This window comes from Lagopus muta, chromosome 2, assembly GCF_023343835.1.
Source record: "Lagopus muta isolate bLagMut1 chromosome 2, bLagMut1 primary, whole genome shotgun sequence".
NCBI lineage: Eukaryota > Metazoa > Chordata > Aves > Galliformes > Phasianidae > Lagopus > Lagopus muta.
In genome coordinates, this window is record NC_064434.1 from 83,664,939 (window position 1) to 84,159,760 (window position 494,822).

The 494,822-nt window shown below is 38.5% G+C and overlaps 3 protein-coding genes and 1 long non-coding RNA gene across 11 annotated transcripts; 2 read left to right on the forward strand and 2 right to left on the reverse strand.

The window, feature by feature from the left end:
• The first annotated feature begins 2,193 nt into the window (after positions 1-2,193).
• Positions 2,194-38,622, forward strand: TMEM247 (transmembrane protein 247). 4 transcript variants are annotated; one of them, XM_048935858.1, is made up of 6 exons: positions 2,194-2,436; positions 25,165-25,306; positions 33,656-33,777; positions 35,573-35,806; positions 36,344-36,643; positions 37,980-38,622. In XM_048935858.1, the coding sequence occupies exons 4-6, from the start codon at positions 35,714-35,716 to the stop codon at positions 38,166-38,168; spliced, it is 582 nt and encodes a 193-aa protein (XP_048791815.1). In that variant the 5' UTR covers positions 2,194-2,436; positions 25,165-25,306; positions 33,656-33,777; positions 35,573-35,713; the 3' UTR covers positions 38,169-38,622. The 4 variants fall into 4 exon arrangements, with proteins under 4 accessions (XP_048791815.1, XP_048791819.1, XP_048791816.1 ...); XM_048935862.1 differs by having other exon boundaries at positions 36,347-36,643; XM_048935859.1 differs by lacking the exon at positions 33,656-33,777.
• Positions 38,623-40,340: 1,718 nt separating this feature from the next.
• Positions 40,341-75,367, forward strand: LOC125689064 (uncharacterized). Its single transcript, XR_007375006.1, has 2 exons — positions 40,341-41,521; positions 73,375-75,367. It is a non-coding gene; the product is annotated as an uncharacterized LOC125689064 (long non-coding RNA).
• EPAS1 (endothelial PAS domain protein 1) lies at positions 73,952-180,720 on the reverse strand. Of its 3 annotated transcripts, none has more exons than XM_048935848.1 (16): positions 180,630-180,720; positions 108,480-108,670; positions 98,193-98,344; positions 97,652-97,736; positions 97,043-97,161; positions 96,709-96,911; positions 88,076-88,182; positions 82,579-82,726; positions 81,624-81,832; positions 81,111-81,310; positions 80,024-80,155; positions 78,387-78,871; positions 77,876-77,999; positions 77,668-77,785; positions 76,980-77,159; positions 73,952-76,279 (listed from the first exon to the last, which is right to left on the reverse strand). In XM_048935848.1, exons 1-16 carry the CDS (start codon positions 180,659-180,661, stop codon positions 76,128-76,130), a joined length of 2,637 nt encoding a protein of 878 aa, XP_048791805.1. In that variant the 5' UTR covers positions 180,662-180,720; the 3' UTR covers positions 73,952-76,127. The 3 variants fall into 3 exon arrangements, with proteins under 3 accessions (XP_048791805.1, XP_048791807.1, XP_048791806.1); XM_048935850.1 differs by having other exon boundaries at positions 80,024-80,134; positions 180,630-180,676; XM_048935849.1 differs by lacking the exon at positions 180,630-180,720 and adding an exon at positions 151,736-152,015.
• Positions 180,721-203,014: 22,294 nt separating this feature from the next.
• On the reverse strand, positions 203,015-475,154 carry PRKCE (protein kinase C epsilon). 3 transcript variants are annotated; one of them, XM_048935852.1, is made up of 15 exons: positions 474,185-475,151; positions 378,966-379,029; positions 305,318-305,477; positions 304,387-304,421; positions 302,904-302,989; positions 300,988-301,120; positions 298,026-298,168; positions 296,784-296,880; positions 294,995-295,209; positions 292,812-292,985; positions 255,077-255,231; positions 230,557-230,695; positions 228,029-228,217; positions 223,941-224,087; positions 203,015-206,278 (listed from the first exon to the last, which is right to left on the reverse strand). In XM_048935852.1, the coding sequence occupies exons 1-15, from the start codon at positions 474,530-474,532 to the stop codon at positions 206,132-206,134; spliced, it is 2,232 nt and encodes a 743-aa protein (XP_048791809.1). In that variant the 5' UTR covers positions 474,533-475,151; the 3' UTR covers positions 203,015-206,131. The 3 variants fall into 3 exon arrangements, with proteins under 3 accessions (XP_048791809.1, XP_048791811.1, XP_048791810.1); XM_048935854.1 differs by lacking the exon at positions 474,185-475,151 and adding an exon at positions 439,551-439,568; XM_048935853.1 differs by lacking the exon at positions 203,015-206,278 and adding an exon at positions 216,473-216,502 and having other exon boundaries at positions 474,185-475,154.
• Between the last annotated feature and the right edge of the window lie 19,668 nt (positions 475,155-494,822).

Here is a 494,822-nt window from a genome sequence, read left to right on the forward strand (position 1 = left end):
GGACTAAGAGTCTCAGATTACAGTGTTCAGTCCTGCTCAGATCAGCAAGCTCTCCAGAAGCAGTGTGGTTAAATCCACCACTCCTAGCATTTCTACCAGAGAGGCTGCTCTGAAGCTTTCTACAGAGAAAGGATTTAATTAACCAAAATCTCCAAATGTGATTTTCAATATAATAAACTGCCAGAATGTATGTTTTGTGATTCATGATGCTCGTTTGTGTAGACAGCTTTCAAGACAATCTCTAAGTACCAAAAAAGCTCAGGCACTAGAGGAGGAGATGCTATACTGAGCAGGTTTGAATGTCATAAATATACTGTTGTGGGTTAGTAATTGTATCACAGTTGACAGATGCTGCAGCAATCATGTGACTAGAACATGACCTCATATTTCTGCTTTCTCTTCTCCTCCCCCAGTAGTGAGGGCAGTGCTATCAGCCCTTAAATAAGCAAAAAGCCTGCATGGAAAGCTAGTCAGTGAGTTACTTAAAGGAGAAACCTGAATTTGGACACACAGATATACTTTGTATGAACTATTAAGTAACTTCTCAACAGTGGCAGTTATGCAAAACTTTTTTTTTTTTTCTCTTTTTTCTTTTTCCACTTGGGAAGTGCACTACATTTGCTATTAGGGTAAAAATATTGAATCACAAATCACATGGGCTTAGATCATCCCTTCCCAATGAAAAAGCTGCAGGAGGGGCCTTAGAGGGAAGAAAATGCCTGAATGATCTGTTCACAGGATTACTATGCAGACAATCGGGCTGCTGCAAGCTCTGATGTCCTCCAGGGATACGTGGGAGGATACTGCAGCACGGAGGGGGCTGTCTCTGCCATGCCTCTTCCCCAGCAGCCACTCTGGATGCTCTGTCAGGGTGATTTTGCAGGAGGCATGGCAGAGCTGCTTCTTTCACCAGAGTCCCAGGAACTGGGGATTCCCAAGAAGGATGGAACAGCTTCGAATGGCACCTCATTTTCTGGGGATTTTACAGGGGTACTGAGTATCCGCATAAGCCTGCTTGCTCTCTCCTCTCCCTCTCTTTCTTTTCTTTTTTCTTTTCTTTTTTTTCTTTTTTTTTCTTTTTTCTCTTTTCTTTTCTTTTCTTTTCTTTTCTTTTCTTTTCTTTTCTTTTCTTTTCTTTTCTTTTCTTTTCTTTTCTTTTCTTTTCTTTTCTTTTCTTTTCTTTTCTTTTCTTTTTTTCTTTTCTTTTCTTCCTAGATTTTGGATCATACAAATCCCTAAAGGGTTCTGTGAGAAGAAACAAGATGATGCTTTCTTGAGAGATGAACACCACCTCAGCATGACGGGGATCCCACCTTGGAAATTTCCAAAGATGCAATCTGCCCTGTGGGGACGATTTTCTGTCAAACTGTTACACAGGGATCAAAGCTGAGGCTAGGTGAGGGTTAGAGGTTCTGAATTAAAATCCCAGCTTTGCACTGACCTCCTGGCCTCTTATGCCATGCATGAAATGACAGTAGCAATTACTTGCTCAGTGATCCTAACAGAAAGCGTTCTAAAAGTGCCAAGATTTTTGTATTTTTTTGAGTTTTCTCACTAATATACCTTCAATTTACAACCATTCCTAGAACACAGACCAGAAATTTTTCATAACAGCCTCAGTGCTATTAAATAGATGAAAAAAAAATTTATTTCATACAGTTACTCTTATCTAATCCATCTCTCCTTTTCACTCTACTGCTTATTTCCTCTTGGGATCCAAACATGTCACAGGTATTCTAATGTAACAATTGCTGTGGTGATGCTTTGGATCAGAAGGATCCTAGTTAGTCTTCTTTATGTTGATAACACATTGGAAAGGGATGGGATTTATCTCTTTAGATAAGCAGGGTTTCAGTCATGTTTTGGTTTCAGATCCAGGATAGCTTTTCCTGGGGAACCTGCACTCCATGGCCATGGCGCTGCCTCCTCGCCCAAGCTTTCATGAGGTGCTTTCAGCCAGCATTTTCCCTCAGAAAGCCTTTCCATGGCAGAGAGAAACTCTACCGGTGTTAAAAACGAGCACACTCATCAATGCCGTAGGAAGGGAGCATCCCCGGCTTCTTTGCCCGCGATCCCCCCTGGCGCAGCCGCCATCTCGGGTGCCGCGTCCCGGGCACGGCGCCATCTTGTGGTGCCTGCGGGCTGGCGCAGGCAGGCTGGCCGTTGCGCCGGGCAGTGCGGGGGGGGGCCGGTTGTTGGGGACATTGCTCTTGCTGCTATGGAGAGAAGAGAAAGCACTGTGAAGGAACAACCGCTTCAGAACCCCGTGAAGCCTCTCTGGGATGTGCCTGTGTGAGAGCTGCAGCTGTAGGGACGGTTACCACCTCTATATTGGCATCACCCCAAGCCCCAGCTCCTCCTCAGCACGTTGTGAAGTGCTTTCCCAGCGCAAACCACCCAGCAACACAGGACTGCCTTACACTCGTTGCTGAACAGGTAAAATAGTGTGGTGTTGAATAAGTATTTGCCCTGTTTAGGATGAGCCTACATCTAACTCCATCTACGTGTAGACGACTGATAATATATTTTCCACATTTCACCAAGAATTAAAATCCTCGGTCACCTCTTTTCACTTGTAGCCTGGCTTGTGATAATGTGTTTTCTTGTGAACACCAAGCTGCAAGTGAGTAACTGTGAAAAGAATCTGTTGACCCTCTCCATTGTTCCTAAAATGATGGTGATGGTGGTGTGAGTCTGAGGGCGGTGGGGAAAACTGACTCACCCCTAGTTCTGAACTGGCCTCCCCTGCTGCAGGGCAGCATCAGCAGGAACCAGGCACAGAGCAGCTCAGGTAAGCACTGCGAGGAAAGCTTCTGAAAGCTTACATACCTCCCAAGGCTGGAACCCAATGACATTTATAACAATGTGGCAAGAGTCAGTTTCAGCTTTGTCATGCATCTTCCATTAGGGAGTCTCTCTTCAGGTGTCTTCTCACCAAAGCCTTATAAAAAGTGTTATTTAGGCCTCAAGTATCTCATATGATTGGATGAAACATTTTCGGAGGTGCACTCTGTATTCACAGTGTTATGAATATGGATCAAAATATCTACACTTCAGCAGATATATAATGTATATTTTGATGCCTATAATCATCTGAAAATCTACTTCTTGGTGTTTGGCTTGCTTTTTCTTACTTCTATTAGTGCTGGCAAATGAAGTGGTTATCAAATAATTACTGTTATTTATTAGAAAGTGCTAGGGTGAAAGCATCAAACAGTCTAATGCATATTCTGCTGTGTTCACTTATTTGATGAGACAAAGAAGTACAAGACCTCTATGTGAGCCCCACTTAAGCCGTGGACCTTCAGGAGTGACAAAAGCGCACTTTCGTAAGTTTCCACTAAAGCCACATGCCTTGAGTATATAGGCCAATCATATTTTTACGCCTTACACACTAGACCCTCCCTGGCCAGAGTAGGAAGGGAAACTTATTACAGAAGGGCCTCAGGATATGCCCCCTTGTATGTGGTAAGCATTGCTGTAAATGAAGTTTTATTTGTGGTGTAGGTTAGATGACAGTACCCCTGGCAATTTGTCTAGGGCTTTAAAATTTTCTCTTTTGACTTGCACTGGGAATTAAATTAAGCAGCTGAACTTTGCTTTTCTACTCACAATCTGTCTAATCAAAGCAGGAGATCCTCCTGAATACCTAAATGACCAACTTGCTGGAAGGAGTCCCTGATAGATTTCTCTTTTAAATTTAGCACAGCCCAGAATAGTAACTCTTACATAATATATACACAGCAAATATGGGAGTTGCTATAATTTCAGTGATAGACTGCAGATTTTCTGCCTTGCAGAGTAACCAAAGCAGACAATGTTGCAGTCATTCCTCATTTAAAAATCTTGAGCAAATAAGATTGTTCTTATGAAGCAAAGGATAGTGTTTCCTTTAGGTATCAGAATATTGACAACCAAGTGGACAGTAACACATCCCTTGTTGTGTGTCCATGAGTGTTACTGTGGCCTCTGTTTACTTCAAAACCTACAGGTTCACTGGTCCACCAGTTTCTGAGGAAAAAGGGCAGGAAGCAGGAATTTGCACTCTGTTGGTGACAGTACTAAAGGAAGTGTAGTGCTTAGATAAATATGATCCCTGCTTATTCACAGCTAATTATGTCTGGAGTATATACTCTTCCATGCAGTCTGTGCCTCAGGTAGGAGATCCTAAACAAGAAAAGAACAGGAATTGGACCTTTCTGGCATAGCGTGTTTGACAGATATCTGGCAAGAAGGAATGAAATAGACATTCAACCTATTTTCACCCTCTCCTGCTTTCTACTTTCCACAGCTTGATACTTCTCATAACAGTGAACCCCAGAGCAACTGCAGAGTCTGTACTTCATATGGATTCATTTCAGTCTGATACCTGTTGTGTTTCAAGGAGTGAATCCATGAAATACTGCATTCTCTGAGTGATCTGTCTCTGTTAAGCTGACAACTCTTGGGGACCATAGCTTACCAAGCTGGGTAGGATTTACGTGCTTCAGTAGGCAGGACACCAGGGTACACTGGCCTCCCAGAGTTGCTCAAGTGAGGAAGCAGCAACGACCTTCACGGTGCTTAGTCAGATGGTAGTCGTCATGAAGATTCTTGGACATAATTTGTATTTCACTGGAACCCACAGACAAAATGTCCTAGAACTGCTGGCACCTTGCATATAGAGTGCAGGCTGGATGAATATTTGGCCCCATGTCACATGATGAGATTAATTTACACAGTGGAATTTGCTTATCTAGGAAACCTGGATAGAAACAGGAACATGTCAACTAAGCAGTTACCTCCATACTCAGAAGCTGAGATGAATCATACTGACCTATGGTCCTTGCCATTTCCCAAATCCTTAAAAAAAGAATAAATCTACCAGAGAAAGCACTAAGGAGTTAGGCATGTCAACCTCAATTTTGCAGAGTCATCTTTGTAATTTTTGATCTGATAAGAAGTATCCCTTCTGCTGATTTGATAGGGTGCCCTTTCTTAGATAGGTGTAAATGAGGATACAGACAAAGCAACGTAACCAAAAGCAGCTCATTATATAGAAGAAATGTGTCAGTTTCATTAGAATGTTGTTGATGCACTTACTCAACTTCATGTTCGCTTAAACTTTGCTTATGCTTGTGGTCCCCTCCAGAAACACAGAGTATGCACATATATGTATATCTGCACTGGTTGATATAATTGATGTGATGCTGTATTTTTAGCTAAATCATTTAACTCTTTAATGAATATTTCGGTGTGGCATTTTACTATCCCTCAGACCTGCAGCAGTGCTCTGATCCTGCTATCTTGCCTCTGTTAGTCCATGACTGTTTTCTCTGATACAAAAAGTTGGGGACTGAACATGTGCAGAGCCTTCTTTCCTATCTGGTTTCCTACAGACTCTGGGTGTTCTTGATCCAGAGGGCAGTGCTAAGTGAAAAGGTGGCTTGAATGCCAGGCATTGCTATTCATAGCCACGAGTGCACTCTTTCTGCTCCTACAGTACGAGGAGTCATAGACCATCTAGGTCTATCAGATTCTGTGTCTGTATTCAGTCTCATGATAGCTGGTCAGAATAAAATTTGCCAAAGGGGTATAAATAAATAAAATAAATAGAGGAACCTGCCATTGTGTTGTCAATAGACTGGCAGTAAACTTCATGGTGAGGTGGGGAAGAAGACTTCAAAAAATTGAACTTGAAGGCTGCAGCCTTTCTTGGGGGTCTGAAAGTCTTGTTAGATTTCAGGCTATAGCTGCATGGTTTTGACAGTGAAGGGCAGCAAGCTACTGGGTGTACTGGATTCTCTGTTGTTTGTACCCTATGTCAAGAGCAGATGCCTTCCTTGAAGTTGAACTACATTTCAAAGGAGAACTCTGGGCTTTAAATAGGAATTCCTTTGTTGTTTTATTTGGTCAGTCCCATGGAGTTAGTTGTACTAGAGTATCATAATTAATACAGTTGAAACTAAACAGTTTGAGGCAATTTGCTAATAAAAATGAACAATTTTGACCTTAGTGGGGTTTAGTCTGCATTGTAGGCGTAAGCAGCCACTGTGAAGCAGTGGGTGTGCAGTAGTTTGCTGTACATCTGATGGTGTGCAGGCTTCAGCAACAATTCCAGCCTTCCTGCAGTCTGGGTCGTATTTGGGAAGACTGTGGAAAGACAGTGATTTTGAATATAAAATCAGCATTGAAGTATATAATCCTAATGGAAAGGTTTAAAAATCCCAAAACTTGATTAAAAAATTAAAATTAAGTTTATATAGTGAATATAAAACAGTGAAATCAAGCATTAAGTATTTATCTGATCCAGTTGCCTAGAAAAAAAGAAATCAACATCCAATATTCCACATGTAAACAATCTTTGTGTTATAGTATTTTTAAGTGGCCACAGAAAATTCTGAAAGCAGATGGTGCACTGATTCTTCCAGGCTTTATTCTCTTTTCACTGCCGTATTTGACCATCTGTCTCCTTAGCATCTGCTGAAGTTCTCCCAAACTAACGAATTCTCTAATCCAGCACTGTCACTGTTTAAGTCCTTCTGATCGGTTATTACTAAGAAAAGACTTTCTCCAGTTTCATCTTTGTTTAAAAAGACAGCCCGCTGAGCACTCCTGTGAGAGTCAGGAGGTGTGCCTGAAGTTTGAAGCAAGTTGAGGTAAAGAACAGAAATTTTGGAAGTTATGCTCTCAGAATACAGTTTGTGAGTGTACCTACAAAAAGGAAATGGGATATTTTTGGTCAGCTATGACTCAAGACTCACTGAACCATCTTATTTCATATGGAAGTGATCTCCTCTCTGATGTCCTGAGGCTGTGCAGTACTTCAGAGGTAGTAGGACAGAAGAAGGGAGCAAAGCAAAAATTGAATTGTAAAGAATATACATTAAAATGAAAGAAAAGAATAGACACATACAAAGATGGTGCTTGAGAGTTAATGTCTCGCTGAGACTGTCACAACTTCTGCAGTGAGAACTGCTTTTGTTATAACATGTATCACAAAATACAGTTTAGTAAAAGGGCAGCTGCCATTGGACTGTTTGCTTCTTTTTCCTCTCCCTTATGCAGGATACTTCCCAAAGAACAGCGTGTGCACTAAAATTATTCTACAAAAACAATAGTTTCCCTTGCTAAATTCAAATATTCAAAAACCACAACTTTTTCAAAATTTCAAAATGATGGTTGGCTGAAAACTCATAATGATTTTCTTTTTATGCAACTACAGGCCCTAAAGGTCTTCAAATCGCCATCTCGTTTCTGGGCTTTAAATCTTATTCTGGGGTTTTCATAATTATGAGAGCTCAAAGCTTGAAAAGAATGCGTTACTATGTAATTGTGTAATCATGACTAGCAGCTGTCATATGCAACAGGATACCAAATAACACGGTGAAAATAAAGAAATAAATGGGACATTCATAGCCTAGTGTTGAAGAAGGATATAATGGATATGATGCCCAATTACTCAGTTCCCACTCCTTCAGGCAGCGAGGAAATGACTGCATTCCTGGAAACAAAAATACCTGAAGTTACCTTTGGGTGCACACTCTGGGGCCGCAATAACTCTTTACTGTGAGCCTGAGCATCCCCAGGGCTAATGTAGTTTGTGTTCTGCTTCTCAAGATCCTGTGAATCACAGATTATACAGGGCTTAGTGTATACCAGCTGTGTTCCTGATCTTCCCTGTGTGCTGGAGCAGAAAGAAAGGCCAATGTGGATTTACTACACCAGTTCTTCATCGCCAGAAGGGGCTCTTGGTACAGGTGGTACTCTCAGCAGATTACTCCTCTGTTGTGTAAAGCTGCTTCATGTTGCCAGAATAGATTTCAAGACAGGAATTGCCCAAGTGAGATCGACAATGCTACTAAATGAGCTGGTTTATATATCTATATCTATCTATATTCTAATGCAAGTTTCTTTTTGAAATGGGGGTAGAGAACAAGTCTCCTGAAACACAGAAAGTCATGCTAAAAAGTGAGGGGAAAAGTGCTTGAAAGAACATATCATTTTAAATCTTGCATACAACAGCTCAAATGTTTTGGGACACATAGACATCTCACAAACATGTGAATAATATTTAGTTTAAAGTGACATTATCTTTTATTTATACTTGTTTAGTGAATCCAAAACATACGGATATTTTACTGTTCTAAAGATAAACGAGCTTTGAATCCAAATATGTTATAAATTAATTAACATATTTGGACACAATTTAAATTATTTGATGAAGGTTTGTAGAAGAAGCCTGTGGCATTTCAAGAGGTGGAACTTCAGAGCCCTTTCTGCTAGTTTTCTTATGCTGTAACATCTTCACCATTGTTTGCTGCTTTAGTGCAACTGCTACCTGCTCACCTCTGGACTCCACACAGTGAGTTTGCGGTTCATAAGCAAATGGAGGTGCACGTCCAAGCAGCCTACTGAGCAGTCAGGCACTGCCCCATGTGTGCAAGCACTGTAGGAGTCTGTCCAGTACGTGGACATTCCTTGAAATGTCACAGAGAACATCAGCTGCTGAGTCCTCCTCTCATCTGAGCTCTTTACACAGCGGTAATCATGAGCTGGGTTTTCTCTCTTTGTACTCACTTGATGCTGATGCTGACCAATCTCTTCACTCTGTCCACCTCAGTATAAGCAGGATTTGCTGCCCTTTGTTCTCTCAACATGGTTGTCCTGAGAAATTGCACATACATGTGCAACTTGCTGATCTAAATACCAACAACACTTATTGTTCCTATAGTTCTATCCTACCTTGTGCCCCTTCTGGTAGTTCCACAGCCAGACAATTCCTATTCATACCACTCTTAGCATTTCTATTACAGCTCTCCACAGCAGCAAAAAACTTCTCTCAGTCAAAGTATGCTTCTTTGAATCTCCTGAACACTTATCCGTGTTTTCAAAAGCCACTTCCTGCTCTTTGTTCCTTCTCTTTTACTGTGCTTTTTCCACCACTCACCCCCAGCTCTTACAGACCACTGGGTGCAGCCATACATATCTTTTATGCCAGACCTATTTAAAAGGAAGACTGTTAATGTCTATGACTCATTTAGATTTTTTTTTTTCCCATTCTCAGGAAGTTATGTGACCAGCTGTGGTAGCAAATTGCAGATTCTCTGTATCCTGAACATTTCCATGATGCAGCCATTTTATAACCTCATCCAGCATTCATAAATTCCAAATAAAGAGATTTTTGCATCTGTCATTTTTAGGTAATTAAGACAAGCTTTGACCCCACATGAGCTTACTGAATTATTTGATACAGACCTAAATGACTACTGCCTAAAAACATGGGGAAATTCTGTTCCAAAATGCCTAAATGGGCCTAATATATGTGCTTATCATAGAATCATAGAATATTCTGAGTTGAAAGGGACTGACAAGTATCATCAAGTCTTAACTGCCAATGTGCCTAAAATATGTGAAGAAGTACAAAGTGTATGATGCTCCATTGCTGTGCATTTGACATCATTTACAAGGGTTCCAGGTAGAGGTTTATGCAACCATCTCACTTGGTGGTTGTTGGCAGTAGTGTAAGTGATTAAGCATCAACAGTACGGAGTCTGCCCAGTTTTTTTTTTCTGTCACATATCCTTTGTTAACATGAAGAATGCCTTATAGAAAGGAAAAATGATAGCAAAGAAAAAACATGTCAGTATTTGCAGTGGGAACAACTTCACATTCATTACTCAGGGGGAGGACTGAACTGTGGAGATTTGTTCATAGAAACATACATAAATAACACCAAAAATTATGAGGTGAAACTCACCTGTAGGAAAACTGCAGGTAAACAGGTGCCACTCTGCGGGAGTTCTTTCCTCTCCCATATAGTGATGGCCTCCTGTGACTCGAGGCATTAATACACCATGAGCCAAAGCTATTTCTGTAGTGGGGAAAACTGACACAGGGGTACTTACTTGTACAAACCCTATTCAATTCAGTGAAAGAACTGGAGCAAAGCCCCAGAGATTACTCAGCATCATGGAAAAGGTTATGGTTCAGCTCACCACTAAGCAGAGCGCTTAGTGCCATTTTTGGAAGTACAAGGAAGTTAAGGTGTTGGAGCTCTGATTTTCTCTTCTAATACTTAAAGAAAGAAGCTGTCTATGTAAGGAATGGAAAAAAGTCTGCATAGGAAAAGTGAAGACAACAGGGAATATATTATGGGAGATGCATTATTTACTGTATGCTCAGATATTTACTCCCATTTATAATGGGAGAGTGATGGTTTCCAGGTAAGAAAGTTCATGTATGTCTTAGCTTTGCTTGAGGCTATAGTGTTGGGATATGGAACATAAAGGAAGGTCTGAGAACAGAAGCAGATGTCATCTTTTTCCATACTGCAGATGAGCAATGTGTCAAGAAACATTTGCATATATTAAGGGACATGGTTTAGTGGGAAAATACCCACCAAAGTAGGTAGGTAGATGGGTGGACTGGATCATCTTGGAGGTCTGCTCCAACCTTGGTGATTCTATGGTTCCATGATTCTGTTGTTTGTTAGATTAATACTTTATTCCTGATACATTTCTTAAATCTGCCACAGAGTTTTGTCAGCCATTTTTTTTCTTTCCCCTGGGAAAAGTTTAGCAAGGAGAAGCATCTGCTTTGTCTTTAGACCGCCTCTGTTTACAGGCTTGCACTGAGGGCATGGACAAATAGATAGGCCACTATGTGAGGGCTGATACAAAGCAGCATTTTTCATTCTTTTTGCTGGTGGCTGAATGTAAATGAAAACTTGCATTCACTGTGGTTTGAAGAGAATTTAGGGTTACTATGGTTTCTTTCTGTTCTGCCACTTATTCATATGGCCTGTTTTTCAGTCACACTATTCTTTCAGTCTTCCACTGCTCTGATGTCCTTGGGTGAAATACAGAGCTGTTTCAAAGCTGTTCTAATTGGTATAGCTACTTCTGATCATCTTTTATCTGCAGGGTATATAGAAAACCTGTATTACAGTGCCACATAGAACACTCCCCAAAACCTCCATCTGGGTCCTCTAGTCTTAAGAAATGGAGTAAGAAGCAGGTACCAGAGCTCTTGCTTGCTGCTCTAGGAAAGATGTCACATGGTCATCTGCACTCCAGAGCTTCAGTTTGCCACTAGTTCACCCCAATGGAGCTTGGAGCTTTGCCATCACTGAAAATAAAACCCTTGGCATGAAGCTATGACAGACGCACTGCTTCTCCACACTTCAGTGTCCCCAACTCTACATGAAGCTAATAGTGCTTGCCCATATTTTTGCCTGAGTGATAGATGTGCACCTGGCATTAACATTTGTATAGCCATTGGAGATCCCTGGATAAGCACATTAGAAACGTTACTATTTATGTACTTATTCACTTGCTTGCTTTATCAGCACGTTATCTAGATGCTGCCGGCCCACATAAGAAAGCAGGATTGGAAGGACATCCTGCTTCAGTTCAGTTCCACTGCCACTGCACATATACATATAATTTCTGTCACAAAATGACAAACCCGTAGCTAGGTAGGTAATCAGGATCGTTTCTCCTCCTAGTTCCACAAAAAGGCTATTAGAGGCTCTCACTCTCTAAGGGAAAGAAAAAAAAAACCTCAAAAATTTCAGCCCAAATATATTGGTGACCTATTTACACCTTCATTGTTTTTGTTGTGCAAACACATCGCCTTTAGTTTGCATAGCTCTTGTTCTTTCCCAAACTAAATCCACCCGAGGTGTTTCTGCAAAGCGATCCCATCTGCTCCCAGCCTTTTTTTTCTCTGTTCTTTCTCATTACAGGTAGCCCATTCTCCTTATTTCCCTTTAAGCTTTCTCCACAGTTGTGCAATTCGCAGTTCACCTGCATGCGAGGGACCAGAAATCGCAGGGTTAAAGTAGAACCTCAGCTGCGGTCTCACGGATGGGATACTGCCGTGGCTGCCGTAGCTTGGATCCGTCTTTCTCAGCCTCTTCCAGACTGACGACGCCCCAGCTGAGAGCGCAAATCGCGCTTACTCATCCCTAGGCGAGCGGTTTCGGACCCAACCCGCTGCCATTATCACCCTCAGCAGGCTTCCCTTTCCTCCTGCGCGACGCCCGGCTCCTCACGGATGCCGGCGGTACATCATACGCGTTCTCCACCGCCCCCTCCCGCCCCCAGACCCCTCCGATGGAGAGCGACCGAAACCGGGCGGCTGCCGGCGCTCACGTAGGCAGGGGGGCGGGGCGGCGGCCCCAGGAAGCGGCGGTCAGGGCCGCACGTAGCGGGGCTCCCCGCGGCGCCGCGCCGCCCCGCCGGTCACGTCGGCAGAGCCGCCTCAGGGCGTCCGGCTGCGCCTCCGGCACCCCCGGCTGCGTGACTGAGTCGGGACGCGGGGCCCGCCGGCTGCCCCGCCTCCTCCTGCCTGCCTGCAGCCCTCCCCTCCGCTTTCAGGGCACGTGCGGCATGCCCCGGCTTTGCCCTCGGCTCTCCCTGCGCTCGGCTCTTTCTTTCCTGTCCTCATGGCGCTGCTGCTTCTTCTAGTTCCTTCTCTCCTTTATCCCCCTTCATGCACTCCTCCTCTTACTACTCATACTTCCACTGTACGTGCCAGCAGCTGCCGTCTATTTCATGTCAGTGTCCAGGAAAGTAAAACCGAAGAAGCAGCAAGCTGGTTTCCTGTCCTGAAAGGAATCCTTACTGCAAAGTGTAGAGCCTGACATTCGGGTCTGCTTCTGCTACCATCGCTCTGCAGCTACAACAAATGTGATCTCAGAGTCAGGGAGCAGGACAGGAGACAGTTTCACAAAAGCTACTGACTCAGTGAAGCGGACTCTAATATTGAGCAACTGGAAGAGTGCTCTGAGTCATGCCAGAGACCAGACAGAATCCTTCCTGCTCTCAAGATTTGAATATAAGAAAGTGCAGAATGACCTGTGTCTAACCCTCATCCTGCTTCTGCTCTTTATTGCAGCATCTAAGATTGGCCTTGAATGAATGGATATTGGCAGCAAGCTGTCTCTGAGCTCTAAACCTCTGTACAGTGATTGTGTTTGGGAGAGAATCCTGTAACTGGCACAGTTCAGCAGAACTTCCAGACTGTGACTGTGAAGGGTCTCTGAGAAGACCTGTTTGGAGGGACTAAATCGATTTGTTCCGGTGTTGTTTTTTTTTTCCCCCCCACAGTAGTAGTAGTATCAACGCGTTCTGAGTTTCACTTTCAATCAATTAGTATCTCTCAGTTTTCAGGGTGGTTATAAAAATCTATGTGAGTCTGGTTGGATCCCCTCAATCATGTAGCCTCAAAGAGAAGTGTATCAGACTGTACCACTCTGTATGGTTCCTCACCATATAGAAGATAAGGCATTTGTTAACAGGCAGATCTTAAAAGAAACCCATCTTTCTATTATGGCAAAATTTATGGACTTTTTTCAATGTCTTTACTGTGTCTTCAAATGTTTGCAGTCTTAAAAGAAAGAATCTTTGCTCCTACATGCTACCCAATGCAATCTATCTGTCCTTTATCCCAGCATAGGTGGTATAATCAGCTGCAATTTACAGAGAAGTCACAGGATTGGAGTGAAAAAATTGATGTTGGTGTCTATAATTGTAGCCAATAATGCAATTGTCATCTACAGTGAAAAACATATGCTTCTATGAAACTTTTCATGAAGTAACACTAATCACTGTTTCTGTCTTACAGTATTTATTTTTTTCCAATGTGACGACAAGAGAAAAACCCTCATGTTCCATGAGTAGGATGGGACACCTCCCTACAAGGACAGGCTGAGAGATCTGGAGCTGTTCAGCCTGGAGACAAGTAGACTCCAGGGAGACCTGAGAGTGGCCTTTTAGTATCTAAAATGGGGCCGCAAAAAAGAAGGGGACAGATTCTTTGGCAGGATCTTTTGTAATAGGACACAGGGAAATGGTTTCAAACCAAAAGACGAGTGATTAAGATTCAGTATAAGGAAGACGTTTTTTAATGTAAGGGTGGTGAGGCACTGACACAGGCTGCCCAGAGGGGTGATGGATGACCCATACCTGGAGATGTTCAAGGTCAGGCTGGACAGGGCTCTGAGCAACGTGATCCAGCTGTGGGGTCCCTGTTCAGTGCAAAAGAGTTGGACTAGATAACCTTTAAGGGTCCCTTCCAACTCAAATGATTCTACGATTTATGAAAAAGGATTAAGATGGAGCTAAGGCTTTAGCCCATACCAGCAGCTGGCAGTGCTTTTCTGCCATGCATGGTCTTCTCAATCATCTAGAGTTTCTTCTCATGCCTAGGAAAAAAAAAATCCCTTCAGGAACCAGATCTCCAGAATAATTGGGAATCTACTATCTGGTCATCTGTTGAAATCATTGTTTTTCTCTCCATACAGCAAACAGTCATGTTGTAGGTTTATGTTTTTCCTGACAAAAAAAAAAAAAAGCCCTAATTAAACTGTGTAGGGAGACCAGGGGTTGTCAAGAAAACCATGCCTAACATTCTTCTTTCCTCTAGGATTTTAAGAGATCCATGGGTTGTAATATATTCATCTTTATCCTCACTTATCTATCCCCAGGAGAGACACTTCAGTAAACAACAACTGAATGAACCACGAGGTCAAAGGGAAGCTGCAAACAGAGATTGTAGAGATGTTAGAAGGCACAAAAAACTCCCAGAAGGGGAGTGACAGAGGCAGCTGAAGGTGCAAAGGGATGATAAGCTTCAGGAGTGGTTGTCTTGCTTTTGCTTTGCAGTAGCAAATTAGTTGACAGGAACTGCAGCATGGCAGAAACTTTCTTACTTCTTTCTGAAGTGAAGAACGCCAACTTAGCCGCAAAGCAAAAGTACCCAGCCAGTAACACAGATGTAAAATCCATTTTGTCTGCATCAAACTCTAAATCAAGCATAACACTCCTAATTCACGGTCTAACTGCTGATAACCCAGACTTGCACATGCAATAAAGTATAATAAAAAAACAAGCTTGGAGAAGAGAAGGATGCAGGGTGACCTCATTGCAGCCTTTCAGTACCTAAAGGTAGCCTACAAACAGGAGGGGAGTCAAGTCTTTGAAAGGGTAGATAACTACAGGACAAGGGGAAATGGTTTTAAGTTGAGGGAGGGAAGATTTAGGTTGGATACCGGGGGAAATTCTTTACAGAGAGAGTGGTGAGGTGCTGGAACAGGCTGCCCAGAGAGATGGATGCCCCATCCCTGGAGCTGTGCAAGGCCAGGTTGGATGGGGCCCTGGGAAGCCTGGTCTAGTATTGAATGTGGAGGTTGGTGGCCCTGCCTGTGGCAGGGGGGTTGGAGATTCATGATCCTTGAGGTCCCTTCCAACCCTGGCCATTCTGTGATTCTGTGACCTCCTATCTGAATTGCAGCCATGAATGTTATAAGGACAAGCATTTCACACCAATGGTTGCTATGGTATACTGAGAACCAATAGAAGAGTGTGGGAGAGTGCCAATGAATTACCAACTAATGGTACTGCTCTGTTAGGAAACCATTCAGCTAGAGTTTGATGGTATACACTACAGTTTCTCTAAATATCTGAATATTCTAACACCACATTCTATCTTTCTTGTACTTAAAGCTATTTGTCTCTTCTAGCATGGATGGGAATAGCAATATTCTAGGCATTTCTAAATCAGCTGCAGAATATTTCTTTACATTCAAGATGATAAGTAAGATACAATTTCCAACAATTTATAAGTAAAATCTCTTGAGATCATTGCTGCTACTTTTTTTTATGTCTTCGGAAACTAGTTCTTAGTTCATAGTTCAGCCACCCAGAAGAGACTTCACAGAATCACAGAATTGTAGGGATTGGAAGGGACCTCGAGAGATCATGGAGTCCAACCACCCTGCTAAAGTAGGTAACCTACAACAGGTCACACAGGCAGGCATCCAGACAGGTCTTGAAAATTTTCATGGAGGGAAACTCCACAGCCTCTCTGGGCAACCTGTTTCAGTGCTCCATCACCCTGACTGTAAATATGTTCTTCCAAGTGTTTGTATGGAACTTCCTATGTTCAAGTTTTAGGCGATTGCTTCTTGTCCTGTCACTACGCACCACTAAGAAGAACCTTGCCTCCCATCTCCCTTTGGATATTTATAAACCTTAATCAGTTCCCCCTTCAGACTTCTTTCCCCAGGCTGAACAGACTCAGGTTACTCAGACTTTCTTCAAACTGGAGCTGTTCCAGGCCCTTTATCATCTTTGTGGCCCTCTCTGCTGCACTCCTTCCAGGAGACCCTTGTCTTTTTTGAAGTGGGGAGCCCAGACCTGGATGCAGTATCCTAAATGTCAGTATCCTAAATGTGGTCTCATCAGGGCAGAGTGGAGAGGGAGGATCACCTCCCTTGACCTGCTGTCCATGCTCTTTATAATGCACCTTCTATTCAGCACGCTGCTCCAAAACTGAAATGCTGCTCTAACTATTCCAGGAACACTATCATGTTGTATATTTGGCAGCTGATAGCTGTTTTAAAATCTGACATGTCAGCTGGTATCCCTGAAGAGGTATTCTGTATCAAATGAGAGCTGAATTAAGCTAGGATTGGGTTTTTCCTTGTGACCTTTGCCACTGGTAAATTACAAGCATTTATGAAATATGTGGTATCAGAAGAATTCTTTACTGCTACATCTTTAAACTTTTTCAGGGGAGTACTTTATAGATTAGTTTTCCTATTTTCATACTGAGTAATCCAAGAAGGTATTTCATGACTTCAAAAGAATTCCTGGAACAGATCTCAAGTGGAGAACCCTGTACAGAATAAAGCTGTTGTTACCTAATGCTTAAGTTACAACTCTACTTTCTAAAGTATCTGCTAAGTCTGTGCTACTGAAAGAACAAGGTAACAGTGGACATTCTTGTATGACTCCTCATCAGGTGTGTCATAATCAGGCATGTCATAATAGATTTCTTAACATCACCGGCTTCGTTTTGCTTTCAATTGGATAATTGTTACAAAACTGCCACATTCCTGAGACAACTAGAGCTTATTTTTTTGGCAGCTAGGATCCACAGCCAGCAGTCTGAATAACAGAAGACTCATTTCAGAGCTAGCTGAGTTTCCCCACAGCTGTACTGCCATCTGGCCTGTTTCTTTTACATCATGCTCCATGTCTCATTATTCTTTTCCTATGAGCTGTCCTTGTGTCTATTAACCATCAGAACTGCTTGTTTTCCCTTGCACAGGATTTGGTCCTCTAATCTCTTCTTCAGTTTCTTCTAATTTGTCTGGTAACAGGGCATCTTTGATGTGCCTAAGTGGGTATTCCCTTGCCTTAGAAAAAAATAAATGTGGCCTTTGTAATAAAGATTCCACCCTTAGCTCTGCCCTGCTTATGTTGCCCCCCAGGGAAATAAATTTGGAGCTATACACTCCAGCGATGCAGTTATAAGATATAGCAAAGTATTCTGGAAAGATGACTGGCTGTGTGTAAGCAACCCAGAGAGACTGTAGGAGTAACCGAGCTGTGGGCCTCTCCTGCTCCCAGCAGAGGGTTTGGCAATGTCTTTAAAGTAGCACACAGTAAGCAGCTGGAAAGGAAAACACAGAAAAGGAAGGAAGATTTTTGCGTGGTGAGGCTGCCTGTTGGAGGACACTAATGAGCCAGAAAGTATCTGGGAAGAATTTTGGGCAAGGAAGGCAGAACTGCCTCCTTTAAGCAAATCTTGTAGCTGTAGATTGAGAGGTGGTAAAAAGAAGCTTCCTCCAGCTCTGTTGGGCTATGGAGAGAAGGATGTCCAGCTGAATACATTGAAAGAACTTTTATTGAGACAAGAAGATGCTTCAGGATTACATTTGGAACCGGTGGGTAGTGAGCACACATCTGGAACTCCCTGCCCTTCCTCACTGCTTTTCAAATAGACCTACATGTACTGGTGATGACTGCAGCCAGAGAAAACACATTTTCTGTTCATGTTGCTGTTGCCTTTGCTTCTCATCATACTGGCATTTCAACATGGTAAGCTCCATATCCAGCCTCAGCTTTTCAGACTGAGATGTTTGATTCAGCCTGAGGTTTTTCTGTTTTGCCTTTGGCTGGTTGTTTGTCTCACCCTCAGTGTTGGATAATTTGGTTCAAAGATTTTCATTTTCCCCCTTCATCAGCCTGTACATTTCATGATTTCCAGCTTCTGGTGACTGGAGACTTCTAGTGTTCAAGACATCTTGAACTTTACATCAAGACATCAAGGAGAATTTCCCACAGTTTCCCCCTAATGCATTTTGTAGGGAAAAAGAAAAACGAAACAAAACTGCTCTTATTCATTGCCTATAACCAAGAGAAACTATCATGTTTGTGTGTTTTGGTTTTTTTTCTTCCCAATCTAGTTAACTGCAGCAGATTACTCGCAATAAATCTCCATGAAAACACATGGGGCTTACAAAGACTTTCTTCTGAACTATGGAGTCAAAGGGATAAGGCCTTGTCAAGTTACCGTACCACATCCCCATGGAGAGATCAAGGCCTTTGACCCAGGTTCTTGACATCAAGATGGAAAAGACAGGAAAATTCACTGTCAGTGAAACTGAGAATGAGATTAAAGTCAGATTTGTCATTGGTACAGATCTAATGAATGATGCTATACAGTGTGCAGATTTAATCAGAGGCTGCCCATTTACTGTCCTGGTATAGCAGGAATCCATCATACAAAAGCCAGCTACACTTTCTCCTTCAGAATATACAACAGTTTTAGCTTCTTAAAACTGTAACAATTTTTTAAACTGAGATAGGCATCTATTTTGCAATTTCTTATATTGTTTTTCACATTTTTCCAAATGTTTTAGCATCTCTAGACTTCATGGAGTGGAGCCTATCAGTGTTAACCAGTTAGGCTACCTTAATGATCATAAACTTAATTATTGATTTAAGAGTCATTCTTGCCTTTTCCTTACTCCTTGATTGAAATGTTTTTCCCTGCCATCTGTGTCAAATGCTAAACCATTAATGCGATATTGAGTTCTAAATGATAGCACGGACATCTCTCTGGGTAACTGACAAGTTTACCTTATTTTTCTCAAATAGAAAGTCAATAATACTTATAAGCAGAAAAAAAAAGCTAGAGCAAGCTAGTCTGTTTTCTCTCCCACCCAGTTATTTAAAGCTGATCTCACTTTTGGGTCCCCCTGTATCCCATGGACTTTTGTCTCCCAAATTCTTCATGCCCATGACTAACCCTTTGTAGGTTTTTCTCCTTGTTTTTGGTAGAAAACAACTTTGTACTGAGATATCTAGTTATAGCTGCATTTGAAGCTTTAAAGAAAGACCTGGTAGGTACTTTCATCAGCTTGTGTGTAAACCTGCACAGTTCTGTGCTCTTTCAAAGCAATGTCAGTTGAGGTAAGTTGATGGATGTAGTCTGAAGATCTGTTTATTTAGCAAGTAACTGCAGGGAGCCCAAACAAGAGTTTTCATTAAAAGAAGAGTCAGACAGAAAAAGCAAACACCCAAGCTGTTAAATTCTGTCGTAGTTCAAAGTCTATGTTAAAACAGGAGAATAAACATGGGAAGGGACAGCATTACTCTTACCATTGAGAAGTTAGGCACAAAGAGAAACTAACTCCGGACTCATAAATAGCAGCCTCTGTTTGTCAAGCCTCTCCTTCACCCTTGTAGAAGACTCAGCAGAGCCTGCTCAGTGCAGTGCTGTGACCTGGGCCAGCAGAAGCCTGGTGGTGTTGATCTCACTGATGCCACTGTGCTGCCTCTGCCACCCACCCAGCTGCACCAGGGCTGGGTATGGCAGGCTAACAGGGCTTTTGTCAGAGAATCCCAGAATCATGGAATAACTAAGGCTGGAAAAATTTGCCTCTCCAATCTGGAAAGTTTGATGAAGAATTATCCATATCTATTATTATAATTATTATTTATAATTGTAATTATTTATAATAAATAATATATAATTATTATTATAATATTGGATATTATGTGTACTGGAGCCAGGTCAGAATGCAGTTCACCTGGGAGCTGGTTTCAAGCTGCTATCACTCAGCTGTCTTTACGATTTTCTTTCCTGCCTGCCTCCTGTTTACTGGCTTCTATAGTGGAAGAGATACAGTTTCTTCCACATCATTCTACATGCTACAAAGTAGTCTTAGTTCACCCTCCAAAATATTCATTATTACCCAGAAGGCCTAGAGAAGAAAAGACTTAAGGAATCTGAAGAATGTTCTGATGAAGTTTTCCTGGGTTTTAATAAGGATTTTCATATCATGTCACATATTGATCATAACAGATCAGGTGTTATTTGCAGGTATTTTTGTTTGCAGAATAAGTCAGGGAGTTGTTTTTTTGTTCTGAAGGAGATCTGATAATAATTATGATATTACATTTTGGCAGTCTTTAAAGCATGAAGGAATAAGCTTACATTTGAAATAGTAAGATGATGAAAGAAAGTGAGGTGGAGCTGGAGACATGAGCAAAAAGCAAAGCAGAAAATAGCAGTAATGTTTGGCATAGAAAAGGAGAGACAAAAGGGTTGGAGGTGAAAGAGCTGGAAAAGTGGAGATGACAGTAGTCAAGCAACAGGATTATGAACCCATCTGCAAATACTTTGGTAGTTTCTCAGGCAAAGCAAGTCTTTGCAAAGTTGTGGAAGAAGAAGTGATATGATTTAAACACAGCCAAGATATAAGGTAGTATAGGAGAAGAGACAAGGAAATATGGTGTACTGCTTATGCCTGGTGCTGCCATCCGTGATGAGAGGAGAAGGAGAAGGGAAAATGGGAAGAAATTTGAATGTTAGTGAGCTTGAAATAACAGATCTGCATCAAACTGAAGTGTTACAGTTAGCCATACAGCAAAAGTTTTTTAAGAAAGCCTCACAAGGTTTTCTAAGGTACTTCTTTCTTCATGCCATCTCTCTACTCCCTGTGAGCTCAACAGCTGTGTGCAAGTGTATTGAAAATATCTGATTATTTTGCCCCATCCTTAATGAGTCTTCATTTCTTAAAAGAAACTGTTCCAATCAAGGGAATATCAAAATAATGTCCCTTTAGCAGAAGATGAAGCAAATCAGACTTTGAGAACTGAACAGAGATGAAGCAATTATTAGAATTGATCTTCACAGAAACTGGGGTGGGAAAATATCTAAGGACAGGCAAGCAATTTTCTCTTGCAATATACACAGAAGCAGATAGGAGGAACTGATCAGGGTGTTTGAAGTACTTAAAGCCTATTGCTTTCCAGGGGGAAAGAAAAAGCCTATGATGTAGAAAAAGTGGACAGGTTGTTTTCGGCTACAACTTGGACAGTTGCAGTTTTTGGACAAAAAACTATTGATAGTACAGAAGAATCACCAACCTTGTGATTCCACCTGTGATTCTGTGAATCTCATCAGAGATGAAACTGTTGCCTTTCTATCCCAATCTGCAATAAGGAAAACAACAGTGACAAAACATATGGAATTCCTTTTACGATTGTGGAAGAGTTACCAAGTGAAGTAAGGTAACAAATAATCAGGCCAATCCTGAACCATGAACATTACAGGTATGAGCAAAACTGACAGGATACAGAACATACCTATTCCATACAGCTGAGATATGCAAGGATGAAAACATCAAAACTTAGTTTTCTATCTAGTGTGCCAACAAAAGGCATGCCACAGAAACGCCTCTGGTCTTTAAAGCTAACTGGTTAGAGCCTGTTTTTGGAAGACATTTTTAGAACATTTACCTGATTTTCCTTGAACTGTGTATCCTGCAAAATGGCATCACTGAAATCTCAGCAAACATAGAGCCTGCCTTGAATGCTCTGAGGCAAGAACAGTTGAACAAAAAACTTAAGCAAGTATAAACTAGAAGCTGGCATGTTTGAAAGAAAAGGTGAAGGAACCATTATAACAGTTTACAGGAGGAAAGAGGCCAACTTTTTTGTCCACAGATGGACGTTATATACCAAACATAATAGAATCAAATGAAATGAGAAGGGAGACATCATTTATGCTGTTGGTTTATAATAAGAAGCAGGTACTAAAGAAGCCTGTGCACTGTGAGGTGTCCAGAATAGCAGAAACAACCGTGTGGATTTGCTGCAACCCACTTGGTCTGTATAACATTATTTTGCACAGGTGCTGGGTGCTCAGTGTAGATGATTGCTGTCCCAAATAAAACAAAGGGGAAGTCACCTGCTCTCCTCACTTGGCAAGATAGCATATCAAGGGAATGTCCCAATGAGAGACTATCTGCATTAGAGCTATTTCTCAAGGGGTATGTGAAAGCTTATCAGAAATGATGACATCTATGCAGAAAGCAGCACTCAAACAGCAGGTGAACTAGTCAGAGCTGCAAGTAACATGGACAAAGTGAGGACAGTTACTTTAGTGTACCACCTTCATCTCTGCCATATTTCACTACATTTGATAGGAATCTTTGTTTCCTTCAATGGTCACTGGATGAGGATTTGACCTCTTGGTTTCTTCATAGTAGATGAAAAAGCACTGGTAATGCTTTTAGAATGGTCAGTAGCATCACTAGTGGATTGAATGCAGGCACATAAAGTTTTTATTGGGAAGAGGTAGCTCCCATTGTCTTTGTGTGATAAACACAAAGAAAAATAAGGGATTGCAGATATCTTCCTGTTTCGAACAATGACGCTAAGAATTGTTAGTAAGAAAGCCACCATGAAAGAAAACCTAGATAAATTTTATCAATGTATATGTATGACAGTACTGCTGTACTGTATTGTAAGAGGGAAAAAAAAAAAAAAAAAAAAAAAAAAAAAAAGCCTGATTATCTTCACTACCTTTAAAAAAAAAGGGCCATCAGAGAATCTGGTAATCTGGTAAATTTAACAAAAACATTTCAAAGCAGTTTCTATGGAATTTACTATGGAGAAAGAAGAATGTAGCTTTTTTGGGGTGAGGTGGGTGGAGAATGATCTAATGTAACTTAGTCATTCTCAAAAGATTTAAAAATAAATCTGATTTGCCTCTCCACCATTTGTTATCGTTTTTGACTGACAGTAAGTTACATAGGACTGCTAAATACAGCAGCAGTATTGTTTGGATTTTTTTTTTTATAATGATCTGAATGTCAGCTCAGTTGTGGATCTCATTTAGAAGATCATGCAGCTAAAACAACAGAATGGACTCATTCGTTTTGGATTCACTGTCCAAACCACCTGACATTTTGTTGAGTTTGGACAAGCTAAGGTGAAACCTGAAAATACACAAAAATCAAGTGATTCTGAGATTTGTGTCAAATCTCCATCTATTAAACAGTGAGTTAACTGTATTTCTTCTTAATCTTGCCTATTTGTTCTGTAAGATCTATGTTTGTATGCTCTTCGCCTGAACTGGTGCGAATACCCAATTAATCATTTTGGCACCTTTGTTTTTCATAGATAATAAGAGCCAAAATTCCAACCTAGTAAGTTGTTCCTGAAAAAAATGTATTGGACAAATCTTCACATTATCATGGAGATGTCATTAGGTGCCATGTTACATCTAGAAATCTGACCCCCTAGTTTTTGGCTCAGATATATGAAGGATAAATTCTGAGAGGGATATAGGAAGTACAGTGTTCAGTAGAATTTACAAGTTCATGGTCAGTGTTCTGGTACTTAGGAAACACCAGGGGAAAAATAGAATTTGTCTTCTTTTTCTTCAGAGGTAACTTTTCTCTGATTTCCATGATCAAGATACTAAATTTAAGCATTTGAACTGGTTCTTATATATTAAAACAACTTATACATTAAATCCAAAATTACCCCTTGCAGTGATAACACTGTTTAATCTGGGGTTTAAAATACTATTTTAATGAAAAAATTCAGTATCTTTATTAATTTTTTGCCACTGTCTGGTTCATATATTCTCTGTTTGAAACTTTGCATACAGTTATCCACACAAAATACAACACCGTAAACAGGACAGAAGAGAATTGCTCAAGAATCAGGACCAAATTTCAGATCTATGCTCTAGGCTCAGTAATAATATAGACATTGAATAGAACCAGTATTAAATAATATTACCATGGAAAAAACTTTTTTTTTTCCTAATAATTCCCTCCAAGACTTCAGCAGTGGTGGAATTCTCAGCATAAAAAATTTCAGCTCTGAAGGCTCTTATACCCACAGGGACTGCATTGGTTGATAGGGATGGCTGCAGGCATTTGGGGGCAAGCCAGAAAGTAAAACTATTTGTCAGAGTAACAGAAAACCAGGGGTGTGAAAGTAAGATGGCTCACCTGCAAATATGTCACTTAGAACTGTGAAAAGTAAAATACTGCAGTGTCACTGTGTTGACAACTGGACTACTGATATAAAGGAGACAATACTTCTATTCCAGCTGGGACCTACAGTCACATCCCAATCTGTTTTTTAAGCAAGGCCATCAGGCATAAAGTCTGTGGCTGGAGATGGTGATCACATGGGTGATCAAACTTTCTTTCAGTCATAGGTAAGCAGTGAAGTCCTCTGTCAAGTGAATTATTCTCAGCAGTCTGATTATCATCATTCAGTTTTTATATCTTTTTTCTTCTGAACTTTTAACCTTCCTTCTTCAGGGCAGAACTCATCACACTTTAATAACCTAACTCATCTACTTGAGCTGCCCAAGTGAGTGTATTTTGGCATTGTCTGTGAATATGTTTGTGCTGTTGGTACGGTGCCCAATCAAATTTCACATGGGCTGAAAGGATTTCTGAAGACTATGTCCTGGTAGAAAGAGATATTTGCAAAGTGCAGAAGCATTTAGCAATGGAGCCAGGTATGCTACTTCCTTATCCTGCTTACTTATGCATTCTGCCCAACCTTCTGTTTCCTGCTCTCACTGATTTGTGGGCTGACTATTCATGTGCCTCATAGATTTCCTCCTCCAATGCCTTTCATGTTTTGTTATCTTTTAAAATTTGTTTTTGTATCCCACCACATTCTTGCCAGCTATCTATCATCTTCTGTGATCTTCAGGAGTCAGAGTTGTTCCAGGTCACCCAGACTGTTTGGCAGAGAAAGCTCCCTAATCAGCTTTGGCAGATATACATACAGCATGTACTTTTCCACATGTTATCCTAATTGACTACACACAGGTAAATCCTATGGCCTAGTTGTACCGTGAGCTAGTCACATTGTGAGGCTTTCCCTCTTTTTGGAAAACATCAGACTACACAGATAAAAGCTGTTAGGTCTCTGGCACTGTTCATAGCAACAAGCTTATCTGAGCTAAGGGAGAATCTATCATCCATTCTTAAGAGCTGGCAAAAGTTATTTCCTCGTTGATAAGAGCTTTCTTCTGATTATGACTTCTTTTCCATTTCAGGTTCCTTCAGATACTGTGTAAAACATCTGAGGCTCTGCTACAAGATCTCTTCCTTTCAATTTTCTTTTTTAATCTCTAACTAAAAGTGCCAGCATAGAGCCTGCTGATCATATACTTACAGCTATTGAGTCTCCTTGTTCTGGTATGTATTGAAAACTCAGACTTCATCTTTACTTTCTGAAAACTTAAACGTAATGCTAAACATATTGTATGTCTATGATTTGATCTGGCATTTATCACCAAACTGGCACCAATGTCAAGGGCTGTTGTTTGTGGAAAAGATTTATTCTCATTCCTAGTTGGCTGATTTGAGGGAAATATCAGGATTTGCATAAAAAGAAGCACTATCTTAGGTGGCCGGGATACAATTGATGAAGACATTTTTTCCTGATACTTACCAAATACTCTCCAGATTCTGTGATCTTCACAGTAACATAAATATACTTTCTTCTTCCCCTTTCACCACCACAGCTGGTTGAAAAACGAGATTTTCAAATCTTATTTGTGAGACACTAAGTTGCTGGGTGTGTTTGACTCCTTCTAGGAGAAAAAAGCGCATACACACAGTAATAGACAGCCTTCTTTTATAGCCTTCTAGAGCATTTCTTCACTCTTACAGACTGGCTTCTCAGCTCTGTATGTGAACCTGCTGCACCCACAAATTTCATACCTCTCCTCTGTTCAGTCACACATCAGCAGCCCACATGCTCCCACATCCTGACCCAGAAGTGCAGCTCCCAGCAGAGTTCCTGCAGGAAGCACTGCAACAAAAGCACCCAGCCAGCATGGTGCTGCTGGCACACACAGAGCAATGAGCTTTTTTTAAACCAGTGGATTGAAGGTAACTCCCTTCATAGAGAAGTGGTGCCTGAAACTCAGCTAAGATGCTTCCCCACACAAGGAACTGAAACTGCTATTGTCACCTGCAAGTTGCTGTGAGCCTGTGTTCACAAGAGATATTGGCTTGTCTGGCACCAGCTCCAGAACCATTCTCACTAAGAAGAAGCTTTGCTAGTTTCTGACAGAATTTCCCTGGCTACAACTTGTACCCATAGCCTCTTGACCTTTTCTTACATGCCTCTCAGAAGAGGAACTGTGAAGTTCAAGCTGAGTACAGCACTCCAGACATGATCTCACAAGTGCTGAGTAGAGGTAATAAGCAATTCCTTCGACCCGCTGGAAATGCTTTTGTTAATGCAGTCAGTATGCCACTGACTCTCATCCCCATAGACACATTGCTGACTCCTGTTCATCTTGATTACAAACACCAAATATCCTGTTCACCTAGTGAGTTGGAGGCCATGTGGCCCAGTGCTGCAGCAGATGCTTTCTGCTCTCTTACCAAGACCAGTTTTTTGTGGGTTTCCATTTCCTTTTCATGCTTTAGATAAGATGATTCACCTTTAGTCTCTGTAGGAGGAGAGGGGGAGGGAACCCCACCTAATTCTCTTGTTAAATTATGTGTAGGAGAAATTTTATGAACTTTCTTCATCTAGTGAATGAAGCTATATTGCTGAATATTGAGAATATATTATCATAGAATCACAGAAACATTAAGGTTGGAAAACACCTCTAAGATCATCTAGTTCAATTGTCAGACTATCATCACAATGCCTGCTCTCCCGTCCATCACTGCCACATAAACACCTTTCTGTGGCAATGCAGACAATATAAAAATAATTTGTCATATAGTTTACACACATACAGCCCCATTACCCTTCTGAACATAGAATGCTTTTTTGCAGAGACCTCAGTAATGGAGAAAAGTCTCAATTAATTTGTTTCTGTCCCATTACACATCCTCTCCAGACTGGTATAGTTGCCATTTGATTGAAGACAAAAAAAAACAAAAAAAAACAAAAAAAAAACAACCTATGAGATAATTTAGTGTTGTCTGTGCCCCATCTCCCAGTTTTATGTATTTTTCAAACTGGATCAGTGACAGGCGCTTCCCTGGAGTTTTTTGTCTATGCAGCTCAATCTCTTCATGCTGTTACATCTCTGACTGTTCAAGCCCATTCACCATTCCCGGACTTCCTCCAGAATGGTTTGCCATGCCTTATGTCAGAGTGATACATTTTCTTTGCTGTTATTATGTTGCCTTGGTAGTTTGGGATCAAGAAAGACAACTTCAGCAAGCCACTTTGTGATGATACAGCACTCCATTTATTTATTCAGTAAATCTGCTTTTCCTCGTACAGGGAAAATTTAAAATTTCAGGGTAAAGGAAGCTTGACTGCATGTGATGATCAGCATCATTCTTGAGTTCTACTATCTGGGCTGTAATAGGACCTTTCTCTCGTCTCCTTGCCTCTACTGTATGGTGTTGCTACTTAATGAGATGGATGATTGCTTGGAGGAGCGGCAGCCAGGCTGAAGACTTTTCAGCTAGAGACCTCCCCCCAATGAAGAATAGAGGCAGCTGTTAGGTGCCTCGAAGAAGTTTTGAAGCAGAAACTCTGGAAGATGCTTCTTGAAGAAAGCATGTGCATAGGCCTTATATCTCCTTAGAGATTTTAGCTGACAGAATCTGTAGGTATTTGCCTGCAGGGAAAAAGAGGCTTATAGTCAGGATGATAATGGTAAATTGTGCTGGTGGAAAAATCTCAGCAGGCTTTACATTAAGGACTAATTATGAAGATCTTGAGCCATCTCGGAGGCTGGCTGGATGTTTCCATGTTGGTCAATGTTTCAGTAAGCATAAGTTCCCAAAACACAAATGTTCTCTAGGACGTGTCTAACTTGCTAGGAGAACGTGAAGGGAGCTGAAAGATGTGGCATTAGGATCATCATGCTTGCCAAGAGGATGCGTGCCTTGGGATAGAGCTACATTGCCTTTTCACCCATGCAGTGTGCACAAATGCAGATTGAAGACAGAGACTGCCTTTGATATCAAGAGTGTCTATATTCAGTTAATATTTCTTTACTCTTTCGCTTCTCTCTGAGTCACCTATTGTTCTTTGTTCCTCCCTCAGTCCATGAGGGAGTTCAGTCTTAGTAATACTAATCTGTTTTGTTTTTCATGAGTAATTGCTCCCTTTCTTTATTCAGTTCATGTATTTCATTTTCTTCCTCTTGTGTATCTTTGTCCTATAAGGATTTCCATGCCTTCTTTTTGCCTTGCTTTTCTAATACAAGAATCATCTCCCAGACTGCTCTTTATATGCATCCTCTAAATTATCAACTTTCACCCACCGGACTAAGAATCATTGTTCAGCTTCCAATGCTCTCACTGTAATTCTATTTCCTTTTTGAGAAAAAAAGTCATGTAATGTAAATAAATAACACGCGCTATTGACAGAAGAAGAGCTGTGCCAGGTACCATTTGGTCTTTTAACTGAATCATCTGACTTAGGCTTATATTCTAATTATGGGGGGAAGAGACTCTTCAGCATGTTTACATCAATACAGACATATCATGGGTGAACAACCTCAGTGAGATTCTTCTAAAAACAAACAAACAAACAACAAAACACTGTTCTAAAAAGTTTTTTTAAATAGTAGGTTTTTTTAAAAAACATACAAAAAACTATTGTGTTCTAGACTTGATAACTTTATCTAATCATTTACTTATTTTTCTCTTTGAAGTAATAAGTATTTTGAAGGAGGATTGCTGATAACTGAGAATCATATTTCAAATTGCTAATATCAAGAGCGTTCAGACCATATAGAATGAGATAGAGCAGACTAAGTAACTAGGCTGACATTTAGTCTGAGTGGTATTAGTGTGGAGCCACTTCTACGTACAGCTGTAACTGTGAGCCACTTCCTAGGGTAGGAGGAGAACAAGAGCAGCTAACCAAATCACGGCAAATCACACTCTATGATGGTATCTCACAGGTTTGATTGCTACCGCATGTCTGGTACCTGCCTAATTTCAAACCACTGCAGAAGGCTTCCCAAGCAACTACATTTCCATCTCTTCCCTTCCTCAGTGCATAACCCAAGTTTTCTGAGCAGAAATACTGTACACTCTAATTTTAGTGAGTGATCTTGTCTGAACATCGATATCCTGAATATTCAAAAACCTGAGATTTGCCAACTATTGAAAGTGCTTCTATCCTTGCAATCAAGGCACTAAACTAATTATAAAGATCTTGAGGGAAGTGCACAAGGAAAAGAAAATATGTTAAATCAGTCCGTGGGAAGGAAGTACCCTGATACTGATACAGAAATAAGACCTGAATTTATTAGGAAAACTATAGACAAAGAATGAGTGAGTTTGGCAGAAAAACAAGACCACTTTCTCTCAGTGCATCATATGTTCTTCTCTTTGTCACACATTATATACAGCCCATGTGTTCTGTGCTTGTCTTCAGGGAATTCAAACATACATATATTGTGCAGTCATAAAAATTTGCTAGAAAGAACAATGAAGTTAGCTAGGATAATTGAAAAAACAGTTCATTGAAATTGATAAAAAAATACATAAAGGAAGCAGTTTAACTTTTGAAGTGCTTGGGAACACCATTATCTTTTCAACAAGTGGTACATATATTTTTATTTCATTAAACACAAAGTCTTGTGTTTTATCACACCGAAAGACAAACTTGATCATTTGTCTGTAATTTCTAAATCTTTGGCCACTGATATATTTGCCAGTATACACCGATTAACTGCCTAGTGCCTGCACGAGGCATCCAGTGTGATCACAATGGGAGAATGACAGTCCTTGTGTTAACTGTTGTGTCTACTCATGGCTTTCCTATGCATTTCTGGTACAAATGCCTTTGCACATGTAGTGTTATAACTACATTTGTTCTCAAAAGACATTATATATAGGAGAATTGTTCTTGTCTGTTTTAGAGAAGTTTTGTTTTGTTTACTGCTACTCTATTCAGAAGGAGAATGTATGAGTAAAGAAGGATGGTAGAGCAGATAAGGTATAATTCCAAAAATAATTCTAAAACTCAGGCGTATGCCAGTTGCCTTAGCCAACCATTTAATTCCCCATATAACAAGAGGGGCTACTTCCCATGCTATTAATTCATAAATGAATTAATTCAACACCACATATGCCCCACAAAACAGTTACCCATTAATTTCCCAGAGTAATTAAAGAAGAATACATGACTACTTTAACACCCTGAAAGCTGCAGTCTAAAAAAAAATGTTTTGTTAGCCCTTTCTCACTTTCCCAAACAACTCATTTTTCCAACAGCAGAACTGTGAACCAATGCATTGGAACATCATCTAACCTGAGCAGAGTGAAACCTCTGGTGTGTGTTTGCATTCAGCTCCATTTAAAAAAAAAAAAACTATTATGTAGTTAATTGTAGCTAATGTAGTTAACTAGCAACGCCTGAGTACCAAAAAATAAAAACACATGAAGGGGGGAAAATTCTCTAACAATTCAGCATGACTCATATCAAAGAGATTTAGACAGAGAGCCAAGAAAAGAGACCAGATTCCTTTTGTGCTACTCTAAATGATAAAATCAGAGTCTTATAAATTTTTATTTCCCCCCCCAGTGTCTACTAACTAGGATCTTTTATGGTCCACTTGCTATTTCCATCTAACCATGCTTTTTATATTTCTTGGAACCACATAGAGCTCTGGTAATACACAGATACATTACTGTAAACACTGGCTTAGTAACAATTGAGAACTATCTTAAAACCTACTGTTTTTATTTTCCAGTTTTTGCTTCCCAGGTAACGTAGTAAACAAAAGCATTTCCCAGCTATTAGAAATTTGGATAGTATTTCTCTGTATTTACTAACTCTTACTATTTCTCTGGGACACACATTGTCAGAATGATAAAGCACGATATCTGTAAAAAGCTACAATTTCATTCACTCAATTTGAATGTTCCAAATCCATTTCCTTTACAATAAAGGTGCTTTCAGTTGTTCCCAATGAAAATTGAACAGTACTGTCATCCATTTATTTTATAAAGTCCTCCACCAGCATAGCTGTCAGCATAGCTGGGAACTGTGATCTGTCACTAGATTTACATTAATCTTCTCACTTTTTCTTTTCCTTAGGAGAAAAGTATCTTACACTACCAATGTTGCCACATCTCACTACTGATAGAGCCTGAACTCGATTGTCAGAGCTGCAAAGCCTAATGCTCTTCCTCTTGCACAGAATTTTCAGTAATGATTGTATCCAGGGAGGTCCTGTTTGCATTTACATGCTGTACTTTGTGCACTTCTTACCAAATCACAAAATATTCAGGCTATCCAGATGTTGCCTTCAGGATCTGGAATCATTTTTCTGAAAACTACTGTCCAGATAAAGATCTGTTAAGTTTCTTAGGCTTTGGGTTAAAGTTCAAGGTCAGGGATACTTTTGTACATTCCTACCTGGATTTTTCATCCTCACAGTGATATTTCACATTAGTCAGCATTCACAGGAAAGTTATCTGATTTTTCTTTCAAATGAAGTATTTAGACTTCCTTTTTCATCTCCAAGATGTGTTTCATAGGCTGTTGCAGTCAGAGCTAGATTATTACTCATAGATCTGTACTATTGCCTCTCCTATGTGTATCCACAATCTGTAGCTTCTCTGAACTCTGTTTCTTTCATGACTAGAATTACACCTGCATCGACAAAGTTTAGAAGAGACAATTATTAGAGGAAAACAAAAAATAAAAACAGAACCTCCAACAAATCCTGTTCAGGCCACTTTGGGAATTGCTAGTGTGTGGGAATTGATGTTAGTGGCTCTTCTACTTTCCCCAGCTTTCTCAAGTTCAAATCCAGAAAAATCGGTTTCATGTGATGAAAGCCTGGCTTCTGGCAATTAGAGGTCTTCCACTCCATCCCCACTTGCCAAATCCCCCCGCATCAGCTGACGTTCTTTTATATATTACAGAATCACAGAATCACAGAATTGTAGGGGTTGGAAGGGACCTCCAGACATCATCGAGTCCAACCCCCCTGCCAAAGCAGGTTCCCTACAGCAGGTCGCACAGGTAGGCATCCAGGCAGGTCTTGAACATCTCCAGAGAAGGAGACTCCACCACCTCCCTGGGAAGCCTGTTCCAGTGCTCCGTCACCCTCCGTCGTCCAAACTGCGTCTCAGGAGATGCTTCTGCTTTGCTGCTTGGCACATTTTGTGTTGTCCCTCTTAGTAATTATCATTGATCCACATCTTCCATCTTCTTTTCATGTTTTTACTGCTTATTTTGACTTCTCTGTTCTCTCTCCCACTCTCCTCCATTCGCTTCATAAATGTATTTTAGCTTAGATAAAGTCAGTGCACGACTTTTCTAGATCACTTTAAATATTGGATCTGATTTGCTGGTAGGATACTCTATATTCCTCCAATTTTTTGCTCTGGATGATACCAGATACTGCATCTCATCCATTTATCTTCATATTACCATTACCTCTCATCTTCAAATATCAGTATCTCAGAATAGTGAATTCTAAATAAGTCTCTACACTTTTTCCAGTTCATTATTACGCAATAATGACATTTATCCATTCCTGTTTTTCAGAACAGCTGTTATCCATCCAAACAGCACGATCTAAAGTGCTTTGAAGGCTGATCTTTGTAAAGTTTTTTGCTGTATTTCATAATTCGAGCAGAAATATTTTTCATTGTATCACAGCTCCAGTTAATTTCCATACCAGAATATTCAGTTACTCTCTCGGTATTTATTTAACCCAGCCTGAAGTTCATAACATGTATGTTGCTTATGCCCAGACCTTTACAATTACAGGGGAACAGTTGCTAGATGCTTTGTACCTTTAAAGATCTGGGACCCAAATAATCTTTAGTAAATTTCTTATCTAGTTTTTAACACAGCTCTGCAAATTCCTAGTGAGTAACTCTTCCCTGAAATAGATGAAAGTGACAAGTGGGAAAAAGACTCCCTTTTGTAACAACAGCACAGAAACCCAGATTACATCAGCCATAGTACCTGCTTAGCCTTGGGATGTAGAAACTTGTATTATATAAAGGGGAACTACCTCATCATTCAAGGAATTTTACATTTTCCTTAGACCCAAAAGAGAGCTGTATTTTGTTCCCAGTTTCAGCACCCTCCTCATCAGCAAGTACCAGAATTCAGTTGTTCCTCTCCATACTCACAGCTGCAGTGAGACTCCGTATCCTCATTCTGTAAGCTCATGTTCAGAGGAAACAGGTGCTGTAAGTGCATAACCTTGCAGGGTGGTGCTGATGAGCTGATTAAAATAATGTGTGCGTTCTTTGCCTAACAAAGAGACACCTGTGTTTGGTTGTATTTTTTTCCTTGCTTTATTTGTTGTTGAGTTTTAAAACAGTCTGAAGTTTAAAAAGAGTGAATAATAAAATTATTCGGCAAGCTGTACTTGTTTTTTTTTTTTTTTTTTTTTTTTTAATTTATTATTATTTTATTTCTATATATGGGTTAGTGATTTTTTGTTTCAGTTTCTACCTGTCTGCTGTGATTCAGCTTTATTGGTACTTTCCAAGGAATTTCAGCTTTAATGGTACTCTCCAAGGAATTTTTGCTGATATTTCAACAAAAATGATTTTTTTTTTCTTTTTTTCTAGCATGCTATTTGTTCCTTCCAAAGTATGTAGACAACAGCTGGTGCTACCCAGAAAAAATACTTGAAGACACCCATAAGGACAAAGGATGGCTATTCTAGAGTTGTCCCTTAATTCCTTAAAGGGTAATCCATCCTGTCTGAGTGGCCTATAGCAGACTCTTTCATTGACATCCACTTTCTTTCCTTGTTCCTTAATCCTCACCCACAGCCTCTCAACCATGTCACAGCCAGCTGCAAGCTCCACACAGCTCAGCCCCAACCTCATGCATGGCTGCTCTTGCAACCAGGTTTTGCTTCCTGCAATGATGTTGTAGTTGTGGGATTGAGACAAGGCTTTTAGTTCCTCTTGTATGTTCATCTTGCTGCATACATTGGTGGAGAAACATTTCAAATATTCCATGTTGTACCCAGCACCTCATGGAGCAGGCTGAGGATCTCACTAGCACACAGCCCCTTGAATTTTGCAGTGCCACCCAGCCTGTTCCAATAAACCTGCTTTCCAGAAGGAACTAGTCAGAACTGGCATAGAAACATTCTGGGAGTCCACAAATTCTGGCAGAAAGCTTCACTGTGACACAGAGATGTATTTATAATGAAGAAAGCACAGTGACATAGAATGGACTGTGACAAAGAAGGAGTTATGCCCAGTCCCCTTTAAGAGTCTGGATGCTGCCTTAACATTAGAACAAGGATTGTGACAGTGTATGAGCTTGCCAACAGAACCCCTGAGTTTGTTATGGCAACAGGGCTGTCATGAAGTTAGCCAAGAACAGGATCTCCTGCAATCATAGTGTCCTTTGAACTGGGACAGCTAGATTCAAGTTTTCTATACAGAAATCCTGTGAAGAGAAGGTAGTTGTCTTGTGTTAACCTGTTGCATGTCTTTGGAAATCAATTTCCCATGATACTCAGCTTATCTGCTTTCTTCCACTTTTGCTCCTCTTCCTCAAATTCAGTAACAAATTAATTGCCTTACTTGCCTTAATCTTTTATCAAATATGAAATTTATGCTTTGTATCCATTTTATAAAGTGCAGCAAATACCATGAGACTGGAAACAAGAAGCTGAATTCTTAGTTTGCATGCTGAATTGTCTGCCTAGCTCCAGTTAATTAAAAGGACAGTATTGTCTTTCAGCTAACAACTTGCTGTAACCCTACAAGTTGTGATTTTGCCTATGCAGAAAACTGTAAGAATCCCTCTAGATTAGGGTAGATTTCTCAGCCACATTTCATTTTGAAGAAAATGAATCATCTATGAAGAAAGGCTGAGTGAACTGGGTCTGTTCAGCCTTGAGAAAAGAAGACTGAGAGGGGACCTGATCCAAGTCTACAAATATCTAAGGTGTGGGGGACAGAGTGGTGAGGCCAGACTGTTTTCAGCAGTGTGTGGAGACAGGACAAGGGGAAACAGCCAGAAACTGCAGCATAGGAAGTTCTGCACAAATGTGCACAAGAACTTCTTTACAGTGAGGTGACGGAGCACTGGAACAGGCTGCCCAGGGAGGTGGTGGAGTCTCCTTCTCTGGAGATGTTCAAGACCTGCCTGGACACCTACTTGTGCGACCTGCTGTAGGGAACCTGCTTTGGCAGGGGTTTGGACTCAATGATGTCTGGAGGTCCCTTCCAACCCCTATGATTCTGTGATTCTATGATTTTCCATAAGTTGAGTAGTACTTTGAAGGGAATTACTGACAAATGTTAAAAAGACTAGTGAGATTCCCAGAAGATGTATTTGCATCACTACATACAGTGATTTTTCATGCACTTCTAGACAAAAAAAAAATCAGGTTAGGCTTCTTGACACTTTTATATATCATCCCTAAACATATGCCCTAAGTGTATGTTCCTAAATTCAACTCGGAGTCACTTTGTTAGATACATGTGATCTGCTTCATACATATTCCCATTCTGTTCCAGAACATCCCTGGAGACACTCTGATGTCAGTAGAAGTCTCTCACATTCAGAAAGGATCTCTGTTTGCTGAAGACCAGCAAATGTGAGGTGATTTGAAAGAACTCAGCGATCTAGAGGAATTGAGACATTCATTCCAAACAGCTATGGACAAACTAGTGAAAGATATTGAGCTTACATTACAGGAAACCCAGAATAATGGTAACAAGAGGCACAAGAAGCAGCAACAAGTGAACATGGTATGTGGAAAATAGAGTTCTTCCAGATGTAAAAGTACAACAAATCGTGGAGGGTGTAGATCAGCCTGCAAAGGAGTGTGTGGATCATGAGAAATTTGAGTTTCTTCTGAGAGAAAAAGAACTCCAGTAGCTCAGATTTTTTTGTGCATTATATCAAATTCACAAGATGTGAGATCTTTATACTTGGTTAAAAAGGTTGTAGTGTTTGATTTAGGCCAGAAAGACCCTAATTAAATATTTTTTGAACATTCTGTAAATGTTCAAATCAGAAAATTTTGACAGGGGGGATTTTTCATGTTTTGTCAGACAACATTTGTGAGATGTAACAGTGTAAGATTTCTTTTCAAAATCTGATGATTAAATTTAGAAATGATGGAAATTAGAGAAATGAGGGTTATTAGAGAACTAGTGAATCATTACATGAAAGTATGAATAATCGCTTGAACAAATACTCAGATAGACTTAGATGAATCTAAGATGAATCCTTTTGCATTTCTATCAGCTTGAAAATGAGTTTAACAACTCTCCAATTTCTAGCAGGGTGCCATGAGAGACATACCAACATCATATTTCATCTCAGACAATACAACTGAGAACATGGATGCTAGGAGTCATATGGCACACTTGGATGTGATGGGAAGAGCAAGTACTTTGCAGTCTGAAGTGTCCACCAGTGTGGAAGAACAGAAAGAACTTTGCTACATGCAGGTCACTGCTGCTGACATTGAACTTCAGAGGATGTGGTGCAATTTTATGCTGGCTGAACAGAAATATGAACATGAGGATAGTGACAAACAAAGGCTTCATGAAGAGAGAATGGCCCGGATTCATCAACAGGTAGAGAAAAGAGCAGTGAGTAGGAAAAGGAGAGGATTGAACCCAGTACAGATCGAAACATTCAATTCCTGTGTGAAGTACTTTGTAAAATTTTGTTCTTTTGTGTGTTGAGTAGTGCTGTGACCTCTTTTAAAGTTAGACTTCAGAAGATGATCCTTAAAGCTTGTACATGTACTAAGGAGATGGATTCTTCTCCCTAGAACATTCACTGCAATAAAATGTAAGAACTGATAACTCACAAATTAAGTTACGAGGTAAGGATCCACAAACACGTTTTTTTTTCTTACTCTTTCCCCTTGAATGACAGAGGACTTGATCTGAATGCCATACTAGTCAGTGCAGAAGTTTCCTGCCTCTACAGTAGGAGCAATTTCCTGAGTTACATTTGGCTGATTCAGATAGGAAATGCATGAGTAAATGCATGGATGAAATAATCTATCAAAACAATACAACTAATCAGTTTTGCAAGACTGCTTTTCATAGAAGTAGCTGAGGTTATCATATGTTCAATTTTTAGCGTGTTGTCAACAGCAGCCCAGTTCCAAAGAGGCCACTCGGCAGTTTAGCCAACAGGGCAACTAGAAAACCTGGTTTTTAGAACTTTCCCTAATGAGCCTCCAATTGTCATTGGATTGAGTTAGGGAATAAACAGAGCATCTGAATTTAAATCACACATATTTTAGAGATACTTGTATATTTGACTTCACTTGCATGTTCTGTGCTTTAAACCAGGACAGAATAAAAGGATGTTTTATGCAGCATTCATAGCATTGTGTTGTACATATCTCAGATCATGTGCAAGAATGGCATTCTGGTAAGCTCCATAGAATCCTTGAAGTTTTCTAGTGTCAATTAGGAGAAATACACTTGGTTAGATTACATGCATCTGACTAAACATCTCAGGTATTGGATTCTTTTTAGTAAAGGCCTGAAATTTTGCCCATGAGCCTGCGTAAATGTTTGAAAATGACCATGCAGCAAAGAAGCACTGGCTATAGTTATTCCACAAATATAGAGATGGATGCAAAAAGTCTTACCATGAGCGTGCACTTACCTCTCATGAATTACTCTATGTACTTGCACACTCTATAAGTGAGGTCACTTAACATTTATTTCAGAGAGAAAACTTAGTCTGTGTTATGGATATGGGAGGGAATGTGACTTCTGTTATTTAACAAAATAACTGATTTGGTCTCAGTTCACATGCTGCCTAACCTCACAATTATTCCTTATGAACTAAATATGCCAGTGAATCAGGTGTGCTCAGGTAAGCACGTGGATTGGGTGTGAGTGGAACACAGTCATGTAACATGATGTCTATCTTTTCTTTTCACAGTTTAAACAAGGACTCCAAGACCGGCTCCTGCCTCCAAACCAAAGTGTTTTGTTTTTCTTATACTGCTTCACCTTTATATTTATTATTTACATAGTAAAAGACCTGGTCTTTTACTTTTTCCAAAACCATCACCAGTTCTCTTTTGCTATTGTGCTCTTTCTCATTCTCAAAGGGATTTTCCAGGATTAAAAATCTAGGACAAATGTGCTCTTAAAAGAGATAGAATATTGTTCATTTTTCTGCCCCTGATCTTACTGTTTTTTTGTTATCCACACCAACAAATAGTTACACAAAACTAACTGACTTCCTGAAGAAAACTGGAAATGGATGACATGATTTGACATCACATTGTCTTTACAAATAAAATAAGAAGTCTCCTTTGAACATGTTTTATTTTTTTTCCTCTCCTCCTTGGATTAACAGAGTGGCTTGGGCTTATCCATCTACCTGTATATGTATTTTTGTGCAGAAGTTTCAGAGCTAATTCATTAGTTGTGGAAAAGTACTCAGGATAACTTAATATTGCTATAAGTTCATTGCTATCTCTGCTTCTGGGATAGACATGTTCCCCTCTGTGCCGTGGCACTCTCTATACTTACACACAGCTTCAATCAGCAATAAACCAGCAAGTACTGGCAAACGCATACCTGATTTGTAACTCAGGTGTCATGATTTCTGAAGTCTCCACAGTGATAAGAAAAGGTATCAAATATAGCCCCAATAAAAAGGCGTTCTGTCTAGTGAGATGAGACTTTTTTAGTGCTACTTTAATTGTACACTGATATTGTAAATTGATATTTCTAACAAAAAATAGTCATCTACCATATGGGTCATCTACCATCAGGTTCAAGTAACTACAGTGTCATAATCTTCCAGTGATGTTAGAACATAATTCATCCACATATCCTCATACACATGCCTGACTGTTTCATTGAAATAGCTTTTGTCTCAGTCTCCCTTCTCTTTGCACTGTGCTGTAAAAAGGACAATAACCTGAAGGGTACTTGATAATCAGGTAGGTTACAAAAAATAAACCAAACACTCAGGTCAGGGTTTAAAATGATGAAAGGGATGTAGGCTTCCTTACTCGGGTCTCTATCTGTGACGAGTTTGACATCAGTCAATGTTGTATTTCTTGGGTGTTGCTGTTGCAATGTTTTCACAAAGCCACAGCTGCATATAAGGCTGTCTGCATCAAGGCAGTAGAGAAAAGCACATTTCACATCCACATTTAGTGACTGAGTATTTTCCTGACAGTGCAGGAAAAGCGTAGAGCACAGGGTCTTGCACTTCCACAGCTTCTATATTTCTTAAGCTGTGAAGGGTTACAACGAATGTCCAATTGACATTTAGGCAAAAATCCACAGAAGTCTGCGATGAGCTATGACAAAATCTCCCTAAAAGGAAATTTGACCAAGTAAAATGAGGTTGCTTGCTATAGGTATCACCAGCATACACAGATTTAGACAACTAGAACAATCAAAAATAAATGAATGAAAGCTTTAGTAAGCTACAGTTCCTCTACTTCTAGTAGAAGTGGTCCCTTCATCTGCTTTAGGATTTCGGTGGAAGTCAGCAATTAGACTTCATATTCCAAATGACCTGGGAGTGAGAACAGTAAATAAGCTGCTTTTTCTGTATTTTTCAGTGAGGAAAATACAGATTTTCCTAAAATCTTAAGAATGTCACCCTGATGGCTGAGAGAAACCCATCCTTTGCTTACTGCTGGATCTGAAAATGCTTCCTGTAGATAATCTTTAATATAAATACGGTTTGCAATGAGACAAGTTACTTGGAATATCTCTTTTCATTGTTGGAGACTTTTGGGTTCTAACAGACAGGAGAGATGATAGCAGTCTGCATTTGGAATTAACTCAAAAGACAACCAGAAGTTGTCACAAATGCGAATCCACTGGAAGATCCAGAATATGGAGTCTGTGTAGAAGTAGTATTTTTAATACTTGCTTGATACTAGGTTTTGGAGATGCTGACTTATTTCATGGGGGGCAGAAAGAATAGCCTTTTGCATTTTATTTACTGCACATGTGAGATAATACTGAGGAGCCTTGAGAGACAGCTGCCAAACCACGTGTGTATACTCCAAACACACACATAGGCTAAGACCATAAAATTAAGGAAAAAAATAGGTAGACCTCCTTCTGATACGTCATCCTTGTGAGCACCCATTCTATACTTTTAAACATATTCCCTTAAGGATGAGAGACAGACAGAGATTGCCACTGAAAAAAAATTATATTGGCTGAGCTTCTGGGAGGTGCCTGGCTATGCCCCTGCCCATGTTTTACAACAGTAGGCACTCATCACAAAGTGTATGGTTTTATGTGAAACCACAGGAAACTTGGTGGTTTCAGCTATTTTAAGTCTACAAGTAGGCAGTATTTTACAGCTGGTGTGGTTTCAAGAACACCACAGTAGGCAAAGAAAGCTTTTTTAACCTTAAGGGTCATAGAAAAAATACTAGTCCATGGTTTCGGAGGTCCCCGTGAAGAGCTCCAAATCAATGAATAAAAGGTTAAAAATAATGGCGTGATATTATACATATTTACATGTTTGGCATCTAACAGGTGTTTTATAGATACCTGAGCTGGGTGTTGCTAACTCAACAAAACAAAACATTCGCTGATTCTCATATTAGTCAAGACTACACTTCACAGCATTTAATTTTCTTATTCTCCTCTAATGAGGGTGGCTGAATCAAATGAAAGTGCAAACCTAGAAGAGAAAGCATCACCCTGCTGGATAAGCAAATCCAATTCATATTTAGCAAACTCATTTGGGGGCTTTCTAGCCAGTTTTTTTTAAAGATCACAGCTGAGGTGTTTTAGAAGGCTGCAAGGTCAGCTGCGCTGCAAAAATTTTGCATGGTCTCTCTCAGTTAATTTGTGCTTTCAGACCTCAGATTTATGTTTTAAGCTTAAACAAAGCTCTTACATACACATAAGCTTAATAAACCTGGTTCAAACTTTTTCATTCATTGCAACAGAAAGCGAAGAAGAGAGAAAAAGGAGACTTGGAGCGCAGCAGAGAAGATCATGCCTGAAAACAATCCACTGCTTTGAATGCCAACGAGGCAAAGTTCAGCAGGTCAGATAACCCTCAGCAGAAAGAAGGGAAACACAGCGGTAAGACTACACGCTTTCATTGCCTCCGCTGAGCAAAATTAAAACCACATTACACCGAACGTTACCGGCGACACTGAGCAGAGGAACTGTGAAAGCCCTGCATTTGCTCACGTTGCCTCAGCAGGCAGGGAGGAAGGGGTTTACGGAGCAGCTCCCCAGCGGGCATTCGAACTTTGGCTGGTCTGGGACAGCCCTAGGACAGGGATGGCAACACCAGGACAGGCACGGCGCTGGGAAAGACGCCAGGAGCCTCGCCCGAGCCCGGCCTCTCCGGGGTGCGTTAAGGCTGCTCTTAGGGGCAGGATGCGAGCAATAGGAGTGCTGGGCGAGGAGGAGTTACCCGCCGTCCCCAACAACGTGGGACAAAGAAACCTTGGAGATCCTCACTAGAACATAAGGGTGAGTGGTCTGATGCTCTTTGTAACTAGGGGAGGGGTGCTGTAGGTGGTTCGGCGTGCTCTTAATTTTACTTATTTCTAGCTACGGAATTCTGGAAGATGTGTTGCTCAGGTAAGAGACCTGTAATTTTGGAAGAGCGATTTGCAAATCGGTTATGAAGGGAGTGAGACGTGACAGCAGAAAAATGAATTATTTTCAGTGAGCTGCGGTGGTGGGCGGACAGCACCTGTGTGCTCCCTGCCCAGGCACTCAGCGTCAGCAAAGTCAGGTGGATGGGCTCCTGCACACCTGATTTCAATGAGCGGGGGGATTGTCTGTGGCAGGGCTGGGTGCCTTTCTGCTGGTGGTGTCATGAGTTGCTGTTGCTCTGGACTGGGCACTACTGCTTTGAATCTTTTGAGATAAGTTTAAAGGCTACCACTACTCTTGCTAGCAGTGATGAGCAGCCTGCTTCCAGGTATGTTGCATGTGCTTCTTTTTGGTGGTATTTTTTTGTGTTGTTGTTTTCTATTGGGGGGCGGGATGGAAAGGCTTTAGGAATTCTGATGCCATTTGCAGTTAAACTTTTGTCTAGCACAGATAAAGCTTCTGCCTGTTGCCTTCAGCGTTATAAACTACTTTGTAGATTGTGTGGTGTGAGATGGGCTCCCTGTTGTGTTACAGTTATGGTAATGACTCCTATATGTACAAAATTAGAGAGTAAAAAGGAGTTGATTGAGCATGTATGTGGCTTGTTCTTACCCTTAGCAGTGGTAGGTAAGCGCTGATTGTGAGTGCTTGTAACTGAGATGTAGTTGATCACACCCAGGTGTGGGTTTGGGCTCTTTAAAGGAGCCTCATCCCTAAAATCCCAGACCAAATATCTTTATTTGTATTTTCCAGGACCTATTTGGTCTAAGTTACTGTAATGTTCTTGAATTTCCCTTTTGTCTGTGCTTTAGTTGTTCAAGGGCTCGTTTTGTTTTGTGCTGTATGTTTAAAATTTAACTTGTCTCCAGGGATGCAATGTTTGTAGAAGTGTTGCATTCTTGGCTTCTCTTTAAAAAACTAACAAAACAAACAAACAAACAAAACACCCAGTGATTGCAATACTACAGTAAGGCTAACAAGCTTCATGCTTTGTGAATTCCTTCTCATTTGGAGCTCAGAAACTTGTAGTTGCTTAGAACTTTATGGATTGCCCTCCTTTTAAACAAATTGAAATGCACAATTTGGATAGGCGTTACTGAAATGATTATTTGGTTTCTTAAAAACTGATTTATTGAGACTTGTAGCTCTTCGTTGTTGTGAAGAAAACTGAGAAACCACACTGGTGCATTCTTCCAGGGACCTGACCAGGAAGATAGACCAGGCTGTAGCAATGAGGATAACTTTCACTGAGAGTGGAGAAAACCATTTTTTAACCTCAGTGGTAGATGGGTTAGCTGTCCTGGCTTGCTTATTTGGATGTTACTACTACAGTAGCTGTTGTGATACTATGGGTGTCAAGTCTCATTACAGACACAAAAAATCTCAGATATTCACCCTGAGTAGCAACTTTAATTTGAGTGTCCCCATTTTTTTCTGTTTGCCAGCAGTAAAAGCTGGAAGGGTGGTTTTTTTTTATTTGAATGGGCTTTGCTTTCTGAGTACTTCAGCAAGTAAAATGTGAAGATAGGCCCTTGTTTGCTCTCTTTTACAGCCTTAAAATCTTAGTTAAGAATTTCTCATTCTGGCTAAGAAATCTTTACCTTTGTATTATTACTGTTGTGTTCCAAAAGCTTCAGTGCTGCTTTTATTCTCAGTCTTAAACCTAACTTCACATTGCAGAAATATCTGAAAATCCTGATGCCCATGTGGGTTAGTGTTATCTCTCCCGAGCATTCACATGAAGTTGTCTTTGATGCTGATGAGCAGAGATGAGGTGCATCTCTGAGATGCTGAGGGTCATTCTGGTTGAAGGAACAGAACTCTTTCAGTTCCAGTGGTTGGAGTAAACATGCATTCTGTCACCTGAAATGCAACAGCAGCTATGACTTGTGGGGGCAAAGTGTGGTTGTGGGCAGCTGGACAGAAAAGTGCTATCAAGACAGTTGTGTATAAATCAGGATGCTGTTAAGTGGCGTAAAGTAGATTCACACTCACAATAATTCTGTCATTCTTCATTTCTTCAGCTGTTCCTCCAGTGCTCCTAAAGGACTGACTGGGCCTCTGCCCAGATGACTGCTGTTATGTTTTACCACTGCCCTTGTTCCCCAGAGCTCTGGGTGCTATTTTGTGCACTTTTACTTAGCATTGGTCTAAGTAGAGATAAATATTTCATAGGAGTTATTTCCAACCAGATTGCCTTATGGATGCTGAGGGTAACCATATGAAATATGAGGTTTCTCCAGGACCTTGTAACTACCATCAATCAGCTGGAGCATAGGCTGCTGGTATCGCTATTGAAATGATGACTTAAAAGTATGAAGGGGCTGGAAGCATTGGGATTCAGTGCAAAGCTTTGCTTCTTTCCGGAAGCCTCTGCTCACTGGTGAGAAGGGAAGTATCAGATTGTATTTCAGGTTGGCTTTTCCAGATGGTCTTAGTAAGAGTCTGAAGAAAGGCAGTGAAGACTCTGTTCTGCTATGGTTTTGTGTCTCCCATTTATTTAAGCAGTAAAGCCTTTACTCAAAATTGAAAACAGGCAACAGGGCTTGCATAGAAAAGCTGTTTGATAGCGACTTTAAAATAATCTGGCAGGATTTTTGTCTTTACAGGGAAATGCTGTATCAATTGCATTTTTCTTCCTGCACTGGTGTTCGGTCTTGCAGAATCTGAGCAATTGCCTCTCGCACCAATCTTCCTGCTGGTGAACTCAGAAGCAAGGGGAAGTGCTGTTGACTAGAATTAATCATTTATTTAAGATAGGGTACGTGCCTAAATATACACTTTCTCTTTAACTGAGATCCTTATGCAGAATGCTGTCCCTTTCTGTAAACGAGAAAATATTTCTCTTCCCTTCCCTTTCAAGCTTGCAAGAGGCTAAGTAATAAACGTTGACCTCGACTCGGTTTTTGTTTTTTTGTTGTTTGTTTGTTGGATGAGGTTACTTAAAAGCCACCCTCCTTAGGTACATGCAGTGAGATGAGGCAGGACACAGGTGTAACAACAAATCCCTCTGTGAATCATTACCAGTCAAAGACTGCCCTCTCTTGGAGCCTACCGACTGCTGCACTGTGCTTAGATGTCTTTCTCATTCACAGTTTTCCTTTCAAACATTTGTGCTTTGTAGTGGGTCTTTGCTTGTACATCGTTTCTAAAGCAGTGGTTATCTTTTTAGAAGAAACACTAGAAAGTTTCAAAATAGTCTTAAACTTCTACTGCCATTTTCGCCCAAAGGCAGGCTTTTGTCTTCTGGGTGACATTTTATCCAAAAGAGAGAGTGGAAGAAAAGGAAAGCTGATGGAGAGTTAGAGAAGAGACAAAATCTTTCAGGAAATGTACTTTAACTTAGCAAAAGCAGTTGCAAGAAGGCAAAAGACCAGATTGGAATGATTTCTTCTCCTCTTCAGGAGTCTTAACATTCAACAACCTTAATACTGTGAGAAATCTTGCTGTTTTGGTATGTAGCATCCTATATCTCCTAACTGATCACATACAAGTAGTATCTTAATTATCTGACAGGAAGAAGAAGACATTTGGACAAAAAGTTATCTTTGGCTAAATTGATGCTCTGATGTTTGTTAAGATTTGACTGCGTTGAAGAGTTACGTTGGTAGACCTGTTATCCAGCCTAACTCTGGACAGAAAGTGTTAATTCAGCTGTCAAGGATTTTGTTTTGTGTTTTGTTACCATTGACAAAACATGAAGCCCTGGTGGTGAAAATTCAGTATGGTTGATTTACAAAACATTCTCCTATCCTGCTGTTAAGTCTGTTTTGATATATTCTGGTGATCAGCTTATTGGTTTTGTTGTTCTTTCTTCTTTTTAGGAGAAAACTCATCTGAATATTTCTGTGGGGTTAAGTGTTTCTCTGTTTTATCACCTGTTGGAATGTTCCCAGGGAGCCTTTTTTTTGTTTGTTTTTTTGTTTTCTCTCCCCTCCCCATCCTTAATTCTGTAACATATCCTGAGGTCAGAGGAGTGATTCTTGCATCTGTGTTTCTGGGCAAGCCAAAATATACCTTCGGCAGTACGAGTAAACCAATACATGGAGGATACAAAGGCAATGCAGAATAGTGTTGTAAACATCTCAATAAGATCAGAAGGACATAACTTCTATTCAGAGACATCTTCATAGAGTGAGCCTACTTACCTTCAAACTGAGAACTGTGGGGGATTAGATTACTTTTTGTCTTGTGTAGGGTCATGTTATTTGTTGCTTCTTAATGAACTATTGGAAACTAGGGATCAGCTCTGCTTGATTGTGCTTCAGTGTCTGAGATGAAGAAGAATTTTAAATCCATGCCTTTAAGTGTCACCTATTTCTGACAGTGTTCTTCAGCTTGCTTTCTGTGGTTAGTTCTGCTACAGTAATTCCAATGGACAAAATGCTGCTTCTTGCTCCCATCCAGGAGAACAAGGATACTGATTAATTCTTGTTGGCTTACCAATTCTGTGGTGCCTTTCAAAGATTCAACCAAAAAAGGGTATTCTGAACTTCTGTCTTCAACAAGACTAGCTTTGAAAGACTGAAACAAGTTATCTTGTGTTCTTCCTGTGGAGTGAACAACCCTCCCTCCCCCAAATCTCTTAATAAATACTACATATGTTTGAGGAAGTTTTCCTGTGGTGGTAGGAGCATATTACTTCAGGAACCCGTAGGGGGTAGAAAAATGATTATGGCCTCAATCCTTAATTCAGAGGTATTGAGTTTGTAGCCACTTCAATAGCAAGAAGTTTATGAGTATCCTTTACTAAGACACTTCAAGCTAACCTGAAATAAATATCTTAAGATTGGTTGTTACAATTCTGGTGCTAAAAAAGCATCAGGAGTGTTTGATAAAAGAAAGTGTATTTGCAATGAATATGACCAAACTGGCTGACTGGCTGCTACCACGATGATGTGCAACACTTTCCTCCTCTGCTCACCCCTGAGACATGGTCTTTAAGGTGGCTCATCTTCTCAGAAATAAAACTGGAATTTTATCTGAGATATTTTTCCCTTTGTCAAGTTTGGTTGAAAGTGGCTAAGAGATTAAAAACTAATTGCAACAGCAGAAGTGAATGAACTACAGTGTAAAAGTACACCTTTTTTGAGAAATATACTGTAAAACAAACTAGCAGCTTTCAGGGTCCTTCTTATAAAAGATCATTTTTCCTCTGCGGGAAGTTAGCTGAGATTGAATTCATCAGACTCTGATGTTCAGGCAAATGCAGAACAAAGACTGGAAATTTACAAGAAAGTTGAAGCACTCTTTTATGCTCAGCCTCTCACGCTGTTCCCCAAGAGGTGGCGGTATCTGCTAGCAGGAGTGTCTTGTTCTGGCAGACGGATGCTTTTCCTTAAGGTTCATTCAGTTTTGTGTTCTGTCCTGGCTGGCTGCTTTTTTCCTCCCCTCCTCCTCCATAACCTTTATCTTTCAAATGAGACCAGCAGCCTGTATATTTGACAAATATTTGTCTAGCACAGTAAATGAACACAGACTTAAAAATGACCTTTGAGTCAAACCAGAGCAGATTCCCACACAAAAAGGAATTAGTTTTAGTTACTTTTTGTCTAAGCTGTGTAAACAGAAATTATTAGAATGCATGCTATGAATGCTTTATCTCTACATCTGTGGCTGGATGTCTACAGATTTTTAAAATGTCATCACAGCTACAACTGTTCCCTAAAGACTCTGCTGAATGTTTGGACCCTCACTCTCTACTTACAAGCAAGCTTTCCAACTTTTTCAATGTTTTCTGTTGGGGTTGGATTTAAAGAACTTGAGGCTGTCCCAGTATCATAACCCTGACTCGGTGGAGCTGACACTCTTTTCTTATCAGGGTTCTTCTGTTGGAGCTATATTTTATTTCACTGCCCGGACTTGACTGTTCTGTAAAGTTATTCCTAAGCTACTGCTTGGTCTGACTGCAGCTCTGAACCTGTTGATTCTCCCATAAGATTTGGCCAGTGGTCATCATGGAATGAGGGGAGTACAGTTTATACCCTGATATTTCCATCTCCCTTCCCCCATCACATCCTTACACACATGATTTCCTCATCTAGTTCTGTAGTCTTCTCCCTGGAGAGCTCACAATGAATCTAAGGAAAGGAGTGGAAAATGCCTGCAGAAGCGACTAAATCTGTCCTTCCATCTGGGGACAAGAAACCCAAGTTTATCTCTTGGGACACGCTCAAAGACATACTGGCTGTTACTTAAAAACAAATGAAAAACAAGCTTCCCAGAGTGGATTTTTGCATTTAGGAACCTGTCAACTATGTGAGACCGTTTGTGAGGGAGGGGTAAATTAATATGGATACTCTAGAAATAAATTCACTGTGCCTGAACTGTTTCGACAGTCCAAGAACTCTAAACTAGCTTTGTCTTTACAGCATGACAATTTCCATTTCAGTCTGGCTAGAATAAAAGGATTGTCATGTGAATAATAATTCAAAATAGCATTGTATTTAAAAAAAACTCAATAAGGCAGAAGTATTTATATCAGCGATTCTGCTTCAGGACTGTATTTTTATTTTCTTTCAAATATTCATTGGCTAACAAACCTGACTTGCCTTCAGTCAAAAAACTAGATGATTTATAGGGATAAATTTCTTAATTTCTTTTCTTTTTATTTTAAAAGAATGCTAGACCCGGCAGAACTGATGACTACAAAATCCAGTTCTCTCCTCACTACTAGTTTTCTTGAAGAGCCATTTGTTCCACTGGTACAATTGCACTGAGGCTTCAAATAATTGAAAAAATAGTCAAAAGCCAACAACAAAGGAAGCAGCTAAGAGTTGTTCTGTATCAGAGAAGGTAGAATAGAAATGGAGGAAATTAAGAGCAGAGTAGTGGTGATTCTCAAAGATGCTGAAAATCTTAAAACAGCAGATAGGCCTTGGACTTCTTTTCTTGAGAAAGATGCCACTGAAAAAGGATGGATGAAAGTATTTTAATGCCACAGGCAGGGAGAAGATGAACAGGACTTTGTTTGCTGCTGCTTATTATATGAAGTGAAGATGAAGCTAAACATTTTAGGGAATTTGAGGTTTAAGCAAGGATGGTGATTTATAACAGTATCTAGGACACTGAGACGAGCTTAGAGGTGCTGGAACTTCACAAGAGTTCAAGTCGTGAGTTTCAGGACTCTCAGAGTTGTAAATTGTGTTGTCCCTGGAAGAGTAATCTTAGGAAGGGTTGTTGTACATGCTTGTGCTAGCCTTAGCACTTGGTGTCAGAAGCAGGCTGCCTGAGCTACCAAGACTAATGAGGCAGAGAGAATCCCATTCACTGTGGATGTTGTGAATGTGTTGTGATTTTTCTTAAATGCTGAAATAACTGATCTTTTTTTTTTCACATGATAAAAACTAGTTTGAAAGTCAAACTGCTGTGTTTTTTTTCTCTTTTTAAACGTAATCATGACTTCTAAGTAACTTTCCTCTGTCTAAAACAAATATTTTAAATGAGTAATAGGAAATAAGATGATCCGAGCTATTTCACAATCGCAGTGTAGAATTTGCTTTGTTTTTTTCCTTGCCCCTTGTCTTGCCTTGGCATGGATAATTCCTCACCAGGGGCCAGGTTCTGCAAGATGAATGTCCCACAGAAATTTTCCTGGAGGCATTTGGTGTGTGAGTGGAGAAGAAAAAATTTTCTATTACAGAATGTTGCTTTTTGATTACTTGTTTATTGTTGCTCAGCTGATCACCTTCAGAAGTGTTTGTTTTGCTTATGCCTTGATTAAACCAAAAAAAGGAAATAAAGAAAGCAGATGAGTCCTGCTCCCTGCTGCCTTCACCCAACAACACAGAACAATAATAAAACCAGATCTGCTGGTTCTTCCCTTATGACAAGGAGTGCAAGATCTGTGTTGCCCATGCTGTAGAGAGCTATTTGAATGCAGACAAACTGTCACTAAAATCTGTCACAACAGTATTTCTATTATGCTTTTAAAACTTTTCCTCATAGAATTCTTTTTTGTTAGCTGGAATTTGGGACTGGGACGGAGTGAAGCATGGGAGGAGTACATTGTTTGGTGCTATCTAAGCTTTCTGGGATGGTGGTGTTGACCATAATCTTTGTCAGATTTTGGTTTGAATTATTTGACAATTTCTCTTCTTAAAACCAAGAGCAACAAAACAAACAGAACTGGCCCAACTGTAATTTGAGGCATTAATAGGGTTATGTAAGCATAACAGTTTTTTTCCCTTTCTTATATTTCTATAATCTCTTAGGGAATAAATTTCCTAATAAGATAAGGAATGAATGTTAAATGCACAATGCTTTTAAAATAGGCCTGGAGTTTTAGTTTCTTGGATCTCTGTTGGGATGTTTGGATCAAAGCTTATTTCTTTAATGACAAATAAATTACATTAAATGCAATTATATGCCTTTCATGAAGAATCAAAGACAGAGCTTGTCAGCCATGCAAATATTTTGGTACATGCATTACAGATTTCTTCTGGGCTTAGCAACTTCTAATTTAATTTAAGAAATGAGTGGGGGAGAATATTTATAATCACTATTTCAGAGGAAAAGAGTAGGAGCCTGTTTGCTGACTTCAGTGGGCTTTAGATCAGAAGCAAAATTATCGTTGTTATCTCTAATGCCCTTCAAATGATTGTGATAAACTTCCTTTTCTTCTCTTCAGTATCCACGTGCAAAATCTTGTAATCTCTGCTAATTCTGAGGCAACAGTTTCCCTGACTTTATTAGAGGCTTTCCAGAACTGTGCTAATGAAACAATGAGACATGACAGGTTGGGTGTTATGGTTTAATCATTATTTGCCTTGGAGGTTAATGGCACTTGGCTGACAGCCTTGTGCTAATAGCCAGCATGTGCAGCTAACTGCCCAGGTGTAACATCATTAATTTACTTTGGTTTTCTCCAGGCTGCATGTACATAATTGAAACATGCAGTCCTTCATTCTTCAGCCCTCGTGTAGCCTGATCTTATTTATTTATTCTTGTTGGAGGATCACAAGATATAGCCAAGTGGAAGTAGTGCATCTTAAAGTAGTGACTCACTTGATGAGTTTCTGTGTAGTGTGTGGGGAGATGCATCTTGCAGAGAGGACAGGAACAGGGATGGGGTGACGGAAGCCTTCTCCCTTTCCTGGAGACAGCCAGCCCAAGGCACTGTGAGTCCACAGATGTTATGCTTTATGTTACCTGTTGTTACTGCCAAGAGAGATAATGTGAGCACTGAATAACACACATATAATCATCTCAAACCTGGAAGAGAAACAATAATTTTGTTGAGCTTGGGTGTACTAGTTCTAGAAGAGGAAGAAACCCAGAGGCTTAAGAGCAGACTGCCTTTAGAAGTTCTTCAGGCTTTGATTCAACCCCTTCAATAAATTCTTCTGAGGTAGACATAAGAAAACTGAAACCAAGCCATCTACTTTGTATTATGTTAACACTACCAGATATGCAGTACATGTAAGAGAGCAGCAAGTACATATGCTGCTGGGTGTAATGCAGATGCTGACCTTGAATGAGACTCCATTGCCTACAGTTCTGATCTGGGAGTAACTTACCAAAACAAAATGCTGCCCTGCATCTCATAGGAAAAGAGCGCAGAAGAGCTTATTTGGATCTGGATTCTGGATTCCTGATGATTTTTACTTGTAGATAAATAGACTTTGGACCTCTTTGTTAATTTTGGAGGCTGCAAGTATAACCAGTCTAAATATGTAGAGAATGATTCCTTCTGCTTATCTAAGACACACTTCAGGATGAAGTAACTACAAGGCGATATGATAATGTCATTTGGTTTGATGTTTGTCTAATAGAGTGATTTCTTGTACTATGTTTTTTGTTGATGTTGAATGACTTCTTAGAAAAACTTTATTTTTAACTAAATTCCGTGGTGTTATTGTTCAGTGATTAAAAACAGCTACATACATGGAAGAAGAAACTATGAATTTCATGAGGAAAAGAAAATCCCTTAAATGCTATCCAGAAAAGTATAGACAACTAATTGGGAGCAAAGACTATTGAAATACAATTATTACTACGTAATACCTCTTGGCCTAACTCTTTCTGCTGGAACTGCTGTTCCTGAAAAGAGTACAGATGCAGCTCCTGTGAGCTGGCTGCTGATTTGCTCTCTGTTGATGTGTGAGGCAGTGCTGCTGTATGAGCTTGCTGTCTGTGCCCTAACCACAGGGGAGGCCAGGTGGGCCGGGATGGAGAGGGGCTCAGGAAGCCAGAGCTCTATTTCTGGCTTTGTCAAGGACCTGGAGCATGACCTAGGGAAAGGCACTCTGCCTCTCTTTGCCTGCATTTCCTTTCCTGTTTATATAGGCTGCACACTCCTCAGGCAGAGTCTTCTCTGTTTAGTGTCTAGTTCTCCTCGACTCTTAAGGGTTGTGGCTCCTGGTTCTGATGGTGAATAACTGAAGGTATAGGGAGGTTTGTCATGATTCCTGGTGAGGCAATTGCTCATGAACAGCAAATACATCTGCTCGTTCCTTTGGAAAATAGATGATTCTCTTTGTTGTGACTGTGAAGTTGCTTTGTCCCCAGTTAAATAGTCTTGATCTAAGTTTCAGAGGCTCTTTAATATAGTAGCCACTACACTTCCTTGTTTTGAAAGGTAAGAATGGACTTAAGAAGACAGGAGTGCTGAAACAGTGACTTGCATATGGAGCTTTCTTTTGGAAATATAGTATGTTATAGAACACACCTGTGGTATGGAGTAGTGCCAACAATTTCTATGCAAGTTGTAATAATTCAGAAAAATACACCTTGCTAGGGGAAAATACACTGTAATAGTTGCAATGGCCTGAGATAAGTGAAGCTACTGCATCTGCATGTGCCTGGGTCCAACCAGCAGCAGGGCATACTACATATACCTAGCAAGCACACACTTGAAGCACACGTGCATCCCACATACATGCATCACACATCGCACAGATCCCAGAGGCACACAGAGCACTCTAGAAACACAGTACCATGGGCTGCATCCTGAGGCTGCAGCCCCAATCCAACATCTGGTACTCAGTGCCTCACTGTTGCATGCGTGTACACACATACACAGAGCTGACCACAGGACTCCCTTGGTTCCTATGCTCTTGATCCTCAAGGCATCTCTGGCTCCCAGAGTAGTTAGTTACTAGTTAGTCCAGCTTGCTCTCTGCTGGACCTTGCACACCCTCTGCACACACTACAGATGTTGGCATTGTGGACATATATTCCTCCCAGCCATGATCTTATTACTGTTGCTGGCACTCAGATTCCCACGCAGGCACGTGAACCAAAAACAGAGATCCTCACCCCTGAAAAGTTATTAAATTCTTTTATAAGGTGGCACAGACAAAGCTGATCAGGTGCTGGATGTGGTCGGACAAGTGTACCAAGCAGATAACTGTTTGCATGGTATACATTTTATAGCCCTTTGCCCCTCTATTTTTGTCATATTTATTTACTTCCAAGTCACATAAATCCATCTTTTTCCACCTCTGATGCCTTCCCTCATCATCCCATAATGTCTTGTGTGATCCTGAAATGCTCTTCCCCCACTTTTCATTCTGTCCTCAACCTCTGACCAAGTAACCCTTCTCCATTCAAACGATGATGTACTGCTGGCTCATCAGACATTGTTCATGGTTTTAGCACCTGCCCATTGGATCTCAGCACTGGGAAGGTCATGGGCAGGGAGTCTTTTCTTTAGAGTCCTTGTTTTGTGTTTCTGCCTGCACTTGTGACTCTATGCTCAACCAGGCTGGCAGAGATCAGTTCTGATGTACCTGTGATGGGTCTGGGAGGAGCTAGGGCAAGGTGTCATTGGTCTCCCCTTTCCTTTATTAGTTCTGTGCTCATCTGTGCATGTGCAGACAAGCTTCTCTCACACAGCCTAACACACCTGAGGCTTTCATTTTAACTTCGTAAATCGCTAGGGAAAATGTGAGTAAGCAGGAAAACCCAAATTTGTAGCTGGTTAATCCCAGGCCACCCAATATGCGTAACATCTGAGAAATGCATGTATTGTTCTTGTCAAAATGGTGTAGTGAAACCTAAGGCAAAACAATATAGCTACCTTTCCATATTAGCAATTCAATTCTCACTCTCTCTATTTTTTTTTGTTTGTTTAAATATCATTCTTTGAACTGTAAGTACAAAACTATAATTAGTAGGCAGAGCAGATACACCAACTTCAAAAACAGAAATCAAGAAATGTTGCCCAAGGCAACACAACCACATCTTGGTTGTCACTAGTGTGTTACAGAGCCAGTAATCATATACCGAAGTGGATGACTTCATGGGAAGATGAGATAGACATTTATGAAGGTTAACACAATTTCAGCACAGAAATTGAAGAGCTTTATCTGCTGCTGATGTTGATAGCTAACTCCCAGTTTTGTTTTTGTGGTTTATCCTGCCAGTTATGTCAGACAAGGCAAACTCTAACAGATTCCTCTTCAACTCCTATATCGTCTATTTATCAAACTGTCTGCAAGCCACCAGCTTTCTTGTCAATCTGGGCAAGCATCAGCCCTGGAAACAAATGCTTTCTCCACCTTCACTGTTTGCAGAAATGGATTCTTATCCAAATAATCGAGCAAGCTGATAGAAATGCAGTTGGTGATTTTTGGTGCTGGGTGATGGTTTCGTGTTTGGTGCAGAACTTCCCTTTGAGCAGGCTGGGTGCAGGGCTGAGTCTGGCTAGAGCTCACGCGAGAGCTCTGTGGAAATACGTATGGATTAGTCTTCTGTGAACTAGAATCTGATAGTCCAATTCCATCTCAGATCTTGTCCATGCTGAACAGTTGTATTGCCCTAACTATTCCAGACACTTTTTTTTTTGTGTAACCCACTAGTACAGTTGAACTTGTACTGCCAGTGCTGTGGTATTGCATATTAGAATATCTTTGCTGTTGACTGCTGCATGTGAACCACAGACTATACTGGTACAAGGCACTTAAAGCTCCCTGTCTTGTACAAATGGCCAGAAACAAAAGAGCCTTCTCATTGTCATTCTGGCTGCCTGCAAGCTGGGAAGATGTTTCATGATCGCACTTTGCACGTATTCGTGCGTGCGTGTGAGACAGTACACACAGAGATCTACTGAAGTCAATAGACCTTTACATAACTGACAACAGAAGGAGTCTTTTAAGTGAAAACTGAGTCAGACGCAGTTGTCTCTGTGTACTGCGTTCCAGAAGTCCCAAAAGCTCTGCCTCCCTTCTTGCAGCCTCCCAGCAGCAGCTGCACTACCAGGGTGACCTGGGAAGGCAGCAGTGCTGCTTGGGACGTTCATCTTGGCCTCTTCAAGAGGCCTTTTACCATGCTGGTGCCGTGGAAAAGGAAGGACCAGAAATGAAGATCGGGTCAAGCATGTTATTTGAAGTAATGTTAAGGTCATGAAAGCTGGAATTGAAACATAATCTGGAAAAAGAAAACAACATTAATGGTAGTGCTTTATGAGGCACAAAGGAAAGGAGAAATAGGGTAAACCACTCTGTTATTGCTTAAAAAAAAAAAAAAAAATCCCTTTTATCCCACATTGAGATTATTTTCCAGCAAGAGTGCAACACAACAGTTGTAGTGCACTGACAGCTGCTCCAGCAGTGTGCTGTCCTCTCCACAGGTCAGGAATAAGGTGCATTGTTCTAAATGCTGTCAGACTAATAGTGCAGGGTTTACCTGTGGAGATATCTGTGATAGTGTTGTTGAAGAAAGAACACTTGAAAGCAAAGATAAAATGGAGATGAAGATATTTTTTTCCACAGATGACCTGATTATCTTCCTCTGTATTTACTATTCTGTATTTTGATCAGGTAGTTTCTCATTTCTTCTCCCTTCCTCTGATAAATAATTTGCAGATTCTATTGAGGTTTTCTGAACTGAAAACTGATGCCTGGCACTTTTTTTTTCTTTTTTTTTTTTCTTTTTTTTTTTTCCCATGAGAACCTCTCGCTTTGTGGTTGCTTGAGGAAGTTGACTTTAGCGATTTAAAAAGTAGTCGTGGCTTATTTAGAAAGACACTGGCCGTTAACACAAAAATACATGCCTAAATATGCTAACAGGTGCAAGAGATGTCTAATCACATGATGGCTACAGGAAGTCTATTAACCATAGTGTAGGGTTAAAGACAGGTCATTCTGATAATTACATCCAGAAAGTAAATTTTTTGCTATATTTTTTTTTTTTTTTTTTCTTTTTCTTCCTGAGTTTTTCCTCCATTTACAGCTGGAAGCTGAAATTTTCCATGTTCTAGATTCAGTATGAAAGGTTGTGACACTGACTGAAATCAGCAACAGTCATAGCTGTAGCTGAAACAGAAATAGAGGTGTGAGGTTAAGCAGATATCAGCATTCTTTGTGAACTTCTGTGCTCTTTCAGTTTTCAGGTCACAGCCTCCAACTTCTTTCTGCATGCTACCTAGTGTCTATTAAAAAAAAAAAGTGTAGAAAAGACAAGGCTACTGTCCCACTGCCTAGGTTGTCTTTACCTCTCGAGTTCTCAAGGAAAGTAATATTATTATTTTTTTAATTATTATTAAAAATAGAGAGATAAACAATGCAACAACAGCAAATGTTTGCTTTTACAGAGCAAATCTATTGGCTTTCTGTATTTCAGATTTCTGTAGGCAGTAGATGCATGGTGATTTTTTTCTTAGGTGTGATCCAATGTATTTCAAAGGTTTCAAATGCATTCAAAGGATCCAATGCATTCAAAAGGTTTCAAAGGAAATTTCAAATTTCCTTGTTATTAAGATGCTTACTGTTCAAAGATTTAGTGTGCAGAACAACATATTTATTTCTGGTTGTAACTTCTAGTTTATATAAACTATCTTACGGCTGGTGTCATGTTTCTACCGTACCTAATTTTGAATAATCAAAATATATTCATGAAGCATGTACCAATAACTGAGCACAGTACCATTTCTTTTTGAAATGTTTCCTAAGGGTCAAATCCCTTCTATGTTAGGAAGTACTGTGTACAGCAAAGCCAGTGTTTCTCAGAATTTAGATCCTCTGCATTTTTGTCTGTGTAGCAGGTCCAGTCTTTTGGTAAGAAATAAGATATATCTCTATCTCTCTTGCCATTGGAAGATGAATGATTCATCTGGTTAGAACGTTTTTGCTCATCTTTTCTTGTCCCCAGCAGGACAAGACCACGCAAAGAGCAAAATTTCTATTTTTCAAAGTGGTTTCATGCCCCTTCTTGCCCATGACTAAACTGACCTGCATCGTACCCATGGACATCAGTGTGTAAACTTCTCTCAGTGGTTCAAATGTTTGTGCTGCTAGTCAGCTTGTATCCAGTCTGTGTCTTTGAAATTGTAGTGCAGATAGAGGTTGCTATTTTTTTCTCTCTAGGGTTGCAATTCCTCTTCTCCTTTCAGTATTATGGTAGAAAGGTGTTGGTGAAGTAAAACCAGTTGGAAAATATGAATGCTAAAATTCAGTGTCAAATCCTGTAGATGATGATGCTTCTGTATGATGCTTCCATGTGATGTGTTCCACTTGCAAGATGGGAATGTCTGAACAGCAGTTTGTAGCATTCTGAAGACACTCAAAAAAGCTCTTGTCAATCTTGCATTACAATCTGTTTGTCTTGGTGTAAAAACCCCAGCACAGTAGCACTGCAGTAGATGCTTAACTTCTGCTCATACTGTTATTTATATTTTTTGCTTTAAACTGTTGTATAAGAATTTTAAGATCACAAGTGTCTAACTTTAGTGCTGGCAAAAAGTGATGATCCAGTGATGAAGTGATTGAATTCAATTTCATTCTGCAACAGAATTCTTTTTAGTCTTTGATGTTACTTGATACTTTGGATTTAGAGAACGTAGTCCTTGGCTGGCAAATTATCTTGAATGATAAAGAAACAGGCATAGTGGAGCAGTCTGTTATTCTTCCCATCTGACTTGCTGCTCACTAGCATTCCAGGAACTTACATACGTGTAGGATAACCCATTATTGCAATGCTGTCTCAACTACTAGGTTTTTTAACTATTTTTTTTTTTTAAGTTAGCAATCATTTTTACTTTTTATTCTTACTCTTTATTCTTTATTTTACTCTCATTCTCCCTCCATAATGTTGTTTGAACACTGAATTGTATAAATTTGGTCTGCCTACCCCTTATTTTTAATGTTGCAGCATGTTTAGGCACTTTTTTTAATCTGATATTTTCCACCATAGATAAATAACATAAATATGTTGAAAGAATCTTCTGAATAATCTCTGGAGGCTATAGTAACACATTTGCTTTTCTGGAGTCTCCATACCCTGTGTGCTGTTTCTGCTTAAAGTTGCTAAACCCCCATCCAGATTTTCCACTCCTGTGCAATAAAAAAATCTACATATAACCAGCAGGAGAAACCGTAGAGAAGGGGACACAGGGGTGACTTGATAATACGACTACAACTTTAGTCTCTTCTTTCATCTCTCATCACAAATCTACTACCACATTGAATTGCATAAGTATTCCGGAAGTTGTGGACTCAGAGTTTCAGTAAAGGCAAAAAGAAATATTGTTTTAAGCCAGACTTCTATCAGTGGCAGATTTTTGTAGGTAGTGATTTTTGTTACTGGAAAACCAAGGTAGAAACAGTTATCAGAATTGTCATGTCGTGAGCTGGAAATAGGGCAGATCCAGGCAAATGTGATGTGGAAAAAAGTCTGGCATTTGCATTGCAAAAGGACTTCTCTGCTGCTGAGCGCAGTATTGAAAAAAGCCACAACAGATGCAGCAACGTGAAATCTTTTCCCTAGAGAAGAGGAAGCTGCCTTCTATGGTTTGTGACAATGCTTGGAGGTTGTAAAAAAAAAATATCATTTGTCTGCAATTCAACATTATCTTTTATTTTTATGACTGTTTAAAAATGTTTTTCTTCAGGGGGGAATTCAGAGATGAGGTAGATATTGTTGCTTGCTTTGTTGTAACCTTATGCTATTCCTCATGTAAGTTAAGAAACGAACAGCCTGCTCAATAGTTGTACTGATGGCACTTTGCTACTTGAGCCCTGCACTCTGTTCTAAATGCTGTGGTTGTCTCCATTGCTTGTATTCCTGCTCAAATGTGGATTGAGTTTGGTGACTTTTATACCAGAGCAACATTAGCTTTAGAAGGGGGAAGCCAGACATGGTATTAAACTTTGCCAAAAAGAAGCATGCTGCTTTGCTACTGAAATAGGTACATAGGATGGTATTTGAATGTTGAGAACCTTTTCAGGAACAATTTTGTGAATATAGGTAGCTGGGCCCTTACATCCTCAAGATACAGAGTTCTTGTCGACATCTTGATGGAAGTTTTGAAGTTGGCCGTAACAGAAGATCTTATCTGTGGCAATTGCTCTGCAGCTATCTCAAGGCTGTTGTATCAAAAGGCCTGTTGATATAAAATAAAGAAATTGAAGAGATTGTGCTTCAGCTGCAGAGGCCTTTCATTTCTAAGTATGTGTCCATCCTCTGCGAGGAAGGATGAAGGATGTCAAGGGAAGTTTGTGCAGAGATGTTCTTGCTGAGCTACTTGATGTGCTGAATTCTCTTGGAATCACTTGTACAGCTGTTGGTGTCTTTGATCATCTCGCCCTTCATGTACCAGGTCTCTGCCAAATGCCACACTTCTGGAATTCATATGTAAGTTTCCAGTAAGCATAACAGAAATCTAGCACTTGGCTTTTATTACAGGTCTAGAGTATACCCCAGTGATATAGCAAAACCCAAGACTCCTTTTTACTTGCCGTATTCTCTTTTACACTCTCTCCTCCTGTAGTATGCCTCAGTCTGCCAATCCTGCCCTGCTCACCAGGTAACTTCTACAAAAGATAATTGGAGCACTGGGCAATGTTTTCTGATATATAACTTCTGTACCTCTGCTATTCCTCCTGGTTTACGTCGTGCCAACAGTGGGATATCTTTTCTTGAGAAAAGGCAGTCCTTGGAGGATAAAAAAGGGACAAGTGCAGCTGTGGTTCTGTCTTCTGCTTTCTAAATAAAGAGTGTTTGAAGATTTGTACACAACTCTGTCTGCAATGACTGCAGCATTCAGGAGGTAGAAAGGAAACTGAAAACCAGTACACATTTCATGCTCTTGCGTACCTGAATGCAGTGCTGGAAGCTTGACCTACCCTGAGCTTTGATCCTACCACTCTTACTAATAGAGGCATGGTACTAATGTAGAAAAGTCAATATGAACAGTGAAAGACTGCCAGTGCATTTGGCCTCCTGGAAGAGGGAAGGTATTTTGTTACAGGGTGCAGCACAATACAATTTGGTTAAGCAATGTATGTGAGATAAGAGGCTTGAGGTAGGTGACCTCAAAGGTGTGTGGGATAACTGGTAAGCCTGAATGTGGCCATCTGCATAGGAATGAGTCAAGTTCACCTGGTTCACTGAACATGAATCAGGATTGAGACATGACTACTAAAAGCAAGAGATATATCATAAGATGCCAAGGTACAAAAAATATTTGAACATTGCCACGGCGTGATTGACAAAAGAAAATATTTTGTGCTCTACTGAATCCATGCTATTCCACAATTACAGGCAGAACTGAAAACCATAGGGTTCAGAGATCATTATCTTGTGTCCTTGATCCAGTTGAGCTGCAATTTTTTGTCATTGTCTGATAAAACATTTAACTTCTGGAGACTCTTGTTTTCCAGTTTCATCTCTTGTCTAAAATACTGAGCATCCATGATACAGATTATACATTTGGAAGTAATCAGAAAAAAAACTAAATAGATAAACTGGAGGATGTCCTAAGAGGTATCTCTTGAGATACCTCTCTCTAAGATACCTCTTAGGTATAGAGGTAACATCTTAGAGATAGAGGTAACTCTGTGAAAAACTACTTGGAAAGAAGTTGCAGGAATTCTTTTTTAAGACTGGTATCTAGGTGTAATTCTCACATCTCCTTCTGTTTGTTTTTTGTGTTTGGAGTAGTTTGGGTAGTATGCTTAGTATCTATGTCCCATAGATATGGACAATAAAAATAGCTTGAAGTGTTTTTCTTATTTTGTCCTGACGGCTGTATTTAGTAGCACAGCTGGTCTTCAGATTTGTTGCTTTTAAGCTGACGGTGAATACAGAAGAATGTCTGTACACGTTATAATGAAGAATAACACATTTTAAGCTCTAAATACTCAAGCACAGTTCTCTATTGTGTATGACTGTTTTCACTGTGCTCCCAGAGGAAACAAGGCAAAAACTTGAATAATTTTTTTTTTTTTTTTCAAATCCTCCTGATCTACCTGAGAACTTCATATCAGTCTGAGGGACAAGTTTAACTTGTATTACAAGCTTAAGTCTACATCGCTATCTTTTATAATTAAACTTGGATAATTCTTTGTTCAATTTCTATTTTGTTCCCCATCATAACCCTGCTAGATGCGATTACTACCAAAGTGTACACAATGTTTTGGCACGGTTTATGCGAGTAAAAAGATACTGCATATGCAATCTTCTAGCATCAGTTAAGCTAAGGGAAAATCCCTGGACTAGTTCAAGTGGTTTATATAAGTGAAATATCTTGCAATGTGTGAGAAGCCTCAGAAGACACAGAAGCGAACAATATCACTCTTGCAGATGCTCTCCACTTATTTCTAGCAAGCCATGGTTACAATTCATGAATTCAAGCCTCGAAACCTTGAAGAGAACCAAAAAAGCTGGAAATTGAATACTTCACTCTTTCAAGAACACCAAAACAAACAAAAAATAAGATCATATTTGACAGGACAGAGTATAGTTTTAAAATTGGACCAGTAGTTCTCACCTCTGCATTAGAAATAACCTATTTTCCACAGCACACATGGAAGGGAGTTGATTGGGGGAGACTGGACCAACAGAACCTTTAAATCCTGTTGAATGCAGTAACAAGACTACATAGCCTAATGAATAAAAGCATAAATGCTTTATGGAGACAAATGGCCTGTGATTTCCATATGAAACAACTGTATGTTTGGCTGTGTTCAGTAACTGTTGGTTGAGACTGGGTTACACGATTACTTCTGACAAAGAAAAACTCAAGCTCAGGAAAGATGTGAAAATCTTGGATGGAAGCCTGCATACCGGGCAGCAAACTGTGAAAAAAGAGCTTGTTTATGTGTCAGTAAACTATATAACACAGGGTTGTTGCCCATCCTGCAGTTCCTTAGCAGTACTAGGAGTAGACTTACCCGCTTTCTTTTGAGGTTCTTTCTCTGCTATAAACTTATTTCTAGTTGTGGGGGTGATTTACACTATATCAAATATTACATAGATTCTGTTTTCAGAAGGAATACCAGCCCTAGTATGATATTGAAAAACAGGAATCAATCCTGTGTGGGACACGCAAAATTTGAGGTGTCGGGTTTGGATGTTGTCTGGCATACGAAGAATGAGAGTGTAAAATCTAAGAGACAAAATTAGCAATGCATTAGCTAGTACAATGACTTCTTTCCTCTTTCTTCATTGTGCATGTTTTTACAGGTCTTTGTATGTACCACCACAGTCACACGTAGCTCCTTCCTCTGGGCAGCTCAGCAGTGGCTCTGAGTCGCCTTCTGTAATATTCTGCTTCTCACTGCCAACAGAGTGAGCCAACAGAGAGTCTGGCTCTCAAAAACTGTGGTTCTGTCTTTGTGAGAGCTATGCCCAAAGTGCACATGAGGTCATATCTTTGGAAGACAGTTCTAACCAGCTGGCCCTAGAAGGAAGGGAATTTTCTGGTCTCTAGTTTCCCCAGGATTTGATGTCCATTGCATAGATAAAAAGAGTATACAGAACAAAAAATGACTCTTTCTAGATGCTCAGGCAGTTGGATATTAAAGTGATAATTATCCTCCTGGAAACAGGTTAAGCCAGATGTCAGGAGCAGCAGATGCTGTAGCTGTTTCATAGTATGATGGAGTGGTTTTTGGCATCCTTCTGGGGAAAAATGGCATGACAGTGGGGGAAAGTCGCATTAACTATCAGGTGCAATAATATACCGTGATAAGAGAAACATAAGTAGGTAGTGGAGAATGGGGAAATTTGAAAATGGTGGTAATTCTGCAGAGGGTAGAAAAATACTTCCTATGCATCTTTAGTCATTGATTTGTGTTTATCAAGAAGAGCCATTAGGAGTGGCAGCTGAACATATTTCAGTCTAGCTCTGGATTGTGGGAATGCGATCTAGAGGCTTTTCTTCCATCACAGGTATGAAAAAATCAAGTGTATGGATTTCTTTACAAGCAACTTTTGTGAGGAAAAGAAACAAATGTTACAGTGCAAGGTCACAGATTCCTAACCACTGGGGCAGTGGAGGGGAAATGCATGATGATCTTGGGTCTAAGATTTCTTGTGCCCTCATGTACTTGTCATTCTTCTGACTCTCCTTTGTAAGCAGCACAAAAAGCATCTCAGTAATTGTGGAAGTAGTTACGAGGAGAGCTACTCACTGTCATAGTGAAGATTCTATGAGTTTCCCATAGATGGAGAGCATCATGCAGAGAAAATTTTTGGAAAAGCTTTGATCTTGATTTCTCTCTAATGGATTCAGAAGCAAGTTTTAAACGTACCTTTATGGACAAGAAAATGTGATCAGTTCTTGGTTTATACCATGCTTGAAGATGTCCTGAACTGAATGGTTTTGCATGTGTAAGTAAGACTAGACAGACCATAATGTCTCCATTTTTTATTTGCAAAGATAATTAAGTCTCCAGACAAGAGATCATTTTGTGTCTTGTCATTCCTGAGAAGGGTAAACATTTAATTCTCTCAGTGAAATGTGTATTTTTTGCATCTATCAGGAAACTGAGCAGCATAGAGAAGAATAATGTGTATTTATGATATTTCAAATGATAAAAACTTCAATTGGATAAAGTTTGCATGAATTGTGGTGTATCTGTAACTAAACATGATATAACTCAACTTTATTTAAAATTCAGTCCTGAGATTTAGGATTCATTTACATAACTAAATAGTCAGCATGGGGATATGTAATCATGCCCAGTTTCCATGATGAGAAACTTTAAATTGCAGCACCCACCCAGAGCCTCTCATTTTTAAGATCTCACTTGCACTGAAGTATTACATTTTCACTCAAAATACCTTCAGATGAGATCTGAAGCCTCAGCTTTTGGTATCAAAGTACAAGTTTGTATATTAACTAGCATACATAATCTTCATTACTCCACTTTTCTTATGTAAATGCTTGTGGGAAAATACACACACACCCAAGAAAAGACCATTAAAAACTTAATTTTCAGTGCTAAGCTGTTTCAGAGAGATGGTAGTGTTCATTTGCACATGGTTGATTGTCTTTTAGAAGGCTAATGCTTTGGGATTGAGAACCCTTCTTCAGGTCTGAAATTCTGCCTGAAATGTAAGTGTTGGAAACAGCCTCCCACCGTTTAACTGGTTTCTGTTGAATTCAGAAGTTCTCTGTGCTGAGATTGGACTGTGCTATCTGGAGACACGAAGTGAGGAGTGAATAAGATGGGAATGGTGAAGGATGAGAATTAACAATAATGTGGCCTCTCTTACTGGTGTTCTGTGGACTATCATTTGTTCTGTAAACGGTTTTGTTTGTCCGAGCAATGAGTTTGTTAGTTTTGAAATGGAATTGAGGTACATTACTTACTTTTGTTTGTCTTTGCTCACTTGTGCAGCTGAAGTTCCTTCAGAAGGATGGTGGTTACTTGAGAATATTTAAACTACAGGGATAGCAGCTGGGCTATTTCCAGTGAATATGGTGAAGGAACATTTGCAAGAGTTCTAAATAAAATTTGCATTTTTAAATTCATAAAGGCAGCTCTGTTAATTTACTGTGAGCAGGTTCCACTAACTGCCCTGGATCTTGCTGCACCTCATTTGAGTTGTGTAAGTGTATGTATTACGTGATGCTTGTGCACTCACTCTTGCTGCTGTTTAGTATCAGAATTTGGGAGTTTAGCTATTAGTGATTGCTTAGTGACATAAATGCTGAAGACAGAGTGTGTCTCCGTCAAATAGGGCACGCTATTCTCTTGGAAACATGGGAGAAAAGAGTTGTTATGGTACCATGATACTTTTGTCTCTAGTGAGGATGTGCTCCAGCTAGCAGGCGTGTTGATTTCTTTTGTATAAAATACTGCTTTTGTTGATATGAGCAAGGCAGGATGAGCAGGAAGAGATGACCGCAAAGTAGCTAGAGGTTTCACATGAAAGCATGTTGTTAAGCCAAAAAGAAGTACACAGCAGTGGTGTTAGAGCATTACTGGTCAACAGTGAATGCCTAGAGGTAGAGGCTGATTTAAACACCTGCTCCACTTTGTCATTCTGTGTATAAAATTCCTCTAACATGCTTCGCATTGTTTATATCTGTAGAGCCACAAATGGCATCAAGATCCCTTGAAAACCAACAGAGGCAGAAAAATACTGCTCTAGAGATCTTCAAATCACCAGTGAGACCAATGGGGATAGGAGAAAGGGGTCTTGTCCCCTTTCTGTGTCAGTGGCCACTTCCACACCCATAGTTCCTGCCCGCATGGCTGTATAGCCTCCTTCCTTCATGTGTTCAGTGCTTGGGAATGTGCTGCTCACCATGCAACATACACTCTCACTTATGAATTGTAGCACCAAGACTGATGTTCAGGACCTGTCTAAGCACCCTTAGGAGGTCTGCAGATCTCTGCTCCTAAAATAAAGGAAGAGCTGCTGTTTGGGTGCTGTCTGGTGTGGTCTCCATTTCCCAGTCTTCCTGTTGAAACTGTTGTGCTGGCTCTTCCCCTGGAGCCCTTTGATGTGGAAATGGGTTGATGATATTGCACCCAGCAGACTCATGCTGCCATAGAGTGCAAAGACAAGAACCTGAGGTTTCTCGGCATGTGTGCTGTCCGAGTAGTGTGGTGTGGCAGCAGAGGGTCTGCGCTGTATTTCTCTGCTCTCTCCACGTTGTTTTTTGGCTCTCCCTGCTGTGCCAGTTTGTGCCAGTCCCCAGCACCCAGCTGGGTTGCACAGCTGGGGTGGCACGAGCAGGAGGTGAAGGCAGCCCTGTACCAGCTGTGGCCATGCTCTGCAGGGCCTCTGCACGCCACTTCCACATTTGCCAGTGAAAAGATGTATCTGTGGATTCACCAGTCATGTGTGGTTTGCTCTGATAGCTCTGTGAAAAAGCCATGGGGCTCCTGAGCCCCTCAATAGCCCCACAGAAACATGAGTGTCACGGAGTTTTTGTGAGGTGCTCATCCCTTCACCTGGTGTGGGGCTACAGAAGCAGCATAAGAGGAAGTGTTCTGTAGGTCAGGTTGCTTCTCCAGAGGGACCCAAACCAGACTACACCCAAAATAAGAGAGAAATCAGGAAGTGTAGTAAGAAGGAAAAGGCTGCACTCTCTCACCTTGAGAAACGCAGGCAGTCCTGTTCTGAGACTCCTCCCGAATCTCTGGCATCTCTAGACCATGTTTCATCTTCCACCTTTGAACTCACTTGAGTTCACCTGCTCTTCACCCATATGCTGTAGTTTATGATCTTCCTGCAGCAGTCCCTCCAGCAATCTGCCCTACCTACCTCTTGTTCGTCAGGAGATAGTTTGACTTAGGGCAGTATTTGTTAAATGAGATGCAGTCTTCAATTAACATCTTACATAAGCACTGCTCAAAGAAAATGGATCCCACCTATTGTGCAGCAGGTATAATGGAGCTTCTTACACAGCACGGCTTGGGATTAACCCAGTTCTTTAATTAACTCTCTCTTTCTATGCTAAAGCCAAGCTACTCAGGCAGTTTTATTCTTTTCCCATGTCTGGGAGGCAGTGCAGCGTTTGAAGACTTCAGGAAAGCTGCATGTTGATTTTAATGTCAGCTGTGTCTTAAAGCTGACTGTGAGGGATAGCTGTCTGTCATTAGACAGTCACCCTGCTTAAACTCACTAATCAGTTTGGTGGCTTCAGCATTTTTTGCCAAAAGTGTCTGTTTTGGAAGATGCCTTTTGCTTTATTTATCAGATTACTTGGTTTTTCTTCAGCTCTTGAGTAGAGGGAGTCTGCCATGCTGGAAAGAAGCTCCTCTTTTACAAACTAGTGTATGCCTGTTGAAATATTTATGGAAGGATCCAACTTTTTGTTTGTTCTGTATTTATTCCTAATTAAACATTAGAGGATCTCTTGAGATAGTTGAAAGCTGAAATGCTTTTTCTCTATGCAATTCTTCAGATACTCCCAGCTCCCAACAACTTGCCTTCCACGGTCCTGCTGAAGGCTGGCTCAGGTTTGTGAGGGAGAGCAAAGCAAAAAGACTTTCAAGGGTCTGTTTTCTGTGAGTGCATGTAGGCACTGGCCAAAGGCCACCTGCATATGCCACACTGATGTTTTTGAGACCAATCTTGTGACCCAGTGTGTGCTCTGGGTGAAGCTTAGCCAGGCTGATGGACTGATGTAGAGATAACGTTGGCCACAACAAACCTGTACCTCATCTCCATGAATTGATCGGGCCGAAGGTTTAGGCATGTGGTACCTCTAAAGCTCGTACAGCCTTGCCGACTCTTCTCTTAGTAACTTACAGTGATGTGTGAAGCTTCTGTTGCAGCGTAGGATGTATTAAAAGAGCATTTTTCATGTTTGACTTATGGCTTTAGGAGGAAATGTTTTACCTGGATTCTCTCTTTAGAGAAAAGTATGCTTTGAATGGGAGCCATCCTTTTCCTGGATTTCAGCCATGGCACCACTTGAGAGATGGTGCTGCGGGCTGAAAGTTAACCTCCCCTTCCCCCATCTCTGTGCCCTTGCAGGAGTGCATCTAAGCATAATTCAGCAACCCTGAACCACGTTTGAACCTCATATATGCACACCGAGCAGCTCCAGTGATACCGCAGTAATTTGGACAGTACAGATGGAGTTCTCTGTGGCCCAAAATTCTGCAGTATTCTTGTTACTCTCTCAACAGATGTTCTTAGCTGCTATTTAAGGTGTTCAGTGGACCAGAATCAAAACTTTATTTGATTGCAATATACTGCATATATTGCATGCAGTCATATACTGACTACTACTGAGCTTTCCAAAGCAAAGGTGGGGTGGAGATTTGTATGCGATACTTAAATAAATAAATAAATAAATCTCAAGAATAAACAAATTCAAGTCAAGAATATTTTGTAATTACGATTTCATGTTCAACAGAATTGCGTGGCAGTTGACAGTGCTGCCTTTTGTGGCACAGGCTCGTAATGGTTTGTATTCCTTTGTAAGTCTCTTTGTAGTCCTATCAAGTCGTGACAAAAAACCCTGAGAAGCGCTGGCATATTTGTATTACAGCTTGTGACAGCTCTGTAATGAATCCCAGAGTGGGAATTTCCATCTCTGCTTCTAACTTGTCTCCTCTAGCAGATTATCCATATACGTGTGGCTCACACTTCAGATGGGTTAATGAACCAGGAAGGCTCCAGACCGTGTTCAGGTCCTAGAAACATGGTACACGGGCACGGGAGGAATCAACTCCTTTTTGTGGGAGATGGGTCAGCATGGCAAAAACTCCCCACTGCCTGCAGACAGGCCTTTGCTCGCTGGACAAACTTATACCACTGATTTGGAACATATGGGACTTATTTGTTGCCCTATTAAAGCAGTTAGTAAGATTGTGTTCCCATTTAAACGTTTGCAGAGTGGAAGACGCTTCGACTCTTACATCTATGTGTAACCCTATCTCCTGTAAGTTGCAGGAGATGTTGTAATAGAATGGCTTTCTTCCTTTGAAGTTTAGTAGAAAAATTCAATGATGCCATTATTATTATTATTATTTTTTTGCTATTGCTTGAAAACGGGAATTCAATAAGCAGAGAAAGACCATTATAAATGTGATTTCAGAGCCTGTTCAGCTTGAAACAAAGGGATTTCCTCACATTCAACCTCATTACTCTGATTAGTGGTCTTGTAAAGTGGAGCATGAAAATGAAACATGACATAGACATGAAGTGATTGTACTAAAATCCACGCAGACTGCTTCTTGGAAATGAAAGTATGACATCCATCTTCTCTGAACTGTTTACAAAGTTAAGTTTTCTAAGTAGTTCATTTTTAAAGTCTGTAAACTAAGTTACTGGAGCTGTTAAGGGGAGACACCAAAAACAAAAAAATCCAAATAAATGAGCAGGGTGGGTTTTATTTTTTCAGTGTCATTAAAGAAAAACAAACAAAAAATAAGTAGAAGTGATAAATTTTCAGTAGAAATAATGTTGAGCAGGAACATGTTTTGACTGGGTGGAAATAGATGAAAGTCTACTTGTTTTCATGGCAAAAATGGAGAGAACAGTCTGCATTATTTAAAAAAAAGACCTTTTTATGCTGCTTACTTCTGCCTCTGAACGTACTCTGTCCTTTTGCCTTAGCTGTTACAAAGATACCTGTTTAGTTGGGTCTTCAGAGGTCATACAAGGCGATGATTTCAGTGTTACAATGCTTGTTTGGTACTATGCAGTGCAGGAGCAACACAGTCTCTCATATTTTAGCTTTAACAATAGAGCTACATCATATTGTCTTAAAGATTTGTCTTCAAATATTGAGTTTTCTTAACGGAGCTTAATCCTGCAAGACCGTACCTCTTTGATTTAGAAGCTGATTCAGTGCCACAGACATCTTATGCTGTCAAACTGCATTGTGTGCTGTGCAGAATGCAAATCTTTTTGTTCTGCAGCACACTTTTTTTAGAGGAAAAAAATAAAGAACAAAGATTTGAATGCAGGTTTTGGTGCTGCTGCACTGTTTCTAGAGATGACTCACACTGATACAATTAAGATCCCAGAACTCTGTATGCAATTGCACCATCTTCATTTCCAATAAGAGCATCTGGAAGAGGATATCTAAATGCTGTTGGATATTGTGAAAAAGCAAGCTGGTGATACTCAGGAGAATTCAGCATCCTGGTGTTTAGGAAATGAAGGGCAAGGCTGTGGGTTGCAGTAAAGCAGGTCAGTGTCTGACTGCTGTGAAATTAGCTAATGTGAGAGAGTGCTGCCTTTCCATATGAGGGCTGGCTGATGGGACTTCATAATGCTGCTGTAGGTCCTTGCAAGCTGCTGCCATTGTGGCTTGGCTCACCGGGAGAAGCAGGGTAGGATGCAGTCCAAAGCACACTGGGTGCACAGTGCAGTTTAAAAGTGAAGTTTGGTGTCTAGTGTGAAAGTGGAAAGTATGATTTTTTTTTTTTTTTTTTGAGAGAGAGCTTTTGGGGAAAGTTTCCCATTCAGCAGCTTTTGCCACACACAGTATTTCTCTGTAGTGCACATCTACTAGGTAAGCTCCATGAACCTTAGGAGGAATGCATTTCCAGGCTCATTTGTGCTCTTATTCCCACTACAAAGGGGAATCATCTATACTGAACTTGAGGAGATGGGTTTTGTACAGGTGACCTGTGCTGGGTACAGCTCATGGAAGAGCACAACCCTGGAATGATGGAGGACAGCAGGGTTCCCACCAGCCTCCGAGGCATCTGCTTTTGGGGCACCCCTCAGCCATCAGACTGTTACGTGGGCTGAGTAAGCACATGAGATTTATTTCCTCGGCATTAGTGAGGACAGAGTTTTGCCTTTAGGACTCAAACATTGAGAGATTTCCCTGGAAAGGAGACGTAATGTGGGGAGAAGGGAGGAGGAAGGTGTAGGATCACATGTTTCTCCATGTTCTTGGAAATGTCCTTGGGAATGGCTCAGCAGCAGGCAGGCAGGAGCACTTCTTGTGCTCTGAGGCGGCTCACTTGGGACCCACACAACCCATACCCACCAGGGAAAGCATTCTCCTGGCAGGTTTTGAAGAGAACCTGCTGTAAGAATGATTTGAGACACGCATTTTGGGTCAGCACAGCAGGCTGCTGCTGAACCTCTTCTGGTGCTTGAAACACTGACCATGGACACTTTTCACTCTGTTTATTATTTCCAGTATATGTTAGTGGAATTAATGCACTGAGCAGAAGAAATCCCGGATGAATAAAACTCTTTTGAGCAGCATGTGTGTTCATGTTTCTGATACAAAACCCCAGTACAAACAAACTGCTCAGTGGGGCCTACGTTCCAAAGGGAACAATAAGAGCTCTGTTGAGTCCCATCTTTCAAAGGAACTTGAGTTCCAGGTATTCATTGGTTCTTGGTTCCTCTGCTGGTTACCCAGATGAGTATTTTAGTGACTTTGTTTTTCTAAAGATGCTTTCTTCTTGGTTTTGCATGGGGGGAGGGAGAGCTTGTACGGGCTGAGGCTGGGAAAGTCACTCTAAAAATGAAAGCACAAGTGTTTGTTCAGTATATTAAGATTTAATTGATGGTTGCAGAAGCCACATTTTTGTCCGCTTTTCAAAATGTTTGGGTGGCTTTGTGCAGACTTGAGGTATGGGTCACTGTGGATGTGGGGAAAGGCAGTGTTGTGTTAGATAAGAGCAAAACAAGTGTCTAATTGTTCCAAGAGTTCAAACCATTGGCTATCATTGAACAGACTCTTTTCTGCAGAGGGGAGTTTTCGGACAGGGAGAGGGAGGCTGCCTGAAAATTAAAATATTTGGTGTTGCTGTTTCCTTCATCTTTGAGATGCCTGCAGTGATCAGACCCACCCTGAAAGTTCTGATACCAAAATATTACTGAAGTTTAAAGAAATGGAAGCTGTGAGCAGCGAGCTACGCTAAAGGTGAAAACAGGCTGATAAATACAAGCATTTATGTAGTTGAGCAAAGCACAGGAAAGCTCATCTTTATGACCCCTGTAGGGTGTCTTCCAACATAAATGATTCTATGATTAACTATGATTATTTTAATTGCAGTTGCAGTTAAAATAATGGAGAGCAACCTGTTTTTTTAGCACACCTCTGCTGTTTTGCTTTCTGTTAACTCCATGGAGTTTTGGGGATTGTAGTTAAGCTTCAGTACAGTCCATGCTTGCTAGGTGATAAGACACAATTAGTACTGTGTGCCCTGTCAGGAAGAAAGCCAGTAGCTGGCCTGTGACTTACCTAAAATGAGTGGCAGCGGCACCCATTTCATGCTTCATTTGATCCTGAGTACTAATGTGGAGCTGTTGTGTGGAGGAGGGGTGAATTAAAAAAGCATGTATTTCTATTGATCTTAAGGCTTGTTGCAGGATGCAACTTTTGTGGTTTGCCACTTAGAAGTCATGCAAATTCTGCTTCAAAATAGAGTCAGGGAACTGTGGGCTTTGGTCTGGGTTTTTGTCAGCTGTGATTGTTTAGGATTTGTGCTTTCTCCTTCCGCTTTAGATTTGGCCTCTAGGCACATCTTGGGAGAAAGAGAGCAAGGCTTTCAAGCTGATGGGTTGTTTTTTTTTTTAATAGATTTTTTAAAATTTATTTTTACTGAGACTTTAAGTGAAATTCAGTTGTATAAATATGCTCATAACTGGGAAAATGCATCCCCGTCAATGTCTTTTAGAAAGAATTATTCAGGAAAGCTACTGAATTGACATTGTGATCATTTGTTTTACTGTCACTGTCTGGCTGCTCTATGAGTCAGTTTAAGTTTAGCTGTGGGAATTTCAGCCTTCTATTTTTCTGACTTATGGGTTATACAGCACAGAGGGATCCTTGTGAGTCACCTTCCTCCAGTACAGCCTGCAGTTCTCCAACTTCTATCTGCCTGGACAAAATCAGGAAGGAGTGCGTAACGATTGCCTAGGTCTGAAAATATAAGGGGATACTTTGGGATTCAGCAATTGCACATCAAGCAAGGATGTTAGTGTCCATCAAGATTGTAATAGGCTCTCAAGGTGCTCTAGTGCATGTGTGTGTAACTCTCTGAGGCTTGATTTTTGACCTAAAACCCAAATCACGTGTTTGGGGAAACGCAAACCCAGGTTTTCTTTCTGCTGGTTGTAGCTCCATGGTGCTTAATAGAACTAAAAGAAAAAACACACCACATCTCATGGCTAAGAAATTGTCCAGGCCTCATAAACAGAGTTCAGGCACTTGGGGAAATAGCTCAATATTGCTCTCAATTTCAAAAGTTGTAGAAAAAACTGTTTGTGCTTGTGATGTTTATTGTCAGGATTTTGCTTGAAGCAAAGCATCGAGGTGAAGGTGAAAGAGGTGTGAAGGTGATGATGAAGAAGTAGGTCATGCTTCAAAACTGAGTAGCAGATGTTTTTTTTCCTCATTTTATTTATTTGAAGCCATTTTTAATGCGGATGCTCCAAAAATAGGGTACATACAAATTGCTACATCTTCCAGTGGTGCTTTTGCTGCTTCTGTTGACTAGGCAAACGGCACTGAATACAGTCTGGGAAAGGCACGGGTGATGGCGCTGGGCTAATGTGTGGCCTCAGAAGAGTGGAGCTGTGGCAGTGGCAGATGGCTTTGTCCTAACAAAACACTGTTAAGGATTTTCTTTTTCCTAGAATTTTTTTTTTTGTCTCTTGGGAAGTCTATAATGGGAGAGCTGGGGTGAGGAAGAAAACAATGCTGTTTACTTAAATGTAGGTGAAAATTTCTACTTCTCTGCAGATGGGGGGGGAAAAAAAAATCTGGCTTGTATGTGAGTAGCTTTATAAAGCTCCCTGAGGAAAAGTAATAGTCACCACCTTGAACAAGAGCTGCTGTGTGATGGGCTGAGTGCTGTCAGCCAGTGCTCTGTGCACCACTGCAAGAGAATGCAATGAACTACCTCGTGCCCAGGGATCTCAGTACTGCTTAGGGACTGGTGTCCTGACTGAAAGGGTAGTTGGAACTTGCTCTGAATCTTCTGGGCATTTTTTTCAATTCTATTAGAATCACAAGAGACACTAGGATGTTGAGGACTTGCTATAGAATTCTGTTGATACCATTTGCTTGTCTGAAAATGATGGTTTTAATGTCTGTTCTCTTACAGTGTGATTAGTGTTACTGCACTGTCAGAAATAGCAATTCCTACATGGAAAAACATGGAAGTGTTGAGCAGCAGCATTGCAAAACAGGACTAGCCGAAGCAGCAGCTTAGATCTGCTGGGGCCAGCCGTGCTCAGGGCCTCAGGACCGCCAGCACAGGATGATGCCACTGCTACAGAAACTGAAGTGGGATCCCGCAGCAATTCAGCTTCAAAAGTCACAGGCCACCTCTCTAGGCAAGTACTTGTCATTAAATTATTATCAGTATTTTGTATAGCAGCATCTGTTACGCACATTTGAAATCGAAGCAGAAGTCCATATAACAAGCAGGAAAAGTTTGAGAACACAAGTGTGGTCTGCAAGGTATTAATATCCCATATGAGGAAAGCTGGAAGGTAAACTTAAAGTAGAAGAATGAAGTTACTCATAAATGAGAGCTGGGAAGTAAGCTGACAAAGGCCTGTACTGTCCACCTTTTTTAAAGATCAATGCAAACCTTTATTTTCTATAAATAATTTAATAAATACTTTTGTTTTACAATGATACAATAAATGACAAATTCATAGCAAATGAGTCACAAAGAATTTAGAATCAGTATACTTTAATAAGGTATCAGTGTCAAAATACATTTCCTTATCAAATTAAAGTTCCCATATAGTTATAATATTGTCAATAAGAATTCAGCAATATAGATTATGAAATAATTATGATAAAAGTATGATTAATATTAAGATGGAATATTTTTCCAGAGTGTTTTAGTAAACTGTTAGGCTATATAACATTTTTAATGCTGAAAATACACAAATAAGAAACAGAAAAGAAGCAGTATTCAAGTGTCTTTAGTCTTTGATGCCTTTAAGTCCTTGCCACTGAAAAATGTCAAATCTGGCTTGCCAACTTTCATTCATTACATGTTGACTCTTACACTATCCTTTTCCCATAGGAATAAATTCACTTTATGAGTAGCTTATTTTTGGTAAAAAGAAAAGAAGAGCACAAAACAAAACAACTCTTGAAAGATCTGCCTGCAATAAGGACTATTGGAATTTTTATTTGACACTATATACCACTACTAACATAAGATCTTTCACTTCCAAAAGAGTGCACAGTATGTATGGTTAAGACTCACTTAACACAGCAATTTCTGAAGTGCTCTATGAACCCAAGGCTCCCTCTCTGCAAGTGTCAGTGCATGTAGAAAGCAAAATCATAAAACAGGCTTCAGTGGAACTGAATATCTAAAACCAATTATCTTTGTTCTCAGCTTCTGGGCCAGATTTTATACCTTCTGTACATTGCCACTGTTCCATTTTTTTCTGTGAAGCCACAACGATTTATACCAGTGGAGGAAACCAGATGAATTTCAATAAATATCTCAATATGTAGCTATTTCAAAGGCAGAACTGCCCACCTACTTCTATTAGTTTTAATATTTTTGCTGCTTAAATACACTCCAATTTTCAAACATCAACATTTGAAAGCATTCATAGCCTTATTTCTAAAGATGTGCATGACAGTACATCATAGTTGAAAAAGAGTCCTGAAAACATCTGGCTGAGTTCAGTAACATCTCAGCTCTTGATTAAAACATAAGGTAAGTTAAAATGAGAAAAACCTGTCAGTAATTCATCTCACTACACCATTCTTAATTCTTTTTGTCCACTTACAATTAAGTTAGCATAATATGCCAGAAAATACTACTTCTAGTTTCAATATTGAAATTATCTTGCTAGCCAGCCATACACCATGATAAAAGCTAGTAGTATTCAGAGGTGTTAGTTCTGGCCAATGGTCAGATTCCTGAAGTGTCAGAAACATTCCAAGAAATACTACGGGTTCTTAACTTTGTTGCATTCTAGATATAGCAAAAGTACCAAGAGCTGATTAACAACTGACCCAAAGAGAAATAATAATAATAAAAAAACCCAAAACACAAAATCTGTTTTGTGTAAAAAATGAAGGGAACGACAAAGAAAAAAAACAAAACAAAACCAAAAATACAACAAGCAAGAAACCCCAACACAAACAAAAACACAGGTCTGAATCCTCCACTGGGATAAATCTGTAGGACTCTTGTGTCTCTAGCACTAAGCCAGGTTAAGTCAGCTGAGACCGTGACTTGATTCAGAGGGAAAAAAAGCTTACAATGTGCAACCTTCACAGATACCCACAAACACTGTAGTTCACCATTCACATTTCTTTCACCAAGGTGTATAAAACTGAAGGGGAGGGGAGGAAGGCTGGGATTTCTCTTTAGTATGCTTTTCCAGAAGTTATTAAAAGTTACAAAGCAATAAATGCTGGAAAACAGAAAGACTCAAAGGATTTCAATTTGGCAAATGAACAAAAAACTGTGGTTGGAGATCAAATTTGTTTCATTTGTCTTTGGCAATAAAAATAAATCTTTGCAGTACTGCAGCCAAAGTATCACGCAACGAGGCACAGCTTTTTCCTAGCATGAAAATTGAAGGAAATTTGAAAGTATAAATTACTGGTAACAAGATAAAGGGAGGGTAATCAATCTCTCTAAACAACACTTTCATTGGAATAGAGAAAATACAGTAGATGTATTTCTTTAATGTGAATAATAAAAGTGAGTAACTTCAAAAGGCCACTATTTGGTAACATGGACAGATTCAATATCTATGTAAAATCCTGTAAAAGTGTATTGGTATTAGAAATCGCCTACTTGCAAAAATATATTTAAAAACTGAAGCTGTTTTGAACAGTATAGGCCAAGGAATACTGCAGGACTGCTCAGGTTGCCTGGTCCAGGGCTCTGAGCAGTTCACTGCCCTGCAGAAGCGTGGAACTGCCCAAAACAGGGACGTTTACCTCACAGTCATATCTTGTCAACTCAGGCAGCAAATAAGGTTCAAAGGAAGACCCCAGCAGACGACTCGTCACACCTGAAACAGTAAAAGTAAGTCAGGATGCTGAGATCAGAGGGAGAGAATGATAGTGAGAGAATGTTTCTCTCCTCTCTTCCCTCTTCTGTTTATACCAGTTACTGCTTTGTACTGTACTTATGCCAGTACACCTCAAACTACCAACAGTTCACATTTTCAGAGCAAATGCAATCATCTCTGCCTTTAGGGGTTACAAGCACAATGTTTTCCACTTCCACACTAAATTCAGATTGAGGAAAATGACACTGGTGCAAATGAAGAAAGCTATAGTAACATAGTTCATAAATTGACAGCCTTGCTGTCTCCATTTGTCTCCTTTCACTGCAGATACTAATTTTTAGAAGGCAGCCTTTGGTCTGTAACCTAGAAACCTCAGCTATCACTGCTGCACTGAAGCTGCTTAATACAGTTTAATCAATTTGATCACAAGACAAGAACGTGTAAGATGATGACTAGAGCACTAAGGTAACAAAGGTACTAGTTCATCCGAAATGAAGGGGGAAATACTGTTTTTCCTCATATATCACAAATGTAAATATTTAACAACCAAATCAATTTTTCATTGTGTGGAACACTATGCAATTGACTCTCGGTTTCACATTCTCTAACTTTTTTCTTAAAAGTTTTATTCTCATGGAATCAGTAGTGGAACTAACTGCCAACATTTTTCAGCCTCTGTATTGGACTCTGTATCTCTTACCTGACACTTTATGAGCTGACTGCACAGTATAGTCCTGATAATGGGGACTGTAAAACTGAGGGGAAAATGCTCCTGCTTTCAGATTTTCACCAGTACTGCCACAGGTGGGCTGCTGCTGCTGCTGCTGCTGCAGTTGATTCATTGGTTGGCTCAGACCTCTCGAGTTGCAGACAAACTCATCTAATGCATACAGGAGAAAACAAAAAAAAAATATTAAATCAAGCCATTGTAATTGTTATAGTAGCTAATACTAATTTGAAGCAAATTGTTCCTCAGTGTGACAGTGACACAGTGTAGGCATATCTGAAGTCTAGAAACAGTATCATCTGGAAGTAGTATTGTACTAAAGATATGTGAAGAATGAAAAACAGTGTTTTAGAGAGAAAGCATCAGTTCTAGCTCTGAAATGTCTGCACATTAGATCAGCACTAGGTAAACCTACCTCTATTAAACTGCTCCCTGTTTACCTCCCAAGTAAAGGTATGGACAATATACGAATAAACAATCTACTTGGCATCTATAAAACATACTATAAATTGTTCAACAGTAAGCTATACAACTCGATCTTGAATTTTACATTCTTTGTATTTTTTTTTTCCACAGAGCTTATTTGACATGTCCTTACAAAATAGCTTTTCTTTCTATTCAAACTAGCTTAACATTGCAAAATCAATTTCTTTTCCCCTACCTGTAAGAACACTTGTGCTGAGAGACTTCTTTTCTGTAAGCAAGGAACAGTTTTCCCCTTTGAGAAATTTCATTCTCTTCCACATCAACTGAGATGGGTTAATGACAGATAGATCTCCCTACAGTTTGGAGAAAAGCAAAATGAATGATTATGCTGGTGATCTTGGTACATGCAAAAATTTGAAGGGGATGCATTTTCTTATGATTACCCCACTCAGCTGTTGCAGTGCTTGCTCTTCATAATCCAATTGTCGCTTCAGTTTCAAACTATTAGACAAAGCAATTCTTGCTGGGTTTATATCTATGCTTCTTTGCCCCAAACCATCCAGCGCCCTGTTGAAAAAAGATTTCTGGGTGAGCAAGAAGGCAAATCTAAACTATCTTTTTCATTTATACAGATTCTTCTTTCATCTATTTCATCTATTTAAGATGCCTCTGACACATGACACTGTATGTTGAATGTCTTTGTTTCCTTTTATCAGTCATCCCACAGACTTTGGGAACTTTGGGGATCAAAGGCTAGCATGAACAGCCTCTAAAATCTCCACTCAGGCATAAAAATAATATGGAAAAGAGTCATGAGATTTTTAATCTTAGGATTTTGAAAGCTACGCCTGTCTCCTTGCTAAGCACAAACACGAGTTGTATGTATTCAAGAAATCTACCCCTTTCTGCCCAAATATTTCCTAAGTGTAATATGTGGAAAACATAAATTCTTACCTTTTTTTATATATGTGCACGTTGGGAGAATGTATTGGGGGTCCAGAGGGGGAATTTGATAGGGTTCCTGAGTATTTATCCATGAGTCTCCATTTAGCAGGAACATATTCTAACGGCGGATCAGGTGGCCACTGGGTGTTCGGTCTACCCCCCATCGAAGACAGTGGAGTGCTGGCTTGGTTGTGGTATGGTGGCAACGATGACCTACTCATATTGTTGAAGAACACAGATGATAGGGACCCAGAACCAGGGTTAATGTTTTTATTTGATAGCTGTGGGAAATATTTCTCTGGGAGGAACTGATTCTGTGAAGCAGAAGCAAGAGGTTGGAAAATGGTACTCATGCTACTTAGACTCTGCTGGGTATTTTGTGCACTGTCAGAGAGAGGATGTTCTTCTTGGCAGATAGGGCTTAGCTGGAAATCTTCTCCATCCATAGGAATGTAAGGAGCTAAGGTTTCAAGGTCCAGTTCATTGAAGTCAGTCTGCACAAAAATGAAAGAAGTTAATGAGAAACCTAGAAGTTAATAACAGTTGTGGCACTAAAATGTGAAATACCAGTTGGGAGATATGAAGTATAAAAAAAAAAACACAACAACACTGTATGACAAATTTATGTAAATGAAAGTGGCTAGCTGCTCCATATTAAAAACAAAGAAACAAACAAACAAAACATTATTACTATGAATTGCACATATGCGTACTCATTCCGGTTCAGACAGAGTTAATCTCACTCACAGTAGCTCACACAGTATTATATTTTGGACTTGTGGTCAGTGTTTTAGCTATTGCTTAGTAGTGCTTACAAAGAGTTAAGGCTTTCTCTGTTCTGCACCTTGCCCCACCAGTGGAGTAGGCTGGTGGTGGATAAGAAGCTGGGAGGGAGCACAGCTATAACAGCTGACCCCAGATGACCAAAAGGATATCCTATACCGCATGACATTATGCTAAGCAATAAGAGCTGGGAGAAAGAAGAAGAAGCTGGGAGGCATTCAGAGTTACAGTGTTTGTTTTCCCAAGAAACTGCTACATGTGATGGAGTGCTGTTTTCCTGGAAATGGCTGAACATCTGCCTGCCAATGAGCAGTAGTGAATGAATTCCTTATTTTGCTTTGCTTGCACGTGTAGCTTTTGCTTTCGCAAACTAAGCTGTCTTTATCCCAACCCAATTTCACCCTTCCAGTTGTCTTGCTCATCCTAATGGAGGGAGTGAGCAAGTGGCTGCATGGGTTTAGCTGTCTTGTGGGGTTAATTGACAACATTTTTCATTTTGAGGTTTTACAGGAGTTAATTTATTTATATTTTGTTCAAGAAATGATGTTTTGTCACTAATCATCAGGCCAGATCAAAAAAAACCAGGTGCTGCTTATATTCCTTATCCAGTCTACAGAAGCTTCCAATTTCTGAAGCTCTGCTTCTCTCTTTTCAGCACTGCCACAGTGACACCTCCAAGGTAATTGCTTCATATTGTAAGGGATAGAAGAGGATGCCTCAGCTTTTCAAAGCATATGCTTGTGTTAGTGCAGTGCATCCAAGTTTTGGTGTACGTTATGACACTGTATCTGCATGCATCTCTACTACTGTCTGCTAACAGAGGGCCAATTTTCCTGGTTTTGGGAGAGATATTAGATTCTTACCTGGGAGTTGCACCGACTTTTTGACTCTGTGTCCATGGCAAAGAGTTTTTCAATCACCTCAATCTTAAGATCTTCATCCACAGAAGTGTAGTAATCTTCTGGACTGTTTGGCTGCGCAGAAATAACAATTGGCTATAAGAAGCCAAAACAACTACAGCTTAGCATACTCAACTACATTTCTACCATATCATTTCTTCCAACATCAGATCAACGGTCACTATAAACTTAGAGAGTCACAGTGATTTAACAAAGGCACCCAATACAACAACTTAGTTGTCCTGTTAGTTTAAATGTTTGGTTTTTTTTTTTGGCACATCATACTAATAACATGAGACATGTACTATTCAATTATTTTGTCAAGAAATTATAACACTTCACAGTACCTCAATAATTTTATTGAAAGCGGACATAAAATAATTTTGAGTTAGACAGGACTGCTAAAAGCCCTGCAATGAACAGAGACATCTACAGCAAGATTGAGTTGTTTGGAGACTGGTCCAGCCTGACCTTGAAGGTCTCCAAAATCCAGTTGAGTTCTAGCCTAGTAGTCATCTAGCAAAGTTCTGATAAGAGTGGCTCTTGCTCTCGAGGGCAGTACCCTGGAAAACTCATTCATTCTTTCAGCAGTAAACTCTGTGAAGCCACTCTCAAAAGCCAGAGTTGGGTAAACTTTCTTGATAAAGACTATTGTTTCGTAAACAAACAGAAAGAGGACTGGCCTGAGGGGAATTTTGCTAATGACCAGACCACTTAACATTGGAGTTTCATTTAGGGCTAATTCCATGTAAGATGATAGCAAGTTCATCTACTAGCTGGTTTATAGACTAGTTGGTTCATAATTACTTAGTGAGACAGAGGAAAACAAAGAATGCAATATAAAGGCAAGATACAGTTTCCATCTGACATTTTTGCTATCAGTGCTTTCCTACACAAACAGCATAGGATAAAAATACACAGTACAGTAGGGATATAGATATGCCGGTCTTGTTACAAGCATTGAGACAGGACTGCTAACATGAAAATATCATCTCCTGATGGGACTTGCATAGAGAACATCACTTTTGCATTTTTTAAAAGCTTTTCTTACCGTGGAACAGCTACTGTTGCTGCTTACACTCGGAGTACTGCTGCCAGGTGCAATCTGAGGCATTGTAAAGGACGGTATTGTCAGCGTTTCACCTTGAGCAGCATGGCTTTTCACTTCTACTGGCCACGGTTTGTTTGGTGTCAAAACAGCACTGGAATAGGCAGGGGTTTCTTCAAACTTCTGTATCCCTGGATGGAGTTCTAGCAGTGTTAATAGTACAATATTAATGGATGCTTTTAGCTTGTGCCTGTTATGATATAATTACAGCTATTCACTAACAGTAAACACTAATCCTAGTTGCCATAACAGTAAGTAAGTTCACAAAGACTTTATCTTGTTCAGTCTGATTCTGCCCTCTTTCACAGAAATTTTCCACTAATGCGAGCACATGAGCTCCTATCACTGTCACTCTTGATTTATACATACAGCAGACAGACCTGGTCTATTAAGTTTCTAAACATAGGCTCATATGTGGCTCTTTGTTGTACAGAAATTATTTACACAAATACTAACCAAAATCCAGGGAAATAATGGCATCTCCAGGTGTTGGAGCCAGCTGTGCAAGTTCCTCTGGTTCTTCTTTTAGCTTAGTAAACAATAAATCACTCTTGTCCCTCCCTGAGATCCCGTTCTCAAAGGCACTGCTCATCGTCAACAGGTGAGGCTTGAAGAGTGATTCTGTTTGGTCCATAGAGAAGACAATATCATTCTTCTCAATTTCACTAGAAAGAAGAAGAAAGAGTTTAAGTACTTAGCACTCTAAAGGAAAAAGATGTGGTAAAGTCAGGTATTATAACTCTCTAAAGGTTGCTCTAAGAGTATTTTTGGTTTCTCACAGCTGAATGCCAGGCTCTTGACAGACAAGGCACAGTTCCAGTGTTGCTGAGCACCACAATCTCAGATGACGCAGAGAATGTGGTCAGGACTTCTGTGAGAATACTCAGGGCTTTGTTGCTCTGGTTTTTAAAGGGATGTACTCAGGGCTACAATGACCCAGACTATCACTCAAATAAGTATTTTATTTAGGCCCTGTCTAGGACCAAAAATACATGAGCTTTTCAAGACAGAGATTAATCTGTGCTTCTGTTTTTTGAAAAGAAAATGGCTTTTCCTAGGAACACAAGATACACTTACTACTGAGTTTTCTCTCTCTGTCACAGTACTAGAAAAATAAAATGCATTTAGTAGTTGCATTGCACAATAAAATCTTTAGTGCAGGCCTTATGTTCTGCTTCACCAGCAAAGCAGAAGAAAAAGGCTGTGGTGTAATTCAACAGCTTGTATGGGAACAGGCATGCCACATTTCTTCATCAATGTCTAACATCAGTAAACAAGATTGAACAAACATGACTAAACTGATTTCAGCATAGCAGCACTGGATAAATAGACCCTTCAAAAATATTTCTCATCCTTGCATTTTTTCCAGCACAAGGATTCAGAAATGTTTTTCCTGTTCTGCACAACTTACCTCAGCACATAGTTGACACAGATGATACACTGAGGCTGTAGGTTGCGCGTGTTGTAAATGACGGTCCCTTGAGTTTCCAGCCACACGTATCCACCATGCTTGGCAAGCATACGGTACTGGCCAGTCACCACTTGACCTTTTGTACACACTAAGAAATGGGAGCAGAGAGATAAAAATAAGGTAGCAGCACAAGTAAGAGTGCATAATACGTAACACTTGTTTAAATACAACTGCTCCCAAGTTTTCATTATGCAGAACTGCACTAAAACATTTGTAAACAGTGATCGTAGAATGGCCAGGTTGAAAGGGATCATAAAGATCATTTAGAACCAGTCCCCCCCTGTCATCAGCAGGGTGGCCAATGATGCTCAACTTCTAGAAAAAATCAGCTATTTTCAATATAAATGAGTCTGCTAAGCTGAGCTCTCCTCTCAAGACACTTGGCATTTGAGACCTTTAGATTGTCTGAGTATTTAGATCAATGCATGGTTGTTTTTTTTTGTTTTGTTTTTTAATTTATTTAATATAAGATTCTAATTGCCCTAAAAAGTAAAGTCTGCTGACTGCATATTTCTTGAAAGTTTCTGTTCCAGTAGAATTGCTCTCAATTTTGGTTCCCAAATTGATTTAGGAAATTATTCAATAGTCTCCCTAATTTAGGTGGTGGACAAAACCAAGGGTCAGACGATTTAAAAGCAATACCCACAATAAAGTAATTCTCATGGTTTAATTCCATACCTATCTCTTTTTTACGCCTAGTCAGGAGCTGAAGGCACCAACAACACAAATGAAGTGAAAGTAGCCTTAGCACAATATTGGTTTCAAGTGGTTGAAGAAGTAACATCACTTTTAAAAAGGTATCAACATTGAGAAAGAAAAAACATCTTATTTATCTAGTTTTGGTTCTCTGTAATAGCTTGGAATTAACAAAAGAGAAGGAACTGAGACTCATGTGAAAAATCAAATAACGTTAACTCCAAATGTTTTATTTGAACTGGCCTGTGTTTCTCAAGCAATATACTGACGACAGCACAATTCAGGTTTAAAGTTTCATGTAGGCATTCAAAAGGTGAAGGTTCTCAAGGTGTTTTGAAATATTAGAAAAGAATGGAATTTCAACGTGGAGCTCCGGACATCTAAAATGTAGTTTTATGATGTCTGCCTCATACACACTTTTCTTAAAAGCAAGGTATATTGTCATGCAATTTACAACTGTTCATTTGAAAAAACTAGGAACTCCTAGTGATCAATAGCAGTAGAATTAGGGCTGGAGTACACAAACAGTACAAACAAGAATGTATTTATTTGTATGCAGACATAATTACACTGAGTACCTAAATGGGAACTGGCGAACTCAACACTTTGGCAGTTTTTCCTTTTAAACAGTTTTATGTGTGAAGACAGTATGTCATCAAAGTAATGCCCTAAAAATAAAGCATTTTACTCAATAAGACTGGAACTTATTTCTGCATTCTTTGCACAGAATAATTCCTTGTGAATGTGGCCACTCAACAGTGACTATTTATTGTCACTCTCTCCTACATTGCCACAATACAAACCCACAATCCAACCCTGTGAAACACAACTGCATTGTAGATAATTGTCACTGTTTATCTTTCTATCTCTGAAGTTTGTTTGTTTGTTTTCTTCCTAGGAATATTTAATCATCCTTCATTTAATTTATTTAGACAAAGTAGAACATTACCTTTATTGATTAAATACTTCTGGCAGAACAAAATCAAAAGGCTTTCATTTCAAAGTGTTTTAGTGACTGAACTGTTCTGCTCTGCTTGTGAAACACAATTACACAGCTTCCTAATCATCAGCTCATCAATAAGAGTCATGGCGTAGGCGCCTGCTACATTACAAAGAAGCTTTTTACTGCTTTAATCTTTTTTATTATTATTATTCAAAGCATGTCATGTTCTGATATAATAAGGTACAGCAGAATCACTCCTTGGGGTAATCTCATAAATTACTAATATACTTGTAACTGCTGACTTTGTTATCAACACTGTATTCAAGGTTCCGGATTCAGAGCGAACTATATTTTTTTTCTTTTAAAATATACATTTTAAAATAGATATATACATGCATGCCTGGATTTTTACAGAATTAGTAACATGTCAACGAAATACATTCATATTCTACACCTTACTGTTGGGAATAGAAAGGTGCATTCTATTCTAGGTGTATCCTAGGTGCATTACCAAGAAACATGTCCCAGACAGTGACATTCAGTTCTCCACTGAAGTCAACAATGAAATTCTCATTGGTTTTAATGGCAACAAGACCAAAGCCTAAATGGAAGTAATTACAGACTATTAATCACTAAATTGGAAAATATAACTCTACAGTCAATCATTTGTACAGGCGTATGCAATAAAACAGATTTACATCTTGTTTGCATAATGTGTGAAAAACAAGGTATGCTAAATACTGCCACTTTCTAATCTACTGATGATGACTTAAGACTTTCATATTGTATATGCAACTATTCTTAAGAACACAAGCACTACTGTGCCTTGCTTGAACACAAGGCTGTTAATGAAGAACTTTGGCAATGAAAAAAAACAAACCTGCAGTACAGTAGAACTGCAATGAGCATGATTTACGACTAAATTTAAAGGAAGAAAAGGGAAGGAGTCCTGTTTTATTTATTAGACTCATTTGAGGTTTCTCTCTTTCTTCCTCTTTAATGGACTTGTGCAAGGCCTTTGACATGGTCCTGCATCACATCCTTACCTCAGAATTGGAGAGATAAGGATTTGAAGGCAGGACTATTTGATGGATAAAGACTTGGTTGGATGGTCATGGCCAGACAGTCGCTGTCAATATCTCTATTTCCAGGTGGAAGCTGGTCACTAGTGGTGCCCCCCAGGGGTCTGTCTTGGGAATGGTGCTTTTCAACATCTTTATCAGTGACAGACACTGGGATTGAGTGCACGCTCAGCAAGTTTGCTGATGACACCAAGGGGAGTTGTGGTTACATAACAGAAGGGAGGGACATCCAGAGGGACCTGGACAGGCTCAAAAAGTGGACACATGAGGATTTAATGAGGTTTAACTAGGCCCCTGCCCACAGCAAGGGGTCAGAACTAGATTATCTTTAAGGTCCACTCCAATCTAAGCCATTCTATGACTTAAGCTTCACTTTCCTTCTATTTTCTATACATCTCTACGATACTGACAGAATTGATCACTATACTGTTGTATATTTCTCACTTTAAAAATATTGTTTGATACATACAAGGGTGCTGATCATGAATGCTGTGTTTAGTTCTGTATTCTGATTTACAACTCTTTATACAAGCTAAGAAGTGGATATTTTCATGCATGAATGAATATGGCTAGGAAGAAGCAGTTAAGTCCTGTACAAGCTACATGCTTGCTTGGTAACCTTTTGCATTAGACAACATCTCAGTAATAATGGGATTTTCCTAAGCCTAGGGATTTTCTAATTTGTCTTTGTGGTCATCCTCTGAATTGCTAAGACGTCTGACTGACAATTCTGTTGAGGGTAACAGTATATATGGTGTTAACCATAGCATGGAGTGTTGACCAGTAGAGATGATCCACGCTGACCTTGTATAGCGCCATATGCACTAGGATGAGTCTGATTCTGAATATTTTCTATCTGTGTAATGCACTGTATTTTCAGCACTTTTGCTAGTATACCTCACCCCCTCTCTCACTTTTGACTTCATTCAGCATCTTGACCAACCCTCATGTCCAACAGCACAAGTCTGTAGAACGTGATACTTTCAGTAGACACAAAGGGCTGTCAAGCATCAACTCAAGCCCTTTGTGAGATGATTCCAATTGCTACATCGAGGAGAAGCCACCATCAATACCTGGTCAAGAGTACTAGTAAAAGCAATCTAGAAATCTTTACACAAACAGGTCTTGATTCAATGGTCCTATCTAATTAATTAGACAGGGATAAACAACATGGGCTCTTTTCAGCCACCAAAAAATTTGCCAACTCTCATTTTATTCCCTCTAGCATTCTCATTCTTAGATGAGAACTCAACAACTCAACAGATGTAACTCAACAACTCAAAACCAACTGTAAAGCATAGTCACCTATTTCCTCATAGGATTACTTCTAGCCCATCATGGGCTACCCACATCCTATCTGTAAGTATCACTCTTTCTCACTGTTAAAAGCATGAACACATTTTCAAAGAAACAATTTTAACAAATATGTTCCCAGAGAATCTGTAAGTATGGTGTGATTATTATTATTTTTTTCTTCAGCAGCTCTGGAAACCCGATGATTCACACTAACACTGTTATACAGCACCCAATTTTAATCACTGTCAAACATTCTTTCAAATAACGTTCAACTCAAAGCTGTCCTGAATCCTTGCCATTGCAGCTAACAATACACTGTATTCCCTTTTTCTCCTTAAAGTCAGACAGCTACTCTTTACTGACACTTTTCTCCAAGATGTACAGAAAATACTTTCTTCTAAGTGCATTTGCTGGGTAATTCCCTACAGACATGATGTAAATCATAGTCCTTCCTGAGCCACAGAGACATTGATCATAATAACTACAAGGCAGTTTATGTTTTTGTTTATAACTTGTGTTCTCCAGCCTAGCAGCTCTGCCTTGTTTTTATTAAAACAGCAGCAACAGAAATTTTAGTGGTTCTTTGCTGAGTACTCTCCCATGCACCACTAGTTCACTGGTTGTAAAGCCAGACGTAGGAAGCATAATTAGCATGTTAGGGCACTATGCTGTCTCCAGCCACTGTGCCACCTTTAAGGACAGAGACTGCAGGTTTGAATCAAGCAATTTTAAGATATCATAAGATATCTGCCAAATAGAAGGAACAGATCTTGGCTCTGATCTCCGTTACCAAAACGACTCAGGTATTTCACGTCAAAAACAGCTAAGGCTGGCAGTTTAGGCATAAGAGTAACAAGAAGAATGTGTTTCTGGCAGTATATATAGTCTGTATAATGAATACCCCGTTTAGAAAGTCTCTTTGCACATCTCTATTGAGTGATGAGAGAGTTTTTTTTGGTAGAAGAACATTTAGAAATATGCTGTACTAAGCTCTTCCTTCTACTCTTTACAGCCTCCCTTGTTGCTGAGCCAGACAGTAGACCAACAGTACACCAGAATGATAAACCAGTAAATGCACTTCTCACCAAGCTAATACTGTCTAACTCAGCTTTTCAATTTTTCAACTGATCTTTGTATTACTCCTGAAAGAAAGATCCTCTTTTAGCTATGATCCAAATTTAGTTTCAAGTATGGCAAAAATCAAACCATGTAGAAAGAGCAGCAGCAGTTTTCAGCAAGACAAACATGGCAACGTAAACTTTCTTACAAAGAAAGAACCTATTCTTTTTTCTAAGAATACATGCACATAAATACCCATCCTCACACACAGGGTGCACTTATATTTTCAACTACTTACTGAGGTATCTACTAGTTGTGGCTTATTATTTGCAAACTGAAGAAAACTAAGAGAGTGACTTACAGTTCTGATGACTTTTGGTCATGTTCTCTGAGTCCAAGGCATGGTAGAACTCATATGCTGAACGGCCCAGCAACTCCTCTGGGTGATATCCAATCAATTCTGTTATTCTAGGTTAAGAAAAGCCAAACATTTAAAATTCACATCACCTGACAGTGCATCACAGCACTCACTTCTAGTCCTTAAAAAAAAAAAAGGATTAAAACTACTGTGTGAGAAATCCTGAACTTCCCTACACTTTAGAAACTACAGAGGATTTCCAATCATGTTCTTAAATATTTCCATGTTAAGAATAGATTGGCTTTTAATACTACTACTCTATTCCTAGAAATATCTAGGATGGTCATCATTGCACATGTTGCAAATTTTCCCACTCATTGTACAGTATCTCCTATAGAAGCTCAGAACAAGGAAATTATTGCTCAACCTGTTCCCTACCCACAGAAACTCCCACTACCATCATTCAAAAATAAATGCACTCAAGGCAAAGGAATAGTGGCTGGCACCACCAGGTTTGAAAGTATATAAATTGTAAAAGCTTATGTATATGAAAGTGTTAATTCACTGCTTTTGGTATTACATTTAATAAAAAAGCAAGGTGAGTAATTAAGGACAGTTAAAAGAAAAAAAATCAGCTCTTTCACTTAGTGTTTCTCAATTGTATGAGAACTTCACCATGTGGATTAGGTTACTTGGGTGACTAATCCACAAGCTAAGTAGGATTTTACACAAAGAAAGCTATGATCTGAAAAAAAAAAAAAAAAATGGACTTTTTTCAGAGCTTTTCTGAGTACTCAGGCAAGGCACGGTTTGTCACCAGTTCCTGAGTAAATGAAAATAGGTCAGCACACTGTGCAGATGAATCTCTCTAATGAGGGGGTGGAGGAGAAGGGTTCTTTATTCCTAAGCTAAATTTGAATTAAAACCGTCATTCACACACATTTACAGAAAATACAGTTAGTAAAATAATAATAATTTAAAAAATCCTCTATATGCATTCACAAGTTACAGATATCACACATCTCCCGGGAAAACACGGAAGCATTACTGTTTTTCAAGTCAGCAACAATGGTCTTGGATGCCTCTTCCTAGCTTTGAAACTGCAAAAATCACCCACAGTGCTACACGGAGAAGTACCAAAACAACTGCAAATCAACTGCTTGGCTGTCATAAACCTTAAAAAGCCAGGAAGTTTGGAAAGAGGGTCACATCTTACAGCACGTACCTGCCATGAACAGCACTGCCCAAGTTTTATGCCTCATAACTAAGCTCCCCCAGAAGGATTTATCTGACACCACATTTGATTAGTAGCATTACTGCACTGCTACTTCCAAGATGCACATCTCCACTGTTATGCACTGCTTGGAAGGACAGTTGTGGCCCAGCCCTCCAGATAGAAGCATGTCTTTACAAGACAGACATGTAAATACTGTAACACAAACAGAACAAGAGCACGGCAGTCATCTAGATCCCCCTCGAGCAAGGAAGATGAATCAGATGCAGCTATTTTGTGTACAGTTTGAAAGCCAAGGTGTTGAGTCAGCTTTTCCCTCACCTCCACAGAAGCTCATACCCCCAGGACACCTTGGTTGGTCACGCTGAAAACTGCTCTCCATCCTCATCTCCATGGAATGAACCTGAGCTCGTAAAGGTTCAGCTAAGCAGACAGTTGCTGATTTTACTGCATTCCCCCAGATAACCTGGTCTTCTGTTTGTGTTTATAGCTTTGTTTATGCTTACCATTAGACCAACAAAAGGGGAATTCTTGAATCACTCTTCACTGGCAAGTTGCTGATCATTTAAATTGTGACACAGTCTACTCTTAACTTTTCTTTGAAACCACAAATGCCTTTTCATTTTAATAAAAGCAAGAGTCCTCATAATGAGTGGGTCAGAAGAGCTAAAATGGCAGGAGAACACACTGAATACAGAAGGAGCCCTAATTAAATTAAGGCTCAAAGTACATTTTTTGCTCGCAGTCGTGTGGACGTACTGGAGCAAGCAGCCAGAGGTTTTTTCCAGACCAGTGTAAATACACAGTCTTTAAAAACTGAAACTATAGCCTTTGGTTGCACAATGGCAGAGCACCATAGAGCTAGCAGGTTAGTTTGGAGCTCAGCACAAGGGGAAGGTTTCTAAAATTCAGGAAGTTCATAATTTAATCTTAATCCTCTCATTTGAAGCTCAAAAGCAAGTAGGAATTGCATGCAAAGAAGGAAAAGGAAATAAAAGTAATGAAATAAAAGCAGCAGCATGCACCCAGAAGCACCAATGCAAATCCAAAACCAGCTGTAGAGGATGTCAACAATGGGACTGAAATAGCAAGCAAAACATATGCATTACAGCAAGCTAAGGGACTCTTAACTCCTCTCATAGATGAATTGCAATCTCTATGCCAACACTGTCTACTTCAATCCTGTAATTCCCCTCTCAAGTTACTCCTTACTAACAAGCTCTTAACAATATGTGTTCCTCTCTACAAAATTACCCTTCTCCTTATTCTATGGCATAGGAAGACTTGTGGTATGATCCATCTGTGATAATGCCAAGTTTGATTAGATCAAATTTTGTCTTGGATTCAAGTTAGCAAATGGCATGTAGGTTTTTACTACAGCCAACAAAAAAGTATACAAAAAGATGCTCACAAACCCGACAGGACTGACCAAAGCCACAGCAAGCAACAGTGAAACACCAGTCATAAACAATTGTTTTTAAGAAGTTACTTTTAAGCACAAACTGTCTAACCAGCCTCACTGCCCTTGCTAACTGATCTATTATTCTGGTATTGGCTTCATTACATTTCTCTTCAAACACTCCTGGGAGTAAAATGTTTTTTTTTCTGGAACTATCTATGTCTTTCACTCAGCCCCAAACACTAAAGAGCTGGCTGGCAACGTTTCCTAGATACACTTTCAAATACCACTATTTTATAACAAGTATTTTCTGTCCAAGAATTGCTAACAGCATTGCTTTCTGGAGCGAGAGCTGACAGGTCGCATGCTCCTTTCTTCCTCCTCTGGTGCTGCTAACTCCAGTAAGCTTTGATGCTCACAGATGTTGGGGCCAACATCTTCCCCTGTGTCCATCACACGGTCCTGTGCCTACCCAAGGCGTTTGCAGAAGACTGGCAGAGCGGCACCGAAGTTGAAACACAGCAAGGGCTGTAACAGCCTCTGCACTGACACTACTAGGGCATTGCATTGAGTTTGGCCATTCTAGTGCAGCCTCCAAAATCTGCATGCTTTCCACAGCAGTCTCTCAGCAATACAGAACACCAAATGAGCATGCAGAGGAGGAAGTGCCAAGCAAAAAGCATACTACAGAGCTATGAGGAGTACCAAAGTAAAAAAAAAAGTCTCAGAAATTTATATGGATTTTTTTTTTTTCCTGTGGTACAAATGGGTCATTTACAAAACCTGAGTCCAGAGAACAAAACCTCTACTTTAACTTAGGCACTAGATGGAAAACTGCTTTTTGGACAAGTTGTGGAATGACAAAATTGGAAAACAAACTGTACGGCGATTTTGGATGGCTTTCCTACCATGTTAGGCTTTGTGTTTTCTTTGTTTCTGTAAAAGCTGAATTGGAGGCATTAGAAGAATACCAATTTTTGTTGAAGAGGACAGGTGGGCTGAAAGGCTGTTTGTGCTCCTGCTAAGCAGCCCTTTATGGAGCACAAACAGCTTTGGGGTAATCCTAATTTTGCCAAAGCAGCACTCCAGTTTTCTGAGCTAAACTTGTCCCCAAAATGCAGCAAGGTCCAAATCTCAAAGAACACGTTAAGAGATGGGCAGCAGCCCTCCAATGCGTGTCTGCCCCAACTACCACTATTTAAGTGCTCTTTTTCACTTTTTCAGTTCATACAGCCATCTCTTGAGATGAAAGTGGAGACTTCTGTGTTAAGTAAAACGATGAATTTGAATCCTGTACCTGGACAGGTACAACTTTGGCCTTCCTATTCATTTTGAGACATAGAAAAGCATAAACGAAGCTTACTGTCCACGGCCACATCTCGTAAGAGATGAGCTATTTCAGGTGTTCTACTTGTCTATTTTTTTAATTGGGTTTTGGTGTTTTTCTGTCTCTTTGCAGGAGTACAAAGCTTTTTATTGTATAACATTACTTGAGTTAAAATAGTATAGTGAGAGCTAACAGGACCAAGAAGCCAGGCTCTTTGTGCAACCTTACTGTAATGTTTACTGCTCAGAGAAAATAGCTGGGTGTGTATTCGTCAGCCCTTGTGTGGACTCTGTGTATGCGAGGGTGTGGATCCCTTAACAAAGCCTTTCTGTATTCAAACTGTTACCAAGTTATTGAAGTTAAATTGGTCTTGCTGGCAACTAACAAACAAACAAACAAAGTTATACTTAAAGTTGAATGACCTAAAGCCCAGAGAGAATGAGAATGAGCCCAAACAGTCACTGCCTCTAGGGTAAAGCTGGGCAAGCACTGTGGTGTGGCACTCCTGCTGAGCACCAGCCTTCCCTCCGGTAAGGTGGCTCCAGATGGTGCTGTCACAGAAGGCAGTGAGACACAGGGAATTTTTCATGGCATCTCCCACTCTAACCCATGCCAACCAAATGCACAAAGCTGAGATCCCCACCCACTCTCCTCAGAGGCAGAGCTGTCCTGATGGGGTGTATCTGCCCTGCTCAGGAAAAAATCAATAAGGGTACACTGAGAACGGCAAGAGTACTCTGTCGCTCCTCCACCCTTGGTCTATCTAAAACAAAGTTTATTTATTAACAAATGCTCTTATTCCTGCTCTACGCAATAATTCAGAGGAAAAAAAAAAAAAAAAAAGAGCCAGTTTTGCCAAATGCAAACCTCTGGTTTCAGCTATCACTCTGCTCCTCTCCCTGCTGCATTAACCCTGAGCAGGGATGCAGAAGGGACAGGACATCCTTTCACATGCTTATTTGCTTTCTCACACAATTTGAAAATATTCTCCAAATATAGGTCAAATGGAAAAGCAACTTAAAACCTCTTGTCAGGAGCTGTGCTTGCATATTTCAGCTTTACGCAGTCCTAACTGGAAGTACAAAACAATCCAGCGTCCTCTCAACTGCGTTATGCTCATATTAGAAGAAAACAGATTGCGACCAACACTATTGGAATTGCATCTTCCTGCACAATCATATTTAGAATCACTGCGCACTTTTGTTCTTCAATTCTTCCATTACAAAATCCCAATCAAGAAAAAGCAAAAAGAGTGTAACTAATTGGGTTTCTTGTAAGCAGGAACACACAATTCCCCAAAGCAGAAATGCCTTTATAGTAATGCACAACATATGCTTTCCAGTGTATCGGTGCCAGGGAACGGGTTTGTGACAGCCTCCAGAATGGCTAACCTGCATGCGCAGTCCTCTCTCATTGTGCAAGACAGATTTTCTCCCTTGTGCTTCTCTCACACATGCCACACACTGTCATCTGGGGCAAAGAGCACTTCCCCCTCCACTCCACAGCACCCCACAGAGGTCTTGAGGGTGAAGGTAGAAAGTCAGCATCACCTACAAGGCCACATCACCCACTGTGCTTTCAAAGCCCCGGTTCCTTCAAAGATACAGTGTATTTGTTTCCTTTGTACCTGTGGGTACCTGAAGTACTTTGGGAGTTTTCCATCAAACACAAATAGAGTTTTGGTCTTTGTTTTGTGGATTTTTCCACCGCAGAAACACGCTGCAGTTATTTCTGTCTACCCGTTGTCCCAGTGGCCCTGCACAGGAAGATATGCTGAGCATCATCACTGCCACTGAAGTAACAGAACTTCTTTCACCCAAAGACTTGCCCCTTTGAGACTAAAACACCCTCTCAGGAGATTGTCCCTGACACGAAGCCTCATGCAGCTGAACTAAGTCCTCACTTGGATTATTGAATTGTGTCACTGATCAGCATTTCCGTATTACAGCTAAAATAATCCTTCCTGAAAACCACTTAGCCAAGATAAGCGGAGCAAGGGAATGTTTTTAAATCACCCTCCAGGAACGGCTAAAGCAGGCATTTAGAAAAACAAGAATTTGAGTTGGGCAACAATGTTTAGTATTTTATGTCTCAAAATCCCTGTCTTTGTGGGTTCACCACCTTGCTAAAATTGTTTTAAGAATACAAATCCTTCCCACATAGCCACAGGCAAGTAACAGACCCACATATATACACATTTTATATTTGGAAGGCAAAACATAAAGGCTACTATCTCAGACATTTCAGATGAGGAAAGGCCAGTCTTACCCACTTCATGGCTTACCCATGTCATGTCTTCCCTGTCCCTGCACCCTCCTGAGGAAAACCCTAAATGATCAAGGGGCTTTATACTAGCCATCTAATTTTTGTTACTTACTGTTGAAAGGTAATCAGTGTATTCTTTTGTCACATAAAAAGACAACAGGCTTTCCTAAGGAGATCACTGATGCCACCTTCGTTTTCTGCAATAGACATTTCCATTGCATGTAGCCATCTTTTGTATGTATTTGAGCTTCACACTGAAAGTGGATCCTTGCATCATGAGTAAGGCCGAGCATAATGGCCATTCATTACAATATGCCCCTGAAATCTTAGAATTTTTGAACTAGATGCTTCAAAAATAAAAACACTGTGGAAGAAGTCCAGAGGGTAGACCTCTTCACACCAGATGAACTGCAAAGAGGGTCCTCAGACTGCGTGAGGAGGCACGCTGCTCCCAGGATATCGGCCCTGAGCTCAGAACACACAATGATCTCTCGTGGTGAAATGATCCATGACAGCCTTGTCACGCTGCTGCAGAAAGGCTGAGTGCACTGAGCAGGGTTTAGGCATCCGACTGCCTCATGCTGCCTTTCCTTTCTCGCTCCTCAGCCTGGATTTACATTCCTGGCATAAGCTACTCCTTTAATGCCATTCGTCTAGCAGCACCAAATTTGATAAGAACAGCTGAGTGTTTTACATTTTTATGTGTCTGCTGAGGTGTCACCCGCTGGAGAGAGACCAACATCCCTGTGGGAGGGAAGAGAGCCAGGACTGACTGGGAAGAACCTGAAACGTGTGAGAGGTTTATTTCCTTCTCTGGCCTGGCTGGCTTCTCATGGCTTATCATAATTTCAGTAAAACATGAATGAAGCCTCCCAACTAAATTATTTAGCAACAGAGATGCAGTTTGGTTGCTTTGTTTTAACGAGAAATCTCTGAAATTCCTTACAAGTTATGTAATTCAGAGGATGCTGTTGCATTTCACTGCTACATGAAAGGTTTTCCCTGTACATCATCTCCTCGTAAATCAAAGCGAGCACATAATGTTTCACTCTTTTTAAAACAATCATATATAGAATCATAGAATCACAAAGTTGGAAATGACCTATAATATCATCTAGTCCAACCATCTCCTCGTCACCATTGCCATCACAAGCACTAAACCATATCATGCAGCACGTCATCCAGATGCCTCTTGAACACTGCCAGGGACTGCGACTCCCTCACCTCCCTGGGCAGGCAATATATCTTCCATAGAAAAGTATCAGTCCTGCAAATTTGCACTTATAATTGCTCAAGCATCAATTCTGGTAGAGACATGAGAATGATGCAATATAGCAAAACCTTCTGGTAGACTCTTGAAATCAACCACGGAGTAAGATTATGGCACCAGTACATTGTTGTTTTTTTTTTTAATGATGAATCACTATTGTCTTGTTTGACTTTTCCTCCTAATAGCAAAATCCTACTGATATCTCAATACTCTCATCTTTAAAGTACTGAACAATAAAGGAATGTATTTTATTGCAGTTACACCATAGCACATTTCTAATTACAACAGACTTGCTGCTAAATTCCCAGAGAGGTCAGAATAAGGTCAGTCATGAGTTTCACACTTGTAACCTTGCTCTCATCCATAGCTGCTAAACCAGCTGTTTTATAAGGCTGATGCATCATACTATTTAAAATAATAATCTTGGTTAGAACAACTTTTAAAAAGCTTTCAAAAGATTAAGCAAATAAATAAGGACTCAATCCTGTGAGTTTTTATTAAGATTTAAGCATGTATATAAACCCACTGACAACCCTACAGAAAACAGGCAGAGAGACTATGGGGACCTCCATTCTTTCAAGAGTCTGAAGAGCGGAGGGCACTGCACCCTAGCTGTCTCTAGATCTTCTCCACCTCTAAAACGTGCACATAGACAAACAGTAAAGGATAATCGCTCTTCTTTGAGCACCAACTCCTTTCAGAGCTCTGGGTGCCTTAGCAGTTCTTAGTTAATCTAGAGCATAAACTACTTTTCCAACTAACTGATAACAGCAACTTAGGCCAAAACAACTATTAGACAGTCCTTGACTAAGGTCCATAAGGCATGTCCCTAGAGGTATTCTCTAAAAACATAACAGAAACTCTCTGTACTCTTCAATTTAAGACTCAAGAAACTAATGTTTATGGCTCTAAGTTGCCTTGTCTTCTGCCAGCAAAGTTGAATTTCTCACTTGGAAGTGGAAGAAATGCAGCAGGAGTACTGTTTTGTCTAAATTGAGATTTGAGTAACAGATTGTACTTTCTTTTAGTCCTTGCTTATCAGGTCTACACAGGAAGGCAGCTTGACTGTTAACTGACTGCTGACTGCTTGTTTTGGATAAAATTGAAATGTCCATGAAAAGGAGAAATCAGTTGAGTTTACCTGTCATCACAGTAGGTGAATTTCATGTCCATGCTATGGCGACTCATGAAGGTCTTGCTGTCCAGAGGGATATCAATATTTGAAGGATGCTGAATAGGCTCACACATTATTATAAGGCAGGTGAGAAGAGGCTCTTTATACCCACACAAAGTATGAGGAGGACAAGTGTTGTACACCTTAACTTGTCCAGTGCAGTGCAAAACCTGAAATAACAATTTGTGAATGAAAAACAGTCTCATAACATATGTTCCCTACAATCCAGAATGTCTTCTTAAAAATAAAACAAATAAACAAAAAAACCCAACAAAGTCAACACTTATGGCTAAAATGGTACCTTCCATGTGGCAGATTTGAGGTTAACTGTTCTGCCTCTGTTGGTAACAGTGCATTTCATCCTCATGAAGAAGTCACGTTCAGTTGACATCTCCTTGTTTTTCTTTCCGAAGCCTGGACCTACAAAAGGAAAGTGGCAAATGAGTTTTCTCAGTTTTGTTTCCTGATTTCTCCTGTTTATAAGCACAAAAGATGCAATAAAAATAATAGACTAATTCTCAGGTAACATAACTGCAGAGACCATCAAAGATGCATGGACCACTGAAAAGCAGTTTGTAGATCATAAACTTTAAGTGAGATTTAAATGGGACTTTTTGCATTAAAACTTATGTTTTAGCTTGCAGCACATAAATCTTCGCGAAGAGTTATAAGAGAAAACATTCCACCTGTTTTAATTTGATGAAAGGAAAACACTAAACAAACAGCTCTGAGGTCTATCAGACATAAGCAGTATTTAGCAAAACAAAACAAAACAAATCTGCAAAGAATTGAATAACAGTTGATGATTGCTCTAGGAACAAAAATTCTCTTTACTATGACTAACAGATCTCTACTATCGGCCAATTACTTCATTTGGTTATTTAAAAGCAAACTCTTTATTTCATATTACCATTTTTCAGACTCAGATTCTCTCTTATTTCTTCATGATCACATGGATGAGTGAAGTCAAAAATGCTGTGTCCAGTTAATTCCACCTATTTAGAAATAAAAATGATCCTTATTTAAATAAGAGCAACACGTACAGAAAATAATGTGAATAAATAAATAATGTGTAATCAAATGGATCAGGGACAATTTTGGGGGGGACTTGTCTTTTCTTACTGAGAATTTCAGTTGCTCATTTATATGCTTTTAAATATCATTTGTTTAGAAGAAAATGTTGCTACAATTAAATACACTAACAGCAGCTTTGGGTTCGTTTCCAGTATCCAAAGACACTATAACTTTGATAGAAATGGAGAGAGAAAACAACAACAGAAACAGTGCTGCCTGGTGTACGGGGCATCTGCCTGACACATAAGACAGTCTATTTCTATTTTATTTTTTATTTTTTTCCCAGAAATGCAGACTTGTTTTTCTGCATTTAGGCATATGCCTAGTTTCTAGGAATTGTATTACAATGACAGGAAAGTGCGAGGGAACAAAGTTACCTGGGTGAGACCCATGTATTTGTTGACATTCTCTGACAAAAAGATCATGTCTCCATCCTGTGTCACCACGGCAATAAATCCCTCCAAAGCTTTCAGGTACAAGTTGTCCATCTGCTGGTCTGCCTCTAGTTCATTCTCATTGTCGGCACATACTGAGAAAAAAAGAAAAAAAGCATCTAAAATCTTTGGCCAGCCTTTTTCAGCACAATCACATCCAATAACAAGGCAACAAAATATTTTTCTGCTCTTCGAATTTCATTTCCATAAATCCTTTCTGGAGGAGCCTATTTTTTTTTCTCCTTTTCTGAGAAGAACATGATCTCCCCATGGAAAGGCAGGAGCTTCTTTGCTAAACCTTTTGACAAACACAACAGATTCTCTATTGACCTTGTTTGCTTTTCTGCTGGACACGTTCTTATTGCATAACACTGCCAATACTCAGACACAAAGTACAGATTCTGGACATACATTCTTTTGGCCACACGTTACCTTCACATCTAATAGGTGCCAAGTGCAGGGCAGATCTTAGAGAAGGCAACTGAATGGTCTTAACAAGAAACATTTACGTAAGGTCAGGTTCTCTAAGGAGTTCAAATACTCTTCCTATGAAGCACGCCTATATACCTCTGCACTCAGAATGGAAATGTCTGTTAATACAATCTCTAGAAGAAAAAGTAGGAAAATTCCCTTGCAGTCCATTTGGGGACATCTCATCTAACAATTCCCAAAATTCCTGTAAAAAACCCAGATCCATCCCGTCAATACCTGCTTTTACACCTGCAGGAGTCAGAACTCCATTCACCTCTGAAACATGTTACCTGCCTATGTTCCCTCCTGACCAACAAAGGGAAAAGCTTCAGATCCCACACATTTGCCTATGAAGCGTTCACAAATTCAGCGCATCTTAACATTTTCGGGGAAGAGTGCTACTGCTGTGCTGAAATCTAAGGCCTTGCTGGAAAAATGAGGACATCCTTGCTTTGTTTTGTTTTATGTTTTTATTTTTGATACTCACCTTTCTGGTTTTTGGTTTTTTGTTTTTTTTTTTGACTTGGCTTCGCTTGGCTGTAGAGATGACTGATGGCACTGCTATGCCTTCAGTGTGTGTGCTCCACCTCCTGAGATGGGATACAATGGGTAGCCACGGCTGCAGGAGAAGAGGGCAGACACACTGCTCTTCCTAACGCCTCCTCTGCTTTCACAGGTTTAAGTCTGTCATCCAGCTGGCCATACAGTACTCTCACCTTCTCAACTCCCACACCAATTCAGCCTCATAAACAAGAAGCGTGCAGATGGCTTGTACATGATTGGTACAGAAGAGCTTCCCTGCAGGGAGGGCTCAGGCTGAGCCCACCAGGACTGTGCTGGCCAGAGGCTCCAATCCTACTGCATCAGCCTGCTTTGTGAGAATAGGGAGACTCAAATAAGTTGCTTAGAGTAGTTGTTTCGCTTTGTTGGTTAAATGTTCCAATTTCAGCACGGAGATTTTAATTGTTAGCACACTCGAGAAAAAAATATTTCGTTTATGTGTTTTTCTTCCTCTCCCTAAAACCATACATTCATATTCTCTTCTTGTGAAAAGGTTAGTTTAAGGAGAAGTTTATAAGCAGAACTGGGGTGTTGCTTTGCAAAGTACTTTATTGGAAAAGACTTTTTTTTGGTTGTTGATTTGTTTTTCTTCTCCAGTAGGGAAGAATCTAAGCCAAACTAACGTGGTTCTTACTATTAAGTATGACACAGCTATGATTAAAGGAGGAATCTGATCTATTCACCTCCTGCAACTGCACCTCTAATACCTAAGTCTAGACCAGAACAAGCACAGAATGATGGGCACTTGCAGCGTGCAGACTCTGGTTGGAGTAGATGAGTGATGACAAAACTGACATCAGCTTCTGCACCTCTCTGGCAGCTGCCCATCACCCATCCTGCAAAGCACTGGAAGGAGCTGGTCCAGCCCCGGAGCCATCAGGAGCACTTTGTGTCCCAAACATTGCTTCTCAGCACGGCTGTTTGGTTAGGTGGAAAGACGAGAAACCTGGGATGGGCACAGGCTGGCATTGCAGTGCTTCGTGTCCTTGCACTGTGCATTGAACTACATGCACAGGGGCCAATTCCTCCTCAGTACAAAGCAACTGGCTTCAGGAAATTACGTCAGGGCCAGCGTTTAAAATACAGAAAATACACAATAATATATTTGAATAGTATGCACTTTGACCATAATGACATTTAGGTGGGGAAAAAAAATGGTAAGTGACCATCTGCTCCCAAGCTTGTTTCTGCTGTGTAAAGAATGTCAAGGGTCTTTTTTAACTTTTCTGGATGCAAACAAATGGTTTATTCAGCAAGGATCATGGCTACAGCCCAAGACAATCAGCCAAGTGTGGGTTCGGAGAAAAAATGACTTTTCAGCTCTAACCCCAGACCCTCCTTTCCATTTTTTTTTCCAGCTCATTAAGTTTGCATTAACAAAACATCACCATTCAAAGGCAGGAAGGCTATTCAAAGCATTTGTATTCTTAAATGCCTCCAACAGTGAAAGACAAACACTTTACTTGTATTATCAGGTGATTAAGTTTGCTTTTCCATGTATATAAATTATATTACTTGTACAAACACATAAAGAGGACATCGGATCATTCACATCAGGGCTGCAGGTTCAAAACCTTAAGGTCTTAGTCCAGCAAAGCACTTAAAGACACAGACAGCCTTAAAGCTTAAAGTGGTTACAGGGATTTGTTGGATCAGAGTTTAACTGTATTATTAAAACTACCTTCGTCCAGCTGGAGGCATCTGTGATGAGGGCTAGGAGGACGGAGGGGAATGGTGTGTGCTGCTGTGCCTCCTGGTGCTTGCCAGCCCCGTGGGCATCCCTAGCCGCCTCTCCAGAGGCATGGGGAGAGGCCGCTGAGCTGGTCATGTTTTCCTCTGCTCAGGTTCCCTGTGGTGGCCCCAGTAGGCACAAACAGTGCTAAGCCCCTGAGCAGCACAAACTGAAATCGCAGGTCTGCAGCAAAGAGGGAGGCCGGCACCACTGCTGTGCCCCTGCTAGGCCCTGCACTGGGGGCTTAGCAGTATAATTACATTAATACAATTAATACATAAGAATCCCTCCTTTGGCTACACTTACAATGTTACAGCTTGTTCCCTTTCTCCTGTGAAAATCACTAGCTATTAATACACAGAGGATATACGCACATTAGGAGATGGATACACTGGGCACAATTAAGTTATTCCTACCTGCAAAAATCTGGTTTTCTTTAGAACAAATCTATTTAACAGCAGAAGAACAAATAAAGCCACAGTTGCTTCGAGCTGGTCCCAGAAACCCTAGTTATCTTTCACTTTGCTTTGAATTTTCTTCATGAGTTTATGGTAGTGCCAGGCTGGAGCGTTAGCATAAGGGATTTCAGCTCCAGATGGAAAAATGAGGCCAGATGAAAGCAGGTCGTCTGCTCAAGGAGGAAGAGGCAAACAGCCTGAAATTTCCAGTAGGTCTGAGGCCACTTATCTGGGCAGTGGCAGCCCATGCAGACTTGCTAGCCTTTTCCAACTCTTAAAGAAAGTTCTTTCTTAAAGAAAGAACTCTTAAAGAACTGTGGATCCAACTTACCCTGATTTTTAGGAAGAATTTTTACTGTCATCATTACTGTTTAAAAGAGCTGCTACATTAATTCTGCAATAAGGATGAACTTATTTTTTGCCTGCGATTATTTTTATTTCCTCGCTAATAACCAGATTATCTCAGTTCAGGTAGCAGGACAATGGGACAGTATTTTAGTCTACCTATAAATTAATTCAGCAGAATGAGGCACTGTAATATAACTGTTCATATTATAGTTCCATTTATGGACCTCAGCCAAGATTATTCTCATACACCACTAGGAAAACCTATAAGAGAGGGAGAATCCCTGTCTTACTGAAACACGTAGACCTTGAAATAAGTCAGGGAGCCACAGAGCAGTGAAGTGGCATCCCTGGGGCTTCTACATCACACACAGAAGCACAGCAATAGTGTCCTCAGACCCCATGCAATGCATTCACATTGCCTCAAGGCACTATTTCTCAGTCTGCATCAATTTTTGATATGGCATTTTTGTAGCCTATTTCTCAGTCGGTATCAAATTTTGAAAAGCATTTTTAATCAGCTCTATTTTGAAAAAAATTCGCACCAACTTTAGTAGAACGTATTCATCAACAAGAAACTTTGAACTGTAATGGCAAATGCTTATTGCAGTGTTTATGATAACCTTTAATGCTAAAAATAGCTCCTGTAAACAAGCTTTGATTAATTCCCACTGTCAGGATGTGCTCTGTTCCCAAGTTTAAGAACACTTTTTCCGTAGATGCTTGCTCATTTCCTTCAGTCCAACCTCTTGGAATGAATCTGAAGGCTCAAACTCTAGGCTCTCCTTACTGCTCAGGTACAAACAGACCCCTAGCAAACAGCCTCCGCTCTTTCAACAGCTTTGTTCTGACCAAGAGGTGCATTTTTTGGGGGCGGGTGGGGGGGGCCTTCTACAAGGGATCACATCACCAACTCCACAGACTTGTCAAGGTTTGTCTCTTATCCTGAATCCAACAAGTACCAGAAAGTTGCTCAGATGCTGTGCATAGTAGACACGAGGCTGCAAGTCCTCTAGAGGATTGTAAAAGCTGCTTGGTGCCAGTCATCAGAAGTTAGGGAATATGTAAGAGCAAATTTAACCTGCATCAGAGAGGGCAATTTTGGGACAGACCTGTCTCTTCCCAGTTTCTTTTTTTGCATTAGAGGAAAGCAACAGATTTCCCACTTCCCCCCCCTTGACAGAAGGTACATCCTGTGCAAGGGGTTATTTTCAATACAACCAATAAATGCTTTCTTTTTTCACAAAAAAGCTACTCTTAAACCTGAATCTTCCTGAAGGCTCCTATCTCTAGGAGCACAAGAAATTTTGCTAAAGAAAACACTTAATGTTAATGCTGCAATTTTACTGCAGTTTGTACCTAGCCAAATCCCTCAGATTCTACTCTGAGAAGGTGCTTTGAGTCATGCTGCAATTGATGATGAGTAGAGGAACGCAGCATCACATCAGACCAGGCTTTCTGAGCACACCTTCTCCCCAAAAGGGATGTCACTTCAGGCAGCTGAGGGTCGGTACCCACCTCCACCCACTCCTACCAGCACAGCTGGCACAGAGCTAGTTTCCAATTTAATGAAAGCAAACAAGTGGACAAGCTATTTTTAAAGCACTGTTTTATGCCACAATGGTCTGAGATTAGATGCAGCTTGTCCAGACATTCAAAAACAATGCCCACATCAGTTCTCCTCGCAGTTTGTGCTCTCCCTTAAAAGCACAGAGAAAAGCTATTTTTTCCCTTCTGCTTCCCACTGGTTTTCCTGCTCTGTTGTCTCCCTCCCTTGAAACAACTTCACACTGGCTTCCTTGTGGCCTCCCTTCTCCCAAACAACTTCCCGTCTGCTTCCCTGTTCCCTCCCCATTTCTTCTGCTGTCTGCTTGCACAGAAGCGACTCCCACCCAGCTTCCTTTGCTGGATTCTCTGCAGAAAAGACACCTGGGTGACTGTACAATTAACATGAGATTGTAGCAAGCTGATAAAGCTGTGCTTTCCTGATTAGCCTAACTAAAAAGTCAGCAGTCATGGCACATTGGTGCCAAGGTGTCCTGGTTGCAGTAACTCCTATCACATGTGCGGTCCAAATAAACACTTAAAATTATTGGCACCCCATATGGGCTTCCTAAAGTGAATTCTCTTTCTAATATTCAGACTACAACACACTGAGTAAGCCTTAGAAACTACCACAATACTAAGGGAGACAGATCTATTATTGTGTGGAAAAAGACAATTATTTTTCTTTTGCCATCCATTCATACCCGAAAAGCACAAGCTGTACTAGGGAATAGTAAGACACAAATACTGGTATTGGTCTTTCTGACCATGCTGAAAGACATAAGCTCCTAAATCCAAAAGCTCCAATATAGATGACCACCAAACAGCCAATTTTTAGCAGCAACTTTATGGGATCAAAGCCTTTACTTGAACAAAGATCTATTCTAAATTTATCCCAGTGACACTAATGCAGCGACGGCAAAATGTATTATGCCAACAGAATTAGAAGACAGCTTGAAAAATATTTAAGAGGTCATAATTAAATGATATTTCTACTAACATTCCAATTATACCGCGTACTGTTGTGTGCACAACATGGAAACAGTATTATAAAGCCATTGTTTCAGTTTGCTTCCTGTGATACTAATCTCAATCAGGCCGTCAGACTAACAGCCTGCATTTCTAAATGTTAAAGGCTTCCTCTCCAACATTCCCACACAGAATTGCCTACTGTGAAAATCAAAGGGAAACGCGTTACTAAGTAAAGAAGCAACTTTTATAAAGCAAAGCCTGGTATTTTTTACCCTTTTGAACTCTGAGATATACAACCAGCTATTTCCTATTATGATAGGATGCAAGGGCCCGGCGGAGGCCCCGCCATGGCTGCAGGAGAAGCGCGCCCACAGCCCAGACGCTGGGCCTTCCAGCAGCACGTAGCGCCGAGCTCAATGCATGCTCAGACTCCAGGCTCTGCCTTTCACCTGATGGAAGAACGTAGGCACAGATCTCCCAAGGTCTCAGCTTTCTGCCAGCTAAATAATCATTATGCAGGCACAGGTAGCCAAAAAGTCGAGTTACACAAGCGAAAAGCTCTGTTCCAAGTCAGAGAATGGTACAACAGGGCATCAAGCGTTCAGTGCCAAGGGACCGAGGCTGGCACACTGCCTGAAGCCATCCATCTGAAGCATGAGGATACCCCATCTCTGGAAGTGTCAAGGCCAGGTTGGATGGGACTCAGGGCAGCCTCAGCTGGTGGGAGGCAGCCCTGCCCATGGCAGGGGGCTGGAATCAGTTGGGTTTTAAGTCCCTTTCAACTCAAGTCATACCATGATTCTACGTGCTTGCAGAAAGATGAGGATGCAGTCCCACGAAAGCTCTCGCTTGCCCTGTTCCCAGTAAAATTGCCATTTTACTGGCAACAAACAACATTATTAAATATAATGTCTTCCACCAGGAGCTTTTGATATAATTAATAATAAATAACAAAAATACTAATCAAGTAGTATGTTTTTCTCTACTAACTTCTGAGGTATTTACCAAGCTGTATCCCAGGCTTATTTTAGCGACATTGTGTGTGCGTGTATATGTGTATACATATATATATATATATATAAAAGTACAGTAAATGTTATTTCAATGTCCTAATTAATGACAGAACGCAAACTCCCACTTAACTCCAGTTTACACTAAGAGTCTAGCCCAAATAATCAGTACTGTTCCATGAAGACAACATAAAGCAAAGAGGTCTGCAGGCTGGGGTAGGTGTTTGTCTCTCACGCATGCTCCAGTTCTCTGCCACCCCATAGAGTACCCAGTTAATCTGTCAGAGATGACAGAAGAAGAAGCTCTGTGCTACCCAGCGCTGGAGTTAGGCTCCTTAAATGCAATGCAGAGTTAATTAACTCTGAATTAACAGTCTGCTAGATGCGACTGTCAAATGGGGGCAGTTTTGGTTGGGTCTTGGAAAGAGGAAAACCAACAGGGATCTCATAAGCCACTTCCATTTCACTCCATGCTCTTGGCAAAATCTCTTCATATGGGAGTAAAAAAATAATCATTTTGAATTAAATTAGACATCCTAATAGAGAAAATGTGTGTCTTTATGAAGACTGACATTGCTCAGCTGACCACAAAGACTTTGATTCCGCTCTCACAGGAACAGGTCAGAAAAACAACACCTTTCCAACATTAGCTGCATTAAGTAAGTACTGTACAACAGGCCTGAATGGCAGAAGCTTTTCAAAAACTCTCACCTGCCAAAAGTTTGCTTAGAAATACCTATATTCAATTTTCCTGCTTTGTCTCCTGAGGGGAAGAAACAGTACTCAAACTGATATAAATTTGCTTTGGTTAGAATAGCACTCTACCTATGTGAATTTCAGGAATCTCAGCAAGTGTACACTGCACAATAATAATTAAAAAATATATATATTTCAAAATCATTATTCTGATAAAGAAAGTTCTCTCTCTGATTACCACTGAATTCCAAAGCCTGATACGTTTCTCTTTCCAATATTCGGAGCTAAACAGTTTCAGCTTTCTTGTTTAGCTTGATTTAAGCATTAGCCAAACCTGGAAGAATATAAGTAGCAGATGAGCAATAAATTACAAGTACTCAGTGGTTTTCTAGTTTGAGTTCTTTCATTTCCATGTATTCCCCACGTCAGAAAATAATATCCAACTCTGCTAAAAAAATCAGTCCCTTCAGACTAACTTAAGCTCAATCCCTCAAAAGGGAAACATTTAAAGATTTTGAAACTCTGATCCACACCTCCATGGACAAATCTGCATGAGGTGACTTAATCCAAACCAGTATTTTAACTGGGGAAGCAGATCAAACTAAAGGCTAAGAAAACAACTAACATAGAAGAGATTTGGAACATCGTTAAAACACAGTCTGCCACAACTGTAACATTTCATTTCCAGATTCCTGTCTAACTGCTTGGTCACGGTGATACCTCAAGAAAATGTATATCGACTACACAAATCACACTGGTTTTCAAGCAGTGTCACAGAAGACACACCAAAGTATGCAAATATATGAATAATATATCAATATATTGAGTCGTCATCAATATCAAATAATACAATCTTAACCCTTAACACTTAAGAAGTGCTGAACCAAATATTTTGTCTGTAGAACTTTGTTAATAAATGGAAGTGTATTTGAAAAGTTCACTTTAAATTCAATGGTTTTCAGGTCAGCAAATATTTCCTTCTCACAATGACAGCATCAAACTATTTTCTTTGAACATCCACAGACACAAGCATTATTTATATTATCTGTTACAATCCTGCAGAAATTTGCTTTTCCTATGCTGTACAGTCACTAGTTCATCTAATGTAAATATTTGTAAAGCTGAAGCTGGTTGTGGTTTTTTGTTTTGTTTTTGCTTTTTTTGTTTTGTTTTTAATGAGAAAGCCACTAAAAAATTGGCTTGCTGTATAGCATTTTAAAGAACGTTTACCTATTTAATGCACTTCAAGCATTAATTACATGGAGATATCAAGGATTATTTCCAAATGCTGTTTAGCAAATAAACTTTCCTTTTCACAGAAGTAAACACTAAAATCCAATTCTATAAGTTAAGGTAAAAAGCCCATATTTCATAAAATAGTCGTAATAGAGTCCAAAATAGCTACAAATAAATGGGGCATACAGACATAGAACTGAATCTGTTGTATCCTTCAGACTAAGAACAACAAACTAACAACATACTTTTCCAGGGGATGAGATACTTCCTAATGGCATTTATTAAAGCAGTTGTTATGGTATGACTCAATTTTTCTAAAGAGAGGGAGGGCAATTGTGACCTTATTGGGAGCTTTGCCATAAATGAAGTAGAAGACAAAATTTTGGCTTTGCTTTTCACAAATAGTTCAACATTTCTTTTAACATATTCTTGACACATAAAGTCAGTATAAAAATTTCCCCAGACACAACAGTTATTCCCACTGATTCTACATGCTATTCAAACAACAAATTTCTATCAATGTGATTATGCAAATATAGGTGCAAAATAAGAATATTGTTTGTTTTATCAGTTTTAACAGGCTAAAAATGTAATGCTAGTTTAACATTTCAGATTAGTCCAAAATAAGCAATACTGATTAAATAGAATCCATTCATATCAATGATTTAAAAGTTGTTTACTTTAGCTCTCTCACTCTGCCATATATAGACAACCTACCGTTCATTACCAGTGTGTAGAACAATCAGGCTTTTAGAACAAAGTATTGGACCTTTGGAACTTCCCAGCTGCCTTCTGAATGCAGTGGAATACACACGCTTGCCATGCTATTAGATGTGCTTGTTTCAGCATGGAAGCTTAAGGTATATGTCTGAGTTCTGATTAAATTCCTAAAAGCTCAAAACATTGTAACTAACTTTTATAGACCACATTCAATTGTTCTTAGAGTTCAGATCTTACAGATGCAAAAATGCATCAGTTGTTAGTTGGATAATGGAAACCTTATATGACTACTGTCACTCAGATTTTCTATCTCAGTTCAAATATAGACAGTACTTTTTGGGGAAACAAAGCAAAACAAAAACTGTAAATCTCACAATATTCTCACAATACAAGCAACTGTGTCCTGTTCTCCTTTTAGAACCTTGCATGGATCATGCACATTCTTACTAACTAGCATCAACAACTTCTTTTAGCCAGACATTACCTGAAGACAGAAGCTTGTGAGTGCGTAAGAAACTGATTGCCAGGCGCATTATGGATGCCTTGTCCAGGTGGGAACTGACATTGTGGGGCAGGGGCAGTTCATGAGCCAGTTCGTAGAATACTTCCGTCTCTTTGCTTCTCCTGCATCTTGCTGCATCTCTCGATTTCTCCTTTCTCCGCTCAGAACTGCTCCTACCAGGTAGAGAAGAGAAAGGAAAAAAGCATTTTTTGAAATGCAATTCACAACTTCAGCGAGGCATTTATACGAGTTAGCCTTGTCATCAATGAATCCATTCTGCCAACTGGTTCAAACTTCACTGACCGAATATTAATATTCATTTGCTCATTTAAAGTGGGAGTTAGGGGGGGACTGCTGCAACTGGAAAATCAGCCTTCAGACCCTTTGAATCCTTGCTGAATGTAACAGGTTCAAGATCTGTTTTAGCCGAGATTAAATATGAAATAGCAAACTATTATTCCTGAGATTCAGTACATGTTAAAAATTGTGTGATATCTAAATTTGTTTTGTTCAATCTACAATAGTTCACTAGCAAAACACTTCAGAATGAGTTGGCAATTCATTCTAAAGCTGGAGAAATTGCAGAGCACATGTGTTTGTGTCACAGATAAAATGAATTGCAATTGTCATTCCCTTCATTAAAATAAAGGTAATAACAGGGTATCCAACTATGTATGTACAGCTGTCTCAGTTCTTAACGCTACTCTGAAAAATCAACTTTCCTTGACCACAAAGAATATAAAATGGAAAAGAAAATACTGCTGCATGCAAGAAATTTTGCCTTAGTAAAAGCTATTTTAAGGAAAACAACATCTCTCCATTGTCCATGAGAACAGACACCTTCTTGAGTGAAACAACAAGACGAATAAAGACAACCTCCCTTAAACACCACAGAGAACAGAAGAGCAGGAAATAACAAAGGGGAAGACATTTTATGAAGCAAGTATACAAAACTAAGCCACCAAGGGACACAAAGCTAAATTTAACGTGAGAAACACAAAGGCTACATTTATTATGGATTTGGGATACAATCGTTTAAAAGAAAACTTCACTGCCTTGTGTTTCAGAAAATACAATTCTTTTATTTCAGAGCATGAAGAACCCAATGTTATTGGAAAAAAAAAAAAAGCTCAAAAACTACCAATTGTTTCAACCTAATGAAGCTCTGCTGATTTTACAAGTTTCTTCCACTTGCACGGGTTGAGGTTTCACACCGTAATTAGATATATTACACCATAATAGACATATTTTTCTGTCAGAGTTCCACAGTGGAGTATCAGTGCAAATTGCACAGCTCAGATGAGCACAAGTTGTGGAAAAGATCGACCACACCATTTGTGCTGATACACATTCAATCTCTAGAACTCGCCAGTGGTGGGTCTCTTCTTGCCAAGCCTTACAAATATTTCAACTTGCCATTTCCAATGTTAGTGTAAAGTAATGAGTCTTTAAAGCTTAAAAAACTCCCCATCAGGGCAGGACATATCACTAACTATACACTTTCACATTAAGAAGATGAGGAAACAAATGATGTGACAAATACTAACCACATTGCTTAATCCTATAAGCTGTTCAAATCATGGTTGGTATGGAATAAAACTGCACAAAATAGAGTTTTAATATACAGTAATGCATTTTAGAGAAGGTGATCATTTCTAGAAGATCCTGAGTGACTGCAAAGTTTCTAGCATGGAAACCACAGGTGGCTTAGAAAATTATAAGTAAAATAGCCAGGGTATGTATTAAGTGCTAAGAGCAAAGTTACAGTAAGGTGTGTGTTGGGGTCCACCCAAGGCTGAGTGTTCAACATCATCTTTCAAAGCAGAAAACTGCTCGAAGCACATCAGTAGCACTCCTATGGTTCAAAACACTTGAAGCTGGGCATAAGCGTGGGGATCAGATAGGTGGGATGGCAGGTGTTCATTACTGGGTGTGCTAACAGAGAACAGGGCCTCATAAATGCTTATGGTATCTTCTTAAGATCCATGTTCAGCCTTTGGCAAACCTCTTTCACAATTCTTTTGCCTGAGGTGAATATTTTCTGACATGGTATCTGTTACAGGAGATATGTACAAGATGAGACCAACACACTTTTAGTTAGGTAACAGCAGAATTCAGCTGAATAACAACTTCAGTGCATTACAGGAGCGAGCATCAACCCGTCCAAGTCTGAATCTAAAGTATCAGATATTCACAAGGTAACACTAGCTCCTTATTTTTCTCTTTGCCAAGTAAGAGTCAGATTATACACACATTAAAAAAGTCCCTTTACACACAGGTGTCCTTGAAAGTATAACAAAAAAATGCCCTATGTCACCTTGGAATGGGAAAACCAGGTGAATTACTCAATCTGATGCTTCTTTTACAGGTAACTTGCTCTCTTGAGAAAAATGCATCTGTGCAGATTCCACTCTGGGAAAAAAATTCTTCTCAGTTTCTAATTCAGCCACTGAGAAAAAAGGGTAAAACAAAGGAAAACCAATCCAAACATAAACTATGCAGCAATATTCATGAGAATTTCCAACTGCAGCTTGGAAAATCTAACTTGAACCATGAACACTTAAGCTCTGCTCTAAATCTAAACCCCGTGATTTTCATATTAGAACCAACGTGGGCAAAAGATGGCCCAATTCTGTCTCATGTAAATACCAGATTTTGAGAACTAAAGCCAAAGCCGTGTCGCAATTCATGCAGGGAAAAAAAATGGGTTGTATAAGAGAGGGTAGGGTCTTTCAGGACGCCACTCCAGCCACAAAGAAAAATATTTAGTTTTGCTAACATCTGTAAATATAATTACCAATTGTGGCTAATAAGACAAGCTTGTTTCATAATCACAGGTTACCCAAGATTTCTAACAAGTAATGCTATGAGCTGAGAATGACTTTTTTTCTGTGCTGCAAATACCTTCCCTTAGCACTGCTTCCAACAGTAAGTAGTTCCCTGCTTCTCTGCAACGAGACATAGCTCAACGCACACCACCCAGTGTCCTCTTGACTTGGAAAATGAAAGGAAGAGTTGGCCTGTTTGACTGCTTTCTAAAGAGTTCTTGCTCACACATAATCATTTTGAATAAACAAACAATTTGCTTGTTAAGCATTTCCCTGTGTGGTTTCCTGCACCTCAATTTTCCTCCTCTTCTACCCTAGCTCAGCATACCCTCAAGTTGGGTGGTTGTTGTCGTCAGGTAAGTACAATTACACGGAGGCACAAAACAACCCCTGGCCTCATGCCTCACATCATTTCCCCCAAGCAGAGTCTTTACCTGCTTAAAAGACTGCCATCTAGTACTCATTCATCTTGGTCGCACAAAAGCCTCCAGAACATTCAGCCAAGTGATACAGCTCTGCAGAATGCACTATGTTCATGGTTTTCCTTTGCAGGTAGCAGGCCATCTCACCTCCCTGCAGCTGTCCTCCATTTTATTCACTGGGAGAGCTTTTCTCTCTGAACAAGGTTTGGCTACCCGCAGCCAGAAAGTGAAAATATAACTCCTCAACAACTTTGTCTGAAGGCCAGGCAGAAAGGTTTACATGGAATCCTGCTCACACATCATTAGAGCAATAAAGGCATAGGCTGCAGCTAATTTATGAATCATTCCCTCCCAGCATATAAACCGCCCACTTATGTGGCAAAAACGAGCAAATGCGTGCGTCACTGTTCGGAGAAAGTGGAGCAAGCAAAGGCAGAAACCTTCCTCACCCAAACCCATGCCAGATTTTTAAAAATGCAGGGGGTAATGAGAGGAGAAAGCCACTTCAGATCAACCCATCCATGCACCCTTACAAGGGTGGGAGGTCCTGCAGGGAAGCTTCCATAATGCTTTGTACTTTTGGGAGTCCCAGGACCTGCCAGGACCTGGCCCTGCTCCACCAATACACACACACACTCACTCAGTAATCACTGCATGATCACAAACTGTTCCCCTCAAAAAAAACAAGAAAGGAATGGGAAAGCTCAAGTCTCCACTGGAAACAAGGTGATAGAGCTCAGGAGCAGGCCTGGGGTTTCTGGTTAGACTCAGTCCACTTGCTCCCAGCAGCTTCAGTTTGCCTTTTGAAAACAGAAGTCATGGGCTGCTGCCTGCAGCACTAGCAGTGCTTGGCAGTTTCAGGTGGAGCTCTCAGCGTGTCACAAGTTGAAGCTCTCCATGTTTTCTTCCACCAAGCCAGACAACGAACTAGCCCAAAGTCTACACTTATACTGGCTGCAAATGCTGCCTCACCAGTCAGGAAAACTCAACTGGGAGCAAGAGTGCCTGGTGCAGATGACAGAGGTCAGATTCCCATCCCCTCGCTCACCCCAGCATCCTTGCAACACAGCTGTACTGAAATCAATGGGAATGCCGGCAGATGAAGGTCTTGCTTGAGGTTCAGATCATAATCTGACTTCCAGCAGGCTCTCCGGCTGCCGTGCTGGAAACTTCAGGCTTGGAAAAAGCTGAACCCTCATATAACCGCCCCTGCCCAAACAACTTTGTAAAACTGTCACGTCATCCTGGGGACCTGTCACCCCTGGCAGCTCCAAACCTCTGCAGGTGGGAGCAATCCCAGTCCTTCAGTTACCCATGGAAGCCCTTGGAACTTACTCAGCTGACGATGGTGCCGGGTGGTCAGCCTCAGCCATGCTCCTGATGTCTAGGAGGGTGGCAACCTCCTTGCAGCTTGCGGAGTGGATTGCACTGTGTCCCAGGCTGAGATAGCAACTTCCAGCTCAGTGTTTCACTGCTCTCAAGTCCACATGGATCAATACTTTGCTCATGTAAGACTAGGCAGCACAGTAACTGCACTGTATTACCTTTCTACCTTGTAGGTGCCAGAACACAGGAGATTTTAGTGAAATCACAGCCTGCTCCTCGCATAAGAACACCTTATTTGCAGTCTGGTAGTCTTCACTCATACCTGCACACTGTGTGACACAGACATAAAACCTTTTGAAATACACAGCTCAGAATGACTTCCTTCAATTTCCTTCCCTATTTTGGTGACCCTTGGACTTTGCTTCAGACTGCCTTCCATGCAAACTAGTAAAACAGCAAACATATTACTTTATATCCACCGGCTGGTTATTAAATGTTTCTAGTTCCAGCACTTTAAAGGTCAAGAATCCAGAGTTAATTAAGCTGTCATATGAAATTTCTGAAGTAAACTCGCATTTCAAATGGCTTAGAGTTAAGCCTCAAATGCTAACTTATAGAGCAAGAAAAACACATTCTAGGGATGAAAAGATAAGAAAATATTTTACAGTACACACAAAGCAAATTAAAAAACGGGGTGGATGTTTAGCATAAAAAAAATTCCAATTTGTAAAAATATTTTAATGGGCAGTACTATCCTAGATAACAGCAAAGATTTATTTCAAACCAGCAAATCCACTTTTTGCAGCGTGTTTACATTTTGTTTTACCTTTTGCTTAGCAAATCCCTACATTATTTAAGCCACCACCATATCTAAAAAGGAGTTTTGCTCCATAGCTATCTCGGAACCATACCATCTGACAGCTCAGAGATGTGCCTGCGTGTGCACCAAGCAGCCAGCGGTCATGCTTATTTAGCCTTGAAATTCCTTTAAAAATAATTCAATCAGCTTTGTAACCATTCTATCCAACAAGCAGTTTAATCTGGATGGCACCCTGTGCTTTTTGAAAGTCCCCTCCATTAGAGTAATAAAAGTGACCATCAGTAAATAAAGATACTACAAACTCACTCACCAGGAAACCAGGCCCAAATATGCAAGCTGTCAATGAAATCCAAACACAGTGCCATACAGATCCCTCCTTATACGTGAACATGTTCCAGTGAAAATAATTGTTTCTAAAATCTGAAAAAGCACCAGATGAGCAAGTTTGGCACACCAGTGGGAAGGGGAAGAACAGAGTTATGCCTCAACTGAGGAAAAAAAATAAAAGGTTTGAAAATGTGTAGTGTTCATGGCTGTAAAGTGCTAAAGTGGCACCGTTGCACATTGGAAGATGGCACCCAGTACTCAGGCAAAATGAATATGAACTCCACCAAAACAAGGATTTGTTAATAGAGGAAATGAGAGTTCGAAGGTAACAAGAAAAGTTACTAACAGAGAAGGCTATTACAAAAATAAGGAAATGAAATACCTTCCACCCTTCCTTTAAATCTGCTTTGACTTACCACTGATTCCTTGGTTTGACTGGGGGGATTTTTCGTATTTTCTGCACATACCCACTAAACAACAAATTGCTGCTGCTGGTTTAATAAACACAGGCACCTACTGCTGTATCAACATGTGATGAGATTCTTTCCTCCAAGTTTAAAAGCTGAGTCTAGATTTTATGAGTCAGAAAATACAAAAGACTTAGATCAGAAAAAGGCTCACATTAAGAACAATGTTAGCACGATAAAAACATGTTTAGCACGATAACTGTGGGACTTGGCTAGTCTGAGTAGTGTAGCAAGAGATGAAGCTTAAGAGAACACTGGACTTCTAGTATTTTTAAGCTGAAAATACTGATGATTCACTAAGTCTACATCACTCTACTGTCGCTATGGCTTACAATAACAGATGTGAAAATGCTTTCTTGAATAGGAAATACATCAGATCTTTAGATGGGTACAAGAAAGACAGAGCCAAGCTCTTTTCAGTGATATCCAGTGACAGGACAAGAGACAATAGGCACAAACTGGAAAATGAAATTCTATCTAAACACCAGAATGGACTCCTTTACTATGTGAGTGCCAGAGCACTGGCTCAGGCTGCTCACAGGGTTTGTGGAGCCTCCATGGTAGGAGATCTCCAGAAACTGCCTGGGCAGCCTGCTCTGGAGCGTCCCACTGGGGCTGGGGTTGGACCAGATGGATCTAGAGAACCCTGCAAACGTCAACCGTGCTGTGATTCTGTGAAGTCCCATATGAACTTTAAAACTACATACAACACCAACTTCCTTAATGTCTGAAGCTCTGATGGTATCAGCAGTCCATAATCCTAAACTGTAATTACACATTTCTAGATGTGCAATTTCTTTTTTAAATGAAACTTCCTGGGATTTATTTAAAAAAAAATTACCCTAGGATAAACAGCATTACATTCATACATTTTAAAAACATTTATATCATTTACATTCAATACAGTTGTTAAGATAAACTCTTTGCACCTCTGTTTTTTAGTACCAACATGAATACGTTATCACAGCAGCTAAAGAAAAGTACTTCTGAAGTTTGATGTTGAGAACCTTACTGAGGCTGCTGGATCCTTCATATTTTTTTAAAGCTTTTAGGTTTGCAATATGTCATCAGAGTCTGATAAACGTAATCATAGTAAGCAAAACAATGTCCACAGGATTTACGTCCTACCGTTTTCTCTCATTTTATGAGTACCTTGAACTGGAGAGATAAGTATTAGGATTTCATCAACCATTAATCTGACCAGGGATTATTTTACAATGTTGAGAGCACAGCCCATTCGTCATTCACCATAACAGCATGAACCTGGCACCTCAAAGGATATGCCGAACGTGGATACTCTCAGGCTAGGATCAGCCACCGGGAACCTCATAAGGCCTATGACACGTAGAAAAGATGTCAGGCTGCTGCTTGATCAGCAGGTAGAACAGATGCAGGCATTGCCTTTTTGACTTTTCAACACATTTCTTGCATCAAGGCTAGAAGAGTGCAGTATGATGGAGAAGTAGTTCTTATAGCTCCAAGTCCCTGCACTCAGGAAGGAGTGGTGTTGGCCCCAGAAAGTGGCATGACAGCTCTGGACCATCCTGTAATGCTGCAGAGCACACTCAAGCAGATGAGAGAATCATTTCTGCAGTCTTCTCAAATACTAAGGAAATTGCAAAGGAAACAAAATTCCCAGCACATGGCCAAACTACAACCAGAGGAGCACAAAGATTTCTAAACTTAATATTCCCTCCTGAGACTGGTTTTGCATCTCTCTGCTCCGTTAAGATATGGGATCATGGATTCCTTCCCTGTGGCAAGCAACTCTTTGATACCAGCCAAGACATAGCAAGCTTCAGAGATAACTTGTAGACCAAAAGGAAAAACAGAACCACTGAACAACACAACAGAAAGGACTGTTTCTACACTGGCTGAAATTGAACATGCTTGCCAACAGCCATTTTTGTAGCGAAAAATATACAACTCTGCTTTACTTCACTGTTTCTGCTCTCACATTCAAGAGTACCTGCAGCACAGTTAGAGCTGGAACTGCAAACCCGACCATGGGGATAAGGTTATGACAATGCACAACCTGAGATTTCTATCAGTGATTTGTGTTCTGAGAGATTACAGATTCTTATCTTGGGGAATTACTTGTAGTAATCAGTCAATTTTGACAGCTAATCTAAAGGTCCATAAGTATTGTTGCTCAGAAGCTCAGCAGGTATTGCTGAGATCTGTTTTCAGATAGCCCAACTATTTACCTACTTTAAAAAAACACATACCAAAGGATGTGCTTTATCTCCTCACCAGTGGGTTAAAGCTAAAGGTGAACGAAGTGCAACTCACAGACTATAAAGTTAAATCCCAAACCAACTCCATTTTTCAGTTGGGACACTGACCGCATCCCAGTCCATACCCAACCACAATGAGAATTATTTATCAAGATGGTGCAACTGCGGTTAAACAGGGACAAATTTTCAATCAAGCTTTATTTCAAGTCTAAGGGCAACTGTTGCCATCACATGATGATAATATCACTAGCAAACATACCTACCCTGGTAGCACTTCAGCTGCAAACACCCTCAACTATAAACAGCTGAAAGAGTCACACTGAAACTTGTTGACAAACACTGAATTTTACAGTCCAGTATGTTATGAAGTGGGCAATACATGCTGAAATTTACGTAGCCTGTGGTCAAAATCTCTGGCATTTCAGCAGGCTCAGCCTTATATCCCCAGCCATTTTATCTCGTCGCACTGGCACATATGCTGACAGGTTTGCAGAAGGGGCCTTTGTGGATAGGAACAATGAGAGAGGCGCGCACAGAACAGGAAAATGGGTGGTGACCACCAAGGACTGGAAAAAAAGCTTCTTTCAAAGGAAGGTCTTTGAAAACATTCATTACACCCCACCCAGCTATTTTCACTACAATATTTCAGTACATAAAACAACACAGGGAAAATAAACAGACCACTCTTAAAAATGATGTAGGATCTCCAGTCCCTGAAAAAAGACTGCTGAGCCATAGTGCTACAGAAATCTTCACCAAGCACAGTTGTGTAAGAGGTTTGCAAGCATCTAATGTAACCTTGCTCTAGCAACAGTCTCGTGCACATCCAGTTTCTCTAAATAAGCAGAGTAAATTAGGCAATTTTGCTTTCAGAGTAAAGCCATCAACATTTCAAATGGTACGGGTTGGTAAATAAATGACAGCAAGTATTCATAGGGATCATAAAATGAATACATTGCAGCAACTTTAAAAAAGTGTTACAGAAGTGAATGGTTTTCCACAATGCATTCCAGTTGTGCTTTTTGTTTTCTTGTTTGCCAATTTCACCAATTAAAGTTAGAACTAATAAAATGTTTAGGATAGAACAGCTGTGAGACAGAAAAGGTGCAACGAAACTGATCCGTAATGAAATGGGGCTCCTAAATCAGCACATATTCAAGGATAGAGCCCAGGCTTTCACCAAGGCTTGTCGCCACCAGAGTTGGTGAGGTTACAAGTAGAGAACAGATAGAGCAAGCAAACACCCCCTCCCAGCCTTGGGAATGCAAAATGTCCCTCCTTCTTGTAAGGTTTTAGGCTGCTCTGTGTTAATGCCTTCCATAGTGATCTGAACTCTAAATTCAGGCAGCAGAGCACCTTTAAAGAAAATTCAGCCAGCCTGATGATCACATTGCTTTGCTTCAAGCATTCAGTCTTTGCACTGTACGCTCAAAAGACAATGCATAAAAGCTCAAAACAAAATGTTTTTTCTCTTTTAAAGAATGTCCAAAGAAATCATCTAAATTACTTTGCAACACTGTCTGATAAGAAGCCACGTCTTTCCAAAGTGTCAAATCCTTTAAACACTGCTGCTAATAAAGCTAAGAAAACAGCTCTTGTAATAAAATCTTTATGAAATGATGTTGACTCTTCTTTACTTTTTCAGCCTTGATCATTTTAATATGTGCTCAGTTATGATGCAATTTAATGGTCTCTCCATCTCCTGACTTGTGGTCACTTGAAGTCAGGAACAATAAGATGGATGTCCAGAGACCCAGAAGGACAGATTAAACAGCCACTTCTCTAGCAAGAAGGGAACAATAATTCTTAAGAACAACAATACAGACATTCCTTAATTTTGATTATTCCATGTCACACAATTTCCTCAACTTCCTGAAACAACTATCCAGTGTAAATCCTAAGAACCAGGCTGCATTTTTTGCACTGTGGAATGCAAGTTTTGTCTGCACACATGTCCTGGGACACAGATCATTCTCAGTTCCAGCCTTTCTTTCAGATGGCTGTTATTTTACAGAGTACCACTTCAACTGTCCATCTCCTCATAATTAAGCCATCAGGTAAACTGAGATGCAAGTGATAACTTCACATAGTGTGATTCTAATCTCTTAGTATTGAGGTCTGTTACTCATTTAAACTGATAAAATAGAAAATCAGTAGCTTGATGTACATCAGAGGAATTGGTGCCCTAACTACCCACTCTTGTACACACACCTGATTACCACCCATCAGTAACTGCCTGAGCCAGGCTCTTTCGAACAACTGTGGTGGGAAGAATAAAGAAACCATTGATCACAAAGCATCACAAGTCACTTCATCACTTATCTGTCACTTATCTGAAAACAATCCTCATGATTTCATAGTAAAGCCTTCTCCTTGACTGCCTGCGTCACTGTGATGAGTACTCTCATGGCTGACCTGCCTCTCATGATCTGGCAAAAACAAGAGAGACATTGAAACTGTGGTACTTGAGGAGGAAACAGTCGTGGCCTCTCCACACTCAACTACAGAATTTCAAGTATTCTAAAAATTAAGGCTTGGTTTGGTCAGGAAATGGCCGCCAGCACATCTGATCCATAGCCCTAAATAATTAATTGCTCACTACACAAAAACTTGCAAAGGGAACTGATAGCAATAAGGGCTGTCTGCATTTTCTATTACAAACCAAGAATAACCGGACACAATCATTCTTTTTCAGCATTCCTTGCTTTATCTGTGGTTTTTTTTTTCCTACTGCTGCCTACCGACTCTTTAAATTCCTGTGTACCTAAAGAATCAGAGAATGGCTGCTCTAGACAAGTATAGAAGGTGATGATGAATAGGAGACAGCAAAACTGGGAAGCATATAATTTCTCTCTGTTTTCTTCTTTTTACTTCAAAATTATGAAGTAACAAAATCAATATTCCCGATGGAGCTTTTATCTTTCTTGAAGATAACCAAAGAAGGCACACGTTGCATATACTGTGATTGTGATTCCCATCTCCATCACCATCCCATCTCCCCAGAAAGGCAGGAGGTGGGACTCTAAAAACAGTAAAAAGTTACAGTAATGACAATAGTATGTAGTGGAAAAATAAATAAATTAGTTAGGTGACAAACTAAGATCTTCTCTTTAACTCAGTACATTTTACTGTCATTATCTTACTATTAAAATCCCTTTTATTCCCTAGAAGACACGCTACGAACAGCCATACCTCAGACATACATCAGAATTTCACATTTCAGTTGTGCTAGCATCAGCAGAACAATAAACACAGAAAGAATAACCACCCCCCTTTCTAAGGCAAAACAGCACAAATCCATGGGCTTAGCAAATGCTCCACTTTGATCAGGGTGTGGTACCTCCATATTTCATTGTTCTCATTCTAACTGTATTGCAGACAAATTTCTCACCAGACAGTCCAAGATTCACATGCTGAAATGCGTGCAAATGTACCAGTACATGCATCAGGGGTCAAAAGCATTATATAAAACTGATGGTACTTCCTTTCCAAGATGAGGGCAAAGGTGTGCTCATCCTTTTTGAGCTGAGTCTCATCAACTCCCAGAGCAATTTTAGAAACATACCTTGTGCCTCCTTAAGAGCAGTTCTTGAAAAACACCACTTTTTTTCTTGTCCTTTTCTAAATTAAATTACTTCATCAACCTGAATGGGTGTTCCAAAATTGCCTGGTTTTTAGGAGAAGTAGATAGGAAAAAAAAAAAAAAAAAAAAAAAAGGAGGGAAAAAAAATAAACTGCACTCACTGCCCAAAATAATGATTTTGTCATTAGAAAAGACAGCTGGGATGGTATGCAGGCAAAAGATGAGTTAACAGTTGTACCACAAGCCTAGTCCAAATGCTAATACAAAAGAATGGTGAGACAGGCACAGAGCAAGCAGGATGTACCTGCATTGTTCATGCTGAATCCAAAAGGCAAAACTACTAGCATTAAATATCCTTTTGAGTTGTATTTGCACGCCAATGTGGTTAGCTACATTTGTACAAAACGCGCTGCCATGGCAAAGAGTAGTTATATAAGGATTTATATTCCTCCATAGGAAAAATAATAATAGAAAGTCCCTCCATACACAACACAGAACATGAATAAATACTTAAATCTTTTACTGGAACAGTCAGTGTGAAGTGCATTTAAGATTAAGAAAGCTTAATAATGCATGTGTATGGCAAAAACCATCAGTAATTACTTTTAAAGAGCAGGGCACAGCACAGTGTTTACCTATATTGTAGAAGCATGGTTTAAATTTGACTTAACAGTGCTTTTAGTCAATTGTGAATAGTCAATAGTGTTATTTATGAAATAAACGTCAAAAAAAATACATCTTATGTAGGTCATTTACGCCCATTTTTCTTGATCTTATTCACCATTGTACAGATCAACTACCATTTATCAACTCTTCCCTTCTATTCTTATTGTTATTTCCTCAAACATGCAATAGACTTCCACCAATTTCTGGGGATTTTCCCATTAGTCATTCAAAGAAAACTTGAAAGCATTAAAAAAAAAAAAAAAAAAAAAAAAAAAATCCAAGGACTGTTACACAATATACATGACTATATAATATAGTCATTAACACAGCAAATTTACATTGGTGAACATTTAATGGTAGAGAGATCCTCTACCTCAGAATTAAATAGGTGATCTTTATGAACGACATTATATAAAGTTTTATTATCTACCATTAAATGTTTATGACAGCTCAGAATACGCTGTTTAGCTTTCACTAAGTTGGAAAAAGCCTTTCTGAAAGCCCAGCAAGAAAACTTGCCCACAGTGTGACAAGAAACAGGAAAGCCCATTGACCTATTATATTTTCAACAAAACTTCAAATCAGAGTAGAAGTAGAATGTCAGCCTGTGCCTCTGTAGATGGAGATTTTATACATTATGATTACAGCATGTTTTATCAAAATCCTGAATGAAGACATGTTTCTCTGAAGCTCTGACTTACTAAGAGCTTGGAAGAAGGAGGAATGACAGTGTCAAACCTCATCAGTCCAGAAAGTACGAATAACAACAACCTGTCTAACCTGTAGATTAGAGGTTAAAGGATTCACTTGAATTAAAACAAATTTGAATCTGAGCATTTCTTTAAAAGAACAACCTGGACAATTTATATAACTTTCAGGGATGGAGACTCAACCCATTCTAATATTTAGCAGGTTGTTCTACTGGTCAGTCACCTTCACCGTCAAAATATTTGCACAGGTTTTATTTTTCCTCCATAAGAATTAACTTCTCGCTGTCTATTTTTATAGGTCTGAAGTTATTCTGGGCATATAGGTGTGCCAAGTGGATACCACTTGACTTTCAGCCTCTGTTTTATATTCTCAAAAAAATCTAACCAGCAGGTCTTGCGTCACCAAAATATTCTGTGCAGAAACATCATGCAAATTCAAAACAAGCATTTAAAAATCAGAAAACCTCAGGCTGAGCAGAAAAGAATGCAGAATTACAAACTGGAGTCTGGCCAGAGGGGAAAAGAAAGACAGAAATAAGCAAGATAAGCTGCAGTGTTTGGAGAGGGAAAAAAAAAAAACAACACAGTTCCCAGAAAATACAGTGTTTGCACCAACTCTCATGATTGCAATTTCTCCTTCTCCATTACAAATGGAGAAGTTACAGCAAACTGGTATTTAGGTGCTTTTGGAATTACACTATGCACCATCATACATGATGGCAGGAATATTTCTACAGAAATGTGAGTGGCAAGAGCTCCTGTAAAGCCTGCTCCATAAAGAGCTGAATTGCTGTGGAGTGTGCCCTCTGGCTTAGGGTAGACTTGGAACAATTCTGGACAGTCAATCTCCATACATGCCTTTCTCACATATTTTGGGAGCTACAGCTACTTAAATAATCACCTTGAAGTATTAAACTCCTCACTTCCTCATTTTAGCATTAAAACAAACAAACAAATAAACAAAAAAAAAAAAAAAAAAACAAAACCAGCAACTAAACTGGGAAAATCATCCTCAGCATAGGAAGGGAGCTGTCCCAAGCCTGTAAACCACTGGACTCCAGTTCAGGGTCCAATCCAATACTGACAATCATCCCACAAACAAACAGGGAACCCAAACACACCAGGGAGCAGCAAAAACAAAACAAAACAAAAAAACACACATGAAACTTGATCCAAACAATGGTCCTCGTGGTTCTGTGGAGATGAAGTCCCAACAGGGACATAGCAGAATCTTGGATGAAGGACAAACGTAATGCTACAAAATCAAAGTTTCTCCCTTATGTGATCCCCCACAGGGCGAATTGCGGCTGTCTTTGGGACTGATTCTCAACTCACTACATTAACTGAAAACAGAGTTATCCTGATGTCTCTCTGCAAAATGAGTTTTACTTTCTGTTTTCTTGTATTATGTCAGTGACAATAAACTCAAAATACTTTGCTATCAGATTTGCCTACAACATGCAACTCTTCTTGTATCAAATCTGAAGAAGACAGCTACTGTTTGGCAAGGGAAGGACTATCCAAGTTTCTGCATAAGTTCTGTTACTTGGTAGCCAAGGAGATGAAGACCAAGATTTTTTTAAATTAATTTTTTTTTTTTTTTTGTAAAGTAGGTAGAAACAACAAACTGGGGAACTTCAAACAAAACAGGGGGTTTGCATGGAAAAAGTAGCTATTTCTACAAGTCTGTTACTTAAAAACAACAATGAAAACGTCATGGAATTTCGTAGGCCAAGAAATAATGAATGTCTTGCTAGCTTATAATATAGTATTTCCACTGTCTCAAAAATATGCATAGGAAAAATGTAATAGAAATATTAAGAAGTATTAGAAACTGATAAAATTTGAAGTAAAGCAAGAAGGATCATTAACAGAGATTCATTAAATGATGTTCTCCACCACAAAGAGGTCTGAGCATGGAGAGAACTGGAAACCAGATTTTTATCAAACCATCTCTGGAGGAAGTAGATAACACAATTCAGAAAATGGGAGAAAGATTTGGGAGTGCAGTCAGCAGACTCCAGGAGAGGAAGGGGAAAGGAGACAACCCAAAAAAAATCCCATGGGCGCAGAAAGACTTCAAGAGCACGGAAAGTATTTTAAAAGTGCAGACAGAGAATTAGATAAAAGGCAAAATGGAACAACTTTTCACCCCAAGTGTCTTGCTTCACACAGGGTGAAAGGTGCAAGTGTGGCTGAAATACAGGAATATCTGGACTCTGTTAAGTCCCAGTTATGCAACCAGAGATCATCCCAATTAACTAAGCTTTGAGAACGGTCAGAAGGACAAAGATAAATTCTGTTGAACTCTATGAATAATATTTATGATGAAAAGGCTCCAGCCTGACCAGTAGCTTTGTCAGCCTTGTCTACTAAGAGCTAGACCAGAAATGACCTGAAAGATCCACTTGTCATCCCCACAAGGATATTGTAAAGAAGAAATGTTAACGCGCAAAAACTTTTAGAAAGGATAAACGTATCTCCTTTTACTTCATAGTACCTTCAAAGAAGCATACAAGACTACATCTGCGCAGATACAGCTTTACATTGAGATCTATTTTCTATCTGTGCAAGTATTTCCAGCCCTCTTAGGCTGCTGAAAGAACTCGCTCCTTCCTCACCCATGCAAACCATTCTGGATGGCTCAGTACGCCTCATGATTGCACTTGTACATCCAATATCACCCTCAGCCCTTCTCAGAAAGGTCTACACTCCCTAAGCAGGACATCTCTCCCTTCCAGCAACAATTTAATTTACTGAAAGCCTTTGGCAACGTCTTTCACACCTCCAGCCTGAGCAAACTGCTGCCAGTCCGCAAAGCTCCGGTCTCACGTGTTTTACCTCTGGTCTGACTGCTTACCTAAGCTCCCTAAAATAGCAAATTTTCAAGCATGCTTCCACTTCTGACTATTGCATAACTCAGCAGACCTGGAGGCACTGAGCACATGCAGCCTCCTCCCTGTAGACAAACTGAACGTGCAAGAGCTCCCACGTATTTTACACAGACTTTTCAGCACAGACAGTGTCTTTCTAAAGCTTTCAATGTTTAGTACTACTGTTTTCAAAGGTTTTGTGGTTTACTCCCTATTTGGATTTGCCTCCAGGCAATAGGGGATTATTTTTTTCTTCACTGAGATAGTTTTGTCCAACATCCATTCATAGCTACAATATAACAAATCCATATGTAGATAAGACAGCAAAGCTTCTCCTCTCCTATTTGTGTACTAGAGCTCACCCTCTGGCCTTTGTTTCTGCATGAGCACCAGCTTTACAATTCCATTTGTTAACCAACAGACAAACACTTGTGCCAGTGCATAAGACTGCTCTGCTACCCAGCTATGATGATACAGCTTTGATGCTAGCTCACAGTTTTACTTCACTGAAGCTGTGTTTGACTTGCCATGAAAGGAGTCAGCTTGGTGCATCACATCCCTCCTGCTTGCCTATTAATAGCCAGCTGTGAGTAACAGCAGCACTGCTGCTGGCAAGCAGACCTTTGCCATCACAGTTCCAGGTTATTTTCTTAATTTGTTTTATATCAATAAACTAAGATTTAGATTTTCTTCCATTTTGATGTTATTATTATTTTACTACATTTATACCCAACTATTATGCCACAAAAAATCTCTGAAGGCCCCTCCCTGAAAAACTTCGATGATGAACTTTTTGTTCATCTATTTGAATAGTACTGCAAAATAAGAACATAATTATCTGAATCGATATATTAACGTTTTAACTTTTTTTTTCCCTAAACAGTTGCTAAACACAGAAGGAATACACACAAAATACTGAATAATACAGAAAGAATCCTCAAAGTATTATGACATCGTAAACTTATAACGACAGTGTTGAGCTGCAATAAATAGTGAAGCACTCTAGAACAACAGGGACACATATCACTTGAAAGGTTTTGTTGGCTAAAAATACTCTTAAGAATTTCTGAAATGTGATACTTTCTCCTACGTTAATTCTTGCACAATAAAATAAAGCAGTAGCTTTGTACTTCACACAAACCTGCACCTTTCTGAGATTGTCTGACCAGGGCTGTGTGCTCCAGCTGATATTCTGCACAGACATACTGATGAATAGTTTCCTTAACACCCACAGTGCCCTAGCTTTATTTTTTGGGGCAGGGAGAGTAAGTACGTCTGCTTTCCCAGGCTGCCTGGTCCAGTGAGGCCCTGCCTTCCCCAGGATTACAGGCATAGCCATGAAACAGCAAAATAGCAACTGGTAGCAATAGCTGGAGAAAGAGCACCGGAGAAAGGGCAGTTTTTTTCTGAAGGATGGTTAGAAGCTGGCCAGTCAGGAATGTGGCAGTGTTATTGCCCTTGACATTTTCGAACTGGCAAGCAGTATACAGCAGTAGTCAGGCTGCAAACATAGAATGCTTTTAGGTACTACAGTTAGAGTTGAGCGGTTGCTCCAGTGTGGCCATTCACAACCAAACCTCTTTAAATAAATACTTTTGCAAACTATGTATGTACAGTCAGTATGTTCAGCTATAACAAGAAATCAACCCTCTTTAAAGTATTCCTTGGGTAATATCCACTTTTTACCCTGGAAACTGGCTTTCCATCTTAAAAATATTATGAATTCCAGTCATTTTTAAAAAAATGATGACTCAATTTCAATAGAGATAAAGCTAGCTTAAAAATAAATTATAAGATTTAAAAAGGTTTGTGTACATTTCTATATACAGATAATGGAACCACAACACACACACAAACACATGAGGATCATCAGACTATATATCTGCCTTCTCATTTTTGAGTCTCTGTGAGCAACTGAGGCATGGTTTCGAACTTAATTTTTATGGCTTAATGATAGAAATAGCTAAACAAAACAAATAAACAACAAAAACAGACAAAAGTCAGCTATAGGCCTCACTCACCTAAATACCCCCCCAAGAATGAATTAAGGCTTCCACAATAAACGTCACATGATTCATGGTAAGTTTACAACAGCTACCAGCACAGCAAGGAGTTAAATCATTTTCTCATTTTTCATCATTAGCATTCTTAAAGTTAGGATGGATAGAATTATACTCAAAGCATTAACTACATGGTTTGACTTAGCAATATTATATATATATATATATATATTCAAGCATGAGTGCCTTTCTGAGAGGTAACTAATATATACATATTATATTATCTGATATATAATACCATATATAATAATGTATAATAGTATATAACAATAAATAATATATAATAATAAATAATGATAATTATATATATATATAAGTTACCTCTCGGAAAGGTACGCATGTTTGGATTTAGCGTACCTGTAATTTTAATTTTAAAGGCCCTTCCCAGCATGGGGGGAAGGGGAGAAGACAACAAAAAACAGGACAGAAGTATGTTAGAAGCACTAGAAAACATTATCCATTTAAACTGCTAATGGCAAGCTCTGCTGTTATATTTTTATCATTGCTTTTCTGCAAATTACTTTTATCAGTGATAATTTAGCTTTTATTTCATTATCTAGCACAGCAGAAAAAAGGAAAACAGATTTGTTTTACAGCAGCTCCAGCACTTGCTATGTCCATTAACATTGACAGATGAAGGTACATTAAAGCTCTTAGACCACATTTTCAGCATGCATGATAATGAAACTTCTCTATCTAACCAATGTTTGTTTCTAAAGGAGTACAGAGTGTGTGCTAATGCTTTTATTTTCTCTACACAGCAAATAGAAGTTTTCATATTTTAGAGAAAATTACATAACAGAAAAATCTGAGAACATGCTATGTCCTATAGCCTCCAAAAAACATCTCAGTGCAAACAGGGAGAATCAATGTTTTAAACCAGGAAATTATTGTATTTCAGCCAGCTGAACAGTGAAATAGCACTTTCCTTCCTTTCAGTTTTCTTAAGACCACAAAACCACAGAGAAATTGTGTTTGATTAAAATATTATATATCCATAAAGAACCCTTAAAGGATATTTGTTCAAGTGTTGTTCTTCATCTTTTACTTAGGCATATTTTAAGCTATTCTACTTACTTCCATAGAGGTAAACAGAGTGCTTTACAATTTTCTTCTAAAATAATAAATTTATTTATAGAAGCTAATGTAACTACACGGCCGTTCTGGGCAAATGTTGGCCTTTCCATTTAAATGATAGTATAATGGCTTTGATTACAAACAATTTTACAGGAAAAAAAAACCCAAAATATTATTGACTAAAAATGCAACTAACAGTCATTAGTAATAGCCATTCTCTTAAGTTGTAAAGCCACGCCTGCTCTTGCACAAAACATCTTTCCACAATAAACCCAACAGAAATCCTCACTAAGCAAAACAGAATTTCACGAAGTCTGCTAACCTGCAGCCAGATGTTTAGACTTTTTCTGAAGACCACCTGGGCTAACATTACAAAAAAGAAATAATTCCTTGAATTCCTTAATTCTAGATATTTTGGATAGTTTTACCTTGTAGACCACGTGAAAAGGTTCTCAAAAGCAATAAATGGCATTAGTGTTTGCTCACTTTGAAATTGCCACCACAAACCAAACATAAACACTTATTAACATATAATGCAAAATTAAAAGCTAGTGACAAAGTATTTCAAAGAGAAGAATATTCTGTGTTGTAAAAGCAAAATGAAAGAGTTCTGCTACCATAATTTTGTTAATGATTCGTGTAACAAATTACCCGCTGTTACTTGAAATGCCATTTCATTTTCTATTAAAAGTCTTATTTTTTCTTAGGAAAAAGAAATATATATATTTAAGTCTGAGATAAATTCAGTTCAGCTCTTACGTCCCCTCAGCAATCATTACATGACCAATTACAAACAAATTTTACTGCTGGGGCAGGTCACTGATGAAAATAGATTAATATTAAAGAGCATGGAAATTTGGAAGAGCATGAAAATACTTCTTGGACTCGCACCAAGGCAATTTCAAAGCACAAACATGAATATAATTTAATCATTTCCTTACAAGTAGGCTTGGGGACAGGGCTCCCAAAGCAATGATAAAAATGAAGTCACAAAGAATATATTTTAAGAGGACCTTTACTGAGCTGGGGAAGAGGAAGAACATGTTGAATATTTTTAACCAGCTTTCCACAGATGGGTCTAAATCCAGCTCTTACGATTCTTCTCTGTCATAACCCACTACAGAGGTCAAAGGCTGAAGCTTTCCCAGAGGTTCACTGTGCATAACAAACACTAAGAGTTCCCCAAATTTGGTTTATATGTAATGGCCCAAGTGCTGTGGCCATTTACAAACCATACAGTCCAATTAGTATTGAACAGGTCATAAGCAAGGGTAGAGAAAGGCACAAAATCTTCCATATTTTCAACTGATTTTGTTTTTCATGCCTGCTTGAAAGTTGGTGCTTCTTTAAAACATGCTATGAATGGATGACAAACTCCTTTACTGCTAATACACAAGCATTTTGTCATAAGTAGCAGAGATTTTTTTTCTAAGGTATTAATACTATTAGTGATCTGTTTTCACACATTACAAATATCCTTTTTTTGTTGTTGTTTTGATTAGAGGCTCAACAAATGATTTGAGATTGTCAGCTTTCCAAGCTGGACTGGAGGAGTAAGTTCAATACCCTGTGGTTAACCTGGAGAAATCCTGGAGACATTCGGTCTGTGGGAGCTTGGCTGCTCTGCCAAAGATGAAGTCTTTGCTTCTTATGCCAGGCATCTGACCTACGTGCCATTCCAGGTCTATAATTTATCTTAAAACCAACAGCAGGGACACTATTAGGGCAGGGAGTCCTGAATGAGTGCGTTAAACTGTCTAGGAAATTGTTGTTCCAACTGCAGTGAGGACTCCTGCTTCTAAAACTACAATCGAACCATAAATTTTTCCTTGAACTCTTTGAAACACTTCAAAAAATATAGGAGCCAACACAGTGGATAATATTCCAAAAGAAGCCACCAAAACGATCAAAACTGGAAAGAGAAACTACTGAGTTTCGTAAGGCATGGTTAACATCAGCAAACTCTGTTTAAGGGGATTTTTTTCTGCTCCAAGCTGTTCCTACAGCACTAGGGAAGAACAAAAGGACCTTAATGATGCCTTTTCACAGACTGCACAACCTGATCAGCACCACCTACCCACCACCCATTAGGGCACACGGGCTCCAGGAGCAGGTGCTGCAGAAGCCATAGACAAAACACTTGAAGGTTAGTGTCTTCACAATATCATGTGAATGAGAATTTAGCTTTCATTGTTCTTGTGAATCTGGCAGGTACCTGTAAACCAATCCTCTTCACACTCACTTGATCTTTGACATTATTGTGCCCTACTAATATACAGAACTTGTTTGGCACACGATGATGTTCCAAAAACAAGAAGAGCACTGTAATTATGGTTTTGTGTTGTATGTAAGTACCGGTGACCACAAAATATATTTAAGGCTATTTGCTGTATATGCAATTCTATCCAGCATGTAAACATCTCTCTCTTAAACAAAACTCCACATTAGCTATGGTGATGCCCCACAGCACTCATCACCACGTCCTCTCCTCATCTCATCACTCCCTGCCTACAGTAACACTTTCATATCTGTGTACCATCTTACAAGTCTCCACCACAGATTTTACATTTTTCAAATTCAACAAATGCATAGAAGAGACTCAGCATAAGCATATGCTAAATGCCTTCTCTTCCTTATTAAAGTCACCCTACAGGAAGCAAATGCAAATTGCTGACTTCCATATATAAGGCATGGTCTCAAAGATCTTGTTATTAAGTCACTTATATTCAACTTTCATTCTTCCTATGTTTTCAGTACTCAAATTCTGCTTGAAATAACTACGATACTATTTCCCCATGCTGAAATTTATTGTGAAGTAATTCACTTCATTGATTTAACAGTAAAAAACAACCAAGAACCATTTTTTAAACAACAAGAAAAGGGCTTAATGATTATTGCAAAAGTTAACAAAAGGATTCCTATAATCCTTGTAAAAATCTGTTTGCTCATGACTCTTATTCAAGAGTCCTACATGCTGTTTTTTCTGTCTTCCAAGGCTATAGCTTTGCACCCTAATGATGCTCAGTTTTTATCAGGAGATTATGCCAGCCATGGCTAGTATCTTATCTAAGTAATCCCCCTGTGCTTGACCAAGGCTAAAACTGTGCTAAGGGTATGAAAAATGTGCTTTGCTGAGGAATAAAATACGTATCATTTGGAGAAAAGGGGCAGCAACTTCTAAGGAATAATTAGTAGAAAATGTTTATTTTACTGAAAAACAAAGCAAAGCAGAAACAACAAAAATATTTATTTTGTAAGAGCCCTTATTAACCATCAGACTGAAATTTGATTTATACACGTATTAACAATGATATACAATCTTGAGGATTTCTGCTCAAGAATCATGTGTGGTCAATGAAATCAGCAGGACAGATTTTTGCTGAGAATTTGGATAGAGCAAAAGTGAAGCTGATTGCCTGTTTAAGGTAATTTGTGTGCCTATTTCACCAGCTCATTTCAGTCAGTGAACTCCAACAAGGACAGATAAAACAGCGAGGGTTCCTCAAAACATTCTCCCAGCCTCCATGTATTACCCACAGCTCTTTACTGGACCACCATCCTCAAGAAGTTTGGTCCAGTGGCTACAGTTGCTTTTGATTGCCAACATGTACCTGAGACTCAGTAAAAAAAGGACACACTGTGGTAGGCCAGCACAATACTCAGAGCTTAAACTGCTCATCTCCTTTCCCCACTGCTTATGGTCTGGTCTGTCCAGTCCTGCTGTATAGCAGGCAACGTAGTGCAGCCTTATCAGGAAAACTTTATGCTGTGGAATTGGGATCTGCAGAAAGGGCAGAGCCACCTTGTCCCTTCAGGCACCATTGGGATAGCACACACTACCTCACCCCAAAAGATAGCCTCACTGAGCCTCACATCAGGAGAAGCAAAGTATACTTCTCTTCCTCCACGCAGCTCACATTGCACTGAGCCTCTCTTTGCCTTTATTTCAGCAACATTCCTCATTAAAGGAAATAGAAATTTCCTTATTAAAGAAAACAGAAATTTCCTTATTTTTGCAGTTAAGAGAAACTTAAGCGTGTAAAATTCATGGGACATCACTGTTCTTTCCAACACTTTTTTACTGACTTTTCAAAAATTGCACATTTTGTATTTGTATTTTTGTAATTTGATTCCAGATCTCCTGCAGGATACTCTAATGCTTTTAAAATGCAGAAAAGAACCAATGAAACAAGCAACAGTAATATTTGCCATTTGCTTCTGCTTGATTAGGCAGATCTGACAGCCAGAGAGCTTTTCAGATCTCTATTTTGTATAGTACAACTAAGACTAAACTTCCTCACCATAACATTCACTGGTTTTCACTGTTAATTTTACAGTTCCTTTATCTCACTTTTTCAAACCACAAGCTTTTAAAGTCTTCTTAGACACAAGTGCACTATTTCGTGCCTTTAAGATCTATCCTCCAATAAGTAGAGAGCATGACTATCTCAGACCGTAGGAGAAGATGCTCCAAAACTCTTGAGGCCTTCAATATTTAAGGAGATCAGATTTTATGGGAATACAAGGAAATTATTATTACACACCTACGTCATTACCTCATTTGCAAAGATCCCTAATGACAGCATACACTCTGTAAGACTGTATGAGACATGGCATACTTTGCACTGGCATCACAGATTTGGCTTTCTTTGGGGACAGACCACAGTCTAGAGCTAAGTTTCATAAAGAAATTTAAAATGATAATAAGAACATCTTAAATAAATACGTATATATCACTTGCTCTTTATCTACTGCAATACACATAAGGAGTATCTAAATAGTCATAAGCACTTCACATTCCTCTCTGTACAATATATACAAAGAAATTTACAGATATTTTTGTCAGCTGCAGGACACAATTCACAAAGACATGCCCCAATACTCTTTGGCAGCACAAGCATAACCCCATTTTTCTAATGCTTCCAGTTAGCCTGTATGCAGCTTCTTCCTTAGATAAGAAGGTCACTCTTGCTCCTGCAGAAGTTCAGCCTGAGGAACAGGGAGCAAAATCTTATGCGTCACAAACTGACAGGCCTTTAGGACTGAAAACATCCAGTGTTGGGCAAGCTGCTCCCCTCTAACTTTATCTGTAAGCGCAGGCATTTTGAAAGCGCCTATCTGCCCTGACATGTCCTTCAAAGGAGAGCAGTATCTTATTGCTCCAAAAGCCAATGACGGAGGCCTCTGCCTCTTCAAGATAGCTATCGTTCCCTTCCTACAGCAAAGCCATGTGGATTGGTGATCGTGGCCCTTGGAACCAGACTGCACAGCGTCCCAGATGTGGGCATGTATGCAGGCATGCAAGTGACACAGGGCGTTTGCCAGCTCTGAATGCAGATTGCTGCATACAGCTACATGCTTGTTTACTTGACTGTGATCCATATTTAGACATGCGTACAAGTGCACAACCCTAAGTGCTCATGCAAATAAAACTCCTGCTGAACGTGGTGGGCATCTGCCCCCCTAAAAGCTCCACAGCGATCACTTGCAACTATTTAAATCATCAAAGAAAAATAAAGGCAAAGAAATACAGAAAATAAGAGGGAGAGCCTCTCAGACACTCCTACTAAATTTTGACCAAAGAGCATTTATAGTGATTTTTACTGAAATCCTTTAAATTGGTTCAGATGGTTTAAACAGTAGAGACAAAACCTCTGAAGAAGAAACAGACTGCCAGGTACTAAAACTTATCCTTACCAGCTCCTCTATAGAGGGGAAATCTCTTTTTATGACTGTGGCCCGCGTTCTGCATTTGGCTAAGTTACATTCAGCCCAGCATCTTTTATAATTCTTAGGCTTCTTCCTTAATCTTAGAACCAACTCAGTATTGGTCTACTTCTACAATACAATTTCTATTTGTATGGGCAGGACCCCCAAACAGTCAGTGAGAGCCCACCTTCATAGTGGCATATAAAGAGGCTTCTTGACCATTTGCAAGAAAAATGCTCACATAAATCTGGTTTATTAGACATCCAAGTGTCAAAAATGTGGTATATTTATATAACCCTCCCAGAAATAGTCTTTCAGAAACTTATAAAATAGTCTACTGGATATACAGTAGTATTGCCATTATATTACTCTGGGAATCTTCCAACTGCCATATCAATTAGATTACAATAAAGTCACTGAAGTTCTGATGTAAAGAGTACAAAGTAATAAACCACTCATAACTAATTAGAAAATGACCTCATAACATGGGTTAACTGATAAAAGTATATTTTAAAATAAAATTAAGCAAATTAATAAACAGTGTTGCAAGAAGTCATATGCAGGCAGCACGAACTTTTCTATGTCAAACTTTTCTATGCTAAAGAGCAGGATTAACAGCTTGAAAGCTACACTTGGAAGGAGACTGCTGAAGATGTTGTGTTAGATGACCACCTTTTTGAAAATGGATTGCTGACACAGCTCATTAAAAATAAAGAGTATTACCAGTACAAATGCAGAAATACATCATACAAATTGCTTTGAAATGTATATAGGAATAATCCAGGCTGATAAGCAGTAAATATTAAAATTTGCATTACTTTATTAACAGCAGAAACAACATATGCATAAGCATTAAAAAAAAAAAAATAAAATACGGCAGAATGAGAAAAGTCCTTTCTTAAATTTTGCCATCTTTGCCTTAAAATTAACACTCAATACCCAGAGCACTGTCACAAAGCAAATGCAAGGACTCCTAACTGAGTATGGACTAACAATGATGAGAATTTCATCGTGCTCTGAGAACGTGCTCGTTCACTGATACGCTGTCATCATCTCCCCCTTCTTAATTAACACCTATATTTGCTACAAAAACCAGTCACAGCGCCGCCTATTTCAAAGGTGCGGTCAATCTGAAGTATTGCTGGTGCTTCTCTCATCCCAGGGTCGAGGCAGGAAGCTTCACTGCACCCCGACATGGCACATCACCCCACAGCCTTAGCTCCCACAGCCAGACATCTCCACCAGTGTCACAGCTCCTAAGGCACAGGCCACTCACCCGCACGTTTACAGGGCCGGCCTTTTAAAAGTCAACTGTCTGACGGGGCAGTGACCAGATCGAGTCACAGTTATACAAGAAGCAAGGAAATATTATGCAAGACCACAGGAAGTCAGAGGAGACAGTATTCTGGGCAGGCCTGGCAAGGAGTCTGTGTGAACTCCAGCTAACAAGCAGAGCTCGGTCATTGGCGCCAAATTCAGCAGAGAACATTCCCAGTCCTGCGAAGGATAACACTCCCCATGTTTTTGCCAGTGGGCTGCCGTCCAGGACGCCATGTACCTGATGAGATGCAGATAAACCCAGGTCTTATTTTTCGCCAAGTCTTCATTTATTTTTAAAATTTGGAGTGTATTTTTGTCCGACATTTGTTAGAAGTAGCAAATGGTTTGTTTTCATGGCTTTGCTAATAGACCACTTGCTCTTATGCTCCCTATAATTTCATCTACAATAAGCAACCTACAAAGAAAATGAGTGGCCAGTTTCATTTTTTCCATGCATTTTGTCTACCTCCACCTGAACACACCCTGTGAATAGGATGTGTGAGGATCCTGGATTCCTCTTCCCTTGGCATTTTGGAATGATCGCAACAAGTGGACTTGATGCAAATACAATGACACCCACCTCTTATACAATGACACTGCTTCAATCTGTTTCCATGCAGAAAACAATTGTGGTGTTTTTTCATTTGTTTCTTGTTTGTTTGTTGAAGTTTTGAGAACTACCTCATCCAGGTTTTACTTGACAAAGATGTCAATTCAAGTGCAGTGAACTTTGTCTCCAAAACGGTTGGAAAAATTAGCCTCAATCTGGCAAATACTCATCATCTAGCAATACATGAGTCTAGAGCAATTTAATGATTCATTCTCGGACCTACCTTCAAAACATCAATGGTTTGATGTGGAAATCCGTTTTGAGATTTACACGCATACTTCCAAATAAGCAGTGCAGCATGCAAAATATTACACAAAACAAAACAATTACCAATTGTGATGAGTGTAGACAAAGCATTCTCAAGAGAATCTGTTTTATGTTTGTAATCAACCTCCTAAAAAACAATAGGGCTCTCCTTCCAGCAAATACATAGTACAAACAAAACACAAACAGTACACTGCTGCCTTGATGGGGGAAAAGATTCTGAGAAGTAGAATAGATCTTCAGCAGATACGAATTGCCATCAGCAATGAACTGATTTGAAAAGTTTTCCTCATTACCATCCCTTATGGGAATGACAAACATACGTAATTCTTAACGAGAGATTCCCATCTTCCTCATGCTTCAGGCATGAAAAGGTTTCCATATCCTAGCACTTTTGCAAAAACAATTAAATGAGCAACACAGCAACACAGGAAAGTGAAAATGTTACCGGTGACAATGCTTCATTGTTACTTTAGTATAACAATGTCCAAAATTAATCATGAACCTGACAGCAAATACCAAACGCATACACAGTTGGACCTCTCCAACCAAAACAGATCTTTCTACAGCCAGACCCAAAGCTGTCACTGCTCATAAGTTTTGATTCAAACTCATACTGAAGCTTTTTATCTGGCCAAGGTAAAATATTCTCTACTCTCAAGTGTTAATACTAAACATTCTCACGTTTGTCCAAAACCAGTGAGGCTTAAGCACACTGAAATGCTCAGAAATGCTGAGGGAAAGTATCTTATAGCATCTATTTCAATAATGTATTTCATGAATTTTGAAATGCCACTGGAGTTAAATCATTCTGCAAAGGCAACAAGTTGTTCCATGAACTAAGGAGTGAGCATAATCTTGCCTCTCACAGTTCTGCAAACTCCTGAGATACGCCGGTATCTGTACCATAGTTTGCTGCAAGCAAGAAGCCGGCTGGAGTTACTGCCACTGAGAATGGAGGAGAAAGAATGACCTGGGCAATTACAGGATGGTGAACTACAGTCTCACCTCAATGCCTGGGATAACCATAGAGCAGATCCTCCTGGAAGATATGTAAAGTGAGACAAGGAGGTAATGCAAGACAGTCAGCACAGCTTCATCATGGGCAGACTGTGCCTGACCAATCTGGGGGCTTTCTATGAAGGAGTGACAGCACCGGTAGGCCAATGAAATATAACTGATGTCATCTACCTGAAATTCTGCAAAGCTTCTGACACGGTCCCACACAACATCCTCATCTCAAAATTAGAAATATATGGATTTGAAGGTTGGTCTATTCAGTCTATTTGGCACTGGAACAGGTAGCCTGGAGAAGCTAGGGATGCTAGGACAGGTTGGGCAGCCTGATGTAGCAGGTTGCAACTCTGCCCAAGGCAGAGGGTTTGTTACTGATCGTCTTTAAGGTCCATTCCAACTCAAGCCATCCTATGATTCTAATCACTATCTGATTTCTATTCCAGTTTAATTCTACATTGAAATTTCTTTTGATGACTGCATTTGTAAGTAATTTAAAGGTAACAGCACCAATACAAAAATCATACTCTGAGCTTTATGTATCCAATTCACGTTCATCAACAGCAAACCAAAATATACCTAATACTGCAAGAAACAAAGCATTTACTGCCTTTGGAGTAGAAGGGAAGATGTTTCAGCTCTCAACAGGCAGTGTAGAACCCAAGGCAATGGCATGGAACTGCGTCAGGGGAGAGTCAGTTTGGGGATTAGGAAAAAGTTCTTCATTAGAGAGTGTCCAAGCACTGGTCACAGCCCCAAGCTTCTGGAGCTTAAGAAGCATTTGGACAGTGCTCCCAGACATAGGCTTTGAATTCTGTGTGTACTGCGTAAAGCCAGGAGTTGGACTTGGTGATCTTTGTGGGTTCCTCCAAGTACAGGACATTCCAGGATATCTCTAGCTGCGTATCTCTTTATTTCCCCTGTAGCACGGTAGTCTCATATTCCAGAGATTCCCTGTAAGCCCTCTACCAATTGGTGGTATGTGAGCAAACCAAATACTTTCAACACAATGTATTAAAATAGATTTGCACATTAAATGTTTCCTTCTATAACTTTGAAAATCAGAAGCTACTTCCCACACAAATAACTACATAAGAACTGCTTGTTAGTTCATTTTTATACCTGCTTGAGTGTTTAACCACGTTATTTACTTAATCCACCACTTCACTGAGGTAAAAGCCAAGTGAAGTGATCATGAAGAGGGATAAAGGTTCACGCTTTACATAGTTTATCTTATTTTCTTCAAACATAGTTTCACAAAGTAGTATGCAGAGATTTCAGACAAGAACTGAACTCTGTTTTGCAAGAAGTCCTATGTACATAGGTTGCTCCAAAAGTAACACCTGTTTATTTCCATGGAAACTAAAACAGATACAAAGAGTACTATAATTTGATACAGCAAATTCTCAACTAAAAAACACTGTTTTTCAGCACACTCACCACCATTAGCTGTGCATTTTTGGTAGTGATGAACAAGAGACTGCATGCCATGCTGGTAAAAACCTGCACAGCCATCCAGAACATCGCTTGTCTTTCATGTTGCTGTCACCACTACACTAACCACTGCCTGACTTCCACAGTCACTGCTTGGTTTCCATAGATGTCCAGCAAGCATCAAGGAATGTCAGTGCACAGTTTTTTCCTTGCGGAGTAATTCAGTGACACACCTTTGCTTAATATGCACTCCCATGTCAAATGCCATTTTGACAGATCGCCTCTCTGCTGCCATCTGCCACACGGCAATAAAACATAATGAAATATTGGTGGGAAGGTTGAATCTCTACTGCCATACCACCAATATCCACCTCTGATGTCATGAGCCAACATTATAAAACTGAAGGCACTACTTTCAGAACAGCCCTCATAGACAATCAGACTTCCAGGAGCTGGTGTTGTTTTGGTATAAAAACACAGTACTCAATCTGCTATGTAAGGTACAGATGCAAACTAAGAAACACAAAGAAAGCAGCACACAACCCAGTACAGAAATGACTCTGCAGGTTCATTCCATGGTTCTAACTTATTCATAAAGCAAAGCAACATGAAATCATTTTATGCTTGCTCTGTATTCATTACACTGACTCCCTCCAAAGGAAAGCTTTATGATAACTTCATGTTGGCATGATTTGCTCAAAAGTTTTCAACAAGTCAGGCTCCAGGCACTCTTTATCATTCAGCTTTGTCTTTAGCTGGAGCTCTGTTCCACATCAGCCATCGTTACTCCTAAAACCTGTACTGCCAGCTGCAATGTAGACTTTGCTCCCTGCAGCATTCTGCTCATTGTATTTCCCAGATTTGAAGAGAAGCCACTACTCACACAATCAGCACCATCTGTCATCCTTAAAAAAATAAATAAATAAAGCCCAGAAAGTAAAACTACCAGTCGCTGCAGTTCATGACTTCATTTTTTAAAAGCTGGCATTGTGCTATGCTCTGTTTATGGTGTTTAGTTTTGTGGGGAGGGGGTGGAAGTTTTTCTAAGCTTTGGCAGGCAAAGAGACAGGAGTGGTGCTGCACAGATAACGCGGCTTCTTGCTTTATCTTTTTTGAGGCCTGCTTATACACTATGCACTGCTGCCAATAAAAGCCTGTACAAAATGTTATGCTTTTCTCACTCTCTTCCTCAGCCTCAAGAAAGAGCCTGCTCCCTTCTCCAGGCCTGCTTGCCATGCATAGGCAGGAGAACACTATCCTTAGTGAAGACCATGTACCCACAGAAGGTGCTTGCTTGTGCTTACCTGTCTACAAGCACTCCAGGCTGACTCTGTAATTCAGCACTACTCCATTGCAGCTCTCAGGTCAGAGAAATGGAGACCAAACAGTTGCTGTTTGAAATGCTGCCAAGCCCCCAGTCTGTGAGGAGCTCTGGTTTCTGTGAAACGATTGGATCTTTCTTTTTGTCCTTGTCATACTGTTGGGTTGCTCACCTACCCACATCGAGATGAAAGCTGAAGGAATCTAGACAGATATCACCTTCTAGACATGTTCAGGGCTGTACAACTCCATCTCCCACCAGCACCCCATCTCCTGACCTGCACTCTGATCTCATAAGACAGGAGGGCTCACATAGAAGGTGACATAAATGAGGGCTCAGGTCACACGGCAGCATGTGGGTGTGAGCTGTATATTGAGGGATAACATGTAGAGGTGCAGTAAAGAAAGCAAATTGCCAGGAGAGTGAGAGATAACCTAGCTCCTTCCATTTGACAACCTCCTGTTGGAGAGTTTTCAAATCAGGTTTATCAGACAAGCTTCTTGCTAAACACAGCTATGGTATTGCATGGGGCCTGGAAATAGAAAGCTCTCACTTCAGTAAGTTTACAGTCTAAATAAATAAGGGAGGAAGGAAGGATATAATACCACACCAGTTTTCCAGACTGGGGAACAAGAACTGATGACAGAAATCAGCCACCCTGGCTGAGTTACACTACCAATCCACTGGCCGCTCCGGTTGGGCAGCAGGGCCTTCAGAGAGCATGGTGGAGAAAGACAAGAGCAAAAGCTGCAGAGGTGACACTCACTCTCTCAGCAACCTCATGCAACAATCAGTTCTGAGTGTGGAGAAGCAGATCTAGAGATAGAAATAAAAATAAACAAAAACATTTTATTCAGCTTAGCTGTGCATTATGTTGTGCATTGGCCCAGGTTCCCCGTTCCACAGAGGCTTTGTTCAGGCCAGTTGAGTGGTTAACAAACAAAAGCAGGGTTGAGGGGGTTGTTTTTTCTTAAGAGCAAAATAATGGGCATTTCGAAACACGAGCATTAAGTTTCCCTCAAGTTACCTGCACTTGCTTCTATTCCACTTTCAGGTCAGCACATGCCTAAGTGAATAGGATAGTCCCTCTTATGAATCAGTGGGAAGGCAAACACAGCTTTGCTGTTATGTAAAAGCCAGTAGCAGTGTTAGACAATTTAAAGAAAGGATATTATCACAAAAATGTCCCTCTGATTAGTAATGGCAGTAACACATCCTTCAAATCATGTTCAGGAGGAAAAGAAAAGTAGAACTGAAGTTATTAACTGATAACCTTACACCTTCAGCACATAAACAGCCCACCCTCAGCTGGATCAAACAACCAGAACAACGTTCCATCAGTCAAACAAATGTTCCTCCAAAACATTCATGCACAAGTGCAGTAGTTAGCTGCTGAAAAGGAGGAGTCGACACATTTTCCTTAAAAACATAAGTAATGCACTTTGTTAAGACCAGACACAATCTTCTTGAACAGATAGGGTAGGAAAGCAACGGAGGAACTGGCTTCCCTCTCTGCAACTGAAATTCTCCTATCTTGCTGGCAAAAGTTGGCTAACTCCATCACACCACATTCCCCAAAGGACAAGAAAGGACAATGGCAAAACAGTAATGCCAGTCAGCATGAGGAGACAGTAGAAGTAGTAAATTCCAAACCTAGGGTCCCTTGTGAGATTTCCTTCATGACAGAGATTCTCTTTAAGAAGGGATGGGAAAAATCATGGCCAGCTAGAACCAGCAGTGCTCCCTTCTTGGATGGCTCCCAATACAGCCATTCAGTGGGAGGATTTCTTCTCCCATTTCTTCATTTGTATATATAATCGTGGTCCAAAAGCCGTTTTTAAAAAAAAAAAAAAAAAAAAATCTTCGTTCTCAGCAAAATTCATACCGGCTTCAAAGTCAATGCTCTGCGTAATTATGCAAGCCTGATAATACTTTCATTGACATCAGCCAACAAGTATCTTATTTTATCACAGAGGTGTATGAAAAACTAAGCAAGATCAACAGCGCATAGTATCAGAAGACATTCCGGTATTTGCAAGAAGTTTTAGATACAAAGTCCACAACAGTTCGGTACATTCATAGCAACATTCCACATTTAAATATGTAAAAATTCAGACAGGGTTTTTTTCCTAGTGTTTGCTAACACCACACAGACCTTTGAAGTATTGTGACAACAAGTAGCCAGTAGCACCAAGAATTTACTCACAGAGAGGGTAATACAATGGCGAATAGACAGAGCTAAAGAACCAACAACAGCTGCTACAATGTCCGAAAAACAATGGCTGAATGGGTCTGCTTTGTAGTTTATCATACAAATGCAAGTGCGAAGACAACAGCAATACCAAGAGTTTAAGTGTGGCATTAAAGACTTTAGATATGCTAATGATCGAAAAAAACTACAAGGAATGTTCTTTAAGTACATTTCCACCACCTTTAAAAAAAAGTCCTTCATAACCACGCGACTTCGTGCTCTGCTCAGCTCATTATCTAACCAGTATTTGCATCTTAAAAACGCGTTTTAAAGGAAAAACACTATGTAGTAAATTTTGAACTTTGAGATGACCTACGTCAAATATTTCAGTTCCTAATGGATTTTTTTTTCCAAGTACTAAGGTTCTGAGAAGTGAATAAGGCCTCTGGAACTACAAATTACCAACAAACTTTCCATTTGAAGAAAATAAGATTTCATGCAACAAATTTAGGTCATTGCACTGGGTTCTTAAAAGGCAGCAATTCAGCAAATCACCTTCTGTATATACGATAGTACACGTTAAGGGACTTGGAATCTGACTGCCCACATGTGCAAGAGCAGAGGTGGATGTCACCTACTAAGATCAGTGCATTTCAAGATACTATTGCATCTGTTACTGAAAGCAACAGCTTTCGTGGGAAAGACAAACATTTCTATCTCTCACCATACGTAGGCAGGTTTTCAAGAGCATGACTCTAAAACTGTCAGTCCTTTGAGAACAACTGAGTTAGAAATTCAGCAACGTGGGTTATTTTTTTTGTTTTGTTTTTGTTTTGTTTTGTTTTTCCCCATCTCTTCCATACTTTGACTTTACCATTTGTAACATCATGAACTGCTGATGTAGGCTGGAGTGTGGGGGTGCACCTTCACTGCTGTGTTTTCCATCATAGTACCGTTTCTAAAAAGCTGTTCCCATAACAAAAGCTAGAGAAGATATTTGTCATCTACAAGTCACTCTTCCTGCTTAAACCAAAGACAGCTGAATATTTTCATTGGATCCAGTAACTTGTTTGAGCAATTGCCAGTTTTGATGGACTGGGCCTGTTCTGAGTTCAAAGCACCTCAACTGACAAAGGCTCCATCAGTAGCCTAAAAGGGACAGTTTAGTATTTTGGTATAGCAGACAGGCTTAAAAAAAGTTTTCCTGAAAGGAAGACAGGAATTCAATTCAGGTCAAGCCACCAAAACAAATTAATGCATGTCTACCATGGCTTTAAGTAGAAAGACAAAAATAAATCTTAAAAACATAGAAATCAAGTCAAATACCAGAAAAACATCTTTTATTATAAAGAGGTGGAACAATACCTAAGTCTCATTCAGACTAAATTTAAATAGTCCAGTTTTAGATGACCAACATAGCACAACACAGGAATTCAGACACCTCATTAAAGTGAAGTGAAAGGTAAAATGTTTCAGCATTTCACAAATGTTTTAACAATTTCTCAATCCCATCTCTTTATTTTAGTCTAATATGAGCTCTCACTTCCTCCTTGGATAGTTAATTTCCAAGAAAATATTTTACAGCAAGCTTGAGTCTTGTATATCTACATCAAGTATATCTACAGCTTTTCTAGTTTTGAGTAACCCATTTTTAGATACTTGCATATTATATTTTTGCCTTTGTTTACCTAACTCTGACTAACACATGTTGATATACTATAATACAAGTAACAAACATTTACAGTAGATTAAGTTCATGTTTCAGCTGTTTCAAATATTTTCTAAATGATCCTGGTAATCTTATTGCACATATACCTCCAGACTGCTTGTTATCAAGTGCTGAACGTTACACCCACATGATTCATCCAACAGAGAGCTGCTCAGTTCTAAAATAGAAAAATAATAATGAAAAAAAACCCGACACACACACCTCCCCATTCTGTGACTATTTTTAGTCTCTCATTAAATAATACGATTTCCCAAAGCAAACAAATAAACAAAAGGAAAAAGAAAGAGAGAGAGGTCAGCCTGCACATACCCTAATTCTAAAATATTATAAAATTTTGTAAAAATACTTGACCACATAGATTGATTCACATCCAGATGGAAAGGGATGCTGCACTGCTTCTTGAGGTTTCTATCTTGTTGGAGCTGCAGAGAAGGGGAAGAAAGCAACGAAAGCAACAGGGAGAAAGCAATTTTTTAAAAAGAAAAAATAAAAAAAATTCTGAGGCAGACAGCAGAAGGTACTCTGGCACATAGTACTGTTGGCTTTCCTGTAGAAGAAGCAGTAGGGTAACCCACTTTAGCAGTTCAGTAGTAGACAAGATAAATGAGATACTAATGGGGTTCATCCTGCACCCCAAGATGGATGCAAAACCAAAGCTGGGTGTGTGACAGCCATGCCAGTACTGCCCCCTAAGTTCCAACCCCCCCCCAAACCAGGAGGACCCTTGCCAAGATCAAAAGACTTCGTAGATGGGTCATGGGCATGCTGAGTGGCAGGTCAAGAACATCTAACTCACAGGGGGTGATGGCCAACAGAGCAGCCTCCTTCAGCAAGGAAAAGCTAGAGTTACACTAACAAAAAAGTGCAGCAGAAATTATTCTCTGAATCCAAAGTAATTTAAGGGAGGTTTCACACCAGCCCAGACCAATAAGAAATAGCATCTTCTTCCCATCATGTATTTGAAGTTGTCCTTTATCTTGCAGATCTCAAGTGCAGAAGTCATCACGCTTAAAATTTACCTTTGTTCCACCACAACTGTAAAATAAGCACTACTTTCATAGAGAAACAGCGGGTGACCTAATCTCCATTACTGCTAGCTGCCAAAAAAAAAAAAAAAAGAAATCTGAAAGACACATTACTTGCTGTGAGTTATCGTAAGATCTTGGTGGGGCACTAACCCTTAAGCTTACTGACAATATAGTATGAAAACAAACAAACAAACAAACAAACAAACATCCCAGCTATATGCCTCATAAACCGTCACAGCTGGGTTGTGTCTACTTTGCAGCCTTTGTGTATTCTGGCCAGGTTTGAAATTTGTGTGGGTCACCGCTGAGATTGAGGGGCAAGCCTCAAGATTTACGGGGAGAGGCATGGACAAGATACATTTATAGACATGCATTTACTTTTCCTGCAGCTTGTTTGAAACACCAATAAACTGTCGGGATCATTATGAAACAGTCAGTTTGGTTCTACAGAGATATGATAACTACTTGACATTTAAAATAGATGGTAATAAATGTTTATTTGCTTGAAAGCAGATCACTACACAGCATATACACAGCAGGATGAAGAAACTAGAGGGGTACGTTTCAACATATTTGTTTTAGGAATGAAAGAGAAAAATGCTAAGGATTTCTACTATCCTGTTTTGGTCCCACTTGGAAGCAGAAACAAAATAAGAAAGTCTTTTTCCCTTCTGCACAGATGTACAGAGCTTATTCATAAAGCTGCAAAAATAAGCCGGTATTAATCGCACACCCACAGGCTAACATAAAGCATTCGTAAGTTTTCTGAATTTTTCAGACAATCTTTTTGGAGGCAACGCCCTAAACATTCTAATCAAAGAAAACTGCTGATTCCACATATTCGTGCACAGAGGAGGGGTCAAGACCAGGGCACCTCTTTGACTGAAGATCAGACATAAAAATTCAACTAAAGCAACTCTGCTTCTTGCCTGGCAAAACATTTGGTAAGTTTCTATAGAATAGAATATTGAATATTTGCTGTGTCATGTAATGCAATGGACAGAGGAGCGTAATGGATACTTTATCCTACTCAAAAGTTCTTGTAACAACAGTTAAGTAAACTAAATTATAAGTCTAACTGTTCTAAGACCTAAATGTGTGCATTTAATCAAAATATATTATGGTACTCTTAGTTTCAGCTACATTTTCTAGAGCTAAATGAAGTCACAAAGAAAAGAACCAAAATCACAATTAGATTTGAGCTCGAGAAGTAAAAAGCATAATTAAATGAGAGTTACTTTGTAACATTACTTATTTATCAGCCAATTGGTTTACTTTGCTTCATTAAACTACTTTCCAAAGGCACAATAAAACGCAGTTTCCTATTTTGCCTACTTCATAAAGAGTCCCCATGAAAAGTAGCCCTGTAAATCCAAGAAGGAAGTTATTTTCTTCTACATATGCAGTCAAGATTTAACACTGAGCAGATAACTATTATATTGCCATTCAAGCAAATGGAGCACAAGACTGACAAATGAGAATTAAAAGTACCAGCTGCACAATAACCATACTTCTGTCTAATTTAAGAGAAAGAGTCTGTCTACACCGGGGCAGGTACTACGAGTAAAATTATTTATAACTGATAAGATGTATATACATGGAACTATGCATATTGGTGTAATTGACAGAAGAGCATAACTGGATTTCACAATTAGCCTTAGAGAAATAAAACCATTCCATACATTCAAATTATTTTCAAATTCAACCTCTTCTATCACTGTTTCTTTGCCTACTTTAATGCTTTTTCCAATTGAAACTAAAGCGCACGTTTCTGTATCATTGTTCAAGTGGTGTAACAGACTTAATAAATCTCAATAGAGTTCTCTTCACCCATTAAGTTATGTTTGTACAGCACGGAAAGTTTAACTAATGCTTTTGGAAAAGGTATACTGAAATTAGACACAATGTCAGAATGTCTTTCATGTCCCTGAACCAATACATGAAGGTCAAAGGATCAAAACCCACCCCACCATAAGAGCTGAGCAAGTCAGAGACAGCTTCATGGGACTGAACGTGTTCCAGTCTGTGGGTCCAGAAGGAACTGGATGCTGTGGCTGTCAAGCCACTCTCCATCATATCTGAAAAGTCACAGCTGAGAGGCAAAATCGACAGTGACTGAAATAAGAGAGGAGGAGGTGATCTGAGGGAGCCAGCACGGCTCCACCAAGGGCAGATCATGCCTGACCAGTCTGGTGGCCTTCTATAATGGAGTAACAGCATTGGTGGACAAAGGAAGGGCAACTGATATAATCTACCTGGACTATGACATGGTCCAGCACCACATCCCCATCTCTAACTTAGAAATATATGGATTTGAAGTTAATCCACTCTATGATTCTATGTTTATTGTTTATATTAAAGCCTCTTCTTTGCAAACCAGTTTTGCTTTTTTTTCCCCCTAGATAACAAGAATTCCGTGTTCTGTTGCCAACACTGGCTGTCAAGACTCCTTTCATGATAGCGAACAGTTCTTAGAATGCAGAATCATCAACAAAAATATTCACAAAACTCTTGCAGATGTGACAGTCAACTTCAACATAACGTGATTTTACACTCGCCTGCAAGTAGATCAAGTTTTGTATAGCAGTTAAGTAATTTAAACTTTCTATCCCCACAACACCAAACAACATTATGTATAACATACCTTACATATGACCCAGAAATAAAAATACTGAAGAGTTCTATGAGTTTTACATCATTGTAAGATATTCCATAGGAAGGCAGAGAGTTCAATTTTTATTACTCTTGATGAAACTCTTAAACCAACAGGATAACCTTCAAATTTCTATTAGCAAATTACACCAATATGAAATATATTTCCCATGGTCCAAATAGGGAAAACAACCAACCACAACAGGAGGTGAAGCATAGACTGCTAACGTATTCTCAAGGTACATGGTACACACGGAAAACCATCCCAATGCATCAGTGCAAAGTACAAATCCTGAGGAGTCCAGACATCTTTGGGAGGGCTGCATATACCAGGAAGCATTCACAATGCACACCATGCTCACAGTGAATGCCATTCAGTCCTCATTAAGCTCAAACATTTCAACTCTGTGGGTGGAAGCTCCAGGAGCTGGGCAGCTGAAGCTGAGCTTTTCAAGAAGACCAGGAAGCCAAGTCAGACTTCAGCACAACCTGTTACATGCCATTGCAGACAGAAGCAGATGTACACACCTATAGCCTAGCTTTCCTCATTCAGCCCTTGGGCTGCCCTATGGTAGAAAAAACATCTGTAGAAATACCACAGAAATCAGAAGGACAAAAATCAGATGTCACACTCAAGACTTCTCAAAGCAGTGGCAATGTCATTGCCAATAAGGCTTTATTACTTTTCAATATAAATCTCTTCTCAAGAATTTATAATTGCCATAGCAAGCCTACAACAATAGCCTCCAGCTCAGGTATGTCTTTTACTCACCACTTAATCTCCTTCCAAAGGGAACTTAAAATTGATTTGTTTTGAATTCGAACAAGAAAGGGAAATTGCTGGATCCCTCCAGCTGGTAACTGGGTTATAGACAGAGAATACACCAGCTGCAAACAGTTCCAGCTTCCAAAGGTATTGCACAATGCAGAACACTATAGAACACTACAATGTACAGAAGTGATATGGAGCAGAAAGCAGAGTCTGTTGGTCCCACTGCAACACAACAGTTGTCCATAGTTGTCCATAAGTCCAGTCACTCCACAGTTGAATTGGCCACAGTCATTCAAGATGAACTGTGCAAGTTGAAGTGCCTGCCTTTTTGGTGCTGAGGCATAAATCTAGACGTCACATTGTTAACATCCAACAAACAGATTGCTCATCGGGAAGTTAGGAGATTACATCTCCTTTTGATAACTTCAGTAAGAGAGGTTGTAGGGCAGACGTTAGCACAGAAGCAATCAAGAGTAAATTAAATGCAAGGGCTGTGCATGGGCAAATGCTTAGTAATCACAAAATGTGACGTTGGGTTTCTTTCTTTATACAGTTGAGTCACCTCTGCAATAGTCTGCTAAGAAATGTGCTCAAAGCTCCATCTTGAAGTAAATACAGTGAGGTTTACAAGAATATAAGGAAGAATCCATACTGGCAAGTAAATGATCTAATCCATCGTCATCACAACATAACAGATAAACAAGATGCAATATATCTGACAATCCCGACCTACCTTAAAACTGAAAGCATACTGGGTGCTATAAAATGAGACAGTACATTTCCTGAAAGCTGCAGTTTAACACCTTGGCCCATCCAAACTTTCGCATTTCCTGGCATCCAAATTCATTCACTAAAAGCAAGCAGCTACCTGAGCTGTGGAGCACGGGGTGTCAGGACCATTTCCTCATCCTTGGGAGGAACAGCCAAGAGTGATTTCAGCTTGGAAGAATCACTCTCTTGAAGTAAATATGAGTAGAAACTGAGGCACAAGTTGTCTGTCAAAGGGCCTCAAGAGCTAATAAAGCTAAACGTGAAAGAGGAATTGAAAGCAACCACTTATTTAGCTGATGATGGGAGAATTCTCATTTGTCACTCACTAGACACGAAGAAGTTAAACAGATTTACACAATATTACATCTTTTGGGTTACAGTACAGACTCATTTTGAGCTTCAGGTCCAAAACACAAATTTATTATTATGTGAGAACCCTTGTTACAGAATCTCCATAAGATGCAAAATTGGTTTATTTCTCATACTACTAGAAAAATAGAGACAACATAGTTGCAAAGTCCAAACCAAATTATCTATTCTATTCAGTAGTACCAGATCAGTCCTGAGACTGGTCTCAAACTCTTCTCAAACATACACTACTATCTGTCCAGAACAGTCCATTTGACAAACCATCCAATCCTAACAAAATGATAATGTCCCTCAAATTAAATTTACGGGAACACATGTTGAGTGAATAATTTAAAATTATACCAAGATATTCTTAAAAACTGTCTCGATTAAATTGAGACTTATTTACTAATTGTCATTGTGCTGCAAAATAATTCATAAATACAGGATTTTTTTTTTCCCCTTTTCCCTCCCCACCTTTGATTGTTTAATCAAATTGATTCTATCTCTTCATCAATTTCCTATATTTGGTATTTAAAACAGCTTAGATAATGAATTCTTTGTGAAGTTAAAAATAATAATTGTGTTAATCTCAACTAGTTTTAAAGGTAAGCAACGACCACAGTATTGTTAAATGCACGACAGCACTCGTTCCAGGGAAAGCAACTGCTCTTTCTCATTGACAGACAAAGCTCCAAATGAGAACCTGAGGATGCTCTTCAACTTAAATGGCCCATTAAAAGAATCAAAGATTATCTTCCACAGAGCATCTGTTTAACAGTAAGAGAACTGCTCTTCTAAACATATGTGCCAGAGTTGCCTGCAAATCCGGTAAACCAGATTACCACCACCACCTTTTTTTCCCTGAAATCGATTTATAAGCGCCATTAGCCAGTCAGGTTAGAGTTCCCAGCTGTATATCTGGATAGAAATTGAGCGAAAAGCACAACAACTGTTGAACTCAAGGCAATAAATCTATTCCACCATTGCAAAAAATTAACAAAAATATGTTTCTTGCTTCAATATGCTAGAGAGTGTGGCTTTTCCTACAGGCTGAGGTATATATTTGGACCGACAGAGAGATACAGGCACGGTATCTTAAATCACTCATGTGATACGCTCACAGTTCTTTCACAAGCTCCAATTTACACAACAATCCCACGAGCCAGATAACAACAGTTAGCCTACTTCGGAGAGAGACAGAAAGCTGTCATTGGAATGTCACCATATTTACGGAAAATCGGGGACAGAGCAGAGATTAGCAATCAAACGCTCTGTTTCCAGCTCCGTGAAGTTTCTACGTTGTACCTTACGAGCATTTCAGCGTGCTGCTGCAACCTCAGGTAGCACTCACCCCCTGACTATGTTTGAATGCTAAACCCTAAAAGATTAAGAGTTCCTCATGAAAAGAGGCAATCCAATGAAGGCAGGGAGCGTGCGTAGTGAGAATACACTGCTGCTTCGTTCTTTTAACTCCTATAAACTTCTATAGCATGCTTTTTAAAAGCACACCTTACAGTACTGCAATTGTTTGCTCTCTCTGATAAGTGAGGACACACAATGCACCCACGTTTTAGGCTCTGCACAGAAGTCTGAAGCCAAGAACAAATAACAACGAAGATAATTTGCTAACTGTAAACCATTCGAGTTCGAGAAATGGAGACGGGCTGCATGGGAAACACATGGGATGTACGACGGTCGCTCCCCTATTCCACGATCACAAAGTGACTCAATAAAAAAGCAGCCTTTCTACAAACCCAAACCAGAGTTTAGTGCATCATCAGCTGGAAGGCACACATGACAAATAACGAGATAAAATTCTTACTCGGCAAATCACATCTTTTATGAACACAATCTACAGTCAGAACAGAAGCGCAACCTGAGCCAATAATAGAAGCAGCCTTGTGACTGCCTGTTGTAGAAAACAGGCTGAATAAATACCCTGTCTGAGGTTTTGTGGACCTTTATTCACTCAGTCAGTGCTCACTCTTGTAAACTGGCGATCGCGAGCGCTTTATTTTGATGTTCAGCCTCGAGAATCAGCAGGGAAAACGTTCTGAAGCGAGTACAGAAGCGTACTAAGTCGCTGTTACTTCTCCATAGAATAGTTCACTGGAGCAAAAGGGAGACGGCCGGCCTGCCCCGGCCCCCGTCCCGCACTGAGTACTGCCCGCTGGCCTCGCTGCTCGCACCGCCGACCCTCTAGAAAACGCGTGGCACACGAGGAACTCCGCGGACGCACCGGGTTCCTTCTGATTAAGCGCCCAGCACGAGGCGGCCGCGGGGTCGTGCTGAATGAAATTTATTACGCTAGTACTATTTGCATACATTCGCATGGCGTGCCAACCACCTCTAGGCAAAAAGGTACGTTTAGCTACAAAGATGCTTCGGTCCACTCGCACCTTGAGAGGCCGCAACCGACGGCAAGCCAACGCGCCTCTGCAACCGCGCTCCCAGGTGCACCTGCCCGGGAACTCCCGCAGCACGACCACGGGCACAGCGCCTTCGCTCCGGGCGGCAGCCGGGCCGGGTCCCTTCCTACTGCTCCCGTCTAGACCGCCCGCGGGTGTCCAAACACCGCCGAGCCGCGGCCCCCCCCTCCCGCCCGGTCCTCGCGGAGTTCAGCCGCGGCCCCGAGAGGGACGGAGCGGCCCGAGCACCTCGCCCGCCGCTCCTCACCTCTTCTTCTCCTTGTCAGCTGTCATCGCGGCGGCTGTCGGCTCCTGCGCCGCCTCTCGGGCCGGGACGGGCTCAGCACCTGCACGCGGGACGCGGGGCTCCGCGGGCGGCCGGCCGGGGTCGGCGTGGCCGGCTGTGCCGGGTCGCCCCCGAGGCGGGCGTACAGTCTCAGGACACTGCCGAGGATTGTACGGCCCGCCCGGGGGAGGCAGCGGCGGCGACGCGGCGGGCGGGAGCGGCTCGGCGGCAGGCTGCGCGGCTCGGCACCGCCCGCAGAAAGTTCTCACTTTAAACCTTGGGCCGCCGCCGGTCGCGGAGGCAGGGCCGGCCCCCTCCACCCCGGCCCGGCCCCGTCGTCGCCGCCGCGCCCGCCAATGGGGGCCGCCACCGCCGCGCCCGGCCTCCCCGCCCCCGGCCCCGGCACCCGCCCGACCGCGGGGCAGCCGAGCACCCGGCCCCGGAATGCCTTGCGTACCCTCCCCCCCCCCCTTTTTTTTTTTTTCTTTTTACAACTTATTTTATTTCTTTCCCATAATAAGACGGCTTTAGCCCGCTACGTCCCTGCGTGTCCCCCGGGGGGGTTGAAGTGCGGCCGCACGTGCCCCTCCTCGGCTGAGAGTGGCGGGGACGGCCCCGACCTCTGCGTGGGAAAAGCGTGCGTGTTTAGAAAGCATTAAAAATAATAATAATGGAAGAAAAGAAAACGAGCAAACAACGCGCACGGCTGGCACCTGTATGAACGGAGCTGCTGACTCGGGCAGTGCGCATTACAGCTGTCTCGGCATGCAAGAGCAGCGGCCGGGTCGGAAGGCTGCCCTGGGACCGGGCTGCCTGTCCCCGGCTTGTTTGGCACTGCTGTTTTCTACATCGCGCTGCCTTCCTGTTATTTAAGCTTTAAAACTCCGCTGCTGAGACACAACGAGCTGCAGGCTGTAGCGAGCAGTGCTACAGATCAGCTCATCACAGCACCTGCTACACCATGCTGTGGGGGTCAGTGCAAAAACCTGAAAGGGTTCACTTACTTATTTACACCAAAGCAAATAATCTTGCTGATTAAGGAGTGAAGACTTTTCTTATATTATCTTTCATCACCATACAGAGCGCAGTCTTATCCTCATGTTTTCTAATGAGTGCCTTACATTTTTCCATCTCAATCCCAAATATACACCTTTGCATGAAGCTATGCCAGGTTTCTCATACTTCTCAAAAATGGCAGACTGCAGGCAAAGTGAGCTCAACTAGATGGTCATACAAATGGGAGCAACTTCCTATGCCATATCTTAGGCTGTTTTGTTTACAATGGGTCAGAGGTTTGTTCTCTTTTTTACCATATGGATATTTAAAGAAATGTATTTGGGTTTGAATTTGCATATTCTGCTCTTGGCTCTGAATAGGGCTACACATGCTTACACAGCAACAGCCTAATTACGTGGTAACAGGTTTGGTTTTTGTTTTTGTTTTCTTGTTATACAACACAGCCTAAACAAAAGAAACCCACAAGTATTTAAAACCTAAATAAACTTAGTTAAACAGAATTTGTGTACGCAGGACTAAATGTAGCCTTCTGGGAATAAAAGAATGCAACAGGATCAAAGAGCCAGGTCACTCATTTCCTAGATTAAATAGACCTCTTGGTCCTGCATTGATCTCTGCTGATGTCAATGCTCCTCACTGCATCGTAGAGCACTTCACTTGGATAAACAACTTGCCTTCAAAAATCAGACAAGACAAGCATTTCAATTGGCTAACTCCAAACCACTCCGTAAATTTCAAGTATTTCAGGTGTATCCCATTGACCCAGCTCTTGTTGGCTCCGTCTGCGTGGATATTGCACAGCTGAGCAGCAGCCTTAGCCTCTGGCTCTCTTACTAACAAGGCCTGGAAGTTCCCCCTTGCAGCATCACATCCAAGTGGCACTCCAAATCCCAGCCTGCCCTCCTCTGTGGAGACACTAGTGGCTACAAGGCAGAGCAGAGCCCAGCACAACTAGAACCTGTCTGTTGCATTACTAAAACAAAGCAAGCAGGCCTGAGAGATTCTCACATCTCCATCACAACTTCAGTTCCTAAAAGCTGTCTATACTGTTATTTCTGGCAATCGAGCTCTCCATCTTGACCACAGGAAAAACAAATGTCCTGCCCTCTGGAGCCTGCGCTGTGAATTTCCTCCTTTTCCCATGACTACTCGGAGAGGGAGATTTTTAATAGCATTGTCACTCTTTTTAATGCATTCTGAGAAATCAGGCACCTACAGAGAGGAAGAAATCTTCCTTGCTGGAGAACAGTAGAATCATTTTGTTCTAACCGCACCTCAATACTGTTTTAATCTCCTTTACTGTCAGCCAATATTTATTAACAATGTCTTCCACCATAAGGTAGACTTTCCCTGTTCTTAGACTCTTACAAGTATCAAGAAAAGCCACACTGAATGCATTTACTCTAGAGATGGAATATGTAATCTACAGGAGATGACAACTGCCAGGAAAGCCAAGAGAAACCTCAGACAGTTCTGGTTCAAGACAGTAAACACAGCTTGCCTTCTCAATTAATGCCATCCCCTTATGGGTTCTGTTTCGTATTCCTATATTATTCCTTACATTTTATATGCTGTACTTGCCACATTTTAGAGCTAACTTACAAAAGGTAGACATCATTTGGAAGGAAGCTCGTGGAAGGAGAAAAAGTATTCAGGAAATTTCATGAGCTGAGCTTAATAGGGGTTAGCTTCTGTTCAACCCACCCCGTCAAGTTCTGCAGCAGAATCAACATAGCATCAACGTAACAGCAATTCATCTAGCTATGATTCCTCGCCCTTCACAATCAGAGAAAATATAAGTAGTTTTGTTGTCCTCTCTGTTTTGGAAATTACATGAGGTGACCCACATTGTTCCCATGTGAATGCCTTAGAGATGCTATAGGAACAGTAAGTTCTTGATTTCCTAAGAGTAATCTTTAGATGACAGGCACTGAAAACAACCTGTTATCATCTGCCAGCATAGCAGTGGTTTGTTTCCAAAGGGCTCCTCAAGTCAACAGGGAATTAGCTTATGTCAACCTCTCTTAGACTAGACTCCAGGAAGAATACTAATGGAAGCCTCACAGAAAATAAAACCATGGTCAAATTTCATGATTCACTGTTAGGTCAGACTGCATTGAGACTTTAGAAAATCTGCATACAGTAGTAAGTGGGCCACTGGAGCTCAGCTCATCCCAAGGCAGGATGCTCCGTCACTCGGACAAGAAGCAAGCAGGCTCCTGTGTATTGCCCTTCATTCTGAAACACACCACTGATTTAAGACCACTTATGCTATATCACATATTCACCGGTTTTACATACACATGCAATCAATCAGCCAAATTAGCACATGTGCTGATTTGAATGTGCATAGTCATCAGCTGTGAAGGAAGAGCTCTGTGTTGTATGTGTGCTACTGGTGCCTGTATATACTGAAAGGTTATTGGTAAAACATACAGACAAGATTGTTCAGCAGTTGATGCTCCAGGGATACATGACTACTCCATCCCTTATAAGAAGGTGTTATGATAAAAATTAAAAGCAGCTTGAGAAGAGGAAGAGTTTCAGATTCATTAATAATCCCTGGTCATTTCTTTTTTTTTCTTTTTTCTTCCCCTTGGCTCCTCAATACCACCAAAAAGCAGAATAACAAGATAATTATTTATTATCACAGGCATCATCTTTTTATGAGAAAGGGAAGGGGTGAGAATCCTGTTATTGCAACACAGCTGATCCCTTGAGGAAAAGGGATGGGATTCTTCACTTCTTCATACCAGAACAAGCTATGGCCTCAAAACCTTTGTTATGTATGTTAGCAAATGAGAGAGAGAGAAGCATCTAACTTTTGAAGAGGAAAAAGCGGTAACTGTAAACCGGATAAAAGACAAAAGTACATAAGAGAAAGTGGGGACTACTCCAATGGAGACATGATAAAAATGCCTGAAGTGCAAAAAAAAAAAAAAAAAAAAAAAACCAAAAAAAAACACAAAAAAAAAAACAACAACCAAACCCCAACAAAGAAGTGTTTCTTGTGTAACCAGTCACTTGTGCTCACTTACACTGTCCTTCATAATGAGCAGCCCACAGCTGCATTTCAGCATAACTACACTTCCCGCACAATCAGTAGCTGTGCCCTTTCTGCACTGTGGCACCAACCAGTTCTCAGGCTAGGAAATGGGAGCACAACTTGCACACGTGGAGTTTGTGGGATTTCTTTGCCTTTTTTTTTTTTTTTAATAGTTCTGTATGGAGGAAAGATAAATAAATAAAACAACCAACATCTTATAACAGCTCTCATTCCTGTTATCCTACACGGAAAACAACACATAGTCTACAGGCAGTACTGGAACAGCTGGTTTGAAGTGTTTTGAGGGAATACAGAAAGACATGTCTTAGGACTTCCAAATACTGAGTGCACACCTTTGAGCAAGGCTTGCTGATAAGCTCAGGTATTTTGAGGCACTGATTACTTACACACACATTCCAGACGTTTCAGCCATCACAATCCCATAAAAAAAAGACACAATGGCCAAAACATAGGGAATGAACCTGGAAGTTTTAAAAGGCTTAAATTAGCTCATCTTTCAGCCTTTTTCAAACTTACGTACTGAGGATGCCCGTGGCCTATTCCAATCAAAGGTCAAGAAACAAAGAAAGTGATATGTTGCAATAGGCTCAGTTGAAGAAAACTGATGATGAATAAGTGCTCAGAAATAATTCTGTCATGATACTAGGAACTACCCTTTTGAAATTTTGGGAAAGCTCAACCAAGAAACCAATCCAGCTTATTAAATGAAGGTGGCTTTTGTTTTGGGTTTTCCCCTGACATTCAATAGCTTATTACTTGAAAATGCTGTGAAAGTAGTGTGTTTCACAGTAACATTTTTCATTTGCGTTTCACAGTTACAATAAAGAGTAAAGGCTAAATACATTTGCTAAGCAGAATCCTGATTCATCAATTTGAGTGCAAACAACACCAAGAACACCAAGGCAGTCAGGACAGCCACACCAAAGTTTAAACACAGTGAGCTTGATCTAGGAGCACAGCGTGTTGCTGAATGTTTATATGCATATATATCTATCTATATAATCTGAATCTATCTATCTATATATGTGTATATATAATGCAATAGTAGTCTAACTTAATGAGAAAGAAGTACAGAAGCAGACATGGCCTTCATTTGCAGGAATTCTTTCCCAGTGTTTGTGGAAGATAGGCCCCATTTAGGTGTTGCATTTACTGAGCTCTCCACAAGTCCCCCAGTAGCTGCCAGTGCCCACACCAGGCTGCAGAGGCCCACAGCATCCTCTGCAACAGTAGCACTCCAAAGGAAGCGTGGCTGCGAGACCAGAGACTTGTCTTCTTCAAAGCCAACAAAAACAACAGCAACGTTCAGAAGGGAAGGGAAAACATTCCTCTCCCTGGATCTTAAAAGCCAAACTTTGCAGCAATGTTTTTTAATGCTCATTAGCTCCTAAGCTCATGAAACAGCTGTCTGCACACAGGAGGAGGAGCAACATAACCATGAGGCTCTCCTCCCACAGAGCACTGTGCGCTGGATGAATGTCCAGAGAGACGGGAAGCCGTGACGGAAGATTTTTGCAACACTGAAACCAATACCATTGCCTAGTAGTTAACATTCAGTCACTCAACAAACATTTATTTAGGGACGGTGCAACATGCTCACTGCAGAGCTTTGGATTTTAAAACCAGCCAGGCTACGTTTCTTTTATATATCTGTGTGTTTTATTGTAGGAACATAAATACCATTGGAAATGCTGCTCCTAAATCTTTTCATCTCTGGCAGTTACTTCTACAAGTTTGAGTACTGTTTTCATTCCTCAAAGACTCTAAATAAAGATCTCAAAAACTGTTTCTTTTGAAATAGTAATTCTTAAATTACTGACGTTCAACAAAAGCACTGAACCTGTTAACCCCGTAGATACTTGTCACCTAAAGAATTTGACAAATTACAGTAAAACTGGAAGAATAAAAAAATTCTCCAGATACTGCAATACAAAAATGGTAAATCCCTGACCAAAAAGTTCCTTTACTGGGAACTGAAAATGGTCAGAAAAAAAATATATATATAAAAGATCTGTTTATCATTGCATCATTTGAAAATATTACTAGAGATCCTAGACTTCTTGACCTTTCTCTCATTGCTCTAAAAAAGATTTTTTTTTTTTTTTTTTAAATATGTGGGGTTATTGAAATCCAAGCCTGAAGTTACTCTGGGCAATTCCCAAATGTATTCTGGATAATTTAAGTCTCAACCAATTCCAGAAAGCAAAAGATATTCACAGAGGATAACCTCAACTAAGTCTCCCTCTAGTTGTCTCCAAGTCAGTGAAGAAACATTACATCCATGAAGGAGTGCTTTAGAGCAAGAGCCTGACTGGGGTCTCACTGACACATGCAACACAGCCTGCACCTACCTCTGCAACAACCAAATTGCTCCTGAGATATCTCCTCAAACTTCCTGTGATTACTGTACCCTGATTACTTAAAGTGCTAGTAGCATTCACCTTCTTCTCCTTCACCCTTAAATCTTCTATTTTGGGGAACCACTGCAGGACCCATTTGGCATACGGGGCCTAACATCTCAAGTAAGTCTACTCCTGGAAATATGAATAGAATCACTCAGGTCGGAAAAGACCTTAAAGATCATCGAGTCCAACCACGACCTAACCATGCTACCCTAACTAACAAGCCTCCACTAAATCATGTCCCTGAGCACCACATCCAAACGGTTTTTAAACACATCCAGGGATGGTGACTCAACCGCCTCCCTGGGCAGCCCATTCAAGTGCTTAACAACCCTTTCTGTAAAGAAGCGTTTCCTGATATCCAACCTAAACTTACCCTGGAGCAACTTGATGCCATTTCCCCTCATCCTGTCACCAGTAAGAAAGAGACCAACCCCACTCTCGCTGTAAGCACCTTTCAGATGTCGGAAGAAAGCAATAAAGTCTCCCCTCAGCCTCCTTTTCCCCAGACTAAATGGCCCCAGTTCCTTCAGTCTCTCCTCCTAAGGCATATTCTCTAAGTCCTTCACCAGCCTCGTTGCCTTTCTTTGGACCTGCTCCAGCATCTCAATGTCCTTTCTGTACTGAGGTGCCCAAAACTGAACACAGCACTTGAGGTGAGGCCTCACTAACACTGAATACAACGGCAGGATGACTTCCCTAGTCCTGCTCACCACACCATTCCTGATACAAGCCAGGATGCCATTGGCCTTCTTGACCACCTGGTCACACTTCTGGCTCATATTCACCTGACTATCCACCAGTATACCAAGGATTCTTTCCATCAGGTAACTTTCCAGCCACTCGTTCCGAAGCCTGTAGGGTTGATTGGGGTTGTTGTGACCAAAATGCAGGACCCAACACTTGGCCCTGTTGAAACTCATAGTTTGCCTTGGCCTGTCAATCCAATCTATCCAGGTCCCTCTGTAGCACCCTTCTCCCCTCAGGCAGATCAGCACTCCCTCCCAACTTGGTGTCATCTGCAAACTTACTGAGGGTGCACTCAATCCCCTTATCAAGATCCTTAATAAAAATGTTAAATAAAAGTGGCCCTAGTATCAAGCCCTGGGGCACACTGATTGTGACCAGCAGCCAACTGGATTTAACTCCATTGACCACAACTCTTTGGGCCTGGCCATCCAGCCAGTGTTTCACCCAGCGGAGCATATGCCGGTCCACACCAGGGCAGCAAGCTTCTCTACAAGAATGTTGTGGGGGACAGTGTCAAAGGCCTTACTGAAGTCCAGGTAGACCTCATCGACAGCCTTACCCTCATCCACTAAGCAGGTCACCTTGCCATAGAATGAAAATAGACTCTAAGTACTGACAACATGAGATATTGTCCCCAAAGCCCACTCTGAGTTCTGTATTTTCCTTCCTTTTCCATATGCTACACTCTTTGCATGAAGCACCACTAATGACCTTGACTGCACATACTGCTCTTCATTAACGTTAGATCACAATATACAACTTATGATACAGTTTAATTTGGCAGGTATCTGAGCACCACAGTTATTTGCCCTACCTGCCATCCCACTAGGATAGGGGAGAGAGTAGAAAAAAAACTAAACTAGAACTCCTGGGATGAGATAAAACTAATATAGTGAAAAGGAAAAGTATAACAGTTATGACTACGTTATATACATTCATATACACAAGTTATGCACAAGCAGTTGTCCAGCACACCACAACCAAAGTCCAGCTAGCCCCCTCAGAGAGAGAGAGTGAGTGAGATGAAATCCCATCTCCTTCAAAACTCCTTCTGCATGATGCCATATAGTATGGAATATCCCTCAGCCAGTTTAAGTCAATTGTCCTAATTCTGTTCCCTCCTAGCAACTTGGGCCCTTCAATGAGAATGGCCTTGTCTCTCTACCACACTGCTTAGCAGCAGCTAGAAACTTCAGTGCATTATCAACAATGTTTTTCTCCTGTAACCAAAATCACATATCAGATGCTCTGAAGAAAACACTTCTATCCCAGGTTGAAAGTAAACCACCCAAACACTTAAGTCTTGAATTTCAGTTGTTGTAAGAGTGATAATTAGAAGAGTCATTCCATCTTAGTTTCATTAACAATGAACTCAAAACAATTTAATCTAACATGGTATTTGGTCTGGACACGTGCATTCAAATAAAATTAATAATTCTAACTTTGCATACACAAAATCAATATCAATACTAAGCAGCAGCACGAACAAGAAGAAACACTTATATTTCTACAAAACCAAAATTAGGGATAACACAGGCATCATTTAGGTCATCACTGATTTCAAGTCACTCTTCATTTACATTGATACAGACAACTGCAATTAGATCTCAAGCATCTGAAAACCCTCAGTAAAATAGATACCATACATGATTTTTCTTCTGTCTGCACCAGTGACAGAGGAATTGGACCAAAGACTTACATCATCCTTCAGCCACCTTCAAATTAAGTTTTAAAAAAATGCTCCAAGCTCTCCATTCTCCAACAAGTTTTTTCAGTGCTCTACATCTACCTTTGCATTTGATCAAGCCATGGAAGTTGTTGAGTTATGGATTTTATATGTCCCATTCATAACACAAGTGCAGCAGCAAAAGGAAGGAGAACTGTTTTCCAACAGGGAGACTGTGAACCCAGCTAAAACCTCCAACTACATTTTTCAAATAGCGGACAGAGCATGTTAGGCCAGTATGGCCCAAAATCTTGGCCAGCCTGACAGGCTCAACAGGTTTGCTCCCTGGATTGTGTCACCAACCTTGAGACAAGTATAGCAGAACCACAGACATGCCTTGCATCAGAAGGGAACAATAAGCAACACATAAATACTGCACTCAAGTTTTCAGAGACACACAGGTGGAAACTTTGCTTGAAGAGTCCTATAGAACATCAACACAAATTATGGCTCTGAAAACAGCCTGTCTCCTCCCCCCTCCAACATTAAAGGCATCTACCTCAGCCAGTTTAAGACATTTTCCACTGCCAGTCATTTTCATTAGGCTAAATGATTACAGCTGGATTTTCCTAAGTCACAAGCTTTCAATAAAAGCAGCAGGATTTTTAAATTATACCACCAATTGGTATCACAACAATTCAGCTCAAAACCACTTCTGATACAGAATTGTAGAATCATGTTTCCATGTGCCGATTTAGTTATCCAGGTACTTTACACTTTACTAGAAGTCCTTCAAGCTGCATCACACAGTGCACCCGAACCTTAGAAAAGCTTTTGAAAGTCTGCACAAACTGTATTGTCAAACAAACAAACAAAACCAACAACCTTTCATATTTTATAGCAGCATCCAAAGGTAAGGTAACAACAGGGAAATCAGCATCTTAAATAAGCCCTGATTTGTTCCAAGCACAGGAAAGAACTTAAAAACTTAAGTCCTTCATTGACTGGAAGCTCATATGACTTGGCTTAACACAGGGTGCTGGCATATATCCAAAGTTACAGGCAGACAAATGACTCCAGCAGTTCTCTGAGAAGCTGAATTATGCCAATGTTCACATTAGTTACAAAGCAAAAGCCATGTTAATTAGGTTTTTTAAAAATGTATTTTATTTAAACTTCATTTTGTATGTTCTGTAGCTTTGTCTCCTAAATTACTCTGAAAGAGAATTATGAAAAGCTTTTTGATGTAATCTGTAATTTTTGCACTCTGAATACATGTAACAGAGAAGTTTACATTCAACTCACTAGCTAATTCACCTAAAAGTTACTGCATATACTCTAGAAAGTGATTTTCCCCAGGAAACACCTGATATCCCTTACTGTGCAACCTAAAGCAATGAAAAACAGAAAGACAAGACTCAAATGTGTCTTCTGAAGTTAATTTTCAATTCTTTCTTAGTAAAAATTGGGATACAAAAGAGAATTAATCTCCTGAGAGATAAAAATGCAGTATAAGTCAAAACTTAAATTTCTTTAATAGATAACAAACATAGATTATGAAGGATCCTGATAAAAGAGCTGAGACCAGAAGTTGTGTAAGCATGAAATATATGATTTTATGAGCACGTATCACAACAAAACCAGGCCTATTCCTAAAATCAGAGATTAGTGCTCATATCCCCTATTTATATGGGGTAACTTTCATTTTGTAGCAAAGAGTTTTGGTCTTGAAACAGCATGGATGGTTAGTTCCTATTAGTTTCAAACTGAAAGCAGCCCATGAAATGCCATTTTAGCAACATGGAAACTTCAGCCACAAAGTAAGGGTTCAAGCAGGTAGTGGACTTAAGAATACAACAGCAAGGCGAAAAGAAACGAGGGAAAAAAAGAAAGGAGGAAAAATAATAAAAAAGAAAATGGGATCTTCAGCAGCTTAAAGTTGCACCCAAGCTGGAAGGAAGCAAAGCACTCTTTAGAGACGGCCACAGGACTATCCCTTCAGCCAGTCCCATGGCTTTGTTCGCCTGTCAGGGCTAGTTTTTATGTCTTGCAGGAGTAATGATGAGACGCCTGCTCTCTACTGCCCTTTAAATCCTCACTCCCTGTTCCCTCCTTCCCTCCCTCTTGAAAAAAATGCAAGTTCCATTCCAGACTCCTCTGTGAGTTCTCTCTGCCCCCACTGCCCTTCATGATTTTCTCAAACTGATAGTTTCCTTTCACTCAAAAAGCTCCAATTAAAAGACTCACTGAATACAGTTGTCATAAACCCATAGATATAAGCCAATAAAAAGGCATATCCAGGGAAATTTCCTAGTGTATTTTAAATTCTTAGTGAGAAAACATAGTAACTCTTGGTAACGCTTCTCATGTTTAACTTCCCAGTTACAAACCTACAGTAAGTGTGAAATGGCTTGTCTTTTACAACATCTATTGTCACGTGTTTCTAAATAAAAATAAGATTTTTTCAAATTGGTGCTCATGATCTGTTGCCTAGTCAGCTCTTGTGCTCCTGCTTGACTCTTGAGGAAATTATGTTCTTTCTTGATCCATTACAAGCACAGTTGTCTGCTCTTTTGGTTCTTTACAGATGGATCTCCTGCAATTTCTATTCCAGACTACCTGCAAAGTATTATAAAAGCATCCCCCATGTCAAATACAGAGCAAATGTACAAAATCTTGTTGATACAAACTGCAATTCTTGTGCTCAGTCCTTAAAACAATCAGAGCTGGAGTAAGTTAGACATTACGAAACCTTTCCAGAAAGAGTCCCTATGCACGGTCACATTTTGAGACCTACCAGTCAAGCAGTTTTAACCTACTCAGTGTCTGCAACTCAGTTAGATCACTCTAACTAATAACTGAAATAATGTATGACAAATCAAACGTTTTATAGGAAGAAAAAGACTTTACTACAATACTAATGCTTTTGTTAGCAAAACTTACAGGAAGATTTTGTTTATGGGGTGTACGTCACACTGCAGTACTATTGCATAGCACTAACTTCTGCTAATTCTTTATCAGTTTGCATACTGTTTATTTTCCCACAGAATACAACCATCATGTATGTTCTAAAAGTGATGCTGCAATGTTTCTGGTCAAATCTCTTCATCTTTTCCATGGTTTCAAAAAGCTATTTGAGAAAGGTGAGGGGGAAGAAATCAGCATCTCGGAGACCCATTCAGCTCTCAGAGCAAGTCGTCTGAGCCTGCTAATGTGCAGGTCAAGAAACTTCTGCTTTGTATCCTCCTTTGTTACAAGTGATACTGAAACACTTTGGATTTCTTCCTGTCATTTGTATGTCACCAGATTTGTCTTAAGCAGAGAACAAAAATATGAAAGCCCAGCCTTTTCAGTATCACTGCTTATTCTTACATTTTCTTTACATTTAAGTGAACAGTATTTATTTTTTTTTTAAGTCATGTTTTTAGATCCTCTTCCTCACTGGTGCTATCATTTTCATTTTCTCTTCTTGAAAGTACTCTGCCATCAGCTTACTGATATGCATTAGTCATTAGCTTTTTCAGCACAGGCAGCCTTCTTACTGCAGCTCAAGAAGTAGTAACTTTCTGAGCACATCGCAACACTTTGCTAGGGAAATCTCACCAGAACTATGAAAAAAATAGAGTGATGACTCCAAATGACAAATCAGCCACCTGATCTGATGCCAAGGAAGTTGAAACATTTAACAGCATCTTTGCGTCAGCCAGAAGCCAGCTTGAGTAGGTTGCTTATATAGCAAACTAGTCACAAGGATTACGTAACTAGTAGAACAGGGAAAGAATTAGTAAAGGAGTACTTAAGTTAAAAAGCTTTCACCTCGTCTTCATCATACAGTGCTTACAGTGCTTACAGATTTGGCTAATGTAAGCTTGGAATCTCCACGGATTATCTTTTGAAGCTAACGGAGTGCTTGCTGTACAAGAAAACTGGAAAAAAAAAACAACTTGGTGGCTGCTTCTAAAAAGGGAGTGTTAAAAAAAAAAAAAAAAAAAAAAAAAAAAAGGAGTGAGAAGGAAACTACATGGAGATTGCTAGGCTTCACTTAAATATTTCCAGAATATAGAAAATAATTGAACAAATCTGCTGGAGAAGGAAACAGTAACAACAGTTCTTTTGGATCCATCAGCAACAAATCTTGCTCATCCTAATGAAGAACTCAATTGCAGATAGGAAGTCATGGCCATTCTGTTTCTCAGATCTGGACAGAGCCAGAGAAAGAACAGCAGACAATAAGAATTCAATAAGATTGATCAAATGTTAGAAGTTTTTTTGTTTTTGTTTTTTTGGTTTTTTTTGTTTTTTTTTTTTTTTTTGTTTTAATTGCTAACCAATAACATGCTTCAAATGTAGAATGGCTTCTTCAAAAAAGAAAAAAGAAAAAAGATAATGTCTGCTAATCACCAGCTGTGGTGAGGACAGAACTGAGACTTAAGTTATACAAGTTCAAGTATCAGTGAAAACTAATTAATAATAGGAAGAGAAGAAATAAAATGAGCTGTGACTAGACATTGACACATTAACTTAGACAAGCACTTCTCAGAAAAGATGTGTAAGTAGCTGCTGGGAACAGAAGTACAGCTGAAAGATCATCTCTTCAGGTGCCTTTGGTCCTGCATTTCCTGTGGTTGGCATTAGAAAGCCTACATTCAGCAGTGCAAAATTGACAAAAAAAAGCATATAGGGCACTGGCTCACAAGATGGACAATTGGAAGAGAGTGAAAATGTGATCAAAGCAATCCCACCATTTCTTCTCCACTAATTTTATAAAAGAAGAGGAATTAAGATTTAATAGAAAATATATTAAAGCTACATCATGTCTTTCCTCCTCCCTGATGCTGAGTATTCATTTTCTGCATTTGAAAACCTATCGTTTAGTATTTACCCGTTGCTCAGAGCTTGCAGCATGAAACAGCCATACACCATTTTCCCATAGTAACTTGTCACTGTTTTTATTGTGCAATGCAAGCCAGGCACCAGCTTTGACAAATCCTTAAACACCAGTGATCTGTTGCACACAGCAGACAGAGTGGAACTATATCCCAATTCTTTTGAAGAAAGGAAGTAAATATATTGAAGGAAGACTTTTTCCCCTTAACATAGTACTCTAGTTAGTAATAGCGGAGAATCTCTTGAGAAGTCTATGGTATCAACAAACATCATAAAACCACGTGAATGTTATTGAGCTCATTTTTACTACATGAAATTCACAACCACGGTAAGACTTGGGAGTGGAGGTTTCTGAAGAGCTCAGTTGCTGCTGCAACAACAGAAGAGTGTGTACTTTTTCCACACATTTCTAAACAAGTTTAAAAACGTATTTAGCAACTTCTACCTCCTGTTAGGGGAGAGCTAGGTGGCAGACACAGAGGCCAACACATGGCCAGAAGTATCTGTCAGGTTTCTGTACCACATAGTGACTGTACTGAGTCATCTGCCCATGTGTATTTCAGAAGGGGCATGCACACAAGCCTCAGTAGAAGATACACATGGACCCAACTTTCCTGAAGTAATTTACTGCCTCACAAGAAGTCCAACAAAAGTATACAGGTGATAGCTTTTGATTTTTCTCAGATGGTACAGCACAGTACTTACAAAAACAAAGAGATAAGCACTTAGCATCATCACTGTGCAGAACTACCTTTGAGCAGAAGTTTGTGGCATAGAGATAAGCTATCCTATGCAGTTAAACTAAAAGTTATGACACCCAAATGTTAATTGAATTGAAATTGTCTGGCGAGTTTTGACAGAGGTGTCAGATGCCTCCTTCACTGCCTACTCTTCTTTAAGAAACAACAGTGAAAAACTGGTTTTGAAAGGAAGACGCAAGTGTCATTGAACTACCATACACCCGAGTACAAATGAAAGCACTGTAGTGACCTTCTGTCCTGGTGAGAGGATATCAGCATCTGAGACTTTGCAGCTGGTTTCAGAGTGTGTTAGCCACAAACCTCCTCATGATGAACTTCTAGCCGTGACTAATTCCATTACAAGCTGCTGCCATGGGCAGCAGCCAAGATGATACATCTCTATATTATTATGATGTGCCATCTTCTGGTTATCAGTCAGGTTTCCTATTGTTCCCTTTAAAATAAAAACAAAATATATTTATTTGAGAGTTTTATATTATTGTCTCTGCAATAAACCTCTCTATTTGCAAGCATAAATATTTGAATTCAGTGATGTGAAAAAAATCCATAAAATTTTACAGGAAGAGCAGCATTAAATCTGTGATGTAAATAGCTGTAGCCCCAGACTCCACCTGGTACTTGATGCACAACAAGCTGAGCCAGCGGAGGGAGGAAGTTGCTACAGCTGGGCTGAGAGAGTCCAAAGGAAGAAAAGATAGTAGTTGTACTCCATTTAAATGTAGACTGCTTGCCAAGTTCTCCAACTGCACTGCATGAGGAAGTATTCTTTAAATCAGTTAAAAAAAAATTATGTGTACGTGTGTGGTTGTTCGAAATAGGGCAACTCCTCTGTCAACTGTTGTTTTCCTAGAAGGATTGGTCAGCTCTTGAGATTAGTTTTCTAAATGTTCTCTCAATTGTAAGAAAAATTCTAAGAAGGAGTTTAATGGAGCTGTCTCACAGAAGGTTATCTCTTGTTTACAGTACATTTTGATAGTGCCATTTAAGGACTAAGACAGAAACAAACAGGCACCTAAATATATGTTAGTCATGGTTTGCAGAAAGTGATGAATTATTAACCATTTCCTGTTGTCTTTTACACTGTTTTTCCTTGTAATTCTTGGATAGGAGGAGAAGTGAAAGATGCAAGAAAAAAATACAAATTAACACAATGTGTTTAAATAGCAATATCCATACTTGCATATAGACACTATCTGATATTCAGAAACAACAGGGCAAATCTTCAGGGGGATTCCATTGTTACTCTGCCTGACAATATGTCCTTTAGCCCATACAACAGATTCTAAGGTTCTCAGCCTCTACAACAAGTTCTTACAATCACTATCATTCTTTTTAAAATAAATACATAAATCATTTTGAAGCTAGAAAATCAGAAGAAGTCATTGAAGCTGAATCTCTATCACAAAAGTCATTTGATATTTTCACTATATTTAGGATCATTTTCAAGTTTATTTCCTTGCACAGTCACCCAGCTAACAGGGTAATAACAAGGAATTGCAGGCTTTAACCAATTCTCAAATAAGAATGTCAGATTTTTGCTAACTGCAGTGGAAATTAAATTAAATTAAATATCACACAAATTCCAGAGGTAGGCAGCAGTTCCAGTTTGCATACTTGATCAGCAGATAAGCTTTTGTCCTGTAAATTCCTGATTTTATAATGAATACTATAAATTCAGAGACTCCTAAAAATCAATTGCTTCCCATAACAATGCAATAAACCAAACTTTTGCACACAGCATGTATTAACATGAAGGCAGAAACTGGCTTTGGTGGCCAGCAAATGTGGTTACAGCATAAGAAACAGTATTCTTAATTTATTTGCACAGGTCACATTTAGTTACTTCCTGACAGAGGAAGACAGCATACATGCTGATGCTCAGACATTGTAGATCAGATGCCTCTGATCTGCAGAGCATCATGATAAATGAACTCAGTCAATTTACACTAGCTTACAGTTTCCTGTCCTGGAAACATCATATATAAATTCTCATAGCTCAGTAAATAAGACTGCAGTGTATAAATGTATTGTCCTCTCAACCTGAAAAAAATATTATATTCTTTATCTGTTTACAGTATTGTGATATATAACCAAGAAAGCCATGGAAATCCTACAACTATGCTTCAGTCCAATCATTTTGTTGTTGTCATGTTTTACATAAGAAAAGTGCATTAAGATGTACAAGGGAAGCACAACGAATCAGTGAGTCTGTCTGCCATGGATAAACTAATGTATCTTCTTGTCACAGACGTCTTCAGCATTGTTAGTATTGAGATACACCAAGTGTAGGGATTATTTCAACCAAAACTAGTGTACAGGATATCTAGGTTGATGATTTCTCTGGACAGGGTTTTGTTTACAGGAGTCCCTCAACTGCTCACAGCATTACATTTTGTGCATGTGATCTCTGCACATAGATCTTTTTTGAGACACACAGGAGGAAGGGATACCACCCAGAGGGATCTTGACAGACTTGAGAGGTGGGCTTGTGCCAACCTCATGAAGTTCAGTAAGGCCAAGTGCAAGGTCCTGTACCCAGGTCAGGGCAGTCCCAAGCACAAATAAAGGCTGGGGCAGAAACTGGTTTGAAAGCAGCTCTGAGGGAAAGGATTTAAGGCTGTTGGTTGACAAAAAAAAAAAAAAACAAAACAAAACACAAAACTCAACATGAGCCAGAGATATGCACTTGCAGCCCAGAAAGCCAGCCATGTCCTGTGCTGCGTCAAAAGCAGTGTGACCAGCAAGTCAAAGGGAGGCGATTGTCCCCCTCCATGCTGCACTGGTGAGGCCCTATCTGGAGTACTGTATTCAGCTCTGAGGCCCCCAGCACCAGAAGGACAGGGACCTGTTGGAGCAGGTCCAGAGGAGGGCCACATGTCAAACAATCAAATACTGTACTCTTCCAAAATTTGGAAGTGGATAATGTCATCCAGCAAAACACAGTCCTACTTTTAATGTCTTTGTCCTGACTCCTTTATCCATCAACAGACTGAGGTTTTAGCCACTTTATTTTCAGATCTCAGTGCTTGCAGATTGCTGATTAGTCTTTTATCCATAATCTTTAACACAACACACTCATCAAGAGAAAAGTCATTTAGGTACTCAGAAGATCAAAACAGCTAAGAAACATGCTAAAAGAACTTGGGAAAAAAAGCATTAACTAAACCATTTATGACATTTAGTTATTTATCAACAGTTCAAGAGAGTGACTACCAGGCAACAGAACATGAATGCTCGTCCAAGACTTTCAGAAGAATAGGTTTGATAGCTCTGATGAGGAACAAGTGATACGCTTATGGCTAGATAAGAGTATATGGCTGTTAATGATTTCCTGTATGCCATCACACATAATTGTTTCTTTTATGCAAGGGTTTATCTCACTACTAAAAAAAGAATGCCTATTTCCTCCTTGCCAGTACATATCATGGTACATAGCAGAAACAAGAAAACTGGAACAAGCTAGCAAGAGAGTATTCTTTCTTAGGTGTGGTTTTAAAACAGAAGAAGTGCCATCATGCTACATGCGTTACAGCAGGCCTCACATCTTCATCCAGTGTGGTGGCTTTGCCATTGCCCCAGGGGCACACACGTTCTACCACCAGAGCCCCATTGGCACCAGTTGCTGTTGGGCCAGTCAAGGAGGAGGGCTGTCTCAGACTGAGATACCAGCAACAATTAAACCCTTTGCATTCCTGTGATACACTCCGTATTTACTTTTGGCCAGATCATTAGCCAAAGACATGAGGGGATAATACTTTCTTTATCCCTTTATGAGCAGAGCAAGCAAGGAACAATGTTAGGGGCACATAGGGTAAAGAACATTATATTTTGTGCAGACCTGTTCTTCACTGTTCATGAGGAGATTCCGGATTATCTGCAATCAGGAAGAAACGTATGTGTCTGCATCAACATTTATAACTGTGCTAGTTAACTCAGTTTTGGTGGCAACCATCCCGAAAGTTATGACAGCAACAAACCATACAGATACAACATCTTGAATTTAGATAGGCTGACCCCTTCAGCTGTTTCTAACAAAGTATGCGCCTAGTTTTCAGAGAATCTGCAACTCCATAGCAACTCGTGGCTGAACACGAATATACACTTCAGTACTTGTACTTGGCTGGAACCTTCATTTCTAAACCATTTGTGTAAACCTCCTGGACATTCCCTAAGCAAAAAGAAGTTGTAGGAAATCACCTACTTAGTCTCCTACTAACAAAAAACCCAGTCACTTGCCATTCTCTTAACCCTCCTTTTTAAAAGAAACGTCTCAAAAACAGTTATACAACATTCATAAGCTGGAACACTTTCAGTGAAAGAAAAGAGAATTTGTTTTATAGAGCAAACTAGATGAAACAGTATGTGATGCTCTGCTTCATACCTAGGCTAGAGACCTAGATTAGAGATGAGGGTGTGGTAGGCATTTGCGGTATTTTAACTATGTAAGTAACAGTACTGGGTTTTTTAGCCCCTGGATTCTTTATCTGGTAACACATGGATGTGCTATTGTGCTCTGAATGTTTCATGATAGTTTCACCTCCAACCAGAAAAAAATCAAAAATCATCCAGTATGACAGTCTCTACTCTGGACTGGCAGTCTGAATTCAAAGTTTCCCTTGCCTGGATGAGTGAGGTTTAATTGCTTGGAGGTGAAGAATAAAGATACCTACTGTTAACAAGAGCATTTCAGATTTTAGAGGGGTACATCCTGAGCACTTTGAAGATAAACATGGCAACTAATCAGTAGGATGAACCAACTAGTACATGATTATTTTCAAAGGAAACTAAAACAATAAACACTTCACTAAAAGGTAAGAAGCTAAGAGCTAAGGTTCCAACAGCAGTTAGCTGTTTCAAAAACATTTCATAAAAAGCATGTCACACAGAGCCCATCATGGAATTCCCCAAAGACTTTGAGCTTTGGATTTGGAGTAGGTGGATTAAGCATCAACCATCAAGCCATGAACATTCCCAGACTGTAATTACAGTCTTTTAACAGCAACCCTTCTTCCTCCTATCTCCCCTCCTCCCCTTCTCCTAGTTTGGCACCAGTGTCTGGCTGTAGCCACTTCAAGAATGGATCATTTCCCTCCTTCTCCCAAACCAAGACATCCAAAGCACAACCTGGTGATAGGAATACAGTTCCAAGGGAGCTTGACTAAGTGGGTTGCAGTCATGAAGCAGCAGATTCCTATATTTCATCATTTGCTAAATATGCGCCATACGAATCAAATGGAAATGCCACTGCAGCAACATTGCCTTCTAGCTGTGTATTTTTCATGGGCTGACTCCGCAGTTCCCAGATAGTCTTAGCCTTGCACCATCCTAGACTGAATTTTGCATATAATACATTTGCAATAATATTAAATGAGAGTTGCAGAGGATAGAATTAGAGTTTTTATGTACTTTAAGGCACTGCATTAAAACACATTTAACAGTAATTATTTAACAGCAATTGTTATAAAACAAAGGGTTTTTTTTTTTCCTTCTTAAAATTTATCCCCTGGTGTTAATTATATTCTTGCAATTACACCAGCAATTCTTGAGATGTTCTTGAAAAGTATCTTGATTACTGTGGGGACTTTGCTGTTTTTTTTATATACTTCAGTACTGATTCTCTCAGTTGTTGGCAGTTACTGGTAATTTTGAAAAAAGAAATTAAATGCCTAAAAATTTTGAGTTAGACAACACTGAGAACCCTTCACTCTCCTGCACCTGCACATGAGTTTTTGTAACACATTCTAGTAGTTCAGCAGAGGCCTGACCAACAGGTGGGCAGCACTTTCTATTTCAGCAGGAGAGTCACTGGGGGGCAAGGACTGCAGTTGTCATACACTAGGAGCCCATCTCTCCTGGCCCTCCATCCCATTCCCAGGAGTCATCCAAAACACCAAGGAATAGTCCTGTATCTCCATGACACCAAATGAGCCAAACTGCTCATCACGGGTGAAACCTATTCCACATTTCCCATACCCATTCCCATCTTACATTATGTCACACCTGATGCTCATTAGATTATTCTTATCTGTCACTTCAATTTATTAATCCAGGAAGTAATCAACCCACAAAAATAAGATAGATAATTCAGTCTAAATATCATCAAAAGCAGCTGTTCCCCTTTGGAGTGGCCAACTGATGTATCTGCCTTTTTCTCCTTCATGGAGTGAAAGCCTTGTCTGTCCTCTTGCATACCTGAGTAATGCTACACCATGACCCAGGGCAGAAAGTTCTGGATCAAGTCAAAACAAACAACTGGCTAGTGATTCCAGCTGTACTACAAGAGAAATGCCAACAGATCCTAATAAATGATTCCACACAACTGCATCTCCCTCCTCAACACAAAAAAAGCACACAGGCTTCACTAAAGTGCAATGCTGAAAAAAATAAAATAAAATTTTAAAAAAAAAATCACAATTTCCATTGATTTTCTTAAGATCTTGGCTTTTGGGCTCCCTGGGATACCTCAGGAAGTGTGGGTTTCCTCATCCAAACCAGCCAATCTTGTAAATTGGTACTGCAGAAACCAGCAGTGGGTGTGGTTAGCTCACAAAACCACTGGAGAAACAAACTGAGGAGGCTCTCTAGCAATGCCACCAGTCTTTGTGCACAAGAGCAGCCACAGACGCTGTACTGAATTCTTTCATCTCAGAGGGAAAAACAATACCAGTCCTGATCTCAAACTAAATTGCCTTGAATCAGCTGCACACCAGCCTTACAGCGACTGCTGCTTTTCTACCAGTCACTTGGGCATACTGGTCCATGGGGCCATAAGTTGGCACTCTGTCTGGTGCCTCTTCCAAAAGGGTCAGAGAAGCAGGGCTGAGAAGCCCTTGGCCTTGCCAGGCAGCATCTACTCGATCACGTTTAGAGTCACAGGAACAGAAAAAAGTTGTGTATGTGCAGCACTGTCCTGTCAGATGCACTGATGTAGAAAAGGTATTTTTCTTCAGACAAACCCTAGGACTGTAACCCACTTACCTCTTACTATAAACTGACAAAAAAAAAAAAAAAAAAAAAAAAAAAAATCTTAATATGGGATTTCTGCAACTTTGTGAGATACAATAAACATTTTGTGAGTTTCCAAGTGTGGCAGGTATAGATGGGCTGTTTCTAAGACTACAAAAGATTTGGGAAAGCTTGCAGCATCCTTACTGATATCACCTGACATAGTGCACTGAGATAAGCAGTAATGCAGTTCATTGTGTCTTCCACAATCATCTGCAAGTTTGTTGGCTTCTCTGATTTGCTGTGGTTATCTTTGTTGCTTAGGATTACATTCTGCCCTTGTCTTAGAGCATTTGCTGCCTTGATCAGTCTCAATTTTCACAAAAATCAAACATCTGTATGTGCTTCTACAAAGAAGAAAAGCGACTGTCTGAATGCACTGAGTATAGTAGGTACAAAACTGAGGTACTCTATCACAGCAAGTGTAAAACTTTTTTCAAACCATAATAAACATTCACTTTTAGCATCCTTGCTCACTGCCACAATCACACTTTAAAAACGGGTGCAACATAACTAGTATTAGAGAGTATTCAACTAAATTGCTGAACTGGAGATCAGAGAGCTGTTGGACAATAGCTTTGTAATTACTCCAGCACAGGAATACTAAGACTTCATGGAGTCCAATTTGAGCAGAAAGAAACAAATCAAGTATCAACTCCTATAACCTCATGTGGGATACTGCAAACATTGCTGCAGTGTAAGCTGATGAAACAAAACCTCCAATGGGCATTAAGAGTCTGCCCTTGATCAAACCATTTGTATTAGCAAAGATAAAAGTGTATGAATATATGAACAAGAAGGGATGCTTCAGGACTTCATCTGCTTCTCTAACACACACACACACACACACAATCTTTTTTGTTACTGTTACTGAATGCTCCTACTTTGGGATCAGTGGCAACCTCATGATTAGCTTCCCAAGAAAAGAATGAAATTTACAAAGACCTCATCTCATCCAGAAATTTTGAATTATACTGAAAGCAAATTTGGATAGCATCTTAGTTATAGTCTACAGATGACACAGTGAACAGAAGAGAATAGAAAACATTAGAAATAAATACAAACATAAATGGAATAAAAACAGGGAAAACAACAGACATAGACAGAATTTGAAAACAAAGTAATTTGATGGATATTAGATAAAACACAGTACATGAAGTACTCACCTGGGCCTGCTTCATCCCTTCTGCAAAGCTGAATCATTTAAACTAAATTCCAGTGTGAACCAATTCATGCAACGAGAACAGCAGCATAACATGTGGCCAACACAGCAACCAGTTACATTTTTAGAGACTTGAATCAGAAAGACCAGACAGTATTTCTTCGTAAGCCCAGAGACAACAGGATCTTCGTCTTCAGAAAGATGTAAACAATTGCAAGGAATTTTGGAGGACTTCAAAACAATTACGTGGTTGGAGGAACTGACTAAGGTTCCTTCAAAAGAGCTAAACATATCTTGTGTGGCTGAGCAGTCTCCAGCAGCAATGGGAGACAGACCTGAGAATTTTTGAAGGAGTCTTTGCCCAAAACCAAACTGAAATTAATTAATAAACAGTATTAGTTAATGAAATAATGAACGCAAAGAAAATTAGTAACATGGGTTAAAACAAAACAATAGAAAGTAAAAGCTGGTAAAGAAAAGTATTTCCAAGAGGAAATGGTTCTACAGTGAAGTAGGAAAGCAGTCACGCTAGTCTGGATTGTCAGGTACTGCCCAAATTTGAGAGTTGTTATTTTACTGAAATCATAAAAAGATCAGATTTGCAGTATATTTATTAAACAGATAACAGAAAACATGAAGAATGAAACCAGAGGTTGTGAAGACATACTTCTTGGTGTTTGCCAAATTCAAAGCCAAAACATGCCCCTCTCCATGTTCCTGAATTTAGCAGCGTTTCAATTATTTCAAACATCTAGCAGAACGCTTCACTAAAAAATGGACCACTTGACCTGTTTTACACAGAAAGCTCACCTTGAAAGGAAAGAAACAGTTACGGCCAATAAGGGAAAACCATTTTACATGCACCTGTGGGTAAGTGCGTTTCATGCAGTCTGTTTAAAGTACTGTAGAAGCCCTTGGAACACAACTACAGCCAGCACATTTCAATCGCACTGTCAGAACCTGAGGACTTCCAAGTTCACAGAAAAAGAAAAAAAAAAACCAACAAACTATCTGGGGGAAAGAGAGCATGTAATCCTGCTGTTTTTACCCCCATATCTGTAGTATTGACTGATGCATGAGTTGCAAAAGCTCGTTTTTAATTATTTTGGTATTTAATTACATCAGCTCACACAGTTACATTACCAGATTGGTGTCTCACAGGGGAGTCATCTACTGGCTGGAGCAAAAGTCTCCAGTGATCTAATAAGTGTTTTCCAACTTCTAGACCTACTATGTCTTGCTGAAAATTGGCAATGTTTCCTGCATCTCATTCCAGCTCAAAATAAGCCCTAATTGTGGTCTCGCCTAAAATTTGGCATCTGGTAGCTTTATGGCACACAGGTACACAAATACAGCACCATTTATTTTCTGTGTATTATTATCCCTCCATTTACGTTGGTGAGAACCATTTTGCATCAACTCTTCCTCCAGTTCCTTTCCCTTCCCCACAGACACTTATCTGCACATAAACTACATTTTCTTGTCTATTTTCCCTCTTAGCTCTATTTCCCTCCCCTTTGGGAACAATAACTGAGACATAGAAACTTTCCAGTTACATTTGTTTTTCCCCTCAGAAATTAAAATGATACACATTGGTAGAGGGAAAGGACAGCACAGTAGCAATTATGCTTATGTTGAGTACAACATTTAGGCTGCATGTTTTGGTTGCCTTCTGAAGATCCTTTTATTTTAGCCCCAGGCCTACTTGGCTCCAGTAGGTCACTTGTTTCCAACAGTAATAAAAATAAAAATAAAGAAACTGCCCTGAAAGGAGCACTCTGGTGTTGATTTTTTTTCCAAGGATGTTGTTTTCTAGTCTGTCTCAGTTTCCGGTTCCCATGAACCAGCATGCTGCTGTTATGTTTGGATTCACTGCGCCATAGGAAAATATTAAAATACTTGCTTTCTTTTAAAAAAAAGCAAGGCAGACTTTAATAGAAGCCACCTTGGTTTCCATGTCTTTTTCTTTTTTTTAAATCTAACTTTTCAATCTTTTTCTCTATTTTTCTCTGTATGCTTTTTTTTCTGGAGAAAAAAAAAACAAAAAAACAAACAAAAAAACACCTTTTCACCTCTACTGAAAACTTGAATGGTACCCAATGGATGGGGCTCAGCTTCTTGCATCTTCTCACTTTCTCCATGGATAGCTCTGCTCTGTTGAGAGAAGTGAGCAAAGATTTTCCCCTCCAAATCAGGAAAGAGGATTCTTTTAGCTAACCAGTGAAGCAATGTAAAGGGCTACGTCTGGGACCAGGACTAGAGCTTTGAGAACACTCAGGTCCTTACCCAACACACCTTGCTTCACTCCAGAGAGAAGCTGGGAGATAAAGCACAATGGGTAATGAAAGCCCATGGAACAGGCTTATTTCTCTGTGGTAATCATAGCTTGTATAAAACATACACATACATATATTAAAGCATGCATATTTATACATACAAGATTTGCTATACCACGATCTTCAGTAATTACTGCAGGATTTAGATTCAGTGGGTTTTTGTTTTGTTTTGGTAGCCTAGTTTCATAAACTAAGATAGCTGGTGAGGTCATCGGACTAGAAGATTAACTCAGCCCTCTTTCAATCCGAGTTGTTCTATGATCCTTAAAGACAATGCAATTCTCAGACCACTCCTCAACCTTAAATAGCTTCTGGACTTGACTGATGTCAACCCAGCTTGGCAAAGGTATCAAAAGATTGTAAAGGTTCCAGAAACTTTTGTCAGAAAAAGGCAAGAAAAATTAGAAGTTAGTTTTCCCCCATCCCTCTCTACCTTTTACTGGGAAAAAGCAGACTGATTTTTAACAGTATACAGCAACAGGCCATGTATCAAACCCTCACACCAAAGCCCCAGTTCCCCTCCTTGAGACCTTAACATTTCTGTAGTGGCACTCGCACTGATCTACCAGGCTTCTCACCTGCACACCCTCAGCTGCAGCTCCAGGCGCTGGAGTTCTTTGGCACCCAGTGAGGTGCACTGTGTTCCTAAAGAACAGCCATAACTACCCATGGAAGTGGCTTAGGCAAACCATGGAAGAGCTACCACTTGCTTTAACATCAGTCACACAGATGTATCGCTTTTTTTTTTTCTTTTTTTTTTTTCTTTCCTCTCCTTTCTCCATTACAGTTTCATTCCAGAGATGGCTATTATGTGCTCTGACAATTCTCATCTCAAAAACAGTGGTCTTGAAAACTTCAGGATGCCCCTGAAATGTTTTCAACCCTGAGGAAAGGTATGAGGCAGATGTGAAAGTGAGATTTTGGCCCCAGTAAGCAAAACACCCTTGTTTCTAGGGTCATTATCTCACTCTGGGAGTAGCATATGTTAAAGTCTGAGAAATCAGCAGGAGCTGCCCTGGAGGCGACAGGTGAGGAGCTCCAACACTGCCTGATGGCAAAGAATGTCTTACAAGTGCTGTGTTTACGGTGCCAGTGTCGGTAAAGAACACAGTGTTCCTGCAGATAAGTGGATTGGAGATAATAGGATATCTCTCCAAAAACAGATGAGCTTTTCCACACAGGAGCTCCAGGTCTCAGTTTATAGCTCTCCAGTTTTTCGCTACCCACTCCTCTCTACCTGATGTGAAATAAAAACATGCAATAGAGACTGAAAGCTTTAAGGAAATCTCTCATAGTTATTTATGCATCTGTTTAGGACACACAGTACATGGTTTTGGGTTGGGCAAGAAAAACAAGGGCAAGAGTTATTCCCCAAGTACCATTCTTCATGACAGGGCAGTATCTGCTTCCAAGAAAAATCCTATTTACACCCATGCTGGGATTCCTGCTCCTGGATTCTGCCTGTGCTCTCCCATTTTCACTTATGGTAGCGGTGCCAAGAAAATCTGAAGGGCCAAACTGACATCCCACTGTACAGTGTGGTAATGCATTGATACTGCACCTTACACAAAGGGGGACTCTTCTGTGAAACCAAGGGCAGCACAGCCGCTTGTCTCCCTCAGGCTCATGCTGCCCTTACCCCTTCAAAAGGTCTAGAGTCTCCAACTACAGCCAGCAAGCTCCTTGGGCAGCCTATATACAGTGTTTTCTCTGCACATGCAGTTATTTGTGGCACTCTACTGCTTGTTTGCAAGGAGCCCTTTATTGGGACACCATTAGAAGACATTGGAACCTGCACAGTTGCCAGGAGCTGGTGGGTTGTTTATAGTGCTTGTTGGCTACCATCTTGGAGGATCTCACTCCCAGCTATTGACTGTAGCACCCCTCCAGTTGAACTGTTTCACTTGGTACGTTGGTAGTTCCACATCTCACCCGAGGCCTCCAGCCCTGTCTCTGAGTCTCTCACAACACCCAAGGAATCCCATTTGGATCAGGGGAGAATGCACAAGTGAGCCACATCACCATGTCAATGAGTCCCAGTTTGCTGTCCAATCAGTGGGGATTACTGTTGCCTCATGTGAGCAATTGTATACAGGCAGAACAAAATGCTGCCTGTCTGAAAGAAATGAATAGAGTTTAAGTAATTGCAAAAAAATAGAATTAGATGCAATAACCTCTTACATAATTGTTAGTAAATAATAAACCTAATTTTACTCAAATCACAGCAGTGACTCTAGTAGTGACAAGAGAGGAGATAACTATGAGAACATGCTGAACTGTTTACTATGATTTGATGAGCTTATCCTTCTTGAGCTTTCTATGTTGTTACTAAGCAATCCCTTTGGGGTCTCCCCCTCCCTCACATTGTTTGGGATTGTTATGTAGGTTGTATCAAACACTCGATTTAACAGACTGATTGCAAATGTTACAGCACACATTCATGAACTATGTGTTGCTAGCTACTGTAAGATATACAGACATATCAAGAGGGATCATTAGCTATCTTTTGCCTTGTCTCTTTCTAAAACCAAAGATAAAACCCTATTTAATTAAACAATAATACTTTGGAAATTGATACCCAAGCAGTTGATCTGGGCCCTTTTAAAATCTATCTTGGCTGTCATTGTGTTTCTTGATTGAACAGGCTAGCTTTTATAAACTGTTTGCTTCTTCCAAAAACAAATTAAAAAAAAAAAACCAACACCCAAACCTCTCCTCCCCCAGCACACACCATCACCACCACAAAGAAAACACTTCAAAATTTACTTGGTCAGGAAATAAACTGAATTTGTGATAAAACAAGATTATCAATTTTAGAGCCATTTGAACTAAGAAAATGTTGTGGTTCCTCCTTCAAGAATTGTGACAAAAGTCATAAATACCACGACAGAAACTTAAGAAGGCTCCTGAGAGAAGGCTATAGACCACTCCTCGACACAACACTTTTTCTGAGGAAAGCATTAAACTGATACTGCTACCATCCATACCCATTCTTTTGTACAACTTTTCTACATGTTCTGAGGCAAGTTAGATTCAATAAGACACCCAAGTCTTCAACAGTTGAATGACTAAGAACAGACATTCCAGAGACAAAGAAAGGAAAGGAATTTAAATGCGTTGAAATGCAACAGTTTCAGCCTCAAAGATATTAACAAAGAACGTGTGCTATAAAAGAATTTGCAAGGTCACAACACAGTAAGAATATTCATATTCCTTCTAGACAGTGCCAACTGGATTTGCAAGCTTCTTTGAAACCTATTCTAAGTTACAGATTGCTTCCAGTTTTTGTCTCTCAACATACGTGCTAGTGCATTAATAGTAACTGTAACCAAGGTAAGTTCTTTGGGTATGTTTTGATTCGCTTTTAACAAACATGTTTGTTTACCAGATCATCTGTTTTTCCTCAATTTGAGAAGTCCCACCCAGATGTTAATTATAGAGAATACTTCAAAAGCACAGGCACTTCTCAGAATAATTTTGGAGGAAATGCATAGCACACTTTTCAATTACAAGCTGAATTCACTTCAGTATTTTTGATGGAGGATCTACAGCTACTTACACATTTGCTATTGTTCCGTATACTTAGTGAGGCAAGTAGTAGTTGTGGAAATATAAAAGCATAAGCACTGACATCACTCTTTCCATAGCTCATGTAAGTGCCTAACTTTTAATTAAATCTACATGATTTTTTGCTTTTCAGTGTTTGAGTTAAAAATAAAATGTTGTTAGTATACTAATGTTCCCTCACCTCCTCCCCAACAAGAATGGCATTGCAAGCTGGTCTAGTATCAGACATAGAGGCGGCAGAGGGGTAGAAACTTACTGATCCTTAAGGTCCCTTCCAACCCAAGACATTCTATGACTGCACACATGCTGTGACAACAACCACCATCTCAGTGGCCTTGTGGAGGCAGCACGTGGGTTCAGATGTGAGCAGCAGCACTGTAGCAGACATCCAGCATGCAGAGCACTGGACCAAGTATTGCTGGATCTCAGCATGACCCTGGATAAGGAATTTGACTGTTCAGCTCCAGTTCTTCAGTTTGTGAAATGGGAATATTAATGTTTAACTACCTCAACAAACCAACAAGAACACTCAAATACCAAAAAGTCCACAGTGCTTCCATGTTTGAACTACTGGTTGTGTACAAGGAAGCTCCCTCCACCAAGGACCATTCCTTCCTCACTAGCCACCTCCAAAAAGTTGTTCAGGAGAGCAGTGCAGAATTGGCACAAGGCCGCATAGTTAAGACGACTTAGGGATTTAACTTATCAAAGACAAGGTCAAAAGTTAACTTGATCACAATCTACAGGTACATATACAGAGAGAGAGTAGTTATAACTAGAGGGCTCCATCTCTTAGACAAAGGCAAAACAAGTACTAGAAATCCAAATTACCCAAGGCTGCAACAAGTGAGCCAGCAGTAACAATCTTCAGATCAAGGCTGAAGAGACATTTCTGAGAGATATGCTAGGTTCACCCATAAGTCACCAGGTTACCTGCAGGCATCACTGGCTGAGATTACACATACATTCTTTGCAAAGGTCAGGTTAGTCAACATTAATACATTCTTTCAATCTCAATCTAAAATATTATTTGTGAACAGCACAAATTGAATTAAATATCTAAGAACATTTCCTGAGTTATAATCAGCCTTGGATATGGAAAACTAATAGTAAGGCATTAATAACAGAGCACTATTAAACTTTCTGTGGTGACCACAAAAATTAACAGCTCAGCATGGTTTAAAGTATTTTTCTTGGGGGCATGTGGAGGAAACAGGAAGGCAAATATTGCAGAAAGGGTTGGTGAGGAAGGCAGATAGTGGAAGTTAGCTGTATAGCACTCTGCTGGGAATGGGTGAGAAGGGAGGGACAAGCAGAAGAAAGTGTGTCAAAGCCTCAGGAATAAGGAAAAAAAAAAAGGTTTCATGTCAGCTCCCTTATTTCTGAGGATACCGTCCTTTATTCAATTGTAATTGCCCACTTTTCTTCCTAACTTGAAATCTTTCTGTAAGAATGCACAAGAGTCTAGATGTTGTCCCCTTGCTTATTTTTGCTGAAGTAACCAGCACTTACCCAATTTGAGCAGCACAGTCTTTTGAACAATTAATCCAGCTGAAAATAGCTGATAGTGAAGGCACTTTTTGGTTGCACACTTCTTTTGAACAAAGTTTATCAAATCTAGGAAGTCAAAGCCCTCCACTTTTAACCTTCCTTATCATGATTAAGATGTCTCCAGAATCCACAGGCTCAGTAATGCATGCACCCTTTAAGGGCTAACAGAAGTTAAAAGTTCAGCTCCATGCAGGGATAAATTTGGATAGTCTTACACAGCCTGTTATTCCACCACATATCCCTAACCTGCAGCTAGGAGCTATCTTCTAGATGCATATTAATAAAGAAAAAAAAGGTAAATACCATAAGGTAGTGCCTAATTTATTGGAAACAGTCCTCTCTGGTGTTAGATGTCTAAACAGACTTCCCTTCCATGAAAAACGGAGGCAGTCATGCTCAGTGCTTTGTCTAGATATAGAGGATTTAGGTTTAACCACTCCTTATCTGCATGATTTAAGTAATGTAAGTTTAAACCTACATTTTCTATCTCTTGGAGGCCCTACAGGCTACAGCACCATGAAGGTATTCTGGAGCAAATACTGCTGAAGATTATGATGAAATGATGCACTGCCTCCAGTACTGCATTCCAAAATGATACCTTATTTACTGTAAACATTCATGAACTTTACGTACGTGTACTCTTATCTTCTGATTCAAAGGTAGTTGGCTGCATAGACCAACAGAAACTGAACCACAAACACAACATTTTGTGATTTGCTATTTACTTTCCATCGTTTACCAGCACAGATCCATACCCATCTGGAAAGGGGCAAGATACTTCTTTTTTTTTTTTTTTTTTCCTTTTTTTTTTTTTTTTTGATTACTTGTACAAAATTGCAAGTTTCTAGATCCACAAAACATTATGCTGCAAAGACAATTGAAATGAACCAGATGTCACAGTGCTTATGTGTATATATGTATATATACTCAGCTGTTCTTATTTACTATGTTCAATCTACTCTTTAGAGATAAAAATAATTCAATCTTTTGTAAGTATTGCGATTATAACACTGCTTGACCAACAGGTTGAATGGGATCCTAGTAAGAGATGTGAAGGTCTCTGCTGCACACTAAGTCCCAGATGTCACTGATGATCTCAGGTCTCTTGTTAAAAATCCACTCTCTCACTAAAGACTTCACAGAGATCATAGAGCACAGTTTCTAGGAGGCATTTAAATAAGCTTTTGGTAGAAGCTGAGCATCTACCAGTCATTTGGAAACAAATTACTCTCCACTTGCGGGTATCTCAAGTACAGGGCACTTGCATTCCTACTATCAAAGTAAAAAATCATTCCTCATTTTGGGAAACACCCATTCACAGGTACCATAAGCTTAGAGAAGTACAGACCAAATACTGCATTATTTACAAACCCCATGCAATACATCTGAGATAATCAGGGCTCTGAAGGATGAAATGTATTCCTTAAATGGGAATTACACTTCACCTGGAACACATGTTCTGGATCTCATTAACAATAATCAAGTATAGATAAATAGTGCAGATTTTTACTGTTGGTTAGGTTTTTTATGTCCCCTTATGCACCTAATTCTGCTATATCCTGTTCTGCATCAGCCTAAGATCAGAAGAGGCCAGGCAACATCTTGTTTGCCCTCTAGTTCTGCTTTTGCATCCACCCAGATACCATATCTGATCCAACTGGCTATCCACAGCTGGATTTACAGTGCGTTCCATGAACAAGTGTTACCTAGGCCTTCTATGTTCAAACAGGTAGGCTTGTCCTGAGTGCACTCAATACTCATCTACAGAATTATAAAAAGGCAGCTGCTCAATCACAGAGATGAAAATTAAGGAACTCAGTGACATTATCCATCTTCTCTGTAGTCTAGCAGGTGAACTTCTTCCCCAGAGAGCACTCCAACCCCAACGCTTAACTCTTCTGAAATTGTGGCATCTTACACAGGAATGCAAAGGTCAAAATACAGCCTGATCTATTGTGGAGGATTTCAATAAGCAGAAATCTGTCAGAAAACACCCAGGTTATCTCCTTGCTGGCAGGAGGTGCCCAATTCATGCCTGAAACATTGGAATGTGAAAAATCTAGTTCTCATCACTGCATCTGAGAGCATCCCCACCTCCAGACTGTGACAAAATTGCTCCAAGTGGCTTCCACTTCTCCCAACAGAGATCTTATCATAAAAGAGCAATCTCATCTTCTGGGTTCACAGTGGGTAACCTAATTTCTTTGCATCTCTAAATTTAGTTAACCTCTGCCTTAGCATCGGTATGATCACAGTTATACCCCAATGCACAGCATTTTTTTAGCTGTGACTCTCTAAGATCATCGTGTCTGGATAGCATTTGGTCTCTATGAGAAAACTCCCTCCACACTCAGTTTTGGTCACAGAAATAGCTGGCATTTGGTAATGGGATTGCAAGTGAGAATTAGTGGAGATAGACTTTAGGGCATGCAGTGTCATAGCATCCAAGTGTTTTTTATAGTAAGTAGTTTTCCTTGTCCTAAAACTAATAGTTATTAAAGAAGTCTCTCCCTTACCCAATAGGGCTGCATTGCAAAGAGGAAAATGACATTTTGTAGCTATAAAAAGAACTTTCACCTCCATCTAGTTAGATAAAGGTAACCCAACCCAGGTTCACCTCTGACTATACTTCCATCGCTAATGAGGCTTGACAACAGAGACCAGGTGCCTCTGCTGCCCATTTAGTTGTATTTAGATAAATCTCAAGCACAACACATACTGCTCTGCTGCAGTAATCATTCTTATGTTGTGGCTTGAAAGGCTCACCTCAGTAGGGATACCAGCTTTAGCAACCCTCTGCCCAGTTTCATTTGCTTTCTGCTGACTCTCATTCACATTAAGCTGTGCATGAGCAAATGACTCAGGTTAAAAATGGTAAAACTAAACATTTTTATTTTGGCTATGGGACTATTCATGGTTTGGTCCAACAAGCACAGCTTAGTGTATTCCAGTAAGTGTGTAGAAGAAGTAGAAAATAAAGACAAAGCGAATGCGAGGCTAAGAAAACTCACTTGGCAAGGTACACTCAGTCTCCTCCCATAGCTTGCACCTTGCCCCCCATCTATCTTGCTGCCTTAAACTGTGTTGTTGAAAGCCAAACAGGAAGACAAAAAGGATACGTAAATGGTTACTTCTGCGTTATTAAGCTGCCAGTTCTGCCAATTGTGTGCATAGAGTCTGCTTGCCACCCATACATTAGGGAGTGAAGAATGACCATGGTACAATCAACCTTTCCTCCACCCCTCAGAGCACTGCTGCTCCCCCAAGACTGTGCCCCTTTGACACCATTCCCATCCTCCTCTTCTGCAGAACCACTTAATTGGCAATACTGGCAAGTGCTATTAAGAACTCTCTACCACCAAATTTGCTCTTTACCTCTCAGTTCCGTGTTTCATTAGTCAAATAACAGACATAGGTGAAGAGGATAAAGAGGCCCCAGAACAGCAACGCATACACATCAAAACAAAGACTGCAAGTGATACTGAATGATTAAGTGAAGAATGGTCAAATATGCAAAAATACAAACCAACAAAACACACAAAAAACAAACCAAAATAAAACTCCAATTCTTATGTTCTTACAGCTCCAATTGCCAAGCACAAACTCCCTTCTTTATAGGAACGCTTCACACTACAAACAAAACCAACTCTGCTCTTAGTCACCGAGACACAACCATGACTTAAAACTAAGATTCAAATAAAGTTAAAAATTCACAACCAAATAGCATGAGACTCACTAACTGCAGTTTTAGTTTAGTTTTCATATTTTTGAAAGGAAAAAATGCAAATGAGAATCCAGGCCACCCAATGGAGAAAAAAAATGGAAAAAGAAGATAGCAGATGTTTGTGTAAAAGAAGAATCAAGGAAGTATTTCTCAGTCTGCAGTTTGAAAGACTTCAGTGATTACCCAAACAACTAAGAGAAAAAGACAACTTACAAGCATTTTTACTTTTACAAGAAATGAAGTAGAGCAAGTATAGCCAGTGTTTAAGACATAGTATAGCATCTAACTTCTATTTAGATTTAGATTTTTCTGCAGATTATTATCCCCCAGGAAATTTCAGAAGCCTCACTATAGGCAACAAGCACATATTAAATCTTTTTTCTTAATGGAGTTTGAGGGAATGATAATAAAATCCTAAAAGAAGCAATCAATTATTATTTTTTTAATGTATCTCCTCCAGAATTTCAATCTCAAAGACTGCCGCAGTTGCAAACATGTGCAACAGAGATGCTTCCTGACATTTATAAAAGCTGCTACCTGAGCATCAGTGACAGCATCCTTCCTTCAAGTTAATTCTGTTTCACAGGCAAGAAAACACATTGAGAATTGGTTGTGCTGCAATATAAAACATTGTAAGAAGATAGCTGCTTAAATGGACATTGATCAAGAAAAAAAATTTAAGCAGAGTTGCTTTAGGGTCATTATTCTTACTTTCTTGTTTCTTTTTTTTTTAAAATGCATTTAAACTCAGACAAGATGGTGCAACTCCAATATCATTTGGTCTACACAATCCCACATCTATAAGCTCTCCAAAATCAAATTTTGCAAGCATAAATGCTCTCTCACAGGCTCTAATATCACAAAAATTTTGGGACAGAATGCTAGCTGGCACCACTGCCAGTCCTGGTAGCTCATTCAAATGAAAGCAGCACCAGGCAGAGGCACTAGGAACAGGTCAGAGTCTTCTTTCCCTGCATAGTGGCAGAGCCACTGCAACCTACACCAGCTCCAAAGTGCTTGTGAGACTTTATGCTCAGCTTGCATTTACATTAGTGTTTATATTGCTTTAATGCACACTTTCCATACCAGTGCTGGTATTTCACAGCTTCCCTCACCCCACTTCCCCACCCTTCTCCTCTGCAAGAGGTAGCATTTCCTGGTTGGCTCTACTTTCTGCTAAAATTTCCTTATACGGAGGAAGAGTTGGTCACCGCCTGGCTTAAACTACCTCCAGATGGCCTCTCCATCATTGCCCAGAAAACTGGGCAAGTTCCCTGGGTCACTTTGACATGTAGTTTCCCACACAGAGACTTTCACATCATTTCAAATACCAATACAGAGAAATCACTTCTTGAAAACAACAGAGCGATGAAAAGAAAAAAAAAGAAAAAAACCAACACATGGTGAAGCAAAAGGGGTGGACTACAGAGAGCTTCCATCTGCTTTCCAGCTGACAGCAGCTCAGTACACATCACGTTAATCACAGAATCATTAGAATTGGAGAGGGCCCTTAAAGGCCACCTGATCCGTTCTCCTGCACTGAACAGGGACACCTACAGCTACATCAGGGTGCTCAGAGAACCATTCCACCTGATCTTGTGTCTCTTCAGGAATGGGCATCCACTAGCTCTTGGGGCAACCTGTTAGTAGCAAGCACTCTGACAACTAAAAACAACTCGAGAGGTTTTCTAAAAGAACCACTTCGTTTGTATGCCTATTCACTATTGGCCCTCTTAGAAACAATATGGATAATTTCTTTATCCTTTCCACAGGCTCCAGCATCAGGTATGAAGCCTCCCTTTCTCAAGTTAGTACCTCAACACAAGAGACCTTCTCTCTTGTTATCTGCAGACCAAGTGTTAGTCATCAGCCAGACTTAATTGTATTTAATCACTTCAGGTGCTTTATGGCAAATCTAGTACAGGTCCTACACCTGCTGTGAGGATAATCACACAGTTACATTAAAAACAGAAGTTTCAATCAGAAAAAGAGGAACATTCACAGTTAAACAAAGGATAAGTTGTACACAAATAAAGCTAGTCTGAACCTTCACCCATTATTTTTATTTAAATCCTTCAAAGATGCAAGCAAGTATTACTAATAGTTGGTTTTTGTACACAAGTGGAATGGGGCTGCTAACCTTCCAGCCTGCCTCTGCCACTGTGGAACTACCAAAGCACAAAGAAAGCACATGCATAACTCCTTTCTCTGGCCTTCAGCCATCTCTGAGTGAGAAAGGGGCAAAAACAGGCTACCCTTTACATCAGAGGATCTCTTCTCAAAGCTTTTGCCTCTTTACTGAAACTGTGCAAAACAGCTTGCCTACAGGGACCAGCTTCTGATCTGGAGTTCACATAGTTTTCCACAATGATATAGTAAACCCAAAGCAAAGATTAACAAGGGATTATTGAAACTTTAGTACTGAAGAACAGTTTTTGTCCTCACTAGATCCTCTATTTTTCTGAGTAAAATAATAAAAGTGACCCATTACATCAACATACAGTGAAGCGTAACAGCAGTTTCTGCTAAAACTAACAGTCTAAAGTATGTATACTCTTTACGCTTCAGAGTGTAGGAAAGACTTCACACATCGTATTTTTCAGTATTGCATAACATTCTTCCATTACACATCAACACAGTAGCATGCTTTCTTTGTACTACATTCTATCATACCAAAGAACTCACGAAATATAAAGCACTTTGTATTTAGCAATAATAAGTCACTTTTTTTTTTTTTTTTTGGTGGGGCAGACTCAAGTTCAGACATTTGAATGCAATTTAGCACAACAGAAACCTGAGTGAAAATTTCATCAACCTCTACAAGAAATAGCTCAGCCACAAATAGACCTGATCATCATCATCATCCCTTATATTAGAAAATCACTAGAAATCCTGTGTGCTTATGCAGACTATATAAACCAATGCCAGGGAAATACACACTTCACATCTCAAAAGTTTTACAAGGGAACAGTGACTCCTGACTCCTCCCAACAATCCATCATATTTCACAACAAAGAAGCAACTTGACCAGCCTCTTTACTTAGTACACACGCATGCAAATCATAGAATCACCAAGGTTAGAAAAGACCTCCAACATCATCCAGTCCAACCTTTCACCCACCATTAATATTTCCCAACTAAACTGTGTCCCTTCATACAACATCTAAACACCCTTACCTCTCAACTCCCCACCTCTTAAACTCACCCCTTACACTGCAACTGCATTAAAAAACAAACAAACAAACAACAAAAAACTGCTTGCTACAATACCTGTATTTCTCCAGTAGCAGCCCTGCAAAACAATCTCAGGAGGAGAAGAATGAACAGCAAAACCTGCTCAAATCCCGTAATGGCTGCCACAGCCCTCAGCAGTCCCAGCTGCTGCTGATGGCTTTGGCACAGCTGCTGCTCATGATGGCTCTGCTGGCTCAACACCCCAGCACTGCACCTGTGTAGAGAGTAGGGTCAGCGTGCCTCTTCAGACTTATTTGGAGACAAAACAATCTCCCAAACCCAAGTGCAGTAGGTAGTATGAAATCTTCTGATAAAACCTTTCAAATAGGAACAAGAAGTTGGAGTAGTTACTCCTTGTGTACAAAATTAAGTTCAGGAGTGGAATCCTTGTGGGTCCTTACTAATTCAGGATATTCTGTGAACTGCTATCAATAATTAAAAACATTACTGGAGTGGCAGCCATCTTTAGGTAGGGAAGAGAACTCTATGTATGTAAAGACTAAGCGGACAAGTCATTGTAAAGCAAGGAACACAATTCTTCCTTAGGGTGTGTGTGGGCTATAGATTGGATAGCACAGTGTGTCCAGGTGATACAGTAGGTAGGGTAAAAGGCTCAGCCAGGGGAAAGGAAATACAACCTCTTCTGTGTGCTTATTTGTTTGTTTTTCTCTATGAGCTCTTCACAAGACAGCTCACCTCTCCTATTGTGTTATTTATCTCATTAGAAGATCAAACCTACTCTTTGCTCTGCCAACATCTGATTCCCTTGCAATCCTTTAATTTCTTCTGAGCATCACCTTTGGTGGCCATCAGCTCCCTGTTTGAAACTACTATGTGATGTGCAATGCATATCAAGTGCAGCAGTGTTCTCACAGTTCTGACTGTAGCTACTGATTTTGAATCTACCTTTTCAGAAACACCTCCTCTATTCCTTCCTTTGCTTTTCTCATCTTCCTGTTCATTCCTCATTTTAGATTAGAAATGGGCTTTAGGGCAAGGACTGCCATGTTGAACAAAAACAAAGGTTCCTCACACAGTAGTATAATGATCTGTTTGGATATATGGCTAACAGCAGAGAAAACATTAATATTTCAAGTGGACAATATTTTTGCCCATCAGTTGCATCTGGGCTACAATGGGCTGTATGAATTAAATTCAACAGAGCTGTAAAGATTATTCTTCAAATAGAGGATAGGCATTGAGTGGTCATTATGGTAATATAGTTTTCACCAGCATGGCATTTTGTGGATGTAAAACATGCTGGAAAGTTAATACTCAAAGTACAGAGGAAGCCAAGAGAGACAAAACACTTGGCATAGGAAAACTAACCTGAGAGGTTTTGAGGTTGGATCACTGTGGGCACTGCACAGACAGACTGGAGGTGCCTGGAGCTGGCCTAAGGAAGGGCTGCTGGATTGCATTTATACAAATTGCAGTTCTGCTGCTGCTGCCTCTGCACAGCTAGTGTGCTACTTCAGGAACAGAAGTACATGCTCCAATGTCAGACGCTGGATGGCATTTACACAGATTGCTGAGTGAAACTGAATCATTGCAAAGCAGTCAAACTGATGCTCACTTTGCCACTCCTAATTATCATTGCATAACAGACAAAAGAAAGAGATGACAATACATGTTTTTGAAAACATATCACCATAGCAGATGTCAGCCCTTCTTTTCCGTTGTACTTATGGCTATTGTACACTCAACAATGAAATCATCTGTCACTTCATCTATCCTTAGGAAAGAGAATTGTATATATTCACACTGACATGTCAAGCAAGAAGTAAATTTGTTGGATATCAGCAGTATTAAAATTTACAATAAGAGGAAAAACTGTGCGCTTCTAAATGCTTGTAAAAAAAATTTCTACTTTTTACAGCTTTCTAATTCCAATTGGCCACAGGAAAGCACAGGAAAGGGGAAGAAAAAAAAGTAAGGACATGGTTGTGGAGAAGACAGATGATTAAATCCTGGCTGATGCCTCCAAAAAACACAGACCAAATAACATAATTAAAGGCCTCCCTTCTTCAGGCAACATAGCTCACAGGTCTCTAGCAAGCACATCAATGCTCTATTACCCCCAGCATGGGGATGTCAGCAGTATTCTGAATGCTGGTCCTAACTGGTGATGTGCACTTGGGAAGCCAGTGTGCACTGGTTCCCACCCTGCCCCATGCTCCCTGCACTACAGGGGGCATGGCAGTGCAGGGCAGACAACAGGATGCTCCGGCTGCAGAGGTCAGAGAGAGCAGCTGCTGGGCTCTCACTGACTGTGCAAACTGGCAGAGGGAACAGCATGCACAACCCAGCACTGTCAGAGAGAGCCATCGGTCAGCAAAATAAAAAATAGGAGACCAGTGCCAGGGGTCTTATCATCTCCTCCTGAGCCCAGACTAAGAGATTGAGCAGTCTCAAGAAGAGGAAAGGAGAGGTAGCAGAGTTCTGATCTTACTGCAGAAGTTGTGGGGAAAAGCAGATGGAAAGATCCTCTAATTAGCTCTGTTTGTTCCCTGAGTGTCCTGGAGTATTTACAGTGCATTTACTTGGACTTGGAGCAATTGTATTTGAGACTTCCAGGTCTCAAAGTCACATGTTGGAAGAATCACCTGAGTTGATTCACTCCTGTTAAACTGCTAATAGGAGTCTTAATGTGGTCCCCTCTTTATTTTAATGTGACATACAGTACTATCACAGAACAAGCTCATAATAATGTGGTTTTTCATTGTAATTGTGGAGACAATACAGATTTCTTAATTTAGGGATAAGTTTGCAAGGCCAATTCATCTGTCTTTTTACACTGTGAATCTCAAACACATTTCTCATTGCCAAAGAACTGCAGAGGACTGATCAGTAGTCACAACAGCTCCCGACAAAGCCACAAGCATTTAAGAGTAATTTTTTTTCCTCTTTACATAGATTACTTTTAAAAAGATTTCAAAGAGTCAATTAGTGTTTGGTCATTGGGCATCTGTGATAGAAGATGACTAAGTGAATCAGTAGTTCCTTTCACTTATAATCACTCATTGTGAGCACTGGATAGCAGTTGCACAAAAGTGTATGGCTACTTCTATTGAACATGAAAACTAGCTTTCAAAGCAAACTGAGGGACAAATGGGGCTGCTGAGAACACCCATTAGCTTCCTGATCAAATCTCTCTTTGATATCCAAAGAGGTACATTCCAGCAGCACATGCTATCGACTGCAATACCATGAAAACTGGCCGGCTCACATGCAGGATTGCAATTTTGGTAAATCTGTTTCCTTTAAAATACTTTTTGCAGTGAGGAGAGAAAGGGTTGCAGAGAAGAAAAGGCGAGTGAGGTAGTAAAACAAGGCAGAATGCCAACGTTTTCTTTCAATCAGTGTTTGTACCTATTAAAACATTTTGCCAAATCAAGGAGAAGAATCACTTCACTGTTTCTGGAGTCTGATGCAACCCTTTTCACTCACTCTGAGGCTGCAGTTAGCTGGTATCATTTTGCAGGCTGGGAGAGCTGTGATTTACAGTCTGGGGGATATGAATTCAGCAATTGGATCACAAGTTTTTGGAACTTTCAAAGCACAACATTGGACATTTGTTCATTCAGGATGCGTTTTGGCAGATGGTAGTAGCCAAAGAAATTCATCCAGTCTTCTACCTCTATTAACTGTTGGCTGGTGGGTAACTAGTGCTCTGTGTTTATATACAGTTGGTAGTATTATCATTGTTCTGGCTCTGGTAATGAAACGATTTCTTCGCTTCTCCTGCTGTGAATGACAGTGAATGAATTGTATTATTGTAGCCAAAGTCACAGCAGGCACTGGGTCAATGGGTAAAACTGTCCAGTGCAGGAGGGAATATCACCCAACAGCTCAATCTCCAGCTGTTGTTGTGAACTGGAGGGAAAAAAAAATAGAAAGATGGGGGAGGAGACAAAATTAGTCTGAAAGAAAAAGAAATTAATAACATCAATGGGAAAATAGCCATAAATGGACCAAACCCAAAGCAGCATATACACAAGACAGTCCGAGGGAATGCTTCTAATAGTAACTTTTGAATTTCCATGTTGAGGAGAAAGCAAATAGCTTAATAGTTTTGCAAGAATGTTTGAGGTACTAAACTTCATGCTGAGTATACGCTCCACTCCAGTGAATTTAAGAGTTCTCTTTCCTCTCAAGACCTGAAGGCATGCACCTCAAAGGCCAGTCTCTTAATTCTCTGACCTTAAAAGAATGGCTTCAACCTTCCATCATCTTACTAGCCAAGGCTGTAGCTGAGCTGTGAGCTGGTAGCTTGAAAAGGGCTGGAAAATCCCCATCCCACTCCATGGAAAGCATAGAAACAAAGACAAGTTTCAGCAAAGCAGCTGGTAGTCCAACAGGTATTTGGTAAAATACTGAGCATGCTGACTTCTTTGAAAGTTATGTGTACTAATTGGTAACCTACTGAGTCTGCCTAGAGGCTCTCAGGTCACCAAAGAATGCCTGTTTGTAAAAACCAAAACCAAACAAAAACATAATCAACATGAACATCCCCTAAAACGGCACAGTTTTGTCAGCCCTATTATTTACTACTTTCTATATACTGGTAACCATGGAAAGAATGTGTGCCTATGTTCACACAGTAGCTGCCATACTGGCTGAAGCATGAAGGCTACGTGGAGAATGGCAGTACGTCATACCCAGCTGGATGATGTTTCTGATGTCTGAGTGGGAAGAGTGGCTGCTATTCAACCCTGGAGGTGATATAAGCTTCTTGTCTAGGGACAAGATATTCTTGACTAGGATCACTGGCAACTCTTCTCTCACCTCTGCACAGTGAGCCTTGTTAACATTTGTATTTCATCTTAATTCTCTATCAAATATGTCCCCTCATAAATGTGGGCTTTCTTCTTGAGTATTCTTGTATAAAATCTACCTTTCGAGAACTTAGAATCAGTGCACTGGAATGACTACACTTGAACTATTACCATTTCAGTAACTGCATCCTTGAAATCAGAACACCAGCACAAGACCGGCAAGGGTTCCAATGCAGTGCAACACCACACTGATAGACCAGCTTAGTTTCCTGCAGCACAGGATTGCCCTTTATTTATTTCTCATCTTTGCAATCATAGAACCATAGAATCACTCAGGTTGGAAAAGACCTTAAAGATTATCAAGTCCAACCATGACCTAACCATACTACCCTAACAACCCTCTGCTAAATCATATCCCTGAGCAGTGAGCAATGACCCTCAGAAATGGTGTCCCCTCAGTCTATTTAGATAAGAAGGGGTAAGGTTACCTCCCACTGCTCCAGACTTTCCACTTTCTACCTGCCATTCCACAGCCTCACCACTTGCTTTTAGTAGTCCTGCATGCAGACAACCTTTTGAGGAATTAACTCAGCCTCCTAAAATGAAAGAAAATTGACACAGGCACGAAGTTAGCAGTTTTCTATCTGGTCTGCAAGCTGGATTGTTTCAAAAGAGGTCAGGCAATTGCCAAAGCCTGCACAAAGCAAGCAGTGCAAACAGGAAACTCTGAGAGGCAGGAAGGGAGACTGCCTTCTTCATCACTAGAGCATGCTTAATCATCTCCACATATCGTGAGAGTGGATGCTGACCTACAGCATTTTTCATAAGAGCACTTCAGGGAACAGATAAACACAGAGAAGGAATGGAGTATAGCACCTAGTAAACTTGAATCCTAGCTCGTAGTGCCTGCAAAGTTGGGATCATGTGGCTGAGAGCAGAAGATGAGCAGGATCACCCCTTTCAGCCACCATGAGCTGACAAGCTGGCTTAGCTATTTCAACATGATACATTTAAGACCTTCCAGAATCAAGGAAAAATGAAAGAAATGGTTTTGCAAAGTACTATTTTTGTCAGTTTGATCTACTGGTAACATTATGATAGCTTTCTTTTCCGAAAAATGAGCAAATATGGAGTAAAAGAATATCAATAAGTTAAAATGCCTTTTGACTACATACAATATGTGCTTTGAAATAATCTTCTAGATTGAAGTTGCATGGTTATTGAGCAGATCACATTTTTGTTATATTGAATTGTTTTGTGTGTCCATGTGGTGTAGTCTCCCAATGGCAGTGAGGTAACAGCTGTCAACTGACATTGTAATCTTCACCTTATGCTCTCCCGACCTTTTGTTAATGTTTCCATTATGACAAAACATACATATTTTCCTAGATTGTCCTAGCATGAGGACATACATAACATCAATAGTAACAGTTCCTTCTATTTCATGTTAACACAATAGTCTGCTTTTCTTTTTTTCTTTTTTTCATTTTTTTCTGGGGGAAGATCCAGCACTTTGTCTACCCCAGATTTTTAACACACAGGTAATAAAATTTGGATTTCCTGCCATGTTTCAAATACATTCTATTCTATTGCTGGATCTAAAAATTATGCCCTTCTTTTAAAGGCCTGTGAGCATTATAAAATTCAAATGCTAATCCTGATGGAACAGACCAAGGGATGTATTCTTTATGAGCATGAAAACCTTTGAGATTTCATTTAGATGCTCCTCCAGTGTAAGTCAACACTGCGATTTAAAATAGTGCACAAATGAGCTAGGTTAGCTTTAAAGCAACTAGCTCTTTACTCCTGGTGATGTAATCAGCAGCCATGTCAGTTCTCTGCTGACCTCCCTTCCCACAGGTGACAGATAAATATTTGAACAAGAGGCTGCACAGATGAGGTACTGGTATCCATGCTAGTTATTTTAAAAGCAGCTTGGGCATACCTTGGAGCAAACCTTCAAGGCATAGATATCCACTTTGCATTCCGCTTGTTCAGCTTCTATCCAAGATCCATGTTTCCTCCTCTGACCACCTTCCAGCCCTTTCCTCAGCACTCAATGAAATCCTCTCCCATTCCAAGGAGATTTTTCTTTTTGGACTGCTGCTGCATTTTCTATCTTTCCCTTTCTCACCAACTTTTTCCTCATTTCTTCTGCTGTCCTTAAAACAACCTCCCTGTCCTTCCACTTAGCACTTTGAATGCCTCCAATGACTTCCCGTTTCATGTCAGAGCAAGCTGAAATTGCGTGTCCACTTATTCCTGGCCCTGCACAGCTGCTATCTGAGAATGCCTGATAGCATGTTAACGAGGTGCTCATGCATCATGGCCATGTGTGGTTTACATATTTCCACTGGCAGCTCCGAAGGGGTGTGTGTTTTCCCAGATGTTTGGCAGGAGGTGGCCTCAGCAGTTTCCTCACGCTCAGCAGTGCATCTCAAGGTCTTGCATTCTTCCACTTCCAGATTCTTTTACCGAGGAAATCATCACTGCTAAGTATTATTTTACCTTAGTAATGTATAGTTTCCAGCAGAATTCCTGGAATCTGATGTTTAAAGGCAGGGTCAGAGGTTACGGAAATACTTTCAATTTGCATAAGAGTAATATACCAGCAGTTTTTTGCCCACGCATAATGTCTAATCTGTGTGACAACTGCTTTTTTATTGGTGTTGATAACCTCACTGGCTCTGAAATCAGCTTGTTCTGCTGTGTGGGTGGTTCAAATTATTTCTAGGCAGTTCAGTAAATGAAAATTAATACTCTCCACTCCTCTTCATACTCCAGACTCTTCTCCCAGTGTGAGCAAGAATACTAAGAAGAACAGAAACATCAGTATAGCTCTCAGATTTGAACTCTCCCAGCTGGAGATCTCTGTCAGTGTATCAACCAAATACTGGGGGTGGCAGCATTATCATCCACTGCAAAATGTTCCTGCAGCATGTTACATTTATCCCTGTGCAAGCAAATGGAAAAAAAAAAAAAAAGGATAGTGTTACTGAGATGAGCATCTTGACAGTTCACAGCTGGGTACTGGCCCTCAGAAAACTGATGGCTTCTCAGCCATTCAGCAGGACTGTATGAGGAGGGCATTGTATGCAAGCTGACTCCTCCTGTAGGCTAACACTACTACTGTACCACTTCAGCTCATCAGAATAGTAGTGTTCTGCAGTTTTCCATTTCTTCTCCCACTGAAGTTTCAGCTTCTCCCAACATGTTTCCGGCTGCTGACTGGTCATACGGGACTGGTAATGTGTAAAGGAAGGTAGGGTGATAGAGATCTCATATCTAAGTAGTGCTAGATGACTATGTAATCAGTGTGAGGGACCTGCTGAATATAGAGTTTGGATCAGAACTCTGTGGCCCATACTTGGCAAACTGACTGAAAACTAATGATTTTAATACACTCAGTGGTCAGAGATGTTTTACCTAGAGATACACATCATAAACTCTATTTCAAAGCTTTATGGTGGTAGTTGCTAAAAAAAAATTGGTCCAAAATTTGGGACTGAAAAAGTGCTGAAAAGATCTGCTCTAGGACACGTATTTTTCAGCCAGGATTTCTGCAGTCTGGGAGGACTGATCTCAGGGTTACCAAGGGACTCGGTTCAGCATCCAGCAAGGGGTGTTGGAGGGATGGCACACATTCCTGTTCTTTGGGAAAGCAGCATGGTAAATCGTAAGAAGACTTCATAACAACATAATTTGGGATCTAGGCAGTTCAGCTTTTGTCCTTCAGAGAAGAACAAGTGCAGTTGCAGTGCACTAGCATGTGAGGAGTGAGAACACCCTTTAATCAAAGAACAAATGTATCCACATTATCCCAGCAGGTAAAGTTTAAAGGTCTTTAGTTCACTTCTGAAACAGGACAGTGTTCATCCCCACCCTAACACAAACATTTACCTAAGTGACATTTGCATAATCTTTGTGGCCCTCATCTGTCCACCTTAATCAACCACACTGTTATTAGCAAAAATACAACTCAATGTGCCTGATGTCTTTACATACTTTTCCTTGCTCATTAACCAAAAATAAACACAAACTGTTCTTTTTTTGATGTATTACAGACTTTAAGTGAATAGCTTTCCTGGAACACAAAAGTTCTCAAACTCTGCCTGAGTATGACCATGCTTCAGTTACAAGCTTAGCTCATAGATGCATCTTCTCCCATTTTTACAACAAAAAAACCCACCTCTCTAAGGCTCCAAGCGCTGTACCCAATTACAAACAGCTTTTGACTGTTGTTTGGTTTGGTAACAAAAAGAGGATTTTAAGGGTCTCCAAGCAGCCACAAAACCTTTCCATGGGAGGCCATCTGTAGGTATTCTGTGAAGCACAGTCTGGAAACACTATGCTCAGAAACACCAGAACAGTAAGAGTAGGCACTGACATTAATGCTAGTACTAATGCTGACTATATTCACACAACAATAGTGAAAGCACCACTGTGGCACCTTGGCTGAGTTTGTTGATTTGCAAGATGGACATAAAATATCTTGTCCTTTGTACAAATGAAAACTTTCAATCTCTATGCCAGTCCTGTCGATGAAAACAGGAGTTTATTTAGACATACATGCTCGTCTTTTTTCTGTGTGAAAGGTCACAAGTAACAAGCACATTTCTGACATTTAGACAAGCTTCTTCATGTTGATCTGTTGATATACCAGTCTTTCTCTATAACTGTCACCATCTGATAGATATATTTGAGCAGGGATGTATTTACTGTCACTCAAGGAACATCTGCCCTGTTGCGAAAAGGTCAAGTGAACAGTTACATAAGGTGATCAAACTAACACAAACTAGTTCATGTATGCCAAAGGCAGGACTCCTGTTCCTTCCTTCCCACCCTCCACTTGCTGCACCAGGCCTCAGTGCTTGATCATAACTCCTCCCTGGTCATAGATCTGGGGCCAACAGGTGATTTGCTGAGCCAATCACATTTGCCCATCAAAATCCATTCACAGCAATGTACTTTTTGGCATTAGATTAATGAGTTGAATCAGCTCACAGAGGGGTTCAGCGAGCACCAGATCTAAGCATGGCTAGCATCAGAAATGCAGAGCTTGGTGTAGAGATGGAAGGTAGCATGTCTTTTCTCCTTTAATGACCAGTGAATTGCTAAAAAGATTGGCTCTGCCATAATGTGTAATTACACACAGTGTTGGTTTCAGGCTAAGTGTCTTTGAGACTTGATTGCTTCAGACCATGTAAAAGATGGCACATGAACCCATCTCTTCGCTTATAAGCACTTCTTATCAGGGAAGAGGAATGATTTACATGGACCTCACATCATATAGCAACTATAAATGTACAAAAAGACAGCATACAGTACATGCATGAAAATAAAATCAAAGAAAGTTGTTTTTTTTTCTTCTTAGAAAAAAGCAAGGAATGGTCTCCTGAATAGAAAATGGTGCAGTCAGATCAACTCGACAATAACTTAATTTCTACAAAGGCAACACACGACCAACATACTGTAAGTCTTACCTACTTATAGCAATGCACAAAATGGCACCATTTTGACTCGCTCAGGTAAGAGAAATGAGAATGTACTTCGGCACAGAAGAACATCAGCCTGGCACTGACTCTTGCTGTTACTAGCAGTGATAGCCATTCTGCCTCCTGTAGTACATCAGTTGCTAAACCAAACTGGTGGCATTTTGGATAGTGATGACAGTTGTATGCAGTGCTCAAATCAGTTCTCAGACCGGTGCCCAAATCAGCAATAGACTCCAGGTCACTGACTTTCTTCCTGTTTTGTTTTTTTTTTTTCCAAGGACTAAACATCCATGTACAAACCTGGAATTCTTTAATGCATTTCCAAATTCTGGAGGGAGTCTTGTGTAACAATTTCACAATATTTACAGTGGTAGCTTGTGTTCCACCTCAGGTTGCTGCTCTTATCTCTTGCTTCCACAGCAATGATGAGGTAAAGGAAAGATGGAGTGGAAATTATTTTGTTACAGATATAGACACTTCAGCAGGCTTGGGGCCATGACCCTGGGCAGCCTGTTTTGTGCCCATCACCCTCTGGTGCAGACTCTGTCCCACTGCTGCCCCTCCCCTGACACAGCTCCATGCTGTTCCCTCAGGTCCTGTTGTCACACAGAGCAGAGCTCAGCGCTGCCCCTGTGAGGAGCTGTCAGCTGCTATGAGGTCTCCCCTCAGCTCCCCTGCTAAGGGCTGAACTCAGCCTCAAACATCTTGCCCTTCACCATCTTCACTGCCCTCCTTTGGATGCTCTCTAATAGTTTTTTGTTCATACATTGTGGCACCCAAACCTGCACCACAGTTGGCTCTTTGGACAGCTAGACTCATGTGTACATTGCTGACTCATGTTCAACTTGCTGCCCACCAGAATCCTCAGATCCCTTTTCACAGGGCTGCTCTCTAGCCTCTTGTCCCCCAGTTTGTACGTAACCCAGGGTTACCCTGTCCCAAGTGCAGAATCCAGCAACTTCATGCAGTTGGTGATTGCCCAGCCTACCAATTTATAGAGTGATAAAGATCACTCTATAAGGCCTCCCTACCCTTGAAGGATTCAACAGCTCCTCCCAATTTGTCTTGTCCACAAAATTCCTTAATATACCTTCAAGACCTGTATCAAGTTACTGAAGAAAATATTAAAGGGAACTGGCCCTAAAATTGAATCCTGAGGAACCCTACCAGCTGCCAGCCTGGTGTAACTCTGTTTGTTGTAACCCTATGAGCTGTAAACATCACTGACTTGTTCACCCATCACATTATGCTTTTGTCTAGCTTTATGCCAGGTGCTTCGTCTGGACACTAAGAAAACACACTGAAAGCTTTGCTGAAATCCAGAAAGATTTTATCAGCTGGCTTCCATTGTTCAGCTTGGTGGGTAACCTTGTCATAAAAGGAAATTAAGTTCATTAAACAGGACTTTCTCCTCGTGAACCTGTGTTGGTTGTGACCAATGATTGCATTGTCTTTCAGGTGTTTTTCAGTAACTCTCAGAATAATTTTCTCCCTAATTTTGCCAGACATCCAAGAAAAACAGACAGGCCTTTAATTACCAGGCTTTTCCTTCTTGTCCTTCTTGAACACTGGGACAACATTCACTAGCTTCCAGTTGACTGAGATCTCTCCTGACTCCCAGGACTGTAGAAAAATAATTAAAAGAGGTCTCATGATGACATTTAGACAGCTTTTTGAGCACCCTTGGATGAATCCCATTAGGCCCCATACTTATATCCATCCAGCTGGAGCAGAAAGTCCCACACATTTGGGATTGGCTAGGAATTTATTGTTACTGCAGTCACGGTCCTCTGAATCAGAGCTCCAGGGTCCCTGGGCCCATAATTCTTGTTGAAGACAGAGGTGCACTTTGTGTACCTATTTATAAAGTTTGTCATTCTCATTAAGTAATGGACCAACATAATCTCTGGTCCTTCTCTTGTTTTTTTGTTCTCTCCTAGTTTACTGTACTGCTTCAATACTAACTGAGCATTGGAGGCATGAATTTTCTCCCTGCACTGGCTAACAGCTTCTCTGTAGAACACAATGTTATGTAACCTCATTCCCAGTGGCCATACAATTTCTTTTAGCACATATGTTCCAAAAAGTTCCCTGCTCAACTAAGCCAACTGTCTGTTCCACCTGCTTGAATTCCAACATTTTGGATTTGCACTTTGCACTTAAGAGGTGCACTTCAAGAGTAGCTGGAACTGTTGGACTCCAGTGCCTTCAAAAGCAGTTTCCCAAGGGACCTTGCCAACTAGTTCCCTGAGCAGCCTAAAGCCTGCTTGGTCTATATCCAGGGTTGAAGTTTTGGTGGCCACTGCTGACCTATTTCCTATCACCAAAGATTTTAATCTTGACTACTTCACAGCCACTATGGCTAATATGGCCACCAATCACCACTTCAGACAACAAATCTAGGTGGGTACCTTCCTTTTAGTACCTGCATCAAAGTACATCACCAGAGGTGTTTTAGGAATCTTCTGGACTTGTTTTAACAGTTTTATTTCCAAATCTTGCACTCGATCAGCAAGCATAAAAACTCTTACATGCATCACTTGTGTTCTGGAAACCTCTAAGACATTAGTTATGGCAGTAAGAGAAAAATCATATGGACTAATACATTTGGAGACCAATTATGCCTGTTTTTTTGCAGAGTGATTTTTAAGTCCTTTAGATGCTTTAATTTTGCTAAACATACTCTGAAGATCTTACATAGCTGTTTAACTGGCAAAATCTAGACAACAAAGCCTATGCTAATGTTGTCCATACACAGAATTCAGAATATGTGCATATATGGGAACTGCTGAATCACGGCCTGAACCTCTGATTGACCACCTGAGGCAAGCAATGATTTAGCTACAGGAGCACAGGTGAAGGCACCTGTGCTATCAGAAAGGTTGGAGCCTGGTTCCACCTCTCCTACATCCCGTTTAAGTGCTGACTGCCACTGAGGAAGGATCTCTTCCTGGAGATCACTCCTCTGGAGAATATTGCAAGCCTACACCATCAGTAAACATTTTCCATTTATTATCTTCCTGTTGTGATAATCTTACTTAATCTAAAACTCTGTACACCAATTGATTTTACACCTCTGTACACTTATTGACTGTACAGTGTATAATAACAAAAAACTCAGTGTGAAGAAAACAAGTGAAGGATTAGACAAACTGCAGTGAATAAAATAAAGCATACTTCCAACTCAGGAATATATATTTTTAAGGTTATCTGGTCTACCTTCAAGTGGTAAACGACTCATGCTGATAGCTGGTTTTCTGAAGCAAATGTTAAGAATTTTAGACCATGAAAACTGAAAGAATTTGGGGTTCAAATCAAAACACAATGAAATACTGAAGTATTTCAGATAATGTCACATTGACAGATTAAGTTATATAAACCATTTAATACAGTGTCTAATTAATTAAATCTCTAATTAAATAAATTAGACTTACACATACCATTAATCCTTCTATTCAGTGAAATGGAAGACTAAAGTAGTCTCACATGTTTGCACGCGAAGTGCCTTACTGAGTTTCAACAATACAGCTAAGCAAAATTTTGGGATTAGACTGCTAAGAACTCAGCAACCATCACTCAGCTGGTAAACACATAAAAGTCTCTAAACTCACCTGTTCAGTTTTGGGGGCAAATATTATATTGCCCAAGATAAATGGTTCATTCACTGTTACCTGCATTTCTCTTGGAGTTTTTAGTTCTTCACAGATGAATTTCTTAGCAAATCCTCCCTTTGCCAAACATCCACGCCTAAAAGACAAGCTCATGGTACTTTGTACAACACGTAACAGGAAAAATATTCATCCTTCATCTTTGTTTCTTCCTCATTAGGAAATACTCATGAAGACTTTGGGAAAAAAAATAAGATTTAACATCATTGTATTTATTAGGTTTTGAAACAATACACATTCACATCCTTTTGAATACAGTACATTTGGCACAGTAATAATGTTTACGATGAAATAACACTAATGAATGGCAAGAGATTCAAATTACATCCATAAGAAAAAAAAAAACCTGTACAAATAAATCCTCACAATAAAAAAAGCCTACCCCTCCTCCCCCCACCTTCCCCCCAAAAAACTGAATACATTTTATATTTAGCCAGAACTACTCTGCACATAATTTAAGAAGAGGTAATTTTTAATCCTTTTTTGGAGAGAATTATTTTTCACCCTATAGAGAATAACGTGTTTCTCTTTTTTTAATAAGGTTTATTTGGAGGGAAAACAAGAAACGATGGATTCTTCATAATCATTATTATTATTAAGAGTCTTTTTGGCATTTTGCACTCATTTTACAAAGAAAGAACTGGAAAGATTCTACAGAACAGGCAGAAATGTAAATGTCCATTTTTAAGATTTATCTTTAAAAAATGTTCTAGGTAACAGACAAACCTTCTGATGTAAACCCAATGCAGAGGATCTAACTAATTATATTGAAGAAATATCTGCCCATGCAAAAGTTTTTATCTCCTTGACTTTTCTCTTAGCATCCTACCAAATAATGCAGGTGTTGAGGCCTCTTGAAATACAAACATTTGCTGCTTATCTCTGTGTTAGAAATGGGAATACACCTTACTTTAAAAAAGCTTTCTGGGATGCTTTTATTCCTTCAAAATAAATGCTCATAGTTTTATGTAAAGGCCTCGTGTTGTACAAACAGTAGTGCACTATTCAATAACTTGCCTTCCTAGCCAGTCTACTCACCTATGGAAAGGAACACTTCAGCATTGTGATCAGTTCTTGCCTGGATGTCAAAAGCTAACTGTGATGAGAAATAAACAGAGCCAGTAGTGAGACATGAATTGATGGGCAGTTCTACAATATATTTCTAAAAGAGAAAGAAATTTAAACATTGAGATGATGAAATCATTAAAATGTTTCTGTGCTGGTACTCAGCTCCAGAAGCTAGTCTTTTCCCAGTACAAAAGATCACTGAAGATAAATTAAATTAAACTAAAGGCTTGATCCATTATTACACCTGTAGGCTAGACAACACATTAATTGATATATCATAATATTTAATATTTCGAAATCATCATAAGAATATATATAATAATTACACCTGAGTTTTAAAAACAAAACAAAATGGAACTGAATGTTGTCATCAGTAACAGGCTATGAGCAGCCAGACGTAAAACTGACACAAACTAACTCATCTGCTTGAGACCAAGATTATCTCTTAAAGCCAATGATTCTTACTTTGTCCACCACGATTTGTAACATTCCTTCTCTTTCCTAGCTCTATCATATCATAATAGAGTTGAAGAGAACTATACAGGAGATTTAGTATAGCTTAATATATGTCTACATCTTTTTATAACAAAAACCTCATCTCTCTGACAGTAACTTGAACCAATACACATACAAGAGTATTGCACATGGACATTATTATAATTATTCTTTCATAGACTAACATTTTAATAGTATGCCTGAACATGCAGCAGTTGATACCTCTATATTCAATGAATTCCACAGGCCTTGCAGCAAACACTATATACAAAATCTCACCTGTACAAAAGGCAAAAAAGCTTTTTAGTGCCACTTTGCCAATCACAAGTATATATATTTTTGTGCAGCTGGAAATCCATGTGCAACAATTAAAATGGATTCCAATGACCGCTCACTCAGTCCAGTAAAATATATAATAAAATGACCTCAGCGATACATGTACACAAAAAAAAAAAAAAAACAACCCAAAAAAAACCTCCCCAAAAAAACCCAAACAAAAACAAAACAAACCACAGGGTACTCCTGGAAATATAAGTACATAACACTGTTAGCGTATCTACAGGAGGTAACTTCACATTAGTAATATTGTCCACATGAGTTACCATTTCAATTAATACACAAAAAATTCAATTTACAACTTTCAATAATGTCAGTTTGTAATGTTTGATCTTCAGTTTTTCAACACAATTCCACAAAACGCATGTGTAGCCTTATTTTGTGTCTTCTAAAAGCAGTTTTCTTTTTAGATTTCAAACATAAAAAACAACAAACACAGTAGTATTATGGTTTTGTAAAAGTGTGCAAAAGTAACACACTGCTGAGAAAATAAATATAAATAAGAAATTATTTATCAACTTAGCTACAATGGAAAATGCAGATTTACAGTGTTTATAATTAACTTTTAATGTCAAATTAATTATAAACATTTGCAAGCTTGCCATCACATTAATGGTTCATTTAAATGGATATTCAATTTAATAACATGGATCCAATTGCCTAAAAACTGTAAAATGCCTATATATAGCTGTGTTAAAGCACTATAGGCTTTTCATTCTTTAGCCCTTTAATATCTACCCACATAGGATCTTTCTTTGAATAAAATTTCAGTTATCTTCATTACTCTTCTTATTCCTAAAAGTTTTCCATACATTTTATGAGGAAATTCACTGAAAGTCTGAATTGATGTACTTCTTCTTCTGGACAGCTTTATTTTATGTCTGTACCTCACCTCAATAAGACATTCATAGTTGAGGACTACACCCCAAAGAATGCAGACTTCTTCACTGACTGAAGGGTAAGTAATACGTGACTTGTTCCACATTTGAGCACAGATCTCACAGTAACCACAAGTGCAGAAGAAACAGGTCTCACCTTCTCAGCTTAAATTCATACAATTACATGACATGATCTGTTAAATCACTTTTAATAGCATGGCTCCATTTTCCATGAAAAGATGCAATTTTGTCTTGTGAGGAGATCTTTGGAATAATAGTTGCAAATATACGGCAGTGTGTTACATCTACAATTTCTGATACAAAATTGTTTTGCATTGCTTTGTGAGACAGAAATTAAGAGTGCTTTCATGTCAGAAGATTAAAGAAAAAAAAAACAATAAATATATACTTAAACTGGGGATATGGGCTCAGAGTAAGAGAAGTAGTTCTTGATCTACTGAGTCTCAGTAATCTGACGATCTCTTCAGAATCACATCTTGCAGCATGATTCATCTGTCAGCCTAACGATGTCTATGGCAATAGCTCTTCTCCAAAATAAGAGAACCCTTTAAATTCTTCTTGATTGATTTGTTTTATAATTGTCTCATCCACTAGAGTTAATACCGGCTCTTCTCGTGTAAAGTCTTGATCAAAGTTATTTACATCCCTTTTGGTTTTCTGAGAAGAAAAATACAAACAAGGTGAATGGTAGAATAGCACAGCAAAATAAAATGTCCTCTCCCTGCTTCCCCAACCCCCAAAGGCTGAATTTTATGGAATGGCTGAAATAAAAGAGGAGCTACTTCACACAAATAATAACAGACGTATGAGAGAAGCTACAATAGCAAGAACTATAAATGAATTCAGGAGAGGCCAGAGAAGCAGTACTATCAATGAGTTCCCAGAGACTCACTGGTCTCTGACAGGCGAAGGAATAGCAGTATGGTGATAAAGCAGGAAGCTGAGATTAGGACTAATTTAGAAAGGGTTTTGGCTTAGTTGGTGGCTGTTTCCTCATAGATTTGAACACAATGGTATCTCATCTGAGAGGCAGAGAGTGAATTTGATTTCCCCACAATATACCCAACTCTAATTTAACCATTTCTGTGTATCTGGATATATTTGGCTTTAAAATTAGATCACAGCAGATCTCAGCCCAAAATTTTTGAGCTCAACATTGAGAAGTCCTAATGCAGACTAATGTAATTCAGAGCAACACAGCAAAGCACAGAAGTCTAGCTACAAAGAAATCCATCTCAGAGCTCTCCCTAGTTTCAGTGGCACCAGGATTTCTCCATGGAAGACTAAAAAACCTTGGTCTTTCAGTAAATTTGGCCCAATGGATTGCAATTGGACATGCTATGAGTGGGAGAAAGTTTGTTAACTAGAGACAGAATTGAAAAGGCTGGCTCATTTTCCTTAGGGCACTCACAACAGTAACTATCTGTAACCACTTGCATGTAAAGAATATCAGGCCATGGGGGAAAATGTTCCTTAAAGTCATTGTTCTGAGACCTATACCATTCATATTTTTCATGTTAGCAGCATATTTCAAGCATGTACAGGTTCAGGGAATTGGAACAAATATTTTCCATTCCCTTTTTTGTCTATCCTTTCTCTTTATTTCATGAAATCAGACTGACACTTAATGGAGGCACAACAGCACTGTAAAAACCTACTTTGTGTCCATACTCCACGTCTAAGATGAAGATGATACCAGAAATAGAATAGCTATCTGTTGTGCAAAGTTAAATGATAAACTCATCAAGAGGTATGTCACAAAGGATGACACATGATGTATTTCAAATTGATACACTGATGAATTCCAAATGGGGTAGAGGCCTTCTTTCAATGCAGACAAATTTTCCTATAAATTAGATATATTATTGTATTTTCTTCATTAGATCTGCCTGAGGCATACTTATAGCAAGCACCACCTGTGTAGTTTGTAAGCTTATAACTATAGAAAAAAAAAGAGACTGCAAACCAAGTACTTTCTAAGTACAGACAATCAAAAATATACATTTTCTATCTTCAAAGTTCCACTAAAAGGAAAAGAATATAGACTTTAAAAACATTTATATAAACATATGGTTATCTTGTCTATATTTGTAATATTTACTTTGTACAGAAATTTGCATACAAAGTGTATGTGGCCTACTTTGAACTGCATAAAAAGTAAGGGATATAGCTTAGATTTTTTATTTTTATTTTTTTCAAATACTGCAAAACAAGAAAAAAGGAATTTTGAATTATATTACATTTTAACTATGCCTGCATTCTTCCTGTTCGTCATGTCCTACCACAATATTTTCACACACTCATACAATGAATTTGCTGCAAGTATTTTCACTAAAGCAGAAGATGGTAAGTGAATGTTTGTAAAAAGTAAAATTCAAATTCAGATCTGTAGCTTCATGCAGGAGAAACTTGCTTATACTCACACTTTAACCACTAACTATTTGGGGCAAATACGCTCTACAATGGCTGAAAACAATTTCATGATATATGAATTATATTCAGTTTTTCATACTGAACATATTTGGCAAAATTGTATTTATTCAGTTTTTCATACTGAACATATTTGGCAAAATTGTATTTTCTTTCTGAAATTAAAAGATTAAAATGAAAATTTCCCAGATTCCAACTGGGGCAATTAATTGATAATAGCTACTTTTTTTCCAGAACACCATCACTGAGATCTATTAAGATGTTAAGTGAAAATGAGTGCAGGTGAGTACTTGTAAAAATCTAAATCCTGTTGATTACAAATAATTGCACTTCCAGAAGAACTCTGAATCGCAAACACTTCTGACACAACAAATAAAGGAATTTACTTAGATTTAAAAGCCTAGCATTACTTTAAGACTGCCTTCAAGGAGATATCCAAAGAAGGAGAAAAATATTTTACTCTCTTAGGAGAAACTCCCTATCTTTTTGGCAGCACAGATACAAATCAACCAGCTTCTTAACAGAACAGGTAGGAAATGATCTGAGGTTGCAAGGATATACTAGCAAGCCTCTAACTAACCAACTGGTCTAGTGAGATTAAATAAACTACAGAGTATAAAATTGAAAGGATTAAGCCATAAGTCAAAAGGTAGAGGTCATAACAAGGCACTTTTCAAAGGAAAGACTTAATTGAGAAGTCTTCCTTAGTGACTGAGGCAGTTTCTTCTTGAGGCTATGGCTATTTTGCAAGGCTCCATCCTCTAAAATGAAACAGGTCTGGCTACATTTCTGCTAACATTGCTATCTTCTTGTACTTGCACTGTGAATACTCTACAGATCAACAGCATAGTCAAAATATAGTTATAGCATGAGGGCTCAACATGAGGGTATGAAGGGCTGTGGCTGTCTCTGAGCAGAGAAAAGAAAGATGATCTGCAAGGTAGGCAGAACACATGATAAAATAGACTATCACTATTATCCAACTTCAAATATTTAAAAAAAAAAAATCACAAAGTGCAAAAGTCTTCAGATTGGCTAACAAATGCATACTAAAAAAGCAGTAGTTACATGGCTCTCTTCTTTTAGCCAAGAGCTCCTGAGTCTTTGCGAGATATTATTTTCATGTTTTCAAATGTTTTTCCAGATAAGACTTCTTAATTTCAGATGACTGAAGAAACAATTGTTATTAGGAAACAAGAACCCTTCTAAATCACAACTGTCCCCAACACAAAAGCATAATTTGGCTTCATATTCTATTTTTAAATCTTTTTTCCTTAGCAGTGTGAACACTTCATAGGTATCCCATCAGAGCATTGACCTTGTGCATGACCAAGTTATCTTGGGAGACTTGACGAATCTACTACATCTTGCTGATACTATCTGATCAGATGAAACACTGTTACGCCACAGGAATAGATCATCATGATTTAATAAATATTAATATGATCTCATCATTAACATAATCTCATCAAGAATGACATTTTTAAGTCAAAGTCATGTTTTATTCTCTTCACAGATCACAGTTTTGTGCAAGGAAGTAGAGATATTAGAGCTTTTAGAAGACAGTCTTTGTAAAATATCATTTCATAGAATCATAGAATTGCTCAGGTTGGAAAAGATCATCAAGTCTAATCTCAACCTAACCATGCTACTCTAACAACCCTCCGCTAAATCATGTCCCTGAGCACCACATCCAAACAGTTTTTAAACACATCCAGGGATGGTGATTCTACCATCTCCCTGGAGAGCCTATTCCAGAGCTTAACAACCCTTTCTGTAAAGAAGTTTTTTCCTGATATCCAACCTAAACTTACCCTGGCACAACTTGAGGCTATTTCACCTAATCAGCTTTTTCAGTTTTCCAGTACAGATTTGGAGAAAGACTGTTATTTAATGAGTAAAAATATTTTTTACCCCTTAAATATCTTAATATAATTATGAAAAGATTAAAAGGAACGTAATGTGCTATTAATAAGCACATATTAAACAGCTTTTTATCAGACCGTGTTAATTTTCTCCATAATTTCAATGAAAAATTAATTTTCTACATTCAGTCACAAACTGAAGTTTAAAAAAAATTCAGAACATGTCTTATAAGCTCTCCAGCATCAAGGATTACCAGCCTTTTCTGTTAAAGATTACTAAGTGACACTATATGAGTTCCAACAGAGAAGAAATCTAAGTGTTTTTAGCAACAAAAATACATTAAGAAGGCTAGAACTTGCCATTCATTTCATTACTCTTCTGAAGCAAATGTGAATGACAAAGAATCACTGGAATTGAAAAGCTGCAGAAAGCCTTGCACGTGGCAGAAGGTGGTCCAAACCAGGGAACTCAGCAATGCCTGAGCACCTCCTCAGCACCTCCACAAGGCCAAGCCAAGGGGCCTGATGGACTCTGATATCTGACAAGGATTAAATTAATTCTACAACTTGGAGGCACTAGGAAGTATGTGCCTTTATTTCATTATTCTGTTTTGTTTAATTTGCAGAGAAGTACTGAAAGCCTTTCAAGTGCTTTGAATCCTCAATGCCTCCACTAAATTGGGCTGGAATTGTCCAATGAGTTCACAGGCAGAGAAGATGAAAGAAAGATTGGAAGCTAGAAAACAATACTGCCACAAAAATCTTATTTTGTAGGAAAATCAGACTAAAATACAAATTTAAATGACGAGTTAAATATAAATTTGAATTAAATATAACTACAAGAATCGTTAAGTCAATTTGCATGGTTTTTTTTTGCTCAGTTAAATAGAATAAAGAGTTAATCCAGAGCAGACAGTTACTATCAGCAGGAGAGGTAAGGAATGGTCAGTATAGCAACAAACTAATATGTTAGTAGAAAAAATTATTGTATTTTTCAGTTAAGTTTATCTTTTGACATAAAACACATACAAAGCTCATCCATGGTTTTCACAGTCTCAGATCCTGTCAACACTGTCCTTCAGATACACTGGACTTTCTGTGTCACTGTATTACATACTTTATCTTTACTGCACTGCAGTTTGCTGCCAGGGGCAGTGCTTGACTCCTCAAGCCCACAGTGAAATTCTGGACTTCGTCATTCTGGGAAACTCTTCCAGTGCAGCACATGGTGACATCAACTGTGCACCAGACATGTCACAGACACACTAAATTTGGGCAGGATGTTGCTACAACTTTTGCTGTGCAGCTCCAGGGGCACGGGACAACAGCATAGAATGAACAGGATGGGCAGCAGGAAGTGAAAGATTTACACAGTATCATTCAATTTTATCCAGAATTTTGCTTCACTGAGAAATGGTTCTAGGTTTGACAGTGTCGCCAAGAAGTCCTTCTTGCTTAGCATTTTGTTTCTACCAGCAAGATTTTCAGATTATTTTTAAAGACAAATGAAACTAAGGACATAAGACAAATCAGTTTGAAGCACAAGGTTATGTGGCTACCCTCACATCTATATCACTGTCCTCTCATTTCCCTCTCTTTATTATGAAAACAAAAACCTCAGCGAGGCAGAGATTAATGCACCAATGAGTGGATTTCTTTTCATAAAGGTGCAACAGCTTCTAGAAAGTTGAGAAAAACCATAATGAGCACTCACTTTCACATATAATTCATACTATATATAGAAATTCAGCACAAATACTGTGAAAGAAATAGACTAAGAAGCAAAATACTTCAGGTTTATCTTTCTGTTTCTCCTGTTGATACCTCTTCACAGTATTTGCATGCACAGAGAGGTCATATGAGAATTCTAAGTATTTTCTAGAATGTCTAATTTGAGAAGATAGGAAATGCAAGCTATCAGAATAATTGTAAAAACATGTATTTTTTATTTAGTATCTCCATTTCTCTATTCACATGACAAAGAGTTGCAATAGATCGGACATAAACTACAGTGCATCAGCTAAAGGTTATGATGATAAAAAAAAGGTTTTTAATCCAAGTAGTTTTCATACAAATACCAACATTAATTACTTCCAAGTAGAGGGTGAGATGTTGTGCTTCTAGATTATTTATTCTTTCATTAGATGTGAAGGACACCAAATTAAAAGAAAGAAATGGATAACAAAGATATTCAGCAAAGATTTTAACAGACAGGCAGTATTTAGAAAGTATGCCAACCTATGTAGGCTGTAATCTAGTCTGTTATGGAAGTACATAGACATTTAATAAATATCAACCTAATTCACCAAATTATGAATTTTAAGAGGAATATTTTCTGACCCAGGAAACTGAAGCTACATTTGTATCAAAACAGTATGTATTTTTCCTAAGAAAGTAAAGTGGGTCAGGAGGGAAGGAGGAATAACCTAAAGAATTAGAAGACAGAAACATTTAATGATTATATCGCCAGGATGCCAACCATAATACTTCACTTTCACACAGCCTTTTTCTTATCCCATAAGCCAAAAATAAAATAATGCAAAACAGCAAAGCAAAGAAGATCAAAGCTCTGCAAGTTCAGTGACAATCACTTTGTGCTCACAGTCTAGGCAATGAACCTCACCCATAATAAAATGTTGTAAACCATTGTACCTTATGGCTATACATGGCTATGGGTTTTTGCTCAACAGAGCACACAGCCCTAAAAGTGTACATACTAAACTTGTTTTGTTCACAGCCTGATTGCGAAAGCACAAGACTTTCCTCTGTTTAAAACATCTGAGAAGACAGAATTCACAGGAGCTGCACTGGAGGCCATTACTACAACTTCTTGCCCATGGTCATCCTTTACCAACAAGATCCACCTCATCCGTCTTATCAGAGCTTGTTTCCTTTTCAACTTAATCCTGACATAACTACAGCACAGAAGCTATGCGATGGTAGAAAGCATGCCTTTTTTAGAATGAAAAAAGTTGCAGGGAAAAATGTCAACTTTTGCATTTCTGCTTTTCAATTTTCACCCTAAAAGTAGGTTTTTGAGGATTTAGCTACATGGGAAATTATTTTATATATCTATGTGGAGTGGGGAGGGCTTAGGAGAAGAGAAAGAAATGGAGCAATTCTATTTAAATGCCCTTCATCTGCACAATACAATTACTACTGCAATTTAATGATCCTCTGCAGAGCAGGTTTTATATGGGTGCCTCTCCAGTTCACATTTTATTGGCAGGCCTCCACCGAAATCCTCAGCTGTTCTAAGGTCACTGTGTCCTGGCACACGTCCAAGGTTAGACCATTTTTGGTTGTGAGCTCCTGAAAGTGTGTTTTAACCATTGTTATTGCAGCTGTGTTATGGCAGTCAGGGCAGGTGCAGCTGCCACATGCTGAACCACCTGCTGCCAAGTCCTCATATATACCTGTAGAAACTCTTACAGATCAATAACACTTCAATGCAAAGCAATAAACTCAGAAAATGGAGCTGATTGGTTTGAAGAAAAAGGTGTTGCAGGAGGATTTGCAAGTCAAGGGCAAATCCTGGGTAAAGGGTCTTAGAATTCCCATGGTTTCCAGGAGCCATTTGATAAATCATGGAAAAAAATATAAAATGTGGGAAGTCTAGCAGGGCAGTGAAATCACAGAATAGCCTGGGTAGGAAATGACCATAATGATCATCTAGTTTCAACCCCCATGCTACATGCATGGTCACCACTCACTAGAGCAGGTTGCCCAGAGTCACCAGACCACATTTGTTCTGTAAAGGATCTATAGTGCATAGAAATATTACTTAGAGCATAGCAGTCACAATTCTGCTACAGAATCACAACAGTTTTCACAATAATCTTAACATTTTTTTTCACTTCAGGCACTTTAATAATGAACATTTTGACACTACTCTTGTAATTCTTGTAATTCTTGTGATTTACAAGAAAATTGATGAATGCGATGCCAAGTGCTGAGATGCAGCGAAAAACTGTAGTGAAAATGTAATGTGTATTAAAAAAACAATAACAAACAAACAAACAAACACCCATGACAAAAGTCAGAGAATGTTGAGTTTGGCAGGGAGGTGACCTGGTCTAATCCCTGCCACAGCCACTTGCCCAGGACCAGAACAGGCAGCTATTTAAGGTCTCCAAGAAGGGACTGTCCAACATTTCTGAGCAGCCTGTGCCAGTGCTGCCGCTAGCACATTAAAAAAAACCCAACTTATTAATTAAAAAAAATATATTTATATGTTCAGATGGAGTCTTTTCTGTTCCAGTTTGTGTCCAGTGCCTCTCGCCTTGTCACTGGCTACTTCTAAAAAGAATCTGGATCCATCTTCTGACTACAGCAGGCCTATGCTGCACAAAATGTTGGGAAGTCATCCATGTCCTTCTCCATATACTGCTCATATAGCTACTGCATACTGCATATATGTTCATGTGTAATACTAAAATTACTTTCCTAGTTTGGTAAATAGAAAATACCCTATTCACTTAGTCCTCCTCTAAATCACTGTAATTTTAAAAATTAATTTTCACAAGAATGAAAAACAAATGGCTATTAGTTTAATTGTATTGCTACAGATTGTGGGGAGAACTTACAAGCTTATTCTGCTTTCCATGGGTTAAGCAAGCACAAAAAGAAATCATGGAGATTCTAATACTATTCAATAGGTGGCTGATGTAATTAGATATTGCAGGACTCATCTCTGCCATGTATCCTGATTAAAACTGTCTGACTTTCCAGTGTTTTATTTCATCTACAGTCACCTGAACAATGTTATCACAGAAAAAAAAAAAACAACAAACAACAAGTATATTATGAGAATCTTTCTGAACATATTATGAAATTATAAATATATAGCAACATCATGTGATTCTGAGCCCCTCCTTCATAAGTAGAAGACACTAGATCCAAAGTACCACTGTTCAGCATGGAAGGTAATAGCAAGCATGTGCAGTGGGAGCCTTATCCCCACTCTCAACTACACATTAAAATGGGACAGTCTATGTCCTTTTATCCTTTTTTTTTTTTTTAAATTATCTTAAACAGAGAAGTGGTATTGCAGGTCTCACTGTATGCAAATGGAGAAAGCTAGACAAGAATGGCTGAAGACTAAGACTACTGAATAGTCTGCATGAATGTGCAGTATCTCACTGTCACTTTCTGAACATGGTTTTATTAAAAGTTCCCAGTAAGATTTAGCAGAGTTTGTAGTGGCAGGGGTTTCATTCTTGGTTCTGCTACTTATCTGTATTAAACTTCTGCAATTTTCTCCTCACTACGGATCTAATATTCTTTCTATATTTAATCACCTTTACATGAATATATGTGGTCTCTTGATTGTTTCTCATAGTGTACTTAAACAGGCTTTTGCACAGCAGGTACCTCATCTTGCAGGGAACTTGAGATGTTATTGGGGACCTGAAGGCACAAATATATTCAGTCAATTTCTCCTTCTTCCTATTCTTTTCAATGAAAACACAATCCTTCAGAAACTCATAGGCAATCAAGATCTTAAAGCTGTCTTTTCCTATACTCCATAACCCGCAAATATTACTTACACGAACACAAAAATAAAATGTTTCTGTTTAAACACTTAAGAATGTACTGTAAGTAGCTGTGATAATGCAATTTCACTTAATGGTTTAAATTGTTTTCTGAAAATAGGACTAGAGAAGAGCGTAGCCAAGAAGTGAAACAAAATCTGTCCTACTCTGAGGAAGTCTGAAAGGAAAGCAGAAACACTCTGGCTGCTTATCATTTCACTGCAATGGGCAATAATTAAAAAATATATGTCTAACAAATGGCTAAATGCCATGTGTCTGCCCTGCCCAGACACATTACTGGACCCACTGGTGCAGGATACATTGCTAGTAGTTCTGCTACTACTGCTCATGACCACCTGCTGCTAGCTGAACTGAGATGATGAACTTCATCATCCACCAGTTGCCAATGCTTCTTATTAGCAGTGAAGGGCCAACACTGGAACCAGTAGCAGGAAAGTGGCACTTTTAGGAACCAGCTCACATGAAATACTCTAATTCATGACACCTTTTGGCAGGGCTAGCACGTTGGACTTCAGCAGCTATAAAAGTTTATAATAAGAAGGCTAAGTCAACCCACAACCATTTTTCTTTAGTTTTTTTTTTTTGTTTTTTTTTTTTTGAAGGATTTATGCTAGCAGTTCTGACAAACATAAAGTCTTCCCTGTTCCCAAACGTTTTTTTTTTGTACACTAATCTTAATTAACACAGAGTCACCCTTAGAAGAAATCTCACTGTTTTCCTGTTCCTAAAATGCCTGCAGGGAAGTGGGAAATAATGTGCAATGTTTAACAATGGTATGTGAGTATCTGAGGTCTCAGGATCCCACTCTGGTGTTTTGTCTAAGCAGTAACACTTCATGCAAAAGCATGCAGGATAGCCCCTTGCGTGCCCACCTGCTAAATGCTCATTGCCATGCAGTGATGACCAAATGGAAATATATTATGGAACTGAAGGGACACCTCAAGGTTATTAGGCCTAAAAATGGACCTACCTTGATATTTTCCCCATATTGAAGGCCTTACCTTAAAGAGGGACATTCACACTGAAGCAAACTTGAAAAGAGAGAACATTTATACAAAAAGAAATTTACTTGGCCTGTAATTTCCTACGTCCTGCTTGGTGCTACTGAATGATACTGCATTTTACAGGGCTTCTCCCCCACAATGCAAAGTCATAATTCTGCATGAATGACAATACAATCCACTGTCACCAAAAACAGAGGTGTGCCAAAAAAATCCCGAAATAACAGTATAATGACTTCCCAAACAAGTGTAAAAACCCTCACTAAAAACTAAAAATATGTTTGCCTGTTAGCTGTCACGTGTGAAAACAGATCTGAAAACTTGGGAAGACTGATGAGTCAAGTATCCGGCTCATATATTTTGAAGTTTTCTCCAGAAATGTGGTCCCTCTTTAAGGATTCCAGCCATTTCTCACAGTCAGCAGATGGCTGCTGCAGCATTCTAAACACACATCTGTCTCACTGAACACTTTTTGGGAGACATTCAGTGAGACACCAACCTATGTATGAAGGTGCGGCTTCTGCCTGTTTGCCTGTGCAAGCAGACCAGCTGCACGCTCTGTATGCATTTGTATTTACTGTTTCTTAATCAGTTCTCAAACACTGTGGACATCCAGCTTGACACATGTCATAAAAGAAGTGCTTTTGAATTTTTTCCGGTTTTTCACTCATTTGGGAGAGAGGGAAAAAAAAGTTATCAGTGCTCAGAGACTCCAGTTGTAACACGATCATTGGCTAGTACTAGAATTTGGTTTTTGGGATGATTTTGTGTCAAACCTTTGCTGCAGCGCAAAATTGAAAGAGGGCAGATTGCTGGTTGCTGGCATCCTTAAGTCAAGACTTAACAAGGGAGTTTAAATTTACAAGGGAACTGCATACAGACAACGTGGCCCAGAACGTGATAACTAAGGGGGGAGGGATTTTGATAACAGTTTGTGTTTATATTAGGGTTACAGGAGATAAGATACATGTAAATTATTGTAGGAAATTTGAGACTGAAGATCAAGATGAAATCTGTTAACACTGAGGTCTGGTATAGCAGAGAACACTCTTCCAAGGGAAGTGCCATGTGTTCCACCAATTTAAAGCCTGGCTGATCACGAGCATTTGGATTTTAAATCTTCTCAGTCACATCTTTTCACTGCCACAAAACTTTGTTATGCTACTATTACCAGAGAGTGGAAACTGAGGCACAAAGGTGTTAGGTGACAAATCCTGGGCCACACCATGAGTTTCTAGAAAAGCTGTTAGCAGAACTTATCTATCCTGCACTTCTCTGATCTCTGGTTATAGTTGCCAGGCCAATCCTCTACCAATCCCCTAGTATCAGAACTGAAGAAAGAGCGTACAAACATTCAGAAAACATTCTCAGTGATATAATGGCAGGAATGGAAGAGACTGCAAAATGAAGAGAATCAAATCAGATTAACTATATGGGCCCTTTTGGCAGCAGCTGCTGCTATTCAATACTGAAAGATAAAGTCCTGCAGTAGATTATCTTGCCCATCATGTCTTTAATGCTCTTCAAGAAAGTGAGATTTAAAAATGTAAAATCAAGAAGTTATGAACACACGGAGAAAATTAAAACAATATATTGTTCTGTAAAAGCTGCATGCTCACAGTAAATCATCATAATGCAATTACTTTGTTAAATTCATCTTCATACAGCCACACTAAGATTGAATTGCCACAGGCACTGATAAAGCCATTAGAGATGAAACTTTGGCTTAATTGCTAGAAGGAAATACATATGGCAAACATCTGTTTTACCAGCATTTTTTTTGCCCTCTGACTCAGAGTTTCAGCTTTTTCATGTAGAGGATGCCTTAGTCAAAGCCTCAAATATCCCCAACTTTGATATTTACAAACAGGATACATAAAAAGGACAAGACTTCTTGTTTTTGTGTGTATAAAGGGTTGACAGAAAACTCAGCCTGGAAGAACAGGAATGGACAGCCTGGGAGGCTATCTTTGCAGCACAGTGCCTAACATCTTCCTATGTCTCACAGTTTCTCACAGCATACTGGGCTATTGTGACCAATGGCATAAGAAACATAAGAATAATTTCACTGAGCACATCTTGTTCTACCAAAATAAATAAATAAATAAATAAATAAATAACTAAAAATCCCACAAAAGAACAAAACAACACATGAAGAAATTGAGGCTTACATGATGCTATCACTTCAGCCAAATCAGTGAAATTTGGTGTAGTAGTGTTCCTGTGCCCCTGCCAAGTGGAACTGGAATATTACACATTTGTATCAGCCTGTAGGCTGCCTGTGCACATCTCTGGGTGAGCTTCCCTGTCTGATGTTAATGGCATCAGCTGGCTAGCTGTGCTCTCAGAAAAGGCAGAAACAAACAAAATTTCTTCAGGAGATCTAGAGCAATACGGAGAGAATTAAGGTAAAAGCAAAATATTCCAAAATAGACTTTTGCTTCACTTTTTCAAACATAGGCTTTTTCAATAAGTAACAACATGGGACAATATAAGTTTCATAAATACGCATTCAAGGCAAACAGTAATTTGTTTCAATCACTATTTTTAATGTATGTTTTATTATTTGTTATGGGATAGACTGAATCATTCCATCATGGCACTAAGCAAGATCTACCACAACATTAAAGACTTTAGCAAGAAATCAATAGAACGTTCCCTTGTTTTCATTATTAATATTGCAAATGTGCTTTTAAAATGAAAATAATCTAATTTAACCAAACATAACCAAGGAAACAGGAAAGACAGAGAGTAGAGAATCTCTGAATACTACCAATGCCTTTGTGGTTCTTGGGCAATAAAACCATATTGGAAATCATAGCCTGGTGTTATGGCTAGTGTTATTCTGGTGTTATGGTTAGTGATTTGGGAGATTTACTTCTCTGAATGAAAATATTTTCAGAAGAATGTATGGGCCAAAATACACAGGAATAAAGTGCCTCAGAGGGAGTTCTGTCTCATAACAAGTGCTTTGGAGAACAGATATCTGCCTGTACTAAAATGGTACTTCTTTCTTGCATATGCAATTACAAATCTGTGTCTGAATTAAGAGCAGCAGGGAAGAAAAATATTATTAAACAAATGCTAAAACAGTCTGTAAAACTGTAAGAATTATGTTTTAAGAACAGTGGAAATAATCTGTAAGAGATACTGTCAAGGTCACTGGTGCTTAAAATAATAAATATCCTCTTCATATCTCCTCAGTGTCTGCTTAATTTCTAATGTACATGTTCATAGCTATTACCTTTTCTATAGCAGCTTAACCTTTATAATAGCTCCACATGGGAGAAACCCTTAGTATAATAAACAATAATATATAGAAAAAGTAAATCGATTTTGTTCTGGATTTATGAAAGGAAGGGCTGGTACATAATATGCATCACAGTACAATGCTTTTTCCTCTCTTCATGTCATCTTTTCCAAGTCACTATGCTGGAGTAGCAGTAAAACCCTTCACAGCAGGTGTCAGGGACACCAAATCTGTTTTCATTGTCTGTACTTCCTAGCACATCGTGGCATTTCATTCCCATCACTTCTTAGAAAACTAAACTTAAGCCAATTTTATGAGTGCTCTGCTCTAGGCTCTCTTGTAAGCTTTCAGAAAATACAGTCAGATTTCCAAGGATCTTTTGGAATTCAGTAGTTTTCATTCCAAGGCTAATGACAGTTAGGAAAGAAATTTCAGCCTCCAAAGAGTCATTAGAATCACCACATCATTCCCAAAATAGGAGGACATTAATGATATATTTCTGGTATAGTGAAGAATATATTTGTATGCCTCCACAGTATGAATGAGATTTAGAAATAACTTTCAAAAGTCTGACTAATAGTCATGCTGTATTTCTTCCAAGTACACTTGAAAAATTCAAAGCTCAGGCTGGCAGAATTGAAGAGACATAACTTGAACTATGGAGAAGCATACGTGTAACAGTACCATGTGATACAGCTTTTTATACAACCTATTGTTTCAGAGCAAGGAAAAAAAGGTAAAAGAAAGGTTGTTGTGCTAACCAGGGAACCCACACATTTTTGGGATCACAAGAGTAGTGATGCAGAACTGAAGCAACAAATATTTGTTACCACCCTAGCACCTCTATGACCTCCCTTGGCAGATTATTCCATTGTTTGATGAGACCTCAGTGTTTGACCACTTTCCCTAATGACTTTAATTAATCAAGGTTTTACATTGTCCACAACTCGTCTGAATAAATCCTATGTTTTATATTTTTAAAGTGTATATGACACAGAAATTATATTTCCCCCCTTAGTCATCTTTCCTGTCGGGTCAGAAAATAGACTAATACCTGTGTAAACATACGCAGTCTTGCATGAGTAGATTTTTACAGGTGCATACAAATACCAGTTTGCATGCATGCATTACTACATATATGTATAACGTTATTTTTTCCCTGTACGTATGTGCACTCACATCTAATGTAAGAATGCCTGTTTTCTGAGTAATTTGGCCTCATTTGTAGCTGTATTCATAAACCTAGGCTTTCCTGAACATAAAATTAAATATATTTTTTGTATCCCTTTTTAATGTTAGAAGTCACTTTGAAATAATCAACAGTCCTTTATCAATACTGAAAGATGTTAAAACCCCCAAAAAAACATTCTAAACACATCATTACTTATGTTCAGTTAATCCATAGCTATAGAACTGTTGCATTCGCCTTTCCAAATCAGTGAATCTCAGGGCTACTCCCACTACTGAATTTAGAGACAAACTTTCCAAGTAGATTTTAAAGTAGAATTTAATTTATTGGCTTTAAACATCTTACCTTTATTTTTCTTTTTTATTATTTTGCAAAGCAATTTCTTCTAGCTTGCCAAGTATCCCAAATCACCTTTTCAGCACTTATAGAGAATTGTTCCCAAGAATCCTTTACAATTTCTGAGGTTGCATCATTAATAATTAGATTTGCATGATCTTTCTGTCTGGGCATGTTTCAATTTTCAACTAATAAAGCATTGAATGTTAAGAAGACAAGCAAAAATTTTGGTATAATCTTGGTCAAAGATTTCTATACAACAAAAAAATCCAAACAGTTGTAAAATTTATATAAGTGGTATAAAACAGTTGATGGATCATAACAGTGTAACTATATAAACTATACCCTTTCTAAGTACAGAACAGTTACTAGTAAAACTGATAGGATGAGGTCACCAGGGAAGTTATTATAGAGAGAAAGTAGACTACAAACATGAAGGTAATAGAGCTGCCTCTAATACAAACTACATGCTATCTAAATTTACCACCATAAAATAAGAGTTCAGAAAAAAATAAGCATACAGAACCACTAGGCAGCAGGAATCAAATTTACTAGAAAAGTTTACATATACAATTTAGACATAAATAGCATAAAAAAACAGTGCTATTGAAGCAGCCTGAAGAAAAATGAAGAAAAAGGTGTAAAGATGTATTAAACCATCCTAATAATTGTTAGAGAGCAACCAGCTGTTTCAAAATTTTACCAAGAATTATTCTGAAATAATCTGAAATCACTATTAAAATGGAAATATTCAACCAACATATCAATAAAGTAAATAGAAAAGGAGAAAAGAAACAAAACAGCAGGTATGAATAAAATAGGAATAGCTTTACAGAACAGCAGCAGTGAAATAATTACCAGAAAGAGATAGAAGTTGCACTGAGAAGGCAGAAGAATAAAAATACCTGATACACCAAATCCCTCCTGACTTTTAAGAGCTACCACCATGAGAATACTTATAAAAATAATGTGGACATTATCAGAATATCTATTGTCAGAGTGAATTTGCATCTTTGATCATCAAAGGAAAACAGCCATTAAACAGAAGAGATGCAAGGATTCTGAGACTTATTAGATGTAGGCATTAAGTGAAAACTAATCTGGAGTTGTACAGTCTGATTGATACCTGTATTACCAAAACACTGATTAATACTGAGCAAGGCAACAAAAATGATTATGAGATGAAAGGCCAAACTCTTATGAAAACAGGAAGAGCGATACTATACATATGGCTTACTGCTAAACAATGAATGAGGCTGCCTGGAGCTCTCTGAGGAACCTGCCCGGAGAGCAGTTAGAGTATTAAACAAGCTTCAAACAGATGCCAGCAGGGTTAACCCGGGGTTTACACTTCCTGTAGCAGCACAGACTTGTAAATTGGCTCAAGCACTAGATGTGATCCAGCCATCCTCCAGAGAAGGGCTGGGCAGCACGGTGAGGCAGCTAGGAGCTGGCTCTGGCAGCCCTGGACCTGTAGCATTGCAAGGCTTGTATTCTCCAAGAAATATACTAAACAAAATATTCCTATATAATAACACTATATCTTGCTCCTTGAAATTACACCTAGAAATGTATTCACTAGGGTTAACTTTCACTTTGAGTTGTCCAACCTATTGAGTTCTTCCTTCACAGCTACAGAGAGAGACACACTTCTCCAAGTGCAGGCTCAGAGGAATTACTTTAGGTTCCTGTTTTGGGTGGTCCCTGCATGGTTATCCCCACTTTTACACATGGCACTTAGGGAAGTATATCTTCCTGGACTTAAAGTAGATAGATCAAAAGCAACAGGTAGTAATTCTACAATGACAGAGAGGGCTTTTCACTCTAACATTAAGCTGGTACTCAGTGTTGAGACCAAATATTCATTATTCCTTTTTATTACTTTTTTAAACCTTCATACACTATCTAAAGAAGGAAAGAAAGCAGTATGATAACTATATTTACAGGCAAATCAAACATTATAATTAGGAATATGCAAATTAAAAAATGAAAATCAGTCTCAAAGGATTTGTCAAAAAATTATTCTCTTATATTGTTCAGGTATGAAATTTACTGCAGACATTCTCTGCTGAAAAGTTGACGTTTTATGAACTGCAAATGCAAACTACTTTTTGAGCAGTTTCATCCAGTGAAAGACAAAAATAAGTAAAGTGTTTTCGCTTGGCCTTTGTAGCATCTGCATATGGGGCCAGTAATTTCATGTTTCTGTCAGTTTAAAATACAAATACTCGATAATTAATTACCAAATGCAGATGTATCAAATTATCTAATCATGATATACATTTATTTTCCCCAGGAGGCTGTTCCTTCAGGAATCTTTCAGTCAGAAATCCTTTACTCCACATCTTCCTGTAAAATCCACTGTTCATAGCCATGCAGGACTTACACAGAAAGTTCATATCTGATTGAAATAATCATTTCTACCAAGATATCTTTATGAATATGGGAAAATAATTAAAACAGGGCATTTACATCTCTCATGGCTTATATGATTGAATATGAACACCTTCCTGCATGTTGAATCTATCCTCAGCACTTACCTTCACAGAAGAAATGGCAAGGGAATATTTTCTGCTTGTTTTTATGCTACCATTTCAACCTTCAAATGTTGCATCAAGTAATTGCATGCCTTAAAAAAGCCAGCAACTAGAATAGTCAAACCATGTATGAATCTTATGCAAGCTGCTACTTACAATCCGAGGTTTGAAGGGTGGCTTGATTTTCCTTTGTTCTAGAAGAACCCAGTCAATTTCCTTGAAAAACGGATGCTGCTTAATCGCATCTTCCCCGTTTTGTGATGCCACGCAGCCAAGTCGTTTATTTGGATTTTTTGTCATGAACTACAGGGTGGGGGAGGGAGAAGAGGAAAAAGTTAAAACATGAATGACAATGGCTGGAAACCATTTACAATTTAATTAGGAATTACTGTTGTTAAGGTTTAGTTTTTAGAGATAACCCCCTATCAGAATGTTACTTTTCCTGGAAGAGCAACAAGGACACTTCTCCAAATTTCAGAGGCTACAGTCAAACTGGAAGATTCAGAACTCTGAAAATAAAGTTTCCTGCAGGAAAATCTTTCAGTTAAATTCTGTGACCTCCTAATTCCACCTGGCTGGGAGTGCTACAGGAGAAGATTCTCTTTCTACCTTTGACCAAAAATACTAAAGAAAACAGAGAATATTAAAACCTCCAGTGACAGTTTACGAAAGATGTTTAGGATAGCTCTTATTTTATCTTGTTTGCACTGCCTTAACTACGAATTTTGGAGACAGAGGCTAAATATTATTCTTGTTTTTTATTTTCTTTGGATACATAGGCTTCATATAGATCCAATCCTTTCAAGCAAACACATGAAAGGTCCTAGTTCTCTTATGCATTTCTAGAATTTCTTTTTCATATGAATAAGAATAGCATCTGTAGCTATGAAATTTACAGTTCTGCCTGTACATTTCAAAAAATACATGGAATATATTGAGAATCACCACAGCATGCTGATTCAAATACGAACAGTTAGTCCTGTATTCAAATCTTCTGCAATTTTTTTTGCAAGTGGACAACTGCTATCTACATTACAGCCTGTATTTTCTATAGGCAGGAGAAGCAAAGGTTTTGAAAGAATTAGTGCACTTTGGTGAGGTCTCTTGGAAAACCACCAAAAGCATTCCTACATTCCTCTGCTTTATTTCACCTCCAAGAGCCTCTGGTAACAGAGAGAGCAGGCCAGGAACCATCAGCCATGCATTTTCTAGAAGCAGAACATGGAAATTACAGGGTAAGCCTTTTGTACTCTGTAATCCAAGTATCAAAGAAGTAAAATCTGATCCTACCTACTCTCTGCCATGTTCTATCTTTGTTTTAAGCTGCAGGCAGGGAAAACATCATGTCATATTTAACAAGCCCAGAACATGGAAATATTACTATGTAATACAGTTTATCACTGTACTTCACAAACTTGGAAATGAACGATGAGAGAGAAAAAAATTTAGGAGCAAATACTTAGAACAAGTGTCATGTACAAATGTGATGCAATAATCTCAGAATTCTGAAGTGGACATTTAATTCCATAAATTTCATACTCTGAAGTAAATATTGGCCTTTTTCAGCTCTTATCGCCATTTCTGAAGCACAAGCTGATGTTTACTTCCTGTTCATCAACAGCACCAACAATGATGCTACTGTCAGTGCCCTGACAGCTGCTAACTGTACTGTATTGATGAGATGGTTGCCAGTAGGGCTTATTATACTTACAATACTTACAGTCACAGCCATACGTGCTGCCTATACTATGGCAGGAACCTCTTATTTAAGTAAGAGCACTGAAGATCAGAGCTCCTACTGACTTAAATGACAATGGGAAAAAGGGTTGCTGAGATATTCATGTAACTTGGGGCCTAAATTGAGGATCAGTAGGTTCCCAGAACGTTGCTTGGAAATAAGCAGCAGTGTTTAAAAGCAGAGTTCTGCCTCTGTAGCCAGAGATCTATGTCATCTGGATACACAGAGAGCATACACTGTACACACAACCTTTCTCAATCACTTGCAAAGAAGCCCAGACCTAATTTCAATGAGGAATTGTTTTCCTTACCGGACAGGAAAGAATTTTAAATAGCAATTCCTGTCAATTCACAGAAACAGAGCTAATAAGATTCCTGGGATTTCATGGGATAAGCAACATTCTGCCTTGCAATACTGAGCTGTAAAATTATCCTTGTTTGAATTCTGTTAGAATAAATGGGAAAACTGCTTCTTCATAAAAGAGGAAAATATTGTTACTTGATGTAAGAGAACATCATTATATTAAACTCTCCTTACAGTTTGCTTGAAGGAGTGAAAAAATACATGGTTTCTAAAGAATAAAACTGTCTCAAAGCACAATGTGAGGAAATGAAGTGTTCCAAAGCTAATCCCTTGCTAGCATTCAGCAGTAAAATACATAGACGCCTCTTTCTTTCCTCTGCTTTTCCTGTTCTTCATTTAGTAGAATGTGGGCAAGGATCAGATGCAGGGCACAAATTTCAAAAGTGTTTCACACCATAGCTGCATTGGCAGTAGGTTGTTAAATGTAAGGAATGTTTTTTTACAGTGTTCCATTAAATTCTATCACTTTATGCCAGTCAAATAATCTTGCCTAATTAAGAGTAATTTTTTACTACAGTGCAGATCTATTTTATGGATGTCACTCTCTTTTTAAGGTTTAAAATGGAATTAAGGACTAACTTCAGACAAAAAGATGTAAAAAATAGACTGTAGCAAAATATAAACCACCATGCCTAATATCAACGTATAGACTTGGAAAAATAGACTCATAATAGGAAGTAAGCTTTGAAAGAAATATATAGTGTTGGGCGCCTTTACACTCATATTCACAAAATACATTGCTTACACCTACAGTCCAATTTAGTGTCTCTATTTCTGTGTGGTTAATGAATGATGTGTAAGATTAACAACTGGACATCTCACTACATGCACCACAAACAGTGAGACCTTAACTATCAAACCTGTTTTTCCCCTTCCTCTGTCAAACAAAAACCTTCTAGTTACAGTGGTTCTTGCACTACACACAAGTCAAGGGTTATCAGAAAACTTCCCCCCTCCAGTGAATATTTCCATGATTTGGAATAACAGATAGACTGGTTGCTGTTGACTCACAGAAAGTGCCTTTGGATTGGAAGACAAAGGAACAGACTTTACAGAATATGAAACCCAAATAGTACAGAAAATCTCTGAAATTCTCTGCAATAGCCTAGAATAATCCTGAGTACCAGTCTGAATTCCTGAAGTTCAATTCCATACATCCTAGTCGCTGGACTGATAATAATTGAAGGCTTTGGGAATAAAAAGAGACACATGAAAGAATCATGTCAGCTAATAAAATGTCATCAGAGAGGTGTCTGGAGGGAAAGGGAGAACACGTATGAAAGTCAGCTTTAATAAATCCTCCACGTTTTCACTACCATGAATGGAGTAAAAGAGATACTCCAGCAAATAACTCAGAGATATTAACTTGGATTTCTGGTCTGAATCATTCTCTACAGCTCCCCCTCCACCTAGCCCCCTACACTCTCTCGGGATAAGACTGAAGGTATTTTTATTAAAAGACTCCAAAGTGCTACCTGTCCTGTGGTGTAAAAATCAGATTTTTTTTCTTTTTTCTATATAATATCAAAAGATAATCCTGTATAAATGTAACTCAAAATGTAACTATTTAGGACTTTACATTAACAGCTGCTCTGTTCATTGAAAATTTCTTTTATTCCAGGCATTAACTGGGACAAAACAACTGTCCAGGAGTAAGACCACTTAATCTAAGTGTTATGTGAATTAAAAAGTAGAACATGCAGCTGTAAATAAAAAGCTTTCAACCCATCTTGATAATGTAGGAAGAAAGGCAAATTCACCACTGGGTTAAATCAAAACACCAACTCTTTTCTTTCCACAGTGCTTTCTCAGCTCTGGGGAACATGCGGCATATGAAGTGTCAAAGTGATAGTACGGTTCTAGTTGGTTGGGTTTTCCCTGAAACATGAATCTGCAGTACACAGATTTATTCAGTGTACTACTGCGTGGAATACAAACATTCTGTTCCTTTCCCACAAGCGGTGTAATTTATCCCAGGCCCCATTATCCTAACAGTGGCACTCTGAACTGTGCTTGAACTCCCAGTGGTGACTGTTCTCAACAACTTGCAGCAAATTCAATTTTAATCAAGGGTAAAAAAAAAAAAAAAAACCAACAAAAAGAAAACCATGAAGTGCAGGAAAACAAGTAATGGAAGACTCACTGCTTTTAGAATGCTGACGGCTTCTTTACTGAGCCAGACTGGATATAAGACATCATCATGAAGGATGGATTCAAAGAGATCGTCTTCATTGTCAGCTTCAAAGGGGGGTTGCCCAGCCATCATTTCATACATGAGAACACCCAGAGCCCACCAATCTACTGAAGGGCCATATTCTAATTCCTGGAGGATCTGGTACACAAAAAGAGATCAAATTGATCAGATGCAAATTTACTATTTGAACATGCTAGACTCCTTTTTTTCCTCCAGGGCGTGTGTAGGACTAAAACACACAGCGATGTTGCTGAACAGCAGGCATGGTTTCTTACCAATACAATTTGCACAAACAGCCATGTGTCAATGTGTAGTTCTCAGAAGTATTAACTGAGTTTAGTAGTCCCATGGGTAAAAGAGTATGCTTGTCAGCAAAAGAGCTGTATATCCTTCCAAATTGTTTAAAGCAGGTCAAGTTATAAGGGAAGAAAGATCACATATACAAAACAGATCGGTGGAAAATGTGAAACATTTCCTTGTCTCTGTCTTGAATAAAACAAACGTAACCAACTTGTAATGTTATGCAGAGATCATCCAAGAGATTTATTCATGTGCTTTTGGTAGGGCTGAAGGAATCTAAAAGCATTTTTGTTCAAGTTCTTTTTACAGCACTGAAATGCTGTACAGTATATGGTTCTAGGACTCACTTTGTGTTTGCTTTCAAGAAAAAAAATGGCAATAATTTTTTAGGTGGCACAAGTTCAACCTTGTAGCAAATACCTTTAGTGGGGAGTAGTTGTTTAGCATGATGGATTTTTATTGTCTTAGTGTTACAGAATTATTGTGCAAGGAACAAGTTCTTGGCTCTTCTCCACTGAAAAGAAGCTTGACGTTTGGCTGCAGTGTTTCAGCATGACAGGAGACTGGGAAAAGAAGAGTAGGTGGCTGTTTAAGGTGAAGATGACCTGCTTAAAATTGCTGGAATGGCAGCAACTCCACCATCTCTTTAAGAATATTAGTATTTCAGTCAGAAGCCTTGTGGTGAACTGCATTAGCTTAATACTGTTTGGGAAAAATGATTTTAAAATAATGTATAAAATTCAGTTTTAACCTAAAAACCGAAATCAGTTTAACATTTGGATGTATCTATCTTGCTTCTGACTGGATTTTTAGTTGATTGTATATTAAATTTTATACACATTAATTACAGAAAACAAAACTCTTCACAAGTGTACTTTCTGAGCGCTCTGAGTACTCCCTGTAAATCAGATATTGCTAAAGAACAGGGAATTGAAACATAGTAGCATGGTGCAAGAGAAATAGACTCAAGAGGTATTCTGTAATCAAGGTGACAAAATGGAAGCCTAAGCTATTGAATTATTATTGCTTTTTTTTTTTAGTAATATTTTTAAAAGGACTTGCCAAATGATGCAATTATTATACTAAATCGGAAAAGAATTCATATAAAACCAAATCCATCCCACTGGCATTTATTTTCTTTTATCTTCAGAGCTCTTTTCAAATGCCACAAAACATGTTCATAGATGTCACGATAGTTACAAGATGACTCACACCTTAGCAGTTGTGCTACCAAAGCTTGACAGCCAAGAACTCTAACGATTTCTAACTCAGTATCACCAGCATATGATAAACTAATATTTTTCCCTGCTGTAAATTTATGGTTGATGAAGGACAAGCTAATGAAGTTTTTTTTTTTTTTTTAAATGAAGTGAACTAGATAAGCACATTGAATCTTTGGCAAAAAGATGCATGGATTAGTAACTAAACTGAGCAGACAAAATCTGTCTAGCAGGGAAACTGTACAACATCAACTCATTTGAGGCACTCAAAAATACATCTCATAATATTAAAAATTAGGATATGTGAAATAAGTACAATTATCAGCAATTTCTTTTACCCAGTGAATGCCTAAAAATGAAATAGGGTGTTTCAACTGTATGCTGCACGTATATGAAAGGCTTCTACTTTTTTATGCAAGCATCTCTATTTTCTCCTCATTCATATGATATGAAGTACTGCAAAGATAGTGTTTTTCACTCATAAACACTTAAAAGAAAAATATCCATTCCCACAAAACGTTATGGAAAATGACACCAAACCTATGGTCTCTTCTGTATGAACATGCCCTTTTAATTCTCGTGAACAGTTAATATCATTTTTTTGTAACTACTAAAGACTAGTGCTGATAGTAGTTGCTTGCAGCTTCTTAAGGGCTTCTGTGAAAGCTTCTTGAAGTGTTTTCACAATGATGCTGTGAGAATGTGGAGAAAAATACTATTAAATTCAGGAATAAATAACAGAAAATCCATGCTTTGCCTCTCTATGAACATGGAATACTGTTTGTGCCTTGTAGTGGAAATAATGTGTGCAGGGTTACCCCAGAAAATCTGTGGCACAGCCTCACCTGCTTAATCTACTGCTTTTATCTACAGGTAAAAAGTGCCTAAAATTATGCATGTTATAGTCCATATGATGAATTATACTATCTGTATTCTTAGCACCATGCAAAAACATACCTCCGGAGCAATATAGTCAGGTGTGCCACAGAAGGTTGTGGTGGTCACTCCATTCAGAATCCCTTCTTTGCACATCCCAAAGTCAGCCAGTTTACAGTGGCCTTCTGCATCCAAAAGAATATTGTCCAGTTTCAAGTCCCTGAAATAAAAAGGCCAAGAATTACATCGACTTCCAAATTTTCAGCATGCACTCATGAATTTGAACAAACTATAAAACATCCAAACAGGTGGTTTCACAAGCATCACTGAATGTCTGGCCTTTGCGTATGCATGAAAAATGAGTGGCAGCACTTACTGAATAGATCTCAATAATGGCAATAAAGAAGCAGGTAATGACAAATATTTTGCAAGACCATGCCTTTACTCTCTCTTCAGCTGCATGGAAGTGCAACTGTATTAAAAACAGAATCAGAAATGTTTGGAAAAGATCTCATTCTCTTGATTGCTATGAATCTAAGACTATGTGAAACAGGTCAGTGATACCTAATAAAGCCACTCTCACTTTTTTCATCAGTACAGTGTAAGGAATAACAATTTAGCCTACTTACCAAATGGGTTGAATTAATTAACTTTACAACATGGATTACTTTGAATTGGATTCTTAATATATACCAGCAATTCAAAGTTCAGACTGCAATGAGAGAATTAGAAAAAAGTACTTAAATGTTTGGGAGAATTATTTTCTGCAGCCTGAGAACTGCTCAGAAATAATCTAATACCTGGCACTCATTGTTAAACAACATATCTTAGCAGCTGCCTGTGATCACTCTTTATACAAATGTCTTTGTGTTGAAAATACACAATTGTTTGGTTATTAAACTATGTGAGGTCAGTAACAGGTTGAGAAAGGGATATCCACCTTTCCTGTCTTGCCCCCTGCACATATTCTAAATATACCATTGACAATTATCTCATGATCCAACTCAACAAATGCTAGGTACCATTTAACTTACCTGCAACTTGTCTGAGACTAAATTACAAAAGGATATGGAAAGCCAGTGAATAAAGGAATCATCTTTTTTATGGGGAAAAAACAACAACAACAAACAACCAAGAAAACAAAACAAACAAACAAAAAACAACAAACCAGCAGAACTATTTTATCATATATTTTGTCATGATAAAACAAAAAACAAAGACAGCACAACCCACTGCTGGTCTCTTCCAACTTGGGATATTCTATGATTCACTGATAATGCACGGTCCATTATATTTTTCACTTCTGTCTCAGCTCTGAATGCCTCTATATTGTATTAAAAATTCACAGAAATATATGAAGAGATGAGAATCAAAAGCAGAACACATGTCCTTAAGTGATTGTTTGGTCAGTTCCTGATCAGAACTTTTTGCTCTAGAGGTATTAAATAAAAGGAATTGAGGAGAAATAAGTATAAGCAGACAAATTCTTAATCAGACATATGAATAAAATTGTATGCCAGCCTTTGTAAACAAATGAGAACAGAAAGGTAACTGGTGACAATCAAGACAGCTTCAGTGAGGCCAACTAGTGCCTGACAAATCTGACTTCTATAACAAGGTCACAGCGCTGATGCATTAGGGAAGAGTAACTGATACAGTATTTGACACTGTTTCACACAGTACTCTTGTCTCTAAATTAGAGAGACACAGATTTGACATATGGACCACTTGGTGCAAAAGGAATTGGTTGTATGGTCACACTCAAAGAGTTGTGGTCAATGGCTCAATGTCTAAGTGAAGATCAGTGACAAACTGTGTTCCTCCTTGTCTGTACTGGGACTGGTATTATTTAATTTCTTTGCCCATGACATGGACACAGTGGGATTGGGTCCCTGCAGAGGACACATCACTTAATGTGTAGACACATTGTTGGGAAGTTATGTCATCCAGAAGGATCTTGACAGACCTAAGAGGTGGGTCCCTGCAAACCTTATGAAGTTCAACAAGGCCAAGTGCAATGTCCTGCATCTGTGTTGGAGCAATCCAAGACAGGATAAAGAATATATTGAGAGCAACCCTGAGGAGAAGGACTTGGGATGTTGAGTGATAAAAAATTGAACATGTGCTGGCAAGGTGCACTTGCAACCCCAAAAGCTGACCATACCCTAGGCTGCATCAAAAATGATGTAACCAGCAGGTCAGTGGAAGTGATTCACTCTCTTTATTCTGCTCTTATGAGGCCCCACCTCACATTACTGTGTTCATCTCTGGGACCTCTAGCACAAGAAGGATGTGAACCAGTTCAAGTGGGTCCAGAGGCAGGCCACAAGGATGCTTAGAGAGCTGGATCACCTCTCCTGTGAAGACAGGTTGAGAGAATTGGGGTTATTTAGCCTTGGAGAAGAGAATTCTCCAGGGAGACATTATAGCGGCCTGCCAGTACCTAAATGGGGCTTACAAGAAAGCTGAGTAAGGACTTCTATTCAAGAGTATAGTGACATTCCAAGAGGTAATGGTTTTAAATTAAAAGAGGGTAGATTTGGATTAGATATGCTGAAGAAATTCTTCTCTATGAGGATGGTGAGGTACTGGGAAAAGGCTGCCCAGAGAAGTTGTAAATACCCCATCCCTGAAGGTGTTCAAGAGCCAAGATGGATGGCGCTTTAGGCAACCCATTTTAGTGGGAGGTGTCCCTGCCAATGACAGGAAGGTTGGAACTAGGTGACCTTTAAGATCCCTTCCAATGCAAACTATTCTATGTTTCTATGAAAAGATGCAGATTTTGTTTCCAAAATCCTTAATATCAACAAATTCCACCTGAGTGAGTGATTAGAAGCCTTTACTTTGCTCTGAAGTCCTTCATTCAGAGAAATGCCGCCTTTCCAGTCCCTAGACTTTAGAACCACAATCATCATAGTGCACTGGAAACAATCAGACATTAAATAATTTAATAGCCTTTCCAAGGCTGCACTATTTGAGATATATCCAAGGCTACAGTGTTCTGAAATTTCCTCAGAGGTGCTCTTTCCTCTCTATCACCCTTATTTCAGTAGGTAAAGTTATTTCTTTTTGATTGACTTTATCTTTCTTTTGATGTTTGTTCAATATTTTTGGGTATGCTGGCCCACCTGTATGTAACTTATACTATGTCACATAACAGCAAAAAAAAATGAGGTACTTCTGGTACACAATTGACTTACTACTCAAGGTCTGTGTAAAGCTCGCACATAGATACAGTGTACATCAGACACTTCTGAGAAACACTTGATGACAGTGTTGTAGAAATTAGTCGTGCTGTATACATACTACTAAGTGGTTTGTGAATTTGCAAGAAGTTTGAGGTGGCCAAAGTCAGATTTCCCTCACTAACTGCAAATCCACCGTCTCTCATGTAAACTAACCTTATCAAATATGGTTTATGAAGCTGAAGAATACCTGGGCTGTAGCAATGCTCCTTGCAATCAATATGCTTTACACCTGATTTTGCTCCAAGTCAGTTATGCTACTCTAGTGGATACTCAGCTGGTCACACCCATGAGCCCCTAGACTACATTTTATCATTTTTTAAGGTCATGCTATTTATGAGTTCCCAAACAATCCAAGATCTAACTGGTTACAACAAAATCACCTACATCTAATCATTTCACTCATCAATCACTTCTCGCTATCCCTTTATTTGCTTAAAGATTTGTGTAAGTAACAGAAACTGAAGAAAAACTTGACTGTAAAGAAAAAGAATAAACAACCTGAACAAAGAGAAAAACATAAATAACCTAAATATGAAATTCTGTTTAGCTATGAAGACCAGAAGTGAAATTTTAAGCCTACCTACAGGAGGTTAAAAGGTAAGTTGGGAGTCTGCCAAAATGCCAAATTTATTGCTAGTCTATGAGATTATCATGCACCGAAAACCATTTAAAAACAATTTTGTTAATTTGTATCTGACAGATTTTTTTAAAAAAGGTAAATTTTAAAAAAGAAAGCATAATAACTCAAGAAATGTAAGAGAGGAGCTAACATGCCACTCAATGCATCAGAGGAAAAAAAAAAAAGACTAAATCCAACACCGAGAGATGAGGAAAGAAATGAAATACTAACAGAAAAGAATTCTCAAGGAATTTTTTTTTCAGTGCTGGTGAAAAAAGTTTTAGTTTAAGACCTATATGTTTCCACAATTGAAACCCAGCTCTTCAAAATTAAGAGCTATCCATCTCCAGAATGTAAAATCATTATCTGTACAGAATAATCCATTTGGATCCATTCTGTCTTTGGTTCCTGGTGTTAGAGCCAGCTGTCTGCTTCTAAATCAGAGCTTACCAAATAATACAGTGTCAGATAGCTCCATGACAAAGATCTATTACATTCTTCTTTTTCTCATTTTGCATACTCTTTGTAGGAACTAAGAAAGTCATCTGTGTATTACAAAATGAGCTCCTATAACCTGAGTAACTACTTGTAACTGCAAACAACCTAACCAGTTAAGCTAGGAAAATGCCCAGGTTGTTTGAATATATTAATGATACATGAAGCTACTTCTCTCCTTTGTTTGTTTGCCAAGATGCTTTGTACAGTCAGTTCAGTTGACTGGAACAGTAAATTGCATAACTTAAGTATTGTTTTTTTTTAATCATTTCTTTTTCTCAGAAAATGTTAAAAGAAACTTAAGCCTTGGTTTCTATTTCTGGGCATTTGCCAGCATCACAATCACCTCAGAAGCAGGAATGATTGGCAGGATCTCAAGAGATAATCAGGATTATAACAACAAGGTTTGTACATGTCAGAACAGAAGAGCAGGCTGACAGCAGGTAACCTGCAAGAAAGCCTCCACAATGCTCATTCATTCCTCTACATGCCAGTGTCATGAGACACCGACCGTTCTCACTTCCCAGAAATGCTCCAGTGATGAGGACTTCGCAGAACTGCACTCTTCAAGTCTGACTTCAAACAGTAGCCAGTGAGATAACCACCTTGTGTGTGTGGCCATGTGTCACACATGTCATTTAGATAACAGGTAATGTTCCTGTTGAAAGTAAGGCAATTAAACAGTCAAGATAGGCTTTGACCAGAAAGTCTGCCAAACATTACTAACAGTAGCCTTTGAATCAGGTAAACATTAGTAACTAAATAAAACCATATTTGAAGAACAGGATCAAGTAGCTAAGAAACATGATCACATGTTGGTTTAAGCAATCACTTTACAATGAAACATCTCCACAGCACCTACTTCTACGCTAGTTGCTGAATAATCAACCATATACATTTCAGCATATAGGTCAGCATGAAGGTGAATAAACAGAAGTTTGGAAATAATAACTACATCAGAAACAGGATCCTATATTTCTTTATAGGATTAAAATGAAGTGAAGGACAGCACCTTACTAAACATCTATAGAACATCAAAGCAACACAAGTCAAAAGTAAGTAGCTACTGAACAACCGTCAAATCCTTCACATTTTTTATGTGTGTGTGACTTCCAGCTACAATAAATGCTTTCAGAACTGTATTTGAAATTTTTGCCACTGCCATTGTTCCCCTGCATGGGAAAATTGCATCTTTTCTGCAGGCTTTGAATAGACAGGCTATTCACAGAAGGAACCACTGAAGGTAAAAAGGAAACATCCCCATAACAACACACAGAGAGCCAACAGAATAATTTTCCACTAATATAGTTATTGAAATTCATAACTGAAGGCAACATCCTCATTAAATCAATTAAAAATTTCAATTGGTAAGATGAAATTACTTTTTCTATGTTAATTAATATAAGACTTCTACATTCCTAGAGTTCTTAACTTACTCAGCAGTATCAAATTGCATTTGAGACAAAAATACTCTCTTGCATCTAGAGATCTCTCCTGTACCCAGCAATAAATTTCTCTTTGTTGTAATTTTAGTTAATGTAGCATTTTCAACATAAATTTCAATCAAAAGCAATAAATACCATAGAACATTTGTACTATGCTATCTGAAATGGTATTTTCTGAATGACTGATAGACTCACCAAAATCTCTGTCTCAGTTCTTCAAACATATTGGTGATTCCAAAATACACAGATAACTAATGTACTAGATTCTGTTCTAACCAAGATGGAGTTATATAGAAAGCTGGTGAGAAAACCAAAATAAATTTCAATACTTGTTATGTTCTGATGTTAAATTCTTTAGCAATTAAGTCTCACAACCTAATATCAACTTTCATTTATAAGCTATGGGACAGATGTACTAGAACTAATGTATTCTTTTGTTGCATTAAGTATTTCAATCACAACACATCAGCAAGGTTTTTTTTTACTTCCTGACAAATTGAAGATGAATGGCTAAAACCCCAACCATAGCTTCTAAGAAAACACAAACAAATAACATTTTCTCCATTTCCAGACACTGTGGGGCAAGGAAGAAGCCTCTCATTTATAATGACACTAAGCAAAAAAATACAATTGTAATAGTGTCATTGGATGTCTGGTTCTACCAGGTGATGTGATCTCCCTTACTCCATGGAGTATAAAAAACAGCGTGTGCTGGACTGCTCATGTTTATGAGTGGATTCATATATTAGGGCAGATTTTGGGACGAAGTAGACAGGAAACTGAGTGAGATTAACAGTGAAGAAAAAAATGGTTCTCACACTTTTATTTTAGGACATTTCCTAAAACTTCCTAAGTTTTGGCAGTATTTATCTGCAAGTCTGGGGTTTTCTGTTTTGTTTTTATGTTGATCCATTAAGTAATTAGCAGATTTATGAAAAGCATTTTCTCAGAAGCACAGAATCATAGGGTTTGGAAGGGACTTCTGGAGATCATCTAGTCCAATCTCCTACTAAAGCGGGTTCCCTACAGTAGGTTGCACAGGAAAGCATCCAGGCGGGTTTTGAATATTTCCTAAGAAGGAGACTCTACATCTTCTATGGGCAGTCTGTTCCAGTGTTCTGTCACCCTCAAAGTAAAGGTGTTTTTCCTCATGTTCATATGCAACTTCTCATGTTCCAGTTTGTACACCTTGCCCCTTGTTCTGTCGCTGGGCACTGCTGAAAAGAGCCCAGCCCCATCCACAACACCTCCTGCCCTTTGGATATTTATAAGTATTTATAAGGCCTCTTCTCAAGCTCCTCTTCTCCAGGCTGAACAGCCCCAGGTCTTTCAGCCTTTCCTTATAAGGGAGATGCTCCAGGTCCCCCATTATTGTTGTGGCCCTCCACTGGACTCTCTAGAATTCCCTGTCTTTCTTGAACTGAGAGCCCAGAACTGGATACAGTACTCGAGATGTGGCCTCACCAGGGCAGAACAGAGGGGGATGCCTTTTTGGTCACAAGACCACACTGCTGGCTTATGGACAACTCGTCCATTGGGATAACCAGGTCCTTCTCTGCAGAGCTCCCTTCCAGAAGGCCAGTCTCTAAACTGTACTGATGACTGCAGTTATTCCTCCTCAGAAAGAAGCTGCCTGTGGCTCTGTAAACTCATCAGAAAGCAAAAATGTGGCTTGTATGATGTACAATGTTGCCTGTTCCCACAATGTACTGTGAGAGAACTTTCAGAAAAGCAAGGTCCTGGGAGGGAAGAGGGCTGTTTAGCCCTAAATGTTTACCAATGTCTTAATGATGTATCAAACAGAGGTTTAATACTCCTTTCCAGGAGGTTAAAGAAACAGTGATTTGCTGGTAGCACAAAAACAAGTTTTATAAAATAATTTCTATATATGGCTTTTTAATGTTTTTGACCATAACTTGATTACAATTGTCGGTAACAGCTTAGGACATTACAGTGCATGATCTGCTTATCTTATTATGCTGAGTTTCCTTATAATAATGTGTAGACAAACTAATATATTATACTTAACAGCTTTCCTTTGTGCTGCTTTTCCTTTCATATTATTGTCACATTTTTATTTGTGAACACAACAGAAACACCTAGAAGTTTTAACAGGCATTATGTAAAATAGTCTCAAAAATTGGCTATAGATATAAGAAAGTGATCTTTATTTCTTTTTAATGAGTGTTTCCTTCTACATTCACATCATACTGCTTTTTAAATGTCATCCTTCCATGATTCGCACCTGGAAATGCAATAATCCTTCAATGAGCCTTAGGCAGAGATGGGATATAGTGTTACAATGCTGCCTCTTGATTTAATCAACTTCCAAGTCCTCAATTTAGTCAAATTTTGTACTGGATTCCACAGGCATTCCTGCATTCCCATGGCCTGAAGGCCAGCAATTTTTTTATCAGGTAAGAAAAGTCATGAATGGAAGTGGCTTCTGCCTCAGAAACATGCAGTTGCATCATATAGAAAGCAATCTTCTCCTTTTGAAAAACTTCAGATTTTAAAAGCCATTTGTGTTGAAAACACAGACTGCTCAAAGGTTTTTATGAAAGCAGTAACGCAAACAGCCAGTGGTTCTGAGCTCATAGATGTCTTACTCCTGGAGCTGAGCAGTTTGGTCTCTCTGGGCCTCCAACTGTGCATGTAAGTACCCTGACATTAGGGTTACCTACAGTTCAATAAGGGATTTACTTCTTCACTTCATTTAAATACACCATTTCCTTTTTTTTTTTTTTTCTTTTTTCTTTTCTTTCTTCTCAAAGATTTTAGCTGAAAAAATCCTGAGAATGACAGGATGAATCTGTATTGCCACTGATAATATTTACTGTATCAGTCTCTGCTAAAAAAACCTTAAGTTGAGCCATTGTTAAATATGTAATGTGACACAACTTGTCCTCACTGACACCTCACTGATCCCACTGAGGACAATAGAGTCCTTACATTTAGCCAAGGACTGACTCAAGCTGAGGCATACTACTGTGTGAAGTACAATGCTTTGTGCTCTTATTTTCATATCTCAAATAACATAAGATTGCATACTGTAACAATAACTTAGGTGGAGCACAAACTAGCAGTGCCTATTTATGTATGTCTATAATCCTTTTAAACAAAAAAATACTAAATCATTATTTGATAAATCCACTTGATGAAAGATGGTGAAAGGCTGGCATGAAGCTAGAAAAGCTTGTCAGATCAAGTTCAGAAAAATCAATTCTGAAAAAAATGCTAGCAGAACCTTAGATAGTAAATATATCAGCAGACATACTAATTAATTTTTCATATTTGCATCAGGTAAAAGTTTGCCTTTGGAACTCAAATGCAGTGGTGACTTTCCTCAGTGGCCTTAGTAGATATGATAACAAAGTCACTATCATTTTGATGGTGGAATACAAATTATGCAAACATGAAGAAAATAAGAGAATACTTTGTTTTCAGACATGGTTTCTGTGACTACGTGAAAAGGCAGAATTTTTTTTCCTCTCTTCTCTATTTTCTTCAAATTAAGTTTTCTTAACAGAAGAGGAAAACATTCAGCCAACAAATGCATGAATATCCATGTAGCACCTTGCATTTCTGTAGTCATCTTTGTTAATTATCATCTCAGCAATACAGCCTTGCAAATCTTAATAGCACAGAAGAAAATATATTACTGCTTCACTCATGGTAGGAATGAGAGAAGATATAATGTAATCAATCACAACTCATACCATCTCTTTTAAAAATTTATCTCAATCATTTAAGTAACTAGAGCTATGAAACATTTTGCTCTATGGAAGTAGCACAACTTGCCTCAGGCTACCTTCAAGGCCATTTCCAAGGGTGTCTCCAATACAAATATATGGGCTGTGAAGCTTCCTAAAGAAACCTATTATTCTCTCTTGACTAAACACACTCCAGGACAACCAAGATTGTGTCCTGGGAGCTTCATTTGCATTCCTAAAATTAGATGAGATGAATTTGAGACTTTGAGTATATTCAAGTATGTGCTGCTTCCCAGCTCTCTGTGTTCCAGATAGAGATTTATCCTGTTTTCATTCCAGTTAGTCGTGAAACTTATTTTTGTAGGAGATAGGCAAACAAATGCAGATTAAGAAAAATAAAAGACCAGTATTCATTTGTCTGATAGAATTCTCCCTCTTTCTCTCTAACACAAACACATGCACACAGTTTGCTAGTATTTGAAGTTATACACTGTAAAACTTAGTTTTTTTCAATTATGTCATATTGCATTTTTCTGACTGCAAAACCTCCCCTCCCAACATATATCAATCAAATAGCCAGACACTTAACTGCTTCACTTGGACACACCAAATAAAAGGCTCCAAAGCATTATTCTACATTGTTTCAGGCTCACAGAAAGAGCATTTTAAAAAAACATGAAAACAACAGAGGAAAAGCTGCTACTGTAATCAGCAATGCTTGAAGGCATTTCCTGTATTTTGCTATCAAACTGGTTGTTTTTTCCATTACATGCTAAGTGAACTTTACTAAGGTCAAGACACCAAAGAAAAACAGGATCAGAATATATTTAATCAACCAGAGTTGACTACTTTAGTCTCTTTCTTTCAGATGTTTAGTCCTGGATCTCATCCCATGTCTCCAATTTTCTCCCTTAAATCACTGACGCATATATCAGGTCCTTCAAATTCCAGATTAAGATGGTTGTTTTCAATGGCATTTAACTTGTTAGGTTTACACTTACCCTAGCCTAAAGGTCAATTAGCTTCATGCTGCGTGACAACACCAATATTGTTTTAGCATGATATAACTATAACAGGGGAGACAGCTTTTCATTCAGTACTATCGCAGTACTGGGCCAAAACCTTCCTTTTTAGTTGGAAGTCCATTGTTTCTATAATGCTGCCTATTAAGATCAAGGCTAAGGTTTCAAATGACTATTAAATAAAAGTTGAAGCTACAATATATCATAGTTCGATTTGATCCAACTCTGTACATCGTTATCATGCTATCATATGTGCTCTACATACAAATGGTACAAAAGTATGTAGCATTCCTATTCTATTCTCTGACCGTATCCTTCCTCTGGAGAAAAGTTGTCCTTGTTTCTTCGAGGAATGCCAAATGACATTCTTCTATTTGTTAACACGACACAAATGTTGACACCTCCTTCAGAAATGACCAGTTCCAAATGTATTGTTGACCATGTGGAGGGAGAAGGATACCATGTTTTCCCAGCAAGTAAGGAAGCCCCATGCTCTGGTGCAGTTTTGTACAGAAAGGAGAACATTAGCCTGCCTGAGCTTTGTGATAAGACTGAAAATTGACTCATTCAGCCTTTTTAACTACCCATAGAACAAAGAACTCTTGGCCACAAAGGCCACTTGGTGCTAAAGATGGCCTCCAAAGCTCTCCTTAAGACCTGCCCTCTCCTGCAGCCCACGTTCTTTCTAGCTTTGAAGCTTCACAGTTTCTCTTTTTAATTCATCTGAAGCTGTTTATCAAAAGAAACTAATGAGATTCACATAAATCCCCATTTTTCAGCCACAGGGCCAGAACTGCAGCATACTCAAACAAGGTAAGACACAGTGAAGAGGAAGAACCCTTAAAATATTAGAATCATATGCTCATGAAGGATAGTACGGATTTTATACACCCTTGATAATACTTATTCTGTGCTCTGTCAGGATGAGATGAAATATTCAGAAAAAAAAGAAACTTCTGCAATGCTGGAATCCAACACTATAAGTTGAATTTATTAATTTTCTTTCATTTCTTTTCTGAAATATTTATCTACACCACAGACTTATAAAGAACAACATTTTCAAAGAGATTACTTTTATTTTGGCAACCATAACACTGGGCATCCAATAAAGTGGCCAAAGATAGGTGACAGGGAACAAATCCTGAGCAAGACATTAATGTGCCAGCATGAATCTACATTTCAGCTCATTTCTCTACCAGCCAAGGACCTCTGCAACTTTATAGTGCATTGAAAGTGTAAAGGAAAAGGGTTGCTGAAGGTTTTTGCATAGAGGGTTTCTTTTTATAAAAGAAACAAATGTATCAGAATTCTCTTCCTTGTGCTCCCAAGGGTGTCCCAGCAGGGAACAAACACAGCTCCTAGCAGTAAGCAGGCTTCTGTTAAAGCTCCATATCATGTTTCCATGGAGTAGAATGCTTTCTTAGCCAGAAAAAGCCCTCTTTGGTGAACTTTTGCACAGACACTGATTTTTCCAGCCTTACTTTGGCCTCAGTTCAGCCTCTTGGGTCTTTTTTGGAAAGCCTTTCCACAGGGTAGTGCTTGTAATGTTACACAGCATGGACTAAATAACTTATATAGCATAAATGAAATGATGTAACTCAGCAAGAATTTTTCTTCAAACAAAATGCTTACTTATATGGAATCACTCGAGAAAAAGATTGTAATAATTTCTGCTTCTATTCTGATTTCAGGAGCATAGTTACATGCCTGAACATCTTTTTACCCAACCACGTGATCTGAATTGGGGAATGTTATGCAGACTCTTACTTTAAAACTTTTTCTAAACCTACTGTATTTATAAGGATCAAAACAGCAGCAATCAGAAAAATTTTAATAGATCTCTGCAGAAATTCTTGTGAAATCAGCTGGTTAAATCTATTCTATTTTTAATCATTTAAAAGGATTCTTTTATGCAGATATATTTGTCTTTCAAATTCTAGATAGGTAATTTTCCATTATATTTGATAGAAAATTGCTGCCATAGAAAGATTCTGGGAAAACTAAGACAAAACTTTATTATTTGTCTGTAAAGTATGATGAAGATGCCTGGAAAAAAAATGGTTACTTTCCCTTCTATGTTAATGTATACATAAAATAAACCTCAGTACCACTTCAAGGTGGAGGTCACAGAAGCTTGTGATTTGCCCTAATGGTCCCAGCTGCAGCTCCAAACCTCGTTTTGATTCATAATTAAAAGAGGGTTACGTATCTTAATACATACGATACACTTTTCAAACTATAGTTGCGCAGTGAAAACAAATTATTCTCCCAGCACCTCTGACAGCAAGCTGTACAAAAAACCCCAGAGAATCTCTCTGGGCAGGAAGATCCAGCACCAGCGTTGTTCAAATGCAGCACAAGTAGCTCCCCCAGTGTCCTCAAGAAAACGCTTTCTCAGGAACACTACTTTGGCTGTAGTGCCAACAGTATCATATCACCACTAAAAATCTACTCATACAAAACAACTCACTATTTTTAATTAATAGAAATGCCACGGAAAGGCGAGTCAAGTGGGTTACTCCCATGCGAAACGACAGATCAAGACGTAGGAAATATACAGGTTATTCACTTTTACCAACATCAAGGTTAGCAAAGAGTGCTGTGCCAATTTGCCTTTAGTTGTAAAACAGAGAGGCTACAAAGTAAGGTTCAACAGTTTAGTCCAAGTGAAAATAAAGAGGGGTAATTCTGAAAGTAAGATTTAGAAGACTGAAATATGATTTTAATCTCTAATGTTTGACACTTACTGAGTAATCATTGCATGTAAATACTGAGTTCAGCAGGATTACAACATAAATTGTTCACCAAAGCAAGATATTTTTGGACAATTTCTTCACATTAAAAAAAAACCAAACAGCTTAATTTGAGCCTGAGAAACTACCTTCAAAACTTGTGTGCACCTATCCAATACAATAATACTTCAGAGTCTTGCTAACCAGATTCTTTGCTCTGACAGGATCAGAAATTATCATGTAAAACTCCCAGATACTTACGTGGGCCAAGACTAGAAAGAAACCTAATTATACATCTCACAGATGAACTATGTAACATAAAGTTTCATTAAATTATACAGTCCAATAAAGTCTCTTTGCATCCTTTTGACAATCTTAAACTGCACTGAGTACAATTCAGTTCCACTGTAAAATTGCTTTGCTTTTCTGGTATCAGAAGCAGCTATTAACGTGAATGAGAATCTTGTTCTTTTTTTAAGAGGTAGACTTCTACACAGCAGTAGCAGCCTCTATATGTCCATGTCAACCTACAACCAAATTTATTACAGATCTTTTGTTATGTATTATCACTTTCTGGATTCCAAATAAAAATACATGAACAAATGAATCTCAGAGAAAGATATTAATCAAAACACAGTATAAAACAAAATGGGAGGGAATGTTGTGCCCTCTCACAAAGACATGCATACAATGAATTAGACTCGACTTTGGCATGCTGTGGAGCAAATGAGGATCCTAGTTTATGGTCTCTGTGGCCAATCTGTAGCACTGTGTTAAGACTTGAACAGTAAATGAAATATCGTAGGGCACTACAATATGATTAACATTCTGTTTGGTCCATTACTATCCACCCTGCCCCAGCCAACATCCCTTCCACTTTCTTTCATAGTCCCATGTTTCTCCTGCTGTAAGAAGGTGAACATAACTGTGTATGGCTGTTTTTTAAAATGAATCCTATAAATAAGATGCGTAAAAAATAAAATACTTTTTTTCTGTGGTTCGATTTGGGGATTTTAGTCTAATTCTCTATCAGATTGGGTTTATAGAAAGTATTATCGTGTCCTAATGAGCGCCCATAGCCAAGACAGTAATTACTTACATCTGAGATTTATCGACAGATTTGTAAGTCTCACCTTAGTAATATCAGCTAATATTTTGTTGTTGTTGTTATTACACAGCGAACTTTCAGCATGCTGTTTCAAAATTTCTTCAGGCTCTTTTGCTCATGGACAGAATAACTATGCAACTCTTCTCCTCTTGTGTCATCACAGAAATACAAAGATTTTGTTCTACTGCTCATGTATCATATAATACGACCTTATGGAGGCTGTCAAAAGAAAATCTTCAGCCTTGTAGCAAGTTGGTATACTTTTGATCTGCTGTCTGCTTCCCCACTTCATAATTCAAGGATCTTTTTTATTCGATTAGTTACTCATAAATGAGATCTGGGGCCTCTTTATAATGATAACAGAGAATAATAAACTGCACAGTCCCCTTTGGATTTATTAGAAATTATTAACAAATAAAGTGGTAGACATTTGGTATGCCTTTTTTATTTCCTCAGTATACAGTACCATAAACACTTGCTGTCCACTTACTGGTGGTTAACTTTAGGTAAATATGTACTCAGGCAGTTTCTTAACTGCATATTATTTTTGTTCTACAAGTACTCCTTTAGAGCTGTTTCAGATTTATTGATGTTTGGAAGCTTTTAAATATCCATTACCCACTTCACTGACTGTAGCAATTCAATCTGACTCATTTGTGTTTGTTAGAATATATTTAGGCATTTTTTAAAATGGGTGTTAGTAGACCGTAGGATCTCCCTTGAAAACCTTATAATAAATCAACTAAATAGTTGCTGAAGTGCTATAATGTTTACTTGTTGCAACTTAATTTTATACTTAATATTTCAGGTTTTGCACACACAAAGTTCTGCTCAGGTTATTAGTCAGCTAGCTTTCTTTGTTTCTTTTTCTTAGGGCATTTCTTCTACGTTACTCAGTTTCATGCCAAAGTGCAACCATTCCACACGCTACACTGCTAAGCCCTCTCATCCTTTCCTCCCCTCTGAATGGCAATCATATGCCTAAGACTAGAATACCTCATGAAGAGTATTTTTACAGTTTTTACTGTCAAATCAACATTAAAATATACACAACTGCATGTACTATTTGCATTTGACATACATCGAAGAACTGTATTTTCTGACAGTTTCATACATCAGAAGGAATAAATTAAAGCCTGGAGGAGAAGATACACCTATGTAAGTATAGGCATTATTTCTCCCCCCTCTTTCACTGTTGTTTTACAAGACTGACTAATGGAAACAAATTCCAGAAGCAGGAGGCAAGAAGTGAACACGTATCCGGCAAGTACACTGGAAGAAGTCACACTGGAGCTTCTCCTTGTACACCGAATATTACCTTTTTTTCTCTTTTCAAAGAAAAAAATCTTTATGTTGTCAAAGTAAGCAATCTGCTTATTTTTCACTTATCAGGGTTGTGAGGCCTACCTTCCATCTTTACATTTGTTTTTCAATCTGGCCACAGTATGAGAACTGCCCTGCTTGGTTCCATCTGCCCCTGCATGTTTCAGGGTTCAAATAGCCCCAGGCCTCCTGGAGCAGTCGCAAGGAGAACAGAGGTGATCAACACGTGCAGCTCAGACAGCAACACTTAACTGAAGCTGTGACAGCAGGAAGATCCTTTTCTATCACTATATTTTTGCCCCTGGCTGCTGCTCTGGGCAGTTGCATGTTCGAAACCACTGGCAGCAAAGGACAGAACTGACATTAATTTTGCCACAGGAAAGCAAGCTGAGTGACTCTTTACACTCCGGACTTGGTACTCCTCAGCTTTCAGGTGATTTTCAGCACACTCCTGACCACCTGATCTATTCTGTTCCATTTTCTGATTCTCTGGTTACACTGCACCTACTCCGTTCAAGGTCTTTCTGATGTAATCCCCATACTGTTTATTCTAGTGGCAGCAAAGAGTTTGAAGCACTTCCCAAAAAGCTGGGTTCCTTACTGTCTGCCTTTTCTCTGGTTCAGCCTTTTGGACATTATATTTAACTATTAGAGAGCAGTATTATTTCTGTTCTCTTACATAATATTATGAAGTTGCCAGCAAAATGGATGATTTTAATATTTTCAAAAGTTTCAATGGTTACACAGCTATGTTGCCATTCAGATTAGCTAAATTCTCCTTTTCCATTGCCATTTGCAGGGATGAGCAACATATTTTTTTGTTTTTAAACAATAGTGAGGACTTCTATTTCAAAGTAAACATTTTTGTAATGATTAAAATTGAACCAAAGGGTCCTAAATCATACAGGAAACTGCACAATACCCACATATGAGTAGTCTCACAGAGTCGGAATCAGCCTATGAGTACAGTGATCTGCATGCAGAGATGTTTGCTGGAGCAGTGTCTAAGAGATAAGCTGTTTTATAAGCAGGGAGTGCAAAGTGGGGGGAAGAGGGGTTGAAGAGACTAAATGCAAACCTTGAGCCAAATATAGCGAGATTCTAATCAAAACATAGAAGCCATACGTAAATGCCCTCATCAAAATGTGTCATCCAATTTTTTTTTTTGAAAGGTGGTTTAGTATATTTAAAATTTAAAAAATGCTAAAGAGGGTCCTTGCAAATTTTCATCTAACATTTTGCTTTCCTCTCCAATTTTTCTGTTGCATCCCAAGAGCATGACAAACGCTCTATGAAATGCTTGTCACCTTAGAACCACATTTGCTGTGCCCTTTTCTGTATTACTGTGAGACTTTGGCAGAAGCAGTTAATGGCATGCAAAAAGGCAAAGCCTCACCCTTAACATGACATAGTTTCAACACCGCTGCAACTGAGTTATAGAAATATTTTCCGTTGTTTGAAGACAAACATGACTGAAGGGCACAGCAAAATTCAGTCCTATCATTTGTCGGTTTGCAGCAGAATCAAATTTAGGAAGGAACTTCAGAGTTTTAATGCAAGGAGAAACAAAAACATTCTTTTCCTTCTCTTGGAAAATTGAAGATTGTGGCTTTGTTTGGAACCAGCGTACGTGTTTCTGGAGAAACAAAGCTATGCCTCAGTGCTTTCGGGAAACTGGAGGGATTGCCTTATGTTGGTACATCTCAGTTTTACATGTGCTGTAACTCTTGTGATTTTTATTCTGTATAGGCTTCCCTCAGTTAAGATCTTCTTATCAAATGCAGAAAGATAACACATTTTTCCTGTTATAAAAACAAAAGCATAAACATCAATCATCTAAAATCACTGACATTTATCCAGAAATAAATATAAACATTCTCTATAGCATTTAGCTGCCATTATCTGCTCAAAAGTGCTGTTGGCCTTTCTACTGAGAGTACCGGAACATGGCTGCCCTCGCTGGAATGTAAACTTGGCATTAACTCTGGCAGATTCCCACTCCCCGCCCTCTCTCATTTAATATTAACCCACTCCTATACTGTTATCAGAAGGTAAAGGTCATAGCTTTATTTACAGAATACAGCACTATACAAACGGTCATTAAACAAGAAAATCTTGCATCAAATAAACATGAAGCAAAAAAACAATGCTGACCTTGCTACTGGGAACTCCCCCTGGAAGTACCTTGTCATTCCCCAGATGAGATCAATGTTGCTGCTCTGTCCTTCTAACTATTTACTGCCCAGCACTGCTCCTCTGCATACCCGACTCCTACGCAAGCGCCAACTAAGGATTTTCTTATGTTACAAAACCAGGAGAAATTTAGAAAGCATTTTACTGTTGGCAAGACTGCAGGGTTCATATCCTATTCCCACAGTCTTTACTCATTCTTCCACAGCTGGAAACCTTGTCAAAGGCTCTCCTATCCAGCAAGCATCCTTTAGCACAAAGCAGAAGCTAGGCAGATGGCAGGGTGGACACCCTGGGTCCGAATGCCAGAAGCCTGGGAACCAACCCTTCTTCCTGCTTCACATCTCCCTCGGCCCAGCTCCTCTCCACCCCAGCCCACTGCCTTTTCCTGCGGGAAGACATTCTGCTTATTTATGCATTTCATGACTGCTGGTTTGCCTAGACCCATCAAGAAAAAGTGCAAAGAGGCCACTGAATAAAATCCCATCAGAACTCCCACCTGGTTTGGGAAACTCGGACCATACAGAGCAGAGCACACATGTACCCTGGGCCACAAATCTGGCAGGAAGAGTCAGTCCGGTAATGCAGCTTTGGCAGCAATCCCTGGGTGCTCTGGGACTCAGCCATGAGTACACTGCAGTGCAACTCATGCCTTGCCTCCTGCTGTCATGGAAGGGGATGGAAATAAATTGCTTATTGCTCACTTGAGCCAAAAGTAAACTAGCTTCTCTGTAGCAGACTCTTGCAATGGGCAGTTTAGAAGGGGAAGGGACAGATTTCAGAATATTGCTGCACTTATGTCTGAGTATGCTCTATGAGGTACACGGTCTTTCTTGCCCTTGTTCATAGACCATGGCTCAAGAAGCAATTTAATTGTTTAGGCTAACAGTAAGATGATCTTTACATACTTACAAGCACGTTCAATATACTCCCTGCCTCCTAATTTGAGTTCTGTATTTTAAAGAGTCAAAAAATGGAGGGAGAGGAATTTTATTTGGTTGCTGCCATTCAGAAATAACACAGTGAGGTAACATGGGAGAATGACAGCTTTTAAGGTGTTAACCACTGACCATGCAACATTTTCATCAGTGTAAATATAACTCCTCGTTACTTTGCCAAGGTTGCACTGAATCATACGACCAATACTGAAGTCAGACTTTCTAAATATTCTTGTTTCAAGTAAAAACACACTAATGAAAGTGCTTTTACTTTTAGGTAGTTCTTCTCACTGAAACACCAATGTGTGCTGATGGATGGGAATGCTGAGAGAACTGATAGTCCAAGAAAAAATTGAGTTAGTGTTCAAGCAAGTTTTTAGAGTATTTGTGTAAAGAAAAAAAAAAAAAGCCTGGAGGGATTAAAGGATTGGCACCAGAATATTAATATTCACTTTCTCCTCAATTTGGAGTTAATATATCCTTCATTGCAACCAACACACTAATTACAGAGTTCACAGAGCCTCAGAAAGCTATAGCACGTTACAGGATGGATTGCTACTTCGTATTGTTGAGCAACATGATAACCCAAAGTTATGAATACAAACTCCTCTGTAAACAGATGCTGGGCAATCTGAAGGCAGTGTCTTCTCACAGACCTTACATTTGAAACCGAAAGAATCATAGAATCATAGAATGGTTTGAGTATGAACAAACCTTTAAGATCATGTAGTTCCAACCCCACTGCAATAGGCAGGGACACCTCCCTCTAGACCAAGTTGCTCAAAGCCCCATCCAGCTGTGCTTGAATGCTTCTGGGGGGCAGCATCCACAACCTCTTTGGCAACCTGTTCCAGTGTCTCACCACTCTCATGGTAAAGAATTTCTTCCTAGTATCTAGTCTAAATCTACCCTCTTTCAGTTTAAAACCATTTCTTCTCCTCTGTTGCTACACGCCCATAGAAGATGTCCTTCCTCAGCTTTTTTTGTAGGCCCCCTTCAGGTACTGGAAGGCCTCTGTAAGGTCCCCTTGGAACCTTCTCTTCTGCAAGCTGAAGAGCCCCAGCTCTCTCAGGTGGTCCTCTTAGGAGATCTCACAAGAGCAGAATGGAGGGTCAGAATCACCTCCCTTGACCTGCTGGTCAAGGTCTCTCCTGATGCTACCCAGGATACAGTTGGCCTTCTATGCTGCAAGAGCACATTGCCAGATCATGTTGAGTCTTTCATCAACCAACGCCCCCAAATCCTTAATGTCAGGGCTGCTCTCAAGTCATTCTCCACCCAACCTATATCTGTACTTGGGATTGCCCCAACACAGGTGTAGGACCATGCATTTGGCCCTGCTGAATTTCATGAAATTGGCATGGACCCACCTCTCAAGCCTGTTCAGATCCCTCTAGATAGCACCCATTCCCTCTGATGTGTCAGCTGCATCACTCAGATTGGTGTCACAAAGAATGAGTTAAACCAAAATAGGTGACGCTAATTTTCCAGTCAAGATATTTTTAATCCTCTCAGTTAAACTGAAATTGTTTATACTTAGTTTCCTTGTTCTGCATTTCAGAGACAGCATTCCACAGAATTATATGAATGGTCTTGCACTATGCTGGAGGTCACCATGATATGCAAATGTTGGCCACTGAAACAAGATCTGCAATACACTCAGTTATTCTGTCCATCAAATATTAACAAGGGATGCTGGTTTGTGCGTTCATGAGCTGGTGCCCCATCCTCAGACTGATGTTGTTGCCTGAGGAGGCAACAGTTCCTTGCACGTATTTCAGGCCAGAATGGGCTATTGCATCACCTCACTTGGAAATGAGAGCCAGAGTCATTCATATAAGAATTCCTGTACTCAACCCAGCACTTGCAGGTTAAGTGAGAACTGGTCTCATTTACACATCTGTGAGATGTGCACCACGATGCAGTATAGGGTCAGTATAAGGAGGAAGTAAGGAAGTGGTGGTTTCTTAATAACCATTTTGGTATACCTTGCTTGTGTGAGAAGACACATTAAGCTGATGATAACACCAGTCTCCAGAGATAAGTAACAGTGAATATAGACCACAAACTTTCTTCATTGAGTTTTAAGTCCAATTCAGCTTGTAAGCAACATGAGATTCATAGTCTTGCCCTTTATTCCTGAAGTTTGGATACATTTTTTCAGAATGGTGCAATCGCACAACACAAACAATAACAGCCAGAAACAGAGACAGAAAGTTTGGATATTCTGATTGACTCTACCTGTACTGTCAGGCCCAAACTTGACATGTGCCTGAATAGCGCAAGTCAGATAAGAGGGAAGGTGGAAGGGATAAAGTTTATCTATCACGCAGTATGAATATAGTAATAGCAGAATCTTTATTTATAAAAATTGTGAGCTTAATCTTTACTTCCAATATAAACTCCATAAACAAAAGGAAGGTGCTTAACTCCAGCCAGCACATGGATAATTGGATAAGCCTGGGAACAGCTGTGCCAGTTGCTAAGATGTGAACCTACAGAATAATTTCTATTGCCAAACAGGGAGCTGGCTTTCTCTTTGAACTTCAGGGGAAATGAGGATAAACTAGTTATTAAAAAAGATGATCATTTAGTATCATCATAGCACTTTCTAAAAATCTAGCCAACAAGCCAAAGCATGAGCTAAAGCTAGCTATTTACTTCCAAAAATATAACTATGTTTAGTTCCAAACAAATACTTCCACATACATGGCTGAAAAAAGATCAGAAGCTACAGCAGCTATTTTGAAACCTGCATTTCCATCAAACATCTTAGTTTATTTATATGTTCCCCATTTTCCTTGAAGTATTGCCCACATAAGCACCATTTCCCACTTTGGAGAATAACCATTAATTTCATACCACAATGTTTTTTCTAGAGATATAATTACACAGAAGACAAGTATTCTTTATTAAAATTTCTGAAGGCAGGTTAGGTAGTTATGACTAGTAGTTATTCAAGAGCATAGGGTTTTTTTTTTTTTTTTTCCGTTTTTTTTTTTTTTTTCTCTTCCCTTGTTTGCCAGCTAATAGAAGTTGAGGAGAATGGAAGAATGACTTGATCCCAGTGCATTTTTCATATTGTAATAAGTGAGGCAAAAAGATTCCCAATAGTCAGCCCAAAACTGATTCCCAATAATCATGTCCAGGTTTTCTAAAAGCCTGGGCCAAACCAAATACAACTACACGTATTCTTAATGTTCCTCTTATTGCTTTTTACAGTCACTACTTTCATTCTATAATACATGATATTTCTCTTCTTTTGCCTCTTCTGACATTACACCCAATATAATATGCCACATACAATTTTTTCTTTTTTTTTTTTCTTTTTTTTTTCTGTAGCGTGCCACAGACATGTCAGCATAGTTTCTGAATCAGAAGTTGAGAGAATCTTATAAAGTTTAAATCATGAAGCACTGTTTCATCATAATGATATTTTTCTGGGGATCAAAGTATTTTGAATCTAACAAAAAGTTACAGTAAGAACACATACACACCAGGTGACTCAATGCCAGAAGCCAACGCAGTAGAAGCTACACATAGGACAAGGAGAAACGGTGGGAGAAAAGAGAGTAAGAGTGAAAAGAGGATGTAGTTAAAGGATGGGAGGAGGGAAGGAATAAGAATAATAAATTCATATAAAGACGTTAGAAGGTAATTTTACCAATTTGAATTTTGTTTCTTGCTGTTTCAAAGAAATCACTGCACTGCACTGACTGCTGATTACAAAGTGTCTAAATTCCAGCTTTCGGAAAGAGAAAATAAGCTCAAGTCTCCTCATGGAAAAAAAAAAATCCTCAAAATTCTTCACTTTTTAAAGCATCCACTTGTCTGATCCCTTCTAGTGGATACTTAGAAAATTTTGAAACTTCCACATTCTATTATCTAAATGTACAAATATATGGCTTTGAAAATGAATGCAGAGAAGGAGCAAGAAATATTCTACAGGTAAGGAAGGAAAACATGTATTGGTTATTCAACACTTGAAAATAGATGTATGTCAAGCGGTAGAGAATAAACTCCAACCCATTACACAAACATCATACCAGTATTAATAAAAGATCACAGTATTACAGAACTATAGGGGATGTGAGGAACCTCTGCAGATCATCTAGTCCAACCCACTGCTAAAGCAAACCCCCTTACAGCAGGTTTCACAGGAAAGAATCCAGATGGCTTTTGAATATCTACAGTAGAGAAGATTCCACAGTCCTTCTGGGCAGCTTCTTTCAGTGCTCTGTCACTCTCCAAGTAAAGACATTTTTCATTATGTTTGCATGGAACATTGTATGCTCCTGTCTGTGTCCACTGCCTCTTGTCCTATTGCTAGGCAACACTGAAAAGAGCCCAACCTCATCGACATGACTCCTGCCCTTTTGATATTTATTATAACTGTTTGTGAGACCCCCTCTCAACTTTTTCTTCTCTAGGCTGAATAGCCCCAGAGCTCAGCATTTCCTCAGAAGGGAGATGCTCCAGGTCCCTCAACACCTTGAGTCCCTCTGCTGGGCTCTCTCTAGAAATTTTTCATCTTTCTTGAACTGAGGAGCCCAGAACCGAGGGGGAAGACGAAGAGCTAGTGTAAGTTTTCTAAAGAAGACTAAATTTTGACTGAAGGTCTCTTTTCACAGTAATTCCCATTTTCTTTACAAGATTCAATCTCCTGATGTTTTTGATGTTTCTGGAAAGGAGATTCTTTTTCTGGGAAGTTTCATCCCAGGTGGTAAGAAAGCCAATGGCTTCTTACTGAAGTTGTTGCTTAGTCCTGGTTATCAAACATTTATAATTCACTTTTAATTTCTAATACTTTTGAAAGCAGCATTAACATCCAGGGATGTGACAAATTCTACATCCACATCATGATGCTTCTGCTTAAGAAATGTCAGAACGTCTGTCCTACTTCAAATAAAAAATGATCACCTAGAAGAGGGTAAGAATATAAAAATTGTTTGAATTTATTTACTAGGTAGGTCACACTTCTGTCACAAAACCTGTAATCCACTCTGTTTGTGAAAACCTCAATTTGTCATGAGCACTGATAGTCTGCTGACAGCAAACAAAATGGAAGAAATGGATAAAATGTCAAGATAAAGGATTTATCAGGTGAATTGACAATGGGTTGAAATTTTTCAAAGTGATTCCTTATTTTTTATAGTAAAAATTCTATACCTAAATACATTCTTCATAACACAACAAAACCACACTTATTTTTGTCTACACACATGCTCAAGATTTGAGATTTGTGGGGGTGGGGGTTCAAATGGATGTGGGTTACTGGCAAGCAAATCAAAACAGTCTGCAGAGAGCCACTTCCTGCTGGTGACTAAGGCTTCACCCAAACAGTCAAGAGGAAGGGGCATACGTAAAGCATTGCAGACTACTATCCCGATTGTATCAGAGTGAAGACAACTAGGACAAACAAACTCAGGAAGTGGCAGGGAGTAAGAAAACGAGAGGAAATCTATGGCACAGAAAGGAAAGTAAAGAGATTACACTGATCTGCAGAAAGGTCACCTCTGGTTCACAACGTGCCAAGCTTTTTCAAAAAAGCTTTATTTGTACTATAATACAAAACTGGCACACACAGCTGGCGACTGCTGCAGAGGCTATTCAAATGTTAACATTCTCAATGATAAACAGCCAAAAAAGTTCTATGTAAGCAAATTGGAACAAACAACTAATCTAAATCTGGTTGCTAAGAGACAGAGGATTTTAGCCAAAACCAGCCCCGAGCCTCAAGAATACCTTATTTTTGATCAAAAAAGTACCTGTAGATGACGCCATGTTGGTGAAGAAACATGAGTGCTGATGTGACCTCTGCTGCATAAAAGCGGGATCGAGGTTCGTCAAATTTGCGTGAGCGCTGGATTTGAAACATTAGGTCTCCTCCATTTACATATTCCATGACGAAAAAGAGGCGGTCCTGAAATTAATTAAACAGTGCTATTTAGCTAATTTCTTTTAGTCACACAAAGGACTGCTCTAAGCTGCACTTGAGGCAACTGCAGCATTTGCGTCAAGAAATGAAGGAAACAAAAGCTATGATTCTGAAAAAGCTAACAACCAAAGCCTTCAAACCTAAAGAAAACGAGACAAGATCTCAAAGTGAAATGACAAAAATTGAATAGAATCAAAATGTATTAATAAGCAATATGCAGACACACACCCCTCCATGCATCAACATATAAGTAAGGAATTATAAGCAATTTCAAGTAATAACATAGACCGTTAAATGCTGCTGCTTGTTCTTTAATTTCGCCGTAACAATAAAGAGAGAAAGTCAATTTCATCAACTACTGAAGAGCTTCAGAGGAAATTTCAGGGTCCTTATTTCTTATCTCTTATCAGCTAGCTACTTTGTCTACAAAATATCTTTCTCAAGTTATGTACAAATGAAATAGAATGGTTAAGCTATACAAATCAGTGCTGCCAATCCCAAACACACTCATGTAACTTTTTGAATTGCCTCACATTCTCACAAGGCACTGAAATATAACTACACCATTAAAATATATATTGAGTTCTTTTTATTTACTTCTGATCCTTATCACTCCACAGTTGAAGGTTTCGAGTCTTACTCCATGGAGAACCAGAAATGAATTTAATTTGTGAGCAGCAGCTGAGATTTTCAGATAACCACCACATCTTGTCACGTTTTAGAAAATGAAAAAATCCAGAATTCAAGTATTCAGCAAAACAGAAGTGAGAACAGTAGTAGATTAAAAAAAAAAAAAAAAATCAATCAAACAAACAAAAAACCCAACAACCTCAACATCTTAAAACATTTAGGATGTACACTGACAATGTAGATGCAGACATAAGAAATGACACATATCCACTCAGTATAATTTAAGTCCTACATTTTAGCTGTTTCTTACTGATTTGCACAGTTTACCCTAATCTGTGCTAACAGCTTTAAATTCTCAGCTCTTTGCACATTCACCCTGGGTTTGTAAGTCTACTACCAGATTATTTATTTTTGTGTTGTTAGCTACCTACATCTGTATGTGCAAGAATTTAGAGGTGGAAGGAACTCTCATGTGACATGAGAACAGGTCCAAACATATAAAGGTCTGCATTAGCTCATGGGAAACAAACATTTTGTCCTCTGGTCACACAGAACACTGTTTTTCAAACATGGGACCAGGTAACAGAGCCCCTCTCCAACTTCCAGTTAACACTGCAGTTTAACTCTGGCTCGTGGCATCTGCTTGAAGAAGAAGAGACAGGATGCAGTATTGCTTTGGACAAACAAAACCAACAAGATGGAACTTAATTAGTTTCCTACCAGTGAATCCATTCCTGCAGACTACACAGTTAATAGATACGAGTACAGAAATTCATAAATGTTTTCTGTTTGCTTTTAATCATCCACTCTAGAGCTCAGATTCAAAGCTCAGAACTTAAAATATACCTAACCTTAAATATACACATTAATCCTGAACATTAAGTGCCTTAATACCATGTCTGTCTATCAGGGTTGTTTCCTGGAGGAGGCTAGATATATTGGGCTTACCTTTTGCCACTTACAGAAAGAGGATGCAGAAAAAATCTTGTGCCTTTCCACCCATATCTTGGAGATACAAAACTTTCAAGATCATGATGCAGATCACTTAACCTTTTCAGAGGGTTTAAAAACCACTTTTTTTGCTTTCTTTCTGAAAAAATATGGGTGCCTGTGTAGTGCCTCTGATTTCCTTCTGGAACCCATGAGAATTACAGCTTCGCTTTTAAAGGAAATCTGATAGCTCTCAGATGGCCTTATGATTTCAGAAGTTGGTGGTTAAGGATAAGACAATACGCAGTCAGCTTTGCAATAGAGAAGTAAAAACTTTGATGATACTGGTGTTGTCATGTAACAAAAGAAGATAGAACATCTCTAAGCAGAAGATACAGGTACCGTCCTTCATTAGGCTCCTCATTACCACGCTAGAGGCAGAACACCTCTGGTGAGTACTCCTGGTAGGAGGATTGCTTTGCAACATGTTGCAACACATTATATCTTACATGGAAAGATACAGTGCAGTGTTTCATGCACAGGAACTATTTGGACTGAAACATTTGGCTGAAACTTGCTGAAACTGAACCCTCATGTTGCTATTTTAAATTTTTCCAAAATAGGTTGCCAGTGATGCACAAAAGTAATGGCTGGCATAGAGAACTTTTTAGATCAGGGCCATTTCCTAACAGATCAGTATACATATTTAATCACTTTTATATTGGATGCTTCTAATTTTGAACCAAACAAAACCAATATGTTTTGTTTTTGTTTTTGTTTTTTTTTTTAATTTGTTTTTGTTTGTTTGTTTGTTTTAATATCCACTAAACATCTAACTAAATTCTAAATATCATCTGGATTGTTTAGTGCAATATCCTGCCATCAGCTGGTCTGAGCTAAATATTTAGTAGCTGCTCCATTACCAGAACTGGACTGTGCAATTCTCCTCTTCCCTATTGTAATTATGATTAATGATGTAATTATGAGTAACCGTGGCATTCTCAGCTTAGTTAATCATCTCTTCAAAAGTATACCAACTAAAACTTCAATTTATAAATGTATGATTGAAATCACTCTTCAGTTGTATTTTTCTGCTGTTCACTTCTATTTCAAATTATTTTCCTAGCTTCTCTGAGTGCACATTTCAGCTTCCTAATCAGAATTCATAGGAAATATGAGCACTTCAAAAATTCTTTTCTCTGTACTGTGTCTAGGAAAACGTTTGATTTTTAGAGAAAGGCAATACTAATTCTCAAGCACAAAAAAAGCCATACACAACTTACACGTGTACAGCAGGCTGAAGTTTTAACATTAGAAGACAGTAATTTTTGGATGAAATATAACCAGTCCCCATAAAAACTACTGTCCTAAATCTACTCTCTCTTCTGCTTCATTTTCTTTCTTTCTTTTCGTTCTTTTTCACTTTTTGTTATTCAGGACAACGATATAATCTGCTAGGACTCAAATATACATGGAAAGAGGATGCAAGAGAAGAAAACATCTTATGAACTTCAGCTGAAATTGGTAAGTCCATTTATTTTTTCCATCATTCTCTCATCAACTAAAACAGAGACACAATTTTAATTCTTGCTGGGTAAACTTTTTTCCTTATCTTTCATCAGAAGTTAATGATCAATATACAATTCCTTACCACTCTGAATGTATGCTTTCTACCAGACCCAATAAAACCATTTTGAGTTCCGTAAGGACAGGATTTCATCCTCAAATAGTAGTTTTCAAGTAACTGAATTAAGTTTCATTCTAAAGATTCTATGCATCATGCTACAAAGATCACCAGGATATAATAAAGTATTTAAGTGCGAGACGATAGAGTGAATGCCCCAAAGAATTATGCATTCTTGAAGAACAACATAGTGTTTACTTAGTTAAAAATGAGATACATGTTATGACTTTATTATTGATTCTGTTCCAAAAGAAAATTGCATTGAATTTGGACTGCATTATTTTTGGACTACTTTTTCATAGTATCTGAGAAGTATGTTTTGGTGAATAAAATAAATGTAAAGTAGTCCTGGGAAATATTTCATTACATAAACTCAAATAAAAGGAAAGATCAGAAACAAAGACGCTGCAGATTAATACTCTCTTGGCATCTATAAAGCAAAAAATGATGCAAAGTAAGTCTATAGGCTCTCTGAAGAAATTAGATTGTTTTGGAGGGTTTATTTTAGCTCTTAATCATACCTGCTTTTCATTGAGTTTTTGAAAAGGTATGGTTGAATGAGAATACTTAAAGTAATAAGTGGAAAGAAAAACAATAGAGAACATGGATAAGAGATTTTAAAAGTGGATATGAAGCAAACAGGCTAGAAATCAAGACAAAAAAAGAAGTCAACTTTACTTTGTATTTTCATAGTATCTTCTGACTCTTGTTTTAACCACTATATTTTAATGCATGACTGCCTGCCTTAACACCTCTATTATCCCATACTTTCCTCTTGACTTTCTTAATTTCAATAGTCTTCCGGATGCTTTGTGTTTTCCAAACTGGACTCCAAAAGAGACTCCTCTAGCCTTTGTCACTATCACATTCGGGTGAGAAAGCCCAGTTTTCACTTAACGCAGGAATTTGATTTCATCTTCTCTTTTTTTACTCCTGTATTTGCACCTAAATTTTGGTTCTCATCCTCTTTGTCATTCAAAGAAACCTTTCTTTTAGCTCTACAGAAAACTCTTCTAACACCTTACCCTTTATTCTGATTACTATCCATTACTTTCCCTCTTCAAAACTGCTTTCTCTAATTTTTAGTTGTATTTACAGATATTTTATTAATATCATTGCTATATTAAGTCATCCTCCCTCTGTCGACACTTTACATTTACTTGGCTTTAAGTTTTAAATGTTCCATTGGATAGAGCTTCTATATCTTGTTTATTCTGGAATAACATGTAAATTTTTAATTGGAAAAAGTGAGGCGGTTTCCAGAAACATCAACAATAATAAACTCTCAGGTCATAACAAACTCAATTCAGATCCTTTCCGTGGAGGTGTGATTAATGACTAAGGTCTTCCTACTACCAAGACCAAATAATCTTGCCAATCAGTTTTGATTTCACAGATGACACTGCACAGCGTATTATTTGTTTACCATTGTTTAGGAACTGACTTCTACGTAAACCCTCCATGAAAGTCTAGACACGGAATGACTTTGATGTAGTGTTTACATTAATTATTGTGTAGCCTTTAAAGATATTTTTCAGTTGTTATCCATTAACCTGTCTGATCTTTGTTTGTTTGCCAATTAAAATCTCCTTAACATTAGATTGGAGCTTAAAGACAATGCATGGATAGACAGAAGGCCAAATACAAATACCACTCACAATCTGAAGAATATAAACACTTCTTTTTTTTTTTTTTTCCTTTCAAACAACTCTTATCAACTGGGGGACCCAAAATGCAGTTCAGCAGAGACTCATTGAAATATCACAGAAAAAAAAATAAAAATTAAGTCTGTCTCTTAATTCCAAATAGGAAATGTATGTCCATGCTGCAAGCCTGAAAACAAATCTTTTCACTGTTTTTTGTTTTTCAGTTCATCTCTTATAACGTTTAAAACATCAAACATGCACATCTTAAGTAACATTTGCTGTTGCTAAGCCTACTTAAAATACTAGTTTTTCTATCATTTATATTTCTCATACAATTGAATGTGAATAAATTCTTCCTGATTTTCTTTAGATCCCTAAACTAAGTTCTTTGTGTGAATACACTATTTTCCACTCAGTTTCAGAAAGCTGAATTAGCTTTCTCCAGAGGCTACTGGAATTTATAATGGATAGTAATACGTATATTAAATACAGGTAAATATAAATACAAAATAGTTCATATTCTAGTAGAGTGCTGTTACATAATGGGATGTGCTCTGCCAGTAAACTTGTTACCAAAACAAAAGTCAAAGATATAACTTTCATTGCACAAGAAATCAAATAAATATGTCACAGCCTTGGAATGCATTGTCAGATGATATTTTATTCATATCATCCATGTATAGAATTCTTTTCCAACTAGTACAAAACTGCGGTTACTTAACTCTATTTAAACAGGATGCTCAGTTTGTTTAAAATTACCTAAAACTGCAGCAACTGTTCCACCCCTCAGAACTTGGATAAACACTTCCTTCTTCTGATGGAAATTACACATGCACATTGTACACAAAACTAAAAGAAAATCTTCAGACCTGAGCAGAAGAGTAACCAGAGTAGACGACTCATCTTCCACAATCAGAGCATCAGGAGGGACAAATATAAAAACAAGAAAAATTCTTTCCCTTTAATTTAGTTCCCCCTTGAAATTTAGAGTAACAATTCTCAACAAGATACTGTGATACATAATCTGCCTCTGACTTCAGTGTTTATTCTCATATAATAGCTAACTGTGATATTTATCTTGTTTTGTAGCAATGTTTTCATGGAGCTCCAAATAAGCTGGTGACAATTTCTGTGAATCCTGGATTTTGTGGAATAAATGCCTGTTCATAGGAACTGATATCTTACATTTCCCAAGAACTACAAATACATGATTGGTATTTTCCAGTTAAAGTTTTTTTATTACTTCTTTTTTCTTCTTTTTTTTTTGCCAACTAGAAACTTCAAATTTCTCTTTTCTCTTAAGTTGGTGAATACTGTTATAGCTAGGGCTTTTGCTCAGTTTCACTCAGCTTTCCTCAGCATTTAAGTGAATTTTTTTTTTGTTACTGTTCTTGAAAGATGCACTCAAAGTCAAAACGTAAACTGGAGCATCTAAGAACCGTGCAAAGAAGCCTTGCAAGGCCATCTATCTTATTCTGCAGATAACAGGCAGGCTGCATCTAGGCCAAGGGGAACTCTAACCTTCTCAGTGCTGCAAGTCTGTCTCTTGGGGGCTGTGGGCCACTGGTCTAACTGCAAAGGTGAACTGGATTTTACTTGCCCCACAAAGAGCTAAGAACAGAAACAGCAAGTCTCAGTCTGATCCGCTGGAAGGAAAGTGGTTTTGTCTGCACTGCATTGCAGTGGGGTCTCCTGCCATGCCAGAAATGTCCTGTCCCCTTCTCCCCTCCATGCTGGGAAGACATCAGCAGCAGAAGCCAGCAATGGGTGGCGTTCTTTGAACCTGTTCTGCCTCATGGGGGAGAAAAACACACACCTAGAAATTGAATCAATTCTTGACATTACTCCAACTAGCTCTTACAATCACCACTGATAACGATTCCTTGACCTCCACTGTCATTCTGTTGCTGTTCTTGAGAAAATACTGCTTCAAACTGTTTTCATTGCTGCAATTTATTTGCATTGCCTCTTGCACTTAGTCAAAATATCAGTTCCTAGCTGCACTGCAAGTAACATATTGCCTTCAGAGAAGCTGTTCAGTGCTCTCCAAATTTGTTTCTCATGTAAAGAGTTGATTATTTTTACAGATTTTACAAACTGATCACAAAACATCTCCATTTGTAGAGACCTCAGAGCCAGAGGTTCTCAAAATCTTTACACTGTATTACTACAAAAACTTGCATTGGTAGCGTTTACTGAACTATAATATGAGTCACTGGAAAAGAGTCTTTAAGCAAGTTATTTGCTTGAGATCTCTAATGGAAATAATGCAGGCCTGGTATGTTGCTCTTGTCATGGAAGATTTATGTTGCCTCCCTGTGGAATACCAATTCCTAGAAGAGAATGCAAGTTTTAGCATGTTTTTCATGCTCCTAACAAATCCCACAGCATTATTTAAAAAAGAAACTGTAGCTAACCTATACACATTAAGATAAATTGTCTGGATGAGGTGCTGAGGAACTACTATGTACTTACTGGCAGTAGGTCACAGAACTACAGGTTAGATTCAGAACAGGAAAAATTAGCTAGGACATCATGGCACCACCTAGTATCTTTAAAAAAATATCAAGGGATGATTAAGTTTTACCTGGACTGCCATTCAAGAATGAAGTATTGTTCAATGATTTTTCCACAGACAGATCAAATAATACTTTAAAATTGTCCAAAATGAAGGAAAATGTGGCTATCCAAAATATGTAAACAGAGAGAAAAGAGCACACAATTTTATAAAAGTTTAGTTGATTATTTCAATTATTCAAACAATCTAACTCCACACTACTTTGACCAGCAAGATCCACTGACTTCATTATCTCTTTTGAAATGTACAGATCCTCATCTTTAGAGATTTTCAAGTATTATAAGATATAGATAATAAGAACAACACTCTTAGAACTATCATATATAGCAGAATAATTGAGGATGATTATGTCCTCCATACATAGCATTTTCCTGTGTAAACCACAAATCCCTTATGCTTCCTACTTTTTTTCCACATAATTATTCAGATTACTATCTTGACTGAATTCACTATATATTTCATTACACAGTGTATCAGACTCATACTACAACTACTTAAAAAAAATGCAGTTCAAAATTTCATTAATATTGTTATTAAAATGATAAAGTTTAGACTATTTCAACGTAGCACTAAAACATCAGGTGGACAGTTGTTAGCCTGCTCCCCATATAACTTTCATTTTACTCCATGGGAATATGATGTAAAATTGTGGCTCAACTTGAATTTCCTAAACAGACTAAAAGATCATACTGTGATTCTTAAAAATAATCATGTGGATTTAAACATCTTCATTTTTATAGTTATTTTTCACTTCACAAAATAATTACATTTCTGCATACGTGTGTTCTGTGACACATGTAATACAATATTTAATGTTCTGACACATTTTAATGGTCAGATGGGGCTTAGATAAGGATTAAATGTGGATTTTGTTAGCCAAAGGCTTGCAATGAAGGTGCATGGGATTTTCATTTCATCAGTTCAGTCTCCTACCTTCCACCTTTAGAAATGAATTGAAACAAAAGACTTCTATCTTTGGGAAAATCTTTAACCTCAAATTATTCTGGAGAGAGATGTGTTCTTTACTCAATGGACTGTTCTGGGAATTGATGCAAATCTTTCAGTCTCTCCCCATGCTGAAGTGTTGGGAACCACGAACTCCATGGTGAGCTCAGGGAAAGGTCAACCCCTGCCTGCTCCCAATGCCTAGGCACACCCTGACATAAGAACAGGGTCCCCAGAATTGTGCCAGCTGGTGTAGGATGCTTTTTGTGCTCTTTCTCTGAAACAACTGGAGAAATACAACTGGAATCCTCAACAGAAAAGGTACGTTTTGTGGTTCTAGCCACTTCAAAAGGGGTATGAAGTAGGAAAAGCTTCTCAGGCCATTTCACTAATACCTTCATTTGACAACTGATAAGCTGTGAAAGGAGCCTTTTATGAAATTCTTTGATCTCACTGTTTTTCTGTGTTGTTTGGAAAGAAGAATAGTTCTGGTAAGATAATTTTAAAGACCTCTCAGTTATTGGCATGATGCACACTGTGGAAAATTTTATCAAGCCTGCAAAATGTCATTTTGCAGAAAATGTTACAATGTACAGACAACTACTAATATTCCCTTGTTCTAATTCTTATAGGAAAAATATAAACTCTGTCTTGCAATTAGAACTGACTGTATAGTTTTTGAAGGCACTTAAGAATTTCTAAGAACAACTTTCAACCTGCTGGTATTTTACCGGGGAGCTTACACAGAGGTGCCGCCTCAGCCCCTGGTCTGGTTCTGGTTCTGTCCTGACATTATATTTTCTCTTTTCCTATGGTACCTGGTCCTCTATTTCATGTCTTTGAGTGCATGGGGAAATTAATTCAATACCATGCAACTAAAAGAAAACTCCCTGCAGAATGTGGCCAATTGGCTTATCAGCAGTGATATCACATGGGAAAGGAACTTAGCTAAGGAAGATAATGAAAATAATGGGATAAAATACTCATCTGACAATGATTTTATGAGAAAGTATTCATTATCTCTGGAAAAAAAAAAAAAAAGAGAGACAATTAGATGAGAAGGCAAGTCTTTATATCACAGATATACTGCAGCAGTACTTTTTGTTTCTAGGGTTTAGGGCAACTAACTGAAAAGTCAGCAAATGAAGTCCTAAAACAAAGCCAAATAAGTTTCCAGTGTGTGTGAAATTGCTGAATACAAAACACTGTGCATCTGCAGGTGGGTCAGTGAGTAATGTTACATTATTTTGCTATGTATAACATGATTGTTTTGGTTATAATAATAAGAACCCGAAGAATACGCAAACAGATGCTCTTATGGGAACATTAATTATAAATGACTTACTGATGACTTCAAGTGAGATGCTAGTCAGCCAGAAACAAGCTAGTGACTCTTACAGGACATTTTGTGAGATTAAGTGATAAGAAACTGGCTCATTTGTACTTTAGAAAGTTTGCAGTGGGGGAGGAAAGGGAATCCTGTGCTCTATTCAAAAGAAGTAAATGAATGAAGTCTTTGGCTTCATAAAGATATTCACCACAAAAACAGCCCTTCTCTATGATGTGAAGCTTTTCAGTAATGTTCCCACGTACTTAAAAACAAAGGTCAGCCAGTGACAACAGTTGGTTCTAGTCCGACAACACAGCAAGAAATTTCTACTGCACTGTGATCATCCAGATGGAAAATTTATGAGTTACTGTTGTATCAGTTCACAAACTGTGCCCTGGGTGCCAGAAATAACTTATATTCTGCAGTTTACTTGAACATGATGTCCCGAATAGTAAAAAACAAAAAAAGTTGCATTTGTACTAACAAAACCTTGCTGAAGATTTCAAGTTCCTTAAAATGACACATTAACATGAGTAACTGTGTCTTTAATCACATAAAAGAAAAACTGTGTAGTATTATTTTGTAGTCTTTACAGAGGAGACTTTCATTTTGGGAACTCAGCTGATCCAGAAGCAAATAAATAGAACAGCAAAATTAGATGTGTTTTAGCTCTGAAGTAAGTTAAGAAACATTTTATTCAGTTATATCTAATTGAGCTTTTCTTTTAGGATCCTTCTTTCCTTCTTTTCATGTACCCATTAATTCATTTTACTCTGACAATGACAGGCACAATAACATTTTGGTCCTCAGTCCTTCATATTCAAGTTTATTCTTTCAGATTGTACATACACAAATAAATATGTTGAGCTCAAATACATACTATTGTTAGTTGTAAAGTACCATAACAACAACAAATGACAGGGACTCAAGTGTTTGCCAAGGGGTGGAATTAGGATGGGCAGAGAGAAACAGTGAGACAACTACTCAAAAGAATGCTTAGAAAAGTGCCTGCAGAACATCTGCTGCTCAAACTGAGTGCAGTGCAGATTTTACTGAGGGTTGGTGCATTGTTGTTGCTGGAACCTCAGGAATTGCCTCATGTTGCTGAGCTGCAAGGAGTGCTCACATCGGGCTTCAGTTTTACAGGAGCCCAACCTATCTCCCACAGGGCACGCTTCATTGAGCTGACCACAGCAAAGACCAAAGAGGCAGTCATCTACACTTTAGGAAGTATATCCTTAATTCATAGGGTCCGATACAAAATTATCTCTGAATAATTATCACTATTAAGAAAAAGGCTGAAAGACCTTTTGCTAACCTCAAGCACCGTGCAAGGCCAAACTCAAAGCTGTGTCCTCTCCTTATTTCATCTTTTATATGCCTAAACTGACCTAAGTAACAGTTAATAATAATTTAATTAGATGTTGATATCATGTAAGAATCCAGAGAATTTCTGAAGATTTTTCAGTGTTTTTTTCTGAAACACTTATGCAGAAACACAACATCTTCAAAATTCCCTTATCATCCTGAAGATAGAGGTCAGCATGAGTGGCAGCTTACAGGCAGAATGTCAACTCTGGGTAAATGTTCTTAACAAATCCCTGTGGTGCCTCTGTTGCTAAGCAGATCTGTTCTGCTATAGAGCAGCTGCCAGAGAGGGAAACTTAACCTTCACATGCTCTCTCATGTTTCTTGTGCACACCACTATTACACCTACAAACTCAATGTTTCATGCTTTGCTTTGCTCTCACGCAGTAAGAAAACTCAAAATAAAACAACAAAAAGGGAGAATGAAATTACAATAGTGTAACTAAAAAGTAAAAAAAAAAAAAGTTAACATCTTAACATAGTTAATCTAAATTCAAATAAATATGTCCATTTTGAAATATCTGATGTAAGCACACACTCTCCCACACAGCAAATGCTTAGGAGAGCAACATACAAAGCTATTGCTAAAGGGAAGTGGGGACCCTGAAGTATTGCCTCAATACAGGACTTTCTCCTGAGCTGAACGAAGTCATCACCTGCTGCACTGAATATAACATTTAATCCCTTTCACTCTAAGAACTTACTCTAAGACCCAGTAACATCCTAGTAGATTTTAAAAAAGGACCAACAATTTTTCCCTGAAATAAGGATTGGACATACACCAGGATGTACAGTTAGGACACTACCAGTAGCCACCGACCTCTGACTTGGCAAACTTTTGTGCAGTCAGACTTGCACCCACTGCCTGGAGTCACATCCGTATAAAGTATTCAACTTGTGTACAAGCACTGGGCAGACTCAGTACTTGTATCTGCAGATAGCTACACATTTTGAATATATATATATACACATACTTTATAAATGCCTAAATTGAGACAAGTTTGTCTGCTATCCACCCAACAAAATTCTATCTTTCTGAGTTGGAAAGTGTTTTGATACACAGCAAACACAGACTTCAACTTATCTGCTGTGTCTATATTCTTTTAAAATTATCTAGAAATCTGCTTCTTTGACTTGTCCTTTAACTGTTTAAAGGTTAAAATCTTTAAAGATCACTGTATTTATTACAACATCAAAGATGATTACAGAATAGCCTGGCAGTTTACTTCTCAAGAGAATGACCATAAAAAAGAAAGATGTGTGCATCAGGAATTTGCAGAATGTGTTTCACTAAAAGATAAACTGAAAAAGGAATGTATGTGCATGGATACAGTAAAGTTCCTATTTTGACAATTACTGAAAAGCTGAAGAGGCAATACTTTCTTCTACGTATAGAAGTAAGACTTTTCTGGAAAACAGTTAGATGACAGAATGAATTCTGATCAGAAAAGATTAATTTCAAGTTACCTGGAAAATATAACACAATTCAAAACACAAGAGAGAGAAAAATGCAAGGTAGAAACATTCAGTTTACATTAAAATCTTGGCATTGTTACAGTCATGAACCTTCCGATCAGGTGAGACATTACAAGCAGATACCGTAACTGAAGAAAATGAAATAACCTCAGAAGGAAAGACCTGGACATCATTTAGGACCTTTGGTAAATGTTCCCTGTTCAAAAATTTCAGTAAATCTTTGGATTAAAATCCCATTAAAACAACTTTTTATGTAGTAAAACATCAACTCAAGTTCACACCAACTCCTACTTTTAATAATAATCATGCAGGACTCCTACAGTTGGATTTCCACTGCCCAACAGCATGCAGTTTCTCTCTTACCCAGGATTAGGACAAATATTTTCTTTCTAAGGGAAAATATCTGAAACCACATCTACATGATGCTGACCTTGGAACTGAGAGTTAAAGCTTTGTAGAAGCAACTTGTGTTTTGTTTCTCTTTGACAGTTCTTCAAATCACTGTCAGCATTAAAAAAAAAATAATAAAAAAGACAACAAAATATTGAGTAGCATTTGGAAGGATAAAGACTGGGAAGAAGACTGAGCATTCTGCTGCTATGTAAAATTTCTGTGTTGTCACATCTTGAGTATTGTGTGCTCTCAAAAAAAGATGCAGTAGCAGTAAACAGAGTACAGAGAAGGGTAACTGAAATGATTACAGGGATGAAACAGCTGCCATACATTTGGTGACAAAAAATTTGTGGGCTGAGGAAGGATACAGGTAAGAATAATGTATTTGCAAAGCTGGTGGATAAACTATATCCATCTATATAGAAAATCCTTCAATACTAGAACTTAGAAACTTACTGAAAGTAGAAAAACAGGGTTAAAAAACCCGTAAGTGAAAACAACATAAAACAAACCAAACAAACTGCACACAGTCATTTACCAACTTCAGGAATTCACTGTTGAAGGTATGGAAGCAGACTGTATCAGCTACTTCAAGAGGCAGAAAAAATCATGGATCGCTCAATAAGAATGTAATAAAAAGCATAAGGTAGAGAAGCCCATTTTAAAATCCATCTACAATTTTCAATGCTGGTGTCTGTAGAAAATGGTACCTATGTGCTCTCTCTAAAGCATCTTTTATTTCATTGTGTGAGCAGCAACATAACACAGTAGATAAACCACTATCTGGCTTGGGAGGACAGATTTAATTTCACATACTACAAGAAGATCTTTCACTGTTTATATATATACAGATATATACATTCTACATAAAGACATGCACAAAATAGATTTTTAAAAATTTCTTTATCTTACAAAATACAAAGAGATTTTAAGAGCGTAGCAGAAAAAAAGATTCTCAGTCTTGAAAGTTAAAATGTGAGGCACCTTCTATAAGAAAGCTGTCATAAGAATGAGAAAGGATCCTCCACTCAGGAGGAAATCCTTCACCTGGCTATCATTTAAAGCATAATTCTCATGTATTGCCCAGCTAGCATTCTGCCACCACAAGCGACACATTTCTGTTGTGGAACCATTTCATCCATTTCCCCTTAAAGCTTCCTTTTGCTTTCAAAATCAGTGCAGCATTGGGGAGAACTTCCACTTCCGTGCAACTTGCAGGTTGTGCTCATTAAAATATAGTGATTTAGCAAGACAGTTTGGTTTAAATTATCTCTGTCCTTCATTTTTATTAAACTATCAGCCAGAGTAAGCCTGACCGCTGTTTTACTAGCTGAGGCTTAAAAGTTACCCCTTTTAGATTACTTAAACGTAGCCTTGTTTTATTGAATAAATATTTAACATTCTAGGCAGTGAATTGGTTGCTTCCAAATGTTTTTTTACACCACTATTTGCTGGACATTTGCCATAATGAGCTTGGTTTATGGAGGGAAAAGGCACTTATCATTCAGAAAGTAGCAGCCATGGAAGTGTCCTCAATTGCACCGTGCAGCTTGCATAGTGTACAGAGCTGCTTTATTTATGTCTTACCAGAGTAGAAAACATGCAAGTTTAAGTAAATTGAGGTCACAAAATGTAGTAAGGTTCTACAAATTCAACATGGTATTAAGATCTTAGCAAGCTTCCAGAAACATGACCTTATATTAAAAAAATATCCTATTTGGTGGACTAAACTCACTTAAATCAATGGACCTGTGCCTACTTAGACCAGATATAAAGGTGATGCACAAGGGCTGCTCCACACTGAATGCTTCCTATTTTATTATGTTGGACCGCAATGTCAGAGGAAGACGTTGGCGATATGGCAGTAGAAGTTAAAGCTTCCCAATGATATTCCATTACATTTTGTTACTGTGTGAAAGATGGCAGCATAGGGGCAGTCTGACTAAGTGGCATCTGAAATGGAAGTGTATATGAAGCAATAGTGTATCATTGAATTTCTCCATGAGGAAAAGATGGCACCCATTGACATTCAGTGACACTTGGTGAATGTTTATGAAGACCAAACAGGGTATGTGATCACAGTGAACTTTTGGGTGGTACATGTTTTTGTGGTAACACTGTGGTGACAGTGACAGTGGGTCACCTCCACTGGTGCAGATTTTCATGAGCATGGCATGCAGGTTCATGTTCATCTCTGGTGAAAACGCCCCGGAAATATTAGTGACCATGTTGAAAACTAGTCTTTTGTAGCTGAGAATTTGCTCTAATAGTGCTCTTGTGCTCCTTGCATCTGTTGTATTTTCCATGGTAATAAACAGGCATTGGTAATAAATAGGCATTACCTATATACTTCTACTTTTAATGTACTTTTAACTCTCTTCAACACTAACCAAGTAAATCACAGTAACACTGACAAGAAAACTTCTAGACTAAATTTCTAGACTATGCCCACTCAATCATACCTGATTTTTAACCTCTGTTAAAATTCACAAAGTTCTAAAAGACTTTCACTCTTACTAAATTCAGAAGAGGAAGAAAACCTTTGCTCCAGACACATTTCTAAAAAATCATAAAAAACTAAATTACATGAAACCTAATAAGCTCAGAAATGGTAACCAGGTAATAACCATTCTGGGGACACAGAAGTTCTTTTTGACAGAGATTCTTCTCAATAATCATGCAGTTTTGAAAACACATAATGCTTGAGATACAAAGTGAAACACTACATCAACGTTATATAAAATACCCAGGAAACCAGTCTTGGTATAGCTGGCTAACATTAAGTCAACTTTAGAAACTGTTGTATAAGTAACTTGGTAAAAGACTGTTTATGCCCTTGAAGGCACGCCTCTCAGTGTCTAGGGACATATTACATCGGGAGTGCTGATGGAGCAGGGACATTTTTAACCTTGGGAGGGGTAAGATACAGAGCTTAACAATGAGTAGTTTTCTTTTAAGCAGCAGCTGATTTCTTGAACTTCGCTTAATTGAGGAAGTAGCATCCAGCTGGGCTATTGCTCTAACAAAGGTCTTGAATAGCACAAAGAAGAGGTTGGGCAGAAAAGGCAGGAAGAAAAAATTCTGACTTCTTATATAAGATACTTTGTATTCCATCACACTTTCTCAAACCTATTCATTTCTGGAATTCTCTTCACTAAAGTTGTTGCAACAGAAAAACTTGGGCTTGAGCAATTTCAAAAATTGGGAACAAATTGTTTCTAAGAAATAAAAAAGCAACTAAAAGTCATGATGTTACTTCATAGGAGAGGAATAGTTAGCAGGAACATTATTGTGATAAGTGCCATGTAAGGAGATACACTCAGAAAAGATGCCCCCCCCCCCCCCCCCCCCCCCCCTTCTGCTCAAGGATTCTTGGATATCTCAGCAACATCTATTTTAGGCCTATCAGAAATAGGAGTAGGGGAGGAAAAAAAAGAAACCCCAAAAAAACCAAATGCTCAGCAGCTTTAAAGAGCTCAGAACTCACCCTCCCAGACCAGAGGCAGTAATTCAGATGAGAGTGTCAGCAAGAAATTAACTCTCTGAAACAGTCTTCCCAAATATTGCTGCTACATGTTATTCTGGCACATTTCAAGTAAAACCAAATTAATAACATTAAGTTAGAGGTGGTTCGGCAAGAAGAAGTCCCAGTATGAGAATGTAAAATGTATATGCATTCTAAATATAAATTAAGATGATCTTTAAACTCTGAAAGTAGCAGCCAACCTCCTGGCAGTCCTTGTCCAAGTATTGTTCAAAGTCCTTGAAAACAGATTTTAGAGGAGACTGCCAACTATACACATGGAGTTTTACTTTTTGAATGGATCTTTTTTCTAGGATGGAGAAAACCAACATAACAGGAACCACAGGTAGCAGTTAAAACCACCATCACCAATTACACATAAGTGACTTTTAAAGCTCTGACAAAGAAGAAATAAAGCAACGACTTTTCTGTGCTATTGTAATCTTCAAGCAAAAACTCCCAAGTCTCAAAACCAAAGCCAAGAAGTTGCAAGCAAGCAAGAAGTTACACAAGCAATTCCCCTTGGATCAAAATGAAGATGTGACATACCTCTCAAAATGCCCAGATTGTTCTTGACTCTTATCCAGAAACTTCAAAGACAAAACACACAAGAAGTGGAAGTCTGGATATCTACTAAGAAAAACAATATACCCGTTCTATCAGGCTGTTCCTAAACATCAACAACTTCTGTGTCCTGTAAGTTACAGCTGTGGAGTTCATATAACAGATTTTACAAGAGTTATGAGCTAACATGACACAGTAAGATAACAGAGGGGGCTTAATGACAGCTTTGGCTTTTAGATTCTTTATGTTTGGAAAATCTGTAAGGCTATAAAATAAATGTGATATTCACCAGGAATGATCATTCTAGTCCAACATATATGCCAGCGGTTCTGATAGCCTGAACACAAGTAAAAGTGTTTAAGCAGTACTTCCATTTTGCACTCTCTCGTCCTTATCCACAAAGATGTACAACCACACATTCATGAAAATATTACACAACTAATGCATTCCTGACACATGGATTTTCTTATAAAATCTTAACATAGAGAAAACTGATTATGAGACTAATCCTGCAGAAACTTTATTTATTATCACAGAATCACAGGGGTTGGACACCGCTAACTCCCTCCAATAAGTTGCACAGGAAAGTATCCAGATAAGTTTTGAATATTTCCAGAGAAGGAGACGCCACAACCTCTCTGCTCAGCCTGTTCCTTTGCACTGTCACACTCGAAATAAAGATGTTTTTTCACACGGTTATATGAAACTTCACATGTTCCAGTTTGCCCCTTGTCCTATGGTTGGGCATCACTGACAAGAGGCTGGCTTCCTCCACTTGACTCTCACCCTTTAGATATTTATAAGTGTTGACAACATTCCCTCTTTGTCTTCTCCAGGCTGAACAGCCTCAGGTCTCTCAGCCTTTGCTCATAAGGGAGATGCTCCAAGACTCTCAACACCACTGTGGCTCTCCACTGGACTCTCTAGAAGAGAGTCCTGCCTTTCCTGAATGGAGAAGCCAGAACTGGACACAGTACTTCAGATGTGGCCTCATCAGGGTAGAGCAGAGGGAAAGGATCACCTCCCTTGACCTGCTGGCCACGCTCTGTTTAATGCACCCAGGATACCATTGGCCTTCTTGAACACAAGGCACCTTGCTCGCTCATGGCCAATCTGTTGTTTACCAGAATGCCTAGGCCCTTCTCTGCAGAGCTCTTTTAAGCATGTCAACCCCTAATGTGTACTGATGCACGTGGCTATTCCTGCCCAAGTGTAGGATTCTGCGCTTGCCCTTTGTTGAACCTCACAACCACCTCACAACCCAGTCCAACCATCCACCTATCACCAGTAGTTCTCACTAAACCATATCCCTCAACACAAAATCCAAACATTCCTTGAACACCTCCAGGGTCGGTGACCCCACCACCTCCCTGGGCAGCCCATTCCAGTGCCTGACCTCTCGTTCAGAAAAGTAGTATTTCTTAACATCCAGTCTAAATGTCCCCTGGTGCAGCTTGAGGTCTTTCCCTCTAGTTCTATCACCAGTTACACAAGAGAAGAGGCTGACCCTCAGCTCACTACAGCCTCTCTTCAGGTAGTTATAGAGAGCAATAAGGTTTCCCCTGAGCCTGCTCTTCTCCAGACTGAACAATCCCAGCTCTCTCATAAGCCCTATGTTCCAGACTCCTCACCAGCTTTGTTGCCTTTCTTTGAACCCACACCAGGGCCTCAATGTCTTTCTTGCAGTGAGGGGCCCAAAACTGGACACAGTGCTTGAGGTGCAGCCTCACCATAGCTGAGTACAAGGGGACAATCACTGCCCTGTTCCTGCTGGCAACACCGTTTCTGATGCAAGCAAATGATTCTAAATAACCTCTACAGGCATTGATCTTTATGACATGTATATGCCAAATGGTTTTTATTTCTGTAAGAAAACAACATAATAGTTTTCTAAATTACCAACATAAAATGGTGCAAGTAATTTCGAGGTACACTAAGTTTCAAACTGTTAGAACCTGATTTCATAAACAAAGATAAAGCTTGCGATAGCTTTGATATCACAAACTCAAATTTACAGAATGCCAGTCCTTGGATCACAAAGTCAACACTTTTCAGACCTGTACATAGAACTGTTTTTTGAGATTTAAAGCTCAATGTTTTTAAAAAAATATATCTTGTTAATTAGATCTCTTAAGTTTCTTTTCAGAAAATTAGATCGTAACTTGTTGCATGCATGATTTTTCCCCTATGTCAGTGTTGGAGTGCATTATGTTTTTCCTTCCTCATAAGCATGTCTATAAGAAGCCCAAACAAGTTCAGAAAGAGTTATATAACATTTTTTGCATTTTTGGGGACTATAATTAAAGCGATAAGATTATGGCATAGATCCTAGAACAGATTAAGTGCAGAATTCTATGATGAATGAAAGTTTGGGTCATTAAAAGTGCAGACCTAGATTTTTTTTTTGTTGCTGTTGTTAAACCACACACATTTCAACATCCAGGACATAAAACCTTGCACTTAACAAACACCCTTACTGGAGGTCAGCAAGAGTACTAGTGCATAAGCCATAAGAAAGAGAAAACAACCAAAAAATTATTACTAGCAAGCCTGACCCAAAACTTCTATCAAGATGGAAAGTAATTAAGTATATAGGTGTAAGAAAAGATTGCACTAATTCTTGGGGAAAACATCTCCAAAACAACACCAGGCAGAGATAATTTGGATGTACAAAGCATGGTCTCTGAATCTTGGTAAATCAATAGTTTAATAGATCTATAAAGTTGTCTGAAAACAACGCTTAATATTTAGTTTAGCATATTGGAAGTGCTAGAAATAGAAAGATGAAAAACTTTGTGGATTGAAACTGGTAGAAAAATGAAGTCACTTAGCCTCCACCAGGTATGGTGCTGTTTTTCAGTGAAGATTCTTTCCATAGAAAAATATGTATGAGCAGATTAGTGGAGTAATATATTGCTCAGTGTTTGTCTTTTTACTGACAGTTTTCTCTGCACTAGAAATGTGACCATACATTGTAACACAGAAAACTATCCACACAGACATCTGTTGCGACCTTCCATTACTGAAAGATGACTGGCTGTTAACATTTTCCAATATCACCATCAGAAGCCTTTAACACTGAGCTTTCTTTTTCTAAATGCCAATGAGTTGCAGTGTGTTTTTCCAAGTACAAAGCATTTAATGAGGATTTTTAATTGTTTCTCAGTGCTGAGTCATACAGAAATGCGTAATAATATCTTCCATTAGTTCAATTATTGAATTTAAGTAGAACCCATGTTTAAAATCACTTCAGTAGATCCAACTTTGATCTGTAGTAGGGCTTTTAGTCATGGAGATATATATGAAAATTCAAACTAGCTCAAGAAGGAAGCCAAAATTTTTTTGGAGAGTGATGATAAAATCAAAAAAAATTTTTTAAAGAGGTTCAAAAGATTTAAAATTATAACAGACGTATTAAGGGAAAGGATATGAAAATAACTAACCTGAGCACAGTAGAGGCTGCTGAACACTGAACTACCAGGACAGAAGTATATTTTAACAGAAGTATAGGTGCTTTTAGTACATGAATATATAAACACATTACTGCAAATATTTTCTACACATGGTTTCGTTATAAAAAAAAAAGTCACAATCACAACTCTCATTCTCTTGAAATATCCCACCCTTTGGCCTCTTTTATGGTTTAGAATAGGAAGCAGAAACTGTGTTAAAATTACAGACAGAACTAAGTGCAAACACAAAGTCAATTGGATTTCAAGATTTACATGAAGACACTTTGTGATAATCAAAATAGCAATGGAAAATTCACTTGTGCATACCTTTCATATCGCTTTGTCTATCAGGCTTTCCTGTTTTATCCATTTCATCCCTCACATAACAGTGGATAAGACACAGAGCGAGTGTAGCCAACAGGTTAAGACTTGTATCTATCTGTCTGAGTCAGGCCTTGTTCAAACACAGAATGTCAAGACTGCAGACTTCAAACCAGCAGCCATGTGCTTGGCAGTGATGCTAAGCAGAGCAGCCGGCTGGGAGCAGAGCTGGTCCTGCCTGGAAAGCTCACAGCTCTGCAAGATGATAGTGACAGGCAGTCACAGTGGATATCTGAGACAATTCAGACAGAATTGCCTGAAGAAATAAAAACAAGCAAAGATATACAAGTTCCCAAAAGATCAACTTGCCTTAAAAGTGCCAACACCAGTGTACACTATGACACAACTACTCTTTTCCAAATTCACCGCTGCATTTGTAGACAGAAACTTACAGTCCTATCTTTTTTTCTGTCCTTTTCAGAAATCAGCATTCAGATCTTTTACATTCCACTTGGGATCAAGAGTAATAAGGTAACTTACTGCCTGCATAGGTAGCATACTGCCTAATCCTAACCTAATACTATACAGAAGTGAAATAATTACTTCCAAAGATGGATAGGGGAAATGATAGCATAACAGCTTGAGAATATAATTGTTTTATGTGTAACAATTACTACTGTGGTTCCATTGGCTACAAACAGTGGAATTAAAAAGAAACAAAACAAACAAAAACCAAATGAAAACAGCAATAGCATATGCTGCTCACATACCTACACTGCCAAAAGCTCAATTTCTAACAGATGACAAAATGACATCTCATCTGCGATGCATTACTTCTCGTAATGGCAAAAGAACTCCAGGCTGGTGTTTCTGACCCTTCTGGAGTCAGTGAGAATTTAACCATTACTTTCAAAAAAATCAAAATTGACCCACAAATCTTGTTTTCCATTTTCCTGAGCAATTTAATAGTAATCATGACAATAAATAATTTAGGATCATATCTAAGGTGACTACAGCCACAAAATATAAACACGAATAAACTGTAGTTCAGACTTATCATTCTTTTGAGATGAAAATTCATTGCTGTCTAGAGAAATCAGGTTACCTGCAATTTCACAGCTGGCTTGCTGTCTGAACAGTGAACTGCCACGGATCAGAGCAAGTCTCTTCCCCTCTTGTTGCATCTTAGGCACCCAACAGTGTCAGACAGGTTAAGCTCACTGATACATAGATTTTTCTTTTTCATTTTTAATTTCTGTAACTTTATTTTTCACCTCTGTCAGCAAATGGATCTGATTCATCCATGACAGGGCTTGCTGGAATGGATGAAAGAAATTTTGGGTATTCCAGGAAGAGGATACAGAGCAAGAGATTTCTTCTTTCAGCAGCAGCTTATAGACTTAGATCAATGCCCACACCTACTATGTGGAATCATATTATTAATTGTTCACTATTCTCATGGCATGGAAAAAAATACTGGTGTTTTGTTTTTGTACAAATTCAAACAATGCTTATTTTCAATTTTCTTCCTCCAATAGTTAATTACACTTTTTCAGCGTCACTGCATTAAATGTAGTCATTATGAAAACAAACAAACAAAAACCCCCCGACAGCCCTACCTCAGACAAGTTGGGCAACATCCTGAAAAAAGTTTTAAATGACTTATGCCTGACTGTCAGATACAGACTCAGAAGACTTTCTGTATTCTTTCCATACACATTCTTATTAGGTGACAGCCTGCGACAATAAAATGTTATACAACATTGTGAAAAAATAAATGGTGACATCACGTGGTATCTTGCTACCATCATTATGAGCCTGATTAAAAGCTAAGCAACTTTTACGAGTTCTGGATCAAATCACAATTGCAGTAATAACTTACATAACTTCACTTAACTGTTCCACACAAACAGTGACGAGAACGTGAACTTTATTTTTTAAGACATGGCTTTAATGATGGAGTTTTCAGTATCAATTTTCAGCATCAAGGTCAACTACAAAGAATATATGAAGGTTTAAAACATGTAAAAATAAGTATAGGTTTTGATAAGCAGTAAGAAGAAGTGACGAATTTTTATCCACATAGTTATATGGCTTATAGGTCAAAAAACTCATGCCATGTGTGCAACACTGATAAATTTTGAAGCAGGTCCACCAGTTTTTTATATTATGAAAACAAGCTATTAGTTTGTCAAGCTATGAAAATCTCAGTAGTATTTATGATTAGTGGATTGCTGGGAATGTCATAATTATCCGAGAAAATTCCTGTCAGAAATTTTATTTTGTTGCAAATGCAAAGTAAAGACAAACTGCCTTTCTTTGAATGATGCATGGATAATGCATTCTCTTCGGATAAAACAAACAGAATTGCAACTAAAATTTTTAAAAGACCACCACTTACATATAAATGAGCAGTTATGACTCCATCTACCTTTACCCTTACTTTTGTAGATAGATACTGAAGTTTGAGCGTACACACACACACACACACACACAGGCACACACGCACACAAGCTATCTTATTTTTGATTATAAATTACTTTATTTTATTCTGTGTATGTCAGTGAAGTATGAACATAGGTGTTTTTGAATCTTACTTATTTTACATTTTAAATTTCAGGCTGTGGAATGTTCTGTCCCTCAAGTAGCAAAGGTTTTCAGCATATCAAAGAACGTAATATATGAACGTTTGTTCATATTTGTTCATATATGAACAAAAAATGTTCATATGTAAGCGTTTTTTGTTCACAGTTATTGATGCCTTGGAATCAACAGTTGCTGACTTGTGCATTTCAAAACCAATGTCAAAGCTTCACATAAATCATTTGACAATAAACAAAAAATAATATATGCTGTAAGTCCTGATAAAATATTTACTTTTGCTCTGTAGCAGCTGTGGTGTTACATGAAACAAGGCAAAGAGAAAGCAGAGTTTATATCTTTCTTACTTCATGAAAGATCAAAAACTAAGATCAGGACACAAGAAATGACAAACAAACATGACAAGCTGCTAAAGCAGAACGATGCAATCAGTTTGTTAGCTATTAAGAACTAAAAAATCTCATGTATTACTGAAAAAATGAACATGCTCAATGGGATATATTTCTAGCTCTGTATGATTACAAAAAGCCGGACTTGTAGCTTATGCAGTCCCAGTGGTTCCACACTGCATTTCTAGCAGTATTCCTGGACTAAAATGCATCCAATGAATACAACATGCCATAACCTTGGTCTTGTGCAATTTTTCATTCTAAGAAAAAGTATCTTAATCATTAAAATATGTTCTCTAGAATTAGGAACAAAAGAAAAGTGGTAACAATTTGCATGAGCTTCGCCTTTTGTGATTCAGTAAATATACTAGCAGTGATCTGAAGCTTCCCATTTGGTGCTTTGTAGTCATCCTAACCTAGCATTTCAAAGCACATGTCAGCTGAACTGAGACAATTTCCCATGTCTTCAGTTCCAGAGGAGAGAGAAGATCTTTTTGAAATCTTCCTGTACATTCATCTTGAGGTTTCATGAAACTCCTTTGAAGTTTATTACCAAAGGTTTCTATGGGACAATTTACATAAATCTTAAGTGAGTTTTAAATCACGATCACAAACTTCCCTCTTTTAAATTAACAGATATAAGTACATAGAGGGGAAAAAAGTGAGATTTTTTATTTTCAGATTACAACATTTAAAAATTTTTAATCATGCTACTCAAATCCTCAAGTAAATTTAATTGTAGTCAGTATATCTTTCTGCGGCCCTCAGTAATTTGACAAAGGCAGTAACTTGCAAGAAAAACTTGTGGGCAGGACAAAAAAAATAATATAATTCTTCACTGCATCATGATAAGGTCTGGGAACTTTTTTCATAGTTTAGATTTAATTATTCAAATATGACACAGTTTGCCAAGACACAATGTTCTCTCTGCAATCTGGAAATAAGTTGAATAGTGTAATTTAGCATTTACTTCCAGAATATTTTCAAGAAGAATCCGAAGGACTCATATGTCCTTTAGCCTCTTCAAGCAGTAGCTTCCACATTTCCTCAAGGAATGTAAACAACATTAGAAACAGCATACTACTAATGGATAAAACAGTACTTTGCTCTGGAACAAGGCCAGTAAATAAACTTCATTTCTGTCAATGCTATTTGCAGAACGATCTTAACCCTGTAATCAGATAATGGTTAATAAATTTTAATGAAGCTGTATTGTGTACCAAATTCTGAAAAAGGTGATATTTTAGGTTCAAGGGAGCTGCCTGTGGCTTCTTAAACCCATCAGTCTAAATCCAGTTAAAAAGCAAAGTGAAACAATACTTAGATATTGGGTTACACATGTGGCTGAGATTACATGTTAGCCTAAGGGATATTTGAATCACACCAAGTGTTTTATATAATAATACAACATTGAACTGTACTGTGGAAACCAGTTAATCTCCTCAGGCACATCACCCAGCAACAATTCTTTCTTAACTTTTCCCACAGGTTCATGGCAAATTCCCAAAAGTTCAGAGGTTTTGTGAGTTTAAGCCACTCTAAATTCAGATTCCAATCTAAAATTCTGTTAATTCTGATCACAAAATCTCACTAGATAGGATCTTCCTGTTTCTTGTTATGCCAGAAAAGCTCTGCAGGCTTCCTCTCCTATGCTGTTGAGTACAGCAGTTGCTGTTAAAGAACTTGCTCTTGAGTACTGCATGCATGGAAAGGATGTTTATATATATAATCAATAAAGCGAACTTGTGGCATCAGCCAGTCTGAATGACAACTCAGCAATACGACCACTAAGTTCCTCACACCTGAATACAACTAAAAAGAACCAGGAATTAAAAACATCATCTGGAATACTGAATTTTAACTCCCTGAAGAAAGGTCCTTTTCCTGCCTAAACCTCATTTCCCTTTCACTCTAAAATTTCTAAAAATACAAATGAGTATTCTTGGATGCCCAAACAAGCTAAGTAAAAGCTCTTTTAGAACATGTTTCCTATTGTATGGGTCCATAAATGGATTAATGGGCTCTACTCATCAATATATCCAACATAGCTACTATTACTTATGGAAGAGATGTCTACACTCTACACTTACACTAAGCAATGCTCAGATAGAAGTGTTAAATAGTCACTGAAATAAATTTAAAAATACCTTTAATTCATTTCTATCTCAGAAACTCAATAAAAGAACACTGCAGACTGAAAATCTGAAAGAAAATGGCACCACTGTTTGGCATGCTTTTTAATGAAGTCTACTGCATCATGCACGATGCCCTTTTGGCTCAGGCATGACATTGGCAGCTGTGGTTTGTTGCCTATTCTACTGATGGGAAAACTCAAGATAATGTAACACTTGCATCTTTCTTTTACCACCTTAACTCTCAGTGCTGGAAAACGTAACTTGAGACTGTTCTATCAGATTTATTATGTATTATTTACCTGTACTATAATATGCAGTATTTTTTGTATTCATTACAGAAAGCACATCAATCCATCTGATGGAAATGCCTGTTTCCTCTGTCTTAGAAACTGCAGCATATTTAATTGCTAATAAGGTAGTCAGGCAAAGTAAGTCACTGTTGCAAAACACTATGGAGAAATAATGCAGCTTGGAGAATTTTAATGTCATAGACAGTACTTTCAGGTATACTGTTATAAAGAAATTGCATAAATGCTGCAGTATTGGATTGTATCTTTGCAGATGTGTTATTTAAGAGGACATTCCCACTAAAAAGAGAACTATGCTCTACATCATTTACATTTCTATATAGTTTTCCAGTTTTCTGCATAGTTTTTCACTCTTAACACTTGCCACAAGCTGTATTATGTGCAAAGATGCCCACCTCACTGAACACCATCTTTGGCTCATGAAATATTAAAGTTGCACTTCTTCTGATACTGGAAGAGTATATTGAAAAATGGCATAATGTGCTTTATCCTCTGCCTACATTCTTCCTGCACATCATCTTTGGTATCATTAGAGACAGGATACTGGGTTGAACAAGCTTTTGGCGCTTTTTATGTCTTTTTCAGTATTTCATGAGATCAAATCCTTATATTACCTTTTATGTGGCTCCCTGCATAATTTAGCTTTCCAAAAGAGTATGAAAGAAATGTCATAAAAGGTTGAAAAAAATTACATTTAAGGAGACAAATTATGAGCACATAGAATAATGAAAACTGATAAATACATGCAGAATTCTTAATTGACATACATTCTCTGTTCAATGCATTTTCATAATCTTTCCTAAAAAGGAAGCACTTCATGGTTACTTATTGATTTATGTAGGCACCACACAGTGATTTTTTTTTGTTCCAAATGACAAACTGAAGTTACCTGACCCAGGCTTTTCCAATACCTGTTGAAAGTCATTATTTGTACAGCTCTCTGCACTGTCTGGATTTCTGTAGTTCTATAAATGCAACAGTGACCTTTGAAAGCATTAACTGGATCTACTTTCTGTTCCATATTTTCCTGTTTCCAGAACATGATCAATTTTTAGCAAAGCATATGCTTCACGCAGCTGAAAACCCTGGCAATTCACAAGAATGAATTAATCAGACAACAGGAAATACTGCCCAAAAATGTAATGATTTCAGCCATCATCTGAAGTAAAGCAGTGCAGAAGAGAAGACAGGCTCTTATCTCTAAGACATAGGTTTTTTTCTACACTTCTGGGTGCAGTTTGAAGGAGTAGAATTGTGTGTGAATATTTTAGCACTGGGTTTTTAAAACAGAAAATAAGTGCCATAGATTTTTGAAGAAATATCGGAACTAAAGCATTTAAAATTACTTATCATGGCTGATTACATGATGATTTTTACAAAAAATATATTTACAGAAGTTTATAAAATGGATCCCCTTCATCCTTTTATCTGCTGAACTAAAAGTACCTAAAACTTCCTTTCTTGTGCAGCTGGCAAGGCATATGTACTCTAAAGAGCAAAGTTTTTTCCCAGTACAGCTCACCCGTACGTGTCTTACTGATCTACATTTACTGTTTCTAACTGTCAGTGGAAGTTGTATATACTCCAATACCTAATTTCTTCCTAGTTCAGACGGAAAAACAAGCATGCAAGCGACACATCATTTGATCTACCCTGAAGAGTCATTTCTCTTAAATGCTAGGTTTGTGTTATGGATCAGCTTCCTTGCCATCTTTTTAAGGAGATAAACAACACACTGAATACTTCCGAGCTTAAAGAATGGCCTTGGACCCACCCGACATGGGAAAACAAAGAAGCCCTTTACTCATTTCCCCACATATAAGCATGAGGCTAAACACTACTGTAATAGGCAAAAGCAAACCCTTCTGCAATAAAAAAAGTGCTTGTGTATGTGTTGCTGCTAAAATTACACAGGACTGAAACTGACATAAAATGGCATTAACTCGAGTCTTTTAATTCTTCTAATGCACCTATTAACGTTGTAAAAATAATCTGATTGTGGTGTGGTTTTGAGAAGCAGAGATTAGAAGAAATCTATTCTAAGTTACACTCTACTTGAGTTTGGTCTGCCTCATACATGCTGTATGTGCAGATGACATTCTATGCCAACATTAAAACTATTCAGTCTGGCCCACAACAATATATTAAAATGTGAGATAAGACTGAATTTAAAATTATTACTGTGCACATTTCAAAAAAGCAACGAACATTTTAATAAAGATGCAAACAATTATTTCGTAAATTTCACTTTTTTTCCCATGGCAAAATTCTCTTGTGTACAATTATCAACTACTAAGCTTACTGCTATTGCAAAATAAAACAAAAAATTAACCCATGAATCCCAATGAGGATAATTTCCTGCATTTAGGAAAGAAGCCGAAGAATCAAATTTGATATATAACTTCCTTTTTCTCTTCCTGTGGGATGAGTTAGTTGTTTACTTGTATGAGCAACACCTAAAAAACACACTGTGAAATGTTGTCCTATTATCACTTATGTAAAATGGACTTTCTTTAAATAGTTTCTTAAGCAGTTAACCAGCATAAACAGGGCGTCCTGACGGCAACCTGTGTAAACATTATGCTTCCACTTATTTTAGAGATAGGTTTTATCATTATAAATTCATTGTTGTATGGAACCCATTAGAAGTAAATTGTGAATAGTGCTTTATGCTGTAAAATACAAGGAAGAGCACAAAGTGTACTAGTAGGGCAACAAGAGTCATGAACTCGAGTATTTACTGACCAAATAGTAGGGGGAAAGGAGTTCTGCACCAGGCCTGAGATGATCTCAAGATGTGAAGAGGAAGAACAGGAAAGAGGGTCATGGCACATGGCTGCAGAGTGATACACCCTGATACAAAGCCATCAGGCATATTTCTTTCAAGGGATACTATCATAACACTGATTACTAGTAGTTTTTCCTACTCCTCTCTCCCATGACGAAACTAAACTAAAAGCCACAATTGCAGGATTTTTTTTTAAGCATCTTTGTCCAATTATCCTGTTTAATGATGGGTACTCCACTGGGTACTCCATTCCCCCCCAAATTTACTAAATTAGGTACATCAGAACCAACTGGCATAATGTTAAGACAGAAGTAAGACAAAGCTTCTATAGTGATTTTACATACCCAGTAAGTGATGGATATCCTCCAGTTCTATTCAAAATTGGCTACCCCCTTTGCCCTGTTTGGATGACAACATTCCCAGTTCCTCTGATCTCTGCTTAAAGCACGGTGTACAAGACAGACAGATTTGCCAGGAAAGTTACTGGCAAAGGATACGATATATTCTGAAAAACTCTTCCCTCAAACATGCCTCAACTGGAGCAAGAAATTTTTCTTAAGGGGAAAAGTGTGCAGTGTGTAGTTCCAGATAATCTGTTCAAGAGATATGCAAACAGTACTGAAAAGGGTCCTTACCTCCACCTGTTATCCTTAAGCCCTCCTGTTTCCACATGATCACAGCAGAACTAAAATTATGAAGCTGAATTTTACACTTGGCTGCACTAAGATACATGCAACACTACTGGCAGCATCAACTCTAAAAACCTAATGTACTGGCATTAGGTAAATAAAATCAGTACAAATTATAACTCACCCTCAACTATTTCATGACAGTAGTTACACTGAATTCTGGCTGCAGATGCTGAGTCAGGGCTATTCCCAGGGTTTGTCAAGGCCTGAAAAGGTTACAGCACAGCAAAAAACATGGAGCTGCAGCTGCAGCTCTCACTTTTATACATGCAAACTAGGAACAAGCCCTAGCTTTGAGAGGGTGTGAAAGAGTCCTGTTCAGTTTGGGTGCTGCATCACAAAATAAAAGTCTTTCCGGTCTGAAAGAGAAGCATTTAGACTTTCCTGATTGATGCCTTCTCTATGCTGGAGGAGCAGTTTCTCCTACAGACCCTTGATGAGTCTGGCTGCACTGATAGCCTGACTTGAAGTGTAACACTAAAAGGACTAATGTGAACAATGAGTCTTTAGTGACCTAACCAGGCTTTAATAATCTTCAAGAACAGCTAGCAATAACTGAGCAGCATAATAGCAAGTTTCCAAAACCGGGTCATCATGCTGGAAACAGGGGCTTGTGTGTGTGAGAGAGACAATGATTACAGTATTTAATCAGCAGCTTCACCGTTCCAACTATTTTTGACCACAGCGTCTACTTTTAGACAATAAACTGATTACAGTCAATGAATTCATGCTCTGTAGCAGTCAATAAGAAATCCAAATTTAACATATGCATTACTCAAATGTTTGAAAAACCTTTTTCTGCCAAAATTTCCTATATATACAGGACTTTGATGGTATGATAGAAGAGATATTACTCTAGCTTTGAGGGTTTTGTGACGTGTTCTGAAGAATGAGTTCACTGCAATATTTGTGATATAGAATGACTGTGGAAAACAATTTGGAACAAAAAGATAGCTACTATTGTGCACATTCTGTGTATATACATATTTAATAATACAGTTAAAATATTCAAAAGAATTTTGAATATAAATAAGTACAGATGGATATAAAACACCTACCATTTTATTCTACCTTTTTATTGTAGTTAGCACTTTTCACTAAGAAATAATTATCAGAAAAATTTCTATTTAGATTGCATTAAAATATTTTAGCACCGAAATAGCTAAAAATATAGGGGCTAATTTGGTCTGTTGTTATACACATGTACATATCTAGTGAAGCAGGTATAATAAGAAACAGAATTGGGACCTAAAAAGTTCTAATTTGACACTAATCAGTAATAAAAGGCAATGCAAACTTGTGCTAATCTGATTACACCCATATAGCAATATCTACATAATGGCTTTAGCTGCTTAGCAACAAAAATACAAGAATACCAGATAAAACAGATTATAAACTCTGATTATTCCCAGATGAATATTATAGTGGCCAGTCAGTTAGGTCAATTTGCACTGTATATAATAAATGGCACAGAAGACATTTGGTTTTTTGTACAAATATATGTAAGAAAAATAAGACTAGCTTTTACATTAGCCAAGACAGTTTTGTTTAAATGTTACAGTGCTTCTCCTTGAATTAATTTAGAAAGCAAGGCTTAAGGACATCATAAATACATGAGTCTCTTCCTTTACACTTCTACATTTCCTGACAAAAGTACATCTCTTCAAAAATGTAACTTCATTTTATATCTTTTGAAACATTCCGCCTTTTGATACTGATCCTACAGCAAAACACTACTATAGTATCGTACTACTGGACTTCCAAACCCTCCCTAGAAGCATTTAAATACGTAGGTCGCCCTGGAAGTAAGGTCTCCTATTCATGTCCATGGAAAATACAACACACACAAGGAGGACAAGAACACTATTTGATAGAGCAAATTCTCAGCTACAAAACACAATTTTTCAACACAGTCACCACCACCATCAGCTATGCATTTTCATCTGCAATGAACAAGAGTTTGCATGCTGTGCTCATAACAATCTGCAACTGCAGATGTGACCCACTGTTGCTATCACCACCACAGAACTGCACCACCCACTGCCTCACTGTGCTCACATCCACTGTTTGGTCTCTATAAACATTCAGCAAGTGTCAATGAATGTCAGTGGGTGCCATTTATTTCCACATGGAGGATTTCAGTTCCATACCTTTCCTTCATGTGAACATCAATGTCAAACACTGTTTTGTCAGACTGCCCCTCTGCTGCCAACTGCAGCACAACAAAATGTAATTGAATACTGACAGAATGGTTCAGTTCCTACTGCCTTACTGCCAGCATCCACCTCTAATGTTATGGGCCAACATAATACGATAGCAGGCTTTGCTTTTAGAGCAGCCCTCATTCAGACCATGAGTAGAAGAAAGACTGAAAGAAGACTTTTGTTTTTGACAAAGAGATTTCTGATGCAGAAAGAAGCTCAGAGATATGGCAAAAATTAGAAAGTAACAGCATAACTGCTGAAACTGAAACAAAATCTCCTAATTCTTAGCTTTAAAACCCATCAGCCCAAAGCACTCTAGACATTGTGCAAATGCACTCAGAGGAGTGGTACCTGAAACACAGCACCCATACAAAGAAGTACTAAGCCTCTAGGTAGATCATAATAGTTAATAGATAGGCATAGTGGTAATAGGCTCATTACCACCTATTCATAAATGTCCCTGAGGTCTTTCACCGTTATGTGGCTACCTTGCAGTATCAGAATATAGAGGAAAATCAAATTGCATTGCAGGTCTGTTCCAGAACTATGCACAATGAATAGATAGGCTGCAGTGAACATGAAGCCAATTGCATGGAAATAAAAAATTGTTTTTAGGGTTGGATAAGTCTAACATTTTAACTGTAGTAACATTTCTGACTCACTGTAGCCTTAGTTCAATTGTTTTCTCCAACAAAAATAACTGTAATGTTAAGGGTCTTTATTAATTCAATTAATTCTTTATAATTCATTATAAAAATTGCTCTATACTTGTAGCACTCTCTAGTACTCCATACTATGACTGTCCAGAAAGCAATTTTGTTGAAGATAGTAATCTAAATAGAACAGGAGGGCCTAAGTCTCAAATTTAACTAATTTCGTGAAGTTGAATAAAAAAAACAAATGGTAGGTGTTAGAAGCAGTAGCTCTCTAGTGTTTTAAATTTATTATGATTATCATAATCTTCCTATTTTAAATATTTTTTTTAAAAAACACATTTTCTTTCTAATTTATTATAAAACATGGAGTGTGAACATACATATGTATATCTGTATATCTCATATGATAGAGTTCTACAGAATTTTAATACTATAAGGAAGGTTCAAAGGGGCAGATGAGGAATAAAATGAAGGTATGTATACCTACATTTTGTGGAATCTCAACTTTCCATTGAAAAATCTTTAATATTCAGAGTTCTAATACTTCCAACTACAAACAGAATATTGCATTCAAGAATGCCTTCAGAGAACACAGCTCTAGTACTTAAGACTCCCTCACCAGCCATCTGACTGAAGCATTATCAATCAAACCTAATGCTGACACTGTCCCACAGCTGATCACTGGATCAAGGCATAAGGTTGAAGAGAAGAGGAGATGAAAGAGGGGAAAAGGGCAACATCCGAATTGTTGTCAGAGAGACAGAATATAGAAGAGAAAAAGAAGGTAAGAGGAAAATGTGGAAAAAAAGAAAAAGTATGCAAACAGAAGTAGACCTAAACCTTCCCTTTCCCCATGTCTGACATTTTCTCAATAAAGGACATGAAGCTCCTGAATAAATCAAAGATGATGATAAGAAACAGCAAGCTCTTGCAGAAACACTGTACACTGTATGCTGAGCTTTGTGCAAGTTTTTGTGAGTGTCATATACAGAATGCAAAATTCTTTATTTACATCCCAGTAGACAGATCGAAAGTTTTGCTTATAAATTTAGGCTTACAAAGCAGGCCTCTGAAAACACCGACAGTTGCTTTGACCATAGTCTGGCCAAAACAGAAAGGAATCATATAGGATGTGACATGGTTTTAGAATGTATGCTTCACTAAATCACCTGAACTCCTTCTACATAAAAACACACTGCGTCAGCTGTGGTTGTGCCAGTAGATTTTACACTCTTTCTAATGTGTGGGACTGGGTCACAGAGTTCACACCTCAACTACTGCAGACAGAACATCATATATTAGCCTTACACACTTTATCTCAAGCTCTAGAACAGAACCCAGCTCTCTTGACTTCCAGGTCACTGTAGAGGACCACAGCACTCCCTAAAGTACAACATTTATATGCATATAATTTAAATACAGAATGCTGATTTTCTGGCTCATATTTGATGGAATTAGAGCAAATTGGTTTCATCAAACAAAGTTACGGAGCTAAGCAAATAGGAAACAGAATTTGTATTTTATAAATAAACTTTTAGGACTTTATTAGTCTCCCAATTGAAGGCTCAGTTTCTGAAAAGTACATTTAATTCTCTGGAAAACTTTGACCTGTACATAGCTTTGAGATTAATTGAGTGAAAATATGTGCTTACAGTTAAACAGGAATATTTTGATGAATTGAGGCCACAAAAAGATTACGATGCTAATCCTGAATTTAGAAGAATTATTCCTGTATTTAAATTAGTGATGCATATAAGCTGTTGTTTGTCCCAGTGCCTGTAACTTGCAGAATTTTCATCTGCAGATAGGAATGCAAAAGGTAGGTTTGGATATACAAAGCAAAAAACAAAGTATGTTGTTATTAGCCATTATTTGGCACGATTTCTGAATATTAAATACTTCTAAAATACAATATACTTTTATTTATTTGTGATGAAAATCACGGAATTTAATAAATGATACCAATGAAGATCTGCTTTATGGAAAAAAAAACCTGAAGCATACTGACTATATGATGCACGTTAGGCAACTTTTCTTTAGTAATAATGTGAAGACACAGAGGGAAAACACCGCAATACCTAAAGCTGAACTCTTACATTTAAATTTTTGTGGAAGAGGAACAAAGCAAGCAATTTTATTGCATAAAATAAACCTCTGAGAGCTTTGGCAATGAATACTGAGTCAACCTTCCCATTAATCAGGGTGTATGCAACAAATAAGCTTGACTTGAAACTTAGAGTTTAATTCCAGCATGATCACTTCAATGACCAGTTCTGTAAAATATAGCAGCAATGGTCTGCAATTGCTGCAATTGCAACAACTGCAATGTAAGTAACTAGATACTACTGTTCAACACATTTTAAACTCTACTGTACAATGGCGTTTCTCTTAGTAAAGCTACTTTAATCATAGACCACACTTGTTCTATGGTTAACAAGCTTTCCTTATCTGTTTTTCTACTAAATGCAAGCAAATCATTAATTGACTCATTCACTTAGTACTGTTTCTTTTTTTCTTTTCATCTATAAATATTTTATAGCTTTAACAGACATATTTTAATTATTAATTCCTATTAGAATTAATTTTAGCTTTTACATTTTTGCTTCCTCATAGAGTTCTTTGCAAATTGCTTGTAGGCTTGAAAACCACTGATTTTTCAGGTATGGACTTTGCATTTGATTGGGTACCATTCAATGCAGTTTTGATTGCCTAGTGTCATTGGCCTATGATTTGTAACTCTATAAATTACTTAACTATCAATTATTCTGATTTCATGAAAAAAGAACAAATTACAACCTTGTTATATCTTTTCACTGCAAGAACAAAGTAGCTTAGTTTCTTCGAGTAAGAGATCAAGGAAGAGAGAAGACACTAAGAATTTCTGAATACCTTGCTTTGATAAACAGCCCTGGGGAATGGTGAAGAAGACAAAAAGCACAATACAACAGAGGTGAGAACAAGTGGAAAAAAACAAAAAACACAACAACACAACAAAAAGGAATAAAATTTCCAGAAAGCCAGAGTAGTAGCTGGAGAAACTTCTAGCATAACTCACTTTTACTGATATGTTCTGCTACATGATACACAGCAGTGATACATTTATTTGTGTTGCAGAGTGTGCGGTTTTCTTTAGCCCTAAAGATTCCTCTCTGTTCACGGAGTTTATCCCTTAACCACACTACAATCTTTCCATCACTTTCTTTATCTAAAATCGCCATTATGCTCAGTGACAGGAACACATTTTACAATATTTAAATGAACACACAGGTATTCAAATGAAATTAAAGTCTCAATAAGTGAAAGAAACACCCCTTGTGGACAACATGGAAGAATCTTCCTTGTACATGGCTTCCTTGTAAATGGCTTTCCTGGGCCATTTTTTGTGTGTGTGTGTTTGTGTGTGTGTTAACTTCAAAGCGTATAAAACACTAATGTTTTTTCTGTATTTTTGGAATTTTCAAGTCATATTAGGCATTTGTTATTTGAACATGCTACAGTTTTGCTTCTACTAAACTGGCTTTTCTTTTTTTTTTTCTTCCTCTGGCTTTCACACTGTTCCATTTATTTTTCCTGACAACTTGTAAATAACTCTGAACAAGCACTTCAGTAATTCACTTGTACAATGCACATTTTTAGCTATAGCACAGAAGTGATTGGCAATATGTACACATTTATGTAAGCATACACATATGGTAATATGTACCATTATGTACTCTTATTTTTGTTTAATATTCAAATTTAATTATTCCTTTAATCTAACAAACATCTGTTTTCAATAAATTGTTTCAGCTGCTCAAATGCAACATCTTAATGAAAGAAAATAAACCCAGTAGTTTGGATCTATATGACTGGTAATTGAAGGAAATTAATTTTCAAGTATGTTATTTAAATTTTGTATATAAACATATACATATATATAAGCACACATGTATGTGCATATGTATATTTACTAGATTTATTCCCTATAAGTCAAAAGCTGATCACGTTGAAATGAATGGCATGTTTAGTTTGATTGGCAAAGTTCAAACGCTTATGCTTAGAAATAGTGAACGCTTTATTAGACAATTTGAAAATAAAAGATGCTTCTGGTAATTCAGTTGTACACAACTGATATTCTATTTGCAAGACAGATTCACCTTATGTACATTTTGTCAATAAAGCTCTTTGAACAATTAAGTAAAAACTGTCAGATAAGGTGAATGATGAGAGAAATAAGGGGCAAAAGCAATGATAAACAGTAACAGTCTGTGACATAAATTGGATCTCACTCAGTTAGACTGATTGGATTCAGAGATCCTAGATAGTCAGCCACAGCATCCAAACATTTGCTTCATCTCAAAGAGCGAATGCAAAACATATGCTAAAACAAGGAATTTTTAAAGAAAAGTTACTAACAAAGAAAACACCATGGGAAAAGGCTCTCATTATTGGTTCCTTCCCCTTTTCTTCTTCCTGCTGCTCAAGTAAATGGCCAGCACTAGCGTTATAGGACCTTATTTGATAGGCAGCATACATTGATTTTATACTACAAACCACAAGAATGAAACAGAAGAGCATTCTGCCATAATCTTATTTCTAACAAAATCATTTTAGAATTTTCCCTCTGAACATTAGATATGAAAAACATTTGCACTCAATTCAATAGATGTACACAATATAAATTTATACAAGAAACCCAGAAAATGGCACCTCAGCAGTTTTTTGGGGGTTTATTTATTTATTTATTTATTTGAACTCATTTACTGCCATCTCCTGGTACTTACAGGGTAACTGCTTTTGCTACTTAGCAGCAGCCAATACGCCCATTCAGCGCTACTGAAATGCTGAAATATCTGCATCTGCTCAGAAATGATTTTGCATTATGGCTATACTTTCTATGCTGCTATCTGCTACATATTGGAAATATTACATATTGTATTGTGGGCACAAAGTGGTAGAAGGCTCATGTAGCTTACCTTTGTCTGGAAGCAGCAGTAAAGTTGTGTTAGGTATGGATGTTTCCGTGCTAATGCCAGAATCCTCTTTTCTGTCATTGTGCAGTCTACGTCATCATCTTGAAGTATGACATCTTTCTTCAAGACTTTCACTGCATATACTTCATCTTTTCCTTTTAGTTCAGCTAACATTACCTAAAACAAACAAAAATCCAATGTACACAAAAGCAACACATACCATAAGTGGCCGTGTATGAGTTTGAACACACTGAAAATACAATGAATAAATAATGCAGCAGTGGAATGTTAGTTACAATTTTATCAAGGCAAGTATGTTTGATTATAAAATTAAATAATTGTAATTTTAGGGAAAGATCTCTCTGGTATTCTTTAAATTTGAGACAAGCCATACATAGTAGTTGAGAATGCAGAGGATGAGAAGTTTTTATTTCTTTATTTGTATATCTTAAAGTGTCCCTATTAATGAGAACTCAAAAACTAAAAAAAGAAGGAACATAAATTAATTCCCTCCTTTTAGCTCCTATTTTTGCTTGTGAGACTTGTATGTGACGAACCTGATATGCAACTCCTCACATTACCCTGGCCACTTTAGAACTCTTGATTTGAACTGTCACAATTTAAGATTCAAGTTCTGTGCTCTGTTGAAGGTTAGTTCTGGCTTGGAGCCAGGGCAAGCTTCAGAGAACAGATCAGAAAACAGGCAGACAAAAAAGAACTGCTTCAGCACTGTGCACTTACATCTGCAGTTCCCATATATCAAGGAAGGAAGAGAGTACTTGTGAAACAGATTCACATTTCAGTTCTTTTAGGTTACATAGTGCATAACACTGTGAAAAGAAAAATCTGTAAGCACTGTAAATAGAGCCCCTTCTAACCTTGTCAATTCCCTATTGTGGGAAGGTATCTGGTGAATTATGTCATACCTAGTCTTTCCAGTAGCTTTTGAACTCCTCACTGTATCACGTAAGTTGTTCAGTGAAGTGAGTAAATTTGAACTGGATATTATCTAGAGGGGAAATGAACTCAGAACTGCACAGTGTTATTCCTGGGCTGATTTTTCCTGCTTAACCAAAACTATTTCAGTGATAAAATGAAGGTCAGGGAAGACGTGGGTCCTCTCTGGAAGGAAACTGGAGACCTGGTCACAAGGAATACAGAAAAGGCTGAGGTGCTCAATGACTTCTTTCCTCAGTCTTCACTGGCAAGGGCTCTAGCCATACCGTCCAAGATTCTAAAAGCAACAGTAAGAAGCTGGAGAAGGTAGATCTGCTTGTGGTAAGTGAAGATCAGATTTAACCATTTAAAGAACCTGAAGGTGCGCAAGTCCATAAGACCCAAAGAGATCCATCCACAGCTTCTGAGAAAACTGGTAGACAAAGTTTCCAAGCCCACTATCTATCATATTTGAAAGGTCATGGCAATCTGGTGAAGTTCCCACTGACTGGAAAAGGGAAAACATAACCCCATTTTCAAGAAGGGAAAAACAGAAGACCCAGGAAGCTATGGGCCAGTCAATCTCACATCTGTGACTGGCAAGATCATGGAGCAGTTCTTCCTGAAAACCCTACTAAGGCACATGGAAAACAAACACAAGGTGATTGCTGGTAATCAACACGGCTTCACCAAGGGCAAGACATGCCTGACAAACTCGGTGGCTTTCTATAAAGGAGTTACGGATAGATAAAGGAAGACCAACTGACGTCATCTACCTGGACAAGGGGAAATGGATTAAAACTGCAAGAGCGTAGATTTAGACTAGATAGCAGGAAGGAATTCTTTACTGTGAGGATTGTGAGACACTGGAACAAGTTGCCTAGTGAGGCTGTGAATCTCCCCTCCCTGGAAGCATTCAAGGCCAGGCTGGCTGGGGCTTTGAGCAACTTGGTCTACAGAGAGGTGTATCTGCATATAGCAATGAAGCACTGACAATTCTGTTTCACAAGACTTGACCTTAGTTACTGTAATGAGACAGAGCATGGAAAATTCCAGCTGATCAGCAGACTGATATTCATGACCATCACTGCAAAGGTGGCTTTTACCCTATGCATAAAGTATGTAAGAAAACCATCAAGGTGAAAACACTTCCTGAATATCAGTATGAGGATTTTCCAAGTTGTACAGTCACAAATAAGTTACATACCAAGGGGAAAAAAAAAAAAAAAAAAAAAAAAGTATCTACCTACCTTGCCAAAGCTGCCTTTTCCTAATACTTTGATGAAGTTGAATTCCTCAAGGCCTATTCGCTTGGTCTGTGCTTGTTTGACCTCCCCATTTTCACCATTCTCCCCGGGTTTGTTAAGCTGGTTGTCTGCTGATGTTGTAGCGGTTGCCCTGTGCTCCTCTCCCCGGTTGTCAAATGATAATGCTTTCCTAATGTTGTTTTCCAGCTCTTTGATTTCTGTGGAAACAAGAGAAAATTTTAAACGAACACCTTAAGCACAATCTGTATTAGTCTGTATCAGTTTGGAGTGCCCTTGAAAGCATTCTGCAGCTAAGTATACATATTTAATAAACTATTTCTTCACTTAACAGTAATCAGTTAAAAACTTGCTGCAATTGGAAGAGCAGCCTTTTTAGATGAAACTAAGACACCCAAAATGTGAATGGTAAGTCAGAAGAGGGGCCAAATAGTCATTGCAGTGATTTTTTTGGGTGTTTCACTACCACGGAACAGTACTTTGTTTTGAATCCTCTGTCTTCTTGCGGAACTGAATCATCTTCCTGCTTGGTTATTTCAAAGCCATTTCTTCAAAAGTTCAAAGGATAGCTGGGCATCCCAATCCTTGGAAGCCAACATGAGCTGAGTATCTTACTCAGCTCCAGCTCTTATCAGACACAAGTCAATGAAGTATTTGACAACTTGTTAGTGCTCCTTCACGTAGCAATTGTGTAGATCTGCTAAATGGTTTTCAAGGCTTCTAAACACTAAAATTCAGTGAGTCCTGATGGTTAAGGTACCTCAGAATCTGCCTCAAGCTTTTACATAGTACTTCTGCCTTATGGCTTTGGAAGCAAAAACTGGGTATCTAAAAGAGTGAAATGTAGAAGAGTATATAGACAAATTCTTTATTCTAATTTTAACCAAAACATCAAATATTTCAAAATTATTATGTAATTAATATGTTGCCTCTGAAACCTAAAGGTTGAGAAATTTTAATCAGTTCTGGATTCAACTTTGGCAAGTTTTCCCCTTAAGGGTGATAAATTTCTCAACTAATTATTGTAAATATATGTAAAATATATTGAAAATTATATGTAAATAATTTTCAAAGAACTTAACACAAAAATATTCATCTTCTTTTGCCTTGATGGAGGATACTGCATTCACTAGTTGACAGACGCAGTGGTACAGAAGACGCATTCACAGACAATTAATGTTCAAAAATACCAGCTGGATCAGATTCTAAGCATACTGCTGACGTACGTGTTCTGTCAATCGAAATGTTCAGCTCAAGAAAAAAAAAGTAATATCAGTGACAGTTAACAATATTTGTCTCTAAATCCTACAGAGAATGCATAGGAACTCCAGCATACCCTAATTGTGTGGAAGCTTTTATTATCATAAATGTTCAAATGGAACTTCAAAAAGCTAATTTTAGCTAAGAAACTTATTAAAAGACAAGAGGCGTTTCTCAGATCAGAACACTTAGGTTCTGCGGTACTATTTAAAATGCTATCACTCTCACAACAGCACAACCTTCCTATATTAAGGTATTTAGTTAGGCAAGGACTCATCTGGTAAACTTAAAATATTTTGAGAGTTTTATAATTTTACCTTTCACAGATTTTAAAGAAATGAGAGCAAGTCTTAAAAACAAGTTTTTACACGTTGTATCTTTCTCAGTAAGTGCTTCATTTTCTCGTAGCTACTTGGTTAATCAGGTTCTACATAGGCTGGAGGTGCTAGCTTTTTTATTCCTTATAAAGAAGGGCAGTAAGTGACAGTATGTATTAGAAAACAAAAAGTTCAACCTTGATCACATGGAGAAGTCGGTGCTGACTTTGACCTGTCTTCTTCTGATGATGTGCTTCCAGGAACTGGTTGCTGATTCTCTGCACCTGCAATTAGCTGAACACAAAACCAAAAAGGGTACTAAGTTATAAGGTCCTCCAGAGTTGGGCACTGAGTGGAAATTTGTCGATATTAATTCACAAGTAGAAATATAAAGATAACTGAAGATGTTCTAGTCCTACTGGCTCTCACTGGCAGAACCTCAACCATCAAGAGATGGCATCACACCAAATAAAGACCAGAATACAAACAGAAAGAACCAACAGTTTAAAAGAAAACAGGTTCTTCAGATGAAATAAATGTAATAATCATACCCACTGGGAGAGAAAGTTTTAAAAAACTACCCTGAACCCGTGTAGAAATCAATCTAATAGGTATATTTAATTATATATTAGCAAACATTACAAACTCACTCCTGGAGTAACAACATGAAAATATCTTTTCCCAGGAGTCTAATATCAATTAATTTCTGAGTCTTCTCTGTTTCTGTACCATTTTGAAACAACATACATGAGTTCCAAGTACTCAATAATTGGAAAAATGTAAACAACAAAGGGACAATGTTTTATGAAATTATGCCTAACATTTGCCTATTCCTGCAAGTGAGAGCAAACTGAGATAGAAAACGTGGCCACATTCTGATCCAGGATATACAAGTCCACAATAACTCCAGTAACTTTGGATGTAGTTGGTTGGCTTTCATTTGAAGAAGATCAGTCTAGTTCTTATTATAATAACAATAATAACTCTGGAACCATCATCTGATGAGCAGTTCCTTTTTATGTGCATCAACACGTTGTTCATTTACTATCACCTATTAATAATGCTATGGAGTAGCACCGTGTCTCAAACAATCAGTTATGCCAATTCTGAGTCAGAGACACATTTATGTTTTTACTGATGTGAATTGATGTGTCAGATATTGTCTCTCTGTCAAATCTCCCTTCTTAGATTTAAAAAGGGGAAATATTTCCAGACTACAGAGTCTCCAGCTCTACAAAATTACATCAGCTCAAAATAAATTTCATACTGAAGTTCAGAATAAAAGAGTAACTCAATGGCCAAAGGCTTAGTTATGCACTAACTTTAAAAATAAATAAATAAATAAAAAATCTTTTGTGCTAATCAAGTGAATGGGATTGAACTCTAGCTTGTGAATCTACAGCACAGCCACAGTAGTGTCATTTTTATACCAAAATTACCTTTTTCCTCCTCTGCCCACTATTAGTGATCTTATCTGGAGTAACTCCAAGATCAGCAAGAACTTTAGCTATGCCTCTAGCGTCCACTCCACAGTTTGGTGCCACATTTGTTTCACAGCGTCGATGTACATTCATCTTGCAAACTGCAATGAAATGTAAAGTGACAGAATAGCATAAATACTATCTTATCATTTTGTCTTACTTAAATCAAATCTCATTGGATCTACCAGTAGTTTTTTCAAATAAATATAATTTCGGTAGAAAAATACTTAACTGGATTTGTAATGACTATAAAATGACCAACCTAGTTGTTATTCTGCTATGAAAATGCAGAACTTATCGTTCTCATACAGTCTTCATATAGTCCCCAGACAGGCACAGGAACAAATGAAAACATCTGACGATACTATAAAAATCCTATTTAGAATTTAAAATAGAAGAATTTCTCAGAGCTTGGACTTTAGACATCCATTTGCTCTCATATGTTGTTCCTTGCTCATTTTTACTGAGGAAAATGAATTCCTACTGCAGGCAGGCCTAAAAATTATCAGTGCTTTAAGTTCTTTGGTACTTTCAAACACTCTCTACCCTGCAAATGGTAATCCACTTACTAAGCTCTTTCTCTTACATACCATCTCCAGAAACTAGCATACCAGTAGGAGGTCAGTAAGGTTACAATGAGTAAGAAGTAGGGAGAACATAGCTCTATTAAAAATAGCATAGAGTGAGGAAACATGGCTTATTTTAGATTTCACTGCCCTCTTGTGGAATAAGGCATAAAGAAAGCAAAACAGCAACTGTAGTTAAATGCTGGATAAACACTCAAGTGATCCAATTCCTCACTTCACCTCACAGTTTTATAAGCCTGCGCTTTGTTATATTGTTCCTCAGTGGCAGTGTCACTGCGTAAAACCTAAAGAAACATTGTGCCTCAGACGATGACAGCAGTGCAGATAATCTTTGGAAGTAATCACGCACTTCAGAAAGCAGGTTTCCAAATATATTTCTATTTCCATGTATGTTTCAGCTCAGACGGAAAGCAAAAAGAAACTGCTACACATGATACTTTCAGTGTATGTATATTCAGTGACGAAAGCTAAGTGATAGGATTCATAAGAGAGGACTCTGAAGAGCTGAAAGCAGGACATTTCTGCGTATTCCAACTTCATGAATGCAGTGGGAAAAAAATACAAAACAAACAAAAACTAAAACCAGGAAAAAAATAGCTCTGCAATACACTTTTCATGGCATTAATAATTACACTGGGCAAGCAAGAACACCTCTGAACATGTAAATATTGTTGAACACTTGTTAAAAAAAGAAATGAAAAGAAAGCAACTCCAGCTTGGAAGAATATTAGAGTTCATGAAGATAATATTGTATTTTCATATGCACATGAGACATAACATTATTCTCTGTTGTTGAGAAGGAAAGAATGATTGTGGTACCTAAGAGAGAATATACTAGTGAACTAATAAACTCACAGGTTAAGTGGAGAGATACTATAGCTCTGATTAAAAATTAAGGGGAAAAAAAAAAAATCAGATTTAACTGAAAAAACTTTTCTAAACATATCTCCACCGTAATTAAAATAGCAATTGGAACAGAATCTTTAACATTAGTAAAGAAAGAGAATTTCAAGTTATTTTATCACTAAGCACTAGCTAGAATCACAAGGTTAGGATGAATTTCACATCTCTTAGTGTTCATCACTTAGCCATGAAAGGTATTTCTTCTTTTACTGATCAGCAGTATGTGACATGAAACATTAAGTCTGACCTTCACCTATAATTATGCCTCATCTTAAATAACTGCAAAAGACAGTATTTCAGAGGTTACACATTTAGACGTAAATAGAGGGCTGCTGTGAAAGTAATGCCTCCTATTTTATGATGCTGGCACACAGTGTCAGAGCAGACGCTGATGGTACGGCAGCAGAGGTTGAACCTTTCTACCAATACCCCGTTACATGTTGTTGCTGTGTGACAGATGACAGCAGAGGGGCAGTCTGACACAATGGCTTCTGACATGGAACCGCATGAGGAGTAAAGGCATGTATTTGAATTCTTTCATGTAGAAAAAATGGCATCCAGTGACATTCATCAACACTTGCTGATCGTTTATGTAGACCAGACAGTGGATGGGAGCACAGTGGGTGACGTGTTTCAGCAGTGGCAATAGTGACATTGGGGCACCTCTGCTGGTGCAATGTTTACAAAAGCAACAGTAAGTTCTTATTCATTGCTGATGAAAACACACAGCTAACTGTGGTGAATGTGTTGAAAAAATAGTCTTTTGTAGCTGAGAATTTGCTCAATCAAATCATGTTCTTGCATTCTACGTATCTGTTGTAGTTTCCACAGTAATAAATAGGAGGCATTATTTCGAGCAATGTTTGTACTTATGAAGATGACCCATCCATTCATAAAGGTATAATGCAATGAAAGTCTGTAATGTTTGTTACGTACTACCCTCTAAAGATCTGACAATCTTTATGACATCACAACACTAATTGCAGTACTTTGTTTACTGTTTCTAAAATAATATTGTGTTTATATTGTTTTTTCTCCCTTTTAGAATATTCTGCTGTTCCAAAAAAAGCAGATATGGAAAGCCCAATAATTTCTATCTGTCAGCTAAAATAACACAAATATTCCTTCTAGGAGTTGCTTCATATACAGTCCAGATTATACAGCTTTTCAAGCACAGAACATATTGAGACTTTTGTTTTCTTTTTCTATATGGTGCTAGACAGACCACCACAAAACATAATTCAGCTAGATATCAAAACCTCTCATCTTCTGGATGTAGACACATGACTGGTTCTGACTAGCCTTCAATACAGAAGAAAAGACAGAGTAATTTGGAAGTAGCAGCATTTTTTTAATTAAATCAGAAAAGGTCTTGCCAAATCTGCTACACTCACAAAGAGAAAGAAAAGCTATAAAATGACACCCTTTACCTTTGCATTGTAAACCTTGTCTCAAAAGACCCCAGAGCAATGAACCACAGTGGTCACAGAAGGTGGGCACTTTGTAATTGTGAATGCTAAACTTGTGAGGCATGTTGACACTGAAACGCTGAGATCCCACTTGCTGAAAAAGAAGAGCATAACACAATTCATTCTAATTAATCTTTCTATACTCAGTGTACAACAAGGCCTTTTATGTTTTAAAATCACACAGAATTTAAAAAAAAATGAAATAGCCATATACTCAAAATACGATCTTTGTCCAAGAGAAAAAGTATAAAGTATAGTTTGTAGTACTTCTGGAAACAAAAATAACAACATAGCTATCAGGAAAGATCTCTTAATGTGGAAAGCAAGGAAGTCACTCCCAATTGTTTGAGGAGCAGGAGGCAGAATACAGGACTAAGAAAGAGTTATATATCATAACCCATTTGCCTTCTCATATCTCACTGTTCTTTAGATGATGAAAATGACAACAATTAATTGTGTTTAGGGATTCCAAAGTTTGATTACATACTAATTAAAGGATGTCACTGATAAGTTTTTATGGTGGCTACTGTACAGCAGGAGATTTATTTCAGTATTTTTCCTTCCCTTTCCTATTACCACTGGCTTCTCTCCAATGATTGAGTAGCCATTCTAAACAATGAGAGCATTATATCAGCAAACCATGCAAGTCTCCACCAGTCTGGAGCCTGGGAATATAAATCCACACAAGATTTCATATCTTCCTGTGGATACCATGCATAAACAGCACTAGATAAACACAATCCTTTATCACAATCCTATACAAGAGATCAGTTTTTGAGCATTAAATACTTACTGTGAACCACATGTTAAAATGCAGTTCTAATATGAAAAATGGCAGTGGAGCACCCAGGAAGAATGAGAATATTCAATGTTTCAGACAAATTCAAATCAAAGTTACAAGACTGGCTCAAAACCATAGCTACACATAGCTTTCCTGATATATAGTCTTTTAACAGACTGAAACAAAAATATACTTCTTCTGCATGGCCAATGAACTGGGATCATTCACATCCTGCCTCATCTGAGCCTACAGTGAAGGACGGGCCCATTTTGCACAAATCTCAGCCGTGTAGTACCTTGTCATAATAGCATTATCTTATATAGTTCCAGGAGCCTTCTTTAGTGCTTGGACAACTTCTGTTCTACATTTCAACAGGTTGGATGCAGTCTTTGTAGAAGTTTTATGAGCAACTGCGTGGGTTTTTTTTACTTTGACGTAAGATATCCAAGCTTACTGCCTATCCAATCTGCTAGTAACTCACCCACACAAAAATGTAGTGAAATGTTTAGCCTAGAGAAGAGAAGGGTTCACGGAGCCATCATTGCAGCCTTCCAGTACCTGAAGGTAACTTATAAGCAGGAGAGGGACCATCTATTCACACAGTTTTAATAATGATAGGACACGGGAGAATGGCTTTAAACTAAAAGAAAAAAGATTTAAGTTAGATGTTAGGAGGAAATTTTTTACTCAGTGGGTGGTGAGGTGCTGGCACGGGCTGTCCAGAGAGACTGTGGATGCCCCATCTCTGGAGGTGTTCAAGGCCAGGTTGAATGGGTCCCTAGACAGTGAACTGGTGGGTAGCAACCTCACCTATGGCAGGGGGTTGGAACTGGATGATCTTTAAGGTCTTCTCCAACCTAAAACATTATATAATTCTATAAAAAGTTCACTAATTAAAAATAAATTGTTTTATAGTAATTTCCATGTAAATTGAACTATTGTCATAATCTGCCATTTTAAAGTAAGTTCTATGTCACAACAGGACAAGAAGGGCACAAAGAAGTTCACAAAATTTATTGATTAAATACAGAACACAACACTAATATGAACAGATGAAAGGCAGAATCTAGAAAATGTTTTTTTAATAAACATTTACCTCATCATGGGTTTCCTGTTTTTTTAAGCCAGCACACTTCGTTATTATAAGTTCATGGCATCTCTTGTGGACTACACAAGTGCAAACTGTAAACAACAACAACAAAAAAAAACACCAACAGATTTAGGAAAAAAAAAGATTTCATGAAGACTGATTTAAAACTGATTTGAAGACTAGAAGTGCTGGGATGTTAAATCTAGGCCGCAGATGACTGTGACTTGGTAAGTTGTATCCAACAAGCCTCACTTACAAAGTCAGAAGACAATGGACTTTTGAGAACAATGAGGGTTAAGAAAACTAAAGCATATCTGCCAAAATCTCAAGATGTATAACCACTACTAAAACATTAGCAACGTTTTTTCCTGATGTTTTCATAACGTTTGATTTATTTGATAAATAATTGATTTCCAAATTATAAGAGACCCAAATGTAAAAAACAATTATTGTCTGAAGAGACTCCAGTGAAAAAAAGATACAAAGGTAATTGATTGTAAAATTCAAAGAAGGTGAACTCTCCTTCTGTAATATATTACCAAACATTGATAAAAATAAAAGTGTTTCAAGAGGCAGAAATATTTTTGTCAATATTTATACTGATTACTTAAGCAATTAATAACATTTGCAGATACAGAAGATTAACAATTACAAGGACTATAACACTATAGTATTCAAGGTGATTTATTTGAGGAAAAAAACTGCATAGAGGTAAAAGAATGAATTTTATTTTCCTCTTGCATTGGTCATTGCTGAGAGAAAAAAAACACAGAACAAAACTCAGGGAATCTCAACTGTTCATTAATGCAATATTTCTTATTATAGCATGTAAAATCATTTATTGCATTTATTTATTAACAGTGAAATTTCATCAAGCCTTTTGTAATGAAAAATCATCACTAACTTGATCATTTTTACTTGTCACATGAGAATTAGCTGATAAACATCATCCCAAGAAATGACTGCATGAAAAAAATTAAGAGTACAAGAAATTCAGATGAAAAGTTGAGTTCAAAATGAAGCATTTGTGCAGTCTTTGCTATAACCTACTTTAATTATGACCTCTATAATTATCTCATCTATTTAATTACAGTCTATGCAATTACCTGGCATTTTCAAATAGTAATTCTTAAGTTGAATAAAGACTTAAGGAGAAGGAAGACAATTTTAAAATGCATGAGATGAAAAACAAAGAAGCCTACATCCCCAGACATGCCATTCCAGTTGAATGTGCAGAGAAGAGAGGCTAGGATTTGCTGTTCAGAGATGTTAACTGTGCTGCTATTTCACATATACTGCCTACGACCAAACAGTCTTGAAAATCTTACTGTGACTTAAAGACTGAATCTTTGGTGAGACCAAAATATTCAAAGTAACTTGTGTTAAATCCTCATCGTTGTACATACAAATTGTTTGATGATAATATTATTTATTATTAATATGTTACAACATATGTATTCAAACTGTTTCCCCATAGACTTTCTCTTACCTTGACATTGGTATCCCTGTTTTCCTATTACACCCCTGAAAATAAAACAGTGTTTTAGAGAGCAGAATATATACCTACAAAAATGAAAAACATTCCCCCCCCCCCTTTTTTTTACTAGATATCTACAGTCTTAAAATAATTAATTAATCACTAATCTGATATCTGCATTCCTGTAATGAGATTAGTTCAAGCAGGTACCCCATTTCAGTCACTAAGCAGTACCTGGTTGGAATACAGTCTGTGAAGAGATTCAGAAGTAAAAACATTGACTATAGCAAAAAAGGTAAAGCCAAGGGACACAGAGAGAAACTAAAATGGTCACTGAGCAATTTTATAAATTGACAAAAGACTGCATTTGCCAATACTGTTGCTTGAAATCATCTTCGCTAACCTAAGGCCTAAACTGCAGACTTTTCTTAAAGAATGTAGTTGAATTCACGTACAGTGTAATTACATGGTTTCACACTGATGAAGACTCATTCACTTCACGCTCTTACTAAATTCTACTTATGGATCACATCAGATCTTATATACGTTAATGTGCAAATCAGTATCTCTGGGTAGCTGTGGAAAACATCAATAGAATCATTGAAAACTCAAAACCAAATTACTCCATCCTTTATCTGAAAATTGTGAGTGCTAAACATGAACTTTTTTTCTAAAAGGGAGTTCTCAACGTATACTGCAATGACAGAGACTGCACACTAAGTATCCCTAAGATGGGAACTTCAGAAATCTAATGTCCCCATATTCCTTTATCTTCAGTAACAGTTGTAGAAGCTTAGCATTTCCTAGGAGAAATGTGGTAGTACTCAAGTTTCTAAATAAAAGTGCAGACATCTTGGCAAAATGTAGTTGTCCAGTAATAGTAATAGGTCCAAATTCACACCTACAAATTTACAAAGAAAACCAAACCAAAGTTACTTCGTACCATATAAAATCTCTGCAGTGTGAACAGTATGTTGGCTGTCTAAGGTAGGTGGCCATAAACTTGTGGCCATTGACCTGATGGACTCTGCGTCGTACAGCACCCTGCCGTTTTCTGGGGCGCATCCGCTCCCGAAATACGCGTTCTTCATTGTCCTTGGGTGCTGAAACAGAAGAAAAAAAGATTAAGTACTGGTTGTATGATTATGGTCTAAGCTTCAGGCTCTAGTAATTCACTTAGGTACTAAAACACTTTCAGCAAAATTTTCGAAGGAAAGAAGCTGTTCCTCTCAACCACTTCCTGCTTGGTTGTATATGAGATGTAATGGTAGAGGAAACAAAAATTAAAGTTACTATATCTCAGGTATGTCTTAGAATGAAAACCTTTGGAAAAATCCATCATAATACATTGGGTGCTCTTCCTAAAATATAATTTTGAAAAGTGTTACTAATAACCTCCATTAGTCTATATTCACATTAGTAACGAAGAGTAGTGTACAGTCATTAATGAAAGACAATACTTGATGAGCATTCCTAGAATTACCCATATCTTTTGAAATTAGAATACCAGACTTAGGAAGGCCAAAATCCAATCATGCACTGAATCTATGCACCGGCCTTCCTAAATCAGTAAATATAACACTAAAGTATTAATACTTTTTACTCAGCTAAACGGAATCATTATAATAGCATAAAGACATGTAGAGTTAGACATCTCCAAGTACTAATACAACATTTAACAATAATGCACTGGAAATAAATCATTGGATAACGGCTCAAATCTGTAGCAATCTCATTGTGTTACAAATATTTAACTAGTCCCTATTTTTGAGGAATTAATCCATCAAAATAACTCACAGTGTTGTAAATTTGAAAGATATTTATTTAGAAATTCTTAGAAAATGATTTTAAATTAAGCTGATGAAAACAGTGCAGAGAATCAGAAATCAAGATCAATTTCTTTCAGTGCACAGCAAGGGCAAAAAACCCATAACATTGTCGAATTCATTTACACCCTAGAAATACCATGTTCCTTACACAGTAATATCATACAGAACATCTCAATTGAAAGTGTGATTTCACCCCACCAGATCCATCTGTGGGATGGCCAGAATAGCACTGCTTTTATATTCTGAGTTTTCAGTAAATAAGTGCTGACTTACATGCAATGCTACTCCTTTGTTTATGTCAAAGAGCAATCAAAATAATGGCTCTAATTCTCCTTCAAGAAAGAGATATGAAATAATAACTAATCAGCAATTAGGCTTATTTTTGTGCATTAGGTAAAATTCCAACTTCTAAGAAATATCACAGTCTATTGGGAGAAAAACCAATTTTCACAGAGTAAGCATAGCATGTAGTTGGAAATCTTATCAAATACTCTTATTTCCAGCTTCTGAATCAATTAATCACTTTAAAATGTCACTGGAAACCTGTCTTTCCTGTCTTCAAAAAAAAAAACAAAAACTATTGTGAGAAATGATTCTATAGGTTACATAGAACAGCTCTTCTGTTCATCACCCAGATTTTAGAAATTGCTGACATATGCAGTCTGGATATGAGAAAGCTAACACACTACTCTCTTGGAAAGGTTTCACGGACAGTTATCTGTTTTTATGAAAAGAACAAGATGTTCTGAGAGTGCACAGCTCACAGTTGGTATGATAATCAGTCTACAATGTCACTTTTCTCCTTTTTGCTTTTTTTTTTTTTGGTCTCAAAAGTAACTGTTAACAGACAGAGCACATGTAATTTTACAGAGCAGATGAAAATCTTTTGACTAGATCAACAAAACATCATAACAGTAGGGTTAGTTTTTGTTTGCTTTTTATCAATACATCTCTAAAAATAATTGCATTACTTAAATTTCTATCCCGAATGCTTTTATGAAGCTTCATTTTTTTCACTTCCAATTTTTACAGTTAAAATAACAGACTGGCGTCTTTTTCAGAAATGCACTGACTTGAAAACTGATAGAAGCAATACACCAGCCCTGAAATTTCCAGCTTAAACTGCAGGTCTCCACCACACTGGCCATCAGCCTTTCATCAAATAGATCAAGGCACAAGAACAACAAATCCACCCAGGAGCTTTATGCTCAGTTTTCCTCTCAGTTTACATTAAGTTCTGCTAGCTCGGTTGCTATTACTGTTACTCAGTGAGAACACATCAGCAAAGCCTTTCTACAGTCTTAAAACTGTCTTGCACAAATCACTGTGATGTTCAGAACAACAGACCTAAACCAAGGCAGTTACTTTCCAGGTGATTCAGGTCAGGATGAAGTGCCCACAGCCCAAGGCTGTAAGTCACTCCTCTATAAGGAGTCACTCCACTCTATAAGCACTGTGAACACCTTTACTTTAAATCCATTTAAGTCATATGCGACCAGTCACATCAGAGACATACATTCAGTTTCCTCAAGACATCCATTTAAAACTGAGCCCCCAGATTTTCTTGTTTTTCATGAGCAGGAAAGTCACAATCTCAGAAAAGAGTGAGTAGTCAGGAAAAAATGGAAACATCTTGTTGAGAGAGCCAACTAGCATGTTCAAGTCTTATTTTGGAAACTCTGGCAACACAAACAAAACTGGCCTTTAAAAGCTATTTTTAAAGGAAAAAGTCTTACACTGGTATATAACAGAAAATACTATTAAGATATAGCACAGTGTCCAATCACGTCATTTATATTCTTAGCAGAGGAGTTCAAACGAAAATTAAGTGAACCTGCCATAGTCAGGCTACAAGCACTTCCAACATAAAGAAACATTTCTTCACACAGCACTTCTAAACAGTCACAGAGGCTTATCATTTCTTCAGTAAAAGCTGTGGGTTTTTGTTTTGTTTTGTTTTTGTTTATTCTTTTTCTTTTTTTTTGTAAAATACATTATGCTCCATGTTTTGATTTGGAGTCCATCAACTCTTTGTATTATTCAGTTTACCCTATTCAAATTTCATTTCTGGAAGGAGGAATAAGGAAAGCTCATGATCACTTCAGAGTATTCATGGAGAATACTTACAATGCAGCATATTGATTTTAGGCTTTCTCTGACGGCACTTGAGAACTGCCGAATTTAGGACTAATTTTGCCTTATACTGTACCCATTCATGCCTTTGCATCTTTTCACTGCAGCCAAGCGTAACTCTCAGTTATTTGGAAAACAATACAGTATAATTCTTTTTACATACTCACATGTACATACAAATATATTGCCTACAATTTCAAAGTACACAGTCCTGAAGTCTTGCAGGCTTAACTTCAAAGCACTTGAAGCGTTATAAAAGTCAATAGAAGTATCTAGAATTCAAAATTCCATGAGATTCATGAATACTTGCAGAAATTGCAAAATGGATGTTTAAATGAGCTGTTTGGAACTTCATTTAATACTGTTAATCACACGGTTTCTGTTCAGTACGTTTTACACCTTAACTTAAACAAAAGTAATACAGAGTACTCCACAATCCTCAAAGAGGGCAAGACTGGAAGATAAAGACTCTGAACACTAAATAACAAAAGCTGATACATGTTTGGAATCCATTTATAATGAGGTTTGAGCATAAATGAGAAAGGTTTGGTGTGGAGCACCATCTGCAACAATTATTCAGCACAGCAAAATCTGTCATTTCAGTTCCATGCCCTGTAAGTTTCAAGTAGTTACATAACTCTGAAAACAAACAAAAACATGAAAAAATATTGCAGAAAATGAGAGAAACGACATTCACAGAAAAGTTTCACTGCTTTCTCTGTTACTGTGACTGGGGAGTTGTAAATTGGAGTGCACTGGGCACCTCCTTTCATATAGAGGAAGAAACACCCAGGGAGTATCAGGGTTTGGAGAGAAGAAACAAATAAGAATTTCCAATAAAATGTCTACCAAAGCCAAGCTGTAGGCCATGGATAATGGTAACTGTAGTAGGAAATACCTAACACATCCCTCCACAATAGAGCATTACAATTTCCACAGTGCTCCTTACACAAACTGATACAAACTGCTTTTCACCTTATGCATCTCTTGCACGTCCTCAAGTTCTGCCATCCCTAGTTACAACGAGGGGTCCATAAAAATAAATAATAATAAAAATATATATTTCTTAATCATTACAAAGAAAAAAAAAGCATAATTGAGCATCAAATGTAAAAGAACAGCAATTCGACAGAAGTTTATTACTGAGACCTTTTGTGTCAGAATACTTAAGCACTGACCATTTCCATCAGTATGTATATAAGAAAAGGAGCTTTTGGTTTGGCATTACATAATATCTAAAATAAACTGTACAAGCAGCCTGTTTAAGCAAGGCTGTTGACACTTCACAGAGAAGGAAGGATATTGAGGCATGGAAGTAATCTGCCTAATGTTTGTTGGAAATACAGAAGAGGCAGGAACAATATCTAGGACCCTTCAGATATCATGACTGAGTATAACCAGCTTATTCCGCATCAAACTTAAGTCTCAAAGGATTATTGCTGAACTCTTATTTTGGGCCTCTACAGTAGAAATTTATATATAAAGTCATCAAGATTTCTTAGGGCAAACTGATGAAGGGTTTAAGAAAACCCTTAGGAAAAAAAAAAAGACCAAATCAAACACAAAAAAGGTAACCCCATGGGTTCACATTTCCTTCTGCTTTTTTTTAAATGGTTTTCTCAGTACTAACACACGCAACACCTGATCTGGTAACTTGAAATAAAAAATAGTAAGGTAAAGACAATAACGGGATTTCATGAAGTTTTTATGGGTGAACACAGATTGGACACATGACAGGTATAGAAAGAGCATGCAATTTTTGTAAGTCTTTTCCTAAAAGCATACACTTTCCAGTCAATTTCACTAGTAAAGAGCAAACACAAAGATTTTAGTTACTATATCTTGAATCTATATCTTGATTCTGCCTACATGTATTTAAAGACTTCCCCTGACACATGAACAAATGAAAAGTGAAGTGTGAGAGGCACATTCTGTTTCAGGGCCTGTTTTACTTTCCTTTTTTAAAAATGCTTTAAATACATCCCCAGTTGCCTCATACTGAGCCATTATTTACTCCTAGCTCATACTTTCTCTTCTTTACTCTTATCCCAAATGCATCCATTACTTCCTCAGAGCAGAAAGAATAGTGACTCTCTACATCCTTTCAAGTGGAAATACTTCTACAATTGATTCAACCAGTAAAGCAGATCATAAAGTCAAAAACTACTAAAAAGTCTAGTGGGCACCAAAGGTACTACAGCAATTTCAGCATACTGAGAAGTTTTATTCAATTTCCCAGCCCCGTTGGGTGGCAGCAATGGCATTCTGGGGTGCATTAAAAAGAGCGTGGCCAGCATGTCGAGGGAGGTGATCCTTCCCCTCCACTCTGCCCTGGTAAGACCTCATCTGGAGTACTGCATCCAGTTCTGGGCTCCCCAGTACAAAAAAGACAGGGGTCTCTTGGAAAGAGTCCAGCAGACTCTTTGGCCCAGCAGGACCAAAAGATAGCGAAGGGCCTGGAGCATCTCCGCTATGAAGAAAGGCTGAGTGAACTGGGTCTGTTTAGTCTTAAGAAAAGAAGAGGGGACTGAGAGGAGACCTGATCCAGATCTATAAATATCTAAGGTGTGTGGGGCAGAGTGGCGAGGCCAGACTGTTTTCAGCAGTGTGTGGAGACAGGACAAGGGGAAACGGCCAGAAACTGCAGCATAGGAAGCTCTGCACAAATGTGCGCAAGAACTTCTTTACAGTGAGGTGACGGAGCACTGGAACAGGCTGCCCAGGGAGGTGGTGGAGTCTCCTTCTCTGAAGATGCTCAAGACCTGCCTGGACGCCTACTTGTGTGAGCTGGTGTAGGGAACCTGCTTTGGCAGGGCGGTTGGACTCGGTGATCTCTGGAGGTCCCTTCCAACCCCTATGATTCTGTGACTCTGTGATGTTGAGCATGAAAGGAGACTGACACCACAGCCATGGCCTGCCTACTGTGCTGAAGGAGAGGTTGGTGGTGAAGAGGAACTCGGTCCTATGCTTGCTTGAGCAAAGTTCTCCATTAAATGACACCGAGACTTTCCGTAAGAAAGCAAGTGAAATGAGCCCTCGTGTCATGCTGCATTCCCTCTACACAATGCCCACAAAGTTGATGACAAGCTTGAGGTGTTAACAACATGGAGTAACGTGAGGTTTTCTTCAGAACGCACATTGTTTTACTATATCTAAGATGTAATGAATAAACTTCTATTTTATAGGATCTGCTGACAGGGCAACCAGTAGGATACAGATATTGAGTGCCAAATCTGTGTTTTAGACCCCACTATCTCACAAAGGAGTAGTTCACTGAGAGACAGAAATGATGGGTTCCTGCCTTCATCTAAGAGGCAAGAGTAGAAATCCCTGTACATAAATACTTGTAAAATCCATGAAGTAAGAAAATCAGTGACAAATTCCTCCTTCTTTCTCCCAGTTTCTTTGCTGGTGGTATTTAATACTCACAATTCTAAGAAATAAGGTTTTCATGAAGAAAATGATAACTATGATTTTTACTTTACTCTTTGTTACATTACTGAAAATACCTTAGGGAAGTTATTGCTATGTGAGGTTTTCTGAAAAGTTCATTTCACGTTTCAAGACTAAGATAAAAAAAATAATAACATTGAACACATTTTCCAGAGAGCAAGAATTAAAGTGCTTTCAGTTTAAAAGGTGACAAAATCAAACAATGGGACAAAAGAAGTCGATGCTATCTAGGGTTACTTCAGTCTTGCCCTATCCTTTAGGAGCAACAGTCTCACTTTGAACACAATGTCTTTAGGCCAGAAAATCTGCAATTGAAATCAGAGAGGTAAAAATTCTACTATGGCAAATATGGAAGCTGTTATTCAGGAGAGAAACCTTACTCCAGTGAATGTAATTGGTTTACTCATGCTTAAAAGTGTACAATAATAACATGCAAAATGTAAAACAGTTTTTGTGGCATAAGTTGACCTCATAAGCTAACAAACAGGGGAGATCAATGAATTTAGTCTGCAATAGTGAAATTCAAACCATGTTGATCCAGACATGAATAATGAATAGTATTAGTAGCCTGGTGTTAGTATTGATAGTGTTAAGTCCTGTTAAGGAAACAAGTACAATCTCTCTCATTAAATCAATCATTTACAAATGCTGAAACAAGTAGATCTTTTGAATGAACAAACTACATGTATAATACGCTATACTAAGATTATTATAACTATGATTATGCCAAAAGCCATCCCTGGGACCAGATTTCCATGTTTATTGCTGCATGTCTGCAGACCTGACCTGCAATACGCTTGCAGCATGCTCCTGAGAGTGTGCCCAGCTGCCTGAGATGGTGGATAGTCTGGTGACACACGTTCCTATTGACCATCCTTTGTTTGGCTTAAAGGAAAGAAGGAAAGTAGGACACAATATCACAGTCAAGGCTTTTGTAGAAAATGGCCTTTCAAAATGGTTTATCCATGAATTATTTTAACAGAGCCCCAGGCAGGATGAGCTGAGCCACTGGCTTTTGTTGCCTCCTGGAAAGGAAATGATGTTGTGATGCTAAGAAGGAAAACCACCATTGTGAGAATCCCAGGACAAAGCCCTTTTCCCACAGGAAACCATTAAACCAGATAGATTCTGAATGACATTATTTTAAGCACATGTTTGTGATAGATTAGAATAGTTTACGACTGTTTTTCTAATAGTTGCATAAGCTGAGAGCTTGCATGACAGGGATTTTAAGTCTTTCAGAAGATCATAGCTTTGATTGGGGATCAGGGTGTCACCAAAAAGTGCTTTGATGAAAGTCCCATCATGAGAGCCCAAGGCACAAAAACTGCACCAGAGACCTCTGTGGCTGACAGCTAGTCAGCATGACAGAAAGATCAATGTTTTTAATATAATTAAGAAGGTTTAAGCATGTTTCTTTTTTCATCTTACTACTTATATCTTTTTACAAATAGCTCTCCACTCTAAAAAGACGTGGTCTTAAAAAATACCATTGCTCTTCTGCAAAGCACGCAGAACACTTCATGGGTAAAAGATTCGTCTTCATTTCAACAGCAAAGTTAATTTTTTCTTTTCCTGCGGGGAGGTTGCAGGAGTCCATAGGTAATCAACCTTTGCACTTTGCACCCCTCACAACTTTACTGTTGAACTGAATAAAACAACTGAAAGATATTAGTGTCACTCACCACCTTAGAAAGGATTGTTCTCCAAGACAGATTCCACCAGTAAACATCTGCCACAACTTTTCCCTTTTTAGTCTGATGTATAACCCATAAGACACTTTTACCAGTGTTCCAATATCTTGCTCTTTCTGGTTTACATCTTCTCACTAAGGGACATATTCTGACAACCCAGATGTCTTTTACAAGCAATCTCATCTGGTCCATTTCCTAACCATTTGTAATAGACCAAAAAAAAAAACAAAAAACACCAACACAAAAAAAACCACGGCAAAAGAAATCATTCCCTTTTTCATCACCTTTTTTGCAAATGTGGGAGGATATTCTGATAACTCACCTCGCCTCCCTTCCACTGTACAACAAAAGCTTAATTGGGAACGTCTCTGACTCACAAGCTGTGCTATTAAAGCAACTCTCCCATCTATGTCTTTCAATATTAAATATATTATTACTAATTTCAATTCAGTGAACAATAATAGATACATTATGTAAATCCTGAAGTATGATTTATTATCAGCACACTACTTAAAAAATTCAATTTAGCCAAGTGTTTCTGAATATGGTTATATGAAAGAGCATATTCAATGCGTGATGGCTTTCAATGGAACTTTTCCAATATTTGAAGCACTACTTACCTGCCCTGCTAGATGTTAACTCTAAGTATCTATTGCAGCACTGTAAAAATGGAAGCATGTGCTAAGCAGTAAGTTCTTTTTCCTTGTCAGGCTTATGGGCACAACACCATGAGGTAGCTATAAATTGTGAGTCTGAATACTGTCAGTAGTACCTTAATGTGCTATATGATTATTTTTTTCTGAGAGGGGTAGAGGGACAGGATGGAGAACACAAACTACACAACTATCCTTATAATCTACCACTGGCAGAAGAAGAGAATAAGTTTCTCAATAACAAGATTAAATTAGAGAAGTTTTAAGGCTTCTTATTTATTTTTGGCTTCAAAATATAGGTTATTTTAATGTACAATATCTAGTGATAAAAAAACCAACAACACAGAGTAAATAAGGTGGGACAACAGTTTTAACTTTTGTAGAAACAACTTAGGGCCTACCACACACTCGCTAACAGTTAAACAGCACTAATTTCTAACATTAGGCCACAGTTTGTAAATATACTCTCAATTTTTCCTTTTGTACATCCTCAGGAAACAAAATAAAGAAGAGATTTCTTCCAAGAAACTTTTTCAGTATCTGATGTTTTACGAAGTGTGCTAGCTGAAACACAGTTACATGAGAATCTTGGCTCTTGTTAAACATAGCAGTATATCTAGTCCCTGGGTTATGAAGAAAAGCTTTAAAAATGTGAAGCAAATAGATCTCAAGACTGAAAAGCAGAAAAAAAAAAAGGGGAGGGGAGGGGAGGGGAGGGGAGGGGAGGGGAGGGGAGGGGAGGGGAGGGGAGGGAAGGGAAGGGAAGGGAAGGGAAGGGAAGGGAAGGGAAGGGAAGGGAAGGGAAGGGAAGGGAAGGGAAGGGAAGGGAAGGGAAGGGAAGGGAAGGGAAGGGAAGGGAAGGGAAGGGAAGGGAAGGGAAGGGAAGGGAAGGGAAGGGAAGGGAAGGGAAGGGAAGGGAAGGGAGCTCTAGTAGTACTTTTATGTATGCACTAGTCATATTACTTCAAATTACTATGGGGACTGGTCAAATTGTGTCTTATCATATGACAAACACCATGACAGATTTTAAATGAGTTACAAAAGCTTTTATGTTCCTGACATTTGCTGTCATCTTGATATTCCAATCTTCCTACCTCCAATGTTCCAGTATTTATTTAGTCCCTGTTCTCCAGTCTTTGGAAACACATATGTCCTTTATATTTTTAGTGATTCAGTCAGCACAAGGTCCAAGCCTTCATAAAAAAAAATTGAAGAGTACTTCTAGCTTATGAAAAGATTCTTAAATGGATGTTTAATTTTCAGCTGAGTCAGAGTTTCAGAAAAGTGTTTAAGTATCAGCTGTTTGATGTAATCTAAGAGGACCTAAGGCACTTTTTCTTAACCTACTGCAGATTATATCTCTAATAAAAATTATATTTATATGGGGAAAGAATTGGCAAACAGCCTTTAAAGAAGTAACAGATGAGTTGATCTATATATTTTGTTTTTTGTAGCTCTGTAAAATTGATGTAATATTCAGGAATGCTTCACTTACTGATGGAAGCAGCTGGGAAGTGGGAAGGGTGGGATACTGGATGATGAGGTATGTTACTGTGGCAATTGCGGAAATAAAAAAGAAGAAAGACAACCAAAATGGATGCAGACAGTTTTAATCCTTTCACTTTGCAGAAGAAAACTCAGAGACAAATAGGACAGAGGAAAAAAAAAAAAAAAAAAAGAGGAGGAGGAAGGAATGAAAGCAAACCTAAGTCTGATGAAAGACAGCACATCAGAGAATATTCTTCTTGGTCATTGTGGGAGAAACTGTGAGCAATGTAGCCCACTTCAATCAATGTCTCAAACTCCAAGGCCAATCTGAATTAAGTATTGCTGTCAATCAGAAAACTATTTTTTTAGTATTTGTTTTCAATAAGGGGAAATTAACTCTCCCGGTTATGGAAAACTCATTCATGAGAACAAGCAGATCTAAGTGTATTTAAAGTTAGCTACATAAAAGAGCTGTCAATATATGTATTTTTTTTCTTTTCACATGGATCTAGAAACCTGCCTTGCACAGCTCTAGGAGAATCAATGTTCTCATGCCTGAAGAAGATAGGTTAGACTCACTAAGGTCTTCTATAAGATACTCAAGCAATCAAGTTCATTGAAACAACTCCAGAAATTAGAAAGTGGTTTAGATCTGCTTTTGTTTTCACCAGATACGTGACTGTGCTAACTAAAGCTATATTTATGCAGACAAGAATTGGTTTGGAAGAATAGCTTAACAAATTAAAACAGGTGTCAATCTGTGTCATTTCACAACACTCTAAACCAACTGATTTTTCTACTTCAGCGTTAGTTAACTTTCTCAGAATAAAAGCATTTCAGTACTAACAAATCCTCACAGCACTCACTGATGGTTGACATTTGAAATATACGACAAGACTCTATACAAGAATTAATCAATTTGTGTGGGAGAAAATCTACTTCTAACATTTCTTAAAACTGTACACCTTCCAAGAAAAATATTTGTTAAATTCTGGGCAGTGCATCTGTATACTGTTGCTGGAAAAGAAAATTGAATGCAGGAAAAAAATACTGAAACATTTTCTGCTTCAGCAAAAATAATAAAAAAAAAAAGTCTATTGTTATTTAAAGTTCCTCACAACTTTCTCCCTGTTTAGTCCAGAAAGTAGTTCAGACAATAAAAATGGAAACAAAACAATTCTTGGAATTACTGCTGATTGAATGTTTCCCTCATTTTCCTATTGCTCTGTTTTCCATTCAGCACTCAACTTGTCCCTTCCATCAGCAGTACTGACTTCAGCTGTCATAAAGAGACAAAGCAGTTCTGATGCCACTGACAATACCATCTCATCCAGTTACCCACGTGCAGTGCAAGTCCAAACTGTAAAAATAAACACTGCTTTATCAATTGTAAAATGCTGATCACTGTAATGCTCAATTTATTGTTTTGTTTATCAAGAGGCCAAGAGATAGCAGACACTTTAAGACAGCTTCTCCAAAGAAATTCAAGACAGTTTATGATCTCAAATCCTTTCTGTCCAATTTAGTTTTCCATGCACCTCAGCTCATATGCAAACACTCCATAATTCATTTTAACTTAGCCTTATCAGGTTGCTGAATAAGAATGTGAAAGTCAGCTGGCTGTAAGATACAGGAAAATATTCGGTGCCTCCTTATTGCTGCTGTCACTGATTTAGCTGTTCCCATGGTAAACTTCAATACTGCCCCAGGAAGCTGTACCACTTATCAGTTCACAAGTTGGGAAGTGTGGTGTATGGAGATTTGATTTAACAGATCCCAGAACCGTCTGCTTGTAGAATGTGGCAGTTGAAAGCTGCAGTGGAAGGCTGGATTACTTTTCCATTTTTTTCCTCCTTTTTTAAACTTGGAAAATCTCAAGAGAGCTACGACATATGGCAGTACTTCCAAGCTGGTTTCTAAGAGATTTTGATTTCCCACTTACTTTCTCTAAGTGTGAATTAACCAAGAAGGTGGCAGAGTTCCTCGAAAAACCCTAACAGCAGTTGTCTTTAGGAAAGGACTTCTAGAGAGAAGTTCCCACTATCTTTTTTTAAAGATTTTGACAGCTCTACAGCTTGAGATTCTGATTTGACTGTACGTGACACATCACAGAACTCATGAATTATTTTTTTTACAATCATTTCAATTCAGAAAAAAATAAGTTTCTTCATTAACAATATGCAAATTATCCAGAAAAGATTATCACACAGCACAATGATATTATCATCAGAAATTGCATAAGAGCTAGTATCTCCTTTGAAGTCTTCTTCTGGTGTAGAATACATACAAAAATCAAATATATTCTTACACATGGAAAAGAATTTTTGGAACTCTTCTTCACTAAAGCATTTGGCAGGGGGGTTGGACTCGATGATCTCTGGAGGTCCCTTCCAACCCCTACAATTCTGTGATTCTGTGATTAACTTTGCCATTAGCATACAGTAGTCAAATAAAAACTACTGCATTTTGAGAAATAGAAATAAAGATGTAAAAAAATGTATTTTTGAAGCAATTAAGACCTAATAAAGCCTTTTCAATAGTCTGCCTTTTTCCTTATTCCACAACCTAAAAATAATTGCCCAAATATTTTAATAACCATGAAAAAAATAGTAAGATTATTTCCAAGAAGTGTTAAAAAACAGTGCTCCTTAATCCAAGTCCTCCAAAAATCTCTTGAAGTAAAAGATACTTTTTACTATTCATCCTGGAGTTGTTACAAAGTTCACAGTAATACAGACCTTTCTTTTCAGTCTATCCGGCACACTCCTGAGGATCTAGTACCATTAAGTGATAAGCTAGTGATTTGCGCATAGCGATTTTGTGCTTCTCCAATTTTAGGACCCCACCAAAAACTTACATTCAAAAATACACTTTTTGTAAGATGCAATGCAACCATTTGAATTCCTTTCCTTGAAAATGTCTTAAATCCTGTATCCCAGACTGGAGGTATTCAGAATAGCTGCCCATGTTCCCAAACTGGAGCCAACATGCCCATATTGCAGAATCAGTGTGCTTATTCTCCTACACACATGGATATCACCTTAGCACACAAAATATCTCTAATTTCTTGATGGAAAAAATTTGAAATGGGCTATAGAAAACTAGAGGAAGCTGAGTGACTTTCAGCCAGCCCACACAGAACATTAGGGGGAATAAAGCATTCCTCTGAGCAAGCATTAGCACTATTATTAGCAGCATCTAAACTTATTTAAAATAATTATTGCAGTATCTATTTCAGCAGGAAACACCAAGTGCACTTGTCCCTTAGAAAGCAAGAAACAAAATCATTTGAATATGATTCTCCATCTGCATTGTAATGATCTTTGCAAGCGATGTGGAAAATAGAATATAAAGTGTTCCTGGAAACTAAAGGTAAAAATAAAACTTTATTTAATAGAAGACATTTCAAATATTAAGATCATTATGCTAGAAGTGTGCGTTTAAAAAAAGTGGATTAGAGATGGTCTAGAAAAGCATGGAAGGCTGCAGCATAAGTTAAAAGCAGAGATATCAGCGCCTGACATTTGTCCTGAGGAGCACGTGAAGGCAAGAAAAGCACGCTATTCACCACCAGAAGGAAAACAGCTGTAGCTCTATCACGGCATCAGGAATACTTTCTGAATCACTCCTTCCGAAACCTTCACAGTAAACTAACATGGGTGTTTATAAGTTTCTTAATGACTGGAGCAATCATGAGATGAAAGGCTACAGACCAGCATAAAATTGTTGCTCTATTCTGAACAGGTTTCCCACTTCCTTCCATTCCCACAGATGAGTATCGTCATGCTGCCACTTCATAGCATCACCCATTTAGACATGCACACAACGTGAGGCTGAACATCTGCTAATGCCCACTGAAATACTGTGGAAAAGTTACCCTTTCTCAGCGATATGATATCATATCGCTGGTCCTAAGTTGTGAATTATTTCAGCCAATTCCTTTTTTTTTTTTTTTTTAATGCTACAATGTTATTGCTTTCCTCTAAGTCAAAGTTCTGAAAAATGGCATCTCTTTCACGATCAATTTTTTTTACTGCTAATAGAGTAAGCATTGATTCTCCATTTTCTTCCATCACCTGGATTTTGGGGGTACAATAACTAGAGCTATAGTATAGCTGTATACCATGTGACATCTCACAATGATATTTTATGCGGTAGTCACAGTGACTGCGATTGCTCAAACTTTTGGAGTATTGTTCAGTAATGAAATGAATCATTGGCAGATAAAATGACAAAAAAAGACACATAAATAAAAAAAATTCTACTACAGCAATATTATTTTTAATTGAATAATAATATGCAAGTAAAGTTGATAATATCAAAGCAAACAACTACTAATGAAGAATAAATCAGAAATTTGTTTTAATAAATCCATATCTAAAAGCCAATATACTTAGTGAGAAGTTATCCCATGCCTACACCCCAAATACATGAAAAACATGCAAAATCTTTCTCTCAGATCTGACCTGATGTCACAACTAGCCTAGCTGAGTTCATGGGCACAACAGCAGCCAGAGTATGTGACACCCAGCAGCACCTCCCTGAAGCAGCATTTCAGAGCACAGCTAAGAGACATTTTGTGATTTGCCCAACATCATTCAGAAGGCCCATGGCAAGGGTCCCTTGCACACTGTCTCTGCACTTTTCCCCTTGGACCTTCTTCCCATCAATTCTAAGCACTATGAGACAGGCAGGTGCTTATATCCAACATCAGAGAATCACTTCCTTAATCCTATATCTTCAATATCCTGCAGCTATTCTATGAGCTTGGAAGCAAGTTGATACAAAGACTATAAAATAAACCTCTCCTAAATATTTAGAAGTTATGCCAACAGTGTTTTTTCCCTATAAAATGCTATTTTATTTGCAGATTGTCATCGACCAGAAGCATGATTACACTCTCACACATGATGTTTGTTAACAACAAGGTGATTCCAGTTGCAAGTCTCCAGTCCAGGTCCTGCTCCAAGCAGGTTTGCAAACTGCAGATCCTTCAGAAAAAACATAAATGAAAAAACAGATGCTAAAGCAACACCAATAAAAGCAGTATGTGCTACTGCTTGTTAAAGTGCCTAACTGAAGAAAATGAATTAATGCAGGAGGTCCAAGGAAATTTACTACTGCTTAAAGCTATGATATATGCCTAAAACCTGTGGACATCACAGGAGGATGACTACTATGATCTTCTCAATACCTGCTTTCTCTTCAATTCAGCATGAGTACATTATTCTGAAGTCTAAATTAAATGCATGGAGGAGTCATTAAAGTGAATAAAACCTATTTATACAAGTTACATCTTCCACTAATACTACGTTGGCTATGACTGCCCCCAGTGCTCCTCTCCTTAAGAAAATAGTTTGTGCTATTTATATAGAAGCTGCTAAGATTTTTATATATCATTCACAATGAAGTGGGTAGGTAGGCAGATAGATCAATCAACTTTTTAAAAATAGCATGAGTGATTTATTGTGAAAGGAAATGTTTTTCATAAAACAGAAGTTCAGGATTTTCTGTTTCATTTTTGGTTTTCACATCCTTCTAAGTGATCATGATTCATTCACCAGTCTTCAAGGAAGATCAGTGCACTTGTATGCTTTAAGTGCCTGCACATTCTAACGATCATTTGCTGCAGTAAGATTGGAACTCTGATGAAGTGTTGGCATTTCTGCATGCGCAGCTGTGCAGTGAGCTCTGAAGAACCCCACAACTTAAGATGGACTGAAGTTCTGCAGAAACCACACAGCAAATCAGCACACGATATAGAAGTTTTCAAGACTGGACTGAACTTATGTTCCTATATGGAGTCTTCAACACAGGGAATTGGATACGTCATGCACTGAAGTAAAGATTTAGAAAAAAAACAGACAAAACATTAATTATCCTGTTGTGTGGCACATTTTTATGGGCACACACAGTATGTACACAGTCAAATCCGATAAAAGTATAGATATACTCTCCCGTGACCTCCTGTCCTTGTGGAATTTATCAAAACATCTGATGTGTGAAATCTAGAGGACTGCAGAGGAAAGCAAATTTAACAGCATACAAGTTCTATATTACAAACTTTACTAACGTAAATTCCATTCTGAAAGCAAGGTATGCCTTCAATTATTAGTTAGGTATTTTGTCAAATACTGGCAGAACTTTTTGGCCTCTTGTATGGAGCCATCACCAAAGACCCTAAGAGGCAGCAACATGTACAAATACTTTGCCTTTTCCTGTTGCAGAAAATCTGTTCCCCTTAGTGCTTGTGGTTTCAAGACAGATTACTTCAGTTCAGTGACTTTCCACTGACTAGTACTTAAATTCCAATTGTAGCAATATTACCAAGAATGCAAATTAACATTTAGAAATTTTAAGTAAGGGACTTCTAAGAAAGGAGAATTCCTAGGAATCTTAGTCTCTCCAAGCACTAAAGCAGAATATTAATATTTAACATAATGGAAGATGAAAAAGAAAGTAAATTATTAAAGAAGGCTACAAGAGCAACAAAAATCACGGGCATTTGAAACCAAGAAGATTCACAATCAAGGCAAACAAGCTTTTGAACACAAACTGTATCCTTCACCTGTTTTCCATGCTTCCAGATCTTCAAACCTTTCAGTTAAAAGCACAAACACCACGTACACCCCATCAGATACAAAACCTCCTATGAGACTATAAGCAATATACAATATACAGTTGGGAATTTTAGGACTTTTTCTTGTGAGAGTAAGCAGCCACCATGGTGTATTGTATCACATCCATGAATCGCAAAATATTATTATTTAACTCAGTTTACTTGTTTATGTAACTCAAAAATTTTATCCTCAGACTAGCACATAAACTCAGTTCTACTTGGTATAGAGAAATCTAACAAGATTGTATCAGAAATACCATTCAAGCTAACATGTAGTTGTCTAAATGTCACTTACTACAGTTTTTTCTTAAAATAAGATTTCAATTATTTATTTTCCCATCTAGTCAGAAAACAGATGACAAACTGCCTCCAAAGAATATTAAAACTTACATGGAGAGACCACATGGGAAAAAATGAAACAGAATAATTATATGCAAAAATGCCATCCAGACACTTAAATTAGTTGAAGAAGCTTAATTTGATAAACATGGTTACATTTCAGATATTGTGCTAGACACATTACAATATAAGCTGTTATTAGTTGCAGCACTGTGCTGTAATTTCCTCTGGTTATTTTCCTTTGCTGAGTGAACTGAATATGGAGTTTGCTTCTAAAATTGGAAACCCAGAAAGAAAAATTCAATTACACTACTGAAAAACCTCACACCCACAACCATCAGTGAGCATATTTTTTGTTTCAGGTGACTGCAGTACCTTTCCTGTTCAGAAGGACTCATTTAAAGACACTTTGAAGACTTGTTTCTAAACAGCTCTATGACCTAGTTTAAAGAAAATGTAAAAGGATTATATTTTTGGCTCTTCAAATCAAGGTTCTTTGGCATCTACAGACTTTGCTGAATCGTTTTGGCTGTGGTGCCTTTCCTTATCTGCCCAAGCAATACTCAGCAGTATGGAATTTTCTTCCAGTGCACACAAGAAGTGCTAGCACTTTGCAAAAACCATTATTTTTTTTAGTGAAACATCTTTCACTGTATTTTACAACATGATGCTGAAGCCTTTTCAGTGCAGCCCTACAAAGTCAATCAGCACAAAAGAAATGGACATAAATGCATCCAAGAAGACCTCCAGAGAGATTCGTGGGTCTATCACAGGCTGACCCAAAAACCACCACAAGACAGTGCTGTTGATTAATACATGACTATGGGACTTAGGGCTTCCAGGAATAAATTCTGAGAATCAAACACTAAGCCTGCTTCTCTACAGAGACTGACTTACTCAAGGTTTCAAAATCTGCAAAATCAATTAAAAGAACCAAGTCTCCTTACTGGACATATACCAAACTAAATTAACAGCATAAGGCAGAAGACTGTGTCTCAGATTTAACCTCAGTAGAGTTAATAAAAAGGAGCTAAGATATTTAATTATACCTTTCAAATCTGCCTGCACACATACACACCACACACATTCGAACTTCGTTTCATCCCTTCCACTAAAAATATCTTTTATTACAGAGGAGTAAAAGCAAAAAGCTTATTCAGAACAAAAATTATAATTTCAGACAATGCATGGTGGGAAATGACATGTACCTTGCCATATTAATGAGTATTTCAGTAGCAGCACAGCTTACGTAATAATCATGGGGTTTATGGCAGCTGGTTATTTTGACAAGAAATCTGAAGGAGCTGTATGAAAATAGCACAGAAAGAAGGAAAGAAAAGCAATAGGTCTGACATGCTGGATACACTTTTACAAAGCCTGCAAAGTTTGTCCTTTGTTACTTTTCTTGGTAATGATATCTGAGGTCCAATTTTGAATTCTCTGAATAGATTAAAAAAAAAAAATTGGCAGCAAAAAGACTTAAGGAATCCATCTGCAAACATTTTTCTGCAAGCTCCTCGCCCACTGAAGTTGGAAATCATTACATAGGGAGAGGGCATTTATTCATTTTTTAAACAAAGGCAAACTTTTTCAATACATTATAAAGAAAAGAACTAAACAATAGAATGTTTAATCTCTACTGTTCAATGGTGATTTTGGAAAGTAACATTTGATTTCAGAATGTAGGTACCGACCCTGTTCTAAAGCATCAAAGAGCTTGATTGCATCTTTTCAGCACAGAAAGGGAAGAAACTAAAAATAGGTAACTTTACAGCAAATTCTGTCAGTGGAAGACAGACAATTTTGCTAATTGAAATCTTTTCTTCCAAACACGTATTTTGCAGTTTAATTTGTATAAAGAGAACAACATAAGTTAATAAAGTCTGACCATGTAAAATCAAGCAATTGTGACAATGTCTAGCTAGCTATGACAAGAGTGCAGCAGCGCATGTGTCTTAAAATGGTCGCAGGTTCTGAACAAGATAACCACATGGGGGCAGAAGAACCAACGTCTTGCTCAGGATCTCTACTGCTCTCCGGAAAACACGCATACTGCAGGGTAAGCGATTTGCGGCTAAAGATGTTGATGAAAAATGTGTTGGTTTCAATTGCAACTCCAGCCTTAGGACTAATGAAGGTAAATATTTCCCCCTTGCCTTCTAGCTACCGCAAATGGAATGGTGACTTTGTAGATTTGCACTTTTTTTTTTTTTTTACAATCGGTACGCTTTACGGTAAAATCAGATTGCTTTACATCTAGCTGTAAATAAATTTTTAGAAAAATATTTTTAAGATCCCACATCTAGTTTAAAAATCTGAAAGAACTCCCATTTGAAAACACAGTGCAAGCATGAGCATTTACTGAAAATTTTCTATCCTCGTCCATGAGCTCTGGGAGGTCTTTTATGGCTTTCAAAACAGATACTAGCTAGATTTATAATCAAGAGCTCCTGATAACAGCCAGATTTACTGTTTTCTCCTCTATCCCATGCTAGAAGCAAGATTCTCCCGACCCAAGTGCAGAGCCAGGGCCTTCCCCAGCCCAAGGAACAGTGGCTGAGCTGCCAAGGCCAGACCCCTCTCAGCCACTGCACAGAAGCAGCCCCGCTCGGCTGCCCAAGCATCAGTCGTAAAGCCAACAACCCAGTGCTTGCACCTGCACAATGACAGGAACCATCTCCTCCACATCCCTTGTTCACAACCTGGAAAACAAACTGCAAACTCAAAAGCCTGTGTCCTGAATCAGTCTGAGAGCTTCCTCAGCTGAGGTTGGATGAAATCAGGCAGAAAGCACACTGGAGCAAATATCCAGAGAATAACTGCTGCAAAGTGCACTGTGGTATCAGTATTACTGTTATTTTTTATGAAGTAAAAAAAAAAATTATTCTGTTTTGCAACTGAAAGCAAGGAACCACCTAAGAGATCTCATCAGCTTTTTACACAGCGCATTAAATATCACTGCTACTATTTATAACTTCAAATAATTACCCATATTGCTTGCATCTCTCAAAGTGAATCTTCTCAGCATTTCCTATCAAAACTGAAAATGCCCTCAGCTATTTTGCAGCAAAATAAAAGAACAAATAACACCAGATGTAGATCCCATGACGGCTGACATTGATGAATTCTGTCTTATTCATAGATATTAGATGAATTTGTAGCAAGATGATAATCTTACACGTAGGAAAACAGGACAGTGTAAGAGAGTACTTTTATAGTAACTGAGAAGGACATTGCAGTGGCATTTTTATCTGTGATGATACCTTTTCTGAAGAACATCTGATGAGAAACCACGTTTGTACACTTTGTTTTGGAGTGCTCTCAGAGAGCACAAAGTGGGCTCCTTTTCAATAAACCCAAGCCAGCAGACAGGCTCCCATAACTTTGAATGAGCTTCCCCTGCTACCAAGGCCCCCAGTCCCAGCTGCATCTGCAATCTACCCCAAAGCCTCCAGCACAGGCACAGTGTGAGTGCTGTGCCCTCCAGCCCCATCCTATTGTGCTAGACTGTGCGCTCATGCAGCCACAGCAGGTTTAGGAAACCCTTTTGGAAATCAGAAAAACCAGCAGCATTGATGCTACTTCAAATTACTTTTACACTTCCTCTCTTCTGTATATTTCAACACAAGTGTCACGACACAGCTCATAATAATGTAGAACATAAAAGTGTATTAAAACAGAAGAACCTCATGCTACTAAATAAGTTTTATAAAACAAAAAATAAAAAAATTAACCTATTTCAACTCCTTGAAAATCCATACTAGGCCACTGATTTCAGCAAGGTTAGTGAAAAAATAAGTGTAAAAACAAAGGAAAATCCCTGTAAATTATTTTGGCAATTTAATTATCCTATCCCAAATTATAACTACTACTTAATGCTCAGGAAAAACAAAAAACAAAAAAACAAAAAACAACACACTACAATGGGACTTTGCACTAAATACTTTCAAAGAGGATATTTGCACGACCAGTGTTCAATTAACAGAATGTTCATATTAGCACTTGAGCTACATCCCAGTACATGCCATTAAACAGAATGTTAATCTGTTTTCTTCCTGTGATTTTCTTTCAAAAGGATTAAAATATGATAAAAGAAATATGCCATATAAACTTGAATAGAATAAAGTAAAAAGAGTACAAAACACTCATACTAACAGGTTTTTAGCACTGCTCAGCAGAGCCATGTTAGAAGATATTAATTACTGAATTCCCATTGCACATATTTATTTTCTACGTGATTGCTGTTGCTTGTTAGAAGGACAAAAGTTTGCATTTGCATAAGTTCATTTAAAGAATTATTTTTCTTGGATATACAAGAAAAATTTCAACTAGATACCCTTACAGCAAGTTCTGTTCCTTATACTAGGTTATACAGAGAATCCTAACTTTACAGCTTCTCTTCAGTTTGCTTCTCTGGTAAGGTGCTTCTTCATGCACCACTAGTTGCTACATTGCACCCAAGAATGAGGGGTACAGCACCACAACCGCGCACAAGCATTTGTAGAATAATTTCAGCTGGAAAAAAAAAAACAACCTTCATTCTGTCTGGAAAAGATGACCTTACAAGGTCATCTGGCTGGGAGCCCATCCAGAGTGGAACCAATCTCCAGCATCAGTCAGAACTCAGAGCACTCCTCTGTGAAGCCTCTGTTTCTCTTTTGCAGCCTGATGACATAAATTTGAATAATTCACAAGGTCTCAGGTTTCTCTAGCCACAGGACTAGAATAACAACAGTACATCATCTGTAAGTTGTGAAATATTGCACAAATGCTTATACATCCCTTGGAAAGGGGCAGCTGGCAGAAGTTGCGCATCGCCAGCGCTTGTTCTCATGGGGGACTTCAACTTCCCTGATATATGCTGGAAATACAATACAGCATAGAAGAAGCAATTTGGGAGGTTTCTAGAGTGTATGGAAGAGAACTTCTTGATGCAGCTGGTGAGAGAGCCTACCAGGGGAAGTGTCTGCCCAGACCTACTGTTCACAAACAGAGAAGGACTGGTGGGAGACGTGAAGGTCAGGAACTGTCACAGACAGAGTGGCCACAAAATGGTAGAGTCTGCAATTCTTGGTGAGGTCAGGAGTGGGGGGCAGCTAAACCTTGGACTTCTGGAGGGCAGACTTTGAAATGTTCAGTACAGTGGAAGGGAGAGTCCCTTGGGATTCAGTCCTGAAGGTTAAAGGGGCCCAGGAAGGTTGGTTACCCTTCAAGGAGGAAGTATGAGAGGTACAGGAGCAGGCTGTTCCCCTGTGCCACAAGATGAGCCTGTGGGGAGGAAGGCTAATGTGGATGAACAGGGAGTTTCTCCAGAGGCTCCAGGCAAAACAGAAAATGTGTCTCCCATGTAAGGGATGGGCAGTTCAGGGAGAGTACAAAGAATTTGTTAGGATGTGCAGGGAGAAAATTAGAAAGGCAAAAAGCCCAGCCTGAACTCAACTTGGCCATTGGGGTAGAAGAGAACAAAAAATTTGTTTGCAAATATATTAACAGTAAGAGGAGAGCCTTCAAAAAGGAACCACGAGGCAGTATACCCACAAAACTCTCCAAAAGATGCCGCTAATACGGTCTTCCTATGCCCAGCACCAAGGAGACTAACAGAGGTGCACTATTTAGATTTATTATTTTTTTATTATTTAGAGATGCAATTCCAGGTACAATTCTGAACAGTGAAACATACTTGGATTTGTGCAGCCTCTTTCCTGCTGGCTGCTCACTGCACCAAAATCTGCCGACCTGATGCCCCAACATTCTTGTCCCCTTCACCAGAGCCCTGGAAAAGTAAGACTCCTACCGGAGAATAAAAGATGGAGATTTCAGAGCTAATAATTGGAGTGGTCCTTACTCATAAGCAACGGTGCCAGCTTTGCTTTTCTTATCCTTCAGAGAGCAGGAATGCTGCTTTTTCAAATCAGTTCCACATATTTTCACTTTTGTTCACCTTTCCTACATCAGAAAAAGGCTGGCTTGTTACCCTTGGAATGGCAACATTTATTTTTGCCCATGTTTCTGCAATGAGCTAAATCTCATGAAGTGAGATCTGCCAGCACTCTTTTCCAAAGTTGTGAAAAGGTGATGTTGCCCTCTAGGTATCCAGTAAGAGCTGAAGCATTGCAACTGAAATCCTACATAAAAGCAGGACCTCTAGCAGTATTTTCCCAGAAGATTTATACCAGCAAGATCTGGCTGGACTTGCATCAGAGTATGGGTTTTAAACATACTTACTCAAATGAGAGGGGAGCCCTCTCTCACAAGGAACTTCACAGAACAGTCAGCTCTGTGAAGTAGCCCTTTCCTGGCTCCAGTGCCCAGTACTATGCTGCTATTTAGCAGCAGTGTGGGAGAGCTGCCCCAATCTCTGCCCCAATCTGCCTGTGATTATGCTTCTAGAAATATTATTCCAGCAGTTCTGAAAGCTGCAACTGCGGCAATTTCTGAAATTCAGTGACAAACCTAAGAGACAATTAATCCTACAAAGTTCAGGAAATTCATTCTAACAGGTAAAAAATTGACTGCTATAGAAAATAATTTTGGGCCAACTTATCTCCTGCCAACATTCTGAATCTTAGAGATAAATCCAAACCTTAGCTTAAATTGGGAAAAAATTATGAAAAGCAGCAGTTCCCAGGAACCCTTTTATTTTTATTTTTTGGATTTAAACAACTCAGGACAAAATGAGAGCTGGAGTTTCCTTGCAGAGCAAACAATAAATGCCTGCTGAAAGAGAGAACTAAAAATTCTGCAAGCTGAAGAATGATTTATACCCATGCAGTAGACTGCACTGTTGATTGCCATTCAGGAGCTTAAGCTTCCTTACACAAGTGTTAGAAACTTGTGCGTCTAACAGACTACTGTGGTCTGTGCAAGCGAACGAGCACAACTTGTTCACTTGGGCCAGCTCCTTCTGTTTCCCATCTTCCGTCCCCTTTCAAATTTCCCACTCCCCCTGCCACACTGCATTCCACAGATCTATCTCAAGGCAGCAGCCAAAAAGAGATGAGAGAGTGCCAGCACTCAGATTTTAGATAAAACCACATATTCACCAGCATGCTCTGCCTGAGGGCCTTCTGCCTCTCTGCATTTGGGGCCAGGTTTCCCCCCTTCTGAGGAACTGATCAGCCACTTTTCTTTATGTCTCTTCATTCGCAACCAACTTTGCTCCCCCTCCCCCCCCCCCCCCCCCCTTAATAGTGCAAAGAACAGTGTCCCAAATGTAGCCCAGATTCTGAGGACCTAAACGCTATTTAAATCCCCAGGCTATGGGGCCTCAATTGCTGGGATAACCTCTGAAAGCAGGAAGGCAGCTGGTAGGGAGCATGAGGCCAAATGACTTGGATGACATGGTTTTATGATTTTTGGTCATCAGTATTCCACACCATAACATCATGTAATGCATTGGGGGTGGGGTTTGATATCTGCCGAATGTTCGTCCGTCGGAGAAGAACTACATTTCCCCAGGAGACTTTGCGGTCAGCAAGGGGATATAACTCCAAGCAAGGTCACCTGATCTTTCTTCTTCGCCTGCTCTTCGCTGTCTGCGCTTCGCCGTCTGTACTTCAGTCACTCAACTGGACTGCACTTCTCACCCCAGCATTGTGGTGAGGTCTATACAATTCAAACAGACTCTCTCTCTCTCTCTCATTGTATTTTACTAATACTATATTTAGTAAAATCATTTGTTCCACCTCAGATCAGTGCTGTTGTTTTCAAGTATTTTGGGGTCCCCTGCTTCCCCTTTCCCAGAGGCGCGGATCCGCAGATCCCTCCGCCCTGCTGGTCACGGAACTGGGCCGGACCAGCCCATAAACCGTTGACAGGTTGCTTGACTTAAATGTTACCCCTTTCCTTCTTCAAAACAATGGTGCATTTCCAATATAGTCCAGACAATATTTATGATGCAAAACTGAACCACTCTGTCTACTATACTCTATAAGTGCTATTAGAATGTAAATTGTAAATAGGGGAAAATAATAAGGGAAAAGTTTATTACAATATCCTGCAGAAATCTCACCAAACATCTAATCTAACATTATCATTATTTACTTGCCACATCAGCTATCACAGGCTGCTGCTGAAGGACAATAATTTTCTGTTTTAAAGCAGAGAGACATTTCATTTGGCAATTGTTACCCTTTTTTTGGCATATTATATACCAATAACAGGACATTGATACTGAGTACATAGGACTCCAGAAAGAGCAGAAGAGCTTTTTCATCCTGTTTGCTCACAAGCACAGTTGCAGAATCAGGAAACAAAAAATATTCTCTCTGAGATGCAGGTTTGGGATTTTTTGTTTGTTTTTGAAAGTGACACATTCTGATGATTCATTAAAGCCTTATTTTTAAAGATGAGAGACCATCTAGATAGGAAGAGTAAACTGCAGACTTCTTGTTACAATCTGTTGCCAAAGTTAGCTTGTTTTTTAAAAATTCCTGGAAAAGTGAAGGACCACCTTAATTCCACAGCAGCAACTGTGCCAGAGCTTCCTAAAAATTCCCAAGTTCAGTTTTTGGATCAAAGCAGACAAGATAGGTGCTGCTACAATATTGTTTTGAAACACGGTAGAAAGGTGACATTAATTACTAAGTTATAAAGAAAATATTATGCACCAAAGTCTATATTCTGAATTAAATCCTTAAAGAAGCATCAAATCAATTTTTTTTTCTTTCATCTATGTTCACCTATCAGTGTTTGAATATGGCAGTTCCATTTCCAGTCTTTACTTCACATGGTCCTTTTTTGCTTGATATTTTTGTGGTTCTAACTAAATCAAGATTACAAATGTTCTGATGGAACATCTGTTTACATCATCCCGCTCATACAAAAGCATCTCTTGAACCAGAGTTCCCAGAATAGGTCAGAGAAAATACTGCCCAAGAGCCTTTAATAGAGATACGCTTTTTTTTGTTTGTTTGTTTTGTTACATCTTTGGTAAGGAATTGACTATTATTTTCAAAGGTATTCTGTGAGTGTTAAGGGAATCTTCTGAATAATCAAAATGCTAATGATCACCACCACGACACCTGTCTTTGTGGCCCAAAGGAGCCCATAAGGGACAAAACCACAGAGACACTAACCAGGATGGGTAACTCCAACCATTATTGTGCTTCAGTGCTCTCCCAGAGCTTTTATTTATTTATGTATTTTACATCTAGACTGAGAATAGAGATTCTCAAAGAGCCACACATTTTGCAGAATGAATTTGCCTGGGTTTCAGCAACAGCACCTGTAATTGCTCCTTGTTCTGTCTGCATATTGGATATGGATAACAAATCTTATTTGTAAACACTCATAAAACACTTCTAAATAGCTTTCAAGTCACTAATCAATATGCTACATACAGCTTATAGACTTGCTTTACTCATGACAAAGAACAGAGATCAATCTCATTCAGCAAACACACACACAGAGCAGCCTGCATTATAAATTTTAATTATTCATCCACAGACTGCTGATCTAATGAAACGGTCCAGAAAAGTATCGTGTAGGCTGTCTGCACATGCTCCCACTCATTATTTTTATTTTTTATTTTCCTTTTCTAGTAAAAGACATTAATTCCAACTCTTTTCAAAAAAGAATCATCTTCTCAATGACATCATACTGAATCTTTTACATCTTGTGTCTCTGCAAGACCAATTAACGTGCAAAGCACTTTATGACCATTTCTGGACCATCTCAGGTCTTACAAGTTCTTCAAAAGCTCATTCAGAAATCTTTCAGAGCTATCCTGTCACTGGATTTCAATGTGCTGCAAACTAAACTCACAATAGCAAGCACAGTGATGGCAGATCAGGCTAATACCGAGAGAGACTTTGAAACCACTTTCTCCTGAAAGCACAAGGTGGAGAGAACCAGTGAGATGGAGTCTCACAGAGCTACCATTTGTGGCAGCCAAACCTTTGTGACCCTTTCTACATGTATCCCTGGGATCCATTTATCGCTCCTTGAAAGTGCCCAAATATGTAAATCCAAGATCAAAGCAAGATTAATTTAAAACAAGTTAATGTGAAATTTTAATTAACTATCAGATCTCTTGCCAGATCCTGAATGTAATTATAGTACTGAGTAAATTCTTGTTGCTGCACATGTCATCAGTAAAACCTTGGACAAGTGCTTCTAAAGAACGCAGCTGTGAAAATGTCTGCACTGAGGCATGTGTTTATGTGACGCTTCTACTACTCAGGAGTTTTGTATAGAAACTAATCAGCGTCATGAAAAAAATAACATTTAAATTGCATTATTCATACAATAAACAAGTTCTTCATGTGTGGGCTGCTGTCTTTGAAGAGCCTCCCACTGTACTTTCATCTCCCAAAACCACACACTTATTTCAGGAAAAAAGAGATGTGTATTTCTTTCACCAAATCTGTTTGCATCACTGTGAGCAAAAGTTTTCTTTTTATATAACTTGTTGCATTATTTGCTTAACAAATGGAAGTATTTTTGTTATGAGAATCATTCGATATTCCAATTTCAAGCTTGCCAATTCATAGTTTGTCCATAACTTCACCCTAGGTTTCATCTGCAGCACCTATGTCATTAGTGTCATTAGTAATTCCATTAGAAGCACCAAAAGGAATTTTGCATAAATGCAATTTTCTCAACTCTTTTATGCAGCCAAGGTTTCCAGAGACTAAGTAAAAAGAAGTGTACTGCTCTATGATAGGCCATTAATTTTAAATTACCGTTAAATCACAGCCTGGTCTAGCCCACCAGTTTGCTGGTTTATAATCAACTGTGTTACTTGCACAGCTGTGATCTCTCATTGAGGTCCATTTGTTAAGAGAACAGGAGGCGCTAATGCAGAAGTGCAGTAGGAACTTCCTGGGAGGATCCACCTTTTAAAAATTTCCTTACATCCCGCTGTCAGAAAACTCACCCCTGCCAGAGAGGGCTACTGCACAGCCCTGCCAGCAACAGGAGTGACAGGCCCAGGTCACCAGGAATGCAGCAGAGTGAGGAGAGTTCTCTGCTGCTTCCTTGGGTGGGAAAGGAAATGGCTTAGTCCTTTGCTTGTGATTTCTCCAGCAGATAGGAGCCAGCAGAGACAGGAAACTTTAGAACTGGCTTCTTCTTCCCTGTTCTGTGGCACTCAGTGGAGTGAACACAGGGACTGCTGCTTCCCAGATGACCTCCCATGAAGAATGGAGCAGATACCTCATTTAAATCTCAAATATTTGAGAATATCAGAAGTATCTAACTTGGTCAAATGTCTGAAGGTCTTGTTGTGAGATTCCTTCTTATTGTCTACCAGACCTGCGTGCTGGTACAGCATCATTGAGGTCCCACATCTCTACTGCCAGCCTCTGTTGTGATTTTGCCACTGCTTTGTTGCAAAACGGACAGTGGGTCTTCCATGTGGAAAAAATGCACATTGACACTCCACAGAAAAACCTTGAGGTAATTTTCTCACAGACACTTAGTTTGTCATAAATACTACTTTAATTTCACCAGCATTTAAACATTTTGCCTCATTCAGAGAAAAAATGTAGGGCAATTTCAGGGTTAAATGTTTACTCTGCCAATATATTTAGTGCACAAGAGTGACAACATTGGATATAGATCTAGGGCTAACATTTGGCGTCACAGGCAATAAAGGTGGGGTATAAATGTAACAGTATATATACACGCACATGTATTCATACACACAATAAATATATACCAATCTCTTTCCTCCCCTGTCTTTCCTCCTCCCATTTCAAGTCCTTCAGAACAATATGAAGGAAGTATTAGTAAGGTCCTGCAAATACAGAGAAAAAAATAAAAAGCAAACAAAACCACGCAAGCCTAAACCAAAAACTGCACGTGCATTGCATCATGATTATATTTAGCAGATGCAATAGAAAAATTCTAGCACTGTGACCATCAAGATGCTCACATCATAACAAGGCACTCTTGATACGAATATTTTTCAGGGTAGAAATTTTCTACACTCTCTATAAGGACTGCTTGCCTAGCATATTAATTTCTTCATGCTTTATAGTTAAGCTGCTAATTAACATCATTTAAAGAGGCAAGATAATAAGAGAAATATATAAAATAAGAGCAGTAGCAGAGAAATAATTATACCATTTAAAAGTATTTTAATTCCACCTTTTTGGCAGAACATTAATAAAGTGCCAACTCAAAGTTCATGTTAATAAAAAGGAGGAATCAGTCTGTTGTTCAGACAAATATGAGAAAAATTTGAAATGCAGAATGGATTGGATAAGGGTAGCCTGAGATAATCTGGAAACACCCAGCAGTTAGCATATTCCAAACTGTGCCCAAGCGTGATTTTTAAGAGAAGATATTAAAGCTAGCACTGGCTGAACAGTGTAAAAACTCCAGCCACTTGTTGATGCAGCTAAACTTGTTTTGCTTTATAGAATATTTTAGGGAAATTAAAACCAAACAAGCAGAAATTAAAAACAGCACTATCAGCTGAGACTGAAAGGTAAATCTAATTTCAACCTAGATTACCCTGTTTTCCAATTTTTTTTCTTCATTAAGAGCAGAAAACTTTTGGAGATCTATGTCCACACACATTTGGGCTTAATTCCAGTTATTTATATCTGGCCATCTGGTCTATTTAAGTAAATCTAGTAAAAGCTGTTTGACTTAAGACCACACACTGAGAGAAGACAATTACAACAAGTAAACTGGATTTCTCACTTTGCAAATTACAGAGGGAAATTTTTCTCCTAGTAGCAGTAGCAAAAAATGAGAACTGACTGCATGAGGTATTCCCATAGCATTAGATACATTTACCCTTTCTCCCTATGCCAGCCAGAAGCTTATATCTCTCTTTCTTTCTTTTGAGATGATGCTCTGATAATGCTGATATTTTTTATTCATTTATTTTAAATCAGCACCAGGATCTCAGATGACACAAAAATGTTTTACAACAGATCAGCACATTATAACATTCTCTCATCATTTTCAGGTAGATGTGAAATTTGAAAGTGACAAAACTTCGCAGCTTTTTTCCATGAGGAGAATTTTGCCTTAGATGCTGGGGTTTGGCCAGGGTGCCAGGGTCTGATTACAGTAAGTTAGAAGAGTCTTTTGCAAAATCTAGTTTATGACTATGTGATAAATTGCCTTCTTTGTTTGTATATTACTGTGAAGATCACAACTGGAGGAGGTTAGAGGCTGCACGGTAGAGACAGAGTAATACTTAATTGAAGTTAGCAAAAAAGCTCAACAAAGCTTTTATTTTTCCTTCCCCCTCCTCCCAAAAAAAGACCTACTTCACTTACTAACATTCTACATAAACTCACATTTAAATTTCTAGAAAACTTCTAGAAAGAATAAATTTCAAATGTTTATCTCAGTGCCTGAACATATTTTAGCCTGGCCTTTCTACTTATTGTATTACATGTCATAAAACCTTCGCAGATCCCAAACCACACACAAGAAAACCACCCCTGAGCATGCTTATCAGTGTAGTTATAGCCCTGGTGGCAGATAGCTGTAACAGGCCCAACAGGGGTACCTGTGGGCTTCTGGATGCCACACAGACAAAAGCAGCTTCAAACATTGCCCAGAACACACGGAGATGACAGAGCTGACGCACTGTGCCTGTTCATTATTAATCGGGTATTTATATATCTGTCATAGTCTAGCGTATTTACTAATGTCTCTCTTGAAACGTAGGCTTTAGACAAAGGTTGACAGAAAGCTGTAAGTAGTTTTGCTGGGTTTGAACTAACAGTACTGCTGAAATAATTTCCACTGAAGTTTACATACATTTAATAAAAATTAAATGCCAAGTTTATATGACTGAAGAGATGGGGAACACAGCCACGTGCACAGATTGGAAATGGCAGATGATGACAGTGCAAACGTCCTGAGAAATACTGAAATTTTTATCAACTCTCCTAGAGAAGCTGAGCCTCAGCCACAGCTACAGGCATACTATTTAACCCCAACCCTAGGGATGTAAACTCCTGTTCTGCATCTCACAACCCTGAAATAAGCAGCCAAGCAATTCTCAGATCTAACACCTCTAAAAGTGCTGCAATGAGCTTATCCATACGTTTTTGAAAAAGGAAGAAAGTAAATTTATTTTATACTTCAGTTTTTAGAATAAAATATAGTGCAAGTGCTACATCTGTCTTCTTCATGTAGAGCTCTCATCCACAAAGATGACACCTATAGCATGTTCACCAGTTTCCTACACTGGCTTTCCAAAGGGAACAAAGACCTCAAGTATGACAGCATTAGTTATACCAAATTTGCTGAGACATAATTTGACTTTTGTGAAACAAATAAATATGTGACACTGTAAAAGCATTGCTCTTTTACTTGAAATACTTGGCAGTTAAATCATCTTGCAAAGAAAGATACATTCATACTCTTTAATATAATAGAGGTTTAAAGGGTACTTTTTTGCCATAATATGTTGGCTTTTCTGATGATTCCTCACACTGAAAATGAGAACAGTAAACTTTCTTCTGTTCATATAAAAGCTTGTTGAATTTTAGTTTTTAAAAGGATTCTTTTGCCACTTCAAAAAAAATGTAGAATGATGAAGAATTAGTTGGAAGGAAAACTTCAAGAGTCCCACTGAAGCAGTTTATTCTGGAATACCATTTATAGAAATGCCATTTTGTCATTTTTACCCTGAACAGAAACTGTATGTGATATTTCCACCCTTATACAACTGAACTCATTATACTGTTTCCATAACAACAAATAGCAGTACATGAAATTAGGTCCCAATAAGATTCTGAGAAAATTAAGTTACATCCTGCTAATGTGTCTCTTCAAGATTCATACAGTGAGTGAGAAACCAAATCTGCAAAACCGGCAATGCAGGTACCTAATAATAGGGGCACAAGAGGTTAATACTCATGAAGCAAATCAAGGAAGAGCTGCCTTATTCCATACTCACTAGGTAGGAGAAATCTGCGTGTGACACAGTCACAATGCTATAGGGACTGACATATCTAACTACTTTATGAAGCATAGGCCTCAAAAAGAGATGCTTCAGAGAGCAAGAGGAACCACACCATGGGGCAGCCTTGTCAGACGATAGTTTGTCTGCTGGAGCTGTTCTTCCTGTCTCTTAAGGACTCCTGCAGTCCTCCCTTTCTGTTCCAGATTAGGCCCTTCAGCTGCATGTATTAACTTCTATAATTCTCTCAACTGAATAATTAATTTTGGACACTACTATGATTTAGCAAAAGAAAAGTGAAATCACAGAACCACAGAATGGCTTGGGTTGAAACGGACCACAGTGCTTCAACTCCCTGCTACATGAAGGGTGTCTCCAATCACTAGACCAGGCTGCCCAGAGCCACATCCCAGCCTGACCCTGAATGCCTCCAGGTATGAGGCACCCACAACCTCCTTGGGCTCCAGTGTGTCACTACCCTCTGATTGAAATAAGCCCAGTGAAATTACTTCCTCTCAAAGGAATGCAGTTTAAGCATACATTGATGCAAAACCTACTGAACTCCAGTGCTAAACTCTGTTGCTACTCTAATCCAAATAATTTTAATCTTGCATTGACCTGCAACACCTGCAGTAGTCTGTACAATATTCTCTGTTCAACAATGACAGACAAAACCACATTAATAATTTTAACTGAGACTAACCAAGCACAACTACAAACTTATAAGCCAGTAGCAATTCTAGATCACAGAATCATTAAAGTTGGAAAAGACCACTAAGATCACCTAGTCCAACTATCAACCCATCACCACTGTGCCCACCAAACCATATCCCTCATAATATCGTGCTACTTATTCCTTGATCTCTCCTCTCCATCCTTCAGCTTCCATCAGCAAGCAGCTGTACTGTGTTTTGCTGATTCAGTGCATGAAGAGAAGCCCGGAGGTACCTACTCTCTGCACTTCAGAACTGTTCTTGGAACAAAGCATGTGCTATTTTTCATACAGCAAGCAACATTTTGAGTCAGTACCTACAGACCTGGTATCTCCAGATGGCAAAAAAAAAAAAAAAAAAAAAAAAAATCCAAAATGAGAGTCCAATGAACTGATTGTTTCTGGCACCAGGACAACACATTTTCAACATTTGAAAAATGTAAGCTGGTTAGCGAAGAACTGAACCTTAAGCTATATTCTAAGATTTTGTGGACAAACTCTATCCAAAAGATTTTGATCTGTCATTCATAGTGCACCTTTACATATCTGTAACAAATATTCAGAAGGCAGTAGTAGAGTAAATGGATATCCTAGGGAGAGAACAGCACTCTGAATGTTTGTCTGCGGGGGGCACATAGCTAGCCAAACTGAAGGACTGAAATCCAGGCATTCTGCCACAATTCACATGACCTGAGGATCTAACAAAATCATAAATAAATAAATAAAAATAACCAAAATGCAGGACACTGTCAAGGCCAGAAAGTCTAAAATTAGCCTGGGTAGCCATGTTTCAGTCTGCACTGTACAAGACATTTTCTTTTCCAAGCACAGTCTCTTGTACTGGCCAGGTTAGAAATCAAAGCAGATGAATCCTTCTCATTATTATACAAAGACAAACATTACAGTCTTTCAGCACCTGCTTTTTTCTCTGATTTAAATGAACAAGCAAGAAGAAAGGGTAGAGTGTTCATGCCCCCATCACAATGCTATTCCCACTTCAAACAAGATGATGTAAAGAGATGCATAAAAGGGATGCCTTATTACAGCTTATGCAAGACATCTTTCTTTGTGGGAGATTGAACTGTCGGAGCAATAAAGGTTTTATTTATACCTGCTAAAAAAATAAAAATGGTTCTTCAAAGCATAACAATTCATCAGGTTGAATCAGATGGATTTCAAATATGTACTTCCTCACTTCTTAAAAATGTGCCTAGCTCCAGTTTTCTTGCAAGAGCTAAATTCCATCATAAATTTTCCATCACCTTCTTATATTGTTCCTTAATTCCAAAAAATTCAAAAGGCTTTATTCATCAAATATTTGTGCTAATTCAGAATAATATTATCATCATAGCAGAGTTCATAAAAATAGCGGCCTGGTTTAAAAAAAGTAATTGTGAGAATATATACTGAAAAATAGCTCTTTCAGGGAAGCATCTGATAATACAAAAGTACCCACATGTAAAACAAAACAGAACAAAACAAAACAAAAAAATCAACAACAACAACAACAACAAACCACCTTAGTCTGACCTTGTTGTAATAACCACTGCAAAGGTACAGATTTTTTTCCTGTCCTTACAGGAAGAGTAACCACACTACAAAGCAGAAATACAGAGATACATTTTCAACAGCTTACCCATACCAAAATGATTCAACAGCTTGTATATAGGCATGTAAGCACACAGCACAACAAATGTGATGTTTTTTTTCCCAGCAGAAAGCCATCCTGATGGATAACTTATTCCATGGTGATCCCACAGCCCCTAAATAGTGTGTATGATGGGAGAAGGACTTCCTGCATTTCAATTTGAAATATTTCTGAAATGAGTAAAAAATATTGCCTGTCACTCTAACCTGGATGCACACAAGGGTTGTGAGCACTTTCCAGAAATTCACCCTACAATTAAGTACCAAACATGCCAGGATAGCTACTAATTTTAATACCTCAAATAGAAACAGAAGAAGTATGGTATCCTCTGGATAACAGAACAGTCACAGGATGACACCAGAAAACAAAGAATGCGTATGGTCAAAAAGCCTTTGACCAAACCAGGTCATTTCCACCATTTCATGCATCAGTTTGGCACATGGAATGGTAAGACTGGCTAAGAGAGGAGCAATGCTGAGGACTACTATCCAGTTTACAAGGCCAGAACAGGACAATTACAGTTAACAAAGAATTTGCAGATACAAACAAATTACTATGATATTAAATACAAACTTGAATTAACAATTTGTCAACATGCCAGAAGGAAAGAGTATTAAGTACTTTGTATTTGCTTTAGGTCAAGAGCACATAGAGAACTATCATCAGCCTTAGTCGATAATATTGTGCTAGAAAATTTGATAAAACAAGATATGCCTGTTCCCAATCCATTTCATCTATGCCCTCAATCCTTTCCCTTTTCTCTTTTTTAAACGATCACAGTAGTTAATGGTGAAGAAAATACTTTGTAACAGAAAGATCAAATGTCTGCAAGCACAACAAAGCACGCTTAAGTAATACTACTTTTCATATCATCTTATTAGCTTTACAAGAAATTTTTCCATCAGCCCAGTGAATCAGATAGGAGAAAGAAGAGCTACTATTCAGCAGAGAACCAAATCTGCATTTTTGCAACTGCCTTGTTGATTCTACAATGACATAAAATTTCACTATTGCAAAAATATAATTTCAATTCCTTGTAGGATAGATAGCCCCCTGCAGCTGAGTAGATATGATCCCCAGAGCTCTCTTCAGACCGAAAGACAAAAACTAATGGACTACCATAAAACAAAACAAACATACTTCCCTTAATGCTTTAGCCCAATAATGACAACTTCACAATGATAGCAAATATCTTCTGATATACTGGTCACTGTAGTAGAAAGAAACAACCAGCAGGCATATTCCTTGATAAAATGCTTACAGCTTGAGGAAAGTCACAATCTGTAAACATCAACTCTGCCTCCATTCCTCCTGCAGGATTTCTCAAAAGGGATTACTTGTTTATTGAACAGAAAGTCGCAGTGTGTGGTAAGTTTTCAAGATCTTAAGAGGACTACAGATAATTAAGCTGAATGTTTGGATTTTACGCACGAAAAGAAACTGTGACACTCATCAATTAAGGTCATTTTAGTCCTTTGAAAACCCTAATAAAAACAGTAGCTAAGCAAATACGCACACCCATACACACACTCACATACACAACTCATACACACACACTATCGCCCCACACTTCACCAATCCACTTAAAAAAGAAATGAAAAAGCTAAAGCATGTGAAAATGTTAAGGGTTGGGTTGCTGATGGCTTTTTTTTTTTTTCATAACAGTTGCTACTGGTACTCATATACTATGCAACTAAAGTTAAATCTCTAGAGATTAATAACTTGACTTTCTTTCCCTAATAACTTTCATTTCAGAAAGATCCCATAATTTCCCCTTGCCTGAAGCATCCACAATTACTCTAAAAAGAAAAATAAAGTTTGCTAAAAAAAAAAAACAACCCACAAACATCAATGACTGGCAGTGACTTTTTCTGCTCTCTCCTCTGTAGTAAAACCCAGAAATTGCTGATGGACAAAAAAGATGAAAGATGTTTTATTTTTAAAGTTTCACTGAATATAGAAAGTATTAAGTTTAACTTAATCTGCCTTTCCGTAAGTGCAGTAAAGATACTCAGAGTTGCTGCTGCCTTCACACATTTTGGACTTAATTATGTCATCAATATTGATGTCTTTTGCTAAGAATTATCTTTCTAGTACTTTTCTGTGCTGCTACGCTGCAGATCATTAAGTTTAGCAAGGAAGCTGGATAAAGAGTAGCATACTACATTCATCTTTACAGTTATGCATCAGTAAGTGAGAAAATATTAATTACTAATAGATAATATATTTTAAGAAATTAAAAACATACATGGGAGAGCATTAACAGGCAGTGAATTAGTTGTAAAACTTTTAACAGCAATCCAGGAACCTGTAGTTACAATTAATTTAAATCCACTGAGGACTCTGATGAAGTTGCAACTCTATATGTTTTATCAGCAGGAAGAGCAAGGATAGCATATTGCTTTTCCTGTACCTTAGAGAGTGGGAAAAAAGAAATTCACTCTTCGAGGACTACGCTGGTTTGGTGAGGTTACAATTAAATTAAAAGATAAGTATGTGAAGAATTTAGCCTAAAAGTTGGTATGGATAAATAGTTTCCTATAATTGTAATGAATTGAGAACTAAAAACACATGAAACTAAAATAATATATTTTAAAGTTTTCCTGCAGAGGAAAAAAGGACCACATATAAAATGGTTGGACTGATTTTCGTGAACTCAAACAGTACAGAAGGACCTTTTCTGTATTCAACAAAAATTATGGTCATGGGGCCCAGTCAGTCTCCAATCAATTATCATTCCTTCTGGCACCCACTTAAAGTTGATTAATCAAATAACAGCACACAAAGGACAGAGTCTTTCTCCCAGAGTTGTCTGTAGTATAATAGATCTGAGAAATTCATACAGCTGTGAATATGCAATTTAACACGCTATTGTGTACCAAGGTCAATATATCACTCTTTTGTGGATCGTCTCAAAAATTTGTTTAAAAATGGAAAGACAGAGATTGCGATGTCCTCTAGAGCATCACAGCTTTACAGATATCTTCAAAAATTAAACCCAGTGCATAGAGAGCTTCTAATCAGTAGGAACAGAAAAATTCCCACAAGCATGGAAAGAAAAAGAATCGGTCATCTTTATTTATCTGCTTTTTGTCATCCTGCTGTTATTTACACCAGGGAAGAAGGTAAGAGAAGGTGTCTCATATGCATTTTATGTTACTCCTCTTGCAAGCTCTCAAGTTTGAACTTTCAAAAAGGGTTGAGGTTATTAAGTGCACCTGAAAGCTAAAGCCAGAGCACTTGGCAACTTAGCACATCTGAAAAACATCTTGTGAAAACCAACATTTATGTCAAGACTCTGAATTTGGTGCTCTTTCGACTACCAGGAGCCATCCCTATTACTGAAGTTGGCTTTGGATGATATTCTCCAGGCAATGTAGAAATTACAGGTGGAGCTTAGTTTTACTGGGTCTCCCCTAAGCTTTCGCCAGGAAACATTTACTGCAATATGTTCTCCAACTGTTACTGCATATGCTATATTTAATCACTGCTTTCTTTTACTATAATAACTGGAAATATCCTCCTGATGTATAGAGGCCCATCAACAAATTTGCTTTCATTTTTTTGGGGAATATCCTGCCAATCCAATAGCCAGCCAATAAAAATATCATTAAAAAAAAAAACCAAACAAAACACATTCGAGACTCATTTAACAATACTTTCTAATGCTTTCATTATTGTCTCACTCCTTCCTTAGCATCACTTTGTATTTATTTACTCATTATGTGCTGCAATGTCTTTGGTTTTGAACCACCAGATAATGACCTCATACCTTCAGGATTAAAGCCTTGTGAGCTAATCCACATCAATACCACTCTGGTCACCAAATACCAATTAATAACAACAATCCATCAATCATTATGCTTTAAAAGAGTATAGGGACTTCTTAAAGCTAAGAGTAAAACCAAACCTTACTCCTATGATGACACAAGCTAGCACGTCAGTAAAACTGTATGATTAATTTTTAGGAATTTGAGGTCAGATAGAAATTTTAAAATAGAAGTGAAAAGTTCTATGGATTTGCAAACATGAGTAAGCAGGTATAGTTCCTAAATCATCTTCCCCAAACCTGAGTTATCTCGAAGATTTAGCAAAACAGGCATGTATGAACACATTAATTCAAATTAGATTTAGCTGAAATGAAGGAAGCAATTCACACCTCATAGCTATTGTTTCAGGCTCTTTTGTAAACTCAGGAAATCATTTCAACACTTCTAAAGTTCTTTTCATGTTTGGAATGTTTTCTTTGCAACTATTTGAAAGGCCTCAAAAACCAAGGGCTGTGTGTTACACCACTAATACTGACTGTGCTCCCTCTTCTCAACCCAGCATTCCACATATTTGATCTCTGAAAACTTGATTATTGCACGTATAAACACAGTAGTTGTGCAAAATTCTTGTATAATGCCTTTTCTTACGCAAGAAGCTCAAATTCCTGACCTCCCTAAGGAAAAATATTTGCTATATTATTTCTATGTAAATCAAAAGACAAAACAAAACCTACTCAAACCACTCTAATTTTCTGTCACCTCACACATTGCTAGGCACCACAGCATGCTCAGGAGAAGCAGTGCAAGGCAGAAGAGATTTCCAGCCATACAATCAAGTAGAATTTAAACGTGTATGAAGAAATTATTTATTTACTACAGAATCTTCTCGCATTTGCCAATTTAAATCATGCATAGGAAGTTTACATTTTTCACTCCTAGAAAGTCATGATATTTTTCATCAGTCAGCCCCATTACAGTAATGTTATAACACCACCAGCCACCATGCATAAATCATACATTGTATGATTGGATTTGTTTGTTCACTGAATTCACAGTTTGAATAATTGTGATATTATTCAATTGCAAATAACCATTTCTGTCTAAATATTGAATTGCTAGATTTAGCTGGTGGTGGGACAGCAGCAACACACCAAGGAGGGATGGAGTATGCTCTTTCTACTTTATTAGTGTACAACAATTCCTTTATTTTATGAGGCATTGTACCTTACTACAGTACTAAAAACAAACCCTAATTCCCCTATTCTATTTGTCATTACTACCCTTATCAGAAATATTTTCAGTTGGCAAAATTAGCCTATATTTCTCCAAACGTTTAGTTGCCAAATTTATAAGAAAGAATGCTTTATAGTGATTCAAAAAGGATAGCAAGTACAACATAAGAGCTTGTCCACATGATGAAGCAAGCTGGAAAGGCTGTTCCACAGCAGCGCCCACAGCAGATGCTCTTATTTCATAAAAGTGCTTTTTCTTACACATTAAGAAAAAGAGTAAAAGCCAAGGCACCCTGAGGCTTTGACTGTGTCAAGTAATATGACCCTCATAAAGAGTTGAAGTGAAAGAGTGGCTGTTTTTGAATACATACGCTACAGCATTTCATAGGCTTTCAATCTCTCATTCTCTCTCCTTTCAGCCTCAGTAGACTAGTCTTAAGTGATTTACAGGGCTTGATCAGGTTGAACAATGTTGTAGGTAAGAAAGGCCACCAGGAACTAACAGGAGAATATTCCATCTCCTGATCCAGGAGAGCTCGCCTGTATCATTTCAGACAGGTCATAAGAGCATGGCTGTGGAGCGAATTCACCATCTATACAGGGAGCAGAGCTATGGAGGGAAAAATCATAGCTCTAAGATATTATGTAGCAAAGACAAACAGATTTCCACTTTAAACAAGTCGAAATCCTATTACATAAAGGAAAAAAAAAAAAGCTAGCCATTGAAAAGTAACGTAGGTCTTCAGACTAAACAATGCTGAATTAGGTGAATTATTTTTTTTTCCCCTGAAGGTGGTACAGAATCAATTTGCAATCTAAAAAACAAAAATGCACATTGACATTTCATTTTTTAAAAATATTTATATTGCTGTTTTAACTGTCTCTTTTCTCCCCCACTTGACACTGAAGATAACTGAAAGAAAAAAAATAACCTCATATAATTTCTCAAAACCCACTAGTTTTTCCAAAAACCTGAAACAATAATCAAGTTGAGTCCACAAGTTTTATAGTGTCTTCAGTACACAGCTCCTCAGTTACAAGATCCAGTGGAAAAACTCACCTACACCTAGAAATGCCTGGAGTCATCCTGACCTGAATGCATGTATATGCTAGCACATACGAATATGCTACTGCATACATATATATGGGTGTATTGGTGCTCTGATACTTAAGAAATCTTTTTTCAAAGTTTATCCTTTTCTTTTGTTTTCCAGGTAAGGGCCACCTTGCTCCCAAGATTAAAATCTCAACCTAGCAGTTGCGTGCCCTTCCTATGTTTTGTTATACACAGGCATTACTTAGCCTTGATTTTTCTGAAATCCTCAAGCTGAATAAGCCTCAATGCCTGGGCTGGAGTCTTACAGGAGATCAAAATAATAAATGCAGTGATGGAGGCAGCTTAATGTAGCTCTCTGCTTGCCAAGCTCAAGTCTGTTGTAGTGATCACGTTCCTTTAATACGCTGAATTGATCTCAAGTGTAGCAGGCTCATAACCAGCATGAAGTGATACCTCCTCCCCTAGACCTTCCCATACTGACATACACATCAGCAATTCATACAAGTCTAATTGCAAGGGATTCAGAATTTTTATTTAATCGCATTTCTTTTAAAATACCGATAACAGTACAAGCAACGTTCAAGAATAATTTCTTGAACTACTCACGATATTATTAAGGGAAGTGCAACCAATAGGATTTAAACCAACCACACACAACAATAACACAATTTCAGTTACTTCTGCTTTAGAAATGACTTGGTAACAAATTTCATCTTTTACTCTCTTCAACAAGAATGTCTGCAGATATTGAAGAATCAGCCACCAGAGGGCTCCTACTGTTTTTTTTCTATTAATGTTAAAAAAAAAAAAAAAAAAAAAAAAAAAAAAAAAAAAAAAAAAAGGGCTGAGATTAAGAAAACAAGCTTACAAATTTCACTTTACAAGTTTAAAATGCAGAACTGAAAGACAGGCAATAACAGACAATGATCTTAATAAGACACTTGGTAACTACAAAGATTGCTTAAGACAAAACTCCACAGGTTTTGAAGGCTGCTTTAATATGCATACATATAACTCTAAACAAAGTGGATCAGAAACTGTGAGCAACCTGTAGGAACTTCAGTTGAATGAAAACTCTAATTAATGTCTATGCCACCTGCTACAGTCTCCCGAGAGAATGCTTGAAAATTCTTTTTAAAAGAAGTCAGAAAAAAAATGGAACAGCTGAACAGACAAGAAACCTTAATAGCGCCTAGAAAAACTTCACAGAAGTGCCAAGAAGGGTCAAAAATTTGTCTTCTGAGAGACAGCCTTCGCATCAACAGAAAAAACATTATCTTCTCTAGAACAAAGTGAAAAGAGGAATGCTAAAACCAGAACAAGCCTGTGCAAAGTTGCAAAATTGCACAAACATGTGCACAGACACATGAATGGCACTAAAGCAGACACAATTCCTTCTGTTCCAGTTCATGAACTGAAGCAAACTGTTTGGTGGCTATGATGATAGAGCACACGAGGTCTGAATGACATGAACTGAGAACCCAACGGGCAGGAAACCCAGTGCTGTTCAGGCTTTAGGTGCAAAAGGTGCACTCACCCAATGCCCCGCACTGTGCCCTGGAAAGTGTGCTAGGGGATTCTGAAGCCCAGTCAGCTGGGAACAGATCCCAGATTGCCTTAGGTTACAGAGATCTGAGCCTACTGCAGCAGCTTAGCTCCTTTTCTATCTCTCGTTTCTATGTGACACTTAAGACAGCCATCAAGATGCGGCACAGAAGTTATGTGTCCTGTAGCTTGCTGGTGAGTGCTAAGAGCTGAATGTAGCATCCTGGAGCAAGTTAGTGCTAAGAGCATGAAAACAGCTGAGCAGGAATAAATACTTTTAGAGCCATACATTTACGGCTCACCATTTGGGACTAACAAAAGCAAAAACTCAACATTAAAATGGATCCTCTATAATTTAAAACAATTGTTAATAAAACCATAGTAAGATCATGAGAGGATGGAAGGAATTTCTCATAAAGGAATTTCTCAAAGTTTGCATTCCTAGCTTTGTGTGAAAATGTACTTTATAAAACGAGGGCAAAATGGAAACCATTTGTGAGATGGAGAAGCCATTTTCAGAGTTTTAGATACTGGAATTCACAGAAATATAGCAAAATAAAACACATACTTTATTAAGCTACATGTAAGATATAGAAGAAACATCTACCCAATTAAGGAGAAGCTGTATTCTTCATGCAATTCTAGAAAAATATGTATTTATGGATATGTGTTTAAGGAATATTAAGTGTAACTGAGGACAGGGATATTAGCAATTTATTGTTTGCAAAGTGTGCAAAAAAGGGTGGAAAAAATATTCTAGCTTCTATTTATAATCCACATATCGTGGCAATCAACATAAAATAGAAAAAAAATCAAGTTGCGAGTGAATTTATGAGATCTAGCTTCAAACCACACAAAGATGTACAAATCCAAATTACGAAAGCAATACCAGACAGCAAGGTACCTTACTGGTTCAGCAAGAGAGAAGGAGAGTAATTCCCAGTGGAAAATGGTGTACACTGCTTTCAATAAGAAAATATTATATCAATTGCCCTGCGCCTTCAAGTCTCGGCATCAGTAATGAAGCTACTGTAAGTGGTATTGAGATTTTGCATTGGGCTTTGAAACAGGAAGCGCAGCAGATGCACAGAGCTGGTAATATGTGCAGCATCACAGCACTACTTGGAGCAAACAGAAGAGCCGCTCCAACATTTTTCTCCAATCATACATCATAAAACATCCCAAAATCACTTTAACATCTTTTTATAACCCAAATAAAAGTATTTATCAAACACCTAACCAAGCCTATCCACAGCCACACATTTTAGCTATGATATTTAACAACAACAAAACAGTAAGTAACATTATTCCTTTGCAATTTCCAACTTGTTTCTTCAAAATGACCTGCCTGATTTCCTCTGAATATCCCAAGCACAGTTCCTTGCTGGCATGAGACTCACAGACGACAATTTTCAGTCATGCTGGTCTCATTTCAACTCTGTTAGACGATGGGTCAAAATAGGTCAGATACTGGAAAACCAGTCACAGCTATTGCTTTTTTTTTTTCCTCTTTACTTTTCCATAAACAGCAGAGAAAACTGGCAGCAAGCCAAATACTTATTTATAGACAACATTTATTTTTAGGGATTTATTTCTGTCACTGGAGAACAATTGCAGCTAAATGTACTTACTACTGTCTGGAAATCTATTTTTGAATTATCCTCTTTCAATTCAAATGTTTTGGTGCTCTGTATAGCTGTATCTACTCCTCTGAGCAGAGCTTACATCTAATAAGCATCAATATTTTCACAGCACTGGTGTTACTTTGCCAAGGAAAATGGAAGTCCTGAGGTCCTTGCTTCATGTTTCGTACAAAAAAGCCCAAATTGCTCTGCATAGCATTTTTCTTAAGTAAATGAAGGAGCAGGAAGGAGCTTCAGGGCTGTGCACTATTATTCGAGCAGACTGCTCTCTGCTAGCAGAGCCAAGCCTCTCACAGACCCTCTGCACACCAAGTGGACTGTGCTTGAAATACAGAACCATTTGTTTCCAGTGCCAAACCAGCACAGCTGAGGTTCCCCTACTATATTTGTTGCTTCCACAGCCAAAACAGCATAAAACAAAAATCTTGCACGCTGTTTTCACAAGCTATTTTTACTGAATTCACACTTAAAATTTCATGTTCCTGTCACGGATTCATCTCTTGCTTGATAAAGCAATAATTTGTTTTCCATCTTTCTGTTTTCTGCATCTTTCTCCTTCCCCTCTCATTCAATTTGTTCTTCACTCAGGACAAGACCCAAAATGCCTGCAGTCCCAATATGTTTGCCAGTTATTTATTGACACATGCTCAGGTCAGCCTTCACAAACAAAGAAATTCAGCTTTACCCCACTTTACCAATAGATATTGATTTGGAAGTTACACACTTACATAACAGGATGACAGGCACTCAAGCACTGTAATTTCAAGGCCACGTATTTCATCCTTACATTTCAGCGACCAGTAGAAATTTTGAGAACTTTCTGTGCTGTTTACAGGGTTTAGAGAGGTCTAGCTCCTGCCCTGCACACCAGCCTAAACGGGCACAGAACAGCATGCATATGCACAAAGCAGCTTAACAAACACGATTCCTCACAAAACCCCTGCAGAAATGAGAGAATCATCAGGACAAAAAGAAAAACAAAAAAAAAAAAAAAACACAACATCAGGAAAATAAATAAATAACAATAATCCAGAGATCAGCAGTTAAAATCACTGAGCATGCAAGATGCCAGTACACCATTACAGCCTGTCCAGGTTCTGAGCGCTGCTGCGGTAGGTGAGAAATTACCCGCTATCTGGCTTCTAATTTTCTTGTTCCATATTCAATATTACTTTCTATTAAAAAGATGGCATAATTCCTCATCTTTCAAGCCACTGATTTTGCTGTGTATTGACCAGTGTAGTGACACCAACATCTTTAGGAGTGATGCGTGGGCAGAATGCAATGCAAGCCTCGCACATTTTTACCCCTCCTGTAAATGTCATAATGGCTTCTTCATTATTGATGACATCTTCAAATGTTCCTAAATGCTTTAAGGTGGTTACTGGACCCATTTCTATCTAGGCCATTAGCTGTTTCTCTGATCATATCAAAATGCATCTCAATTCCCCATCTACTTCCTCGCTACAATTGCTTCATCAATATTCATAAGATCCAAGAGCTTGATATTGATTACCGTAACTAATGGAGTCATTATGCAAAGTCATCATGACCTCTGAAGCAGTTCTGTTTTTGCAGCTTATCTAGATGCCTCTCACAGCATTTTGAAACATTGGTATGAGGCAGGAGCGAGCAGAGCAGCACAAAACTCACAGCAGCTGATGATGCTCAGTTAGAATGGTCTTTCTCCTCATCTGCCTGAGATGTCACACAATACTGAAAGCTGTCACATTATCCTGAACTTAACAGGAGCCCTCGTTATCACACAGCAGAAAGGAGTAGTTAATATTAACTGATCATTATTAACATTCATTATGGAAAATCAATCTGATTGTGCTACAACCTCCTGCTGCAGTCAGCTGAGTTATGCTGATATTTACATAATATTGAGCTCCTGCTAACCAAAATTATGGCAGTTACATAACATCTTTCAATGTCATGGTGATTTTGCAAACAAAAATCTATTTCAGTTGCCAGCAACAAGGTAGGCACTTGGCAAACAGTTTCTAATGATAAGGTTTTATGATTAGCGTGTCCAAAATTAATAGTGGCAAGTATCCCTCTTTGGAAAGAATAAGTTCAGTGCAGCCACAATGTGAGTTGACTTCCTGGTCTCAGGAATAGCTATTTCTGGAAGAATGATATTTAATGAGAAATCTTTTAAAAATAAACAAATAAGCACCTCTTTTATCAAAAAAAAAAAAAAAAAAAAAAAAAAAAAAAAAAAAGGAATTAAAAGCTGCAGTAAGACAAATGTTTTAATAGGAATTAGAAATACTGTATTAAATTAAAGCAATAGCTTGCAAGACTGAGTGACCTAGAAGAAAAGTGAGTTCATCATCAACTGGATCCTTAAAAAAAAATTAATCTTTAACTCAGAAATTATCATCCAGATGCAAGAATAATTTAGTAAAATATAAATGGTCTAACTGCAGCTGTCCCATTACAGTTAACTTTGGGATTATTATTGTTGTGCTTTCTTTCTGCTACATTAAAATGGAAAAGAGTTAACGCATATGCATTTTCAGGGTTCCCTCTCCTTGAACTGTCTTTTTGTACATTAATAATTATCTACATCAAAGCTAACATTTACTGTCAAATTCATTCTTTTCTGCTCCCTGAAATAACATTACTCAGTCAAACATTGAGTTTTTTAAACATGTATTTTAAACATCCATATTTCAACATTAAACCCAAATTTAATTTGAAGACTCCCAGAATAAATCTGTAGACATTTTATAGTTTATATATACAATTACACACACACACACAAAAATAGAACATTATCCTGTTCTTTAATCAGAACATTGATAAACTTCTAAAAAATAACTGCACATTGTTTTTGGACTTGCCCAAGTGCATCAAAGCATAACAGGTTTTGATTACCTTGCTTCAATCTTTACTGTAAATTAATTTAACCCAAACATAAGCTTCATGTACCTCAAATAATTCAGAGATACAATTCCCACATCCACACACATTCGTTAATCTGACCATGTAATGGCAAATTGTAATGGCAACAGGTTTCAGTCAAATTGAAATCAGTTTAAATAAAAAGACTGAAGAAAAATTTGTCAGCCTCAGTCACAGCAAGAGATTATTTCACCTGAGCAAGTGCATCCATAGCTAAATTGCTTGGATTAAGAGATGGCTTATGTAGCATGCACATCTTTAAAAGGAAGATACGGGAGAACATGATAACTTTTACTTAAGCTTGACTTTTACTATGTCTGAAACACAGATAAGGTAAGATTAAAGCCATATTTAGCACATTTCTTGGAACCCTTCAGATAGTTGCTTCAGAATTAGCTGAAACACACAAAAAATGATACAAACTAGGGACATGATTTAGCGGAGGGTTGTTAGGGTAGCATGGTTAGGTTGCAGTTGGACTTGATGATCTTTAAGGCCTTTTCCAACCTGAGCAATTCTATGATCCTATAATTTGCCCTGATCTCTGCATTATTTTCATTCCTTGCATCAAAGATATATCTGCACTGTGCTACCAAATTTTAAAGTGTGGCTCCCAAAAGTGTTCGCCTACTTCGAATAACTCAGATCTATGCCATTCAAATTTGAGAGAACGGTGTAAAACATCAAATCTGATTTTTAGTCAGAAGTTTCCATTTTTGGAGCAATTAAGCAACGTAACCTAAAAGGACAACATTTTTCACAAGATGAGAAGCCAAAATTAATTATTCAAAGTACATACTCACACTCCATTTCACAGTGAAATATCATCTACCAATTAACAACTCTGTCAGCAAAAACTTAACTTTGCAAAAACTTCAAAGGTAGAACTAATTAGGAACTGAGGATAATGAATCCAAATTTTATAACTTCAAAACTCTTTTTATTAGTATTTGGTGCATGTTTGAGAAGAGTGCAAACACACCAAGGCACCTTTGATTTATGTAACTGAAAAAAATTCATTTCCCAAATGTAACTAGTATAGATGTGGTTGTTATTTATCACATAGTCAATACTTAAATACAAGTTCACTAACATATATAAATGACTGAATAATTATATCCTTATCATAACTTGGTTCATTCTACCAAAGACAAGTATGAAGGATATGCTTGAAGCATTTATAGGGCGCCAAGTAAATTTCAAGCACATACTGGTGCAGGAAGAACACAAAATAATGGCAATATGCAAGGAGAGGATAGGACCTTTCTCTGGAAGGCAGTCCAATGGAGGGAGCAGTTATTTTCTGCCTTCAAAATATGCTTGGTAAATCTTAGCCAGCCAAAGGTAAGGCAGTACTCACTCTTCAGAAATGCAAAGCTTACCACTGAAAATTAAACTTTGGTGCTTACCAATGGACAAGTATAGTTTATTATTCAATTATTTTCCTTAGGCTACTTTTGCTAAGTGCTAATAGTCATATTTGAATTCAAGGCACTTAATTTACTTCATAAATCACAGAATCACACACAGAAGTACAGAATCGTAGGGGTTGGATTGGAGATCACCTAGTCCAAATCCCTGCTAACGCAGTTCCTTACAGTTGTCATCTGTAAGAAAATCTAAGTTCGTCTCTGCATAACTCCTTTTCAGCAGGTCAGTTCCTAACACGTACTAATGCAAGTGGTTATGCCTGCCCAAGTGTAGCATTCTGGGATTGGCCTTGTTTAACCTCATAAGGCTCCTCTCCACCCAGCTCTCTAGCCTGTCATGTTTAATGCATCATTAAAATCTACATAGCTGCCATATTTAATCTTAAATACATAATCATACCATAAATAATGTCTCCAATTTATTTCCATAGAAACTACAACAAATACAAAGAACACAATAATGCATTTGATAGAGAAAATCCTCAGATACAAGATACTATTTCTCAACATAGCTACAATCGTTAGCAAGGATGAGCTGATTGAGATGCTCTTCACTTCATGGTGCAACAGCTGTACATGGCCACATCTGGAATGTGGTTTGTCCTTCATTGTTGAAATACACCACCTACCACCTTCACTGCCCTCACAACCACTGTTAGGTCTCCATAAACATTTAAACATCCATAAATGTCAATGGTGCTTTTTCTTTTCCTCCCCCCCATGGAGGAATCCAATTTCACACCTTTGCTCCATTCACCCTTTCATGTCAGATGCCATTTTGTCAGACAGCCCCTCCACTGCCATCTGTCACATAGCAAGAAAATGTAATGTAATGTTGGTGGGAAGATTCAATCTCTACTCTTGTAAGGCCGATGTAATAAAACAAGAGGCATTACTTTTGGAGCAGTCCTTATATAATCCTACACTGCATCTACTTCTGAGACAGCCATACTCTTTAGCACAAAGGCTTCCAACTTCTGGTAAGCTGCAATGTTAAATTCTTCAAGTGTGAATGAATGAATTCAAGTATGAATGAATCTTCAAATATGAATGAATTTGCCTAACGTAATTTTGTGCCTTTCTGAAAGGCTATCAGCCTCTTGGACATATTCTGCTTAGAGGAAGAATACGTCTTTTAGATGCACCATGAATGCCAGCAGAATAAAGTCAGGTCATATACACACTCTACAAATGGCACAAATAAAAATAAACATAATGGTACACCAAGTTATTACTCCACTTTGTTTCTGATCACAGAATCTACGGAAGCTTTGTTTAACAATTAAGCGATTGCTAATTAATCTGTAAATTCACTGCTGACTTCTTCCAATTGTGGGAAGCCACAAACCAGATGTAAGTAGTAATAGCAACTGATGACAAACCAAAATTCTGTATCAAAAACAGCCCCAACCTTACTTCTGCATGTAGTCCCTTGTGAATGTGCTCAATATCTGTAAAATCAAGTTGCACAAGGTCAGATCAAAATCATTTATACAGAAGAACCATGGTGATGTTCAAAGTCAAGGTCAAAATTGAGCTCTGAGGATCATCATAAAACCAGAGAAGGTACACAAAACTTTCCAAAGGCAGAAATAGTCTTTGAAAAGTTATATACATTGTCAAAATCTATCACGTGCCTAAACCTAGGTACTGTTATTGCCCAATAGGAACTACAGTCTGAATATAACAATCAAAAACCAGTACTTAATGTGACACAATATGAAGTCACTCTTACATTTGGTATCTTCTATCAGCAGCTCCTAGACCTCAAGATCACTTCATCCTTTCAACAAAGTTGTTCATGAGAAAGCGTACAACGCAATCACAGAATTGTAGGGGTTGGAAGGGACCTCTAGAGATCATCACGTCAAACCCTTGTGCAAAGCAGGTCCCCTACAGCAGGCTGCACAGGTAGGCATCCAGGCAGGTCTTGAACATCTCCAGAGAAGGAGAATCCACAACCTCCCTGAGCAGCCTGTTCCAGTGCTCCGTCACCCTCACTGTGAAGAAGTTCCTTCGCATATTGGCAAGGAACTTGCCGTGCTCAAATTTATGGCCAATTCCCCTTGTCCTGTCCCCGCAGACTGCTGAAAAGAGGTTGGCCATACTCCCTTTGCCTCCTACAGTTAACATATTTATAAATATTAATAAGATTACCTCTCAGTCTTCTCTTCTCATGGTTGAACAGACTCAGGTCACTTAGCCTTTCCTCATAAGAGAAGTGCTCCAGGAATTTTATCATTTTTCTGGTCTTCTGCTAGAATCTTTCCAGGAGATCCCTGTCTTTTTTTTACTAAGCAGCCCAGAACTGGGTACATTACTCCAGGTGAGGGAGGATTACCTCCTTTGACCTGCTAGCCACCCTCCTTTAGCCCTTTTGGCCACAAGGGCACCCTGTTGGCTCACAGCAACCTATGTACTGGTAACTTACGCATAGGACAGCTTCAAGACAGGTATGCAACATTCCCTGTCAGAGCACTTGTTCTTGGTTCAGTGAAGTATAGCAATTCTGACAGGCTGTGAAGCCCCTCAAATCGCATGAAAGGGGCACAAGCTTAGCTTTAGGCAACAAGAAAAAGAGTAAAGAATCTACCATATCCATCCCTGACACCAAAGTGATGCTGTGTTGTTGATTCATACAGAAAGATCAAAGAGCACAGGATAGCTTACAAGTAGTCTATGCTTTTAAATTACATTTGCTTTGACAAATCTGTGGTCAAGGAAAGAACATTTATTTTTAACAGTTCCTCTAAGGAAAAAGGAAAAAAAAAAAAGCCTAGAAAGACAGCAGGTAAAATAAGTGAAAATGCTGATGACATAGAAAAGTGCTTGCATTAGCCCTAGAATCACCTAATCTTACTTTCCTACTGATAAACATCATAAAGTGCTTCTGAAGTCCCCATGAAGGGCACAAGGGGGTTCTCCTTCCTCCACAATGCTATTTCCACAGGGACTGTAGAAGCAGAATTATTTTTGACGTTTCTATTTTGACACTTCTACTGTTCTGTCACATTAAAAGTCAACAGGTTCAAAGCAGGAACAGTTTTTCTTTATTAAGAAGGAGGGGTGCAGAACAGAGAAATGGAACAGCTTTGAAGCTCTGTCCAGCTGGGTAGTGTATATTGGGGTATGGAGAGAAAACACGTGCTGTAAACATTGAGAAACAGAAGGTCTGAACAACATTTACTTTCTGTAGAGTGTTTCCTTTCAATCCATCTTTCAGGACTGAAAAAAACTGTCACCGTTACCATGCAGATATAGCACTTTAGAATGGTATCTACCTAGACATCCCATGTTTCAGATTTCCTCTATGAGTTCCTAGACTTAGAACAGCACCTCCTGAAAGAACTTTCTGTTCTCAAATTATTTTGTCAAACTACAAAGCAAAGTGGAAACACTATTTGTAATAAATTCAACCAAAAAAAAAAAAAAGTCCTGTGCTATTTTAGATTTTTGTTAAATTATTATTATTTTTTTTTTTGGTGATCAAAACTCATTAAAAATGGCTGATGAAGGATGAAAGGTAAAGTTTTTAACAAAACTGCATGCTTCAGAGCTTCTATACAAGATATTTTTTGTTAAAATTCCTCCTAGGAGAAAAAAAAACAGAACAATTTCCTGCCCTGTTCTGGCATCTTGCCTTTGAGTGGCCAATAATAATAGCCCAGTAAAAACAGACAGCAACACACAGGATCCAACTGTTTCCTCCAGATGCACCTGCAGATGTCCCTTTGCCTTATATGAGTACTGCCTCTCTCAAATCTCTTCTTTGGAGAATGATAGTTTGAAGGAAATGCATTTAATTCCTTCATCTAGATCTCTGATTCTATCAGCTTCTCTATCCCATTCTACAGGTTATTCCACATGGAGGAGCACTCTGGATGTGAACAAATGAAGTACGGTTTTGATCCACAGATTGCATGTAAAATTTGATGTAAGCTCTGCTAAATTTCAGAATGAAATCAGAGGAGCAAAGCAAATGAGAAAGTCAGTTCAGATTAAGCACTTAAAGAATCTGCATTTGCTATTAAGAGTGGATGGAAAAGGCTTACCCCTTTTCCATTTATGCTTCCCTTTTTACTGCTCTTAAATTCCACTATCACTGAGAATTTTTTAGATAACACTAACAATGTCTTTGCATAACACAGGAAAACTTGGCTAACAGGAAAACCTGTAACATGCTGACAAGAATTTTATTAAGTTTCATCACAGAAATTCTTGCTGAAGATGCACAGGGGAAGGCATCAGTCAAGTGACTTGCACTGAGTTTACAGAAGGTTTGTAAGAGGGTGAAGCAGAAGCATGCAGACTTTGGGCTGCATGATTGCTCAGCTGGGGCACCTCCCATTCCTGATTCCTGATTTGCAGAATACTGGGAAACAGCAGAAGCAGAAACATGAATGGTTTGTTTAAAGTAAAACATCCTCCAACATGAAACGCCACCAGCAAGTATTTGAGCACTAGAGCTGTTACTGCATAGGAAAAACACCGCATCAAACATGAGGGGGCATACAGCATCAGGAAATTATTGCAGTTCAGGGGATTGGTATCTTTCTAAAATACAAAGAGAATGTGAAACATTCTCTTAATTATGACAGGCATTGAAATCAGACTACCTGCTGCATTCATATTCACTTTAACAGATTTAGACAATGATCACGTAAAACCAAGCCTCTGGAAACAGTTGCAAAGTAATATTTATTCACCTTAACCTGTTGCTTCTGAAACTTGATACACATAAGAACCATATAATTTCGTCTCACTCTTTTTTTTTCCCCCCCAAAAGCCACAGGGAAACAAGAAAATGTAATGATTTTTTAAATCCTGGAGGATGGATTGAAAGGAAACACTCTACAGAAAGTAAATGTTGATCACGCCTTCATCTCTCAAGATCTGTAGTGTTTTCCCTTCATGCCCCACTATACATTCTCCAGTTGGACAGAGCTTCAAAGCTGATCCATTTCTGTCTGCATCCCTACTTCTTAATAAAGAAAAATTGCACCGCTCCTCTGCAAATCTATTGTCTTATTTTCAAACGTAAAAAGCAATAGAAAAAAATACAGAAGTAATCAACAGTCTTCCTATATCTATTTACTCAGTAACCTTTACTTGTACAATATTACTTCTAAAAAACCAGGATCATACTGTAAAAAGCTAAATATAAACTTAGAGACTGATCCAAGTTAACTAAGTAATGGAAAGTACTTTATTTTAAACTCTGCAGGAATCAGGTGTTTTTTGTTTTTGTTTTTTAATATTGCCCTTTGAAAGTAGAAAAAAAATACTTTCTAAAGATGAGCCTCAGCCCCAGAGCATCCTCCAAAGGGACCCTGGCTTAAGACAATAATTTGTGGAGTTCATTAACACCTAAGCTAAATTTGTTTAACAAGACCTGAAACAGGTTTCCATAGCAACATTGATGTGAACCAGATCTAATATAACTTTCTGACTACTTGGTAAATTAATAAGTTCCATGAAGCACCTAAGAGTTTATGCTTACTACGTCTCACTCTTTTTTTTCCCCCCCAAAAGCCACAGGGAAACAAGAAAATGTAATGATTTTTTAAATCCTGGAGGATGGATTGAAAGGAAACACTCTACAGAAAGTAAATGTTGATCACGCCTTCATCTCTCAAGATCTGTAGTGTTTTCCCTTCATGCCCCACTATACATTCTCCAGTTGGACAGAGCTTCAAAGCACCTAAGGTTTATGCTTTATGTCCTCCTATTCTTCTTTACATCCACCTTAATTTTTAAGCAATAATTTAAATAGTAATAAAAAATGCATTTAGTTTTTTTAGTTTTTTAATTGGTTTTAACATAGGATATGTTTTTCTTACATAATTGAAGTCGCTGTAGACAGATGCAAGCGATCTGAAAATGAACATGGCTGCGTTTGCTGTTACCACCGTTCTTTAATGAACATACTTCGTAGCAGAAGAAAGTGACAGCTTTATCTCCCAGTATCAATAATATCTAATCTGAAGATATATTTATTCTCTTTCTAGAATTATATTTAATTGGCTAAAACTTCATGATGATGCCTGTAGGAGCTTTCAATTTCTTTCCAAGAAGCTAGTGTATTTATCTGGCTCCAGTTGAGCACTCCGAGCATCTCCTTGGCTACACCCAAGAGGAGATAATGACAGAATGAAGTTTGGTGCTGCACTCATTCCATTTCCTTCTTTCAACTGACAGCAAAGAGCATTCTAAGCTGTGAAAATACCACTTGTACGCAGAATCCCAAAGCACATAAGATCTACCCATTTTTAGCTGGATTGGTAAGCACTAGGGCAAGAAATCTTTTTGGATTAAAGTATACAGCAGGCCTAAAGGTAGGACATAATGATATTACTTTTCAAGGAATTTACTAAGTATCCAAAACCAACTTTGTATTGCTAACTTTCTCAGTTTTCTCAGAAATCAGGAAGCAGCAGATAGAACTCCCTGCTTACTCTGTATTTGCAAAATGATTTAAGGAAACTGAAATCCAGTAACTAAAGAACACAGTGAACACTATGCAGCTTCCTCTAGCAACACGGACAGCATTCCAGAAGAAGATAAATTTAAAGGTCGAGCACTTTCCTCCTGAACAGTTTGATTCTCTTCCACCCTGAATGCATCAGCAAGGTTGTTGTTTATAACAAAGGGGTTTTTTGTTTGTTTTTGGTGTACCACAAGGAATTGCAGCTAGACCACCAACTGTTTCTACACAGGCCACCCAAGTGTTCTCCAATATCAAAAGCAGGAAAAGATTGTTGGGAGCTTGGTTTTTGTTTTTGTTTTCAATCTGAAGATTTTGCTTTTTTTTTTTTTATAATATCAATGATAATTTGATCTAGCAAGACACACCAAGGATTCAGGATTACTCCTGTATATCAGAACAGAAGTGGTGCATAAACTCAGAGGCTGTTTGAAGGCAGGAGTCCTGATGGAATCCCTGCACTGCAGGCAGCACTGACATCACGGCACTGTTCCCTCTGGAAAGTCAGTTTTCCATGCCCCAGGCAAATGCACAACTGCCTTTTATCAGCATTATTAGTCGTTACCATGACAGAAATATTGGATGAAATCAGCATCCATTACATTGCAAGTTACCTTAAATGCCATCCAACCACTGAATCACAGAGGGCTGGAAAATTACTTGGAGCAATATTATGTTTTTGCATGTGCCAGCACATTTCTCAGTTGATGCAAATGCATTAATACAGTTAATCAATGACAAATCAAAATCCATTGTCTGTACTACTGATAAATGCAACTGTGTTTTGGTAAAAGCATTGTGTTGAATTACTTCAGCCTAAACATTAACAATGTATAAATTATGAATAACAATAGCAGAACAAACTGCTGCAAGAATTTTCACTTTTAAAAGTAATTCTTCTATAACAAAGAAACTTGTTTTCTTCTATAAATACATATTTCATATACCAATAATCATTTGAAGCCTCCTTACAAAAGTGGCTGAGAAGTAGTCAAGCAAGGATCTGAAAGAACTGCCTTTCTATCTCCTAAAAATATATATGCTGCCAATTTCAAACATCACCTTTTGCAACTTGGAAGGATGTTGAGCTATTTTCATAATCAGCTGCTTTCTCCTTCAAGAGTTTTCAAGTAATGCAGTGTAGAAATTGAACCATCTGTATCTTCCATTACAGTGCACAGCACAAAATAAAAGACTCTGCAAGAATGAGTTGATCTGATGCTGTACGTGAAATTGGTAATGCGGAAAATTCTATTAAAAATATCTGAAAATATGGTACTAATTATGTGTTAATTAAGCTGTTGCTTTTTCTCTATTTGTATCATGAACAGACATATCCTAAAGAATATGCACAATAAGGATTTGCACCTTGTACATCAGCAATCCCCACCTGCACAATAAGGACCAGTGTTGGATCCTGAGCAGAGATTCAGCCATAATTCGACAGCTTCAAAATAAATTACTTTCCCCATCAATATTACAACATGAATTGACATCCAAAACTTGACTTTGTCCTCGAGGAGGTCATAGATAAATCATACTGTAGCTTTTAATGTGTCTCTGAAGAAACAAAGTGTTAACAGAAAAACTAAAAAAGCTGCCTATGGCTGATCCTATGGGAAAACATCCGAGAGCCAAATCTTTGTCTCAGCCTTTGTCAACAGCTAACAGGAAAAGGAAGCAGAGCAAACAGAACATGGACCAATAGCTTTTCCTCTCAACTGACAGAATGATTAGATATTTACATTATCTATTCAGAAATTCAGTCAATTTAAAGACACAACACTTCGGATACAGATTATTCTATAGTTTTCGTTTAAGATTATAGCACTTAGCTGATATCCTTCCTTTATAGATCTGAACACCAGCTCCAGTGTCTGGCTCACAGAATGTAGCTCTTCAGAGATTTGACCACAGCTTGGTGGTCTAAGATGAAAAATGAAGCTCTTGCTATTAGCCATAGGCTCTGACGTACTGAAATGGGAAAACTGAATAAAATCAAAGCTCCTAATGATATTTCCTTCCAGAAAAGAGCTTTCTTGTTAACAGAAGGAAATTAAAAGACTATCAGTTACCTTCCAACACAGACACTATTAACTTCATGTAGCATTTTTCTTCTCAGTGCCTGAATGCTGACTTAAAGGCTGTCAACACAGGCATCATGAGAATTGATCTCAGCTATAACATGCTCCAGTCTCCTTGCAACCCTGGCTGCCTCATTCAATTTTCCATATATTTTATCCCTGGCTGCCCAATGTAATAACAGAGTAGTGCTCACATTCACAGACAAAACTGACGCATAACATAAAGTGATGATTTGTCTAAAGTCATAAATACCCTTCTGCTAGGGCAGCTTCTCAAGTCCTGTATTCACTCACTCAGTACTTCTATAACCTTCCCTGTCTCAGAGAAATTACAGCATCTCTGCCTCAGTTTCCTCATGCAAAAAAGCATCTTCTGAAGATCTTTAAAGCATAGTGATGCTACATATATAACATTCAATGAAGATTTAAAAAATGCCACGTAGATGCAGCCATTACTATACACAGAAAATCTTGGACTGTTTTCCACATAAAAGGCATGAACTATACCAGCAGAAGGAACAAGACCATACTGTCAAGATCATGGTTTATAATAATACATTCTACCAGTAAATTACACCACCTCATGTCCCACAGCTTATTCGTAAAACCATTTTTAATATCCTGAAATAATGGGTGCTGATCAAATACTGAAAGTGCTTTACAAACACATTATGTTTTGTTGCAAAGACACTTGCCCCTTGAACTTTAGCTGGCTTTTCATGCTTCTGACTTGCAGAAACCCTTAGCTGTCTTCTGTTTCTCTTTTGGCTTTTAATTTAGTTTTCAGATAGCTTATTTAAGTGCTTTTACCACAAACAATGCAAGAATTGCTTCTAGGCCATAAACAGAAACAGGAAGCAAAAGCAGATAACCCAGTCTTAGAAAACAGTGTTATTATTCAGAAAACAATTTAAATATTGAGATGTAGCCATCTTGATTTCAAATAAAGGAAGTGCTTTCTCTGGAGGTTTGTCACCAGCTGTGATGGAAATACAAGACGGACATAAATTACTTAGATTTTCTTCATTCAAATGAAGATGAATGTAGTGGGGCAGCAAGGTGCAAAATGGATCTGAGATGGGCGCAGATACTTAAAAGAAAGCACAACACTGTGCAACAGCTCAAAACTGACCAAATTAGTAATGGCCTATCTTGTGTACTCCAGCATTTTTCAGTTAAGAGAATTTATTATCCCTAGGAAGATTCCAGACAGGTACAATGATAAGCTAGAATTACAGCTGTGTCTTCAGTGATCTGAACGCAAAAAGAATGCACGCTACATCACTATAATTAAATATACAAATACTACTGTGATCATTATTGATTGTTAATGCATTTGATAAAACAATGATGGAACTATATGTTTTTCTGATGTAGGGCATCAAACACATTAGCTTTATCCAGGTACTAAAGCAGTATTTCAGTTACAGTTAATTGTTTAGACAACAACAGAAAACAACAAATACAGTATAATTTCACTTTGCATCTTCCTCATGGATATAAAAAGCTCCTCCTTTCTGGATTTTGCACATGCAAATGTGCACAGTATAAAACTGAAACACCCTTTTGCCCAAAGTCACTCTATCTACCTCAAAAAAGTATTGAAAAATACTTTTAAAGTATTTTAGTGTCTTTTCTATGGTAAGTTTAATTTTGTATCCTTAAACGGGAAGGTCTTTTGACAACAGGAGACCATAACTTATTTACTCTTTTTTTTCCTCCCCCACATACATTATGTTTATGTTCTCAAATGCAAAACATACAAAGAGTGGTGATTCAGCTAAGCAATCCCATACCTCATTATCAGCACATAATATCAGCACATAAAGGCAGGTTAATTCATCCCTAATACTTGTTTTAAAAATAGAAATATTACAATTTGCAGAGATGATTTCTCTAACACTGAACCTCCAAACAGAGAGAAACAGTTTCCCTGGACTATGTGTGGTGGCTTCACCCCACAGCAGGCAATTGTACACTTCAGCATCCTATCCAAGAGAAACTAAAATTCCACCATGCTGTTCAATTGATTCTTACATGTAACTGCTGTTATTTGTTGTAACTATAACAAGCTTTAAAGATACCTTGCAAGGAAGGATTTACAAGAACTTATAGCTCCAAATAACAATATCCCAGCAAGAATCAGTACTGGCTGGGTAGGGACTTCAGACTTTGACTGGTTTGCCAAACTTTTTTCCAACTTCTGGAAATGAAGTTGGCAGGAAGTGGAAGGGGAAGTAACGCACACCGGGACTGGATAAGCAGCACAGCAGGAAGCAAGTGAACACAGTAACGGAGCAAGCAGTCAGCAAGATAATGAATTTAGTCTTACACTAATGCGGAGTAAAGGAAGCTTGACTTTGATTCTTAGTTGTAAATTCAAACAACATGATTAATGGTCATCTGCTCTCTCTCTTTCTCTCATTGAAACAAAGCAAACTTTGTTTGGTTTAGCATTCAGAGTAGAAGACAACACTACTCATGAACCAGTGCAAAGAGCTGTGTATAATCAAACCCTGCATAAGCAGAAAACTGTGGGACAGAGTCAGGCTTTAGTGGCTGCAGAGGCAGAAACCAGATGAGATTTTTAAAAAGAATTTAAGTGAGACAGGTAGTTACATACCAGTGAAACTAATGAACAAAATGAAGAAATCCTCAGTTCCTCACTGACTTCCATATAGAGGCATTTGCCTTAGGAGACCACAACTTTTCCACTGGCTTCTCTACGAGTTATCGAGAATAGACACTATTTAAAAAAAGACAGATAATGCCCTATGGACACACTATAGTAAGCAGAACTTACGCATACAATATCATGTACTTTACTTAGGCATTAGAGAGTTCTTCAGTACTACGCTTCACTACTAACACCTAGCGAGGATGCACAATGCTATTAAATTAGAGATGAGAAAAGAAACTAATAACAATCAGACTTCTGTTGATAACAGTAAGTTTCGACATTTCACGATTTACATGCAGTTGTGCTTGCACAGAGACTGCTGAAGGATAATTTTTTTTTTAAATGAAACATACTACAATTAAATGAAAACATCTTTTCATCACAATTACTGAAGTTTTATGCTGTTTCTTACACAACAACCTTCTGAAAAGGCACTGATTACAGAGCAACATAAAAGCAGCAGTAAATTTAAAAAACAAAAACAAAAAAAAAACAACATTAAGAAAACTGTAAAAATCATTTCCAGCAGGAAATTACCTAATCTTAAAGAACACATTAAGTTCAGCCCATCTGAGAAAGATGTATCCCAACCTACAAAGTTAATCCTCAACTACTATTTGAAGAAGCAGGACTAGAATAGAAAAGAAGGTAAATATTTAGTTGGGTGCCACAGAGTAATAATAAAGTTTATGCCCTACTGAATTTAACAGTGCCATTATTTAACCTTTTTTTTCCTCATAATGAGGAATCCTTAACAGAAACTTCCATTTTCTAATTAACAAAAATCTCAACCATATGTCTCTCAGGAATACAGAACATAACAATGAATGAAAACTCAACATCAAAACCAGCAAACTGAAAAATAGATTCCAGATGTCTAAGGACAGATTCTTTTCTTAGACTTTTTAGCGTAGGTATGAAACTGGAAGATTGGACTCTTTCCATGTTCTCTTCCAAATCGCTTCTTGATGTAAAAATGTTCCAGTGGAACTGGATTGACTTCATTAAAACTACAGATGAAATACTGGATGCCTCACATTATCCAAACTTTCTCTGACAGAAAACGCTGCAATAATTTCACTTTCATCTGTGCTACAGCAAAATTCAATCCACTTGAAGTCTTCCATACACTCCTTGAATACTGCTAACTTCAGAAGTAGTCATGTTGTTTAGACTGTAACATATATAAAATCCTGTGACACAATAGCTGAGACTTCAACAGTATCTGGTATTTGCAACTCAAAAGAGAATTGGATAAAATTAATTCTGATATTTTATCTAGTTAAAATGAACGAAGAAGATGCAATTCCTGAAATACAACTTTTAAAGCCTCTTTATTTGCTGCATAAACAGTAAAGGGAAGCTGCTTTCTTTACACTTACTATATGTTAAAATAGGAATCAGGAATCATGTACCCTTGAAAAATACTACAACTGAACAAAAACCAGTATAGACTGTGTTAGATAACCTGGTGCAACCAATACTGTCCATGAACAATCTCAGGATTCTTAAGACCTTTCTTCTCCAAAGTCAGTAGCAATGAAATGAAACGCTCCAATACTTTCTACAGTTTGTTATGTGTAGCAAAGCTGGCACAGAGGGAAGTTGCGTGTATTTCCTCCTTGAAATCTTTCACTGAGTTGCTGTTCTTTGTTTGTAAGCATGTCTCACAACCCAAGTTATCGGTCCAGTTCGTGCTAAGAATACTAATGATTCTTCTTGAGGCCCAGGATTCACTTCATGTAAGGAAAATCTGAAAAGCGTACAGAAAAATAGGACGTGTTCTTTGGTAACTCAAGCCAGCCTTTCCGGCGCAGTGTAAGTTATAAATCTTTAAGTAATGAGAACTGTACAGGGAGTAGAGACATGAAAAGCAGGGTCACATCCCAGTGTGCCAAACAGCTTGGCAAACTTAGAAGGAAAGTCTATGAGCATACTTCAGAGAAGACATCCAACATGACGCTACTGAGTTATGTGAAATCTCCTTCCTCTTCTCCAACTCAAAAAGTCAGGAAAAATACTTGAAGAATGAGAACATTCTCCTTATTTAACTTTTTCAAATACTTTAGCACAGATAAGGGAAATGCTTAATCTACCCAGGAGAAGCTAAAGAACTTTCAGTGACGTATCCATTATTCTGACAGAAATCGCTCAGATGTAGATCCTTAAAATAAGAAATATGGTTTCTGACAATGAATCCATCCCAAGAATGAATGAAGTAGTAAAATATATCTACATATATCTATATATAACACAATTTAGATGTCTGACCTTTCTCAAACATGCAAAATTCACACTCACTAAAAACCAGGCATGACAGTTTTTAAACCTATGATTATAAATTTTTCATCATTGAACGCTGAAGGCTGTCAGCAGACACTTGAGGTCTTTTTTCCCCCCCACTCTTCACCACTCCCCTTCCAGAAAATAAGTTCAGTAACTACAGCCAGCAAAACACAATCAATAATGGATGCTTAGCAAACAAAAGTAAAAAACTAAAAGCTAATTTGGGATTCTGAAATAGGGATAAATTGTATCTTGACTGTAAGTGAATTACATCACCTTTAGTGTTTTTTCTGTACTCTTTCAATGAAGAGTAGGCAGTTAATTGAAAGCAAGATATGAGTCTCAATCTCAAGTCCTTTTCCAGCATTTACCAAGCTCTTTCTCTAAAGGATAACTTCCACTTATTAACAGTAGTCTTGCAGCACAATAGTTAGAAGTACTCTTTTTTTCCCAGAGAAATCTACTGATGCACAGAAGCATCTTGCCCAATGTCAAGATGGCAGAGATCACTCCAGTAAATAAGGAAAACCCAAAGCACTGGAATTTAAAAGCAACTGCTATTTAAATGTTGCTTAGTGCATTTCTTTTCAATGAGAACTTTTGCTTCCTTTTTTCTCCCTTCAGTACATTCCCCAAGGGCTTCTCACACAGATGTACAAAACTCTGAAGTATTTGTGACCAATACTTCTGAATATAATATTAATTGACCATGCAGAGGTGGTGGTGGTAAACTGTTTATTTACTTAATTGAAATGCACAGCACTACTCTTGCAAAGAAGTCATCAGTAAAGAAAGGCCTCAAAGCTCATCTTAGTATGCTGACCTCTGATTCTAAAAGTTTGTTTATATGAAGACAAAAAAAAAAAAGCAGTCATTTGAAATTCACCAAGCTCAAGATAAAGTCCTTATCAGGAGAACTGCACTGTTAAATTGGCAGCCTTTCAAAAAAGAAAACAGGATAGCTTCACTTCTTCGTCATACAATAATTATGGACTGCAAAATGTTTTTAATAAAGACTGAAGTAGATTTTAAAGCATAGCGATCTAAACCTGAAATTATACATTCACAAAGTTTCACTGGGAGTTTAAATGAGAAAATAAGTTTTCTTCCTTTCTAGATCTTTCCTGTTTTATGATATTGTCATGCAAATTACATTGCTCTGAAAAAGAGAGAAATACAGCTGTTTTCAGAATTACAGTCAGAGATAGCCTACCTAAACAACTGGTACACCAGGTCACTTTTATTTACTATGGAAAATTCAAGAATTACAACAGAAGATGTTTTTTTCTAAGCAACACCGTTTGCAGCAGAGAATCCCAAAACGACGGCACAAAGAAGAAAAAGCTAAGAACAGAAAGTACACTAAAGATTTTTTGAAACCAGTGAGCTTTGTAAAAAGAAAAGCATATGCTTGGGAATTTACTGGAAAGATAACAATTTCCTGGTACTGATCTGGGAATTATAAACAGAGAATTAAGAAGAAAGGGAGTATGTCTCAGTGCTTCTTTACAACGCTGTTAGATAAAAGAGCTTTACTTCCCACAGCACCTTGTAGGAAGAAATCACACTGATGAACACTGGAGTTAACAAGACACAGACTTACTCTGTTGAGTACTTTGTCCCAGATTCGGATACTGATTTGCCATTAGTTGGTTCACTTACTAAAATTGTTACTGGAGATTAAAGTCTGTTATATATTATTTTTTGATATCACACAACACATTTTTAAGAAGAAACTCCAACGAAAAATGGCAGAAATAATGAAAATGCTAGCATGAAAATGAAAAGACAAAGGACTAAGCAACATTTTAATCAGAGTATTTATCTTTGTTTCAACCACTGCTTGCAATACTTTTTTTAGTATAGGCCATGTGAAAATCCAGAATGATGGACTTGAACTTCTTTGTCCAGCCTTGCACCTTGCATTCTCTGTAAATTTTCTTTAGCAAATCCTGACCTTGCAGAAGCACAAATACAGTATTCATACTAATTTCTACCAAGATCCATTTGCAGAAGGATTTCTGAGAACATGGTTAGAGGAATCTTTAAAGAAAAAGATAAAACCACATCACAACAGTCTGGGATAATGAAGTTCCAGTGCATTCTACTTTACAACCCACAGATTTAGTGAACAACACATCTTGAAGATTAATCACAAAGACTAGCAAATTATAAAAAAAATAAATCCATATTTAATGATACCAAGTGCCCAGAAGTCTAATAGAGTCTGAGCCCGTCCTAACGGTAGCCACATTCACTAATGACAAGGCTTCTCCAAGAGTACGAGGCTTTATTACTCTCATTTTCACCTCTAATTGTTAAGACACTCACTCTACTATCATCCCAAAACAAAAGTAATATATTTTTCTGATTTAGAGAATAAGTAAGAAGTATTGTTTCCTCTAGTACTTTATCTTTACTACAATTCCAAATTACGCACCACGGTTTTTAAATATTGCTCATCTTCCATTAGCCTAAAGTGCAAAAGACTGAAATGATTTAAAAGCCTGTGGCAAATGAGCAGTTAACACAGTTGTCTTTTAATCCACCTGCTTATTATTTCTAAGAAGTCTAAGTCAGAAATAGAGGCTATTAACTAAGAAACAATGACAGTATTTCCCAGATTAATTATTCTTTTAAATAGTTTTTAGAACACACACACAAAAAAGTGTTTTACCTGTGCTTAGTATATTACCATTCAACTATATGCAAATTTTGAGCCTCTATTGAAAGGAACGTTCCTAAATTTCTCTGTTTCCACCTGTACTTATAAATATTTAAAGCTTTCAAGACTATACTTCAAATATATATCTTCCATCTGTTTTCATTATTGAAAATCTCAAGAATATAAAATCTGATTTTTAGATTATTCTGAAGACAGTAAAAATTTAATATTTAAAAGGATGTTAACATCCGTTAACATCCCCAAAACTTTCACAATCTCATGGATACATGGAATGGGCAGAAATAGAGTTAGAACCGTCTTTAACTTGTGCATTACCACATATATTAAGCCTCTGATCAATTAATCAAAATGGACTGTACTATAACATTTTTTTTCCTCAATGACACTAACAGTAAAAGAGTTGACTATTACTGGGAGTGGGAAACAAGTGCTGGCTGATTCAGAGCATGCTACTGAAACAACCGCAACATGGTGGAGCAAGAAAACAAGAAAATCTTGGAGTATAGGCATTGTGTTCTATGAACTGCAATGAAACAAAGAGAGAAACTATAAAACAAAGACATGCACATAAGCTACAATATTAATGTATTTTCATAGCATATGTCATCTCAGACAAATGAGTGATGGGTTAACCTATGCCTACGGTGTCTTATGAAATAGACAAATACAGATTTCAAAAGCTACATAATTTTTATTCCATATCTTTTTACTAGCTTGTGTATGTAATGGAAAGAAAAACACCAGTACAGTTTTTGATATGATAGTTTTCATATTTTAAAAACATCCTACATATATGCAGTGGTAATATTAAACGTGATTATTCCAAAGCTCTTGAATAATTTTGTAAGGAAAAAATGCAACGAAACAACACCAAATGTGTGTACTGCATAACTGGAAATAAGGCAGACATTTTGTAATCATGATATGTGTATGATTCACTATTTATTATTTACTATTACAGTCTTATGAAATTTTTCTTAAAAAAAAAAAAAAAAGCACAAACTCTTACAATACAAGACAAAGGAGCCTTTAGAAATCCCAGTGTCTTGCTTTCTGTGAAGCACTTGTTTTGGCAAACAGCTAGAAGCCTGACAAAAAATGGTCATCGATCTTTGCCTGACAAAAAAAAAAAAAAAATAAAAATCAAGCCAGCTTTGTACAGTAAGGGCCTATCACAAACAGTGCTTACCAGATGTTCCATCAGCAAGCTGGATGGATAAATCCATGCAAAACTGTTCATTGGGAAGGTATTTGCCACAAAAATTGCATAAGCACCCTTTGGAATGCCTGTTCACTGAGCACTGTGGTTCAGAAGTGTAGCGCACCGACTGAATTGTCACCAAATTCGCATTAATTTCTTTAAAGAGGTCTAGTTAGTCTATATGATTCATCTTCCTAACCAAATGCCTGTGCCATTACTGAGGGCAGCCTAACTTGAGTGTACAAAGAACATCATTTGGGTAAAAATGTGCACGTACCTGTTTTCAGATGCTAGGCTAACAACATGTGAAGTTTTGTCTCAGAATATACGGCTCACCTACCCCATAAACATCTAATTTCTCTAACATTGATAAATAATTATATAACTACTGACATTAAATCTGCTTTCCCAAACCTGTTAGATTGTTAAAATTTAAGAATTGTTTCAAATTTTCTAGTTGAGAATCACAACCCTCAGTTTTTTTATTTTAATATGAAAGTACACACCGCCCTTATAATAGCTGTAATATTCTTCTTTGTTAAAATTTGTTGATTAGTAAGCAACAAAGCCATCAAGAATCTCAGCTGGTTTTTCTTTGTTTGCATTACAACAGCTGACTAGAAATTCATGATCTGGCTGAACAAAGATTTCTTACAGTTGTAAATATTGTCATAAGTGAATAGCTCCGAGAAATAAAACAAATCCATTCTTGAAATAAGGTTTCACAATTTAACAGAGATTAATTCTAAGAATCAATCAAATAAAATCTAAGAGAAAATACATCCGTAGTAATTTTGATTTATACTCCCTGAGAGAACGAAAGCATAGCAGAAGCAAAGTTTCAAAAATTAGAATTTAAGATCTTTTATGTCCTTGGTTTTATCTTTTTTGCCTCACCTGTGGTTTGAATAAGTTCTGATCTTCTGGTGCTAAAAACACAAGCAGTTGAATAGGAAAAAAATCCCCAAATCCTAGTGACATAAAACCAAAGCTTCAAAGGAAATATATTCTCAGCTGGCACACTGTATAATGGATTTTGAAAATAGAGTTTCTGGTTATGTTTAAAGTTGGCTCTCACGCTACTACTCGCTCTACTTCTATGAAACAAGAAAGTGTACTTGAGGAAAACTGAAAACACTTTAGTATTCTACCTTTGCCCAGGCTATGAGTAAAAGCACTGCAAGCAGAATCCATACTGAGACAGAGCAGAGGAAAGCAAGTGTGTACCTGGTTTCTCTGGTTATGTATTTTGCTTCACATCAAAAGAGGAGAAAAGCTATAAAATACAGTCATTACAAAGTTTATATCCCCCTGTGCAAAATATTCCTTAAAGGGAAAGCTGCATGAGTAGAAAAGTTTGAACTCATAAATCTACCTGAGTCAAGTGACTGAAGACAGACACCATATCTACTACAATTCAGTTTGATCCTGTTCAGATTGTTCCAGATTTCTTTAACTCTCAGAAAAGCCACAACCTCAAGTGTAAAAGTATGAAGTTTGAGTGGTTTGCTGAATCTAGGTAAACAGTTTTCCCAGACATCAAGCAGCATCCTTACTCCTCTGCTACTTTACATTTCATCCCTGGAGGAGGAAACCTGTCTGCTTCAATGCCATGGCAGATCCATTTAAACAGATTATTCCTGCTCCACCTACCTACTGCACAGAAGTAGCAGAGCCTCATCAGGGCTCTGACTCCCCATTTGCTTCTCCCTGTCCTCTATATATTATATACAAGCCAATAATTCTGAAGAAATAAGAAATGTACAATGACAAATGCAGCAACGAGGTCAGAAGTTTTAAATATAGTAGCATCAGTCTTTTAGACTATATAAAATTGAGTTTATTGGAAATGTTTTTAATCATTCCTCAGGCAATTTATCTTCTTCCCATTTGATGGCCATCTGCTATCCCAGTTTATGAAGTGAATCACAATGTCATCGCATTACTTATGTTTTAAACATTCAGATTGTATTTGGATCTCTATCAGCTAGCTCCTAAACATTTCTGAAATCATTCAGAAAATTTCACGCACAAAATTTCATAAGCAGTGAAATAGATCAAAAAAGTACTGCCAAGCATGCCAATAAAAAAGTCAATGAGTGCACTTCAGCCTAGAAATAATGTCTGTGTTACAGCAACACTGAATTAGTATAGAAAAAAATCAATATGACCTTGGACACAGATAAGCAACAAAGAAACAGACAGCACGTTTTATAATGGCCTCCTGTTCATCCATACACTAATAAGCAGACATACTTTTATCCATAGCCCTGGTAGAAGCTGAAGATAAGAAAAAAACCTTTGTAATCATTACATGAATTTGTGAAGAAACCAGAATAGATATGACAGACCTTTCCCAAGGAAATTACATACAAACACTAATCTATTATAAACATTTTTCTTATAACTATATATATAGACACACACACTGTATATGTATATGTGTGTGTGTATAAGGTAGAGTTACCAGATGTTTGGTTAATAGCAAACTTGACTGATTATGTTTGCAAGTCTGGCAAAACATCTGGCGGAGTTTTAGAAGTGCTTATTCTTTAATAAGAAGATCCTATGTGCTTGCATTTTGAGCAGTACAAAATCCAATGAAGTTAATAAAAAAATCCAACAAATACTATTGCACATTGTGTAAGTAAGGCCTACAGAAGCAATGCAGGTTTTTTTTGTTTGACCACAGGGTTTTCGTTTAAAATATTCTTTTAAGTTCTCAATGGACAGTTATTTGTCAACATTTTAAGAAATCCAATAGAAACACTAAAATTATAATCAAATATTTGTGTAAATGGACTTTACTAATTAACTGTTGCATTTTAACCTATAAATGGATACCTTACGTGGGAATTTTCCACTGACACAGCTGTTTGCATCCAAGGGAAATAATTGCATATTTACTCCAAACACATAGAGCCATTTCAAATGAAATAAATCTCTAAAAGCTAAATAATCTTGCAGATCATTTTTGGTACAGAGCGTAAGAGCCACAGTTGTAATGAAAACATACAGAATGGTAGAATGGATAGAGTTAGAAGGGACCTTAGTTCCTATTCCCTTACTTTTGGAGTATTGCCACCAAAATGGGGAATATAAAAAAAGTATTTTAAGAGCTGTTTTCTCTCCCTCTTCTTTCAGCAAAACATGCTAAACATTTTTCAGAACTAGTTTGGAGAACACTCAGCGCAGAACAAAATCTTTATGTACAGCAATGAAGTTCTCATTATAATCCTTATGTATTTTATACACAACACCAATTCTACACACTGCTGGTTTTGCATGTCTTAGTGGTGCCCCACACATTATAGACAATTTGTCTATAAAAAAAACTCATCTCTCAAAAATGAAACACTTCTGAGTTTCTGTAGAAAACTTGAAATCCTAAGTTTAAATAACATCATTTTCAATGAGATAAACTGTTCATTTAGCATTTTATTTTCAGAATGTGGGCCAAACAGTTCCTACTACAGAATGTACAAAAGATTGTAAAAACACATAGCTACTCACTCTCCCTCTCAGCACAAAAGAATCGTTCCAAAGTTATAAGCAAGATCTAAAGCAGCATTAGTTGTAGGAAAAAAAAAAGTGATGATAAAAACATTTCTGTTGGACTTGAGTTTTGTGTAGCTTTTCATCCATTTTCTTGAATATTTGTGCTTTCCAACCTTTTTCTGTTTCGACTTCTAGAAATGAATTGGGAGCAAGTTCTAGAAAGTGACACTCTCAGAACAAATCCAAATACACTGAGATTTGAACATCAAGAGTTGGTATTGCTGCAAGATATCCAGTGAAGAGCCAACTAAATCACCAGGCTTTTCAGGCAGCTCACAAGTGCAGTGTGACTGCTACAGTAGAGCTACTTCTCTAGGCAGCTTCTGAAGGAAGTTTTGCAATATAGGAAATGGAAAGAGAAGCTGACACAGCTCTATAAGTGCCTGTGGGTTTGTAGCTTATCTTCAGAATTAGAGAAAAACTGCCAGTAGCAAATCCAACAACTCAACCCTTCTTTCAGTAGTTTAAAAATACATCCCAGATGCCCGTACTGGTATCTAAGAGAGTTTCAATAAGTCTAGCAATGGGACAAGGAGAGGCAGAAGTACTCTTTACTTCCATTTGTAATCTCTCACGTTTGTCTTTTTCTGTACACGACACAAGTGATGAAAGCCTGTGAATGATTCCACTTAGAGTTGGAAAAAGTTGTGTACTTTTGCTGAAGAAGTCAGGTTATAACAATGAGCTGTTATTATTATTTTACCATACAACTGAAAGTAGTGCCAAGGGATGAGCAATCTGGCAGCTGTGATCATGGGACAATTTAATTTCAAAAGGAATATGGTAACGATGTTCTCTGTCAGTATCAAGTCAAAAGCTTAAACTATTGAGAATATACTACAAGGAAGAATATTTCTTCATCCATCTTTTAGGACCTTAATTAAAAAATTTTAGTTTATATAGCAGTTTATTCACATAGGAGCTCAGCTGCAGAGTAGGGCTGTTGCTTCTTAGGGGCAACTCAAATGCAGGCCAAGATTTCTGCCCACGTTAACGGATTAATCTAATTTATCAAAATAGAACTTCCATCTTAAAATCTTTTAGAAGTGCCAAATAACTGAAGTCACATTATTCAAAGCTGATAATTTAGAAATTTCTTTTATATGACACATGTAAGTTCGATTTGCAGTGCAGCAAAATACAAGACAATACTAGTTTCTAAGAATGCATTACATCTCAACAGCTGCTGTCCTTTTATTGCCCATTCCATGGCCTTTTTAAAAAAAATATATATATATACTAAGAAACACGCAACATGACTGTTTCTCCCAACTCAAATTATTGCTATAAGTTGTTTTTTTTCCTCAATTGACATTTTCCCCTTGAGAATCTGATGTGAAACAGTGATAATAATAGGACTTAAAAGATTCAGTAGGAAGCTTCTGAGAATATTTATTTTATACTACCATATATTCCAAAGCTAGGCAAGCTTGAGTTCCTAGGCACACAGATAAACATTAAGCTACATTTACAGAAGTAGTTAAGATTCCAAACGCTCAGAAAGAGACCTAACAAGATAGACACATTGAAATAGGGTGCATAATTCCTACTTGAAAGGGTTGTGCACCTTCTCAGTGTAGGTACTTCCAATCTTTGATAACTCCCCTAAGTGCCTTTCTGATCTGCTTGGTACAGTGCTGTCTTCGTCCAGATGCAGCCTCCGTTGGTCATTCAGAACTTGCATCCTTGTGATTCTCACACATGTGAAACTGCACTGTTGATACCCTGTCACATGTTTGGGTGACAGTTTGTAGTTCCTATGGCTTCCTATTTAATAACAGTTATTTAGTAATGCTGGAAATCCCAAATTGTGTGTTTGTAAAGAGTAGGTGGATTTAGATGTAGCCCAGACATCATTGCATTTGCCCATTACATTCTTCTATTGGGAAAACCAACTCACAGGGAAATCTGCCTGAATAGGCTGAAGCATCAAGCTCTGGGATACCACCAAATTTCAAAGCCCATTGCCAGTATATCCTAAAATTTAAAAATATTTCTGATTTTTTAATTTCATTTATATTTAAAAAGCACTTGTAGTTTTATGTTGAGATCCATGCAGCATGTAGAGAATGCCATTTACTCTGATTCCATTTGCAGCAATGACTGGAATTCAAAACCAAAGCCCTGGCTAACAAATTAGATCAAGAGTAGCAAAGAGCTCAACCAACACTGGTCAGCCTGAAGTCATCATTTTAGTCTAACTTAGGATCCTTTTATATTCAACATATACAGATCAACTGAAATGAACAGTCCCACTAAAATGCAAAAATATACTGGTATGGCCCCAGTATTGTTATATTTTGTTACCATGGAACATATAGCAGCAGAGGGGCAGCCTGACAAAATGGCATCTGACATGGAAGTGCACACGAAGTAAATGTGTGTCACTGAATTCCTCCTCTGACATATGCTGATAGTTACTGAACATTTGCAGTGATCAAACAGTGGATGCGAGCACAGTGAGGTGGTGGTGGGTGTGGTGCATTTCAACAGTGGTGAAAAGGCATCTCTGCTGGTGCAGGATCTATGAGAATGCCATGTTCATTACTGGCATAAACGCATAGTTAGCTGTGGTGACTTAGTTGAAAATTACTGTTCTGTAGCTGAGTATTTGTTCTACCAAATAGTGTTATTGTGCTCTCTGTATCAGTTGTAGCTTCCATTTGAAATAAATAGAAGGCATTACTTTTGGAGCAACCTGTATCAGATGTATTCTATTTACATGTGTATTTAGATATGTATGTAGAGAGATCAAATTGTCATTTTTGAAACAACAAGGTAAGTCTGTGTGAACCAATGTTTGCTTGTTGCACACTGGCAACGTTAAATTAGATGTTTTACTTTAAGACAGTACGCCAGAAGAGACTCTTTCAGAGCTAGATAGGCCTTACCCCTAACAGAGCCATCTAAAAATAGAATTTCATAGTGTTGCTAACAAAACACCATAAAACAAGTTTAGAGACTTGTGAGGAAAACCACAGCTCTTCCAGAGAACTTTGCAATGCTTCTATACAAAGCTTTTCCATGGTTACTCAAATTCAGTGAGAAAGCTCTAAAACTACTACTACTACATTTAGTAAGCAAAAGAACTTCTCTGCAGTTTCTACCAAATTCATCTAACCAAAGCGTCAGTCTTCCCACAAGACAATATTTCATAAGCTTTTTTCCTCAGAGGCCCACTTCCATACAAACTCTGCTGTTTTTATGCTTCCCTTCAATAGTAACACAGTAAAAACAAACTCAGGTCTTTCTGAGACTTCTTTCCAAGCATCTCTAAGTTATGGAGTAATGCACAACGCTGCATAGGAGACATTACCTCCCCCACATGTAGAAGGTTAAAGAATTTTAAACAACATTTGAAGAACAACAACACAACAACACACCATTCTTCCTGTTTTTCAATGGTCCAACACACCTAAACACATCTTGCGATGGAATAGTAATGCTGTGCTTGCCTAGGTCTCAACAAAGTACAAATGGAAGCTTGGAAGAGCATTTAATTGCCAACACGTATTACAAACCAATACCATTCACCACATTTTTGTTCTTTTATTGACATAGCAATTAGTAAAATATGTAGAACCTACTACTAAGGTGATGGGTGCTATTTCAGTATGAAGCAGAGGAAAAGGCAAAGCCTAAATATTTTGTTTTTAAATTTCAAGATTTAGTGCAGCACATGTTCCTGCAGGATACTGTTAGTAATTGGTTAGAGCACAGTATTCGTTACAAAGAACAAATACATAAAACACATTCTTCCACTGTTCCTTAACTGTGCCAGGCAAAATAATTTTGTTTCATACCATTTCCAATTCCAGCTGCTGTCAGGGTTTACACAAAGCTTCTTTCAGTATTCTGAAACTTGTTTAGCTGAGCTCTATGAGCTTACTTGGGAAAATTGTTAAGACGACATCACTTAAAATGTCTAAACCCAAACGTGCTATCCTCATTTCAGCAGGTCAGGCGGTCGTTTAAGAACACGACCAATATACACAACAGAATTGTTCCTTCATGAACTCTTATTCTTGGCATGTACCATCCAACTCTGATGCCAACTAAGCAGCAGAAAAGTGTCTTATGTTAATAAACACTCATTCAGCATCTTCCTGCATTTTTCCGAACATTCAACTAATGTACTAAAAATCAAAGTACCTCTTATCATTACAATGTTGCACTCATTACTTTACTTGGAAAAGAAAACATTTAGAGGAAAAATAAATATTACAGTAATTTTAAAAAGCAAATAAACACACTTCCCCCCTGTGACATCTCATCGTTTCTACCTAGAAATTAAGAATTCTATTAAGGATTAAGGATTCTACGAATCAATAATTCTAAACAACTCATTTAATTACTGCACTTTTAGTTGGTCTTGTTACCAACAATGATTACAGGTTAAGATGAACTGCTCATTGACTCACTAGCATTTAATCAAAACGTGTTCGCTGTAGCTTAAGCTTGTACTGATTAAGAGAGCATTAGCACAGACTTCCTCTAATGATTCTGCTGTTGAGGCCCTTTAATGAATGGAATCTTCCAAGAATGAGAAAAAAAATATATTTAAAGTCCCTACCTTCACCTGATGATCCTGAAAGGTCTATGATGACATACACTCTCCCTTCTGGCTCCAAGTCAATCTGCAATCAAGAAAAGAAATAAAAGAAAACTTAGAGTGATCCCCAGATAAAGTGATTGCACATGCAAGGAAACCCAGTGTCCAAAACCTGTGAAGCCAAACTATGGGCAGGTCTACAGTTCACTACTAACAGAGCCTCCTTTTGCACAGAGGTGTTGAGGACCCTGCACCTCTCTGAAGCAAAAAAAGAAGTATGTACCCTTAGCACTTGGAAAGCTTGAACCCAATGAATTTTGACAGATCAAGTATTTAAAACACTGTTCTTGGATATGGTGTTTTTTGTACAGCAGGAATAAGAGAAGTGAAATAGCAATATCAAGGATTTTTTTTTTAATTATTATTTTTTTAATAGTAATTTGCACCGAGCCCAGCTATGGAAATGTGAAAAACACTGTAACCTATTCAGATCTCAGCAAGACAGATCAGCACTGGTGGCAGAACAGGGGTAAAAATTAACACATACAGTTCATATGATCAGTTAACACATGTACATAATACTCTCTTTGTATCCTTACTGGGAGAAAGTGATACATGCTTTATCCTCCTTCTCTGAAAAGCAAAATTCATTTATTTTTGCCACTGGTAGATTTTAATGAGTTTGCTTGCATGGAGATGGCTTTCAGTGAGAACTATGGGTTCTCAGTATGAAGCTGTTGGACTTAATGCTAATTCTTACAACCTGCAAAATCTTTATGTACAGCAATGAAGTTCTCATTATAATCCTTATGTATTTTATACACATCACCAATTCTACACACTGCTGGTTTTGCATGCCTTAGTGGTACCCCCACACATTATAGACAATTTTTGAAGTCGCTCATCTCCCAAAAAAGAAACTAACTAAAACACTACACAATCAATAGCTCTGAATGCCACGTTGCAAACCTCACACAAATGCACAGACTGTGAGTGAAGCCAGCGTGGTGTTCATTAATCTTATTTTCATTCTGTTCTGGTAAGTAAAGCACACATAAAATTGCATGGCACTGCTAGGGCACTTCCGACACCAATGGCTTTGTCTGCCAGGGTCTGTCCCATTTTCCACTACTCCACCCAGAAGCAGAACAGCCCCAGCACTGGGCACCATGAGGCCGGGATGGAACATGGGCCTGGTTTCTAGGACTTCATGAGCTCTGCTGCCCAACAAGCAAAAGCAAGCAAGGAAATGAGAAAGGATGTACCCCCAGAAGGCTCCTTCTTTCCTCAAGTGGAAACATAGCAGGACTACAGGTCCTCCTGGACAAGGTCAGAGAAGAGAGCATGCACCTCAATGCTGCCAGTCAGCAGCTCCTCACTGCAGGAGCTCGATGCCACTCCTAAGCCAATGCAACACACCTGGGACTCACAATCAGAAGTGGGTGTCATATACTCTCACATCACCATGTTACACTTCATGTTGCACCATGCCAACAGAGAAGGTGGGTCTCCTTCTACCAATGCCAGTCACCTCAATTGACACCAATAAGACAAAGATGCTTCTGAAGTTGCAAGTGACCTCAGGGAATGACACTGGGCTGGAATATTATGGCAATCGAGAGAATGCTAATTCCCATTAATAACCTGGTAGACCAGTCAGTTCATGTTTGAAAATTAACAATTAAATGAGTATACAAACCAGAACTCATAACACAAAGTATATTTTGATCATTTTGACTGCCACAATTTCAATGTAATTATTAATGATGGTAATTCAGAAGCTTGATAACGAGACAACTTACTACATCGCTCAGGGTGGGTATCACATTTATTTATGATACAAATGCACAACTGACCATCAAATGAAATTACAAATCTCAGGATTGTTTTGCCAAGAACTAGTTGGTTTTCTTCATAAGTGAGATTTTCCAAAAGGAGAATCAAAATCTGACCCTATAGACAGCATTTGGAGTACACTGTAGATAGAAACTGTCCACATGTGTTGTAATGGACAACCAAGCTCACTGCTCTGCCCTGCTCTACCCTTCCGTGTCACAATCCTTCTGCTTCCAACTTTCCCTCAACATCTAAGAGGAACTCGTCTGGGCACAGCTGCTGAATAAATCAAGGTAACTCATGATCCTCCCTCCATGAGATAGCTTGCCATAAAAACTCTTTTGTGCCTTTCAATAAAGAGCCAGTAGAAAAATTCACAGCTCTGATGTCATCAGAACAACAAACTAAGAAAATTACCTCAGCAGCTGTATTTTAAATAGATCAAGTAGGAAATAGGTGTTAGCAAGATCAGCGGTAACTCAGAGGAGGGGAAAATGAAAAGTGCAGTCAAGTGTTATTCCATTTGTTGAATGTTGAGTAAAGTCATCTTTAATTTCTGAGCTGGCAGCATGAGGCTTTTTTTTTTTAATTTTTGTTTTAAATAAAGCTACTGAGCTTGAAATCTCTCTCCTACCCTTTTCCAATTTTTAAATGCAGAATGTTAGAAGATCAGAAGCACAGGCATACGGATAGACTTTGACGCCTGTGCTGAGGGCAGCTTTTGAAAAAACTGCCATAGTTCTCAACAGATGGCTGTATTAAAGACGCATGTCAAATACTCTGCTTGTATCAGCATTATATACTGTTTGGTTAAGCTTTCAGTAAAGTACTTGCTGCAGTTAAAATCCCTGCATACGCACACACAACCCTAACTCTACTCTGCAGAACAGTCATGCAGCTGAAGGAGCTGATGACTGTCATTATGAAGTTTCCCTTCTACTCATTTAATCTCAAACAGCTTTAAAAGGAAAAATTGGTGCAATGAACACAAGTTTCTATTATGCATCATATGGTTGAAAATTCTGCCTAATGATTGCAATTCAGAATTTTTGCTGATGCACCAAGCAGAATATGTATTTTTTTTTTTATAAATAGGGATTCTCTTCTACAAAGGAAAGATTTTCCTATCTTAAAATACTGTATTTCCAGTGAAAATGAAACGGGCATTTTCATTAACATATTTATAAAATATTCCTATGTCATTTCAGAAAGCATCTATGCTGACAGTCTCATCAGTTATATGAATTGGTACTTTCACCAGGAGCAGGCAGTTCAGTTGCTTCAGCTGACCTATTGTATAACAGAACACCCATCACTACTCCTCATCCTCTCAAAAACAGTAGAATCCCCCAAACTGTTGAGAAACCTTATGATCTTAGGTCCCTCACATGTAAAAGCCAGTACAGAATGAAGAGGACTGATTCTAATTCTGCATAACACATAATTGAATGCCTAGAAACACAATGGTATAAATACTCAAAAACAGTCAGGCTACTAAAATAAAAGCTATGTGATTTTCTTTCAATCTATGCATTAAACTGTACTTTGAAAAAACTGCAGACTGTACAGTGTCATTTCAACAACAGATACATATAGCACAATTTTTTTTCCCAGTAGTTCACTGTAATACTATATACTAATATTAATAATAAACCCGTGTCCGATGGCTATAGAATTTCCAAATTCAGCTGAATGTAACAGACATCCTCGAATACAATGGAAATAGTCTAACCACAGCAGTTCTGATTTTCTCTTCTATTGTCTCACCAAAAACACTTCTCCCTGAATGCAGCCAGGCATTTATACATGAAGAGAGGTGCTATGAGAAGATATCTAAAAAGACTGGTAAAAAGGGCAACAGAAAAGAAAGAAAGATGCAAACGAGGAATGAGATCAAAGAAATGATACAAAAGAGCTTTCCTGTTACCAGGATATATTGAAAATATATCCCTTATACAGGTCGATCACATTCTCCACAAGCAACGAAAGATGGAACAACTGAGCAAATCGTTTGATTGTAGAAGTGTTTTTGTTTTGTTACTGGCCTATGCTACTGTTGTGGAACTTGTTAATATACAGAGTTATAGTAGGTGGAAGATTAATTGCAGAAGTACATTAAACGATTTCTATGTCACTAAAAAAAAATATTTACGTTGCAAGTATTGAGATTGATACAACAATCAGAAATGGAACAATTCACCAATCTTGGAAAACTTAGGCATACATAAGACATTGACAGTTTGTTTCAGGGAACAAAAGGCAGCCATCTATAAAACTACATATACTTTCAGAGGAAAAAAACCATGATGAAGCTATGGCTAAGTTTCAGCATATTGAGAACATTTATATAGTTTCATAGTCATTAATGGATTTTATTTTCAACACCCTTTTGAGTCAGTTCCCAATCCGTAAAGAAAAAAAAAAAAAAAGATACTCCCGAAAGTAGAAGCTGGACTCAATGACTTGCCAGAAATTCACACAATAAATCCGCAGTTAAACCAAAACCAAATTCTAATTTCTGGAGACTGAGGCTGCCCACTGAATCATTTGTCCTATTCCTCCCTTAAGCTTCACTTTGTCAAGCAATGCACATCCTGTCTTTCTGGTATATCAGAGACATTTAAGTACTGTTTTTTTGTTTGTTTTTGTTTTGTGTTTAAAAAAAGAAAAAAATAAGTTTAATGGGTACACCTCTAGGATACAACTCCTCTTTTCTTCCATCCAGTTACAACTCACCAGTGAGGAAAAAAAATAAAAGCAACCTCAAAAACAATTGCTTAAATCTCTCTCCAACATCCCAACGTAGCTAACTCTTCTGCAAATCTGAAGTAATGCAAAATTTTGTCATTGCATGAAGACGACGTTGAAAATAACTCAGCCTTTCATTAGTTGGCTTTCTTCAAGCTTTTAATTCATAAGTGGTCTTCTGAAAAACTGAGTTCTAAACTTTTTTCTTTAAGAGAAGAAGCATTATAATTCCTACTCCCTAAAGATATGCAACTCTGGCAGGATTCTTAGACAAGCAATCTGCTGAGGGAACTATACAAACTCTAATCCTATAAGGATCTATGGGGACGAGGAAGATTAAGAATATACTATCCTATTATTTGAGTTGCACTGATAGTTCACATTTGAATATGAAGACTTTGCATTCTTGACCAGTCTGAACAGATTCATTAACACTTGAGGCTGCTTGTTTTCACTTTAGCTGGTAGCCCCAGCACAAAGATTTTGCATGTACTATGGAGCAAATCAAGACCTGTTGTAAACAAGTAATAAAACCACTATCTTCAGTGGGATTCATGCCATATTATCATCAGTTTTCATTTGACCATAAACAACAACACAGGAATGTCATCTAAGATTAAGTGCATTGTATTTATTTCCACGCTAACTTGTCTCGAGATAAATTTAAATATTATCATTGACACAGAACTGAAATCTGGAATTAGTAACTAAATAAATACATTTTTCATAACTGAATTTCCTAGCAGCCCAAAGCTTGAGGAAGTTTTTTTTTTTCTTTTTTTCTTTTTCTTTTTTTTCCCCCATGTTCCCTATCTAGGCAAAACACAAAATACAGCAAAAACTCTTCAACTGGAAAGATGTTTAGGATTTTGGCTACAGTAAGAATACAAATGGTCTGTATAAGCAACAGAAACAGAAAGACTTAAGTCAAAACCTGCTTTGCACCTCTTGTTGTCATGTTCTAGGATTATCTGATATTTGGATAGCTTAAAGCATAAACTTCCAAGCACATGATCTACCACTGCAGATGGTTATTTGAATTACAGAGGACTTCAGAAGTCAGTATCCATTAACCTATACTGGACATACTACAGCATTACAAAGTTTCTTTTCGAACAACTTCCCTGAGAGATTCTTTAAACTGAATAAATAACCCTGTAAATTCTGGGGGGCTGCAACTTCATTTTTTCAGAAGCATTTATATCTCCAATATTTATTGCATACCATTTTCATAAAGACTGTAAAATAATAATATCAGAACTGTAGTAATCTAGTAAAAAATGACTGGATAAAGAAGCTGTGCTATTCCTTTGATCTTGAACCAAACAATGTTTTCTGCTTCAACTGAAGTAGTTAATAGAGATTTAATTTTAACTTATTTAACAGAAAACATAACATTGATATCATTAATAAATAGTAACAATTTTCAGTATATTCAAAATGAAAACAAAGTACACCTGACAGAAACAATGCACTAGAAAACAGATTAAACTCATACACTTCCCCCAACATTCACACCTGAGTCCCCTAGCAAGCTCAACTAAAACTGACAGCTTTGCAATAGGCTATATAAGGTCAACAAAATAGCAGAGAAAACGTTAATAAATACCCGAAAGTGAACAGATTTCACAGGGTGCATGATTAATTAAATGAAGTAAACTTGACTTTTAAAGAAATTGCACAGAGAACATGGTAATATGTTGAGTAAACTTCCCTTGAACCTCTGTTTACCTCCACTCTTTTATTCTCCACCGCCTCTTGCTCTTCTGGCCAGAGAAATCAGGTCCCTACCAGAGCCACAAAGTTCACAAATCTGCCTTTCATTACAAATGTTACATATTTGATTTTTATAATTACAGAGAAATTTAACACAGCTTGCTGCATTGTAATTGACCACAATGATATACATAGAAGTTAAGACATTTTGGCCACAGGGGATTGTATCATTTATTTACTTACACTCAAAAGTCAACAAAAAGACATCAAACATCTTGCATGACCTACAGAAAAGATCAAACACTTTCCAGTGCCAGACACATGTACAGACATAATACAGAACAGAAGTAACCAGGGAAAAACAAGTTTCAGCTAAAATAGCAACAGTATTCAGAAATCAATTCTCAAACAAGAATCCTTCCATTACTTAATATAGCATATACAGATATTCAATGAAGTGTCCCAAACGTGACTTTGATCTTCCATGACCTCAAAAGACATCCCAGGCACCAGTGGAAGAATATTTTTGAATGCATAGAATTATACGAACGCATGTGTTTGCACTCGAGCACACACATCACTCAAAAAATAACACACTTATTTTCTGTATTACAGGGTAAAACAACATTTGTGGGTCTAGAGTGTTCATAGTTCATTTTCTGGTAGAGGCCAGAATGTGAACACAGACAGATGACTGTATTTACATACAGCAAAATAGCACAGCAGTACAAATGGTCACAATGGCATCAAGTAGCATGACCACACAAACATCACTGCAGAAAACCAAGTTTTTGACTCTGTGATCTGAAAAAGGAGAAAAAGAATACCTTTACTTTCTCAAAATCTGCAGGTAGAATTGGAGCATGTACAGCATCAGATCTCTGCCACAGTCCACCCTAGAGATCTTCATTTCATCTTTTTTATATTGAGAATATAGTACTAGAAAACTGTGTCTGTTTAACACAGTTCTATGCCCAAACATGTTAAGGTTTTTAACATCTGCTGTAAGGGGTTAAAGTATCTCTCCTACGAAGAAAGGCTGAAGGAATTGAGCATGTTCAGCCTGAAGAAAAGGAGGCTTGAGGGAGGTCCCACTGTGGCCTTCCAGTACTTGAGGGGAGCTTATAAGCATGAAGGAGACTGACTTTTTTCTTAAATGCAGTTTAATCAGTAACAGGAAAATATTTAACCTAAATCTCCCTTTTTAGTTTTTTTTTTTTTGGTTTTTTTTTGTTTTTTTTTGTTTTTTTTAAATACTAAAAGCTTTTTTAAAAAAGAGGAAGTTTAGATAAAATTTTAGGAGGAAATTCTTTACTCAGAGGATGGTGAAGTGCTGGCACTGGCTCCTCAGAGATGCTGAGGGTGCCCCATCCCTGGAGACATTCAAGCCTTGCTGGACAGGGCCCTGGGCAGTCTGATCTGGTAGGGGGCAGCCCTGCCATGGCAAGGGAGCTGGAACTAGATTGTAACTAAGGTCCCTTTTAACCCAAGCCTTTCTATAGTTCTGCATAAGGGTTAATAAGAAAATAAATCAGAGTCATTTACACATGACAAGAATGAGGGGTCAATAACCTTAAGAGAACAGATCTCAGACTACATTTAGGGCATTTAGCAAACAAATGGGCCAACTGAGAATCACACCAGCCTAAGTGGTTCAAGCATGTGCGCATGCTGGTTTGTAGGCTTATTTAATACAGTACAGTTATTCTGAGTATGTCAATGTCTGCAGCTATTATGGCTTATTTCCCTACCTTTAAGCTACACAGTATGTATATCCACTGTAATATCCTACAACCGTACTAGAAATGGAGGTTGCATTGTACTAGTACAAAAGTACAAAGAAGCAGCACCAGCCCAGAGGTAAAATGAAGTAGGATGAGCACGAGTTGGGTTTGGCTAAACCAAACTTAACTAGATTGAGCAAAAGCTGAAGACTGCATAAAGACTTGGATTTGAAACATCAGCTAAATATACATATTTCAAGGAAAAACAGCAATCATTTTTCACCTTACAATCAGTTAAGTCTGCTGGGGAAAGTGATATTTGATTTAAGAATAAAGGAACTCCATCACATGGCAAGAACTGATTTGTAATTTCATCACAATGCCTTTCAAAATCTGTTCTTTAACATACTGCAGCTAGCCCAGTGGCTAGCTCTCTAGTCTGTAGGGAAATAATTAGCTGACAAAAATACTTAAAAGTATCTCCTACTTAGCTTATGGACATATTTTATAATGTTGTGATACAGAATTGCAACCAGAAAGGTTTACTACGTATGTAGGATCAAAACATTGTATTAATCAGCTAACCCTTGCAGTAAGTCAGATTGAAAAAACAGGTATGATCTGTTTAGAGATTTTGTTACAGTACAATAAATGACCGCTTGCTTTTACATATATACCAGATCTAAGCTTACTTTATTTGTCCAGGCTGAGGAACTACCAAAACATGATGGCTTAACTACACAGACATTTGATATTTCTCCTAAATTTTGATATAAAATTTTGGTGCACTGTACAGAACCCTATCCAGTAGATTAAGTGTGTGAAGTCTCCAAGTCTCCAATGATATTTCAAAGCACCCATTTCATTTAACACATTTTTCTTCTCTTTATGATAACACCTTCCTGCACTCTTCTCTTCCTAGATATACTATGGGAAACTTAGATAGTATGTAGTAGGAAATAACCACACAGCATCACTGTGAATAAAGAAAACAACAGTGCTCATTTCTTAGACCTCAAAATTCAGTGAGATTAGCAGCTGGAATACCATAAGTGGCACAAACTCAAACTGTTCCTAAATGAAGTAGGATATCTCCAAAGGCAGGATATAAGTGCTAGGAAACCATAATATTTGGATGAAGTTAAGTTGCCCTTAATTTTGTCACATGTTAATCTAATTTTAGTTCCACGGTTATAAAAAGAGATTCCAGAAATTGTCCATTAACAAACCATGTTTTAAAACAGAAGCAAGGAACACAGCTGACTGATGTCATTGTTTGAGTACTCCTCTTACCTATATTGGCAGGAAAATGTTGCCAGACCAACAGTTACAAATTAACACACCTTATATGAAATATCAGCAGAAAATGAAGCTCAGCATTCATCTCAGATCTTTCTACAAGAGTTTTGCACCAAGTATTTGAAACACTACTGCATGATTCCCTTCAGTAACTTTCCAGAGAGGTCATACTGAATTTGCAGTCATTAATTAACCAATTAGAAAAAAGCAGCAGGGAACTGAATGAACCTTAGCTCAGATGTAAGTGAAGCTGCGCTGGCTTTGTTCCAGACAAAGAGCAACAAAACTCACATATATAAAAATAAACTAAAACAACTACTGCTTATGAGTTTAAGTTCAGTTCAGCTCCCTGGGAAGAAAGGAGAAAGGCTTTGCTTATCTGCAAAGCAACCACATAAAATGTTCTTTCCACTTGTACTCATGATAGAAATTAATCTTTCACAAGGAAGGAAGCATCTCAACCCAACATGCTGCAAACAAACACACTGTGCTTCTCTCACACTCACTAGGACTCCCAAGCAGCTTGTTAGTCTTCAACACAGCCACCAGATGCAAGCAGAGTTCATCAGCAAGCAAGAGAAAATCCCAGTTGGTAAATTCTTACTATTCTACTTTACCAAGCTGATTTAGATATTAATAAGATTTTCATTTCTCTTCAATAAAGTGACTGAAACTACAGAACATGCAGTTATGATAGGCTGGGAGATGGACCCAGAAGCATCTTTGATCTCAGTAAACGGCTACGAATTAAACTCTTTCTCTCAAAATTTCCAGAAAACAAACAGTATTTTATTTGTACAAAACATTTCTAAAAACTAGCAAGACCAGTCTGAAAATCCCCCAGCACTGCAGCTTTTCTGCAGGAGATAGGTCTCCTAATGCTACAAAATCCCTGTTCCACTGCAGTTAGCTGAAGTGCATCCTTTGTCCGATTTTGCCCAATGATCAGTGCTGCATAAGGGCCAGATGTGACAAGAAACTGTCATACCCAAAGCAGATAGATGTAAAACAATATTTCAAAAAGAAAGTTATGCTAAAATTACTTTAAAAATGTTACATTTCATTTTGGAAACAGAGACACAACCTGTTAAATCTCATTCTTTAATGCTTCAATGATTCTCATTACTATTTCAGCTATCCTACTACATTAAGAGACCGTTTTTCCCCCAGCAGGGCAAAGATTTTTAAAAGTAATGAAGAACTTCAAGACAATCTTTAAATCAAGACACCAAGAAATTGATGACTTAGAGTTTGTAATATTCCTTCATGGAATTACAAGTTTGTCACCTTGAAATAAAACTACTTAAATTTGGTTATGAAACAAAAGATTGCAGAAGTGACACAAAAATACTTCTTTTTCTAGTTCCAATTTGTTTTGTTTTTAAATTCTTTCTCCAGCAAGCTCTAAGATGAAAGCAAGAATACACAGGCTTCAAGAATAAACAATCTTTTGTCGGGTTAAAGATGGAAGGAAAAAGTATGTTCTACACAAATATTCTCTGCCCTTGCACATATGCATCTGTAACCTTAGCTGCTTTACAACAAACATGAACATTACAATAAACAAACATTGAATGATATACAAACCACAATAGAAAAAAAACAGAATTGGCATCAAGTATTTAAACAAAAGTATCCTTCCTGGAAATAGCTCTCCTACTTACAGCATGCCAAGAATTGCATTGATTCAGAACCTTTGTTCAAGTTATACTAAAAGTTTAAAAAGAAATTCAAAAGAAGAAACTAGAAAACAGAGTTAAGAAAATAAAAGTGACCTCCAAAAGTATCTTTGTTTTCCATGTTTATTTGTTAGCTTAGAATGGAAGACTTCATTCTGCCTGCACACAAGGTGACACACAGAAATTGGCTGCCATGTGGATCTATCTGCCCTTTTTCCACACAGAGTCCAAACGCAGAGAGCAGATGTAGGACACCACACTTGCAGGTACCACTCCTAACCCCCAGACTTCACTGTCCTGGCCACAAATTGGAAAGGACCATTTAAGTAACTCACCGCAAGAACAATCTTGGAGCTGCCACCTTCACTATACAGGATAAGCACAGTGAGTACAAAATCGTGTGTGATTGCCCAGTAAACTCCATACAGTGCTTCTATATAGTTACGGTTCATGGCTGTTGCCTAACAGATCTCCAGCCTGCTCATAAGTTTTCCAGTGCATCAGGCCAAAACACAGTAAGAAAGTGGGAGTAGCACAGTTCATCACCGTTTCAGACATCACTGAGCTCTGAAGACGCAACACCCTCAATTCTGCTTTACTTTAGCTAGTACTATAATAAGTTCTTAAGAAACCATTTTGCTGGGTTTTTTAGTTGCTGTTAAAAAAAAAAACAAAAACAATACAAAACAAAAAAAACCCAAACAAACAAAAAAACAACCCCAACATGTTCATCTAGCTCTGCTGACGGCTGTGTTTAATTACCATATTAGAAAGATTAATGAAGCTAATTTGGCCAGCAAAGCAGCCATCCTGAAGACTAGAATTATCAGTGATTCACTTGGACTTCCTGGCAGCCTAAGCCATAACAAACCCAGAACAATTCTGAGATCCTCTAATGTCTGCTACAGAATACTGCTACAAAACAAAACTGCTCTAGTTCATGCTACCTGTGTGTGAAACCAAAAAGGGAAATCAAGTCAAGTAAAATTTAGTAACTTGGCACATGCTGCCAGGGAAGTCATATTCTATGAGTCAAACCAGACCAGAATGTAACATCTTGAATACAGAGATCACAGAAAAGGAAATGGCAAAAATACCCGCTCCTATTATTACTATTCCTAAAAAGTCAGACAGTAGATTCCACTAATCAGGATTGCAGTACTAGCAAAAGATACATCCTCGTGTATGCTGCACTAATTGGTATGTGGTTAGTATTTGTATTTGTTTGTTGATAAGCTTCAAACTAGAGAAGCTGCAGAGTTTGCACATTAGATACAAATTGACACAGATGTGCAAGATGCTGGCTCAAGATTTTTTAAAGTCTTACCGTGGCTTTTTAGATTTTCAGACAGCTTTGTTTTTTGGTACTTCCTGGAGACAGAAGGGGAGAGGGCAACCTGTCATTTATCCTGCACTATATTGTAGTGGTGTGGTCATTCCTCTCTAGACTATAATGAAACAGGATGTGTGGTGTCATATACGTGCACATTTGACTTTTTTTTTCCCCCCTCCTCTCTCTTTTTCCTCTTTTAAACAGAGATACTCAGATCTGCATGATTTCTTTGGAAGAGCCTAGGATGGATTTTCAAGGTCCTGGAACTGGAATCAGAATAACTGAAGATCTAAATGAGCAAGTAGAAAAACCATTCAGTTCTGTTATGGGAGGGCATAGCTTGTTGCCTACTTCCTCATATAAGAAGTCAAACTAATAAATCTAAGCTAACGTATTCCAGAAAATGCTTTCAGTCTTTTCCAAAAATACCTTGGGATTAAGGATCTGCTGCATCCCTTGCTAACTGGCTTCATTAGTTTATCACCTTTAATGCGAAAAATTGATGCTTCACTGTTCATTTTCAGCACCCTGGCTTACCATCAGTACTTGTTTTACTCCTGTCAGATTAAAAAGCCATTTCTCTTTAATGGTACTTTTATATATCCAAATTAAGTGACCCCCAATTGTTCCTTTTCAATAAACTAACTAACGAGCTCCAAGTTTCTCCATGGAAAGAATTCTCTCCACAATTTGAATGCTTCTCTATGTTCAACTGTGAGTTCTGCTATTGACCAGCTGAGCACAGACCTTCACTCACCTCCAGGTGCACATTTAACCTCTTACTGGTTTTATTTAGTACATGTAAGGCTCTATAGTATCACATTTATACAATAAGACCCTGATCTTTTTGCTGTTATCTACATTGGAATTTATGAATTCTAAGCATGCTCCCATGTTAGTAGTATTATTTGAACTGGTAAATTAACTAGAAGTAAACCACCATTATAGTAGCCTACTGATACACCTTCACATACTTCAGTATCTCTGCATATATCACATCCCAAAAGCAATGACCCCTAATGCTTGATTTAAAGAAAAAAAATTCTTAAATTCCATTTAGGGCTTACAGAATGAGGCACAGCTAATTTCACCCAAAAGAGGGCAGAGTGTGCCTCACAGCAAGATAAATCTATTTGGCCCCCAGTATATGTGGGCTGCTCCAAAAGTAGTGCTTTTTTTTTTTTTTTTTTAAATGCTGGACCATGACATCAGAGGTGGATGCTGGTGATTTTGCAGTACGATTTCCCACCAATATTCCATTATATTGTGTTGCTGTATGGCAGATGGCAGCAGAGGGGCAAACTGACAAAATTGCATCTGATATGAAAGTAGCTAAGAAGCAAAGGAGGGAGCAAAATTATTACAAATGCAGCACACGAGCTCTTGTTCAGTGCTGACAAAAATACATACCTAAGGGTGGAATGGTAGCATCTGTGTTGAAAAACAGATTTGTAGGCAGGAATTTGCTCTATCAAATTATGTTTTTGTGCTCTTTGTATCTGTTGTAGTTTCTATGGAAATAAATAGGAGGGATTACTTTCAGAGCAAATTACATATTTCCTGCCTCAATTTCCAGCCAATCAGTTTTTAAAATATTAACTGGTTGCAAACTTCAAAGAGAACAGATCATTTCAAATCTGGGTAAATTGCCATGAAAAATCTGTCATCTGCAACAAGCATGGAGGTAGACACTGCAGGCTGCTTTAGGAATGCATCTAAGTTTAAGATACCTTTTTTCCTTATTCCTCCATCCCCAGTTGACCTACAGTTTTCTTAAGCATTACCACACAGAGCGTGCAGAGATTTCAGATTTGAAGAGCCCTATATTCATCTTCTATAGGTTAAAACTTAATTTGTTTCTAAAACAAAGTTTGTTTCAAAAGCACTCTCCAGTACAAGAACTGAACTGGAAACTACATATTTACATTTTTTAATCAAACCGTAGAAGCAGTTCCCAAAGATCTGATCAGAGAAGCAGCAAGAGTCTCTTTACCGCAGAGATTTCAAAGGCAGAATTGGAAGTAGTTACCTTCACATCATGGAAAGACAAGTTTTTGGGATACTCCTTCGCAATGCACTGGTTGTTGTTTTGTTTTTCAGTCCCCACAGTAATAAAGAAGAGAATAATTCATGCACAAGTATGACCTTGTTAGCCGCCTGGGTTACCTCCCTTTAAATAAGGCTCTCAAGGGAATCCTATAGATCTCCATGATGTCTGCACAACATGCCTGAGTGTGAGTTTTGGACAGTTTCCATTCCTGATTCTCTGATCCTATCCAGTGTGTGCTGCATGTGACTCTGTCAAATATGTTGCATTTTACTTTTCCCAGGAGCCTACGGTTTCTCCTTTGGATTGGATTGTTTCAGATTTCATTTTCAAAACAGAAGCTGCCTTTAAAAGTGCTTTCAGTTTATCAAACTTGGAAGTCACTCTACCTTCAACAAAAAAGTTCCCCCAATTGAAAACCCTAAATGCATACAGGGTGCATGCCAGTGAAGTTCCTAACTATTGCAGATACAGATGCAGTGGAATTTAATAAACAAAAATATAAATGTTGGCATTCTCATGATTGGACTCAAATAGTAGTTGGTATTTGGCAATAGAGATTCATGGACTAATTCTGGGTAACTCAGTCCATTTTCTCATGCAGTCCTTAAAAAAGAAAAAGAGAGAGCACAATGTTGGAACTCTGTCTTCAGAATGGAAGTAATAAAACTTAACCAGGAAATTCTGGGGAAAAAAAAACATCCAGTTACCTCTTTACTGTTGGAGCTTCTTTAAGAATATTAATTTATATACACATTCTTTTTTTGGGGGGGGGGGGGGGAGGGTAAAACCTAAAGAAAAACAGGTTGATTCTGAACCCTGATCAGCAATTCAATCTCATTTTCATCTTGGATCACTTAATAAGAAAATTGCTTTTAACACAAGGAGCAGTCCCAACAATAACTCTGGAACACTGCCAGCTGCTTATCAATAATGTAATAAAGGCTGCTTCCACTTCATGACACGGCTGAACGCTTTCTGTGTATCCTAGCAATGAGGAGAGCTGTTGCTTCTGCAACACCCAGCATCCTACGTACATTCAAGTAACTTGTATAAAGCAGATACATCCTGAAACACCCTACACTAGAAGGAGGAGGAAAGCACAGTTCATCAGCTAGACAGAAGCACTCCTAATGCTACTCACTGATTTCACATTTCCCTGCAAACTGTAGCCTGGCCTTGGAGGAAGGACCGCTTTTCTGACTGCTATCATGTATTTACCACAAAGGGGTACTACAAAGAAATTTTTACGTGGCTTTGCTTAAACAGTATCAAAGAAAGGAACCAGATTTCTCCGATCCAGAAAAGTTTGAACTTAAGACCTGGCTAGCTTAACTAAATTTATTATCATTTAAAAGGATAGGGTTCTCATCCTCTCTTCAATTTTTCTCGTTAAAAAAACAAAAAACAACCATACAGTGAAACATACAAACAACATCAAACATGCTGACATTAAAAGCGACAGAGAAAGATTAGGTTATCTAACACACAGGCACATTGCATGGATTTCACAAGTTGTAGCAGACCTTTTGGCAAGAAGATAGAAGAACAAAGTTAACGCATACGAAGTAGAATCACCACTGCTTTGAGACCTGATGTTTTATCTAAACAACCAAAGATTCTCATAGATTTTTCAGGTACAAAAGTCACCCAAAAAACTGAAGACTCAGTACTTCATTGAGAATTACTTTCAAAGCACATGGCTTTGATTAAATAACCATGAATCAAGGCACATCATTAAAACAATAAAAAAGATATCTGTTAAATTCTGAAAACTGGAGCTAATTGTGAGCATTCAAGAATCAGTAGCTCATTCTGGGAACTGCTATTCAATTAACTTACATTAGAGCAGCAACTACTTCAAATACCTTCTACTCTGACTCTTGAATTCTTATTTTATTACAGCTTTTGCTATGAATTTATGCTGCTTTTTAAAAAGATATTTTTATACAAAAAATAACAGTAGCTAAGGAGAAAACGTATTACTTGCATTTAGTCATTACGATATAAGTAATGCTATAGAAAATGAATATGCCAAGCTCAGAGCCATAAATCACTTATTTTTGTGCCATGTCAATTTAGAAGAAAATTGTTTATAACTAGGTATGTTTAAGTTACTCAAATGGTACTATTATACATGAAAACATGACTTCTTTCTCACATGGCTAAGCAATCAGATCCCACAGCAAACCAAAATACAGACTTTACTCTTGACTGCTATTCCTTCTTTCACCTTCCCTTACTTCGTATATAAATCAGAACTGCAGAACTCGCTGTGGAAAAAACTCTGAATAATAAAGCTTACTGGCAGCCTGAGAGCTTATCTGTTGGATCACACACTGAAATATTGCTAGCTTATGGCAGCTTTGCCCTTCACACCAAATGCAGATGATTGTCAAATACCATTTATAAAGATAAACTGAAAGCCGGTAAAATACACACTATGCAGCTAGCAGGTTCTTCCAGAGAGTTTTGAGACATTATTTGAGGCTGAGACCAAAGGAAGCTTTTGGAGAATATGGCATTGGTCTTACTTGGCTGCAGCCTCGAAGGGACAATTGATTCAGTCCTTAGAAATAAAACAAATTGAACTCCAAAGATTTCTCAAAGATAACGAGATGCTCAAGAGCAAACTGCCAAACCTCTTACAGATTATAGCTTGTATTAGGTTGGTGCTAGTGACTGACTCTTTTCTAGCCATACTAGAACTGATGGCTCTACTAGACCAACATTCAAAGGGCATCCCAACAATGTCTGGGCTTAGCACAATGTTTAGTTTCACTCTTCCAAATCTCATCCCTCTCATGATCATCTCTCCTACTAAAGAACAGCACTACAAAAAGGTGCATCATTTTAAAAGAGCATAAAAAGCTAACACACTTCAGGAAAGGATGTTTGGTCTCTGGAAAAAAAAAAAAAAAAATCAGTGCCTCGCAGCAGAAAAATCATGATATTATCTATTTCAAAATTACTCTCCTTGAAAATATCCAAATATCTATAACTGGAGTAATGGTTAAAGGTATGCCCACGTTTTCCTTCTGCTTTACATTCTCGTTACAGCAGTGTTGGTTTTACCAAGTGTCTCTAAAGTAATGGCACAACAATAAAGATGACCCACAGTCATAATCAGGATACTTTTATTCCTCAAATGTCTTAGAAGCTATAGGCAGCCATCTCTGGACAGCAGCAACAGAAGAATACAGAGTAGCTTTTGAGAGATGGAAACTTCACTACAAACACTGAATTAAGTCCTGCATTAAACTTTACCACAGAACACATATTATCACTTCAATGCTTCTGGCTTCCGATCTACCAGAAAACTGCATGTATTTTATAAGGCTCTAACAATGAAGGTCTCAATGGACCTGTACTTGAGTGTGCTGTTCCAAAGCCTTAGGTTCAATTAATCTGCATGTTCTATATTGGTATGCATCACACAAATGCTGTTAATAGAATACCTTGAAAATATAAGAAAAAAAAAAAAAGGAAATCACACACTATGATAAGTTTTGTAAAATAGATTAAAAGTTGAGATTTGTGCTTGCTACTTGAAGAAGGCAAGATAAGAAGAGGAGATATAAGCTGTGGTTTCTACAGAATGGTATAAAAAAACCACTATCTACTTAGTATATCAGCTACTCGCAAACTGCTATTCGAAAAACTAATCCAGTTTCCTCTCATGAATCTCATGCAGTTGTACTATTCAAATAATACAAGGGAAAATTCATAGAGAACAAGCTTAATTAAAAAAAGGTAGCACACATGGGAAATAACACCAGTCACTAAAACTTCAAATAGACAAATATGGAACACCATTTACAGGCCAAACTCCATTGTGAACAGATAAAATCCCAGAAGATAAGAGGCCTACAGAGACTTTATTATTTATTTCTTTGCAGTTTCAGCTGTGTCACATATTTGCTGTTTTGCAGCCACAAAATTTCTATGTAAACTATCTGATACTTATAAGCTGATGCAATCTCTTACTGCTGTAAAAGTCCCTCTAAATCTTGGACTGAACAAACGGAAACATTACATCTATTAAGACTCTCTTAAGACTTCAGTCATGATGTGCCTACTAACAACACATTAGAAAAGCATTACGATGCAAATCTGCTTGATCCTCATTTGGCAGAACTAAGACTAATAGGTTGGAATTGCAACCTCTGTACTCACTGAATTCCTTTGTTTCTAAAGTTTCAGATAGGCAAAAAGTTTTGCACTGCTGTATTGCAAGCCAGAAGATTCAAGGAAGAATACAAGACTTTCTCCTGTGCTGTTACAGAAGACTAAGACAGCAGAAAAAAAGATCTAAATTGAGTAACAGTAAGAAATGCAAGCTTTCCCTTAAGAGAAAGCTGATGAGGAGTCTCCTATCACATGATAAAAAGCACTCGGCAATCTCTTGTGAAAACTACATGCTTTGATTCCTTATTCTATGTGAAAATAGTTTAGTTTCCCAGCCCAGCAAAATAGAGTCTGGGATTCACAAAGTCTTTGATTTATACACCTGGAGCTGAGAATACTCCCTTTACAAGAAGCCTGGTTTCCTCTATGTTTGTTGTTCTTTCCTGATGTATTGCCCAGGAATTACCTATTGCTTTGGAGAGCACCTCTACTGCTCCAGAATATCAGAATCATGTACACATCCATGACCAGTTGCCACATTAATGAAAAGTTTATTAATTGCTTGTCTATTCAGAGCATGTGTTAGAAAGAGAAAAATCTTTCAAATGCTAAAACCATAAAATTGTTAGAAGCTGTTTACAACAGAGAAAAGTAAAGTTACTTCTTAAATTATCACAAGGAATAAAAATAATCAGAAAGTAATCTATTATGAAAGACTAACACTAACTTGAGCATGCAGTGATCTCACATGTTCTTATATCATATTTACTTCATCTGAATTTCACTGCAAATTCAACTGCTGAATTAGCTCCTTGCTTTCATACTAACCATGATATTTTTTGCCCATAGCACATAGTGGTAAATTATGTCTCTTTACTACACAGATGATAGTCATTCCAAACAAATCCCAAATAGCTTAAAGACATTTATATTGTTTACTGTGAAAAGAAAAGCAATGTGGGAGTAAAAAAGGACACATTACAGAGTCCCCAGAGTCCCAGCAAGCAGCAGAAAACTCCCTCCCATCGACACTTCTCCCCATGGCACACAGATCTCCACAGGAGATTTGGCACTAAACAAATAGTCAGTGAAGCAGAGCATTTGAGGAAATTGCTCTAAGTGACAAAAACTGCAAAACACAAACAATATATCATCCACAGCAAAAGCAGAAAAGTCATTAAGTTTACTGAAAGTGCAGTATCAGAAGACAACACCTAACACATTATTCATGCTCTTCTACACTTGAATAAAGGACAAAAAGTAGTATCATTCATAAGCTGATTTATCTACATTTGGATAAATTTCATTTGAAATTCACTAAGGCTACACTTTCAAATTGAGTGCTCAAAATCCCTTGCATCACAAGGATTGTGCTCAATATGTTTGGAAAAATGGAAAATAAAAATCAACTCAAAATAGCACTGAGTGCCTACACCAAGAGCCCTGAACTTGTAAAGTGAAGGAGAAGCCCAAAATATAACCACCAACCCTTCTGACAGCAGTGCCTTCAGCTCAGGTAAAGCATTAGAAGACAGTAATACCAACCCTCAATAAGAGTAACAAATTATCTCTGCAGCAATACTGCTGAAGAACTGTGAGAACTTTTAGCCCCTTTGACAGCTACATGATAAAGCACCCATTGCCTGTTCTGTGGAACTTCAAAGTGGATATGGTTTGGCACTTCAAGTAAATGCTTTTTCTTCTCTTCTTGGAAACCACTCACAGGTTTCTGTTTGACTTTAGACACTGCTGGAGAAAACAAATAAGGAATTTGGGACAGGGAGAAAAAAAAATGTAGCTTTTATACTTTGTCTTAAAAGGAAATGGGAGAAATTTTGACATACAACTAGGTAACTGAAAAGAAATTGAACCACCCTAAAAAATACTTCTGTTTTGTTTTCTTTTGAAGACCATTTGCAGCTTATTAAACTGTTGCTTAATCAACACAACTGATGCAAATCAATGTGACTACTTACATGCTTAACACAAATAAATCAGTTCTATCCACACGCACTACATCAGCATCAGGCAAACTAGCCCACGTGCATTAAAATAATAAAACTAAAATGCTCCGTTCTTTCAACTCAAAGAAGAAAACTTGTTGTTACCCCTAGCAATCCTTTTAAACTATCAGTACCATTCAGCTCAAAGCTTCTGAGTATCAGCCCTGAAAGCACAAGCACTGGGACTTGTCATACATGCAGGACACAGTAGGTAAAGTTCTTCTCCATGACCAGATTTTGCATGCCATGGAGCACACTGAGACTCTCTCCCACTCTGAAATACTGTTTTTCTGATGGTGAGAACAGTTTATTCACTAAGAGCCTCTCCACCAGAGCAGAGCAGATCTGTCTGGCCTGGTTTGACACCCTTACACTGGGGTGAGGAGTAGTTTCAGGCACAGTAGAAAAAGCACAGACTGGGCTTAAACCACAGACTGGGCTAAAGTTGGCACAAATATGATTTGCAGCATTCAAACATAGGAACAAATATATATCCAAGATTTCTCACTCTCAGCAGGATTCAGCACTCGAGGGCCATTACTAGCCAGCTGGTTGTCCTTCCTTATCAATCTCTAAAGCCTCTAGAGGCACTTCAACTTGTAGCAGAATTAAAAAGTATTTTTTCCACTTTGCTCTCTCAAGAGTGAAGTATTTCTGAATTTACTGAGACAGCTTCTTAAAGATCCCCTGCGTGAAAAACCATACACACACCCCAGAAAAATAACCGCTTGCATTTTAGGATTAATATTTAGAGCAGCACTATGACATTTGATCAGCCTTGTTACAGCGCCGATGTACAAAGCCCTCAGTCCTAGTTTTCTGTATCCAAATATCAAAACCCACATTTCCATCAGTTGCTTAGTTTTATAATCTTGATTACGCTTTCACTAAAATACAAAAAACTCAAACCACTTTTACTTGTATTACTAGAACTAGTACTTTTATAGCACTAATCCTACTAATTTTGGCCCATGTTCACTAGTTGTGAGTAGGTAAAAATTTTTGCATGATAACACAAGAGCTAGAAAACAAAAATCAGGGTTCTCTACTATTCTATATCCCACTCTATCATGATGATTCAGAAAAAAGAATGTTTGTAACACAACAGAATTTAAAGGATAGTTAAATTACATTCAGGAGTCCAAGAAGTTTATAAATCCTCATTCACTTGTCATGTAGGTCAGATAGTAACTCCAAGTGATTTTGTTCTATTTAACATCTCCAGTCCAGAGTGCCACAAAGATGAGGTGCATAGAGCATCTTCCTTATGAAAAAAGGCCAAGAGACCTGGGGACTTTCAGCCTGGAGAAGAGAAGGGGAGGGGGGCTTATAAATATCTAATGGGTCAGAATCAAGTGGATGAGGCCAGGTTCTTTTCTATATCACTCAACAACAAGACAAGGGGCTATGGGCACAAACTGGAACTTGCTCTAAAGGTGACAGAGCTCTGGAACACGTTGCCCAGAGAGGCTGTGGAGTCTCCTTCTCCAGAGATATTCAAGACCTGCCTAGGTGCTTTCCTGTGCAACCTAATGTGTTAGAGCTTTCTCAGATTTACTGGAGGACAAAGGGTTAAAAAAGGTTTTTGAAAGCAGTTGGCTGATGTTCTCCAGCAGCCTGAACAAACAGGAAGCCCGGAAATGAGTGATAATTGTTAAATACGAGCTCTTAAAACACCTGCTTAGCTCTAACTGCTAACTATTAAACCATTATAACAAGTTAAAAACAAAATTCCCTCGAGAGATTTCCACCTGCTTTCTCCATTTACTTTCTTAATTTACACAATGAGATATTCAGAAACACCCAGTAGATTTGGAAGTGCTCTCTCCAGAACCAAGCAGAACCCGAGAGTCTCTGTGTTCAACAGCTCTCCTAAAGCAACACAGGCACTTGCATCCTTTTGCCTTTCAGGGACATGCAGCTAATTGTGTGTCAGCACATTGCTTCTGCACATTCCATGCCGAGTTCTTCCAAACGTGACCATACGTCATTCTCTCATGGACAGATGTTGCGTAGACATTCATGCTAAACAGAAGGGAAGTTGTTTTCCGGGAGAGCCCAAACACCAGAAGTACACCATTTTCTAAGACCACAAAGGGAAAAACAAGGGCTTAGACTTAATGGAAAGGCTTTTTCTGCATTGTCGGTCAGAAACTCAGACAGAATCATGCTTAGCTAAAAAAAAAAAACAAAAACAAACAACAACAAAAAAAACCACCATGCAAGATTTAATGCAAACAACAACAAACAAATACACACACAAAAAAGAAGATGAATACTTTGAATAAAGTACAAGTGGCAAACAAAAATCCCATAGCTGTTTGGATTGCTGCCATGTCTGTTTCCTCTGCTTGATCTGCCTTCTTTTACAGGGCAGTAGTACAGTTTCTGGGAAGGTTTTGAGGGCCACTCAATTATTTTGAATTTCATACAAACACTTATTATATTAAAACCAATACTCTTGGAAAGAGCAAAATAATTCTTTAGGATTTACATGTCTGTATACACCTTGTTTCATCCAATACCCTCCATAAAAAGTTCTAAAAATTAAGAATATTCTCTCCCCAAATTTCCAATAAGCAAGCTAAGGAAGAAAAAGCAATTCATCTACAGAAATTTTACAAGTCAGTTTGTCAAAAAAAAAAAAAAAAAAAGTTATTTATCTGGAAACAAGTGGTCCATCCATGCACCCAAGCTCATTTTCTCCAAGCAGAAATCAGATTCTTTGCAATCGTATTGGTTTTCAGGGAAACAGTTTGAACTTAATTTCCTTTCTTCCTCAACAGTCAAAGCTACAGAAATATAAAATGGCACAAAAAGAAGAGAGTGATTCTAAAAGGAATGTGAGCAGCTTATCTGGATTTAATCATCAGTAATTTGACATTTTAAGTCACTCTAGTACCTATGATAGTTCAAATTGCTATCCATTTCCACTTGCAGTGAAAAATAATTATTTAAAACGTGTCTGGATAAGTTTACATAGTTCCATAACTGTCACTTCCTAGAAGTTTATAAACTGATAACTTTTTGACAAGAAGCTATAGTTTAAAGCAAACATATACTTGAAAAGAAAATTGGCTGCATTATTACAACACCTTATGAACAATTTACGATTTGTGCTATTAGCATGGCCAGGACAATTTTAATTACACTTCCCACCCAAATTACCACTGGCTCTGTCAAATGGAAAAATGACAGTAACAAGTCCAGAAAGATCTTCCCTCTTCAGAAAATAAATGAAAAAAAAAAAAAAAAAAAAACCAAACAAACACGTTTCAAATTCATACACTTCATCCTGTTTTAAGTAAGTAAAAATAATTAGATTTTAGGTTATACGAACAATCCTGATCTACGATACAAAACAGTGTAAGATTTATCATTGCCTACTAAATTCATCTGTGAATGCTGTTCTAAGTGACACCGCAATAACAGCTGTCCTTTCCACCTTTTCTCACCTTCTGCTTCAGGAGAAGGAGCTCTTTGAAACAGTAACCACCTGCATGCATCCTAGGCATTGGGTCTCCAGCCCACAGCACCAACAGGTGCTACTTGGTAATTCTGCTACAGAAGAGCATTAACATGCCTTAATTTTTGTTTGGCCAAAGTAGTCCAATAGCTGGGCTAGATGACCTCTGAAGATCCCCTTCAACTGAATTATTCTACATATTCATTTGGTTAATAAACCTATCATCATATTGTAGATACCAATACACAGGACAGTAACTACCTAAACTAGCTTGTAGCTCTCCCCAAGCACTCCCTAACAGCAGCTCCACAGCAAGCCCCTGCTTACTTTTGCTGTACATCCTGTAGTCACTGGGAATGAAGTATGTGTTGCCAATTAGCCTTGTTCACACCCCCCCATGAAGCTCCTGCTGCTCTATTAAGCCATACTGTCATATTGCTGGCAGCACCCGTGGGGTGTCTGTCAGTTTGGGACAAGGCTTCACTTTTCTCCTCCTGGGCACCACATGGGGCCAATTCCACCCTATGACCAGTAAGAAATAGTAACATAGGGAATTAGAATAGAAAAACAAAATTAGAATTCCCACAAAGAAAGCCTGGAAAATCTCGAAAGAATGAACAGCCACACAAACAAGGCTGGAACAGATAAAGAATGCACCCTAATTAAAACTGACTAATGCCTCTGTAACACTGTTGGCTGCTCTACTTTTTTCTGCATTCTGTCAAAATTTCAAGTGCTAAATCAGTCATGACTTACACATACATCTGTATTTTTCATCCATAGCAACTGGTGCACTTATGCATATTAAATACTTTACAGCTACTGCAATACTTCTAAGCTTTGCTGCTCCAATAAAACATTCTCTGACTTATATAGCAATAACGTTTTTCAACCCAATTTTCATTTCACTGAGAACCTGCCTGAAGAAGGACAGATTTAAAAACTATATCATAGCTCCTGAAAGCCTGGCTATTTCAACAACATCCACTGATTCCTGCTCTGCTAAAATCTCATGTCAGGCTCCATAAATCCACCCTAAACACATAATTCTTAGAGTAGAAAAATAAAGAAACAAAAAAAAAAAAAACAACAATGCAAATAAGCCTGCTGCAATGGGAGGTAACCAGCTCCAAATTACCACATGCTTTTCAGCTGTTTTGCCCTTCATTCAGGATTTAAATTGAAGTATCTTATGTTTGATTAAAAAAAAAAAAAAAAAATAATCATTGCCCATCTTAAAATGCTGCCCTCGCTATATGAAAATCAGTTAGAGTCTCTTCAAAATTTTGACTATGCTAAAGAGCTTTGAATGTCCAATTCAAAGCATTTCCAGTTCACGTCAGTAAATACTTCACAGAGAAAAGGAAAATTACATTAATAATTATCACACAGAACCTTGTGATAGAACAGGATGGATTGTTATGGCATACACAAATCAGTTAATCTTTAGAAAACAGCTGTAAAAGATCGAAGCACCCCATGTATCTACTGTGCTGCTTGAACCTATGAATCTTTAGCTGAAGGTTGTTGCCTTACATCTGTGCCACCGCTCCAGCACTCCACAGTAATCCAGCACAAGGCACAAAAAAGCCAAGTAAAAGAAAAATTTAGTGTATCACCTTTTCCAAGCTATAATTGCCAACCTTAGAAATAACAAAGTTTCTTGCAATCCAACAAAGCAAAAATAAAATGCCCCAGTTAGGCATTCTCAGGGAGATGTAGCTGCTCAGAATTAGAAATGTTTCATAATCACATCCACTCAAGTTCACAAGTCCATTTTCTTTCTCCACTGAATACATACATCGTAATGATTTACTGCTGAGAAAGAACCAATAGTTTGTGAGGTTGAATTCTGATCTAACTTCATAGTTAGGTCTGAACTAACTCTGAAGGCTACAGGCTCCTAAGGTTATTGGAGTTCACAAAGCAAACTTACTTATAGTACTTGTATGAACCATAGCACTGTATTAAAGCAGAAATTTAGATGACTGAGAATTAGAAGAGAGCAGAAGGCCTTCAGGTGATAAGGTTTTGTCGTTTGTTTTGTTTAAGGTGGAAAGTTCAAGAGTATTTGGTCCACAACCAGTTGAGAGAGGACACAAATCAGAGACTAGTGAGATAAGCGAGATAAGGACAAAAGTATAGTAGCTTGTTGGTGGGCAAAGACAAGCCTGTCCAGTTAAAGCAGAGTTTTGAAGTCAGCTAAGCAGGGAGGGAACATATGCATGAAAGGGAATGGAAAAGGGAGGTTCTGGGGCTGGTAGCTGAAACAGCTTCCCCAGTCCAGATCTGGTAGGTGTAGGAAGTCATGGAAAGACAAGCAGATGTATTTAAAGTTTTTCCATCTGTTAACTCCTGCAAATTTAATGAATGCCAAAGCCTAATTTATACTCTTTGCAATCTTTTTGGAGTACTTTTCAAGTACTCCAAATCTGCCCTCAAATACTTAAATAAAAGCCAAATATTTGTTAAAGTTAACGTTCACATGGAATTATAAGTGTTTAATTCCTTCATGCCTTTCCCATCGATCTATTTACTGATATGAATGACCCATATCTTCCCTTGTTTGTCCATTCTTCATTGAAGAGACTGAGGATGCTGCCTGACATTTATTTCTGCTGAACTACAAGTATTGTGCTGGCTTTGAAATAGATCCATGGAAGCAATAATAAGAAGCCAATCACTGAAAGCTGAAAAACAAGTGAAAGTTAAAAGGACCATTACTCAGCTATCAGTAACACTGCTCCTTAGAAGGCGTTCACCAGTGAGCTAACCACATTTGCTGTGGTGGAGCTGCAGCAAGTACACCCCTGTGTAAGGGTTAGACAGGGTCTGGCACAGGTAGACAGCATGTGCGGAACACAGCAGTGAGGGTGCAAGGAGCAGTGAGCAGGGCAATGGCAGCACAGGGTACACAGCAATTGCTGCAATTTTGTTTGCTCAGTGGGCAAAGTCTACCTGTACCACACAGCTTTCCAGCAAAAAACTTTGGAAAATAGACTTTCCAAGCTTGTAGCATTCAGGATTCATTTCTGCGCAGCTCTCACTTTAAATTCTTACATTCAAAAACAAACAAAACAAAATCATCCTTTGAGTCTCAGACTTCAATAGGTTTCAATCTTTTTTTTTTTTTTTTTTAATCTATTTACACTTACAAGCTATGATTACTGTAAACATCATAAATGTTTTCTGGAAATAAGATCTAACGGATTTGTTGTTCATGACACTATGACATAATCATGAAAAAAAAAAATCTGTAAATTCCAAACAACCAGAACTTTGATAAGCTCCCCAGAATCATATGAGATGGTGAAAGGATTCAGAGGAATTATTGGTTACAGCTAATAGAAAGACATATGTACCAACACCCTGAAATAGTTCCAGAAACAACCTTGAGGTTCCAGAGAGGAAGGAGAAAACAGCAGGATTTTCAAGTTTTTCACTTGGAGGAACAGCAGAGCCAAGTCAGAGAGAGAGCACTTGGAGCATTTTCTCTGAAGCAACCATTGGCAGAACTGGTCTGATGGATATCCAAAGGATTATATTCCATTTGATGTGAAAAGCCACACCACAGAGCACTGTAACCATCTAGCATTCTCACCACAAGAATAAGAACAAGCTTCCTTAAAACCTGCACAGAACTATTGATGCAGAATTAATCGGTGTACTTGAAAGTAATCTTGAAAGGACCTAAAAAATAAACTTATATAAAGGAAATTTCTGCTAGTGTTCTTTATTTATTTATTTTACTTCTATATGGACACTAGTCTCACATAGTGAGAAATGCTGAATACATTTGAGGAGTTCCAGTCCTTTTCCTCAAACATGCATCAGCAGCTTTAAATTCCAATTCCAAAGAACAACACCACCACCAAAAACCCAACAGAATTTAGAAAATTCAGTTTGCCAGTAGTGTTTCAAGTATCTTAAATTCTACTGCAAATGACCGAACTGATGAGGATGAAAAGGGCAGCCTGTTTATTCCTCTCACAGGAATACCTGAAAATGAATAAGCTGATTTATCTTGGATAGAGCTGTTGGAATTCACAACCACATTTAAATCTCTAGAAGGACTTAGATTTCTAGATATACAACTTCAAACAACGAGGTATAGAAGAGCACCCTCATTCGCAGTTCAACTAAAATTAATTCAATTTACATGCATAAAGGCAGATTTCAGAATACTTGCTGGGAGATGTTTTTTGCAGTAGAACAAAATTTAGAAGCCTGCCTCAAAAACAGTGGAGATTTTCATAAACGCATACACACAAACAATACTAAGAAAGATAGTCTTACGTAACAAACGATACCAAATCTTTGCGCATCTCAATCATCATTATTCTTGTGTCTTAGAAAATACATTCACTCACTTCCCACTGGGAGAAATTTGAGCCTGGAGCAGAATTTTGGACTGTCTGTGGAACACAAGGTAGTAGAAGTGGGATTTTAGCTCAGATTTAATTAAATATAAACAACAAGACAAAGACTGAAAATTTCTGGAAGTTACCAAATTAAAGTTAATGGCCCTTAATAGAAAAATAGGGAGAAACAGAAGCAGAGATGCACTTTTAACTCTACAGCTTATAAATGAAAAAGAAGTGGGGAGTTCATCATTTTTCAAGAAGAAGAAAAGGATTACCATTATTATTTCAGAAGATAATGATGTACAAAAGAAATAGGAAATATATTTTCTCCGAAAATCATTTTTAGTGTATTCTTATGCAGTGTGTTTTACCTGCAGTAAACAAATCTTTGTATTTCCAAAATTAAATTTCACAGTGGAACCCACTTATGAGACAACTCATAATATACAGAATAATTCCCATTACCCAATCTTCCTTTTCTGTAGAGGAAAAAAAAAAAAAAAGTTGTAGATACTGGGCTGACTTGGCAATATAGATTTGAATTAAGAGATGAAGCATCAAATATACCACACCAAGTAGCGCAAAAATTGAAATACTGAAATGAACTCCACAGTAAAGACATGTGATGTGTGTATCTGAGTTTTCAAACTAATTCAGCATCGATCTTAGATCATTTTTCATTCTGTTCTCTCAGATACAATAGTAGTCCTCCAGACTACAAAACTGGCTGGATCAAAAGCCATTATTGTAGATCCTCCTTATATCTACAGTAGTTGTATGACAATTCTATCTCCAGGCAAGAACCTAGAAAACAGCCTGCTGTGGTTCACCAATTATCTCCAAGACACACAATTCATCACAACCTAAAAGTGCTCTCTTGTAATCAACCATAAATGTTCTATCGTACCATTTTTGCACCTCAGGTGGTTATGCTGCTTCCCAGCACACATCAAGACTCTCTAGCTCCTTTGCAGAGATGATCATAACAAACCAGGCCATGCCTTACTTTAGATTTTTATCTCTCATTTTCAGATCATTGAAAATCCACTTAATGTGACAAATGGAATGCAGTCACAGTAAGAGTTTCAAGTGTTCATATCATGGACCTCGTCAAAAGAAAATATATGGGCAATATAACATACAGAAATAGCAATACCAAAGCATTACTGAGCTAGTTAGATGCTACAGTGAAAGCCAGAAGAATTAAATGAACGTTAATTCAGGTTTTGCTGAACACAAACACAACAGTATCAGCACTTACAACTGAAGGATGGTTCCTCAAAGCCTGTAAATATCAACAAGGCCAAATTCTATAATACCTAACTGGGTTGTTAATTTCTAACACAGTCAGTTAGTGCTCTCTGCAGTAGAAACTAGTTTATAGCTACAGTTTAAAGGAACTGCTCAGTGACAATATGGGTGACAGAACTAGGTCTTGAGAAATTAAAAAGACTGCATAGGAAATGTACTTATAATTAGATAATAAATAGGATGCAGCATAAAATACATGACAAGCAATACAATTAGGCATTGCTGCAGTAGTTTTTCCTGTTTTTATGTTTTATTCCTAGATCCTGTATTACACATTGTCATTCAGACTATTCTGTTGCTGTGTTAACTGTGTTCATATAAACACATAAGCTCTATATGAACTGTAGTGAACTAGGGATCAATAGTCAGTGAAAATGAAAGGAGTATGGAGGAAGAAAGAGTGAGGACCTCTGAATAACTAATGTACCTGGAAAGCACTTGCTCAAGAAATCAAGGAGAAACCAAGATCTTGATTTTACAAACCATAAAAGATAGTAATAAAGATGTTACCACACTCGTGAAGACAGAACATTCATTCTGAAAAAACGTTTTAAAGGGGAAAACAGTACCATGCTTGCATCCTTACCACATCTCTCCGTTCCAATAAATCCAACTATATTTCCATACAGATATATGCAAATTCTCAAAACAACCAGTACCACAAAGATGCACGTAAAGGTAGCTGTGTGACTCTAAAGCACAGAGTTTGAAATGCATTTGAAAACCTGCAGGAAAACAAGGAGGAAGATCTGGACAGCTGGCCTGAGCTAAACTTTTTCTTTAACTAATGCTTTCTCCAGGCTACAGTAGAACCATGGATATAACTTCAGGCTACTCTAGTCCTCCTTCATAAATGAGATAATGTTAATAAAGAGGAACTTTGGAAAAAAAAATTGGCATTTATTCCCCAGATTATGCAAAATCTGAAAAATGCAAGTATTTCTGTCACACCTCCATGTTAATACAATAGCGCTTGACAATTAATTCTAATTGAATTTTATGTCTTTAACAAAGATCATTGATTGCTGGTAAGTTTATTTTCACATCCTTTGTCTTGACCTCTTTCTCTTGGTTGCATAACCTGTCAGAGAATTACTAATAAACATACTGTTTTTGCATGCAAAATATAAATTTGATATGAGAGGTACCATCAAAAGGAAGAGATATTTTAAAATCCAAGGCAGTATTTCAGAAACATTTGGAGGAGAAAAATCCACTTTAAAAAGTCTTGTCTAGAGTAGGAATTTTAGTATCCATTTTTGCTTAAGGTAACTCCTTTTCACATCTGAATGACTAAGTTCTGAAGATCCACAAAAATCAGTAGATCCAATGCAGACCAGCTACATGAATGGATTTTTCTAACTTGACACACAAAGCTAGTTCTACTGTCTCTGTACAGTTTTGTTCAATCCCATTTTGTCGGTGGATATTTTTGAATGCTACTTGACCACAGGTAGATATACTTTCTTCTAGAAAAGTTAAAGTGTGCCCCAGTTATTGAAACTCAGCATGGCAACATTAAGTTTTAGAACAAAAATATTCCATTGGTACTGAACATATTGTATGACTATCTTCAAAACTTCTGGCTAGTTAGAACGGGAGTAGTGGTATGTCTTCTAAAAATCAAACTTGAATAATCTTAAGTTCTTTTCTTAACTACAAGGCAGAAATTTTAAATTTTAATTCTGCACAGACAGAAAAAGGAATGGAAAAGGGCAGACACCTGAATTTTGACTGCAGAGCACTTAAATGTCACATACAGATTAAAGTGAAAGGCAATAAGTACACAGCCCCTACCAGCATCCAGACCAATTGAGTCATTTACACTCTGTACGCACCCATACAGTATACCTCCCTCTCCTTTGTCCCTCCTCTCTCACAGCTATTACATGCACCAGGTCCTGGTCCAAGTTTTTCCTCTTACCTTTAGCTTCTTCTTGCTATAGATAAACTATGGGAAGTGCTATTGCTATCATGAAGATCCATAATAACTAACTTCTCAATGCTGTGTCATATTTCAAATAAAAGAGGAAAACACTGCACAGTGCTCCTTAATAGTAGATCTGATCCCAGATACTCAGTGCAAGTCAAATGAATATTTTGAATGCAACTTCCTCTGATCACAACTCTGACCTCCCATGTTAATTCATACATATATCAAACATATATGAGCAAAAAGACACAGCACCAGTGGTGATGCAGCATAGAGCACAAAAAATAAGGTTAGCTACACCACTAGCACATGATGACAAACAGATAAACATCCTCAAGCACAAAAGGATGAGTAAGAGTCACTAGAGTTTGGAACAAGAGGAAAGAACATAGATTTGTATCTTTTATGGATATATAGATTTTCTGAAAGACAGGTAGCAATTTACTTGTCAAGAGATATGTAAAGTACTTTCGATCTAATTCATTCCATTCATAGTGGACTGGAAAAGAAAAAGTAGTTAACAGCAATGCTGTCATAACTATCACTCTGCTGTTGTTCTCTGGTTTAAAAGCAGAGTGAGGCAGAGATTAGTCAAGAAGTGCGCATTAGTGATCTATCATTTACCACTTGATTCAAAAATGCAGTGATTAGGCATGAGAATTAAACAAAAGTAATTACTAATGTATTTAGAAGCAATGCTCAGGCTCTTAGGTTTTTGCATTGCTAAGCTGAAGACTGATGACTAAAGAAGGGAGATTAATTAAGTGCTAGGATTAAACCCAAGAAAAAAAAAAATGCTACTGAGCTGATTCTAACCAGTTGAAATTTCAGCATAACAACGCAAAAAAAAAAAATATTATAAACAAAGTGTTACAAGGTAACAATAAAATCACATGAAATTCTACCTCCATTTCCATGAATTCCCAACAGACCCTGATCTCTACATATTGAAGCAGAAAAGAGAACGCATTTTGGAAGTCACCTTCATCCCAAAGCTTCAGCTAAATTCTTCCCCCTGCTCTGTTCCATTGCAGTCTTAGAACATTTTCAATATATTCTTGCACAAAGACTTGGCAGATAAAAAGATATTTTTCTAACAAACATTACAGGTATCCAAAAATCAACAAGTACAAATGCTTCAATTCACCTGCACTTTGCAGAGGCACTGACAGTGACATGACCTAATAAACTAGAGCGCAGAAGCAATACCCTGTCCTTTGGCAATTTATATTAGAAAGCAGCTCATAAAGAAACTATTTTGCTATTTTTCAGGTGCAAAATATTTCTGATTAGTCATCTATACACAGAAGAGAAAGTCCAGCAGTAAAATAGAGATTTTCCTCAAGTTTACGGGAAAGCAAAGGACCTAAATGGTTCATTTAGTAAACTAAATGGAAATGTATGTTATGACTCCAAGAAAACAGACAAAACAGTAATCTATGGGGAGGAGCATGACAGGTCACAATCCTTACTCCCACTAGATGGCAATATTGGTTTTTTGCAAGCATAGAATATGCTCTCATTGAATGGAAATTGCAGTATTTTTCATGCTTTCTGAAAGCTGCATTTCCTGCAAAGGAAAAAAAAAAAAAAAAAAAGCAAGCCAGGCTTTATTGATCAGAAGAGTGGGGGAAAAAAAAGACTTCATAACACACAGAAGTAAACCAAGATATGCAGTAAGCCATAAATAGAGATTACAGTACTTATGAAATACACTAAATGAATAGTAAATGTAATACATTTTAAGGCTGGTAGGCTTATAATTAGGCCCATCTCAAATTAAACCTTTAACCCTTTACCACATTATCAGCAGGATACAGCAATTGCAACAGCACATTTAAGTTCTGTGGGAAAGAGCATCTCAATTTACCCTCAAACCACCTCCTGTGACATTAAACAGGAGCTTAGAGCAGTGTTAAGAGATGCTACAAATCAAAGAGTGCTCCAATTCCACCTCTCACAATGAGAGAATGGGTCACTATGACAATAGGCCCAGAAAGAGCATCCTAATTACTAAAACCAAACCAAACAAAAAAAAAAAGCCCACCACACCAGTCCATTGAAACCATCACTCCAACAAAAACAGGCTCTTTCAATAAATAATGAATCCTAAAGCTTAAAAAGGAAAAAGAGTTTTCCATTGCAAACAGGTAAAAAGAGCTAGCCAGATGCCAGTCATACCATTAACATGTATTTTTAACGTTGTCCTCTAAAATTTGCAGCAGGAGCAGGGTGCAGACACATACCGAACACTGATATAAATGTGCAAGAATGACAGAAAGGCTCCAGCAATAGAGATGGAGGATGCTGTCAAGGGGTTACAAACCCAGGACTTGGCTAAATCAAGTTCAAGTGGACTTGACTTAGTGCTTGAACCTAGGCTAATCAATCGCCATTATGCACAAACTGGAAGTCAAGGATCAACCTGGATTAAGTCTGGAGACAAAGGCCCAGTACAGCAGGAAGTATACGACAGTACTACTGCCAGTTCTCCAGCATCTCGTTCAAGAGATCCCTTTCTGCTATGATACGATGCTGACATGTTTTACAGTACAGAAGGCTTACACTCTTACTTCAAGTAAGATACTTGCTTGCAATAACAGATCAATTCTGACTCACAAAAATCAAGCTGTTTTAGAACATGAAGCAAACTTTCATTTCAGTCCTGTTCATAGTTGATTACTATGCTTTACAGGTAATCTCATTTAAGTATTTTGACTCATTCAAACGAAGGCATGATACAAAACCCTTCCTCCAATAGCTGATATTATAAGTACAGTTCCCAGGTACAATATTCCCATTCTTGAATGAGGACTTGAAATAAGTAAAAGCCTGACAGGTCCTTTTAACAGTGCTGGAGAATGAAGGAAAGTGTTTAGCAACAGTTCTCTTAATTGCTTAATCACTTTGTTTCTGGAAGATATTTTGTATGTAATCAAAATACTTTAGACTAACAGGTTAACATGTGCTCGCATTGATACACAGACACCTAGAAAGGGTAAATGTATAACCAAAATCTTGTTTTATGAGTTTTTCCCCATTCCCTTCTTCAGTCTCTCTCTCCTTACCATATGAAATACACAACACACAAGCAACAAGAAATGATTCTACGGCACCCTAAGAGGGATATAGACAAGGAGCAAAAGTTGCATGCCTCCAACCACATCCATGCTTCCAATCCAGTGTCTGTCCACAAAAACCCACATGCATACACACACAGGTATTTTACAGTGTTAGAAATAAAATTTTAAAAATATCATACACACACCAGCATGTTCCCAAGTATTCTTATAAAATATAAATTTTCCTGAAGGCAAGGTGTATTTAGGTGAATGAAAAGTGTTTATACCATCAGAAGTCTTCACTTACTATCTTAAATTCCCCATCATCCTCAGAAGATCCCTAAATTCTACATGGATGATTCCCAAGTTATTAAAATACTAACGCCAGAAGACAGCTCCTGAATCTACAGCTGACAGCCCTAGCCAGATACATAACAACAGCGCTGGTATCATCTGCATCAGTTCCCATTTTAATACCTCCTTCAGTGGAAGGAAAATCAGCCCCTTCATTGGGCATCAAATATCTTAAAACAGACACAACTCAAAGACTATATTTATAGCCACACCCAAAAAGTGAATAGCTGTGTCTCCTACTCTGAGTTTTCCATGCTGACACTGCATAAGGAGATCACCCTCCAGTGAAGCACAGAAGCAACAAAGACCATGCTTTGTTAATGCCCTTGAAATTGAGAATTATCAACACGACCACTGAACCACAGCATGCAACCTGAAACACCAATACTATTCTGGACCGCAATCAGACAGGGTGTGAGATATTCAGAAGTGAGCAAAGGTGACTTGGATGTATTTGTGCAGATAAAAAAAAAAAAAAAAAAAACCAAACATTCCCCTGTAATTTATGAATTTCCTCATTTCCCAAGGAGAAGATTCTGCAGGAGCTGTCAGCACTTCACACAATGAAGCTGTAAGTGATATTGCTTATGCTGCTGCCAAACAGCACTGACCACCAGATGCTGTCCTTTGCACGTATTTATAATCAGTGCATCTCCAATTAAGCAATCAATACTCTTCTGCTGTTTTCCAGTTGAAAAAAAAAAATCTATTTTCTTCTTTCCTGAGACTCAACAATAACAACAGACCAAGAGACATTTGAACATTCTGGATTATAACAAACACTAGACGCAGCCAGATAGTTGCAGAATTTTTAAGTTTTGAGTCAAAATTAATTGTTTGGGCATGCTTGATCCAAACACACCACTCAGACCACTCCAATTTGAGCACATTAATCGTTCTATACTGCCCTAGCCTTGTGACCTGTCCTCTTTTCAAACATGTGGCAACCATGTAGAACACCCAGTGTCAGCTCACACAGTCATAGCTACTGCATCTTCATAATACGTTAATAATACACTGCTCTCTTCATTTGGTGATAAAGGCTTAGAATCAAAACCCAGGCACTTGGTTGTTATGCCAAATATGTGATAATTCTGTTTTAAAGGCTGAGAACACCCACTATGAATTGACTGAATTTGCCAAAATTAATATTTTATTCTCACAATAGCCATATGCTATTCATTTGTACCTTAGCCTAGAAACAGCCATTATAAATATCAAAATCTCAGTGAAAACATTTTACAGCAAATTAGAACAATTTACTACATCAACACAAAAGGGCAGACAGAATCTCGGAGGCCAGAGAGTCATGAAGCTCAACTTCAGAGAACTCATCAGAAATAAATTATCTGATGCACTCCAAGCCCAGAACAGGCAAAGAGCTTTCAAACACATCAGAAGGAATGTAGGTAAGTCACTTGGATCAACTTGGTCGCAAAGAAAACATTGTTATCGTACAGACTAAGACAGACTGGTCAGGGCACAGATGGAATGCTGCACATCAGGGTCAAGTTTAAAATCTCTGTGTTGGGCTTTATTGTATTGATACAGAGAAAATGCAAATATTGTCCAGACTCTTAAAAGATCAAGCAAATCCAAGCAGTCTTCCTTCCTTCCTTCAGTAAAAGTAAACATTTAAAGTAGAACTTGCCTGAGCTCATAACCAGCAACCTTCCCTCCCAGGTTTTCCTTCCCCACTCTTTACGGAAAATTCCAAAGACAGAGTGAGAGACAGCATGCATAGGGTTGGAGGAAGAGTTAAGGAAGCAGAGGGTGAGGAAATAAAGTTTATTCTCTCCAGATGACCCAATTCTGTAAATTCTAACATGCAGTCACTTTTCGAGCTGTGAGAAGTCTAATCCCCTCCATCTGCACCCCTGCACTTAAACCACGCTTCAGCCATGGAGAAGTAGAGAGAATGGTAAAAGCAAGAACTCAAGCGTTACTACTGCTGTACTCAGCAGTAGAACACTTACTAACAACAGCAAGGTCAGGATTTTGTCAGATTCACAAACAAGTAATTAATAAAATTCCAAATCAGGTCCCTAAATTATTTGTCAAGAAAAAGTGAGAAACTGATCAGACATTATCCCCCAAGTCTGCTCTTTCTGTAAGAAGGTTTGTTTTATTTGGCTCTAGCTGTAATGAATTGCTAAATGTCATTGTAAAACAAAAAAAAGAATTCATTCATAAATATTCAGTAACATAGTGAACTTACAGTGAACTACACTGGCTGCTGCAGCAAATTTAACTCACGGCACACAGAATTTGAGAAGTCATATAATTAGATCTAATTTATCTGGCTGCTGTTGCATGACAGTACAGCGGATCCTTGCTTTTAGCACTGCATAGCACGTATTCATACCACAGAATGATTGCACAACTCTGAGGAAGGCAGTCCATTAACCTCCAGGACCTGAAGCTGTTACCATAAACAATACTTTTTCTTTTACAGATGCCCTCCAACAGATGCCCCCACTACCTTCACAGTCCCTCACTGCATATCTCACCTATTGTAAAAGGTTAAAGAAAGACTGGTTATGAAGGAGTGCATCTCATTAAGGCAGAGAGCTCCCCTGTAGTGACGTAGCAACTTCCAATCTGTAGGCAAATGCAACCACACGTTACATTCTCCTTTCTAGAGCCCTGACTGCATGTACAGGATTCAGTTTGAATGCAGCACAAAAAAGGACTTTGGGTGTGAAACTTCAGCTGCCTAGGAACACAGAACTAAACACTGAAGCAGGAAGTGAATCACATCATATACAACTGAAATTAAAGTTTGTTACTTGGTGACTTCCTTCTGGGGCAAGATGATCTTTTAGTCCACAATGCTATGGACTGCCTGGATGTTTGCAGGAAAGAGAGATATACCACTGCAAGAAGTGGAGATTCAAACTCCAAAAGCTACACATTTTATGTTTCTACCACATAAGATAAGGCCTGGGTGCCGTAAGTAAGATTTTTTTCCAACAGCAAAACAAAATGGCATAGTAATCACTACTATAAATGAAACACTTCCCATTATTTAAAAAAAAAAAAAAAGTAGTATTCCCAACAACCAACTCTCTTAGGCTGTTGCTGAAAAACTGGTTCTGGAAATAACAGGGATGTGCTGCCCACAGGAATGCTAACAAGATCTGTTTCAGTTACAGGATACTTCACGTCTGCAGCCTGTCAATTTGAGATAGATGCACTGGCTGCTTTTAAAGTAGTTACAGAATGGTTTCAGGGATATCATGCAGCATCTGATGCATGGACTCAGATGTGAATGATCCAAATCATTTATTACAAGTTCTCACATCACTTAATACCTTCACAAATTTTCTAGCTTTCCCATCCATCCCTACAACTTTCCCATCCACCTTTACATGTCAACAGAGCATTCTACAAAACACTCTTCAACCATTCCCACAGGCACTTCTCCAATCAGAGCCAAGATGTTCTTTCTTCTAGAGGTGTCCTTGGTTCTCATGCTGTTTATCTTCCTCCACAGCTTCTGCTCTGAACAGTTTTTCCTCGTATTCCCACATATTACACCAGAAACTATTGAATAAGATGTTTTTAATCAGTGTTTTTGTTTTGATAGTCTTGAAAGTATTCTTCCTTTTTTAAGTGATGATAAAAACTGAAGTTAGTGATAACAGTGACCCACTACTTACCAGGAATCAAAAGATCATTGTTTCTTCTCACTTAATGACTTTTAACTTTGCATTTCTGTTGCACCAGTAATATTTTGGAAAGACAAGATTCACACTAGGTATAAATCAGTGCAGCCCTAGCAAATTCCAATGGAATTGCACCAGGCTCCACATACCATAAGCCATTCTGCATTGTTGCCAAAAAGAAGGGAGAGGGATTGGCCTACAGCACAGTTTGGCTCATGCTCTCTCTCAAAAAAAGAAAACGTCCATCTACACTCCTTTTCAAACTCAGGCTAAAAAGGCAGTATACAGAACATTTTAAAAGGCTGAGCCCAGTTTATTCAGCCATGTCTATTAAGGGGTTTCTGAAACTGTAAAAAGAACATTTGATTTATAATTGTAAATGTCAAGAATGGAAATATTTCTTTAACAGTAACAGAGTCTACCTGGAAATAAACTCAAAGCACATGAAAATAGCAGCAATCATGATAAAAATCACTAATGGAAGCAGATTAATGCTTCCTTTTCAGCAGTTACCATTTGAAAGCAGAGCATCGTTAGCAACAATTTTTCCTAGAACAAATTTTCAGCTGTCTTACCCTATTTCATACATTGCCAAAATCCTGGCCCCTATTGAGAGTGCAGATGGCAAGCCTGCGGACTTAGGAAGAGAAAGAGTGGGAAATAAAGAAATGGCTGAGACACAGCTCAGACTTTACATCAGTTTGCTTGTTGATTTTTTTTTTTTTTTTTAAACACCCTGCCAGAAGAACAGTCGGTTGCACTTCAACAAGAATTTTTATATATATTACTTTTCTTTGTAAATAAAAGTAAATAGAGAAATCATAAAAATAGATAGAGAGATCATTAGATTTAACTAGCAATTTAGTTTAAGTTTTCGTTAGAAAAAAACTGAATTCTCCTTCATACATGTAGATTCTGCAAATTGGGTGTAAGTGTGAGGTTAACAACAGGGGTCAGTCAGGCAGAGAGAGGAAGTGCGCAACCACAAACTTAACAAGGCTGAAGGAGTGCTCGCTGTGTGCAGCAACAGTAAAAGAGAATTAGAAAGAGGAGAAAATTTCTCCTTCTGTCAGTTGGCACACTCCATTTATTAAAAGAATATGGAATCGCAGAACATTTTCTCGCAGCTTAGCTCAGGCATCACCTCTGCTTTTGAGCAGACTGCTGTTAGGTGTGCTCTCTCCTAAAAATATAACAAAAAGTGTTAGCATAAAAATCAATTCACTTCTAAAGACCACTCCCCACACACACCAAAGAAGTGCTCAAACAGTACACATCTTCCATTTCAAACTTGGTATCTTTTATCCTCCTCCAGGCTTGCAGTGCTGTAAGACATGCTGCCCAACTGCAGAGAGGAACAGCTAGAAAAATACCTGCAGAGAAGAGGTCACCAAAGGCAGAGCAGCTGTCAGAACACACAGCACTCAGCCCACCTTCGCAGGGCCAGCAGGAAGGTCTGAGTTGAAGGCCACATAATCATCACTGGCAACAGCTCTGCAGGCACACAAGCCCGTTTATCCAAGTAAGGGAAGGCAAGGATGCCTTTACACTGATAAGTCATCCTTTATTTGTGACCTCTGCTAACTGCAGGTAATTGCATTTCATGTGAAGTGCCTTTTTTTTTTTTTTAAAACTTAATTTTCAAAAAAACCTGGTCTTTCAATCAAGTTAGAAATTCACATTCTTCTTACTGTGGGAAAATAAATATTTCTCTAATATAAACAACTAATTTACCACTCCTCTATGTAAACTGTCACGCTCACTGACAACAAGATCTGTGACCCTCACCACTGGAGTTAACACTTACTTCAGCAACACAAGATTCGCTTGAACAACTTGCATGACTTACATATATGTCTGTATAGGTATTATCAAAAATTACTCAAATGACTCCATTCAGACTCAATCAGTAGTGCAATTAATTCAGCATCTCAGTGCAGTAATTTAGACTTCCTATCAAGAAACCCAGATACTTCAGTACATTCTCTGCAAGATACCCTTTCTAAAGAAAGAAGCCACTGGAAGGCGATGCTTTAAAGAGGCCATGGGCACAAAAAATATTTTATCACTTAGTTGGCTCCATCTGTTTGGCCAGTTATGAACAGATGCTCCATATCCTTACAAATGCATTTTACCGGTGACCAAAAATGTCAGTTTTTCAGCAGACAAAACATCAGCATCCACAAGTAGAGACAACCACTTTCAGAACTGTTCCTCTTTAATCCGGAACATTTTGTACAAAAGCAGATGTAACGTACAGCAGACAGAAATATGTGCCACTAAAATAAACGGAGGGTACTTTTCCTTAATCTGAGGAAAAAAGAAAGAACGAAGGCACACAAAAGTGAGGAAGAATCGGAAAGCACCTCCAGGAGAAAAGGGGCCAAGCTGTTTGCCATCGAGTTGCATAGCAGAACAAGGCTGTACCTATCAACAGTTGGCTTTTGGGCCTAGTTCACTTCACTCACTGTCTATTTAAACATCATTCGTCACCTCTCTTCTACGCTTAAAAAATAAATAAATGAGGAAAGGAGATTAATTGCATCAATTCAGCAATCAATTCAAAGTGTCAAAGTGCACTACTGCGTTAACACCTATCTTACATGCCTTTTCTTAGAGTAAAACTGAGCCCTCACTTTTGCTATTTCCTTCACAAAAAACTCCACAATTAAGTAATGTATTTTCCAAATTGTGCAAACACCCATAAGATTAAAAAAAAATATATATAGCAATAATCTGTCAGTTCACCAGACCTCTTCTGAGCTAGAGGCCTTTCATTCTGTCAAAACCCTATGATTTCTGTGAGGATCGTGCATGCCTGAAAAGTCCTGAACTTGCTATCTTTGGCTGAGGTGCACCTATGCAGTGGTCTTGGCTGCGCATGCTGTTTGGACTGGTCTGGCCAGGGAGCAGGGCTGGAAGCAGTCATCACATCAACCCCTGGATGCACAAAAGCAGAGCCAGTACAGCTGAAGGTGACATTAGCCACCACATTTCTGCTGGGCCACCCAACCTGAGCATATGTGAACCCTTGAGGGACTTGAGACAACCTAAGCTCTGAAATCTTGTGTACCAAGCATTCCTGAACAGCATCGAGATTCATGCCATCTGCTGGTGATGCACGCTTTTTAGCAAATATCAGTGACACAAATCTTAATTGTGCCTTAGTGACTCTGGACTGTACAAGGTGCAAAATTGCTACTGTATGGAGTCACAGTGGTATCAAGATAATCTGACACCATACAGCCACCTGTATTAGCCACTCCACTAACTGGCAGATATAAACAGATACTAAATATTTAGATGTCAAAGACAGGTAAATTCTATATTCAGGATCCAGACAGAGATCCTGAGCATTAAACAACAGCAGAAAATTTTCACCAACAAACAGAGAACTCAGTTAAAACCAAGGAGACTATATCTGGATTCTTCTGCCTGGGATTCCCGCTTTTGCAAAGAAATCCTGCCCATGTCCCATTAAAAAGGGCTACAAAACAGCTCAAGAAAGAAAACAAAGGTACTGCACAAAGACTGCAGCAATTGAAGAGATTTCTCTTAGACCTCAGAAGGTTAGGAAAGTGACTGAAAAAATTGCTGAAGTCCAGTTCAGCATTATCTCTTGGCAGTGGATGTTGCCTTTTTCAGTGTTGAGTCAGGCTTTCCATAAAGAGGACACATACACAAGGAAGCAGTGCTCAGAGAAAGAAGATCTATGAGTGCAGACTCTCAGAGCCATCATGAACCTGACAGGAACAGGCAGAGAATGCTGCAGCCATGACTCTGGCTGCAAAGGTGTTCCTTCAATACACTTTTTCATTACATTACAAAGAGAAATAAGTCCCAGCCACACAACATAACCTGGCAGAGTATTGAGGTGTGTTGGTGTTTATTGCTCTGCCCTCCCTTGCAGCATTATCTGTTGTTTGGGAATAGTGGGTTAGCAGTTCTGACAGGTTCTTTAAGTATTGGAAAAGGAGAGACTGAAGATGTTAACAGAGAAGGTATAGATTAGTTAAACTCCCCATGCTTTCCAATGTTAGTAGAACAGAAAGTAAAGCAAGATTTGAAAGAATGTGTAGAAGTGATGAGGCATATCTGGCTTAACAGAGGGCAATCCTGGGCCTTCAAGCGAAATTTTGTTTAGTCATTCTTCCTGTGTTAATACCTTCCATTGAAAATTTCAATTTGGAGACTTTCCCAGCTCTGTCTCTGAACTACAAGCCAAATTATCCACATTTTCAGGCTACTGCAGTAACTGGAACCCTACAGACTATGAAACTGCAGTTATTCACGATACCTGTTGCTTTAGGTCCATGTGGCCTGAACAAGCAGGCAGCCCCAGTAGCTATTGTATTTGGAAAGCTAAGAAGAAAGTGAGAGCTACAAAAAATAAAACATAAAACTGAAAAAAAAACAAAAAAACAAAAAAAAAAACCACCAACAGAAAAAAAACAAGAAGCAACGTTAAAGCTATGACCAATAGAGACGGAACATTGATCAGAGGTTTGAAACAACTTTCTGTGGTTATTGCATATGTAGCCACAGCAGACCTAACAGTGGCTGAGGTTTCCAGTGGTCAAAAGAAAATACAAAGAGTTTTCACATGGGGACTGCACATAAAATTACCAGCGCTTCATAGGAGCCACATGAAAAAGTTTAAGTTGTTTAAAAAAAATAAATCTGCTGTTAAACTGAAAACGCATTTAGTTAAGCTGTAAAACGCATCTTATTTGTTGTACTTTGTTGTTAAAACCATTTAATAACTAAATTTATGAAGCTTCAGAAATACAACACAATTTCATTTATCCTGCATACCCAGTTACAGTAACAGTGCTGATACTGTAAAGTTCAAATAGAATTAAAGAATGAAAGCTGAGTGAGGTGCCTTCAGCCTCCAGTAAGCCCAGTGCATTGTGGTCTGACTTGATACAACAAAGAGAACTTGCGTTTTCTTGTCTACACTCAGCAGTATGGAGCAGCAGAGAGAGTATTTTAAAAAGGTTTCTTCTAATTCCTAAGCCAAAAACATAAGGCTGACAAATAGTTATTACCCACTGTTACCTACTTCTCTTTCTCCTCTTCTCTTGATCCTGCTCACTGTTACACTCTGAAAGGTGAGATATGAATTCTTTCTGGAGGGTAAAAACCACTCACTGCCCACAGGCAAGCGTGCTGAATATTTTAGAGGCAGAAAGCTAAAATTCACAAAGGGCACCACTCACTACATTACAAAACACTAGAGTATCATCTCTTCCCGAACCATCTTACTGACAATTGGCTTAACTGGAAACTAAGAAGTTCGCTGATGAGGAATTTAGTCAAATCTGCTAAGAAAATCTGAGCTGTTGCTGTAACACAGCTGTTAGTAATGGACCTTTATGTCTTATTTCCAAAGCTCTCTGATTAAACTCTACATAAGCCTACTGTCTACAGGACTGGGCAGCATATGCAGCTGTGATGAGTCCTCTCAGCCTGGCTTGAAGTTTTTAATTCTGAGATAAAACTCATTTAACGAAGATGGAGTACACATCAGATCTTTTAATAAGCTTTCAGAACGTACATGATCACAGCCTGTGAAGCTGGTTGGACAGTGACCTCACTAAGCAACGGAACAATTTGATGTTGATCTAATTCTGCAAACACCACCCGCAATAATTTGACATGGAAAAATTTACAGCCTTACAGAACTCACTAGGAAAGCTGCACTGCAGGGAAGAAAGGCAGTAGGTTCCACTGAGGTGAAGCTGGGAATTGGGGCTGAGATTCCCACCTGACTGGTCAGCAGCTTCAAAGTTAAACAGAGAGAGGCCAGTGTAAGTAAAGTCCCCGAGTTAACTCCATCCAAGTCAATACAATTCCACTGATAAAGATTGGGCCCTAAAATCTCCTATAAAACAACTGTTTGTATGTAGTACAAGAGATGTGGCCACAAAATTCACACAGTGGTTACTTAACATCATGCATGGAGACAAGGGGAAATGGCTTTAAACTGGAAGAGGGTAGATTTAGACTAGATACTAGGTAGAAATTCTTTACTGTGAGTGTGGTGCCAATGGAACGGGTTGCCCAGAGAAGTTATGAGCCCCCTTCCTGGAGGTTTTCTCAAGGCCAGGCTCAATGGGGCTTCGAGCAACCTGGTCTAGTAGGAGGTTTTCCTGCCTATAGCAGGGGGGTTGGAACTACATGATATTAAGTTCCCTCCGACCCAAGCCTTTCTGTGATGAAGCAGACCGGTGGTGTATTTCAAAACGTAATCTGTTACTAGTAACAGCTGCTTTCTAAAAGATCTATTTTTCTTTTTAAATGAATGTTTCCTCTTAACTCTGGTTTCTTTGCAATAGATTTGTATCAATTAGCATTCCTATTTCACATTTACTCTATGGGCTGGGAGGCAGTTTTCTCTCTTATTAAATAAGAAACACGCAGAGAGGTGGAATATCTGTCATAGAGCAGGAAAAAAAACGCAATGTGACTGCCATAAAACAAAGGCACAGAGGGTATGAGATGTTCCATCGAAAAGGCACATTAGAAGTCTGAATGGTCTTCAAATCACAGTTCTGAGTATCAATGTGGGTGAAATCAAAAGGGAGTTTGCAGGATGTGGAGAGGGCTTTGTACATATTCTGGTTCATTGGCTCTTCTACAGAACAATCTAATCCTATTCTTAAACACAGAAATAATACCCTGATTGGGATGATTATTTTATTTCTCCAGAATCAAAGACTGCAACAGTTATTGAAATCATTACCAGACTGAAACACTTCAAGGGATACAGATTGTCTTCCCTGTGACTATGGCAACATATGCTGCAGGATAGTATTCACACACAGTCTTTAGGCATCTAAATTTGGTTGCCTATACTTTAAACCCAGTTTCCCTATGAAACTTGTTTAGAAATACATGCCACTGTTCGGATTTGTTCTGCAAAATCACCTTTTAACTCACTGCCTCCACAGGAAACAATTTCCCAGTTTAGCTCCCAAAATTGGCTCCATAACGAAGTCTGCCTGAATACTCTTTCCTGCATGATTTTGCTTTATCTTGCATTCCTGTTGCTAGAACAAGTGCTCTTATTTTACACCCTGTAATTGATTAAGGCCTACTTAGCAGAAACATAAGCCAGCAATGGTATTTAGAATATTAAATATCTCAAGAATATTAAAATAATGTCTTAACATTTTAATCTGAATTTTAAAAATATTAAAATATCTCAACATTTTAATCTAAATTAACAATATTGTGCACATCAGTTCATCTCCCCTCACTTTTGACAGCCCATCAGACAGCAGGTTGAGCACCCCAAATACCCACTGAAGTCAATTCTACAGCCAGGTGTGGAGGTTCTGCTTCTACCACTGACGTTAGCGCTAACGGCATTGAGCTCTTTTCTCTATGCTAACAACCCTGTTTTGTTTGGCTTTATTTGGCTATTTTCTTTGTCAGAAGCCTAGAGTAAGCATCCTCAAAAGCATAACTATGAATTGACTTTTTCAAATTCCCTATAGAAATTTTTCTGAGACCTGGGACACTTCCACCTGCCACCAGTCCCTTGTATTCCAGGAGAGCTGGGACTGCCCCTTGCCATCTCTCTCCTCCTTTCCTTTAGCCACCATCAAGACAATTAGAAGCCAAAAGCAGCTATTAGTAAGAAAGAAGCTTCTTTATTCCTATTACTGCTTTTGCTATCTATCTTTCATCAGCTGCTTACAAGGCTAGGAATACCTGAATCCTCAATTGAGAGAACTAGCTTCAGCATTAGAAAGATAGTGTAGTTTACTAAGGACCAAAATGTTTTTGGCAACTGAAACTAGAAAAAAGATACTCAAGATCACAGAACTTTGCTAAACATACCTCTTCCAGTAGTCCTAAAGATCTTGGTTTGAATCTTTCTCCTTCACAACAAAGAGAGACTTAGGTTGTAGGTAGCGAACAAGTGATAAAACATCTCTTGTCATTCACATTTAACCAATACATTGCCACTGTTGGTTTTTTTTTTTTTGTTTTGTTTTTTTTTTTAAAGAGTCAGGAGATGCTTTATTTGCCCAGTGTCAGTAACTATGTTATTGCATAGTTATTGCACAAGTTATTGCAACTGATTAAGAAGATACAGAAACCTACAGATAAAGCTTACATGAAAGACCTTATCTTTTAGTCAAGGCCCAAGTTCCTTTGATGGTGTAATAGAATATTTTCCAGTAATTTGCACTTCAATTCCATCAGCTCAAAGCATAAAGTATAAGTTCCATTCTTTTGCTTTAGACTAGCAATAAAAAAGGTGATGCAGAACAACACTTGTATTTTTTTTTTTTAATACAGGAATGCTCAATGCTTCCACATTCCTCTTCTCTTTCCTTTTCATAAAGGTTAATGCCTCTTGGTAATCTGTATGTGTTTGTACATTCATGACCACAGAACCTGAACACAGCATTGAATCAGAAATATTAAGAGAGAAGCTTCCTTTGCCATAGCTAACGCATGCCTGAGTTGGTGAGAAAAGCCAGTAAATTAAAGCCATGTCATGCTTCAGTCTAATTGCTATTTTGCTCAGCTATGTTTATTATTTTACTGTATTACAGCATGCCTTATGCAGGCTTGCTTAGTGTCATATAACCTCAAACTGCACTTCAACTGGGATGCTCCACTTCAATTCAGAGTTCTCATTTTCACATCATGTTTTGTAGCAAGATGCTACAAACATCCCACATCCCGACCTCTTAGTAAGAGATCCCTGCACAAAAGGGGGATGTGGCACATGCTAGGTACACAATCACATCTATCTCTCTACAGTTCCAGCTTCCTGACTTCTTCCCTTTCTCTGCCTTCTACTGCAGTGCAAAAAACCTACATAATATCAAAGGAAAAGCCATAGTTTTCCCACTCACCAGCACCACCTTCTCTCAGAATAAAGACTCAACATGGAAGACAATCATGCAAAAAAAATGAGCTTCCTCTGTAAGTCGCCCCATCTGATCCAGTTTCACTCAGACTGTTGATACTAAAAATCTCATAACAAATCACGACTACAATACAAATCCTCTTTGCTCTAGGGATGAGACTTGCATAAACTGCAATACAGATGAATTTGAAAGTGTCCCTAGAGGAAAATAAAACCCAGTTTCCAGAATGCCTTAGAATTTTTCAGCTATCATCTACATTCACCTCACCATAATGAAGACATCAAAAACAATGTGTTGTCCAAGGTAGAAAACACGGTCCTTGTTTATATATTTTTATATATAAACAATTCCTTATATATATATATATATAAGGAATCTGCTAAAAGACAATGGTTGCAAATACTAAAGAAGTTCTGAAGCAGGGATTTTTACTGATCTGCAATAAAAGAAAAGGCATAAAGCAGTTTGCCAGTTGGCCATGAAGTTGTTAAACTAGTAAACGATGAGAATTTGTTTCTTCCATTCAACGTTACTGTAGTTCAGTATGTTTAGACTTCTATTGGGAGAACAAACTCTGGAAGTTAACTGACACTTCTTATGGACACCAGCTCACATTTCCCCTACTTGATTCTTTCTATAATCAGACCAGCCATAGGAAATGTATCTTTCACCCTTCTTCAATCTCTATCTTGTAGTTTGCCATCCTACTTTGTCTCTCTTTTCCATGAATCACTGCAGTAAAATCATACAACTAGCTAATCCACTAGTCAGCACGCTACAAATTGCGCTGCTCAAAGCAGAAGCTGAGAGCGACGAAGAAATGGAAAAAGAAAATGAGTCTTAGCCAAATTCTGAGAAAAAAGTTCTTGCTGAGTTTCATGCATTTTGATGATTACATGATTTTATTTGCAATGCTTACAAGTACAAGAAAAATCAATGAATGAGTCACAGAGATATAGCTTTTCTTGCTCCAACTGCACTTATTTAGAAAAGGGCAAAGGAAACAGAGTGGACCAACATCACATGGAGGATTACTTTTAAGATTCGTTTCAACCTGTTTCTTTTTGTTAACCAAGAATCTCAACTCGTTTTTTGGATTTAGCAGTCCTCAAAATACTCTAATAAATCAGGACTTCAAGATCTTCTTATGATAGTTGTTCTCTGTAACCACTGTTAAGATTAGGCTGAATAGGGCTTTGAACAATCTGGACCAGTGGGAGGTGTCTCTGCCTATAGCAGAGGGGCTGGGACTACATGATCTTAAAAGCTCCCCTCCAACCCAAACCATTCTATGATTTTGTTTCTTCACAAAAATAAGGGGATGGAAAAGACAGGTAGTGATGTCAGGAAACACTGTTGCAAATAGTTAGGCTACAGAAGCTGATCTACTTCTTGCTGAACACAGGGCTGCTCTAAGATTAAAAAAGGAGTTTCAACAGTGAATCTTGATGTGGCTTACACATCTAGTTATTTTCAAGGTCATACTGTGTACCAGTCAGCACTACTCCAAGCTATATTCATTTCTCTAAGCTTCCCAGGCACACAGCATGCCAGTATATCATCTTTTCCAGGAAAAGATAATTCAGAGAAGGATATCATAGATGCTTCCAGCTTATTCATATCTATACTAACTCCGTACTCCAGGTTAACGTATTTACACAAATTTCGCCAAGCCTAGCAAGTGAGAATTCTTAAACAGTACTGAATTATCAAGCAAATGTTTGTTTTTTCTCTATTACTTTATTATACATGGCTTGCTCTTTTTTCAGCCTGCTAAGTTACCATGCGCAATGATGCCATGGTGATGGAAAAAAAAAAAAGTATAAAACACTAAAACAGGTAGATTCTGTTCTTTTTAACTGAAATGCAAATTCCTTGTTTCATACAGGAAACTATACTCAGAACTACTGAGCAAATGAAATCCTTGCAAAGGTGACTTTTGTGAATGAATTGTTGACTTAATGAAAGCTGAGCTTTGTATCTCATATGCATACAGTCTAAGCAAATAATGAGACACCAGAAAAAGAGAAAATTCATGTAAAAATAAAGTTAGCTGGGATCAAATTATATCAACATGTGAAGGAACAGAGAAATGTGAAGTGGTCAGAGAATGATGGTTGTATAACCATTACAGATTATATTCAATGAATCATGTCTTTCATTTGGAGGTCAGGCCTATCAGTAATTTGCATGAACACGTTACACAACTGGCAAAGCAAGCAACATGCAGTTCCTCCAACTTATGTCTTTAAAGGGACAAAAATACAAAAAGTATCGTGTGGATAAATCATGAGGAAGGAAGTTCACAGATCACCTAAGCATTGCATAATTTGTGGTTTTACTTCAAATGCTTGGGCTTCAAACATTTAAATAAAAATTTTATCTTTCAATTGTATAGCTTATTATTAAATTTCAATCTTTTGAGACCCTACCAGGAAGGCCAAAGTTTGAAAATATGACATATGGAAGCCTTATAAGCTAGAAGACAAATTCAAATTACCATAATTACTTGAACCTTCTACTCTTTAAGATTAATCAGAGGTCCATCACCCAATGTTTTGCATGCCAGTTCAAGATCTCTATAACTAGCACCATGCACAAAAGTACAGTCATCTCATGTTCAGTAGGTAGCAAATGATTAGAAACTGATGTATATAGTCATGTCTAATACCAATTTACAATCAACATAGCTACACAACTGTCAGCACACAAACCACTAACTTCGTACCTTTGTTCCTGCAACCATAGCTGTGGCAAGCAGCATCTGCTACCAAGTTTAGCCTCCTTAAGAAGATTTGAGAATATTTTATCATGTATGTTGAATATTTTATAATATGGATTTCTGAGTAATTGTCCTTTTGATTTGCACACAGCTTGAAAACATCAGACATTTTTTCAACATCCAACAAGTTACGGAAAATGAATTTTATTTCAGGCATTTGGGATTGTTATTAACAACAGAATGCTTTTTCATCCTGCTATTTATGTTTCCAGAAACCCAGATTTAGCTTAATCTCCACACTTTTTTTTTCCTCCAGCAGCTTGTGTAACTTACCAGTGATACATTCCTCAGCACAGGCTGTCAGTTCTGTACCATACTGCAGTGACGTTTTTAAGTCACTAACAAGATGACCTAATCAGCATCTGTTCTTGCTATGCCCATGAGGTGTCATGGTTGTTTTTTTTGTTGTTGTTGTTGCTGTTTTTTTTTTTTTTTTTTAAAAAAAAAAAAAAACACCATCTTTTCACATGCAAAATAACATTAAAAAGTTTTAATATAATGGGAGAAAACAAAGAGGTTTTTATAAGAGGCACATAAAAATCAGTGATTTCTAAATTATCAACATAGTTCACTAAAAAAAAAAAAAAAGCAACCAAACAGGTGCTTTTACTTTTAATCCCCTATTTTCATTCTTTTTTAGAAGTCTTGCTGTATTGCAAATTACTACATGTGATTTTTCTATCTTATGAGTAAGAACTCTGGACACGTTTCTTGTCTCAGATAATTATTGGGTCAAAATTAATAGCACATTACCTAAAACTTACAGGATTCATTTTTGTTTCCTTAAGGATTAATGTTTGATATGGATTTTATTTCCAGGAAAAACTACATACTGAAGTTAGAAAGCAAAGGAAAAAATGTTTCCAAGAACCATGAATATGCTGACATGGAAAACGTACGAGGAACAAACTCAGGAAAAAACACTACAAGGGTATGCAAATGATGGTATGCCAGCTTATGCACAGAAGGCATATCTTTCATAGGACTTACAAGAGTCCACTATCATTGCAAATGTAGTGCAAAAAGAGAGCAAACCAGAGCGTGCAACAAGGAGGCGGCAGGAAAAGGTATACTGCATTGCACATCCCTGTAGGCATGGATAGCCTTTAAAAAGTACAGCATGATCTCCACTGTGACATTATGGCCCACTAGCTGGTATCCATAGGGAGGAAGAGGAAGATAACAACCCACCAACCACCTGTCCCTTCAAGCATTTGGTGCCAATATTTGTAAGAGAGAGCCTTGATTTTAAACTCCCAAAGAAACAGACAGATTGTTGCTTTACTCTCACCCACTCTCACAAAGCTGCCTCTGTCATTGTTTGAATCTTTGAGAACTAACTAGCAGGGACTCAGGTAAGTCACAGTCAGTACATATTTTATTCATCCTGGAGAAGGTATGTACTGTACTACACCATTAGCACACACACCAATGTGTGCTAGGCATCTCAGTTGTGCTGTGCAAAGAAAGATTAACTTACTCACACAATTGTTAGTGCATTATATAGTCATGAGACAGAGAGGAAAAAAGTTACTGTTGAGTATATACAATTCTACCTCATTAAGCATTTAATGCAAGAGTAAATTCCATAGCCTCAATATTGTAACCATATATTCCTATAACTAGCAGAGCATAGCAATCACCTCCAATCCATGCAATGCAGTTGTAAGATGACATTCGCATTGAATGTCATGTTCCAAATGGGAATTGGCAAGCATCTTTGCCTCACACAACAATGCCATATGGAGTTACATCTGATACTGCTTGAGCAGAACTCCTTTCCCATCCAGAATACATCAAACAGTGGCACAGATATGCTATGGCATTTAAATAGTAATAATGCGGGTGTGAGGGCTAAATTAAAAATGGGTTGCATATTAGAAACAATTTACGCAATAAGATTAAAAAAAAGAAAAAGATTCACTGGCTTTTGGCAGCAGAGCTCACAGATATTTTAAGAAAAAAATAATTATATGTCAACTTTCATAGTGGAACAATTACACAACATCAAAGTTATTAGCACAGAGAGAAAAGCTTTTATCACAAGCAGATAAAAGAGGAGCTGAGCACTAGAATTCGTGCATCCAGTCAAGGAGCAGGGCTGGGTTTGCTGTGAGAAACAGCAACTCCATTTCAGTTGGGAGTTAAAACAGAACAGATGTGAGTTTTGTGCTTGTGCAGTTCAGGTTGATGTTTTCCACTTGCCTAAAGAACAGCTAAGATGCAGGCACTCCCCCATCAATTTATCTCCACTCCCATCAGCCAGGGTCACTCTCAAAAAAGTTCAGAACTCTGACTTCACTATTTCTAAAGAATCCGTAGTTCATACATCTATGGTGTGCTGTCAGTTTGAGCACAATTCAATTGCCCGATATCAAGAAAACAAAAAGATTACTAGTTCTAACCCACTACAGTTATTTTTCATTTTGCTTGCACCAGGCTGCTTGCCCAATAGATGCCACAGGACCACGTAACCATCAGGCAGTATCACTCACTGCAGCCCACAGTAGAACTCGAGAGTTGTTATGCCAGTGGAATCCTGTTACCAATTGAGTGGGCTGCTGCTATCTCTTGGGAGGTCTGTTGTTCCAGTGAGGGTTTGTGCTCAGGTATACAGCCTTGGGCAACAGAAACAAAAAGCAGAGTTCTCCCATAACAATACCTTTATTTTCATGAAGAAATAGGCTACTCCAAGAAACCAGACAAATAAGTTTCTATCCCAGAAACAATCAACTTTAAAAAAAAAAAAAAACTACTACTTTTTTTTCCCCCAGATGATTTAGTTTTTGTATGTGGCACAATAAATACATCAAGACTCCTACAGTGACTAAGTAATTGATGGGTCCGAGTCTAGAGACAGACTCACTGATGACCGGGAACATAGGTTGAGGGAAAACAACAGGATTCCCTGAGTATTTTGCATTTCCTGAAGCATACTGCTAACTTACATTTGCAGCCTCCTTTCTAGAGGTCCTCAAAGGTCAGCGTACTTCTAAAACGTCCTATTCCATTAACACAGAAACAGGTCTTAGCTCTTGACACAACATAACCATTTGCCTAATTCTATGTCTGTCCTACAGTATGACTGGTCTTCCAGAAGAGCACGTAAAACCTGCTTCCGTTACATGTTTTCAGAGATCTCATGATAATACACCTGCAAGCCAGCTTCGCTCAAATAAGTTTTCCAAAGCTCCAAAGGGAAAAAAAAAATCCTTACCCTTCAAGTTATTTCATAATTATCATTATTGTTATAGCTTCAGGTATTCAAGTCATTTAGACCATCCAGAAAACAAAAATATTGTATTTTGCATTACACAGCATGCCCACGCCTGCCAAACACTGAATTCCTTCAGTAAAGCACAGGAACTTCTTCACAGAACATTCACAGGGACCAACCAACCAAGCCAATCCCTGAGGTACCAAGGCAGGAAAACAGCTACCCAACTATAACAGTCTACTACCCTTTCAGTGACTTTAGCCACATCAAAGCTCCCAAGTATCTGTCACATTGAACATGCTTCTATTTTTGAAGAAACCATGTGATTTGGGTAGTGTGATTTACTCTTCTTCCCCTACAGTTTTTGTTTTCTTGTTAATTTGGGGACTGAAGAAATACATAGAAAGTTGCAGTTCTCTCAATTTGTGCTGCTTGTTAACAAGAAATTTTTAATAATACACATCCATAGAACAGAAGAATAGTACAAAGCAGTAACCTTTTAAGTGTGTTCTTGTCTGTCTGAATAGCAGCAGAGACACATTCTCTGTACGATGACAGCTTATTATGAACTACGGGCATACCCTAGACTTAAAAAGCATTACAGCATTATTTGTGATCTTGTGAAGGATACCAGCAGCTGATAATTTCTTGTGAAGCAAAATAATGGAACAAGAAACTCCAGTTTCCATGGGAATTTGATTTTGGCATTAAAACCAAAGCATGCTGAGTTCAAGAAGATGCCAATGGATGAAATTTGTTAGATGATCAATTTCACATATTTAGGAACTAATCACCTCATAAATGATACATAAAATATAACTAACCATTAAATCCACTTGGTATTTGGGTGATTATCAAGAAACATGCCTCCTCACACAAATTTTAGCCCAACTTCACTTACATGTAGTATTTCTATGAGATTCAATGCAATCCACCAGTTCCTCAGAGCCTTGGAGCGTAAAGTCTTTGTTGCTATATTGCTTAGACTAGACAATGTTGCTGATTGATGCAGTGATCAGATATGTATATTCAAACGACAAAATTATATTTAAGTATGCTTGTGTAAGTTCTGCTACTTGAAGAGACCAAATCTGAGCTTGCTGGCTATAGACAATCAGGCATTCCCGAACCTTCACCTGGAGGTTGGTCAAAGCTTCAGAACTCCAATGCTAACAGTAACATGTACGAACTGAGAAAAACAGAACAAGGACTAAAAATTCTAGGTTGAAGGTTTTAAATGGCACATAAAGCTAATTATCCTCAGGCAAGTAGAGAGAGCTTTTGAAAAGTGGCTAATGGTTTCGGATGGCTCATATATCAGGAGCCTACAGGAGAAATCTAGAAGAGGCTCAGTTGTCAGAATATGACTACTTAATGGCCTTAGTGTTGTCTTAATATAGCGGCCAAAATTTGGTCTAGGCAATCACTAGTACACTTGGTCTCAGAAGTGTCCAGGGACAACACCAGTAACTGATGCCTTCCAGTTCAGCTCTCTTTTGCCTCTAATTGAAGAATACACTTTCCAAAATCTACAGTTTTCCTAATATATACAAATAGCAAAAAGTTAATTCACATTGGTTGCCTTCATTCCAAGTAATTCAACATGAACAGCAAGATTTAAAATATTGGAAAATAAAGTCAAACTATTTTGTCTTTGGTAGCCAGCTAATATATGCAAATAAGTTTTATATGTAGATATATATGCAGATAAAGTTTTAAATTTCATCCATATCTTCAGCACATGTAATAAACATCATTAATTTAAAAGTATTAATTTTCTTCCGCTGTGTTTCTTTACTCTAACTGCTATGCTACCAGTATATTGACCCACTTCCATAAAACAAATAAACTTTTCAAAATTGCTTAAGTAATTTAGATACCTAGGTCCTATTCTCAAAAAGAAACAATTGGAGCAAACAGGACTTCTGTATCCTTGAACAGTGAACTCCCCTTACAGATAAAAATGATTAAGTTACCCTAAAATTGTTCTAATTATACTAAAAAGATTTTGTTCTCTCAGCCTTGTTGTTTCCATAAACACTAATATTTCATTTTTTCCTCCCCCTCCCCTCCTTCCACTCCTATCAGGTAGGATAGTAGGCTGTACTACTGCTTGACCTAAAGGCTCAAGCCAAACTTGAGAGTTTCACTAGACTGTGGTTGCATAGACTGTCTCTTTCTCTTTCTCACAGAAAGACACAAAGGAAACCATATCCTCCCTATTCAAAACAATGAAGCATACAAAAATCAGTACAAGAAGGCTAAAAAAAAAAAAAAAAAAAAAAAGTCAGTAGGTAGGTGTATTTAAGAACTATAAAAAAAGATATCAGTAGAAGTTGCAGAAATCAAACTCTCGTTTCTGGTTTCTCATACTGCCAAAAATAAAATTATTTCCATTCTCTTGTACTATTTTCATTTCAACACAAGTGAATATTTTGTCTTAGAACAAGCTCTTCGCAAGATAGCAGCATGATGTGCTGCTTATGAAGAACAGAGGTGTAGGGGGAAAAATGTCTGTAGAGTGGGCCAACTGTACACCCTCCTCTACAACCTGCACGCCTTTAAAGAGAAAACAATCACACCCTTATCAAACAGCCTTCCCAACTAAAAACTTAATTGAAAATTTAAGAAAAATCACTGCATTTATTCCACATTATTTATTCATTCACTTAATTTATTCCTCTCTAACTAACCAGCATCTGTTCCCCTTTGTTCTAACTTCACACAAAATAATCATAAACGCTTTAGTATCAACACTTTGAGTCACAGTGTTTTTCTACAGAAGATGGCCAAGGTCCTGATCACTTCCCAAATGTAAAGCACACTTGTTTGAATAGAAGATTCTCAACAAGCAACAGTAACTGTTAATTGCTTATTAAGAAGATAATGACTGACAAGCAGGTAGGATTAAGCTGTACAAAATCTGTGGTTCTATTTTTGGATTCCACAGCCTCAGGCAGAATGCTGAGGTACTGTGAATTACATGAATTACGTTAACATGCTCCATGGTCGCTTACTAGGCATGCTTCCTATTATCTAGACAGGATAAGAGTCTAAAGAACATCTGTGCAGACTGAATGAGAGCCAAGACCTCAGTGGATGATCCCACTAACATCAACTTTTTTGTTGAAATTATCCAGACTAGACATGCTGTAAGAAAACTAACAATTTGGGGGCTGACACTACCCAAAAAACATTATTTTAGAAGATAATTTAGAAATGCCAAGAAAACAAACAAATGGCATTATGTTCACTTTTGGCAGGATGCAAAAGATAAATTATCTGATCGTGTAAAAAAGAAGCTGACTTCCAGTATAAATACATATCCTAATCTCTTAGTGTTACAAAAAGAGAAAATGATTAGGATTTTGGTCATATCCTTAACACCAGAGAATGCTCAGAGATAGGGCCCACATCTGAATTCCAATGCAGCCTCCCCGCTACGTGACTGTAAATGAGACCAGTTACATCACACTGTTTCCAGTCACAGAATACAACTGGAAATGCCATTATTTGTTATCCCATGGCTGCTTTCTAGTTTCAGAATTCAAATCACTGCTCATCACCAAGCACCTCTTGTCAGACTGCTCAAGATACCTCTTGTTTCATCATGTTAGGATGCAGAGTAAGCATCGCAAGCAAAAATCTTTCAGAAAACGGCAAGACTCGTAAAAGCTCTGGCAGAAAAGATGAAATATAATTCAGTGGAATCTAGAGGAGTCCTTGGAAGAATCAGGAGAATGTTTAGAACCCAGAAAGCCAAAGATCCCCTTGTTAGGAGCAAGGACTAAGAGAGCAAGTATCAACTCTACTATACAGGCTTGCAAGAAAAACGCAGAAGAAGAAAGGGCAAACAAAAGAATCTTTCACCATAAATAATAGTCACATTACACATTGGGATAGACAGATCTGGTGAGCTAGATGATGCTAATCAGATTCCCCATGAATTGCCATCTCCATCTGTGTGTGCAGAAAAATCATACCATCCTTTTCTTCCACCGTGTCTTCATAATATGTAACTTAACCATATGAAAATGGTAAATGCCATAAGTACTTTCCTGGGGGTTTATTCCTCATGGGAACAAGAAAGTTCCTCTGAGCAACTTCATACCCTAAGCCAATACTGAAAATGACACAGTCGATTCAAGAATTACATTTCTAATACTATAAAGCTAATTCTTCACTGAGCTGGATTTGCAATTTATCCCTTACACTCAGTGGTGGGAGTTCAGGACTGACAATATTCTTATAGATTTGAAACTGGGAATCATGTCCATAACATCTATATCCAACACTTACATTAATACCCATCTGTTCAGATGGCATGGTGCCTACTTGGAAGTCAGCAGAACTTGTGCTGTAGGGCATAGATGCCATGAACTTATACATTACTTTCACAGCAGTGCTGTGCAGACCATACATACTGCAAAATAGTTCCTTTTTCTCTATGTTAACATAGAGGCACTGCTGTCAGAGAAACTCAAGTGTTTCTTTAAAAGACAGACAATTTTTCAAAATTGATTGGAAGGTAGCAGAAGGACTTTGCAGGCTTTCTGGCTTTCAGTTAGATTGTGCTGCTGCAGCTACAATAAAATGATTGTGCAAGAGTAAAACATCATCCACTATTCCCCTCATTCCCACATAAGCATAAGTGAGAAATGAGTTGCAAAAGTAGAGATGATCCATTTATAAACTATTCCAGAAGAAGGTAAATTAAGCTCTGATTGCATTCTGTTCAGAGCTCTGAACAGAAACTACTGCAATGGCTCCAAGGGTATTCAAAAGATTCTGTAGGTTCTTTCACATCTGATATTGTCTCTCTTAAACTGTTAAGAAGCATGCTACGTGAAAAAACAAATGTACTTGAGCAGTACATGAGGGACTTCAGCAACATAAGAGGGATTGCTTTTCAAGACAAGTTCTCATCTTAAGCACATGACAGATCATTAGCAAAGTAAAATGGGAAGACCACGACCACCATGGTATACATTAACTGATCCAAACTAGAGGTAAGAATCTGAAGTCATGGACATGAGGAATAAATAAGTTAGTTATGCGGCACACAACACAAACAGGCTGAGGAAGCAAAGGGAGGTTCTGGTTGGAAGCAAGTAACATGACATGGCAACGTTTGAATTCTGTAACACACTGGAAAAAAAAATAAAATAAATAAAGTAGTAAAATCTGCTAAATACTAAGCACATACTTCATGTAGGAAGTTTAACAGTGAGCAGAAGAAAAACATTTCTGTTCCACATGAAATTCACAGCTCTTGTCAGATATGCACAACAACAGCATCTGTGTGGCATCCTGTGAAATCACTCTTAAATGGCATTCTGCAGATGAAACAATTTTTTGGCAACAGTTTAAGGTACTTTTGAACCAAACTTTATATCCACTCATATTTCCACACATATTAAGGACTAACTAAAGCACCAACTGCATTGAATGCAACATGCACCAAATTAAAAAATAATAATAATAATCAGCAGCTGCATCATAAACAATGTAAAACTATCTCTTTTTTTAAATTGAATTCCTATTTTAAGAGTAACTCTGAGAATATCTGTACATCCATAACTTAAAATACTGCTCCACATAAGCTACTGCAGTAGTTAATTATTTTAATGTTATACATTTAAATTACTCTTCACACAAATTATACAACAGATTTCCTTAAAATATATATCATTGCAGGCTATTACATGTCAAAATTGGACATCTATGTCACCCATAGCTTGGTCTAGCAGAAAAATCCTCCAACCCACTGGTATGAGTCTGGTTTTCCCTTTCCACAGTCCTCTCCAGGGTTTTGACTTAGATAAATACATTTATACCAGCAGCAATTCTTTGGTATCACATACAACCTTCCTACCAGAACTATCACTGTTCTTCTATCTCCCCTCTACCACATTTCACAGCCACATCTCTCACCTCAGCGCATTATGTCATGCCTCTCTTTGGGAGGAGTACTTCCAGATCCCTCATCTCAAGTTGCCAGCTAGCTAATCAGACCTGGAGAGAACAGGCAATCCCTACACTAATGGGCTATGCCACAGAATGCAGAACACAGCTGATGCCCATCAGTGTGAGCTGCAGCTGTGGAAGAGCTCACAGGTGTGGAGTTGGGTCAGGTGGGGGTTAAGAATAGATTCTATACTAGGGGGTGGTGAGAACAAAATGGGTTGTTCAGGGCAGTGGACATGGTTCTGAGCCACTACAGTTCAGGGAGCATTTGGATGATAGCTGATGCCACGTGGAGCCAGGAGTTAGACTTCATTATCATTGTGGGTCCCTTCCAAAACAGGATATTCTGTGATTCTATGAAACTGTGTCATGCTTCTGCAAAATTTAGATGAAAATGCGAAAGAAAGCACTTCAGCATGCCTTCTAATGAGGAGCATGATCACAGCAGCTCACTGCAGCATTGCTGGATTCAAGAACAGAGGAGAGAGGTACTGACATCTGGGAACAGCAGAGATGAAACAGTACAAGTTAAATTGAAATTTCTCTGTTCTTTTTCAGGTAAGATACATAGTAAACTTTTGCCCACTTTGAACTAACTGGTCTTTCACTTAATAAAGTGTTCCAGAAAAAAAAAAAAAAAAAAAAAAAAAAAAAAAAAAAGTATTTTTAGGAACGTGATAGGAAAGGAAAGACAAATTTTGGAAAACCAATGCCTCTAAGGTGCCATAGAAAGAGACAAGAGAGATGAAGAGAATCAGAGAAAACCTAAGTATCTGTGACAAATAAATACACAAACAAGTAAACAAAAACCTCTTGCATTCTGGATGGTACTGACCCAGACCACATTCTTGCCTCTACAACTAGGGCTATGAATACTTCCTTACTCTAGAAACAGCTCATAAATATGAAACACCTAATACGTCCAAGTGAGCGAAGCAGTGCCAACATAACCTGAACAGGTAACACAATGGAAATTACAGCAACAACTGCAAAGTAGCAAAGTCCTACACTGCAGCAAGTGAGAACTTGCTCAAACACAACAGATGGAGAAACAAAAAATAAATCTACTTACCTTTAAAAGGCCACAAATAAACAGAAACCTCTACTGAGATGCTCTTACCTCTACTACCAACCCTTAAATGAGGTCTGGGATGGTGTGGAACCTGGCTCCACCCCTTCTTGTCACTCAGGAACATTGCATGCACCTGAGCTCCCACAGGTTGGCCCTGCCCTCCCACCAGGTGCTCAATCAATGCTTCAGGCCATGACTCAGCAATTTTGCTACAACATGTAATGCTTCTATGACACTTGTCAAATATGTCAGCAGACCAAAAAAAAAATAAATATCAGAATCAGAAATATGTTTCATAGTTAAATCTTTTTCTGAGGTTCCTGAAATGACCACCGAAGCCCAGGGATGTGAGATTCATATAATTAGGCAAGGAAGAAGCAAACAACAGTATGCCCTACATTAATGTCACTGAAAGATACCAACATCTAACAATCTAAGGATGCCTATTATAAACTTAATTTTCTATCCCCTTAGGTTTTCCTATTTGCCATGCACAAAACTGTCACACTCTGTTCCAGAAACAATCTTGTCACCATCATCTTGCCACGTCTTGATATGTTCATGTGAAGAATACTGTTTTTAATCATCTCTTCTTAAATAGTTAAAAGATTCTTCTTTGTAACTTCCAATATTTATTTTATCATTTTGTCCAAATACTACTTCCCTTTCTTGATAACCAAGCTGGGCTTAGAGCTGGCTGTATTTAAGACACAGTGAATATAGTAAGCCAAGGAAGTGCTGCGATCACCCTAAATCAGCATCGCTCTCAGAGCTCAATGACAACTATTAAATTGGTTTAGCTGGCAGCACACTTTGGTGCACGTTCAAAAAAAGCTTGAGCTCATTACTCTGGATTTAATATACTTTTTGGATCCATAAAAACAGACAAGATTGAAGTCCTGCTCTTTTTACAATTAAAAGCTTCCAACTTAGGCCAGGATCTTACTCATGAATTTGCCACTTAATCCCTTCTTTTGTTTTCAAACTCCCGTATTTATTCAAGTTATGTAAATTTGATTCTTCTGTGAAACTTGTTTAGATGACAATGACAAAGATCTAAAATTTGCAAACTTTCCTGTTCTTGCTCCAGCATGACGTTAGAAGTTCTATTCAAGGCTTAATTTCTTCCAATGGTATTTAATACCATCTTATATGATTAATTATAGATAAAGGGCTTCTTATCGTATTCTAATGCTTAATGCTATTTCATCTAATTAATGAAGTACCCTAATCATCAAGATTTGAGACATTCAAAACCCACAGTTCAGGACAGTAGTTTAGTTTTCTTCATTTGAAGAAACTTGACTACTGAATGCTTCAAGAAGTGAAAGCCAAGGGAAACTCATTCAGGTCTGTTAAGTTTTTTGGTAAAATCCTTTGAAAAGTTTCAGCCTCAAAGACTCATAAAATCAGTCTCAATGAATACAGACAGTTCATATACCATTTTGGCTAAAGTTTTCCTTTCTAAAATGTATAATTTTTTATGAAAGTTTCCCTCATTAATTATTTTAACTTGCATTTCAGACCTAAAACAAAAATATTTTTATTTCAGGAAGGGTTTTGTGGTTTTTTTTCTAAAATTTCCAAGGTTATGGCATACTAGGATATATAAATGCATGATTGAGTTTGTTTCTTATATTCTGATTAAGACAAAAATAATTGAATAACAATAATTCTAACTTTCTCTCTTTCCTTGATAAAAAAAATATTGCTGCTGTTCCATCGAGTAGCCCTGAATATTTTCCTTCCAGCTATAAGATACGGTTGGAGCACAGCAGACTTGAAAGCACACTTGTATGAGATGAGATGGAATGTACCTAAAAAACTTCATGGTATAGCTGACTGGTACCAAAAGTGTCAACAGGCTGAAAACTTCTTGTTAAGTAAGATATTAAGCCCACCTCAAATTATTTTAAGTGTGGAGAACCATCTTCCTAAAAGAAGATGGTCAGCATCAGTTTCTTTAAAATGTACTTATTCAGCTTTTATTCTCCTAGTTAAGATCTATCTCAGAAACATCCTTTTTGGATAATACAGTTATCTCTCATAAACACCCCTTGAAAAGATGGCACAGGTAGTAATGGAGCTATTACTGAAATCTTCATAAGCTGTAGCAGGAACTACTTTTGTTACACAGAAGCATTCTATATCTTGCTGTATATTTTTCCAATAATCATTTACTTATATGAGTCTCCTACTAAAACAACCTTTTAAATGAAATAATTTCTTTTTAGCAAAATTAGCCATATCAGATTTATTATATTATCACTATTGCATAATATTTTTTTCTTACATTCCAGTCCGTTTAAGTTTTCAAATTCTGCACCACTGTGCTGAATCTGCATCACTGAAGCCAGAGAACTTGGTATTGGACTTAAAAGCATTTCATATCTCAACATAAACATGTACATTAGAATGATTGCATAGTAAAGCACACAAGTTACAATATAACACACCCATGACTGTGTAATTTTTCTAAAACTACTTTTTCCAAATTGTGTTAAAGAACTAGTATAGTTAGATGCTATTGTAAAGACTGCAATTGAACTCTGTATGTGTTCATGATAGTATATAATTATTCTCACACCATAATTCAACAAGTCATTATAAATCAACAACCAACACAAATACAGATGGATTCCAACTGAACTTGTATATGACATACACTGACATTGCTCAGAAAATCAGGGTATTAATCAACACTTTCTCTTATCTCTATTAGACATATATGTGCCGCGTACATATTTTGGATGAAGGTGCTTGAAATGTTTAAAAGAATGAATAATTCAATTATATTACAGATTGTATTCATTATATTGGAATAAATCCAGAAAAATGTGTCCAGGATCTGCATTGCAGAACAAAAATGTGCCACTCTAGGACTTCTTTTCAGAGAGTGACAGTTAAGTGATTGTCATGATTTTTTAAAGCAAATTACATGCACCATGTACCTAGACTTCAAAAGAAACCAAACAGTTCAATTCAGCTGACTAATATTTACAGCTGCCTGAAAGGACATTGTGGCGAGGTGAGGTTCAGCCTCTTTTTCCTTGGTAACAGTGACAGAACAAGAAGGAATGGCCTCAAATTGTGCCATAGGAGGTTCAGGTTTGATGTTATGAAAAATTTCTTCTCAGAAAGAGTGGTGAGAATGGTTGGAATGCGCTGGACCTAAGGAGGTGGTAGAGTCACAACCACTAGATGTTTTCAGGAAAAGGTTAGATGTTGCTATGAGGGATGTGGTTTAGTAGGCATGGGTAATGAGTTCATGTTTGGACTAGATGAGTTTTGTGGTCTTTTCCAACCTTAATGATTCTATGATTCTATATCGTTTCATTCAGTTTTCTTTTCCATCCAAAGTTTTCCAGAGAACATAAAAAATTCCCCAAATGCCAGGAAATATTAAATATTCTTACATGTCAATATCTTTTTCATGATCTACTTATTTCACAGCATCAAAAAGAGCATTTGAAGCAGAAATTTTCTCACTTGGTATGTTAGTTTAAAAGAGCTTTTTCAATGTGCATTTAATATTTGGGTAAATATCAAATGTTAATCAAGGAAGCTGCAATACTCGGATTTGTAATAACAAAGAAGGTACAAACTCTGAAGCCTGCAGTTGTCACGGAATGACTCAAGTGAGCTGTAGTTGTCTTTCCCTGTTTTCTTTAACAGCAAAACAGCAGCACCTTCAGTCTCACTTTGTGCTAACCATGCCATGAAGCAATTAGTGGCTTTAACCTCCCACAGTCAGCAAGCACAATGCTGTATGTGAACAGAATATGTGCTTGCACTGTAGAGGTCTATTTCTGTGAGGTTATAACTGGAACTGGTTGCAATCTGCTGTGTTGATATAAACCCAAAGTCTTCACTGCAAGTAAGTAAATGTAAACACTCTGCTATTCCTTGGCACAAAGCTGTGGACTCCTACTCTGATTCCTTTCCATTGCAACTGACACCCTTAAGGTAGTAGATTGGTTTTTTTAGTTTAGTTTTGTTTTTTAATGAGTCAAATTCAGTGAAATTCATTATTAATCTTAATTGTCATGCTTAGTTTCTTGAAGGGTGCATCCTGTATCTCCCCCTTGAAGCCAGTAGGAATACTTGCAAAGGCTAGTTCTACTCCATACAATTCAACATGAAAAAATAATTATTAACTATTGACTATTGAAATCTTTCTTCTTCGAGGAGATCTGGGAGGGAAACTATAAGCAATATGCTTGAAAGAAAGAGTATATAGACATGATTTATTAGCTAAGTGATGCAATGAACACCCACTTCTGCAATTTATCAGCCATAGGTGTGCAAGCAAACCCCATGCTACAAAGCTTTCCTATCTTTCACCTATCACCTAGATCTTCTTGTTTTTAATAAGAAAAACTGGTATGTGAAATGATAATAACTGTCCCAGTCAAATCTGGACACAGACATGAAAAAGCAAAAGTTAACAGAATCAAAAAAGACTGTTATAATCTTTCATCTGATGCATATCTGGAACATTTGCTTCTCAAAGAGAAGCCAGTTCAGAATGGAAATAGTAATCCAGCATTTGCTGCACCAGAAGAACAAGTTCCAAATTATTTTGTTCCTGATCTGCTTAATAGCCACATACAGCCAGGATTTTTGCTTCCAGCTTCACGATTCCTTTCATTTTTATACCTCTGGTAGCTTCTCCTCTGAAATCATGTAATTCTTAACAACTCACTGGAAATTACACACCAAATGCTTTGACAAGAGTGCTACTGCAGATGTGACTTTTCAGAAGAATAAAAAGTCTGATATTCACCATAATTGAAGTTCTCGTTTGTGTTGGCAGGATTAGGATGCTTTCTTTGAAGTGAGGGGGAAATAGCTGAAAATCTCTGCTTACAGAATCCCATAGAAGTTTCAAGGCAGGAAATGAAGAATATTTTAAAAGTTGTTCTGTAATACTGATGTGAGCTATTAGATTTTACCTTCCAGCCCAACATGTATCTCATGAGTATCTGAACATGCATCAAACCTAGTAACAATGAGTCACTGTAGAATTCTTCAATAAGAGCACTAAAAATGGAGAGTGAAATCCCAATGAAATCCTCTGAAGGTAAGGCAAAACTCCCACTAATCAAAAGAAGTCCATGAAGCTTTGCCACTTACTTTGTGGAAAAAAAGGACTTCACTCAATCCTGCCCTTAAAAAAAAAAAAGGAAGAAAGAAAGAAAGAAAGAAAGAAAAGAAAAAAAAGGGAAATTTCAAATTCATGGAGTGTCTGTGAAGCTGTATTATTATAGGAAGGTCCTGCCAAAATATTTCAGGACACAACATCATTATTTTTCAATTCCTGCCTCACCAGGAATTTAGAACTTGCCTATACAGATTACCATCCTGAAAATTAAACTTTTTCTTTCTCTGTTCATATACACCACCAGTTCTATGAACTAACTCTTGCACTGTACACACTCTTACAAAGAACTGTGTTCCTTGTAGGCTGGCTTCATAAAAGACCATAAAGAAAGTAAAAATATTTTAAGATGGTATGAGATCCCAGCAATAGAGTCTTTGCTGGAACATGGTGAAGCAATAGATGAATTCAAACTGAGAAACAGAAACAGCTTGCAAGCACTACGCTTGGTCTGAGCACAGAAGCAAGCAGGAGAAGAGACAAACTTAATCACTGGAACAGGAGCACATGAAATAACAGATGATGTATGTGGGGTGCCTAACAAATAAATAACTTCCCTTTAAAGGAATACTGTGGTATCTGGCTGCTGCATTCTTAGAAGTTGCCTTCCATAGACAAGGTAATCATATGATTCAGTTGAATTCATAGCCAGCTATACGCTCACAGTGAGGAAGCCTAAGCATATTACTAGCTAATCTCACTAAATTTATTGAATTGGTGTACCTTCTGAAAGTTAATGTGGTAAACTTATGTTCATTATTTTCACTCTGCACTGCTGCTTGGTAACAAAAGCTGTAATGTGTGTGAACAGTGAAGTCACAACCTAGAATTTTATGTGAAACCAGGAAAAAAAAAAAAAAAAAAAAAAGTCACAATCACAAGCTGGACATCAAGAAATACAATTCAGGATCTTAAAGTCAACAGATGGTGTTAATTTTTCATATGTCAGTGATTGTTTTAGAGATACCCTTATTTGCTAAAAAATGCTTAAAAGCTGGCATCTAGAAGAAAAGGAAAAAGGAGAGGAGAGGAGAGGAGAGGAGAGGAGAGGAGAGGAGAGGATTAATATATCAAGAAATTTAGTTACAATTATAGAAGATATTACACTGACAGCCTCAATATAATCCAGAATTTAAAGACTTTTAGCATTCAGTAAACTACTAGAGATCACTGTTTTCGAAAATAGTCTATTATTAACGTGCAGTTATGGATTTCCAGCAAGATTAGAACACTCTTTAAAGTAAAAATAGTTACTTCTGGGTTAAATTTGAAATTAGGTAGAGAGCTACATACAGAAGCTTAAATCAGAGGACAAACGGCCTTCTTCTGCATTTCATTACAGGGACTCATCTCTGTTTTCTGTACTACTTTACCAGAAGATTCGATTAGTCCACTGAAACATAAACACAGTGAATTATTTAAAAGGCATCTCTTTTCAGCTGACATGCCTATTATCACTGTCATGTTTCTACTAAAACTTCTCAAATTAAGAACATAGAAAGTCCAAAGACTCAGCTAGAATCTCTAAGAAACTTCCAAGTTGTCACAGTTCTCTCCTGTGCTGGTGACGAACTGCTTTCCAATGTATTAGGTCATAAATACAGATATATTCTGATATTCAAAAGAAAAATATAGGCTTTTATAATATCTGACTGTGCCAATAGAAAACTTTCTTGAGACATTCTCTAGTTTTTAGTGTATCTACCCAAGGAAATATCAAACTGCTGTATGAACAACCAGCTACAGCTATATGCATCCAAGAGGTGAAACATCTTCCTTTTTCAATGCATATGGAACTTGGTAATAAGTTCCAAGAACACACCTAGAGTTGGAAGTGTTTAGAAGCAGACTAAATATGCCAAGGTGTGCAGGACTATGCACAGTGATCACGATCATAGTCTTGCAGTGACTAAATTTGAATGTATTAAATTTAGGGAAAATAATAATTGCAACTTCTGCTCTGTGAGTTTATGTATGACAAGAACAATCACCAGGCAAGGAACATTATCAATGTTCTTTCCATCATCAGCCACAGCAAATGAAGAGGCAGCATCAAACAGTACAAATGTCTGCATCAACACATAATCCAGGAAATACAGGTTTGCCTCCAGCCCCTCAAGAAAGACTTGCTAATGACAGTAATATTTGGAAGCCTGTTGTGAGGCTGACCTCTGACTGAGAAAGAAGGTTATCTAGACATCTGAATTGTATGCAAAAACCCAAAGCTGTTTCAAAAATCAGCATAATCTTCTATCCTGGACATCTGCTGAGTCCATCAAGGACAGTGGAATCATTTTGATAAAAACTGATTTTCTTTATTACTTGTATAACATTAAGATAACAGATCTCTTGCCTTCAGATAGTTATATACCATCTATGAATAACAGTAAAAACTGAAATACTAGACAGCTTGGAATACAGAAGCTCCTCCCCTCCTTCCTAAGGATAAGTAGATGCGCACGTACCAACTAGAGATTCCAGTTCTTAAGACTGAAAGTATCATGTCAGTGACTTTCACAACCCGGAAAGAATATTGATACTTTCATGAGACTTTGTTCTGATGGGAAACAACCAATGTTGTTTCTTTTCCAGAGTCACCTCATTCTTCTTCCTGATTTCTCTCTCCATCTCTTGTATTTTGTGCACCCCAGTTTCAGATAAATTGATGTTATCTCACAACTCAGGGAAAGGTCAGAACAAAAGATCATCTTCTGAGATAATACAGAAGATCAGATCTTCTGCTTTGTTAATCTATGCTTGGAACACACTAGAGTGATCAGGGACATAAGAGAGCTGAGTACTGAATTATGATAAATTCATCCCTCTCTCTTCTCCCTTTCAAGTTAAATCAATTAACATTAGAAAAAAAAACTAACACGTCATTCACTCTTTGAGACAGCAGTTTAATTTTATAAAATGCTATTTAAAAAGATTCTATTTGTTTACTTACAGCATAACCAAAATGAGAGCCTGAGGAATTACAATAATAAATAGAAATATGAGGTTTTCATCTCCATTTAGAACAAGGCTGTCTCCTCACAAAGTTCTTGCAAAGTTGTATACCTGACACTAACTAAACTAACTAGCAACAGTTTGCTAGTTTCTTCATTTAATTACTATTCTAAAATGTAATTTGTGATACAAAGTCTGCTGGGGAAAGGTGTACCAATAGGGTACATCATTTCTCATTTATAAAGAAAGACAGTATCACCAATAAAATTAAATACATAGATATAATTATTAGGCAACAGGGTACAAAGGAAAAGGGGACTAAGTTGTTTTCTTCATTTTATATTTTGAAAAATAAATAGCCATGAATAAATGCCACAAATCATGTCCTAAATACCAGTGAAAGACATATATCAATGACAGTGATCAAGCCTCCCTTTACAACTGGTCATTTCTTAAGAATTTGCCAATAAACTTTGCGTTATAAATGAAATAGTTATTGAACATGCAGGTACATGAAAACTAACCTTAGTGAATCTCTTCACTGTTGGAAATCAACCTGACTGCATCTGTACTGCTTAGATTACCGTTTAAACTATACACTAAGAAGTCCCAGAATCCACAGCAGGGCGGAGGCTACTATTGTTTTAACTTCCTGGTTGTATAAAGAAGCTTAATCCTTACCACCATCATAAAAGGAGTGGTTGCACCCTTTATTTCAGAGAGATTTAAAACAGCTATCAACAAAACTTACAGTGAAAAGAAAGCGAGAAATGAATGAACTTCATTTGACAGTGTGTTGCAGCACAGAATTTCTTCTGTGCTTAGATATGTGTGGAAGAGAAAGATATAGTTGTCGAGGTCGCCACAGATCAGGAATTTTTATTTCTCACACTCTCCTATCATAAAGATCATCTCTGAGATTTAAAGACAGACAAAGTATTTCTAACACATCATTAGGACATACCCACTGTACTACCTATTGCATTGGTCAGAAAATGGCTTTCATGTCCCATGCCATTAAAATGTGAGAATTTCTCTATTATTAACACTCTACTGCATATTAATCCAAATATCTTTAGTGGACTTGAAGTTAAATGAGGGAAGGATAAGAGATTTACCACCAAACAGTAATGCAGGCTACTCATGTGACACCAGAAACTCATACTAAGCAAAGAATCAGGGCCTTGAAAGCACTCTCCTACGTGCCATCAAGCTGTTCTCATCATGAGCTCCTGGCTAGGAGTATTAATTCCTTCCAGGACCTAATAAATATTTCTCCAGTGTAAATTATGTGAAAACTGCTATGCTTTACAGAAAAAAAAAATGCTTGTGACAGATCAGTATTTTCAAAATAAAAATTGAATTACTAAAAAAGTCCTGACCAGCTGGAATGAATAGTGTAGACAAGAGGTCTCCAGTTTGCTGATTTGGCTCTGTCATGAGCTTTGGAATGCAGACCATTAGCCTCGCTTTTTGGAACACTTGTACATCTGAAATAACAAAGCAAGCTACCTTTATACTAGCAACCTTTATATTAGTCTCCAGGTAACCCTGACTGCCAAGGAATTTATAGCTTAGCTTCATAGACAATGGAAACTACACAGTAATGATTTATCAAGCTATCATCCAGGCAAAATGCATCTTTGGTACATGCACCAACACCCACAGATGTTTGACCCATTGTACATGATGACATGTGTGGCATTCTGTGAAATGTGACTCAAAATACGTCAGTAAAAAAAGACAAGAAATCCTGCACCCCTCTAGGCTACTGACAGCAGAAGCGTTCTACAAGCTATTTTCTAACCACAAGCCCCTGAAGCACCTAAACTAGAAAAGCTCTCTATCTGGCTACTCTACAACGAAAGATGAAGTGTAAGAGAACTGTTTTCATGCAAATAAACATTCAATTTGCATATACTGCCTGTATATTTCAACAAAAATAGCACACTATACATCATTTCAAATTCTATGGAACTTGGACCCATGTAGAAACATTGTGCAAATTGACACACCTCAACATTGCATTGGCCAGAGTCAGCAAATGGTGATTGCCATGTTAACATTATTCTATAATTTGGTATACAGGCTTTCTAGACACAGTGTTAGGATGGCGACTTTAAAATGAATGCAGACATGAACAAAGTCGTTATCCTTCCTGGAGGGTGTTAATTGTCGTAATATTTCTCAGCACAATCAAACATGAATTAACAACACATGCACATATTTATTAAGAAAAACATAAAATGCATCATTACTTTGATATTTGGGCCTTCGAAGTCCAAAAACAATCTTCCAGTTTTATGCTGCTGGAAGTCTTGAAATGTTAGAACAGTTCTTGGCATAAATGAAGCAATGGAAAGAGAGTACTAGCATTCTTATGAATCAAAACCATATATAAAATTCTATACAGTGTGCTATTTGGTTTTGAAACTTGCTATACAGAAGATACATATTTATGCTCATTTACAGTTCAGAGTTTTTGCATGGAGTTTATTCTTTGAAAATCAGCCTATTGTATCTTTTTCCAAGATGTGTGAGACTTTTTATAAACTAATGTAATTTCTGTAAATAAAAATGCAAAAATAACCCCACATTTTCTCAAGTATTACTCAAGTTCTATCTGTAGTTTTTTTTTACATTACTCATATTCTTGTTTGCTGAAGAGACAAGTTAACTGATGTATGTAACTATATAATGCTAATTGTTCAAACACCTTCAATGTTTGAAAGTGCAAGGTGGCCACTGCAAAAAATAGTTCCAGGAATACTTCGAACAAAAGTAGAAATTATACTTAAAATTTATATATTTTGAGAAGGCTCCAGGGAAACCTTACTGCCATCTTCCAGTACTTGAGGAGGAGCTTATAAGCAGTAAAGAGACCCACCTTTTACATGGTTTGATACTGACAGGACAAGAGGGAATGGCTTTAAACTAAAAGGAAGGGAGATTTAGGTTAGATGTTAGGTGAAAATTCTTTACTCGGAGGGCAGTGAGGCTGCCCTGAGAGGCTGTGGGTGCCTCATCCCTGGAGGTGTCAAGGCCAGGTTGGATGGGGCCCTGGGCAGTTTGAGCTGATGGGGGGCAGCCCTGCCCACAGCAGGGGGGTTGGAACTGTGTGGGCTTTGAGGCCTCTTTCAACCCAAGCCATCCCATGATTCTACGATTCACTAAAAAAGTGAATTAGAAAAGCAAAATTTAATTAGGTTAATTTTTAAGAAATCACACAATCCCACAAACAGGAGCTCCCAGCGAAAACCTGTGAAGGAGTGTGGAGGTAAGTCTTTATAGGCAGCGTTCAACAATTAGCATAAAGTTGGAGCATAATGATAAAATGTATAGCATCAAAAAAACTTCCAGGAAGTTCTGCAGGCTGTATGTTCTCAAGTGGCCTCTCCCTTCCCTGTCTTCACCCACTTCTTTGCCCACAGTCATAACACTGCTTTTCATTATTCTGGTTCAGTATCAAATCCCAATGCCAGAAAATGTCACTGTCCTCACAGCAACCACGATGCAAGCTGGCTGCTTCCTAACTGCATTTGTTCCCACTTGTGACTTGCAGCGACTGTGTTCCTGCCTGCAGCCACCCATGTGCTTCCTCTCAACAGCTTCCTATGGGATGGGCTCAGCATCCCCTACCAGAGCAAGACTTCCACTCAGTTCCTGCAAGTCCTTATAAAGACAGAAAGCCTAGGGCAGTTAGAGGAAGAGCATCTGTTTGGCAGTGCTCTGGTTACACCTTTAAAGCCTGAAGTAGCTTTGTTTTGAGATACTGTAACTATTGACCCCATCCTCTTAATGATTATGTAATTACCAATATAGACCAGATGATTTTTTATATTCCATCAGCTAATTCCCCTGTAAAATGCTAAACATATAATAAACAGAAACCTGTCTGCAAGAAAAACACCCTGTTCAGTACAGCTGAATCGCAAGTAAGAAATTTTCATATTTTTATGTCCCAGTAAAGAGAAAGTCAGTTGGCAAATTCACCACGGCACTGAAACAATACAAGCAGCACTCAGCTTATTCCTCTTGCTTCTTATTCAGCCCTTCTGTGCTAAAGATTATAATGCAAAATGAAGGTCAGGGGGCACATAGTATTAAATCAAATCCAGATAGGTTTTATTCCCCATAAACCTCTGGCTACGGATGGGCAACGCTGAAACATGCTATATATTCCACTTCTACCTCTGTACACCTGATTTGCTAACCCTAAGGCATGCAGATGGCATAATTTTTAGAGGATTTTTTCTTACTGTTAATTTACAATGGAATTATTTGACCCAGGGAGAGAAAAAAAGGGATAGTCCAGGAAAAGCTGCAGGTAAACTTACTTGTCTGTGCTAAATAATAAAATACTATTTGGCAGATCAAGTCACTGGCATAGTATTCATCTAGAAGAAAATCCTTAAGATACCATCGAAGCCTTAAGCAGGTTGAAAACTTACCAGCCTTCCCTACCTCTTATTCCCTTCCCTTCACTCACAAAAAAAAAGCAATAGGAAAACTATCATGCTAAGCTAAGGATAAAAACTAAATGAGTACTTAATCAGAAGCATTTATTTTAGAGAAAGGCACACTTTGCCCTGCATGTGTCTCAAACAGCCCTTCTCTCATCCAAAAATTCCTCTTACTTTGGTGATAAAAGTGGGAGTTGCTGCCAGTAGCAACCGTGGCAGATCACTTCTTTTTCCATATCTGCCTGCAAAAGCAGCACTTAAGCTCTGATAGCATCCTAAATCAGGAGAGTTCAGCCTCTTTCTGCTTCATACAGCCAAGCCAAATGATGATTCTGGTTTCAAAGTAGCAACTTCAGAGTAGTTCCAGCAGGGTTTAAAAGAGACAGATGGCATGAAATGCTGATCTAGGGAGAACTGACAACACTAAGCATCTTACAGAGCAAGGCCCGTATATGGTTGTTCTTAATATGGCACTTTGTACTTTGCTACTAGAGACACATAAATATTTTATTTTAGGATTACAAGGGTTGCAAACAAGGTATGCCAACTAATGTCAAACAGAATAGCTTTACAAATTCCAGGAAAGTTACGTGCAACGCTTAGACAACACATACCCAACAACAGGCTTATTAGTGGTTACAGTAAGAAGAGACGAGACATATCCTCAAAATAAATGACCCCACTGGAAAATTCAAAGCACATTGCTATCATTAAGCTAGAACACTTTCTGCAAAGTCATATAACGTAGACTTTTAAAAGTGGGGCTTATGTCTGTGCACAACTTTTGGTATTTAGTTGCTACAAACTTTATTTTCCAGCACTTTAAAATACGATTCAATCTTGCTTCTGAATAATTCTAATTACTTTTAAAAACAGTTTTGCTGTCAGAAGTTCATTAACAGTAATGACACAATGAACTTAAACATGAGCAACTTCTTTGGGTGATGACAAATGAGTGCCATCTGACACTGCTTACATATCTCCTACACGAGGTATAGTGTTGTCTCTCCAAGTATACGATGACACAAGCCCTTTGATTTCTACTTGAATGCCTTAAAAGTTGGCCTATAATCAAAAACCTCTACTGACTAATCTGTCCTGCTTATGCATGGAAGTGTCAGCACCAACTCCAATGCCTATGCTAGAATGCCTTCTTAGCATATCCACTAGATATACAAGATGTTTAGTTCCACTCCATGGCTCATCACATACAATTATTTGGATTCACAGCATTAACCTTTATTTCCTATTTTTTCTTAAGGAAAACAAATCCTTACACGTTTATGATATCCTACAAAAAAAACAATACAGGCTCCACAGAATTAGCAGCTGCAAAACTTTTATAGGGAATTTGAGTTACAAAACTATTATTTATTCATTTTCTTGCTCAAACAATGGAATGTCACTCAGTGATCTGTCACTGGCAAGCTTTTAAAATTAAGTACCAGAAATAAATTGCCCGAGGTTAAATAAAATAATCCAGCAAGCAAAACAAAACAAAAGCAAAAGCAAAAAGAGAGCAATCTCAACAAGAAATCCCCTCTCCACCATTATCTAGTTCTAGCCAACACCCACTTCCACACCAAACCAGACACAGAAACGTAGGCATTGTAGTGCGTCCTAGAGGCTAGAAAATCTGGGCTGTTAAGCAGCAGGAATTGGCAAAGTCTGGAAGTGCGGAGTTTAGAACAGTGTCTGCCAGATACTTCTCTTTCCCACTCCAAAAAAGCTTCAATTCAATGGCCTGCAGAATTTAGATCTCTGGCAAAAAGGCTGAATTTTTGCATGTATTTAACTGCAGTCATAGTCAATATCTGCACACAATTATTACTGCTAATTCAGTCCATGACAGACTGAGAATCGTGTGTTACCTGCTGTGGTTGTAAAAACATTTCTGCATAGTTCTCAGACCTGACACTGGGCAGTGTGTTTAGACCAGAGAGAAAGAGCAAGAGAAAATGAAGTGGGAAAAAAAAAAAAAGGAAACAAATATATACAAGAAAGGTCATGCAGAGCCAGATTTGTTCAGAGTGAAGTTTCAAATGCTCACCGCACAAAATTCAAACCAGATTTTCAAAAATAAAAAATAAACCCCATTAATGTCTGTTATGATGCTTGTGATTAGATATTCAAACAGGCTTGTTTGTTGTCTAACAGCTAATAAACCTTACTAAAAAAAAAAAATCTTGTAATCTAAAAGTGCATTTATTTACACGTAAAACAGTCCAGCAAAAATGTGTGATCCGTATTTTGTAAGCCTTTGTTATTTATTTAAGAAAATCAGATCAAAATCTTACCAAGCCCTATTTTTTCCATGATATGTCACTTTTCATGCAGCTGTGAGGGGATGAGTTTTGGCAGTGAAGTTCATGGTAAGGATGAGATTTTGAGTAGAGGAATTCCTGTTCACTGAAGGTCATGCGTCAGAAATACCCTTTTCTGTATATCAGCCTTTAAAAGGACAACACCTCACTTCCTGGTCTGAGCTGAATATGTTGTGAATTTTCAAAATAACACTGCTGTGCTTTTAGCAGTTCAATTTGTAATGGTCAAAGCTGTAGTTAAAAAAAAAAAAAGCAACACAAAACATAACAAAGCCCAACAACAACAAAAGCAGTGCTATTATCCTGTAGCTGTTTACACTCAGCCCGACTGCTTGTGGTTTATTTGCAGAAAATTTCAATAATGGAGAGACTGCTTTATTTCCAGGACCAGGGGAAAAAAATATTTTCCCAATATGATCTGTTCCCATTTATTTTCACACAGGCTCTGTAAGGAGGGAATACGAAGCACTTTTGAGTATCATTTTAACATTCAGTTTATTTGCAAGCCACTTCATTTCAAACTTGAGCACAAAGAGCAGAAAAAAAAAAAACAAAACGATCTCAGACAGAAAGGGGAGCAGTAACTGCATTTTCTGCACCTCTTGCCAAAAGCACTGCAAAGAATGGAAAAAAAAAAACTGTCTCACTTTAAGCCCCAGAACTGGTTAATCAAAGCACCCAGTGATCAAACACACCAGCTAGGGGGAAAAAAAAAAAAAAAAGAAAAAGGAAAAAGAAAAAAGAAAAAGCTATCGGGTAGTCTACTGATGCAGTATTTATAACTGTTGCCTCTGGCAGCCTCAGACAGCAAACAGTAACTGCCATGCTTTTTCCAATGGTCTGAGTGAAGAAACCTCTCAAAACACACTGAGAAAAGGTGCAATAAACCTCCTTGTGGGCAATTATTGAACAACCAGACTTGCAGGGGCATCTTCCTAACCCCAACTACATTTGGCATGCATTCAGAAGCACAACCACCTGAGGATGAGATTTTGATCAGTGTTGCACATATCAGGATAGCCCCCCCCACTCCATTTTGCAGGTAAATGTACCATGCCCTTGGTGGCAAAGATAAATAGAATGCATATAAACAAACTGTATAAATCATATGGTATGGAATAATTTAGGTGCAATCCAATAAACTTGCAAAATATCTTATCAGAAAACTGTTTTATCCAGGTTACACAATCACACTAGAGAGTATTCAACATATTAAGACCACAGAGTGCTGCAATGCAGCCTGCGATGGTACGTTTCTCATATGCTTTTGAGCAATATCAATATCTGATGTAATACTGTAGTATTTCCAGACGTTCTTTATTTTTTTAAGGTCACTTGTATGACTTCAGTTTTCTTATTACCGTCTCTCCTTAGTCAGACATTGCTACCCAGAAGCTCCAACAGCTTTGATGTCCCTTTCTGATAGAAAACAAGGGGTGAGAGGAGAAGAGGGAGGTCTGAACTTTACCCTACCCGTGCAAGAGAAGTATTCCATTCTCTTGTCAGATCCCTAGATACATACACTTGATTTCAAAATCTTTCCAAACAACAGTCCATGAACGCAATACCTTGCACTGTCTGTTACAGCTTCACCTCTGCAGGACATCACCTCCCACGTGAGACCTTCCCACGAGTCCTTCAACTGCACCCTGCAGAATGCAGACTGAACCAATCAAAACTAGCAGAGGCATCGTTGATTATCAATTCAGCACAAATGAGGAATAAGAGTTGGGGGCAGTGCCCGCCTTCACACATCCTTTATTCCACAGATACTAGGGAAACTAAGGAGACAAAGACGGCTCTTTTTGTTCCTCAGGACTCAGGGAAACAGTAGGAGCATTTAGCCCTTGCATTCAAAATCAGCACAAGGTATTTTTAAAGCTGCATAGGCTTCTGGCCTGTTTTTCTGAAGCAGACACTCTGTGAGCCAAAAATATCACACAGTTACTTATTGTATCGGTAAACCAACTGCAAACAGTTCTTTCTCAGTTCTCCATCACAGAATCACTGCAGACCTGGCTGCACGAAAAGTAGTCATAGCTCCCATATAAAAATGAATTCCTAGTATTCAACTACTTTTGATCCTTTCTATATGGTGATAGGTAAGACTTTGTCTGGTTCAGAGTAGGCACAGTTTGAAACACATTTATTTTAATGCTAAGAATTCTGAGATTTAAAGTGACACTCTGCAAATGTTTCAGAGGAACAATATTTGTCCTTATCAGTACCGTCCAGGGAAGTCCTGTCCCAGACACTTGGGCTCAAGAGGACGTAATGGAAATTCTGTACTCTGATAAGAAAGGGTCTCAGAAATGTAACTGCGTCCCTTTGCCCCACCATGCATCTCAGTATTATCACCCTTGAGCTACGGGGAGCAACACTGGGATGTCCTACATGATGATGTCACATAAGCATGCAGTATTATTCACTCCAGATTAATGTACATTAAGGAATATATCATATTTCCCAGACTTGTCTTTTTTACTATTTTCTGCTATGATGAAAATCATAAAGGATGATTTCAAGACAAGAAGTAAGGCTCCTCAGACTTGAGAGGAAACTTCCTCCCCTCCGAAGAAGTAACTTCCCTTCTTGCTTGCTAAATTCAGTGCAGCTTCCCTGTGGCCTCCCAGAAGGCATCACCATACACCTAGAGGGGAAAAAAAAATAAACATCTGCCCAAGAAAACAACTCAACCCCTCTCTGCCAAATAGCCAAAGTACAGGATCTGTAATTTGGATACTTTCTGGGTGCTGCAGGTCCACAGGCATGGAGACACTGAGGTTTCTGTGGAGCACAAGGAAGGCTAAAACTTCATCATTAAATGAGCATGGTCAGCTTGACTCTCCTCAGGAAGAATGAGGAAATAGAGGTAGAAGAACCTGTTTGATGAATCTCTGAGCACTAAAGCCTGAGGCAGGAGCGTTTGCAGAATTAAACACTATTTCTTTTAAAAGCCTGTCTGATTTTTCCTCCCCTTTGCCTCCAAATATTTTATAATCCATACATTGGAAGGGTCAATTAATGCATTAGTTTTATTCAAGCTACAGAAAACAACAACAGAAAAAATGTAATACAATCAAAATTTCTTTTACTCAAGGTTGACCAAAACTTTTACATAATATTAACACAGATTTAATATTTCAGCCAGAATAAAAGGAATCATACTTCATTTCTGTCATGTCACTGAGCTTCAGTACCAATCAGACTGAGTTTTATTCCCACATACTGCAAAACTCATACATAAAAATGTTAACCACATGCTTATCATAATAGTAATGAGTTATGAAAAGACTGAGTTGATCTGAATAGTGTACAGACTTTTCTCAGCTCATGCTTATAGAGCATACAGATTTCCTTGTGTAACTTTGCAAAACTACAAAATGAAGAAACAATAGTTGTCCCCTTCATCATGACTAGCAGCAAAGTATGACTGTACCCAACCTTGGTACAAATAATGCCAACAATCACTCCATTCAGAATACAGGTAGCAAGTTAACCTCATATGGACAGTAAAGTATGTACTAATGGGAGAGGAGGAGTCTAATTCAAATATCCTGGACAAGTTCTGAACCTCCTTACAGGCCATCTGAGATGCCTATGCATCATGAATGGTTCCACTGAAGTCAAGAAAGCTAAACATGAAGGACTTTGCAATTCACCTGAAAGCAATACAAGCTCCTTCACCAAATGGTCTTGATTGCATATTCAATACATTCAAAGTGATACTCATTTAGAAATCTATTGATGAAAAGTACTACTCAGATCAGGAACTATTTGACTGTAGATTATGGAAATGCATGTAGAAATGTTCCCAAATAAAGGGAGTAAAACTGAAGAGGGTTTTTCCTTTTGCAGGTAAGCATCTGGTATTTTGCTTTACCCTGTGATGTCTCATTTTCTTATCAGTGCTCTCAGCAGCACAGCAGACAAACAACTAAAATGTGAAAGTGATATAGTCCCTGTAGATCAGTTTCTGTCTTCCTCAAGCGCTGCGTAAGTCTATATACATACAGAACACTGATGATGTGCACTGCAAGCATTATAGCCCCCCCAAAAAGCCGACAGCAGTAACATGATTTACTTCAGAGAGTCATCGTAATCTTAGGATGTGATCTTGTCAGAAATGAGAACCATAAGCTTACTGGAAATCAAGCAAGCTCAGCACTTCACTGGAGACACTCAGCATCTTGCAGGTTCAAATCCATACTTTCTGAAAGTCACTTCCTATTTGTCCTTTGTTTACCCTGGCTTATCCTGAACAGTGAGGCTTTCCGACATAGAGATAACTTTGGAAATGATTGCTCTCATATTCTTTGATGATTTCAAAAGGCAGGAAAGAATCTCACCCCTTTCTGAGGGCCATCCAGCTGAAGAAAATCACGTTGCTTTTTTCAGGAATGCTAATAAGAGCCAGTAATAACTCATCTGAGTCGCCTCGGCCTTGACATACCTGACAGAACTCGCTTTTGTTCTCTTTGAATAACATATTTTCCTTCTGTAGCTGCTTTCACACTGTTATCATTCAGCCCTAAAAGGGAGGCTGCCCACAGTGCCCCTTTCCAGTCAGTGTAACCTCTTCCTACAACATGCACTCACAGCCTTAATGTATTATGACACTAGAAGTACAAGCACATTTGGATCAGGCCACTGGGAAACATAGTGGAACAAAGTAGGTCTTCAAATTAAGCTATTTAATGATTAAATATGTTAACTGTAATTAAAGTTGCTACCAGTCTTTCTCCAGGGGAAAAAGAGAGAAGTAGAGAACGGCATCTAGTTTTCTATATTTCTCATAGTAAAGAAAATGAAGAATGGGTCAGATATATGCGCCCAAACAGATGAGAATAAATTATTTAATCCCTCCCTATCCTCATGAATTACAGTTTTACTGAGCCAAAGCCATTTTTTTTTTTCTTTCTGTTTTTAATCAGGCACTACACCCCTGATTTTCTTTGGGTATATCCACTTTGTCTGAACCAGAACGCCTCCCAGGAATTCCGATCAATGCAGGCTGTCAGAATGATTTTTAAATTCTGCCAGGAGCAGAAGTGAGGTACTTCTCAGGTGAGAAAATGCAAACAGAAGCCAACAAAACAGTGACAGCAAGTACCAATGGGAGAGCAAGGCATTAGAGGAATGTGCTATTGGAAATGCACAACTCTTTGGACAGTAGGGTTGAAGGAAAATAGCGCTGAGTCGGAGGCATTGAAGACACAAGACCTGGAATGTGGGATCTGAGCTTGCAGGCTTCTGAGACACAGAGGGGCTCACCTGGGGCCTTCAACTGCACCTCTTACTGGCAACAGAATTTTTGAGCAGATATGCTTTCACAACTGATGGGTTTCTATCCCATATGCTCTCTTTTTTTGCTGTTGAAACATGGCAGCCTTGAGATGAGCATTTAAGGTACTACATTCCTAATTTAAGAAGTGAGGACACAGATGCTGACTTCACATGAAAGTGATGATGAGTGATAGGTTCTCATACTGTCCAGCAGGCTTGCCAACAACATTAATAAAAAAAAATATGCATTCATCTAGCATTCATTCAATTCTACTATTCACCCAAAATATTCCTTCTTAACAAAACTCATGCTCTATCAGTTTTTCTGTTCCAGGAAAGTAAGTCTGCTACACCAGGAGAATTTGAAGAGAATTGTTTGTATTTAGGCACCAAGTTTTCTCATATTTGCCTAACAGTGAAAGAAAATCATAGCTTCTCAGCAGCCAAAGATGCCATGCTAGTATAAGCATTTGGTAAGAAATCAGGCTGTTAATTTACCCTGAAGCCATTGTTCTAATTGTATTTCAGGAGTCACGTTTATTTGAAATAAAGCAAACCCAAGAGATGACTAGCACTAGCAGTGCTAATTTCTTGTTGTAGATCACTGACCAGTGTATTGCAAAGTCAGTATCAAATTTTGGATGGCCATCCAGGGATGCATAAGCTGTGAGTTTAAAGTTAATTCTCAGGAACAGACAAAAACTTGAAGCAATCGAAACCACGAGTTCACCACCTTTCTACTCCAATGTCTTCAGCACTACATTATACTACAAAAGTGGTACTCCAGTCACTGGATTCTTTTAGATGATGAACTGGATGATGAACCTTAACAATTCACATTTTGACATTTATTTCTGCAGCATCTGATTAATACCATTCAAATGAAAAGACTGCAAGTAAAAACCTTCATTATGCATACAAGTCCAGCTGTTACATTTATACTGATAAGGAAGCTCAGTAATATATACATGAGATCAAGCGACCTAATGGAATGCAACTGAGAAACGATTACAGCAGGTATGCTGCGTTCTTTCCTCTCCTGACTTGAGCTCCAACTAATAACCTTGCAAAGCAACTGTGAGTAACCAAACTATCACCTCCATTTGATTCCCACTGTCTCCCTTTCTCTCAAATTCATAAAACTTCTGTTGCTTAAATCTGCACCAACTTTGTCGCACTGAAGCATAGCATGTTAACCCCAAGACATGTTAATATATCCAGTCCACTGACACAGTGGCTTTTTCAAAATCAAGTAAACCACAGATCAGCAGCGAGTCAGGCAGGCACACCACCCTAACCTCACTGTACCTGCTTCATAAACATGCTTAGGTAGTGAACTATTGGGCTCTGCTGCCTCGCACAGCTGCTCCTGGGCATAAAGCAAATGCACTCCTCAGTCTGTCTAAAAAACCTATCACATCTACTGCTAGTGTTCAAGGCAAGTCCTTAAAAATGGAAAATCAAATGTTCGGTTTCTTCAAATGAGTGATCCAAATAGAAGTCTCCTTTCTCAATTTTCAAACAACAAACACAATATTTTGTCTGCTCTCGACTTCTACCATGCTAAATTCAACTGCTGGAATATAAAACTTTATGAGTTAGTAGAACAACATACAGAGTTGCTAAGAAAAGCAGCATAAGAAGAATGCTGGATAGATGAAGAAGAAGCTGCAAGACAGAAAGAGAGCTCTAACAAGTATTAATCAGGCTCAGGTGGCATTTCAGGAGCCTAGGTCTCAGCCCCAAGCTCCTCTCAGTAAAAATAAGGATATCAATACATCCACTGCAAAGTTCCAATATGAAAAACATAAAAATGCCTTTGCCATATTTCTGGGTGATATGGAAGTATAGTTTCTTCATCCATTACACTTCCTCTTAGGAATGCTATGAAGATGACTATGCTCAAGATTCTCTAGACTTACATATTTGGCTAATGAATTTCATTACTACCTGAGACAGATAAGATCTATGTAACACTATGTGTTAAATTTAAAGCTGAAAAAGATCTCTTCCAGAACCATTAACACAAATGGCTGGACTATTCATTCTGTAAGAAGATTTATACCCAATTATGAGTGAGTGACCATCTCTGCATTCCTCATTACTGACGTCCTCATTTCTCTGAAGAATTATGTGAGTGGAAATAAAGTCAAAAATTACAGAGGAGAGAGGAGATAAGGTTATATCACAAGTACAAGCTGGACAATTTAAGTGGGTAAAAACTTGTCTGACCAGTTCACAGCACTCAAGTTTATGATGAAGTTCTTACACATTATCTCACACCCACAAAGACTTCAGACAATAAAGTAATAAGGACCAGGAACAGTGAACTTTGTGCACTCTGAAAATGAACTCACAAACCTCACCTGATCCCATAGATGCTAAGTAAAACCAAATAATATCAACAGCAGCTATTTTTATTTTGTGATATGCTACGACATTTTGAAACTTTTTAAAAATAAAGCCTGCTACAAAGGTGTTCCCTATTTCTGTAATCCAGTTAATAATAATCCAGCTATTAATAATAATCCAGCCATTACTGAATGGCTTCATATTGTTGACTTTTGTACTTTGCCTCTATCTTGCTATACAGGTAAAGAACCTTTATCGATCTTATGTTGTACTTTATCATCCAAAAGTGGGATAATAAGTTACCTGCTTTTACAGTGCAAGGTCTGCCAGGAAGGAGCTATGAATTTTCTGTTACTGCACCACCTAATATACTGTGAATGTTATCAAAGAGAAAGCAATAACTCGTACATTCAAAACTGTCACCTACCAAATGTATGCATCCACACTTGGAGAAGGCTTCCATGCTTCATTCCTCTTTTACTGGGGATATCCCTGTCATTGAGTAAATTTTCATGGGGGCATAAATGTTTCTGGGACATCACATTATTTGCATCATAAAGTTGACTTAACTGTGCATAAAGGGGTTCTGCAGACTGCACACTGGTGCTGGGGCACAAAATTTACTTGCTAGTCTGCAAACAGGACACAGGACTGATTCACAGTCCTGGAAGAGCTGCAGACTCATTGGCAGTACTACAAAATACTGGGCCTGCAGTTTGTCTTACTGATGATAGCCACGACTACATCCAAGTCCCAAACAGAGCAAGCCTATACTGTTACAGCGGGAGGTGGCTGCAGGGCTGAGAGCTTTCGCCAAAACTGCACCTGTTTCTCACCATACCTGCATTCAATGTCAATAAGAGATGTATATTTTCTTATCTCAGTCTCCCAGGAACAGCATAAAAATCTAAAGTGACATTCTCACATCTCATATCTGATCTTAAATCTGATATTAAAAAGATATAAACTTTAGAATACATTAAGGATCTCCAGAGCTTTGCGCTATTAGTAGCACTGATAGAGCAAAAACAGTGCTTGGCTGGAGAGCACGCACTTTTTAAATAAGATGTAATAGTTGGAGTAAGTGAGAAAAGGTCAGTCTGATGTCCACCGTACATTCAAAGGAAGCTAGAGATCAGTTTAATTTTCTTTGTTCAAATATCCAGTTATTCACTATTGATTTACTAATGAAGAACCAGTCAGAAACAACTCCCTAAACATTACCCATTGGAAGAACACAAAAAGACATGTACCAGCTGACCGAACAGATAGGAAATCTCATGAAGGGAACCTGACCATTCTGAAGAGTGTGCTCACAAACAGTTCACAAAGCATTTGCACAGTGACTTGCTAACAGTTTTGTTTGGAAAGTGAATGACTTTCAAAAAAGAACCAGGACCCCGCAGTCCTACTAAATGATTCCCCCCAATCAAAGGGTCTTGTCACAAATGGACAAAGCAGACAAAAGAAATGGTGAGAGTGGGCAAGGAAGGAGCATCTAAAGGCTACAGGAACTTGTGTAGATCATGGTGTCTGGGCTGCTAATTCAGCAGGAAATAGTTAAAAATCAGTCTAGCTGAATTTGTATTTTAAAAGCTTTTACATTACCTTTTAAAAAATGCTTATGTAAAGCACCTCCTCAATGTGACCACTAAACCAATACTCTTTTCAATGTAATGAACGTGAATGTAGATACACTAAAGTACTGCATAAGGTCATCAGAAAAAGCCAAAAGATAAAGTTTTGCTTTTTTAGGTGAGAAGTGTTACGATTTCTACAAAACATTTGTGGGATGTTAATAAAAGTCTTCCTTCTTTCATTCCTCTCAGGCTTGACATGGCTCTCAGAATTTGCAGACACAAAGAGTGAAGGAGAGAAGCAAAACTTCATACATCTTATCTCAGCCAAGTGGCATTAATACTTATCATTAACCCTATACATTGCATCTGTATTTGATTATTGCACAGGCAGTGCTCTAACCCACTACTGATAAAGAAAAAAAGCTCAAATGTAATAATACAGTTAATGCTTTCATGGAATTATACAGAAAAATTCCCTAAAAGTGTATGATCCCAACACACATAAAGTAATATGGGACACTCGGTAGTGCCTAGAAATTTGGGAACTGTAAGCTAGATCTTAAGGGTTGTCAGTTGTCAGCTCCAGAAGGAGGAAACACCACATCATGCAGATCTTCATGTACGTGGGGTAAAAATGCCACTGTTGCCTCTCCCCTTGAGATTCTGAGTTAGGAACACCAAGTCAGTCAGTTAATAAGGCTATGGCAACTTTTAATACTTGTGTGTATTTTCTTACTGTTTCTTTTGGCTTCCTCAGCCTGCCTTCTCTTCACTTGAGCATGGTCTGCAAATTTTTGAAGACAAAAAAAATCATAATTCTCCTTTATATTAAAGAAAAAAATAACAGCCAACCAAAAAAAAAAAAAAAAAAAAAAAAAAACCACCAAAAAAAAAAAAAAAAAAGAAAGAAAACCAAAAAATACAACAATAAAACAAACCAAACCACCAAACAGTACAGGGGGATTTTCTGTGAGAAAAAGTCACTGCTAATTCCAGTAGTCAGTACCTACTAAAATTGCAATTGCAACACTGTTTCCATCACTTAGGAAAGCTCAGTTTTCAGTGAGGGATCACCTTCCTTCCATGCCCCACCCACAGCTAAAACCCAAGAATTTTGCTTGGAGCTCAAAGCTACCACATTACATTTCTTTCTTAAACCACTTCAGAAGTATAACTAACTGGAAATCCAGTGCATCACTTCTGATTGAAGATAACTGCTCAGCCAGCTACCGGTCTGTTCAGTCACTTCCCTGCTGCTTGCCGAGAAGCTCAGAGGGGACAAGCTTGAGAGGGGGGCAAGCTTGAGAGCTGAACAGCTGGGCAAAGGCCACAGAGCTCTGGGTACCAAAGATGCTTCTAAGTCCTACTGACATGAGCTTACAGAGTGACAAGAGGGAGTGATGGAGCAATGGGAATAAAAGCAATAAGGGATATCTTTGGAAGCATTTACAAAACAAAACAAAACAAAAAAACTGAAATAAAAGGTAGGACACAGGCCTTAAGGATGTGGTGATAACAATCGAGGAGAAAACAAGCAAGGTATGAGCTCCAGTGTTCTAGAGGTGTAATGGCAATACAGGGTAATGGGGAAGGAAAAGGCAAAAAAACTCAGGCAGAAAAAAAAAAAAAAGATTCCTCAATAAATCCAACTTGAATCACATAAGAAAGAAAACAAAGTGAATGCAGCATGTGTGATCTCTAGCTTTCCTTTTCTAACACATTCTTTTTCATTGTTTTCACAGAACATGGATCAACCTAACTTCAAAATAAAGAGAAGCTGACAAATGCCACAAAGTTTTATATAATGAGTAAATACGGTCCCAGCAAGAGAATTATATTTGCAATAGCTTTCTGTAGGATATTTCATTCATGTAGCCTACTAGCACTGCCAACAACAAAATCTTAGGCAATCTTGTGAAGGTCAGTATCGTTTATTGACCGTTTTGAAACCAGAACAGATAAAGGACGGTGGAGAACTGGCAGCATAAAGTCAGAACAGATGATAAAAAGGAAACTGAAAGAAAACAAGGAAGGAGAAAACACTGCTATCATTCTGGCTTATGTTCCACAAAACAAAGCAATGTCATTACAACCATTTCCTTCACACTCTCTTAGAATACGTACCGTCTTCTCTTCAGAATCATAACACTACCATATCTGCTTCATTGCTGCCACTTTACTACTTGTCTAAACATACTTGAAATTTTTAATATCTGGCAAAGCCGTACACTTTTAATCAGTTTAAAAAGGTCAATGTCCTGAAAAAAATGACAAGTTCTTGCCTTAGTTTCTGCTAGTACAGAATTCATCATATCAGATACTCTGAAGAGAACAACTCTGTCCCAAATGAAACTAAGACAGTTCTAAAATGTGCTATGAAACCCTGGTTCCCCATAATAAATTGCCTGACACATATTGATACTGTGAAGAGCTGAAGGATACTCAGTTTGAAACCTAATTTAAGTTTGCCTACCCTAAACGAAGATTAAAGACAAAGAGATACCATGTGAGCTGTTCAAACAAGGCAGATATGAAATTTATTCGGTAACACCTGGCCATTATTGATGCTGTTTTGCTCCCACATGCAATGAAATTGCCCAGCAGGATATCAGAAACCACCAAAATGATTCTGTTGTCTGTAACAATTAAATCAACTCAAGTTAGTTGATACAAAGCAAAAAGGGCTGCCTGCTAAACTCTGATGGAATCAACCTTTGCCTTTTATTTATATTCAAAAAACAAAAGTCTTATTTATTTTTTACTTCTGTTTTTCAACAATTTAAGCCCTACAGAATTATGTGGGGGAGTGGGGGAAATCCTATTAGAACCATGTAGCATCTCTTTAACACTGTTTCCAACAAAACTAATGTTAGAACTCCTATTAGATTTAACATGAACATGACAACATCACTAGATCTTTCTGCTGTGCTGTTCAGACATGAGATTTTGGCTTCTGTAACTTTTATTAAGTCACAGCAATGAAAATTTAAGCTTTTTTAATTCATAGAGATGAATTCATATAAGCAAGAGGACACTGAAATCAACTCTACTAGTAATTCAAGATACTGTGACTAATGATAAGAATGGACAGCAGTTCTGCAGATGCTTTTAAATTCTACTCATTCGCCTTTTGTCTTGTACAATATGGTATAAAGTACATAACTATCATTAAACTTACTCAATCTCCAAAATTATGTTTTATAGTTTTAGTTTTACAGTTGCAGTTTCATGCTAATATTGCCAAATATACTTCTAAAATCTTCTGTCTGCCAAATAGGAAAGTGGTCACTTAGAAACACAAGGTTGAAACTTTTGTCAGCCTTCTGTAATGACTGCTTTGCCCCCAGATGGCAGAAACTCCTGCTAACTGCTACAATTTGCATGACTTAAAAGGACAAGAGAAACAGCTCTCTTCTTATGATCTTACTAAGTCTAGTTCCTTGCAAGAGACAAAAGGGTTAGTTTGCTTCCCCCTCAAAATGGCTGTTTTCCAAGCTGTCTTTACACTTCTGATCTTATTCCACATCCAGATAGTTCCAGCCCCACCTTTCCATGTGTATAGAGGGAAAGTCTCTCCTCTCTGACTACAGATTTCCCATTACTGGCATACCGTATCATTTCCAAAACCTCTCAGCATGAACTGGATGGAATAGATCTTTTTTCTGCCTTACAGTCTAGTAAATGGAGTGAGGGAAAGGGGATTAAAACAGTACTGGATAAAGCAGAAATGAATTCAACCATTCAATTCCAATCAGAAATATTTTCACCTACATTTTTTATACAAAGTATTCACATACATCCCTTCAAAATCTGAAACCCCAATCCCAATTTGTTTAAAGTTTAGTTCAGGGAGTGGAAACTAATTGCACTCAGAGGCCAAGTCCTACAGTTCCAACTTAAATCCTCACTTCAGCAGTATTTAAAGAATTCTGGATGGGGAGGGCAGAGATTTAGTTTTGATGGCTGAGGAAAGCAGAAACCAGGCTTGCATACATAAGATTTTCAGAAGAAGAATAAATCAGTAAGGGTAAAATGAAAGTAAAGGATGTTGTTAAATGGTATTTATTCTCAGTTTCCTTTGGAACACAGGCCTAAGTTCAGGAAAGAATTTAAACAGTCTGAATAAAATTCAGTGAGCCCAGTGAATCCACTGAACTTGGTGGGTTACTCACAAGCCATGAAGTTCTGCACAGTGCTTATGGAAATGCTTGGGCTACAGTGATGTGCATTGTCTAAACACTGGCTCGAAAGGAAAACATAGGAACAGATGTCATCAGATTTGGTCATTTCTAGAAGTCCAGCTTAGAACTAGTAATACCTATAAATTGAACTATGTTACCGGCAACATTATCCTACAGTTTCTACAGAGCTCAGTAGAAGTGTTGTCCTAGTCAGTACCAGCATTGTTCTTAGAAGCAGTAAGAGGAACTTCAGTCAGTCATAGGGTCAAATCTTGACCTACAAATATGATGATTCAGTGCTAAGTGAAAACCACGTTCGACTACACTCTCTGGGACTTTAAAAACTGACAGCCTGAGCAAAGCAGGCAAAAATAAAAATAAAAATACTAATAATCCAAAAACAACAAACAAACAAATAATGACCAATAGGTCAGGGAGCACTGGAAGACCATCCACTAACTAGTCAATTTACCTATGCCTGCTCATCATTGTCTCCTACACACACAGCTTTCTGCTGCTGCTAAAGAGGCAGCTGGAGTACTTGGAGCAGCAGCCACTACTGATAATCCTTCTCCAGGTTTCTCTCCATGCCACATCTCCTTCTTTCCGCACATTGCCCTTTTCCTCTCCCCACAGCTGTGGCTGCAGAGGCAGTTTTTCGCCCCCCATGACTCCTCAGAAGGCTGGGAAGCACTGCAGGTGAGCAGGAGCTGATGGGAGAGAACATTTCTAGCAAGGAGTAGGAGTAGGCTTGTGCAGCTGCAGAAAGGGATTGATATGAGGGAGTGGGTGAGCTGCATGATGACTGTACCACATCCACAGCAGTGAGAGAAAAGAGGAGGCTCAAATGGAGACAGGATGGGGGAGAAGGCAAAGCACTTGTACTAAGCACTCTCCAACATTCTCCCTCTGCCCTTCACAACTGCCCACCCTCAGAATTGCTTGAAGTCCATGTGAAGCCCTGCTGGCCACTGCTGGCCACAGCCTCACAGACCTTGCCCACTGCCAGCCTTGTAATGCAGAAACCTATCCAACAGGACAGTAGTTTCCCCTCCATTTCAACAAATATTCTTCTGATAATAATGCTTTTCAGCAGCTTGTGAACCATAGCTTAGATGAAATGCAAGGCTTTCACAAACAACATGCAAGGCATTTCAGCACCACTTGTTCAGCTGGTCAATGAAAATAAAAATGAAAATACACTGCAATCACATGCTGCTAGCCCAATGACAACCTTCAACAGTTACCCATTCAATGACCCACGATAAGATGATTGTGACCCCACTCTCTGCTCACCAGCTATATGAGATCACCTACTGCCTGAATGAGGTGTCATTTCAGCAACAGAAAAGGCAGAAGGCTACTAAATAAATTAACATACTACCCTCCGCCCCAAGAAACCCATGCCCTGTTAAGTCCCTGAGCAGTTTTCCCAGTTAGTTTGGATGAGAAGCAGGAAGGAGATGGCTTTACTTCCCAAGTAAATGGACAGCACACAGGATTGAGGACTCAGATGTGTTTTAATTCTTCCTCTGCTATTCCCTTCTCAATTCCTTCTTGCCCTTTCTCTGAAGCGCTGCTAGATTTTCTACTGCATTGAAATACTTGTTCTTCTTATTGCTAGCCATGTCAAAGCCAGACCATGTCTATAGTCTGCTTGCATCTGCTCATTACATCAGTCACACCTTATGAGAGGTAAGCATTATGACATTCAGAGTGGCATTGCCCTAACTTTACAGACCGCAGCGTGGAGACACAAGACACAGTCTTTCCAGTTGGAAAACTGCATCAGTAGTATGCTATAAGCATGACAGAAAACCATGTAACTCAGTAGCAAAATGAGTACATAAAACAGTGTCCATTTTTCCCCTTCCATCTCCTATAACTCACCATCAAATTGCTGCTGAGATATTGCATTAATTCATAAGAATCTTGCTTTATGCAATGGTGGCACAGCTGCATGACTAACTTCACATTAATAATATGGAAATATTAATAATATGAAAGAATGCTTTTAAAAGTATATTCAAAAAGATCTTAACAAAGCAACAATGAAGAAGAAATAAAGGAAGAATAGAAGATATTTAAGGCTAGCGAGGAGAAGCTCACTGAAATCTGTGTTTTAATTTTTCACTGACAGTGTTAGGGATTATTTAAAACAGCAGAAAATTGAACTTGATTAATTAACCTAAATACAGCTGTGTAATATTCTGAGTGGAAATACAGGCTTTTCTTGCTAAATGTTGTGACGTTCTGACTGATTAAGTTCTGCTACTCAGCCTGCAAAAGGATTTCTTAGGACAACTCAATAGGGTTTCTCATGTACAGTCAAGCTAATGGCTAAGACCCTTAGATGGAGTCTTTGGCATTGGTCCAGCTACGCTGATTTCATCTATTGCCAGCTCTGAAAAGTGGACATGAACTCAGAAGCCATACTACCGGTCATCCAAACCCGTAAATACTGATCATTCTAATTCACAAAAGTATAAACACAGGGCTGGATGTTAAGGGAATCTTCCTTTCTGATTTAAAATCTACAGATAAAAGTGTAGCCACAGCATCAACTCAACTGCGCTGCAAACATATGCTGTGTTTACATATTCAATATGTAAGAAAAATAAATGAAGAAATACTTTGTTATTACACAAATCACCTAACTCAAAAAATACAGTTTTTATTTTTCCAATAAGAACTTTCATGTTGTTTATCGTTCTGAATTTTCTATTTATCAAAGCGTAAGTCCCTCAATAACCTTTTGAAAATGCTTTGTGCCATTCTGTATAACGTTTCATTCACTTACAGGAATAAGTCTGCAACTGAAAGCTTGCTTTGAAACTGCAGTGTAGCCAGCGCTTAAAAAAACCTGCAACACTGATATTTTGATTATGCTATGTCTGTATTGATGCACCACTGGAAAAGCAGCCATCTCCTTAATTATCACTAACCAAACTAAATATTTTCTTGTTGACCCTCCTTTAAAGGAAATGTACGTATTTTGTTTAGAAGCTTCCATCTAGTACAATACGAACTAGCATGTTAGGCCACAACTTATTTTTTCTGCATATGTATGTTCAGAAAATATAAATATCATAAATAGACAGAAAATATAAAAATCATTCATGCAACCACTGAATACTCTGCAGAAAAAAGGAACTAGAATTTTGCACATTTATCTTACCCATTCCAATACAATAGACGCTCTCATGATTTCAAGCTTTGTGCTTGTTTATCATCAGTGTTTCCACTGTAACCATGGCACCAGGATATAGCACAGGTTTAACACTGAGAAAAATACCCAGTATTTTCCTAAAAAACTCATCTTTCACAAAACACACAAGCACATGAAAACAATGGCAAAATAAATAAACAAATAAATAAATGAAAAGAGAAAAGAAAAAAAAAACCAAGGTAGGCAAGGGGGCAAAACAGAGAAATTATTTCTTTTCAGGGAAAAAAAAAAAAAAAAGAGCTAAAACATTATTTCTGTGCGAGTCCTTTTTTCATCTTGGACTTCTGACAAGTCTAGAAATATGTAACAGCATAAGTCATAACCTTGGGCCTAGTGCAGATAAAACAAATACTGAAATTTCCTTACAGAAATGCATGCAGTGTTATGCAAAATTCAGTGCATTAAAGCAATTAGTATATTGGCAAGAGCTGCTCTCAAAATATGAGCATTTTCTCAGAGCTATTTCAACAGTGACAGTCCAATCCTGCAAGATCTGTTCCATCATTCTGAAGGTAAAAAGGGGCGGGAATGCAATTAATTGCATCAAACAGACTCAATAAACTCAACAAGTACATGGTACCCATTCCAACTTTTAGGACTCCTTAAAGGGAAACACTCAGAATGGCATAAAAATATTTTATATTCTCCAACAATGTTTATAGCTTGATATTGGTATTTCAAGCATGAAGGAGGAATGGGCTTCTGTGATAGCTGCTTTTAATTTGCTTGCCACAGAGTTGAGGAAGGGTGCTACAAAAACATCTGCCTTGAATGCCAAGAGCTTAATGAAGGAATTAGTCCTATTACTAAACAGAAAAAAAAAAAAAAACTGACAGAAGCATATCAGATCTTAGTCTTACATTGATTTAGGCCATGTGCATTTTCAATGCCCTGCGACAGCCATTCAACTAACTTAGTTCAGAGAAGACTTATTTTTTGCAAGTTTTAATACAGACACCAGACACTGGTGAAGATAACAATAAATCTATGTATATCACTGTACACTCTATAGAGATGTCATAGCCACTGGTCTTATTTAAGTTAGTGAAATCAGATGAACAAACAGTGTGATTTTGTAAAAGCCAATTCTCTGGGGTTCCTTAACTATTAACAGTGCAATAAACACACCCAGTATTACAATAACAAAGACACCTTTTGTAAAATTGGAGATTTTGGAAAAGTAAAATACAATTCTACAAATGCCTGCACACTCTAGTTCCAACAGTGTTTCAGAGGGGGTGGTGTTCTCTGCGTATTATATGCACTGCACAAGCACAATGATGACTTACAGCACAAAAATAAAACAAAAAAGAAGTAAACGATGCTTTAGATACCATATAATACTGAGCTAACCAATTACAATCCAGTGCCACATACTCAACTCTGTACGCAACACACAACAGCAATCCCTCTCTTGTCTCCTCCCACCCAGTGGATGCTGGACAGCAATGAATCCTGGTGCATTAAAATACAGCATTTATCTGATTCAGTTATTTAGTTCCCCCCAGAACGTGTTCATAATGGGCTTATATAGTTAAATTCCACTATTCACCCAGGGTACGGGTTTGGATGTTTGAACTCACGTCAGAAATTAGAGCCAGGATGTACCCTCACATGCCAGCCCAACAAAATTTAAACCTGGCATCAGTAACCTGCAAGGTCCTTCCAGATTTGGCAACACACTCAGAACGTGTACCACGCACAGAAGGAAAATATATTATTATTCCTTCACTAAAAATCCATGATGACATCCTCATTCCATTGGTCTCAATGATAAAATACCCTCTGATTTCAGAACCACAACACGATTATCATTCAATCCAGGTAAAAGACATCTGCAATACTGCTGCATTTGTCTTTTCCTGATTCGGCTTTTTTTTTCTCTGCCTATCACTGAGTTTTATGATCCAAGCTTACTAATGTGTAGCTTTTATACAGCACCAGAATAAGCTAGATCTTAATTATCACAATGTAACACGTAGAAGAAGTGGACAATATTTTGAAGTTGTAAACGTAGAAGTTGTAACAGTGAAGTTATTTAGGTCTTAATCAGCATAAAGAGCCTCCCCATTGTTCTGATGTCTCTTTATACCACTGCATCAAGTAAAGGAGCTTCAAAGGATATGTGAAGCTCAGAGCTGTTAACTCTTGCTATTTTCACTTTGCCCCGGGTTCTTCACTTGCCAACAAAACATCACCCTAACCATAACAAATAAACATGCAAAGATGAGTGTACACACTTCAGATGGATCGCCAGGCAGGGCACATTTAAAATTAGAAGGCAGTTACTATTGTTTTATACATCTTATCTAAAGAATACACCATTTAACCATTTAGCAGCAGAAATGTGTATATTCCTGTTTCCTGTGCTTCTTCTTGTTTTATTTTCAGCACTAAATCACAGTACCTGAGGCAGTCAGACCAAGGATTTTGTGGCTATTTTGTACTCCCACTGAGGCTCGTTCGCCTCTGGGTCTTTGAGATGCAGTAGAAGCTGTTCAGCACATTGTGTATACGGGCAGCATCTGCCTGCTTCGGGCCAAAATCCACCAGAATCCTTTTATCAATTTCAGGCATTTGAAGAAGCACTGCATTAGGTCTACGCATAAGGGTCCAGACCATCTAGGGGAAGGAGGAGCATCAGCACTGATGCAGTGAGCTTTCAAGTGACACGATGGCCCTGAAGTGTCTGGTATCAGAGGTCAGACCTGGGTTTTTAAGGCTTGTCATGACCTCATCACGGCTTTGTCACTTCACACCGAACAAGGTCTAAATGCTGGCTCTGGGTTTTGTCATACTGTATGGATGGATTGCTTGAGGGCTTTGAACAGCAAGATAACTGGACCTGTCTTTATGTAACATAATTTCAGAAGTGATAATTATACAACTCTTAGAGACGCCGTATTTTTCTTTCTTCCCATACCTACAGATCACATGCATTAAATAGACAGTAATCACAACTACCTGGGTATAACAAGGTGCGGAAATAACGAAAAGCCTCCTGAGCCACGGCATGCCCTTGCAACCTAGCTCTGCAATACAGATATTGCACACAGAGCAATGCCACCAATACATGCATCTCTGCATGGGCAGCGTGGGCACTCACCCAGTCCTCGAAGTGGCGGCTCCCGTTCTGCAGCAGGTCCTCGAACTGTATAGTGCAGTTAGCTACAAAATCGTCATACCCGATGGGGGCATCGTGGAAAACAGCCATCTCTATCTTCCTGCCGTTGCAAACGTCAGTGACAAATTCATCGTTCCACGCGGGACTGTTGGTCTTTTGCTTAGTGGAGGTCTGCCCAATCCTGGAGTCGTCCACATTGAGGGCTATGTAAGGGTCCAGCAGGAAGGTCTGCGGCCTGGGGCCCACCGCATGCCTCAAGGACCACGCCGTGGGCTTCAGATTCACCGCCTCGCAGATCTTGATCTTCAGCAAGCCATTGAAAACCACCATGGCTGGACGGACGGCAGCACTTTCCCGGGATCAGGCACTGGCACGACGCGCTCGCACAGAGCACAGGGAGGAGGGCTCGCCAATAAATAGGGGCAGGTCTGGGAGAGGGGGAGCGGGACGCCGTGCGGGTCCCCTCGCGTCGCCGCCGCCGTTACCTTGGATTATTTCGCCTTCGCTCTTGCGACACCCAGTGAATGCATTTATTTTCTCGCCCGTGCTTCTAACGGAAAACAAGGGAGGGGGGCCGCAGGGGAGGGGGAGGCTGCAGGAACCCCCGAAGGCGATCCCGATCCGGGCGGCGCGGACCCCGAGCGAAAGCCTCCTCCCCGCACCTACACCATAATCCCGGCCGGGGCTCCTCGAAGGGGGCAGCGCCGCGACCCGAGGCTCCCGCAGCCGCCAGCCCTGCCCGCCGGCAGCACAACAATACCCGCACACGCGAGGCGGAGGCACCGGCCGCCCCACCAGCCCTGCTACTGCGCGCTCCCCGCTCGCCCAGCGGCCGCCCGGGCACCTTCCAGCAGAGGCAGCGGCGGCCGCCGCCCGTCCCGCGCCTCCTCCTCCTCCTCCTCCGCCGCCGAGGCCGAGGAGCCGGCGCGGCGACCCCCGCGCATGGGGCGGGGGGGCGACGGCAGCGGAGCCGAGCGGGCCGCGCGGCTCTCGGCGGGCTCCGGCTGGGCGGCCGCCGCCCTGGCGATGGGCAGAGCCGCCGCCTCCCTCCCGCCGGCCGCCCCCCGCCCGCGTCCCTCCCTCCCGCCCGGCCGCCTCCCTGCCTGCCTCCTGCTCTCCTCCCTCGCTCGCTGCGCGCAGCCCAGCCCGCCTCCCGCCGCCGCTCCGCCGCTCGTGCAGGAAATGCGCAAAAGACGTCAGTGTGCGAGCGAGTGTGTGTGCGTGCGTGTGCGGGGAGCGCGGGCAGCGGGAGCAGGAGGGCGTGCGGAAACTTCGGCGGCGGGAGCTGCGTCCCAGCCGCCTTCCTCACCGCTCTCCGGCCCTCCCGGCCGCGTTTCACCGATTCGCGTCGTATTTTATTTCTTATTCCTTATTACTCTTATTATCGCTGTTGTTATTCCCTCCTCCGCCCTCCTCCCGGGATAAGAGTGGCGTGGAAAAAAACATCCCCGATCGCCTTCCTCCCGGGCTTTAAATAGCCCCTCAGGTTCTACTCCTGCATTCCCCAGATCGCCGCGCGGCGCTACCACCCGGGCGAGGGACGCTCTCCCCTGAGCCCAGATCGCTAGCTCCTCCACACTACAGAGTCGCCCCTCGGAGCCCTCCGGCCGCGCCCCGGCCCCTCGACGAACAGCGGCTGAGGAGCCCGCCGCCGCCTGACAGCGCCGAACCCCGGGCCGCGCCGCCTCCGCCCGCCGGGCCGCGACGGCAGAGGCACCGTTACGTCAGCGGGGGCCGGGCCGGAGGAAGAGTTTCCCCGCGGTGTGCGAGCTCCGGGAAGTGCCGTGCGCCGCCGGGGGAAGCGGCCTCCCGCTGCCCGACTGGGAGGAACGCGGCTGTGTCCCGGCCCGGCCGCGATGCTGGGCGAACCCATCCCCTCTATGCTGCCCCGGCCACAGCTTGGCCCCGCCGCCCCCGGCGATAAGGGGAAGCGCCACCGGGAGTAACCGTGGCTGTGCTGGAGAGATACTGAAAGGGGAAATAAATCTCCTAAAAGGGCGTGCTTGCTGTATTAGCGATTTGACTTTGTGCATCTTTGTATTGCCGTGGTGCTGACTGCTGTGTTAAACTATCAGGAAACTTTGCGAGAACTTTTCTCCTCCCCAGAATAATTTTGAGTTGATGATTTCACCTGTTTGGTTTTTGTTTGTTTGTTTGCTTTTTTAAGGAAGTCATTGGGAAAGGGGACTGCACAAGATTTGAAGTGACTTTACTATCAGAAGAAAAATGTCAGGCTAGCTTCTGTGTTCAGGAGGGCAGCTGGGGGAATTCGAGGCAGCACGAAGGAAGAACCCAACTGCCAGGACACACTCAAGTAAGTCTGTGACAAACGAGCACCGAGGCTTGTCTCTGCACCTGGTATTCTTGATGTGGCAGCAGTGATCAGGTAACAGTGTGTTTCTGCAGGCAGCGGCTCAGAAGCAGGCGCTGTGTGGAGCTGATGAAACAGTTCTGGCATCTGTTTCCAGACTAGTTCCCAGGTAGAAAATGTGGTACTAATGAAGCCTAAGGGTCACGAGAGCATTCACATAATGAAAGAAAGCTCTTTTTTTTGTGCCAGTTGCTGCTTTATCTGCTAGTAAAAGTAACATCTCCATGTTCATTATCCTGACAGTCCCCAAGTGCCATCTTTTGATACAAAGCCATGATGAGGCCCAATTATAGGAGCCTTCCCTCCCAATTCAGCCTTCCCTGTGCTCCCAGCGGCTGTCGTACATCTATCACTTGTTTCTGTAAAGGAGTGTGCTCACAGGCCCCACCAGAAATACCAAGATAACCCCTCCTTCCCTCCCAGCCCTACTCACAACCTAGAGTATATCATACTATGTATTCAGCTGCGTACTCTCAATTCTAGTGCGTGAGGAAGAGCTCTGTAATTAAATCTTTCCTCTGGACGTGTTTGTATAGCAATGTAAACAATATGCTCAATTTCCTTAAATATGGGAAAATGCAGAAGCTGAACTGATACAGTGTTTAATTTTCACTGATTTTTCTTTTTTTTTTTTTTTTTTTTTTTTTTTTTTGTAAGAGACTTGCAACTATGCATAGTCTGAATGCCCCGGTGGGAAGTAAGCAAGCACAGTCTCCATGGTGAGTTCAATAACCCCATGTGTCTGCAAGGTCACACCTGCATATGACAACAGCCTGAATCAATATGGGCTATTAATGCACTATACAGAACAATATCAATAAATCTCATATTTCACTAATTATATATTTAACCTACTGGAAATACATGAGTACTTAGGCTCTGGCGTCTGATTTGGCCTATCTAATCTTTTCCATTTTCCAGGCACTGAAACAAGCTAAGGTTTGGTTTCACAAATCTTTTTTAAGGAGATTGCCTTGCATGAATAAGCATTTACCAACTGACTTAGTATTAGTCATGTCTATACTTACAATGGTTAGGAAAGTGCACATTTCATAAACGTTTTAATTTTTGATATATGAGGGCTGCTCTGAAAGTAACACCTCCTATTTTATTATGTTGGCTTGCATCATCAGAGGTCGCTGATGGTGGTATGAGGCTGAACCTCCCCACCAATATTTCATTATATTTTCATGCCATGTGACGGCAGCAGAGGAGCAATCTGACAATATGGCGACTGACATGGAAGTGTGGATGGAGCAAGGTGTGGAATTGGGCTCCTCCATGAGGAAAAAATGCACTCATCAAGGCTTGCTGAATGTTTATGGAGACCAAACAGTGGATGTGAGCACAGTCAGGCAGTTGGTGGTGTGTTTCATCAGTGGTGACAAAAACAGTGGGTCAAGTCCACTGGTGCATGTAGGCACCATAACAATCATCACAGTACACAGTTCATGGTGGTGACCGTTGAAAAAGAGCATTTTGTAGCTGAGAATGTGCTTTATCAAGAGCATTTTGTAGCTGAGAATGTGCTTTATCAAGTACTGTTCTTACGCTCTTTGTATCTGTTGTAGTTTCTGTGGAAATAAGTAGGAGGTATTAGTTTCAGAGTGATCTATGTACATATAAAATGAACTTTGGGAAAACTTGCCTATCTCTTTTACATGAAGCTGTTACTAACTTGCCAAAGACCCAGAACAATATTCTTAAAATTCAGTAACTGAAGAACAGTGAACAGCATTACAACACTTTCTGCGAATGCCATCAGAAAAACAAACAGAGCAATAGTCTGAAAAATTCTAAGTGACAGAAAATATTCCAACTGCATGTGCCATTTTCCACTTGAAAGAGTTTAAAGTATTTGTTTCTTGATTTTAATTCTGTTGTGGGTTTGAGAGGCTTTGGTTCTTTAAGAACTGAAAGGCAAATGCTATTCCTTCTGTGTCCTTCTGTGTTAAGGACAAGATGCAGCGCATGCAAGATTTCTGCTACAGAAGGACAATAGAATGCACTCTACTTGTATTTCTGTGTCCTACTGCAAAAGCTACAGCAGATTAGTGAACTGCATGCAGTCATCTGCAAAGAACAGCCTTTCAGCACTTGCTTTTACTCCTCTAAATCCGTCTCTGCTTTCTGTGTTTGGTTTGCAGTGGCAGCGACACGGAGGGAGTGGGCAAGCTGTAGGCAGCTAGTTACCTTGAGTCAGCCCCTGACCTTTCCATGGCCCGTGAATCCTCCGAGCTCTATGGAGAAACAGCACTATCTGGTGGAGGGAGTGTGTAAAGTCCTGTCAGCCAAGGGCTGCGCTCATTTATTAGAGCCGCAATTGTAACTGCTTCAGTGGTGGTCTTGCCCAAAGCTGATAGTTTTGCCGCGGTTTCCAGAGATTTTTTCTTTTTCCTTTTCACAGTGCGAATGGCAAGTGAGTATATCCAGCTAAGTTTTTATAAAATTGATGCTTTTCTCAGTTTCTATAGCTTACCTGAAGAAATTTTTCACCCTCTGAGGAATGTTGATATGTTTTCTGAATTTTTCTATGTACAGCAATATGAAAGAGAGAAAAAAATGTTTAGGTTTAATTTTAAAAGAAGTATTATTTTTTAAAAAAGTTATATAAAACAGATGCTAATAGAATAAAATCGAACTTGCGTGCAAGGAGAGATTTTCAGAAATATATTCACGTCAACAAATGAAATAAAACCCAGAACCCAAGTTATAAACTTGTGAAACTTTGGCTCTGAATTGACTCTGAACATAAACACATTCATAGAATCACCGAATATCCCGAGTTGGAAGGGACCCATAGTGATCATTGAGTCCAACTCCTGGCTCAACACAGGACCACCTAAAAATCAGACCCTAGGTCTGAAAAGTATGATGTATGTAAAAGCCTGTAGGAAAGAAAAGCATCTCATTTGTGAAGAAGTTGGCTAGTATCAATATATCCACTATATTCCACTAAACTTAACGTATATTCTTATGCAAGTGAAATGGTAGAGTGTTAGCATGATTGGTCCCTTCAATGGAATCAAAGATAGGTCATGAATACTGAATATCTTTGGAAGTTAAAGTACTATCTAGTTATCTTATTTTTTGACACACAGCCCTGAAAAAAAAAAAAGCATCCTTAAGAGCATTTTTATTCCTATCATATTGCAATTGACTTGTAGAGTATACCAGTAACTAATTTCTCTTTTCTAAATAAGCAGAAAAAAAAAAACCAGTCTCACTGAGTTTGCTTCATCTTCCAACTCAACTCCAGCAGTTTTCCTTGCATGTCCCAGCAATTTCCTGTAATTTATTCTTTCTTGCAAAGCTTGTACCTGAAGAAGTTACTGAAGGTATTCCTTATGTTCTTTGTGAAATGTCATAGCAAAAAAGAGCTTTTCAGTGTGTGATTAAAGCATTCCAAGTTTTTCTCATTTAATTATAATTTTGGTAGCATTCCCAACCACTTCTGAAAGAACATGCTTAAACTCTATTTGTTATATTTTCTTGTTAATAAATCTTTCAGATCATGTCACAGAATCACGGAATTGTAGGGCCTGGAAGGGATGTCTAGAGATCATCAAGTCCAGCTCCCTGGCCCAAATAGACTCCCCAGACCAGATTGCACAGCTAGGCATCCAGGTGGGTCTTGAATGTCTCCAGAGAAGGAGACTCCACAACCCCTTTGGGCAGGCTGTTCCAGTGCTCCATCACCCTTGCTATTAAGAAGTTCTTGCTTAGTGCAGAACTTTATATTTATAGATACTAATAACATCCCCTCTCAGTCTTCTTTCCTCATGGCTGAACAGATCCAGGTCACTCAGCCTTTTTTCATAAGAGAGGTGTTCCAGACCCTTCATCGTCTTCACCATATCTGCATGCAGCTGATACAGGTTTGCAGGATTTGCTGCATTAGGATACCTAGTTCTGGCAGACATATTGACTTCAACGCAGTGGCCACCAGTTAGTCTGACTTTCAGAATGTACCTGGTTTTCTAGCCAAGACTGAAACCCGTGATATCATGCTGTCTGAACAGTTCTTATCTGATTTAGATTAGAGCTGGCTTGAGCATATCTACATATGTTACAAAAACATTTCTAGACTTGTAGACCATATGCTTAGGTCACATTTAGACCAGAGACTTCTGACTCACCGAGTCAGGGCTGTAGATCTGGTGATCCCAAAAAAACACAGCTGTGCCAGTGACTCTCATCATTATGTTTTTATTTTAGTTTATTTTTGCTTGTGGATGGTGACTTTTTATACAAGTACAAAAATCTTTACCACTGTAATAGCTACCTGGTAAAATGCAGTGAAATTTCCATACTGGAAATGTATCCCTAGTATAGGCTTCCACTTGGTCTTCTACCTCCATCGTCTCAGCCTTTACGCATACAGCTTTCCTTTTCAGTGGCATCTGCTGTGGGTTTGCAGGATTGCTCTATTCTAGAACTGGAGCTTATGAAGAAATTTGCAAAGGGTAAAACCCAGGTGTGGTTTCAATTTATCAGCCTTCATGTAGAGAATTTACAAGTTTGTTGGGTAGGGAAGCTTGCAGGGTACTGACATTTCTCTGAAATATAATATGAGCTTGTTGACATTCAGACACAATAAGATTGTCTTTGCTGGGAATAGTTTTGGGTCAGAGGAACAAGGCTTTGCACCACCTTGCAGAGAATTTTGGAATAGATCAGACTCCAAGAGAGACCACCCTGCCCTACATCAGCCCCTCTATGTACATGAGGAGAGCATTGCAAGAAATGTTTTTCTAAAGGTACAGCTCATTCTCTGCATCAGAAGAAGATAGAAACATGAACTTCAGTCTTGCCTGTCTGGGTAATTTTTTCTGTTGCTTTCTGAGCAGCACACAGAAAAACAATCAAGTACCGGTGCTGCTTAAAGGAATGATTTTGTATCATGGAAAAAACAAAAATAAACAAACAAAAGAAGCCCACTGAACTAGCAAGTAGGGAAAAATATTTGCTGGCAGACTTCTCTGTCTGCCAGTTAATCACTTTCAAGTGAGGAGCAAGAATAGTCCATTGTTACATGCAATTCTTTACTACATAGAACCATAGAATCACCAAAGATGGGAAAAGCCTCCAAGATCATCCAGTCCAACCATCCACCTATCACCAATATTTCTCACTAAACTGTGTGCATCAGTACAACATCTAAGCATTTCTTGAACACCTACAAGGATGGACACACCACCTCCCTGGGCAACCTGTTTCAGCACCTGACCACTCTTTCAGAGAAGTTTTTCATAATGACCAACTTGAATCTCCACTGGCGCAACTTGAGGCCATTCCCTCTCATCCTGTTGCTGTTACGTGGGAGAAAAGGCTCACTTCACCACACCCTCCCTTCAGGTGGTTGTAGAGAGTGATAAGGTCTCCTATGAGGCTTTTCTTCTCCAGACTGAGCAATCCCAGTTCCCTCAGCCACTCATCATAGGGCTTGTGCTTCAGACCCCTCACCATCCTCATAGCCCCTCTCTGAAACAAGAAATCCCCACCCCTGAGGCTGGACACCCACTGTGTTTTGGGATTGGTTGTCACTTATCTATAATCCTGGCTTTCTGCCTTTTTTTATTTCTATCTGTAGAGTACAATAGTTCTACAACAGCTCCTGCTAGAAACTGTTCCCTAGTGGAGGTAGACTTGAAAAGAAACTCTGTATTTGCCTCCAGGAAATATGTTTTTCTTTCTGCTTCCTCATACCCCGCAGGAGTGCAAACCATAAAACATCCTGCAGGATACAGAAGAATAGGCAGAAAGGCCTATTGTTCTGCTGAAGTAGATAAAGACAAGTTCACGCAAAGTCTAGGTGCAGCTGTCCCATATACCTTGTAAAATGTTAATGTATTTGAGTTATGGGTGTTTGGGGGAAGATTCTAACTTCAGGTACACAAATGTTGTAATGAAAAAGCTCCATTAACTATGATGGGGAAACTGAAGGTTTACAGCTATGTAACTGAGATCACGATCTGGAATGACCAGCATGCACTGGAAATTTTAACTTTAGTACCTCTCTGTACTGAGTGGGGCATCTGCACTGTAATCAAAGGTAATGGCCATTTGAAGAATAGCTTGAACAAATATTCAGTATGTGCACTCTGAAAGAAATGTAAAAAATAAGGCAAACTGGAAGTCACAGTAGTTGGATATTTGCTCTTGATTTGGACATTTGGACTGAGTGTTCTATGGGTCCTGAGAAAAGTAGCAGGGCAGATGGGCTTTACTCAAGCATTGCTGGGATTTGTCTTACTGTCTCTCAGAACTCTACAGGATTTGGAGTATCTGTTGCTATTGCATGTGACTCTCCAAGGCAAATTCATTTCACAGTTGATAAGTTATCGCTAAATAGTAAGTGTGCCCAATATGTTGCTATCATTACCAGCTTCCACTGTTTTTTCTTTTATGATTTTAAATGATACGTCAATTCAGTAAAAATATATTCAATATAAAAATAACAGACACTTCAAAAGTAAGTATTATCACCATTTCGCAGAGAGAAGGACTGAGAAAGAGGATGATTAAAGGACTACATTTTTGATATTGCACTGCATTTTGAGTGCTTTAATTGCAAAATATCTGATGAAATATATTAGGTATCTGAAGTTAAGAGGACAGTTGTGAGCATTTAGTTCTAATCACCTGCTTAAAATCAAACGTGAAGTCATTAAAGGAGTCATTAATAAAATCCATATCTCACAATTCCCACAGCCTTCCTCCAGCCTTTTCCCACGGTAGTGAAATCAAGAATTCACGCTTTTAAAATTGATAATGCAAGGCATAATAAAGAAGTGATGTAATGATTTATAGTATTTGGAGTATTGCCATTCAGGACATGTAGGACATGCTTAGCTTTGCTTTCTGCCTTGCATCGTTAGCCAGTTACAATTCTGCCCAGAGCCTTAAAAGGCCAGTGTGTATGTGAAGAACACAATTCTGTATGTCAGAATTCAGGACTCTCCAGAAGACTTATTCTTACACATGTCTTTGGAGAACTAAAAAGTAGTATCTAGCTACATAATTACATAATATTCACCTATTTTAAGTTGCTAAAGCCACACTTTGTTTCCCAGCACAGTGTGTGTACACAGTGACAGTGTAAAATCTTTTAAGACGTAGTTCCTGCTCTAACACACTGCTCATGAGGGAAGGAAGGAGGAAATGCTGGGAGAAAATTACAAGGTGTGGACTGACAGAAACGTATTTTCTCACATGCTGATGCCTACTGGGCCTCTACTGGCAAACACAGACTAGAAAACTGCTGACCACTAAATTATATAAATATATTATGCATATATGTGATTTCAGAGTTCACGTGCAGCATAAAAACGTAGAGGATAATCTGATCACAATTACTCCCCCACAGTTTATTTTACTTTTGTTTCTTCTTGTTATGATGTGGATTTAATTGGGAACTTTTCATACTCCATTCTTCTGCATTCAGGTGCCCAAAACATGCACCTCATCATCGGTCCATCTTAAAGCTTTGGTCTGTTTGTCTTAGCTTTTTTGAACTGGGTGGTGGAAGGTCTCAATAATGAAACTATAATAAAGAATTTCATCCCGAAGCATAATTCCTAATGCAGCACAAGATAAGTAGAAAACAAAGGACGTGATCTTATGAAGCAGTACTTTTCTGGAAAGACAAAACATGATCCACTGAAGCAAAAGTGCAACAGATCTGCAGATCAATCCTCAGAGCACACTCCTGAATTTTATACATTCAATTAGGATTTGATGGCTGTTCTGTAAAGGCAAAGAACATTTATGTTTGATCTAGTTAGAAAACAGGTTTTCTTCCTTATGAAAAATCAAGGAAAATGAGACTGGAGTTTTGTTTTCTTGTTTGTTTCAATGATATGTAAAGACTCTCAGAAACATGTCAAAACTTCTAGGTGTTTAGCAGATAACTTCTAAGAGACATTCTTTTGCTTCCTACCATAAATCATAAATACTTCAGGCTTAGGATATATCAAGCATCTGGGAGCAAGAAGAAAAAAAGGAATGTCATAGACTACAAATTTTCAGTATCTGAAAACAATCTAGCTCTCAGCTGAAAATAATCCACCATGAAATTTAAAGTTTTTATACAAAAAGAAAGTGTGTTTTTTGTTTTGTTTTGTTTTTCATTTTTATCTTAAGGAAAGCAGGCAAGCAGAGTCTCTTTGGAGAAACACGTGAGAATTGACTGCTTTCATCTAAATCTCATACAGTTATGTTGGTTACTTCTAGTTACCTGGACTTAAACATATACAGGGATACTTGCCCTAATGTTAAGTCAAGCAGGTAACTAACTGATCTAAATGAATCAAATGTAGGGATACGGACTCTTACCAACTTCAAGGTAGGACAAGTTGTCCAAATGATTATTTCCAGGCAGTCTGAATACTAATTAATGAGTCCAGATTAGATTTCTTACAATGTTTCTTTCTCAGGATAAGTAAATAAAGTAAAAGATTAAACATTAATACAAATGTTGTGTACTTTTAAAATTATTATTATTCCTGTACTGTCAAAATATTTGGATGAAAATGTGTGTCAGGATCATAAGAGCACAGCATTTTTCTAAAAGGCTGTTCAACAATCCTGTCTCTAATATTAACACAACTGAAGGAGTCCTTTGGGAGATCCTCAGTGTCTGTGGTACTAAGGTTCTGTCTGATCCCAGGGAATCTGGTGTCCTTCGCTCATCCTTACTGGGAGTGCGAGAAAATTACTCCATCTAGAGGACTGGATGTGATGCATGAAAAAATAGTATAGAGAAAACACTAATATTCCCATTTCTGAATTACTCTACTTTTCTCACAGGTATCACAGTCCTCAAAACATCTCTATAAGACAAAACATCTTTATAAGGCAAAAATAGTTTATATTAATTCAGTTCATTCCGTCAATCATGTTTCGCTTTTGTTTTCCCCCCATTTATTTGTTTTAATCTGTTTATACTACTATTTACAAATTTTTGTAACTCTTTCAAAGTAAGGAGATTTCTGGTTTGTGCTCTTATGATCTAGTTTGTATTTGGCCTTTTAGCACTAGATTTAGCCAATAAACATAGAAATGTTAGTGCTTTATTACAATTACATGTATTATATTAAAGGAGCACTGTTCTTTTATGTACCCCTTCCTCCAACATTTAGAAGTAGCTTATGCTTGCTCCAAAATACAGAAAGCTGCTATACACAGTAAGGAGTCATAAGGGAGAGAGGATGGAAAGAGTAAGCAATCAGGTTGAAAAATACAATATGATTTTATATTTAATAAGCATTTGTTATCAAAGAAATGGCTATTACATGGTATGATCAAGGTAGATTCCAAAATATTTTCCAAGTCTGTGCTGATATTCTTATAACTTTACAAAATTCTTCTGAACTGAAACTTTTCTGTCTTTTCCTGATTTTTTTTTTCTAATACATATATAAAAGTTTGAGTAATATAATTCCAAACATTTCTGATTTATGTGTGGATTAACATAACATTTTTCAGATGTTTCAGTAGCATATTTTGTGCCTGAATCGTTCAATAATGGCAGAGGATGGAGACTCACACCTAGCGTTTTGTTGGTTTTGTGTTTTTGGTTTTTTTTTACGTGGGCTGCAGCCCAGGCTGATACAGGGGTATCCTCATCCTTCAGGTCTCCAGAGCAATAGGTACAAATAACTCGGGCAGTTATTTTTCTCCATTATCCACTGCATCTGTTATTACACTGTGCCTCTAAGGGAGAAAAAGAAGGAAGAAATGCAGGATACAGAGTAGTGGAGCCAGGCCACAGGAAAAAGAGCAAAAGAGGACAAATAGGAATGTCCTTTGACAGCATATGTATTGACAACTGGCATAGTGCTGGGATATGATTGTGACATTGGGTTATCCCCCACCAGCAGTATTTATTACTGGTGTTACAGAACCAGCTGAAGTATAGGCTGTTACTTGTTGTCATTTTATTTGACAATAAGTTGAGAACACAAATGTCTTCATTTTTAGGGGAAGCTGATGTTGAATACCCGCAAACTTACTGAAATACAAAGAGGCAAATCAAACAAGTTAATATGATTTGGTTTCCCGTAGTGAACTTTCCTTGTAATCTCATTTCTTGTCACACCACTGTCAGATCTAATAACATAGATGTCAACTTCTACTCTGAGTTATCTTCAGTGTTTGTCTTGCTGATTTCTTCAGCAATAAAATCTTCAATCACAGCCTGTACAAGACCAAGATTCTGCTTTTTGGGTTGTGACAGATGTATTCCTGCATCACTCCTGTTTATTCATAACTTTTTAAAGGTTTGCATAGGCTTTTCCCTAAATTAAATATGGCTTGCTCTCATTTATTCCTGTTTGAGTAAACTCATGCTGTTCCTTTTCCCCTTCAGGTTACTACACACTCCATCTCCACTCTGCCTTAATAAGTCTTTTCCTAAAAAGATGTCAACATTCTTTTCTGATCATTGTCTCTAACATGCAGACAAGTCTCCTTTCCTATGCTGCCCTTAAGCCCTGGGGAGGCCCATCCACCCATTCAATGTCCCATTCAATTAAACCCTCCTTTATACACTGCATGTAAATGTGTCCAGTGCTGCTCTGCTTCTGTTCTGCCATTTGGCAAACAGCTTGGCAGGGTCCTGCTCCAGCACAGCAGCTCCTGTTTGCTGTGATAATGTTAATAGTAAGGAGTGAATCAGTATAAGGTATTTCATAGGAATAGACCTGTGTTCTTTCTGACTAGTTGATATACAAAGACAGCTTCATCTCAAAAATCACACATGAGAAAAGAAAGAAACAAGTGACTTTCAAACTCTTCTGTAGGTGCCTTCTGTATTTTTCACATCCGTACTTCAGTTAAATGCAATAAAGAATGAGCAAGCTTTCTAACTTTGCCTAAGCTAGCAAACAACACTCCCTCCATTTACAGACAAGTCTCTACCCTTCAGTAAAGGATACAGACCACTGTAAATGTATCTGCAGAGATACTTAACCAGTGCTTCTTCCTACCAGCAGCACAGTCCTCAAGTAATTTTCCTTCCCTTTCAAGGATTTCTCATATCTGTATCGATACATCTCTTCTTATCTGATCTGCCAGTAATTTACCTTGCTTTTGCTACCTATCACAGACATTTCAAAGATGCTTTTTTTAAAGAGTGGGAGTTTCAAAATAATATTTCCTAAATAATACATCTGGATTCCCAGTCTCCTAAATCATAGTTAGACATTCATAAATCTTAAGTATGTAGTAATGATAACAAATCCTTGCATTACCACATATTCAGTGAAATGACTGTAAATTTCTTTACAGAAATGAATGCTTAAGTGGCTGGCTAAAATGAGAACTGAGCAGCTGATGGAATAACACTTCATTTAGGAATGTGAGGAAGTATAATATGCCAAGCGTATCCTAAATTAAGTCTCACAGCATTGCAGAATTACGGCTGCAAAGTCATAGTGTGTATGTAATGAGAGTGGGCAAATACTTGTATATGTGATGGAAGCTCAAGATTTCTCTTTAATATTGTAATGTGTTCACTGGTATTTTATTTACAGAAGCAATTGCTTCTGACTATATATAGTTACTGTAATAGTTATTTTGCAAAAATAGCAACCAAGTTTTATGTGTAAACATTATCCATTCACTGGAATTTCTTGAACTTCTTGTCAGAGAATGACTGATCTGCTGTGGTACAGAATAAAAAAAAAAAGACATGAAATCAATGAAACTCCATTTTTCATTTTCATTATTCCTTCTAAAGCAGAGATTGCTGAATTGCTGTTTCTGAACTCTAACAACATTGCTTTAGATTTAGCAGAGATGAGATATTAAAGTAGCTTATGCTACCTCCAAAGTTTTGGTCTGGTTACAAAATACTGTATGCACTTTGGACTGAACAGGTTTTGTGACAAATTCTGCAGTTATTTAAAAAAACAAAAGCCAACTAAACAAAAAGCAAAACAATAACAACAACAAACCACCTGTCACCAGGATTCCCAATAAAATGATCTTCAAAGTATTTTTAATAAAACTGCAGGCTGCTGTACTAGTAAAAAAGACTTACACACTTTGCAATCAGAAAGCAAGCTCTGACTTCATCAGGGGAAAGCCATGCTGTGAGCTAGTGTGGTTTTCCAACTGTAGCTGATGGCTGCAGTCATCAGTTTCAGAACTGATGGATACAAAGGGCAAAGTTTTGTGGCCTTCTCAGTTCAGCCCTAGGACCAGACTAATCAATCTCCAGACATGGAATTCCAGGTATGTGAAAAAGGCCTTGAGTAACTTTACTTTGATGCTTACAGTTATGTGGACTTGGAAACATGCACAAAAATCTCTTGAAATCTTTTGTCTTGTAAAGCACCATCTTGCTTTAGAAGACAGACAAGGAAAGGAAATGATGACTAAGAAATGAAGTTCTCTAAGTGATCACTTGTGTCACATGCAGTACTAAGGATACATTTTGCCTACATACAAACATTCTTGTTTCAAAGTTCTCCACAGATTGTTTCATAGGAACTGCATAAGTATGTCTGTATAAATTATTCTGCCAACAGGTAACAGACAAAAGCAAACAGATACTGGTACTGTCTATGTGCTGGAACTGATGATTTTTTTTTTCCCACAGGAGTTTTCAGTTACTAAAACCTAAGATTCTTCTATGCTAATATTTGAGCATATCATAGTCATTATTTACCCTCACAGAACATTTTGGGAAACATTATTGGCAGGCCATTTTACTATTGAGGGACTGATGCACAACAGAAAGAGCAACTTACCAAGGTCGCACAGGACGTCTGTAGTAGAGGAGGAAATTGAATCTGAGATTCAGATTAATGTTCCCTAGACCAAAGCCCTTTTCATATCTTGCTGAAAGCATCTGATCAATTTGCAAGCACTTAACTGCTACTCGAACAGATGGGAATAATGCACACTTTCTGAGGCCACTCTTCTTGGCAACATCATCTCCTGCTTTCAGAAGAGATGGATTTAATCTGTCCATAACAAGTCACATGGCCTTGTGGCTGCTGAAGGTCCTGACCTGGGCGCTTCCACAGAGGCAAAAAAGGAAACTGAGACTGATTTGTCTCTGAGACTTCCTAGTCCCACATAGAGAGAACTGCTAGGCAAATGCATATGGAAAAATACATACGATAAAGTAAACAGGATAGAGGATTTTATGCGGATAATATTTTCCCTATTAATGTATTATATGGGTAATTCAGAAATGCTGGGTTTTGTTGGTTGGATGGACTAACTTTGAGTGAAATACTTTACTTCTGATTCCGCCAAGTGAAATTGTTTCAAAAAAAAAACTGTTGTAGGCCCCAAAGAACTTCAGAATAATCTTAAGCACACTTATTTACAGAAATCAGAACTGATTTCTACAGACATAGAACTGCCCTCTAGAAATCCCTAAGCTACCTCTTACTTCTGATTCTGAAAAGACCATCTTCTTTGAATTAGATGTGCGTGGAAACTCGTGGACAACAGCCTATACTTCAGTCTAAACATTTTTTCATCCTTGACTTTCCTTCCATGATTTCTTTTCTCATCTCCTTACATATACAGTCTTGATGTATTAACACATAACAGAGATTCAGGAGTAATTCTGCAAAAAAAGTTGCCAGGATTGACTAAGAACCATACTATAGTATGCCATGCAGCTGTGCGATTAACAGATCAGGTATGGAATACCAAAGGATTTTGAAGATGTAGGATATAGTCCTGGATGTGGTGCTGGACTATCAAAGCTGGTTGCAGTGTATTCTTCAAAGTGGATCTGAGCATAGAGGACTCCCATTCTGCAGTTGTGGTGATCACATTAGTTTTCTGGATAGGCAGGGCATAGATGAAATTAGGGCCTGACTAAAGCAATAAGATTACTGTAGTGATGAAGGATAGTGACATAGCTTTGATTTACAGGCACACATTACAACACCAAATAAAAATAGCAGCGCCTTGTCCAACTGGCAAGTAGAAAGTATGAATACAGTGAAAATTATTTTCTGACAGATCTCAGATTTTGCTGACTGACGTTATCAGTACCAAAACAAGTGGTTATTTAATACAGATCACCTATTTCACTGCTAGACACATGATAGTGGTCAGAAGTCAGAGGCACAGATGAAGATACCATCACACCATATTTTTGTACAGGCACAGGCAGTCAGATCGTCTTCCTCTCAGAGACAATTCAGTATAAATATAAGACAGGAAGGAACAGAAGAAAACAAAAACAGATGGGGATTGCAATGGCATTTTGAGATTATATTGGCAAGATCGACTATTACTTCACTGGCCATATTCTTCTAGGACTTGAAGACATAGAAAAATTAAGGAAGTTTTAAAGCAGGACATGTTTTTCACAAATGCTCTCATCCCTGCGTTGCTTGCAAGAGGCTTTTTCTAATTAATTGAGGAGTAACTACATTTTTCTTCTGCAAGGTTATACAAACAGGTGCAGACAGATACAAGCAAGCTGTACTCATGCTCTGAGTTTCCCAGATATAAGCTAGCATCTTTCTGGAGGATATAGAGTCATGTTAATGTGGCACTGTACCCAAACCAACATACCCTGACTCTCAGCAGTGCTTATCAGCTGAGGCTCAGTTATCTTACTTCTGGACGGGATCCTTCCTGTGTCTGACAAGCTCAGGGCACAGGCAGAATTCTCATGTTTGTCTGGCTTTCCCTGTGTACTGGCATCACAACATTCTGCTACCTTTTGTTGAGAAATAGTCTGTTAAAAAACACCTTCTCCCTCTTCTCCCTGTCACACTCCTAAGGAAATTTTTGTCAGTTTACCAAGATGATAACAAAACACATGAGCATCTCATGGTTCAGCTCAAACTGTCACCAAAGCAGCACTAGTGGCTGCAAAAGAAGCTAACTCATGAGCTGCCACAACGGTGAGGTGGAAAACAGAAGTATGGATGACACATTCGTGTAGCCTGAGTATAGACCATACGAGCTTCAGCATGTTCCTGCATCATAGCCAAGAACCAGGCTGCACTCTCATACCATAAGTAATCCAGCATCTGTCCCCAGTGGTTGATTTTTGGGAACACTGTGAAGGACTGGATTGCTTTCAGTTCTCCAGGAGGAGAGAGAAAGACCCAAACGCATTGCTTTAGTGGTTCACCTGGCACTTCAGGTGACATGATTTTTACAGCTCACGGAAAAAGAGAATCTGCTGTATTTCTTCCCACTGACTGCTGTTAGGATCCATAATCCATTGCTCCTACACTAAGATGGCAAATTCCAATGGTTTTGTATTGAACTACGGCAACTGGGGAAAAGATACTGGATTCAAACCCCACTGGTAATGCAGTATACGACACAAGTGCACTCAACTTAGTTTTTACATTTCTGTCAAGTTTAAGAAATTCCACTCAGCCATGCAAGAAAGCTACTGAGAATGGAAAATGAAGGACTCAGCGTGAGGGATAAGTAAAACTCAAGTTGCTTCTGAGATGGTAATTTCATTTCCTGGTGGTTATTTCACTATGCTATTCTCATATTTTTCTATGGGATGCCTACCTTTATCAGTAAATATTTGCACAGTGGGCAGCATGAAGGTAACATAGGTAGTTCTAAATACGCTTTTTGGTTTGGCTTTGCAGCCTCAATGATATTATATAAACACAACCTTAAAAAAAAATGCATCAAGCGTACATATTTGTAAAACAGCATCTACACTAATACATAGATGGAGGATTTTTCTGTGGATATACCTGGAGTGACTTTTGCAAGCAAGTATAAATGTGTTTCGTCCATCCTGCAGACCTCTAGGTAGCCACAACTGCACAAAGCTGCAGCTCATATATTCGCCATTTGCATGTTCTAGTTGTTCAGGTTAAGTGATGCACCAGCTACATGGCTTTTGGCCAGTGCAGAGCATAGATTGATCTTTTGCTTGTAAAAGACTGCATACCCTTACCTAATACTGAAATATCTTTAAGCCCAAGTTTGAAAAAGCATTCTATTTGGGGTAATACAGGAATAGATTGACATTTAAGTCCCTCAGAAACAAGATGGTTAATCAATACTTAAACTTAGTTATATGCCTTAATCGGCTTTTTTACCATTTTGCTATCCTGAATAAACATAAATATGTGCTTTCCTCAGTGGAACTCTAAACCCATTAACACACAGCGGTTCAGACAATGTTTTTTTTGGTATGAAGTCTAAGTCTTATCACAGAACAATAACACAAAAGTAAGCATTGCATCTGGGGCATGAAAAGCTATTTCACTTTGTAACTAAATCACATTGCATTAGAAAGTACATCTTACACATTCGATAAAATAATTAGCTATGGATTTTATTTAGAATGATCCACATTAGGGAGTTTCAAATGTTATATTCCTAACTTGAATTTACAACTGGCCGGTTCTTTTGAACTGTCCTCTGAAATAATGGGGTAAATGCCTTTTTAGAGGCTTAGAGAAAAGTCAATCTTAATCCTTTGCAGCAGGGGTCACTATAAACAAATCTACAAAACTCTGCCAGCATGAAATACATGTATCAGAACAGACAGAAAAATTACTGGATATAAGTAAGAAAGTGTCACTGCATATGAACATGAAAAAAGAACATTTTTATCCATATAATTTCTCTGAAATCAGCTGTAGAGACTTAGCTTTTCCTTATAAGAGTGGTGACCTAATTTCAGAGTATTAATAGAACAGAAATAAAGTTGACTCCTTGATATGTACTCAGGGATAGGAATTTTAATGCAATGCATCAAAGGAGTCAGATGACACAGGCAGTATTTTTATACAATGCAAAGTTTCACTGTAAGTCTTACAAAATGTAATCAGACCAACTACTTAAATGTGATTTCTAAGCTATTTATAATCACAATCTTTTGTCCTTATCTACATAGTGCACTGAGTTCTTGTATTTCAAGGTTACTTCCCTGTTGGTGTAAGAGCAGCATCTGAGCTGAAACATAACAAATCAGAATTTTACCTATTACAAATGAAGATATTTCAGTTGAATAACTGTCTGAAGTTCTAATGTGACTTATTACATATCACATTAGCCAGTAAGATTACAGAAATTTAGTTGTAGCAATGGATATTTCCCCAGTACGAGACTAAACCACTCTTTGTTTGGCTCTTAATAGGACAAAGCTCCAAGTGAAACAGCTCTGCGCCTGCAAACGCATGCACTCAATTGCCTTTAAACATATAAAAAATCCTATCGAGGTCTACAAGTCAGGTCCTCAACTTGTGTAAATCACAGGCCCTATTTGAATCAGCAGGGCTATGACAGTTTATATCAGCTGCAGATTTGGCACCATAGATATAACTACATGCATAGACATACATGTGCATAATTCTGTGTCTGGGCCCCTGAAAGCTATAGAGGTCAGGTAAACTTCATGAAAAGACAGAGAATGCATTGAACATTACGGTGTTTAAAGTAATTCTAGATGTTAAACATAGATTTATTATGAAGTCAAGATGAAAAATTATGAATTATTTAAGTTCATTACACCTTAGTTCTATTTAAGAAGTTACCATTCCAGGACACAAGGACAGCTGGCTGGTAGTTATGACCACAAGTTACAAATATTTATGATACAAAGCAGAAGACCTTTTAGGGTAATGGAAGAATTAAAGGCAGCTTCAGTGTAACAGCTTACTGCTGCACTCCTGGAGCAATGATTTCAGAAAACCAGAACCCATTAACTTCCACATAAGAGACAGGCTTCACAGGATCACTGCTGAAAGCAGATGAACTTACATACAACGAGTAAGGAATAAATATGGAGATCACAAGAAAGCATAATTTCATCTGAAACTTCGTGCCAGGATCATGATGTTGACAATTTTTCTAACAGAACAGTGCAAATGTTTGTGGTGTAGTTAAAAAAAAAAAAAAAGAAAGAAAGAAACACAGGATCTAGTTAGCAGGAGGTAAAGGAACAACAGGATCTATATAGATCTCACATTACTGCAGTGGGCTGAGAGAAAGAATATGTATTTACTTACATGTCTTCTGTGGCCACCCGTTCTGTGGTATCTCAGCATCACACACATATGGTCTTTGCTTCCCACTATCCCTGTGAAAACAACTAACCTCACTTCAGAGAGAAAGAAATGATGCGCAGTATCGATGGGGTTCTGATCCAAAGGAAGTAAAGACACTTCTAGCAGTTTCTGAACTCCTATCAGTCAGGAGCAGGGAGATAATCGTCCCTCTGTACTCAGCACCGGTGGGGCTGCACCTCCAGCACTGTGTTTACTTTGGGGCCCC

Excerpts from the sequence above, each read along its gene's own strand:
- TMEM247 (XM_048935858.1), top strand. The coding sequence starts at position 35,714 with ATGGACAAACTAGTGAAAGATATTGAGCTTACATTACAGGAAACCCAG. Across the intron at positions 35,807-36,343 it reads AGCAGCAACAAGTGAACATG|CAGGGTGCCATGAGAGACAT; the intron begins GTATGTGGAAAA and ends TCCAATTTCTAG. Across the intron at positions 36,644-37,979 it reads TGGCCCGGATTCATCAACAG|TTTAAACAAGGACTCCAAGA; the intron begins GTAGAGAAAAGA and ends TTCTTTTCACAG.
- PRKCE (XM_048935852.1), bottom strand. The coding sequence starts at position 474,532 with ATGGTGGTTTTCAATGGCTTGCTGAAGATCAAGATCTGCGAGGCGGTG. Across the intron at positions 301,121-302,903 it reads AACAGGAAACCCATGATGAG|CAAGTGGGATCTCAGCGTTT; the intron begins GTAAATGTTTAT and ends CTTCTTTTTCAG. Across the intron at positions 292,986-294,994 it reads GAAAAGGCAGCTTTGGCAAG|GTAATGTTAGCTGAACTAAA; the intron begins GTAGGTAGATAC and ends TGTTTGTTTTAG.
- EPAS1 (XM_048935848.1), bottom strand. The coding sequence starts at position 180,661 with ATGTCTTGGGTTGGAAGGGACCTTAAGGATCA. Across the intron at positions 98,345-108,479 it reads TCACAAGCTTCTGTCTTCAG|TATGTGCCGACAATGAGAAT; the intron begins GTAATGTCTGGC and ends TTTTTTTCTCAG. Across the intron at positions 96,912-97,042 it reads TCAAATCTGCCACATGGAAG|GTTTTGCACTGCACTGGACA; the intron begins GTACCATTTTAG and ends TTGTTATTTCAG.